This window comes from Colletes gigas, unplaced genomic scaffold (assembly GCF_013123115.1).
Source record: "Colletes gigas isolate AHSC1104 unplaced genomic scaffold, ASM1312311v1 Colletes_gigas_Sc00014, whole genome shotgun sequence".
NCBI classification, from domain to species: Eukaryota; Metazoa; Arthropoda; class Insecta; order Hymenoptera; family Colletidae; genus Colletes; species Colletes gigas.
In genome coordinates, this window is record NW_025106643.1 from 5883775 (window position 1) to 6446185 (window position 562411).

The 562411-nt window shown below is 36.9% G+C and overlaps 5 protein-coding genes across 10 annotated transcripts; 1 reads left to right on the forward strand and 4 right to left on the reverse strand.

The window, feature by feature from the left end:
• Positions 1-35526: 35526 nt before the first annotated feature.
• Positions 35527-459372, forward strand: LOC122399612 (glutamate receptor ionotropic, kainate 2). The gene is made up of 16 exons (XM_043400407.1): positions 35527-35637; positions 141241-141398; positions 305336-305477; positions 346681-346848; positions 379170-379190; positions 387403-387555; positions 396840-397061; positions 413476-413767; positions 416672-416810; positions 420758-420895; positions 423741-423878; positions 435352-435550; positions 439698-439929; positions 445313-445428; positions 448472-448627; positions 458991-459372. Exons 1-16 carry the CDS (start codon positions 35542-35544, stop codon positions 459042-459044), a joined length of 2424 nt encoding a protein of 807 aa, XP_043256342.1. The 5' UTR covers positions 35527-35541; the 3' UTR covers positions 459045-459372.
• Positions 459373-492324: 32952 nt separating this feature from the next.
• LOC122399668 lies at positions 492325-494011 on the reverse strand. Its single transcript, XM_043400510.1, has 3 exons — positions 493129-494011; positions 492736-493038; positions 492325-492638 (listed from the first exon to the last, which is right to left on the reverse strand). Exons 1-3 carry the CDS (start codon positions 494009-494011, stop codon positions 492325-492327), a joined length of 1500 nt encoding a protein of 499 aa, XP_043256445.1.
• A 17019-nt stretch (positions 494012-511030) lies between these two features.
• Positions 511031-512623, reverse strand: LOC122399607 (pyridoxine/pyridoxamine 5'-phosphate oxidase). Its single transcript, XM_043400402.1, has 6 exons — positions 512530-512623; positions 511925-512145; positions 511753-511852; positions 511600-511674; positions 511331-511533; positions 511031-511262 (listed from the first exon to the last, which is right to left on the reverse strand). The coding sequence occupies exons 1-6, from the start codon at positions 512530-512532 to the stop codon at positions 511133-511135; spliced, it is 732 nt and encodes a 243-aa protein (XP_043256337.1). The 5' UTR covers positions 512533-512623; the 3' UTR covers positions 511031-511132.
• A 510-nt stretch (positions 512624-513133) lies between these two features.
• On the reverse strand, positions 513134-526578 carry LOC122399590 (atrial natriuretic peptide-converting enzyme). Its single transcript, XM_043400379.1, has 12 exons — positions 526450-526578; positions 520194-520377; positions 517898-518111; positions 517015-517386; positions 516580-516812; positions 516264-516470; positions 515605-515818; positions 515283-515428; positions 514787-514958; positions 514322-514569; positions 513703-513821; positions 513134-513444 (listed from the first exon to the last, which is right to left on the reverse strand). The coding sequence occupies exons 1-12, from the start codon at positions 526495-526497 to the stop codon at positions 513271-513273; spliced, it is 2331 nt and encodes a 776-aa protein (XP_043256314.1). The 5' UTR covers positions 526498-526578; the 3' UTR covers positions 513134-513270.
• A 6409-nt stretch (positions 526579-532987) lies between these two features.
• On the reverse strand, positions 532988-540081 carry LOC122399582 (armadillo segment polarity protein). Of its 6 annotated transcripts, XR_006259278.1 has the most exons (8): positions 539928-540081; positions 539023-539086; positions 537309-538945; positions 537044-537223; positions 536670-536972; positions 535458-535554; positions 535024-535085; positions 533608-533732 (listed from the first exon to the last, which is right to left on the reverse strand). XR_006259278.1 is itself a non-coding variant. In XM_043400366.1 (7 exons), exons 2-7 carry the CDS (start codon positions 539057-539059, stop codon positions 533548-533550), a joined length of 2436 nt encoding a protein of 811 aa, XP_043256301.1. In that variant the 5' UTR covers positions 539060-539086; positions 539928-540081; the 3' UTR covers positions 532988-533547. The 6 variants fall into 6 exon arrangements, 5 of the variants coding, with proteins under 5 accessions (XP_043256301.1, XP_043256298.1, XP_043256299.1 ...); XM_043400366.1 differs by lacking the exon at positions 535024-535085 and having other exon boundaries at positions 532988-533732; positions 537044-537220; XM_043400363.1 differs by lacking the exon at positions 535024-535085 and having other exon boundaries at positions 532988-533732; positions 539928-540080.
• Between the last annotated feature and the right edge of the window lie 22330 nt (positions 540082-562411).

Consider the following 562411-nt stretch of genomic DNA (forward strand, 5'->3'; position numbering starts at 1 on the left):
CTTTGTTGGCGAAAAAAAAACTTTCCTATCGTTATGAAAAAATTATTTTCGGTTACAGGGGTCAATTACAATCGTTTTAGGTGAATAGATATACCCCCGAAATCCTGCGCATTTTCGAGATAAAAATTTAGTACGAGCGGAACATTATACGTTACTAACTTTTTAACAAAGAGTAGAATCTCCTAGTAACTCTAGAATCCCCTATTAAAATTTTTCCCAGGGGTGGTTGAACACCCTGTATAAAGATGAATTTATACTGTAAGTGGTCATTTAATTTATAAATGCTCGCTCCTTTTACTACGCTAATTGATTCGTGACTAGTCGGCTTCGTGTCTTTGCCAACGCCTCAGACTGTCTGCGTCGTTCATTGTCTGCATTGTTAAATTGATTTCCAATCTTCACAAGCAATTCGATCTATTACAATTCAAACTGACTCGCAACACTTATCGACGATTCACTGTAGTATATGAGCGTCGGTAATCTCTAGTGAAGGCAATTCGCTTAATTGGTATAGTATTGAATATTAATAAATTCCTACTTGGTACATACTTTCTCCCAATACAAAAATACATAAAAACTTACGAACTGAATTAATATTAAATTTTATGAGTCATCCTGTGAATAGTGTTGAGTATCTATACCTAATATTTTACATACTCTAAAAGGAATCACTCTAGGAGAAGACACTCATGCTAGTATCATGCTGCAGACGCACATTAAAATCGATGTCGAAGAGTTCCTGTCCTTGTAAGAACGATTGGTCTTTGCTGATTTGTTGGCATTGAAAATATTCTTATAGATCCTATTTTATCGACAGCAAAATCTTTCATTCCGATTTCGCAGACCACGTCCGGTATTAGCATTTCTAAAATCCGTTGACTCTGGTCGAAAGCCGGGCGGATGAAAAAGAAAGGATTGCGCAAAGGAGTCGAATGGCGCAGGAGGAAACTCGACACGAGTCGATCGAGCAGAAGTGGCTGCCGCGAGTGGCTCGTCCACTCGCTGAATTATGTACTCTCATATGTGGGTCGAGCTGATATACGTACACTATTCTGAAACGCTATTCTCTTTCCATTGCGGGACGCGCGCATGCGCTCGCAAAAAGCGGAGAAAATAGTACCGTTCTTACTGGCCAAGTGATTTTTAAGTGGACGTCGAATGGTACCGTGAATCACCGTGCTCGATAGCATTTTGATCGCATATTATAATGGTTGCTGTCTAAACACGGATTGTAAAGGTCCTCGCGCATCGATTTACAAGAGTATTCAATCGTCCATGTGACGTGTCCGATTCCGGAACAAAGAATCGTAATTGCGGATGGTCACCGACTGACCAGTAGCCCGTTCCTGCAACTTTTCAACAGGCTGCACGAACCTCTTAAGTGGCATAGTAACGATGATACACTCAGTTCCACAAGAGCGTGTAATTCCTAATTTTATCACTAGACGACGCATCTGTTTAACAATCGTTTAAAATTTGCATGGCATACCTAGGCATTTCGAATTAATGAATTTATGAAAACATTGCCTTACTCAAACAGTTATTGTATCTTTATTACATTCTAAAAATAGTATAAAAGTGGCGTCACGAGGAGTTTCTTTACTAAAAACCACACAGAAAATGTTTCTTTGATGTTTTATACATAGAATTTAATTCTTAGTATGGTATTCCAATCTCTCCTTTGTAGGATAGAAATAACGATGTACTTCTCGCAGGATGTGCTGGATATGAATTAGGTAGATATTGTTTATTTCCACCCTACGTTCCACTGGAGTTCTCTTAAATATACATCTCGTTTCACGAAAATGGCTTTTCCACCGGATGATGAAAGTACACAGAATCGTTTTATGAATTCTCATTAGCAGGCTTAATTAATGTTTGTATTTTATAACATTTAATAATTTCGGACCGCCATGCTTCAGATGCTTGATAATACTTTGAAGGATCGTAGAAATTAACGATTTCTGTATTTCCAGTACACAAAATCGACAATGTACATTCAGTTCCACAAGAGCGTGTCGTTCCTAATTTTGTCACTAGACGACGCATCTGTTTAACAATCGGTTAATTCAACTGTTTGAACACTTGGCTTCAGTGCTTTGAGGTTAAATCAGTAGTGTGGGCTATTATCTACGTTGAATATGACAAAAATAACAATGAGTGCAGCGTACGCTAGTCGCTTCGAAGCGGTGTTTCTCTGTAATCATCCAAAAGGACCCAAAATGTCGTTCGCAGCGGCCAGTCGCTACATGGGCAAGTCAGTGTCCTTTATTAAGAAGTGGGTGAAAAGGTATGAGGATGTTAAAAATGTTGACGACCTGCCCGAATGTGGCAAGCGTCTCTCAACGTCAGAAAAGGACGACAAAGCAATTTTAAGAATGTTTAAAAAGAATCCTGGGTGTTCCCTACGAAAAGCCAAGTTAGTTTTAGCGAAAAAAGGTGTAGAAGTGAATCTGAATACAATTCGATGTCGATTACATGATGCTAACTATGGGTGGCGGTGCACAAAGTTGAAACCATTTTTGACCGAAAAGCACGTTGAAAAGCGTCTGTTGTGGGCGAGGGCTAATATCGACCGTGATTTCTCCAATATTATCTTTACGGATGAATCCTCTTTTTGGGCCTAGGGTACAAGAAGGCATGCGTGGTCACTTCGTGCAGTTCCCGTTATCCAGCGCACAGTGAAGCACCCGGTAAAGGTGCATGTCTGGGGTTGCTTCTGTAGACAAGGATTTGAAGTTTTGTACCTGTTTACGGACAATCTTAATGCCCAAAAGATGATCAAAATATATCAACATTGTTTATTAAAGTCTGCTGGAAGATGGTTTGGCTCAGATAACAGCTTGTGGGTGCTTCAGGAGGATAACGACCCTAAGCACCGAAGTCGTACATGCACGGAGTGGAAACGCGAAAATGGCATCAGGACACTGGATTGGCCTTCTCAGTCGCCTGACGCTAATCCCATCGAAAACGTGTGGGCAGCAATGAAGGTCAAGCTCAGAGAAAAGCGAGTATTTAATGTGAAACAATTGACTCGTCACATCCGCCAAATATGGAGGTCTCTACCCGAAACAATGGCGGAAAATCTCGCCGAAAGTATGCCTAAACGGTGCCGGGCTATAATCGACAATGATGGCGACTGGACAACATACTAAGTAAATGCATTGTAATACAATGCTTATATTTCGAGGTCATACGTTAAATTATAAACAATTCCTTTTTTCGCAGAAAATATGACCGACACGCTCTTGTGGAACAGAGTGTAGTTGTTGCGATACAAGTTTCGGTACAAGCAATGGATTTAAGCTGTCGGCGAACCATGCAAGTGTGATACCACCCTCATTCGTCACTACAAACATCCGAGTCAGCATTCTTCGCCAAATACATCTGAGTCACTATCCACATCACTACCTCGTAGCAACAACATCTGAGTCAGACATAAGGCCTCAAATCAAGACATCCCCACTCCACAGCCATACCTAAAACGACCTTTATAAACCCTTCGCCCAAATAAAGTATAGCTCAATTAAGTATAGCTGAATTATAATTTTTTCAGATTGATTTAAAATTGTTTAATTTAATTTTTTAATAACTTTTTAATGAAGCCTCAGTCAAGAAATTGAGATTCTTGATTTTCGTCTTATTTTGTCTCTACATACAACGTCTGTACATACATGTTTCTTCGGAACTGGGACGATTTTATGGTTAAAGTAAACAGTATCGTTTATTTTGTAGTACATTCTCAGAAAAATGCGCACGAATTTATAGACTTACTTGATAAATAATTTCTCATTGCGCGCAAAGCTTCGTTTCACAGAAAAACTAACTTAAAAGTCAGTTTAAAATCAACGGAAGGAATCTCGCTAAGGACCACCATTATCTTTTATGTTTGTGTTGGAGGGAAGTTTTACCGACTTTTAAAACAGACAAAGTAAGCTACTTACTTCCTTAAAGTTTCGGCCATTTTGATTTCTGGAAACTACGTCGTTTCGCTGCAATGTTTCAACCATTGTTATTTCGTACCGATCTTGAAGCACAATTCCGTATCATTACGCAGTAAACAATTCATCGCTTTAACTTTTATTTCAAAGATGGTGCTTGGGTGCTTTTTATCAGACATGTATCCATAAAGTAGTAAATCGAAATCGTTTTATATAAACATGCTGTTAATCAAATAAGTTGTTAGAATTTTTATAGACAAATCTACACCGTTGTCCATGCATCAACAGATGAATGTTCAGCTTAGAAAAAATTAAGAAATAATTTTCTAATTTTATCGTATTACTTTATTGTGTTATATTTGTTTAATTTTAATTATTATACTTCTGTACAATGTTCAAATGGCAATTAATTGATAAAATGTTTAAATCATGAATTCAAAAGATCATTCGAAAAGAAAGTAACAATTTTTCGGTATATTTGTGTTACCATTATTAAAAGTATAACATAATTTATATTTCTACTATAATGTTGGGAATTGATTAAAATTTTATAATGAATAATCCATAATGACAATACATATTTAGTTTGCATTTATTAAGTGTATGACGACTCATAGTTTAATAAAACTTGTCGTCTATTTTTAACTCCTTTAAAGGCACAGTGGGGGGAGGGCGCTGGAGGTCCATGCGGACCTATACAGACGCAACTATAAACGTTAATAGCTTTTTAACGAAGCCTCAATCAACAAATTGGTATTCTTGATTTTTGACTTATTTTGGCTTCTAGAATCCCCCATTAAAATTTTCCCCAGGGTTGGCCAAACACCCTGTATACACGCTGACAGACATTATCTTACACTTTTCAAAATAATTACTCTCTTTCTGTAAACATAATTTATATATGATATTGCTATTCTACTTCCACTTCCATTTTACACATACTTTCCTGTATATCTTGTCAAATACTTATTGGACACTTTAATGTAATTATTTAGCATTAATACGTTGCAAGGTGTTCAGCCGTCAAATAAATAAACGAAATTATATTAAATACAGAGTTACAAATTGGGATGAGAATTGTCTGTCCTTCTACTGTAACAGTTCAAGAATTATAATTTACTTTCGTAACTTTCTTGTTCTTGTTTCACGAAGCGTCGACCTGTCGCAACGTTCGTGAGAGAATTAGTTTCATCTCCAAGGCTCGCTCGAGCTTTCGATTTTTCATCGACACTGCCAGCTTATCGCAGAGAATCGAACGACGGTAGATAAAGCACGTCTTTGCACGATAATATCCGCTTCGTTTAAGAAAGGACGCACTATTCGCGCGAGCATCGATCCTGTTGGTAGTGACAAGGGACCAAAGTACGCTCAATCATTCGACGAATCGACATTTAAATAGAAACTTCGTTTAACAATATTATTCGTTTGAATAAATCATCATTTTTGTCTGTGGTCAATAATATTATCAAATCATTTGCTTTTCAATCTAACATCTTAAATACTCTGAGTAATTGTTTAATAATGCAACTTTCATTCTTTCAATACCCATATTAAGTCCTCTTCAAGAATATGAAAACACATCAAATTTTATTGGGCCAGTCATTACGTGGAAGTTGAATTAGAAAAACATGAATTGAGGAAAATTTTGAATTTTTTTTTTTGAAAACATTGAATTGGGAAAAACATGAATTAATACAATATTATATAATATTGTTTCAGTGTTTGTATGAAGGAGTTGGTCGTTGGTTTTAGAAACAAATATACTGAATTATATGCTTGAGCGGAGTTTTTTGTGTTTTGAAGAGTACTTTTTAGCTCATCTAGAATTATGCTCGAATATAGGGTGGATATTATGTCGAGGTTATTTGCATGATCGCTGCTGTTTGTTGGACTTTGTATTGTCAGTCGTGGGTGTGTGTCTTTCATCGTATCTTTCATTGTTTGAATTCAGTTAGTTTTGATTATTTTCGTTTGAAAAAAATTGTGAACAATGAAAAAAAATGAAACACTAAACTAGAATACCCCCCTTGATTATAATATTATGTTTGAATAACAAAGTTCATTTGGGTAAAACTTGGATAGGCTTAGATAAAGTTAAGAATAATTATAATGATTCTAGAAGTTAAAAAAAATATCTATTCATTTAAATAACTTGGGGTGATTTGATATTTGAATAGTATTCTATAGTTTGCATTAAAGAAAGAAAGACTAAAAACCCTAATACATAATATAAGTGTAACTCTTATAATTTACATATGAGTTTTTAACTTATTACATTATAATTATTCACACATTTTGTATAAATAATCGAGTTGTTTAAATGTTTGAATAGATTAAAGTTTCTCAAATTTGAGAAAACGTCTCTACTCAGAGGTTCGAACATAGAAAATAAAATCATAAGTTCGTTAAACCTGAAAATCATGCTTGTAAAGAAAAATGAATAGTAGAGAGACATCCTTGAAATTTTGTTCAAAAGAATACTGCGATTATGTCGCATAACTTTGAGTTTATCACTGTACGTGCTTGTTAAACGGTCTTGAAGATTAGTTTTTTCAGCCGTTCGAATAATATACAGTGAGTGTAAAAAGTATTGGTACACTAGTCAATTTGAACAAAAACTTTGCAGAACTTTGTTTATTACAAAAGTATGTTAACAAAAACATGCATACATATTCTTAGAAATCTCTGGAACAAATGTCATTAACAACAAATTATTTATTTATATTTATTATGAAAATATTAACAAATTTCCAGAAATGGGCGTGACATATAAGCGTAATAAGTATTCGTACAGTCTTTGATTCGTAACATTCCACATAGAACGATTACAAGATAATCCATGATATGTAAACATACTTAGCATCAGCATGTCTGGAGACGCTGTGGGTATAGGTAGTATCCTGCATTCAAACATTATCAACGAAATTATCAGTAAAATGGGACGAAAACGCAAGGAAACCTCTGAAGAAGAAAGGAAAATTGTTATAAATTTACATAATAAGTGTAAAACACTGAGTGAAATTTCTAAAATTTTGAATAGACCGATGTCCACGATTCAAGGAATCATTGACAGATATGGCGATCGAAAAACTGTAAAAACTAATCCAAGAAACGGACGTAAACGAATTATAAATGAGTATACCGGCCGATGGATAATTCGAAAAATAAAGCAAAATCCAAAGATAAGTGCGGTGAAAATCACAGCTGAACTTAAAAATGATCTGGACATTGATGTATGCAGTAGCACAGTGCGTAATTTTTTACGGGATAGAGGATATCACGGCAGAGTAGCTCGTAAGAAATATTTCGTAAATGAAATTAATAGAGAGAAACGATTGCAATTCGCGAAAGAGTACGTTAATGTTCCTATGGAGCACTGGAACCGTATTATATTTACTGATGAGAGTAAATTTAACATATTTGGGTCAGATGGACGATGTACAGTATGGCGGAAAGAAAATACCGAGTACGAAAAAAGAAATTTGAAGGCGACCGTAAAGCATGGAGGAGGATCAGTCACAGTTTGGGGCTCTATGAGTGCAAGGGGGGTTGGATCCCTCCATTTTATCGATGGTATCATGGATCACTAAATGTACATCGATATTCTAAAAGAGCATCTTCAGGTTAGTGCAAATAAAATGCAGTTACAGGGCAATTATATATTTTTGCAAGATAATGATCCAAAGCATAATGCTTATAATACACGTCAGTGGATCCTATATAATGTGCCGCAGCAATTAAAAATCCCTCCACAGTCTCCAGACGTATGTAAATGTGATAGAGCACTTATGGAGTCATCTTGAAGAAAAAATTCGAGATCATCACATTTCTTTGAAACAAGATTTAAAAAATGCACTTTTAGAGGAATGGAACATAATTTCTAGTACTATAACCAAAAATTTAGTAAATTCAATGCCGCAAAGGCTTAAAGCGATTATACAATCTAATTGAAATCCCACTAGATACTAAAATAGCAAATAGACTGATTTTTGCTACGTCTATGTACTAAAATTTATAGTTTTTGTTGTAAAATTAGAAGTGTACGAATACTTATTACACGTATATTTCACGCCAATTTCTGGAAATTTGTTAATATTTTCATAATAAATATAAATAAATAATTTGTTGTTAATGACCTTTGTTCCAGAGATTTCTAAGAATATGTATGCATGTTTTTGTTAACATACTTTTGTAATAAACAAAGTTCCGCAAAGTTTTTGTTCAAATTGACTAGTGTACGAATACTTTTTACACTCACTGTATGTAATTTGGGAACCGAACTGAATTATTTTCAGCTGTTCAGCGTTCCGAGTTTCATGGAATTAGATGCAGAGTTGGGAGCTGAAATTCGTCCCGCCAAAGAAACGTTGAAGTCGACATAAGCCCACCTGCGTAAGAAAACGGCCCGTCTCAGTCAGAGAATATAGTAGTCAGTTGCTGGAAGAGCACGGTATAAGGAAGATTAGAGGACAATTCGGTCTTCATCGCGAAGGGATTAAAATCACTCTCGAGTCTGCTTAGCATCCAGCACCCTTTGCAGTCACTCTTCGTTCCCATTCTGCTTTCCGCCATCTTCTCTTATACGCGGATATCGTCCTGGCTGTCGTTCATTGTACCGTCGGAATTAGCATAATCTCGCGTTTGCGAATAAACGAAAGCGTCTCACCGGGTCGGATCACCCCTGGCGCGAAGCCGGGTGATCGATTCCACGTTTGATTCGAGGTCGCGAGAAAGGATAGTTGGGGGTGAGCAAGCTAGCTTTTTCAACGTAAATAGGTCTTAGATACGGAGATGCCGGGAATTGGATGGACCCAGACACAGAAAACGGCAAAATGAAAAAGAATTGAATTTATTCCGGTTACTGTATTTATTCGAGCGTGCGGAAAGATATCGTCTACGCAGGGCGGGTTCAACTGTTCGTGTCTCGGGTGTAATTTTTCGAACACCGCCCGATGAAACATCGATATTCGCTTATCTTGCATGCAGGCCGGCTCCACGTTTACGAAAATCGAAAATGCATTTCTGATGGCGCGCGGCGACAATTGACGTTTAAGCAACGAAGGATTGACGAGTCCGCAGGAAGTGAGACGAAAACGAGGTCTGATTTACGACTCGCGGTGAGCTGTTTCTTTCTCTGTGTATTTGGACGATCGAATTAAATGATTTGATTTCGAGTAACAAACTTGATGATTCTTTCTGCCGATTCGAACAATTATTTGATTCTAAATATAGTTGCTAGCAATAATTTTGCTGAGGTCATTTTCAATGATGTCAGAAAACGTGATTTGAAAAAAATAAAGAAAGTCGACAAATTTGGGAATAAATGTATTTAGCTATTAAAATATTTTATTTTATATAAGTAAATCCTCGTGTCACGTCGATTCGTAGATACGATTGTTGTGAACCAGTACATATTTTATTTGCATATTAAATAAAGATCTCTTCAAGTTTACTTTCTATACAAATGTACGTATAGATTTATTTAATTTTAATCTGCTTCTATGACGAAGATTTTATACCAAATGAAATAAGAGGAGAAGATCAGTTTTGGTGAGAATTGTTAGTTCTATTGGCTTAAGCTGTTTTGCCAATTTTTAAAAAGCTCACGACTAACCAAAAGTGACTTGATTACATTACATTGCATTCTTTGACAATATGAATGTTGAAATTCTTATGGCCGAATAGAGAGATCTATAAAAACGGCCCTTTTCTGGTAATTTTTTGATACATGATCGTATGTGACTCTTTGTCCTTTCAATTGAAAATAATCGTATGGTAAAACGTAACACACCTACATTCGGTTTTAGTTTCCATACATAAGGAAAATCCACGAATTATGACGCACTCCCTATTTTATATGCGATGTTTAATAATAAATTGAATGATAGTATTGGAGGTCGCTCGTAATGTTATTATTTTACACTAAAGGAGTTATAATTTCACCAAAAAATAATACTTTTTAGGCTTTCGCGGCCATAGTGATTACTACTAGAATTGGCTTCCGGGTTGGAGCCGCGTTCAGAAGACGAGAGAGTCCGACGTTTCGCCAGCATTGCAGCTAGCTTCATCAGGGAATCAAATAATCTCTGATACTGAAGAAAGTATCAGAGGGGACCCTAACTTATACCTGTGTCCATCGTTGCGGATCAGTGCACCATCCAATAGTTTTTAATTGGGCAGCTGGCCAAATAAACTAAAATAAACTAAAAAATAAACTAAAAACAAAATTTTGATCCCTGTAGTTAAGTACCACCCCAATATTACATATAAAAGAAGAAATTTTTTCTTAAAACGTGTTTCTCCGTAAACAAAATTGTTTCCAAGCTATGTAGGATTACAAAACTTTTCCTCTTTGTTTGGAAAATAAAAATGAAGAGTTTGAAAACTATTTCCCGTTATTTAATCACTGAGACAGGACAACGCTGCACGTGCAACGCTGAAACTGATGTGTTATTCAATTTTGCTTCGCGGTGTTTCACCACAATTAATTGCGTGGTGTATTAAATCTAAAATGTTCTAATCGCCGATCCGTCGCCGTTAATTGCCATTATTTAATCAGAATTTACTCATCGAGCAATAATGGTCGACGGAAATGGCCTGTGCGACCGAAACTTTACGACGATAGTGCTGCAATTATCCACTTTAATGATTAAAATTTGTTCATCGTTATGAAATAAAGATCAATCTCTAAACGAGAACACATCCTTCATCGTGTTCAACAGTAGTTCATAAGTTTTGAGAAATGTTTTATGGAAAATTTTACCATACCCTTTATACGATATAATTCATATTTCTCTTTTCACGATTACCACCTGTTTTTGTATATGATAGTCTAGCCAATAAATATTTAATAAACAATGAAGTCAAAACAATCTTTGTCTCATTTTTCGCAGAAAGTTCTCAAGATTTTTACATTGTTGGAATGTAAAAGCTTGTAATATAGAACTCTACTGTTCTCATAATACAAAATCGAATGTATTAAACTCAAAAACGGTTGTGGCGTCACCTCCCATGCTCGCCACCAGAGGGGTTGCGCTCTCACAAGCGCACGACCGATTCTTCGGTTGCTATATGTATATATGTTACAGTGAAACACCGAAATCTGGAGAATGTCGACTTTCACCGGTGAATGTCAACATTCACATAGTCGCTTAGTGTATGACCGGAATATTTGCTAAACACCCTCATTTCTGACTTACACCGGTAAATGTTGACATTCACCATGCACTAATGGTGAGTGTTGAACATGTTGGAGATTTATATTTTCTTCTCCGTAATTCAGTCGCTATAAAACGTCACAAGGGCGACGTAACTTTTTCGCCTCTCTTTCTGAAAGGATCTAACCCAGACCTAACCCAGACCTAACCCAGACCTAACCCAGACCTAACCCAAACCTAACCGAGACCTAACCCAAATCTAACCCAGACCTAACCGAGATCTAATCCAGATCTAACCCAGACCTAACCCAGACCTAACGGAGACCTAACCCAGACCTAACCGAAATCTAATCCAGACCTAACCCAGACCTAACCGAAATCTAATCCAGACCTAACCCAGACCTGACCCAGACCCTAGATTTGGGTTAGGTCTGGGTTAGGTCTGGATTAGATTTCGGTTAGGTCTGGGTTAGATCTGAGTTAGGTCTGGGTTAGGTCTGGGTTAGGTCTGGATTAGATTTGAGTTAGGTCTGGGTTAGGTCTGGATTAGATCTGAGTTAGGTCTGGGTTAGGTCTGGGTTAGGTCTGGGTTAGGTCTGGGTTAGGTCTGGAATAAGTCTGAATTAAGTCTGGGTTAGGTCTGGATTAGGTCTGGGTTAGGTCTGGGTTAGGTCTGGGTTAGGTCTGGGTTAGAAAAAGATCACGATTTACTGCAGTATCCATTTAGTATAAATTAGGGTATCGGAAAAAAAATTAAGAAAACGTTGCTCGCGTTATCAAAGCTTGCATAAGACTGACAAAGCTGATTGACTCCGAGCAGAACAAAGGATTTGGCAGGAGAGAGCCAGTCGCTTGTTTTTTGACTCTTCTGTTTTTGACCTCCACCAGAGCATATTTGTGATTGTCGACACACACCGGAGAGGGTCCGAATGTACAACAATGTAATGAAATATTCGATCTTTCACCGACGTATTTGGTATCTGTTGACATTCACCGGTGAAAGTTGACATTCTCCAATTTCGGTCATTCACGGTAACATATACACTCCTCGACCGACTTCCCAATATCCAGTCGTCTAAGGGGTTAGGTAACTCTAAAATTTTGAAAAATTTGATATTTTGTGTTTTGGCTTAAATAATAGTTTGAAGCCTTAAAAACATTATGCAAAAGGTCCCAGTGTCGGAACAATGTTTTTGCTGAAAATTTAGAGCCTTAAACGATGACGTATATCTGCATCCTGCAGCGCGTTAAGGCGTACACAAACCAGCACTACATCCAGAGGTGGTAAAACCAATAACTCCTATTTGTGAGGAATTAAGTAGGCAGGATTTGCTACAACGCTGTGTCGGTGGTTTTACTCAGAATGCAAACGAAAGTTTGAATAATTTGATTTGGTCGTTTGCTCAATAGGTATACAAACTGTTAAAATTGCTGCCTATTTAGCCACCTGCATTTTTAATGAAGGACATAGAGCAGTTTTATCAATACTGCATGGGATAAAAATCACGATAGGGCCAGCAACATTTGCATTATGAAAGGAACTTGACGTGGACCGAGTCCAGATTGCTGAGAAGCGTCTGTATGAAGCAGAAATGGCTGATTAATCATAAGTTAAAAAAATTCACGACAATATACAAAAATTACATATTCAAACTTTAAATGCATTTTCCTCGGAGCTATGTTCTACAAAACGGTGTGCAGAATTACTCCAGTTCTAATTAATCAATTGCTTTGAAAATTTACAGTTATCTTTTCTACTATATTTATTAAGCATTGACGACCCATTTTTTTTTAAATTGTCTAATAATTCTGCAAAATATTAGTAATAAAGACTCGTTTTTTGTTAAAATTCGATTTTAAGTTTCAAATATCTGCCATATTGTTCATTTTTATACAAATTGAAATCTCTCATCGTCAATGCTAAGGACTTTTATCATAGTTAATGGAATATTTCGGTTTTTGTTGTAAATAACAACCATTTTACCGCAATCCTGCACACCAGCTGGGCATCAAAAAAAGAAGTGGCTCGGGAACATGGCGCTGTGTAGGCTTAATTATAAATATTTTTTATACATTGCCAACGGTTTTTTTCTACATTTGTTATACCTAAATACAGTGCAAAATTTCAGGATAATTGAATGCTTACTTTTTCTTCAGTGTTGCTTAAAAAATTGCCTCGTTATTTGTTGAGGGCTTGTTGAGAGCTCGTGCAATGTGTTGCACGTCGAGAGCTCTTCTTGCACGTCTGTTGATATGCAAGGCGTTGGTTCGGTGTGGTGGACTGTATTTCTGTTGGACGTGGACCCTCTCTCGTTCTTACGGCGTTGTGTGTTGTTTGGACGTTTTGTATGTTTGTGTCGTTCGACGTTTTGGTAATTTGTGTCTCGTGTATGCTAAATATCGCGCCTTATATCCTAATGTAAGAAGCCTTTTCGTTCAGAATTGGTGCGCTGGTACTTCTTGCATTTCTTGCAACGCAGAATAAATCGTAATTGTTATTTCGCGTCGTAACATTATCCATACCGCTAGAGTTACCAGACCCCCTAAGGCAAGGCCTGCTAGAAAGCCTTACTGATGAGTCCACTAACAGGCCCGGACGAAACGTACGCTCCCCTCTCTTTTCCTTTTCTACCCTCCTACGATAACTCTCTGAGATCCTATCCGCAGCGGAAGCAGCACCACACAGTGATAATATAATTTGACATTATTTATATACATAGTAAATATTCGCACCACCGTTCAAAGGTAGATCACTTACAACTTGAAAGACGGCGCTCGAGATGACTAGAGGGGAGGAGGGCACGTCTAGCATGTCTAAGAGCGAGAAAAATGTAACATAGGGAAAGGCGCAGACGTGGTACAGTGTAAGTACATGAAAGGTTTTTGCCTGTGGATGACTTACGTCTTTCAGGCTTTGATAGGTTGCACGTGGTGTACCGAGTAATAAATTTCAAAGGACCACCTTCTTAGAAGGAACACTGATGCTAAAAATGAAGTTTATTTAAATTCAACGCTTAATAACTACGGTAATCTTTTTAATGCAATTTCTCGTGTCTATGGTAGTCTATACGAATCTATACAAGTCTTGTCGATTCTAGATACAAGTTTTTGCAGTTCTGTACGATTCTAAAAATTCTACGTGCTTTCCTGCTTTTAAATATTGATATTTGCCGATGGGCGTAACGAAATTGGCGAGTCAGTTGATGTGCTTTCTCGGGGGTTGGGGTTCCAAAATACGCGAAATCCAGGTTACAACTCGAATGGAAAGTTTTCCAACACCCGACCGGTACCATGACCAGGTACGAAGGCAATCAACTGATCGCGCGAATAGTTTATTACTTATGACGGAGCAGGGCCCCGGTACGAGCCCTTAATTTGGCTTCAAGTTCTTAATTACATTTTAGAGACCCGACATCTCGTTTAGCTACAATTATTACCAAGCGAATTCAAATCAACTATTCTAAAAAATAGCGGTGTTTGCAAGCGACCGTATTGTTTGGGTCGCAAATCAATATCCCCACGTGCTTTATTGCGCGATCCGTGCGTATGACACAGCCCCGTGATGTTGTATTCGGTTCCGTGCTTTTCAAAGGACCACCCAAAATACTTGGGGAAAAATCAATGATGGAAGCTCGTGTGCTTCCAACTAAGAGACCGTGTGATCTTGTGTTAGGCTTGAATCCTCGTATTCTCGCGGAGACTGCGTTGGAGTTGTAAGCTCGTTCAAGCAATCTAACCTAAGTTGTTAATTTTACCCTTAAAGTAAGTTCGATTGCTCCTACCAAGGTGACGAAGATCAACATCGATCACCGGTGGGAGGATTGGTTAAGCCAATTTTCAAAATCGTTACCTTGGCAGGGCGTTACTTTTTGCAACATTCCGGCCCACCCTGCTGTCTACCAGGTATGTAAATATGAAACCAGAATTTTTGTGCAGAAAATACACGTTTATTGTACAAAAATGGTAAAAAATACTTTATTCCAAGTATTGTCCATCGCTAGCAATACATTTTTCCCATCTCTCTGACAATTTGTGGATGCCACGCCAAAAAAACTGTTCCTCTTTTGAGGCAATCCAGTCATCGAGCCATTGTCGTACATTTTCGTAAGACGTGAAGTGCTGCTCGGCTAGTGTGTGTCCTATCGATGCAAATAAGTAATAATCAGATGGAGCCAAGTCTGGTGAGTAAGCCGCATGCGAAAGTATTTCCCAACTAAACGCCTCAATCGTTTCCTTCACCAGTTTTGCAGTATGTGATGGTGCATTATCATGAAGTAAAATCATTTTGTGTTGCCTTTTTTGATATTCTGGTCGATTTTCACGCAAAGCTTCATTCAAATCGATCATTTGTTGGTGGTAGCGTTTGGTATCAACGGTTTCGCCAGGTTTTAGCAACTCATAATAGATCACACCTTTCTGATCCCACCAAACACAGAGCATTGTCTTGCGCCCATAGCGATTTGGCCTTGCAGTCGATGTCGATGGTTCGCTTGGAGTTACCCATGATCTTTTACGCTTAGGATTCTCAAAATGTATCCACTTTTAATCACCAGTCACAATTCGATGGAGAAACGACTTTCTTTTGTACCTGGTGAGCAGCATTTCGCAAGTGATTTTTCGGTTTTTCTGCTGTCTTTCATTCAGTTCATATGGAACCTATTTTCCCATCTTCTGGATCTTTCCCATGGCTTTCAAACGTATGGAGACGGCTTCTCGCGTCACGTTTAATTGATTCGCGAGTTGTTGTTGTGTTTGAGCATCATCCTCATCCAACAATGATTGCAACTCGCTGTCTTCAAACTTTTTCGGTGGTCTTCCATGTTCTTTGTTTCTCACGTCAAAATCGCCACTTTTGAATTTTTTAAACCACGCATCGCACTGTGAGTTGCCAAGAGCATGCTCACCGTAAGCTTCGACAAGCATTCGATGCTCTTCTGCAGCGGTTTTCTTCAAATGATAACAGAAAATCAATGTTGTCCGCAAATCGTAGTTTCCAGGCACAAAATTCGACATGTTCAACGCTATTAAAGACTATGCTATTGTATGAAACTTGCATTGTTGTGAGTTGCAAATCGTTATCACATGTCAAAACAAAAGAATGGTGTCAATGAAACGGTCTGAAGGTAACAACATTAACAGCTTGCGCCACGTATGGGGAAATTCCGGTTTCATATTTACAGACCTGGTAGTGTCCAGATAGACCATGCAAAGGTGAGCGAGAATGTTGCTTTTTTAACAACAGTTTTGGAAAAGCCGTCAACTCTCTAAGACACCGGTGCATCGCAGCTGTGCGCCAACGTGGGTTTACGATACGTCAATCGCTATTGAGGCGAAAAAGAGCTCCAAAGATTCCAAGTCTTGTGTGGAGTTTGGAGATTCCTTAAACGACCGTAACGTAATTTGCCAAAGAAATGTCTCTAAATTCTGAACCTCAAACGACGCAAACGAACCTCTGGACGCAAGCTGTTTGCAAGCAACAAAAAAAGCACAGAATGGTTGATGTCTATCTCAACCAAATAGTAAATATCCTTAACTTCATTCAGAGGTTGAATTTTTTTAAAATGTCGAAATAGGTGTTTGATTAATTATGCCAAAGAGCATTAAGACCAAGTTTCAAGTAAATTCGACTACAAATAAAGTATTCCTCATACAAACGTTACAACCCCTTTTCACCCCTTCAGAGGTTGAATTTTTTAAAAAACCGGAATAAGTGTTTGATTAATTATGTCAAAGAGCATTAAGACCAAGTTTCAAGTAAATCCGACTACAAATAAAATATTCCTCATACAAACGTTGTAACTCCTTTCCACCCCCTTAGGGGTTGAATTTCGAAATATCCTTTCTTATTCTTTGTATACATCATAAAGGAAACCTCTGTGCAAAACTTCAACTTTTTATGTCCAAGGGCTTAGCCTGGGAGTTGATGAGTCAATGAGTCAGGCCTTCCATTTTATACAGGGTGTTCGGCCACCTCTAGCAAAAATTTTAATGAGCGATAGTAGAGGCCAAAATAAGACGAAAATCAAGAATACTAATTTGTTGGTGGAAGCTTCGTTAAAAAGTTATTAACGTTTAAAGTGCCGCTCTTACTGAATTTTTTTCTCGAAAATGCGCAAGATTTCGGGGGTATGTCTATTCACCAAAAATGACTGTAATTGAACCCTACAACCGAAAATAATTTTTCCACAACGATTTGCAATTTTTTAATTTTCTGGAATAATTTCACACCTTCTCTATTTTTTTTCTCGAAAGTGGGCAGGATTTCGTGGGTATGTCTAATGACAAAAACTGATTGTAATTGACCCCCGCAACCGAAAATAATTTTTCCACAACGATTTGCAATTTTTTTTCTCCGTTGAAAAATTTAGGCACCTAATTGGATTTTCAGTAAGGAATTTTTTTCTCGAAAGTGCGTACGATTTCGGAGGTATGTGTAATGATAACAAATGATTGTAATTGATCCCCGCAACCGAAAATAATTTTTTTAAAACGATTTGAAAAATTTTTTTTCGCCGAAAAATTTCAGCACCTACTCGATTTTTTTTCTCGAAAGTAGATAGGATTTCGGAGGTATGTGTACTCACCAAAAATGATTGTAGTTGACCCCCGCAACCGAAAATAATTTTTCCAGAACGATTTGAAATTTTTGAATTTAATTGTTAATAACTTTTTAACGAAGCTTCCATCAATAAATTGGTATTCTTGATTTTCGTGTTATTTTGGCCTCTACTATCGCTCATTAAAATTTTTGCTAGAGGTGGCCGAACACCCTGTATATTGTATAGATAAAAGATAACCTATCGTGCGTCAGCCGCATAGAAAGAAATAAAACGTCGGTTTGGAGTTGTTAATAAAGTTTCCTAACATATCAAAAAACCTACTTTGTCTCTGTTAATTTTTAATTGCACACCAGTTGCTGAATTATCATGTGCACTACTGGTGCTCGACAACGCAGCCGCAGAGATCGCAGCGAAATTATCGCGGTTTAACGTGTAAATTTACATAAACCGCATCGCGCGTGTCACATTTTCCACACCTCCTTCCTTTCGACCGCGGACATTGCAGCGATCCAAAGTTCCAACTGCGTCAGGGAACCGAGGCCGTGTTTCCGTCGACGAATCGCTGCGCGCTGGTCCGATAAAACGCGTGGGAAAAAGGAACAGAGGAAATTCTAGAAGGTAAACAACGGTGAAAGACGGTAGCCTGCGTTGTCGAGGGAACAAATACGGTTGATCGGCTTTTCGACAACGACAGTCATTGTTCCAAATCAACAACGAATCGAATCTGAAAGAGCGATACCTACATACCTCCGCGCTTTCTCCGTTCCACGGTAGTCGCGTTTTTTCACCTCACGTTCGAGACAGCGATCAGGACTCAACAGCGCAGAAGCTATAAATGTCTCGAACTGTCGTTCGTTCCCGTTCGCTTCTTTTTCGTTTCTCCTAGCCTTCTTCCCTCGTAAAATAGAGCAGCCTATTAACCGCGGTGGGATCCACTAGCCGGAAGCGATAACGTTCTCGCAGTTGGATAGTCGACCAAAGTGAAACATCTAATACAGTAGTCCCTCGCTAATGTTCACTATTTTTCCCCTCGATATTGTTCGCGGAGTCATTCCCGCCAATTCCTGAAATTTCATCGATGAGGTGAGCGTTGCAAGCCTGATCATTTAATATTTATGCATAAAACTAACCATACTTTCTCGAAAACGCACTGTCTGTCGCACAAATGATGTCGGGAATTCGGAACAAGAATCATAATTTCTAAACTAGTCAATTTTCGGCCCAAGACCTCTTACACTTTTTTAAAGAGAATACAAGGATACATCAATTGATGAACAAGAATTATACATTTTTGTCAAAAAAATTGAAGCGACTTTGATTTTTTGTTGAATAACAATTGCTTTGCTAATTTCTACTATTGCAATTTCTTGTCAAGTGATTTCTGTGTAACTTTGGTTCGAAAAATTACACTATATCGTCATCTAAATGTAGGAAAATTTTGACAGAATCGACATCAGCAAAAACACTGCATTTATTTAGCATTCTTTTAAAAATGTTTGCTGCGAACTAACAAGAGATAATAGTCAAAATGCAAATGCTATGGAATTCACTTTTCTGTAATTTTATGTAAGGCGGTAAATGACTATTTCAAACAAATTAATCATAATCAGTGGACGTTGATGACCGTCCTTGGCGCTCTTTGTCTTCAACGCTTTCTCGGCCATCTTGGAACACTTTGTACCACTTATAAACATTTTTTTTGACATAGCCTGGTCGTCGAGGGCTTTTCGCAGCATTTCTAAAGTATCCGCGGCAGAATATTCATTCCGCAAACAAAATTTAATACAAACTCTTTGCTCAACAAAAATATTCATTATGAAAATCGACGAATGCACTTTTACTGTTGTGGATAAACAAGCGTATCTCAAAAACAACTGAAGATAATTACGTGAAATTTGAAATAGATGACAGTAACAGAGCTACCAAGCTACAGAGAAAAAGTTTATCAGTTTGAATAAAGCCGCGAAGTTTAAATTAAAAGGTCACCTTACTTTTTGGACACAGTAATACATGTTCTTACTTGTCTTCTTTTATATCATAAAGGTATTGTCACGTGTGCTCTTATTTAAATACTTGAACACAATCCAATTGAGAATCTTTGGAATATTTTAGACGAGAATATTCCTTCAAATACTCGAATTAATACAGAAACGTTTTGAGAAGCTCAACAAGAAAAATGGTATTCTTTCCCAGTAAACACGTTGGAAAATTTAATCAGTAGTATATCAAAAAGAGTTCAAGCTGTGATAGACAGTAAAGGAGGTACAAAATATTAGAAATAGTACGCGTATAAATATAGAAAATATAATCGGAGAAATATTTAATTAAACTTACCTTGGTCCATGTTGATTTATCATTGGCTTCATTGTTTTAAACAAAATACACATGTTTTCTTACATGTTTCAGATTTCTTACAATTATATTAATCGTTAAAAATAAAAATACATAGAGTGTAAAAGTAAAAGAATACTACATTATTTTTACCAAATAAAGAACCATCAGTCAGGTCTAAATTAAGGTAAATCAAATTTTTATTGCATCAATTGTACATGTACTTTCATTTCGTGAATTAATTTATCAAATGTTTTATTTGGATTCCTTTTTGCAATCTCGTACAATCCATTGTTCGCTGGACGAAAAGAAATAATATTTATTGTATTTGGATGCACGCAGGCGGTGGTTAAACTAATTTACGGAAATGTTATTCGAACGTATTGGAAAAGGTAGGGCTACGGGACGTATGATTCAATTGACACAACAATAATTAATGGTAGAATGTGCTTTTATTAAATAATACGTAAAGGTATATTGCTGAATTCCAACACTTTATTTAAGAGAAGAAAACTCGTACAACTATTACGTCGACTGAAGACTAGACTCTTTCTGTCCGTTTTTCGGTATTGCAGGCGTTTATATGTTATTGGTAGAGATGAGTAGAGGTAGGGACGATTTTCAAGGGATAGTGTGACTCAGGAAGGGTACGAGGTTCAGAATGAGTAAGGATTAGAAATCTGGTGTTCAGGGTCGGTATAGCGAGCGGGTTTATGATACGTACGTGACTTTACGCTATTTTTGAGGATTAGGCCTTCAAGACATTTTTACTTGATGAATTAGGATATGGTCGTTAAGGAATCTCCAAACTCTACACGGGACTTGGAATCCTTGGAGCTCTTCCTTGCCTCAATAGCGATTGACGTATCGTAAACCCGCGTTGGCGCACAGCTGCGGACCACCGGGGTCTCGCGGTCGTCGGGTATTTCCCAAAAATTAATAACAACGCAGCGTTCTCGCTCACTCCTGCATGGTCTACCTGGACACTGGACGGCAGGGTGGGCGGGAATGTTGCTAATTGTTAGGAACTGCCCTGCCAAGGTGACGACGATAAGGATTGGTTTGACCAATCCTCCCTCCGGTAGGCAATGTTCGTCGTGGTCACCTTGGCAGGGGAAACCGAGGCTTCCTTATGGGAAAATTCAGGACTTTTCGTCAGATTACTCTTGGACAAGTAACTTGATCACTAGTTAGTCTCCGCACGAAGACATTCTGCGTATCAGAAGCACCAGCTTCTGAGGGTTCAACTAAGGGTTAGGAGCACAGAGTGGCTGTGCGATAAGCACGACCACGATCAACGATTGTTCTATCAAGAAGAATTGTTCGTGGCCGAAACACTGGACTAGGATGTTTTGGATGAGTAATGTTTGCGAGGTGACGGAGTGGTGTTTGTCTGGTCGTGTTGGTCATCCAACAATATCTTAGAGTTCCGTTCTGTTCTCTAAGAGATCTGTTACTAGACTGTGACTTCACTGTGAAGCGCAGTTCGTCCTAGTGACGAACTCTTATCATTGTATAATAAACACCATGAGTTCGTAGAACCCATGGACTAAACTCCAGACATATACAATCGTCACTGGAGTTGATTTTTGTAACAACGTGAGACGGTTAGGAAATCCAACAGAACAAATTTCTGGTTCGACGGTGAACGGAGGAGCTCTCCTTCCCAACATCCTTTGCCTTCGGGCATAAAAATTTCAATGTCTTCGCGAGAAGTAGCTGGAAAGAGTCGTTCACTGTTATAAAATATAATTCCTTATTGTAAAATTATGATGTTTTTGTACACCGCTTCATATTTTAACTTGTTTTCATCCGCTACTGTAAATCTGTAAAAGTGACATAACAGTCGATGCGTTTAAAACCGTTGCATAGAAAGTCTCATCGGTACCACAAAGTATCGATTTGTAGATACCGTCGAGCTCGAAGGATATCTCGAAGCCAGGGAACGGAGCGTGTCGTATCTCAGCCGGGTCTGGCAGTCTGGGAACGACTCTGGCCAGGTACGATGAAATTCCGACGAACAAACTGCCGGAGCCGACGGCGAGATTTGCAAACCGTGCCCGTCACACGGGGAATAAGAATTAAGGGGACGTGCGGTTAAAACCGAAAGAGAGAGACGGAGGACGGAGATCCACCGTCGAGACAAAAATCCTGCGGATAAAGGGCAGGGCTCGAGAGCTCGAGAACGAGTAGGTATTAGCTATACGCAGACTGTGCGCCCTAATCTTGAATAGAGAACGAATATGGAGAAGAAGTAGTCCACGTCGCGCTGAAAAACAGAAGGCATTGCGGCTGGACCAGCGAACATACTGAAATGCTCGAATAGTTCCGACAGGGAAAAGCCTCTGGAGAATAAAGACGCATCACTTGCCGCGAGGAGAACTTCGTCTCCATTGCCCACTCCAGCAGTACGAAAAAGAATAATTCCTTGGAAATCTCGATGGTTTTAGCGACACTATACCTGCATAAACGAGCTATTCGTTATGAATCACGTTTTTAACTGGCAACTGTTTCAGTAATCAGGCAATTAAAAGAAGAATTAAATTTTCTGAAGCGAAGCAAAACGATCGCTTCCATCGTTGATTCTTCATTTTTATTTCTATATTTTGTTGATTAATACGGGTAGGCATAATATGTACATTTTTGGTCCTATTTGGAAAAGATTATTTTAATATAAAAATACTAAAATATTTCAGTAACCATTTATATTTGCGTTTTATTCCATCGAATTAATGAAATTAAAGGACAAATAACGTTGCAAATGATGTAAACTTAACATATTAATTTATTGTATTAATGAGAAACGTAAATACTATATTTAATATTTATTTATTTTCCAACAATATTGGTATGATACTAAACGATCTAGTAAGGTATATTGATGAATACATCGCAATAATTTCTGACACATCATTTTATACTATCTTAATTCAAGATTATTAATGTGATTTTAATATATACAGGGTGTTCGGCCACCTCTAGCAAAAATTTTAATGAGCGATAGTAGAGGCCAAAATAAGACGAAAATCAAGAATACTAATTTGTTGATGGAAGCTTCGTTAAAAAGTTATTAACAATTAAATTCAAAAATTTCTAATCGTTCTGGAAAAATTATTTTCGGTTGCGGGGGTCAACTACAATCATTTTTGGTGAGTACACATACCTCCGAAATCCTATCTACTTTCGAGAAAAAAATTCCTTACTGAAAATCCAATTATGTGCCTAAATTTTTCAACGGAGAAAAAAAATTGCAAATCGTTGTGGAAAAATTATTTTCGGTTGCGGGGGTCAATTACAATCAGTTTTTGTCATTAGACATACCCACGAAATCCTGCCCACTTTCGAGAAAAAAAATAGAGAAGGTGTGAAATTATTCGAGAAAATTAAAAAATTGCAAATCGTTGTGGAAAAATTATTTTCGGTTGTAGGGTTCAATTACAGTCATTTTTGGTGAATAGACATACCCCCGAAATCTTGCGCATTTTCGAGAAAAAAATTCAGTAAGAGCGGCACTTTAAACGTTAATAACTTTTTAACGAAGCTTCCACCAACGAATTAATATTCTTGATTTTCGTCTTATTTTGGCCTCTACTATCGCTCATTAAAATTTTTGCTAGAGGTGGCCGAACACCCTGTATACGTGGAGTAAGAACTCATTTAATTTCCTCCTTACTAGAGACGACAGAGAAAACGTTAAATTCACTCTGGTATACAACTGAATTTTCTTTAAGATTTATTTATAGCCATTTTTAGAATTTTTACAAATAATAAATACATATTAGAAAAAGTAAAATCTTCCTATATCTTTACTATACACAGATATTGCAATACATACGTAAATTCTAGGTTGATATCTATATCTATACTATTATATAAAGAGAGAGCCGATTTTTATGGTCGCGCAAAACTCAAGACCTATTGAACCGATCTTCCTCAAATTTTGACACGTTATTCCTGCATACTCTAGGACGGACATAGGCTATGTAGCATGTTTCAGAAGTGCGTTATTAACATGTAATTTATATGCAAAGATTTCATGTGTACGACTGTTTGGCAGACCACGTGACCCCTGTATACGACAGTCTACTTGCGCGCGCATGCGCATATTCGGCCCGCGCGATACCTCGCCCGTAGCAGTACTGCGATGTTACCGCCAGGTGGCGAAGCTTCTCGAGCGCTTTCTCGCGAGAGAATTGCATTATCGCGGCTAAGTATGTCAGGACGATCGTGTAGTCATAAATTGCTTTTGCACAAGGTCGGGCGAAGCCAAGACGGGGTATGCTAGTATACAATAATTTTAATATACAAATTAAAATTAACAGAAAAATGGCAATAACTGACTGTTTTACATTTAGAGAAATTACTTTTTTAGTATGGAATGGGTTATATATTACCCAGACCTTAGACCCTTTACTATGAGTAAGATGACAGTGACAAAAATAATGTTAATTATAATTTTGTATTTATTTGACGCGTGTTAAATTTTAGTAAAACGTATAAAGTATTTTTCATAGTTTAATGAAATGTGGCAATATTTTATTCATCGATCTAAAATTATTTCAATCGATACTAAAGATTACCACGTTGCTCCTTCTAGAAAGAGGGGACAGTTTAGTTTTTGACAGTTTTAAATCTTTTGTGAAATTATTAGCTTCGTTTTATCAGAATTTAGTCTTCCATAATTTGACAATCATGCTATTAGTTTCGAATAATATGCTTCATTGCATAATACATTTATCTATTATTACACATAGTTCCTTGAATGATATGGGACGAAACAAATATTACACTGAAAAGTTGAATAATTCTATATTTCCAAACTCTGTTATTGATAAATAAACTGATAAAAAACAAATTTATTTTTCAAAAAGACGTTACGATAGTTTGGATTATGTCCTACACGGTAAATGTATATTCTACGTACTACTTACATAATTACCATATTTTTTCTGCATACGTTGCGTGCATAAATTTCTCCTGTTCTTTGCATATTTTACATGCATAAACATCCGCAGTCTAATAATCACCAACGAATGTAAAAAACATTAAAGTACAAATTTTCTAGTCAAAGTGGGAAAGGTGGTCGCAAAAGTATAATTGAAAATTATTGCGATGACTCGACGCGAAATATTTTTGCCCGCGCCGCGCGATAATGTGCGCCATGATATTTTTGTACGCGATAACTTTGTCGTGCAATGCTACAAACAGAGTTTAAAGGAAATCCGAGGCATTAGACACAGTTGAACTGCTGTTTGTGCAAGACAAAAGGATGAGCTGGTGTTTCTCCAGCTGCAGAAAGCTCGACAGTTGGCTTTTGTACATTAGTAAACGATAATCCTATCTGCTTGAAAATCCAGGATGATGCCAGCCAGGTACGAGCGACTGCGCATACCGCGAAATACGCACTATGCAATACCGCGTCTCCCAACAGAGATCTTTGCAAAATATCACCGAGTGTTGCATTTGTTCTGCAGCGTACGCGCGCTCGAAATAGAGGGTGGGGGGAGTGGGGAGTGGAGAAGCAGACGGTGATGTCGAAAATGCTGAAACACATTTTCCTCCCTTTTATCTTCCGAATATTTTCTCCCGCCGCAAATGTCTACCGTTATTGAACAAAGAGAATATTCCAAGAACGAGAGAAACTTTTTGCCACGGACTTCCTTTTCCTGTTACTTCTCGTGAAGACGTTGAATTTTTTATGCCCGAATGCAGAGGATTTCGAGAACGAGACTAGCTCGTTCGTTCGTCGTCGGACCAGAAATTCATTCGAATAACATTTCTATAAGTTAGTTTAACCACCGTCTGTGCGCATCCAGAAACAATAAACATTATTTCTTTTTGTCGAGCGAATAATAGATTGTATGAGATTTTAAAAAGGAATCCGATGGTTCATTATTCCGTAAAAATAATGTAGTATTCTTTTTCGTTTACACTGTATATATTTTTATTTTTAACGATTATTATAATTGAAAGAAATCCAGTGATATTCGATCGATATCGTCAGGCCCTATTAGCCCTGAGAACAGTACTGATGGTGTGCGCATGCGCAAACTTCTCGCTGAGTTAAACATGGCCGCGCTACGTGTACACGTGTTTTTATTCGGTTTGTACTTTCTTAGCTATTTAACCAGTTAAATGACTTTTATTTTTTTTTATTTCATTACTTACATTTATTTATTTACTTAAATTAACATAAATATTTTGCATATGAACGAAAAAAAAAAATGAAAAATCAATTTCTAGTAATAAAAGACAACGATACATTTACGAAAACTAATTCGTAGTATATGCGGTCTTTTTATATTAATTATTTATAATTTTTATTTGTTTGTTTCATTTCGTCTTGACCTCTAAACATTTTAAACATATTAAAATTTACGAATATAATTTAGTTTTCGCCAAAATTACAATTTAAATATCAAATTAAAACAAAATTTTACGCATGACGGATATAGTCGTCAAACACACTTAACTGGTTACCATACAGTGGCGGACAAAAGAAAGTTTAAATATGAAACGGTACACAAAGACGTCATCATTTTACAAGAAGGAACTATATTTTGTAATAGTAATCAATTTTTCATATACCATATGAAATGGTAAGAAGGGATTATACCTCGCTAAACACTTGACAATAATAATAGAATGTCTTTCGATAATACAATTTTCGTTCTGATTGATGTGAACAAACAACTTCAAGTTTCATCGTTTATTACTCGATGAGAATATTGTAACATACGAGACCACAACTCGTTTAACGAATAAGTAAAAACTAACATAAAAAAATTCTTTTCAAGTATATTTTTGCACAAAGATTTAACAAAATCGCCCCAAATATAGTGCACAAACACCGCAGACTGTCTGAATCTGATTAACGCTGCAAACGATATTGTTTAGTAATTAGACTTAATTTCGTACAGAAATCAAACTTATAACTCAGTAGAACAGTAACCTTTATTAATAAGGAAAAGAACCACACACCAAGAAAACACGGAAAGCTTAACCTATCATAGCGCCACATAGCGGCATCACTTAATAACAGAAGGCGCGAAATTAAAACTGAATATTCTAACAGATATGACGGATATAAAGAATATAATCGGTAAAATTACTCGCGCGGTATACACTTCCATTAGTCTCGTTTTACAGCAACGTAAACATTCGACCCTGACGAATTTTTTTTTTATTTCCTTTCATTTTTACGCGGGAAGGACTACGTTTCGATATGTTTCCATGAACGGCTACGCTCGCCTGCGGCCGTCGAGTGAAATTGCATCTGGAATTTCAATATAGCGCATATCATACTTCAACCTTAAAACGCCGCCAGCGTTGTCCGGTATTACTTTGAGGTTTCAGCTTCTCCCAGGAGCTGACATTGCGGCTCGATTATAGGAGATTTCATCAATTGAAAGGATGCACGCGAGTACCATGGGGAGCCTCGATCGTTGATCGATCCATTTTTGACAGAATATTCCAGCCTGTAGGAACCATTAGATGGGTTTTTCTCGGAATAAATGATCAAAAGGTACCGGTCGAATAAAGCTCTTCCTATTGGTGATGAGCTTTCACGCTTCGCTGTGTTTCCATGCGATTCGAATGCACGGTTGCGGTGAAATTGGTTCGAGGATACCTGCTGTGATTATGTGCCTGAATGATTTATGAAGATATTGTCGAGAATACCGTTTAAAAGAATCTTTTCTTTGATGTAGCCAATGTGTGTGTATAAATGCAATACTACTTGTAAAATTATTTTATATGCGTTGGGTTTTGTAACAAGCTGACACATACGATATAAATGTCCAAAATAGAGTTCAGTTAAAGAAAAACATGTGTATCATGGGCGACGCGTACTCTCCGGGAGACATATACGGACTGAACAAAAGAAAAACATAACAATGTACACTGTGTCACGACACCTCTGGCCATCGAACGCTGTCGGATCAATGACAGCCACCATCGATCCTCTAACAATATGGCATACATTTCTAACCCTTGTTTATCTTTTAAAATGTACTTCTTTTTAAATGGACAAGGTTTAGCGTCATATTGCATACAGTATGCGACAAAATGATAGCACACCTTGAAAGTATACTATTTCCTTAATTTTAAAAGATTATTTTATTATGCTTTGTATGTTTAGAGTGTTTAATGAGTATAACAAATCATTTTAGTCGATTGACAAAAACAACGAAAGCTTTTATTTAATGATATTATAAAGTAACGTAAAATAGGTGCGACAGAATGATAGCACACTTTGCTATAACGTAGAATAAACATCGCTAATGTTACTTCTAATACTTCGTGTGTCCTCCTTTATTGTGTATGATCTGGAGCAAACGTTTTGGGATGGATTTATATAACTTTTCTATATACTTTCGAGTTATTGTATTCCACTTTTGTATTATATATTCCTTTAATTCCTTAACAGTTTGAAATTGTTTCCCTTTGGCGTGCACAGCTCTGGCCAAGTAATCCTTTACGCACTTTGCCGTATGAACAGCCGCATTATCCTGCTGAAAAATGAACTGTTCACCAGCAATTGTCGTTGCATACTTGTTTATTTGTTCATCAATAAGTTGCATATACCTTTGAGCGTTTAGCGTTCTATTTATAAACACAATTTCTGCTTTGCTGTAATACCCAATTGCTGACCACAACATGACTCCTCCCCCACCCATTTGATTACGACTTAAAATCTGCTCTTCCTTCCTAAGATCGTGGAAATAATATCTTGCCCAATCTGGTCCATCCAAATTAAAACGTTTCTCGTCGGTATAAATAACTTTCCGCCATTTCTTTCTCCAGTGGATATGATTTTCCGCTAATTGTAATCGAGCTTCTCCATGTTGTTTATGTATGATTTAAATGAGAGATAAATAACATTTTATTCAAATAATACAACCAATATTATAGGATGTTCAGCCACCCCCTGGGAAAATTTTAATGAGAGATTCTAGAGACCAAAATAAGACGAAAATCAAAAATATAAATTTCTTGATTGAGGCTTCGTTAAAAAGTTATTAAGGTTTAAAGTTACGCCTGTAGAACGGTAATCTGCGAACACAGGCGAATTTTTTTCTCGAAAGTGCGTAGGATTTCGGGGGTATGTCTATAAACCAAAAATGATTGTAGCTGACCCCCGCAACTGAAAATAATTTTTACAGAATGATTTGAAATTTGTTTTGTCGCCGAAAAATTTAGGCAACGATTTCGCTTAAAAATTTGCTTTTCATTTTTAGTAATTTTGTTTGACGCTCCACAGAAAAGTTGTTTAATACTTTTTTGTAGGTACCCATAAGCTCTACCTCAAAAAAAAGTTTCATTGAACTATAGTCACTATTGTAGGAGTTATGGCTGATTGAAAATTGGACCATTTTTATGGGATTTTTCTCATTTTGCAAGGTCAAGAATCAACTTTTCGAATATTTTTGCGATTTCTACGTATTCTTCACCAAAATACGCGTTGTTTGCCCTTTGAAACATCCGGAGTTATGATGTTTCAAAGATACATATCAAATTTCAGGGAACTATTTCTAGCCTCACATTAGATTTTCAGTAAAGAATTTTTTTCTCGAAAGTGCGTGCGATTTCGGTGTATGTTTATTCACCAAAAATGCTTGTATTTAACTCCTGAAACTGAATATAATTTTTTTAGAACGATTTAGAATTTCATAATTTTGCCGAAAAATTTGTCCACCTTCCTGAATTTTTTTCTCGAAAGTACGTAGGATTTCGGAGGTGTGTCTATTCACAAAAAATAATTGTAATTGAGCCCCACAACCAAAAATAATTTTTTCAGAATGATTCGAAATTTTTTAATTTAATTTTTTAATAACTTTTTAACAAAACCTCAGTCGACAAATTACTATTCTTGATTTTCGTCTTATTTTGGCCTCTAGAATCTCCCATTAAAATTTTTCCCAGGGGTGGCCGAACACTCTGTATATTAGACAGTTATTCGAATAAAGTGTAATTCTTTCTAATTCGTTATAATACGATTTGTAATTTTTATTGAAGGAATAATGGATGAAGAGGAATAATGAGCGATAAAGATATTTTCTTCTCCTAATTTAAGCACTAAAGCAGGAATTGCATTGTAATAAATCCTCTTTTCAGAAGTAGACATTAAGTATGATGGAACAAATTAATGGAAAAGTAAAATTTCCATACCTATAAATAAATTTATTTATACGAAAAAGGGAATAGGAGTTTGTTAAAATTAACTTCATTTTACATTTTCCCCAATAAATAAAATATTTTAAAATAAATGACAAAAGATGTTTTTATTTGTAATTAATACAATGTTATTTTATACTTTTGATTAAAATAAGGTCAAATTATTTATTTAAATCATAAATTACTTCCACATCACGAACGTTTAAAAAAAAGAGTCGTTTACACAGAAAATAGTTAACAATGTAAGATATTTCTTTGTTTGTGCTTAATTTCCAAGCAAATTACGCAGAATTATAGTTTGTGCAAGTTTAGTATAGTTTATATAATACTTCAAAATATAAATTGGCTTTCTATTGTGCATGTGATAGGTTTTATTCGATTACTTGCAAAAGTGTGAAATAAAATTACATCGCTTACGATTGGAAACATGTTTTTACACTTACTTTTAACATTCGTATATTTTTGTAATAATAAATGAATAATATATTGAAAGCTAAAATGAAAACGAAAGTTTGCACCAATGGTAATACTACTAATCTCGTGACAATTATAGCACAGTAACTTCTATCTAGGGTGTTCTAATAATTGCGGAGTAATCAAGAGTGGATTCAACGTAAAAGAATACATAAGTCGAAAATGTATGTTTGAATAAAACAAATTTTCAAATCCAATTAACTCGAAAATGAAGTTTATTATGCAAAAAAAATCTTATTCTACATCCTTGATTTAGTTTTCCAACTTAAAAAAACACAAGACTCCAATCCTGTATATCGAGCGATAGAAATTGTTCGAGTATTGATTTCATTATTTTTTGCAAATTTATAATCAAATTCGTTTAAAATTTTATGCAAGCTTTCCATATGTATTGACCATTGATTCCATAATAAATTCATTAAAATCTGACCTCTTCCGGTTGTTCTGTTATAAGACTGTGTACTTGTCTGACGTTATATTTTTCTTTCAAAATAAATTTCTACCGGTGCGACGTAATTACTTAATATTTTCCCGACTAAAGCGTCAAAGAAAGATATTTGAAATACGGATATTTCTCGAGATATTTCTGCCAGTTTCAACCGGTGACTCTTTTATCACCTGTAAAACTTATTTATCATTGATCGTAAAGTACGATAGCTTTACCGAGTTTCTTTGCGTCCCTTTCAATGGCTCCAGCGAATAAAACACGAAGCTGCTAGTGAAATGAATGCACCGTTCATTCTAATAATTAATCAGAACGCGACCGAACACGGTAGCTTGTAAGACTGTTAAATCCACAAGCTCAAAAAACCCGCGAAATCCGTAAAGATTCGCAAACTCGGAGAAAAATTAATGTCGTTTCGTGGTACCTCGTAGCCTTGTTACGTACGTCAATTGTACAGAGAAAAGGGAAAGCAGTGGCATACTCGGACCGAGGTCTTTAATGAGGAACGAATCCAATTGCAAAATATGCATAATGTAGGAGATTTCTATTGAATGTTTGTGCCACGCTGCAGTTTTGTTGAATGTTAATTTATGTGCAAAAGGGTTGAAACTGTGTTGTTCGAGAAAGAATGGAGCAAGAAGGAGTATGAAACGAGTGATTGTGAAAGACAGACGTGATTGTAATTTGTAATTTTATATATATTATAATATAATATTGTAATTGTTGGCGCAGTGAGTAAAAACAAACACACCAGGATTAAAAGAGATAATATATTTAGTATAAACACATTGTAGGAACAATATGTTAGTAATAATCAACATTAATAAGGTCAAAGTATTATCATTATAACATACGCGGCGCATACAGCTACCAAGCTGAGACGATAAGGGCGCCGCCCAGCGGTGGGACTCAATAACACGCGTTTTCTTTGTTTGCTTCACGCGCGCGAATTATAACTAGTCTACAGTAATTTACGGTACAAATTTTTTTCTCGAAAGTGCATAGGAATTTGGGGGTATGTCTATTCATCATAAATGCTTGTAATTGACCCTTATAACTAAATATAATTTCTTTAGTATGATTTGAAATTTTTTAATTTCGTCTAAAAATTTCAGTATCTACTCGAATTTTGTTCTCGAAGTGAGTAGGATTTCAGGGGTATATGTATTCGCAAAAAATGATTGTAATTGACCCCAGCAACCAAAAATAATTTGAAATTTGTGATGAGATTTTGTAATTTAGGTTTTTAATAACTTTTTAACGAAACCTCCATCAAGAAATTGATATTCTTGATTTTCGTCTTATTCTGGCCTTTAGAATCTCTCATTAACATTTTTCCCAGGGGTGGTCGAACACCCTGTATGTATGTAATATTATATTACAATAACAATTAAAATTAGAATATAGGTGTTGATTTGATGAACACAGTATGGATGAATGAGAGTATAACTATGTTAAAAACTATTATTCTATATTTTCAGTTTATTTTTGTATGTGCATTAACCGCCTTTTCAATTGTACTACTGGATCGGAAATACTCTGTATATTGTAGAAATTCTACAAAATAAATGAACTTCATCGTATGATGACGAAATTGATCTTACAATTATGTAAATGTGTAGGTATAGGTAGTATAGGTCGAATCAACAGTCAATACAGAAAGATAACAATATCTAAATTGCGAATTCCAACGAAATAATTAAACTAATTATATATTATAATACATCGCTGAATTCACCATAAATAGACGCTTTTATTGATTAAAAAAAGCGAAAGTTTTTCGAAGAACAGGGGGAGGGGGAATTCAATTTTGCAAAAAAAATGATTTTTTCAAAAAAATTTACACGCAACTTTATAGACCTCAGGGAACGGTATAACTTCTATTTCAATTATTTTTTGATATCTTTTGTTGTTTGCGACTTATAAGCACGTACATAGAAAGGGCGGTTGGGTTAAAAGGGTTGATATCTCTCTCAAAGTGCAAAACGGGCACGAACGAATTACACTTGTCTTATTAGATAGGTCTAATAAATGTTCATGCAAAGTTTCATCAAAATCGTAGTGTATCAGTTCGTGATGTTCCCTTGTGAGTGAGAGTCACTGGGACCGACCTATCGTGTGCAAGTAGCTGTACGCAGGTTGCCTACCTACAGGCGCAACTTTAAACGTTAATAACTTTTTAACGAATCCTCAATCAACAAATTTTATATTCTTGATTTTAAACACTTATTCTTGAACACCCTGCATAAAGATAGAGTTACCGATCACATGGGTTAGGTGGCTGGTCACCCTGACGGAAAGTTGGTCGAGTGCTTGCGAGAGAAATGGCGGCGAGTACAGGAGTACAATATCTACAACGTGTATTTTTCCAGCGTGTGGAAATAAAATCGGGCGAGAGAAATTAAAATCAATAGTTCGACCGACTGGAAATCCTCTTCCACAGCACATTGCTGTGCTGTTTGTTACACCTCGAAGTTTCAAAGTTTTATAACTTTGTTAAAATTCACCAAAAACCGTTACGATAGAAACTTCTTAAGATCCTTCGAATTTACTTCCATCTTAACACGTGCACTGCCAAATCAAAACCGTATAATATTCTGGAAAAGTAAAATTTTTATTTTAGGTTATTGTAGACTACATAACCTAAAATTTGTTTGAGTTCTTACTTTCGCAATCTAGTTAAAATTCACATATTCTATTCAAATTTATTTCCCTCAACGTCTTAACTTGAGAATGAATTTTTCTAGTATCATAATGGTAAATCCTGTCACCCATACATGGGTGACATGGCAGTCAAAGTGTTAAATGATTTTTTGTTGAGAATTTATGGGATCGATCTTGAGAAGCCACGTACCAGTTGATATATATATAAATATATTTATTTGAATACAGTTAACTAACTTGAATACTTAATCGCTAACATCTGCACAACGATCCACGTACGATTCGCCAAACCCACCGGAAACCACATCAGTGCCTCTCAGATCCAACTACTCACAAAGGCGTGTGAATACTGTCTACATTTCGGCGGGAAATTCTATATTTTTCAATTGATTAATTTGCAAAATAATCACAGTACACTTGAGTTACGACACTGAGAGACAGGTATAATGGTCAATTGACTGTCTTTCTTACTGCTCCACACAAGTATTCGAAAAATTATATACATTAATGAATTCCTCTCAATTAGTACTTTTTCATTTTCATTTTTGTTTTGTTAATATCTATTTCTCATCTTCAGTTCGATTATTAGATTAGTACATGATATTGTGAATAATAAACAAGATACAGAAAATATATGCAATTATTTAATATAGTTCACGACATTTGTTTAATGCTGAACATATAAATTAATTACACTTATGCAATAGTAGTTATAATAACTCTGCAACGCGATAAATACGATAAAAGGCATATCTCGTCTATGATATGACACTGTTCACATGAACGTTTAGGAAACCCCTAACAGTTCATTACATAGTAAGGAAGAAAGAATACGTTAGTAGTTAAGTAAATAAAGAATGCGTAATATAAACTGGAAGTCATCCTGTGGCACGCTTATGGCCGCATAATGGCGCTGTACGTTGGAGTACTATGGCAGACTCTATGCCAAATTAAACTAATATGTCAATTAAATATTTTATTAACAAATAAGTTTACATGTTTGTTCATTAAGAACCAAAGATAGAATGAATGAATTCTTTGTTTTTCAAAATAACAAATATCGAATAAGACAGATGAAACAAATAAGGAATCTTCTTAATCCATAGAAACTAGAAAATCTTCAACTCCAGCGAGCTTCCATAGATGATACCCTAATCGCTGTTTTGATGGGCACCACAGTACTGGTCGACCGTACGGGAACCCCCAAATAAAGCTCGCCAGTGCTTGTGTATTACTATCGAAACAGTTTTATAAAACATCTCTTCTTCGCTACCCTTGCAATGTCGCTGTATGGTTTATTGAACCTGAATAAATTACATTTTATATTACAATCGGACCACACATCCTAATCCTATTAGACAAGAATTAAAATAAATAATAATAATAGCGAGGTTAATTGATTTTTCAAATGTTTCAATAGATGAAGTTTACACAAAAAATCCTGGGACATAGATTAGTTTTAACTAAAATTTGAGTTTCGCGTTGTCCCTTCATCTTTAATCAAACTACCTTAATTTTCTACGTACGATTTGAACTGTGTCAAGCAGTCTGAATTCAGCAATTGCTACCCAACATGTCTTCGCGGTCTATGAGCAAAGTTAGCTTCGCATAGGACCGTTTGCCCACACCCGAAATCGCTATACCGAATTAAACGAGCAAATAGCCCATGAATTAGTGTACCTAACGTGGCATGTTTGATTTCAGTATGCCACTTGCTGCGCAGCGGAGTCGCGGCGATTTTTGGCCCGCAGAGTGCTCACACCGCCTCGCATGTGCAAAGCATTTGCGACACCATGGAGATTCCGCATCTGGAAACGCGTTGGGACTATCGGCTTAGACGGCAGAGCTGCCTCGTCAACCTTTATCCGCATCCCACCACACTCTCCAAGGTACGTAGACATTTTGGGTAGTATACTACGTAGACACTAGGAATAATCCCCTCATCGGTGTCATCGGCTGCCGAAAATCGGCTTCCACGTTCTCCGGTTTCCTCTCCGCGTTTCTATTCTCTAATCGAGTTCGTTCCGCGACTGTAGAAAATAGGGACGAGTTCGAGCAAGTCTTCGAGAACAATTCTCAACTCCGACGCGACAATTTATTCACACGATTCGCACACTTGCTCTTTCTTCGTTGCTGTGCTGCTCGGCGAACGATGAATTTGTACCCGTAGATCGAGCGCCATTCTACCAATGTGAATTGGGTATATGAACATTTTTCTTTATGTTTGAAATATTCATTCTCAATTTAATTAACACTAGATTTACAGGCATTGTTCGCACATACATATATTTATTGATACCTTTCATGTTGACGATTACCTTACAATACGATTTTTTTTTAATTAGAATATGTGAGCCGTTTATTTTGAAAGTGGCCTAACTCCATTTTCCAATTTTTTCCGGTTACCATGGTTACATGTACAACTTCATGATATTTATCAGTAAAGCATTTCAGGTTGCTTATATTCCGAGTAAATACGATAATTCTTGACACATAAGTTTTCAGAGTTAGTTCAATAATTGAACCGTGTAGTTTGAAAGTGGCCTAACTCCATTTATACTTAAATCAAGATATTTAATGTTTACATGTACGTTTGGGATGAAACTATTGCATCCAGAGGTGCTCAAGAAATTGTTTCATGCATCCTAAAACATGTTAAAAATTTAAGAAGTGAAAGACACATTATAGCTTACTGTGATATGTGCGCCGGGCAAAATAGAAACATTAAAGTGGCTTTAATGTGGTTAAAAATTGTCCAAACTTTGGAAAATAATGTGGAAATCATAGATCAGAAATTTTTAATATCAGGACATTCGTTTTTACCAAATGATAGAGATTTTCGCGTGGTAGAAATGTCATTAAAAAAAAATAATTTACTGTTCGTTCCCCGAGATTATTACAAGATTATTAAAAAGTGTCGGAAAGGTAATAATTTTATTGTAAATGAAATGAGACAAGAAGATTTTGTATCAACAAAATTATTCGAAGACGCAATTTTTAAAAGGGTAAAGAATTCTGACGGAGAATCAATAAACTGGTTAAAAATATGTTGGATGCGTTTTGTCAGAAATGAACCGTATAAAATTTTCTATAAGACATCAATGAATGAGAATGAAAATTTTAAAGTCCTGAATTTATTACCACGTCGGAGTAGACCAAGAAAGTTCGAAAATATTGTATTGACACCATTGTATAAAAATATCAGACAAATTACAACAGCAAAATTCAAGGACATAACTGACCTATTACGATATATACCACCGGAACATCATGATTTCTTCAAATCCCTTTCACACGCACAAAATGTAGATGAGTAGTAAATTGTTTTGTAATAAATTTATGTTTGTAATTTTGTACGTTATGTAGTTAAAAAATGTTTTGAATGGCATAAATTATGTTTCCAAAGTGTTTTAAAGATATGTAAAATAAATTCAGTATTGTTTTTTTCAATTTGAAGCATCTTAAATTATGTTGAATGGACTTGGGCACCTTCAAATTTTATAATGAATCTGGTTGTTAATTTTGAAAGTGGCCTAACTCCATTCTTCATAAGAAAACGCATATTATTCACTTAATAATTGCCACTATTTTAATAGGAACTATAAATTTAACACCCTTAGATACACTTAAGCAGTATGACTCATTAGTATCCTATACGTATATTTTTAAATTCATTGAAACGCAAACCTTTAAATATCTCGATTTGAAGATAAATGGACTTAGGCCACTTTCAAAATAAACGGCTAATGTATTCATGCCATTGCATCAATCAAATTCAACATCAGTTGTTAAAAAATAATATTTACGCGTTCTGCAATTTTAAATGTGGAATCAAACATCCGTGAAATTGAAGGCTTCCGTAAATCTAGTGTTAATAATGATTTGAAACACTACATTTTTAAGACTTTCGTTACCACGACGTTCATATGTGAGCAACAGTATTTTTTTTAATTTTAATAGTGGAAGGTTAAGAGAAGGAGAACAATTTTGGAAAAACAAAGAGTTTGTTCCTATAATGAAGGACTTCCTTTCCTTCGATTTTTATAGTAAAAAACTTAGTTTTTTAGAATTTGTAAATTCAGAAATCCATACAAACAGGAAGAGAATAGAAAATCAGCATTTCGAATTTATATATAGAAAATAAAATTTTAGATATATATTAGGCACATATCATTTATCCATATTTTAAAATATACTAAATAAGATTAAAAAGATAAAAAGTAATATAGAGGGTGTTCGGCCATCCATGGGAAAAATTTTAATGGAAGATTCTAGGAGCCAAAATAAAACGAAAATCAAGAATACCAATTTCTTTATTGAGGCTTCTTTAAAAAGTTATTAACGTTTAAAGTTGCGCCCGTACAGAATTTTTTTCTAGGAAGTGGGTAGAATTTCGGAGGTAGGTCTATTCACCAAAAATTATTATAATTGACCCCCGCAATCGAAAATAATTTTTCCAGAACGATTTGAAATTTTTTAATTTTATCGAAAAATTTGTCCATCTTCCTGAATTGTTTTCTCGAAAATGCGTAGGATTTCGAGTGTATGTCTAATGACCAAAATTGATTATAATTGACCCCCGCAATTGAAAATAATTTTTCCAAAATGATTTGAAATTTTTTTCTTTTGTCGAAAAATTTAGGCATCTACCCCCTGTCGATTTTTCTTAAAAATTTGTTTGGCACTCTACAGAAAAGTTGGCTAATACTTTTTTGTAAGTACCCATGGGCTATGCTTCAGAAAAAAATTTCAATCAGATACCTTTACTATTGAAGGAGTTATGGCCGCTTGAAAATTTGACCAGTTTTATGGGGTATTTCTCATTTTACGGTGTCCAGGAACAACTTTTTCAATATTGTTAGCATTTCTACATATTCTCCACTAAAATACGCGTTGTTTGCATTTTGGAAAATTAAAATCCTCCAATCCATTTAGGAGTTATGATATTTTAAAGGATTTCTGGCCTCACATTAGATTTTCGGTATTGAATTTTTTTCTCGAAAGTGCGTAGGAATTCGGGGTATGTCTATTCACCTAAAATGCGTGTAATTGATCCCTGTAACTAAATATAATTTTTTTAGTATTATTTGAAATTTTTTAATTTCGTCTAAAAATCTTAGTACCTATTCGAATTTTTTTCTCGAACGTGGTTAAGATTTCAGGGGTATGTGTACTCACAAAAAATAATTGTAATTGAGCCCCACAACCAAAAATAATTTTTTCAGAATGATTTGAAATTTTTTAACTTAATTTTTTAATAACTTTTTAATGAAGCCTAAGTCAAGAAATTGATATTCTTGATTTTCGTGTTATTTTGACCTCTAGAATCTCCCATTAAAATTTTTCTCAGGAATGGCCAAACACCCTGTATGTTGTACTTTCTTATGTTACGGGGAAAGATTCGGAAGTCCTACTTGTGTCTTCAAGATGTACGTATAATTGTGTCTAAAGCTTAGTATGTGTGTATAGCCTGGTTCGAGGATACGGACTCTCAAAAAGGTTATTTTGGATGTGGTTCTGATTTTGTTATGTTTAAAAACTTGTTCAATCGCATCATGGATCGTTGGCTAGACATTAGAGAGTACCATCCGCTGAGATGGAGTAATTAGTAGTTTCACTTTCACAGTGTTGTTTTTTATTGTAGTATAGCTGTCACTGTTTTCTATCTTGGTGATGGTGTCTTTGGAATCCAGATAAATGGAAACTCTATTATTCGAAATTCTTGGAATGAAGCAGATAGAAGCGGGACTGATAATTTTTTCAAGTGCATTTGAGTAATCATTAACTGAAGTTCCCTCTATTGAATCCATTGTTATAGCTTGGCTCATTTTTAGAAAGTTTTCGTTGGTGCCGTTAAGGCGTATGTGTTTCGATTTGATTAAATTGGTGCAGTTGAGTTTTCTGGTTCTATATTCATTTGAGGACCTTTTGTGACGTCGTGATCCATGTACTCAGAAGTCATTGGTTGTTTTAAAACTTGAGTGCTCGTGTACTGAGAGTGCACAAGCTCACACTAATTTGCATCTGTCACTCTCACACTTTCAGTTTCACTCAGACACTCGCGACAACTTGTAAATACTGTTCTGAAAAGACTGTTCTTATACAAATTTTGTCACTTTTTTGTGCTTTAAATTATAATACTTCGTTTATAACAAAAATCGAATGACTTTTTAAAATTCTATACTGAGTGTCTTAGATATATAAATCAACAATATTTGCCAAATTGTTTGGGATGTCATTCAGAGCAACAAATATTATATTCACTAGGTATGTGTCAATGATCTTTGGTTTTGTTAACAGAAATACATTCGTATATGAAATGCACTTCGCCCTGAATATTGGTTTTCGACTTTTTATTTTTAATTTAATAACATTTAATTATTTAATAATGTAGGAGATTTGTGTTGAATATTTGTGCCACGCTGTAGTTTCGTTCAATGTTAATTTATGTGCAAAAGGGTTGAAAGTGTTTTGTTGAAGAAAGAATGGGTTACTAGGGACAGCGAGACAACAGGGAGTGAGAAACGAGTCATTGTGAAAGACGGACGTGATTATAATTTGTGTTGTCAATTAATGTGATTTTAATTTGTGTTGCTAATTATTAATTTGTGTGTTCCAAATTCGTTTATTATAATTATATAATTTGTACATTTGTTCCTCAAATAAATCCTCTTCGTTAAATTCTACAATAATATTATCAAAATGTCCGCCATTTTTATTCAAAATATATGGTATGCTTATAGAAATTGAACCCACTGTAGGTGTCTACCCAACGTCCCAACGAGACCATCGTTCATGTAGTCGAACTATCCTTCTTTCAAGGCTCAAATGAAGTTGTGTAGTTATTAATTGAATAGTTACCGTACCACAACATACCATATTTATAATCTTCGAACATTCGTTAAAAAAAAATTCCAATAATTACCTAAATGATCGTGTTCTTAATGAAAACTTCCTCTTAAATGTTCGCGAATGAGGGTAGAATCTTTATGGCGAAACCGGAGAAATGTGGTTTCCGGGCGGGGGGAACTTATTCGTCTTCTCGGTTACGCGTTCTGAATGCTGCCGGGCTTGCTCGTAAGTCAGAAGTTACAACAAAAGAACGAGGAAGTTTCCGAATATCTCTTAATAAACGGAAAGTTTTCGAGCACAAAGTGGCTGAAAGCGACACAACGGCCACGGTTCTCGGTTTAACGAGAGTTCTGTCTCGTAGACACGCGAAATCTCCTCGAGCACGTCGCCTAATATTTGCTCGAGCGTACACGCGTGTTGCCGATGACCTCTCCTTCTCCCGACTTCTCCATTAGCATTCGCCACTCAAGGACGCACTCGTTTCTACTGGAATATCCGTCCGTCCGTGTCCTCGGAAATCCATGAACTTCGAGACGAGACCCAGAGGGTGTATTGGGCAGAGCATGTCTTCTGCTCGGCAAAGTTGTAAGAGGTAATTAGAGATATTAGAGGAAATTTCCAACCTCGGTGAAGGAAGCGTTCGGCAGCGTCGCAGCTTTCGCAACTTTGACGTGTTCCCGCGTAAACGGGCGTGGAGAGCGACGTGAACGAAATTAATACTGCTGGCTTGAACACGCTGTGCGTTTTAATACTAGGTATACGACGGGTACACTAACACATGTCGAGCAACAGCTGTCGAATGAAAGCCAGAAATCCTTCTCGAGTGTCGATACAAGTTACTCGGATACAATAATCGCTAACGCACTATATCAATCACCTTTTGCGCTGAATAATAGTGTAGCGCTTATTCTCAGCGATCTGGGAAATCAGTCGCCGCTCAAGGTAACGTTGTGTTTAATAAAGGGGAATTAAAGGTTCACCAAGGGCAATAATTTAAAATGTGTTCAGCTTTACTATCATAGTGTATGTAAAGCCATTTGGACCAAAATGTGGAGCGCATGGGTACAATGCTGACTGCCCGGCTGCAAGTTGTCTTCTCGCGCGTTGTTGTTCAATATGCAAATTTTTGAAATATTAGACTGGATACGTGGACTTAGACTCGGCTTTATAGTTAATCGTTGCTCGGTGTAAAATTTGTATGTACACTCCCGGTCAAAATGATAACACAAGCGTGCTATCTTTAATTTCTCGTGTTAGGATTATGCTAACGTGGAAACTCTGAGTTATATGTATAACGTACCTTCTACGAATAAGTAAACATAACATAGACTGACCTTACTTCTACAGGTTCTCTTACAAAGGAACATCGCGAACTGATACACTCCGATTTTGATGAGATTTTGCATAAATATTTATTAGAACTATCTAAGAAGAAAGGTGTAATTCGTTCGTGCCCGTTTTGCACTTTGAGGGAGATATCAACCCTTTTATCCCAACCACCCTTTCTATATACATGCTTATAAGTCGTAAACAACAAAAGATATCAAAAAATAGTTGAAATAGAAGTTATACCGTTTTTGACATAGTTACACTCTCATTCATCCATATTGTGTTCATCAAATCAACACCTATACATCGCTTATCTATATATAACTGAAGCGTTCGTTTGTATTTTGTGTATAGCCACCAATACATTGCTCAATTAGCTTCTCATTGCTCAAGTCTTCATAAATGGGTAAAATTACTTTAAAAACATCATCGGGAAGTGCTGGTTTATGTTTATGGTTGTCCAAATTATTTTTGAGCCTTTGTTTTGTCCGCCGCTTGACTAACTGTTCCGACACCTCCGACTTCTGCGCTCGACATTTTCATCTCTCAAATCCTTATTTTTCATTACAACGTCATAAAACTTTGGCATTTAATTTCTGAATGATATTACTATCGAAAAAAATCGATTTACTGACGGCTTGGTCCTCTTAACATAACATATCAATATATAATATATTAGATTTACCCTCCCCCTTTTATTTTGATAGATCTTTGTCGCGTTTGAATTCGCACTGTGGGGTTTCTTCATCTCCTGACATCTCAGGAACTGAAGTAATGCTAACTGGTGAGTTCTATGTGGGTTGATAGGTGACTATATCAATGATCGATGTGGTTGGTATCGTCCTTCCACGAGAAGAAGGCACAGCGTGTTTACATCCCCATTCTTGCTGCAGTCCGCTGATTGGCTGTCCCCGATCTTCGTCACCGTTTTTGACCAATACCTGTGAATCAGCGGACTGCAACAGGAGTGGGGATGTAAACACGCTGTACCTTCTTCTCGTGGAAGCGTGGTAGATTCGTTGATGGCGATGAATCGAAGATGCAGTTGACCAAAATTTTTCATTAATGGTGGATTGGTTTCTCCATGTCTTGGATCCATGATCGCATAGCATAATGTAATAACCAATAAAGAGATCCGTTGCTTCGATAACATTTAAGAAGTATAAACAATACCGAGAGAGCAGTAATTATTCCAAAAGTGATTGTGTACCACTTGGTATGTGTAATTATGAACTGTTGATTTATTTGTTTTCTAATAATTTCACCGAATTCGTTTAGCTTGTTATCAGGTTTGATTATTTTTCGATGAGACATCAAAATACAACAGTCATCATCCAGAATATTCATCCGGGGAATATAGAAAAATGTATTTTTATTAATTTCGTGTGTAGCTTCAATCACAAATAAATTGGTGTATCCTTTCAGCGAAGTTGGAGATGTATAATTCCTCTCTTTTCGAGAACAACATCCCCCATAAGGTTCTGACTTTCTTGGAAACATGACAATAAGTGCAGTTCGTTCATGAAGAACATAGATCCATTGATTGAAAATGTAGAATAATAGTTTTTGACATAGTTACACTCTTATTCATCCATACTGTGTTCATCAAATCAACACCTATACATCGCTTATTCTAACTTTAACTGTTATTGTAATATAATATTATACAGGGTATTTCACCTAACTTGACCACCTTAAATATATCGCTTATTTTGTAAGATAGAAAAAAATGTCAAGGGGAGAAAGTATTCTGTTCGAAGGCGCCAATACGGTGATGGATCGAATTTTTTTTTCAAGGTCATTTTTTTCGAGATTTCAAGGTCATCGTATTTTTTTTAAATGGGACCACATATTTTCGCTACAACAGTCTTATAGCTTATAAAAAGACGAATCCAACGATGTGCGATATGTTGACCTTCACGTGACCTTTAGCGAAGGAATTATGAAATGTTTGTCAGTAACTTCAGTACGCGTTCGGAGACGGTAAATGAAGGAATTTCAATTTCATTGAAACAGTCTTAAATTAAATGTTTATTTTAGAAGGTGTTCAAAATGTGCACCATGAACCTGGATACATTTTTGGAGGCGGTAAATAAATTCTTGCTGAACATTTTTCAGTTGTTCTATAGTAATTGATCTACATGCATGTAGAATCCTTTGTCGCATGTTTTCTGCTGTTGTGGGAATATCATTGTAAACCGTATTTTTTAGGTGCCCCCACAGAAAGAAATCAAGTGGCGTAAGATCCGGCGATCATAAAATCAATTCCACTTTTTCTGCTGTAGTGTACATGATGGAGAATCTTATTACACTGCTATCGATACCGCAACTTGTTGTGTACGTCGCGGCTTTTTGACAACGCGCTATTTACCCGCTTCGGTCATTCCCCTCTTACAATAATAATGCTTGTAAACATACTTCAACCGTTGAAAGGAGAATATGAATATCTATTTATAAGCACCAGAAACAATTACACGGTACACTGTTTCAATGAAATTGAAATTCCTTCATTTACCGTCTCCGAACGCGTACTGCAGTTACTGACAAACATTTCATAATTCCTTCGCTAAAGGTCACGTGAAGGTCAACATATCGCACATCGTTGGATTCGTCTTTTTATAAGCTATAAGACTGTTGTAGCGAAAATATGTGGTCCCATTTAAAAAAAATACGATGACCTTGAAATCTCGAAAAAAATGACCTTGAAAAAAAAATTCGATCCATCACCGTATTGGCGCCTTCGAACAGAATACTTTCTCCCCTTGACATTTTTTTCTATCTTACAAAATAAGCGATATATTTAAGGTGGTCAAGTTAGGTGAAATACCCTGTATATGTACATACAGGGTGTTTAGCTACCCCTGGGAAAAATTTTAATGGGAGATTCTAGAGCCCAAAATAAGACGAAAATCAAGAATATCAATTTCTTGACTGAGGCTTCATTAAAAAGTTATTAAAACATTGAATTAAAAAATTTTATATCATTCTGAAAAAATTATTTTTGGTTGCCACATTGGCCCGCATTGTAACAGTTTCTTCAAATATTCCAAACTCATGTGCAATTTTTTCTTCTACTTTTCTTTCGTACATACCTACCCTCTCGGATACTTATAGCTCTCTCATTTTCGGCATACTACAAACAACAAGTACTTATAGTCACGAAAAATATGTGTAAAAATATCCTACAAATTATTAGCCTACCAACATATACTCACCGCGGAAAGTATGTTCAAAATAGTATTTTTTTCGCTGCTAAATAAAAAACTCTAGTTGCGGGAAGTAAACAATTAATAAATATTGATTAATAGTATGTAAAAAAATATACATTGTACGATAAATCAGATATGATTTGTGTTAGCTACAAAACAATATGACATTTGTATTAGTATGTTGACAATAAGTAATTTTGTAGGTAATGCTAACTGGTGAGTTCTATCTGGGTTGATAGGTGACTATATCAATGATCGATGTGATTGGTATCGTCCTTCTACGAGAAGAAGGCACAGCGTGTTTACATCCCCATTCTTGCTGCAGTCCGCTGATTGGCTGTCCCCGATCTTCGTCACCGTTTTCGACCAATACCTGTGAATCAGCGGACTGCAACAGGAGTGGGGATATAAACACGCTGTACCTTCTTCTCGTGGAAGCACGGTAGATTCGTTGATTGCGATAAATCGAAGATGGTGGCCAAACACCCTGTATAGTTCCAAGTTTCTATCGATGCTTTAATAGTTTTTATTGTACACGAGGATGGAATTTTATTGATGTGAGGAGATAATAGATCGATCTCACAAATCGGTTCATTAGTCGAGGCTGTAACGTGTAAATGGTGACATATGTATGTACTCCCCTTCTCGATACTTGTTGCAGTTAAACATTTCATTAAGGAAACTGGAGAAAGAGAAGAAAACGACTTTGAAGAATAATATAGGAGAAGAGTTTTAAATCATTGTACTAAATTGGAAGAGGAATGTGTAGTATTACTTTCGAAAACAAAAGAAAAAAAAAATCGATTTTTTGACTTTCTGGTCCTCTTAATTAGGTGTCGCGATTGTTCAATGGCGCGCAATCGTTATTTTTGGCCGATAGCAATGCGTCCTTTTATCGGCGACAGCGCAAGTTGAAGCATTTCGGCGGCCGGAATTCGAGGAATTCGGCATTATCGTTGCCGTGATATGGAAGCTCGTGACGTCTAACGCATGACTAGAATTCAATTTCCCCGTGTGCGTTTAAACTATAATTGAAATTCTTACTCTGACGCGGTAATTTTTACGCTCTTTGTGACGCCATGTCGTTCATCCCTCTTTGATCGACGTTCTTCAAAGTCGGCTCACGCAACTGGAAATCATCATTTATTGGCTCCCGACAGTCTGTTGGAAACTCAACAGAGATTAGAAACTTTTATCCGCAAATTTCTGAACGCCTTTTAAACCAAATAATCGCAGCAGTGGCGCGATCAATGTTTTTCAATTTAAGTCTGAAAGTGGTTCAAATATAAACTTTTTCATTAAGAATTTATTTGACAAATTCAATGCGAAGAATACTCATTATCGTGTTTTAATTTCGACCAGAAATGTGGTCATCTTCAGTAATAAATAATATAGAACGATTCTGTAAACACTATACAGAAAGAAATTGTTTGATTTCAAAAGACAGGATAATCGTAAAAATTTTAATATTTATTTATTTATTCAATAAACTGGAAGATCCATTTGTATACAAAAAAGTAGAACATAGTAATCAATATAAGGTTATAAAGTTAATTTTAATGCGAATTAGGTAAACAACGTAAGGACAAAATGTTAAAAAAGCTTAAATACACAATTTTTGAGTGATACTGTACTGTCAGTAAAAAAATCCAAAGTGGTACAATGAGAGTTTGCGATCAGACAAAGACGATTGAGTGGATCTACCGTTCCAAATCTGTATCTGTTAATATCAGGGAGTTAAATTCAACGATTGAGGGTAGTGAATATTGCCGTTTATCAAGTTGTATAAAAATGACATATTTGCAACAATTGTCCTAGATTCAAGTGTCAATAAATTGAGTCTAGTTGAAACTGAGGGGTAATCGTGATCCATGGTATCCATTCTTCGCTCGAGCTTATAAGATGCAAACCTGTGGAATCTGTGTTGAAATATTATGAACATGACAGGTAAGCCTCAACTTACTTGTAGAACTATTTTCTCAGCATTCATATCACTTCGTTCTACTATAAACTTATTACAAGAATTTTTCAAAAATATATTTTGAAGTACTTCGAGGAACATATTAATCACTGAGACTACCAGATAAATTTCGCAGAACATTTCTATTACATTGTACAAATATTGTACGAAGAATTCGCTGAATTTCAATTGTAGAGACACATACTATTGGGAGACAAATTGATGGCACACTATCTGCAAACTAAACGACGCAAGGTGCAAGGGGAGTCGTTCACACGATCCACGTAATCTCCTCCACGTCCTGGGTTCTTGGTTATTATTGGGGAAGTCGATCACGAACCAAGCCCCAAAACAAGCCAAGAGCCTAAACAGTGGAGGGGATTAGAAGGAGCATACGGATGATTCCCCTTACCCCTTGCGCCACACAGTGGGGCCATTGCATGCCAAACGCGGCAAAAAGTGGTTTTATACAAATATACCCACAATGAAATAATGATTCACTAATAGTTAATGGGACACATGGGCCATGATTTAGTGTGATTTTTTTTATCATTTGTCGATTTTTGATACGACTACATGATTTTGAAACGTTCTATCTTAAAATCATCCAAAATTATAATCATCGTTTATTGTTGCTTTGATTCTTCAAAGTAAATGATGAGTAATTGAATTAAATGTACTTAGTACGTACAGTATTGTCTCTATAGAAGCGACGTTCTCGGGGCTCAACGCTCGGCTATATCGTGGACGAGAAACGATTCTTGATACTTTGTTGACGCCTACTGGAGGCGGCGAGTATAGAAAAGAACAGCGAGCATATGACAAAGAGGGACTGAGCGGCCGAGCATCGCCGAATTTGCTATCGCTTCCTTCGCTTCGGGTCGGCTGTAACGAAACACAGGCGATGTTTATGCGAGCCTATACGAAATCGGTGTTCTAATTCTGACTTCTACCTCTCTTGGTAGAGGTCGCAAATGAAATACTGATTCTGTATAGGCTCGCGTAAACATCGCCTGTGTTTCGATACAGCCGACGTGGAGTCACTTGAGCGATGCATGCCTTTGATTTCTTATTGCGTTAGTAAATAGAACCTAAATTGTATATCGTATTTGGTGTCATTTTAATCAGAAAAGTGTCACGAATATGTTGATGAAGTTTGAAAAAAGGAAGAACAAAAATAAAGATGAATTTCGTTGTTGATTTAATATTGTATATGTACTAGTTAAATCGTGTCATAACTTCAGTACATATATGTATGTATCGATCGTTTACTGCAATAGTGATATAACCCGAAAAGATATACAGTATTGTCTCTATAGAAGCGACGCTCTCGGGGCTCAACGCTCGGCTATATCGTGGACGAGAAACGATTCTTGATACTTTGTTGACGCCTACTGGAGGCGGCGAGTATAGAAAAGAACAGCGAGCATATGACAAAGAGGGACTGAGCGGCCGAGCATCGCCGAATTTGCAATCGCTTCCTTCGCTTCGGGTCGGCTGTAACGAAACACAGGCGATGTTTATGCGAGCCTATACGAAATCGGTGTTCTAATTCTGACTTCTACCTCTCTTGGTAGAGGTCGCAGAATGAAATACTGATTCTGTATAGGCTCGCGTAAACATCGCCTGTGTTTCGATACAGCCGACGTGGAGTCACTTGAGCGATGCATGCCTTTGATTTCTTATTGCGTTAGTAAATAGGACCTAAATTGTATATCGTATTTGGTGTCATTTTAATCAGAAAAGTGTCACGAATATGTTGATGAAGTTTGAAAAAAGGAAGAACAAAAATAAAGATGAATTTCGTTGTTGATTTAATATTGTATATGTACTAGTTAAATCGTGTCATAACTTCAGTACATATATGTATGTATCGATCGTTTACTGCAATAGTGATATAATCCGAAAAGATATACATAACTTGCGAATTTAAACTGTTTAACCAACTTATTTTACTCTGAGTTGTCTCACGATTTCGGCAAATAAATGATAGGTCAATTAAATTACAATTCCTTTTTTCAGATGAGGATACACTTTAAAGAAAGGTCAAATGTATATTATAATTTATGAAAAACAATAATAAAAATTATGTTGTACTTGATCTTAGTTAAATCAGAAAACTGTCACAGACATGTTAAAAGTTTCAAAACAAGAAAACGAAAAATAAAAAATTTGTATTATTGCACTAGTGTTGCCTTAGTAATTTGAGCCCGTATCGTATGACAATGTTCGACGACCGACTGTCAAACGCGCCGCTATCTTGGGGAACCGCCCATAGGAAGGCATACTCGCCGATACAGCGAGTGCTTAGTTCTAACGGTACGCAGTGGGGATAAGTAGAGGGGATATGATATTTGCCTATATCGTGGACGAGTTCCGAGCTTATATAGAGAAAATACTGTATTTAAATTACACCAAAGTACACTTTTATATCTCCAACATTTTTTGAGTTATAACTAATTGAACATGTTCAGTTTTCATTTTATTTTTTAATTGTGAATGCAGTGTGATTCAGTGTTCATTTTAGTTGCGTTTTGTAGAGTGAAGCCTTACCTTTTTTTTTTTTTAAAAAAATAGCTGCTAGTAGCTGCTACTGCGAAAAATATAAAGATGATCAACTGTTTCGGTTTATTGTTACGATTCTCAAAAATACATCAAAACTAGGAAACAATGCATACATTTCATTGTTCTTGCTTCGAATGCTAGAAAAGCATAAAATGATCACGAATTTGGGGTATTTATCGTTTGACGTTCCTAACTTGTATGTTGTGAGTGAAATATTTAGTGTTAAAATAATGGAATTTCCAATTGAAGTAGGTAGGTACAGATATATATATTTGAATTTCGCCATTTTTCTTCATCTTCTATATAGTTTGTTAATACAGTTTTCGTAGCAAAAGTTTCATTTTAATAGAGTGACATTTTTTTTTAAATCCTAAGGTTCATCAGGAGTACGTGTGTTTTAAATGATGCAGTTTTATAACATCATGACACAGCATCAAAATCATGATTTTGAAAATAAACTAGAATTTTTAGAGTGGTCCTTAATGAGCCAGAATAATTATTCTCTGGAGTACCAGAAAATTTTGAAAACAAAAATTGCAACTTTGAAGTCTCGTTTCAAGGAGAAGATGGCAATTAGCGAATAGACGACACGACCTTTACGAAGACAAAACGAAAGAATTTATGAATCTATGAATGATTCTTCATCTGATTCTTCATTCGTAATTTAAATACGTACTAAGTACATTTAATTCAATTACCCATCATTTATTTTGAAGAATCAAAGCAACAATAAACGATGATTATAATTTTGGATGATTTTAAGATTGAACGTTTCAAAATTATGTAGTCGTATCAAAAATCGACAAATGATAAAAAAAATCACACTAAATCATGGCCCATGTGTCCCATTAACTATTAGTGAATCATTATTTCATTGTGGGTATATTTGTATAAAACCACTTTTTGCCGCGTTTGGCATGCAATGGCCCCATTGTGCGCCGTTTAGCTTGTGGGTAGTGTGCCAATATCTCGTCTCCCAATAGTAGATATTTTAACGACTGTAGGACGAAGAACTTGTCGTGTCCTCCTATTAGGCATTTCTAGTGTGACTAGAGAACTGTAAATATTGTTAAAAGTGGTTAAAATCGTCGTATGCGTAAATTAAAAGTGTATTTAAGACTCTAGTAAATTATTATTGTAGTAAAATTGAGTAAATGTAAACTTTTAGATGACGCGTCTAATAAGAGTAAACAATTATAGCAAAATGGTATAAGAAGATTAGGAATATCTCTATCTGTGTTTATTTTTTTAGATATTTTTTTACATACAATTTCAACCGACATCCTTTTTATTAAATATCTAAGAATTGTTACAAAGGAACGTATTAAAAGATCTTTCATCGATCCACTTGCTTTTGCAAGAGATTTCGGTGTTGTCTGAACTACTATTAAGCCCGAAATAAAAAAAAAAAACCATTGATCAAAGACTTTATCTCTATCCCGTGAATTTTTCTTATGACACCAATGCCGTTGGCTGCTCGATTGCACACTCACAAAAGCATGACGAGCGATTAATGACGCGATTTCGATTTCTGTCGCTTTCCTTTCGTCGCTTTTACGATCTATGGTCACGCGTTTAGTCGACAGATGCTCATTAAACTTTTATCGTTCGATCGAGATCACTTTCTTGAACAAGAGCCTTCAGTCTTCAAAGTTCTAATCGAGTCAGGCCGAAGACGGGTTATCGTTGAAGACGAACGATCCTGAGCAGTAATCGAGCGGAATAATATAGAAGAGAGAGCGCTGAAAAGAGTTTCTTTCATCCTTCTCCTGTGTTCCTATACTTGAAACACGTGGTTTCCATAAAAACTTATCAGTTATCCAACCCTCGTAACCTAAAGGGGCTTCAAATTCAATTTTCTCGATCAAAATAATCGAATTTTATATACATTATAGCAGTGAACAAAATGTAATTTTATTAATAACCAAAGAGTACGATTACTGCGTAATCAAGTTAGTAAAAGGGTATTTCTCATTTCCGGAATGAAAGAATTTATTTTTATTTTTTTTGTTTATTTTTAATACTGAGAGATTTAAGAATATTTTAGTAAAGTTAAGACAGTGGTTCAAAAAATGTTTTAACCATGAAGGTTTGAAGAATACATGAGCCGTTTATTTTGAAAGTGGCCTAAGTCCATTTATCTTCAAATCGAGATATTTAAGGGTTTGCGTTTCAATGAATTTAAAAATATACGTATAGGATACTATTGAGTCATACTGCTTAAGTGTATCTAAGGGTGTTAAATTTATAGTTCCTATTAAAATACTGGCAATTACTAAGTGAATAATATGCGTTTTCTTATCAAGAATGGAGTTAGGCCACTTTCAAAATTAACAACCAGATTCATTATAAAATTTGAAGGTGCCCAAGTCCATTCAACATAATTTAAGATGCTTCAAATTGAAAAAAAACAATACTGAATTTATTTTACATATCTTTAAAACTCCAATTTCTTGGTGAACCTTTTCCGTTTGTTGGACGTCTTCGTTCCACAATTTTGCGCTCAACAGCTTCGTAAAGCAATACATTTTGTTTGTTAAAATCTCCCAAACCCCAAAACTTCTCAAAAATATTCTTTTCTTTCTTCTTCATCATAATTTTTTGTGTAAGCATTCCGACAACGGCAATCTTTGTTTTTGAAAATTTTTTCAGGTACAATATTTCCGGTTTGAGTACAATATCTTTTTCCTGAATTCCGTTTAATCTTTCGCACTTTTTGGATGTATGATTCATCAATCTTTTCTCCATTGTTATTCGTATCTTCATCCCCTGAAGACGAATATTGTTCTACAATTCTGTTTCTTTTTCGATTTTTGTTTAAATCATTAGTTACTATTTCTTCTTCACTATCTGAACTAAATAGTCTTGTTCTGTTCTTCCCCATGGGTGAAATAATTTCTAAAATTTAATATTAAATTTTAAGTTTTATATTAATTAAACGTACTAGTTATTCAACTAACGCAATTGTCCAAAAACTGAGGTTAACTTGTAAATACTAATTAATTAAAATTACCGTCATTACTGCTTTCCGACATTATCAATAGTAAATATCTTGATTTAAGTATAAATGGAGTTAGGCCACTTTCAGACTACACGGTTCAATTATTGAACTAACTCTGAAAACTTATGTGTCAAGAATTATCGTATTTGCTCGGAATATAAGCAACCTGAAATGCTTTACTGATAAATAACATGAACTTGTACATGTAACCATGGTAACCGGAAAAATTGAAAAATGGAGTTAGGCCACTTTCAAACTAAACGGCTCCACATATCTGTCTGCATGCAAATATGTAAGATTCCTGCTTTTTTTCCTCATGGACACCTCGAGACCCCTGTACAGAGGGGGAGGGGGGCCTCGGGATAGTGTCGATCTCTTACTGGCTAAAACCCCGCGGTGACCGTGCTCTGGCGTTGCAGCGGGGTACCGAGAACTCTAGTGAAACATCACAGAGCCTCCCGTCGCGAACGCCAGGTCACCTGAAGCTCGCGGTCCTGGGGCCCCTTGCAACGAGCACCTGCAGCCCCACATCTTGGAGGTCAATCATATTCGGGAAGGGGGGAAGGGAAGGAGTAAGGAGTAGGGAAGAGGAAAGGTGAGAAACACATGGACCTTAGGTCTGTTAGAGGAAATGGCCCCTCTGAGCCCTCCCTCTTCGATTTGCAGAAGAAGGTCACCACTTGCCACCATCTTGTGGCATCCCAGGTGGGACTGAAACGCCTGTAGCCGCGGATCGACAACTCGTCGATCCGGTTCTAGTGTCCGCACGATAAAACCGTGGCCTAGGGGAGGAGCGTCAGGAAATGCAGGGTGCTGTGCCACCCTAATGAGAGGCGGTACTCCACGACAGTAGGTTAACAAACTTTAATGTTTTAACAAATACGATGATTATCACGCGCAACGCGGTCTTTGTTCACGCCACGAGGTTGCGCACACGGTTAAAAACTGAACACTGAAACTAGTGGTCTACTACCAATGACCAATGACAACTCACTAACTAACTGCCTACATGCAATACCGATCAGCGAAAAGCGCGGCAGTATCGCACAGTTGCCAACGCGTGAAATAGAGACAGCAGTGCCTTTTGTTCCCTATGGCGAGTATCACCAAAAAGCGAACGGTGCTGCCGTCTATGACAAAAACAGCAGTTCAACCGTCACAATCTTACTAACCTCATGCTCCAAGACACGACAGGCCTCCAGCGTGTGCTGGGCCGTATTCTGGGCATCACCACAATGGTAGCACATCGTCGTCGCCTCCTTCCCGCTTCGACACAGGTACTCACCGAAGCAACCATGCCCGGTAAGTACCTGTGTCATTCTGTAGAACATCTTACCCGGTTTATCCTGCCAATCTTGCCAATGTGGCGGGTCTGGACCAACGGACCGTTGTGCAGCTCTGCCAGCCTGAGTTAGTTGGCGGAGCCACACGAACAAAACGGTCCGTTGGGCATGGTGTCTCGTCGCTTCGACCGCTTACCTCCTCTCCTCTGGCGGCCACCCAGCCTCCTGGAGCTCCCTGGGGCGCCGGTAGATCAACAGGAACTCCAAAAGCGTCAGACAAGCCAGAATAGTCGCCGCCTCGTGGGAGATGGTGCGATACCCTCTAATCACCCGGGTAGCCAGCCGATGGTTGACGCGGCGCAATTTCGAAGCCTAATCGGGGGCCCCGTAGAGGGTAATTGAACGCACCACCTCCACATAGAAACGGCGGACTTCAACATTGAGTCCTCCGATATTCAGGAGAAGGCGGTCTAAAGCAACAGCCGCCTTTTCCACGCGGGAGACACCTGCTGTAGGTAACTTAACTAACTCAGACGCTTTCCTGATGCAAAATATATGTCTTTTAATGCATTAGTTGATGTAGCTCGAAATTCTCTATAATTGATTATGAACCTAAATATGTTGAAAAATCATTAGTTTAAGAGATATTCAAATTTGAATATTTCTGTGAAACTCTGTTACGAATATTAGTATTGTTTACTAATATTTTTCTAACAAAAACTTTTGGTATAGATACAACGCTTCAATTTTTGTGAATGATTCTGCATGATATTTAGTGGTGGATATCTTCGTTCTAAAAGTTACTTTCTCAGTATTAAAATGTCCAGGTAATAGTGATATGCTGGAATATTGATGTCATAGAACGTGGCTTTAGTTTCAGGCTGATTGTTTGGCTTACATTAACGTACATGTGTATAGTTACGAGGGGTGAATAAAGATGTATGTTTGGGAAAATAGGCTGTTTAGTGCGACGAGTGGTACATGACCCACCGACGTTTACCCGAAAATTATGAACAGCGCAAGCCATACTTCATTGCTGTCTCAGAATCACATCTGTACACTATACATTAATCAGAAACATTCAATTCCATCATCATACAAAACACAAATACCAATCACAGATTTAGTCGAATCAACAAGTATACACATACACACACACTTCAAACAGAACTCAATCATATATCAATCAGAACACATCAATAGAATTTGTTGAACACTCAGTAAATATACAGGGTGTTCGGCCACCTCTAGCAAAAATTTTAATGAGCGATAGTAGAGGCCAAAATAAGACGAAAATCAAGAATACTAATTTGTTGATGGAAGCTTCGTTAAAAAGTTATTTACAATTAAATTCAAAAATTTCAAATCGTTCTGGAAAAATTATTTTCGGTTGCGGGGGTCAACTACAATCATTTTTGGTGAGTACACATACCTCCGAAATCCTATCTACTTTCGAGAAAAAAAATCGAGTAGGTGCTGAAATTTTTCGGCGAAAAAAAATTTTTCAAATCGTTTTAAAAAAATTATTTTCGGTTGCGGGGATCAATTACAATCATTTTTTATCATTACACATACCTCCGAAATCGTACGCACTTTCGAGAAAAAAATTCCTTACTGAAAATCCAATTAGGTGCCTAAATTTTTCAACGGAGAAAAAAAATTGCAAATCGTTGTGGAAAAATTATTTTCGGTTGTAGGGTTCAATTACAGTCATTTTTGGTGAATAGACATACCCTCGAAATCTTGCGCATTTTCGAGAAAAAAATTCAGTAAGGGCGGCACTTTAAACGTTAATAACTTTTTAACGAATCTTCCATCAACAAATTAGTATTCTTGATTTTCGTCTTATTTTGGCCTCTACTATCGCTCATTAAAATTTTTGCTAGAGGTGGCCGAACACCCTGTATATAGACCTTTTTGTCCAACGTGCATTCTTAGAGTTCTTAGTAAAGTTTTATCTAGTGTTGAATCATAGTGTGGATTAATTTTAAATTAATCTGTCACAGTTTATAAGACATAAAAACATTCTCCTCTTCGGATATTAATTTATACGAAGATAACATCCCAACATATATATTTAAAAATTTGTATACTTAATTGTGTCATAATGATTGTATTAGTAAAAATTACATTATGTTTGTATGAATTTTAAACCTAGTCCATACATTGCCAACTAGAAATTTGTGTCTCTATAATCGAGGAATTATTCAACCTATATTTGAAATATATAAAAATACCAATAATCAGTATTAAAACAAGCTTTTATTTATTAATGTTTATTAATCCCTTAGGATCGGCTTTGATTTGATAGAGAAACTTTTGTTGTTCGGAAGATAATCCTAAGTAAGAAATCGAAACGTTAATAAATAGTTCATAAGCATTATTTATTTAAAATACATCTTTTGAATGGAATTCTTTTTGTAGTTCCTTTGTACTACACTAGTCAGTAAACACCGTAAAATGAAAGTTTAATGAAACTTTAAACATAAGTTTACGTCACACGCGGAGTTTACGTCATTACAAGAATTTAGAATTAGTGTCAGTGTTTTCTTGTAATTCGCAAGTCAAGTGTTGTACAAGCTTTCTACCAGCTACGAGTATGGTCCTCGAGTCAAGAATACTCTTCAGAGTTCTTCAACTAGTTACAACGAAACTCTTTGGAACTGCAATGGTTAAGTTCTAGTTTTAAAAGTATTCAACTTCGTAATGAGTTAATTTAGCGTTAACATAAATACCACTATATATTTAATAAACAACGTAACTTTTTTCGTTCAAACTGAAATGAACAAACGGATTCTAATATTTAAGAGAGTAAAACAATATTATTTGTAGTAAATATCAGCATACGTTTGTTTATGATGAATAGAAATATAGAATATGTATCTATGACCATATATTAAAATCTAAACATACATATATTCGTAATCTATTGAAGTTTTATTATTAATTATAACGCAAAGATTCTTTAAAATATCTAAAATAATTAAATAGAAAAGGTACATTTTTTATATGCCATTGTTAACCAATGAATGGTACAAAATAGTATGTGTAGTTAGTATAATTAATTCAAATATATTACGTTAGATTTTGAATTTACAAATATTATGTGTGGTAAAGTTATATGTATATTCACATACATACAAAATGAATTGTTTTCATAGATCAACCTCAAAACCACATAGTTGAAACATTGATATGAATTTTGAGTGTTTATAACCACCTATAATAATATTAAATTATTGATTATGATTAATCGTGTATCAGTACATGGATGTTTACATATTCTACAACAGATACAAGTGTTTTCCTTTTACAACAATTCATTTACTGATCCATCCTTAATAACTTTTTAACGAAGCCTCCATCAACAAATTAGTATTCTTGATTTTCGTCCTATTTTGGCCCCCAGAATCTCCAATTGAAATTTTTCCCAGGGGTGACCGAACACCCTGTATGTACCCCATTTTCTCTCTATAACGATTTTTATAATTTCTTGTGTCACGTTCATGAAACCACTCCACATAACTAGCAAGCATATAAAAGAGAGTTTCGAATTAAAAATTATTATAAATGTATAAGTTAATACAAAAATGGTGTTGCGAAAAGAATGAAAAGGATTTTTCTGGTTTAAGTGTACCTTGAAAGAACTAATAGGTATCGTCAAAAATTTCGAACTCACATGAAGGAGGGTATTTTTTCTTATTTATTGATTGTTATTTAATAAGAATACACGTGAGACTTAGCCACAATAGTATATTATTAATCTCTGGGTAAAAAGAGTACTTATGACACTAAATAAAAGCGTTGTTTTTAACAATCACTTTCTTTCTCTTTGTTTTAAACATTAGATTCTTATTACTCAGCTTATGCCTCCTTCTTTTACCACGTTCTTTTCATACAATACATCATCCCTCTCACACTACGTGAACGCTATCTCTGATATATCAATTCTAACCAATCGATAGTTCGATGATCGATTAACCTTGTGGCGTCGCCTCCCATGCTCGCCACCAGAGGGGTCACGATCTCACAAGCTCTCGACCAACCCCTCGGTTGCTATTATACATATACAGTGGCGGCCAGCTACTTAAGACCGCTGGGTAGGTAAGGAAATAAACAGTGCTAATATTTTATTCATTGTATTTTTCGTATACTAAACTCATATGAAATACATTTTGAAGTATGTTATACCATAATATCGCAATAATTTTATTTACAATACTATTAGCTACAAATATTTTTAACATCTTCTCAGATTAGGTCGTTATGACAGCGAACAACTACTTAAGACCAAATCAGACTAATACTATAAATACAGGTAAAATTAATGAAACTAGTTAATTGCGGAAAAATAAAACTTAGCAAATAGTTAGTAACGCGTTGCACTCCCTTTTTGTCGTATCACTTCTTCAGAACGTCTTGGCATAGACTCAATTAAACGGCGGCAACGCTCGATTGGAATATTATTCCACCCTTCTTGAATAACAGAGTACAATTCATTTAAATGTTTGGGTTTTTTATATTTTACATGTTTCTCCACATCAATCCATAGCATCTCAATAGGATTGAGGTCTGGAGATTGAGAGAGCCATGGTAAAATGTTTACATTTTGCTGACATAAGAATTGTTTAACCCTACGGGTTGTGTGTTTCGAGTCATTGTCAGCTTGCAAAATCCAGTTATCTGGCATTTGATTTCTTGTAAATTGGAGCAATACCTCATTTAATATATCAATGTATTTGTATTGATCCATTATTCCTTCAATTCTATGAATTGGGCCAACACCTTGTAACGTAAACGCTCCCCAAACGTTCACTGAACATCCTCCACTTTTCACGGTTGATTTTATGCATTTTGGTGAAAATTCCTCGTTGACACGACGTCGGACATACAATTTGCCATCTGATCTCATTCTATTAAACTTGGACTCATCGGTAAAAACAACTTTTGACCAGTCTGCTATTGTCCAGTTGCGATGATTCTTAACGAATTGTAAACGAAGCTTTCGATTTCGTTTGGAAATGAGTGGCTTCTTGCGAGCGATGCGACCCATAAGATTAAATTCGTTTAATCTTCTTCGCACTGTTCGAACACTAATTTTCCTGATAATTTCGACACCAGATTCATTCAGAAATTGTTCGGCTGTGTTGTAACGATCCGCTTTAGAGATGCGGTGAAGAATGCGATCTTCTCGTGCTGTTGTATTACGAGGCCTTCTTTTACGCGACACGTTACAAACTGATCCTGTCTTAGATATGAATTGCATTGCCTGTATACACGCCGTTTTGGAAATATTTAATTTTGTAGCAATTGCTGAAAATGAGTATCCCTCATCTCTCAATAATTTAATTTGAATTCTTAGTTCAGGAGTAATGTTCTTCTCTCGACTCATGATTGTTGACTGATTAGCAATTGTTTGCGATCTTGAATGCAGTGATCCATCGCAACCATGTCAACAGTGATAGTAACTAAGGATCTGATGCAACAATGTAATATGAAAATAAGCAAAAAATGAAAAAGACGAATCGGTCTTAAGTAGTTGTCCGCTGTTATAACGACTTAATCTGAAAAAATATTAAAAATATTTCCAGTTTATTGTGTTGTAAATAAAATTATTACGATATTATGGTATAACAAACTTCAAAATGTATTTCATATGAGTTTAGTGTACGAAAAATACAATGAATAAAATATTAGCACTGTTTATTTCCTTAACTAACCAGCGATCTTAAGTAGCTGGCCGCCACTGTACATTCTTCGACCGACTTGCCAATATCCCAATCGTCTAAGGCAGGGCCTGCTAGATAGAAAGCCTTACTGATGAATCTGCTAGCAGGTCCGAACATAACGCGCTCCCTCCTTTCTTTTTCTGTTCTCCTACGAAATTCTTCAAGTTCCTACCCGCAGCAAAGCAGCGCCACACACCCTTTTTACATTAACTATATGTTATCTAGATTGATTTCTGCAATTTCTTGCATCACTTTCACGAAACCAATCCAAATAAAAGTCAATGAAATAGGGAAGAATTTTAAATTATAAATTATTATAAAATGTACAATTTAACGTAATAATAATTTATTTTCGTCAAATTTACCTTGAAAGGACTAATACGCATCGCGAGAATTTTTCAACGAAAATGAAGAATTCTCTCGTGGTTCTTCTTCCTATCCATTCACTGTTTTCTTTCTACATCAATTTCTCTAATTCCTTGCGCCACTTTTACGTAACATGGATCAAGTAATTCCTTACCTGGTCCATCGCGAAAGATATTATTCAAATTACTTCGCTTCGCTAGCTGCTGCATTATAGTCGATTATTTCTATCCTGAAACACGCTGAGGGAAAATATTGGCGTCGTTGCGTCGCAACGAGACCGATATTCCTGTAAAAATCGTCGCCTCTCTGACGTAATCACGAAGCCACTTCCCCCTGCTGAATTTTGTATTTCCGTTGCAAATAGTACGCTAGCGGAAGAATACATCGGCTGAGAAAACTCAGTCAAAGGAATCACCCTTGCTCGAACGTTGAAAAGACCGCACGGCATCCTACGAAGTACTTTTCTCTTCCCTGTGGCAAACTTACGAGTCGCAGAACGACGCGCGAAAAATCCATCTCCGTGCGTGCGAACGCGAGGATACAAACCAACTTTCGGATTCGGTTTTCCTTTCTTTCAATGTACCGTTCCCCAAATTTTTCTAGTCTTAGACATCATCACGAAATCTTTTCTGACCTGTGGCAACGCGTAAATAAATTATTGTTTATGTTTCATTTGTTAAAGAATGAAAGTGTTGGATGACCAACACGACCATACAAACACCACTCACAATCAGTCACGTCAGAAACATTACTCATCCAAACATCCTAGTTACGATTTCTAATACTTACTTTATCCTGAATCTCGTACCCTTTCTAAGTCACACTGTCCCTTGACCATCGTCCCTACCTATACCTATCTCCAGCAATATTACATACTGTATATAAAAGCTTGCCACATTGAAGAACCAGCAGAAAGAGTCTAGTACTTAGTCGACCTAATAGTTGTAAAAGTTTCTTAAGAAAATACAGTGTGGTCAATTCTACTGGAATCCAACAAAAGGAAATTAAGAAGCATTTCATCCTAGATTCGCTGGTGAACTAGCTCTTACAATTCTTGATCAAACGATAGAAATTTTCAATATTGAATCTTCGTATTTATTATGGTTAATTTTAAATGTAAAATTTAAAAAAAATATTCTTTTAATAAAATACATATTAAAATAAATTTGTTGGATATTTATTTTTCATGTTTTTTGTATTCCATTTCCAAAAACTGTTTTCATTTTGATCACATATGAAACAAAATATGAAACAAAAAAGTTGATTGGTAGCCTTCTCAAATGTAAATACGAGTGCATAGAGCTAATAAAATACATATTGAAATAGATTTTTCGGTTACTAGTTTTTCATCTTTTTTGCATTCCATTTTCAGTTTCATTAAAGATACTCACTTAAAGTACGTACAACGAAACTCAAGTTTAACTTTGACTATATCTTTGGTATTTTATAATTGGCGAGATCTGCGCAGCACGTGGCCATGGCACACCAAATGAATATTACACTTAATTAATTTGAACACAAAACTCATATTTCCAAATTTACATTTAAACACGTGCAACTCCAGTTCAACGTGACCTTACACAACGGTTCGAGGCAGAACGCTCCAGAAGCAGGGGTCGCACACGCGGGATCCCCCATATTTATACATGTCTGATCCCCAACAGGGCTACCAACTGCTGAACTTGCAAGTAGTGTTGGGATGCGGTGATTTTTATTCCAACAGTATTTATAAATAGAACGAATTTGTAATTGTTCCAAGGCGGCAGGAAAGTAATAATATCGAAATAGGAAAGAAATTAGAAATACCGATAATAGAAAAGATAGGTGTAATATGGATTAATATAAATTAAACGGTACGCTTGCGAAGGATAGTTCAGTCTATCTTCTCGAATCCAATTTAAAGCGACGATGTATTTTCCTCTGTGCATTGCTACGTTGCTGTCCTTGGCTCGCCCATTCCCGTAGCTCCTTGTCTAGTATAGTCAGCTCAGTCCTGTGTTGTCGTCTACGTGTATCTGTACTTCGCGTTCGCACATTCTATTTCTCGCCTGTTTCCCTCCCTGTTCTACTTGCCAATCCCCTCCTTTTCTGTTTACCCATCCTATTATCTAGTACCTTCTCCCACCCTGCCTTTGTCCTTTGTCGCAACATTCATTTTGCTTTTAAGTGTTGTAGTATGCGTTTCGTCTGTGATTACGATGGATAAATCAAAAATTTTGGTGCGAGTGAAGTGTTACTGAATTTATTTTGAAACGTGAGCCACTCATATTATACTCACCACAGTTGGGGTCCTTCCCTTGTGAGAATTAGAGCTCTTAACGGTTTTAGTATGCGTTTCGTCTATGATTACGAGGGACAAATCAAAAATTTTGGTGCGAGTAAAGTGTTACTGAATTTATTTTGAAACGTGTGTCACTCATATTATACTCACCACAGTTGGGGTCCTTCCCTTATGAGAGTTAGGGCTCTTAACAGTTTTAGTATGCTTTTCGTCTATGATTACAAAGGACAAATCAAAAATTTTGGTGCGAGTAAAGTGTAACCGAATTTATTTTGAAACGTGTGTCACTCGTATTATACTCAGTTGGGGTCCTTCCCTTGTGAGAGTTAGGGCTCTTAAAGGGTTTTAGTATGCTTTTCGACTGTGATTACGAAGGACAAATCAAAAATTTTGGTGCGAGTAAAGTGTTACTGAATTTATTTTGAAACGTGTGTCACTCGTATTATACTCAGTTGGGGTCCTTCCCTTGTGAGAGTTAGGCAGTAAACAGCAGCAAAATCGAATAGGAAGCCGACCATGCTGCAGAACTAACAAGTTGTGACACTTTTTATTCATAAGTGTTCTTTCGTCAGAGGCTTCGGTAAACGCAATTTCTTACCAAGCATATTTATCCTCCGATTTGTTCCCCTATATATTTTTAAAGCTATTAGAATTATGCAACATTCCTCATCTTATTTTAATCAAGAAGAATATTCTTTTAAAAACTATTCTCTAAATCTGATAGTTATATTCATGACATATAAGTAATAAATAAATTTCTATTTTACCAATTTTATTTCAAAATAACAACTTTTTCAGAAAGTTACAATCAATTTCCGTGACACCAGAACTACCGACAATTATGGTGTATTTATTTGTACCAAAGACATTGAAACGATAGATACTTGAATAAATGTATAATTCAATGAAAATAAATGTTTATTCATTCTCTTATAGGAAACTACGGCAAATTTTAAACAATCCAGCCGAGTAAATTTTTAAAAATCTTTATTATAAATTACGAATAGATGATTGTGATCACTTCGGTAGTTTTATTGTTAAAGAATCGTTAGTAAAATATGAGGATATAAAGGTTTCAAACAAATGTATCAAAATGTATAATTCAATGAAAATAAATGTTTATTCGTTCTCTTATAGGAAACTACGGTAAATTTTCCAAAATCCAGTCGAGTAAATTTAAAAAAATTTTTATTAAAAATTACGAATAGATGATTTTGACCACTTTGGTAGTTTTAGTGTTAAAGAATCGTTGGGAAAATATAAGGATATAATGGTATCAAACAAATGTATCAAAATGTATAATTCAATGAAAATAAATGTATATTCATTCTCTTAGAGGAAACTACGGTAAATTTTCAAAAATGCAGTCGAGTAAATTTTTGAAATTTTTATTGGAAATTACGAATAGATCATTTTGATCACTTCGGTAGTTTTAGTGTTAAAGAATCGTTAGTAAAATATAAGGATATAAACGTATCAAAATGTATAATTCAGGGAAAATAAATATTTATTCATTCTCTTATAGGAAACTACGGTAAATTTTCAAAAATCCAGCCGAGTAAATTTTTAAAAACTTTTATTAAAAATTACGAATAGATGATTTTGTCCACTTCGGTAGTTTTAGTGTTACAGAATCGTTAGTAAAATATAAGGATATAAACGTATCAAAATGTATAATTCAGGGAAAATAAATATTTATTCATTTTCTTATAGGAAACTACGGTAAATGTTCAAAAATCCGGCCGAGTAAATTTTTAAAAATTTTTATTAGAAATTTCAAATAGATCACTTTGATCATTTCGGTAGTTTTAGTGTTAAAAAATCGTTAGTAAAATATAAGGATATAAAGGTATCAATACTTTCGTCAATATGTCGTTGCTGCAGAGACAACCACGCGTTACTAATAGCTAGGTAGTAGCCCCGTCTTAAAATCTTTGCCCGACTCGTTCGCCGCAGGCAAAGCTATTTGCGTTTCGGACATGCGGGTTATTAGACTTCCGCTTTGCTGTCGGCGTAATACTTGCCGAGAGCCGTCTTCTATGAACCTTGTCTGCAGTTTGCAATCAGTTTTGCAGGCTCGATCGAGGAAGCCGGCGACCGTGGGCTCCTTACAAAAGATTTTCGATCAGGAAAACTCCTTTGATATGGCTGACTGCCTATCCAGCTGTAGCGCACCACGTCATATCCTCGAGTATTACACGGTTGCGTGCACTATGTTTACAGACGATAGTCTACCGCATACGTTAGGAAGAGCCAATTCATGCAGATCCCGCTCGAGAGCAAAAGCCAGATGGTATACTAACGAACCGTTTTAAATTCTCGGCCCGAAATTTCATCATCGCGGGAATTTCTCGACTATGTCCCAAGCTGCTTTGACCTGTTCCAATGAAATTCTGCACGGTTGCGCGGATGTGGTTTGGATTATGAACATCGCGGTCACTGAGTACTTCGACTCGCTCTGTTTTCAATTATTACAATCATTATTTCCGTTTCTTTTAAATATTTTACATATATTTAAAATAAACTTTAAGTTTCACTTTTTTGTGATCGATAAACTTTTGATAGCCGGTAGTAAGTATATTTTTGGGAAGCAAGAATAGTTTTGAAGGCGAGATTCATATCTAGTTAATTACTGCAATTTAACCGGGAGTTTAAATTTCTTCTTTTGAAATCTCTTTCAAATAAGGATTAAGCTTACACGAATAAATGTGTGTAAATAGCAGAAATTATAAATAGGTAGCAAAAGGTGAAAAATTGAAATATACAAAGTACACTTAAATTGTTCATTAATGTTAATATAAAATGATAATAACGTAGGTATACAGGGTGTTCAGCCAATTCTGGGAAAAATTTTAATGGGAGATTCTAGAGGCCAAAATAAGACGAAAATCTGTTGATTAAGGCTTCGTTAAAAAGTTATTAACGTTTGAAGTTCCATATTGACCGGAAAATTTTTCGGCGAAATTAAAAAATTTCAAATCATTCTGACGAAATTATTTTTGGTTGAGGAGGTCAACTATAATCATTTCTGGTGAATACACATATCCCCTAAATCTTACCCGCTTTCGAGAAAAAAATTCATGTATGTGGACAAATTTTATTAATAATTTTTACCAATAATTTTTTTAATAATTTTTTAATAGAATTAAGTACATTAATAAATATAAAAATATATTATATATATAAAAGATATTTTTTTTAAATCTATAATTAGGGTATGAACCTAATAATTTTATTTAGTTTATTTACATATATATTCAAATTATAATTATATAAATATTTTGGCAGTAGCAGCTAGTAGCAGCCAATCTTCGTAGTATATTAAAGGTAATTCTTTGTTGTTTACAATGCGATCAAAAGGAATACTGAATTCCACTAAATTCATAATGTAAAAATGCAACAAAAATTAATCATATTAAATTAGGTATAACTCAGAAAATATGAGCAATATAGAAATATGATCTGGCATTATCTCAATACATACTGGATACATCAAATTCCATCACTCCTCATTTAATTTAAAAAAACCAAATAATTATAAACAATATATATTTTGGATGGTTTGGAGATAAGCGGTTTTAAAGCTGTATAGTCATAACCACAATGAATAAATAGTAAAAAGAAACATAGAAAACCATGACCTATATGTTTAATTAACTATTAGTATAAAAATGTTTCATTTTGGAGGTACTTTGAAAAAATGAATTTTTGCCACTTTTTGAGTGCACATTCCTTACTGAAGAACTTTCCTCGCGTTAAAACCCAAAGTTTTGGTAATATATGACCTCCTAAAAATATTTTAATATTTAATCCTTTTGATATTCCATTATAAAATTCAATTATTTTAGTTTCTTCAGGATTTCTTATTACATGAAGACATAATTCATTATTAAATAATAAATTAAAAAATAGTAAATTTAGATTATTAATTACAATTATTTTAGGAATTTATTTTTCAATAATACAATATTTAGAATATAATGAAGCTAAATTTTGTATTAATGATAGAATTAACCTAACCTATTAGACTTAATACCTAACGTTTACTAATAAACGTTAAGTTTTTTCGTATCAATTTATTTGTTGCGAGACACTTCATCATCGCGCTGCTCCCTCAACGAACAATAATCTTGGTCCAAACATTTACATACGAAAATATGATTTGTATCTCTCGAACCGAGGAATTTCAATGGAACCTTAAAAGCTGGCAACTTCGACACACGACCTGGTAGAATTTACGGTACATTGAGTTCCCTCCATCTCGCAAGCAATTTCTCTTTCGGCGGACGATAAGAAAAAGGGGGCAACCCCGGACGGAACAAACAGACCGGAGAAGCCGAGAATCTTCCCGCGCGTCGACATTACGGTAATCCGATTTCCGCGTAACGATGCTGGCAACGAGCCGCCATCGCGCAGACTGGCCGATACATCGTGCAGTTCTAATGAACCGCGAGATTCGGAATTGCCGCTGCAGTGCCAATGATTTAACGATCCTCCTTTTGACCGATAATGGACCGCCGTGCCGTCTCCACCCCGCCTTTCCTGGATACCGCTACGTCTGGACTCCGTTACGCGATCACTTGAATCAGCTGGTACGTTGCTGTTGAAATTCAATTTGTACCGTTTCGTAGTCGAGCCTTTGCTCGTTACGGTTTCCCCCGTCTGTGTACCCTCTCCCCCCGCCCTTCTCGAACGCCCACGGCATTCACACGTACACGTGTACGCGCACGAGTTACACCGGTCTATCGATAAGCACTTACGGGTCGATCCTGGTTACGTTTCCCCCAAGAAAAAGGGCGGCATGTACCTTAACAGAGTGCATCTTCCACTTTCCTTTCTTCTTTTTCGTTTTCTTTTTTCACTGCCGTCCACTTTCCGGTTTCCGTCTGCTTTTCAGACGTACCGCGATACACACTGAGGGAACCAACTCTCGTTTACATATTTCTGAACGTAGTCGCTAATAAATGCTACTCGGTGAACAACTGTTGCCCTCTCTCAGCTAGATCGAAAGCCGATTGCCCTGGCTACTCTTCAGGAATGTTTGTTAAAGCGTGATTCCACTGAGGCAACATTGTAGGCTCCCACTATGTTCGTGGAGCCGTTTTATTTAGTAAATAGAAAGCACAATACTATTTACAAATACTTGAATTTATTTACAATTATATACATCTGTGTTAACAGTTTAATGTTCAGTGTTCTTGTTTTGATTCGTACGGAGTTCTTAAGATGTTCTAACTGTTCTGAAATGTTCTAAACTGGAGAGTCCTATGCTCTCGAATATATACGGATTCCAAAATAGGTGGAGACATTGTGTATCCCATCAAGCCCCTGTCTATCCCTCGTGGGCCAGTTCTCAGATATTCGAAATCCCGCCCACTAAGGGTGGTACAGGGGTGGGTGTCCGCGGTCCCAGGGGCAAGTATGGTCCCAAAGTACGGTGCTTAATGGGTTTATGATACGGCAACTTGCTTTGTACCCTAAGGTACTTGCCAAATTGCTAATCAAGTAATTTAACTAATGTTAACTAAATAAGGGTGCCACTAATAAGTGTTGAAATTCCCAACAAACATGTAGCATGCGGCAATGACTCATGCGACGAAACACAATTTTATTAAGGCAACATTTAGGCAACATGTCGCATGTGATTACGACGCATGCAACATGAAATCGACGTTATGTAGACACTTGATATCTGTATTTGCTACACATTCATTTGTTTCCTTTCCGAAATAAAGGAATGCGAGATTATTTGATGTTTTGTCGAATCGACAAGATTGAACATGCCGAGCAATGTCGTCAGTTAATGACAAATAGCATGCTACAGGTCGCATAGTGTTACCGAACGACATGTAGCATGTTACAAGTCGCATAGTGTTGCCTCAGTGGAATCATACCTTTAGAAACAGTTACACTCCGGGACAAAAGATAGCACAGATTAACCCCTTAACATTCATGCCCTAGTCTGACTGCTTTGAAAAACGATATTTGTTTAATCTAACGGTTTAAGGGATGATAATATTTGTTTTCTTTCAAATTATACGTTAGATACAACATTGTAATGAACAAAAACCGCATTTTTAGAAACAAATCCAATGAAGAAAACTGATCGTTCTTGGTTAACCCGAAAAATATGAGCGTTAAGGGGTTTAGGTTTCCATAATTCTAATTTATTTTTACATTGCAACTGAAATTTGTCCCTGCACATTAGTTCAGAATAGGTTAATTAACAGATATAAGTGTAATCAAATTGAACTTTATCTATCTATCTAATTGTATTTAAAGGGAATTGTACTTTTGGCAAAATGTAGTGGGACAAAATGATAGCACATATACAGTCGTCGCGGAATGTATTTTGACACGTCTCAAAAGTGCATATTTTCTATTTCAAATCAATAATTTAGGAATGAATTGAAAATATATATTAGGTATGTTATTTAATATAATACTAGCTAGTAGCACCAAAGAGGACATAAAGTTTATAATAATGACAGAAAAGATTAAATAACTTTTTTATCGATAGCGAAAAATATGTTGACAGCATTGAAAGATTCATAATTGAATGTATACTTAACAATAAAATAACATAATTAATATGAAGTTTGATACCTTTTGTTTCTTATGGCCTCTTTAAGTCTTCTAGGCATACTTTCAAACAATTTATTTATAACATTTTCATCAATACTGTTCCAAGCACTCAGTAGTGCTTGTTTAAAAACTGATTTATTATTCCGAAATTTCTCATTTACATTTCGATCTAAATGATCCCACAGATGTTCAATTAAATTCAAATCGGGACTTTGAGCAGGACATGGTAACAATTGAATACCATTTTCATTGAAATATTTCGTCGCTAGTTTACATTTATGTTTAGGGTCGTTATCTTGCTGGATGATATAATCACCGTGAATGTTGATTTTTAGTATCGAATCATGTAAATTCTGTTGCAAAATATTTACATATCCTGCTCCTGTTAATATCCCGTCTGTAAAGTGTAAATTGCCAACACCATTTGCAGAAAAACAACCCCAAACGCATACTGATCCCCCACCATGCTTTACTGTAGGCGTTATCACTGTTGATTTAAAGCATTCACCTTGCTTTCTCCACACATATTTCCTTCTACTACAACATCGAAGTTTAAATTTTGATTCGTCACTGAATATAACCTTCTTCCAGAAATCTGGTGATTTATTTTTAAACTGTTTCGCGAACGCTAAACGTTTTTTAGCATTAATTTTAGATATGAATGGTCGTTTTCTTGATATTCGTCCTGCGAATCCTGCTTCTTTTATGTGTGCACGAATTTGTGTTTCTTGAATCGGTAGATTTAAATCAAATTTCAACTGTTTGGCCGAAACAAAGGGGTTTTTCTTCACTTCTCGTACAATCACCCGATCCTGTTTACGAGTTGTCTTCCGAGGACGTTCAGATTTTGGTTGATTTTCTGCAGTTCCATTCTGTTCTAATCTGTGTACTATTTTGCTTACACCTTCTGCAGAAATGTTGAAATCAACAGCAATTTTTCTTATAGAATCTCCTCTTATTCTTCTGCTAAATATTTGTGACCTTTCTGCAGGTGTGAGTTGTCTAGTTTTTGGCACTATAAAGCAATGTTTATAATTTAAAGTGGTATTATATGTACGATATTGCTCAACATTGAGAAAACAACAAATAAATCATTAATTAACACCTATTGTACAAATATATTATAACAAAATAAGCCCAAAATTGCGTGTCAATTTAAAACAATACGTCTGTTATTTACAGTTTCCTGAACTAAACTGAACAGTAAGCTAGTAGAAGTAAACAATAAGTGATAATTAACTTCAGAGCCTGGAAGAAAATGTAAACACTTGGCCTTTCATCAGAAATACATACTTTCGAAACATATCAACATACATTCCATAAGAACATAAAATATTAACAAATTTATGAACGATATTTTGTATTTAGTATTTTGTTGCACCTCCTTTAAAGTTAATGACTGCAAGCATTCTGTTGGGTAAGGATTTATACAGCTTTGTTATACTTTTCTGTGTTAAGTTTTCTCACTCCTCCTGAATACACTGTTTTAAATTGCCTACTGTAGCGGCCATTGTATAGCCACTACGCCCTTGCCAGAGTATGAATGGGAATGGAATGTAAGGATAGTTTTAAGCTTTCTATTTTTCCATTTTCCCAGGGTCTCGTGCGAGCCTGGTCGTCCTGTTAAACACTTGGCGACCAGAGCCGTGCGAGGCGTCTGTTTTCCCTCAAGGTTTCGCCTGGGCCTCGGACCACCCTGATCCGGGCCCGGCGAGCCTCTTGACTTTTATGACTCGCTTTCGCTAAACTTTTCCTATACTGAGTATTTTCCAGTTTCGTTTTTCCGTCTTTCTGTCCTGTCTCTTTTTCTCTACCTTTGCTATTAGGGTAAGAAATTGTATATATTCAGGGGACGTGAGAAGAAAGACCCCCAGTCTATTTTAGACCCGAGTCTGGCTAAGACGTCGCGCGTTTGCGAAGCCAGTTATAGTTTCAATTTTACCTACGTGTGGCTACACCCCCGACACCCGCGAAATAAACACTTTAATAATTGTTGGGGTAGATTGAGGTTTGTCACTTGAACCTCCAGCCCCCTCACCTACCATTCTTATACAGGGTGTTCGGTCACACCTGGAAAAAATTTTAATGGGAGATTCTAAAGGACAAAATAAAACGAAAATCAAGAATACCAATTTCTTGACTGAGGCTTCGTTAAAAAGTTATTAACGTTTAAAGTTGCGCCCTTACTGAATTTTGTTCTCGAAAATGTGTAAGATTTTGAGGGTAGATCTATTCACCAAAAATTATTGTAATTGACCCCCGCAAACGAAAACAATTTTTCCAGAACGATTTGAAATTTTTTTTTTCGTTGCAACATTTAGGCTCTTACTGAATTTTTTTTTCGAAAGTGTTTAGGATTTCGAGGTTATGTCTAATGACCAAAAATGATTGTAATTGCCCCGCGCAATCGGAAATAATTTTTTCAGAATGATTTGAAATTCCTTTTTCGTCGAATTTAGGCACCTACCCCTTGTTGATATTTTCTTAAAAAGTTGTTTTTCATTTTTAATAAATTTGTTTGACGTTTTACAGAAAAGTTGTTTAATACTTTTTTATAGGTACCCGTGGGCTCTGCGTCAGAAAAAAAATTTCAATGAAATACCTTTACTATTGTAGAAGTGTCAAAGAACAACTTTTTCAATATTGCCAGAATTTCTAAAATTCTCCAATCCATTCAGGAGTTATGACATTTTAAAGAAGCATTTCTGGCCTCATATTAGACTTCCGGTAAGAAATTTTTTTCTCAAAAGTGCGTAGGATTTCCGGGGTATGTCTATTCACCAAAAATGATTGTAATTGACCTCTGTAACTAAATATAATTTTTTATATTTAGTCATATATAGCCATACTCATATTAATTAAGAAACTTTCACATTTTTTAAATCTCAAACAAACAAAATGTCCAAAATCATGGACACCGTGAGACGACATTTTTTAAAAGCGACTGTGTTTGGGAGTATGGAGTGGCACCAATTTTAGCTTTTTTCGTCCAAAGGATCTGACAACGTCACTGAAACATGTATAAATAAACCTTGTAAATCTGACTTCAAAAGGTGTCATAATTTATTCGCAAAAAATTCCCCAAAAAAGTCTAAAAACATGCATTTCATATTAGAAGACCCTTAAAACTGTTCTTCCCGCTTAACGTTTGCGAAATAGAAAAAATAAAATAAATGGTCGTTAAGAGTCCACCTATATTCCGGAGCATTTTTTATCTGAAGTCTTACGCCGATTGTGCCAGCTATCCTTCGGGAATGTTTGTTAAAACCAGTAATTTGCTATTGGCCACCTGCCCACCCGCTGCCCGTTTCCACGTTTCTTTCGATCCGTTCTGTTCGGATGCAATATTTGATGCTTGTTTGTTGAACAACGCGTGCATTGTGGCCTTTGTTTCGAACAGTTCGTGGAATGCAGGTCGGTGTTGTTGAAGCAACCTTCGGGACCACGTTTAACCCCTCACCGAATACCGTGACACGCAGAGGGTGTTTCCATTTGTTGGCGGGCATGACTTCCGAGGTGAATTCAGTACACTGAAGTAATGAAACAGTTCGTATAAACATAGATCCCTGTTGGAACAGCAATCGTGATTGGCTGGCCGAATTCTTTGCGATTGCTGTTGCTGTTCCAATGAATTAATGTTGTCGGAAGTCGTTAGAATTGTGGAGTCGGTCAGAGGTATTTTTGAATGAAAATCGAGGGTTCCTTTTAATCTTTTTACTTTCGGACCTATGTATATTATAGGATTTCAAATTTGAGATTATATTGGATCATTTTTTTGTACTCCACTGGCGCCGCTACGACATACATAATGTGAACAAACAATTCAGTTTAAATTTAATTTCAAATAGAGCAAACTGAATTAATGAAATAAACAAATAAAATATAAATGTTGAGAATAGTCGTGTTCCGTAAATTATAAAATACAATGTAAAGCATTATGCGCACGAGATGAGTGCGCATACAGCTCGAAGACTGGGTGTGTGAGTGGGAAACCGAGGAATCCCCGAGCGAAGCGCGCATTCGCAAAGCCGTAATAGAAGAAACGTGGTATAAGAAGTTACTTCAGGGAGCCGTTAAAATGTAAAACGTTTATGAATATAATATTTAAACAACAGAGAACATTGATTTAATTATCCACGAATCTTAACAATAAATTATAATCATTTTTAAATGTTTGTGAGAAAAAAGGAACACTTTTAATTCTCAGAAGCAACATCACAGAATTACTTAGAAGTTGTTAAACGTTCATATCGAAAAAACTTTTTGAAGTAAGTTTTACAACACAAGTGCCGTGCAATAGAGAATCCATCACCCGTTTTCTGGGCCCGATATAATAGAAATTATGATGCTAAACGATTCCATCCCAAACCCTTTTCCCAAAGACTTAAAATATATTTAAATGATATAATTCAAGAAGTTCCACCAACAATACCTATTTCTATGTTGAGCGTTCCTTCCTGGCTAACACCCAATCTTATAGTTGATTTATCGTTATCTGACTTTTGTAAAGAACAAACCAACGATGTTACTTGTAAAAATCTCTTTTATGAAATTATTCAAAAATATCCAGATCACATTCAAATCTATACTGATGACTAAAAATTACATAGACTCCATGATTTCTGCTTTATTTTTTATGCTTAAGCCTTGCTATTTTAACAGCTTTAAAATTAATTATCAACTCCAACGACTCCAAATTTATACTTTTTTCAGATTCTAAAAGTGTCATCACCTGTTTAAAAAAGTTTGAAAATGAAGAACCGATAATCCAGTATATATTTCAGCTAATTTTAACTATTTAAAATAACAATAAAGAAATTGTATTTGCAAGGATTCCCTCATATGTGGGAATTATAAGAAATGAAAAAGCCGATTTATCGGCCAAGGATGCTATAAAATCAATATTCCAAAGCCTCTCTATCTCCCACAATGACCTAATCAGGGAACTGAACATAAGAATTAAAAACTGTTGAAACCATTTTTGGCTTAGAACGCCACCATCCAAATTATTTAAAATAAGGAAAGATATTTATAGTAACAAATGCCCAGATATTATTGGCAGGAAGGATCAGGTTGTAGCCACGCGACTTAGAATCGGCCACACAAATATGACTCACATCAACAAAATTACTAAGAATCTACCAACGATCTGTAACTCCTGTAACGTTAGACTATCTGTTGAACATGTTTTGCTTAACTGCCCAATGTTCCATCTTGTACGATTGGGTTGCCAATTTCCGAGAAATCTCAATGACTGCCTCGGCAGTCTGGAAGACATTACTGTAACTTTTTCATTTCTGAAAAGAGTAAGTTTATATAATAAGATTTAACTATTATACATGTGCGATTAATTTGTAACTACATATGTTATTAGGTCGAGTCATAAGTAACTTCCGTTTTTTTATCAGACATTTCTTTGCTCTCATTAAATAACAAAATTATATTAATTTATTATGTATTCACCTCTATTATCTATAACCTTCTCCCATCTTCCTGGCACTTTATCAATTCTTTCCTTGTAAAATGTGGTTGGTTTGGACTGGAAGAAGTTTTCGACAGCCTGCCTGACTTGCTCTTCAGAATTGAAGGTTTTTCCATTCAAAAAGTTTTGTAAGGAACAGAAGAGGTGGTAATCTGTCGGGGTAAGATCCAGGGAGTAAGGTGGATGTGGTAAAACAGACCATCGAAGCTCAAGAATTTTTTCTTGAGTCAACCTTGCTGTATGTGGTCGCACATTGTCGTGTAAAGGAATAACGTTTTTGCGATTGACGAGTGCAGGACGCTTTTCATGGAGTTTCTCTTGCACTCTTTGCAACTGCTGAACGTATCTATCCGCAGTAATCGTTAAATTTGACTTCAACAACTCGTGGTGAATTATTCTTTGACAATCCCACCGTACACACAATAAAATCTTTTTGCCATGGATGTTTGCTTTCGGATCTGGTAGGGGTGGTTGATCCTTATCAAGCCACTGTCTTTTACGGACTATATTGTCATAGGTAACCCATTTTTCATCGCCTGTTACAGTCCTGTTTAAAAAAGGCTCAATTTTTACCCGTGAGAGCAGACTTATGGCGATTGACATGCAATCTTCTTTATTCCATTCACTGAGATTGTGAGGTACCCATACTCCTAACTTACTGACTTTCCCTAATTTCTCCAGGTGACGGTTAACAGTTGATTGTGATGTATTCAACCTTTCTGCTATACCTCTTAATGATTGACGTGGATTGTGCTCCAATATTGCCTTTAAAAGGTTGTCGTCAAAGTCGGAAGGACGTCCCGCCCTCGGTTCGTCTTTTAAAGTCGTATCTCCAGAACAGAATTTTAGAAACCAATTTCTAACTGCCCGATCAGTTATTAGTTCTTCACCATATACACTGCATAGTTTTTCAGCTGCTGCCTTAGCACTATTGCCTTGTTTAAATTCCCAAAGCATTACATGACGAATGTGTACTTTTTGACTCTCCATTTCAGAGGTTAAAAAAACAGTTTAACGTAACGTATATCACACAAAACAGTTAACAAAAGACTAACTGAAGCCTTGTACATATAGTGAAAACAAACACTTGTTGTCATGGTAACTCATAGCGGATAGATACGAACAATACGACTCAACCTAAAATATATCGTGGTCGTTAATGAGTTTGCTGTTCATGCGACCTTTAAAAATAAATAAATAAATAATAATAAGAAAGCTGTACAATTTATTCTCGGGCATAGCGAGTGCTATTCTCCAAATAGTGAACGGAGAACATTTCCGAATCAAATGACTGTTGTCTGCGTCGTCTATTTTCATACAGCTTGGTAAGAAGTAAGCGTATCTTCGCAAACAGGATTAGTTCTAAGTAAGACGAGAAGCGGGTTGGCTTCACTTAGGTAAACGTATTTAGCGGAAGAACTACTCGCGCATAAAATGGTTAAAAGGATGCGTATTTTTGCACCCAAGATTCGAACGGTGTAAGCTTCTTTCTGTGAAACGATTACTCCCCAAACGCAAATTATTTAGAGGAAATTTAAAAACCTCAAAATTTTCTATCATCCACTTAATAATGAATAATAATTTATTATAAATTACAATCGAACAATTATAATTGTTTATAACAGTTCATCATTTCCTGTAGAGAAGTATTTAGACACTTATAACGAAAAACCATCATTTTGAAAGCTATTTAAATGTAAATATATCCTCTTTCAAAGGCATCACGAAACATCGAAAGAGTAAAATCCGAAATATACAATAACTTATCTCTTCTGTCTATAGAAATAATTATATACTATAATACATCGCTGAATTCGCCATAAATAGACACTTTTATCAATTAGAAAAAGAGAAAGTTTTTCGAAAAATATGGGGAAGGGGGTATACAATTTTGCAAAAGAATGATTTTTTCAAAAAAATTTACACACAGCTTTATAGACCTCAAGAAACAGTATAACATCTATTTCAACTATTTTTTTATATCTTTTGTTGTTTACGACTTATACGCACTTACATAAAAAGGGTGGTTGGGATGAAAGGGTTGATATCTCCCTCAAAGTGCAAAACGGGCACGAACAAATTATACCTGCCTTTTTAGATAGATCTAATAAATATTTACGCAAAGTTTCATCAAAATCGGAATGTATCAGTTCGAGATGTTCCCTTGCAAATCACGCATTTTATTCTTCTCGGTTCTGCGAAGTTCGAATGATGCAAATGTGATTATTTTATAGATGAATGCATAAAGGCGCTGAGGCCATTTCCGTAGTCCTAACTCACTTTATTTTCATTAGCCTTCTCGTTCCCAATGTTCACATTGTGAGTCGTAATGCAACGACAATTTGTAAAATCGCTGCTCGCAGACAAGAAACAGGAAAATGCATTATTTACTATAGCATCGGGCGGAAGAGAAATCGTGTTAGTAACGGAATTAAAGGCGCTCCGGCGTTGACTTCGCTCGCTTCGGTGGTGAATGTGCTTCGAAGTCTTCGAATCGTCGAATCGCGAGCGGAACTGGCGAGAGATGCATCGTCGAGCAGGAAACTCGGAGTGCATTTTTCCCGACAGCATTACGGGATCCGACTAAAAGGACATTACTCGGAGAGCATTGTTTCAGAATACGACTTTTGCATCTGACGGCCGTAAAGGATTTGATTTACGCCGAATAACTTCTAGGCCGTGCGCGTTCAAGCTGCGCAGTTCGCCAATAAATTTAAATTAATGCGATAAACTCCGCGAGCCGTGAAGGGCGCGCGAACGGCAATTATCCTTTTTCTTGAAAAATAAATCGCCCGCGTAACGCGATATAAATTTACGCTCTTTTTACGCCCGTTGTTTCCTGGAAAAGGGGACGAAAGAAGTAAATGGTATTTTCACGGATTCGTCGAGATATACTGTAACGACGTCCTTTTCCAACGCGCCATTTTTTCTTACGGCCGCAATCTAGTCTGCTAACGGTAAAGTAAGGTATTTTTGGACGTAAAAAAAAAATTACTATGTATTTTATGTAGTGCACTCTAACCTAGAAACGAGAACGCCATTTAAATATGAATTTTGTACGAATATATTTTCTTTTATTCTAGTCATGACAACGATCAGAAGCTTTTATGAATTAATTTTCGTTGATTCAAACTTATTACTAGACTGCGGATCTTCATGCAAATTCATATTTTTATTAATAAAATTAATGAAATTGGAGCTTTGTAGAGGGTTGTCTCAACCCCTAGATATAATAATTCGTACCTTACTTTAAGTATTTTTTATATTCTTGTATATTAACCAAATTCTGTAGTATTTTGAAAATTAAAATTTCCCATAAATGCATAAACATCCGCAGTCTACTTATTACTTTTCTCCATTGTTTTCTACGTTACTCTTCCCATAGATTATTAATGGAATGCTTTGGCGTAACCGTCAGTTTAAATTCTGTTTTCTGCAAATTTAAATTTCTTGATCCTTTGTTGTTACAGTATATCTCTGGTAATAGTATATTTTCATACGAATCTTCATGTTTAGTTTTTTCTTCATCTATACTCAGTTCCACAAGAGCGTGTCGTTCCTAATTTTGTCACTAGACGACTCATTTGTTTAACAATCGGTTAATCCAACTGTTTGAACACTTGGCTTTAATGCTTTGAGGTTAAATCAGTAGTGTGGGCTTTTATCTACGTTGAAGGCGACAAAAATAACAATGAGTGCAGCGTACGCTAGTCGCTTCGAAGCGGTGTTTCTCTGTAATCATCCAAAAGGACCCAAAATGTCGTTCGCAGCGGCCAATCGCTACATGGGCAAGTCAGTGTCCTTTATTAAGAAGTGGGTGAAAAGGTATGAGGAAGTTAAAAATGTTGTCGACCTGCCCGAACGTGGCAAGTGTCTCTCAACGTCAGAAAAAGACGGCAAAGCAATTTTAAGAATCTTTAAGGAGAATCCTGGGTGTTCCCTACGAAAAGCCAAGTTAGTTTTAGCGAAAAAGGGTGTAGAAGTGAGCCTGAATACAATTCGACGTCGATTACATGATGCTAACTATGGGTGGCGGTGCACAAAGTTGAAACCATTTTTGACCGAAAATCATCTTGAAAAGAGTCTGTTGTGGGCGAGGGCTAATATCGACCGTGATTTCTCCAACATTATCTTTACGGATGAATCCTCTTTTTGGGCCTGGGGTACAAGAAGGCAAGCGTGGTCACCTCGTGCAGTTCCCGTTATCCAGCGCATAGTGAAACACCCGATAACGGTGCATGTCTGGGGTTGCTTCTGTAGACAAGGATTTGGAGTTTTGTACCTGTTTATGGGCAATCTTAATGCCCAAAAGATGATCAAAATATATCAACATTGTTTATTAAAGTCTGCTGGAAGATGGTTTGGCTCAGATAACAGCTTGTGGGTGCTTCAGGGGGATAATGACCCTAAGCACCGAAGTCGTGCATGCACGGAGTGGAAACGCGAAAATGGCATCAGGACACTGGATTGGCCTTCTCAGACTCCTGACGCTAATCCCATCGAAAACGTGTGGGCAGCAATGGAGGTCAAGCTCAGAGAAAAGCGAGTATTTAATGTGAAACAATTGACACGTCACATCCGCCAAATATGGAGGTCTCTACTCGAAACAATGGCGGAAAATCTCGCTGAAAGTATGCCTAAACGGTGCCGGGCTATAATCGACAATGATGGCGACTGGACAACATACTAAGTAAATGCATTGTAGTACAATGCTTATATTTCGAGGTCATACGTTCAATCATAAACAATTCCTTTTTTCGCAGAAAATATGACCGACACACTCTTGTGGAACAGAGTGTAACTCTCACAAGAGATTGGCAACATAAAGGATCGGAAACAACTCGAGTTGGTCAGCGGAATGTGCGTATTTCGTTTACCGAACACTGTCCTTCAAAAGCTTTTTGTTGGAAGAAAAGACTTTAAATGTGTCTATGAAGCTGTTTATTCAAAAGTATAATCCTGAGAACTCGGTTCTAAATAATCTAATGCTATTATAGAATTTTCACAGAATTACTGGTAGCTTTGCCAAACTAAAACTGATAATTATTTAAGATCTACCACAATCTAAACATATAGAACATTCTAAATAATTTAATGCTATTATGGAATTTTCACAGAATTACTGGTAGCTTTGCCAAACTAGAACTGATAATTATTTAAGATCTACCACAATTTAAACATATAGAACATTCTAAATAATTTAATGTTATTATGGAATTTTCACAGAATTACTGGTAGCTTCGCCAAACTAAAACTGATAATTATTTAAGATCTACCACAATCTAAACATAGAGAACATTCTAAATAATCCAATGCTATTATGGAATTTTCACAGAATTACTGTTAGCTTTGCCAATCTAAAACTGATAATTATCATACAACATACTAAGTAAATGCATTGTAGTACAATGCTTATATTTCGAGGTCATCGTTCAATTATAAACAATTCCTTTTTTTACAAAAAATATGACCGACACACTCTTGTGGAACAGAGTGTATGTTAGCATTTACATATTCATTGGTGGCATCCACTGTATCATTTTCAATAATTTGTGTGGCCAGGACTTCTATTGAAATATTTGAAAATATTGAATTTACACTATCAATAAGCTTCTTTCCTACATAGATCAAATTACCTTCCAATATTGCAGAATTTGATTCTGTATTGTTATTGTTGAATATTTATTTGTTAAATAAATACAACAGAGTTTTGATCTAAGATGTATTTAATTAAGGTATAACAGTTGTACAAAACGGAAATGCTGTTCACAGTTTGACTGATTTCTGCTAACTAAACTTGAGGCTCGGAAAAAAACCGAGACGCTCAGCGGGTGCCATAAACGAGTGTCCTCCTCAGGTAGTATTGACCTTAGCAAGGGAGGGGACCGCACTACTGGATACAAATTTCTATTAAAAATAAAAGGATGCAATGTTTTATTCTCAACAGTTATTATAATCTGAAACAAAAGTATACACATCAATTGATATACGGGGTGTTCGGCCACTCCTGAGAAAAATTTTAATGCAAGCGCTTTAGCAATCCGAAAAGGCCCGAGTTGACCGACGAAGGGCTATATTGTTCTGCGGGTAGCACGGTCCTCTACAACGACCATCGCCTACTCGTGGAACAATAGAGCCATAAAACAACTGCAACGCACGTGTAGCTACGCGTCTTAATCCGGAGTCTCGTGTTTCCCTCGGCAAAATTAACCGGGCCTTCGATTTGGAGAAAAAACCTTGGTCACTCTCGTTCAGAGTGACCTGGAACGTTTCCTCCACCACGATCGGGTGTGAGGGAGGAGTTTTCTGTCCAATGAGGCAGGAAAATCGATCCTCCTCCCCCAAGTCGATGGCCAATCGATAAACTAGCAAAGTCAACGCGGATCGGTTGACAAACCCCCAAAATCGCGTTTCGGAGAGGCTTCGAACCGAGGAGGAAACGGGCTCCGGATACTTCGGACACTCGTCGCAGAAAGTTCGACGTCAACGTTTCAAAATCTGCAGTTCCATCGTTTCGGGAACTAGTCATTCGACATTCGAAGTAATCGTTTCAAATCTTCAAGTTCCATTGTTTCGAGAACATTCTCCGCTCTATCATCGTATCGAAAAGTTCAAGCGTTCCGTGAACCACTCGTTAATCATCGTAAAAATCGTAGCAATCGTATCGCAGAAAACATCTTCCGGCACAATAGAACTGGTCGCTCAATATTAATTTGTCGAGCGACGGCCAAGGAACCCGCGTACCACGACGGTTAGAAGGCCTTACAACCCCCCAGAAATTAAAAGAAATTTCACGCGGCTACCTGGCCGGTACCCGACGCGACGATACGTTTCAGTTACCGTTGAGGCGTACATATGTGTTTCAGGTTGATTGAACTGGAGCAGTTGAGTTTTTTAGTTCTGTATTCACTTGCGAATCTTCTGTGATGTCATGACCCCTGTATTCAGAAGTCATTGTTTGTTCTAGAACTTGGTTGCTCGTGCACTGAGAGTACACAAGCTCACGCTGGTTTGTATCTGTCACTTTCTCACTCCCACTATTACTCAGGCACTCACAACTCGAAAATACGTCTTGTCTCTATGACGGTTGACAGGTGACTGGATAATACTATTGTTATCATAATATCGTGCCACAATTTCTTATAGTCCGAGCCACAATATAGAGCGGTCGTAAACTCGAGTAGGTGTCAAAGTTTACACATTTCAACTCCCGAAACAAGTGAATTGACAGAAATACGAGCAGCTAAGGGCCTTAGACCATAGTCAGGGCCGTACGAAGAAATGTTTTATCTAGTGTCGCCATTTTTAGAGGTATCGTAACAGGTAAAGGTCTTACTCATGTCTTCAACCTATTGAGGGACGATTTTTTTTTTTTTATAATCTGTAGTGAAAATTTTAGTCTATTTATTATTGACAGTAACTATAATTATAAAAAACTAAACGTCCACATATGTGGCCAAGGGCGTGAGGAGGTTAATATCTTAATTTACCTGCTTATAATATATACATACATGTAGAAAATGAAAAAAGGTAGTGCAGTTATGGACACAAAAAGACATTCAGAAAGACACCCTCAACCAAGATGTGATGTACGGCCCTAAATGCTGCAGCAGTAGTCGGTCCTAACCCCCAAAAGTTTAGTTTACGACCTCGCTATATTGTGACCCGGACTATACATGAAACTGATATACAGTGAGTGTAAAAAGTATTCGTACACTAGTCAATTTGAACAAAACCTTTGCAGAACTTTGTTTATTACAAAAGTATGTTAACAAAAACATGCATAAATATTCTTAGAAATCTCTGGAACAAATGTCATTAACAACAAATTATTTATTTATATTTATTATGAAAATATTAACAAATTTCCAGAAATTGGCGTGACATATACGCGTAATAAGTATTCGTACAGTCTTTGATTCGTAACATTCCACATAGAACGATTACAAGATAATCCATGATATGTAAACATACTTAGCATCAGTATGTCTGGAGACGCTGTCGGTATAGGTAGTATCCTGAATACAAACATTATCAACGAAATTATCAGTAAAATGGGATGAAAACGCAAGGAAACCTCTGAAGAAGAAAGGAAAATTGTTATAAATTTACATAATAAGTGTAAAACACTGAGTGAAATTTCTAAAGTTTTGAATAGACCGAGGTCCACGATTCAAGGAATCATTGACAGATATGGCGATCGAAAAACTGTAAAAACTAATTCAAGAAACGGACGTAAACGAATAATAAATGAGTATACCGGCCGATGGATAATTCGAAAAATAAAGCAAAATCCAAAGATAAGTGCGGTGAAAATCACAGCTGAACTTAACAATGATCTGGACATTGATTACGGCAGAGTAGCTCGTAAGAAATATTTCGTAAATGAAATTAATAGAGAGAAACGATTGCAATTCGCGAAAGAGTACGTTAATGTTCCTATGGAGCACTGGAACCGTATTATATTTACTGATGAGAGTAAATTTAACATATTTGGGTCAGATGGACGATGTACAGTATGGCGGAAAAAAAATACCGAGTACGAAAAAAGAAATTTGAAGCCGACCGTAAAGCATGGAGGAGGATCAGTCACAGTTTGGGGCTCTATAAGTGCGAGTGGGGTTGGATCCCTCCATTTTATCGATGGTATCATGGATCACTAAATGTACATCGATATTCTAAAAGAGCATCTTCAGATTAGTGCAAATAAAATGCAGTTACAGGGCAATTATATATTTTTGCAAGATAATGATCCAAAGCATAATGCTTATAATACACGTCAGTGGATCCTATATAATGTGCCGCAGCAATTAAAAATCCCTCCACAGTCTCCAGATGTAAATGTGATAGAGCACTTATGGAGTCATCTTGAAGAAAAAATTCGAGATCATCACATTTCTTCGAAACAAGATTTAAAAAATGCACTTTTAGAGGAATGGAACAAAATTTCTAGTACTATAACCAATAATTTAGTAAATTCAATGCCGCAAAGGCTTAAAGCGATTATACAATCTAAAGGAAATCCCACTAGATACTAAAATAGCAAATAGACTGATTTTTGTGACGTCTATGTACTAAAATTTATAGTTTTTGTTGTAAAATTAGAAGTGTACGAATACTTATTACACGTATATTTCACGGCAATTTCTGGAAATTTGTTAATATTTTCATAATAAATATAAATAAATAATTTGTTGTTAATGACATTTGTTCCAGAGATTTCTAAGAATATGTATGCATGTTTTTGTTAACATACTTTTGTAATAAACAAAGTTTTGCAAAGGTTTTGTTCAAATTGACTAGTGTACGAATACTTTTTACACTCACTGTAAGTAGTCCTTACTGTTTCTAATTTATTTTCACCTCATTGTAATATTTAAACAAGTAGAAATTATACATATAAGCATACTATAAATGCAATTGTACCATTGTGCCAGAACTGCTTTCTTGCTCTTCATAATACAATTCTTACATTTCCTATTTGTATTTTCTTTGTTTTGTCTGAGGGAAGTGTTTTATTATTGTATATTTTGCGCTTATTCTATGTCAAAGTAAGACGTAAAATATTCACAATTATCCAAGACTGCAAGAAAACTCGTTTTACACTGTTTTCCAGTTACTGTCTTCCTTCTGAGTGGGACAGTATAAATAAACCTTGTTTCTTCGTTAAACATTTAAGTAGGAAGTAAGTCTTGACGTCATTTATGAAGGGAATTTTCGTGTAAGAACGTTCAAAATGCCGTTGTTATTTAAAATAAAACCGCTTAGACAATGTTCCACTTTCTTGCTTAAATTGTACTAAATTGAGGTTAGTGCACTTTTAACGAACAACGTAATTCTAAAGATGCTAAACTTCATTGCAGCGATTTACGATACACATTGCACTCAGAATATTATATTTTTTTTTTAATTCTTATGTTTGGCCCATAATTTTTCACTAAATCATATAATAAATCTTAAGTTTAAAAAGCATATAAAACTAATTTCTAGTCACTGTTAGATCTTAAAATTAAAATTGACGGATATTGACGGCCTCTCTATTAAACATTTTAATAGTAATCCTATCCAGCTTTTTTCAAAACAACAAGCTCGTATTCGTGATAACACTCAACAAGTTGAAGTCAGGAGATAGAAACTGCAACCAATTTCGTAGTCTCGCGTACTAATTGAATTTCATGTATCCATTGTTTGCAGTTGTAATACTACGAATACAAAAAAAAAAAGTTACACGCGAGGCAAAATGGCGAGTTGATTTTGCGTGGTTTTCCGTTCCTATGATTGCAATGCAGTAACTTCGCGCATATTTACATTCACCATGACTTTGAAAGCGGTGTATAGAATAAAAAACACAGTTGGTTGGTACGGGTTATATTTCCATCAGCGATAATATTTCGTCGACACGATTTCACCGATACCGGATTTCGTTAACATTGTTTATTTGCTGGCAAGTTCAAATCACCGACGAATATTTTTGTCGACAATGTAAATATATATAATACTTAACGACATATGTTATCTTAAAACATCAATACAAATTTTAAACATGTTTTCCTCATAACCACATTTTTCAAATTGGCATGTAGAATAAATTGAAAAGTATTTGTCCGATCAATTTTAAGATAATTAATTTTATTTGTCATACATATCTCCATATATTGAAACTAAAATTTCAATTTTAATTTATATCTGTAATATTTTCCCATTGACATAAAGCTAACTTTTTTTCGAATGCTACGGACTTTTTAATTTTTCATTTTGTTACTTTAAAAACGAATTCAATATCGGTGTGGACAATTTATTTCTAAGAAGTTTGTTTGTCCTTTGCAATCCGATGAATGTGACAGGTGAAGAATTTAACAAGATTTTACATTAATGAATGAATAATACAAATATTCAATATCAAAAAATTGTTGTCCAATTTAAAGATCTCTTATATCTTCAGAAAGTGTCAATTCGATAATTATTTAGAATATGGAGCACTTCACCAATTTTAACGATCTTCAAATATGTTATAGAACTCGACGTTTTTAACAAATTCCTTTCATACATATAACCCCGCTTGGCTTTAGTTTTTGAGATATTTATAAAACTTTGTGTCGCACGGCGAGAAAAAATACAGGGTACTCAGCCACCCCTGGGAAAAATTTTAATGGGAGATTCTAAAGGCCAAAATAAGATGAAAACAAGAATACTAATTTGTTGATGGAGGCTTCGTTAAAAAGTTATTAACGTTTAATATTAACGGTCTAATGACCAAAAATGATTGTAATTGATCCCCGCAACTGAAAATAATTGTTCCAGAACAATTTGAAATTTTTTTTTCGTCGAAAAATTTAGGCACCTTCTTGAATTTTTTTCTCGAAAGTGCGTAGAATTTCGGGGGTATATGTAATCACCAAAAATGATTGTATCTGACCCCAGAATCTAGAAATAATTTTTTTAGAACGATTTGAAACTTTTTTCGTCGAAAAATTTAGACCCCTGTCGATTTTTCTTAAAAATTCGTTTTTGGTTTTTAGTAGTTTTGTTTCACGTCCTACAGAGAAGTTGTCTAATACTCTTTTGTAGGTATCCATGAGCTCTACTTCAGGAAAAAGTTTCATTGAAATATATTCACTATTGTAGGAGTTATGGCTGTTTGAAGATTGGAGCATTTTTATGGGGTTTTTCTCATTTTGCAGGGTCAAGGATCAACTTTTCGAATATTTTTGCGATTTCTACATATTCTTCACCTAAATACGCGTTGTTTGCCTTTTCAAACATTAAAATCGTCCAATCCGTTCATGAGTTGTGACATTTCGAAGATTCCAATGTTGCAGGAAAACATCTCTGGCCTCACATTAGATTTTCGGTAAAGAATTTTTTTGTCAAAAGTGCGTAGGATTTTGGAGGTATGTCTATTCACCAAAAATGATTGTAATTGACCCCCGCAACCAAAACTAATTTTTCGAGAACGATTTGAAATTTTTGAATTTAATTGTTAATAACTTTTTAACGGAGCCTCAGTCAAGAAATTGATATTCTTGATTTTCGTCTTATTTTGGCTTCTACAATCTTCCATTAAAATTTTTCCCAGGAGTGGCCGAACACCCTGTATAGTCCAATTCGGATTCTAATTTTAAAAAAGCTAATACTGTTTTAGTAATACAAATATTCGACCAAAATTAAACTATTGCAAACCATTGATGTGTTTCTAAAACAAGCGAGAAGCGGTTAGCTGCGAAGAACACACATACATTGCCACTGACGTGCATGTATAGTTATAATTCAACGTAGTAGTACCGGCAGAGTTTTGCAAATATCTCGAAACTAATGCCGAGCTGGGGTTATATGTACAGTGAAAACTTGATAAATGTCACTACTCCGGGTCTGGTCAGGAACACTTATGGAATAGGAGAATCTTTTCTCGAATTTGATTGTAGTTTGCCGACGCCTTGACCATAGACAGAGTCAATAGCTAAAGAAGAAAGAGGGATTGAAAACCGAATTTATCGCCCCAGTTTAAATATCTATTACACATTACATTTCTGAAAATATTTCAGCTTGCACAAAATCTGAAATTTTGTGCCAAAACGTGTTCAATTTCGAGTGAAGTGTCTCAGTGGAGTTGGGGAAAGGTACTTAATGGCACCTCCATAATATGTACGTACTCGTATCTTAGCAAGGTCAATGGATAGTACATGTATGGAACAGAGGTAGCTAACGAAACCTCCTATCTCATAAGTGTTGCAGTTTCTGATCACTTACGGAACAGTGGAAGCGTTCCGTTTGAAAATAACTGCCTGCTGTTCGATAAATATACCCAGCACCTCGATTCGTCGTTCTTTGATGTTTCCGAAGAAAGAAAAGGACAGCACAAGAAGGATAAACAAAGAAAGGATGATATTTATTTCAATATTATGTTACCAAATATTGACCGATTTATATCGTGTTTAGTCTCATTTTAATCAGAAAAATTTTGATTAAAAAAAGTAAAAAATAAAAAACTTTCTTCAGTACAGTAGTGTGGTCACAACGACAGGGGCATTTAAACGTAGGTGACGAAGGCAATAAAGATTTTTAAAGAAAGCCACTACGTCTCCGATCACACATCGCCTCACTGGTTCTAGGTGGATCCCTCTAGTGGTGGGGATACAAATGTATCATTTACGCAACAGATCTTAAGCACATTTATAGAGTTTTCACTGTATAAGTGAAACTTACTTAGAATGTCAAGTTTTATAACATATTTGAAAATCATCGAAATCGATAAGGAATCGCCTATTCCGAATAATCACCGTCAATTCTTATGAATAACTGTTTAACCTACAAAAATTCGTAAATATCAGTTCCTTTTAGACCTTTTACGCCAGAATTCTCTCTTACTGGATATCTTGTTATTATGCTGTGCCTTGTATATCCCGAAAATGAAAGAAAGAAAATCTTTTAGTAGCGTCGAGATGATGTTTGCTCATAATCAAGTTTCACGAAATTCTACGGAGTAGGAGTGAAGGAGAGGGAGATGCGTTATCAAAGTTTCAACAAACTTGCCGAAACTGTCGGAACGGACAATGCTTAGGTAACTCAAGGACGAACCGGCAAAATTATAATCGACAACCTCTAGCGACAGTAACTCGTTATTTCCGGAAACGTCGGGAAACTCGCTCGTGTGCCCGTACAGGAAGAGACGATAAGGGCCTTGAACTTTCGCCACCGTTCTGTCTAACAACTTCAACGGTATGCGCAACTTTGTTTGTTCGGGAAACTTTGATTTCGGCGCACAATAGCAACGAATTTCGCTTTGAACGCGGCAAAAGGTATAGAGGCGCATTAATTTCCTAATTAAGACCGAACCTACCGTGTCCGATCAAATGACTATTTTTAAAATTTCGTTTAGAATTTCTAACAGATAATATTATTTCAGCGCCATTTAACTTCACGACTTTTCTTATAGTATACGTCTAATGAATTTTACAATATTCACTTCTATTCTCATTATTTGTTTTCTGAGAAAAATATGTAGTCTCTCTTGCCTACTACAACCGGTCATTTGACCAATTGAATTATTTATATTTTTTTGTAAAAAATTGGACAGAAGTTTTCTCCATAATTGAGTATCCGTTGTAAGCGGTAAACCTTCCCCTTTAAAATGGCTTTTGGTTTTTGGCGATCCGATCTCTCGTTTTGGAGATATCGTAATTTATATAAAAGGGTAATTTTTCAATTTTCACTATCTCTCATGGTCCGCTGTATAAAAGCCTATAGCAACGCGTATTAAAAATACTAAAACTTTAGACGTGTACAGTTCCGAAACTGCTAGTGTTTTATTACAAATTAAACCACCGTTAGCAACGGTAAACCTTCCTTTTTAAAATGGCTTTTGGTTTTTGTCGATCCGATTTTCCGTTTTCGAGATATCGTAATTTATGTAAACTGTACCTCTTTGTCTCGTACGTGACCGAGTGGCCGAGTGATCTAGTTACTACGAGCACGTGCGGTCAACGACCTTGACAAAGCTGAGGTAAGAATGTAAACAAACGCTTCGAACCCTTATATCTCCGGAACTAGCCACCGCATTACGCGAAACTGAAATCGTCATATCTCCGGAACTAATCGAGCTATCGACTTGTTCGAACGCTCATTTTAAAGGAGATTTCATCCTCTATCCAATGACTCTACCAGCTACTATAGTTTTTGCTGTCATCTATGTTTTTTTTCACATTTACTTTGACGCTACATACCCAAAGTAGTTTCAGCACTTCCTATTGATCATACGACTGGTGTGCCACAAAACTGGATCATAAATTGTTTATTTAATTGAAGATGAATTTAAATTTCTATACAGGGTGTTTGCATACTTACTATTCCATTTTTTCGTAAATAATTGTTTTCTCTGAAATTAACTACGGTATCGACTTGAAAGAAAATTTGTTTTCAAGAGCGTTTTATCTTCTATCCGATGAAAATTACTAATTTACTAAAACTATTAAAGGAATAATGCACGTTTAGTGTAAAAGTATTGAATATTTTTGTGCAGGTTCTTAGAATTCAATGCTTTACGAAAAACTATGTGACATTAAAGAGAAGGATATCTTACGAATAAACTTCAAAACACAACTTTCTATACATGCAATGCAAAAATTAGAAGTACGTTGCCTCGAAAAGAGAAAAAGGAAGACTGGTCATTTGACCGGTCATGGTAGGAATGGGTATACATGAAGTGCCGGTAGGTTTTGTGTTGAATCAGCTGGGGACTGATACAAGTACCGACGATAACCAAACAACACGATTCCAAACTTGTTAATTCGTAAAAGATCACACACGAAATTCTTCATCCGGCGACGTACGTATTATAAATTATTAAGTTGTTCCAAATGAAATAGCTTTATTTTCATAATTTAGATTTCCCGCCTTTGCAGTAAACTAGTTCATTTGACATATGGAAGTCACTTGATATTCAAATCGTGACAAAACTCATTTTTTCAAACCAAGTTAAGTATTTGATTATCTAAATAGCTTGAATATTTGATAAAACTTGAGTAAATTTAATCTGTTCAAATGTTCGAACAACCTGATTGTTTATACAAAATGTGGGAATAACTATAATGTAATAAATTAAAAACTTATATGTTAATTGTAAAAATTTATATAAATTACATATTAAGGTTTTGTTCTCTCTTTCCTTCGTGCAAACTATAGAAAACTATTCAACTATAAGATATCAAACTACCAAGTTATTTAAATGATAAGCATTTTTTCTTAATTTCTAAAATTATTGTGATTATTGTTGACTTTATTTAAACCTATCCAAATCTTACCTAAGGGAAATTAATATTTAAATATAACACTATAATTAATTAAGAACAGATAATCAAGTTTGTTTAAATAATCAAGTTTGCTTGATTTAAACCATCTAAGCTAAGCTTGTCTTGGCTTGTATTTTCAAGTAGGTATTTGAACACCTTTACTTTTCAGATAGTGTCCTTATTCATCATGAATACTTTTGTGATACTTCACGTTCGCGTTTATGTATTATATATATTTGTAGCTTTTTTTATAACCAGTGAAATAGATAAAAAGAAATATATAAAAAGTATCGTATTCGTTCTATTTGAAAAGTATATGTCTCTGGCGTAAATAAATATGTATAATTTCGTTAATATCACACAATGTATGTGATGAAAAATCATTTCCATTTATCATGGAAAGGAAGAGTATTTGAATAATTTATTTACAATATATCGGTTGAAACTCGGACATAGCGCGCCTGAAGCAACGCAAAGACACATTAGTATTGCTTTCGACAAAGGTATTGTAAACAAAAATCCTCGTTAAAATTCAAGAGTCTTATCTAGATTTATTTTTGTTAACATCTCATTTTCAGAATTAATTTTTTTATCTCCTTAGTAAAAAGTCCCCCATAATTTAAAATATTCTATTTATCCAGTGTAAACTATTTTTAATAAATTATTTATCGTTGCTTGTGTATCTGGGATAGATGTTTGAAAACCAGTTTTGGTTATGCGAAAATACTAATAAAGAGAAAAGATAAAAAACGACAAATAACGATGGCTATGTACTCACGTAAGTTGATTTTCTAGTACACTCGAAGTTTTTGTGCTGTAATAAATATCATGTTCAAACAGAGACAATGTAACTATCAAAACTGATATAAGTTGTCATACTGTTTAAATTAGAAAGGTTTTTTGAATCAATGTATTAATAAGATTTAATTCATGCTATCGCGTATCGGCCCGTAAGCAAAAATTACTATGTTCTTCATTGTTCATAGTATTTACTTTCTAACATTCGCAAAATAAAATCACACTAATCTTCTATTCAATTTGCTGAGATCTATAATTTAGAACCAAAACGAAGTTGATCCAATATCTTTCAAATTTTAACCTTTAACTGAATTTGTTAAAAAAACAACTAAAGTTCTGGAATCCGAACTAGTTTTATCCAAAAAGCTCTTATCTTATCTGTATCCTTTTCTTATAAATGTGAAATTCGCCATCAGCAAGATACATCTTCCGAGGTAGCTTCAGTTTACAACCGAGATGCTCAAAAGTCACGTTAAAAAGGAAAGAATACAAATTTTAACTTTAATATTGTAAAGCACACATGCACGGTGCATCGAAATTCTCACGTGCGCGCGCGAAGACAAAGTGCCCACGATTCTCGTTAAAATTCAAAGGCTGCGAAACAAGCAAAGGGGGCGAAATATCGATAGACGAAGTCGAGAAAACGTGCCTCGAGAGCGCGTAGAACATCCCTTCTGCATGTAGAAGTTTTCATCTTTCGATACGCTTTCCGCACATAAATAAACGTTCCAGTTGAGTCTTTAATCGTCTCGTCGCGACCTTATTGGTTATTCTAATCCGAGCATAGGAAAATTAATCCATCTTTGGTATTTTACGCAATAAAAACTATTTAATATATTAATTTTAAATACTTCGTCATCGTTTACACATATCGTATCAAATTACAATTTTTTCATGCAAAAGTAAATTACGTGTGCAATAAATAAATAAAATCTAAATCAGAAGAGACTTACGTTTTAGATAAATAAGACAACACAAAATTTCATTTTTGTTCCAATCTCAGACATTTTTATTGTGACCGAACAAGAAGATTACTTAAATAATTTTCAGTTACTACCTCCATTCATGAATTATAGACATTCATACATTTTTGTGGGAAAAGGAATACATTTCATTTTTAAAAGCAACACACCAAAATTGATTTGCTGATTGGGGGTTAAACGTTTTTAAAAATATTTAAGATTTTGGTTTGTAAAGATGTACTGTTGTTGATACATATCTTTCAAAATTACTTAAATGTCTTGGTATTAAAATAATAGTAACGATGTAGGTTATTTCGATATTCTCAGTGAACTTAATAAAAAAAAACATATTTTGAAATGAAAAATGTAAAATCTCAAAAATGATCACAGTTACAGCATTTTAACACGAACTATCAAAGCAGTCAAAATGACCCATTCGTAATTTCTAATAAGACTTGTAAAAAATTTATTCGACTGAATTTTTGAAAGTTTACTGTAATTTTCTATAAGAGAATGAATATACATTTATTTCCCTTGCATCATATATTTTTTCATGTATCTATCGTTTTAATTTCTTTGGTACAAATAAATTCACTATAATTGTCGATAGTTCTAGTGTTAAAGACGAAGTATGGTTTTCTTCGTAAAAATTTCACAGGGTGGAGTATCCTATAATAAATTAATTCGTCCTAAACCCTCGTTCGTTATTCATCCATTCATTATAGAATACATTGACTGATATTATACAGGGCTACTCCTGGGAACAATTTTAATGGGAGATTCTAGAGACCAAAACAAAACGAAGATCAGTGCCCACACATGTGAACGGCAACACCTTACGTTGAATGAGATTCAATCTGTCTTATGAAAATCCAGAAGGGTATATCAAAACTCGCCCGACGAGATTTTCATAGAGAAAATGTAAATGCCACTTCTAATATTGTTCGCGCTCGAATTGTTGATGGTCGGATTGGAGTGAATGCGATGTCGTCGTGTTGGAGAGTTTTAAAATAGTTTATTTTTAACAATAACAAAGTGGACTGTATGATATGTTTTCAAGCGCGTTGAACTCTGGGAGGAACTGTTTCCCCCGCGCTTACTTAAACAAAATGCGTTCAACTCAAGTAAAACTGCTGTACTGTTACAGACTTGTTAGTTAGACTTGTTAGACTTAGTCGGTTAACGACTGAAACTCTAAAGAAATGAAACTTGTTTGTCGGTTAACGACTGAAACGAGAATTGAAACTGGTTTGTCGGTTAACGACTGAAACTAGAATGAAATTGTGTCCGGAGTCCGTTTCCTCCTCAGCTTAGATCCCCTCCAAGAGGTACACTTGGGGGTGTTTTGCAAATTCCTCTGTGGAATCGTGAGTCGATTGATTGGCCATCGACTTGGGAGAGGAGGACCCATTTTCCTGCCCCATTTTGGCAGCAAACTCCTCCTTCACCTCGGTGGTGGAGGAAAGTCCCAGGCCACGCTGGCGAGGGTGTCCGAGGTTTCCTCCCCAAGTCGACGGCCGCGTTAATTTATCGAGGAAGAAACGGAACTCCGGATTATCCACGCAACAAGGGGTTGCGTCTGGTCTACGTCTGTTTTTATGGCTATATTGTTCCGCGTGTCGGCGATAGCCGTTGTCGTCGGTGCCTACATTTGGCCTCGACGACCGTACCACCCGCGGAACAATATAGCCCTTCGCTGGTCAACTCGAGTGTCGCGTTTCTTTCGTTTTCCAAAATGCTATTCTTTTACATTGACATTTGCCAGATGCGAGAGACTCGAAGACGTTTGCAACGTAGTACCGATCCCGCATCTGGCAACATAAAGGACCGGAAACAACTCGAGTTGGCCAGCGGAATGAGCGTGCTTTCGTTTACCGAACAAATATACAGTGAGTGTAAAAAGTATTCGTACACTAGTCAATTTGAACAAAAACTTTGCAGAACTTTGTTTATTACAAAAGTATGTTAACAAAAACATGCATACATATTCTTAGAAATCTCTGGAACAAATGTCATTAACAACAAATTATTTATTTATATTTATTATGAAAATATTAACAAATTTCCAGAAATTGGCGTGAAATATACGTGTAATAAGTATTTTATAACAAAAACTATAAATTTTAGTACATAAACGTAACAAAAATCAGTCTATTTGCTATTTTAGTATCTAGTGGGATTTCCTTTAGATTGTATAATCGCTTTAAGCTTTTGCGGCATTGAATTTACTAAATTTTTGGTTATAGTACTAGAAATTTTGTTCCATTCCTCTAAAAGTGCATTTTTTAAATCTTGTTTCGAAGAAATGTGATGGTCTCGAATTTTTTCTTCAAGATGACTCCATAAGTGCTCTATCACATTTACATCTGGAGACTGTGGAGGGATTTTTAATTGCTGCGGCACATTATATAGGATCCACTGACGTGTATTATAAGCATTATGCTTTGGATCATTATCTTGCAAAAATATATAATTGCCCTGTAAGTGCATTTTATTTGCACTAACCTGAAGATGCTCTTTTAGAATATCGATGTACATTTTGTGATTCATGATACCATCGATAAAATGGAGGGATCCAACCCCGCTCGCACTTATAGAGCCCCAAACTGTGACTGATCCTCCTCCATGCTTTACGGTCGGCTTCAAATTTCTTTTTTCGTACTCGGTATTTTTTTTCCGCCATACTGTACATCGTCCATCTGACCCAAATATGTTAAATTTACTCTCATCAGTAAATATAATACGGTTCCAGTGCTCCATAGGAACATTAACCTACTCTTTCGCGAATTGCAATCGTTTCTTTCTATTAATTTCATTTACGAAATATTTCTTACGAGCTACTCTGCCGTGATATCCTCTATCCCGTAAAAAATTACACACTGTGCTACTGCATACATTAATGTCCAGATCATTTTTAAGTTCAGCTGTGATTTTCACCGCACTTATCTTTGGATTTTGCTTTATTTTTCGAATTATCCATCGGCCGGTATACTCATTTATTATTCGTTTACGTCCGTTTCTTGGATTATTTTTTACAGTTTTTCGATCGCCATATCTGTCAATGATTCCTCGAATCGTGGACCTCGGTCTATTTAAAACTTTAGAAATTTCACTCCGTGTTTTACACTTATTATGTAAATTTATAACAATTTTCCTTTCTTCTTCAGAGGTTTCCTTGCGATTTCGTCCCATTTTACTGATAATTTCGTTGATAATGTTTGAATTCAGGATACTACCTATACCGACAGCGTCTCCAGACATACTGATGCTAAGTATGTTTACATATCATGGATTATCTTGTAATCGTTCTATGTGGAATGTTACGAATCAAAGACTGTACGAATACTTATTACGCGTATATTTTAGGTCAATTTCTGGAAATTTGTTAATATTTTCATAATAAATATAAATAAATAATTTGTTGTTAATGACATTTGTTCCAGAGATTTGTAAGAATATGTATGCATGTTTTTGTTAACATACTTTTGTAGTAAACAAAGTTCTTCAAAGTTTTTGTTCAAATTGACTAGTATACGAATACTTTTTACACTCACTGTATGTATATTAAATTTCAAGTGTCTTTGATAATATCAACACTAGTTATGAAACCTTTCTTAGTAACATCGACTAAATGAACGTCACGAAAGTATTCGAACGACGAACTTCGAAAAACAAAACAAACCTTAGATTTGACAAAATGTAAACATTGGTGGCCCCAGTTAGTATCCCACACTTCCCGTGTTCAATACTGTAGATATTAATAAGGTTGCTGAAGTTTTAGTAATAATATGCCCAAAAGAATCTGAAACAATCATCACTAACAGGAAATTGATAATTAAGTGGCATAAGGAAGGGAAGAGCTATGGCGAAATAGCAATATTATTAGAAAAAAGTGAATCTACCGTTTACTGCATTGTAAAAAAGTGAAAAACTACTGGAGTCCTTCAAAATAAAGTCCGTTCTGGCCGACCCAAAACGTTAACGAAGAGGGAGGAGAGTACAATTGTGCAAGAAATCAAAAAGGATCTAACCTTTATCGAATTCAAAATATAAATATAATTTTTATTTCAATAATTGGAGGATTGATAATTATATTTATATATTTTACTAGATTAATTAATAAGTTTAAAATAATTATATTTAAATATGAATTATATTCAATTTTATTAATAATTATTAATAATATCGTATAGCACCTCTTTGGATTTGTGTCAGTACCTGCTGTTACGTTCTGAAGAAAAAAATATAGCATACCGTTTAAGAAAATTAGATTGACCTTCAAATCTCCTCCACCACTCCAAAAGTATGTCCAAACATGTCTGTTTCAGCTTGGTCTTTTGAACTTTCCAGAAATGGACCATCAGGATAGCATTACAATGGTTGAGACCTATTTCAACAGCAGCAATATCTGGATGATATTTTTTCATAAGATCGAATAGTCTGTCCCATCAAGAAACTAACTCTTTAAGGTTCTTATTTGGAATACTCTTATTTGGAGTATTATTTTGTAAATTTGATTCTGTTTAACTGTCGGTTCCTGTGACCCTATTCCACCTAAACTTTAATATCAAACTCGATAAAATCAAACAACACGTAATCGTTTATCTAGATTATCTTGCATACTTACAGGCAGAGCAGGAAAAGATACGTTCAAGTTGAAATGAAAACGTGTATCCGCATAATACATGAAGAAATGAACAACGCAAGAATCAATATTACACACGTCTAAGACGACACGACAAGCTATTTCCGACACGAAATTGCAGACGACAGGATAACGAACGGCGCAGAGTGTACTCGAGGAGCATTCACTGTCGCGCTAACTTCGCAGTTAGATACATCCACTTTCTGCGACAAGGATGCTCCATCGCCGAGTGTATTACATTATTCGTCGGCGATGCACGTTCTCGTTCCCGACATTTAGTTTTCATTCCGCACGTAACACCACCACCGGCAGTTTCGAATACGTCTCAACTGTCGCGCGTCCCGGCCCCATCTAGGACAATTCTGACTGTCGTTGCACGGAAACGAGGCGTTTAGTCCAAATAAACGTTCATGCAATTGGTTGTTTAGATGGCTAATTTAGTCCGAGGAACGCACGTGTTTGTTGACGTCCACGATGTCATCGAAATCGTGTCTTCGGTTTGTGAAATGGATATTCTAGCCTAGCACCTAACAATTTTGAATAAGTATTATTAATATTTTTGGATTGCACTAATTAACAGCATTCGTGTTTCAAAGGAACACGAGCATAACAGGGCTTTTTTGATTGGGTTAACTATCTTTCACTTTTTTTTTGTGAATTTCCTCTCAGTGTGTTTGGGGAGAGGAGGATGAACACCTGGAATTCGTGTCGTAGATCAATTCGGTCATATATCCAATTATCACTGTAATCGCGACCTTAACGAACTATCGCATTAACTATAATAGTTTAGTTGCACGCGAATATAGGAGCCGAAGCACACGAAGAAGAAATTTAATATTAAATTTATTTGCATAAATAAATTGATGTTACATTTATCGATATTTCAAGAAATAGTTATGCATTGAACAAATTAATTTGACATATACAGAGTATTCGGCATCTATACAGGGTGTTCAACTCTGGGAAAAATTTTAATGGGGGATTCTAGGGGCCAAAATAAGGTGAAAAGCAAGAATACCAATTTATTGATTAAGACTTTGTTAAAAAGTTATTAACGTTTAAAGTTGGCCCCGTAGATAGGCAATCTGCATACAGCTGCGTGCGCACGATAGTGATTGTCACTCAGCATGAGAAACTCTTAGTGACGTATCGACAGCCTTGCAGTTTTCTAAGTGAGAATAACTATCACGCGTACGTAGTTGTTCGCAAAATGCCGTTTTAGAAGCGGAACTTTAAACGTTAATAACTTTTTAACGAAGCTTCCATCAACAAATTGGTAGTCTTGATTTTCGTCTTATTTTTGCCTCTAGAATCTCCCACTACAATTTTTTCCAGGGGTGGCCGAACACCTTGTAGAGTTTTCTCGAATCACACCTTTCGCTTATCACTGATTTCTTCAACGTCACATTAACGTCAAATTTCAATATTTCACTTATTCAGATTTATTAGTAACTTTGCCCTGAATAAGAAAATATTTTCAAAAATTTTTTCCATCCTCACATTTTTGAATTTTGGCCTGCCCTATAAATAGGACGCTGAGACTTAGTGCTATCAGAATTGCAAGTGTATAGTATATGTATATGCAAGTATTGAAAACAATTGTAAACTGAAATATTCATTTAAAACTAATAAAAATAGATTTATTTCTTATGATAATCTATAAAACAATTTTTACATAATGTTACTGTACACTTTCCACAATATGTTACTGGTTTAGCTTTGCAACCCTCTCCTTGACATCGCCTCTGTTTTTCACGTTTTTCCATGAAATGTCCTTTACCGTCAAATCTTACATCCGTGAATACTTTAGAAACTGATGTACATGGTCTTCCTACTGTAGTTCTTGTATTTAAAGTTAATTTTAGATAGGAAACTGTTACAGATCGACGAAATTCTAGTAAACTGATATTTGATTTATTGACTCGTTTGTAAAGAAGCCACGAATTTACTATTGCCATATCAATTAGTCTTGTGAAAATTGGCTAATACCATTTCTTAGCTCTGATTTTAGTGGCATACTTTCCGACAAACCAGTTATGTTGATCCACGCCACCCATATAAGTATTATAATTTTTCAACACTTGTGGTTGAGAAATTAAAAGTTTTCCTTTTATCTTGCGATCCCATCTACTGACTTATGTGAGAGGTTCTACATTATCAAAATTAAATGCAGTAGGTAGACATTTATTGTCATTCCATTTCACAAATAGTATTTCTCCGTTTACATCAAATCGAAAATCATATGATTTCGAGCTTCTTTATCAAGAGATTTTGTATCTTTTATAGGACACTTCGATAATCTATTTTCTCTCAATGTTCCCGTTGCTCGATATCCACATTTCTGTAAGTGTATCAATAAATCTCTACTGGTAAATAAATTATCAAAGAATATCCAATGTCTTGCAGGGTCAGAAATGCAATCTAACATATCAAGTACTAATCTTGATCCTAAGGTCAAGTCTTCACGCTCATTTTTAGCGATTGTTTTGCCAGTATATAAGTCAAAATTATAACAGTATCCACTGCTTCCGCAAAGAGTCCAAAATTTGTAGCCAAATCGAATAGGCTTTCCACGTATAAATTGTTTCAATGAGTTGTGTCCAAAATATCTCAGAGTCATTTCATCAATTGACAATTCTTTTCCGAAAATTCCATATTTTTTGAATTCACTATTTATCATATTGAGAAGAGGTCTTTCTTTAAATCCTCTGTCATCTTTATTTACACATGCATTATCAGTAAAATGTATAAATTTTACATACATTGTACATACATTTTGATAACGCTAAGTACCAGTGTTCTATTTATAGGACAGCTACATAAAACTTGTAACCAATACAAGTTTTTGCTAAAAATACATAAACAAAGTTTACAACAATCTTGAATAATCATTCCTAAATAGGAATAACACATTAGAAGGTAAAAAAAATGACGATATGGAGTTTTTATGATCGAGTATATAATTCGGGACAAAGTAAGAAAATTTATGCAATGTTTACAATTTTCTTATTAAAAAAATATTGGTAATGTAATAAAACAATAATTATAATTTAGTTTAATACACCCTAAAATATATGTGGTAAATTTTTCATTTAATTTGAATCAATTTTAAGGGTTGAAAAAAAATAAAATACTCATTATCCTATAAATAGGACACTTTCTTATGATGGGTTAAGTGTTCAGTTTTGACGGTAATTGGTCACTATAGCCAATAAAACAGAAATGACTTATGTCGATTATGAAATGAGGATCGATCACCAGACGAATCATCATAAGATCCCGTAAAAAAAAGAACAGGAGCCCATTATTCGCCGATGCACATCTTCAAAGAGTTTGCGAGCAAACGAACGAATCTTACGAGTTTTCGCAATCGTGTCTACTGTTGCATTCTAGTATAATGGGGTAATCCCGAAGACAAACATCATTGATTTTTCATCGTGAACGCTCAACGATTTCTTGGGCGCCAGTCGCTCGCGTGTTCTTTTCAAAACGAGCCGCTAACCCCGGCTGTATTTTGTTCATACGCTCATGCATAAAACGTACGTAACAGTGCACAGCACATCATCGTGTTTCGCAGCTAACGAACCCCTTGGCAACGTGCTCGTGACGAGGGCCGCAAAAAGAAAGTGCTCGTTTGCTCGCGACTCGTACGATTCTCCTGTTTCCACGCACCGGCCCGAATTCGTCAGCCTTTTATTTGTCCCATAATTTCCCAACGCACCCTGATTATCGTTCCCTTTAATGACAGCCATTCTATAGCGACACGAAATTCGAAAAAGTGACAGTTTCGGAATTATGAATTCGTAAGTTTATGCCGCTCGATGTGAGAGTTAGTTCGCTTGAAAAGAATTGGGTGAACGCACTAGCAAGCGACCAGTTAAGAGTCAAATTGTATCAAAATTATCTATAATTTGTTGTACTTTAATATAATTAAGTAAATAAAAATTCGTTGACTTACACTACAACGTCTTTTCTCATTTTGTCATTTTATCCTTATTGTCAAATGGAAATTAATAATATGCTAAAATTGTAATCGAAGCAGACGTGCCAATAAGTGATCATAGTTGTTCCAGTATGTGACTGAAGAAAATGAAATATGCTTCGTAAAGCTAAATATTATTGTGACAATGTTATAGGTTTAATTTATGTCCTTTATAACAAGATGAAGTAAATGAATAACGATTAGAGTTATGTATAAAATTAGTACAATATATTGTTTTAAAAAAGTTCAATCACTGTTGAAAATAGTTTTAAATATTTATTTTTCGTAAAAAACAGTAATGGAAAAGAAAAATGATAGTAATTCTTCCTCATAATATCGACAATAAACAACATTCAGTGGCTTCTCGAATTTTTTTCTCGAAAGTGAGTGGGATTTCGAGGGTATGTCTAATGACTAACAATGATTGTAATTGACCCCCACAACCGAAAATAATTTCTCCAGAACGATTAAAAATTTTTTTTTCGAAGAAAAATTTAGGCACCTACCCCCGTCGATTTTTCTTAAAAATTTCGTTTTCAATTTTAATTAATTTGATTGACGCTCTACAGAAAAGTTGCCTAATACTTTTTCGTAGGTACCCATGGGCTCTGCTTCAGAAAAAAATTTCAATTAGATACCTTTACTGTTGTAGAAGTTACGGCTGTTTGAAAATTGGACCAGTTTTAGAGGGTTTTTCTCACTTTACTGTGTCAAAGAACAACTTTTGCAATATTCCTAGAATTTCTAAAATCCTCCAATCCATTCAGGAGTTATGACATTTTAAAGTCTCGCATAAAATTTCAGGGCAGCATTTCTGGCTTCATATTAGATTTTCGGTCAAGAATTTTTTTCTCGAAAGTGCGTAGGATTTCGGAGTATGTCTATTCACCAAAAATGCTTGTAATTGACCCCAGCAATTAATATAATTTTTTTAGTATGATTTGAAATTTTTTAATTTCGTCTAAAAATTTCAGTACCTAGCCGAATTTTTTTCTCGAAGGTGGGTAGGAAGTCACGGGTATGTGGATTCACCAAAAATGATTGAAATTGAGCTCTGCAACCAAAAATAATTTTTTCAGGATCGTTTGAAATTTCTTAATTTAATGTTTTAATAACTTTTTAACGAAGCCTAGTCAAGAAATTGATATTCTTGATATTCGTCTGATTTTGGCCTCTAGAATTTCACATTAAAATTTTTCCCAGGGGTGGCCGAACAACCTGTATGTAGGCTGTTTTTCGAAACATCTCTAGATAATTGACATCATAGTGACTGTTCTGCTTATCCAAGACGAAAGAATAGCAGTGTATTCTACTTAATAATGTTACATGTATAACTCGAACTAAAAATAATTCAGTATCTCAATTTTTAGCACTTTAAATTTGAAGTAAGAATTTTTCCTCATTTTTGTCTTATACAAAAATTGTCTAATACTTTGTTGTAGGTACTCATGAGCTCTACTTCAGAAAAAAGTTTCATTGAAATATATTTACTATTGTAGGAGTTATGGACGTTTGAAAATTGGACCATTTTTATGGGGTTTTTCTCACTTTATGGAGTCAAGGAATAACTTCTTCAATATTGTTAGAATTTCTTCATATTTTTTACTAAATTGCGTGTTATTTGCTTTTTGAAACATTAAAATCTTCCAATCCGTTCAGAAGTTATGACGTTTTAAAAATTCGCATGAAATTTCAGAGATCCATTTCTGGCCTCATATTAGATTTTCGGTCAAGAATTTTTTTCTCAAAAGTGCGTAGGATTTCCGGGGTATGTCTATTCACCAAAAATGCTTGTAATTGACCCCAGCAATTAATATAATTTTTTCAGTATGATTTGAAATTTTTTAATTTCGTCTAAAAATTTTAGTACCTAGTCGAATTTTTTTTTCGAAAATAAGTAGGATTTTAGGGGTATGTATCTGAAAAAACTTCAGGCTCTCTCTAAGTACCGACAGCTATTAGATGTTAATAATTTCTTATTCTGAATGTACTTATCGAACCTGGTCGTCTCATCGAAGCCTTAAGAATGTTACAATCAGAATTCTTGCAATTAAAATTCCTTCAAACACCACGAGCATTCTCTAGACATGCTCCAGACATTTTTCATCTCACATCAGAAATTGCAGGGTAGAAAAGAAGGTATCGGTGAAAATCGACGTAATTTTCATTACGAAAAGTCGTGTCGAAAGATAAAAGTGCATGCATTTTTCTGTTGGAGAATCTTTGACGTGTAGGTACAGTTACTTCCAAAAGTATACGGATATTACATAAGTGTGACTTTAAAGTGATGTATGTAGATTAATAACAAAAGAATCGCGTAAACTAATCTTTTTTATGAAATGTCATTTATTGCCCTTTAAAATTATGTATTATCATTTTAATATTCATTACTTACTGTAACATAAATGTGCTGTTTAATCCCTTAACGCTCATATTTTTCGGGTTAACCAACGATGATCAGTTTTCTTTATTGGATATGTTTCTAAAAATATGGTTTTTTTTTAATTACAATGTTGTATCTAACGTATAATTTGAAGGAAAACAAATATTATCGTCCCTTAATCCGTTGAATTAAACAAATATTGTTTTTCAAAGCAGTCAGACTCGGACATGAACGTTAAGAGGTTAATCGCTTAACACTTTTGTGATATTGCAGAAATACGAAAATGGCTTGACAGTTTCATTGTCTTCGAATAACTGCCATTTTCTCGTAACTTGAATCCAAAAGATGACCGAAAAATGACAGAAATTCGTATAAAGTGGGGGGAAATGTTTTAAAAATTAATTTACAATACGTAAATATACAATGTACGAGTAACAGAACATTTTAAGAAAAGCTTAAAAATTTGCACGCTTCTAATAACATACTCCTTTGGACAGTGTCTGAATACTTTTGGGAGTAACTATAGTATATGTATAGTGTATCTAGGGAGGTAACCGAGAACAGTAGTTCCAAAGTATAAGGTATTCGGTCACAAACGTGCCTGAAATGATAACGAAATAGCGATGATAAATTTGGCGTCTACCACGCTTGGCCCTGGACTTGAATTTCACCGATACCGTGATAAAGATACCCACCGCGGCGTGTTCTGTGGAGCGGCAGTAAAATATTTCCACGCAATTTACATCGTCTGCGAAAGTCCACAGGTCGTCTGCACGGCCGCGGGGCACACAGAGAATACGTAATATCCGAGCAGTTCCACGCTTCGGCCGTCTATTTTACAAATTACCCGCCCGAACATATCGCGAAACACGCGAACAGGAGTCTTTGCTGTTGTTGCCGACGCGTGGGATCGACTATATCCGCTGAACACGATTCCGTTTGCGACAAATGCGACGAAAAGTAATCGCATATCTGCGGGAACGAATTATACAGTGTTCGGCCACCTCTGGAAATAAAACGAAAATCAAGAATACTGATTTGTTGATGGAGGCTTCGTTAAGAAGTTATTAACGTTTAAAGTTCTGCCCGTACTGAATTTTTTTCTAGAAAGTGGGTAGGATTTCGGGGGTAGGTCTGTTCACCAAAAATTATTGTGATTGACCCTTGCGACCGAAAATAATTTTTCCAGAACGATTTGAAATTTATTAATTTTGTCAACAAATTTCACACCTTCTCGAATTTTTTTCTCGGAAGTGGGTAGGATTTCGAGGGTATGCCCAATGATCAAAATTTATTGTAATTGACCCCCGCGATCGAAAATAATTTTTCCAGAATGATTTGAAACTTTTTTTTTTGCCGAAAATTTCAGGGAAACATGTCAATATATGGTCAAACATTACATTTTCAGTAAGGAATTTTTTTCTCGGAAGTGCGTAGGATTTAGATGGTATGTCTATTGACCAAAAATGATTGTAATTGACCCCTGCAATCAATAATAATTTTTCTAGAACGATTTGAAATCTTTTTTTGCCGAAAATTTCAGGGAAACATGTCAATATATGGTCAGATATTACATTTTCAGTAAGGAATTTTTTTCTCGAAAGTGCGTAGGATTTAGGTGGTATGTCTATTGACCAAAAATGATTGTAATTGACCCCTGCAATCAATAATAATTTTTTTAGATCGATTTGAAATTTTTTAATTTCGTCGAAAAATTTCAGCACCTACTCGAACCAAATATAATATACGAAATTCTACTGGAGATGGTTTCACATCACCATCTTACAGCATCTGAAGTAGAATCTCATCTATTATACCAAACCATAACTATATAATTCATTGCAGCATGAATTACTTTTCGTTCGATTAAAAACTTTAACAACTTATCGTAATTATTACACAGAGTTAAAAATTCATATAATTTCATTGTGAGTGAATTGCTTAGCACTATAACGACTTCAACAGCACCGATACTCGTGAGTTTGTCAACAGCTCACTCGTAAACTACTGATAAAACATCACTTGGAAGAAATACGTATCAAATGGAGGCTAGTTATAATTCGCGTGCGTGAAGCAGACGAAAAATGCGTGTTATTGAGGCCCACCGTTGGGCGGCGCCCTTGTTGTCTCGGCTTGCTCGTTGTATGCGCTGCGTGTGTTAAACATGTGAAAATACTTTGTTCTCATTAATATTAATAATTACTAAGATATGTATATTCCTACTACGTGTTCATACTAAATATATTATCACTTATTACTCCCAATCAGCTTGTTTTTCCTCACTGCGCCAACATCAAATACCCAAACAAACGCAAAAACATAACTGTTGTAACAAGAAGGATACGTTACAAACGCCGTTAAACCTTCCTCAGGGTCGAAACTAACTTTCTTTCCTATACCATGAGCTATAATGTTTTATGCTCAGGAGCTAAGCTGGACATCGAGCTTGGAACCCTAATTAAAGACTCTCCTAAGCCCAATATCACCTTTATGGACCACTGGAACTCCAAACCACTCGACTCCAATTCTTTCTTTACTGATGGAAGTCGAGATCATGATCAGGAATATGTCGGTGCTATGTTCCTTTCTCCTGAAGTGAACGCTTCATCTCGTTTAGGTTTAAATAAATTCATTTCATCTTTTACTGCAGAGAGCATAGCAATTAAAAACTCCCTGGAACTTGCTTCTATGCACTCGTATAATAATATCTTTATCTATTCAGATTGTCTTAGTGCACTGCTCTCAATCTCCAACGCTTACTTTGGCGTTAAAATAAATCCCATTCTTAGTGATATCAAAGTAATTCTTCATAATCTTTTCCTTCGTGGCAAACAAATTTTCTTTTATTGGATTCCGGCTCACTCTGGTATTTGTTTTAATGAGGAAGTAGATAAACTGGCAAAGGAGGCTGCTAGTCTTCCTGCTCGACGTGACATTTTAGTCCCACACTCAGACTTCTCTCAGAACTTTAGAAGGTCGGCTAAGTCCAAAACTGTTCACACACACATCTCTTCTCAGAAAATTTATTACCTTTGTTAACAGATTGCGTTCTAACCATATCCAATTGGCCTCCTCTCTTTATAAAATCAACTTTGCCTCTGATCCCAAATGTGGCTGCGGCTATCCTGAACAGGAGCCTAATCATATTATCTGGCAATGCCCACAGTTTGAGGTTGGCAGAAGTGAAATGATTGTCAAACTATGTTCATTAAATTTTTTCTCCCCTTACACGGTTAACACTTTTCTTTTTCGACCAAGTATCTCCTCGCTAATGGTTATTTTCAAATTCCTAGAGAAGAATTGTATATATATTTAATCTAAATCAGTTGCTGATTTTCTGTAATTTATAATTTTTTATCGATAAGTGTATTCAGATAATCTCAATGTAGGTATATAGCCTAATTGTATTACGCATTTACATGCGTTGCTAATAATCCTGTAGAGGGTTACACAGCATTCAATAAATAAAAAAAAAAAAAAGTGAAGTGTACTTATAATCTAAGTTTAACTAAAGATTTTTGCAGATATCTCGGAAACTATAGCCAAGCGGCAGTAACATGTATAGGTAAAAGTTGTTCAGAATGATGACCTTGACAACATATTTCAATGTCACGAAAATCAGTGAGGAGGACAAACTTCTAAATAATTATCAATTCTAAAATTCGTACTGACATTAGCGTTTATTTGCGGGTATGGTTCAATATAACGATCATTTGCATCACAGCATTTTTGAAATAGATGAAGGACTGGCCTACGTTATTTAATGTATCGGCTGATATTTTCCCACATTCATCAATAATACGCTGCTTCGTATCAGTCAGTGTAGTTGAAACTTTCGCATAAATGTGGCAATGTGACCTTCCCAATTCCAATAAAGTCTAATGAAAGTCTCATAGTTCATAGGATCACTAATTTCAGTGGGTACAATTTCTTCTCGGTAGAGGATCTTATAATTTTAGAAATACAGGAGAAAGAGTCGTGAAATGTTTAAATATTTAAACATCAACTACTGATTTTTGACTTACTTTATTCCGAAAGAAATTTTTATTCAAATCAAAATAAAATGTAACACACAGTTTCGAATCGAAACATTGAGTTTCCGTATCGATTCTTTCACGAAAGTTTCAATAGTTAGACAATTTTTCCTGTCAAATACAATTAAACTTTTTAAAAATAAAGTGTCGCGGTTTCTGTTGATCTTCACGGAATTGTGAAATGAACAGAATCCAAGAGAACGACGCGAGAGTAAGTGTATGGAACTTTAAATTGATTTCAAGGACGAAACTCTTTCGTTTCATTTTATGCACTTTAATTAAGTTGTTCTTTCCCTCACGGTACGATACTCTCTGTAGATTTATTTTATCTTAAAACGAGTTTCTATGTTACGGTTGACCTTGCGTTTCAACGCGATTGTAATCGTACCGAGCTTGGGAAGATTAGTGGTCTACGTGGACGACGATTCGCGCCCAAACGTTGCACAGTGTTCCAAATCAAGAAATTTAACATTTTACCAAAAACTTGACTTCCTTGTACCGATTTGCATTGGTGCCTAAACGTTCGTCAACCTCGAAAATAAAATAATTAATAACATTTAATACAAATCTGAATTGGAATTAACACTCAAAGTTGAACAATTTATAAATAACATTTTTTATTAGAAAAAGTAACTATTTCTTTTCATCGAGATATCATGACATAAGTCATCAATCATAACATGATATCATGAGGCATTGATCGCACGTATATTTATTGATACCTTTCATGTTGACGATTACCTTAAAATACGATTATTCTTTTAATTAGAATATGTATTCATGCCATCGCATCAATCAAATTCAACATAAGTTGTTAAAAAATAATATTTACGCGTTCTGCAATTTTAAATATGGAACCAGACATCCGTCAAATTGACGGCTTCTGTAAATCTAGTGTTAAACGAAGTACATTATTTCACGTTAAAAAATATTACTCCCTGTTCATAATATTTTAGAAAATTAATGTTGTGTGAAATGAAAAAAATTGTCAATAGTTTTAGCAATTGATAATATATTTTGAGTCAGAAATAGTACTTCAATTTTAAAATTAGAATATGTGGCACGCTTATGGCGCTATACGTTGGAGTACTGGTCGACCGTAAGGGAACCCCCAAGTAAGCCCGGCCAGTCAGTCGCGGAGAATTCCCGTGCTTCTTCTTCTTCTTCTTCTTCATGGGTGTTTTTACGCCTCGTCGACTGCGAGGTCATTGGCGGCGGCATATTTGGTTATACATGTTTGTTTCTTTGAGAAATTTTATAGTGTCACTTATGTGGGCCTGAGCTGTAAGGGTTGTGTCCGGTTTTATACCATATTTCTGTCTTTGGGGTTCGGTTCTTCTGCACTGGTATAGGATGTGGTCTACTGTGAGAGTTTCAGTGGGGCAGTAGCTGTAGTAAGGTTGATCGACTTTTTTTATTAGATGTTCATGCGTTATCTTTGTGTGACCTGACCTTAGTCGAGACATTATGGACTTTTCTTTCCTATTTAAATTGCAGGTAGGAATTGGTTGGTAGAAGTTTTGTATTATATCGTGTATTTTTATTCTTTTTGTTGTGGTCTACATTCTGTTCCATTCTTCTTTTGTAGTTTTTTTTATATGGTTTATGAGGTCTTGATACGGTATTGGAACGGTTGTTTCGGTTGGTGATAGGGTTGTTGCTTCTTTTGCTGCCGCGTCTGCTTCCTCGTTTCCCGTTATGCCTTGATGTGAGGGAATCCAAATAATATTTATATCGGTGTTGCAATTATTGTCTAATTCTGTGTATGCTTCCTGTATTTTTGTTATGATCTCATGGCTATTGTTGCTGTTTGAGGTTTCTAGGGCTCTTATCACGCTCATCGAGTCCGAAAAAATGGCAACATTTTTAAGGTTGTTGATGCTGGCATGTTTCAGGGTTTCAAGTATTGCATATGCCTCAGCGGTAAAGATTGAAACTACTTTGGGGAGACTTTGTTTTATTGTCATATTTTCGGTGACGATGCTGTATCCTGCTCCTAAGTCGGATTTGGAAGCGTCGGTGTAGATTTGGTTACAGTGGGAGAAGCTGTTTTTTAGATTTAGGAATTTAGTTTTATGTGTTGTTCGGTCTATTTGATATTTTGGCAGGTCCGCTAGGTTCAAGTTGATGGGTGGTGTCTTGATAGTCCAAGGAGCTATTTTACTCTGTTTGCGTTCAATGGTAGGGGTCCATTCGATGGGAGGTTTCAAGATTTTGTTGAGTTTGATACGGAGCGGTAGTGGGAGCTTTGGTTTTTTGGAGTATAATTCATTGAATCTTTCAGAGAAGATACGGTTGAAGGTCGGGTTGTTCGGAGTGGCGGAAATTTTTGAAGCGTATTTGAGTGTTAAGTATTTCCTTCTTTGTTCGAGGGCCATTTCATTGGCCTCGAACAGAATGCTAGTTATTGGGCAGGTGTGGTATACGCCCGTAGAAATTCTCAGTGCCGTATGGTGAATTGGATCGATTATTTTTAAAGTACGTTTCTTTGCTGAGTTGAAGACTGTTGAACCGTAGTCAATTTTTGCTCGTATCAACGCTCGTTATGTTTGTAACAGTATTTCCTGGTCAGCTCCCCAGCTATTGTTGGCTAGTACTTTAATTATATTTAGTCTTTTCGTACAGGAGTCTCTTAGGTATCGCATGTGTGGAACCCACGTCAGTGTCTTGTCCAGGATGAGTCCTAGAAGTCTAATGTGATCCACAAATTTTAGTTCATTTTCTCCCATAGTTAGTTTTAGTTGAGTCTGGTTTTTTGTTTTTTTGGTGAAGAGGATGCATTGTGTTTTTTGGAGAGAGAATTTGAGACCTGATTTGTTGGATCATTCCTAAAGATGGTTTAAGGATATTTGCAGGAGATTATATATTGTATTTAGGTTTTTACCGTGGCAGATTATTGTGAGGTCGCCGGTGTATAGGTAGGCTTTTATTGGAGCTTTTAGGTTTTTTATAATGTCGTTGATCCCAATTAGAAAGAGGGTGACACTTATGATAGATCCTTAAGGAACTCCGTTCTGTATTTTTATGGAATTTGATGTTAATCCATTTGTTCTGACTTGGATTGACCTGTCTATCAGAAAATTCACTATAAAGGCTAGCATATGCCCGTTGATATTTATCTTGGAAAGAGTTTTAATTATTTTGGGCTTCCAGATCATGTCGTATGCTTTTTCAATGTCAAGACATATAGCAACGAGATGTTCGCTTCTCTGGAAGGCCTCACATATGTCTGCTTCAATGTTGGTTAAGACGTCTATTGTGGAACGATACTGCCGAAAACCATACTGGGTTGGCGTTAGAATGCTGTTTGCTTCTAGATGCCATCGAAGTCTTTTATTAATAATTTTTTCTAATAGTTTACACATAGTATTTGTGAGAGCAATTGGTCGGTAGCTTTCTGGTTTATGTTTATTTTTGTTTGGCTCGAGAATAGGTACCACTATGGCTTTTCTCCAGTTAGAAGGGAAGACTTTATAAGTCTAGATACAGTTATAGATCTTGAGTAGGTGGTCTATTCCGAGTTTCGGGAGGGACTTTAATAGTTTATTTTGGATATTGTCAGGTTCTGGTGCAGAGTTTTTTGTTGTTGAGAGGATACTGGTTATTTCGTTTGATGATATTGGAGCATTTAGTGTAGGGTTCATATTGTTATCGTCGGTGTGAAGTAAGATTTCTTTTAGGAACTCGTCGTGATCTGGGTTGTCGGCTATAAAAGACAGGTTGTAGTTGTTGCTCGAATTTAGTTTAAATTGTTCGGCTAGGAAATTTGCAATGTCGCCGGGGTTCGTTGCATATTTATTTGCCTCAGTTACTAGAAACTAATTCCCGTGCTTGTGTATTACTATCGAAACAGTTGTATGAAACATCTCTTCTTCCCTATCTTTGTAATTTCGCTGTATGATTTAGTAGACCGGAATAAATTACATTTTATATCACTATCGGATCACAGAATATTTTCAACACACACTGAAATTTAATTTCGACACCTTCCATGTTGCAAAAGTTGCACAAAAATGTCACTAAAATCATCGTTTTATCGAATGCCATCACAATTTTGAAATTTGAAGACCCCTTAACTGGAATTGCATTTACAACGATAATTTACGGTCGGAATTAAACGAAACGACCGCAACTGTTGGTAGCAGAATATTTTAAAAAGAATGAGCAAAGAGAAAATGTAGAAACAGAATGAAAATGCGCGTTGCAGGGATTACCAAAATTGCGTGGTGAAAGGATTATTCAGATTACCCGGTGAAATATTCCCAACGAAAGATTTGCTCCCGAGGACCAGTCAGATTTATGCATCTATCCAATTAACTTAAGCATTGAGTTGCAAAAGATGACCACGAAGTCCGAGCGTGGTAGAGAATACATTTTTTAAAGTATCCATGGAATAAGCATAAATCACAGTGTAGGTACCAGTTAAAAAAGATGAAACTTGTTTCTGAAGTATTTGTTTCGATGAATATTGTTTTAACGAGCAAACACGTTTAAAAGTAGATCTCAAACCAATTATTACTGGACATTATCGCTGTCGTTAATGACAAACCGAAGTCACAGGTTTGACATAACGCATTACAAACTATTTCCTTGGTAACTTAGGGATAATTAGAAGCACTGTCGCACTAAGATAGTGTAATTGGCACTGGTAATTGGACATTGGGTATTAGGATATTAGGGTACCGAGATAATAGGATATTTAGTACTATTGGGGTGTCGAAATATTATAGCATCGCAAGACTGGTATATTTGGGTATTGTCAATTGGGGACATCGAAACATAATCGAACATTGAAAAAATTGAAGCATTGAATTCCTGAAACAATTAGGTTTCAATTGTTTAATATATTCTCATTACTTGAAGTCTATGTTGGACTTTTCACGTAGACTTTGATCCCTTCCCGGCTACTCTAATTTCACTCATTTTTCAGTGACCGTATTCGTTCATCGTGAAATATTTTATTTTGTAATTTAAACTCTAATTTTTACTTTACCACATGACGTAATAATTAGATAAAATAAATTTATAAAATAAATTTAATATTGCATGTCTGGTCCGTTAATCTCTGCTCTTTTACATTCACGTTCTTTCAACTGTTTCGTTATCGTACCCAACCAATATAGCTCCATTTTGCCAATCTCCATGTGATATATTTGAATATTGTAACACACTGATGAATAAGAAGTTGTTGAAGACATTTTTAACTAAATAAAAATTTTGTTTACCTTTGCCTATTACTCGTGAACTAAACATAATATAGTAAATTTTTTCAGATTTACGAATATTTTCTTTCAAAACGTTATAAAATTATTTGATTATTAATGAGTTATCAAGGAAGAATAGTACAATTTTTATGATTTATTTTAGTACTATACAGCTATTACAATCGAGGAGGTTCTTGTAATAAAAATTATACCAATAATGATCATACTTAAGTGGGTCTTCTAGTAAAGTAAACAGAAAATTAAGCATTCTTTGTACATTTTTTACAAAAAAATCATGACACTTTTCAATACGAGCATTTCGCAGACCTTGTAATTCATCGTTTGAGGATAGACACAAATTTTTTTAAAACAAAATACTGAAAATTGTGGGAGTTCGATACACCCCTGGGAAAAATTTTAATGGGAGATTCCTGAGGCCAAAATAAGACGAAAATCAAGAATACCAATTTGTTGACGGAGGCTTCGTTAAGAAGTTATTAACGTTTAAAGTTCCGTCTATACTGAATTTTATTCCCGAAAATGCGCACGATTTCGGAAGTGTATGTAATGACCAAAAATGATTGCAATTGATCCCACCAAACAAAAATAATTTTTCTAGAACGATTTGAAATTTTTGTTTCGTCGAAAAATTTAGGCACCTTCTTGAATTTTTTTCTCGAAAGTGCATAGGATTTCGGGGGTATGTGTATTCAAAAAAAATGGTTGTATCGGATCCCAGAACCTAGAAATAATTTCTTTAGCACGATTCGACATTTTTTTTTCACCTACCCCCTTGACGATTTTTCTTAAAAATTCGTTTTTGATTTTTAGTAATTTCGTTTGACGACCTATACAAAAATTGTCTAATACTTTGTTGTAGGTACTCATGAGCTCTACTTCAGAAAAAAGTTTCATTGAAATATATTTACTATTGTAGGAGTTATGGACGTTTGAAAATTGTACCATTTTTATGGAGTTTTTCTCACTTTATGGGGTCAACGAATAACTTTTTCAATATTGTTAGAATTTCTACATATTCTTCACTAAATTACGGGTTATTTGCTTTTTGAAACATTAAAATCGTCCAATCCGTTCAGAAGTTATGACGTTTTAAAAATTCGCATGAAATTTCGAGGTGACATTTCTGGCCTCACATTAGATTTTCGGTAATGAATTTTTTTCTTGAAAGAGCATAGGAATTCAGGGGTATATCTATTCACCAAAAGTGCTTGTAATTGACCCCTGGAACTAAATATAATTTTTTTAGCATGATTTGAAATTTTTTAATTTTGTCTAATTTCAGTATCTACTCGATTTTTTTTCTCGAATGTGAGTAGGAAGTCAGCGGTATATGGATTCACTAAAAATGATTGGAATTGAGCCCTGCAACCAAAAATAATTTTTTCAGGATCATTTGAAATTTTTTAATTTAATTTTTTAATAACTTTTTAACGAAGTCTCAGTCAAGAAATTGATATTCTTGATTTTCGTCTGAATTTGGCCTCTAGAATCTCCCATTAAAATTTTTCCCAGGGGTGGCCGAATAACCTGTATGGAAACTGTTTTTCGAAACATCTCTAGATAATTGACATCATAGTGACTGTTTTACTCATCCAAGACGAAAGAATAGCAGTGTATTCTGCTTAGTAAGGTTACATGTATAACTCGAACTAAAAATAATTCAGTATCTCAATTTTTAGCAATTTAAATTTGATGTAACAATTTTTCCTCATTTTTTTCGTCTTCAAGGTTTAAAAAAAATAGAATAATACGTCAGATCTTAATATCCCTATTAGTTACGGCCATAAAGGCATGTATTAAGCCTATGATATTAAAACTGAATACAATATAAAGTTCAATTATAAATCTAATCTTGTTATTGGCCAAAGAAACAGCATTCTGCATTAAAGTCGTGTACGTCGCGGTAGTGTTGGAATTATTAGGTCACGATGGGAAAACTATAGAAACACTGATTCTTGATTAATAATAAAATTGTTTATTATTCCTGCTGAGATTGCACAGAACAGATATAGTGAAGAACTGGTATATTCTTCCACAGCAAGGATTTTTATTCTTATAATTTATATAATTTATTATTTATAAGAGAATTTATCTTAAACAGATGCATTTAAAATAATGTATATTAAAAAGTAATATACATATTCAAATAATCATATCTCATGAGAATTAATAACGTAGATGCATATTGTAAATCATTGTAAAATTGTTTATAAGGAAGACTTTTATATATAATTTGTAGTTTATAATATTATTAATTCTTAAAAGATATGATTGTTTAAATATGCATATTACTCTTGAATATACATTAATTTAATTTTACTTCCTGAACGGGCTCGACATGTATAATCGAAACGTTCGAAGAAATTTAATTAATGACAATTTGCTCCAAATGAATGCTCCAAAAACACTAATAAAATTCACACCAACATCGAAATTATACATTCAGAAGATAAAATTGAAAAATACGCAAATTAATATTTAATAAATTAAATGAAAGGACAAGAGATTTATCACGAAGCACTCGTTAAAATTATTCATTCTGGATTTGAAACAGAAATTTAACAATTGTTAAAATTATTATAAACACAATCATAGTAGCTATGTTTATCTCTATCACACTTCATAGAGAGAGCTTCAAATTCTATTACTATTAGAGATGTAAGCCTAGTAGATAGACAAAATATGTGATATGAGCATAAATTTGAAAATATGTTCCTACAAATATCTTAAAAAATATTGAATTTACAGAAAATTGTTTAAAACAAAACTTGTGTATTTTGTATACAAAATAAATATGATTCTAAGATAAAAAATATAGGTTTACGATAAAAAAACCAAAATGATCCTGAAATAACCTTGAAAATGTCAATACATTAAAAAATTAGTAGTCCCATTTGAATCTCCACACAAAATATTTGAAGATATGTCTATGAAAATCACGTGCCTATGAAATGTTTTACAACCTCATCTTAAATTAGCCACGCTGCATATGACATTTCTGATTTTACATCTCTCAAAATTTATACATAATTATAAATAATATTTTTGCATTTTATGTTGGGATTGTGTTTGGTTCATTCTAAATAATTCTAAACAAGTCATTATTATTTCAACACATTTATTTCTATTTTAATAATGAACGTACATAGGTATTTCTACACGTGTTTTCCACACAACGTCATTACACATTACCGGGCACTCTACCATGGGATTCCTTCTCATATCTCCGTTCCAGCACTACCAACTACAATCAGTAAAAAATAACTACACATTTTATAAAATGTGTTCAAACCTTGTTCAGTTCATATAATTCAGTCAGTTTTGATTATTGAACAAAATTATGAACATTCGTAAAGCACAAATAAATATGCATGCAAAATGTCGAAATTAACGAATTTATACTTTTTTTGTAAAAAGAATCCCTAAAAAGGCTAAAAAAAAGAAAATTGAAATTTTAGACTAGAAAACCCTCTTAAATTCTGGCAGTGAACTGTACGTATTAACCAGTCAGCTGTGATTAACGACTATATCCGTAATCAAGAATTGGCAGTATTTTGTGTCATGACGACTATTATACACGGTGGGGCACTTTAAACAGGTCACCTGAATAACTCGCTTGTCTTTGAAGCTAGGAGAAAATGCATTAGACCAAACTTACTTGGTATCGGGGGGGCTCATAATCTGGTATTACCAATTTTTCTGTAGGTGGAGGCGTCAAGGAGATATGAAGGTCAACTCTGTTTTTTTAAATGGAACAATATGTTTTTTTACTTACAATCTGATGGAGTGTTTCAAGGCGAATACAATAACCTATTATTAAGGTCATTCAAGGTCACCCAAAGTCAACTGCAATAGAAAATAAATTGTCTCAAAGCACACTTCGAACACTTGGATACTTCGATACTGCTACTACAAGTGTCCAAAATGGCGACCTTGAACATGGATACATAGTCTAAATCGTTGCAATACTGATGACACTACCTGGCAAATTTCGTTTGTATCTATTACAGAGCAAGCTCTTCTTATACGTTCTTGCATGTCAAGTTTGGTAGTTGGTTTTTCGCGGTACACTTCTGCCTTTAATTTTCCCTACAAATAAAAATCGAGAGGTGTCAGGTCTGGGGATCGTGCCGGCCATTTGTTACTTCCTGATCGAGCTATCCAACAATCTTCAAATTTTCTATTTAGAAATTCTGTAACATTGCATGCTGCATGAGCAGGACATCCGTCTTACTGGAACCACATGGATTGTCATATGTCCAGTGAAGTGTCTTCTAACAATTCTGGCAAAACGTCTTCTAAGATTCTCAGGTACTTACTACTATTTAGCGTGCCATCAATAAAATATGGATCAATTAGTTTATTATGAAGAAGGCCGCACCAGACGTTTACAGACCAAGGTCTCTGTTTGTCGACTTCTCTCAACCAACGTGAATTATCTACTGACCAGTAGTGCATGTTGTGTCGGTTAATTGCTCCATGGTTTGTAAATGTGGCCTCATCGGTAAATAACAGTTTACTCAAGAACATTTCATCGTCTTGTAGTTTTCGTCAGACCCATTCACAAAATTGTAAACGTTTTGTATAATCATTTTCAGTTAATTGTTGATGAAATGATATGTGGAACGGATGAAATTTGTTAATGTGTAATATTCGTAAAATACTTCGTCGACTGATCCCACTTTCGCGTTCCAGTTGTCTTGTACCAACATGTGAATCTCGTATTACAACTGCTTCAATATTTATCGAGTTTCCATCATCAGTTGCTAGTTTGGTAAGATTACGTGTTTTGTTATCCACAGTTCCAGTTTCTTGGAACTTTTTTATAATGTTTGTAAAGACAGAAAGTGAAAGGTCTATTATTACGATCGGGAAATCTTTCACCATACACACGTACCGCTTCCCTAATAATTCTATGACATTCACCATAAATAAGAACCATTTCTACTTTCTCTGCTATCGTGTAACGCATTTTAGAAAACTGAACACTTAGACTGAATAAATATTACGAAGCTGTGCTCTAGTCGGTAGTCAAATTACCAATAATGTTTGAGGATACAGATAGGCGTACAATGTGATCGAATGTTTGTTTATCTTTTGTGACCCGTGTCACGTAATACACACACGTGATATACAAGTATTCGAAAAGTACTCTGAGGCAATTTATTTTCTATTGCAGTTGACTTTGGGTGACCTTGAATGACCTTCATAATAGGTCATTGTATTCGCCTTGAAACACTCTATCAGAATGTAAGTAAAAAAACATACTGTTCCATTTAAAAAAACAGAGTTGACCTTCATATCTCCTTGACGCCTCCACCTACAGAAAAATTGGTAATACCAGATTATGAGCCCCCCGATACCAAGTAAGTTTGGTCTAATGCATTTTCTCCTAGCTTCAAAAACAAGCGAGTTATTCAGGTGACCTGTTTAAAATGCCCCACCCTGTTAAATTCAGTTACGATTTGCTATTTTAGTGAAAACTAAAATATATTCGTAAATTTCAATATGTTTAGAATCTTTGGAGATCAAAGCGAAATAAAACGAAGAAGTACGCGATCTGAAAAGAGGTCGCCACAGCTGACTGGTTAAAGGAGTAGAGGGTTAAATGAACCTACGACGCTGGTTTACCCAGTTACCACCGTGGAAATATAATACTGTTAGAGTGGACCACGCGGAAACTTGACTTCCGCAGATCACGATTCGTGCGTTCTGGCGCACAAACACAAAAGCGCCGCGAGTACGTTAGCCAAAAGTGCCGGGCATAGTTGTCGCGGTTAGATTTACAGCGTATTTTCTACGATTATGGGAGACGCATGGTATGCCCGGCCTTGGACAATCGCGATGCACGCCGATTTATTCCCACATCCCCGTTCCTTTTTCCTCTCGCTCGACCAAGCCAGATGAGATTCACTACACGCCACCAGCCCGCTGCTGTGCCTATTTGCATACGCTACCGAAGGGTGCACAGTCACATTTGTCATTCCGTATCACCATCATGCACCATGGTCGCGCACGATTTTCATGCTGCGCCCGATATTAATCCCGCGGACGAACGCCCAGGAAAGCGCGAGCAAAGTCGCTGGTAGACGCGAAACGCGCTCGCGAGTTGCGAAAATTGCTCGTACGGTTTTTCGGATCGAACGATTTCAACGACATTTTGCTGGAAACTCACATTTCTCACGTTGGTATCTACTGAATTTTTATTGCTTCCTAAGTGTCCGAAATCTAATAAAAATCATGGTAAATATCCGTTGAAGGGATCTCATCTTCGATTTGCATCTTTTCCTCAAGACGCACAGTATGTCCAGCAGTGGACAAAAATCAAAAAACTAAAGTCCATGTTTTATAAATTCTTGTATCCCAAAATATTAATAAAGAAACGTAGATTTTAACACGAAAATGATGCCAGAAAATTATTGCAATTTTCGGTGCATTTTCTTAAACATGTGCCATTTACCGAAAATTTGTGGTTTTAGTTTGATTTTTGCAAGTTGTGTACACTACTGTAGTACCTTCCAAACTGCTAAACAATCTTTTTACAATATTAACAATTGGTCCCAATTTTGTATGTTAAATGTTTATCAACTTTGAATTGAGTTTAAAAAAACATACCTCGATGATTTTATGCATATTAATTTAGGGCACATTAAACTTTAATTCAACGCCAATGTTAGCTGCCCGAATTTGCCCGAAACAGAGAAAATGATCAAAATTATTATTGCAATTACTGATACCTGTTCCGAATCAGAATCGGAATTAATCCAATAAAAAATGTTCTTTTATTTATTTACAAGATAAGAAATTGTAAAAATTACATTTATTGTTCTTCGTCACGATTTTTCGCCAATGTTTTTACACACAATCAAATCTCGATCGCAATTATTTCCAACTAGTATATCCTTCGTGAAGCAAAGTGGACGGCAAAGGCCTGAAGAAACTATTTATGCACTTCTATTTATTTTTTATTTATTTTTTTGTTAGAACTTTATAAAACATAGGGTCCACCAGCAGAGATATTATTTGTAATAGAATACTAAACTTGTTTAAAGTCTTGAAACCTGCATCACCGACCCATGACGCGAACAATACAAGAAGTAAAACCGGTAGCAACCTTCTGTCGGTTAGCACTTTGTATCTCGTAAAAGTGTTTCAATTAAGAATAAACTTTACGAGATTCAGACTTCTCCTTCCCCTAACTTCGTTCTGTATCGATTTGCACGATACACAATGTGTTTTGCTATTACTCAGAACCAGCGTAACAAAGAAGTAGTGAACCATTGGTACAAAACTCCGAAACAGAGTAATAATTATTGCTCACAGACTTCACTGTACTTCATTCTTTTATAGAGGTGGTCGAATGGAAAAATAGAGTGTTTCGAAAAAGTAAACGTTGACGTCATCTAAAAAATATTTCCATAAATTGTGAAAAATAACTAAACAAAATTTCATTCATATTGAAGAAAATATTAGGAGTTATGGGTATCATAAATTCATAGATTTTGAATTTCATCTTAATAATAATTCCTCTTCAAATAATAAAGCATTTTGAAAAATTTCTTTCCCCTATTTTCGTAAAATATGAAAAGATCTAATCGATGACAATGTATGATATTACGTTCTTCTAAAAATTTTGCAATTATTTCGTTATTAAGTTTTTGAAGTGTCGTAGTAGCCACACCTTTCGTTATTCTTCGTTTAACAATGTCAAAACACTCCTCAACATTTTTTGATACGCGTTTTTATTTCACTTATACTCGATGCTCTTTATGAGATACTTTGAAGGTACTTAACAGTTACTCGTTCGAATTCTATTTTTCCTGAGAGTCATTCAATACGTTTACTTAAAAATTTTTAATTTCATCTGTCACATGAATTTCAGCGCTTGGCATAATTAGAAAAAAACTTTTCTCGTTGAATTAAGAGGCTAATTACCTTAAATCTTACATTTCGCGTTACTGTTCCTTTATTAAAGTTCTAAATTTTTGTCCGGCAGACAAAAAGTGGAATAATATTATTATTTATAACTTCAATTAAATTATCCCAGTTTCGTAGGCAAGCTATGCACGAGCGATTTAATTCATTTAATAAATAATAATCAAGATAATCGTAAATATGGTAATATATTAATAATTATATCAATAAAAAGATTAATTATAATTTTAAGTTTAATTACATTAATAGGATTTCCTTTTTTATCAGGATTTTATTCAAAACATTTAATTATTGAAATATTTATAAATAAAAAATTAAATTATATTTATTATTTCAATATTATTAACAATTAGATATAAAATTTGAATAATTTTATGATGAATATTTTATAATAATAATTTTATTTCTTTATTATATTTTGAAGAAAATACATTATTAATTTTTGTATAATAATGTTATTAATAATATTTTTTTATTTTAGATATAATATATTTAAATTAATTTATAATATATATTTATTTAATATGTATTTGTTAGATAAAATAATAATTTAAAAATTTTATATTTATGAATTTGGAATAAGATTAGTAACTTTTAATTATAATATATTTAAATTAAAAAATTTATTAAATTTTATTATAACAATATATTCTTCTACATTTATATTTAAATATAGATATAAAAATTTATTTAATATAATTTATAAATATGAAATTTTAATAGAAAAAGGTTGATTTGAAACATTAATTGGTATATATATTTTAAAATTAACATATTTATTATTAAAATTTAATAAATATGTAATAGTGCTACGACTATAACCGTTGCATTATTATCGTACATTCTGTTAACTTTATTGTTTTAATATTTGTGTTCTCCATATAGTTTAATGTAAATTACATTGATTTTATTTTTGTCTTAAGCTCTGTATTTTCGTGCCTGTCACTAACAAATTAGTCTATTTTTTATCTTCCTTTACCTATTGGATAATTTATTGACGAAGACTGAAATAACAAACAAAAAAAAACTTTGAAATGTTATATCTCTGGTCCTCTTTATCGTAGTGTTTTGCAAGGTCTAATTTTGTTTAGTAATAGATAATTAAACATAAATTGTGGCGCTTCATTTGCATAGTTCTTCATAATTTTGGAGACACATACGAAGAATTAAAAAAATGTACACTTTTTAGCTGTTTTTATGTTCCCTTCTGAATTTATGTTTGCAAAACAAAACATTTATGTTTATATATATTGTAAATACCAGCAGTAATACAAAAAAAAGGTCTCAACTATTGCAGTTTAAACAAGATTGGGGATTGGCCTATGAGGGTGTTCGTTGTTCGAGGTCGTAAACTCACATAATTCTTCCGTCGAAGTCTGTTATCGGCGCAGCGGAAGAAAAAGCCATTACTGCACTGAATCAGTGATCAGGTTCAACGAGTTTAGGAAACCTGAAGCCAATATTGTATCCATGAGTTCGCAAAAGAAATCTCGAGATTTAGGTACACATAGTACTTAAAATGAGTGAAAAATCTATACTATTATATAAAGAGAGAGCCGATTTTTATGTTCGCGCAAAACTCAAGACCTATTGAACCGATTTTCCTCAAATTTTGACACGTTATTCCTGCATACTCTAGGACGGACATAGGCTATGTAGCATGTCTCAGAAGCGCGTTATTAACATGTAATTTATATGCAAAGATTTCATGTGTACGACTGTTTGGCAGACCACGTGACCCCAGTATACGACAGTCTACTTGCACGCGCATGCGCATATTCGGCCCGCGCGATACATCGCCCGTAGTAGTACTGCGATGTTACCGCTAGATGGCGAAGCTACTCGAGCGCTTTCTCGCGAGAGAATTGCATTATCGCGGATATATATGTTAGGACGATCATGTGATGATAAATTGTTTTTGCACAAGGTCGGGCGAAGGCAAGACAGGGTATGCTAGTCTTATATAATTTGCTATTAAAAGTTAGCATACCTCGTAATAGTTCGAAACTAACAGAAACGAATACATCACATATTCCAGTATCTGATATTTTCAGTGCAAGTAATAATTATTTCATGAAAGAAATATTTGTTCATAAATATATGTATTGATATAAGTATTTATGGCAATCTTTATCAGAGATAACACAAAAAACATTTATTTAATTTTTTCATATAAAATATAATTCTTTCCAAGATGTACTTTAAACATCTCTAAAAATTTTTATATCAGAAAAACTAGAAGGAGCAGAGGTCCATTATTCGTTGATCGATTCGGATCTGAAGCTAATCAGATCAAGGGACGAGAATATGAAACTTAATGTATAGTAGAAAGATCGAGAGTAATTCCAATGACGTCAGAGATATTCTGACAATACAAAACGATAATTCTTGAAATTTCATTAAATACAATATTGGCTTAAAGTATAATATTTTAACATTTTTGTGTTAAACTACTTACTTTTGTAAGTAACTTAAATTTCCGAATTTTATAGTTAGAGTTATAGAGTCAAGTTATAAAGTTCAGAAATTGATAGTTATTGCCAAATATTTACGAATGTAAAATAATTGAATGAAACTATAAAAAATAGTTAGACTTATTCTTATGTAGTTATAAATTACACTTTCACTAAAAAAAGTAGATAAGTAATACATTAGCATAATACCTGTCCGACTTAAAGTTTGTTTCTTTCGTTCTGAAGTAACAGATTATATTATAATATTACATAATTTTATATTTATGTTTATTTAATTGGTCTCTGCAATGTTTTCAATGTAATTGTTACACAAAAATGTAGCAAAATAAACTTGAAGTGTATTCCTTATTCGATATATATTATTTTCTTAGACAACTTATATTGAAAAACAAAAAGTTTTTGGATTATATAGGAATATATAATTCAATATTATTCCAGATAATATTATTAAACACTGTAACAAAATGTCTATTCTACAGGGTGTTCGGCCACCCCTGAGAAAAATTTTAATGGGAGATTCTAGAGGCCAAAATAAGACAAAAATCAAGAATACTAATTTCGCAACTCTCTTTTACTAATCGATGCCACAGATTTACATCGATCTCTTCTAATAATTATTTACAAAATCTCATGTTTCCTGCAGTATGGTATTTTAAATGGCTGCCACCATTGGGGCCGTTGTATTTATCCGAGAAAAAACAAGTTAAAAATTATATTAATCTTTATATCGTCTGAAATAAAATGAAGTCAAGAAAAATTTCGTTGACAAAATGGCAGTCGTATAAAGTTAAAAGTTATAAAATTGTTAGAACATAATTTTGATTCACACGATAAAGGAACAACGTTTTTTTAGATATCATAGCAGCCATTCGAAAGAATAGACCACAGAAAATGTTAAGAATTCAAATGGAATCTTAATATGACGGAGTTTTCGATTCAGGGTTTTGATGATTTATACATATGCAGCAAGCAGTCACTTTATAATCATTATTAGTAAAGAACCTTCAAACTCCTTGTTGCATAACTGTATAATAATTCTTTATTTTAAATATTCTCTAAAATTCATTCTCTAAAAGTATAATACATGTCCTCGAAAATATTACAAAAATAAATTTTACAATAACTGATAAAGATTACAAAAAAAGAAATGTCAAAAGGCAAAAACTAAATGAATATTCAAATATTTAATGACATAAACAGTGTGCTATAGATTCACCTATACAGGGTGTTTGGCCACTCCTGGGAAAAATTTTAATGGGAAATTCTAGAGGCCAAAATAAGACGAAAATCATGAATATCAATTTGTTGATGGAGGCTTCGTTAAAAAGTTATTAACGTTTAAAGACCCGCCCGTACTGAATTTTTGTCTAGAAAGTGGCTAGGATTTCGGGGGTATGTCTATTCATCAAAAATTATTGTAATTGACCCCTGCAACTAAAAATAATTTTTTCAGAATGATTTGAAATTTTTTAATGTAATTTTATAATGAACTTTTTAACGAAGTCTCAGTCAAGAAGTTGATATTCTTGATTATCGTCTTATTTTGGTCTCTACAATCTCCCATTAAAATTTTTCTCAGGGGTGACCGAGCACCTGTATTTATTTTAAAAAAGTAATAGTTGTTTCCAAGGTGAAATTATAATGAAATTAGATATATCTTCACCAAATTATACTAACGCTATCATGAAATTAGATGCATTGTCGTAGGATTATATGTATAATACATACCGTGATTGGTTTATTTGACTAAGGAACATTATCTGACAATGGAACGGATAATTACAACGACCTAAATGCTGATTCAATAGATTTACAGTACCTTGCTCACACATCTAATCAAGCCTACCTACATGTTACAATAAATTTTTATATCAGGAAATAATACTATACAATTAAGCTGTTAGTTTATTTTAATAATGTAACTGTTGGGATAGGTTGTTGTAGGAACTACACTTCTTGTGGGGTGACAAATCTTTCTTTATTTTCCGTTGTTCTCGGATAGAGCGCGCAAAACCAAGTGTCGTTCTTCTTCGCTCGTCTCCATGTCGACCCCTCGGTTGCACTGGCAAAATTGTTAAACAACCCTGATTGGTTAACCCCACGCGTTGGGCCTTTCCAATCAGGGCCGTTTATTTTTCCCAAATCACCGCCTATTTCTTACGCCCACGGCGTGCTTGTTTTCGAAACGGCGTGGTGATTGAGGGGGACGACGTTGCGCCCTCACTGCAAGATTTCCTTCGGACAACCCGCGCTGGGCCCACTTGGCGAAACTCCGATGGGTACGCGTTGAGTGTCCTCTGGAAATCCCTAATTTACGACGGTCTCTATTTGCTGTTGAGGGACTTAGGAAAAGAATTTACTAAACGCATTCGATACGCGAGTCTGGAAAATATCTTCCTCAAAAACAGCTTCGACGAACGAGAGTTGTAAATTACGTGGGCCGTTTGCACGAGAGAAAAACTTTCCCATGTGCGCACGACCGGTCGCTACATAACCATTCTTTAGAATAATCAAGTGAAGAATATAACAAATTCTTTGGAAGACTTATTCACTTTCAGAAACTCATTATAAGCAATCCATTGCATATAAAACGCACCCAAAAACTCTGTTTTCCATCAACGGAAATTTTCTATTGCCTTAATTTTATTTGATCCTTAGAATGGAGAATTGTTTCTCAATTATTTATATATTCATAATTTAGTCAATGCTTCGCTATTCTGACAAGTGTTACGAGCGGGAGCGCGAGATCCTGGATTCGGTCGAGGGGCAGTACTCGACCGGTGGTTTTGGGTATGGTTAGGAAAAGAAAGGAGGTCCGGACGAACCAGGGGCCCTATACCCTGGGAGCCGTAGGTGGAGATTACGTGGACGAACCAGGGGCTCTATACCCTGGGAGCTACGGGGTTAGATTTATAGGGGAAATGAATGGTTTCACGGACGAACCAGGGGCTCTATACCCTGGGAGCCGCTAGTAGGAGTGGACGAACCAGGGGCTCTATACCCTGGGAGCCACGTAGGTTTTTAGGATGTTTTAGGATCTTGCTCTCTGTCGTGATGGTACACCTCGAGCGGTAAAGGTGTACCGGGTTCGTGAGATACCCCTAGCCTTACGGTTAATATGGTTCAGGGTTGCTTTGAGTGAATAACACACGTAAGGAATAATAACTTGAATATATATTTTTGACGATGCTCAAGTACAGCTATGGATTTACGAGAAGTTGTACAATTGCTAAATTGCCTCGAAGGCGAAAGATTTGTTATCGGCTTTTACGCGGCGCGTTCGCGGGAGCTCGCACTCGATTACTGGACACTCACTGATAAACCGCTAAGGTAGATAGTCGTAGATAGTTGCTTGAAGGGGATTATAGCCCGATCTTGCCCTGAGTGTCACAGTAACGTCGTGCCAAGAGTTTAGGTAAAACTGAGCTACCCGAGTAAGAAACCGCGGCCCTTATATAGTTGAAAATGCCCAGTACTAAGGCGGGGCATTACCATAAAAGGCAATGAAAATTGGGCCGGGTGTGCACATACGGCATGAGTCAACCCCGTTCAAAGGGTTGCTCGCTAGATGCTCGAGCCAACGCCCAAGTCACCAAACGTTTCAGCCCCATGCATGAATGATATGTAACACAAGAAAAAAAAAATTTCAAATCGTGTGTAGGATTTCGGGGTATGTCTATTCACAAAAAATGCTTGTAACTGACTCCTGTAACTAAATATAATTTTTGTAGTATGATTTGGAATTTTTTAATTTCGTCTAAAAATTTCAATACCTACTCGAATTTTTTCTCGAAAGTGGGTAAAATTTCAGGGGTATGTATATTCACCAAAAATGATTGTAAATGAGCCCCGCAACCAAAAATAATTTTTTAAGAATGATTTGAAATTTTTTAATAACTTTTTAATGATGCCTCAGTCAAGGAATTGATATTCTTGATTTTCGTCTTATTTTGCCCTCTAGAATCTCCCATTAAAATTTTTCCCAGGGGTGAACTGAACAACCTGTATTCATAGATGAAAAACCAAATGCATTCCAGAATCTTGTTGAATACTGCTATTCTGTTGAAAATGAACCAAGATGCCATATTTGTTGTGACGTGGCAATAATTAAATGCGCATGGTGTAAGAAATCTTTATGTTTCAAACATTTTTTCGACGAGTACCACTATTGCCGAAACTACATAGAATAATTGCTATACACACTGTATGTATTTATAACTTATAAGTCGCGCCACCTTTGTCACGATGTCATAGGTGGGCAATAAAAACAATTAATGTAGGATTTAAAAAAGAGAATTGTATTTGGAACAAATGTACAAATGATATAATTATATAAACGAATTTGAAATACACCAAGCACACAATCTTTTTACACAAATTAAAATCACATTAATTGACAACACAAATTAATATCACGTCCGTCTCTTCCAATCACTCGTTTCTCCCTTTCTGTTGTTTCGCTGCCCCTAGTAACCCCTTCTTTTTTTAACAAAACACTTTCAACCCTTTTGCACATAAATTAACATTGAACCAAACTACAGCGTGGCACAAATATTCAACACAAATCTCCTACATTAATCTTTTCATTGTTGTTAAGAAACTTGCTACTGTTATTATTACTTGTAACTTGTTACTGTATAATTTAGTGCAAGCCTACAGTGCTTCATTAAAATCAAAGTTAGAACGTCTATTACCATAGTGGATGTGCGGGCAAGATGTAAATCGTCAAAATTTGCAAAACTGTAACAAGCAATTTTAAAATGTTACATACCAATGGATTTGGAATAAAATGCTCGTCACTTTTTGTCAATATAAAAATTTCAATAAAATGAAAAATTAAGTTAATAAACTTTTTTCGTTATAAACAAATTGTATCTTGTTAAATCTCTTAACATCATGTTATTGTACATAAAAAACCATTAACCTCGCCCATTAACAATTTTTTCGTATGTTTTTCCGTTTTCGAGATAGCCGTTTCTAGCCAAAACTTCAAGGGGTGGTTTCACCCCTTAAACTCGAGTTACCGTAACTAAAAAAAATACGTGTCGATTATTTTTGGCTGCTTTATAAGTGTACAAAGTTTCATGAAAATCGAAGCCGGACCGTTCGCGAAGGTTCATTGTAAGTAATAAGTAGCTGACTTTATAAAATTATTAGGCGCCCCAATGAAAGAATGTCATACATGAATCCCCTGCAATATTCTCAATGAACTTAGCAGAAATTCCTTTTATGATAGTCCTAATTGAGCATAATTATGATATACAAGGTTAATTTCAACGTTCATGGAATTCTTCGGAGTTCATTGTTTCCGTAATCAACCGAATGTTTCATATAATCTCAAATATTGGACGCTCTCGACCGCAGCAGTTTGACAATGCAAGAACCTGCCAATAATAACTATTTCTTGCTAATCTAATAAACGTTAGTTAGAGTTCATTATCACAATTTAAGCAGTATCGTATCAATTCACATCCTAGTTATTGCTTTTGAAGCGACGGTAATTCAAATAAATGAAGCTCCGTTCATTAAACGGTCAAATGTTATGAATTATGCTCTTTGCAGTGAATTCGTCGACGCGCGTTTTTCCCATCGAACGCTGAATAATCGAAATACCATTCATTTTTCAAAATTATAGTTCTCCAGAGTAATAGTAATATCATTATAATAATTTATCATCTAATTATCGGTTTTCAAATTGGGTATATTAGCTAGATGATCAATAACGTACGAATATTATTTGCGTGTATTTCGGTTATCGATTTTACATGGCTATAATTGAATTTGTATCGTGTCGTGTTCCAACGAGCTAAATGTAGTCTGGCATTTCGTATTAAAAATTATTTGTTGATCGACTGAAAATTCGGCCAGAAATTAAAAGGGGGGAACTGTTTTTCTTGAGAGAAAGTCAAACGTCGCAAATAATAAACAAATATAACTGGAGGGTTTTATATTAACGAATCGCCTTATAGTCAGGTATTTCTGTATACACAACATTGTATTTGTTCACTAGGACATATACATGATAAAATAGTTCTGGCACATGAGAACATGAATCGAAAATAGGGAATAAAATTTATTCATACGATGTTTTGTTTTTGAGAAAATCGAATTTGAATATATCTAGGACACGCATGTCTATCCATTATTAGTTATTTCTATCTTCCAGGAATAAGAAGTTGAACAACGAGTCTGACTAGTTATACAGTAGTAGAGTTACGTTTTTTTAGTCTGTATTGCAGTAAAGATTTTACACAAACACAAATACAAAACAATAACTAAACGGTCTTACGCACTGTAAATCAAAGAACGATTATTTTGTCCAACTACTGGAATTTTTGTCTCGAAAGTGCGTAGGATATCGGGGTATGTCTATTCACCAAAAATGCTTGTAATTGACCCTTGTAACTAAGTATAATTTTTTTAATATGATTTGAAATTTTTTAATAACTTTTTAACGAAGCCTCAATCAACAAATTGATATTCTTGATTTTCGTCTTATATTGGCCTCTAGAATTTCCCATTAAAATTTTTCCCAGGAGTGGCCAAACACCCTGTATAGGTGAATCTATAGCACACTGTTTATGTCATTAAATATTTGAATATTCATTTAGTTTCTGCCTTAGAATGTAAAGTTTGTAGAGAATGTAGAGGTCATTAGCGCTTCTGGATTTCGGGATGCCAGTGCGACGAAAAAATATATGGAAATATATGGATATCACACAAATCAAAGACAAATCCATTTATTACAAATGTACATCGTCGATTTTTCTTAAAAATTTGTTTCGTGCTCTATAGAAAAATTGTTTAATACTTTTTTGTATATACACATGGGCTCTGCTTCAGAAAAAAATTTCAATAAGATACCATTACTATTGTAGGAGTTATGACCGTTTGAAAATTGGGCCAGTTTTAGGGTGCTTTTCTCACTTTACGGTGCCAAGGAACAACTTCTTCAATATTGTTACAATTTCTACATATCCTCCACTAAAATACGCGTCGTTTACATTTTGAAAAATTAAAATCCTCCAATCCGTTCAGGAGTTATGACATTTTAAAGATTTGCAGGAAATTTCAGGGAAGCATCTTCGGCCTCACATTAGATTTTCGGTAAAGAATTTTTTTCTCGAAACTGTGTAGGACTTTGGGGTATGTCTATTCACAAAAAATGCGTGTAATTGACTCCTGTAACTAAATATAATTTTTGTAGTATGATTTGAAATTTTTTAATTCCGTCTAAAAATTTCAATACCTACTCGAATTTTTTTCTCGAAAGTGGGTAAAATTTCAGGGGTATGTATATTCACCAAAAATAATTGTAATTGAGCCCCGCAACCAAAAATAATTTTTTAAGAATGATTTGAAACTTTTTAATAACTTTTTAATGAAGCCTCAGTCAAGAAATTGATATTCATGATTTTCGTCTTATTTTGGCCTCTAGAATCTCCCATTAAAATTTTTCCCAGGGGTGGCTGAACACCCTGTATAGGTGAATCTATAGCACACTGTTTATGTCATTAAATATTTGAATATTCATTTAGTTTCTGCCTTTTCATATTTCTTTTTTTGTAATTTTTATCAATTATTGTAAAATTCATTTTTGTAATATTTTCGAGGACATGTATTATACTTTTAGAGAATATTTAAAATAAAGAATTATTATACAGTTATGCAACAAGGAGTTTGAAGGTTCTTTACTAATAATGATTATAAAGTGACTGCTTGCTGCAAATGTATAAATCATCAAAACCCTGAATCGAAAACTCCGTCATATTAAGATTCCATTTGAATTCTTAACATTTTCTGTGGTCTATTCTTTCGAATGGCTGCTATGATATCTAAAAAAACGTTGTTCCTTTATCGTGTGAATCAAAATTATGTTCTAACAATTTTATAACTTTTAACTTTATACGACTGCCATTTTGTCAACGAAACTTGACTTCATTTTATTTCAGACGATGTATAGATTAATATAATTTTTAACTTGTTTTTTCTCGGATAAATACAACGACCCCAATGGTGGCAGCCATTTAAAATACCATACTGCAGGAAACATGAGATTTTGTAAATAATTATTAGAAGAGATCGATGTAAATCTGTGGCATCGATTAATAAAAGAGAGTTGCGACATATGCGCGTACATTTTGCGAACACATATCGCTAGGTTAAGATATCGTCATTTAGATAATTAGATTTTACCATGCGTCTTTTCCCGGTTATTACTGTTTTATTTTTGATTTTGTAAAATATAGTTTTTGTTTACTTTAGAGAGTAGTTTATTTGCTTTTTTCTGGATTGAACGCTCTAATTATTAACGATGGAATAAAAAATTAAGCAATGCACATTTCGACGAACGCCACAAATCTCAGATACGTGGCGCACTCTGCTATTCATTTGAAGAGTTGTGGCAGATCACATTATTATTTTAAATATATCAGTTATTTTCGTAATCAACAAATGAACAACCAATATTCTGAGAATAATAATAAGGATAATAGTATAAAAATTGATCTGTGTTATCTGTAAACACGACCAAAAAGACACGCACAGTATCAAGATTATTCATGTATAATTATAATAAATATTTAACATCAAAAATTGATCTAAAAACAAAGGCTCCTAATGAGAATATCCCCTGAAGAGATTATCGTTTATACAAATATAACAGGATCGAGAAAACTGCTAAACTACCCACATTGAGTGTAGCTTCACGTAGCAACGTTGAGAGTATCGAGGCGAATTACGCCTATAATTTCTACGGTCCGAAGACCGCTAAGCTTAATATCCATCCCCTGGCTTCACCAAACTACCAAGAGTGCGATCAACAATTATTGGCCCACTCAAGCTTTTCCATATCATTGAGGATAGGTACTCGTCGACCCATCATGTAACTCCCAGTCACATTTTGTTTGCAGGGATCTTTGCTCTCCGGTCTTGTTTGTTAAATTGGGTCTGATTTGCAACACTGATCTAACTTCGAATTTCAGCACTTATCCTCTACTCAGTTTGCCACTTACTCTTGTACCATCCACAACATAAACCTCCAGCGGCCATAACGTGGAGATGAAGTGAATGGTCTTTAGTCAGAATGAGCCAACAAATTTCGTCAAAGTTGACTGCACTGTGCTCACCATCGAAGTAGTCGTCCGTCTGTTGAAGAACATCAACTAAATCGGGGTTTTCGATCTGTCTAATGACAGGAAGACCCATTCCAACCTTCTACCTACAGTAAGTGTCGCTTTGTACCGCAGGCGTAGCAGAGTACCTAGGTCAGAGACCTATATACCCGAAACAAGCAGATATTCACCCTCTGGCTTCACTAACTGTCAGGGGTTACGGCTGGAATTACTAACCCCCTCAACAATACCACATCATTGGGGTAGACTATTCGACTATCCATCTTAACTCCCAGTCGTTGTTTGCATTATAAGGACTTTTTCTTTTGGGCCAGATGTTAAGTTGAATCTGTAAACAATGTATTGCGACGTAGGATGACGATCGGTCTTGGTGAAACGCGATCGTTTCGGGTCGCTAATTCTCCGTACAAATTAAGGTGCGAAGGGTATGAAGGGATGTGATTTTCGACACAGTAGATTAACAGTTAATTAGTTTAATTGAAACACTGATGCTACAGGTATGTCTGCGTTCGGAGTAGTCTTTACGTGTGGTCTGTTTGCTGGTTGATTGATTGACTGATTGACTGACCGACAGACCGACTGCTTTCGTGATATACGGATAAAGTGGCCTCTAGGCGATCGGGGCCCTGGCTTATACATATACCCCTGGTCCCGATCGTCCTTTGGTCCTTCGAGGATCGAGAATATTCCGCAACACGCGCAGTCGATCGATTTTGCACTCGGCCCAAATCGGTTGCACACGGCACCGTTTCTAATGGGCCTCAACACAATGATCCAACATCGTCTGCCTGTCCAGGATCTCCTACCTACAGTGTCAAACTTACTGGAGAACACATTTCATTAGCAAACAAACTGGAACGCGTACAAAGATTGATATAACTCTGGGGAAAGTGTTGCAAATCGATATGTTAAGAAACTACCTCTCTTCAAATGACTCGTCGGTGAGTAACGGTTTGCGACGGTACGGCTGAGTGATCCATTCGTTTAAAACGGCCGAGTAAAATCTGAAAATGAACTTGCACCAACGTCGGTATAAAAGCAGCAAAAGCATAACCTCGGCGGGGCGGAGAAATGTAAGAAGTGGAAAGCAGGGCGAATGTGGTCGGTGGGGTAGGGGGGAAGGGCGAGGTGGGCGTAAGGCGGAGTATGGCGAAAGTTACTCGCCGGAAAATATACACCGGCGCTTTTAGGAAGTTCGGATTATCGGAAAAGCGGCTTCGAAACGCGAGTTACTGCCAAGGCGGATCCTCGTGAAAACTCAGCCGCGAAGTTGCTTCTCGGGTCGATTCGGCCATTGGAGAGCGGGCGGCCGTGATAGTCGTTTTCCGCGTAAAAGCCTGGCTCTGTAGAAAAGCTATACCCGTCGCTGAGCACATCGTGTGCCCTTGGAAACGCACTTGGCAAGTTTCGAATTTCAGGAGCACCGTCGGTTGGATAGTGGTTCGGATTCTTGTTTTCACATTCTCATTAGCTGTTGATGAAACCTAATGCCGACGTTGGTTTCGCTGATTGATCGCGAAAACGGTGGTCGCCCTTTCAATGGAAGCTTTGTAAATGCACAACTATAAGTCTCCCTAGAAAATTATTTGACTCTTTGGTACTTGAACTAAAAATTCAAAATAGAATGGCTCTAACGGAAGTAAAGTAATTTTTTGTTAAACAGAAAGTTTATTATTTTTGTTATATTCATTTATAACTTGTATACAATATGGAATAGAACATGGAGTACCACGAAATCTGGATATTTAATTAACAACATCTGTCAAAAATTAGATGAAGTGTTTCGCTTAAAACAATAGACTATCATAGTAACAATTGAGCGTTAGTTGTGCATCCAATAGTGATAACGAAACTCATCTTTTCTTCATAATACGAAAATACTTTTCAAAAGCTTCTTATATACTTATATGTCAACCAAGTTACGTTGACAAATATTTTATATGTATAGCTTAGTCGAATTTGTTTTATTCAAACGTTCTATTACTCGTACGCAATACGTTCTCGTGGAATATGTTTCCCTTTATAAAAATATTCTTCTGTCATTTAATCTTTTGTAAACCTCTATGACACTAAATACATACACGTATACATTCTACTATCAATACGGATGACTTGTAGCTTTCAACTAATAGTATGACTTACAAACAGTTTGTTAACAACAATTATTTTGCAATTTTTTACAATAGTATACAGTTTTACAGGTTACAATACTACAGAAGTTTGTGTTTATAGTTTCTCTATATAAAACTCATATTTACTCATATAAACACATATAGAACTTATATAAAAATACACAATATATATAATAACGTTTCTCTGCATATAGTAATTGACAATTTTTAATTGCTATATGCAAATACATTGCAAATATTCGTCAAATTCTGAATTGTATATATTATTATTCAACATTAAGGTCATTTGTTTTAAAAAAAAGAACATAGTTTTCTGTTTGAATAATGCAATTTCTAAATGAATTGAAAATATATATTTTATTTTCTGATTTTTCTTTTTCTATTCATTGGTACATAACTTTCGAAAAATATTTATTTGCTATATGATGAATATACAGGGTGTTCGGCCACCCCTGGAAAAAATTTTAATGGGGGATTCTATAGGCCAAATTAAGACGAAAATCAAGAATACCAATTTGTTGATGGAGGCTTCATTAAAAAGTTATTAACGTTTAAAGTTCCGCTCGTACTGAATTTTTTTCTCGAAAATGCGCAGGATTTCGAAGGTATATTTATTTACTAAAAATGATTGTAATTGACCCGTGCAACTAAAAATAATTTTTTTAGAACGATTTGAAATGTCTTAATTTTGTCAAAAAATTTATCTAATTATTGAATTTGTTAGGATTTAGAGGGTATGTTTATTCACCAAAAATAATTATAATTGACCTCACTAAATAAAAATCTTTTTTCCAGAACGATTTGAAATTTTTTTTCGTCGAAAAATTCAAGCACCCCCTGGCGATGTTTCTTAAAAATTCATTTTTCATTTTTAATAAATTTAGTTGGCTCTGTACAGAAATGTTGTTTAGTACTTTTTATAGGTATCCATGAACTTTAGTTCTATCAAAAATTTCAATGAAATATATTCACTATTGTTGGAGTTATGACTGTTTGAAAATTGGACCATTTTTATGGGGTTTTACTTATTTTACGAAGTCAAACAATAACTTTCCGAATATTTTTGAAATTGCCACATATCCTTCACCAAAATACGCGTTGTTTGCATTTTGAAACATTAAAATCGTCCAATCCGTTCAGGAGTTATGATGTTTCAATGATTCGCAATTTCGGGGAACCATTTCCAGCCTCACATTAGACTTTCGGTGAGGAATTTTTTTCTTGAAAATGCGCAGGATTTCGGGGAGATGTGTAATGACCAAAAATGACTGTAATTAACCCCCACAAACTAAAATAATTTTTCCAGAAAGATTTAAAACTTTTTGAAATTTCAGGGGAATCGGAATGTCAGGGTCAGACATTGTATTTTCGGTAAGGAATTTTTTTCTCGAAAGTGCGTATGCAAAATATTTTTTCCAGAATGATTTAAAACTTTTTAATTCAATTTTTTAAGAATTTTTTAACGAAGCTTCAATCAAGAAAGTGATATTCTTGATTTTCGTCTGATTTTAGCCTCTAGAATCTCCCATTAAAATTTTTCCGAGGAGTGTCCGAATACCCTGTATACATATTGTCATATTTTACTTCAATTACATTTATTAAACTTCAACTTAATTGGAGGTACTTAAGAAACATATTATTTACCTAAGCAAAAGTCCTCTTGATTCAAATTGGTTAAGATAATTTCATAACCTGAGTTACTTTTGCTTTTTGAACAAATTAATATAACAGTGCTCTGATAAATAACGATAATGAGTTATTGTTAAGGGTAGCAGGTTGTTAGGCTGTGGACATTGTCGTAGCAAATCCGCAAAATTAGTAACAGATGTACTATCTTCACAAACAAATTAATGTTGTCGAGTCGTGTGGAAACAATGATTGATATACGAGGTTTTGTTGTGATTGAAAGAATGTTTATTATGATGTGATTGAAAGAATGTTTATTATGATGTGATGTGATGCTATGTAACATTAACAAAGTGAGTGGATTTCAAGCGCGTTAGAGTGCGATGGGGATCATGGAAAATTCCGTGGTAAAAAGTTTTTTGGCTATGTGGGCATAAAACGGAGTTTTATGGCTCTGCCTGGGCCAACACGTAACCCAGCGTTGTAACCATCGCGCTACATCGAACGAATTCCGACGAGTTACCAAAATTATTTAGTTCCGCCTTGAGACGCAGCAGTTATAAATTAAAATATAAATTTGAATGAAAATAAATTTCTAAGCGTTATTGTTCGTAGTGTTAAAAATTGTGAGCAAAAGTTTATGATCAGATTATATTTTTAAAACCACGATGTTGTACAGTTGTGAAACTGTAAAGTCAGTGTTCGAAAATATAGATACAGTGGTGGCCAACTACTTAAGACCGCTGGGTAGTTAAGGAAATAAATTATAAATATATAAAAAAATATTTTTAGTAAAACTTGTACTATTTAACGAAGTAAATACAATGTGAAAAAGTATATTGTTTTCCTGCAATAAATTTTTGAAATTTTGGGATAGCGACTTGTAAAAAAAATAAAATCATAAATTTTGTTTCTATCTCCTCACAGAGTATAAAAATAGAGAGAAACGGGTTTCAAAAATAAAGAAATTTTCAAATTCCATATACCACACATTCCAGTTGTCCGATCAATTTCAGATTGTGTACAGGTTATTTTTTCATCTAGTAGCACAATTCCAAAGTGTGCCCCGAAAAAAGTCATGTATTTATTATACAGTGGCGGCCAGCTACTTAAGATCGCAGGGGAGTTAAGGAAATAAATAATGCTAATATTTTATTCATTGTATTTTTCGTATACTAAACTCATATGAAATATATTTTGAAGTATGTTATACCATAATATCGCAATAATTTTATTTACAATACTATTAGCTACAAATATTTTTAATATTTTCTCAGATTAGGTCGTTATGACAGCGAACAACTACTTAAGACCAAATCAGACTAATACTATAAATACAGGTAAAATTAATGAAACTAGTTAATTGCGGAAAAATAAAACTTAGCAAATAGTTAGTAACGCGTTGCACTCCCTTTTTGTCGTATCACTTCTTCACAACGTCTTGCCATAGACTCAATCAAACGACGACAACGCTCGACTGGAATGTTATTCCACCCTTCTTGAATAACAGCGTACAATTCATTTGAATGTTTGGGCTTTTTATAGTTTACATGTTTCTCCACATCAACCCATAGCATCTCAATAGGATTGAGGTCTGGAGATTGAGAGGGTCATGGTAAAATGTTTACATTTTGCTGACATAAAAATTGTTTAACCCTACGGGCTGTGTGTTTCGGGCCATTGTCAGATTGCAAAATCCAGTTATCTGGTATTTGATTTCTTGTAAATGGGAGCAATACCTCATTTAATATATCAATGTATTTCTATTGATCCATTATTCCTTCAATTCTATGAATTGGGCCAACACCTTGTAACGTAATCGCTCCCCAAACGTTTACTGAACCTCATCCACCTTTCACGGTTGATTTTATGCATTTTGGTGAAAATTCCTCGTTGACACGACGTCGGACATACAATTTGCCATCTGACCCCATTCTATTAAACGTGGACTCATCGGTAAAAACAACTTTTCACCAGTCTGCTATTGTCCAGTTGCGATGATTCTTAGCGAACTGTAAACGATGCTTTCGGTTTCGTTTGGAAATGAGTGGCTTCTTGCGAGCGATGCGACCCATAAGATTAAATTCGTTTAATCTTCTTCGCACTGTTCGGACACTAATTTTCCTGATAATTTCGACACCAGATTCATTGAGAACTTGTTCAGCTGTTTTGTAACGATCCGCTTCAGAGATGCGGTGAAGAATGCGATCTTTTCGTGCTGTTGTATTACAGGGCCTTCTTTTATGCGACACGTTACAAACTGATCCTGCCTTAAATATGAATTGCATTGCCTGTATACACGCCGTTTTGGAAACATTTAATTTTGCAGCAATTACTGAAAATGAGTATCCCCATCTCGCAATAATTTAAATTGAATTCTTAGTTTAGGAGTAATGTTCTTCTCTCGACTCATGATTGTTGACTGATTAGTAATTGTTTGCGATCTTGAATGCAGTGATCCATCGCAACCATGTCAACAGTGATGGTAACTAAGGATCTGATGCAACTATGTAATGTGAAAATAAGCAAAAAATGAAAAACACGAATCGGTCTTAAGTAGTTGTCCGCTGTTATAACGACCTAATCTGAGAAAATATTAAAAATATTTGCAGTTTATTGTGTTGTAAATAAAATTATTGCGATATTATGGTATAACATACTTCAAAATATATTTCATATGAGTTTAGTATACGAAAAATAGAATGAATAAAATATTAGCACTGTTTATTTCCTTAACTAACCAGCGGTCTTAAGTAGCTGGCCGCCACTGTACATGGCTATATGCCTAGAGCCACACGAAATTATAGAAAGTTAAGACTTAAGATATATGTATAAACTGGTATACTCCATCAAAACAATTTGTAAGTAACGTTTCAACGTAGGAAAAAAATTTATTTCACTCGTAATACGAAATATAATTTCCTAATGGATAGGATGTGCCACTGATTTCGAATCGTAGAATTTTCGCCATTAAGCTTCGCCTTGGGAAGATTGAAAAATCAAGAAAAATAGATGGCCATTATCAGCGTTATCAGCACCTCTGTAATGGAGTGCATGAAGCTTACGTGGAAATATGGCTAGAAATATCAGTAACACGACGATAGAACGTATGACCACGATATTTTATGGGATTTCATGACCGCGATATGGTGCTTATAGACTTTTTGCGACACTTTCGATTTATAGGCAACGTCAACCGATATTCCGTAGGGACAGATTGCAATCTGACGTTTGAATGGAATACGAATCGAAAATTGTTAACCGAGCCGCTTTCAGAGCGCTCCGACGGTTTTGAAATTAATTATAACAATTCATTTATGTTTGCTGGAGGACACTACGAAGACAAATTTTAATTAACGCGTATACAATATTCACTGTCCAGTTATGAACTATTCATTGTTTAATTTTCGGTCGGAGTATGATTTTAATACGGAATTGAATTCTAATTAGATACTAATAACAAATATGTTGTAATTATTATTTATAGCAGAATCGAAAAATCTGTTTCTATATATAGAAACACGCACACAGAATGTAATAAATAACTATGTATAATATTATTTACGTTGCAACATAATAAAAATCGTTGAAAATGAGTTACGAGTTATTAAAAAATATTGTCCAGTCGCTCGACCTCGAAAAAATTTGATTTTTCAGGAAACTATGTACGCACTTAAAAATTAATTGAAACTGCAAGCATTTATAGTGAATATACTAAACGAAGAAAGTTATAAATTCATGTCAGCCAATAGAACATTTTTTTTTAAAGGAATCTTGTACAATGACATATAATTCAGTCCGTTTTTGTTAGTTTTGCTTGAAAAAAATTGTGAACATTCGTAAGACATAAATAAATATGTATACAAAATATCCAAATTTCAAGACTTATACTTTTTTGTAAAAAAAATCTCATGAAAACCCAAAAAAATGAAACTCTAGACTAGAATATGTCTTTAAGATCACAATGTTACGATAAAGGAATTATGCTATGAAATCGTGCATCCTCGAACTGCTGTTTGTTTTCATACATAAATTCCTTGTGGAGAAGATTTTACACCAAATTCACAAGTAATACACGAAAGAAATATTTTACAAAGATAGACTATATTATATGCACAGAATAAAAAAACATGAAAATTGTTGATCCTAATGGCCAACTATTAAGAACGACTTTTAGCAACAAATTAGTTATCATTAGTTTTGAACAAAATATCAAACAGAAAAAGTCTATTGTAGATTTCTAGTAAGGAATTAACTATTGCAATTAAAAAATCGTAATTTTCTTAAATATCGATTAATCAACTATGATGGAGCTATGCGTTGTTTCATTTATGCTGAGGGGGCTGATGGTTGAAATAACGACTTCAACTATCTGTCCCACAATTATTAAATGTTTATTCGCGGGTGTGGGTGTGTAGCTATACATAGGTTAATGTTACGACGTCTTTACCAGACTGATACGCAACGCGTCTCGAACTGACTGGGCTTTATAACCACGACTACGTCTTTACCAGACTGAACGTCATTCTTAAAACTCCCTTCAATATACAGGATGTTCAAAAAAACCATTCAATATTTATATGGTATATAGAATACACTGTACTGAGTAAAAAAGCTTTAGTAAACATAGATCGAAAGGTTAACCGTTTTTGAGATATAAACATTTTTGTTTGCTAGTATCATGATTGACTTACAATTAGTTGCTTATTTCAACTTCTTGGTGAATACATTACCTCAGTACTTGGATGATATGCCTTTGGCAGAAAGATTATCGATGTGGTACATGCATGATGGGGCGTCACCTCATTTTGTGCGTAATGTGAGAGATTTAACATTTAAACATGGTGTTCGATTAAAGGTGGATTGGACATGGTGGACCAGTTGCATGGCCTCCTCAATCCCCCGATTTAAACCCTTTGGACTTCTTCTTAAGGGGATATTTAAAAAGCCTAGTGTATTCCTCTCCGATAAATGACTTATTGTTAGAAGGATTACGTAACCGAATCCACCATTCTTGTCAAACAATTCGACAGAAATGTGGAATTTTCGAGAGAGTTCGCAATTCTGTAAAAAGAAGATGCCAAGCGTGTGTAGAAATGGAAGGTGGACACATGGAAAATCTTCTGTAAACATCGAAAATTCAGTAGTAAGTCAATTATAATAATAACAAACAAAAATGTTTTTGACCTTTCGACCTATGTTTAATAAAGCTTTTTTACTCAGTACAATGTATCCTATATACCCTATAAATATTCAATGGTTTTTTTTGAACACCCTGTATACATGACCTTACCCTAATAGTAAAGGAAGAGAAAAAGAGACAGGACAGAAAGATGGAAAAACGATACTGGAAAATACTTAGTGTAGGCCCAGGCGAAACCTTGAAGGAAAAAAGGCACCTCGCGCGGCTCTGGTCGCCAAGTATTTAACAGGACGACCAGGCTCGCACGAGACACTGGAAAAATGGAAAAATAGAAAGCTTAAAAGTTACCTTTGCATTCCATTCCATTCATACCATGGCAAGGGCGTACTGGCTATACAATGACTGCTATAATGCTGGCTCGTGTTCTTCCACGCGGTCCATTACACCATTATAGTTCGAGTCAAGTTAGAATTCCGTATGCAAACTACTTGAGGGGATCCGATATTAGAGGACGAAGTAAAGTAACCTCCTAAAACACTGCGGCATTGTATGGGTAACGATCACGGCCAATGAATGACTACCTGTGTTTCAGGCGTACGTTGATTTGGTGAAAGCCTGGGGCTGGAAGAGCTTTACCATCATCTACGAGAACAACGAAGGGTTGGTGCGGTTACAGGAACTCTTGAAGGCACACGGACCCAGTGAATTCCCTATTACGGTCAGGCAACTCAGCGAGGGCTCCGAGTATCGGTGAGTTTTCTCTACCTCAAAGAGATATACCGTTCGTTCGGGCCAATGATATGTTCTGATCCTAATCAAAGGTTCGCTTAATTAATTGCGTCCTCGGTAGTCACTTGCATATTCCGATAAAAAGTTAGCTGATAAAATTTTACAGGATTTTTCAGTATAATCATATAATCTTTTCATATAGTCTTCCTGGTACAGTTATTTATTCTTCGATTCGAACATCAATTTATTTATAAATGTATAAATTACCGAGAAATAGTTCTTCGATGGATAAAAATAATGTTCGTGCAACAGAGGCATACAATACATCCGATCAGTAAAACTAGTGAAGCAAGTTTCATTTTTTTAATTGTAAATTATTTGCAATAATTATTTTTCATTGATATTATACTTTGATGTCCCAGATAAATATTTCGGGAAGTAACTTTACAGGACAAAATAGGACGAAAGTCGAGAATTGCTTTTTGTCTATATCTTTGTATGCAGTTACAAAATATTTAAGCGATTTCGACTTAGATTTTTGAAGCTTTTGTACGTTTTGAATTGTGGTCCGATAGTGATATAAAATGTAATTTATTCGGGTCTAATAAACCATACAGCGAAATTATAAAGGTAGCGAAGAAGAGATGTTTTATAAAACTGTTTCGATAGTAATACACAAGCACGGGAAGTCCCTGCGACCGACTAGCGAGCTTTACTTGGGGGTTCCCCTACGGTCGACCAGTACTCGAACGTAAAGCGCCATTGTGTGACCATAAGCGTCCACATGAAGGAATTCTAAATCCACTGAATTTTGATTAAACCACCACTATTCTATGTACTTCAACGAATAAGATATATTATTTATAATTATATTAACACTCAAGTGGGATAAATAGAAAGTCGAAAAGCGAAAACTGTCAGCAGAGTTAAAATCTCGAATAACAGCTAGTTAAGTAATATGCCATTATGTTTCTCATCGTATCGACATTAGTGCAGTGCAACGAATTAAACGACAGTGGCGCCATTAACGCGAAACTGCGTACTGAAATTTTTGTTTGTGTCAAAGCAGCCCATAAACAATGGAATTTCTGTCCAAATTTAGTTGCCTCCGCTGATAAGAGATTCGGGTGTCTCTTTCGTTGTAGGTAATCCACTTAAATTATGAGCACAATTCGTTCGAAGCAAAGTACACGCATTCTCCATTTCATGATTCAAGAACGCCGTGGTACAATAAGATTTAAATTGCTCTCTGATATGGGCATTCGCATCGGTGATGTGTAACCACGAGCAGGCAAAGACCGGATTAAGGCGTCGAAGACTGCCATTTAAGTATAATAGGTTCCCACAAACACTCGAGGCAAATGGTGAGCTTTGGCTAAATCGTATTGCAGTTAATGCTTCTAGGAAATGCGCAGTGAAGCGTAAAATGGAACTAATAACAGCGTTTCTCCTGGAAGGTGATCATTTGTTTGCATATCAGCGTATGGTTTATTAATCACTTACTATCTAAATATCTCCTCTAATTGTGGAGGTGCAGAAAATATTTTGTATACTATTTGAATACTTTGAAATATCCATTGTATTGCAAAAAATATTTCTTCTGGAGTTTACAAGGTTATCAATGTTTTTTTTTGTTTGCGTTGTATAATTCTTTTTATTACATCGTGTAGCTAATGTAAACATACGTTTAGATATAAGTGTTCGGCCACCTCTAGCAAAAATTTTAATGAGCGATAGTAGAGGCCAAAATAAGACAAAAATCAAGAATACTAATTTGTTGGTGGAAGCTTCGTTAAAAAGTTATTAACGTTTAAAGTGCCGCTCTTACTGAATTTTTTTCTCGAAAATGCGCAAGATTTCGGGGGTATGTCTATTCACCAAAAATGACTGTAATTGAACCCTACAACCGAAAATAATTTTTCCACAACGATTTGCAATTTTTTAATTTTCTCGAATAATTTCACACCTTCTCTATTTTTTTTCTCGAAAGTGGGCAGGATTTCGTGGGTATGTCTAATGACAAAAACTGATTGTAATTGACCCCCGCAACCGAAAATAATTTTTCCACAACGATTTGCAATTTTTTTTCTCCGTTGAAAAATTTAGGCACCTAATTGGATTTTCAGTAAGGAATTTTTTTCTCGAAAGTGCGTACGATTTCGGAGGTATGTGTAATGATAAAAAATGATTGTAATTGATCCCCGCAACCGAAAATAATTTTTTTAAAACGATTTGAAAAATTTTTTTTCGCCGAAAAATTTCAGCACCTACTCGATTTTTTTTCTCGAAAGTAGATAGGATTTCGGAGGTATGTGTACTCACCAAAAATGATTGTAGTTGACCCCCGCAACCGAAAATAATTTTTCCAGAACGATTTGAAATTTTTGAATTTAATTGTTAATAACTTTTTAACGAAGCTTCCATTAACAAATTAGTATTCTTGATTTTCGTCTTATTTTGGCCTCTACTATCGCTCATTAAAATTTTTGCTAGAGGTGGCCGAACACCCTGTATAGGATGTTCGGCCACCCCTGGGAAAAATTTTAATCGGAGATTCTAGGGGCCAAAATAAGATGAAAATCAAGAATACCAATGTGTTGATTGAGGCTTCGTTAAAAAATTATTAACGTTTAAATTTCAGCCTGTAGAACAGCAGAAAACTGTGAGGCAGTCGATACGTCACTAACAAGGAAGATTTTTTAGGTGCCCTCCTCCGATTGTTCTGAATTTTGGATATGTTTTAAAGAACCGAAAAATAAGATATACGTATTTTTTTATATCGGCCTGTTTTCATATTTAGGGGGTGAAACGACCCCCTAAAGATTCAGCTACATTAGGCTACCTCAAAAACTATCATAGATAGAAGAAAACTTCTTAAGGAAATGTTTCATAGTTTTTATGTACATATAAATACTGGTCATCAATTTTGTAAAAAATAATTTGTTTATAACAAAAAATTTGTTTATAACATTATTTTAAATGAAATCACAATTTACGTAATAACAAAAAAGAACACAATTTCTTTTCTCAATCCATTGATATATCACATAGTATGTTCTTGGTGTAAAAAAGCATTTTGTTTAAAACATTTTTTCATGAATATCACTTCTGCGACAAATTTGAATATTAAGTGAATCATTTTATAAACTTCATGCATTATGTAAAAAATTCAGGTGATTAATTTATACTATGTATACATACATTTGAAATATAATTGCACCAATCATGTTAATAGTACCGCACATTAATTTATATTAATTATATTCCTTACCATATGTATGTATCGCATATTAATATGTAAATGCTAAAGTAATTTTTATTAATATTGTAAGCTATAAATAACTTTACTAGTGCCTAGTATACATACTAAACACCAGATATTATAATGAACATTAACGCTACATTATATCTGGTATGACAGCCACCCGATGTTTGTGCGCAACACATATATAATATTGAAATACGCAAAATTGTAAGAGGCAAACATACTATGTGATATATCAATGAATTCAGAAAAGAAATTGTTTTTTTTTTTGTTATTATGTAAATTGTGATTTCTTTTAAAATAATGTTATAAACAAATTATATTTTACAAATTGATGACCAGCATTTATACAGGGTGTTCGGCCACCTCTTGCAAAAATTTTAATGAGCGATAGTAGAGGCCAAAATAAGACGAAAATCAAGTATACTAATTAGTTGATGGAGGCTTCGTTGCAAAGTTATTAACATTTAAAGTTCCGCCTGTAGAATGACAATCCGCTGAACAGCTGGTTCGCGCGGACGGTTGCGGCAGGCGAGTGCTAGTGGTTCTCACGCAGCATGAAAAATTCTGATTACCGACATTATCGACAGCCTTAGATTTTTGTCCACTTATGGGAATGCGAACACCTTACGTTGAATAAGATTCAACCTGTCTTATGAAAATCCAGAAGGGCATATCAAAACTCGTCCGACGAGATTTTCACAGAGAAAGGGTGAATGCCAGTTCCAATACACAATGTTGTGAACAAAAATCACCCACATGCGATTATACACGCCCCACGATTGTCCACAGTGTCCACAAGTATCCACAAATAATCCTTTCAGGCACTAACCACTATGCAATTAAATAAACACGTACCGCGATTATGTTATTCGTGAATGTCTACGTGTAAGTACGTGTATCACGATTCTTCCGAGTTACTTACGAATAAAACGGTTATTAATTTTTCAAATACACTTCAATTTAAAAATGTAAACAGGAATTTAATAAGTATTCGCTGATTGTTTATATCACTGTATTTCTTACATGCTACTTAATACATAACTGAAATGTGTCGCGTGAACTAGCTTGACTGATACTGTTTTCCGACTGACTAGCTGGCCGAACACGTGCCGATGCTGCCCTTTGTCTCCGCTGTGTGTGAGAGAGATAAGCGAGGCGAGTGACGTAGAATCGGGGCCTGTTCGGCATATGTTTCTCTGAACCTCGTCGGTCGATGGCACAGTCAGCTGCTAGTATTGTTACATTCTTCGCCGTGAACGTAAATCGATGCGAAAATTTCATTTATCCTGCGATTCCTTTTTACATTTTTAAATTGAAGTGTATTTGAAAAATTAATAACAGTTTTATTCGTAAGTAACTCGGAAGAATCGTGATACACGTACTTACACGTAGACATTCACGAATAACATAATCGCGGTACGTGTTTATTTAATTGCATAGTGGTTAGTGCCTGAAAGGATTATTTGTGGATACTTGTGGACACTGTGGACAATCGTGGGGCGTGTATAATCGCATGTGGGTGATTTTTGTTCACAACATTGTGTATTGGAACTGGCATTCACCCTTTCTCTGTGAAAATCTCGTCGGACGAGTTTTGATATGCCCTTCTGGATTTTCATAAGACAGGTTGAATCTTATTCAACGTAAGGTGTTCGCATTCCCATAAGTGGACAAAAATCTAAGGCTGTCGATAATGTCGGTAATCAGAATTTTTCATGCTGCGTGAGAACCACTAGCACTCGCCTGCCGCAACCGTCCGCGCGAACCAGCTGTTCAGCGGATTGTCATTCTACAGGCGGAACTTTAAATGTTAATAACTTTGCAACGAAGCCTCCATCAACTAATTAGTATACTTGATTTTCGTCTTATTTTGGCCTCTACTATCGCTCATTAAAATTTTTGCAAGAGGTGGCCGAACACCCTGTATGTACATAAAAAACCGTGAAACTTTTCCTTAAGAAGTTTTCGTCTAACTATGATAGTTTTTGAGATAACCTATTGTAGCTGAAACTTTAAGGGGTCGTTTCCTAAATATGAAAATGGGCCGATATAAAAAAATACGTATATCTTATTTTTCGGTCGGTTAAAACATATCCAAAATTCAGAACAATCGGAAGCGGACACCTAAAAAACCTTCTAAGTAGAGTTTCTCATGCTGAGTGAGAACCACTATCGCTCGCACGCAGCTGTACGCAGGTTGCCTATCTACAGGCGCAACTTTAAACGTTAATAACTTTTTAACGAAGCCTCAATCAACAAATTGATATTTTTGATTTTCGTCTTATTTCGGCCTCTAGAATCTCCCATTAAAATGCTTTCCCAGGGATGGCCGAACACCCTGTATAAATAACTACTAAACACATCAAAAATTTTAGTTCGATCGATTACATCCACCCCCGATTAATAACAAGAAAATTGAGTTGCCGTTGTGGTTCATAACCGACTATAGAATTTGGCAGCTTCTCCTTAGATTCCCTTAATAAAGTTTCTGCTACCACTACGCGACGTCGAAGACGCCTGTTTGTTTACGCGTCATCGTCCCGGTTCTTTATGCTTCGCGGCGAATCCATTATTGCCGATTACTTTGGCCACTTTAAATCCCGCCGGCCGTGATAAACGAGAACGATTCGAACGCCGTTTCCGTCCCGTGAATTTAATCGAATCACCCTTCGATTTCGATTGCACTCTATTCGCCGCGTTGATGCGCGTGTCCGCTGCAATTTCGTTCAGCCGTTTGATCGAGATTCTGGCTCCTGAAAGCCGTGCCTGAGATTTGTCGACGCGTTCTCGCGGTTTTAAAACGCCGACTGTTTGATATACATTTGCGATTCGTGCTTTATCGTAATATTCCAAACTCTGCAAAGACTTCGAACGCTTCGATTTAGTTTTTTCTATCGTTTGCGAACGAAGTGATGTCCGTATAAGGTGGATATTCTTTATATAGATTTCATCGAATTTATATTAACGTAGATATAATTCCTTCTTTATTCAAAATACTTCGTCTATGCAATATAATTGATTATGCTGCATAATTTAATAGTAAACGATTTTCTTAAGTATTTTTTTTTTATTAATGCAATTTAAATCTCAAGAGATTATTTTGCAGTGCTGTACAAACGTTTCGATACATTATAATACTTCGCATAATACAATAAAAATTATAAACATTCGTATGCTTGCTAAACAAACAGGTTAAAGATGAACTCTTTTCTTAAATCTTTAGCACACAGGTCATAGTCTATTGCTAAAAATCGATCGTAATTTTCTTCTAAATTAATAATTACTTCTTCCCAATTGGTTCTTAATGATTTTAATCTAAAGGATTTCTTGTGGTGTATACTTTTTTTTGTAGATATTGTTATAAATATGGGGTAATGATCGAAGCAACAAGCTCCATCGTTTCTTTCTACATTGATCTTGTAAGCTATATTTTCTGATGAGAATATAAGATCTAAATTGGACCTAATATCGTTATGATATTGAACATAGGTAGTAGATTTTAAGTTATGAAGAAATAAATCTGATTTAATATAACTATTTAAAAGTCTTTCATCATTAGTATCATTGGTATTGCAATTCCAACTTGTATGATGGGAGAAACGAGAATTAGACGAAGATAGGGACAAATCGAAAGGAGAAGAGTCCATCTGTCGACGACAGATGCTTTCGTCGGCTTTTGCGACGGGTAATTTGATCCACGTAACGTATCGAGATGAAAATTAGGGGTCGCATACCGATTTTTTGAATTGTTAAAATATGATTATCATATATTATCAATTTGAAATATTATTATCATTTATTTATTTATTTACGGAAAGAACCTTTTAGTACAAAAAGAAGTAATATGTAAGAAAAAATAATAGAAATAACGTTAAAATTGTTGATATGCAAAATACCAATGTTCCGCATAACCAAATTATTCTGTATATGCAACATCTACGTAATTATCATGGCCGCTGTAATCTAGAATGTTTCAGAAGAACGATACCTTTGGAAAAACTGTAACGTAAGTTTTATCAAAATTAGTAAAAGTCTACTGTGAGTAAAATACCTTTTCTATATCCAAAAAAATACAAGAGAAAATATTATCGCTTATAAAAAATTGCTATTCATCGTGATGTGACGTTTTGGTGCTTTACACTTTACGATTTTTTGAGATATCTCGTTATACTTCCAGTTAAAGAATTGTCTAAAATTTATGAGCACCTTGTTGCTTAAAATAACAATTAACAATAATTGTGTCATCAAAGATTTTGTAAACTGTAGTCTTATACAATTAGATTGAATAGCGTTTAGAGAGTTCAAGATTTATTTATTTGCTGAAGAGAAGACTATAAAACCATAGTCTCACTTAGATCTAATTAGCGCTTCATAGGTGTTTAAGATAACTGTTTTATCAGCACCCCAATTACGGGACGATATTACTTTGATAATATTCATTCTGCGCATTCAGTAATATATTTTGAGTTATGAAGAAATAAATCTGATTTGATATAACTATTCAAAAGTCTTTCGTCATTAGTATCATTGGTATTGCAATTTCAACTTGTATGATGGGTATCGAGTTACCCATCAGTATTGCATATTGGCTTTTATCGACCTGACTGGAGATTTCGTCCCACTGAGATTGTGAGTATTAAATGGAGAGCTCTATAATATGCGAATATATCGGTTGGGGGTTTACGTTAGTAATTTTTATGCTAGCTAGTTCTACAGATCGATCAGGACACTTTAGATTTTGAAGTTCCATGTAGGCTAAGTTGTTGCGCATTAGAATGAGAATACCACCCCCTCTGGAGTACAGACGATCTTTCCTGAAGGTCCTGAAGCCAGCGAAGTGAAATTTCTTATCCGTTCGTGTTTCTTCCGAGAGCCAAGATTCTACGCATACCAGGGTGTCTAGATTCATGAGGATATTGGGAAATTCTTCTTTTCTTCTTGTGATGCTTCTTGGGTTCCAAAACAGTATCCTCAAATTCTTGTGATGATAGATGGACATGATCGAGTTGAACCTGTAATGAGTTGTGCTGATTGTTTGCTTTGCTCCTATCTTCTAAGTACACTCATCAATATTGGCATCGGAGGAATCTTCTATATTCTTTGATAGTAGTGTCAATTTTTTAATGAGTCTGGTATATCTATTCTTGATGCTTCTATCCGTAAGGAGAGGGTAGGTGTCACGAAGAGTAGAGATAATTGTATCAGTATTATCAGAGAATTCATGACATATTTCTTTAATGTCACTGCATCCTTTCGTCTTTCCTATAAAGCTCTTTAGTTGTAAGTAACTTAATTGTTGCAGATTGTTATTTTCGGTAAGGCGTTCCTTTAGCGGGGATAGGAGTTCATTAATAGAGTCATGTTCAAGATTGTCAGCATTTCCAGGATTATCTATCCTAGGTTTCTTCTTCTTGAAAAGTTTCATTTTAGCTTCTTTGTTGTTTTTCTCATTGGAGGAATCATTCGAGGTAGGGTTACAATCTGTTTTATTATTTGATATTTGTGAAGTTATATTTACACTGGAACTCGACGTTGATAATGGCCTTTTATAATTTCGAGAAGCTTTATCAGGGAATTTAAAGTCGTTATTAATATTGCTTGGTGGCTGTGATAGAGGTACCAAGCATTAGGTTTAAACATCATTTTGACTTAGTTCAATTTGGTTTATGTTGTTATTTATAACTGTATTACTCTCTGTACAGTCCTTAGCAAGGTGTCCAGATTGTTTGCAGTTGAATTAGGTGACAACATCGGTAGATACGTAAATCCAGAATGTAGTGTCCTCATATACTATTTTCATGGACTCAGGAAGTTTATTTGCATCGTCAGGATGCACGTATATTTGACGACGGAAACTCATAATGTGAGCGAAACCCACATCAGATAGTCCTGCTCGCAAGAAGGTGATAAATGATCTTAGTCTAATATTGAGGTTTGTTAGTTGTTGCTCCAGAATGTGATGTGGAATGACAGAATAGATAAAATCAAGAATACCATTCATTTTAATTAAATCAAAATATTTAAGGAATATTTAAAAAACTTCATGAACATAATATTGTTCAGATTCAGACAAAATGTTTTCAATGTCGCGGATGCTTTACCAAAATGATCAGCGCATCGCGCGGTGCCGTGCCGTGGCGGTTTTAATCAACAGGAGTCCGTTACCACACGTATTTGAAACTACATATAGCGACCAGTTAACAAAGTATGTAAACAAATATATTTTAATTATATCTATTTTAAAAGCAGTTGCGGCCTTTTACCGTATGAAGAATTAGGAAATATGAATTAATAATTCTTTAACAATTTTTCCAAAAATACTTTCCTAAAAAATATGAAGAACTTACGCATTAATAGTCATAATGTTATGCTATAGCTGTAAAAATATGAACATGGTCACGTAAGTAATTAAGGCAATATAAAGCTTTTTCACCATTTTTTAATCATTTTTTATTTTTTTGACTACGTTCTACCCCTTCGAAAAATCTGAAAAAATTAGAGATTACTAATTCTTTTAAGGGCTTCATACTGTATAAAAATAACTTCCAAAAAAAATCGCCGGTTAAAATATTTTCGAATTTTTTAAAAATCGAATTTGCATCCAAACATTCTGAAAAAATTCTCGAATATGTACATCAATCGATAGAATAACCATGATTTTTTTTCATAATTTTTAATTGAGCAGAACGGGAGATATTAAAGATAAATCAAAAAATGATTTTCACCCCTTAATTACCCCTGTAGTAAATACCGCGTTGAAACTCTGTGAAAAGGGTTTTTTCGTTTACATCGTTCATCGTGAAATATCACAAGGTCTATGCATCGATAAAATGAAATAATTTAAACCGACAGAAGATCGACTTGTCACCATTATTTTAAATATTTTTATAAAAACGACAGTGCGTCATTTTTGTTTTGAATCCAAAATTAAATAATAATAGGAATATTCTTCGTACGACAATAGATAACTAGACTTTCATGTAATAATATTTATAGGAATACCGTATATTTAGTCATCTGCAAATTACAGTAAATTTCCATATATTTAAAATTGATGCGTTTCATGAATACACGAATACCTGAGACATTCCTTGAAGCAGACATCAAAACGCTCCGCAACCGGTTAAATGACGTACATTTCTGTCGTCTGCAAACCACCAGGGGCGACCGCGTTCTTGTAAATTTGACTTTATCTATTATTCACGCGGGAAACTTTCGAGAAGTCCTATTAACTTAACTGTATCTACCTAAGAGCTCTGTTAACTTCAAGGCTCGAATCCTAAGTTACGAAACATCCTCGTTTTCAGTTGCTCCGGTGTAAAATTTTAGCTGAAGCTTCAGCATGAGAAAATCGGGCAATAAAACCGACTGCATGTGGACGATCCATCAAGATCACTTGCAAAATGTAGTCAATCTATCATACGTCATGGAGCATAAATGCCTTCGAAAATACGGACTCTAACAAGCACGATCGTACATCGTTCTGCTCTTCGTTCGCGGTAACACGCAACTGAATCGCGTCCCTACTTTATCGCACTTCATTTTTGGCGAGACCCTCGATAATTTCACACACGGCGTTGAAAGAAATGTTTTATAAAATTTGTATGTTCTATACGCCTAGTCGAGTAAAAAAAATGTGTTATCAACGTAGGTCGTAAATTTAAATTCGTTTAAATTAGTAGTAATTTTCGATTTTGGTCTTTAGAAGTAAAAATAATATCCTTTTCGAGATCTGTTTTATCCAAACCAAAACTTTTCAAAACAGTAATGTCCAGAACAGGAAATGGTGATTTAATTTTATATCAACATTTATTTTGATTTGTTGGTTACCCAGAAGTTTACATTTTAATTTTACTAGGACATTTGGTATAATGTATGCAATATTATGAATTGGATTTTTATGTTTTATTGTATGAGCTCACGATATACACATATTTACAGTTGGAATAGATGTTAATACTCGAACTTGTTTTACTTTAGCAGTAATAATTATTTCTGTTCGTACAGGAATTAAAGTTTTTAGATGAATAGCAACATATTATGGATTAACACTAGAACTACCAAACCAGTCAAAATGACCCATAATTTCTAATAAAACTTATAAAAAATTTATTCGATTGAATTTTTGAAAATTTATCGTAATTTTCTATAAGAGAATATATAAACACTTATTTCCATTGCATTATAGTATATTTTTCGCATATCTATCGTTTCAATTTCTTTGGTACAAATAAGCACACTATAATTGTCGGTAGTTCTAGTGTTAAAACTAATTATAGATCCTTCAATTCTATGATCATTAGGAATAATTTTTCTATTACTGGTTGACTACAGGTGAACTAACTGGAATTATATTATCTAATTCATCAATTGATTTATTTCACATGATACATATTATGTAATAGCTCATTTTCATTATATATTATCTATAGATGCAGTCTTTTCAACCATCGCTAGAGTTATTTATTGATATTCAATTTTTACAGGTTTGGTTAGGACAAATGTTTGCGATAAATTACAGTTAGATGTCGCAAGCATGCGGGACATGCGACGAGAGCGCCTGCGCGTGCCAATTATAAGAAGAACTATTTTTATTATAGAATATCATTTAAACAAACTTGATTATCTGTCCTTAATTAATTATAGTGTTATATTTAAATATTAACTTCCCTTAGGTAAAATTTGGATGAGTTTAAATAAAGTTAACAATAATCATAATAATATTAGAAATTAAGAAAAAATGCTTATCATTTAAATAACTTGGTAGTTTGATATTTTATAGTTGAATAGTTTTCTATAGTTTGCATAAAGGAAAGAGAGAATAAAACCTTAATATGTAATATATATAAATTTTTACAATTAACATATAAGTTTTTAACTTATTACATTATAGTCATTCCCACATTTTGTATAAACAATCAGGTTGTTCGAACATTTGAACAGATTAAATTTACTCAAGTTTTATCAAATATTCAAGCTATTTAGATAATCAAATACTTAACTTGGTTTGAAAAAATGAGTTTTGTCTCGATTTGAATATCAAATAACTTCCATATTTCAAACGAACTAGTTTACTGCAAAGGCGGGGAATCTAAATGATGAAAATAAAGCTATTTCATTTGGAACAACTTAATAATTTATAATACGTACGTCGCCGGATGAAGAATTTCGTGTGTGATCTTTTACGAATTAACAAGTTTGGAATCGTGTTGTTTGGTTATCGTCGGTACTTGTATCAGTCCCTAGCTGATTCAACACAAAACCTACCGGCACTTCATGTATACACATTCCTACCATGACCGGTCAAATGACCAGTCTTCCTTTTTCTCTTTACCGAGGCAACGTACTTCTAATTTTTGCATTATATGTATAGAAAGTTGAGTTTTGAAGTTTATTCATATGATATCCTTCTCTTTTATGTCGCATAGTTTTTCTTAAAGCATTGAATTCTAAGAAACTGCACAAAAATATTCGATACTTTTACGCTAAACGTGCATTAATACTTTAATAGTATTAGTAAATTAGTAATTTTCATCGGATAGAAGATACAACGCTCTTGAAAACAAATTTCAAGTTGATGCCGTAGTTAATTCCGGAGAAAACAAATATTTGCGAAAAAATGGAATAGTAATTATGCAAACACCCTGTATAGAAATTTAAATTCATCTTTAATTAAATAAACAATTTATGATCCAGTTTTATGGCACACAAGTCGTATGATCAATTGGAAGTGCTGAAACTACTTTGAGCATGTAGCGTCAAAGTACATGTGAAAATAAACATAGAATACAGCAAAAATTATAGTAGCTGGTATAGTAATTGGATAGAGGATGAAATCCCCTTTAAAATGAGCGTTCGAACAAGTCGATAGCTCTATTAGTTCCGAAGATATGACGATTTCAGTTTCGCGTAATGCGGTGGCTAGTTCTGGAGATATAAGGGTTCGAAGCGTTTGTTTACATTCTTACCTCGGCTTTGTCAAGGTCATTGACCGCACGTGCTCGTAGTAACTAGATCACTCGGCCACTCGGTCGCGTACGAGACAAAGAGGTACAGTTTACATAAATTACGATATCTCGAAAACGGAAAATCGGATCGACAAAAACCAAAAGCCATTTTAAAAAGGAAGGTTTACCGTTGCTAACGATGGTTTTATTTGTAATAAAACACTAGCAGTTTCGGAACTGTACACGTCTAAAGTTTTAGTATTTTTAATACGCGTTGCTATAGGCTTTTGTACAGCGGACCATGAGAGATAGTGAAAATTGAAAAATTACCCTTTTGTATGAATTACGATATCTCCAAAACGGGAGATCGGATCGCCAAAAACCAAAAGCCATTTTAAAGGGGAAGGTTTACCGCTTTCAACGGAGACTCAATTATGGAGAAAACTTCTGTCCAGTTTTTTACAAAAAAATATAAATCATTCAATTGGTCAAATGACCGGTTGTGGTAGGCAAGAGAGACTACATATTTTTCTCAGAAAACAAACAATAAGAATATAAGTGAATATTGTAAAATTCATTGTACGTATACTATAGGAAAAGTCGTGAAGTTAAATGGCGCTAAAATAATGTTGTGCGTTAGAAATTCTAAACGAAATTTCAAAAACGGTCATTTAATCGATCGCGGTAGGTTTAGTGTTAATTTACTCAGCGAGCATTCGAAGCTATGGAAATTGTGATCGAAGGTCGTACGTAGAAATAGGAAGCACTAGGAATCGCTTCGAAAATTCAGCGGTTCCGGTGATCGACATTGTCGTTGCATTAACTATCGTGGAAATGCAACATCGTCCGTGCGACGATCAATGCCATTCCGCTTTCAGAGAATACACCATTGCGAATTAAACAGCGCTCCCTCGTCAGCAGCCAAAGCCACAATGATCTTCTTAGACTTCCATGGTGTGAGTAACGTATCGATCGTGGCGGAAAGTGTGTCAACTGCATTTCACGCGTCTTCGTCTCCAGTTTGTCACAGTGCTCAACACTTTGATGGGCGCATCTACGGCGCAGAATGTTGCCTGCCACCATGAGTTTTGCGACAGTACCAATTTAACGAGACTTTTCAAATCGTCTTTGTATTCCAGTTCCAATCCTTTATTCAAAAAATATTCATCTGGAATCTTTAAAAAAAATTTAATGTCGTAGTAACTTGTTACGAAAAAGATAACAAATAATTTCGTAATTATTTTTTGCGGAAAAGATAGAGAATACATATACAGGGTGTTCAGCCACCCCTGGGAGAAATTTTAATGGGAGATTCTGGAGGGCAAAACAAGACGAAAATCAAGAATATCAGTCTCTTGATAAAAAGTTATTAAAAAATTAAATTAAAAAATTTCAAATCATTCTGAAAAAATTATTTTCAGTTGTGGGGTTCATCTACAATCATTTTTGGTCATTAGACATACCCCCGAAATCCTACCCACTTTCGAGAAAAAAATTCGAGAAGTTGTGATATTTTTCGACAAAATTAAAAAATTTCAAATTGTTCTGGAAAAATTATTTCTTGTTGCGGGGGTCAATTACAATAATTTTTGGTGAATGGATCTACCCCCGAAATCCTACCCACTTTCAAGAAAAAAATTCAGTACCTGTAAACCCTGTATAATGGACATTTTGTTACAGAGTTTAATAATATTATCTAGAATAATATTGAATTATATATTTCTATATAATCCAAAAACTAAATGTTTTTCGATATAAATTGTCTAAGAAAATAATATATATCAAATAAGGAATACACTTCTGGTTTATTTTGCTACATTTTTGTGAAACAATTACATTGAAAACATTGCAGAGACCAATTAAATAAACATAAATATAAAATTAATTAGACATAGTAAAAATAATTACAAAATATTCTATACATTATTAAAACGGGAGAATTTTGTGATATTTTTCCGTGCACAACGCACTTTGATATCTTTAATGGTTCAAAAGTTATACTAAAATGTGACTAAAATTTTTGATCTGGCCCTCTGTGCGTCGGCATCATTCTTGCGGATACACTTTACGGGAGCGTTCCATGCACATCACCCCCAATGAGTCGCATAAGATTAAATTGGCGTGCGACGGAAAACAGCGGGAGCGTTTCCATTGTGCAAATGCACAAAACAAATATAAAACTTGAATAAATGCGTTAATAAGAGATTCTGGGCTGTTTGAGGAAAAGATAAAAATACTTTATATAGTAGAATAAAACGAAGAATGTTTTTTATAGTAAGGATTTAAAATTTTGTTTGCTATTTTGTACCAAATATTCGTTGGGTCGTGTCGTTTCTTCATAAGTATGATTAAAGTTTGGGTATAAGACAAGCAATCTATGGAACAGCACGTAATACTACTACGTTCCAGAGTTACGACTAACATCCCCGACTTAATTTCTGTGAAGTATCATCTATCTTGTTAAATTTAGGTTTTACAGTTTATTACAATGTATAGGTTTATCAATATATAGCTCTATCAATATTATCAAGATACCGAATTTTATTTTTGTAAATTTTTTGTTTACAATGCGATAATGACGATGTTATACAGGGTGTTCGGCCACCTCTGGGAAAAATTTTAATGGGAGATTCTAGAGGCCAAAATAAGACGAAAATCAAGAATACCAATTTGTTGATGGAGGCTTCGTTAAAAAGTTATTAACAATTAAATTCAAAAATTTCTAATCGTTGTGGAAAAATTATTTTCGGTTGCGGAGGTCAATTACAATCATTTTTGGTGAATACACATACCCCCAAAATATTACGTACTTTCGAGAAAAAGATTCCTTACCGAAAATCTAATTGGATGCCCAAATTTTTCGACGAAAAAAAAAATTTCAAATCGTTCTGAAAAAATTATTTTCGGTTGCGGAGGTCAATTAGAATCATTTTTGGTGAATAGACATACCCCCGAAATCCTACCCACTTTTAAAACAAAAATTCGAGAAGGTGTGCAATTTTACGACAAAATTGAAAAGTTTCAAATCGTTCTGGAAAAATTATTTTCGGTTACGGGGGTCAATTACAATCATTTTTGGTCAATAGGCATACCCTCAAAATCCTGCGCATTTTCGAGAAAAAAATTCAGTTTTGGCAGAACTTTAAACGTTACTAACTTTTTAATCAAGCCTCCATCAACAAATTACTATTCTTGATTTTCGTCTTATTTTGGCCTCTATAATTTCTCATTTAAATATTTCCCAGGGATGACTCAAGGAAAATCTCGTTCAGTTTTTGTTAAATTTGTTATTTTTTATTAAAACGCAAAATTTGACACACTGGCCGAGTGATTAAATATTTGACTCGTATTTTTTTATCGTCCATGTTCAAGGCGTGAAATCCGCCCTCGAAGTAAGTTAAATAAAACGTATTTACTCGAATATCTCGTAAACTATTAGAAATGTAGGAAAGGTACAGACGAATTGGTAAAAACTGCATTTGTTTAAATAATATGCTAGAACGGAGCGACAAAGAATTATATTGCTTTACGTTAAATTTTAGAGGTGATATAAGTCAAGTGGGCGTTGACATAGCAAGGTCAGGCATACGTGATAAAAGCCGCCGGTTAAGAGTATCCACCTATACTGGTCTCCGTGGTACCTTTGTACCGGTCTCTCGCTATCTTGTCCGTATTCCCGCGAAAATAAGTTTCCCCCTCCCCGCGTGTTGCATTATTCATATAGCCGAACAGCGACAGTGACTTATTGCGGCTACCCCGTGTCACGAGGGGCAAAACGAGAGGGAGTTGAATGAATTCAGTTAGATTTTCTGGCCGACGCCGCGCGACGTATCTCTTCCAGTTTAAAATTCATTGCTCTGTGGGTATGACTCCGCGCTAGCGCGTTATAATATTGAATGCATCGCGAGCAAGTTATTTATGCGCGTCTTTTCATTTCGTATTCTAACGTCGACGTTACCCTGAATTGACCCCTTGACCGACAGTCTCTGGGCCCCCATGGCGAACTCGCACTTCTTCTTCTTCTTCTTCTTCTTCTTCTTCTTCTTCTTCTTCTAAATATCGTGTTTCGGGTCTTGCATGTTTATCTTGTCTCGTTTTCGCTGAGGATCCAAATACAGTGAAAACTCGATAAATGTCCTCAAGAGGTGTGCCATAAATGATACATTTTTATCCCCACCACTAAGGGGATCCCCCTTGAACCAGTGAGGCGAAGTGTAACCGGAGACGTAGCGGCTTTCTTTAAAAATCTTTATTGCCTTCGTCATCTTTGTTTAAATGCCCCTGTCAGTGTGACCACACTACTGTACAAGAAGAAAGTTTTTTAATTTTTACTTTTTTTAATCAAAATTTTACTATAATCTGGGGGATATTTTTCTAATTAAAATGAGACTAAACGCGATATAAATCGGTCAATATTTGTTAGCATAATATTGAATTAAATAATGTACTTGATAGTCTTTCTCTCTTTGTTTATCCTTCTTGTGCTGTCCTTTTCTATCTTCGGAAACATCAAAGAACGACGGATCGAGGTGCTGGGTACATTTATCGAATAGGCGATAGCTATTTTCAAACGGAACGATTCCGCTGTTCCGTAAGTGATCAGAAACTGCAACACTTATGAGATAGGAGGTTTCGTTCGCTACCTCTGTTCCATACATGTACTATTCACTGACCTTGCGAAGATACGAGAGTACGTACATATTATGGAGGTGCCATTAAGTACCTTTCCCCAACTCCACTGAGACATTTCACTCGAAATTGAACACAATTTCAGATTTTGTGCAAACTGAAATATTTTCAGAAATGTAATGTGTAACGGATATTTAAACTGCGGCGATAAATCTGATTCTCAGTCCCTCTTTCTTCTTTAGCTACTGACTCTTTCTATGTTCGAGGCGTCGACAAACTACAATCAAATTCGAAAAACGATTCTTCTATTTCATAAGTGTTCCTGAACGGACCCGGAGTAGTGACATTTATCGAGTTTTCATTGTAATTTGCTAGGCAAACTGTGGTGATAGTTTTCACGGGCGCTCGTTACGAAAATTGGCCTTTTGATTTACTTCTCCGTTTACGTGTTACGTTTCCATTATTTATTTATTTACTTATTTAAAAAGGTCGCATGAACAGCAAGGTCATTAGCGACCACGATATATAACATATGTAGTTACAAATTAATCGCACATGTATAATAGTTAAATGTTATTATGTAAACCCATTCTTTTCAGAAATGAAAGAGTTACAGTAATGCCTTTGTGGCGCTGCTTCGCTGAGAGTAGGATCTCGTGAAAATCTTTTATGTAACTGTTTAAGATTTTCTAAACATCTAAGTATAGATATCTGTGGCACTGCTCCGCTGCGGGTAGGATCTCGAGAGAATTTGTAGGACAGAAAAGGAAAGGAGGGTTTGCGTTTCGTCCGGGCCTGCTAGTGGACTCATCAGTAAGGCTTCCTAGCAGGCCCTGCCTTAGACGACTGGGATATTGGGAAGTCGTTCGAGGAATGTATACATATACAACAACCGAGGGGTCGGTCGAGCGCTTGTGAGAGCGCGACCCCTCTGGTGGCGAGCATAGGAGGCGACGCCACACCATCCAGATTGCCGAGGCAGTCATTGTGATTTGTCGGAAGCTGACAACCCAATCGTACAAGATGGAACATTGGGCAGTTAAGCAAAACATGTTCAACAGATAGTCTAACGTTACAGGAGTTACAGATCGTTGGTAGATTCTTAGTAATTTTGTAGATGTGAGTCACATTTGTGTGGCCGATTCTAAGTCGCGTGGCTACAACCTGATCCTTCCTGCCAATAATATCTGGGCATTTGTTACTATAAATATCTTTCCTTATCTTAAATAATTTGTATGTTGGTTAGCTAAGCCAAATATGGTTCCAACAGTTTTTAATTCTTATATTCAGTTCCCTGATTAGGTTGGTGTGGGAGATAGCGAGGTTTTGGGATATTAATTGTATAACATCGTTGGCCGCTAAATCGACTTTTTCATTTCCTATAATCCCCATATGTGAAGGAATCCATGCGAATACAATTTCTTTATTGTTATTTTGAATAGTTGAAATTAGCTGAAACATATACTGGATTATCGGTTCTTTATTTTCAAACTTTTTTAAACAGGGGATGACACTTTTAGAATCTGAAAAAAGTATAAATTTGGAGTCGTTGGAGTTGATGATTAATTTTAAAACTCTGTTAGAATAGCAGAGACTTCAGCATGAAAAATAGAGCAGAAATCATGAGGTCTATGTAATTTATAGTCATCAGTATAGATTTGAATGTGATCCGGATATATCTGGATAATTTCATAAAAGAGATTTTTATAAGTAGCATCGTTGGTTTGTTCTTTACAATAGTCAGATAACGATAAATCAACTATAGGATTGGGTGTTAGCCAGGAAGGAACGCTAAACATAGAAATATTAGGTATTGTTGGTGGGATTTCCTGAATCATATCATTTAAATATATTTTAAGTCTTTGGGGAAAGGGTTTGGGATGGAAGCGTTTACCATCATAATTTCTATTATATCAGGTCCAGAAAACATTACTATAAGTAGGATTTGTAGGTATAGTTGAAAGCTTCATAGCGTATGTCAAGCTAAGTTCCCTGCTTCTAAATTCCAAGGGCTTTTCTTCGGCTTCAGCTAGGAGACTCAAAATAGCACTTGTTCAAAAAGCGCCTAAGACCGGAAACGGGATCCTTACCCTGTTCTTTCGGCAGGGAGAAACGATAATTAGACGAAGATAGGGACAAATCGAAAGGAGAAGAGTCTATCTGTCGACGACAGCTGCTTCGTGCAATTTGATCCACGTAACGTATCGAGATGAAAATTAGGGGTCGCATACCAATTTTTCGAATTGTTAAAATATGGTTATCATATATTATCAATTTGAAATATTATTATCATTCATTTATTTATTTACGGAAAAAACCTTTTAGTACAAAAAGAAGTAATATGTAAGAAAAAATAATAGAAATAACGTTAAAATTGTTGATATGCAAAATACCAATGTTCCGCATAACCAAATTATTCTGTATATGCAACATCTACGTAATTATCATGGCCACTGTAATCTAGAATGTTTCAGAAGAACGATACCTTTGGAAAAACTGTAACGTAAGTTTTATTAAAACTAGTAAAAGTCTACTGTGAGTAAAATACATTTTTTCTATCCCCCCACAAATACAAGAGAAAATATTATCGCTTATAAAAAATTGCTATTCATTGTGCTGTGACGTTTTGGTGTTTTACACTTTACCATTTTTTAAGATATCTCGTTATACTTCCAGTTAAAGAATTGTCTAAAATTTATGAGCACCGTGTTGCTTAAAATAACAATTAATAATAATTGTGTCATCAAAGATTTTGTAAACTGTAGTCTTATACAATTAGATTGAATAGCGTTTAGAGAGTTCAAGATTTATTTATTTGCAGAAGAGAAGACTATAGAACCATAGTCTAACTTAGATCTAATTAGCGCTTTATAGGCGTTTAAGATAACTATTTTATCAGCACCCCAATTACAGGACGATATTACTTTGATAATATTCATTCTGCGCATACATTCAGTAGTAGATTTTGAGTTATAAAGAAATAAATCTGATTTGATATAACTATTCAAAAGTCTTTCGTAGTTAGTATCATTGGTATTGCAATTCCAACTTATATGATGGGTATCGAAGTCACCCATCAGTATTGCATATTATTGGCTTTTATCGACCTGGCTGGAGATTTCGTCCCACTGAGATTGTGAGTATTAAATGAAGAGCTCTATAACATACGAATATATCGGTTGGAGGGTTTACGTTCGTAATTTTTATGCTAGCTAGTTCTACAGATTGATCAGGAAACTTTAGATTCTGAAGTTCCATGTAGGCTAATGAGTTGTGCTGATTGTTTGCTTTGCTCCTATCTTCTAAATACACTCATCAATACTGCCATCGGAGGAGTCTTCTATATTCTTTGATAGTAGTGTCAATTTTTTAATGAGTCTGGTATATCTATTCTTGATGCTTCTATCCGTAAGGAGAGGGTAGGTGTCACGAAGAGTAGAGATAATTGTATCAGTATTATCAGAGAATTCATGACATATTTCTTTAATGTCACTGCATCCTTTCGTCTTTCCTATAAAGCTCTTTAGTTGTAAGTAACTTAATTGTTGCAGATTGTTATTTTCGATAAGGCGTTCCTTTAGCGGAGATAGGAGTTCATCAATAGAGTCATGTTCAAGATTGTCAGCATTTCCAGGATTATCTATCCTAGGTTTCTTCTTCTTGAAAAGTTTCATTTTAGCTTCTTTGTTGTTTTTCTCATTGGAGGAATCATTCGAGGTAGGGTTATAATCTGTTTTCTTATTTGATATTTGTGAAGTTATATTTACATTGGAACTCGACATTGATAATAGTCTTTTATAATTTCGAGGAGCTGTGTCAGGGAATTTAAAGTCGTTACTAATATTTGCAAAAGAGAAGACTATAGAACTATAGCCTAACTTAGATCTAATTAGCGCTTTATAGGTGTTAAAGATAACTGTTTTATCAGCACCCCAATTACGGGACGATATTACTTTAATAATATTCATTCTGGCAATACATTCAGTTTTTAGATATTTAATATGATCGTTCCAAGAAAGCTTGTGGTCAAATAGAAGGGCAAGTATTTTGACCTGATTTGATCTTTTGATGTTTTGTGCTCCTAACTTTAGCTTTTCATTTGGGTAGATTTTGCTAGATCTAGAGAAAATAATAAATTCGGATTTAGAATATCTTCAATGAGATCCAACATCAACAACAACAAATCGGTTTTTTGGGACTTACAAGGACCTCAAGTATACAAAAAGAAGAAAGATCAGACATTTTATAGCTATCATAATTATTCGCAATTTGACTTATGGTTTTAATACAAAGAGCAATATTACTGCATTTTTTCTACTAGTTGGATTCGTCAGTAAATCTTGTCTAGCAGATCATGTCTCAAATATGATGTCTCTAGTGGTTTGAATACTCTGTTCAAATTAATAAAATATATGTACTAATAAATCGAGAAATTAGAGACTATTCTACCTGATTACTAAGCTTTACAATCGAGCTTACCTAGCAGGTCTGAAACAGAACTTAATAATATTGTCCTTTATGTATATCAAAAATATTACTTGTTATACAAAGAAAATTTTGTTTAATATTGTGGAGTCTTCTGAAAAGTGAATGACCTATTCCTAAACGCATTAGTTAAAGTTTCATATTATGGAATAAAATAATCATTTGATAAACTTTGTGAATATCGTTAAAGTAATTCTCGAGATAAATATGGTATGACTTTATGCGACTATTAGTCTTTTGTTTTTCTTTATTTTGGTATTTACCGAAAGAGGAATTTTTCGAGAGGGGCATTGTTTGAGTTCGTTGTTTAAACTTTCCACGGCGTTTTGGAAGAATTGTTTGCAGTTTTGAACGGACGAGGAAGTTTAATTAAAACGAGATACTTTCTCCCCTGTAATCTTTTTGTGCTGTAATTTGCTTTCGAAAAAACATTTCTGCTCTTTCGTGGCTGGTATTCTGGGAGCCGTAAGAAAAAAGTATTGCCATTTAACGATGTTGCAATAATGCAATACGTAATTGTAGTTATTTTCTTTATTAAATGCAGACGAAAATATAAATCAATAGTTTTTATAATGACTATTGCGAGCAGTTTCAAATATTTGTCGATAGTACCAGTTCATTTGGTTGCAAATTGATTCCTCATTCACAGATTCTGCGTATTTCCCCAAGCATAATGGACGTCTGAAGTTTGAAGAAACATTTTTGTACGTCTATCCATAATACAACTTTGTTCATAAAATTTCCTTATAAATTACAGTTTAGGTAAAACTTCGTTTCACCGTGCATACTGCCTTCTGTGCATAAGACCTCTTTGCTCTCTTTTCTTAGCAATGTAAATTCTAATATTGTTTTGGTTTCTAGAACGGGATAAAAAAACATGAGTTGATAAAAGAAAATACCAACTCGTAAAGAACAACGGCCATACAATTGTATATGTATATCCCTCGAAGATTTAATGGTAGTCACAGCAAAAGCTAGAATATAAAGAACGATACGACGAAATATTAAGTTGGGGAAAAGGAAATCCATTATTTTCACGTTTATTTCAAGACTATTTAACATTGATCGGATTGTCCGACTTGGGTCAAATATATAGGATGTTCGGCCATCCCTGTGAGACCAAAATAAGACGAAAATCAAGAATTTATTGATGGAGGCTTCGTTAAAAAGTTATTAACGTTTAAAGTTCCGCCCGTAATGAATTTTTTTCTCGAAAATGCGCAGAATTTCGGGGTTACGTCTATTCACCAAAAATGAATGTAATTGACCTTCGGACTCGAAAATAATTTTTCCAGAACGATTTGAAATTTTTTTTTTTCCTTGAAAAGTTTATCCACTTATTGAATTTCTTTCTCGAAACTGGTTACGATTTCGGGGGTATGTCTATTCACAAAAAATGATTGTAATTGCCCCCCGAAACCAAAAATATTTTTTGTAGAACGATTTGAAAAATCTTTTTTTCGTCGAACCCGAATCTTTTTCTTGAACATGCGCAGGATTTCGAGGGTATGTCTACTGACTAAAAATGATTACAATTGACCCCAGCAACCAAAAATAGTTTTCTTAGAACCATTTGAATATTTTTAATTTTGTAGAAAAATTTCAGCTCCTACCCGAATTTTTCTCTTGATAGTGGGTAGGATTTCTGGGGTATGTGTATTCACCAAAAACGATTGTAATTGATCTCTGCAATCAAAAATATATTTTTTAGAATGATTTGAAATTTTTTTCGTCGAAAAATTTAGACCCCTGTCGATTTATCTTAAAAATTTTTTTTTGATTTTTAGTAATTTTGCTTGACATTCTACAGAAAAGTTGTCTAATACTTTTTTGTAGGCATCTATGAGCTCTACTTCAGAAAACAGTTTCATTGAAATATATTCACTATTGTAGGAGTTATGGCTATTTGAATATTGAACCATTTTTATGGGGTTTTTCTCATTTTGCGAAGTCAAGAAACAACTTTTTGTATATTTTGGAATTTCTACATATTCTGCATCAAAATACGTATTGTTTGCCGTTTGAAACATTAAAATACTCCAATCCGTTCAGAAGTTATGACATTTTAAAGATACACATGAAATTCCAGGGTGGCATTTCTGACCTCACATTAGATTTTCGGTAAGGAATTTTTTTCTCGAAAATCCGTAGGATTTCTTGGGTATGTGTAATGACCAAAAATGATTGTAATTGACCCCTGCAATCGAAAATATTTTTTGTAGAACGATTCGAAACATTTTTTTTCGTCGAAAAATTTCAACGCCTAACCGCATTTTTCTCTTGAAGAAGGGTAGGATTTTGGGGGTATGTGTATTCACCAAAAACGATTGTAATTGATCTCTGCAATCAAAAATAATTTTTTCAGAATGATTTGAAATTTTTCAATTTAATTTTTTAATAACTTTTTAACGAAACCTCAGTAAAGCAATTGATATTCTTGATTTTCGTCTTATTTTAGACTCTAGAATTTCTCATTAAAATTTTTCCCAGGGGTGGCTGAACACCCCGGATTTTGTTTCTGTTACGACATATGAAATCGTTGAATAGAGTTTTCTAAGAACTATTTAAAGGGTGGCGTTGACCTAGTTGGCAGCTGTGTCGACACGTGAATTCGTGGTTGCCTCTTGCGTGCAAACGGCAATTCAGGGAACGTTTGTGGTTTCAAGGTGAATGGACAATCGAAAGTCCTCGAACTGCGCGGTATTCGGTGAGCAATTGCCGTCATTGCATTGACAGCATCGTCTATCAAATCGATGCACCCTGACCAGACTGGGGCGAGACACGGATATTCCTGACGGCAGCTTGCGGTACGAGATATGTTTTACCGTAAACCGATACCTGTGCTTCGCAAAGTATCGTCGACAAGCGTCATTGATGGGAGACTTCATTTCGAAAATGGATCCATTGGGAATCGCATGAGCCAGCTTTCCACGATCGTCAGACTATCTTCGCGAAATCGATTGCTCGCGAGAGACATAAGGGGTTGAATAAAATTTCTTGCACGTGATTTTGTGACATTTTATGATACTGTTGACAAGAAGCAAACGTTTGTTCGACAGATATTCGCTACATTTTTCATTTCCTAAAACTCGCTCTTATGAAGGGAAATCACTCTAAAAGGTCACCATTGGCCAACCCTTACTATGATCACCTTAACCCTTTGTTACTATCGGAACTTTTGTACTCCATGAACTTCGTTTTTCCAGTAAAATCTTTCAGAAACCCCCCGCCCTTTATATTTTGTACTTCTATATAAACTCTTCCAAATAATCCTTGGAGGATCAAAGCAGTTTCATTTTAGCACGCGTTACTTTGTTAGTTAGTCGAAGTGCAGATTGTTAGACTCCGTACACTGGGTAAGTTTATCATGGTAATATCGTTGGTTTATTATAATAATCCTGCGTTGCCAGTACGTAACCACCAAGCAATTCCTTTTGATTCAACTCTTTACAAATTACTCCTGTAACAGAAATGCAACCACACCAATTATATGGATAGGTTGCTATAACTGAAACAAAATATCCAATATTTTGAAAAAATAATCCATGAAAAATCTGAAATTGATCGGACAACGGGAAGGCGTGGCACATCGAATTTGAAAATTGTTTATTCTTCTAATTCGTTTTTCTCCGTTTTAATCCACAGTTTTGTACATCGTAGAATTCGTCTTTTTACGCTCTATAAGAATACAAACAAAAAATATATCATAGCATTTAAACAAAAATAAGGCTTCGAAATTTCAAAAATTGATCTTGAAAAAATATTTTTTCTTTGAGGTTACATTTGATTCGCCAAATAGTACAACTTTTGTTCTATGAATTTTTTTATATATTCACAAATAACAACGGTTTATATAGAATTTAGATATTTCTATTTAAACAGTCTATTTATAGGAAAATATAATATATAAAAAAAGCAATTCTAAAGCAATAAAGGAATATCTAGGGGAGTAGAAAATGGAATTATTATTTCTTATTGTGTTAAAATAGTTTTTCAAAAAAATTCTATTGAATATGAATAAAACTAGTAACATAAAACTAGTAAAAGTTCATTCAATTCATTTTATATCGTATATTCTCTTGTATTGATTTGATATTTTATAATGATTGAAATAGAAACATCCAAATGTCTTCCTTATTTATAAATATATAAAAAACTATTTTTAGTCAAACTTGTACTATTTAACGAAGTAAACATAATGTGAAAAAGTATATTGTTTTGCTGCAATAAATTTTTGAAATTTTGGGATAGCGACTTGTAAAAAAGATAAAATCATAAATTTTGTTTCTATGTCCTTATAGAATGCAAAAATAGAGAGAAACGGGTTACAAAAATAAAGAAATTTTCAAATTCGTTATACCACATATTCCAGTTGTCCGATCAATTTCAGATTGTGTACAGGTTATTTTTTCATCTAGTAGCACAATTCCAAAGTGTGCCCCGAAAAAAGTCACGGAACAAATTTTTCATCTAGTACATCTAAGATCCATCCTAATGTGTATATTATACAGTGGCGGCCAGCTACTTAAGATCGCAGGGGAGTTAAGGAAATAAATAATGCTAATATTTTATTCATTGTATTTTTCGTATACTAAACTCATGAAATATATTTTGAAGTACGTTATACCATAATATCGCAATAATTTTATTTACAACACTATTAGCTACAAATATGTTTAACATTTTCTCAGATTAGGTCGTTTTGACAGCGAACAACTACTTAAGACCAAATCAGCCTAATACTATAAATACAGGTAAAATGAATGAAACTAGTTAATTGCGGAAAAATAAAACTTAGCAAATAGTTAGTAACGCGTTGCACTCCCTTTCTGTCATATCACTTCTTCACAACGTCTTGGCATAGACTCAATCAAACGGCGACAACGCTCGATTGGAATATTATTCCACCCTTCTTGAATAACAGCGTACAATTCATTTAAATATTTGGGCTTTTTATATTTTACATGTTTCTCCACATCAATCCATGGCATCTCAATAGGATTGAGGTCTGGAGATTGAGAGAGCCGTGGTAAAATGTTTACATATTGCTGACATAAAAATTGTTTAACCCTACGGGCTGTGTGTTTCGGGTCATTGTTAGCTTGCAAAATCCAGTTATCTGACATTTGATTTCTTGTAAATGGGAGCATTACCTTATTTAATATATCAATGTATTTGTATTGATCCATTATTCCTTAAATTCTATGAATTGGGCCAACACCTTGTAACGTAAACGCTCCCCAAACGTTCACTGAACCTCCTCCAACTTTCGCAGTTGATTTTATGCATTTTGGTGAAAATTCCTCGTTCATACGACGTCGAACATACAATTTGCCATCTGACCCCATTCCATTAAACTTGGACTCATCGGTAAACACAACTTTTCACCAGTCTGCTATTGTCCAGTTGCGATGATTCTTAGCGAACTGTAAATGAAGCTTTCGGTTTCGTTTGGAAATGAGTGGCTTCTTGCGAGCGATGCGACCCATAAGATAAAATTCGTTTAATCTTCTTCGCACTGTTCGAACACTAATTTTCCTGATAATTTCGACACCAGATTCATTGAGAACTTGTTCGGCTGTTTTGTAACGATCCGCTTCAGAGATGCGGTGAAGAATGCGATCTTCTCGCACTGTTGTATTACGAGGCCTTCTTTTACGCGACACGTTACAAACTGATCCTGTCTTAGATATGTATTGCATTGCCTGTATACACGCCGTTTTCGAAATATTTAATTTTGTAGCAATTGCTGAAAATGAGTAACCCTCATCTCTCAATAATTTAATTTTAATTCTTAGTTCAGGAGTAATGTTCTTCTCTCGACTCATGATTGTTGACTGATTACCAGTTGTTTGCGATCTTGAATGCAGTGATCCATCGCAACCATGTCAACAGTAATGGTAACTAAGGATCTGATGCAACTATGTAATGTGAAAATCAGCAAATAATGAAAAACACAAATCGGCCTTAAGTAGTTGTCCGCTGTTATAACGACCTAATCTGAGAAAATATTAAAAATATTTGCAGTCTATTGTGTTGTAAATAAAATTATTGCGATATTATGGTATAACATACTTCAAAATATATTTCATATGAGTTTAGTATACGAAAAATACAATGAATAAAATATTAACACTGTTTATTTCTTTAACTAACCAGCGGTCTTAAGTAGCTGGCCGCCACTGTAAGACAGGATTGTAACGTGTCGCGTAAAAGAAGATCTCGTAATACAACAGCACGAGAAGATCGCATTCTTCACCGCATCTCTGAAGCGGATCGTTACAAAACAGCCGAACAAGTTCTCAATGAATCTGGTGTCGAAATTATCAGGAAAATTAGTGTTCGAACAGTGCGAAGAAGATTAAACGAATTTTATCTTATGGGTCGCATCGCTCGCAAGAAGCCACTCATTTCCAAACGAAACCGAAAGCTTCATTTACAGTTCGCTAAGAATCATCGCAACTGGACAATAGCAGACTGGTGAAAAGTTGTGTTTACCGATGAGTCCAAGTTTAATGGAATGGGGTCAGATGGCAAATTGTATGTTCGACGTCGTATGAACGAGGAATTTTCACCAAAATGCATAAAATCAACTGCGAAAGTTGGAGGAGGTTCAGTGAACGTTTGGGGAGCGTTTACGTTACAAGGTGTTGGCCCAATTCATAGAATTTAAGGAATAATGGATCAATACAAATACATTGATATATTAAATAAGGTAATGCTCCCATTTACAAGAAATCAAATGTCAGATAACTGGATTTTGCAAGCTAACAATGACCCGAAACACACAGCCCGTAGGGTTAAACAATTTTTATGTCAGCAATATGTAAACATTTTACCACGGCTCTCTCAATCTCCAGACCTCAATCCTATTGAGATGCCATGGATTGATGTGGAGAAACATGTAAAATATAAAAAGCCCAAATATTTAAATGAATTGTACGCTGTTATTCAAGAAGGGTGGAATAATATTCCAATCGAGCGTTGTCGCCGTTTGATTGAGTCTATGCCAAGACGTTGTGAAGAAGTGATATGACAGAAAGGGAGTGCAACGCGTTACTAACTATTTGCTAAGTTTTATTTTTCCGCAATTAACTAGTTTCATTCATTTTACCTGTATTTATAGTATTAGGCTGATTTGGTCTTAAGTAGTTGTTCGCTGTCAAAACGACCTAATCTGAGAAAATGTTAAACATATTTGTAGCTAATAGTGTTGTAAATAAAATTATTGCGATATTATGGTATAACATACTTCAAAATATATTTCATATGAGTTTAGTATACGAAAAATACAATGAATAAAATATTAACACTGTTTATTTCTTTAACTAACCAGCGGTCTTAAGTAGCTGGCCGCCACGTAGATCTGAATTGCATTACCTGTATACACGCCGTTTTGGAAATATTTAATTTTGTAGCAATTGCTGAAAATGAGTATCCCTCATCTCTCAATAATTTAATTTTAATTCTTAGTTCAGGAGTAATGTTCTTCTCTCGACTCATGATTGTTGACTGATTAGCAATTGTTTGCGATCTTGAATGCAGTGATCCATCGCAACCATGTCAACAGTGATGGCAAATAAGGATCTGATGCAACTATGTAATGTGAAAATAAGCAAAAAATGAAAAACACGAATCGGTCTTAAGTAGTTGTCTGCTGTTATAACGACTTAATCTGAGAAAATATTAAAAATATTTGCAGTTTATTGTGTTGTAAATAAAATTATTGCGATATTATGGTTTAATATACTTCAACATATATTTCATATGAGTATAGTATACGAAAAATACATGAATAAAATATTAGCACTGTTTATTTCCTTAACTAACTAGTGGTCTTAAGTAGCTAGCCGCCACTGTACATAGGTAAGAATATACAAAATTTGAAACGGCTTTCTTGCAGTTTTGTACTTAGGTCACGTGAATATATTGGGTAATAGATTGAACCGGGATGACAACGTCAAATTTTGGTTTATATAAATATTTTCACTTTTGTTATATTTAGTAATGTTTTTAATATAAACGTGATTCAATTTATTTTTCGGCATTCATGTTCTCGTTTAATGAAGGGATTCATTTGAATACACACATACGTATTTACGTTGGTCCAAAGCGCCTTGTGTATTTATTCGAATATACATATATTTATTATTTACACCACTTTTATATGAATCGAAAACACTGCATTGATTTTATATGGTATATTTTATGCTCTGCAGTGGCATATTCGACTTTCCAATAATTATTTTATGAATGTTAAACGAAATATCAGTGTGATGCCAAAGGACGTCTTACAAAAATCCATATAGTGGTCAAAGTTTTATATTATGTGGTTGAGCCATCTTTCTAACGATGAAAATAAAAAGAAAGTTATAAAATTGTAATTATAACCCGTAAACATAATACAGAATGGGACCCATTGATATCAATTTGAGCAATGGCCAAAACATAACGTTCAAAGTGTTGATACGCCTAACTATAGCTTCTAAGTTGCGTTTTTAATAAAATCAGATTTACTTATAGATTGAATGGTTCGATGTCTTTTATTTCATGACATCTGAATTTTCTTCATCGTACAAGTTTCATTTATTAGAATATTATCAATTTATTACAACGCTTTCTGTGGCTGAAGTTTAGTTCATTCTTGTCAAACATTTATTTATTTTTGTTTGTGAATGTTTTAAACAACAATCACAAATCTTAGAAATGTTTCATATGATATTCTTTGTTATTGTTGGAATTACATGCACTATTACTTTATCTTTAAAATAAACAATTTGTGATTTGAATTGCCCAGTAGATAGCAGGCAAATACCATAGTAGTGTACTTTCACAGGAACTATTTTATTTATTTATTTATTTATTATCTTTTTTACGGACAATGAACCCATTGATTTAAATATAATCGTACATAGTGCTTAAAATTATTTTATTTTTATTATTATTCTAATTAATAATCGTATTGAATGGTAAATGACAACTGCTACCAAATCTCGACAGCAAAATTCATTTCACATTTTGTGAAAAGGAAATTAGGCGTACTGGGTGGAATGCACTTATGTTTATTGCACAACAACACAATTATAATATAAATGTAATTAAAGAATCAAAACCGTGCATGTTCGTCAGAACACGCGGGTCACAAACGCACATGCTTTGAGAGAGAGACTTAAAAGGGGGAGGGGGATGAGCTGCGCACGCATCACACGCATACAATATAGAGGAAAGAGCGAACTCCTTCATTTTGCATCTTAGTTTGAATAAATCATTGAATCGTCAATTTTTGTTGTGTTGAGGTTTTAAATCAGTTTGGAATATAACAATACAAACTAAATTCGTATTTATTCGAAATCTTTGCCAATCCATGTAACCATCCGAATAAAGAAAATGTTCTCGGTGCAGGACAAAATTAATTTTGAAAATTAAAGATAAAAATATCTTTCTTTTTGAAAATTAAATAAATTTGTTTTAAATATATTAATTATTTTTAATTTCCAAAATTAATGTTTTTAAATAAACTATAAAACTTAAATTTAATTATAAATCATCATTTATTAGAAAATAATACAATTATAAAATATAATTTCATTGGTAATATTTTCTTTAATTATTACTTTTTTTTTGAGTATAATTTTAATTTTTAAATTTAAAAATTAATTTTTAATAATTTTAATTAGAATTGAATTTGTAATTATATTAAATATTTCAATAACTCTCTGTTTTAAAATTGAAAATTTTGATAAATGATTATTTTTATTTTATGTTGTATTTTCTGTTTGTGACATGAACTCAGACATCAGAGCACTCATAAATTAACATAGTACCACTCTAATAAAGAACTGAGCAATGAATTGCTGTTTCAAACAAAGACAGGATTCTTAGAATTACAGATTAGTGCATTGACACTCACGAGAAGTGTAGAGGTGTTTATTTATGTGTGGGACTGTGTGTGAGTTTGAATGTTCGTCTGTGAGTGATTGTATGAAAATATTCGAGTTGGAGAACATCAGATTCGAAAAAGTGTCGTATCTGTATGTACTAAAATTGTAATTGGTCGTAGAATGCACTGGAATGGGAAAGTTGGAAAATGTTTGAAGGAAAAGTAGAAAAGTGAGAGGTACTCAAAAGGGATGATCAAGTTCTTGGAAATGAAAGTGAAGATTTAGAGACATCTGATTGGGTTTAGGGAAATTCCGATGGCTAATGTAGGTGCTTCTGTGAGACAGCTTGTTGATGTAATAAAACCATGAAACAGTCGATGTTTGATGCACGGTTTAAGACGGAGGTGATCGGTCGCTTCAGATAAATCGCGACAGCGAATCATCGTTACTCGCTCTAACACAGATAATAAGGAGTCAGAAATATCCCATTACTTGTTGATTTTCTCTCATAAACAATAAAGGGAAATGTTTGCAAGGAACAATATAAACAATTCTCTATTACATTTCAGTCGCCTGCAACCACTGTGCAACAACGTACCCTTTGCATTGTTCTTATCGCGCGACGGAAACACGAAAATCTATCAACGTGTTCGTAACGCTGATTGAAATCAGCGTGATCGTCTAGCCAGCAATTGTACGCTCATTTAATATTCAACATACGCCCACGAAGGTACACGTTCCGTGCGGATAGAGCTTTCCCAGCGATTTTTCAATAATTCGTCGGGCCACTGGTTGGCGGAAAAGGAGAAACGAAACCAACGCCGTGATTTTACGGTACAGCGACTGCAAAAGGGGAAGGGAGGTGATCGTTAATGGAGAGAAACGGAAGGAAGAGTCCGGGCACGGCATAAGTAATTGAAACGTTTCGAAACAGGGGTTTGCTGCGAAGGTGTTTCGTCCGTACAGGCTGGGGGATCAGTATGCTGGGAGCACCGGTAAGAAACCGAAGGCAAGAACTTCAAACGCAACCGGGGCAACTTCGATGCCGTGAACTACGAAACGAGGAATGGCCGTTGCTCGTTCCTTTCCTGCTAGGGTCCACCGCAGATGTTACGTCACGTTCGTGAAACGATGGTCTGATTGATCAAAGGGAACTCTCTTCAAATGAGTATCCCCAGCCTGGGATGCCTCACTTTTTCTCCCTTGTCCCGCACCTGTTTTTCCAACGTCGATTACGCTCATCGACGGTTCGAAATGAAGGCACAACTCAGTCAAGTTTTTTTTTTCTCCGAGGAACGCGAGCGTTCGTACTGCGGTGGAAAGGGTAGCGGCAAATTGGATTTTCTAGCTCCGAGACGTTTATTTCGTCTTCGTTCCAAGCGGGACACGCTTCGATTCGAGCCTGAAAGCGTCGTGAAAATCACGGACGAAAAATTCGAGGTACACTGACTGAAACGCGGCTTGGTTCGTTTAATACTCTGGAAGCCTCCATTGATTTGACAAAGGAAGCATCAGACATGGCTCACACCGATTTCTATGCCAGCATCCTATTTATAATTTTAGCTATGAAATATATTCCTCCTATTGAACATGGTTAACACTAGATTTACGGAAGCCGTCAATTTGACGGATGTCAGATTCCATATTTAAAATTGCAGAACGTATAAATATTATTTTTTAACAACTCATGTTGAATTTGTTTGATGCAATGGCATAAATACATAGTTTAATTAAAAGAAAAATCATATTTAAAGGTAATCGTCAACATGAAAGGTATCAATAAATATACGTGTGATCAATGCCCGTAAATCTAGTGTTAACAACTTAAGAACAAATCAATTTGACAGAATTTTCAATACGACTGATAAATAGGTGAGTATTTATATAGATAATAATAATATTGACGAAATAATATAAACCTTCAACACTTTAGTTAGAAGGCATTGGTATTATTCCACAAGAGATCTGAAAGATATTTACATATTTTTAAAAAAGTGATTGACGCGTACAAACTGCAAGAAATTTACATTCAATGTAGATACGTTCTCAATCATTTTTTCTTGTTGGAACAGAAACGAGACATATATCGATAGATGGTATATGTCGGAATCTATTAAAAATTTTTGGTTATCAAAATGCATGTTACTTCACGTTGTGTAATTAAAATTATGTTGGCCCTAATCGATACTTCAATTTAATTGATTCGAGAAATGTCATCGGAAACGTAAACGTGCGTCTGGTTGGCGTTGACGTTTGGATGTGGTCTTTGGAGGTAGTCGAGTTGGTTGCCTGGTTACCGGAACGTTTGGAAAAAAGAAGGATACGAAAAAGAAAAGAACAGAATAAGAAGGGTTTCCAGACGAAAAGGACAAGCGGGAAAGTTAAAAAAAGAATCCCTGCAAAGGACTCATCGGTTTACGTTGAACATTCTATCGTGTTGTTAAAGTATTTATGTGATAGTTAACAGTTATTAGTTTACCTAGTTCAAAGATGTAAGCAAAAAAATGCATAGATTGATGAGACAGAGACTTGGTTGCTCCAGAGGACCTTATTCCAGAAGACCCAGCAAAAAATACATTATTTTAAAAATTACGTATTCTTCGAACAATTTTTTACCAGGAGTGAGGTCATCTCATATGCTTCAAAATCATGTTTTTTTATTATACAGGGTGTTCCACCACCCCTGGGAAAAATTTTAATGAGGGATTCTAGAGGCCAAAATAAGACGAAAATCAAGAATACCAATTTGTTGATGGAGGCTTTATTAAAAAGTTATTAACGTTTAAAGTTCTGCTCGTACTGAATTTTTTTCTCGAAAATGCGCACGATTTCGGGGGTATGTCTATTCACCAAAAATGATTGTAATTGATGCCCGCAACCAAAAATAATTTTTTTAGAACGATTTGATTTTTTTTAATAACTTTTTAACGAAGCCTCCATCAACAAATTGGTATTCTTGATTTTCGTCTTATTTTGGCCTCTAGAATCTCTCATTAAAATTTTTTCCCAGGGGTGGCCGAACAGCCTGTATATAAAAGCCCATTAGTGTAGAATAGGAAACATAATGATAATTTTACAGCCGAGGTAGAGAACTGTATTTATAGATAAACGATATACAGGGTGTTCGGCCACCTCTAGCAAAAATTTTAATGAGCGATAGTAGAGGCCAAAATAAGACAAAAATCAAGTATACTAATTTGTTGGTGGAAGCTTCGTTAAAAAGTTATTAACGTTTAAAGTGCCGCTCTTCTTGAATTTTTTTCTCGAAAATGCGCAAGATTTCGGGGGTATGTCTATTCACCAAAAATGACTGTAATTGAACCCTACAACCGAAAATAATTTTTCCACAACGACTTGCAATTTTTTAATTTTCTCGAATAATTTCACACCTTCTCTATTTTTTTTCTCGAAAGTGGGCAGGATTTCGTGGGTATGTCTAATGACAAAAACTGATTGTAATTGACCCCCGCAACCGAAAATAATTTTTCCACAACGATTTGCAATTTTTTTTCTCCGTTGAAAAATTTAGGCACCTAATTGGATTTTCAGTAAGGAATTTTTTTCTCGAAAGTGCGTATGATTTCGGAGGTATGTGTAATGATAAAAAATGATTGCAATTGATCCCCGCAACCGAAAATAATTTTTTTAAAACGATTTGAAAAATTTTTTTTCGCCGAAAAATTTCAGCACCTACTCGATTTTTTTTCTCGAAAGTAGATAGGATTTCGGAGGTATGTGTACTCACCAAAAATGATTGTAGTTGACCCCCGCAACCGAAAATAATTTTTCTAGAACGATTTGAAATTTTTGAATTTAATTGTTAATAACTTTTTAACGAAGCTTCCATCAACAAATTAGTATTCTTGATTTTCGTCTTATTTTGGCCTCTACTATCGCTCATTAAAATTTTTGCTAGAGGTGGCCGAACACCCTGTATATGTATATTGTGTAATATAAAAATATGCATAGAACAAAATAGAATTGTAAACCTGATTTTTAAATATAAATTTTGAAATTTTAAATACAAGGCTTGTATATTCATCATGTTGTACGGAGGGTGTTCGGCCACCCCTGGGAGAAATTTTAATGGGAGATACTAGAGACCAAAATAAGACGAAAATCAAGAATATCAATTTCTTCACTGAGGCTTCGTTAAAAAGTTATTACAAAATTAAATTAAAAAATTTGAAATCATTCTGAAAAAATTATGTTTGGTTGCGGAGATCAATTACAATCGTTTTTGGTGAATACACATACTCCCGAAATATTACCCACTTTCGAGAAAAAGATTCGGGTAGGCGCTGAAATTTTTCGACAAAAAAAAAATTTTTCAAATCGTTCTACAAAAAATATTATTGGTTTCGGGGGTCAATTACAATCATTTTTGGTGAATAGACATACCCCCGAAATCGTAACCAGTTTCGAGAAAAAAATTCAATAAGTGGATAAATTTTTTAACGAAAAAAAAAATTTCAAATCGTTCTGGAAAAATTATTTTCGGGTCCGGGGATGAATTACAATCATTTTTGGTGAATAGACATAACCCCGAAATTCTGCGCATTTGCAAGAAAAAAATTCAGTACCGGCGGAACTTTAAATGTTAATAACTTTTTAACGAAGCCTCCATCAACAAATTGGTATTCTTGATTTTCGTCTTATTTTGGCCTCTAGAATCTTTCATTAAAATTTTTCCCATGGGTGGCCGAACACCCTGTAGATATTTACAAGAACTGAACTAAACTCTAAATAATTTGAATATTGGACAATTTTTTATTAACTTGTTTGTATATTTATATTATACCTTCTTGAATAAACTGTTGTGTTTACCAATAGGTATTTTTCTATTTTTTAAGTAATCGGCTTCACGAATTTTGTGGGAGCCAACAACCAGTTCCATAATTTCAATTCACTCATTTTAAAACTTTTTTTGATCCATGTTATTTAAAAATACGCGACGAAAAGAAATTAATTTTAAATACGAATAATTATTATTTCTCTATTTCTCTTTTCCTACGAGTACCAAAAATAGTCATTTTCAAACATTGTCGTTTCCCTAGGCATTCAAAACAATTTCATTTAGAATCGTATCTGTAGAAAAATAGTGAAATGTCGAGATCAGTATGATTACAATTCTATTCGCGCATGAGGTTCGATCAGATTACGAATTCAGGGCAAGGCTGAGGAAGGAGAAATCACCGTTGATATAACTTGATGACACTTTAGGCACTCCAAATTTCGGTTGTAGCGTCGCCACGTGGTCCCTTGAAATTGCAAATGGCGGTTCTCCGAGTTACTTACGATCGTGATAGCCTCCCAGATAATTCCTCCCGGCGGTAATAAAAGTGCCATCGAAGAAAATAAAAGTATTTATGCCCTTGCGCAAACGTATCTTCGAGCACTTCGATACCGTGGTGAAATTTCACCGCCCAGAAGGGGACGACTTGGGAGTTGAACGTTCTCGGGTTCTCTCAAACTTTGGCAATATATCTTTTTATCAAGCCGGGATAAAGTATCGAAAGGAAAAGACTTACTAATATTGTGGCTTATCGCTATCGAAGTCCCGAAACGAAGAAGTAAGTTTGCCATATACGAGTCACGATTAACACTCGAATTGCAAAAGTTTATCTAATATAATGCAGACGGCTTGACTTACAATCTAATACAAACTAATTTAGATCTTTTAAGCAATAGGCGGCGGTTACCCTTGAAAATGACGATAGAAATAAAAATTGATATTGGTACTTGAGAAACAGTAAAAAAATAGATTCATTGCTTCATCATACCATTGATGCGACAATTACTGCTTTACTGAAGCTGGGTGATTGGAATTCCAAACATGGTATAGTCCGGGCCACAATACAGGGTGGTCCACGCAATTGTTTCAAGTCATAACTCCGTTATTATTGCATTTACGCAAAAATGCCAAAGGAGAAAGATAAATGGTTCGAAGAGCACTACATCTGTAGGCCTTTAAATTTTTTTAGATGCAGCAGTACATGTGCAATTAACAATTGCATCATTTTTTTAAATAGAAATGCATATTTTTTTTACACAGATCGATTCTTCTGTTCATTCTACGTATAAAATGATTAGGGTACCATGGCAAAAAAATTATTAGATCTCGAGATATTTTCAAAAAATGTCTTTAACGAAGAAGATACTCAAACACTTCATGACTATGTTGTAAAGGTAAACACCCTTTCGACATTGTTATCATAACAGAAACTGATTTGTACGAGTAAGCATTTCTTCATTCAGTAGCAATTCACATATCGTAACTCGAGTACGAAAACTAAGAATTTGAAAAAGTGCGGTTTCTAAAAAATAAGTTTTGCAATAACGTTATCGCAACAAATACATCAATACGTTGGCCAGCCCGTTCACCTGATTTAAGTCCCCTTGACTTTTTTCTGTGAGGTTATTTGAAAAATAGAATTTATTCAAATCCTATAGATTCTGTAGAGAATCTGAGAGAAAGAATCGTACTGGAATGTGCAGCAATAACTGCAGATAATTTAAACGCAATTATGCAAACAATAAAAAAACGTTATCAGAAATGTTTAGAATGTAATGGAGAAGCGTTTGAGCATCTTATTCAATAAAGACATTTTTTGAAAATATCTCGAGATCTAATAATTTTTTTGCCATGGCACCCTAATCATTTTTTACGTAGAATGAACAGAATAATCGATCTGTGTAAAATAAATATGCATTTCTATTTAAAGAAATGATGCAATTGTTAATTGCACATGCACTACTGCATCTAAAAAAAATTTTAAGGCATACAGATGTAGTGCTCTTCGAACCATTTATCTTTTTCCTTTGGCATTTTTGCGTAAATGCAATAATAACGGAGTTATGACTTGAAACAATTGCGTGGACCACCCTGTATAGCGAAGTCGTAAATTAAATTCTTGAGGGTTGGGACCGATTACTGCTGCGGCACTTAGGGCCGTACATGACATCTTGCTTGAGGGTGCCTTTCTGAATGTCTTTTTGTGTCCATAACTGCACTACCTTTTTTCATTTTCTACATGCATATATTATAAGCAGGTAAATTAAGATATTAAAGACTTGAATAAGACCTTTACCTGTTACGATACCTCTAAAAATGGCTTTTTAAAAATAGCAACACTATATAAAGCATTTATTCGTACGGCCCTGACTATGGTCTAAGGCCCTTAGCTGCTCGTATTTCTGTCAATTGACTTGTTTCGGGAGCTGAAACGTGTAAACTTTGACACCTACTCGAGTTTACGACCTCGCTATATTGTGAATCGAACTATATATTGTAGGACGCGTCATTTATTTTCAAAGATTCCTTAAATTATTCAAATCGCCGCGGAATTTCGAAACATCTACTTGAAAAAAAATTATAGCGACATGAATATATTGCTAAGGAAAGCAATGATGGATTAGCAATATTAAAATGGAAGGGCAAGCGTGATGTCTTTTTATTATCAACGAAGCATTCTGACGAAACTGTGGTTATGCAGAAAAGAGGGAATATTGTAATAAAACCAACGATTATTGTAGATTATAATGAAAGAAAGTCTTATGTGGATGTCTCCTTCGAGACCATTTTGTGCCATTAAAAGTAAAGGAGATATTTAGGTGTCCTCCTTTAGCTGAGACATCCTGTGTAACGCTTAAACGACTTTCTATGTCTTGTTAATAACATTTTATACCAAAAATATGTATAAATCCACATTCGTGGTTTACGCCATCACGTATGAATCATCCGCAAAGGGTTAAAAATTTCATTGTGAAAAATGGAATACCTCAGAGCTCGATAAAAATTCATGGAAACGGGAACATCGTGAACAGCAGCGTTACCATGTACGATATCCGGAACAATATCCCTCTCGTTGAAGCGGAACTGAAAATCACTCGGTGTTTGACCACTTAAAAGCAATCAGCCCCCATGTTTTCGTATGCTCAATAAACATTTTTGCTTCACGTCGCTTCGGCCGAACCACGATGTCCGATCGAAAGTTTGGTCAAACATGCATACCGGTGTGCCACGATGGCTGCTTCCGATTAAAGTATGGACGAGGAACAAGGTACGAAGTAGTTTACTTTGTCCAGGTCGAGCCATGAATCAAATGGCGACAACCTTGCCGCGAATAATTTGCCGAGTGCGCGGTTATTAAATTACACGGTACCAAACGAGCCACGCGATTCCAAATAAAACAGGACGACGCGTTTTACCCCGCGGAAACGCAAAGGAAGCTTCTTCGAATAAACTCGTCAACTCGAGCGTAACAACGAGGTCGATTAATCTTTCGGTTTTATCGTCGCTGCGGGTCCTTGACTTCTCTTCTTCGTCTCCTTTCTCGCTCATGACGCGTTGCCAGCGTCAAAACGCCACAGATGCCTGACATTTTTCGCGCCTCAAATGTCTTTTATATCTAAGTCGCGATTTCCATAAAAAAGATTTAGACCCAACATCCGCGGCACTCCGGCCTCATAATTATTCATAACATGCAAATCTACGCGAAACGTTGGCCTTTACGCTTTCTAATAAAAACCAGTCTCGTCAACGTGCAAGCGCCATTTTCTCTTTTCCTCAGTTGCTCCCGTTTTAAAGGTATTCGAGTTCAGTTTCATTTTTTTGTTCTTTTCAGAGATTTTTGTTATAAAAAAATTATAAGTTTTTTAATTTCGACATTTTGCATACATATTCATTTATGTTTTACGAATGTTAACAATTTTTTGAAAATTGACTGAATTATATGTCATTGAACAAGATTCCTTTAGAAAAAGTGTCCTACTCGCTTGCACGATTCCGATCATTCTTCTTATTTGAAATAAAAGAATTAATAGGATTTTTGATTAAAATAATTAAAAAATTGTTTTCTTTATTTTTTTTCTAGCTCATTAAACATGAAAAAACCAAGAAAATCGATATTCAAACTTCAAAGTGCCGTCATTTTGTAATTTATCACAATTTTTTTCCATTTTGGTTCACACTATAATCATACTGATCAAGAATCTTGATTTTCTCATTTTAAACAAGCAGGATGGTCGAAATCATGTCAGTCAGTAGGACACATTTTGTTAAAGTAACCTTGTATAATGACATATAATTCAGTGAGTTGTGAAGATTCATAAAATACAAATAAATAGGTATGCAAAATGTCAAAATTAAAAAACTTATATTTCTGTTGTAAAAGAATAAAAAGGACTAGAATGCCCTCTTAAGGAAAATTCCTAAAATGAAACAAAAATTGATACTCGGACATTGAAAACGTGTTTCTTAATTATCAGACTGAAATTTGAGAAATTGAAGAATTCCTGGGAATTGACTCACCGTATGGATGTAAAAGTCGGAAAAATATACGTTCCCTTAAAATATAAACTTTGTGAATGGCTATTATGTATAATTTTGGAAAAAAAATTCTTTCTATAGTATTCTAGAAATATGAACCTGTTTGAATTAACCCATTATAAGCCAGTGTCCTATTTATAGGACACTGAATATTTTATTTTTTTTCAACCCTTAAAATTGGTTCAAATTAAATGAAAAATTTACCACATATATTTTAGGGTGTATTAAACTAAATTATAATTATTGTTTTATTACATTACCAATATGTTTTTAATTAAAAAATTATATATATTGCATAAATTTTCTTACTTTGCCTCGAATTATACAAATCATAAAAACTCCATATCGTCACTTTTTTTATCTTCTAATGTGTTATTCCTATTGAGGAATGATTATTCAAGATTGTTGTAAACTTTGTTTATGTATTTTTAGCAAAAACTCGTAATGGTTACAAGTTTTATGTAGCTGTCCTATAAATTGGACACTGATACTTAGCGTTATCAAAATGTATGTACTATGTATGTAAAATTTATACATTTTACTGATAATGCATGTGTAAATTAAGATGACAGAGGATTTAAAGAAAGACCTCTTCTCAATATGATAAATAGTAAATTTAAAAAAAATAGAATTTTCGAAAAAGAATTGTCAATTGATGAATTGATTGTGAGATATTTTAGACACAACTCATTGAAACAATTTATACGTGGAAAGCCTATTCGATTTGGTTACAAATTTTGAGCTCTTTGCGGAAGCAGCGTATACTGTTATAATTTTGACTTATATACTGGCAAAACAATTGCTAAAAATGAGCGTGAAGACTTGACCTTAGGATCAAGATTAGTACTTGATATGTTAGATTGCATTTCTGACCCTGCAAGTCATTGGATATTCTTTGATAATTTATTTACCAGTAGAGATTTATTGATACACTTACAGAAATATGGATATCAAGCAACGGGAACATTGAGAGAAAATAGATTATCGACGTGTCCTATAAAAGATACAAAATCTCTTGGTAAAGAAGCTCGAGGATCATACGATTTTGATTTGATGTAAACGGAGAAATAGTATTTGTGAAATGGTATGACAATAAATGTGTAACTATTGCATCTAATTTTGATAACGTAGAACCTCTCACACAAGTCAGTAGATGGGATCGCAAGATAAAAGGAAAACTTTTAATTTCTCAACCACAAGTGTTGAAAAATTATAATACTTATATGGGTAGCGTGGATCAACATGACTGGTTTGTCGGAAAGTATGCCACTAAAATCAGAGCTAAGAAGTGGTATTGGCCAATTTTCACAAGACTAATTGATATGACAATAGTAAATTCATGGCTTCTTTACAAACGTGTCAATAAATCAAATATCAGTTTACTAGAATTTCGTCGATCTGTAACAGTTTCCTATCTAAAATTAACTTTAAATACAAGAACTACAGTAGGAAGACCATGTACATCAGCTTCTAAAGTATTCACGGATGTAAGATTTGACGGTAAAGGACATTTCATGGAAAAACGTGAAAAACAGAGGCGATGTCAAGGAGAGGGTTGCAAAGCTAAACCAGTAACATATTGTGGAAAGTGTACAGTAACATTATGTAAAAATTGTTTTATAGATTATTATAAGAAATAAATGTATTTTTATTAGTTTTAAATAAATATTTCAGTTTATAATTGTTTTCAATACTTTCATATACATATACTATACACTTGCAATTCTGATAGCACTAACAAGTCCCAGCGTCCTATTTATAGGATAGGCCAAAATTAAAAAATGTGAGGATGGAAAAAATTTTTGAAAATATTTTCTTATTCAGGGCAAGCTTACTAATAAATCTAAATAAGTGAAATTTTGAAATTTGAAAAAAAAATAATTTGGGCGTTAATATCTCCCTCAAAGTGGAAAACGGGCACGAACGAATGGCACCTGTCTTCTTAGATAAGTCTAATAAATATTTATGCAAAGTTTCATCAAAATCGGAGTGTATCAGTCGGCGATGTTTCCTTGTCAGTATAAGATATTATCGTTTCTGTGCAGAAATATCAATAGCTAGAGCGAACAACCTGCCAAATTGGAGGTTACAATGAGCCCGTGTATATGCAAAACACGTAGGATACATCGTCGAAGCAACTAGAGTCACCAATGTTGACCACTGTTCTCGAATAAGCATTTTTTAGGCGGTCGATCGAGCTAACCTCCGTGCAGCAAAGTGTTAAAACGAAGTAAGCTGTGCACCGCTAGAAAAAAGAATATCACCGATCGCGAGGAACATACACCAAAGAGGACGCGTCGAAAAAACGCGATTTCGATTGCATCGGTGAATTTTTATTACTCTCTCACGATTTACTTCCGATGCAGTTTCACCTGACCCAGTTCGCGCAGCAATATAACTGTCTCCCCTGTCTCGTTCCACGCCAACCCCCGTTTACTCCGACGGAGTTCCTTCGTGATAGGGTGGCGGGCGACTACCCAGCCAGCGGCAAAACAAAAGAGGCGATTAAACGGAACAGCGAATCCGTCAGGGCGTTCTCCAGACTCTCTCTCTCTCTCTTCGTTTGTATTAGTCTCTCCGAGTCTTCGAGGACGTAGTCGCGGGATAACCCGAAAATCCTGTCGCGGAGAATAATTTTGTCGCAAGGCAACGTCTCGCTTCGCCTTGAAATCTCACCGTTAGGGCTGGGATTTACTTAGACGATCTCCAGGCGATAAGCAGCGCGGGAAACTCGGATACGTGCGACGCGATATACGCGAACACGTGTGATCGCGTCGTGCGATGAAAATTCGCAGCAGGAATTTACGGCTCCCGGAGAACGCAATTATGCTGCAAACGCACAGGGGGAACGACGCGCAGTATTTCAAGAGGCTATTCTAGCGTGAAGTACGTTTTTTTAAACTTTCTTCTAGAATTTATTCAAATAAACTATAACATCTTTTGCAGTCAAATTCACAAGATTTATTTATACACGGTGTGGTAACATGTTACAATTTTTCGAACGAAAAAAAATTAAAATTGGTGGCATTGCATACTTTCAAACATAGCCAAACGTAGTATGAGTTTGGCTATAGCTGGTAGTAAAAAAAAGAAAAAAGTCGACAGTTAAAAAAATGGCAACGCTTTGAAGATTGATTATCGATTTTTTCATGGTTTTTGTTTAAATTTCAAAGGCCTAAAGAAACATGGTAAATAAAAATTTCGGGTTCATTCTAGTACGAGCTATAGTCATACATACAGGGTGTTCGGCCACCCCTGCGAAAAATTTCAATGGGAGATTCTAGAAGCCAAAATAAGACGAAAATCAAGAATACCAATTTCTTGATGGAGGCTTTGTTAAAAAGTTATTCACGTTTAAAGTTCCGCTCGTACTGAATTTTTTTCTCGAAAATGCGCAGGAATTCGGGGGTATGTCTATTCACCAAAAATGATTGTAATTAATCTCCGCAACCGAAAATAATTTTTCCAAAACGATTTGAAATTTTTTTTCCCGTCGAAAAATTTCACACATTCTCGAATTTTTTTCTAGAAAGTGGAGAGGATTTCGGGGGCATGTCTATTCACCAAAAATGATTGTAATTAACCTCCGCAACCGAAAATAATTTTTCCAAAACGATTTGAAATTTTTTTTTCGTCGAAAAATTTGGGCACCTAATTAGATTTTCGGTGAGGAATTTTTTTCTCGAAAGTGCGTAGGATTTCTAGGGTATGTGTAATGACCAAAAATGATTGTAATTGACCCCCGCAACCGAAAATAATTTTTTTAGAACAATTTGAAAAATTCTTTTTTCGCCAGAAAATTTCGGCACCTACCTGATTCTTTTTTCTCGAAAGTGGATAAGATTTCGGAGGTATGTGTATTCTTCAAAAATGAATGTAATTGACCCCCGCAACTGAAAATAATTTTTCCAGAACGATTTGAAATTTTTGAATTTAATTGTTAATAACTTTTTAACGAAGCCTCAATCAACAAATTGGTATTCTTGATTTTCGTATTATTTTGGTCTCTAGAATCCCGCATTAAAATTTTGTCCAGAGGTTGCCAAACACCCTGTATACTAAATGCGCATCTAAAATTAGAAGCCAATTGGTCAGGTAGATTTTGAGACATCATGGACACCATTCTCGTAAACAATATTTCGAGAAAAAAGTTTTTAAAATTTTGTATCCTTATAGCAATAACGTTGACCATCACGTCCTTTAAACGGCCATAACCTGGTTCATTTTAGTAATTCAGGCCTAAGGTTTTGCATATATATTGTTTAAATTATATTCTTTAAAAAAATCCATAAAAAGAGAAATCGATTTTTTTAAAGGTTCGGACTAGAATACCCTCCTCCTAACACAACCGTTCGACTGGGGAAAAAACTTTATAATAAATAGACAGACCGTTGAAAATAAATTAGATTATTAATAATTATGTAGAATTAACGAAGAGAATTATATTTGAAAAAAAATAATAAATAATATAATTACAAAAATGAACCTTTTAAATTGCACTGGACACAAATTTTTTAACATAAATTATTAATTTATCAATATATAATTAACAACACAAATTATTAATATATAGTAATCATGTGTATTCTTCACTACTTACTCTCTAATGAAATTGTGTCGCTGTTCCCAATTACCCATTACACACCGAAATAAACACATTCAATCCTTTTGCACATAAATTAACATTGAATAAAATTACAGCGCGGCATAAATTTCCAATACAAGTTACCTACAGATACAACCATTTGGCACATTGACTGTCAAACCAAAACTATACAATTTTTTACGAGACCAAAACTTTGATTTTGGACAATTATAGACAGAACTTAAAATTTGTCTTAGTAGTTACTTTCGTAACTTTACTAAAATTCGTGGATATTATTCTTTAACTTGAAAATTACCTAATTATTTTAGTTCTATAGTGAAAAGTTCGGTCACCCATATATGGATGATGTGGTGGTCAAAGTGTTAAAATTGTTTTCTTTACGCATTATTTTAATATAACTGAGGGGGCTGGTGGTGAAATGACAACCCCAATTAGCTATCCCCAAATATAAAGTTTATCGAGTATGAGGGAGCCACACGTAGGTTTTTATGTAATCTGATATTACGCAGTCTTATAATGTGTACAATGACTGTGTCTAACCGACTAAACGTTAGCAACGACGTCTTTAACAGACTGACCATTTTGACTTCGACTCCACGGAATTATATATATGTATGCCTAACTGAGGAACGCTGACACGATGATCGAAATGTTTAGGTTAAGTTGAAATGCGCCGATGATCAAATTATTTCGGTTTAAGCTGAAATGCGTTTGGGGGTCCCCAAACACGTTCCCTCGAACGTGCGCAGCAATAGTGGCCCTCCATGTCGGTGACCTTTTCTGTTTAGAATAGATATAAGTAAAAAATGTTCGACTTCGGCTGCAGAGGCACCCTGCATCGAACTTGCGTCGAGAGTAGTCGCTTATGATTTTTACGTTTACGTATCTTTATGTGCTTTACCATCCTCAGGCGCCTGGCGGGGGACCGGGAACTCTAGTGAGCCATCACAGAGTCTATCGCCGCGCCGGCACTTTCAGGCTCCTCTCGATGGGAGGCTCTCGCATTCTCACTCATCCGTTGGCGTCTGGTCACCAGCGCCCTCGGCCCCTGGACCATGAGACTAATTGTAAGTCGCCGGCCGCGGGGCTAATTGTTGGTCGCAGGCTTCACCCGCGGCCTTAAGTACAACCTGCGGCAAATATTCCATGCCACAGGCCACTCACACACACATTCGCACACGCAACACATTGTCGGATAACACGCATGAATCATAGTATTTTTCCCCTTGAGTCACATCGCTGAGTAAGGCCGTGCAAAGTCAGTGTACCCTAGATTGTAAACACTAGGACACGGTCTTACTCACCAGCACTAGGACTCATCCGTGTGCTACTAGAGTAGTCTATAGATAAATAGGGACAAAACCCCGAAAAAGGGCCTTCTTGTACTCAGTCGAATCTGTAAGCCAGTCGATACTAAACAAGTCTACGCCACTAACTCGTATTCTTCTTTGGACTCCAACAACATTCATACCGGTGTTTGACCTCCGGGATGCTCATCTCCGCGTCCCATCTCAGCGGCTGCCCCTATCCGTCACCTGAGGACGCGCCACGTAGGGATTCGCCTCCCCTGCCGCCTTGACAACCAAACGGGTGCGAAGGGGGGGGGGGGGCTACCTCACCTAATCCAGACTTAAGCTATCCTTACTGGCTGGTATACTCAGCGTGTATGATGCTAAGGTCAAATTTATTCGATTTGGACAATTTTGAATATCAATGTGCGTGGCCAGCCACAAATCGATGGATTGGGTTAGAGGGTGGATGTATTATTCAGGCCGCCATCGGGCGGCCTGCCACACAAACCGAAGTTCAAAATCATTGAACAAACACATATGTAAAGGTAGAATTCAATCTGTTTTTGGTTCACCCATTATATTATATCGGTCGTCGGCCGTTAGGATGATGTGTATAGAAACAGCAGTTAAATGACGGACGAACGCGTACGTATTTACAGGCAAAATTTAATGTGGTAGCACGGAAAAAATTTTGCGAATATCTCAGAAACTAAGGCTGTGCGGCGGTTATGTATATAGAAAAAAGTTGTTCAGAATCTTATTTTCTATAACATATTTTACAATCACCGACATCGGTGTGTAGGTCCCCTGAAGTAAATAATTACCTTGTAAATAATGTAGTTAATATAGTCAAGTTAAAAATGTCCGAATATTTGAATCCTACCACAAATCAGTTATCCATTCTTGCCACCTTAGATCAGTAATCTTGTTTTTACTCGTAAAAGATATTATAATTACTCAAATTCTTATTACTATTAATCCATTTTTTTTTAAACTATAGAAGAAACATAGTTTTACCTAAATTTGTACACTTTCTACAATATGAGGATTAATAGCGTACAATTTTTTAAATAGAACTTATTTTGTCTCTGGAGAAGTAATCATAGACTTTCTTGAACCATCAAATTATAGTTAGCTCCTGATGAATATAAAAATATTCGTTAATACTTCATTACGGTTATATACAATTATTAAACAAGACTGATTTGTGTATAATTTTATTATTATCATTTGTCACAGAAGTGATCTTAACACGTTGAGCGCCATGTCAGCCATCGGTGGCTGACACTAGACTTTCCGTTTAGGCCGCGTCACCCATCGGTGGCTGACAGCGTGTAACATGAGAACTATAAAATTTATACTATTACGGAATTACAGAAAATTTACTTAATTTGGTATCATTACAGGATTAATGGGATTCATTGTAACATGGCAAACATAAAAATGGTTCTCCTTCACAAGTATTACAAAATGTTACAACACGCTTGGTCTTTCTCCTTGCCATCTCTCTACCATCTTTTCTTACATTTTTGTCATAACATAATTTACAGTACTTTCGAACTTCAGAGACTTTTCCCGATTTTCTTTGGAGTTTGTGTTCTTTTTTGGATCTTCTTGCAATTCTGCTCGGTGGAATGTTTTCTTTGTCACAACTTGTAAGATGGACTGCTAATTTTTTCCGAAATTGCGTGACCTGAACGGGATTGTCTTAGAAATACGCGTGGCGCTCAACGTGTTAAACATGTATATTCTTTGAAAAATTAACTTTTACCTAGGTCCTTTTAACGTTATGTTTAATTTTAAATTGTATACAACTAGTATAAGCACAGTGTCTAGATACATATGTTTGTAAACATGAAACGCGGTACGGCTCAAAGAGAGATTTTCCCCGATTACTTGACAATGTGTTGAGGAAAGAAACCGTTTTATAGAAAAGAATAGCGCCTCATTATGTTCACGGCACAGCAGACATACAGTGGCGGCTAGCTACTTAAGACCGCTGGGTAGTTAAGGAAATAAATAGTGCTAATATTTTATTCATTGTATTTTTCGTATACTAAACTCATATGAAATATATTTTGAAGTATGTTATACCATAATATCGCAATAATTTTATTTACAATACTATTAGCTACAAATATTTTTAACATTTTCTCAGATTAGGTCGTTATGACAGCGAACAACTACTTAAGACCAAATCAGACTAATACTATAAATACAGGTAAAATTAATGAAACTTGTTAATTGCGAAAAAATAAAACTCAGCAAATAGTTAGTAACGCGTTGCACTCCTTTTTTGACGTATCACTTCTCCACAACGTCTTGGCATAGACTCAATTAAACGGTGACAACGCTCGACTGGAATATTATTCCACCCTTCTTGAATAACAGCGTACAATTCATTTAAATGTTTGGGCTTTTTATATTTTACATGTTTCTCCACATCAATCCATAGCATCTCAATAGGATTGAAGTCTGGAGATTGAGAGAGCCATGGTAAAATGTTTACATTTTGCTGACATAAAAATTGTTTAACCCTACGTGCTGTGAGTTTCGGGTCATTGTCAGCTTGCAAAATCCAGTTATCTGGCATTTGATTTCTTGTAAATGGGAGCAATACCTCATTTAATATATCAATGTATTTCTATTTATCCATTATTCCTTCAATTCTATGTATTGGGCCAACACCTTGTAACGTAAACGCTCCCCAAACATTCACTGAACCTCCTCCACCTATCATGGTTGATTTTATGCATTTTGGTGAAAATTCCTCTTTGACACGACGTCCGACATACAATTTGCCATCTGACCCCATTCTATTAAACTTGGACTCATCGGTAAAAACAACTTTTGACTAGTTTGCTACTGTCCAGTTGCGATGATTCTTAACGAACTGTAAACGAAGCTTTCGGTTTCGTTTGGAAATGAGTGACTTCTTGCGAGCGATGCGACCCATAAGATTAAATTCGTTTAATCTTCTTCGCACTGTTCGAACACTAATTTTCCTGATAATTTCGACACCAGATTTATTGGGAACTTGTTCGGCTGTTTTGTAAAGATCCGCTTCAGAGATGCGGTGAAGAATGCGATCTTCTCGTGCTGTTGTATTGCCTTCTTTTACGCGACACGTTACAAACTGATCCTGTCTTAGATATGAATTGCATTGCCTGTATACACGCCGTTTTTGAAATATTTAATTTTGTAGCAGTTGCTGAAAATGAGTATCCCTCATCTCTCAATAATTTAATTTGTATTCTTAGTTCAGGAGTAATGTTTTTCTCTCGACTGATGATTGTTGACTGATTAGCAATTGTTTGCGATCTTGAATGCAGTGATCCATCGCAACCATGTCAACAGTGATGGTAACGAAGGATCTGATGCAACTATGTAATATGAAAATAAGCAAAAAATGAAAAACACAAATCGGTCTTAAGTAGTTGTCCGCTGTTATAACGACCTAATCTGAGAAAATATTAAAAATATTTGCAGCTTACTATTGTTGTAAATAGAATTATTGCGATATTATGGTTTAATATACTTCAAAATATACACAGTATGTCGGAAAAATAACGGAACTTTTTAAACTTAATGAAAACTGCCAATGCCATCTATTGAAACAATATGTAACCTGAAAGCTGTATATTTCCTTTACAAAACAAAAGCATCATTATTGGAATCGACTAACGGATTGTCAAGTTATAACGGTCAAAGTGGCAGTACCTTTTGTCACCGTCGCAGAAACACAATGGAACAAAAAGCAAATATTAAATTTTGTTTCAAGCTCGGGAAAACTTTTACAGAAACATTTGAATTCATGAAAAAAGTTTATGGCGATGATTGTTTATCCCGTACACGTGTGTTCGAATGGTATAAATGATTCCAGGACGGTCGTGATGCTTTGGAAGATGACCCAAAGCCAGGCCGGCCAAAAAAGAAAAATCGCGATAAGTTGGTGGAAAAAGTGCGTGAAATGATTATCTACGATGCGACTTCAAGTATGAGATGGTTGGCAAAGGTATTAATTACGACTAAAGACATGATTCACGGATTAAATGAGGACCAACAGATTGCTCGCATTGAACATTGCAAGGATCTTATTAAAACAGACAGACGGAACTGCACATTCCTGGAATCGATTGTGACTGGAGTCGAGACTTGGTGCTTCAAGTACGATCCACAGACAAAGCGCCAAAGTGCAACGTGGAAGTCCCCAGACTCTCCAAAATCGAAAAAATTGCGATTTCAGAAGTCACGAGAGAAGACAATGTTGATCTGTTTTTATGATTCTAAAGGTATTATACTTGGGGAATTCGTTCCATAGGGTCAAAATGTCAATGGTGAATATTATCTGGGTGTTATGGAGCGTTTGTGGGAAAAAATCGTTCGAGTAAGGCCTGAATATCGAGCGCCAGGAAGTTGGTTTTTCTTGCACGATAATGCACCATCGCACAGGACTTGTCTCCATATGATTATTTCCTATTCCCAAAACTGAAACTAGCCATGAAAGGAACGTTTTATGACAGTGTTACACAAGTCCAAGGCGCGATGACAAGAGTCATTGAGGCGATTCCGCAAAATGATATAAAAAAATCTATGCTGGCACTAGTCGAACGTGTCTAGCGGTGTCTTGATCCAGAAGAGATGTATTTTGAATAAAAATGAAATAATTTTGGCAAAATAACTAATTTTCTTCTTTTAATTTAAAAAGTTCCGTTATTTTTCCGACATACTGTGTATTTCATATGAGTTTAGTATACGAAAAATACAATGAATAAAATATTAGCACTGTTTATTTCCTTAACTAACCAGCGGTCTTAAGTAACTGGCCGACATTGTAGCTATAACTCTTCATGATAGAATCGTCAATCGCAGAACAATGTAGCCGTGCATCAAGTTGGCTTTAATCAAGTTGAATCACGGGATTGAAATTAGTAAGAATAGATTTGAGGGAGGAAGCGTGCCATTTCAATAATTACATTTGATTTTGCGAAATTAGTCTTCTGACGAATGGGTACGTCTTCCCTGCACCCACGCTGCAACAACGAAGGCTTTAGCTACGTGTCTCGATGGATTTTCAAACTTTGGAGTCGAAGTTTCGGAATAATTATCTCACGACAAACAAATCACCGAATATACTTCCTCTCTTCTACGAAAGTTATACAACAAACGCGGGATGAACTTGGTTCCCTGTCATCTGCGATCGAGAAGATGAGTGATTTAAAATAATATTGACCGTGTCCTTCTCGATGAAATCTAGTTAATTACAGTGTGTCGGTTCAATTCTACTTTGGCAGGCGTTGGAAACAGTCAACACTCAAGTTTTCTAATTTTCGAGAGTGACGTTGGCTATGCATTTTACTTGGAACATTCGATGGAATTGAATTTCTCATACTGGACGAATTTATACCATTTACGACAATGTCAAACTGTTGAGAAAGCATTATTAGTTCATGATCCGGACAAATTCAAACTTCGATCAAAAGTTTTTAGAGGTTGACTTCTTTTGAATAACGATCATAGTCCCCCATCTTCGAGACTAACGAATAGACGTGCGAGAATGGGTATATCGATTCCAGGATCAGGGACCTGGTTTCCTATAATTGGAATTCTTCGATCCTTCCATGCATATTTGACTCGCTAGAAATGCAAAAATCCTAATTACAATCCTAATTAACTTTGCCACTTGAGTGTACCTGTTAATCATTCCCTATGTAAAAAAATATTTCAAGTTGTTATATTAAGGAAGACGTGTAATGTAGTAGTTAGTTCATAATATTTCATTTTTTTATCAAAATATAAAGGTTTTGTGTTTTGTATCCATATTTGATTCACAAGAATATTGATCGTAAAGGCTTTAGAAATTAAATTATTAAATGTGTTTTTCGTCGAATATTTTACATTAAAAATTAAAGAATACTGTGACCTTTCATAAAAAATGATTTGTTGTCCTTAATTGACGATCAGTCATAGTATGCAGCATGACAAATCAAGTTCATTCTTTACCTTGATCATGAGACATAAATTCTTTTGAGAAAATTCTAAGAAAATTAATAGAAGGATTAAGAAATGATTACCAGCAAAGAATTAAGAAAATATTAATTACAGAGTGAAATCATATAGAACCAGATACAGCAACAAATATAGTGAATTATATACCTTTTATAAAAAAATCTGCTTTAACATAAAAAATTGGCCTCAACAAATATCATCTATAAGAATTCTCCAAAAACTATTCTACTTCTTGAAACTATTTATTTATTCTTGGTGTTTGATTTTAGAAAACTTTACAATTTCAAGGTATTTTCTTTCAGACTTGGGCATTATTAAATCAATTGTTATTTCATTAACTTTTCAAATAAGTTTTTGTCACTTTACTATCAATGACATCTTGAGCTAGGTTTTATAGGCCAAATTTGTCAATGTGTTTTTCATCCCTTTCCAATACTACCTTAAATGGTTCCCCGAGGGTCACCAAAAATGATTATTGACCAGCTATATTGGCTGTCCGTCCCACTGAGCGGCGAGGTGTAATTCACATACAGCAACCACCCGAAACGATTTCTCATTCTGGCTGCCTAACGGTGCGGGCGAAGCCATCCCAGACTTCCGGCGGTAAGGGTGGCTGACGGTGGCACGCGATGTCGGAACACACCGGGGAACTGGCAACCAGAAGAATTCATTCGACGCGGATAACGGATGAAGGCGAGAAAGTTCGTGCTGCGATAACTCATCGTTCACACCTTATTTACCTAGTCCCCGTTCTGGCGGAGTCGATCGTTCTCCGTTCACCGCCTCGTCGAATCCTGCCGGATTGAATTTTAACGCAAGCCTGCCTCGACGGGGGAATCCCCGAAACGTAACTTTCCCCGGCGTAGTATTACGACGAAAGGCAACGAACCGGTTATGGTTCGAAAAGGGGCGCGAAAGTGAGCAGGAAATAAACGGCTTCACAGTTCGCTGACTCTGTTTCCAAGCAAATCGGTGAACACTTGATTGTTACTTACCCCCGTGTAGTTGAGAAGAAACCCTCCAAATGACGTCTAGAAAACGATGTTTCGTATAGAATTTAGTATCCTGCGAGGCATCACTTGTCAAACTAATCTCACGTGATTAGTGAAGTGAAGAAATGTGGGCAATGACATGGATAGAGTTTGTGTTGATCGGGGTGAACTTTGTTACTCTCGCGAACATAACACAATACACATCAGGAGTTTGCTTCGAGACGGCGGACAGTGCGAACGTGTTTATGTTTACATGAGTACGCGAGTGTTCCTGTGTTCAAATTAAACATATAGTGACTCGTTAGTGGTGTGCTTCTGATATGAAACCGTCATTTTAGTGCTCGTAGAAGCACTTAAATAATAGTTTGATGACTTCTGACTACGGGAGTCGTCAAAATACTCAAGACTCAACGACTGTTACAACAATAAATCGCCCAAAGCCAACAAGCATTTACCTATGCGTCTGCTGTTCAAGCTACTACCTTTCCAACCAAAGATCAAGCAATTGTTATTGATGCTGTGGAAGGTATCACTATAAAAGAATACGTTACAGCAATAGGATCATTGATAAACCCATCGAATATCAGATTTATTTCCTGAAATTCTAAAAATAGAGTTTGTATGTATTTGGCAAGTCAAGAAATAGCAAATAAGCTCGCAGAGAATAATGAAACAATCCATGTTGGTAACACGCTCCTAAAAATTCGATCATTAATCACAAAATTTAAAAGAATTATTTTATCAAATGTCTGCCCTATCATTCTACATCACATTCTAGAGCAACAACTAACAAACCTCAATATTAGACTAGGATAATCTATCACCTTCTTGCGAGCAGGACTATCTGATGTGGGTTTCGCTCATATTATGAGTTTCCGTCGTCAAATATACGTGCATCCCGACGATGCAAATAAACTTCCTGAGTCCATGAAAATAGTATATGAGGACACTACCTTCTGGATTTACGTATCTGCTGATGTTGTCACCTGATTCAACTGCAAGCAATCTGGACATATTACAGAGAGTAATACAGTTATAAATAACAACTTAAACCCTATTGAACTAAGTCAAAATGAAGTTTAAACCTAATGCTTGGTACCTCTATCACAGTCACCAGGCAATATTAATAACGACTTTAAATTTCCTGACAAAGCTCCTCGAAATTATAAAAGATCATTATCAATGTCGAGTTCCAGTGTAAATGTAACTTCACAAATATCAAATAATAAAACAGATTGTAACCCTACCTCGAATGATTCCTCCAATGAGAAAAACGACAAAGAAGCTAAAATGAAACTTCTCAAGAAGAAGAAACCTAGGATAGATAATCCTGGAAATGCTGACAGCCTTGAACATGACTCTATTGATGAACTCCTACCTCCGCTAAAGAAACACCTTACCGAAAATAACAATCTGCAACAATTAAGTTACTTACAACTAAAGAGCTTTATAGAAAAGACGAAAGGATGCAGTAACATTAAAGAAATATGTCATGAATTCTCTGATAATACTGATACAATCATCTCTACTCTTCGTGACACTTACCCTCCCTTATGGATAGAAGCATCAAGAATAGATATACCAGATTCATTAAAAAATTGACACTACTATCAAAGAATATAGAAGATTCCTCCGATGGCAGTATTGATGAGTGTATTTAGAAGATAGGAGCAAAGTAAACAATCAGCACAACTCATTAGAGGTTCAACTCGATCATATCCACCTATCATCACGAGGATTTGAGAATACTGTTTTGGAACCCAAGAAACATCACAAGAAGAAAAAAAGAACTTCCCAACATCCTCATGAATCTAGTACACCCTGGATGCGTAGAATCTTGGCTCTTGGAAGAAACACGAACGGATAAGAAATTTCACTTCGCTGGCTTCAGGACCTTCAGGAAAGATCGCCCGTACTCCAGAGGGGATGGTATTCTTATTCTAATGCGCAACAACTTAGCCTACATGGAACTTCAAAATCTAAAGTGTCCTGATCAATCTGTAGAACTAGCTAGCATAAGAATTACTAACGTAAACCCCCCAACCGATATATTCGTATGTTATAGAGCTCTCCATTTAATACTCACAATCTCAGTGGGACGAAATCTCCAGCCAGGTCGATAAAAGCCAATATGCAATACTGATGGGTAACTCGATACCCATCATACAAGTTGAAATTGCAATACCAATGATACTAATGACGAAAGACTTTTGAATAGTTATATCAAATCAGATTTATTTCTTCATAACTCAAAATATATTACTGAATGCGCAGAATGAATATTATCAAAGTAATATCGTCCCGTAATTGGGGTGCTGAGAAACAGTTATTTTAAACACTTATAAAGCGCTAATTAGATCTAAGTTAGACTATGGTTCTATAGTCTTCTCTTCTGCAAATAAATAAATTTTGAACTCTCTAAACTCTATTCAATCTAATTGTATAAGACTACAGTTTACAAAATCTTTGATGACACAATTATTGTTAATTGTTATTTTAAGCAACACGGTGCTCATAAATTTTAGACAATTCTTTAACTGGAAGTATAACGAGATATCTTAAAAAATGGTAAAGTGTAAAACACCAAAACGTCACAGCACAATGAATAGCAATTTTTTATAAGCGATAATATTTTCTCTTGTATTTTTGGGGGGTATAGAAAAGGTATTTTACTCACAGTAGACTTTTACTAATTTTGATAAAACTTACGTTACAGTTTTTCCAAAGGTATCGTTCTTCTGAAACATTCTAGATTACAGTGGCCACGGTAATTATGTAGATGTTACATATACAGAATAATTTGGTTATGCGGAACATTGGTATTTTGCATATCAACAATTTTAACGTTATTTCTATTATTTTTTCTTACATATTACTTTTTTTGTACTAAAAGGTTTTTTCCGTAAATAAATAAATGAATGATAATAATATTTCAAATTGATAATATGTGATAATCATATTTTAACAATTCGAAAAATCGGTATGCGACCCCTAATTTTCATCTCGATACGTTACGTGGATCAAATTGCCCGTCGCAGAAGCCGACGAAAGCAGCTGTCGTCGACAGATAGACTCTTCTCGTTTCGATTTGTCCCTATCTTCGTCTAATTCTCGTTTCTCCCTGCCGAAAGAACAGGGTAAGGATCCCGTTTCCGTCCCTCTTCGTTCACGTATAGCCGTCTTAATTTATATAGGTCTTCCGTTTCATTCTACGGCGCCAACCCTCTTTTCCAGCGGATGGCCGCGAACTTTCAAGATTCTGGAGGTATCGATTCCGAGGCAATTTCTTTTTAACGAGCTCCCGATAGCTTCTCAAAAGGGTGCTAGTCGTGGCGGAGGGATCTGATTTAGCGCGAGGACCGTACGATTTAGAGGGGAACGATCCCTTCTGTACCTCCCTCGCTTTGTCTGGCCGTATAGCCTGTAATCCCGATCAACATCTTTGGATTTATCCCGGAAGCGGGTCCGGGGTCGCGATAGAATTTTTCATCGAACCTCGCCGTTATCTGGCGGGTTCGTTCGATCAATTAGAAAACTTTTCTTCATCGATACTCTTGATTTTTTTCCGTTCCAGCAAACTTTAAATTACCGTCAACAATTGCTCTCCCTGGCGCGAAGTTACTAATTTTAAGCGTAGTTTGTAATTTGGTACGTGAGAACCGTCGCGTTTCTTGTCTCAAAACGTACTAAAAGTGTCGAAAGAAACACGCACGCTCGCGTTTATCTTTCTGGATACGTGCGAAATTGTGACAGAATTTATACCCGGTTAATTGACACGAGAATGGAAAGAAACGCTAGGAGATTGTACCATTAAATTGATCAAACCTCGCATAGCGTGAACATGAAAGGTATGAAAATGATCGTTGTACCATTATAATGGTGGCGATTGAAGGTATTGAATAAAATTTATTTAAAAATAACCATTTTGAATATTCGTTGAGTACGTTCAACGTGTCTGCCATTTATTTACTTCCACTTGCATTGGAGTTTGTAAACATTGAGTATGGTATTTGTTTTCCACTGTGCTAGTTGTTAACTATAAATTTGTCGTAAGTTATCGGAATGATAAGATGGCGTGGATCAAATAATACAACTTTTTACGTATATTTATTTTGTATTATTGTGAAAAGATGTTAATAAATTTAGCCTTTCATAAGTAGAACAGAAAACGTTTCCAGTTCAATTCTTGTAGCCATCTTACTTATATTTACAAAAATAAAAAAGTGATACATAAATAAATATGTACAATTAATTTATTTATATACATAAATATTTTAGTGTTGTTAATGATTTCAACGACTGGATCGTCAACTACAATAGAGATCGTTTTATTTAATACAGTGCAAAGTGACCCTTGTTGTCACTTTTTGGTCTTCGACGTTTCACTGCCATGTTTTGAAGACATGCCTCTTAACGATCGAGTGCATGGTTTATTCATGGTGGCGTCCTCCTGTTTTATCGTATAGTCAAGCAGCTATTAAACAACGCATTTTGCGAAGAATTTGGTAGTGTAGTACACGTTAATTTATCGTTAAGATTTTTACCTATAAAAGACGTTTGAACACGAATTCAAGTTAATTAAGTGGAGAATAGTTCTTTCCACTCGTTTACGTTTAGCTCGTCCCTCTTGTTCTTTGTGAGTGATAAGTCGATGATGGGTGTACTCAATGTCCAGGGAGGTATTTTATGGGGTCTGCTTTTTCCATGGCCGTTAGCTTGAACTGAGGTTCATCGAGGTATATTTGAATTCTCTGGTGGAGGGGCGAGTTGTGCAGTTGGTAGTTTGTATTTCGTTTATTCCTTGGGAAACAGTCTTCGTAGATAATTGAGTTGGTGGATGTGGCGGCCCTTACAGCATACTTTAGGCTTAACAGTTTTCTTCTATGCCTCAAAGGCGTTTCGCCAGCTTTAATTAAAATACTTCCAATAGGGCTGGTATGGAATGCGCCTGTTATTAGTCTTAACCCGGTGTTGTGGGCTGTTTCTAATTTTCTAAGAGTGTCTGATTTGGCTGAGTTGTATATTATAGACGCATAGTCTATTTTGGATCGAACAATTGTTTTATAGGCCTGTGAGAGTACGGTTTTGTCCGCTCCCCAGTTGTTATATACTAGGGTTTTTATTAGTTTCATCCTTTTTTTACAGTCGATGAGATTGTGTACATGGTTACTCCGTGTAAGTTTTGAATCAAAGTGCATTCCGAGGATTTTAGTACAGGTAACAAATTGAAGCTGATTTCTGCCAATTTTTAAGACCGATGGAAGGATTTCCCGGCGATTAGAGAATACAATACATTCAATTTTCGCAGTTGAAAATTTCAGTCCATTTGTTTCAGACCAGTTGTGGAGTTTGTTAAAAGCTTGTTGGATGAGCTCTTGCGTGGTGTTAATGGATTTTCCTTTACATAGGATGGTGATATCATCGGCAAATACTCTTGTAATAACAGGAGGTTTGGTGATACAGCAGGCGTCGTTAATAGCTATTAGGAATAGCGTGACGCTGAGGACGGACCCTTGTGGTACGCCATTTTCTATTACGGTTTTTTGTGACGGACTATTGTTAAAGCGGACTTGAATACTTCTATTGTTGATAAAGTTTTTGACGAAGTGCCACATGTTGCCACTAATTTCCATTTCATGGAGTTTGCTTAATATACAGTGAATGTAAAAAGTATTCGTACACTAGTCAATTTGAACAAAACCTTTGCAGAACTTTGTCTATTACAAAAGTATGTTAACAAAAACATGCATACATATTCTTAGAAATCTCTGGAACAAATGTCATTAACAACAAATTATTTATTTATATTTATTATGAAAATATTAACAAATTTCCAGAAATTGGCGTGAAATATACGTGTAATAAGTATTCGTACACTTCTAATTTTACAACAAAAACTATAAATTTTAGTACATAGACGTAGCAAAAATCAGTCTATTTGCTATTTTAGTATCTAGTGGGATTTCCTTTAGATTGTATAATCGCTTTAAGCCTTTGCGGCATTGAATTTACTAAATTTTTGGTTATAGTACTAGAAATTTTGTTCCATTCCTCTAAAAGTGCATTTTTTAAATCTCGTTTCGAAGAAATGTGATGGTCTCGAATTTTTTCTTCAAGATGACTCCATAAGTGCTCTATCACATTTACGTCTGGAGACTGTGGAGGGATTTTTAATTGCTGCGGCACATTATATAGGATCCACTGACGTGTATTATAAGGATTATGCTTTGGATCATTATCTTGCAAAAATATATAATTGCCCTGTAACTGCATGTTATTTGCACTAACCTGAAGATGCTCTTTTAGAATATCGATGTACATTCTGTGATCCATGATACCATCGATAAAATGGAGGAATCTAACCCCGCTCGCACTCATAGAGCCTAACTGCGAAACTGTGACTGATCCTCCTCCATGCTTTACGGTCGGCTTCAAATTTCTTATTTCGTACTCGGTATTTTTTCCCCGCCATACTGTACATCGTCCATCTGACCCAAACATGTTAAATTTACTCTCATCAGTAAATATAATACGGTTCCAGTGCTCCATAGGAACATTAACGTACTCTTTCGCGAATTGCAATCGTTTCTTTCTATTAATTTCATTTATGAAATATTTCTTACGAGCTACTCTGCCGTGATATCCTCTATCCCGTAAAAAATTACGCACTGTGCTACTGCATACATTAATGTCCAGATCATTTTTAAGTTCAGCTGTGATTTTCATCGCACTTATCTTTGGATTTTGCTATATTTTTCGAATTATCCATCGGCCGGTATACTCATTTATTATTCGTTTACGTCAGTTTCTTGGATTATTTTTTACAGTTTTCCGATCGCCATATCTGTCAATGATTCCTTGATTCGTGGACCTCGGACTATTTAAAACTTTAGAAATTTCACTCAGTGTTTTACACTTATTATGTAAATTTATAACAATTTTCCTTTCTTCTTCAGAGGTTTCCTTGCGATTTCGTCCCATTTTACTGATAATTTCGTTGATAATGTTTGAATTCAGGATACTACCTATACCGACAGCGTCTCCAGACATACTGATGCTAAGTATATTTACATATCATGGATTATCTTGTAATCGTTCTATGTGGAATGTTACGAATCAAAGACTGTACGAATACTTATTACGCGTATATTTTAGGTTAATTTCTGGAAATTTGTTAATATTTTCATAATAAATATAAATAAATAATTTGTTGTTAATGACATTTGTTCCAGAGATTTCTAAGAATATGTATGCATGTTTTTGTTAACATACTTTTGTAATAAACGAAGTTCTGCAAAGTTTTTGTTCAAATTGACTAGTGTACGAATATTTTTTACACTTACTGTATGCCGTTTCCAAACCATGTCATAGGTTTTCTCGATATCTAAGCTAACTGCAATGTGTTGATTGTTGTCGAATACTTTTCGAATGTGGGTGGTAATTATTTACTTTAGCGATTCCTCACCAATTTCGATGACCTTCAAATATGTTGTCAAGGTCACTGTTATGAAGATTTTTTCTTTATACATGTTACCGCCGCTCGCCCTTTGTTTTCGAGATATTTGCAAAAATAATTTTATGTCTGAATTAGCCTCTGGTTGAGTTGGAAATAAAAAATTGAACTTTATTCTTCATTATTATTATTATTATTGTCGTTATTATTAACAGAAATTGGAAAAATGTCTGCCATTATATAAAAAATAACTCCATTTTAAGGACTTATAATAAGGTACTCAATAATCACTGATGCCAAGGTAATAATCAAAATACGACTGTAAATACTGAACAGATTCGTGAAATACCGTATCTGTAACTGCTTACAAACATAGTGTCATGTAAAATTTCAATCATAATATTTACACCATATCAACTTGGTACAAACCAATATTCAAATACCAGTATACAAATAATGTATACTATGTCAAGCTAATATCGGATAATATAAATAAAGACAATTGAAATAGAAAATGAATGCATGGCCGACCGCCTTGCGGCGGCCGGTATAAGACAATCTAACCCAGACCTAATCCATTATATTAGTTACTAGGTAGAATAGTTAGGTTTAAGTAAGGTTTGGGTTAGACTTCTTTATGCTACTCAAATCGAGTTTTTAAGCATATCAGTTATACGCATCCATTGCTGGTCGCCTCGATGTATCTATAGAAACAATAAACAATCGGCGATTCAACGCTTACACACACGCTGCCACAGGCACGTACTGTTGCTCACAAAATTGAGCGTACACCTAAATTGACAATGAAAATTGGCGGGGAAATAATTAAAAACGGACATATCCAAAAATAAAAACACAATCTATACTTTATTTGAATATTTTGATGGACACTTCTTTAAAAAAAACTTTAAGAAAATGAATTATTTATGTATATTGAACGAAAAATGTAAAAGTACAACTATTTTATCGTCACAAAATTGAGCGTACAGTTGATTAAATATTTAAAAAATGAGTTTTTTAAAGTTTATTTTGTATTATCTTTGTTTGGAATTTCTTGAGTCGTATTTAGTTTACGTCACTGCGTTGCTATGTTACGTTTGATCGTCGTTTGTCATTGTTACTAACAAAGTTTGCACCATGGTTTCAAGAAGATCAGAAACTAATATTTTTAAACGAAAAATGGCGGCAAAATTATATCGCCGAGGCAAATCTTTAAGACAAATTGGACGAATAATAGGTAGGACCCACTCTACCGTACAGAAAATCATTAATAATTATAAATACAACGGTTCATTATGTGATAAAGTAGGACGTGGAAGAAAAAAAATACTAAGCAAAGCTGATGCGCGGTATATAGTAAGAGAAATTAAAATTAATCCGAAAACTAGTGTACCAAAACTGATGAAAGAAGTGTCATCAAGGATTAGAAAAGCAATATCTACGAAAACCATCCGTAGAGTACTACACGATAAAGGCTATCATGGCAGCGTAGCGAGAAAAAAGATTTCTAACCTTACATTTCTAAGGTGAACAGAAGTAAGCGGCTGGCATTTGCAAAAGAATATGTTAATCGCGACTAAGTTTTTTGGAATAGCGTAATATTTTCCGAGAAAGTAAAAATTAATTTATTTAATTCGTATGGAAGAATAATTGTGTGGAGAAAACCAAATAAAGAATTTAACGATAACAATACGATTCCGACAGTAAAGTACGGTGGAGGCTCCGTGATGCTATGGGGATGCATGGCAACAAATGGAGTTGGCAATATCGAATTTATTGAAAGTACGATGTATAAGATGAAATATCTCGATGTTTTAAAAAAAAATTTTTAATTTTCAGCTGAAAAATTACAAATACCCCCTACGTATTACTTTCAACAGGACAACGATCCTAAGCATATGTCGTACGTTGTTAAGAAATGGCTATTATACAACGTACCAAAGTTGTTAAATACTCCCCCACGATCACCGGATGTCAATCCAATTGAACACATGTGGCAGGAATTGAAGTCAAAATTCAGTAATTATAGGTTTACCAGTAAGGCTGATGCGAAAGTAAAAATTACTGAAATATGGAAAAATGTTTCCAGTTCAACAATACAAAAATTAGTCAAATCGATGCCTAGACGTTTAAAGGCAATCAAAAATGCTCAGGGTTACGCAACAAAATATTAAAATTGACTTTATTTGTTGTTTATATATAATTCCATTCTTTATTCGCTCAATTTTGTGACGATAAAATAGGTGTACTTTTACATTTTTCGTTACATGTACATAAACAATTCATCTTATTAAATTTTTCTTTAAAGAATTACCTATTAAAATATCTAACTAAAGTATATATTGTGTCTTTACTTTTTAACCCTTTGCGCTCCGAATTATATTTGAATTTTGTTACCAGCAGCTTCCAACGCTTTTAAGTGTTTTATTTGATATTTACGTTAGCTAAAAAGTAGGGCAAATTTAAACAAATGGAGGAATAAACAAATTCAATTAAATATCTGTTTTATTTACATTATTATTGTATTTTTTTAATTTTCAAGTGTATGTTATCTCCTTGGTATGGACTTGAAAAAATGTCGTGTAGGACTCGACAAAGGAGCTCCTGAGATAAAAATTGACGACGAGTCTCACGCGACATAGGTGTGCAAAGGGTTAATATGTCCGTTTTTATTTATTTTCCCGTCAATTATCATTGGTAACGTAGGTGTACGCTTAATTTTGTGAGTAACTCTATTTCAAGGTCATCGAAATTGATGAGGAATCGCTAAAGTAAATAATTACCATGTGGGATCCTTAGCTGGCAAGGTGAGACGTGGTGGAGTGTCCAGTCCGAAATCCAAATTGGTTGTGTAACACAATATTGACAAGACGTTTGGTTTCAATTTCGTGATACATATATCGTCGTGCGATAGTCGTGCGACTCTGCAAATGACATGCGATCCCATAATGTTCGCTGCTACATTGGAGCAGAATCGCACATTGCTATGCAATTCATAGATAGAAATATAAATTTTTCTAATCATTACGATCGCATGTCATTTGTCGATTCCCACGACTACTGAATGGGGGTCGCGCAGCTGCTGCAAAAGTTATTGTCTGCCTTCGTTGTTTTAATTGTTAAACAAGGAAAAGTATAGAGTCACTGCGATGTCGCAAAGGCAAAAGTCGCTTGTCTGCTTCCAGCACGTATAATTTGAATAAAATTCTTCCTGTCTCTAGTCAGGGTTTACATTTTTTAGGGATACCTGTTAGTAATACCAAAATTTCAAGATAGCTAACAAAGATATCAGAGCTAAGTATTATGTTCCATTCACAGTTCTGAAAAATGGACAACATTTAAAATAACGATGAAAAGTTGAACAGCGTATAATCTTTTATTTACTTAATACAATTACAATTAGGATTATACAACCGTATCATGTTTCACGTTGAGTAAATGATAGCTTGTCCAAGAAATTATTTACTCGAATAAAGCTTGAAAATAAATTGCTACGTGGAGGTTTTATTCGCCATATATTATTCGAATAAAATTCTGCCCATCACGCAACTGTCCATTTTGAGCTTTCCATTTCGAGCTCGACCTTCGATTGATGATAACTGACACTCCTGATTTTTTAACACGAATTGAGACATCACCGTAGACACTGAGTGTGTTTTGCAGAGTCAACAACGCGGCAATAATTTTCGGTTTCGATTCGAATGCTTCACAGTCCGGTTGTTCGTCGAACGAGATTCTCTATGTAAAATTACAGCGAAATGTATTTACGCGCGCGTGGCTGCCCGTAATATATACCACCACGGTTGGTGGATCATGCTATGCGCAATTATAACGCGCAGTGTCGGTTCTGCGAAATCGTTTATTTCGCGAGTGGTAACAATATTTGCCGATATAAATAGAATTTATTAAACAATAACGATTCGTTGATGTTGCCAGCTTGGATGGTAATAAGTACAATAACGATTAGAGGATTACTACGGTGGAGCTCCGAATATTGTACGAGTCCGAAAATTACGAGGTTCATTAAACCGAAGCACTGGGCAAACTTGAAAATTCGATAAATTTAACATTCCTGGGAGGCGTCACTGTAGATTAAACTCCGCTTTGAACGGTTCGAATCTTATAATACCCTTCACGATTAGTTTGAATATTATTCTATTATGCCACTTCTAATTATTCTATTTGAGAGACCTTCAGGTGTAAATTAGTTTATACACAAAATATCCTAAGTAATACTTCGTGTTTCGGGAACCGTTTCACTCGCGAAGGAATTCTTTCCATTGTGACGCTGCTGGCTGAGGGTAGAATCTCGGGAGAATTTCGTAGGAGGCTTTTTAGCAGACCCTGCCTTAGACGACTGGGATATTGGGAAATCGGTCGAAGATTGTATACATATGTAGGATTTAAAAAAAAAGTATTGTATTTGGAACAAATGTACAAATGATATAATTATATAAACGAATTTGAAACACACCAAGCACACAATCTTTTTACACAAATTAATAATTAGCAACACAAATTAAAATCACATTAATTGACAACACAAATTAAAATCACGTCCGTCTTTCACAATTACTCGTTTCTCACTCCCTGTTGTCTCGTTGTCCCTAGTAACCCCTTCTTTCTTTAACAAAACACTTTCAATCATTTTGCACATAAATTAACATTGAACAAAACTACAGCGTGGCACAAATATTCAATACAAATCTCCTACACATATACATATAGCAACCGAGGTGTCGGTCGAGCGCTTGTGAGAGCGCGACCCCTTTGGTGGCGAGCATGGGAGGCGACGCCACACTATCCTACGATAATTCACTCTTGACTTAACTCTTCTTACTATACAATGTTGCTATGTCATTCTGTTTTTCCTCATTTACATTTGGGTCATTCGGATGGCAAACCGTTTAACACCATTTTTTAAATTTCTTCTACTTAATTTTCATGCGATTTAGTTTGTTCTCCTTCCTTTACTATAATTACGTTTCCAAGTATCCTTTTAGAGAAGTTTTCTTCGACCGGAATTTGTAACTTTCTCGCAGATCATTCATTTCCATAACTTGTATTCTGAGTTTTAAAATGCAAATATATGTTTACGAAAAAGAATTGTGATTGCAAGGAAATTGTTAACCTATTTATATAGAGTGTCTCATGTTCTGATTGGTTTGTTTGTTGCTATAACTCTGTCAATATTGAAGATAATAATATGAAACTAGATAAGAATACAGATACAAAGGTGAAACAAAATTTAAATAAGATTTTTATCATTAATAAGCATATTATAAGCCCTTATAATATGTGCATTGAGTAGATAGAATGTATTTTAGCTGCATCATACTGTATCTTTTTTATTTTATTGTTACTCTACTTGAAAAATACAACAGTAGATGTTCATTATTAATAAATATATATACTCTGATGACCAACTTGTTTTCTTTTAATATTCATGGTTTGAAAAGCATATTATGTGAATAAATTTTTAAAAAAGAGTAAAAAATAGTGTAGATTTTTAAGTTTCGTCCATTGCGTATTCTAGTTGTCTTCTTTCTATTTATAATAGATTTTTGCAAAGATTTTGTAAACATAAACTCCTCATGGGTCACTTCAAAAACATGAATAGGTTTTTCTTTGTATTATGTGATGACGTAAGATATGGATGCATCTTGAGACGCGACTATGAAAACGGGGCTTTCTTTACTGCGCGTGCGCACAAGGGACAAAGGAACAGGAGTGGTGTGGAGAAATGCCTGAACTACCAACAAATACACACCGATGCATCCAAAACAGCCCAGAGGGTTGGATTTGCCATCGTCTGCGACAATTCACCCAAACAACGCCATCTTCCAAAAGCCGCATCAATCTTTGCAGCAAAAGCTTATACAGTTCTTGAAGCAATTACTACCAAAACTCCATCATTTTTACAGATTCCATGAGTGTAATCAATAGAATGGGAAATACCAACACGACCAAACACGGAATCATAACAAAATGTTTGGGCTTCGGTGAGTCGACCAAGCTTATGACACAGACCGCACTTTTGTCAAGGCCAGCATGGGCAAAGTTAGAATTTCGTTAATAGAACAAAGTATCATAAACTTGGTCGGCGAAGGCAGTCTCGAGTGGTTGCAACCCCAGCGGACTGTCGGGTGGCTCACACGTGCTCGGATTCGTATACCCGGGCCTCCCTTGTTCGTAGTTAGTTTTGCACGCGGGCCCAAGGACGACGCACACGATGGAAAATCCTCGGAGTTGCCAAACATAGCACCCTCCACCTTGGACGCCAAGCTACATTGGCATCGTTGCACCCCCGCCACGGAAACTCTTGATGGAAGGGGGTGCAAAAGGCCAACGCCTTGGAAAAACGGCGGAACGCCATCACTTCGTTTTTGACATCCAAACACTTGGGTTTTAGCATAGAACCAAACCACTTGTCTTACCATTTCAACTATCAGATTGATTTGTTGGGTAGATGAGTGTTCAATAAAATGACACGGAGTAGTAGGTGACAAAGACTGTTTATTTCTGGTGCTATCGCTTTACGGAAAAACGTCTGTTCCCTTCTTAGCGCGGAAGACAAGTTTCTCGGTCCAAGGCTAAGCAAGTTCTCCCCGGTCTTCGCTTTTCTATCACTCCCGTTCGCACTGGCAAAATTGTTAAACAACCCTGATTGGTTAACCCCACGCGTTGGGCCTTTCCAATCAGGGCCGTTTATTTTTCCCAAATAACCGCCTATTTCTTGTTTTCGAAATGGCGTGGTGATTGAGGGGGACGACATTGCAAAACCTCACTGCAAGATTTCCTTCGGGCCACGCGCGCCGGGCCCACTTGGTGAAACTCCAATGGGAACGCTTTGAGTGTCCTCCGGAAAACCCTAATTTACGACGGTCTCTATTTGCTGTTGAGGGACTTAGAAAAAGAATTTACTAAAAGTATTCGACACGCGAGTCTGGAAACTATCTTTCTCAAAAACAGCTTCGACGAACGAGAGTCGTAAATTACGTGGGCCGTTTGCACGAGAGAAAAACTTTCCCATGTGCGTACGACCGGTCGCTACAGATCGCTAGCCTTTCCAACACAGTCTCTCTATAACTTGATCACATGTATATTCTTGTTGAGTTTAAATATAACACAAACCGCAATTAGTTTCGTTAGTCCCCTGAAAAAGGGGAGGTCCTTCGAACCTTCGTTTAGTCGGCACACCACGTGCAATCTTTCAATATTCGAATCGATACCCATTCGACTTCGGATTAAATTCAAACATTCAACACCTATACCCTGACTTTACCAACAACGGCAAACGCATAACGATTACCTGAGTCTCATCCCATCAGGGAATCAAGGGCAACGAGGAAGCTGACATTGCAGCCAAAGGAGCAACGCTCCTCCCATCAGATAGAACCCCAAGGCAAATCCCATATCAAGAGCTTGCTGTTGCAATAAATCGTACCACAAAACAAGAATGGAACACATTATGAATCTCGTCCAAAAAAACAAAAACGCACGAAATAACACAAGACTTTTATCAAGCATTACCCACCAATAACGTGAAAAGGAAAGACCGAATAATGGCTGGTAGCAGGACACTGTAAACTCACACACAAGTACCTAATGAAAAAAACCGAACCACCAACCTGTAACTTAAGCAACAAACTCATAACGACCAACTATCTACTATATGAATGTAGAAGATACAACGTCCAAAGACAAAAATACAAGATAACATCATGTTAAGGATTCTTAAGGAACCTTCACATCGCAGGGTTTATGATACGGGCGTGACTTCTCCGCTATTTTAGAGGATTAGGCCTTCGAGATATTTTATTTGGCAAATTACGTTATGGTCATTAAGGAAACTCCAAACTCCACACGGGACTTGGAATCCTTGGAGCTCTTCCTTGCCTCAATAGCGATTGACGTATCGTGAACCCGCGGTAGAGCACATCTGCAGACCACCGGGGTCTTGGAGGCTTTGGCTTTCCCCAAATGTTTAAATAAAAGGCAACGTTCTCGCTGACTCTTGCATGGTGTACCTGGACACTGGACAGCAGGGTGGGCGGGAATGTTGCAAAAAGCAGGAAACGCCCTGCCAAGGTGACGACTTTGAAGATTGGCTTGACCAATCCTCCCACTGGTTACGTTTGGGTTAGATTAGGTCTGGGTTAGGGTTAGGTCTGAGTTAGGGTTAGGTCTGAATTAGGGTTAGGTCTTGGTTAGTGTTAAGTCGGGTTAGGGTTAGGTCTGGGTTAGAGTTAGGTCTGGGTTAGGGTTAGGTCTGGGTTAGTGTTAAGTCGGGTTAGGGTTAGGTCTGGGTTAGGTAGGAGAACCCGAGCTTAGGTTAAGGGTAGCACCAAGTTTTCGGTTTACATTCGTTTTTTGATCGAGCTTTACAACCTCGAGTCGACTCTCCGCAAGGGTAGAAACACTCTTGTGCAACTAACACGAAGAGCAACGGGCTTCACTTATCAGTATTTTCCCAAACACTAGTTTGGGTGGTCCTTCGGGCATAAGGAAAGGGAACACAGTAAGGATCTGTGTGATACGCACGGTCCGCGCAGTACATAGCACTGCAGTTATTTTAAATTACTTAATTAGCTATTTGGCGAGTACTTCATGGTACAAAGAATATACTTTGGGACCATACCTGCCCCTTGGGACCGCGGACACCCACCCCTGTACCACCCTTAGTGGGCGGGATTTCGAATATCTGAGGACTGGCCCACGAGGGATGGACAGGGGTTTGATTGGATACACAAGGTCTCCACCTATTTTGAAATCTGTATAAAATCGTGGAGCATAGGACTTTCCAGATTAGAACACTTCTAGAACAGTTATAACATCTTAAGAACTCCATAAGAATCGAACTAAGAACATTGAAATTACACTGGTAACATATGTACATACTTGTAAATAAATTCAGGTGTTTGTAAATAGTATTGAACTTCTATTTACTAAATAAACGGCTCCACGAACGTAGTGGGAGCCTACAGATGTCACAGAAACATATGGAAAATACCCTGAAATACATAAAAGAAACCAACATCTACCACAAAATATAACCAAACCAAAAGAGGAGAACCCAGCACCAAGTCATCGCTAATGACTCGAAGGTCCGTGCGACGTAAAACATGAATTAAAAAAAGGAAATGAAAATAAATTAAGAAACGACGGGCAACTATTTCCAGACAAATTTCCCTCCGCCTCCTGTGGTTTCGGAGCAGTTACTGAACCGTTCCGTATTTAAGCCGGAAATACTGCAGAGGTGGGAAGAATAATGTGTTCCTAGTCTGCGCTAAACCAGAGTTTGTTCGCGCGTTAACGACCATCGAAACGTGGCGACTACATGACTTATCGGAAAAAGCTGTCTACGTGACATTCGCGTCGGACGTTGTTTCCGGAATGAAATACCGCGGACACGATATTCTCACGTCCGCGCGAACCCAAAAATTCCACGGCCACGTTCAATTTACCACCTGGATATTACTAACATTCATCACTCGCCAGGAGAACTTCTCTCGCTGATTCTCGTCCTGCGACAATACATCATTCCTTATTCCTTTTGTAATCGTTTGAGCGGTTGGTCCAACTCGATAAGCGACCGTGTATCGTAGCTTTCGTACGAAAGCCGGCTTTTGTTTATTTCATGTGGTTCAAAAAAATCAATTTTTCCTTCTTTTTTCTTAAATTACTTTAACACGTTCACTGCCAAATCAAAACCGTATAATATTCTGGAAAAGTAAAATTTTGATTTTAAGTCATTGTAGGCTACATAACCTAAAATTTGTTTCAGTATTTACTTTCGTAATCTACTTAAAATTCACAAATTCTATTCAAATTTATTTCCCTCAACGTCTTAAGTTGAGAATGAATTTTTCTAGTATCATAATGGTAAATCCTGTCATCCATATATGGGTGACATGACAGTCAAAGTGTTAAGAGAATATTCTAGTGTGAAGTGCGTTTTTTAAAACTTTCTTGTTGAATTTTTTGCAAATAAACTATAACACCTTTTGCAGTCAAATTTAGAAGGTGTATTTATACATATTTCAGTGATATTTTAATATTGATCGGACTGCATACTCTCAAAGATAGTCAAACGTAGTTGCTTTCAAAAAAGTTCGTCTTACTGTGTTGATAATTCCGGCCATTCTGTTTGTTTGAAATGAAAAAGCGTGAAAAATTCTTAATTAGTATGAGTTTACAAATAACTCTTATTGTGTTATGTCTCTCACTTGCAAATGTTGCTGCTAATAATATACATATAGGTGTGTGGTGTTATTATTTACACAGCGGTCGCAGGCCGTTGTCATTTGAAAAATTGAGATAGAAAACAGCCAACCAAGAGAGTTTTCTGAGTACAAAAGTACCCCCACCAACACTACAAATGAGAATCCTACTAAAAATGGTAACAAATCCTACGCAAATGTTATTAAACACAACTGCAACCAGCACAACGCATAATTCTATCAAATGTTCTTCCAATAATCCCCAACTCCAAAACAGAAAATATGTTTAAAACAGAGTCAAGCTATATTAAAAAATAATGTACCTAAAAACTAGTATGATTGACCCAGAATACTTGCATATATTAAGCTTTGGAAGACAAGTGTACGTAAACCCGGACGATATCCAAAAAATACCTGATTCCTTTCTAATTATCTCACATGATATTCAATGCCGAATTTTTGCTTCGTCAGACAAATTAAACTGCTACATATGTATGGCGCTGCTCTGCCGCGGGTAGGAATCAGTAAAAAGCTTTCTAGCAGGCCCTGCCTTAGACGGCTGTGATATTGGGAAGTCGATCGAAGAATGTGTATATAGCAACCGAGAGGTTGGTCGAGCGCTTGTGAGAGCGCGACCCCTCTGGTGGCGAGCATGGGAGGCGACGCTACATACGTAAACAAGAGGGGCATGCAGCAAACCACTGCTCCTACAATACAGACACAACGCAAACTCACGCTATACAAACACACAACGATGGAATAAACACAGCTACATCCACCAATATAGAGACTCCTTGTACGATCGAAGAAAAATCGTCGATAAATGAGGACACAATGGGAATCGAACGAGCAAACTTACCAGCAGAGACATTAATTAACTGAATTACCTATCACCAAAACTGGCATGAAAAGATCTCTATCGTAAGCATCACTGGAAACCCCACCAAAATATGTCAACCTCAGCGACATGACATTCGGACCACCATTGTTCACTATAAACAAGAAGAAAAGTATCACCGCTAAAAAAATACAAGGCCCATATCTCCGATTTATAATCATGGAAAAATAGAAGAAATGTTAAATCCAGCCAAACAAGAAATTGAACGCCCAGAAGCAAATTACATTTTAAATTATAATCAATTGAAGAGTTTTATAGAAAACTCAATAGGAGCAACTGACTCAATTAAAACAGCTAAAGAATTTACGGAGGACACACTGGTCCTAATGAAAATGCTGTCAAAAATATATCCTTTCCTAAGAAAACGTAGTATTAAAAATAAAATCCATAGATTACAGAAAAAAGTAACTCTCAATCCACCATACGACTCTACAGATACTACAGACTTGTCATCAGACTCCGATATTATGTAAAAAAACGAAAGGAAAGTAGAGGAAAAAATAATACAATGGAATATTAATGGTTTCTATAAACACTATAAACAACTAGAAGTTATCTTTGAACAATACCCACCAGACATAATATGCCTACAGGAAACAAACTTTAAAACACAACACCACTCATCAAAGAGAGCCACCAAACTGCAGCTCTTGTGGAAACACATCACAAACCACATTCTATACGAATGCAAAGAATTCGACCAGCGAAGACAGGTTTGTGGCATCAGGCCAGATACGGCCCTAACATCCAAGGACTATATGTATGAAGGAGTGAGAGGGGTGTGGGGGTGACAATCATCCTCCATAGTCACACTTTTAATATCTTCGTTTATTATTTGACGAAATGCTTATATTGATTAACAAATTGTCGATGGTCTCGTGGTACGCTCAACTCAACGACCTTTTCACGAATGAATCCCGGGCGAGCTATCCGGGTCCTCTTAGGCGCTCGCGCGCGTGCCGGGTGGGGGTAGTTGGGCAGGTAGTCGTGCTCGGTGGCGCGGCCCAGGTTGTTGGCGGCCCTGATGTTGTACTCGCCGATATGTATAAGGGATACCTTGAAATTCCTGAGCGACTCAAATCTATGACACAAAATTTAACGATACAAATGTTAGAAGCAGCACCATTGATCGTCGTTAATGGCCCAGATGTCGATGCGACGTTAAAGAAGACCAGAAAAAGAAGAAGAAGAAGAATTTAAGTAGACCCGAATTTATGAGATGTTGTAGTTGCCGACTATATGACTTTTGTTAAGAAAAAGGACGAGATTATTTCTCAGGCACTGGATACATGTACTTTCATTGCCTGCTGAGAATGTTCGAGTTACAAATGTTTGATTTTGTCTCGAATGTTTCATTGCGACGAGCGACCGTCGCATTACATATTTTCATGTCCAACGGAACGTTTGTGCACAGCCATAGTTTTGCTCTTATATAAATTCATATTTTGTTCGTTTTGTGTCTAAGTTTGTTATTTTATATCCTGACCTCATCAACAACTTTGTAGCTATTTGCATTTATTACGGAATGTTCAAAAATTTGTTTAAATTGCATTGTCGATTTATGTTAAAAACCTGCCTAATTCGCTCAAGACATAAGTTGACAGTTACGACTTCTATATATTTCTACTTTATATTTTGAGACATGATCAATCAAAGATATATTCTAGAAATTAAAGTGGATAAAAATGACATTTTAAATGTAGGTATATGTAGGTATCATGCTAGCAAAAGTTTTAATTTTTACATAGAGCCCCATATTTCCTGTTTGAAACATTGTTGAAAGTTTTAGACAATTTCTAGAATACACGACCACTTAAATATTGGACAACTTAATGAAGTTTAATGAATAACAAACTATTTCACTCTACGAAAACAGTTGTAAGTAGAATAAACATCAACGTTTTTACATGCTACATCGTTCGAATATGACAAAAAATCACTATCAATAAATAATAATAGGACTTTATTTGATCTATATTAAATGGATTCAACGATAGATTTTTTGAGAATGAAGGCTACAAATTCAACATCATTTTCTATTAAGCATACATACATTTTAAAAATTAAAATGAATAGAAGCGATAAAGACAATTCACCAATAATTCGAAACAGGACAAATTGTAATAAATGATCGAAACAACTTGACCTTGTACCTTCATTAGTTGCTTAAATTTTAATATCCACGTGGTTTTTAATTATTTTTTAAACAAATTTTTAAGACTTATGAAAACAAGAAATCAACTTTTTGATACGGTTGAGATAGATAAATCCGTTAAGTGCAACATCCTCTGAGCGCCTCAATTTTGTTAGCTCTCACAATTGGGGAACAAGATTATGTATGAATGCACTCAGCATCCTTTCCAGGGATCTCAGCTACTGGGACTAGCAGACACGATTTATTCAAGAACAAGATAACCGAAGTAAAACCGTGAAAGGCCCTTTTAAAGTTTTCGATTTCAATTTATCAGAATGCAGTTACTTCCAAGCCGGGGAAATGAAGTTGGGCATCATGGTGATGACATTGGCGACATTTCGAAAATAGTGTTCCGTCTTCTTTAATGATTTACGTATAAAGTAAACGTATTCGGAAATAGACACAATAGTAAGTGGATAAATATAGTAGTGTTCAAGATGGTTACACGCTTCTCATTACCAAATTATTAAAAAGTCACACAAAAAATATATGTATAAAGAAAATGTATTTTCCTTCATTTGAATTTGCCGCGCTCTGCGCGAACATAGCTATAGGGTATTGATATCGATCTATATCGATAGAGATAAAGAGAGAAGGAGAGGTTATGTAGGAGAGTGTAAATACGTAAAAGTAAAGCAAAGTAAGAGTGAAGTAAAAGTAAAGTATAAGAATAGAAACTATTAATAATAGACGTAAATTGTCGTTTCTTTTACAGGTAAGATTGTACATATGTGAATAGTGTAAGGTAAATGGTAAAATAAAATACAAACCTATCTTTTCCAGAGAAACATATTTAATTTATTATTATTATTATCGTTGAAAATCCTCAAATAGAATAAAAACCTTATAAAACGACAATTTACGTTTATTATTAATAGTTCCTATTCTTATACTTTACTTTTACTTCACTCTTACTTTGCTTTACTTTTACGCATTTACACTCTCCTACATAACCTCTCCTTCTTTCTTTATCTCTATCGATATCGATCGATATCAATACCCTACAGCTATGTTCATATCAACACATTTTCTTTATATGTTTAATATATTCGTATATAGAGTGAATCGCCTAAGACTGGAAGTTGAAATATTTTTGAAACTGTTGATTGTATCGAAAAAGGCTAGAGATACAACTTGAATGGTTTTGAGGAGGTCGTATCGATGTAATTTAGTATTCTTGTATGTGGACGTGAAAATGATATTTTAAGATCAAGTTGGTTCTTTAATCAAAGCTATATACACAATGTCGCAGAAATAACGAAACCTTGTTTATTGACATATAATCAGTTTTGATTATTTTCACTTGAAAAAAATTGTAAACGTTCGTAAAATATAAATAAATGTGTATGCAAAATGTCAAAATCAAGAAACGTATTTTATTCGTAAAAAAAATTCCTGAAAAGACCGAAAAAGTGAAACTTTAAATTAGACTACCCCCTTAAGGGGTTGCACCACTGTAGAATTATCAAAAAATCGATTTTTTTTTTATTGGCTTAAAAGATGCTTTGAACCTTTTAGAATAAAGAGGAAAATGTTTTGTGCCTGTACAAAATTTTTTTCTTTGAAATTCCGAGCGATTTCCCATGCGCGTCGAACTGCTCCGAAACGAGTACTTGCGTATGTGTATAAGTAATCCAAGTAATACTTTATGTACTTGGTTCTTACCTATCATAAATTAATATTTCATAAAATAATAAGTTACAAATTAAAAATATAAAAAATTTTAACAACAAACAATAGCAAATACAAATCCTCCTAAGTCCTATTCAAATGGCAAAAAGTATTGAATATAGCTACTGATATTGCTGTATGCACTTTTAATGACGGTCTGACTAACATGCTGCGGATTATGAAAGTTTTGAAGATAGATATTGGCCTTCAACCGTGCAATTTTTGTCTTGAAGCCGCTGCTAGGCGAATCAAGCACGCGGAGCAGTCTTTGACAGATGTGGCAAAAGAGGCATGCAGCGGCATAAAATTGACGAGAAAACAAAGTGAGGAAGAATATTTAAGCAGAGAAGGTCAGTTCTATGGTCCTGGAATAGTAGATTAATGGTAAAAATTTTTAAACAATCAAATTTTTCATTCTTTCACGTCCATAACACATGTCAAAACTTTAAAGACGTTTTTCTCAAAACACGATTTCTTAAAACGGCACGCAGTGTTACTTCAACAATTTTCATTCTATTCACTCCAAATTTTGGCCATATCTTTAAACTAACATTCCGAAGAGAAGTACGTAGGGGATTTTCGATAAGTTGATTTTAACATTATTTATTGACAAATGAATGCCCCATATTTTGTACAGAATTGGACTTTTTACTTCAAATGCTCGCCAATCACACAAAAATGAATATTTTAAAAATCCTCTAGCTATACTCATGTAGATTAAGAGAAAACTTTTATTTTTTTCCAAATACAAATTTGCGTCAGTTACACTGCGTGCCGCAGAGCGCCTCAAATTCAACACGCCTCGCGAGAATGGCTCCAGTGACGTCATTTTGCACTATTTTTGAATAAATATTTTTTTTGAACACTTAACAACATGCTTAATAATATTCTTGAATATTATTATCCCCTTACTTTTCCATCCATCCAAAAAAAAAATCGCGAAAAAACGCTTTATTTTAGATTTCTACAGTGGTGTTACCCCCTAAGAAAGGTATTTAAATTTCGACTCAAAGTACATTTGATTACAAAAACGTTTTCTATCGTGTCTTTCATTCCGAATCGAGTCTATTTTTCATTAGACAACTCTTCCAAGAACGAAATCCGTTTTAACGCGGTGGCAGACATTTCTCGCAACAAGTGAACATGTTCTTCCGAATTAAGATTTGACAATATCGTTCTGAAACTACGAAACCCGTTGCTGTTATCAACTTTGGTTCAAAGAGCGACGTCTTCGCCGGATCGAACTCTGAATGCAGAGATCGACAATGAATGCGCGAAAGCGAAAAGAGCGTACAGTCGCTTGGCTTTCAAGAGACATTGCCTCGGAATGCAGCGACGATAACGGGACACCTACGGAATACACATATAGACTGTACACGGTTTCCGTGTTGCAAAAACAGGCACGTGTGTTCGTTCTAAAACCGGGCAACTAAGGAAGAATTCCATTCAGCTGTTCCCGCCCAGGAATGTCTTTGCCGTCGCTATCTCGAAGATGAGAACAACTACGGCGGAAAAGTTTATCCCCGTTTTACTCCGATCGCGCTAATGCGAGTTCGAGCGCGACTCCGTCATCCGGCCGGGACGAAACTCGAGCGGAAATAACTTTCGGAAATTTGCAAACTAACTGACGGAAACGTTGTTCGTGCAGGTGCCACAGTGCCTGGAACTGGACCATGAACGACTCGAAAACATGAAGTCGATGGGATACAATGCTAGCCGACTTATTCTTTCGAGGCTGTTCTGCCAGTAGCGGCCATTTTGTTCCCAAGCGTTTTAATTATCGAATGATTCGTAAAATGATGCATATTCATTCTGATAAATCAGCATTTTCTGAACATCATATTTCTACAAATCTATGCAGAGTCGCAAAGAGTTTTCGTTTGAGTCGGTTCTACTTATCTCAATGATTATCGTATTAGAACTTACAAGGAATGTTCGCGAAAGGTCCGGCTTCGATTTTGATGAAACTTTGTACACTTATAAAGCAGCCAAAAATAATCCACAGGTATTTTTTTTAGTCGCGGTAACTCGAGTTTAAGGGGTGGAACCACCCCTTGAAGTTTTGGCTCGAAACGGCTATCTCGAAAACGGAAAAACATACGAAAAAATTGTTAATGAGCGAGGTGAATGGTTTCTTATGTACAATAACATGGTGCTAAAAGATTTAACAAAATACAATTTGTTTATAACGAAAAAAATTTATTAACTGAATTTTTCATTTTATTGAAATTTTCATATTGACAAAAAGTGACGAGCATTTTATTTCAAATCCATTGGTATATTACATTTTAAAATTGCCTGTTACAGTTTTGCAGATTTTGACGATTTACATCTTTCACGCACATCCACTATGGCAGTAGCCGTTCTAACTTTGATTTTAACCCTTTTAGTGCCGAGCGAAAAACGGGTGCCTATGCGAAGTATACCGAGCCAATTTAACGAGTTTGTTATGGTTAGAGAAAAAGCTCATAAAAATCAAACTAAGAATGATATTTACAGAATTCAAAAAGCAGCATATTTCGAAATAAAGAAAGAATAAAGTAATGGCAATTGCATTTCAATATTTATTGCAAATCATATAAATAACATAATTATAAAATATGATAAAAAACATAGAAACAAGTTTCCCTTCTACAAACAATATTTACACATAAGAATAATCATTGTTTCATCACAATTTTATGTAGGTCACGTAGCATAAAGTATAAGTATTTGATTTTCAATGATTTTTTAATAAATAATCAATTCAAAATATTTGTTAAAAAGTTATTAACGTTTAAAGTGGAGCCCGTACTGAATTTTTTTCTCGAAAACGAGCAGGAATTCGCGGGTATGTCTATTCACCAAAAATGATTGTGATTGACTCCTACAACCGAAAATAATTTTTCCAGAACGATTTGAAATTTTTTTTTTTCGTCGAAAAATTTCACACCTTCTCGAATTTTTTTCTAGAAAGTGGGTAGGAATTCAGGGGTATGTGATTCACCAAATATGATTGTAATTGATCCCCGAAACCGAAAATAATTTTTTCAGAACGATTTGAAATTTTTTTTTTTCGTCGAAAAATTTAGGCACCTAATTAGATTTTCGGTAAGAAATTTTTTTCTCGAAAATGCGTAGGATTTCGGGGCTATGTGTAACGATAAAAAATGATTGTAATTGACCCCTGTAACTAAATATAATTTTTTTAGTGTGATTTTAAATATTTTAATTTCATCTAAAAAGTTCAGTACCTACTCGAATTTTTAATTGACCCCTGCAATCGAAGATAATTTTTCCAGAATGGTTTGAAATTTTTTAATTTAATTGTAAATAACTTTTTAACGAGACCTCAGTCAAGAAACTGATATTCTTCATTTTCGTCTTATTTTGGCCTCTAGAATCTCCTATTAAAATTTTTCCCAGTGTTGGCCGAACACCCTGTATAATATGACGACACCAGAATACACACGTTTCCGCCACAAAGTAGTGTTGAGTTGCTGGTTCGCCCGAGCGAAAAAGGCTTCTAGGACAAAGGGTTAAACCCAAAAATAATTTTTTAAATGTTTTTGCAATAAAATTAGACCCTTTATAATGTTTTACAAATTTTGTTTGAGACAGAGCTTTCTCCTAATGCGAAGAATAAGGCACCATCGCATACGCAACGATATATCGTCGTTGGCACTTTTCGCAAGTGTAGCGAACGACAAAATATCGTCGTTAAGCACTAAAAGGGTTAATGAAGCACTATAGGCTTGCACTAAATTATACAGTAAGAAGTAACAAGTAACAATAACAGTAACAAGTTTCTTAACAGCAATGAAAAGATTCATTGTTTTTATTACCCACCTATGACATCGTGGCAAAGATTGAGCGAGTTATAAATTATAAATTCATACAGTGTGTATAGCAACTATTCTATGTGGTTTCGACAATAGTGGTACCCGTTGAAAAAATGTTTGAAACATACAGATTTCTTACACTATGCGCGTTTAATTATTGCCACGTCACCACAAATATGGCATCTTGGTTTATTTTCAACAGAATAGCAGTACTCAACAGGATTCTGGAATACATTTGGTTTTTCATCTATACAGGGTGTTTAGCCACCCCTGGGAAAAATTTTAATGGAAGATTCTAGAGGCCAAAATAGCATGAAAATCAAGAATACCAATTTGTTGATGGAGGCTTTGTTAAAAAGTTATTAACGTTTGAAGTTGGGGTATGTCTATTCGCAAAAAATGATTGTAATTGATTCTCGTAACCGAAAACAATTTTTTAGAACGATTTGAAATTTTTTTTTTTCTTGTCAGAATAGCGAAGCATTGACTAAATTATGAATATATAAATAATTGAGAAACAATTCTCCATTCTAAGGATCAAATAAAATTAAGGCAATAGAAAATTTCCGTTGAAGGAAAACAGAGTTTTTGGGTGCGTTTTATATGCAATGGATTGCTTATAATGAGTTTTTGAAAGTAAATAAGTCTTCCAAAGAATTTATTATATTCTTCACTTGATTATTAGTTAGTTAGATCAGTGTTGCAAATCAGACCCAACTTAACAAACAAAACCGGAGAGCAAAGATCCTTGCAAACAAAATGTGACTGGAAGTCACATGATGGGTCGACAAGTACCTATCCTCAATGATATGGAAAAACTTGAGTGGGCCAATAATTGTTGATCGCACTCTTGGTAGTTTGGTGAAGCCAGGAGATGGATATTAAGCTTGGCGGTCTTCAGACCTTAGAAATTATAGGCGTAATTCGCCTCGATACTCTCAACGTTGCTACGAGAAGCTACACTCAATGTGGGTAGTTTCGCAGCTTTCTCGATCCTGTTATATTTGTATAAACGATAATCTCTTCAGGGGATATTCCCATTAGGAGCCTTCGTTTCTAGATCAATTTTTGATGTTAAATATTTATTATAATTATACATGAATAATCTTGAAACTGTGCGTGTCTTTTTGGTCGTGTTTAGAGATAACACAGATCAATTTTTATACTATTATCCTTATTATTATTCTCAGAATATTGGTTGTTCATTGGTTGATTACGAAAATAACTGATACATTTAAAATAATAATGTGATCTGCCATAGCTCTTGAAATGAACAACAGAGTGCGCCACGTATCTGAGATTTGTGGCGTTCGTGGAAACGTGCATTGCTTAATTTTTGATTCCAACGTTAATAATTAGAGCGTTCCATCCAGAAAAAGCGAGTAAACTACTCTCTGAAGTAAACAAAAACTATATTTTACAAAATCAAAAATAAAACAGTAATAACCGGGAAAAGACGCCTGGTAAAACTTAGTTATCTAAATGACGATATCTTAACCTAGCGATATGTGTTCGCAAAACGTACGCGCATATGTAGCATCTCTCTTTTACTAATCGATGCCACAGATTTACATCGATCTCTTCTAATAATTATTTACAAAATCTCATGTTTCCTGCAGTATGATATTTTAAATGGCTGCCACCATTGGGGTCGTTGTATTTATCCGAGAAAAAACAGGTTAAAAATTATATTAATCTATACATCGTCTGAAATAAATGTAGTCAAGAAAAATTTCGTTGACAAAATGGCAGTCGTATAAAGTTAAAAATTATAAAATTGTTAGAACATAATTTTAATTCACACGATAAAGGAACAACGTTTTTCTAGATATCATAGCAGCCATTCGAAACAATAGACCACAGAAAATGTTAAGAATTCAAATGGAATCTTAATATGACGGGATTTTCGATTCAGGGTTTTGATGTTTTATACATTTGCTGCAAGCAGTCGCATTATAATCATTATTAGTAAAGGAACCTTCAAACTCCATGTTGCATAACTGTATATTAATTCTTTATTTTAAATATTCTCTAAAATTCATTCTCTAAAAGTATAATACATGTCCTCGAAAATATTACAAAAATAAATTTTACAATAACTGATAAAAATTACAAAAAAAGAAATGTCAAAAGGCAGAAACTAAATGAATATTTAAATATTTAATGACATAAACAGTGTGCTATAGATTCACCTATACAGGGTGTTCAGCCACCCCTGGGAAAAATTTTGATGGGAGATTCTAGAGGCCAAAATAAGACGAAAATCAAGAATATTAATTTATTGATTGAGGCTTCATTAAAAAGTTATTAAAAAGTTTCAAATCATTCTTAAAAAATTATTTTTGGTTGCGGGGCTCAATTACAATTATTTTTGGTGAATATACATACCCCTAAAATTTTACTCACTTTCGAGAAAAAAATTCGAGTAGGTATTGAAATTTTTAGACGGAATTAAAAAATTTCAAATCATACTACAAAAATTATATTTAGTTACAGGAGTCAATTACACGCATTTTTTGTGAATAGACATACCCCAAAATCCTACACAGTTTCGAGAAAAAAATTCTTTACCGAAAATCTAATGTGAGGCCAAAAATGCTTCCCTGAAATTTCCTGCAAATCTTTAAAATGTCATAACTCCTGAACGGATTGGAGGATTTTAATTTTTCAAAATGTAAACGACGCGTATTTTAGTGGAGGATATGTAGAAATTGTAACAATATTGAAGAAGTTGTTCCTTGGCACCGTAAAGTGAGAAAAGCACCCTAAAACTGGCCCAATTTTCAAACGGTCATAACTCCTACAATAGTAATGGTATCTTATTGAAATTTTTTTCTGAAGCAGAGCCCATGTGTATATACAAAAAAGTATTAAACAATTTTTCTATAGAGCGCGAAACAAATTTTTAAGAAAAATCGACGATGTACATTTGTAATAAATGGATTTGTCTTTGATTTGTGTGATATCCATATATTTCCATATATTTTTTCGTCGCACTTGTATCCCGAAAACCAGAAGCGCTAATGACCTCTACATTCTCTACAAGCTTTACATTCTATTGACAAACTGTAGAATTTGATTTCAAAAGTCGACACAAAAATGTGATTCGCTGCGAAAAATTCTCTTCGTACAGCCAGGAGGGGTTTATACAAACGAAACGTACGTGAAACATGAAAGGGCATCGTGTAAATTCTGAAAAATGAATTACTGTTTTCATGCTGTTAAAATAAAATAACTTCCATTATACTTCGTTACGCAGTTATTTATTAAATATGTAGCTCGATTCGTTAATACACTCTACATCGTTAAATTGAGAATTCGTATAAAATGATACGAAACGTGATACATTACAACGATTTTCAAGTTTGATATGCATACGTTGTTACTGTAACATGTAGAAAAGCTATAATTAACGCTACGGTTGTTTAATACAATTTTTCTCTGGCAAATGGCTTGTGAGTTGCTTTATACAACTTTTGAAGAAATCTCTTGTGCTAAATTTTTCTGAAAGATTTTTGTTGAAAAGTGAAATTGTTTATTATTAATCAATATATAGATATGTCATTACTTCATTAAAAATCTTTTATTAATGATTTTTTGTAAATTTAAATTTCATATAGAATGTGATACTGGGAAATAATTTTCTTCCAGATTATTTTTGTATAATTCCTGACTTTGAATAATAGCCAAAAGTTACCTTTTATAATGCCATTTAAGCTGCTACAATCTGGATTTGATCAACAAATTTTTGAAATATTTTATTAAGAACTGATTACTTTAAACGGTTTCTTTGTCTCAAAAGCAAACATCAATTTTTGTGATTCGATTTTAACTATTATAAACCTATAGCAGATGAAGTTTTACGATCGTTTCTATCACTTGAATATGACAAGCTCCTTACATTAATTCTATTTTACAAAGAAACATAGAGGATTATTTTTTATCTTAAGACTATAACAAAATTGACCCTTAACACATGTTTAAAAAAGGGTTTAAAAAAGCAAAAAATTAAGACTTTAATGTTTCTGTGTCACCTAAAAAATTGTTATGACAGAAACTAATTATTGCAGGCCTGCTCTAAAAGAATAAAGGCAAATTTTGTTCACTATTTGAAAACTCCTCTTTAGTTGATGCTAAAATATATGCAAATTTAAAAAAGGATCTATGGAATTCCGTCTATTCCAGAACTCTCATCGAGATTAAGTATATTAAGTTTCGTGTATACTTCACGTATAGAATTGATAACATTTCAGAAATTGGAAAGGTTTTCGCTATCGTGAGATGAATTGAACAGAGGAGCATGGAGAAGTGTTCAAAATCGAAGAAGGACACATAAAAGAAATTAGATGAAAATTGGAAAGAAATAACTTCTTGAATATTAAAACAAAAAGTAATAGTATGCTATTTCTATTCTAGGTCAAGCGTTAATAATCGAATGAGGTAATATATTGATGAATAGAAAATATGAAATAAATTTTTCATTTTCTAGTAATATCGTTAGTCTTGGACTTGCAGTGTCTGAGTGTTTTCGAACCTAAGTTCATTCGTTTACAAAATGGAACATACCTTTGGATGAAAAATAAAAAAATGTGCAATTAAACTATGAAAAAAACTATCCCATAGGACCAAATATAATAATAAACAATTACGAATAATGGATTATTAATAATGGATTATTCGTAATTGTTGGAATAAGGAAAAGAAACTTTATGTTCTAAACACGGACTTTTGTGTATTACACTCAATACGATGCGACGGAATGATCTATTATTTTACAGTCACGAAGTAGACGAAACGAAGATTTAATAGGTATTATACATTCTAAAAGGTACAAAAAAGGCCATAAGTATTTTCACAAATTTTGGAATAATGCATAATACTGTTTAAGTAAATAAAATGGAAGAATCGTGATACTTTAGTGCATATAAAAGAAGTGGTCAGGGCTGTACAAAATATTGTCTACAATCCACAATACTTGACATTTATCTTTCAAAATTGAACAGTACATTCTTAAATATATATACTTTCAAAAAATGAAATAAAAAAAAAATTGATTTTTTTGAGGTCTCACATGAGACTCCCCCCTTAAAGGTATAATGTAATATTTAATTGCACAAAGATACAGCACACACAAATATATAACAATATACAGTTTTGTTAACTGGCGAGATCTGCGCAGCACGTGGCCGTGGCACACCAAATAAATACTACATTTTAGTCACATTTTCTAATACGATTTTAAGGTGCTTGGACCGAGTCGCGCTATCTTTTTTAACATCCTGAATCTTCAGTGTTGACTTTTTGACGTCTACATGAAGTTTTTTGCTGAACATGGTTCAATGCGAGCCGCCGCCGACCGCGACGACAAGAACTATCATCGATGTTGTACAAAGTGGTCCTCATGGATACAGACCGACTAACTATGCACTGTCACCATGTCAGGGGCTCGAAAAACACAGCCTCTTTTATCACGGTCAGCGTCAAATTTCGCGAGCACACACACCTCCGATTAATTTGAACACAAAACTTATATTTGTAAATTTACATTTAAACACGTGCAACTCCAGTTCAACGTAACCTTACGCAACAGTTCGAGTCAGAAGACTCCAGAAGAAGGGGATGCACACGCGGTGACCTCCCGTATTTATAAATGTCTAATCCCCACCAGAGATACTAACTATTTTTTTCTTTTTTTGTACGTGGGGGAATCCTCATGGGCACCCGCGGACTCTTACCGGCTAAAACCCCACGGTGACCATCCAGGCGCCTGGTGAGGGTCCGGGAACTCTAGTGAGCCATCACAGAGTCCCCCGCCGCGCCGTGCCTTTTCAGACCCGGTGGGAGGCACTCCTCCTACAGTATTCCCACTCAACCGCAGGCGCCTGGTCACCAGCACCCGCGGCCCCGTGACATGGGACTAAGCTGCTGGCCGCGTGGCCACGTTGGCCGTAGGACTCACCTGCAGCCAACTGGCCAACCTGCGGCCTTAGGTAAACCCCGCAGTAAATATCCCATGCCCCAGTCCACTCACACACGCAAGACATTCATACTGGTGTTTGGTCCGCGAGAGCTTTCGCTCCGACCTCCGGGATGCCATGCAAGGATGCGGGCACCAGTCTTCTCAGGTTGATGAACTCATCCCAGCGGCTGCCTCTATGCGCCACCTGGGTACGCGCCACGTAGGGTCTCCCCTGCCGCCTGGACAACCAAACGGGTGCGTGGCCAAGGATACCAACTGCTGAACTTGCAACTAGTGTTGGGATGCGGTGATTTTTATTCCAACAAGTTTTAGCTTAATTGTGGGGGTTCTTTTAAAGCTAGGTTGAAGGAAGGTAGAAAAGGAAAAGATAGAGAAGTGTTTCGTCCCGGGCCTGCTAAGTGGCTTCATCAGTAAGGCATCCTAGCAGACTTAAACGCCTGCCTTAAACGCCGGTATATTGGATAGTCGGTCGAGGAACGGAAGGGTCAGTTGACTGTTTACGAGAAAGCGACCTCTCTGGTGACGAATACAGGAGGTGACTTTACATAATTAACATATTTAGCGCCATGCCTTGAGGCCCAAAGTAAAGTGATAAAATGGTCGCTGATCTGAAAATTGAGGATCGCAATAGTGATTCCAACAGTAATTGTATTTTGTGTTTATATTATAAAACAAATAGCAAATATCAATCACGAATAACTAAAAAATTGCGATAACAAAATAAATTTTGTTCAAAATATAAATCGTAATAGTTACTACGGATTACTACTCATTTTCTTTCCAAGGATTAACATCAATATTTTTAATTACATATTCTCTACGTTATAAACAATTAATACGTTTTGTTTTTATTTTATAGCGTGAAATAGTCCACATCCTATCTTTATTAAGTATCCAGTGACTTATGAATAGAGGCGTAAAAATGTATAATTCTCCCGGACGTAACTTCACACGGAACGGTGCTCGAACATAAATCTACCAACGACCATAAACTTTGGCAACAATTCGTTAATCCGTTTCGCCTTCATTAAATCTCCGATCGGAGAAATATTTCCATCGACGTGCTTTCGGTTCATTAAATCTGCCAGTAGGAACGATCGAAATCCGCATTATCGGAAAGTCGTTAAAACCAGGGACCGCGTCGACGCAGAACTTGCATCAATTTTTTGTCACTTTCGTGGAGATGTCCGATATTTATTGTGCAATAGCTGGCTCGCCAACATACGCGATTGTATATTCGACGGAACGCTCGGTGAACTGCAACCAGTGATCCTCTCCGATAGCTTCAGTTCCCATGCTCTATTGGGAGCTGTTAGGTTATTCGAATCCAGACGCTCCTATGGAGCATATGCCACACGAATAACGTTGTTGGGTTAGTATCAAAACTTACGAAAACATCGAGCGGGAAAAACGGTATTTGGCGTTTATCATACTTTTTGCGGCACGATACTTTTCGAAGTACATAGATCTTTCAGTTAAATAAGGACCGAATAACTCGATATACAGTTTATAGCTTGTTAAACATTAGAAAAATTGACTTACAGCTGTCGAAGACTAATAAAGCCACCTTTCTGTAGTTTCTGCAAGTCAATATTAAGAAGTTTCATGAGTTTACTATTAATATTAACACTCACAAGGAATGTTTTTTAGGTGTTCACCCCCGATTGTTCTGAATTTTGGATATGTTTTAAAAAAGCAAAAAATAAGATATACGTATTTTTTTATATCGATCCGTTTTCATATTTAGGGGATGAAACGACCCCCTATAATATAACCATATAATAACAAAATATATATTTGAGGCACATACGCCTATGTGCATACATACTCCCTTGTTACATCCAATGACTCAATTGTTGTCATTAAAAATCTTTCTATCATTCATCCCATTAAAAGACAGACAAAAAGATCTAGAATTCATAAATCTTTAAGAAAATCATTTATTTATATTATTTCTTCGCTTCAAATGGTTTCACGTTCAATATTTTACCCGAATAATCGTGTTTCATCATAAATTGAGATTTATGAATGAAATGTTAAACGGGAGTCAGTTTAGAAAAGAATTTAAACTTTTAATCCGTTATACCTGAGTAAAAATTTCCCAACTCTGGCATACAGACGAAAGTTTTCGTGCCTCCAAATACTCAAGGGATTCCTGTTGCTAAATTTAAAGCGTCTCTCAAATTATTCCCAACAAATTGTTACCGTAACGTAAACCAGGACGTGGGAATATCTCGCTTTTGGCTTGGCAGACACATAAGTTACGAATGAGGACGTAGAATATTGAGATATACATATACAGGGTGTTCGGCCACCCCTGGGAAAAATTTTAATGGGGGATTCTAAAGTCCAAAATAAGACGAAAATCAAGAATACCAATATGTTGATGGAGGCTTTGTTAAAAAGTTATTAACGTTTAAAATTCCGCCAGTACTGAATTTTTTTCTCGAAAATGCGCAGGATTTCGGGGGTATGTCTATTCACCAAAAATGATTGTAATTGACCCCCGCAACTGAAAATAATTTTTCCAGAATGATTTGAAATTCTTCAATTTTGCCGAAAAATTTGTCTACCTATTGAATTTTTTTCTCGAAACTGCGTAGGATTTTGGGGGTATAGCTATTCACCAAAATTGATTGTAATTGATCCCTGCAACCGAAAATAATTTTTTCGGAACGTTTGGAATCTTTTCAATTTTGTCGCTTAGAAATTCGTTTTTCATTTTTAGTTATTTTATTTGACGCCCTACCGAAAACTTGTCTAATACTTTTTTGTAGATACCCATGAACTCTACTTTAGAAAAAAGTTTCAATGAGATACGTTCACTATTGTAGAAGTTATGGATGTTTGAAAATTGGACCATTTTTATAGGCGTTTTCTCATTTTCCGTGGTCAAGGAGCAACTTTTCGAATATTTTTGGAATTTCTACATATTCTATGCCAAAATACGCGTTGTTTGCCGTTTGAAACATTAAAATCCCCCAATTCATTCAGAAGTTATGGCATTTTGATGAAATTTCGGGGAACCATTTTTGGCCTCAGATTAGATTATTGGTAAGGAATTTTTTTTTCGAAAATGCGTAGGATTTCGGGAGTATGTGTAATGACTAAAAATGGTTACAATGGACCCCTGCAACCGAATATAATTTTTCCAAAATAATTTTTTTTCCCCCCGAAAAGTTTAGGCTACCTGAATTTTTTTCTCGAAAGTGGATAGGATTTTGGAGGCATGTGTATTCACCAGAAATGATTGTAATTGACCCCCACAATTGAAAATAATTTTTCCAGAACGGTTCGAAATTTTTTAATTTAATTGTTAATTACTTTTTAACGAGGCCTCCATCAACAAATTGGTATTCTTGATTTTCGTCTTATTCTGGCCTCTAGGATCCTCCATTAAAATTTTTCCCAGGGGTGTCCGAACACCCTGTATAACGGAAACAATGAGTAAGCATGGTGTTTGTCGAAGAAGCTGTTTTCTTTTCCTGCTTTAACTATTGTCGAACTTCTGCGAAGATAACCGCCTGCCGTGAATGAATAAAACATGCGCAGCTACGACCAAGACAGGCAAGCAAAATAAATGACTATGCTCGTTCCATAATACGGTCTCAGCTATAATTTCAAAAACTTTTGCTTACTTCGCTTACCTGTTACCTCTCACGCTTCCGTGTGGCTAAACATTTGTTTCAACGACGCACAATTGCGAATTTGAATCAAATATTTTATTCAATCGAAAGCCGGTTTTCAAAATTGTATCTGGAGTCCAAAATTTTGCTGCATGCTGTACTAGTTACAAAAGGCAATTAGTTTTTCTGATCGTTTACTTAGGAATCACACTTTATTTAAATTTGATCACTTTATGAGCAAAGTCAAGCATTTCAATGAACAGTTTGAAGTAAACCATATAAAAATTAATTGAAGTTACTGCCACATAAAAATAATTTTTGTATAATTCATTTTAAAGCATCACCTATATTTTTAGAAAGCCCACTTCCCACAATTGCTAAAATAGAACGTTTCTTTAAACTAAATGTAATGGAATTCATACACTGATTTCTGTTAAGTGGTGTAATTTTCATTTGGGGGATCTTTCTTTTCGCTTTCAGGAACAAAATATTTGGAAAAACTTTACATTTAAACGTCCTTTTCTTTATTAACTTTCAAAGCAGTCAAACTCAGGCATTTCAATGAACAGTTTAAAATAACAAATTCTATCGTAATTTATCGAGTATTTTTAACTCGAGTTTAGGTTTCGAGTTATGTGTTGTATTTCTCTTAATAGTACTTTATTAAACGTTGGAATATTGAATTAGGATCTAACGACGTACAATACAATAAACTATTCGTAGACTAAACTTGATGTGCTCGTGTAACTCCCAAAATCTGAATCTCAGTTTGAGCCTGGGCCTGGAGATGGAAATCCATCCCACAATGAAAAGATCTATCCACAATATACCCCCATGGACCATCCGAGAAATTGTAACTAATATCTCATTACACAACTACAGCCAAGGAAAAAGCAACCCATCCATATTAAAAACACGATTTCACGAGTTAGAAGGAACATGTGTGCTATCTTTAATTTCTCACTGACACACGTACAATTTTGGGTTTGGAACGCATAATATAGTAAGCTTACGAGCTCAGAACATGCGGATCGCTGCAAAAATGACATGTGTGCTATCTTTAATTTCTCACTGACACACGTACAATTTTGGGTTTGGAACGCATAATATAGTAAGCTTACGAGCTCAGAACATGCGGATCGCTGCAAAAATGACGCGGTATCACGGCGTTTTGTTTACAAAACAGAAACAGTGTTGTATACCAAGAACGAAATGATAGCACACTTATAAAGTAATAAACATTTATTTAATCGATTATCAATCTATATAGTTATTCATTAATTGTTTAATAATAAGTACATCCTCCTTTATTTTCTATGATTTCAATCATTCTATTTGGTAATGACTTATATAATTTTTCAATATTTTCTTGATTTAAATTACTCCATTTCGCGACAATAGCTTCTTTTAATTCATGGACATTTTCGTATTGTTTCCCATGTTTGTAAACTGCTTGATTGAGTTGACTCCAACAATTTTCGATGATATTAATATCCGGTGAGCGCGCAGGCCATGATAAACGAGGTATCTTTTCTTTTTCAAAATAGGTTTTTACAAGTTTTGCAGTATGTACCGCTGCATTATCCTAATAATATATGAATTCAAACCCAGATATGCGTAAGGCATGCTTTGTAATTTGTTACTTTATCAAATCCAAATAATATTTACTGTTCTTTTTTCCATGAATAACTTTTATTTCCGTCTTACCGAAGTAACCTATTGCCGCCCACACCATTACTCCACCACCACCCATTGCTCGCTGAATTTTTGACAATTTTTCTTTTCTTAGATCGTGGAAATAATAGTTTAAACCATCAGGTCCATCTAAATTAAATTTTTTCTCGTCAGAAAATATCACTTTTCACCACTTCTTCTTCCAGTGTATTCGATCTTTGGCAAATTGTAAACGTTCTTGTTTGTGCCGTGGAGTTAATGCAGGTTTCTTTTTTATTTTTAGTCTTTTAATGTGCTTGCATGATTGTAATACACGACGAACACTTGAAACACTTGCATTGACGCCAGCCGTTTGCATGATTTGTTTTGTTGTACACTGGGTATTGGAAGCTATTCGCAAAACAGTTCGTGTATCTCGTTGTGACAACGATGGTGGTCTTCCACTACTCTTCTTTTCACCATAATTTTTCACGTCTTTAAGTAAATTATAGATTACCTTTCGACTTCTACTAGTTATTTTCGAAATTTTAGATACTGATAAATTTTGCCTTTTCAATTCAAGAATATGCTTTATTTCTGATGTCGTTAATTTTTTTCCCCGTCCCATTTTTGTAAATTACTAGACAATACTTTCGCGTCTTGAATATCTACGAGATCGTGAAATACTGAGCAGTTTATAATCATGTAGACGGAGTATGCTACCATTTCGGTCCCAGTATACAGGGTGTTCGGCCACCCCTGGTAAAAATTTTAATGGCGGATTCTAGAGGACAAAATAAGACGAAAATCAAGAATACTAATTTGTTGATGGAAGCTTCGTTAAAAAGTTATTAACAATTAAATTCAAAAATTTCTAATCGTTCTGGAAAAATTATTTTCGGTTGCGGGGGTCAACTACAATCATTTTTGGTGAGTACACATACCTCCGAAATCCTATCTACTTTCGAGAAAAAAAATCGAGTAGGTGCTGAAATTTTTCGGCGAAAAAAAATTTTTCAAATCGTTCTAAAAAAATTATTTTCGGTTGCGGGGATCAATTACAATCATTTTTTATCATTACACATACCTCCGAAATCGTACGCACTTTCGAGAAAAAAATTCCTTACTGAAAATCCAATTAGGTGCCTAAATTTTTCAACGGAGAAAAAAAATTGCAAATCGTTGTGGAAAAATTATTTTCGGTTGCGGGGGTCAATTACAATCAGTTTTTGTCATTAGACATACCCACGAAATCCTGCCCACTTTCGAGAAAAAAAATAGAGAAGGTGTGAAATTATTCGAGAAAATTAAAAAATTACAAATCGTTGTGGAAAAATTATTTTCGGTTGTAGGGTTCAATTACAGTCATTTTTGGTGAATAGACATACCCCCGAAATCTTGCGCATTATCGAGAAAAAAATTCAGTACTGGCGGAACTTTAAACATTAATAACTTTTTAACGAAGCTTCCATCAACAAATTGGTATTCTTGATTTTCGTCTTATTTTGGCCTCTACTATCGCTCATTAAAATTTTTGCTAGAGGTGGCCGAATACCCTGTATAACAGTGTTTCTGTTTTGTAAACAAAATACCGTGATGCCGCGACCGCTTTACAGCGATCCGCATATTCTGAGATCGTAAGCTTACTATATTATGCGTTACAAAACCAAAATTGTACGCGTGTCAGTGAGAAATTAAAGATAGCACACATGTGCTATCTTTATGGCTGGGAGTGTATGAAGGTCAACTCTGTTTTTTTTTTAAATGAAACAGTATGTTTTTTTACTTACATTCTGATAGAGTGTTTCAAGGCGAATACAATGACCTATTATGAAGGTCATTCAAGGTCGCCCAAAGTCAACTGCAATAGAAAATAAATTGTCTCAGAGTACTTTTCGAATACTTGTGTATCGCGTGTGTGTATTACGTGACACGGGTCACAAAAGATAAACAAACATTCAAACACATTGTACGCTTATCTGTATCCTCAAACATTATTGGTAATTTGACTACCGACTAGAGTACAGCTTCGTAATATTTATTCAGTCTAAGCGTTCAGTTTTCTAAAATGCGTTACACGATAGCAGAGAAAGTAGAAATGGTTCTTATTTATGGTGAATGTCATAAAATTATGAGGGAAGCGGTACGTGTGTACGATGAAAGATTTCCCGATCGTAATAATAGACCTTTCACTTTCTGTCTTTACAAACATTATAAAAAAGTTCCAAGAAACTGGAACTGTGGATAACAAAACACGTAATCTTACCAAACTAGCAACTGATGATGGAAACTCGATAAATATTGAAGCAGTTGTAATACGAGATCCACATGTTAGTGCAAGACAACTGGAAGGCGAAAGTGGGATCAGTCGACGAAGTATTTTACGAATATTACATATTAACAAATTTTATCCGTCCCACATATCACTTCATCAATAATTATCTGAAAATGATTATACAGAACGTTTAAAATTTTGTGAATGGGGCTTACGAAAACTACAATACGATGAAATGTTCTCGAGTAAACTGTTATTTACCAATGAGGCCACATTTACAAACCATGGAGCAATTAACCGTCACAACATGCACTACTGGTCAATAGATAATCCACGATGGTTGAGAGAAGTCGATAAACAGAGACCTTGGTCCGTATACGTCTGGTGCGGCCTTCTTCATAAGAAAATAATTGGTCCATATTTTATTGATGGCACACTAAATAGTAGTAAGTACCTGAGAATTTTAGAAGACGTTTTGCCAGAATTGTTAGAAGACACTTCACTGGACATATGGCAATCCATGTGGTTCCAGCAAGACGGATGTCCTGCTCATTCAGCACGCAATATTACAGACTTTCTAAATAGAAAATTTGAAGATTGTTGGATAGATCGATCAGGAAGTAACAAATGGCCGGCACGATCCCCAGACCTGACACTTCTCGATTTTTATTTGTGGGGAAAATGAAAGGCAGAAGTGTACCGCGAAAAACCAACTAACAAACTTGACATGCAAGAACGTATAAGACGAGCTTGCGCTGTAATAGATACAAACGAAATTTGCCAGGCAGTGTCACCAGTATTGCAACGATTTAGAGTATGTATCCATGTTCAAGGTCGCCATTTTGAACACTTGTAGTAGCAGTATCAAAGTATCCAAGTGTTCGAAGAGTGTTTTGAGACAATTTATTTTCTATTACTGTTGACTTTGGGTGACCTTGAATGACCTTAATAATAGGTCATTGTGTTCGCCTTGAAACACTCTATCAGAATGTAAGTAAAAAAACATACTATTCCATTTAAAAAAACGGAGTTGACCTTCATATCTTCTAGACGCCTCCACCTACAGAAAAATTGGTAATACCAGTTTATGAGCCCCCCGATACCAAGTAAGTTTGGTCTAATGCATTTTTTCCTATCTTCAAAAACAAGCGAGTTATTCGGGTGACCTGTTTAAAATGCCCCACCCTGTATACATAGATGGATCTCAAACCCCAAAAGTGATCTGGATATTCAGTCATCGGCAATAGACTAAACAATTCAGCTAAACTCCACCCAAAGACACCCATCCTCCACTGCGAACTAAACGATTAAACACGCTATTGGGCTTACGTCCAAAGATCAAAACAAGAACTTCGTCATCTTTTGCGGCTCAATAAACGCCATTTCATTAACCCAGAATCTGTGGACAAATGACCCAGTCATCCAAGAGTGCCAAGAACTCTATATCAAATCTACAAATAGAAGCAATACGGTTACAGTAACCTGGGTCCCCTCCCACATTGGCATTGTTGGGAACGAAAGAGCGGGCAAAGTTGCTAAAGAAGCTGCAAACTCGCCTGACCTCAACCATTACAACAATAGCCTACCGGAAAAACCACACTCCAAAAAGAAAATAAACGAAAACTGAAACAAAACCTGGAAATCGTCATCCAAACCACGACAAAAAATAGTCAAGAACAACTTCTAAAAGAACAGCAGCGCCTGCACCCTACCAAGATACGACCAAGTTGTAATCTCAAGAGTCATAATAGGACACACTAAACTCACCCACCAATATCTCCTCTATAAAGAAGAACCACCAACCTGTGAACGATGTTCAAAGTGCAGTTAACTGAAGAAAATATACCGCAATCCGCCTAGAGAGCAACATTAAACCTACCTTGAAAGACAACCTGATAAATAACAACCAAGAAGCTCCTACAATATCTAAAACAGACATAAATATACAACAGACTGCGACCTACCTGAATCGCTAATAACCCACAAAATGGTTGACCCGACGTTAAATAATGAAATTAAAAAAAAAAATATTTAGTTTGAGTATTGTAATATATTGTTCAATACTGACAAATGACAAATATCCTTGTAAGATAAAATTTGATAAAAAAATGTTTTAAACAAAAGTTCGTTCTTGTTTTGCGTAAAATAAGAGTCTGTAAATAAAAATATAGGTTTCCATTTAAACAAATAAGACTACCCTTAAAATAACCTTGGAAGTGTTGAATAAATAAAACAGTTATGTTTCCTTCTTAAAACCGAATAACTTTTGCATTTAACAGTTTTCCCGTAAATGTATTGTTTTCAAAAGAACACCCTATATATCTAATTATAGAAGTGACTTAAGTTAATAATTTTTAATATTCTTTTTATTCCATTTCAGTATGCTCCAATAAGTAGTGAATTCAATTTCTTTGTATTTTACACATGCCGATTTCTTTGTTCCATACGTACGTTTCATAGAGTTGAAAATCCAAAGAAAACACGAAAGAAATTGTTACTAGTAGAACGGAATAGATCTCTTGCAGGCTGAAAACTGGGAAACAGTTTCTTTGTAGTAAATCGTCCTACCAAGTCTCATGCATACATTTCCCTCGCAACGTGGATTTCGTATTCAAAGGCCTTATCCTCTAAAAAATAACCGCGCGCATTCACACTGTGTATTTATACGATGCACTTTGTCATCAGCTCGGCAACCCAGTAGTTATGCCATAGTTAAGCGGAGGCACGTGCACGCGCATAAAGACAACGCGGAGACCGGGCTGTCCCGTTTATCACGCGACGCAAGGGACAGAAGGAGGTCTGACAAATATCAGATGCTGCATTACCGTGGAGCACTAACACCACATAGAATCAATTGTAAGGAAGTTATTGCGACCAACAACCGCGAGTCAAACTTTGGAATAATTTATGAACGTGCGTTACCCGTTTGAAGCTACTTTAAACTTTAAAGTGCGCGAGCTAGGAATGTTGGAGTACGACAATGCAAAGGATATTGAAAATAACTCTACATGAAAAAATGAATCGAAAATATGAAATAAAAGTTTTGTATACGAGGCCTTATTTTCGAGAAAATTAATTTCAAAAATATTAGCGATCTACGTGAATAAATATGACTGGTTTAACGCGTCCGTTGATTACTCGTTGTTTCTACTATACAGTGATAACTTGATGGCTAGGCACGCCGATTGGCCGTAGCGTAATAGCGACGCCTGCTCTCACACGCATTGTCATTATTGGCTGAATCGCTCACAACTACAATTCCATCGTGTGACAAAGGACGCGAACGAAACGTATAGGAACAGAGTAGGATAGGACAAGACTGAGAGGCATTGGCGTAACCGTACGCTAAAAATACTAGCCATAAATAGAACAAAAGTGTATCTCCCGTGGTTATGGAGACCCTACTATTACAGTGCTGAACAAAAGTATTGGCACAGAGCGTATTTTCAAATAAAATGTTATGTAACTGTGAACAAAGCATAATATCTTATGTTTGGTATAAAATGTAAGTTTGAGGTTTGAACTTTAAGTATCTCGCAAAACAAAGCGATTAAGTAGACCTGAAATAATAAAAAATAATAACAAACACATACAGGGCAGTTTTCGACGAAACAAAAGTATTGGCACACTTACTATTTTATAATACAATATTCAAATTAATATTTTGTTTGTAATCCTTTTTGTCTTATTACACTTTGTAACGGATTAGACATCGAATGTACTAAATTTTGTATTACTTCTAAACCTATTTCGTTCCATTTCTCCATAAGTGCATCTTTTAATTGCTCCTTTGTCTGAATAAGGTGTTTTCGGATCCTTTTTTCTAACTCATTCCATATGTGTTCAATCGGATTTAAATCTGGCGATTGAGGAGGGGTTGGCAATGTATGGGGTGTATTAAAAACGATCCATTGGCGGACAATATAAGCAGTATGCTTGGGATCATGATCTTGTTGGAAATAGTAGTTTTCCCCAAGATTTAATTTTTCCACACTTTTTTTTAGGTTTTGTTTCAAAATATTTAAATATACAAATTTATCCATAATACCGTCTATAAAAACTAGTTCTCCAAGTCCGGAGGAACTCATACAACCCCATACTAATACACTACCACCCCCGTCTTTAACAGTTGAGACTATGTTATGTGAATCCAACTCGGTATTACGCTTTCGCCATATTCTTATTTGACCATCAGATTTAAAAATATTAAATTTACTTTCGTCAGAGAAGAGTATTCTATCCCAAAATTCTAAATTTTTGTGTGCATACATTTCTGCAAACTCTAATTTGTTTTTTCGATTATTTTGCTGATCAATGGTTTTCTTCTAGCCACTCTTGAATTGTACCCGGCACGTTTAAGAACTCTCCGGATAGTTATAGGATGTATATCTACCTTATTTTCACTTTTCATTTGTGCCGGTATTTCTGTAGAGGCAACTTTAGGATTTTTTTTTACAATCTTGGTAATTTTTCGTTTATCTCGTTCTGAGAATTTCTGTGGACGATCACTTCGCGGAAGATTTTTTACATTTTGTTCGTCAGGAAACCGTTTAATGATATTTCTTACGGTGAAACGACTTCTATTTACTATTTTAGCTATTGTAGAATATGAATTTCATTCTTTTGATAATTTTAATATAATTTTTCTCTTTGAAATTGTTGTTTCTCGTGTTTTTCGATACATTGTTGTGTTATTCACTTTATTACAGGCAAACTTAGTAAGAAATAACAAATGAATATCAAATTGAATCTCGGGACTTCCCTGGATACAACAGTCATGCCAATATTATAAATATTTACATAAGTGTTTCATAGAAATATTAAATTTACAAGTGTGCTAATACTTCTGTTTCGTCGAAATCTATCCTCTGTGTATTTGTTACTATTTTTCATTATTGCAGGTCTTCTTACAGCTTTATTTCCCGAGATACTTAAAGTTCAAACCTCAAACTTATATTTTATACCAAAAATAAAGAAGACATTGTGCTTTATTCACAGCTACATAACATTTTATTTGAAAATACGCTCTGTGCTAATACTTTTGTTCGGCACTGTATGTAGCGTGACGTCAAAGCGGGCCTCTATGGTGGGAATATGTAATTGCCCTTGTCTAAGTTGTTTGTCAGTTAGTTAGTTACTTTGCAGTTAGTTAGATAGTTTGTTGGTTGGTTAGTTATTTAGTTAGTTTGTCAGTTAGTTAGTTATTTTGTCAGTTAGTTAGTTAGTTTGCAGTTAGTTAGTTAATTTGTCAGTTAGTTACATTGTTTGCAGTTAGTTAGTTAGTTTGTCAATTAGTTAGTTTGTTTGAAGTTACTCACTTAGCTTGTCAGTTAGTTAGTTAGTTTGCAGTAGATTAGTTAGTTTGTCAGTTAGTTAGTTACTTTGCAGTTAGTTAGTTAGTTTGTTAGTTAGTTAGTTTGTAGTATATTACTTAGTTTATCAGTTAGTTAGTTAGTTTGCAGTTAGTTAGTTAATTTCTCAGTTAGTTAATTAGTTTGCAGTTAGTTGGTGCCTAGCCAACAAGTCATCTCTGGATAGTACTTGTGTTTGATGCTTTCAAGCATCGATTCGAAAAAAATAAACTCGTCATGGGCGTGCCTAAGGCCATGGGAGGAAAAATCAGTCGCAGATTGGTTTTAGATTTGTAATACTCCGGCCAATCATTTTTTAGGCGAAGTTGGTCGGTGAGAGACAGCATGTAACGGTACCTTTTAAAGGGAAGTTGAGAAACACTGTTTTAACCGACAGGATAACGTTGGTCCGCAACTATGTTCGCGGCACCGAGGACACGATGAAGATGAACAATCCAGTTAAAGCGAGTCGTAACTGTGCGTCCTGGTCGCAGGACTACTAGTAAGAATTACACTCCATCCCTGCCCCTTGGAATTATCGTGAGTTCGTCCTTCTTAACTTCGCGGCAGGAATTCCGAGATAACGAGTGCCGAATAATAACGTTACTCTCGTGCAAATGACTCGTGTCTCGGGCTAGTCGGCAACCCGAGCAGCTCATATTTTTCTTGCGTGATTACGAATGGTAATCCGCTTTCGTGGAGACGCTCGGAAACTGCTCGCGCAGCTAGGTATTGTAATTTCAAACCCGATGCTGGTCTTAAGAAAACAGCTTCCTCACACTCGAAATGGGTTTAATTCGCGCGCCATACCCTTCGAAGCCCATTACGCGGATTTAACTTTCAAATCGTTCCCTGTCTTTCACGAATTTTTCGGTACCATTGGAATCCCGTGTCGAATCCAGTTACGATCGTTCTCTGGGACTTTGACAATTGTGCATCAAAGTAGAATCATACAAATAACGTTTAATTTTTGTAGTAACTAAAAAAAGTATTATTTATGGTGAAATTGAGTGAATATTTTACAGCTGCGAAGATTTTAAAAATTTTGCTGGGAATATTAACGGTACGGGGTTTTCGAGGTCACTGATATTGAGTTTTGTATAAGAATTTCAAAATTCGAAATTGTAATTTCAGTATGGACGATTAAATGATCCAAGTATTTTAATACTCTTCAGCTGATAAAAGTTTCTTTATACAGGGTGCTCGGCCACCCCTGGGAAAAATTTACATGAGCCATTCTAGAGGCCGAAATAAGACGAACATCAAGTGTTCAGCGCGCACATTTAATTTATAATTCGTTAATGTTTCAAATTATATTCGATGTGCGCTTCAAGCGGTTTTTTAATAGCGCTTGAATATTTGGGGTTTGGTGCAATGATAAGATACAGTTAACTATATCAAATTTAATTTTACTAATCTATTATTGCTAACACAGTGCAGTTACACTTGACTTTTTTCTTGATTGTTGCGACACTTGGTTTTTTATTTGAAAGTTTTAGATTGTAACCTTGAGACTAACTTTTGGTTTATTCTGATTTTCCCCGTCAGAAATTGTTCCGTCCGGTCAGCTCGGGTTTTTCCGCTCGTTTATGGTGCCAGATGCGGAACCTTGACTTTGTCGAAAAAGTCTTCGAACATTCCGCATCTGGCAAATTTCATCGTAAAGCATTCAAGCGCTTTAGCTTTTCGAAAGTGCAAGGCCCGAGTTGACCGACGAAGGGCTGCATTGTTCCGCGGGTGGCACGATCTTCTACAACACCGTCGCCAAGTCATGGAACAATGCAGCCATAAAACGTCTGCAACGCACGTGTAGCCAGGCGTAATTCGGAGTCCCGTTTTTTCCTCGGCAAAATTAACGGGGCCTTCGACTTGGGGAGGAAACCTCGGTCACCCTCGTCCAGGGTGAGATGGGACTCTTCCTCCTCCACGATCGCGCGAGGGAGGAGTTTCCTGGCCAACGGGGCAGGAAAATCGATCCTCCTCCCCCAAGTCGATGGCCAATCGATAAACGGAAAAAGTCAACGCGAATCGGTTGACGAACCCCCAAAATCGCGTCTCGGAGGGGGTTCAAGCCGAGGAGGAAACGGGCTCCGGACACTTCGACACTCGTCGCTGAAATCTCAGACAACAACGATCGAAATCTTTAACTCGTCGCAAAAGGTTCGAAGACAACGGTCGAAAATCTGCAGTTCCATCGTTTCGGGAACACTCGTCATTCGATCTTCGAAGAAATCGCAGCTTAGAAAGTTCAATCGTCTCGTGAACCATTCGTTATTCGAACATCATTTCGCGAAAACTCAGCTCAAGCGGTTCATGAGCAACAACTCGTGATTCGACATTAAAGAGAACAGCCGGATTTCGATTCGAAACAATCCGGCAATTCAACAGTCGCTCAAGATTAATTTGGCGAGCGACGGCTAGGAACCCGCGTACCACGAAGGTTAAGAGGGCCTTACAACCCCTTAGAGTTTAAAAGAAAACTCACGCGACTTCCTGGCCAGTACCGCCGCGACGGTACGATTCAGAAATGCTACCCTTGAATATAAATCGATCTTGGGTTCCGACGGGGATGAGGCACGCGGATTGGTTGTTGATATTTGAATTTTGTACGGAAGGCGATCGTTTTCCCTGACTGGAAGAGTGTTTTTGAGGAAAAATTAGCAGAGTGATCGCCTCCAAACCATTGGTCACCCTGAGGTGCCTCAACCGTAGCAGGTAATAATTTTATGAAGCGCCTTGACCTTACTAAGGCATGCAAGACGAAATAAAACTGAAAAATGTTTAAACCTAAAATAAAGAACCATATTACTGATTATAAAACGTCGTAGAGTGCAACCGATGGTCGATGACTTCATAAACTTATTGTTGCTACGGGTCAGTTTAGGGTTTCTTTAGACCTTTGTTCGGGCGTACATGGGTTGAACTGTAATTATTTTGTTACCGTGTAACATCAAGAATACCAATTAGTTGATGGAGGCTTCATTACAAAGTTATTAACGTTTAAAGTTATCTCAAATTAATTCGTTACTTCCCCTTACGGACTTCCTCAGGCTCGAAACTAACTTTCTTTCCTATACCATGAGTTATAATGTTTTATGCTCTGGAGCTAAGCTGGACATCGAGCTTGGAGCCCTAATTAAAAATTCTCCTAAGCCTAATATCACCTTTATGGACCACTGGAACTCCAAACCTCTTAACTCCATCTCTTTCTTTACTGATGGGAGTCCGGATCATGATCAGGAACGTGTCGGTGCTGCGTTCCTTCCTCCTGAACTGAACGCTACATCTCGTTTAGGTTTAAATAAATTTATTTCATCTTTTACTGCAGAAAGTATAGCAATTAGAAACTCCCTGGAACTTGCTTCTATACACTCGTATAATAATATCTTTATCTATTCAGATTGTCTTAGTGCACTGCTCTCAATCTCCAACGCTTACTTTGGCGTTAAAATAAATCCCATTCTTAGTGATATCAAAGTAATTCTTCATAATCTTTTCCTTCGTGGCAAACAAATTTTCTTTTATTGGATTCCGGCTCACTCTGGTATTTGTTTTAACGAGGAAGTAGATAAACTGGCAAAGGAGGCTGCTAGTCTTCCTGCTCGACGTGACATTTTAGTCCCACACTCAGACTTCTCTCAGAACTTTAGAAGGTCGGCTAAGTCCAAAACTGAAAGTTGTTTATTTGTACAGGCCACTTACAAAGGCTCACAATATTTCGAAAGGTATTATAATTCTCTGTCTGTCCCATGGTTCACACACAAATCGCTTCCCAGAAAATTTATTACCTTTGTTAACAAATTGCGTGCTAATCACATCCAACTGGCCTCCTCTCTTTATAAAATCAACCTTGCCGCTGATCCCAAATGTGGCTGCGGCTATCCTGAACAAGAGCCTAATCATATTATCTGGCAATGCCCACAGTTTGAGGTTGGCAGAAGCGAAATGATTGCTAAACTATGTTCATTAAATTTTTTCTCCCCTTACACGGTTAACACTTTTCTTTTTCGACCAAGTATCTCCTCGCTAATGGTTATTTTCAAATTCCTAGAGAAGCATTGTATATATATTTAATCTAAATCAGCTGCTGATTTTCTGTAATTTATAATTTTCTATCGATAAGTGTATTCAGATAATCTTAATGTAGGTATATATCCTAATTGTATTACGCATTTATATGCGTTGCTAATAATCCTGTAGAGGGTTACACAGCATTCAATAAAAAAAAAAACGCTTAAAGTTCCGCCTGTAGAATGGCAACCCGCTAACAGCTGCGTTCGCGCGGAAGGTTGCGGCAGGCCAGTGGTTCTCACGCAGCATGAAAAATTCTACTTACCGACGTTATCGACAGCCTTAAAATTTTGTCCACTTATGGGAACGCGAACACCTTACGTTGAATAAGATTCAATCTGTCTTATGAAAATTCAGGAGAAAGTGTGAATGTCATTTTCAATACACAATGTTGTGCACAAAAATCACCCACACGCAATCATACACACCCCACGATCGTCCACAAATAATCCTTTCAGGCACTAACCACTATGCAATTAAAAAACACGCACCACGATTATGTTATTCGTGAGTGGCTATGTGTGCGTGTACCACGACTGTTCCGAGTTACTTACGGATAGAAATGTTATTAATTTTTCAAATACACTTCAATTTAAAAATAGATTCTCCCTGTATAAAGGAGTCAATCGTATTAATTTTATTAAATGTATTTATAAATAACACAAACTTACATTGTTTCTTTGATGAATTGACATTTTGTTTTGTTAAGCATGTGGAACCTCATTGAAGATTTATTTCAACTTGAATTAAAAAAAAATTTTCGAGTCAAACTGTGTGATATAAATGTTTTAAACACTCGTAAGTGATTATCAAAATGTTACTATGTTGGGGTTTCGAATAATTCCACTTGCACACGTAACTCAATATATATTTAGTTATCACACATAATACAGACACATAATACAGATATATAATAAGCATAAAAAATACAAACTCAAATAAGCATACGCCTAAGCACGACTATATGGCGCATACAAAGATGGCGCTGCGGTGGGATGAGCAAACCCCCTTCATACTATTAACTCCAATCGGGGAACGTATAAAATACACACGAACGTAAGTAAATAAATTTATTACAACAATCAATACAGAAATGGAATTCTTCTAACTTCACAATTTGAAATTTGCGTATTACGATATTGTAATCAAGAAAAGTAAAATGTATTGTTGGGAATTCCAACAGTTATTAGCATAACCCTCATTTAGTTAATGTTATTTTAATTTACTTAATTAGCTATTTGGCAAGTACCTCATGATACAAAGAAAATTGCCATATTATAAACCCGTTAAGCACCGTACTTTGGGACCATACCTGTCCCTTGGGACCGCGGACACCCACCCCTGTACCACCCTTAGTGGGCGGGATTTCGAATATCTGAGGACTGGCCCACGAGAGATGGACAGGGGTTTGATTGGATACACAAGGTCTCCACCTATTTTGGAATCTGTATAAAATCGTGGGGCATAGGATTTTCCAAATTAGAACACTTCAGGAACAGTTAGAACATCTTAAGAACTCCATAAGAATCGAACTAAGAACATTGAAATTACACTGGTAACATATGTACATATTTGTAAATAAATTCAGGTGTTTGTAAACATAGTGGGAGCCTACAGTATAATAATGTTAAAACAGGGAAAATAAAACGAAGATACTAAAAATTTGTACATGAAACCTCCCTAATTTCAGTTCAGCACGGTCCCCACTTAATATTGCGAGTATTGGAATTCTTAAACGCAGCTAAGGAGGGGACGTTTTCTGTAATTCATCCGTACCGTAAAAGAAGAAAAAGGCAGCTATCAAACAACCGAGATACGTTTTTCCCCAGGGAGAAGCACTTCCGTAGGTCCCTAGCTAAACATTCGGTAAAACCGCAAGTTTCACGTAGAAACAGTAATCAAGCGGACAAGCACTTGTCTTGCTTTCGCTTACTACTCGACGTTCCGAGCTTTCCCGGGAAACTTGAAGTTCTCGCCGCGAATAAAACTTCACGATTTGAGCGAATGGAATCCCCAACGAGCGTTACTTGCGCCGGAAAAAGGATATTTATATTGGTTGAACGTAGCCTCTCCGTTAAAGTTATGGGCGACGCGAGAAAATTCGTTCCCACGCCGGTTACGAGTATTTGCGCGAAGAAATATCGATAAACTGGAATTTTATTATTTACTATTTACTTATTTATTTATAAAGGTTGCATGAACAGCAAGGTCATTAGCGACCACGATATATAACATATGTAGTTACAAATTAATAATAATAATAATTAAATCTTATTATATTGTTGGGGTTTTGTAATGAGCTGACACATTCGATATAACTGTTCAATATAAACGTATATTTAGAAGTAAATTAAACACGTGTGCATACAAAAGCGATGCATACTCTCAGGGAGACATATTTGGACTGAACAACAACAGAAAAACAAAACAATATGTTCGTATCGATAACGGCCATCATCGATTCTCTAACATATATAAATCCACTCTTTTCAGAAATGAAAGAGTTACAGTAATGCCTTCCAGACTGCCGAGACAGTCATTGAGATTTGTCGGAAGCTGGCAACCCTGTGGGTGGATGAATAAAACGTATTTATTATAATTGTATAACGTTGGTAAAAACTATTTTACAAGAAATCGATACAAAAACAATGATTTGCCTCGCATGTCTTCTCGCTTACAAGTGACCAGTTTCACACACGTCGCTCTTTCCTTCCCTCTTCAATCATAAAGTATACAAACTATTTAAACCATTCACTCGTGTCACACTCATCTTTCATACAAAATATCACTCACTTCATATCTATGACAACCAATGCCAAAAACCCAATCGTACAAAATGGAACATTGGGCAGTTAAGCAAAACATGTTCATAGTAGATAGTCTGACGTTACAGAAGCTACAAATCGTTGATGGATTCTTAGTAATTTTGTAGATGTGAGTCATATTTGTATGGCCGATTCTAAGTCGCGTGGCTACAACCTGATCCTTCCTGTATAAAATCAATAATATCTGGGGATATTTATTGGTGAGTACGACATTGATAGCTACAGCTTCTAGGTTTGTGTTAAGAGAAATTTTCTGAGAGGCTAAGTTCTTTTTGATGAAGGTAGCAACACCACCACTGGTATGGTGAGCTTGAATGGGATTTTTATAGGAGTTATACTGATGCAACGTAGGGTAGTAATCATTCTTAAAATTAGTTTCTTGCAGGCAAATAATAGTAGGGCTATGTTTTCTTATTAGAATGTCAAGATGTTCTTTTTGTGGGAAGTAACCGTTTATATTCCACTGTAATATAAGCTCATTCATTGTTTTTTGCTTCTATCTTCTAAGTACACTCATTAATACTGAATTGATTGTTAAAGAATTGTCTAAAATTTATGAGCACCTTGTTGCTTAAAATAACAATTAACAATAATTGTGTCATCAAAGATTTTGTAAACTGTAGTCTTATACAATTAGATTGAATAGCGTTTAGAGAGTTCAAGATTTATTTATTTGCAGAAGAGAAGACTATAGAACCATAGTCTAATTTAGATCCAATTAGCGCTTTACAGGTGTTTAAGATAACTGTTTTATCAGCACCCCAATTACGGGACGATATTACTTTGATAATATTCATTCTGCGCATACATTCAGTAGTAGATTTTGAGTTATGAAGAAATAAATCTGATTTGATATAACTATTCAAAAGTCTTTCGTCATTAGTATCATTGGTATTGCAATTCCAACTTGTATAATGGGCATCGAAGTCGCCCATCAGTATTGCATATTGGCTTTTATCGACCTGGCTGGAGATTTCGTCCCACTGAGATTGTGAGTATTAAATGGAGAGCTCTATAACATACGAATATATCGGTTAGGGGATTTACGTTCGTAATTTTTATGCTAGCTAGTTCTACAGATTGATCAGGATACTTTAGATTCTGAAGTTCCATGTAGGCTAAGTTGTTGCGCATTAGAATAAGAATACCACCCCTTCTGGAGTACAGACGATCTTTCCTGAAGGTCCTGAAGCCAGCGAAGTGAAATTTCTTATCCGTTCGTGTTTCTTCCAAGAGCCAAGATTCTACGCATCCAGGGTGTACTAGATTCATGAGGATGTTGGGAAGTTCTTTTTTTCTTCTTGTGATGTTTCTTGGGTTCCAAAACAGTATTCTCAAATCCTCGTGATGATAGGTGGATATGATCGAGTTGAACCTCTAATGAGTTGTGCTAATTGTTTGCTTTGCTCCTATCTTCTAAGTACACTCATCAATAATGTCATCGGAGGAATCTTCTATATCCTTTGATAGTAGTGTCAATTTTTTAATGAGTCTGGTATATCTATTCTTGATGCTTCTATCTGTAAGGAGAGGGTAGGTGTCACGAAGAGTAGAGATGATTGTATCGGTATTATCAGAGAATTCATGACATATTTCTTTAATGTCACTGCATCCTTTCGTCTTTTCTATAAAGCTCTTTAGTTGTAAGTAACTTAATTGTTGCAGATTGTTATTTTTGGTAAGGCGTTCCTTTAGCGGAGATAGGATTTCATCAATAGAGTCATGTTCAAGCTTATCAGCAAGAAACTGGAATTACTATCTACTATATGCTATAAACCATTTAGTTTCCTTGGAAATAGATATTGTTTCTCCATTAAACCTTTTAATTCTCCATCCACCTGTATAGAGTTTTAATTTTATGTCATGTCGCCATCTTGCATTTCAAAATTGATTCCATTTTCGTAATTAACGTCCCAAAAAACCTTCATAACGACACCCATACCGATATTTAGGCGTATTTACACCATTGCAATTATTTAGTGATGAGATAATAATTACGTACATACATGTTAAATTTGAAGTTTCTAGATCCATTTACGGAAATAAGGCAACTTTAATTCGAAATAAGTGTATCAATGAGCATTCAGACCAAGTATCAGGTAAATCCGACCACAAACAAAATATGTCGTATGCAAACCTTGCAACACCTTTTCACCCCTTCATAGGTTGAATTTTTTAAAATGCCGAAACAGATGTTTGATTAATTATGTCAAAGAGCATTAAGACCAAGTTTCAAGTAAATCCGACCACAAATAAAATATTCCTTATACAAACGTTGCAACCCCTTTCCACCCCCTTAGGGGTTGAATTTCGGAATATCCTTTCTTATTTCTTGTATACATCATAAAGGAAACCTCTGTGCAAAACTTCAACTTTTTATGTCCAAGGACTTAGCCTGGGAGTTGATGAATCAGTGAGTCAGGCCTTTCATTTTATAGATTTTCTTTTCCTATAAGGAAGCAGAGTACTATAATCAAGAAAAATTTCAAAATAATTTTGTCACGGAAGAATACGATCGAAGATCCCTCCATCATGTTTTCGCTTTATTTCAATGTTTATATTTAAGTTCTACATTCTCAATTAAGTAGTGTATTAAGTAAGTGTATCTGTTGTTGAACGAGTACTGATTAGCTGTGCGAACGTGACCAGGATTCACGAAGCAGAGCATAGGGTCCCTGTAGAGGATACCTAAGCAATTCCAAGAATTAATCTCACTAGACAGTTCTAGGGAATGTCCTTGCTTTAATTGTAGGTGTACTCAGATTACTGCTATTACGTCTTAGATATCTCGAATATTGGTAGCATCCCCTTCGCGTCTGAACTCAATTCAGATGTAAGCTAATTCCAATGGTTTGCTAGAAGATAAAGTAGAATTTTATATCTTCATATCCAAAGATCGATGGCTTTAGTTTTTCAACTTGAAAGTTCCGAGAATTCTAACTCGAAATTTTACAAATAATTTCAACATTCATTGTATCGACGGAAATTCAACTTATCTAGATCGAAGAACCTCATTAAATTGCAAAAAAACGTTAAATGTTCGTACAGTGGAACGATTCTACCAATGAGTCGAATTTTATCCAAATGATCTACGTAAATTGAACTCATGTTCAGCAATTCATCGTGATCCTCTCAGCAAACCATCAGATTCTATTTCGTTATGTATTTTCAATCTATTGTGTAGGGATGAGAAGTTGGCTAGTGGATCTGATTGGTTATAGATGTATTAACAATAAGTTGGATTTATAGTTGGTATGTCGAACTCATTTTTACCCAAGTTTGCAATTATATGTTACTACTATGTTTTAAACATATTTTAAGAGTCATTTCTTATTCATATTAACACAAATTAACATTGTGTCGTTACACTAAAGAAACGTTTGCCTGACTCTTATATTTTCTAATGTAGATTAATTATTCAATCGTGCTATAAAAAGGACCTATGCTAAAGTCAAAGACGTCAATTCCTTCCAACAATAGATCATTAATACAAGTGTATAACAATTAACATTATACAGTCATCAATCCTACTTCAACTGGCTTCAACGATATTAGAAGTAAACAAGAATTTATAAGGATGCGTCTTTTCATTTTATATTCTCTTCAAAGTCAAAGAAAAGGATTGGTTGCTGTAACCAAATAACTTAATTCCAAACAATTGATATTGGCAGTTACAAAGAAAAATTAATATCGGTATACAACTATCAATTTATAGACCATATCGAGTTCGATTTTAAAGATTTTATTCAGAATTTTACTGGTTATTTCTCTGTTACAATGCTTAAAATAACTTTGAAACTAAACGCGTACGTACATATGTGCTCGTCTTCTCGAAGAGGTTAAAAGTCCATTTGAAGTACTTAATTTTTCACGATCCCGTCTATTACAATTCCGAGAATATCGTCGACGGTACACGCGCGTGCATGTGGCTGCTCTTCCGGAAACATCTCCAGTAAAATATACAGTCCTTCTGGGCGCGTGGGCTTAGAAAAATTCCACCGATTTACCGTCACAGTGCTCCAGGGGGATTTGCGAAAAGAAAGGCACAGCGTGCGCGACTTTGCTGTAACTGACGCAGTGATTCTCCCTCGAGGCGAGCCAGGGGTGAATAACGCGAGAACGAAGACATGGTTACTGTCTCTCCCTAACCCTCTATTCTACCGCTTCTATGATTTACCTTTTTCGGTTGGCGCCAAGGTCCTAGGCTGTCCACTGAACAGATACGGCGTGAAAAGGCGGGACCAACCAAACGAACTAACAGATAATTAATGCTAGCCCGCGTACGTGTACGCATGTTCCGCAAAAACAACCATGTTTGTTGCTATTTGCTAACGTTTAGGTAAACATGAGCCGTTAAAGTTGCCAATTGTCGACTACGCGTTTACCACGCCAATTTTGTTCGCATTTACATCTATACACTATCTATTACTATACTGTAAATACACTTTAACGATTGGGGAATTAGTTGCAACAAGGGAGTGAAATTATCGATTTGTTACGTCATCGATTTTTTGGGGTTTGTTTGAAATATATTTTAAGAGGCATTAGTTTGAGCAACTTTTTATTTCACATGTAAAATAGCAAGCGTGTCATATCTATGTATGTACATACGGCCTCTCTCGTTGAAAACTCAAGACGAATTGTCTTTGTTTAAATGCACGGGTCGACTGCGATTTTTGACCCTCTCGATATTCTTTTCTTTTTTGTAACTCTCGCACAGATAAATATTCAAAATCGAATTTCCTAAAAATAAACCCTCGTACAGATGAAAATGTATCCTCGATTGTATCAGAAGTTTTGGCTCAAAGTGTGCAATAGAATTCTGACGTTTCCTTTTTTAAATTTCAGTTTCAGTCTCGTTCATCGCGGAAAAGAATTTTGTTCCAGTTTCGTGAAAATTTCCTTCATTCAATATTCAGGTCCATTTCGCTGTATAGCTCGGCGCAGTTCCCAAACTTATTCGCAGCAATTTTCCTTCGAAATCAATTTACGTCAAGCGAAACGAAGTTGTTTAAGCGTTACAATTCCGGAAATATGAGTCGCGAATCGGCTAGAATAATTATTTAAAAGGCAAACCCGAAGCCTCGGAAGCAATTTAACGGGTTTCGAGATCGACGCGTCCTTGTTCCGTCTGATTAATTCCTCGTGATAGTTTTCGCGCTGTGTCGCTTCCGGTCAATGTGAATCGATATTCAATCGTTCGGCGAAAATCAAGTCTGCGCTCTAGAATCTGGAGCAGTAATTTCTAAACTTTTTGGAAGGGACCTCCCCCCCCCCACAGAAGAGAGAAAATTGCCACGTTCTAGATTTATAAACATCAATGTTAATTAACCCATTATAAGCCAGTGTCCTATTTATAGGACACTGAATATTTTATTTTTTTTCAACCCTTAAAATTGGTTCAAATTAAATGAAAAATTTACCACATATATTTTAGGGTGTATTAAACTAAATTATAATTATTGTTGTATTACATTACCAATATTTTTTTAATAAGAAAATTGTAAACATTGCATAAATTTTCTTACTTTGTCTCGAATTATATACTCAATCATAAAAACTCCATATCGTCATTTTTTTATCTTTTAATGTGTTATTCCTATTTAGAAATGATTATTCAAGATTGTTGTAAACTTTGTTTATGTATTTTGGGCAAAAACTCGTATTGGTTACAAGTTTTATGTAACTGTCCTATAAATAGAACACTGGTACTTAGCGTTATCAAAATATATGTATTATGTATGTCAAATTTATACATTTTACTGATAATGCATGTGTAAATTAAGATGACAGAGGATTTAAAGAAAGACCTCTTCTCAATATGATAAATAGTGAATTCAAAAAATATGGAATTTTCGAAAAAGAATTGTCATTTGATGAAATGACTGTGAGATATTTTGGACACAACTCATTGAAACAATTTATACGTGGAAAGCCTATTCGATTTGGCTACAAATTTTGGGCTCTTTGCGGAAGCAGCGGACACTGTAATAATTTTGACTTATACAGGGTGTTCGGCCACCTCTAGCAAAAATTTTAATGAGCGATAGTAGAGGCCAAAATAAGACAAAAATCAAGAATACTAATTTGTTGGTGGAAGCTTCGTTAAAAAGTTATTAACGTTTAAAGTGCCGCTCTTACTGAATTTTTTTCTCGAAAATGCGTAAGATTTCGGGGGTATGTCTATTCACCAAAAATGACTGTAATTGAACCCTACAACCGAAAATAATTTTTCCACAACGATTTGCAATTTTTTAATTTTCTCGAATAATTTCACACCTTCTCTATTTTTTTTCTCGAAAGTGGGCAGGATTTCGTGGGCATGTCTAATGACAAAAACTGATTGTAATTGACCCCCGCAACCGAAAATAATTTTTCCACAACGATTTGCAATTTTTTTTCTCCGTTGAAAAATTTAGGCACCTAATTGGATTTTCAGTAAGGAATTTTTTTCTCGAAAGTGCGTACGATTTCGGAGGTATGTGCAATGATAAAAAATGATTGTAATTGATCCCCGCAACCGAAAATAATTTTTTTAAAACGATTTGAAATTTTTGAATTTAATTGTTAATAACTTTTTAACGAAGCTTCCATCAACAAATTAGTATTCTTGATTTTCGTCTTATTTTGGCCTCTACTATCGCTCATTAAAATTTTTGCTAGAGGTGGCCGAACACCCTGTATACTGGCAAAACAATCGCTAAAAATGAGCGTGAAGACTTGACCTTAGAATCAAGAGTAGTACTTGATATGTTAGATTGCATTTCTGACCCTGCAAGCCATTGGATATTCTTTGATAATTTATTTACCAGTAGAGATTTATTGATACACTTACAGAAATCTGGATATCGAGCAACGGGAACATTGAGAGAAAATAGATTATCGAAGTGTCCCATAAAAGATACAAAATCTCTTGGTAAAGAAGCTCGAAGATCAGGGAAATATTATTTGTGAAATGGAATGACAATAAATGTGTAACTATTGCATCTAATTTTGATAATGTAGAACCTCTCACACAAGTCAGTAGATGGAATCGCAAGATAAAAGGAAAACTTTTAATTTCTCAGCCACAAGTGTTGAAAAATTATAATACTTATATGGGTGGCGTGGATCAACATGACTAGTTTGTCGGAAAGTATGCCATTAAAATCAGAGCTAAGAAGTGGTATTGGCCAATTTTCACAAGACTAATTGATATGGCAATAGTAAATTCGTTGCTTCTTTACAAACGAGTCAATAAATCAAATATCAGTTTATTAGAATTTCGCCGATCTGTAGCAGTTTCCTATCTAAAATTAACTTTAAATACAAGAACTACAGTAGGAAGACCATGTACATCAGCTTCTAAAGTATTCACGGACGTATGATTTGACGGAAAAGGACACTTCATGGAAAAACGTGAAAAACAGAGGCGATGTCAAGGAGAGGGCTGCAAAGCTAACCCCCTAACATATTGTGGAAAGTGTACAGTAACATTATGTAAAAATTGTTTTATAGATTATCATAAAAAATAAATGTATTTTTATTAGTTTTAAATGAATATTTCAGTTTATAATTGTTTTCAATACTTTCATATGCATATACTATACACTTGCAATTCTGCTAGCACTAAGTCCCAGCGTCCTATTTATAGAACAGGCCAAAATTCAAAAATGTGATTATGGAAAAAATTTTTGAAAATATTTTCTTATTCAGGGCAAGGTTACTAATAAATTTGAATAAGTGAAATTTTGAAATTTGAAAAAAAATAATTTGGGCGTTAATGGTTTAATATTGAATTAAGTTTCTCCTGTTGATGTCAATTTTCATTAAATAAATACAAAAAGCTATTTGTATAAATGTACCTTTGGCCAAATTGGAGTCTTAAAAAAGTTACGTACTGATGAATGAATTGTATTTTGTACCGTACATATTGAAAATAATCTGACATAAAACAAGTTGTCAGCCATTCTCTTGTACTCTCTTTATTCTTTTCCTCTTCTCCATTATTAATCTTTATTGTCATTCTCATTTATTCTACACGTGCATGTATGTATATACGTATGCATAATAATATATATAAAAGTAGTTCATTGATTTACTTTTCCTACTTAGTTCAGTTTATCATTATTGTACTCTTATTTATACCATTTTTTTAATAGAAAAGTTCACAAAATTTGTTTTATATACTGAAATTCATAATACAAGGTGTGTATACTTTTGATTTAGAACTTTTATTCGGGCCTAAATTTTGTTATTTTTTAATTAAAAAATTAAATTTATATGTATACATGTCACTTATGTTATAACTTTATGATTAATATTACATATTATAAAGCAGTTCAGCAAGGTTTGATTAAGCATATAATAAATATATTTATAATAATGTAAGAATAACAAAATATAAAAAACATTTAGTTAAAATCATTGTTTTTGCCAATGAGTATATCACATGATAGATTTATATTATTAGAAGAACCAATTATAGCTAAAGCAGCTATTATGAGTAAAAACTTACCCATATGTTTTAATATGCAAAGTAGGAAATATTAGATGAATTGGCGAAAGGATATTTTCAAAAGCTGGACTAATTTAAAACCATCAAAATTATCTATGTTGTTATTTTTAAATAATAACCCAGGTCTAACCCAGCCTTTTTCATTACTTGTTAGACTACATTACTATACAATTTAAATTTGGCGCCTTTGTAATTCTTTGAATTTTCACTGAGAGGTGTTAGCGAAACACTAACGATCACAGTTAACGTGAACCGCTACTAAAACGCCATCTTTTGGATCACGGTCGTGAATGGAGTTTAATCACGAGCTTGATCGTGATTTTGCGATCATTGTGATAAATCAATCATCTAGTGATTTTGCACGCCATCCCTAGGATTTAGGATTTAAACCCATGATTTAGGGTAGGCTCACGTGTTTGGGCTTAAGAGACCCTCGGTTTTTGCGAGACGAGTCCTGGCAAACAAACCACTTGCGAGCCCTTTTATTTTCGTCGCCTAGGCGAATGGTACACTTAAAGCCAACTGTCAGCCAAGTATTTAGTGGCACCGTTTGATCACCCATTTTTTTTTTTTTGTACATGGGAAAATCCTCATGGACACTCATGGGCCCACCCGAAGGGAAACAGGTTTGATATGATTTGAACTACAGACATAAATAACAATATTTTAAGAAGTCAAACAAAAATTCTATTCTTGCACATTCGGAAGTATTAGTTGCTTAAGGAACAGGTTTGAAAAAGTTTGAACTACAGACAGAAATAATAACATTTAAAGTAAATCACTGAATCGGCAATTAAGAAGAATTGGATCCTAAACTGGATACTGAAAAAACTTGTTAAATTTGTTGTATCTGTTTAATGTTAATATCTATATAATATATTTCAGAATAAGCGATCTTCTTTGATAGAAAGGTAGAGTGATTCAATTGTCTGATCGTGCCGCGTTTTGGTTCGAATAATTAAGATTCTATTGTATTTAAATGATGCAATAAACATTTTCAGTAGTATAGTTTATACCCGCGATATCAAATGCCTGTGTCAATCAACGTGCATTGCTCACCACATAGTCTTGTATAAATCGATGCACACATACCCACGAACGATGGTCATATTTAGCAAACGTCTGAGACCGGAAATTAAGTTTCTGTCGACATGTATGCGAGAGGACAGCCGATATTAGGGATACTCTACTTCGGTCAGCGTTTCACGGTAACCGAGAATCTTATATCGTGCTTCTCATTTAGCGTGCACCGAGTTCTGCATAAATTTACTTGAAAGATAGCAGTATCACCAACGGAACGAAGAGGTGGGATTGATCACCGTTGAAACAACTATATACATATGTCGGAGCAAGCATTTCATTGGCCATTTCTCTAGGGCGACTTGTATTAGATCCTCTTAGGCGACCAAGCCTTTGACTCGTCATTCTATGCATTTTTTGCTTAAATCCTTGAATTATATAAACTAATAACTGATAACTAGCACACAAACACTTTGACAACACGAAAGAATGTTCAACGTAAATGGATGAGTCCTTTGCAGGGCTTTCTTTTAACTTTCTCCCGCACGTCCTTTCCGTCTGGAAACCCGTTTTATTCTGTTCCTTTCTCTTTCGTATACTTCTTGTTTTGGCCGTGAAGAACTACGCCAACGTGCTATGTACTGTGCGGACCATACTGATCACACAGCTCCTTACTGTATTCCCTTTCCGTTCGCTCGAAGGACCACCCAAACTTGTGTTTGGGGAAAAACCGATAACCTTGAAGACCGTTGCTCCAAAGAAGAGCCCGTTGCTTTTTTTAGTTACACAAGAATCTTTCAAGATTTGTGGAGAGTCGACTCGAGGTTGTAAGGCTCGATCAAACGAATCCAATCCCAAATCTTAATGTTACTCTTAACCTAAGCTTAGTTTCCCCTACCAAGTTGACGAGAACGCGGAGCGTTAACCGGTGGGAGGATTGGTCAAGCCAATTTTCAAAGTCGTCACCTTGGCAGGGGGTTTCATACCCTTTGCAACATTCCCGCCCACCCTGCTGTCCAGTGTCCAGATACACTCTGTTTCACAAGAGCGTGTTGGTCATATTTTCTGCGAAAAAAGGACTTGTTTATAATTGAGCGTATGACCTCGAAATATAAGCATTGTACTACCATGCATTTACTTAGTATGTTGTCCAGTCGCCATCATTGTCGATTATAGCCCGACACCGTTTAGGCATACTTTCGGCGAGATTTTCCGCCATTGTTTCGAGTAGAGACCTCCATATTTGGCGGATGTGACGTGTCAATTGTTTCACATTAAATACTCGCTTTTCTCTGAGCTTGACCTTCATTGCTGCCTACACGTTTTCGTTGGGGTTAGCGTCAGGCGACTGAGAAGGCCAATCCAGTGTCTTGATGTCATTTTCGCGTTTCCACTCCGTGCATACACGACTTCGGTGCTTAGGGTCATTATCCTCCTGAAACACCCACAAGCTGTTATCTGAGCCAAACCATCTTCCAGCAGACTTTAATAAACAATGTTGATATATTTTGATCATCTTTTGGGCATTAAGATTGTCCGTAAACAGGTACAAAACCTCAAATCCTTGTCTACAGAAGCAACCCCAGACATGCACCTTTACCGGGTGCTTCACTGCGCGCTGGATAATGGGAACTGCACGAGGTGACCACGCATGCCTTCTTGTATCCCAGGCCAAAAAGGGGATTCATCCGTAAAGATAATGTTGGAGAAATCACGGTCGATATTAGCCCGCGCCCACAACAGACGCTTTTCAACATGCTTTTCGGTCAAAAATGGTTTCAACTTTGTGCACCGCCACCCATAGTTAGCATCATGTAATCGACGTCGAATAGTATTCAGGCTCACTTCTACACCCTTTTTCGCTAAAACTAACTTGGCTTTTCGTAGGAAACACCAAGGATTCTTTTTAAAGATTCTTAAAATTGCTTTGTCGTCCTTTTCTGACGTTGAGAGACGCTTGCCACGTTTGAGCAGGTCGTCAACATTTTTAACTTCCTCATACCTTTTCACCCACTTCTTAATAAAGGCCACTGACTTGCCCATATAGCGACTGGCCGCTGCGAACGACAGTTTGGGACCTTTTGGATGATTACAGAGAAACACCGCTTCGAAGCGACTAGCGTACGCTACACTCATTGTTATTTTTGTCACCTTCAACGCAGATAACAGCCCACACTACCGATTTAACCTCAAAGCATTGAAGCCAAGTGTTCAAACAGTTGAATTAACCGATTGTTAAACAGATGCATCGTCTAGTGACAAAATTAGGAACGACACGCTCTTGTAGAACTAAATAAGTGTACATCATGCAAAGGTGAATGGAGAACGTTGCCTCTTTTATAAATAAACGTTTTGGGGAAAGTCAAATCCCCCAAGACCTCGGTGGTCTGCAGCTGTGCCCTACCGCGGGTTCACGATACGTCAATCGCTATTGAGGCAACGAAGAGTGTTCAGGGTCGGTATAGCGAGCGGATTTATGATACGTACGTGACTTTACGCTATTTTTGAGGATTAGGCCTTCAAGACATTTTTACTTGATGAATTAGGATATGGTCGTTAAGGAATCTCTAAACTCTACACGGGACTTGGAATCCTTGGAGCTCTTCCTTGCCTCAATAGCGATTGACGTATCGTAAACCCGCGTTGGCGCACAGCTGCGGACCACCGGGGTCTCGCGGTCGTTGGGTATTTCCCAAAAAATTAATAACAACGCAGCGTTCTCGCTCACTCCTGCATGGTCTACCTGGACACTGGACGGCAGGGTGGGCGGGAATGTTGCTAATTGTTAGGAACCGCCCTGCCAAGGTGACGACGATGAGGATTGGTTTGACCAATCCTCCCTCCGGTAGGCAATGTTCGTCGTTGTCACTTTGGCAGGGGAAACCGAGGCTTCCTTATGGCAAAATTGAGGACTTTTCGTCAGATTACTCTTGGACAAGTAACTTGATCACTAGTTAGTCTCCGCACGAAGACATTCTGCGTATCAGAAGCACCAGCTTCTGAGGGTTCAACTAAGGGTTAGGAGCACAGAGTGGCTGTGCGATAACCACGACCACGATCAACGATTGTTCTACCAAAAGAATTGTTCGTGGCCGAAACAAAGAGCTCCAAGAATTCCAAGTTCCGTGTGAAGGAGAAGCGGAGAAGTCACGTCCGTATCATAAACCCCGCGATGTTGAGGTCTCTTTAGAATCCTTAACACTTCTTTTTTCAAACGTTCCGGTAACCAGACAACCAACTCGTCTACCTTTAAAGACCACGTCCAAACGTCAACGCTATCCAGACGCACGTTTGCGTTTCCGATGACATTCTTCGCATCGCGTAAATTTAGGTATCGATTAGGGCCAACATAATTTTATTTACACAACGTGAAGTAACATGCATTTCGATAACCAAAACTTTTTAATGGATTCCGACATATGGATAGTTATATATTACATGGTGCTGTATGATTGACGAGATTGCGACTAAGATCTAGAGTTTCAAGTGGTGTAAGAATGATGTGCGTTAGGTGGCGTACTAGAACGCAGTGTCCGTTCCTTCGTTGTTTGGCACTAAAGAAAACTCTAACGCCGTCTCCTTTCTTCCAACCACCCTTACAACGGTGCCTTTGGAGAGGGGTGCGTGTCGCGTTAGAACGAAGACGTCACTCGAGGACGTTGGAGAAAATTGCCGCTTTTGGACAACGAGCAGGTCAATTTTCTCTAGATCTGCAGTTAGAGAGACTCATGGTAGGGCTGTGCGCTGGTACGTAGATCTGAAGGTTGACCGTGCACGCGATCAAAGAATTTTTTCCCTACCATACACCTCGCCTTGAGCGCGAATCTAAGGGGTGCTCGATTCCGCCTTCAACAACTACTTTTTACGTGGATATTTAATTTATTCCGTTACTGGTTTTCATTTTATTTCATAAAAATTTATAATCAGTTCCTCAAAGAGAATTTTTACCAAATATGACGACGTTGATCTATAACATAAGTAGTAGAGTATTTATTATTACATTTGTTGAGTACGTGTTAAGGAAAATAATTGATTGCTTGTATGTTGCTTGTATGCTAAAGTTTGTAATTTCTTCTTTCACTGTAAACGTTTTTAAAAAAATCCGTTCTGTTTGAGAATAGAAATAAGATATATGTAGAATAACAGTATTTTGAATTTGCATATTTTGAATATTGTAATTTATTGTATTCAATACACACGAGATCGAAGTTTAATTGAAAGATAAATTTTTTACCATCCAAACTCAGCGTCGGTCAACCTAAAGCATCGAGTTAACAAAGTAATTTCCATGGTGTCGCGAACCCAATCTGTGTCGCTGTATTAAACTGGAAACAAAGTTCTTTAAAACAACTCTAGAACGTTTGAAAAGGGAAACGGAGGAATTGATTTTCAAAGCGGTCGACGCCGTTTGTCTGGCGTTTTAGCTCGTTTCAAAGTTCTCCAATTTTTTGAGGAGTCTCGAGTTCCCGAGCAGAATCCGCTAAATATAAAAGTGCTCCTTCACGAGGCTCCATCTTCAGTAATTAAAGTTGCTTATTTTACGTGGATTCTTCTTCTCGCCGTAAAGACTAGCCCCCGACGATCGTTTCTCGTTTCAAGAGGATGTCAGAACTCGTCAAGTTGATGTTATATCGCGAAACTGTTGGACAGTTGATCGATTGGAATTAAATACTTCGAGTGGAGACCGACTAACGACTGATACAACTCGTCGAATTTTTCTGTACTCGAATATTCGAATAGTTCTATACTTCGGTGACTGAAGCATTCGGCAAATGTAAGCGAAAATTACTGAAGTGTCTCTAAAAACGAGACGATTTTAACATTGTTAGTTACTCAATGTAAGCTAACTAAATTTAAAAAGTGGGTGGCACAGAGAACATGTTTTGCTAAAACATTTTATGAAAACATAGAAACAACGATGTAAAATTGTTCTTTTGAACTAAGGCTATACAGGGTGCCCCCACACAACTGGAACAGACTATACCTCTTAAACGGTTGGGAATAGAAAAAGATGTTATAAGTCAAAGTTAAATGGTATCAGACGATGCGTAGTATGCAACTAATTTTATGCACTTTTGTGCATTGGTGCATCAGAAAAATGCAACTGCATTTGTTTTTGAAATGGAAATCAGCATTTTTTTACTGCACCAGTCGATGTAGTTTCTCTTGTTCTACATAAAAGTATTAACATACTTATGCCCTAAACTTATTCGTTAGGAAGTTATCGAAGATAAAAGTTCTTTTAATTATTTCGGTCTCTCAGCAAGCGTTTCAGAGTACTTACGTTACGATAATGTGGCGCTGCTTCACTGAGGGTAGGAACTCGTGATATTCGTAGGAGGACAGAAAAGGAAAGGAGGAGGCGCGTTTCGTCCGGGCCTGCCAGTGGACTCATCAGTAAGGCTTTCTAGCAGGCCCTGCCTTAGACGGATTGGGATATTGGGAAGTCGTTCGTAGAATGTACAGTAAGGAGCATAAATGAACCAATGACCACAAGTTTTCTATACATTTTTATTTATCGTTAAGAATGTAGAAGAATATTAAGAAATAAATATTACAGTAATTTTTATCATATTTAGAAGTAACATAAGACAGTTTTTCAATAATTAATGTCTTCTGGTTTAGCAATGACAAAGAAAATGGATTGACTCGGTTTTGCACCGGTCAGTAAAAGGAATGTTTACGTGGAATGTTCTAGCAGAATGTTTACAGCTAGCAGCTTGGAATGTTTACAAAATGTTATTGTACGTCTTAGCACTCAGTTTACCGCAATCAGTCGAACGGAAAGGCACGGAAGTGAAGAAAGAATAAGTATGAAGTCAATTGCTTCAAATTGTTTAAAAAAAGTCATTTCTTTTTTGGATGGCGGTTTTTCAACGCGTCAGACGGCGAAAAATTGTAGTGTTAGTCAATCGACAGTGCAGAGAATAAGAAAAAAATACTGTAAAGGTATATTACTTAATGTTGGAGGAAGACCAAAAAAGTTATCGCCGCAGGATGAACGAAGAATTATACGGTTTGTCACATCTGGTGAAGCTTCAAGTGCCACCATGGCTGCACAATTATTAAAAGACGATACGAATATACAAATAATAAGGGGGCAGCACGAAGGACCCTCAAACAAGCTGACTTTAGAGGCATTAAGAAGAAAAAGAAGCCAATGTTACCAAAGAAAAATATTAAACTTCGTTTGGAATTTGCCAAAAAGTATAAAAACTGGATAACTACTGAATGGGAACGGGTTATTTGGTCAGACGAGACCAAAATTAACAGAATTTTTTCAGATGGCATATCTTGGTGCTGGATTCGTTAAAATGAAAGGCTTAAACCACGACATGTAAAGCAAACGGTAAAGCATGGCGGCGGATCCCTAATGTTTTGGGTGTGCCTAACAGCATTTGGTGTTGGATCACTGCACCAAATTAATGGCATCATGAATCAGTATATGTACAAAGATATTTTACAAGATCATCTCATAGATGCTGTTGAAAATATGCCATTCGAAGAAGAAAATGTAATTTTCATGCATGATCGAGCCCCTAAGCACACTGCTAAAAGTGTGAAAAAATGGCTCGATACTAAAAAATTTTCTGTTTTGGATTGGCCTGCACAGAGCCCCGATCTCAACCCCATAGAGAATCTATGGGGGTTACTGAAAAGACGACTTCGAGATTCATATGACTCCCAACCAACTTCAATCACGAATTTGCATAACAGAATTCAAGAACAGTGGGAACAAATATTATTATTGTAAAAAGTTAATAGAAAGTATGCCAAAGATAATTAGTGCAGTTTTTCAAGCAAAAGGATTGTGAACGAAATATTAAAAATAAATAATATATTAAATATTGGACGTGGTGCAAAACTGAGTCAATCTATTGTTCGTATTATTCATAAACAACAAGATGTTAATTACTGAAAGACTTTCTTATGTTACTTCTAACTGTGATAAAAATAATTATAATGTTTATTTTTTGTTATTCTTTTATATTCCTAGTAATAAATAATGATTTATGCAAAACTTGTGGTCATTGGTTCACTTATGCTCCTTAATGTATATTGAGTGGTCGGTCGAGTGCTTGTGAGAGGCGCGACCCCTCTGGTGGCGAGCATGGGAGGACGACGCCACAAGTGTTCGAAGGATCCTCCATTGCAGTCCAAGCATCTTTTCATCCGTTTCTTGACGTTGCTCAATGCGTTTCTGATGTCTCTTTCCGTAATTTTGGATATTTCTTGCTGAATACGTTGTTGGAGCTCCTGAAAATTAGTAATGAAGTGCGAATACACCCTATCTTTTAGAGATCCCCATAAAAGAAAGTCGAGAGGTGTGAGATCTAGTGATCGCGCTGGCCATAAGATCGGCCTTTGTGTACCGACTCATTTCACTCCATAAGTTTTATTTAAATGTCTGACAACTATCTGTGAATTGTGTGCTGGAGCACCGTCTTGTCGAAAGTACCTCATGTTTTGCCATACACTTAGAAGAATCTCTGTATCGTGGAAGAGAACTGGTAGGTCGGATTTCAGAAAGTTTAGGTACCTTTGACCACTCAATGTTCCGTTAAAGAAATGTGGACCGATAATCCATTTGTCAAAAATGCCATACCAAACATTTACACTGTACCGTATTTGATTGTACCATGCATGTTCATTATGTCGATTGAACATCCCATTGTTTGTAAATGTCGCCTCGTCTGTCCAATGAATTTGAAATACAAAATTTTCATTTTCCTGAATACGCCGTAAAAAATATCGACAACAATTCATTCTTCGGATCTCGTCTCCAGGCCGCAATGTTTGCCCAACGAAAAATCGATAGGAATAAAAGTTATGTGTTCTTAGAATGCGTTGAACCGAGGATTTTGAAATTCCACATTCTCTAGCCAGATCTCTCACATACGTATGTGGATTTAATTCGACGTTCGCCAGCACTACTCTCACACTACCTTCATCTTTAACAACTGGTTTGGGCACGTTTCGTTTTGGTTTGTGGAAATACCCGTATTGACGTAAATTGGACTCCAGTGTGTGAAAATACGAACGCGAGGGCTGTTACCGATTGGGATACATTTCTCGGTACAGCCTTGCGGCCTCGGTACCATTTTGATTGCATTTGCTAAACAAAATGAACATATCAACTGCTTCGCTATTCGTAAATGCCATAATTTCGAAACACTGAGTCAGCAAACGATCGCACACGAGTAGTAAATAGTTACTGATGGAAATCTTAATCTTACAGTGACTAGTATTAGCGGCCGCGAAACATTGTAAGGCAGCACAATCATTGTAAAGCAACACAAACATTATAATGGATTCGGAGAACTTTTATCTTCGATAACTTCCTAACGAATAAGTTTAGGGCATAAGTATGTTAGTACTTTTATGTAGAGCAAAAGAAACTACATCGACTGGTGCAGTCAAAAATGTAGGTTTCCGTTTAAAAAAACAAGTGTAGTTGCATTTTTCTGATGCACCAATGCACAAAAGTGCATAAAATTAGTTGCATACTACGCATCGTCCGATACCATTTAACTTTGACTTATAACATCTTTTTCTATTCCTAACCGTTTAGGAGGTATAGCCTGTTTCAGTTGCGTGGGTCACCCTGTATATGCCGGGAACGTATTGATCATACCTTGAATGTGGTTTAGGTTAGGTTTTACAACAGCCTTTCTCGCTGTACCTTGCCTATTTACTCTGCTTGGTACACTTCCTCTATGTACATTTTGCCTCCTTTTTATTAGTTGAATAAAGTCTTTGGAAAAATAAATACGGTTCTAGATTTTATGTATGAATTGGTCCAAGCAAACCGAAATTACACTACCACGTTATAAATTCCTTCTATTTTAATGCATAGTACGCTCCGAGGAATTACAATTCGAATTAATATTGTGAAGTTGATGTTGTGTATATAATTTTGTGTGCTTCTCTGAATACGTTTTACTCATTTATAAGTTCCTTTTGTAATTCTTTGTAATTGCGTATAATATTATAGGTTATGTGAACTTTTAGTGTTGAATGTCGTAGATGATCGTTCGGTCAGTGTATCACGGATACACTGTTCGATTACACACTGTAACCGAATCACGTTGAAACTATAAGATACAGCTAGTCGGTAATTTGTGAGGAGCGTGTGGCATCGCCTCCCATGCTCGCCACCAGAGGGGTCGCGCTCTCACAAGCGCTCGACCGACCCCTCGGTTGCTATATACAGGGTGTCCCGTAAATAATGTAAGAACCGGAAATGGGGGGTAGCTGAGACGATTCTGAACAACAATTTCCTTTGCAAAAATGTCGGATGGGGCTTCGGTTTTGAATTATTAACGAGAAGTATACACTCTTCGAACGACTTCCCAATATCCCAGTCGTCTAAGGCAGGGCCTGCTAGAAAGCCTTATTGATGAGGCCCGGACGAAATGCGCCCCCTCCTTTCCTTTTCTGGTCCTCCTACGAATTCTCACGAGTTCCTACCCGCAGCGAAGCAGCGCCACAAGCGTTTTCCGGAAGGTTTTGGTATTCGATGTTTGGAACGAACTGAACATGATGACTCTTTTTTCTTAACGTTACAGACGGAGGAGTTCTGGTTGGTGTAGAAAATTTTGAGTGATGGTAAGACGTGGAAGGATATAGTTTTGTAATTGGATGTTGGAGAAGTCGTGGGGTGGTTATTTTGGAGATGAAAGTAGGATGAAAGTGGAAGACGATCGGGACGAAGGGGTGGTCTTGGAAAAGGAAAGTCGAGGTCGTTGCAAAGGATGACGGTGCCTAAGTTGTAAACTATTTTCAAAATTTGGAAAGGTTTCTGGCGACCAAATGTCGCTATTGTTCCGTAGTGGCCTTGTATTGGCACGTACCGGCTACAGAGTTTTTCCTTGTCCTGCGTCTAAATTGTTATGGCCTTCAAGCTGTAAGACGTTGCGACGCATCATTTAGAATTCATTAATCCTATCTCGATCTATTTCTTTTGAGAATAACGAGACAGTCAATGTGTTAAATGACAATAACAATAAAATTGTTGTGATTGTGGCGACCTGAAAAGCATCAAGAATATTTGGGAGACGGCGGGCCGCGTGCAACCGATTATAGAAATCGGCGTGCCGGGTGCAAACATCAATAGAAGGCATGCGTCGCAGAACATCGTTCTCGAAGGATCGAGAACTATCGGGAATATGTTCCGCGGCACGTGCCGACAACTTGCATCCGGCACGAAGAAAAGCAAAGGACGGTTGGAAAGCTATACAGGGTGTTCGGCCACCCTTGGGGAAAAATGCGATTTGTTCTATAATGCATTTTTGATAATGACTAGACTGCGGATGTTTATGCATTTATGGGGAATTTTAATTCTCAAGAAACTACAGAATGCACTTAATATGCAAAGATATAAGAAATACTTAAAGTAAGATACGAATTATTATATTTAAGGGTTGAGACAATCATCTACAAAGCTCCCATTTTATTAATTCTATTAATAAAAATATGAATTTGCATAAAGATCCGCAGTCTAATAATGACTCATTCTTTTCGTGGAAATATATTCTAAAGTCTTAAACTTGTTACAAAATATACAATGTTTTTAGCTCATTAAATAAATATGTTAGCGTGTACCAACAGTGGTACACGCGGCCTAAATGGAAAGTTTAACGTGTACCATCGGTGGTACACGTGACACGGAACACAAAATATGGAAAATGGAAAAATAGAAAGCTTAAAACTATCCTTACATTCCATTCCCATTCATACGCTGGCAAGGGTGTAGAGGGTATACAATGGCCGCTACAGACCTTGATATATTTGCAGCATGTAAAATGTACAATATAATTTCGTTTGCTAAAAGATCATTTTGAAACAATGCATGCTTTTATGAAATTGTACTCCACTAGTAAGAATTACTAAACATTTACGTCGGTGCTCGTGAGAAATACTTATGGCTAAGATCCAATCTTCCAGTCGGAAATGGTAAAAAAAAGAAAAGATAGACTCTTAAATATCATCTGAACGACCGTGCATCACGGATGGTCGACGGTCGAAAACGATTAAACGTTGTTCAAGCTCCGGCGTCTTCCATTACGCAAAATTGCAATATCCATTTCCCGGGAAACGCGATATTTTTACAGAATTTTGCATTATATTAATGCATATCGGTTCGCATTCCAAGCTTGGAACAAGTGCAATCAATTCGCATGTTCTTTTGGAATAAGAACGTGCCTTTTCCATGGAACGCGGCGAAAACGGAAATTCGTACGTTATAGCGGACGATTGTTTTTTAAACGAGAGAAATTTCTAGCGCGTTTCCGTGCCGAATGTAACTTTCCATCGTAACGACAGAAGTTTACTGCCGGAACAAAATGAATTTCAAATTGCTTGACGAGTTGTCTGACCGAGTTTCCACGGTTAAAGTATACATATAACGGCGCAGTTCGTCTAACGTTGCCTATGTTAACCCTCTGGTGTAAATGATTCGTAATGCCTGGATTACATCTAGCCCATTATTTGAATCGAAGTAGAAATCATAAGTATGCTTAGTAGAAGGTAAGTGCATCTAATTGTAATATTAACTTAGGTATCGACACTATTAATTTATTCATTATTATAATTATTAATATAATACTTATGTTTGTGGAGTCTGTTTGATAAGAGCATGAACGTGATAAATCAGAAAAAAATAATTTTCTTCGTGAAAAGAAATTTGTTCAATAATGGGTCCAGCTCTGTCCTTGGGTATCTTAAAAACCAATACTCCTATAAAAAAATACTTCAGACAAAAGTTACTTCCCTTTTTACGTAGAATAATATCCCGGAATAAAAAATATAACATTCTGTTTAAAAAAAAACAAGTTTACCTTCATATGTTCTCTACGTCTGCATTATAAAATTATTGTCGCCATATTACGTGCCCTTCGAAATCAAACAAATCTTGTCTGAAACTTCTATTGTTTAAAATAAACGAGTTATTTTGATAGTATAAGTGGGTTACCTGTTTGAAACGTCCCACCCTGTATAACTATAATAATGGTTGACGAGAGTTGCTTAGCCTCCTTTCTACTATACAGAGTGTTCGGCCACCCCGTGGAAAAATTTTAGTGGAAGATTCTAAAGGCCAAAATAAGACCAAAATCAAGAATACCAATTTGTTGATGGAGGCTTCTTTAAAAAGTTATTAACGTTTAAAGTACCGTTTGTAGAACGGCAATCTGCAAACAGCTACATGCGCGAGGTAGGTCGCGACAGGTCGATTCTACTGGTTCTCACTTACAAAACTGTAAGGCTGTCGATACATCATAAAGTAGAGTTTCTCATGCTGAGTGAGAACCACTGTCGCATGACTGGAACTCTAAACGTTAATAACTTTTTAACGAAACCTCAGTGAAGAAATTGATATTCTTGATTTTCGTCTTATTTTGGCCTCTAGAGTCTTCCATTGAAATTTTTCCGCGATGTAGCCGAACACCCTGCATAAACAACTTTCGTTACAAACATTCCTTAGAATCTTTCAAATTTTTAAGTTCCATATACTAAGGAATCGATAGAACGTATGCAGCAATCTAATATCTTTCTATGTAGGGTGATCAATCTCAATACATAACAGAAGATCTCGTTATTTACATTGTAACGGACGCATTGATTACCGGACGTGACCATTACTCTGGTTCCCATCAATCTTGTACCTCGCTCTTTTCGCGGGCAACGGGAGTTCGTCGAACGATACGCGTACTTCGATCCTTCTTACGTTTGCTCATTCTCTTCGAACCTTTCTTATCCCACAGCATTAAAAAAATTCTGTGAGACTGGGGTTGTCGTCAGCGATTCTACGCGCGGTATCTTGAGGCTTGGGCAGCCTGTCCTCTTGGGAGGACGACAATCTCTGAATGTATCTGGAAAGCTATCTGAAACGGTGACGAGCCAAGTAAAGTGGCACCAGAGGAAGCCGTGCGAAGGAGAAGAAATAAGGGACGTTGCTCGGCTTACGTTGGACCGTACGAGCCTTTTGAGAACGGAGCTTCGACGATGGCATTAAGTTAAGGTAGACCAAGACGAAGACGGTAGGGACTCCCGGTAGTAAGAAGAAAGGCAAAGAGAAGAAGGGAAACGCACGCCATAGAACTGGTTTATTCTCCCGTAAAGTCGTATCGATTCCTTATCATTCTCAATGCAAACTCTATACTCCTTGTTCCCGGGTATCGCGCGAAATAAGCTCAGCTGTCAGTGCCCGTGACGTTCGATTACCACCCCCCGCCTCTTACGAGTTTAAAATTTCATGGAAGTGACATCTTCGGCCACCTCTCGGTACTTTGAGAGTCACGGGTTCTTCTGCTGTAACTTCTTTTCAATTTCGTCTTGATCTTGAAGATGATTCTTTTTCTGTTATGTCGCGAAGGACATTGTCATCAGCTATTGTAGGCCTTCTTGAGGATCACCTTCGATAACGAAATCACTGTTCTTGAATTTATCAAATTCAGGACCCACTCTACGTGGAAGCAAACCATTTATTGCTAGGGAAACTGGAAGATGGAATGAAAATTTTTGTAAAATTGTACTTTCGAATATGCGTTCGTTTGCTTGAGTAAATATAATACATAAGTGGGATTGTCAGAACTACCGAATTACGTATCGTTTATATCGCGAAATGGTTTTCTCTCTAACTGATATATCAATTGCTGTCGAACGAATCATTAATTGCTGTAAATATGTGAAAAAAATAAAATTTCATTTCAGGTGCAATACATTTCTCATGCACCGTTAAGAATTTTTATATTTATGAAAAATTGATTTATTTATTTAAAAATTTATTTGGACGGCATTTTCCACCTTCCTCTTAATTCATTTTTTAATGAAAAATCATCAGCCTTGAATTTTGCAAAACAATGTTGAACTGTTCATTCACATAACCATCTCTAAATGCTAACTTTGTATTTTCCACAACTTTCATCGTTGTTTTCCCAAGATTGTACCTATATAAACAAATTATACCTACGTATATTCTAAGCATTCATGACTACTAATACTGCGGCTTTAATGTTTTTATTTTGAACCTGCGTAAGTATAGATTCGCGACGAAGCTTAAGACTAATCAACTTAGAATTAAAAGTCCCTCGGCGGTTGTGGCGACCTCCCTCGATGTCCTTGCGATTAATCCAAATTTAAACTGAAATCAAAACTAATATTTCTATTAGTGAGATATGGTAGGAAATTGAATATACACTTGACAATGATCTATCATCTAGCTAAAGGGAATTGAACAAAATATATTAGAAAAATGTTACAAGAGTTTAAGCTGAAACGTAAAAATAAAAATCTTATATTAATCAGTGTCATCGAAAAAAATATGATATATGCATCGACACCATGTTATACATATCAAAACGAACATTCTTATATTCAACAGTGTCAGCGAAACAAATATGGTATATGCATCGACACAATGTTGTACATATCAAAACGAACATTCGTAATAATGAAAGAAACTTGGATCGAGACACCAAGTTGAATCAACACCAAACAATCAATCGAAATAGAAGAATCAAACAAAGTACCTCCGCAGAATATTACAAGAATTCGAGGAAGAACGTAAAAATACAAATTCATGAAATTATATAGAAATAAATATAGTATATGATTGAAAACAATATTACATTATTATATTCTGCAATATTATACATATCAAAGCAATCATATAAATTCGAAAAACAATGTAAAAGTAGAAGCAGAAAAGGAACATTCATAATACTAAATAAAAACAGATAGATAAATAAAGTTGAATTCACATCAAACAAATAAAAATAATAAAATATAAATAAGTGCAGTGGACTTACTACTTCTTGTCAGTATACAGGGTGGTCCACGCAATTGTTTCAAGTTATAACTCCGTTATTATTGCATTTACGCAAAAATGCCAAAGGAAAAAGATAAATGGTTCGAAGAGCACTACATCTGTAGGCCTTTAAATTTTTTTTAGATGCAGCAGTGCATGTGCAATTAACAATTGCATCATTTCTTAAATGGAAATGCATATTTTTTTTACACAGATCGATTCTTCTGTTTATTCTACGTAAAAAATGATTAGGGTACCATGACAAAAAAATTATTAGATCTCAAGATATTTTCAAAAAATGTCTTTATTAAAGAAGATGTTCAAACACTTCATGACTATGTTGTAAAGGTAAACACCTTTTCGACATTGTGGTCATAACAGAAACTGATTTGTACGAGTAAGCATTTCATCATTCAGTAGCAATTCACATATCGTAACTCGAGTACGAAAACTAAGAATTTGAAAAAGTGCGGTTTCTAAAAAATAAGTTTTGCAATAACGCTATCGCAACAAATACATCAATACGTTGGCCAGCCCGTTCACCTGATTTAAGTCCCCTTGACTTTTTTCTGTGGGGTTATTTGAAAGATATAATTTATTCAAATCCCATAGATTCTGTAGAGAATCTGAGAGAAAGAATCATACTGGAATGTGCAGCAATAACTGCAGATAATTTAAACGCAGTTATGCAAACAATAAAAAAACGTTATCAGAAATGTTTAGAATGTAATGGAGAAGCGTTTGGGCATCTTCTTCAATAAAGACATTTTTTGAAAATATCTCGAGATCTAATAATTTTTTTGCCATGGTACCCTAATCATTTTTTACGTAGAATGAACAGAATAATCGATCTGTGTAAAAAAAATATGCATTTCTATTTAAAGAAATGATGCAATTGTTAATTGCACATGCACTGCTGCATCTAAAAAAAATTTAAAGGCCTTCAGATGTATTTCTCTTCGAACCATTTATCTTTCTCCCTTGGCATTTTTTCGTAAATGCAATAATAACGGAGTTACAACTTGAAACAATTGCGTGGACCACCCTGTATAGGGTAGTTACCACTAGGCCAGCTGTAAAGTAAGAAAATATTCATATTATGGCAAAGTCGGTTCATTGAAGTGGAATTGGTATCAAACAATAGAATAGAGAGGGGAGAAAATTTTTAATCAGTTGTTACCGTAGGTCATCACCGTCCGGCACTGGTCAGTAGTGGCCAGTAGTGGTAGGAGCGCTAGTCAGAACTGGTCAGTAGTGGTCAGTACTGAGCAGTAGTGGTCAGCAGTGGGCAATACTGAGCAATAGTGGTCAGCAGTGGACAGCACTGAGCAGTAGTGGTCAAGAGTGGTCAGTATTAGTCCCCCCTGGTCGCCACTGATCAGTCTAGGATGATCCCGGGATACCCACCAAGCCAGCAGTTCCGCCACCCTTGTAGACCCTGAGAGAATGAGACATATAAATCTCCACATGAGCCTTTAACGTAGTGACGAAGGAGTAGGGAGAGAGTAATGGGGCTCTAGAACCCCAGAAAAATGAGCTGAAAAAATAAATTGGGTGGAAGATCTACTCGTATACCTCGTCTGTGCAAACACAACGCTGCGCTCAACGATATGGCAACGTCACGCCCAGTTCTACAACGTGGTTGGGTCGCTACCCGATTTCGCCGCTGCAGCTAAAGTACGTAATCCTAGGATAGTAAAAACATGTACTGTAGATCAGGGAAGCAACAAAATTAAAAAATCACGATGTTCGATCACAACCCCAGTCGTCTAAAGAATCTATAAAAATTCTCAGATGCGAAATGTTGGACCAGTTCTTGGAACCTTGGAAACTAACAATAAGTCACACGGTGCTTTCAGAAACGTGTCGGTTTACGCGCTGTCGTAAAGCGAAACGATCCGTTTGTACATTGTCTAGTCTGACCGACTGTTTGTTAACTCCCAAGAATCGTTCGACCTGTCGTAAAAACGCAATTTAAACGTCACCAGCTTTTTAGACGCCGTTGACCCCGAGTTTGCGAGGATTCGTCGCCTCGGAAGTCACCGCGAAACTGCTTTTGAATAAAGAAGGTACGAACCGCGCCGCTGGACATATGTACGGGCGTGGAACCGCGTCACAAAGTGGGCATGCATTTTTAAAGGCACCACTTCGTTGTTGCGTCGTAACGCCAACGAACAGCAGACGACTCAAAGAGAATTCCTCCGACCACGTTCTGTCACACCATCCTGCTGCTAAGTTCGTGAAATAAGAGACTCGATCTGATAACAGTGCTAAACGAACCACCGAATTCCTCTTAATGCTTGACAAAATCTGTGTGAAAACTTTTTCAAACGTGATCAAAATTCAAACACTCGGTTTATCAATTTCCTGGTCACGATCATACATTTCAACCTGTTCTGTGTAACTACTTTTATAACTATTTTTTTAAATAGTACTTACATAAAGAGATACTATTTTAATTCCAGCTCGAACAATGAGTATTTCGTTAAAATATAAGAAAATAATATTGCAAAATAGTTTTTAACTTTAAAATTTTGTAGTAAGATATATTGGTCAGACAAGATTTTTTATTTGGCGACAAATAACAGAAAATATTTTACTTAAAACGTAGAATAACAACTTGTTTGTTATTTCTAGCATTGCATAGCAGATTGGCATATATGGCCAAACTATTTTAGAAAAGAAAATCGTTTCTCGAAGTTTTATTCGCATTTAAGGTCAAGAAAAATGAATGAGTGAGGTGAAAAGTCGATAACATTGATTTCTAAGCGCTCTTTGAGTGGTTAGAAATTTTTAAAAATGTGTATAATAATTTATTGAATAACTGAGATGTCACGAATAAGAATTAGTAGCATGTGAATGATACATGGTGTTCCGATACGAGGTTGGTTTCGTATCTCGCGATCGCGTCGTGATATCCCGCACGGTGGTGCCCGTCTTCGAGATGGTAAGTCTCGAAGATACCTTCGATCTTGGTAAACGGTTAGTCGCGACGCGTTGTTTCAAGGAATTAACCTGGAAACAATGTTTCTAAGTTGTTACACAGCATGTACGTTAATGCTGACTAGCCGTACGTTAAGCCTTCGGTCCGAATGCTTGACTCGAAGGGGAAAAGTCGAAACGTTAAACGAATGAAAAAGGTACTCGAAGTGAACCGTGTGTCTCGAATAGCAGTGGAGATGTTAATGCCTCGAATCGCTGGTGGAAAGTGATTAGTCGGCGTTGTTCGAACTTCCTCGCGGCGTTGGAAGTATGGGGAAACACTATGATTGGTGATTTTTAGAAATCAAAAAACCCAATCAACGTGCCCCCTTAGGCATTGCCACCACCCTCTATGCGCCCTTGGCGCGCCTTCTTCTAGGAGAGAGTGGGGCGATACCTGGTTGTACGCGAATGTTTCGAAATCCGACAATGTCGCGGCTTTCCTCTGGGTTTTTCCGCTCGAAGGTCGAAGTCCCGTTTTCGACGTACCCTTCGGAAGACCGAGTTTATGACCGGCTGAGCTATTGAGAACGAAATGAACGTGAAATTCTAAGTTGATTATACGAAAAGTTAAATGATTATTGCCGGCAATGGAATAAAATGTCTTTTCTCAAAAATAGCTTTACGTCGCGGACCTATCATAAACTGACAACGAAATATTCGCGTATTGTGTTCCTTCGGACGGAACACATGGTGTACGAAGTCATGTTTGATACTCAAAAAAACTAGATCCCCATTAATATTGAAATGATTTTAAAAAATGTCTCCTTTTATGGGTGGATATTTATGAGGGAATGTTACAAAGTAGGTGCGCGCGGGAGCGCGTATGCTGTGTGTGTGCGTGAGGACAGTGGACGATCGTCCTGTTCGTCCGCGACGAGTCGGTCGCTAAGGTGGAGTCAAAGAAAAAGCACGTGTAAAGTCCATCAGATTACCTATTTTATTCTCATTAAATATTGTTCCTCATTTAAGTGGTTAGATTACCGTCTTTTCGTCACCCCTCTCTACCACATCCTACAAATGGGGGCTCGTCCGCCGAGAGGATAGTCGAGAAAACGGGTTAAAAGTGGAAAAGTTCGAGCGGTCGTACTACGAATTAACCACAAAGGCATAAAGTGATAAAGTGATAAAGTAAGCTTAGTGGCGAATCAGTGGTGTGAGCGAATCGGAAAAAAACAGAAAGTAAAAGTGACTTGTGAGTGGAAAAATAGAAGGAAATGGGTAAAACGGACGACGGAAATAACGGCAGCGAAGAAACCGTAATGGCCAGCGAGATTGCGACGCAGAAAGAAGAGAAATCAAAAGGCAAAGAAATCGACAAAATGAAAATCAGTGAGCTACGCAAAAGATTGAGCGAACTGAGACTGGAAGCGACAGGTAAAAAAGCAGATTTAAGAGAAAGATTAAAGAACTACATGAAAGGCAAGGATGGCATAGAAGAAGAAACTGAAGAATCTGAGGAAGACTCAGAAAGTGAAGATGAAGAATTTGATAAGACCGGAAGTAAGCAATATAAGGGCAGATCGATGGGAAAAGCGTGCAGCGGACAATCCAGTATTTTTACAATTAAAGATGTTGAGGAGTCCATACCGTATTTTACAGGCGACGATAAGTTACCTATCAAAAAATGGATCCAAGATTTCGAAGACATGGGTACGTTATTGCAATGGAACGATCTGCAGATGCTGATTTACGCAAAACGCATGTTACGAGGGTCGGCGAAACAATTTATCACGGCAGAGGAAGGTATCCGATCATGGGGAGAATTGCGTAAGCGATTGGAAAAAGAATTTAAAACGGAGACAAACAGTGCTGTGGTACATTCAGAACTGTATCAACGGAAAAGATTGCCTCAAGAAACTGGACGACAATATATATATGCGATGCGCGAAATAGCCAGCGAAGGTAACGCCGAAGAAGGTGCCCTTATCGAGTACATAATTAATGGAATTCAGGACAGAGATTATAACAAGGCTATTCTGTATCAGTCACGTACGATAAAAGAATTGAAAGCTAATCTAGAAATATACGATAAAATGAAAGAAAAGGCTGGAAGGAAGTTGAACTATGGTAAGAAAGAAGAAGTAAAAGAAAAGGAAGAGGCATCCGCTAAAACAAAGAAGCCTCGTTGCAACACGTGTGGATTGCCAGAACACGACGCTAAGAACTGTCCAAATAAAGGTAAGGGGCCAAAATGTTTTAAATGTAACAATTTTGGGCATATAGCGAACAAATGCACGGTAAAAGAAGGAAACAATACCGAACCTGCAAACGTAAATTGCATTGCGAATCCTAAATCGACATACCCAATAAAAATAAACGAGAAAAAATGCCAAGCGTTAATTGACTCTGGGGGCGATGTCTCATTGGTACGAGAGGCGAAGCACAGGGATATCGGCAGACCGGCATTAGAAACCACGGCGATGAGTATAACCGGCGCAGGCAACGCGACGACGAAGGTCGTCGGCGCCTTTGATTCGGACATACTGGTAGATGGAGAGACACATAGTCTCAAATTCTGTGTTATTCCAACATACTCAATTCCACACGATGTTATTTTGGGGCAGGATTTTCTGAAGAACGTAAATATTCAAATACACAAAGGTGAAATAATCAAGATCCAGAAGATAATAACGACGGCAAAGGATGTACCGGCGAGCAGTGAAAGTCCGGAAAACGAAGAAACGACCATCAACGTAGAAGAGGAGGCGGCCACGGGTAGTGTTGACAAAGCATTTGCAGAATTGCGAGAAATCATGTATATCGAAAAAGGTGAAGTGAATGTGAGGGACGCATACAAGGACAAAATACTCAAGCTAATTAGCGAATATCAGCCAGCGAAAACGGCAAATACGAAGGTAACGACAAAAATTGTATCAAAAGATGATAAGCCTGTTAACTGCAGACCGCGACGGTTAGCGCCAAAGGAAAAAGCGATATTAGATAGACAGGTAAATGAATGGTTAAAAGAGGGAATTATTCGACCGAGTAAGAGCGAATTTGCAAGTCCGGTAGTCATAGTTCCGAAAAAGAATAATTCTTATAGAGTTTGCATCGATTATAGAGAATTGAATAAGAAAATCGAGCGTGATCATTTCCCGATGCCGCTCATCGAGGATAGAATAGACGAGTTAAGAAAGGCGCGCGTATTTTCTACAATTGATTTAAAGAATGGATTTTTGCACGTACCGGTAGCGGAAGACAGTATAAGGTATACTGCGTTCGTAACACATAGCGGACAATTTGAATTTTTAAGGACGCCGTTTGGGTTGTCTATTAGCGCAACTGTGTTTTTAAGATATATAGATGAGATATTTCAGGATTTAATTCGACGTAAAATAATGTTAACTTATGTAGACGATGTAATAATACCGGGAGAAAATGATGAAGATGTGTTTCGGAAGTTGGGTGAGGTTTTAAAAGTAGCAGCCAGAAATGGGCTAACGATTAACTGGAATAAATGTCAATTTTTGCAGTTAAGGATAGAATATTTAGGACACGAAGTCGAAAGCGGAAACGTATATCCAAGTAGCAATAAAATTCGGGCAGTCGAAAAATTTCCAAAACCAAAGAATAAAAAACATATGCAAAGCTTCTTAGGGTTAACGGGATATTTTCGCAAATTCGTTAGAAATTATGCCAAAATCGCAAAGCCACTATCCGATTTAATTAAACAAGATGTGCAATTTATATGGAGAAAAGAACAAGAGCAAGCATTTTTAGCGTTAAAATCTATATTAGCTATAAAGCCAGTGCTACGAATTTATGATCAAAACGCAGAAACAGAGGTCCATACTGACGCCAGCCAGGAAGGGTTCGGCGCAGTTTTGCTACAGAAAATAACAAACGAAAACGCATTTCATCCTGTGTATTATTACAGCAAGAAAACTTCCGAAACAGAACGAAAATGTCATTCTTATGAATTAGAGGGGTTAGCGGCGATAAATGCAGTACGGAAATTTCGCGTGTATCTCTTGGGCGTGCCATTTAAATTAGTTACTGATTGCGAAGCATTTAAGAAAACACTGTCAAAAAGAGATTTGTCACCTAAAATTGCGCGTTGGGCATTGACCCTTGAAGAATTTGAGTATAGAATAGAACATCGAAAAGGAACGCGACTTAAGCACGTAGATGCGCTCAGTAGATTTCCGGTCTTAGTGATAGAAAATAAATTGCTCACGATGATAAAAAAGAAGCAAACCGAAGAAGAAAGACTACAGATAATTAGACGTATTTTAGAAAGCGAAACGTACGAAGATTATTTAATAGAAAACGATATTTTGATGAGGCGAAGGAACGGTAAAAATGTAATTGTGGTACCTTCTTGTTTACAAACAGAAATAATAAGAAAAACGCACGAAAATGGCCACTTTGGCGTAAGAAAAATGAAAGAGGCGGTTGAGTCAGAATATTATATCCCTACATTAGAAGAAAAATTGAAAAAATTTGTTAGTTGTTGCATTCCGTGTATATTATCCGAGAAAAAATTAGGAAAAAAGGAAGGTAAGTTAACTCCGATACCAAAAGGGGATAGGCCTTTAAGTACGTATCATATAGATCATGTAGGCCCTATGGCGGCGACAAGTAAATCATATAGATACATTTTGGTAGTAATAGACGGTTTTTCCAAATTTGCATGGTTATATCCTACGAAAACAGTTAGCAGCAAGGAAACAATTGGTAAGTTAGATAGTCAGCAAAGAATTTTCGGCAATCCAGATCGCATCATATCAGACAAGGGAACTGCATTCACGTCTCTAGAATTTCAGAAATATTGCGAAGAAGAAGATATAGAAAAAATAGAAATTACGACAGGAGTTCCTCGGGGGAACGGACAGGCAGAACGCACTATACGCACAATAATACCTGTATTAGCAAAATTGTCATTAAATAATCCGGACCAATGGTATAAATATGTAGGTAGAGTTCAAAAATGTATAAATAGCACATACCAGCGAACAATAGGCATGACACCGTTTGAAGTCCTTTTTGGAAGAAAAATAAAAACCAGAGAAGATCACGAAATTATCACTGTTATCGAACAGGAAGCGATACAAATGTACAATGAAAACCGCGATGATTTAAGAGTTTTGGCGAAAGGAAATTTGTTAAAGGTACAGGAGGAAAATAGGCGACAATATGATAAAAACTGTAAACCGGCGAAACAGTACAAAGAAGGCGATTTAGTATTTATTAAAAGAACGCAATTCGGACCTAAGCTTAAGATTAAACAGAAATATTTAGGACCATACAAAGTAACGAAAGTTAAACGAAATGATCGATATGAGTTAGCGCGAACGAATGATGGTGAAGGACCTATGGTGACTAGTACCGCCGTAGATTACATGAAACCGTTTGATTGTAATAGAGAAATTGACGGCGTGCCTTCGGAGACCGAAGATAATGCAGGAAAGGCCGAGTGAGGGAATGTTACAAAGTAGGTGCGCGCGGGAACGCGTATGCTGTGTGTGTGCGTGAGGACAGTGGACGATCGTCCTGTTCGTCCGCGACGAGTCGGTCGCTAAGGTGGAGTCAAAGAAAAAGCACGTGTAAAGTCCATCAGATTACCTATTTTATTCTCATTAAATATTGTTCCTCATTTAAGTGGTTAGATTACCGTCTTTTCGTCACCCCTCTCTACCACATCCTACATTTATGTGTTCGTTTTTCTGTGAGAGATGCAATTCTTTGCTTTTCGTGCTACGGAGGGGGTGGGGCGCTCGTGTCGTTGTGGGGATATTGGCGCCACAATCGCGAATTCCCCTAGACCCGCGTCTAGTAATCGTTCCGATGAGGTTGTCATCTCCGACCTCGGGTGATGGGAAAAAGAGGTAGAGAGAAGGAGAGGCTCGCCGACTAACCACCGATCAAGCAAGACGCGTCCGTTTGGTACACTTAATCGGCCATCATTTTTTATGTTAAATATATAGTGTTACGGTTACACCTATGTGTACCATTTATTTGTAACTGCCCATCTCCTTCCTGAAACGTGAAGCAGAGTAGGCTGCTATCTAGTACCGCGTCAGTACGCGGCACCAGGAAACCTACATCGTTCCACACTGTGGCTCCCTCTCGTGTTCACTTTTATACAATCTAGTCGTGAACTTGTTTTGTTTAAAAGACGCCCTAACCGCTTTCCTTTTGTGTCACGTTAAATACTAGTCTTTTACGTATTCCGTTTATTTATTTTGGACTCCACCTTTTCCCCTAACACTCTCATAAATAATAATAGTGCTTTTCTAAATTATCTGTGCACAATTTCTACGTTGAATGCATTCTTACTAAAGGTTGAAGGGATTGTAACGGGTTATTGAGGGGTTGAGCAAAATAATTTAAAGGTGAAAGGAACTTTCTGATGTGCTGTACTTCACACGTCAACGTTAATGACGAGTGAATATTTGTGGGATACGGAAGGTAAAAACTTGAATCACAATCAGTGGAATCTTGTAACAAAAAATAACAATTTATTTTACGTCGGATAGCCGAAATGTACAAATTCTTGAATATACTATTGATGAGTGGTGTTTAAGAGTCAATTTTGATCTGGTCTCTGGGCCAAGGTTGCCCAAGAAGCTAACCTCGCCATGAGCGTACCCAAGGCCATGGGAGGCAGTATCGGTCTTAGATTGGTCAAAAATTGCCAATATACTGGCCAACCAGTTTGGAGGCGAAGTTGATCGGTGGGAGGCGGCATGTAGCGGTTATTTTTAATAATTTTCCCTCGTCAGGGTTTTTCCGCGAGGCGGCGATAGGCCCAGGTTCGCGCTTGGTGCCCAGATGTGTCCTGCGATACCTGACTTGCCATAAAACATCTAGCACCGGTTTTCGATGTTATTGCAGATAGTAAAGTCATAGAACGCCTGGATTTGGAGGGTCATGCAGATTTGAATGAATTTAATAATTAAATAGACGTTATAATGGCACTTGATTATAGGCAAAACTTGATTGTATGAAAGGTCTGACTCTACATCCGCTGGCTTTATGAATTTACTGTTACGCTGCAACACAGAATAAATCGTAATTGTTATTTCGCGTCGTAACACGGGTGAATAACAATTACCCAAATCTATCCTCAATCAAAGGTATGTTTTATTGCGTGAGTATTACGCGTGAGTTGCGTATTGATGACTTTGGAGGGTTCGGACGAATTACCTTTCCGTAATCATCAATACCGAGGAATATACTGTTAAATTTCACGATTGCTTAAAGAATCCGAAGAATCGACTAACAATAAACTATATCTACTAAGGGCTGAAGGACCACCCTGGTAAGGGACGAATAAATGTCAATATTCTAACAAGATAATAGATTTAATAAAAAACTTAACACTTACAATTAACTGTTCGCGTTTACAAAACGACTATTCTATATTACGCTGCAGTGTTTTCGACTATGTTCAACGGATTCTAAATTGTTCCAACAATTCGGAACAGATCGAGACTCGTTCTAAGTCACGACCTGTCAACCTGGGATTTCAACCTTTGGCAGAGTTGTAGGGGCTGATGTCCAAATGTAATCTGTAAAATACTAGACGTTTATGGCCAGCCATTTTTGAAAAAAATAACTTTAAAGTTTAAAATTTCGAAGTTGTCGGATCGAATTCGTTTTTTTTTAAATTTCAGGGCCCCACGAGAGGAACACAAAAGTCCAATACATTTTTGCCGCACCATCAATAGTTTAGCCAAAGATTTGAGTTTTTTGTAACGGGATAGATTCATATGTAAGTACCATGTAGTTGAAAGGTGTTTTTAACAGCCGTGATAGCCATAAAGTTAACGTCGAAGAATTTGCCTCGAAAGACTTGGGTTCGTATCCCTGGAATTAATGGATTTTGTTTTTTTTTTCTTTTTTTCGCTTATTTTTTAATTTTTATTTATTTCTAATTTTTATTTTTTTTTATTTATTTGTTTAAAGTCGCATCAACCGCTGAGGGTTATTAGCGACTCGGAGAATACATTTTTAGAGTTTGTTGTACAATTTGGTCATTTTGAGGTACTGTAACAGATTTTGGGTCGATGTGTTGTCCTTCAGATTGTCCTTTAGGGTTGGTTTTATGTTGAGCCGTTGTCTGATTGGGATATATTTTCTGCAGTGGATGATGATGTGTTCTATTGTTAGGAGGTCTTTGCATGTTTCGCATATTGGTGGGCCTGTTTTTTGGAGGAGGTGTTGATGGGTCAAAAAAAAAATAGTTGTCTGTTACAAATAAATAAAATACATTTTTCAAAAATAATTAATAGGTATCAGATTGCAATTTCCCTGACATTTGTGCAAGTAATGTGTACATTGCCTAATTCCTCTTCTTGTTTTTGAACATCTGCAGCCACCCGTGATCCAAAAGTTCCTCCAACTTCTTGCAGGCACAAAAATATCTTTGGCAAAAGTTTTCTCGAATAAGTTAACGAATACTGCGCTGTATATCATAAAAAAGAAATATTTTGTAATGTGAATGAAATATGTTTTTCACACAACCTAAAAAATAGAAAATGCTGTACAGAACAAACATTTATAACATGCGTTTGGTGTATGAAACCATTTTGTTTTTCTTGCTTTTATGATAAAAATCATACAATGCATTGTGAAACTTGTATGAAATAATTACCTACTTTTTTTATTTATTTATATGTGAGATGTATATATATGTGAGAATATGTGTGTAAATATGTGTGAAAATATACATTTATAATCATAACAGTATTTTATTTATTTGTAACAGCCAATTATTTTCATAATATTAAACATTAAAATTAAAAGTAAATAAAAATTAAAAAAATAAGCGAAAAAAGAAAAAAAAGCAGAATGCACGAAAAACCTAACATGTACAAAACCCTTAAAACTAACAAGCAGGAGAAAGGAAAGAGATAGAAAATAGAAATGAAAAATCGAAGACGAAAAACAATCACGCAAAAAAAAACTTCACTTTCGAGAAAAAAATTCAAAAAAGTGTGAAATTTTTCGGTGAAAAAAAAAGTTCAAATCGTCCTGAAAAAATTATTTTCGGTTGCGAAAACATAGATAGACATAGAAATAGACATACCCCCGAAACCCTGCGCATTTTCGAGAAAAAAATTCCTTTCCTAAAATATAATTTCTGGCCAGAAATGTTACCCCGAAAATGCAAATATTTAAAATGTCATAACTCCTGAACGGGTTGGACGATTTTAATGTTTCAAAATGCAGTCTACGCGTATTTTAGTGGAGAATGTATGGAAGTTCCAAAAATATTCGAAAAGTTGTTCCTTGACCCCGCAAAATAAAAAAAAAACCCATAAAACTGGTCCAATTTTCAAACGTCTACAACTCCTATAATACTGAATATATTTCAATGAAACTTTTTTCTAAAGTAGAGCTCATGGGTACCTACAAAAAAGTATTAGACAACTTCTCTGTAGGACGTCAAACAAATTTATTAAAAATGAAAAACTAATCTTTAAGAAAAAACGACGGGGGTAGTGCCTAAATTCAGCGAAAAGGACAAATTTCAAATCATTCTGGAAAAATTATTTTCGGTTGCGAGGATCAACTACAATCATTTTTGGTCATTAGACATACCCTCGAAATTCTACCCACTTTCGAGAAAAAATTCACTACGGGCGGAACTTTAAACGTTAATAACTTTTTAACGAAGCGTCCATCAACAAATTAGTATTCTTGATTTTCGTCTTATTTTGGCCTCTAGAATCACCTATTAAAATTTTTCCCAGGGGTAGCCGAACACCCTGTATACAGAAGAAAATTTTGCATTCCGAAGCATCTGTTTGTTATAAATAAAGTACCGCCTTGTTGCAATTGAATCGAAACCGCCAAATTTGATGTAAGGAGCTTTAAACGAGACTCTATTTTTTTTTATCGAATTGAATAAATATATAGTGATAAGAGTGGTTTCGTTCCAAGTATCCCGAACGCAAATTAATACAAGACACGAATTAGTACTGTACTTTTTTCCGTAGACAATACATCTGTGATCTATATTCATAAAATCGACAGACCTAATGGATGTAAATTTTGATTCAGTGAACCTCATAGTGTGGAAGAGTGTTTAATAATCGTGTTATCGTAACAATGAAATCGTATCACGAACGTCTACGCTGTCCAATAAATTACAATAATTTAATCACGAAGAGGCCGCAGTTACTCGACCGTTACCGAATTACTTAACCTTCGAAGAAAGGAATGCGCCGTTTGATTTATAATTCCCATTCAAACTTCTTAATAGCCGTATTAATAGCTCCAGAATTCTACAAAAGAGTCGGCTTCGCGTAGTCCGTAAAACTCGACGCAGCTACATTCCGCAGCTATAAATCTTGCTTACTGCTTACAGCTTCCATGATACGCCTCCCTGAATCCGGTCAATCATGAAGATTTCTCAGACAGATACTTCCTACGCTATGAAAGCCAAAGCGGCAGTGTTATACAGGGTGTTCGACTACTTCTGATAAAAATTTTAATGGGATATTCTGGAGGTCAAAATAAGACGAAAATCAAGAATGCCAATTTGTTGATTGAGACTTTGTTACAAAGTTATTAACGTTTAAAGTTCCGTCTGTAGAACGGCAATCTGCGTACACGCGATAGTGGTTCTCAGTCAGAAAACTGTAAGGCTGTCGATGAGTCAGTAAGTAGAGTTTCTGATGCTGAGTGAGAACCACTATCGCACGCACGCAGCTGTACGCAGATTGCCGTTCCACAGCCAGAACTTTAAACGTTAATAACTTTTTAACGAAGTCTCAATCAACAAATTGGCATTCTTGATTTTCGTCTTATTTTGACCTCCAGAATCTGCAATTCAAATTTTTCCTAGAGGTAGCTGAACACCCTGTATGTATACATGTCGCATAGACCATTTTCGTCTTATTGTTAGTATTCAGTATCAACTCGAGACATTTTTTATGGTTATGCGTTCATTGTTCCACGTTCGACGAAAACGAGTGGATCAGCGACATTAACTCTTATGTTAATAACCAAAATGTTGTGGTTGTTCAATAAACGAGGTCCCTGGATACCCAGAAGCAGATCTGCGTTGATTGCCACACGATTTTGTCATGTCACGAAATTAATTCTGGACAATGCAAGAACACTCTAGAATGTAAGCTTAGAAGAACACAAACTGTCATTAATGCGGGCATTTTCCACTTGTTTAATTATTTGTCTACTTTCCATATTAATATTAATACTTCAAGTATACTTCCAAAGATTTATGATAAGCAATTAGAGTTTGATTAAATAAAGAGTACAATAAAGGAAAGTATTTGATCAATTTTGCGAGTCACTCTATCTTGTAACTCCGTTATTTTTGTAAATGTTATTATCATTTTTGTGGCTTATTCTTAAAATTCTATACATTTGGTTTGCGAGAAAAACGAAAAATCGATGCTTGATCCGATTACACGAGAATCCCTATATTTATTCGACGTTTTCGTTTGATTTTTCAAAACGACTGACTTTAATTTCGTAGTCTTTGCCATGAATACGCGAATTTTCTCCACTGTTTGCCGTGACTTTAAAATACCACGACTTTAATGTCACGCGAACACGCGTCTTAAAGAACCCGTGGTGCGCTGGAACGACGCGCATAAAAGAGAGTTTCCGGTAAATTATGTACGCTGTATGAAAAATTCCCGCAATGAACGGCGGTCCAAGTTCCAGAGGGCGCATAAGGAGATTCGCATTATCGTGCATGTTGGATGAAAGGAAGAACGAAGGTCGAGCGAGCACAGGCCCAGATAGAAGCCGCCGCTGTTGCTGCTGCTGCTTACGTTATGAAATTTTGATCAGGGAAGTATACTCGGCAACTGAGTACCTCCGGAATCGGAAGTTTCTCATCCCGCGAACACGCAGCAAACGAATGCGTGTGAACAGCCCCGTGAAAAGGTCATCGCCGTGTCCGACTTTTAATAGTCCGGCAAGCAGTTAACATTTTTCTACGTGATAAAAAGTAGGGATAGAATTACGCATATTAAAAGTATACTCGAACCCTCTATAAGTACTTTGGCAAAAAAAGGAAACAATACTTTCAAATAGAGTGGTCGAAATTATTATAGGTTCACTAATCGCAAGCGTATGCTTTCTGCTCCTACAGTAGCGGCCAGCTACTTAAGACCGCTGGTTAGTTAAGGAAATAAACAGTGCTAATATTTTATTCATTGTATTTTTCGTATACTAAACTCATATGAAATATATTTTGAAGTATTTTAAACCATAATATCGCAATAATTTTATTTACAACACAATAAACTGCAAATATTTTTAATATTTTCTCAGGTTAGGTCGTTATAACAGCGGACAACTACTTCAGATTGATTCTTGTTTTTCATTTTTTGCTCATTTTCACATTACATAGTTGCATCAGATCCTTAGTTACCATCACTGTTGACATGGTTGCGATGGATCACTGCATTCAAGATCGCAAACAATTGCTAATCAGTTAACAATCATGAGTCGAGAGAAAAACATTACTCCTGAACTAAGAATACAAATTAAATTATTGAGAGATGAGGGATACTCATTTTCAGCAATTGCTACAAAATTAAATATTTCCAAAACGGCGTGTATACAGGCAATGCAATTCATATCTAAGACAGGATCAGTTTGTAACGTGTCGCGTAAAAGAAGGCCTCGTAATACAACAGCACGAGAAGATCGTATTCTTCACCGCATCTCTGAAACGGATCGTTACAAAACAGCCGAACAAGTTCTCAATGAATCTGGTGTCGAAATTATCAGGAAAATTAGTGTTCGAACAGTGCGAAGAGAATTAAACGAATTTAATCTTATGAGTCGCATCGCTTTCAAGAAGCCACTTATTTCCAAACGAAACCGAAAATTTCGTTTACAATTCGCTAAGAATCATTGCAACTGGATAATAGCAGACTGGTGAAAAGTTGTTTTTACCAAAGAGTCCAAGTTTAATAGAATGGGGTCAGATAGGAAATTGTATGTTCGACGTAGTGTCAACGAGGAATTTTCACCAAAATGCATAAAATCAACCGTGAAAGGTGGAGGAGGTTTGGTGAACGTTTGGGGAGCGTTTACATTACAAGGTGTTGGCTCAATTCATAGAATTGAAGGAATAATGGATCAATACAAATACATTGATATATTAAATGAGGTATTGCTCCCATTTACAAGAAATCAAATGCCAGATAACTGGATTTTGCAAGCTGACAATGCCCCGAAACACACAGCCCATAGGGTTAAACAATTTTTATGTCAGCAAAATGTAAACATTTTACCATGGCCCTCTCAATCTCCAGACCTCAATCCTATTGAGATGCTATGGATTGATGTGGAAAAACATGTAAAATATAACAAGTCCAAACATTTAAATGAATTGTACGCTGTTATTCAAGAAGGGTGGAATAATATTCCAGTCGAGCGTTGTCGCCATTTAATTGAGTCTATGCCAAGACGTTATGAAGAAGTGATACGACCAAAAGGGAGTGCAACGCGTTACTAACTATTTGCTAAGTTTTATTTTTCCGCAATTAACAAGTTTCATTAATTTTACCTCTATTTATAGTATTAGTCTGATTGGGTCTTAAGTAGTTGTTCGTTGTCATAACGACCTAATCTGAGAAAATGTTAAAAATATTTGTAGCTAATAGTATTGTAAATAAAATTATTGCGATATTATGGTATAACATACTTCAAAATATATTTCATATGAGTTTAATATACGAAAAATACAATGAATAAAATATTAGCACTATTTATTTGCTTAACTACCCAGAGGTCTTAAGTAGCTGGTCGCCACTGTATCTCTATGAACATTCTTGAAGACATGCAAACATACATATGCCCTAACAATGTTGCACCACTTACAAAGAAACATCGAGAATCTCTCCACTCTGATTTTGATAAAACTTTGCGTAAATATTCATTAGACCTATCTAAGAAGACAGGTGTAATTCGTTCGTGTCCGTTTTGTATTTTGAGGAAGATATCAACCCTTTTATCCCAACCGCCCTTTCTATATACGTGCTTATAAGTCGTAAACAACAAAAGATATAAAAAAATTGTTGAAATAGAAGTTATACCGTTTCTTGAGATCTATAAAGCTGCGTGTAAATTTTGTTGAAAAAATCATTTTTTTGCAAAATTGAATTATCCCCTCCCCCTATTTTTCGAAAAACTTTCGCTTTTTCTAATTGATAAAAGCGTCTATTTATGATGAATTTAGCGATGTGTTATAATATATAATTATTTCAATTATTCCGTTGGAATTGGCAATTTAAATATTGTTATCTTTCTGTATTGATTGTTGATTCGACTTATACTTGCGATGTTGATACCACCTTTGACAAGTACCATTTCTCCGTTCGTTTTACATGTCATTTACATAATTGTAAGATCAATTTCGTTATCATACGATGACGTTCATTTATTTTGTAGAATTTCTACAATATACAGAGTATTTCCGATCCAGTAGTACAATTGAAAAGGCGGTTAATGAACATATAAAAATAAGCTGAAAATGTAGAATAATAGTTTTTGACATAGTTACACTCTCATTCATCCAGACTGTGTTCATCAAATCAACACCTATACATCGCTTATTCTAATTTTAATTGTTATTGTAATATAATATTACATACATATGATACCCAATATTACTCGATGTAGCTTGTACAGTATTGAAATTCTTCTAAAAAGTGTTTGAAACATAAATATTTTTTACACCAAGCACAATAAACTATAGCTAATTCCCCGCATATATGGCACCGAGGAATTTCTTTAACCTGTTTTGAAAAACAATAATCGACTGGATTTTCAAAACATGCCGGTCGTTCTTCCATATATCCACTTTCGTACCACGAATGCTTAAGCAAATTTTGAAATCTAGGTGAGGACAGCTGATTATGTACAAGAGATTGGAGTTTTATGATATTATTTTGTTGATGTAAAATAACATCATGGTCCAATAAAATGACCTGATCCGAAAAAGTTTTCACAAAGTTTTTCCATATTCGGAAACCAAAAACATCAAGAGGTTGTAATCTTCCTGTCATTTTTTTCGGTATCGTCAGAAAAAGTTCTTCTTTTCCTTCAGAAACAAGGTGTTGCAAAACATTTGGGCAGAGTCCGCTCCATGAACCTAGTAGGGCACTGCCCAAATGTTTTGCAACACCTCGACCTCTAGGACTTCTTATTCCTCTGGAATGCAGACGTCTTCTGCTACAACTTCATCGTCGTTATCCGCAGCATTAAATGGTGTATCAACAATGTGTGTTTCTATTGGCCTCGGCACTTCAAAGTCTAATGTTTCATCCTTTAGAGCAAAAAACTTCTTTATAATTAACTGAAGTCGATGCAAACTGTATAAAATGACATTTTACCAGCAGCAAATTAATTACATTTGCAGGATTAATATAAACCATTTTGCCACAGAGCACGACTCGAAACAAACCCATTGCCACACGTTCTCTCGATATTAGCTGACAGTAACTACATACGGTCTGTTCTAGTGCAAATTATAGTATATCGTTTCATTGAATTTTGTATTTCAAACTCTGTTCACCAACTGGGGTGGTATACCAAGTCATAGCCGAAACAAATGCCGATACGCTAATAGATACAGTGGCTCATAGTGAAAATCGTCCACCACATTCGCTTGCTTAATTTTGGTCAAAATATGCATTATATGAACATGAGATTTTTGTAATTCACGTAATAATGTTTCATCTCTATTGTTACTTGTTTCTATATAAAAAGAAACCCAAATATTAGCAAGTATATGAAGCAAAATGAATATATGAGCCGTTCATTTTGAAAGTGGCGTAAGTCCATCTTCCAAAAAAATCGAGTTAGCTACCTTAATAGTTACATTTTTTCATGAACTTTTCATTCTGAAACAACTTGTTACTAATATGTGTACTGTATTTAAAATCATTAAGATTTTGTAACACGAAAATTTGCTGGTTAATGAAGTGACGAAAAAGTTTATTTTGAAAGTGGCGTATGTCCCATTGTGAGAGTTTCAAATAGATATGGAAAATATTATGCAATAAAATTTTATGAGATCTCAGTGTTATCAAAGTAGCAGTTGAATTATTAATGTGCAATGAACTTGTTATAAACACAGAACAGCGACTGGCCACAAAAAAAGCGCATCGTTCTCGCGCAGTCAGCGTTGAAAACCAGAGTGATGAACAGTGTTGTTTCACTCGCTGAATATTTTTACTTGTTTCACAAGTTTTCTTAAATTCGAATCGCTTAATTTGTGCTTTACTTGTAATATTATAAATTTCAACATGTTGGAAAATGCTCACCTTCACGATACGTCCGACAGTGACGCAGGCAATTAAAATAAATGCCCTACACGTCTTCACATAATAATTATTATTAAAAATTTGAAGGAAATTTGTTTTTTTTTCTTATGTATAGAAATTATATCCATGTGAGTTACTACCAAAAAAAAATTTTTGGAATTAATAAAATAAGATTAATTTTAATGTAACAATTTTTTAACAAAGAATACAAGTTGAATATCTTTTTGATTTCATAACATAAAAATGTATACATTTATTTTTATTTCAAGGGAAATTTACTTTTCCTATGGACTTGTGCTTTCTTAAGAATTGAAAACGTCATTTCATTGATTTTGAAAGTGGCTTAAGTCCAATCATAGCCATCAAAAACATATTATTTCTTAAATAATGTTAATTATGCTAATTGGGATGATAAATTTGACACCCTTAGAAATCCAAAAACATTATTCTACCATGTCATCTGTCACCCATATTTTTAAATTTAATCCAACGCAAACCATTCAATATCTCGATTCGAACATAAATGGACTTACGCCGCTTTCAAAATAAACGGCTCATATGTAATGGCATCTATGAAATTTGACTCACACTAAAAATTGTCTATCTATAATATTCGGGGATTCCCCTAACTAACATATGTGTGTTCAACTGTTTTTCACATTTTTTTGATTAGTAATTAGATGACATCTATAGCACACGACATCAGTCCTGGTTCACATATCAAGAAACGTAAACTGTGCAAAGCACGGTATGCATCTGATGAGTGAAAAGTGTGACATGTATAGCACAATATCATTCCCTGTGAGCAACTCTGAATTGCATTTCCGATCAGTTCTCCCACAGCGTAATCGGGAGTTAATTCAGGCATATCCTTATTATTTATATCAAATTTTGTCAGTTTAGTGTAAAATTTAAACGGATGTTAGTGTCCTTAATTTAGTAATAAGAATAAATATTAACCAGTAGTTAAATATCGTTATACCTTAAAATAAGATTAAAATTAACATTTTTATTCATTATTTTGCATCTGTTGAAATCCCCTTGTCTGTCCCTATTTTATACATTCACCGTCTTCCTGACTATACAGAGAACTTCACCTAACTTGACCACCTTAAATATATCGCTTATTTTGTATGATAGAAAAAATGTCGGGGAATATTCTGTTCGAAGGCGTCAATACGGTGATGGGTCGAATTTTTTTCTCAAGGTTATTTTTTTCGAGATATCAAGGTCACCGTATTTTTTTTAAATGGGACTGCATATTTTCACTACAGCAGTCTTATCTATCTATACTATTATATAAAGAGAGAGCCGATTTTTATGTTCGCGCAAAACTCAAGACCTATTGAACCGATCTTCCTCAAATTTTGACACGTTATTCCTGCATACTCTAGGACGGGCATAGGCTATGTAGCATGTCTCAGAAGCGCGTTATTAACATGTAATTTATATGCAAAGATTTCATGTGTACGACTGTTTGGCAGACCACGTGACCCCTGTATACGACAGTCTACTTGCGCGCGCATGCGCATATTCGGCCCGCGCGATACCTCGCCCGTAGCAGTACTGCGATGTTACCGCCAGGTGGCGAAGCTTCTCGAGCGCTTTCTCGCAAGACAATTGCATTATCGCGGATATATATATCAGGACGATCGTCTGGTCATTAATTGCTTTTGCAGAAGGTCGGGCGAAGCCGAGACGGGGCATGCTGTAGCTTATAAAAAGAGGAATCCAACGAGATGCAATATGTTGACCTTCACTTGACCTTTATTGAAGAAATTATGAAATGTTTGTCAGTAACATTAGTACGCGTTCAGTTTTAAGTAAAATTTCTATTTTAGAAGGTTTTCAAAATGTGTACCATGAACGTGGATACATTTTTGGAGACGGTTAAAAAATTCTTGCTGTACGTTAGCTCATAATGCACTCGTCGCACGCAATGTATTAGACAGAATTTTTCCCGATCGTTGGATAGGACGTGGCGCACGAATTTATTGGCCAACTCAAAAAATAAAGTTTAGAATGATGTTCCCACAACAGCAGAAAACATGGGCTAAAGGGTTCTACATGAATGTAGATCAATTACTGTAGACAACTTAAAAATGTACAGCAAGAATTTATTTACCGCCCCCAAAAATGTATCCACGTTCATGGTACACATTTTGAAAAACTTCTAAAATAGAGATTTAACTTGAGACTGTTTCAGTGAAATTGAAATTCCTTCATTTACCATCCCCGAACGCGTACTGAAGTTACTGACAAACATTTCATGATTTCTTCACTAAAGGTCAAGTGAAGGTCAACATATTTCATCTCGTTGGATTCGTCATTTTATAAGCTATAAAACTACTGTAGTGAAAATATGCAGTCTCATTTTAAAAAAATACGATGACCTTGAAATTTCGAACAAAATTTGGCCCATCACCGAATTGGCGCCTTCGAACAGAATATTTTCTAATCCTGACATTTTTTCTATCATACAAAATAAGCACTATATTTAAGGTGGTCAAGTTAGGTGAAATACCCTGTAGATAAGCGGGTCTGATTCCTTTTCGCGCGGTCCGTCGGAGGAAATTCTGGAAATGAGAACGTTTGGCTCTTCGATTCTAACGTTTCGACATTGTGTTGTTCGCAGCGTAACGGAACGTTCCTGGTAATTGGATTTTGATAGTGGTGAATTCCGATGAACCTCGCGGGATCGATGCTACCGTTGAGGATATGGACAATGTAGAAAATTATTGAAGCACCGGCTGCTGAATAGTTTAACCCCGCGATCGGTTTATCGCTGCTTCAATACCGGCGGTTGAATGTTACATGAAATGCAAGAAGTAGTAGCATTTCCCGTGTAATTCTGTTTCACGACCTTAATCCTTTCTCTAGACGTATTTTTACCAGGATGAAATAAGAATAATATTGTTAGATTCTGGATTAGATATTTTACGGTGACTCGAGTTGTTTTCCTTTTCATCTTTCAATGTAGGATAAACTAGGCCGAGAGTAACAATTTGATCTTGGAATACAATTTTGCAAGAAACTTATCAATTATAAATGGAAGCAAAGGAAAAAGTTATATTAGTGCTTACCAGAGCGGTTCTAACCATGAGCTCATTAGTAATTAATACTTTAATTTTAAAAATCAGAAGTATTTATTCAACTTAATTGTAATAAATTCAATTAATAAAAGGGAACTAAAATATTTGTATTTATCAACAAGAAAAAAGTTTTAACATTCCATTCCAAATGCAGATGCATATTTTTCATAAATTTTATATGTATTATTTATATACAGGGTGTTCGGCCACCTCTAGCAAAAATTTTAATGAGCGATAGTAGAGGCCAAAATAAGACGAAAATCAAGAATACTAATTTGTTGATGGAAGCTTCGTTAAAAAGTTATTAACAATTAAATTCAAAAATTTCAAATCGTTCTGGAAAAATTATTTTCGGTTGCGGGGGTCAACTACAATCATTTTTGGTGAGTACACATACCTCCGAAATCACATCTACTTTCGAGAAAAAAAATCGAGTAGGTGCTGAAATTTTTCGGCGAAAAAAAATTTTTCAAATCGTTTTAAAAAAATTATTTTCGGTTGCGGGGATCAATTACAATCATTTTTTATCATTACACATACCTCCGAAATCGTACGCACTTTCGAGAAAAAAATTCCTTACTGAAAATCCAATTAGGTGCCTAAATTTTTCAACGGAGAAAAAAAATTGCAAATCGTTGTGGAAAAATTATTTTCGGTTGCGGGGGTCAATTACAATCAGTTTTTGTCATTAGACATACCCACGAAATCCTGCCCACTTTCGAGAAAAAAAATAGAGAAGGTGTGAAATTATTCGAGAAGATTAAAAAATTGCAAATCGTTGTGGAAAAATTATTTTCGGTTGTAGGGTTCAATTACAGTCATTTTTGGTGAATAGACATACCCCCGAAATCTTGCGCATTTTCGAGAAAAAATTCAGTAAGAGCGGCACTTTAAACGTTAATAACTTTTTAACGAAGCTTCCACCAACAAATTAGTATTCTTGATTTTCGTCTTATTTTGGCCTCTACTATCGCTCATTAAAATTTTTGCTAGAGGTGGCCGAACACCCTGTATAATGTTGTTAATAGCGTACAGCAAGGATGTGGCAATTATTTCATTTCTATTTTAGTCTCCATATGTATCTGAAGATGCAAACAAATATCTAAAGCAGACATGTCTGGCAAATATTTATAATAACATAATTGAATTTCTGATGGATTCCTGACTACGTTACATTCATCTTAAAGAAAGCAACAGCTTTCAACATTATACAATACATATATTGCAAAACTATAGATATTGGGTTGGCAAGAAAGTAATTTCGGGTTTTTAGTGTGAAATAAAACTCAATTTTTTCTATACAAAAAATGAACTTTAATCAGTCAAATATCTTCCATTCTGTTCGATGACCTTTTGTCATCTTTCTAGTAACTTCATGTTCCCGCGCTCATAGAATTTCTGGTCCTTAACAGCAAAAAACTCAACCAAGTGCGATTTGAGGTCATCGTTATTACTGAAATTTTTACCATTTAAGAAGTTTTGTAAACTTCGAAATAAATGATAATCCGATGGTGCAAGGTCGGGACTGTATGGGGCATGCGACATCACTCCCCAACCAAGCACCAATAGTTTCGTATGTGTTGCTAAATAAGTATGAGGCCTCGTATTGTCGTGGTGCAACACGATTCCTTTGCGATTTGCCAATTCTGGCCTTTTCTCGTTGATTGCTTCCTCCAATTTCACAAGTTGTTGGCAGTAAACATCCGAGTTGATCGTTCGGTTGTTTGGAAGCTGCTCAAAATACACAAACCTTTGTAATCCCACCAAATTGACAGCATGATCTTTTTTTGATGCAACTCAGCTTTTGATATGGTTTGTGCTGGTTCATCATGCTTGGACCATGATCTTTTTTGATTAACGTTATTGTAGACGATCCATTTTTCATCGCCAGTGATAATTCGTTTCAAAAAAGGGTCGATTGCATAACGTTTGAAATGCGTATCACAAATATTGATTCGTTGTGTTAGGTGAATTTCTTTCAATTCGTGCGGAACCCAAATATCGAGCTTCTTAACAAGTCCAAGACGTCTTATATGATTTTCAATTGTTGTGTGTGATACATTTAACTGTTTTGCAATCTCTCACACAGTTGTATGACGATTCGATTCAATTATGGCTTTCATTTTGTTATCGTCAACTTCAGAAGGTCGACCAGAACGTTGGTCATCTTTCAGTGAGAAATCTCCAGAACGAAATTTTTTAAACCAATTCTGACACGTGCATTCTGTTAAACAATCAACGCCATAAACTTCACGTATCTCTTTGTGAGCCTCAGCCGCTTTCTTGCCTTTATGAAAATAAAAAAGTAAAATGTGTCGAAAATGCTTATTTTTGCACTCCATGTTAAAACTGACTGTAAACTGACAGTTGTAAACAAAATTACACGGAATTTGTTTCTATAGCAACCTAACGGTATCGACTACCAAATCTCAAAAGAAAAAAATTCTAACATTGACAAAAGAATAACGAAACAAACATAACGCTATCTACTGGTGCAAACCGAAATCACTTTCTTGCCATTTGGTAATTTTGGCCAGTAATATATTTATAACCATCGAAGGGTACTCATTCGTTATTGCACGATTATGAGAAAATATTCTTGTAAAACTATTGTTTACAATGTACTGAAAATCAAAGTTCGCGCTACAGTAAATCCTCGATTATTGCACTCTCGTGCAATAAGTACGGTTAGTTGTTAAGATAGGGAAGGATTTGTGAAAAAAGAGAAGAAGATGGATGGATGAGACGGGTCGCGATAGGCGGTGAAGGTTAGTTACAGTGGATCAAACAAGTATTGGCACATCCAAATTTTTGTAAATATCTTTATTTGTTGAAATATTTTATTAACATCATGTATATCATTTTATGTCTTTTAACATACACTACTTCTATACTGAAGCATATTACTCAATATCTTTATGTGCACTTTTGCAAATCCAAGCCGTCTCTGTCTATTGACTTCGTTTATGAACGGCTCCTTTCTCGCGGTTCTACCGTAAATGTGAGCCGAATGGAAAACATTTCGGATTGTTTGTGAACTAACTGTCTTTCCCCACTGTGTTGCGACATTAACAGATAAACTGAGATCACTCACAAATGGGTTTCTTCTGACTTCTTTAACAATGTCGCGTCGCTCCATCACTGTTGAAACTTTCGGTCGGCCTGATCGCGGTCTGTTTTCTGTCGTGGCAAACTCCTCATACTTTTTAACAACATTTCTAACCGTAGAGAAACTAATTTTTAAGATTTCTCCGATTTTGCGATAAATCTCTTTCGTTTTTCCAATCATCCTTCCTGTATGAGACGAATACTGAAACTAAATACTTCTATCGAACAGAGAGATCAATGTCATATACATATTTGTTTACATTTGCGTCCTAGAAATCGTGCAAGAAGTGTCCTAAAGGAAGAAACTATAGAGCTACAATTGCAGACATGACTGTGCCAATACTTTCTTGACTATAAATTTTTCGCTATTTCTTTATAATTTCCGTTGTTATTGATATTGAGTAATGTGCTTCGGTATACAAGTAGTGTACGTTAAAAGATATAAAATGATATACATGGTGTTAATAAAATACTTCAACAAATAAAGATATTTACAAAAATTTGAGTGTGCCAATACTTGTTTGATCCACTGTAGTTCCTAATGGGGTAGTGATATTTAATAATTAAGTAGTGTTATTTTAGTTTTGCTGTCTTTTGTAATAGGTTAACGTTAACTTTAATTTTAGTTGTAAGCGTCGGCTGAAGGCGAGGTTAGTGTTGCGGAAGGGTTAAGAAAGGGAAAAGGATATGATGAGGGGGAGGAGAAGAAGTTAAAGGAGTAGAAAGGAGGGGAATAACTGGAGTAAGGAACAGGAAACAGGTAGAAGACGAGTAGAAGAAGAAAATAGAGAATTTAAAAATTAAAAATAGAAGATAAATGGTGTTACTACGAAGCCGATAGTGCCAGTATCGCACCGAAAAAAAAGCAGAAGAAGAAGAAGTACGGTTAGAGACGTTGCGCATGAGCCATATGGGAATAAGTAAGGGACATACACTGTGCGGGGCTACTTCTCGTTGGATAGGTTACCTGTGTAGATTATTACAGGAATTTTCAGCCCAGATTTCCTGCAGCAATCGAGGTTCTATTATACTATATTCGAATATAGCCTGATGCTTAAAATCAGTTGGCATTGGTTGCAGTTCTGTGTGGCAATGTTTCTTGTTAGAGTTTCGTAACTGGAAGCCTATAATTTCTCGATTCGAAGATCGTGAATATTTTTCTATCCTCTGGCGACACCATCTCCAGGGGGTTATTAAATTTAAAACAACCAGTCTTCTTATCTGCTTGAATCATAGAAGATAGGATACTCTAAGGCTCTTCTTGATATCAAGTATACTTTAGCGCGAGGATGTTTTCTTTGAGCTTTTCTTTCAGAGTAGAAGTTCTTATTTGCTCAATTTTACCAACAATAATATTAACCAGACAGTCTCGATTCGACAGCCGAGGCGAAAAGACGAGTTTATTTCTAGTTCGTACCGTTGACGTGTGCCGTAAACACGTAGTGTTTGTGAGTGCTGTTACCATAACACCACTACTTAAAACCATAACTCGTATATACGTACACTGTACGTATCGCCATGTTACAGGGTGAGAACCAATACAGTGACAAAATTTTTGAAAGTAGTAACCTCACCCAACCGACACAATCCAATATATTCCAATAGAAAATAACAATATCGTCGAAAAACCAATATAACCATACCTAGAACCTCGTTCGCAAACGTTGCGAAACAAGAGTACATTCCAACAGAAGATTATACAGTGAGTGTAAAAAGTATTCGTACACTAGTCAATTTGAACAAAAACTTTGCAGAACTTTGTTTACTACAAAAGTATGTTAACAAAAACATGCATACATATTCTTAGAAATCTCTGGAACAAATGTCATTAACAACAAATTATTTATTTATATTTATTATGAAAATATTAACAAATTTCTAGTAATTGGCGTGAAATATACGTGTAATAAGTATTCGTACACTTCTAATTTTACAACAAACACTATAAATTTTAGTACATAAACGTAACAAAAATCAGTCTATTTGCTATTTTAGTATCTAGTGGGATTTCCTTTTTAAGCCTTTGCGGCATTGAATTTACTAAATTTTTAGTTATAGTACTAGTGTTCCATTCCTCTAAAAGTGCATTTTTTAAATCTTATTTCGAAGAAATGTGATGGTCTCGAATTTTTTCTTCAAGATGACTCCATAAGTGCCCTATCACATTTACGTCTGGAGACTGTGGAGGGATTTTTAATTGCTGCGGCACATTATATAGGATCCACTGACGTGTATTATAAGCATTATGCTTTGGATCATTATCTTGCAAAAATATATAATTGCCCTGTAACTGCATTTTATTTGCACTAACCTGAAGATGCTCTTTTAGAATATCGATGTACATTTTGTGATCCATGATACCACTGATAAAATGGAGGGATCTAACCCCGCTCGCACTCATAGAGCCCCAAACTGTGACTGATCCTCCTCCATGCTTTACGGTCGTCTTCAAATTTCTTTTTTCGTACTCGGTATTTTTTTTCCGCCATACTGTACATCGTCCATCTGACCCAAATATGTTAAATTTACTCTCATCAGTAAATATAATACGGTTCCAGTGCTCCATAGGAACATTAACGTACTCTTTCGCGAATTGCAATCGTTTCTTTCTATTAATTTCATTTACGAAATATTTCTTACGAGCTACTCTGCAGTGATATCCTCTTTCCCGTACAAAATTACGCACTGTGCTACTGCATACATTAATGTCCAGATCATTTTTAAGTTCAGCTGTGATTTTCACCGCACTTATCTTTGGATTTTGCTTTATTTTCCGAATTATCCATCGGCCGGTATACTCATTTATTATTCGTTTACGTCCGTTTCTTGGATTAGTTTTTACAGTTTTTCGATCGCCATATCTGTCAATGATTCCTTGAATCGTGGACCTCGGTCTATTTAAAACTTTAGAGTGTTTTACACTTATTATGTAAATTTATAAGAATTTTCCTTTCTTCTTCAGAGGTTTCCTTGCGTTTTCGTCCCATTTTACTGATAATTTCGTTGATAATGTTTGAATTCAGGATACTACCTATACCGACAGCGTCTCCAGACATACTGATGCTAAGTATGTTTACATATCATGGATTATCTTGTAATCGTTCTATGTGGAATGTTACGAATCAAAGACTGTACGAATACTTATTACGCGTATATTTTAGGTCAATTTCTGGAAATTTGTTAATATTTTCATAATAAATATAAATAAATAATTTGTTGTTAATGACATTTGTTCCAGAGATTTCTAAGAATATGTATGTATGTTTTTGTTAACATACTTTTGTAATAAACAAAGTTCTGCAAAGTTTTTGTTCAAATTGACTAGTGTACGAATACTTTTTACACTAACTGTATATATAAGAGCAATAGTGCAATCAGTTGATGGTATTACCATCAAAGAATACGCTTGAACAGTTGGGAACATAATAGGACCCAAAGCCATAAAATACCTGTCAAGGATTTCCAACGGAAGAATCTGCATGTATCTGGACACTAAAGAAACAGTCAAAAGTCTCACATCGAAACACAAAACTATATTAATCAACAATGCGAATATAGAAGTTCGTTCTATGATATCACCGGCCCAACGAATCATATTATCCTACATAGCACCTATGATCCTAAACTCAGTAATCGACAACATTTTCAAAATGAACAATATTAAAGCATATTCAAGAATAACCCCTTAAATAGTAGGAATCACAGATACAGACCTGCCACACATACTAAGTGTTAGAACACAGATTTATGTAGGTCCAGACGATGCAAAAAACATACCTAGCTCCTTTCAAATCACAGTAGATAACAAATCATACAGAATATTTGCTATTACAGAGAAACAGACATGTTTTAACTGTAATCAAGAGGGACACATTCCCAAACAATGCTCAAATAACGCAAATCCAAACGAAACTAGTTTACAGATCAATTCAAATCCAATGCAAACTCCATCCCATATCAACGGCCACCCCCAAAGAAATAGAAATAAACAACTCAAATACAAGAGAATGCCCAAAACCAGAAACGCAAGAGGACTCCAACACAACCGAACAGAGAGAAGTAGAAAGAATAGATTCGAACGTAAACAAAAGAAGAGTCAAGAGACCGCTGCTCATAACATCAGAAGACAGTGCGATACCAGTCAAATTAAGCGACTCAAATTTCAAGACTCCAGATTTAAAACCAACAAAAGATCTCCATAAATCCCCTAAACAAACCATCAAGAAATCAAAACGGTCCTCATTCCCCGCTTTCACCCTTGACAAAATTGATGATATGCTCAAAACAGCCAAAACGTATATAGAAGACCAAGAATACATGCTAAACTACCTCCAAATTAAAAGTTTTCTAGAAAAATATCAAAAGAATATACGACTAATACTCGAGCCTTGACACAAACGCTAAAAAAAATTCGCCCTCTGCTGAAAGAGCGAAGCCTAAGAAACAGGATAAGCCGACTGCAAAATAAGTTAACTCAAGACCCACAATGAAAACAAAACACAAACTGGTCATCGGAAATAGAAAGTGATTTCTTTTAATATAAATGCAACATATAATACAGCGGAACATAAACGGATTTTACACACACTACGAACAATTACAGCTTTTATTGAAATAGCACAACCCAATGTCATGAAGGTGCTAGCAAGCAATAACTGGGGAGCAGACCAAAAAATTATCCTTAGAACCTACCAAGCCATGATTAGATCTAAAATAGATTACGGCTCAATAGTGTATAATTCCGTAAAACCCAATACATTAAAAATGATCGATACGATCCACCATACAGCTCTGAGAATAGCCACTGGAATTTACAACACCAGCCCAATAAACAGTATATTATTCGATACTAAAGAACCGCCACTTGAACAAAGAAGGAAATTTTTGAATCTTAAATATACAGCCAAAATGTCTTCTACTCCGAATAATCCCACCTACAACTACGTATTCGGAAACAGATACACACCCTTACTAAATAAGAAACCAAAGCTACCAATTACATTCTACCTCAGAATCAACAAATACCGGAACTTAGCTAAAATAATGCCGACACTAATTACACGCAGCGTTGGAAAAATAGAACCCTGGACCATGCAAACCCCCAAAACAAACGCGACTCTTGCGAATGCTCCCATAGACCAAAAAAGTAGCCTAGAACACAGAGTTGTTTTTTTACAACTAGATAAAAAATACCCGAACTATGTAAAGCTATACACCGATGCATCCAAGACCGACCAGAGTGTAGGAATTGCCATTACATGCGACAACATGACCAAAAAACTTCGCCTCTTTAATGTGTTATCCATTTTCTCAGCTGAAGCATACGCAGTCCTTAAAGCATTACGCTACATACAAAGTCAGAATCTCCAACACGCTGTCATTTATACTGGCTCTATAAGCGTAATTAATGCAATAGGAAACACCGGCAATAAGAACAAACGTAATACCATATTGAATATCCAGGAGATACGAGGGCGGTCCGATACGTACTTAGCCTCACCACCCGATGTTCACCACGATGGCAAGAGAAATTTACTATCGTGTAGTACATTCTTGTAGACAGTTACTGTCAAAATTTCAGCCGAATCGGACTCGTAGTTTTGTTTTGACCGCGTGTGGAAGCGGGTGTGTCCGCGTATTTTAGAAAAATGGAAAAAGAGCAATATCGGTCGGTGATTCGATTCTTGTTTTTGGAAGGGAAATCGCTCAGCGAAATCAAAGAGCGCTTGGATGCTGTGTACGGTGACTCTTCTCCTTCGATGGGGACCGTCAAAAATTGGTTTAACGAGTTTCAACGTGGTCGCACGTCGGTTTTTGATGAGCCACGTCCAGGTGCCCCGAAAACGGCTACCACGGAGGATAACGTGAAAAAAATTCACGATCTCGTATTGGCAGACCGACGATTGAAGGTGCGCGAGATAGCTGAGACAGTAGGCATCTCAAAAGACCGCGTGGGTCATATCCTGCATGAAATATTGGGCATGAGAAAGCTGTCGGCGCGATGGGTGCCGCGTTTGCTTACTCCGGACAACAAGCGCAACCGTGAGACCACTTCAGAGCAGTGTTTGATGCTGTTTAGGCGCAATCCGAAGGAGTTTCTGCGTCGTTTCGTGACCGTCGATGAAACATGGATCCACTGGTACACACCAGAGACCAAGGAACAGTCGAAACAGTGGACTTCACCCGGCGAACGTGCTCTGAAGAAGGCGAAGACTGTCCTATCGGCCGGAAAGGTAATGGCCACCGTTTTTTGGGATTCAAAAGGTGTGATCTACATCGACTACCTGGACAAGGGCAAACCGATCACAGGGCTCTACTATGCCGGATTATTGGGCCGATTCGACGCCGAATTGCAAGAAAAACGGCCCCATTTGGCGAAGAAAGAAGTGCTCTTCCACCATGACAACGCACCGGCTCACACCTCCGCCATCGCCAAAGCCAAATTGGTCGAATTAGGCTACGAACTGCTGCCCCATCCACCGTATTCTCCAGATTTGGCCCCGTGCGACTTCTTTTTGTTTCCAAACTTGAAAAAGTGACTTGCCGGGCAGAAATTTGAGTCGAATAAGGAGGTTATCGCCGCCACGGAGGCCTACTTTGCAGACCTCCAGAAAACGTATTTTTCAGACGGGTTAAAGAAGTTGGAGCATCGCTGGGTCAAGTGTATCGATCTGAAAGGAGATTATGTAGAAAAATAAATCGCCACTTTTCCAAAATTTTTCTTTTTCTTTTGTAGGCTAAGTACTTATCGGACCGCCCTCGTATACACGGATCTTACCAACGATGGCAAACAAATAATCCTAATATGGGTCCCCTCCCACCAAAGGGTAATGAAAAAGCTGACACTGCAGCCAAAGAAGCGGCATCCCACACACCCAATGAAGTGGAGGGACGAATGCCATACCAAGACCTCGTCACTTCGTTGAAATACGCTGAAAAATAAGAATGAAACATCATATGGACCACCTTCAAAAAAACAAAAACACACGATGCAGTACAGGATTTCTACCAGCCAATGCCTTCCGACATGGCCAGAAGCGAAAGAATAATTATGGCACGACTGCGCACAGGCCACTGCAGACTGATGCACGAGTATCTGATCAAGAAGACGGACCCACCATCCTGCAACGTATGCGGCCAACCACGTGCTGTATGAATGCAAGAGATTCCAGACCTCAAGACAAAACTACAAAATAGAACAACCAACAGTCTTGACGGCTCCAGAATGCACCGATGCTACCCTGAAATATCTAAAAGAAACTAACATGTACAAAGAAATCTAACCACCCCTAAAAGAGAACGCTAGAACTAAACACCGCTAATGACCGTAAGGTCGATGCGACGTTAAAAGCTAATATAAAAACAAATATTTTGTTTATGAGTTGTACATAATATTTCGGTTTAGTGAACTGTGATGCAAAGTATGATAATCAAGAATAATACAAGTATAGGTTATAATGGATAATTTTGAATATAACATTAGTTAAATAAGTAAAATATGCTACACTTATAAGGTAAGCAGATACTTTTGTGAGTAACTGTTTCTTCATGAAATTTGATACATTTTTTATAAATTGTCTGCCTCTGTTGAAACGATTTCGGTATTGCACGGCCAAATTTCTATGTCCTGCGGGGTCATTACTTTGCATTGTACTGAAGCGACGGGCGCACAAGTTCATGATCCGTCTCTTTCCGTTTCAGGCCGTTGCTGAAACAAATAAAGAACTCTGCTGAGTCTCATATTGTACTGGATTGCTCTACGGAGAGGATTTACGACGTGTTGAAGCAGGCGCAGCAAATAGGAATGATGAGCGACTACCACAGCTACCTCATCACCTCATTGGTGAGTCTTTTCATTAAATGAAAATGCAATTAACGATCCATTTCTCACGTCCCGTCTTCGTTCCAAGCCGTCCTTACTTGTCGAATCGGCTGGCAATTAAAGCTGTCGTGTCCGACTCGATTGACGTGTGCATAAATTAATTTTCACGAGGTTGTCGCATTTTCTCGATCTTTCTTGGACATTTTTCCGAGTGCTCACCATCGGAATCGACGAGCATTCCTGGCCGTGGAGTCGGGATAAATTATCAATAAGAACGCGAGGAAGATTCGATAACCGTGCGAACGAAGCTCTGCCCGTCGACGAGATTGGCTGCCGCTGTCGTTCGTCTCTGGCCTCCGTCGTTCGAATCAACGTTAACGAGGGAAACGTGAGGCTCCCGGTTGTCTGGTCTCAACTTTAATGGAACTTTTAGCGAGCATGGTGCCGGTTTTCGCTAACGTCGACGAAGGCACTCGTCTAACGCGTTGAACTCGCCCGCGTTTTATTAAACTCGAATTACGCGGCTTGTTCGTTCCAACGATGCCCGGTGGAGAGAATACGGGATTGCAGGGCAAAACATTCATTCTCGAGTACGCTCCCCCGTGAAATTGTTTTCCCGTGCTGAGAAATGATCTTACGGCATTCACAGGAAATAATAATAAACTATCAAGGAAAAATAAACTCCTGTTTTGTTCGCGTTGCTCGGACGATGAATGATACAAATATTGCTTGGTCCCTTGGACCGTTGGAGAAATCTAAAGTAATTTTGGAAGGCATGCAGAATTTAGCAAAACCTGATGTGTTTCGTAGTAGCAAGGAATAGAATTGTCCAACAGTTATTCGCTGTTCTTGGTGAAAGTTTGCGTGCAGTGAAGTCGTCGAATATTTCTGTTGGGTATTTTTTAGCGATGGTGATGTTTTACTATTAGCTTTGTTAACTCCGTAATTGTTCGAGGAGTTAGATTTTGTAGTAAATCAATTTATTTGATTTACAATCGCAGTAAATTCTTAAAATTAATAACAAGAAATATTTATTGCTTTGATCACCTGGGTGATCTAGCAAAGTCCGAGTTCTAAACAGGCGTCCAAATGCCTTGACTAATTGTAAGATGTTCTGAACAGGCGTCCAAATGCCTTCACTGAGATGTTCTAAACAGGCGTCCAAATGCCTTCAGAGACTAAGATTGGTCTGAATTGGCGTCCAAATGCCGTCCTCGAGGAAGACTTCATATCTCCCGCTTAGTGCCTCCTTGGAGGCGTCGATGTTCGGATTGGGACTTGTCCTGCCCAATCCGGAATTTGTTTAATTTTTGGATTGTGCAACGCCCACAACCTGGTTTGTTTCATCTTGCAAATCAAGGTCTGCAGGACGTTGCGCAATCCCTGGGTTAATTTATTACCCTAATTCTTTGTCCTATTGACTGTCCTAAGTCCTGATGGCAAGCACGTGAGGGTCTGCGATACATCAATTGCCGTTGAGGATGGTCTAACCGGGGACCGTTTCCAGAGAAATCTGAAACCGGCATCCGGCCAGACCTAGTCCTTTAGAAATTGCATGCTGTCCGTGAAAAATTGTGACTTCCTCAAAAACGGCACTGTTCATTGTCGAGTGCAGCGGAAACCCTTCACGTGGCGGCAACAAGCTTTTTGCTTGCTTGAACACACCGTTCTGAAGTCCACTCTAGGATTGTATGATATGGAGAATTTGTTTAATAACTTTCCCTTATATGAGCCGTTTATTTTGAAAGTGGCCTAAGTCCATTTATCTTCAAATCGAGATATTTAAGGGTTTGCGTTTCAATGAATTTAAAAATATACATGTGGGTTCAGTGCGTGTCTAGAATGATTCGAGAGAGAGGAGAGAGAATCATAGGGCCGTGCGTAAAGGATAAGCTCTCGGGCGCGGCTGTGTCGTTTCCGTGTGCCTTCGTTCCGCGAGCGTTCGGCGGCAGCGTTTAATGTCTGGCGGCGGGACTAAAAAGGACTCGCGCGGACCCAGGTGGCCCGAGCGATACCGTGGCGTCGCAATAACTAACGAGTTGACGAGGTCGAGAAACGTTCGGCATAAGTCAGTTCTCGTCGAGACGTGGAGAAGCGTAGTTCAAGGCATTTCTGTATTTCTGTAATTCTGTAATCGTTTATTTCGTTATTGTTAAATATATTCATTCTTCAAAATATCAACGTGTTTTGTCATTCCATGGTCCGTATGATCCTACATACATATATGATACTAATGAGTCATACTGCTTAAGTGTATCTAAGGGTGTTAAATTTATAGTTCCTATTAAAATAGTGGCAATTATTAAGCGAATAATACGCGTTTTCTTATCAAGAATGGAGTTAGGCCACTTTCAAAATTAACAACCAGATTCATTATAAAATTTGAAGGTGCCCAAGTCCATTCAACATAATTTAAGATGCTTCAAATTGAAAAAAAACAATGCTGAATTTATTTTACATATCTTTAAAACACTTCGGAAACATAATTTATGCGATTCAAAACATTTTTTTACTACATAACGTACGAAATTACAAACATAAATTTATTACAAAACAATTTCCTACTCGTCTACATTTTGTGCGTGTGAAAGGGATTTGAAGAGATCATGATGTTCCGGTGGTATATATCGCAATAGGTCAGTTATGTCCTTGAATTTTGCTGTTGTAATTTGTCTGATATTTTTCTACAGTGGTGTCGATACAATATTTTCGAACTTTCTTGGTCTACTCCGACGTGGTAATAAATTCAGGACTTTAAAATTTTCATTCTCATTCATTGATGTCTTATAGAAAATTTTATACCGTTCATTTCCGACAAAACGCATCCAACATATTTTTAACCAGTTTATTGATTCTCCATCAGAATTCTTTACCCTTTTAAAAATTGCGTCTTCTAATAATTTTGTTGATACAAAATCTTCTTGTCTCATTTCATTTATAATAAAATTATTACCTTTCCGACACTTTTTAGTAATCCTGTAATAATCTCGGGGAACGAACAGTAAATTATTTTTTTTTAACGACATTTCTACCACGCCAAAATCTCTATCATTTGGTAAAAACGAATGTCCTGATATTAAAAGTTTGTGATCTATGATTTCCACATTATTTTCCAAAGTTTGGACAATTTTAGTTACTATTTCTTCTTCGCTATCTGAACTAAATAGTCTTGTTCCGTTCTTCTCCATGGATGAAATAATTTCTAAAATTTAATATTAAATTTTAAGTTTTATATTAATTAAACGTACTGGTTATTCAACTAACGCAATTGTCCAAAAACTGAGGTTAACTTGTAAATACTAATTAATTAAAGTTACCTTCATCACTGCTTTCTGACATTATCAATAGTAAATATCTTGATTTAAGTATAAATGGAGTTAGGCCACTTGAAAATAAACGGCTCATATGTTCTCTGGGTAGGAAGCACAACACCACATGAAATTATCTTTGTTTTATTAAAATACAAAATACGAGAAGACAAAAGAAACAAACTCTGCTGTAACTGTAATCGGAAACGAACGCGGCACACATCGTTCGCCACGCCATCCCGCGGATACATTTCCAACATTTACTAGCAATCTGATGAAGCGAACGACTCGCAAACAAGTCTCACGATAGAAAAAAGCGTCAGTAAATATTTACAGAAACTTACAGTCAGTCACAAAAATATTCGGACATCGATGGAAGTTGATTTTAATACTCTGTATTTACAAAATATATATAATGGGTAAAATAAAAAGTTTATTTTACGTTACGACTAAAATTATTTATAAATGATTAATATTTCACATGTTGACATGCTAGAAGTAATTTTTTTTAGATAATCTCTACTAATACGCCGCCATTCTTTTTTAAGATGTGATTTCAATTTTTCTTTTGGAGTTGTAACAGTTTTTTGAATCTATCGATTCGGTTCGTCCCAAAAATTCCCGATAGAATTCATGTTGAGAGATTTTGGAGGCAGATGTTTAATATTGGCACAATTGTATAATAAAAATTCGTGTATAATACGAAACTTAGGTTTCGGATCGTCATCCTGATAAAATTTAAATTTTTGCCTGATATTAATTACCCTCCTTTTTAAATTATTCTTGAAAATGCTTGAATACATATTTTTATCGAGAGTGCTATCGATAAAAATCAAGTCGCAATATTTTATTGTTCGCTGTCAGTGTTTTAGATTCAGCTCTTCTTTTCGTTTCCTTCACACACTTATTCGTCCAAAGTAAAGATCACATTATTCCGTCATTCATTTTTTTTTCTTATATATTTCGTTGTGGAATGAAAGGACCCCGCACAGATCTTATGGAAAATGGCCCCCGGTTAAATTAGCTGAACTTTTGATATGATGTAGTTCGTGATGTCTTGATGAAAAGTTCCAATGGGCCCAAGCTTGTAAATTGAACAGTTTCCGAAATACGGGGGATCAAATGTCAATAATAGTGCACCTTATTCTAGACTACCACGTTTGAGCATATTTGAGTGTAAAAAGCACTGTTGTACACTGTCCATTTATTTAACCCCTTGAAACTCAATAGTAATACTGTGGACCCTTAAATATTACCCCTTGACCCTCTGACCCTCTGACTCCCATTCAGGAGGCAAAATAAAAAAACGCCGAAAGGTAAAAAATGGTTCTCTTTTTCAATGTACAAACATGAAGCACCGCCGACATTAGCATTACCCAGTGTGCACCACGAAGAGATTGCTCGATTGGATTTTGCACACCATGTGACCCTGAAAAGGGCCGTTTTTATAGTTGTCTCTATTCGGCCATAAGAATTTCAACATTCATATTGTCTTGATGACCTCTATTAGAGGCATCTCTGGTCGTATTTAGAAGATTGCCATCCGAATATTTGACATGCCTTTGATGACGAGCAAATCCTAAAAACCTTAAAACACTTGCAATATGTGCGCATGTACCCAATATTTTGGCACCAGATTGATAGGTGCAGTAGTAACCATTTATTACTTCCTCTTCTAGTTCCAGTTCATTTTCGGGAATGTGAGAAATAAGAACTTGATGTTTGGTACAATTCCGAAATTGTGAATAAACTTTTAGTCTTCTAAGGCTGTTATCTACCAACGAAGTGTCAATCTGTAATTCATCGTCATCATCATTTTGCAACAGAGGGTCAGAGGGTCAAGGGGTAATATTAAGGGGCCCACAGTACTACCATTGAGTTTTAGGAGGTCAAATAAATGGACAGTGTACAACAGTGCTTCTTACAATCAAATATGCTCAAACGTGGTAGTCTAGAATAAGGTGCACTATTATTGACATTTGATCCCCCGTATTTCGGAAACTGTTCAATTTACAAACTTGGGCCCATTGGAACTTTTCATCAAGACATCACGAACTACATCATATCAGAAGTTCAGCTAATTTAACCGGGGGCCATTTTCCATAAGATCTGTGCGGGGTCCTTTGTTCTTTCTGTTTGTTTTGTTAATATGCAGCTTTCTCCTAAATATTCGACCTTTATAGCCCTCTGATCTTAACACACTTCTTATATTTTCCGGGTGCACAATGATTCCGTGTTTATCATTTAACATTGACACCCATTTCGAAGCCTCTATTCTTGAACCTTTCTTAATTTTTCTAATTATATCATGTTTGTCACAACCGATTAGAATACGTGGATACCTGGTTTGAGGGATGGAGACGCGCCACGTAGGGGTTCACTTCCCCTGCCGCTTGGACAATCAAACGGGTGCGTGTTGTTCGTAAGGGACCACTCTGCTATGTAGTTGTTCGCGCAAAGAGAATATCCTCGAGGATCAAACAGTCTGCACGGATTTCTGTGATTCGAATTCTGTCGAGCGAGGTCGGTGGAGCAGCGCGGTAAAATCTTCGTACGTGTTGTTCCAGAATGGCTGCGGGCGCGATCGTTGCAATATCGCCTATCGTCTATCGATATTCTTTCTTTTTCAACTTTTCCCTTCACAGCGCGTAAGAGTGTCAGAGACACAGAAATAAAGTTCTTGAAAGATGGATGCATCGAATGGACATATCGTGTCGCACCGTCGCGTTCCTCGTGACGGGGAAATTGTACAACGATATTGTTCCCGATAAAACTTTTCATATTGTTTCTATTTTGTGTATTACGCTACGGAATTTTACTTTTAACCTCATGGAGCGATACTGATATACGGATTTTACTCACGTAGTATAGTGAGTCGCAGAAGCATCTGGACATCTTGCGAAATATGTTTAAAAGTTTGTTGGTTTAACCAGTTAAGTGTGTTTGACGACTATATCCGTCATGCGTAAAATTTTGTTACAATTTGATATTTAAATTGTAGTTTTGGCGAAAACTAAATTATATTCGTAAATTTTAATATGTTTAGAATGTTTAGAGGTCAAAACGAAATGAAACAAACAAATAACAATTATAAATAATTAATATAAAAAGAACCGCATATACTACGAATTAGTTTTCGTAAATGTATCGTTGCTTTTATTAGTCATCACAGAAGCAATTACGGATTCATATATTCATTATGCATTATACCATGCTTTGGTCGACACCATTCTCTAACAGCAAGTTAAAGTAAGAAATTGATTTTTCATGTTTTTCTTTCGTTCATATGCAAAATATTTATGTTAATTTAAGTAAATAAATAATTGTGAGTAATGAAATAAAAAAAATAAAAGTCATTTTATTACAACCTAATATTCATATTTTGACGACTATACCCGTCATCGCTTGATTATCGCGACACATACTGGTGCGCGCTTTGCAAAGAGATCGCCACAGTTAACTGGTTAATGAAAAGAAACTTTATGTTTTAAACTAGAAATAAACTTGTTTATTTAACTTAAAAGGAATAACTAAAAATATGATTGCACAGTAAAAACAGTACAGACAAACGTATTTCAATATATGTAACTTCTTGAAACCGGACGCATATCCAGCGCCATCTCTTAAGACCCGAAGTACAGTCACAACATGACGAGGCTTCAAGACCCTAACGCATTCAATCCTTGGTCTGCAATACGTAGAAGGTTAATTTTTCACGAAAGTACGTTTAGTAAAGATATACAGTGCCATGACAAAATATTGACACTCTGTGTTTGAAAACAACAAAGTCCTTTTAAACACAGAAAACATTAACAAAAAAGTACGATTTCGTTTTGTTCCTATGATATTAACATGATGGCGTCTAAACGGCTAAATGAATTTCAATGAAACTTTACATTCAAGTTTTATGTTCTGGTTTCAAGGCCTGATTAGATTTTTAGCGTAATCAGCTCACGGATAATGATGATTTTACGTCTTGTAGTTTTTTAATTATCCCGATAAATATGGATTATTTGTAAAAATATTTTAAAAGGATTAAGATCAAATAAACTTTTCTTCTACCTTTTCTAGAAAGGAAAAATTAAACGAAATCTTATGCAGGGTGTTCGACCACCCCTGGGAATAATTTTAATGGAAGTTTAATTCTTGACTGAGGCTTCGATAAAAAGTTATTAAAAAATTAAATAAAAAAATTTCAAATCATTCTGAAAAAATTATTGTTGGTTGTGGAGGTCTAGGTGATTAGGAATTTATAGTTATTCAAACTGATAAACAGGTTATTTAAACAACTAGCTTCTTCGAAGCCTCGCTGACTCGAAAAGGTAATCGTGATGTAAGTCTCGACGCTCGTAACGGCGGAGAAGTAATAATTGGAAAGTTGTGTTTACTCAAGCTTGTTGCCGGGTTTTACGGTTTTAATTGCAATTAACGTCGCGCAAATATCGTGCTCATTTAATTCTCTTCGTCGCTGGTAATTTTAAGTGGCATTAATTGCAGGCGACTTCGTTTTCACGGACGAGCGCGACAACCACGGTTCGAAGCTAATTTCATATGACCGGAAGATTGCACTACTGTCGCGCAATATTCTGAACAACGTCAACCTGAACGTGTTTCCTATTGATATTCCCAAACGCGAATAACAAAGAGTAATTATAATACAGCTGGAATCCTTTGCCACGTTTGAGACCAACGTTTGAATAACTAGTGCAAATTTTAGATTCGTTCGTTTAACGTCCGTTTACGTTTCATTTGCAAATTCGTTGGTAAATTAGAATTCATTAACTGAATTTTTAAACCATTTTAAACCATTCATTAGACATTCAAGCGGGCACTGCCGTGGGCAAAAATTGGCATACGAATGAATTAAACATTTGTATTTGTTATTCGTGAATAAAATTTGCTCGACTTTGCTGTAAAATATGGTATATTTGTAGAATGTGCACAAATTGTGAATTACAAAAAATATTTGATAAACATTTCTACGTACTGAACGTCCAAAAGTATTAGAAATTGATTATATAATAATAAGAATCGAGTATTTCTCTATTACAATTGTCAGATGATATTCAACAAAAGAAGATGTTAGTTATTTTTTAAATTCATTTTCCGTTTAATTTATGTCGGTTTTCGGTTCAGGAAATATTTTCTGGCAATATTTTGTATATTTTCTTTTTATGCGTTTTTTTACGATAGATTGATTGTTCAAAATTCAATTTTCGTGACAAATTGACTATTTGTTTTTGTAGTAACTAATGAACGAAATTGAGAATAAAAATAACTGGTCGTTAACCTATATAAAATGTTATAAATAATATTGATATCAAATTTAAAAATAATCGGTTAAATCATTTTGCGGATATCGGGTATACCGCTGTGGGGTGTGAATGTGTGAGTACGTTGTTATGTAAGTGTGTGAGGCGAGTGACCGGAGCGGAGTCAGCTGTGCGAACCTGGGAAACAAATCGATCGATTGACAGGTTGCGAAGGACGAATGCAGAATGCGTGCGGTTTTTGTCTCAAGACGTGTGAGTGTGTGTGTGTGTATGAGGTATTAAGCGAAGGCAACCGGGTGGATAGATTGATTGGAGTGATTGAAGTGTGCAGAGCGAGCTTGTGTAGTACGAGACGATTATTTTTGGTGCGTAATAAAGTTCTTGTTAAGAAGTTCATCGCGTTCATTACTCTACAGTCAGCTACAATTACTCACAAAATTAAGCGTACACCTACAGTTACTAACAAAATTGAGCGTACACCTATGTAGTTAATAAAAACTGGTGGGAAAATGAACATAAACGGACATATTTAAAAGTAAAAACATAATATTTATTTTGTTCATATATTTTGACGGACAATTAGTGGAAAAAGTCTTAAATAAAATTAATTATTCATTTCTATTTAGCAAAAGCAACAAAACTGTTCTTGTTTTACTGTCATAAAATTGAGCATACAGCAGATCAAATTAAACAAAAGTAACTAACAGATTTTATTTTAATATTTTGTTGCAAATCCTTTTGTATCTATAACTGCTCTCAAACGTTTTGGCATAGACTCGACTAACTTTTTTGTAGTCGAACACGGAATACTATTCCATATTTCTACAATTTTGCGTTTAGCATCTGTTTTATTACTAAAACTACAATTATTTAATTTTAATTTTAATTCTCGCCACAAATTCTCAATGGGATTAATATCCGGCGATTGTGGTGAAGTGTGTAATAATTTTGGCACGTTATATAGCAGCCACTCTTTAAGAATATACGATGTATGTTTAGGATCATTGTCCTGTTGGAAATAATATATGGCTGGCATGTTTAATTTTAGAGCTGACGATTTCAAATTTTTTTCAAAATATCAAGATATTTTAGTTTGTCCATAGTTGTTTCAATAAAGTCGTTATTACCGACTCCACTTGCTGCCATACATCCCCACAGCATTATTGAACTTCCGCCATGTTTTACAGTAGGAACCATATTCTTTTGATCGAACTCTGAATTCGGTTGTCTCCATACTATTATTTTTCCATCCGAATTAAATAAATTAATTTTAACTTCGTCGGAAAATATTAAGTTCTTCTAAAACTTTATATCACAACTTACATATTTTTTTGCAAATTCCAAACGCTTGATTCTATTCACCTTAGAAATATAAGGCTTCTTCCTTGCTACCCTACCGTGATAGCCTTTATCACGTAGCACCCTACGAACAGTTTCTGTCGATATCGATTTTCTAATCCTCGATGAAACATCTGTTGTTAATTTTGGTACACTACATTTTGAATTAATTTTAATTTATCGTATTATGTACCGCTCGTCGGTTCCAGTCAGAATTTTGTTCCTTCCGCGTCCTGGCTGATTATGCAGTGTACCATTGTATTTGTAATTGTTAATAATTTTTTGTACAGTAGAGTGGGCTCTAGCTATTATTTTGCCAATTTGCCTTAGAGATTTACCTTGGCAATACAATTTAACAACTAATTTTCGCACAGAAATATCAATTTCCGATCTTTGTGAAGCCATAGTGCAAATTTTCGCTAATAAACAATGACAAATGAAAATCAAACGTATCATAGCAACGGAACTATGTTACTAGCTACAATGGAATGAATTGTAAACCATGAGAAGTTTTATAAAAGTTAGTTTTCTAGTTACTAATAAACTGTACGCTCAATTTTGTGACGATAAAATAAGCATACTTTTAAAGTTTTTGTTAAACATAGATGAACTATCAATATTGTTTAAAAATTTCTTCACGCATTATCTGCTGAAATGTACAAGTGAAATGTATAATGCATTTTTACTTTTAAATATGTCTCTTTATGTAACATTTTCCCACAAGTTTTTATTAACTACGCTCAATTTTGTGAGTAACTGTAGGTAACCAATAATAATTGGCGGGGAAATAAATAAAAACGGACATATTAAAAAGTAAAGACACAATATATACTTTATTTAGATATTTTAATAGGTAATTCTTTAAAGAAAAATTTAATAAGATGAATTGTTTATGTATGTGTAACGAAAAATGTAAAAGTATACCTATAGTCACAAAATTGAGCGTACAAAGAATGGAATTATACATAAACAACAAATAGAGTCAATTTTAATATTTTGTTGCGTAACCCTGAGCATTTATGATTGCCTTTAAACGTCTAGGTATCGTTTCGACTAATTTTTGTATTGTTGAACTGGAAACATTTTTCCATATTTCAGTAATTTTTACTTTCGCATCTGCCTTACTGGTAAACCTATAATTACTCAATTTTGACTTCAATTCCTGCCACAGGTGTTCAATTGGATTGACATCCGGTGATTGTGGGGGAGTATTTAACAACTTTGGTTTCATTTCTTAACAACGTACGACGTATGCTTAGGATCGTTGTTCTGTTGCAAGTAATACGTAGGGGGCATCTGTAATTTTTCAGCTGAAAATTGAAAATTTTTTTTTAAAACATCGATATATGTATTTCATCTTATATGTCGTACTTTCAATAAATTCGATATTGCCATCTCCATTTGTTGCCATGCATCCCCATATCATTATGAAGCCTCCACCGTACTTTACTGTCAGAATCGTATTGTTATTGTTAAATTTTTTATTTAGTTTTCTCCACACAATTATTCTTCCATCCGAATTAAATAATTTAATTTTTACTTCCTTGGAAAATATTACACTATTCCAAAAAACTTCGTCGCGATTAACACAGTCTTTTGCAAATGCCAACTGCTTACTTCTATTCACCTTAGACATGTAAGATTAGAAATGTTTTTTCTCGCTATTCTGCCATGGTAGCCTTTATCGTGTAGTTCTCTACGGACGGTTTCCATAGATATTGCTTTTTTAATCCTTGATGACACTTCTTTCATCAGTTTTGGTACACTAGTTTTCGGATTAATTTTAATTTTTCTTACTATACTATACCGCTCATCAGCTTTGCTTAGTATTTTTTTTCTTCCACGTCCTACTTTATTACATAATGAACCGCTGTATTTATGATTATTAATGGTTTTCTGTACGGTAGAGTGGGTCCTACCTATTATTTGTCCAATTTGTCTTAAAGATTTTCCTTAGCAATATAATTTTACCGCTATTTTTCATTCAGAAATATTAGTTTCTGATCTTCTTGAAACATGGTGCGAACTTTGTTAGTAACAGTGACAAACGGTGATCAAACGTAACATAGCAGCGCAGTGATGTAAACTAAATATGACTGAAGAAATTTCAAACAAAGATAATACAAAATAAACTTTAAAAAACTCATTTTTTTAAATATTTAATCATCTGTACGTTCAATTTTGTGACGATAAAATAGGTGTACTTTTACATTTTTCGTTCAATATACATAAATAATCCATTTTATTAAAGTTTTTTTTAAAGAACTCTCCATTGAAATATTCAAATAAAGTATAGATTGTGGGAGGGTATGGAGAGAAACAGGACGTTGTCAGGAGTCAGAAATAAACCCTCCCAGTCTTAATAACGATGATATATATTTTAAATAAATGATATATATTAGTCGGACGCGCGCGAGTGTACGTGACAATCCTCGTCAAAGTCGTTGCTGTAACTGTCTGATGACCTGGCCTGCTTGGCCTTGCCATCCCTTTGCCGCTTTCCCTTTTCCCGTAAGGAACAAAGCGGCCTACGTCATGGGAAAACCCCTGTACCCTGTCCTCCCAAGCTAAAGAGGCCCGTTAGCCTCCTACAAGATTGTGTTTTTATTTTTTAATATGTCCGTTTTTAATTATTTCCCCGCCAATTTTCATTGTCAATTTAGGTGTACGCTCAATTTTGTGAGCAACAGTACGTGCCTGTGGCAGCGTGTGTGTAAGCGTTGAATTGCCGATTGTTTATTGTTGCTATAGATCCATTGAGGATGCGTATAACGAGTGTGCTTAAACACTCGATTTGAGTAGCCGGTAGCCTAACGACGGCCGGTATAAAAAAATCTAACCCAGACCTAACCCAAACCTAACTATTCTACCTAGCAACTAATATAATGAATTAGATCTGGGTTAGATTTTCTTATACGGGCCGCCGTAAGGCGGTCGGCCACGCATTCATTTTCTATTCCAATTTTCTTTATTGATATTATCAAAAGTGGGAAAGATTTATCCATTATTTCGAAAAATTTCATTATTCGATCGTTAAAATCATGTTGTCGACGAAAGAAGAATTCAGCTACAGTGCCGAACAAAAGTATTGGCACAGAGCGTATTTTCAAATAAAATGTTATGTAACTGTGAACAAAGCATAATATCTTCCTTATTTTTGGTATAAAATATAAGTTTGAGGTTTGAACTTTAAGTATCTCGCGAAACAAAGCGATTAAGTAGACCTCTAATAATAAAAAATAATAACAAACACATACAGGGCAGTTTTCTACGAAACAAAAGTATTGGCACACTTACTATTTTATAATACAATATTCAAATTAATATTTTGTTTGTAATCCTTTTTGTCTTATTACACTTTGTAACCGATTAGGCATCGAATGTACTAAATTTTGTGTTACTTCTAAACCTATATCGTTCCATGCCTTCATAAGTGCATCTTTTAATTGCCCTTTGTCTGAATAAGGTGTTTTCGGATCCTTCTTTCTAACTCATTCTATATGTGTTCAATCGGATTTAAATCCCGCGATTGAGGAGGGGTTGGCAATATATGGGGTGTATTAAAAACAATCCATTGGCAGACAATATAAGCAGTATGCTTGGGATCATGATCTTGTTGGAAATAGTAGTTTTCCCCAAGATTTAATTTTTCCACACTTTTTTTTAAGTTTTGTTTCAAAGTATTTAAATGTACAAATTTATCCATAATACCGTCTATAAAAACTAGTTCTCCAAGTCAGGAGGAACTCATACAACCTGATACTAATACACTATCACCCCCGTGTTTAACAGTTGAGACTATGTTATGTGAATCCAACTCGGTATTACGCTTTCGCCATATTCTTATTTGACCATCAGATTTAAAAATATTAAATTTACTTTCGTCAGAGAAGAGTATTCTATCCCAAAATTCTAAATTTTTGTGTACATACATTTCTGCAAACTCTAATTTGTTTTTTCGATTAATTTTGCTGATCAATGGTTTTCTTCTAGCCACTCTTGAATTGTACCCGGCACGTTTAAGAACTCTCCGGATAGTTATAGGATGTATATCTACCTTATTTTCACTTTTCATTTGTGCCGCTATTTCTGTAGAGGCAACTTTAGAATTTTTTTTTATAATCTTGGTAATTTTTCGTTTATCTCGTTCTGATAATTTCTGTGGACAATCACTTCGCAGAATATTTTTTACATTTTGTTCGTCAGGAAACCGTTTAATGATATTTCTTACGGTGAAACGACTTCTATTTACTATTTTAGCTATTGTAGAATATGAATTTCCCTCTTTTGATAATTTGAATATAATTTTTCTCTCTGAAATTGTTGTTTCTCGTGTTTTTCGATACATTGTTGTGTTATTCACTTTATTACAGGCAAACTTAGTAAGAAATAACAAATGAATATTAAATTGAATCTCGGGACTTCCCTGGATACAACAGTCATGCCAATATTATAAATATTTACACAAGTGTTTCATATAAATATTAAATTTACAAGTGTGCCAATACTTTTGTTTCGTCGAAAACTGTCCTCCGTGTATTTGTTACTATTTTTTATTATTGCAGGTATACTTAACCGCTTTATTTCGCGAGATACTTAAAGTTCAAACCTCAAACTTATAGTTTATACCAAAAATAAAGAAGACATTGTGCTTTATTCACAGCTACATAACATTTTATTTGAAAATACGCTCTGTGCCAATACTTCTGTTCGGCACTGTATTAAAAAATCATCGAAATCGGTGAGACCCCACCTTTTCTGAATAATTACCAAATCGTGTTTAAAGTTTCATAATATATAATACATAATATCCAACCGTGCATACCGCTGATGATAACAAGCTTTAACATGTTTAATAATGTAAATTCCAATATGGAATCGTTTGCAACATTATAAAAGGAATATCTTATTAAATATTATTTTCATAACTTCAGAGTACAAATTCATGGAAAATATATCTACTTTTTAAATCCTGTGCAGTCTATAAAATATCAGATTTTGAAAAACTGATTTCTAACAAATTGACGATTATTGTACGGAGAATCAAAATTCGGCAAAATTTGTATTAAATTGAAATGTCATATTTATTACTGAAGTATTGCAAAATAATTGAAATGTAACTTTGTAAAATTTACCTAAAGTATTACTATTTCATTTAACCTAAACATGTTTGAACTGCTTTAATTGCCTCAAACGTTTGAAAATATAACATTAACTTAATATAATGTATGGAAATAAAATCTTATTTAAAATCTTATTTAATAAACTGTTATATATTACTCATGTCTGGGTCCGAAACGTTTGGTGACTTGGCGTTGGCCCGATCATCTGGCACACAGCCCCCCCCCCGGTTTTCTTTTTTGTATGTGGGGAAATCTTCATGAACACCCGCGGGCCCACCCGAAGGGAGAACAGAGAAGCGTCACCTTGACTAAAAGTATATTTGATTATAAAGATGTTTTCTTTCTTTCTGAATTGAATTTATTTTTGATTAAGTAACTCGCTCAAAGACGAGACTACAAAGGCTATTCTGACAGATCTTAACCCTTAACCTTCTCCCTCCTCCACTTGAAAGTTGTCTTCTATGACAGAAGCCTTTAGATCTAACTCTACAATGAGAATAATCTACGTCTAGTGCCTAAATTGCTACTGAAGATTTGAACAGTCTCCTAGGTACAGAGAATTCAGATCAAACGGTAGTGTTTAACAGAGTTTAATCAGAGGGATTTTCTTACAGGGGACTGTTTCCAAGTGAGAAGAACTCCGCTTTTATGACAAAATCAGGTACAAACTGTAAGAGACTATGTGTACAAATAAATCCTAGATTAGCAGGGTTCTAGATCCAATCATATTTATAAATTAATGAAGCCATATACGTTACAATCGTTTCGATATATCATGTTGAGTATTGCTATGATTAGAAGAAAACAAAAATTATTAAAAAAGATGTGCCCAGAAAGATGAACATAAATTAAATTATAAAAATAGAAGAAAGTTACAAGATAAAAGGCTACTTGATGATTTTACAATAACTAAGATTCCATTTAATTTTGTCTTTATTATAGAAGATAGAGAATATATTTGTTTAAATTTTGTACGTAAAATTTAATTCTCCCCAAGAATTATAGAAATATTTTTTAGAATTTTTACGACTAACAAATGTACAGGGTGTTTGACCACCCTTGGGAAAAATTTTGATGGGAGATTCTAGAGGCCACAATAAGACGAAAATGAAGAATAGCAATTTGTTGATTGAGGCTTCGTTAGAAAGATATTAACGTTTAAAGTTGCGCCTGTAGAATGGCAATCTGCGAACAGCTGCGTTCATGCGGAAGGTTGCGGTAGGCCAGTCCTAATGATTCTCACGCAGCATGAAAAGCCTTAGATTTTTGTCCACTTATGGGAACGCGAACGCCTTATGATGAATAAGATTCAACCTGTCTTATGAAAATCCAGAAGGGCGTATCAAAACTCTCCCGAAGAGATTTTCACGGAGAAAGGGTGAATGCCACTTCCAATACACAATGTTGTGGACAAAAATCACCCACACGCGATCATACATGCCCCACGATTGTCTACAGTGTCCGCAAGTGTCCACAAATAATCCTTTCAGGCACTAACCACTATGCAATTAAATAAACACGCACCACGATTATGTTATTCATGAATGCCTATGTGTATACGTACACATAGAGATTCAGCCGCAGCGATACACAGCTGGGCTAGTGGATTGTAAAGTACGTTTCTCGTAAATCGAGAAACATTTAATTGTAGTTTGGGAAGGCAAGATTCAAATCTTGATTCTTCCAAGACTGCAGGGCTTGATTGTCGCGGGAGTGAACAACAGGTGGAGGTTGTGAGGCTCCAAATGTTGCCTGATCCGCAGCTTCTCACCGTCCTCGTGGTCCGTACGACTGATAATTAAGGTTCTTGCACCACGGTGCCCTTTGAGCGCCGTTCTCTACACCTAGTGTCCGTACACACTGGCGGTCAGTGAACGGCGCTCGAGCAGGCCGAAGTTCTCGACCTTAGAAGACAACGAGCCACCCAGGGTACATCCCAAGAAGGCGCCCTATAGGTGGCTTCAAGGGGGGACCTCTATGTAGAAATCCGAAATTAAGCAGATTTTCAAGAATTATTTCGAAGGATAAAGAATTAATAAATATTTGTAAGGTTTTGAGAACTATTTAGAATATACTTCAATTTCATTTTTCAATTTTTTTTGTTCAAATAAACAAAACCGCTGTCTCAGTGCATTACTTATACGAAACCTGCTCCGACGACGTTAATTTGCCGAACGAGCAAGCCGGGTTCGCGACTTGAGAAACTTACAACATCTTACAAGAAAGTCCGCGATCATATCCGGTACAACTTCCTTTTTAAAGGTGTTCATTTCTGATCGAAATTTGTCCAATTCAGTACAGAAAGTTTTACCGATTTCATTGATCTTTGCATGTAAATCCTCGTTAGATAGTTGAGTTGGTGTAGACAGACAATTAAGGGGGGACCTCTATGTGGATGGGGTCAAAAAAGTCATTTTTTTTTATTGTTTAAAAAATTACTTTGAACCTTATAGAATGCGAAATGCATTGGTATTTGGAGTAGAGCACAAAGCTGTTGCTGTGAGAGCCTGCACTCGTGACCCACCTTCGCCCCAATCGCGATCCGAGTCACGCGCGTTGATACAATGATCGGGGAGTTTTTGAATTTGAATCATCCTCCACCTCTTCACCCTGATGTGCAGAAGCATATTCTTCGGTTTTCGAAGAATTATCAAATGAAGATTTGCTGTAGAAATGTTTAGGCGGTCATACACAAGACGCTAATGAGAGCTTCAACTCAACCATCTGGCGTTTGGCTCTGAAGCACCTCCATTCTGGATTGAAAATAGTGGAAATTGCTGAATTTATAGCAGGCAGCATTTTTAATGAGGGGTATTTTTCAATTCTAAGAATAATGCAAAAACTACAACTGACAATTCAAAAACAAGCAATGGATTATGCCGAGAAAACTAATCAGCGCCGGATTCAGAAGCAAGAAAGGCGCAGCTCGTTGTCAACAAAAGAGGCCCGTACAGCAAGTAGAAAACAATTGGCGGAGCAAAATGACTATTTGGAGGAAGCAGAAGGATTATTATACGGTGCTGAAATAGCAGATTAGCCAGAAAGCCACAAAATCATACAAATTCTCTTGCCGAAACTTTAAACGCGATTTACTCGAAACTTCTTTTTTCGCTAAGTTCAAAATCGGTGTACACGATTACTCAAAAACTACTCAACTTATCCGACTGAAATTTAATACACATTTTAATGGTAGTAATGTCTCATGGATGAACTTAAAAGTAAGTTAAAATCACGGAAATAAACATCATTTTTAATGCAAAAACGAATTCAAGTCTTTGAAATATTAAGCATTTGCTCTGAGGTCTGCCATTTTTCCAATTTTTAATTTTCTTTCAATATCATCGGTTCATCCATTTACTAGTGTTATATACTAATCATATTTCGTTGCTTAGCAGATTCAGATAATAAAAACCGACACTAGAGTGTACACCGTTTTAGAAGACGTTTTGCGACGCTTCTAGCAAATCATGCTGTATCTCCGCCATTTTGCATTTTATTTGAACAAAAAAAATTGCAAAATGAAATTGAAGTATATTCTAAATAGTCCTCAAAACCTTACAAATATTTATTAATACTTTATCCTTCGAAATAATTCTTGAAAATCGGCTTAATTTCGGATTTCTACATAGTGGTCCCCCCTTAAAGCTGTGCGAGATTCAAGGAAGGACCGAGAAATTCTTTCCATACCTCTCACACAACCACTGATTGCAGTGATATGTGCGTAATCAGCGTCAATGGCGACAACCGAACACGATAACGGTGTTAACTGGGTGTGCCTTTGCCACTGGTTGATCTGAAAATCTCTAAACGTCTAAACGTCAGCATCGTCGTTCTATGGCTCAACGAGAAGTTTGAAAATTCTAAACTTTTCGGAGACAGATAGACTTTGCGGAGGAAGATCGTATGTTGATCCGCTCTCGATAGGAACCAGGTAGCGAGTGCTAAGCGGACAGACGAGGCCACGAGAGTTTCGTTGTCTGTCACTTATTATTGTTACACCCTCTCTGTACTTCTGCGTAGTAACCTGGTCTCTAGGGAACGTTACTGGGTCGATCGCATGACTGTTGTCGAAATTAAACTCGTAGTTTTTCTGCTCGGTATTGATTCTCGTAACGGACTACGTATCAGAGAAACCTCTAGAATGTCACCTAAACTGAGAACAACACACGAGGAATGTTCTTTTTTCTTTCGAACACGTGATAATTAAACCGGCGTTTTTCAGACACGTCGAATTAACGCGATATTTAAAGCCATTGAAATCCATTCATTTAATATAGACCCTAACATGCATATACAATAAACAACCATAAATATTGATACTTGTGAAATATTACCGCAAAACTCCGCTCGAATTAATACATACACAATTCAATTCGGAGCTGCCAAAGTACGCTTTGAAAATATTTACGATCCGTAAATGATTCAAGCACGACTCTGAACTTCGTGCTTTGTATTTTCCGTGGAATACGAAATACTACAAGTGTGCCCAAACGTTTGAGCTGCGGCGTACGTATGCTGAAACGCAAAGAGTCTATACCTTTCCAAGTATTTTCAAGCCAATTGCGGTAAAGTAAATAGTAACATCTAGTTTTCGTGAGTTCGAGCACAAAAGGATTCCGAGATAATTAGCAATTTACAGTTAGCTCAACTATGACTACCCCTACATATTGGACGTAGTTCCAGCCGACGAGGATGGTTCGTGATAAAAAGTAAATAGTCTGCGTAACCTAGGGTCCGTAACATAGTTTGTCTCGGCTACGTCTACCAGATTTCAATTTAGATCCATTAAAATGTAAATGGAAGACGGTATTTGTTCAGATGCGAGGTCCGAGGAATGTGCGCATTGTTTTCTGCTGTTCCTAGCGATTGTACCCCGGGGTCTAGTTTATTTCCGGTTAGGGGCGAAGATTCACCGTTTCAACGAACCGTTCAGCAACAATCCTTGTGGCCATTGATGGTTTATAATGGTCGTAGCTCGTTAGTTGCAAGACGCAGTTAATTAATTTAAGGCAGCTGATAGGACATCTTGCGTTACAAAATACTGATGACCGCGATAAAGATTCGGAACATAAATTCGGTGTATTTAGCGATTGCATTTAAATATTGGGTTGGCAAGTGTTGGTTTTTCTCTTCTAAAAGAGAAAGTTTTCTTTATGTGACAAAACCATCAATGCGTGTGTTGCGAGTCAAGAGGGTGCAGCTGTGTCCCTTCCTTGGCTTGTTTAGACAAAGTATAAGACCGATTAGGTCTGAGGGTACGGGACGAATTTTTCGTCACTGACCTTCTCATTCTGTATGTTGCTTTCAAACTGTACGACGTACCTTCCAAGTGTTTCAATAAAGCTTAGTAGTTAAAAATTATATTGTCCTAATTGTTTTTTTATTCCACCACCTACTTCCAATAGCAAGAAAGTGATTTCGGTTTGCACCAGTAGATAGCGTTATGTTTGTTTCGTTATTCTTTTATCAATGTTAGAATTTTTTTCTTTTGAGATTTGGTAGTCGATACCTTTGGGTTGTTATAGAAACAAATTCCGTGTAATTTTGTTTACAACTGTCAGTTTACGGTTAGTTTTAACATGGAGTGCAAAAATAAGCATTTTCGACACATATTACTTTTTTATTTTCATAGAGGCAAGAAAGCGGCTGAGGCTCACAAAGAGATATGTGAAGTTTATGGCGTTGATTGTTTAACAGAACGCACGTGTCAGAATTGGTTTAAAACATTTCGTTCTGGAGATTTCTCACTGAAAGATGACCAACGTTCTGGACGACCTTCTGAAGTTGATGATGACAAAATGAAAGCCATAATTGAATCGAATCGTCATATAACTGTGCGAGAGATTGCAAAACAGTTAAATGTATCACACACAACAATTGAAAATCATATAAGACGTCTTGGACTTGTTAAGAAGCTCGATATTTGGGTTCCGCACGAATTGAAAGAAATTCACCTAACACAACGAATCAATATTTGTGATACGCATTTCAAACGTAATGCAATCGACCCTTTTTTGAAACGAATTATCACTGGGGATGAAAAATGGATCGTCTACAATAACGTTAATCGAAAAAGATCATGGTCCAAGCATGATGAACCAGCACAAACTATATCAAAAGCTGAGTTGCATCAAAAAATGATCATGCTGTCTATTTGGTGGGATTACAAAGGTGTTGTGTATTTTGAGCAACTTCCAAACAACAGAACGATCAACTCAGATGTTTACTGCCAGCAACTTGTGAAATTGGAGGAAGCAATCAAAGAGAAAAGGCCAGAATTGGCAAATCGCAAAGGAATCGTGTTCCACCACGACAATGCGAGGCCTCACACATCTTTAGCAACACGTACGAAACTATTGGAGCTTGGTTGGGGAGTGATGTCGCATGCCCCATACAGTCCCGACCTTGCACCATCGGATTATCATTCATTTCGAAGTTTATAAAATGTCTTAAATGGTAAAAATTTCAGTAATAACTATGACCTCAAATCGCACTTGGTTGAGTTTTTTGCTGTTAAGGACCAGAAATTCTATGAGCGCGGGATCATGAAGTTACTAGAAAGATGACAAAAGGTCATCGAACAGAATGGAAGATATTTGACTGATTAAAGTTCATTTTTTGTATAGAAAAAATTGAGTTTTATTTCACGCTAAAAACCCGAAATTACTTTCTTGCCAACCCTATAGAACCTCCATTAAACGTGATAACAATATAGACTACTACTCGTCAGCAACATCTCTCCTCGGACAAAATCTCTTGTACTTTATAAGCTGTGACGTACTAAATCCGAATTTCACAATAAAATTTCTCTATCGTATCAAGTTTCTGAGCAATTAAGAGATAAATTTAAGAAATTTATTTTAAAGCAATATTATTGTCTATTGCTACTTGAAGAGAAATTTTTTCGTCGAATAAAACCAAGTAGCTTTTATAAATTTTGGTTTTCTCAATCTATATCTAAAAGTCGAATTAATTCCTTTAGTACCGCACACTTAAGGTTTATTTAAATCATTAAAAAAATATAATATTTTATGCCTTCTATACTGTTTTATTTATAATTTAATAATGTTAGAAATAAATATTGTTGCGACGCAGGATAACGATCGATCAGTGGTTCAATGGATTGTTTGCGATCGCTATTTCTACGTAAAAATTAATGTGCATAGCGTTGATGTGATGTGAATGATAATATTTGCTGACACAGGTTTTTAACACAACTTAAACTTTAATAAAAACAGTAACTGAATCCTCAAAGATTGTGTGCTGGTTAAGTGAGTTCTAATTGTGTTCTGGCTGAGTTCTGATTGATGGCTATAATGTTAGCGCGCTTGTCGATTTGATTGGTGGAGGTTGTTTTGTGAGAAGATAAACTGTATGAATTTTGGTTGGTCGGTTGTGCTACAAGGGTGGATTTGGGATGGTCTTGAAGTGGGGCTTGAAATGTTTAAACATTTCGAGAGATATTAGTCGGTAAAAATGGCAGGTAATGTTTATTGAGGTTTGAACGTGATATGCAGCTGTCGAGGAGGTCGAGTTTTATGAGGACGGTTCTGGTCTCGAAAATTCTTAATTGCCTAAAAATGCGACGGTCGCTGCGACCCTTCTCTGTCTATCTGTGTTGGGTCTCAACAAATATAAAGCAACATAAGAAATAATATTACTATAATAGTTCACTGAAACTTTGGTTAAACTTTAGTGTAGAATTTGAACAGATCATTAAGTGCTCGCAAGTACCGGACATAGCATAAGTTGAGAACGTAACTCAAAACAGTTTCAATGTAATTTACAGCGATCGTAAACATGGTTATCCGCACAAGCTTCGCGTACCTATTTTTCACAGCTACAACAATGAATCCAGTCTTTTTCGTTGCTTTCTAAATAAACCATGCAAATGGTTTCCAAGTTTGATTCTCGTAGTTTGAATGTTGTAGTTTTTTTACGCTTATTTCTCGAATTTTTTGTTTGTTCTTTCATTTTTCTTTTTTGTTCCCTTTTTCCTTGGTCAATAATTTATTTATTTACCTTCACATCTTCTTGCTCTTGTTTCAGTTCTCTTTTTCTTGCCATTAGGTAAAGAAAATACTTTCAGAATTATTTTGTAAATATTATCAGCAAAACTAGTAGATGGCTGCACGTTTAATTTTCCTCATCTTTTTCTCTTGAATCTTCAGATCCCATCGTAAAAGACAAATCTTGCTGATTCTTTATTTCTTTATGTGGAATATTTGAGCCGTTTATTTTGAATGTGGCCTAACTCCATTTTTCAATTTTTTCCGGTTACCATGGTTACATGTACAACATCATGTTATTTATCAGTAAAGCATTTCAGGTTGCTTATATTCCGGGCAAATATTATTCTTGACACAGAAGTTTTCAGAGTTAGTTCAATAATTGAACCGTGTAGTTTGAAAGTGGCCTAAACTCCATTTATACTTAAATCAAGATATTTACTATTGATAATGTCGGAAAGCAGTGATGAAGGTAACTTTAATTAATTAGTATTTACAAGTTAACCTCAGTTTTGGACAATTGCGTTAGTTGAATAACCAGTACGTTTAATTAATATAAAACTTAAAATTTAATATTAAATTTTAGAAATTATTTCACCCATGGGGAAGAACAGAACAAGACTATTTAGTTCAGATAGTGAAGAAGAAATAGTAACTAATGATTTAAAAAAAAAATCGAAAAAGAAAAAGAATTATAGAACAATATTCGTCTTCAGGGGATGAAGATACGAATAACAATGGAGAAAAGATTGCTGAATCATACATCCAAAAAGTGCGAAAGATTAAACGGAATTCAGGAAAAAGATATTGTACTCAAACCGGAAATATTGTACCTGAAAAAATTTTCGAAAACAAAGATTGCCGTTGTCGGAATGCTTGCACAAAAAATTACGATGAAAAAGAAAGAAAGAATATTTTTGAGAAGTTTTTGGGTTTGGGAGATTTTAACAAACAAAATGTATTGCTTTACGAAGCTGTCGAGCGCAAAATTGTGGAACGAAGACGTCCAACAAACGGAAAAGGTTCGCCAAGAAATTGGAGTTTTAAAGATATGTAAAATAAATTCAGTATTGTTTTTTTCAATTTGAAGCATCTTAAATTATGTTGAATGGACTTGGGCACCTTCAAATTTTATAATGAATCTGGTTGTTAATTTTGAAAGTGGCCTAACTCCATTCTTGATAAGAAAACGCATATTATTGACTTAATAATTGCCAGTATTTTAATAGGAACTATAAATTTAACACCCTTAGATACACTTAAGCAGTATGACTCATTAGTATCCTATACGTATATTTTTAAATTCATTGAAATGCAACCCCTTAAATATCTCGATTTGAAGATAAATGGACTTAGGTCACTTTCAAAATAAACGGCTCATTTGTCATTTCACAAGTTGCATAATCAATATTTGAGAATAGATCCCTATTCAGAGGATAAATTCCAGTACATTTGAAGCCATTAATACGAATATGAATAAACAAAATTTAGATTTGTACTGTCCGGTAATAGAGGGCGATGATCTGCCCGAAACCAGGGGGCAGCAAAGCGATAAAAAAAATTTGTTTTATAAAAACCAGTGCACTATATATACAAAATGCAAAGGTAATTAGAAAAGTACACACCAAAAGATATAATAATACCACTCACGCGTTTCTTCATTACAAAAATTAAGAGGTGTAGTAGTTTATAATTTGTACAGTATAGGTGCCGTTCGGTTTTAGGACAATTCCCCTAAAATAATTATTTCGTGGAATTCAGTTTCGTATGGAAAAATTAATTTAAAAAAAAAAATTGGATGACTGGTTTTAATTTGAGATATGAATTAAGCACATCAAGATATTTGAAGTGCATTTACAACTAGTATTGTCCATGAATTGAATATTCTGTCGAGTTGTGATACATGATAATGCTCTAAACTCAGTTTCTCTCAAAATCGTAATTTTATATGCCAAAAATGCGGTAGAGAATGGTCATTGACAGATTAGGTGTTGAAGTTTGCAGGTTTTTTCGTTTAAATTAACACACAGTACGAATAACAAAACGCTATATAGTTAATAATTAATATGATATAATTATTTGGTTAACTTCATAAGTATTATTTAGCACAGTTAGTTCTTATGATAGCTTGTGTATACACGATCACTCTCTCTCTCTCTCTCGCTCTATGTTACACGCCAGTTGAGATAGAACTGAGCTCGCGGTCCCCACGCAGAGTGGAAGGAGAGCTCTCCGCGGAATGGGGAAACGAAGAATCGACCTCTTTCGGTCCTTAAATTAAATAGTTCTCAGCGGCCGATAACTGAGGTCTCTAACATTAGGAGTGTGTATACTAAAACCTATGAGATAAATCATTTAACATGTTAAACGCCATGAAATAAAATTAAATATCTTATTTGTAAGAATTTTTTATTCGTAACTCCACAATAAAATTGATCATCAATTGTGTTAAGTATTAACATATAACATATTCGCTCTAAAGCCAATTTTAAATAACCTTTTAGGAATGAAATTAAACTTTTTTATACATCTGTATTGTTATATTAACGACACTACGATCGGAACGTGCGCTTTTTGAAAAGATACAGGTGAAAAATGTAAAGAACATATTTAACGAATATTCAATCTCAATTTTCTCGATAATAAAGTTTCATACACAAGAAACTTATTTTACATATCTCGCGAAATACATTAACTTGAAACTGTAAATATAACAAAGTTATATGATATGTAATATATAAGTTATATTTATTGATCAATAAGTATAATTATTAATTCTTACTCCGTTTAGAATGAAGTAGAATTAATTATTCTTAATTCCTTTATACAAAGTGAAAACAATTTTTAATACTTGCATACATTTTTTGCTCAAATTTTTGATAACAGTAAAACGTACTGGTGATTCTTAATCTATGATTTCTATATAAAGATTTATTATCTACTGCTATATAGATAAGATTGATAACTTGCATATTGTTTTTTCTAATATCATTCTGTTACACGAATTACTTTATCTTTTCGTAATGAAAAAGAAATTATTCATCTTTTTCCATAAACATCCGAAAATAGTAAAATTCAACGCTCAAACATTTTATACAAAAATTACTTTATACATTGAAAATCCCGAAGTATTACCGTAACTATGCTCGAATCGTAGCAGGTTTTAACTGCAGTTTCAACCACTATAGCAGCGTATCCAGGATTAAAACTGACTAACCCAGATTTTCAAATATCACCGAGCGAAATTCTTTGTTACATAATTCTTTTCTCTTTATGGTTTTCCGACATTTTGTGAAATGTCCTTAATTACGTTTTATAATTTAAAATTTAGCATACTATATTAAAAGAAATTAGTGTTTAAATTTGTCAAGCGAAATATATCAAAGTAAAAACTTATTTAAAATATTTATATTCTAGTACGATTATTTTCGATTTCCGTATCCACGCTTTCATACTCAAAATATGAAGAATTTTCGACCATCTCTGGATAAAACTTTAAATTGAGTTTTTTAATACGGGAATTAGCTAGAATTGTAACATGTATTTATTTATATACGAATTTCAATAATTAACTATAGTATGTAATTTATAAAGTTAAACATGAATATGTTTTTATCTTGCTTATACAGTAGGCTTCAACGAATTCAGAAATGTTACCAATATGATCAACTTAAATGTTCGTATCAGGTATTTTGAACACAGGCTAGAGAAGAAATCTACCCAAATGTCCAACTGTAAATGTTAAACAATTATGAAAGTAACAAAAATCAAATGTCAGATTTTGAAGTTAAAACGAAATCTTTTATGTAACTGTTTAAGATTTTCTAAACATCTAACAAGTATAGATATCTGTGGCGCTGCTTCGCTGCGGGTAGGATCTCGTGAGAATCGTAGGAGGACAGAAAAGGAACGGAGGGGGCGCGTTTCGTCCGGGCCTGCTAGTGGACTCATCAGTAAGGCTTTCTAGCAGGCCCTGCCTTAGACGACTGGGATATTGGGAAGTTTTTTTTTTATCTCGTTCTCCTGTTTCCTCTGCAGTACCTTGGGCTGGCGTCCTATAACTTGCACTTAAAATATTTGTTAGTGTCTGTGATGTTTATGAGGATGTGTTATTGTGGTTTTCCTTGGGTTAGGGCTCGAGGGAAAAGTTTCAAAAACCTCGTTTACATGCATCATGCGATGAGTGTGGTGCTGTGGATGGTTAGTTGATGATTAGTCTGCGAGTTTGTATTAGGATCTTTAATTGTGTATCTTCGGGGTCGTAATTCCCTAGTGACGCTACTGGGGGTTTGGATGCTGGGAGTTAGTAACTTGAGCTGCGGCGGCCAGCTTCATGACATGATCGCGGATATACTCGATTTTTGCTTCTTCATGCAACGAAGCGATTGTGTGATAGCGCGTTATGTTTAGGATGACGCGGAGGTATTTGTTTTGTACAATTTAGATTCTGGATATATGCGATGTTGCTGCGGTGCACCATACTGGAGCGCCGTATGTGAGGATGGGTCGGATACAGGTTTTGTAGAGCTGGATTTTTAGTTCTGTGGGAAGTGGACTATTTCGTGCTAAGAGTGGGTATAGAGTGCGGAATGCTCCGATGCCTTTGCAAGCCCTATCTTTGGAGTTGTGTTGCCATTTTAGCTTATTATCGGAACCATATGCCCAGGTATTTAACTTTAGTGGACCAGTTAATGGGGTGGTTATCTATTGTAAGAGTGTCAGGGTTGTGGAGTCTTTTGGGGGTGAAGATAGTAGCTTCTGTTTTTGTGGGGTTTATTGTCAGCTTCCAAGTGGAAGTGAATTGTAAGATGTGATTGAGGTGGTTTTGAGAGTATTTGATAGCTTGGTTTATTTTCCAGGAGGAAGAGTATACTGCGGTGTCGTCAGCGTAGAGGGCTAGTTTGGTGTTGGGATTTTTGGGGATGACGTTTATGAATATATTGAATAAGGTGGGTCCCAGGATTGATCCCCTGCGGTACCCCAGTATGAAGTAGTCTGGGAGAGGAGTGGGAGCTTCGTTGTGTGAGACTGTAATGTATCTGTCAATGAGGTAGCTGTAAACTATGCTGATTAGGTATGGGTTGAGGTTGATTTGTTGGAGTTTAAGGAGGAGGCCATTGTGTCAGACGATGTCGAAGGCGATATTGGGAAGTCATTCGAAGAATGTATATATAGGAACCGAGGGGTCGGTCGAGTGCTTGTGAGAGCGCGACCCCTCTGGTGGCGAGCATGGGAGACGACGCCACATTACCCCCCTGCCAGTGCTAACGATACCGGATTAAGTCTACTATACAGGGTGTTCGGCCACCTCTAGCAAAAATTTTAATGAGCGATAGTAGAGGCCAAAATAAGACGAAAATCAAGAATACCAATTTGTTGATGGAAGCTTCGTTAAAAAGTTATTAACGTTTAAAGTGCCGCCCTTACTGAATTTTTTTCTCGAAAAAGCGCAAGATTTCGGGGGTGTGTCTATTCACCAAAAATGACTGTAATTGAACCCTACAACCGAAAATAATTTTTCCACAACGATTTGCAATTTTTTAATTTTCTCGAATAATTTCACACATTCTCTATTTTTTTTGTCGAAAGTGGGCAGGATTTCGTGGGTATGTCTAATGACAAAAACTGATTGCAATTGACCCCCGCAACCGAAAATAATTTTTCCACAACGATTTGCAATTTTTTTTCTCCGTTGAAAAAATTTAGGCACCTAATTGGATTTTCAGTAAGGAATTTTTTTCTCGAAAGTGCGTACAATTTCGGAGGTATGTGTAATGATAAAAAATGATTGTAATTGATCCCCGCAACCGAAAATAATTTTTTTAGAACGATTTGAAAAATTTTTTTTCGCCAAAAAATTTCACCACCTACTCGATTTTTTTTCTCGAAAGTAGATAGGATTTCGGAGGTATGTGTACTCACCAAAAATGATTGTAGTTGACCCCCGCAACCGAAAATAATTTTTCCAGAACGATTTGAAATTTTTGAATTTAATTGTTAATAACCTTTTAACGAAGCTTCCATCAACAAATTAGTATTCTTGATTTTCGTCTTATTTTGGCCTCTACTACCGCTCATTAAAATTTTTGCTAGAGGTGGCCGAACACCCTGTATACAGGACTTATCGAATACTATGTACATTTTATCTACAGTTTCTTCCGTTCCTCTGGGGCTTGCATCGTCATGTCTTCGTCTAGCGCCTCTATCTCGATTGACGATCTCTGGAGATTTTCTCTGATCCTGGCTAGAACTTCGATTCTATTGCCGTAGAATATGCATGTTGCTTTCTGCTGCCGCGTGGTCGTTCTATCTTCTGATCGTCTGGCGCGGCGAGTTGTCCTCGTGCCTTGCGCTGCTAAAGCCGTCGAGCGTATATGTTGCTGTCCTACCTGTGGCCCTACTATGCGTGCTTACTGCTGTGCTGCCTGCTCCGAATCTAATAAATGATTATCATTACCGATAGTGAAAATAGACTACAAAATAAATGAAAATTAAGAAACCGCCAATTGTAACAATCTACCTCACTTATTTACCTAAATTACACGTGATGCTAGACAAATCTCACCAAACCAGCTTCATTAGATATTAGACTAACTATATGACACGAGAATACACTTCACTATCTCTGAATTTTCGCGATCATTACCCAAGTACAAGCGATTCGCATTCAAATCGCGTATGCGGCATTTTTCTACGACTCGCGAGAATGTTCCCCGCGATAAGACAAATGGAGGTCTGTATGTGGAACGCGTCGAGCAACGTAAATCACAGAGAATGATAGCTATCGATCGACAGTTGACTCAACAGTCACATCCCATCAGGTACATTTCGTACGCGACGCGTTGTGAAAATTCTCCCGAAGATTCGGAAAGATCCCGAAGGATTCTCCTTTCATTTCCAAAGGTTGCCGATACTGTCAAGGATCTAATTCCTGATCATTTAAGTACGTATAAAATATATTACAAAAAATAATTAAATATTTATTGGTCATTTTGAAAGGGTAAAAATAACCTAGGTAAAAATGCTCTCAAATCAAATTCAACTTTGGACGTATCAATATATGGTCTTACTATAAAACTTTTTCTGCCTAATATTAATCTGCTACCCCTACTATAAGGGTAGTTACAGGATAAAGCGTAATTTACAATTTAAGCTCCATTTTTGTTGTTGCATCGAATAAAAAGTTATGAAAAATATCATGGATGTTATATCGGCAGGTGTACACGTTTTTGAATTTTTGATTATAAAACGAAATTTTAAAGAATTAAACAAGTTTAAAAATGCCAATTTTAGATTGAAGTTATCAAATGACCTCGTTTATATTTTTATAGGTATTGAGTCCTGTTTTGGTTATTAGTAGACTGCGGATCTTTATGCAAATTCATATTTTTGTTAATAAAATTATTGAAATTAGAGCTTTGTAGAAGGTTGTCTCAACCCCTGGATATAATAATTCGTACCTTACTTTAAGCATTTTTTATATTCTTGCGTGTTAAGTGCATTCTGTAGTTTTTTGAGAATTAAAATTTCCCATAAATGCATAAACATCCGCGGTCTAGTTATTAGTGTGTACTTTTATCAGATTTTTCGAAGTGATGGAAAATAATTAAAAAAATTAAAATCCGATACTTGTTTAGATTATTGCCTTAAATCTTCAATTAACCATGTCTATATTATTATAACTTTAGCAGACTGTTATGATTAATAGTGTACAATTTCTTCAGATTTTTCGAAAAGGTAAAGAAAATTTAGAATCCTCTGAGAAAAGTTGAAATAAAGTAGATTCGATAAAGATTTTAGCTAATTACTGATGCCAATCATCACCTATTACACAATTAGTTAAGAATTCATACTTATCAAATGTAATATTGTAGGATAATCAACTAATATGCCGGACACACCGCTCGCTAACACGTCGCAAACTAGAATAATAACCAAACGCTAATCGCTCTTGTCTTTTAACCATACAAGTCATGTCCCGCTCGCAACCCCCCACTCTCACACACGATCCAAACCACGGACATCGTCCACTATGTCCCACTTCCCTACAATATAATTATAGAGGGTGTTTGGCCATCTTTGGAACAATTTTTAATGAAAGATTCTAGAGACCAAAATAAGATGAAAATCAAGAATACCAATTTGTTGATTGAGACTTTGTTACAAAGTTATTATCGTTTACAGCTTCGCCCGTAGAACGGCAATTTCGGGGAAACATTTCTGGCCACACAATATATTTTTACAAATTATTAGATTACAAAATACAATATACAGGGTGTTCGGCCATCCCTAGGAAAAATTTTAATAGGAGATTCTAGAGACCAAAATAAGATGAAAATCAAAAATACCAATTTGTTGATTGAGACTTTGTTACAAAGTTATTAACGTTTAAAGTTGCACCTGTAGAACGGTAATCTGCGAACAGCTACGTGCGCGCGATAGGTTGAGGCAGGTTAGTCCTAGTGATTCTCACATACAAAACTTTTTTTTTGTACGTGGGGAAATCCTCATGGGCAGCCCGAGGCCCCAAGTAGCTTGGAGTAGCGCCGGACTCTTACCGGTTAAAACCCCACGGTGACCATCCTCAGGCGCTGCGGCGGGGGACCGGGAACTCTAGTGAGACATCACAGAGTCCCTCGCCAGGCCTTACCTGTCAAGGCTCATCCCGGGGCGAAAGAAGACATGCCCCTCACCCCCTGTTTTCTCCGCCACGGACGCCAGGTCCCCCGACGCTCGCGGCCCCGAGACTGTCTTCCGTGCTCGGGCCCCTAGCACAGAGCACCTGCAGCCCCCAGGGGCGGCACATCAATCTCCTGGGCACTGATGTGGTGGTCGGAGAAGAGTGCTGACGGGCCGCCCCACTTCTGGAGGTCCTTCCGGACCTCAAGGCCGTTGGAGGGGACCAGGAGGCGGAGAATGCCTCGCCCTAGTCCCCCTCCGAGCCCTCCCTCACCGAGCGGGATGCGCGGCCCGCTCGACGGCCTCCTTCTGTGACGTAACTACTTCACAGAAGGAGGCCACCACTTACCAGGTTCTGTCACTGGCCACCATCTTTCCCATTATGGTGGCCAGTGATAGATTTCTCCCCACTTCCTGCTCCAGGGCATGGCGCTCATCTGCCCACGCTAGGCAGGCTGCCAGCGTGCGCTGCGCCGTGTCCTGGGGGCCTCTACAATGGTGGTCCACCGCCGTCGCCTCTTTCCCGATTCGACACAGGTACTCACCAAAGCAACCATGCCCGGTGGGTAGCTGTGTCATCTTATAAGACAGCCTACCCGATTTGTCCTGCCACTCTTGCCGATGTGACAGAACTGCACCAACGGACCGTTGCGTGGCCCCAGCTCGAACCATCTGCTGGAACCACATACATACAACGGTCCGTTGGGCATGGCACCTCGTCTCCTTTCCTCTGGCGGCCTCCCAGCCTCTTGGAGCTCCCTGGAGCACCGGTACACCTGTCGGTTCCTCCTAGCTAGGAACTCCAGGGGCGGGAGTCCCGCCAGGGTAGTCGCCGCCTCGTGAGAGATGGTGTGGTACCCTCTAATCGGATGGCCAGCCAACGCAACGGTTGACGCGGCAAAGCATCTCTTCGCTGCGCCGGCTGATCTCCCGGCGCGGGGTTCAGATTGGGGCCCCGTAGTTACATACAAAATTGTAAGGTTGTGAATACGTCAGTAAGTAGAGATTCTCATGCCAAGTAAGAACCACTATAGCATACACGCAGCTGTTCGCAGATTGCCGTTCTACGGACGGAACTTTAAACGTTAATAACTTTTTAACACTTTGACTGGCACGTCACCCATATACAGGCGACAGGATTTTCCACTATGAAACTAGAAAAATTAATTCTCAAGTTGAGATGTCGACGGAAAAAATTTGGATAGCATTTGCGAATTTTAGCAAACTTACAAAAATAAATGCCGAAACAAATTTTAAGTTATGCAGTTCACAATGGTTTAAAATCAAAATTTTAGTCTTGCAGAAAATTGCACGGTTTTCGTCTGGCAATGAACGTGTTAATAAGACCTCAATCAACAAATTGGTATTCTTGATTTTCGTCTTATTTTGACATCTAAAATCTGCCATTAAAATTGTTCTCAGAGGAGGCCGAACACCCTGTATATTAATTGAATTGACTCATTTCTACATGAAAGTATTTGGAATTATACAGGGTGGGACAGTAACTATTAGCACCTCAGATATCTTCGAAACTATAAGTTTCACAAAAGTATTTGCTAAAGTAAATTGTACAGTACGAAGGGCGCTATTCGATGGCGATAATAGTTTTTTTACAGGTGGAGGTACTTCGGAAATTTGAAGGTCACCACCATGTTTTTAAATGGATCGGTATGTTTTTGCTTCCGTATCACGATAGAGGATCTTAAAACGAGTTCAACGACCTATTACACAAGGTCATTGAAGGTCATAGAAAGTAGAGAAAGGCGATAATACTTACTGACGCTTATGATCTTATTATTATAAACTTATTGATGCACAGGCTGCAATAATTCGCTGTTGTATGCCGTAAGGTGTAGTTAGTACTTCTTTGTACACTTTCTCTTTCAGTGTTCCCCACAGAAAGAAATCTAGAAGTATTAAGTTTGGTGAACGAGCTGTCCACAATATTGGGCCGCCGCGCCCAATTCAACGATTTCGAAATTTTTAATGGAGTTCCTTTTGTGCAATCAATGAATAAAGTGCTGGACAGCCATTATGTTGATACCACATGGTTTGTCGTGTAAGTAAAGGTGACTCTTCTAGCAAAAGACTCGATGTATCCTTAATAAAATTAGCATAGATGTTGCATTGATAAAATAAGTTTACAATACGTATGTTTCATTTACTACCAAAACCGTAAGTATTATCGCCATTCTCTACTTACTATGACCTTCAATGACCTTATGTAATAGGTCGTTGAACTCGTTTTAAGATCCTCTATCATGATACCGAAGCAAAAATATACCGATCCATTTAAAAAAATGGTGGTGACCTTCAAATGTCCGAAGTACCTCCACCTGCAAAAAAACTATTATCGTCGCCGAATAGCGCCCTTCGTACTGTGCAATTTACTTTAGCAAATATAATATTTTTGTGAAACTTATAGTTTCGAAGATATCTGAGGTGCTAATAGTTACTGCCCCACCCTGTATATGGATAATATCCATTAATGAACTAAATATTTCTATCATATGAACATGCTACTCTTTTCCGTAGGGAAAGATAGGAAATATGTATCGTTTTTTTATTGTTTTGACAAACCTTTTCAAAAAATCTGACGAAATTGTACATTACTAATCGTAAGAGTTTGATAAACCTGTAATAATATATACATGGTGGATCGAATATTTCAGACAATAATCTAAATAAATAAGGGTTTAAAATTTGTTTAATTATATTCCACCACTTGGAAAAATTTGAAAAAGTTACATAATCATAAGAAGATCAAAAATTAGCAAAAATATAAACGTGGTCACTTAATATTATAACTTTAATATAAATTGATATTTTTAAATTTCTTTGATTGTTTAAAATTTCGTGTTGTAATTGAAAATACACCTTCAGGTAAAATGTCCATGATATTTTTTCATAATTTTTTATTTAATATTACAAAAGAAATAAAGTATTAAATTATTATAGTATATAGCAACCGAGGGGTCAGTCGAGCGCTTGTAAGAGCGCGACCCTTCTGGTGGCGAGCATGGGAGGCGACGCCACAATTATTATTGAATAAAATTATCAAACTTAAAAGGATGATTATTAAAGTATCTTCCTCTGTGGTCCTTTATTCTTGTCTTTTTGCGGTTGGTATCCATTGTAAAAATATTTTTACCCTTAGACCTCGCGACTCAAATAGACAAGGCCATGCGCTGAGAATCTTCCTAACAAATATTAATAATGATGTGTATCATTAATTGATCTAATTTACATTAGAAGTATTTTTGAAAACAATAAATATGTAAAATTTAAAAGTATAATTCATAATTTTGCTTGTTCCTTAACCAACCTCAGACATTAAATTTCAGACAAAACAAGATAATTTAGAAATATCTAACCACGGAATAGAATTCAAGAAGTTAAAAAGATTAGAGAAGGTTTTACTTCCTTACGAAATTAATTATTAGGTTCTGCGCGATTGTACAACATTTTTATACGCACGCTGTCCTTTAACGTTGACATAAGTCTAACAGAAAATGGTTGATAATTTTCATACTCAATTTTCTAAAACATATCAAAAACTAATTGACTCATTTATGTTTAGGCATCTGCTTAGGCGATATAAGCTTTCACAAAAATTTCCTTCTAATCACTTTAACATATAAATAAATAAATGCGTGTTTCATAATATAAATGTCATAATTTTTACAATTTCTGAACTGTCAAAATTAATAGGTTTAGAATAGATTAGAATAGATTAGGTTCTTCATTCTTTTTAGCCGTTAAGAACCTAACGTCTCTCGGGCAAACCTTTTGTGGGGGAAAAATGTCCACGAGTCGTGCTCGAACAGCTCGGTACATCGACGAATTAGCTTTTATCGTATTAACTTCGCTCCATGAAACACTGATTTCGGGACGCGGAATTATGGTCGGTCGCAGACTCTCTCGCATTTCGAGGCCACAAATTTCGACGTGTCTCCCCCGAATTCAGCAACGCCGACGTATTATCGCGTCCCGCTGGTCATTACGGTTATTATGCCCCATTACGGTTATGATGATTGTTATCGTCGTTATAGCCGCCGTTGCCATTAAGCTTCTTATTACGAGCGTTTAGTAGGCGTAACGTCGTGCTACGGAGCTCCAGCTCCTTATTACGCCCGAGTTATTTAACTGCCCCGTTCGCCGTGACACCATCGTTTCCTTCCGTTTCGCTGTTTTTTCGCAAACCGACGTTGTTTAATTATCCTGCGTCGATCGGCCGTCGTTATCGATAATAAGATCGCTCCTCTCGGCCGATACGCATTTAACGAACGCAATTGTCAGCATTGTTGGTTCGATTTTGCGTGTTTGTTTAACACGTTCACTGCCAGATCAAAACCGTGTAATATTCTGCAAAGTAAAATTTTGATTTCAGATCATTTCAAACTAGATAACCTAAAATTTGTTTCACGACTTGTTTTTATAAGCATGTTAAAATTCACAAATTCTGTCTTTATTTCCCCTGCCGTCTTAGCTTGAGAATTAATTTCTCTAGCATCATAATGGTAAATCCTGTCATCCATATATGGGTGGCATGGCAGTCAAGGTGTTAAGGGAGTATTCTAGTATAGAGTGCTTTTTTTAAAACTTTCTTCCAGAATTTTTTTCAAATAAACTATGACACCTTTTGCAATCAAAGGGTATAGACGAATAAGGGGGTCAAATGTACCCCCAAACCGAATTGAACAAACGATGGGTCATTCGATAGCTTATCCAAAAATAACCCTGTGTGCCAATTTTTAACTTGAAATCTCGACCGTGGGTGTAGTAATGGGGTGAAAACGAAAATCATGTTTTTGTACAATCTCTCTTGACCTATTGAGTAAAAAAATGTAAAAAAATTCAGAGACATTTCGAGTACCGGGGCACATATTTTCGGAGATTTTCAGATTTTTTGATTGAAGGACTAGGTAGTAAAAAATAAAAAATCGCAAAAAATGCCGAAAAATGTCGATTACTTATTGAAGGAGGTCCGGAACTACTTTTATACTTTTACAGTAAACAGGGATTGCTATTACTATTATTCTCAATTTTTTTCAGATTTTTCATTTTTGTGCGCTGCAGTGAAAAAAAAAAAATCGATTTTTTCCTCATTTTCTACGTATTAGAGTAACTTACACGTTGTATTTTATGCATTCTTCAATATATCAGTGTTTTGTAGACTGTTTAATGTTTCCACAATAGCAGAATTACATAACAATTGAAACAAATAAAATAAAGCCAACCATTGGGCGCATATATCGTAAAAAATCAACGATATTTTCAATGGCTTCGATGGCGCAGCGTTAGAGTGTCCGACTGTGGAACCGCTGGAAGTTTTTTTTACCATAGGTTGGAGTCTCTTCTGGACGTAGTATTTTTTTTTCTTCATTATTTTTCTTTATTTTATTTGTTTCAATTGTTATGTAATTCTGCTTAGTGTAGAAACATTAAACAGTCTACAAAACACTCATATATTGAAGAATGCATAAAAATTCAACGTGTAAGTTACTCTAATGCGCAGAAAATGAGGAATAAATCGGTTTTTATTTTTTTTCACTGCAGCGCTCCAAAATGAAAAATCTGTAAAAAATTGAGAATAATAGTAATAGCAATACCTGTTTACTGTAAAAGTATAAAAGTAGTTCCGAACCTCCTTCAATACGTAATCGACATTTTTCGGTATCTTTTGCGGTTTTTTATTTTTTGAAAATCTCCCGAAATGTTTGAATTTTTTTACATTTTTTTACTCAATAGGTCAAGAGAAATTGTACAAAAACATGATTTTCGTTTTCATCCCATTACTACCCCCACAGTTGAGATATCAAGTTAAAAATTGGCACATAGGGTTTTTTTTGGATAAGCTATCGAATGACCCTTCATTCGTTCAATTCGGTTTGGGGGTACATTTGACCCCCTTATTCGGCTATAAACTTTACCAGATTCATTTATGCATGTTTTAGTAACATTTTAAAATTTTTTGGGCGAAAAAAGTTAAAAATAATGACACTGCGCACTCTCAAACGTAGTCGTTTTTAAAAAAGATTGTCTCGTGGTGTTCATGATTCTGGCCATTCTGTTTGTTTGAAAAAAAAACCTGAAAGATTCTTAACCAGTCAGCTGTGTTTGACGACTATATCCATTATAGAGAAATGGCAGCATTTTGTGTCATAACGACTATATTCGTCATGCGTAAAATTAGTTACCATTTGCTATTTAAATTGTAATTTTAGCGAAAACAAAATATATTTGTTTTCAATATGTTTAGAATCTTCAAAGGTCAAAACGAAATAAAAGAAACAAATACGCGCTCTGAAAAGAAGTCGCTACAGCTGACTAGTTATTTTGTATTAGTTTGGTTGTAGCTGGTAGTAGAACAAAGGAAAAAAGTCGATATTTCAAAAAATGCCAACGCTTTGATGACCCGGTGATTCGGGGAAGGAATAAAATAAAATAATGGCCACAGGTTAACGTTAGTAAGTATGTATATTTCAATGTTACGTGTTCGGTGTCTAGATCGACTCTGGTCTGACTCCTTGGCACGTATCCCCTTAAATAGGACACCGACATCTTCTCGAAGGTTGGAGACCATTAAGCTACCGTAGTGCCGTACAATGTCGCGCCGATAGATAACCCAATGACGCGGCAACATTAAACGTATTTATAGAACCTTACAATATGGAAGCCACAAATACACGGTTATTGAATTCTATATTAATAATTACAGCTAATGTTTCTACAAATTAAGTAATCTATACTTTTTGTTAAAATATAAAATAATATGGTAATTGTTTAGAAGTTTGCTCTCCTCACCGATTTCGATGACCTTGAAATATGTTGTTTCAGGTGATTCCTACATTTCTTTCGCATATATGTGAGCTACATTGGAGGCACCATTTTGTTTTTTTTAATTATGACTTTTGATTCGTAATCAGAGACCTCGAAAACCCTTACCTACACATTTGTAGCTACAGTGAGGAGCATAAGTGAACCAATGACCACAAGTTTTGCATAAATCATTATTTATTACTAGGAATATAAAAGAATAACAAAAAATAAATATTATAATTATTTTTATCACAGTTAGAAGTAACATAAGAAAGTCTTTCAGTAATTAACATCTTGTTGTTTATGAATAATACGAACAATAGATTGTCTCAGTTTTGCACCACGTCCAATATTTGACAATATTTAATATATTATTTATTTTTAATATTTCGTCCACAACCCTTTTGCTTGAAAATACTGCACTAATTATCTTTGGCATACTTTCTATTAACTTTTTACAATAATAATATTTGTTCCCACTGTTCTTGAATTCTGTTATACAAATTCGTGATTGAAGTTGGTTGGGAGTCATATGAATCCCGAAGTCGTCTTTTCAGTAAGCCCCATAGATTCTCTATGGGGTTGAGATCGGGGCTCTGTGCAGGCCAATCCAAAACAGAACATTTTTTAGTATTGAGCCGATTTTTTACACTTTTAGCAGTGTGCTTAGGGTCTCGATCATGCATGAAAATTACATTTTCTTCTTCGAATGACATATTTTCAACAGCATCTATGAGATGATCTTGTAAAATATCTTTGTACATATACTGATTCATGATGCCATTAATTTGGTGCAGTGATCCAACACCAAATGCTGTTAGGCACCCCCAAAACATTAGGGATCCGCCGCCATGCTTTACCGTTTGCTTTACATGTCGTGGTTTAAGCCTTTCATTTTTACAAATCCAGCACCAAGACATGCCATCTGAACAAATTCTGTTAATTTTGGTCTCGTCTGACCAAATAACCTGCTCCCATTCAGTAGTTATCCAGTTTTTATACTTTTTGGCAAATTACAAACGAAGTTTAATATTTTTCTTTGATAACATTGGCTTCTTTTTCTTCTTAATGCTTCTAAAGTCAGCTTGTTTGAGCGTCCTCCTTCGTGCTGCCCCTTACTTATTTGTATATTCGTATCTTCTTTTAATAATTGTGCAGCCATGGTGGCACTTGAAACTTCACCAGGTGCGACAAACCGTATAATTCTTCGTTCATCCTGCGGCGATAACTTTTTTGGTCTTCCTCCAACATTAAGTAATATACCTTTACAGTATTTTTTTCTTATTCTCTGCACTGTCGATTGACTAACATTACAATTTTTCGCCGTCTGACGCGTTGACAAACCGCCATTCAAAAAAGAAATGACTCTTTTTAAACAATTTGGAGCAATTGACTTCATACTTATTCTTACTTCACTTCCGTGCCTTTCCGTTCGACTGATTGCGGTAAACTGAGTGCAAAGACGTACAATAACATTTTGTAAACATTCTAAGCTGCTAGCTGTAAACATACTGCTAGAACATTCCACGTAAACATTCCTTTTACTGACTGCTGCAGAACCGAGTCAATCCATTTTCTTTGCCATTGCTAAACTAGGAGACATTAATTATTGAAACACTTTCTTATGTTACTTCTATATATGATAAAAATTACTGTAATATTTATTTCTTAATATTCTTCCACATTCTTAACGATAAATAAAAATGTATACAAAACTTGTGGTCATTGGTTCATTTATGCTCCTTACTGCAAATTGAAGAACTTCTTCATATTATGGCCAACTTTTCGGGATTTAGGACCGCTGTGCGGCACAACGAAAGGCTCTCGACGCTCGAAGCGATACACGGCGTCCCGTAAAGAATGGACGGGACGTCCCGAGGAAAGGCGATGATCGATCACCGAGCAGATCGATCGAATCCCGGTGTCGGTGTATCGTCTTCCTCGCCGATCAGACAACTTAGAGGGGGGCACAACAGATCTGAAATAGCAAACTTATCTATCCGTGGCCTGGTCGCAGGACAAAGGATAATAAATGGCCGTGCTCGGGCTGCTTGAGCATTCGAAAAGGTGAACGAGAGTTGTGCTTCGTGGCTGGGTATCTTTAAATCACGTTGCTCGCCACCACCGATGTAGACAGTCGGCACAGGGAAGCTGTTTCATTCTATTCCCGAGATATCTCTATTTCTGCTGATAGTCGCCTTTTGCCCTGCCAAGTAATATCCTCAGAGTATGTGCAGACGAGCAATCAACATTTATACATCAAATTGCAGTGGACAGAAAATTGCATTAATCCATTAAATACACTGTTCAACACGAATTTTGTTTTCCCATATCCACTAGGTGATTCTTGTAGAGCTCTGTTTCCCAAACACTAATCCGGAAACGGAATTGTTGTATCAATTTTACATCATTATATTTGCATCATACAATTTTTCAATAACTATCTTGCTGACTGCAATACTCGTATGCAAATAATACGTAACATTGATAGTGTGACAATTTCTTCCAACCGCAATGTAGAACGTTCTATAAATGTTACGACTCACGGCGGAATGGCGGTCGGTCGATATATCCGTTTATAGTGTAGGAGCAATAAAATTCTCAGACGGACAGTATACAAAAAGGCAGCTAACTGTGGGCGAGATTCATAAAGTGATTCGATTTTCTTGCAGGACCTGCACAGTGTCGACCTAGAGGAATTTAAGCACGGCGGGACCAATATCACTGCCTTTCGATTAGTGGATCCGGAGAAGCCAGAAATTCAGAAGGTTGTACAAGATTGGATCTTTGGTGAGAAGCGTTTTAATCGAGAACTCGATATGGGACAAAGCTCCAACAAGGTACGGCAAAATTCACTGTTTAATATACTGTAAGGACAATCTATATCAATGTTAACGCAATTACGCATCTTATTATATTTTGTACGAACATCTTATTCCGAGGCAATGAAATCAATATTTTCTCTTCCGGTGTCACGCATGAAATTTTGTAATCGATTCTGAGTCGTAGGAAAATTTTATTTCATTTACTAACTTGTATGATTACTGTTTTCGTGGACAAAATTATTGAAGAGATTAGTTTGCGACATGTTATGTGTGACATAATAGCGATATGGCGAGAAATAATGTTTAACAAAAAAATAATGGTTCATGATACTTCACTTGTAGTTCGCCTTGATAGAACGGTTCTTAAAATCGTTTTCTAAGACATACATATATGAGAATAATGAATCACTGCAATTGTGAATAAAAATTCATAATTACATTTTCCAATAATAGAATGTAGCAATAATTACAGAGTTGACAGATAACACAAGTTAATATTAGTTTCAGTTTTTGTCTATCTTTAAGAAAATAATTTTACTCTGTACAGGTTGTCTTGAATATGGATAATGTATTTGAATTAATGCCATAATTTAATTTAAACCTTTTAAAAAAGTCGTGTGAAAATGTGATTGATCCATTATGCACCCGCATTCATTCCGTGAATCTATACAGTACTGTGCAGAGTTGGAAAAGTAATTAGTGGGACGGCACAGGAGTAAGAAATCTACTCCCCAATACTCTGTTTAATCCCCCCTTTGAAGCGTTTTTAACCACCACCATTGAACCCTTCGTACTTTCTGACGTAGAAATAAATCTAAATTTAATAAATGTGACCATTTTGATCAGTCGATCGTAATTCTTTTACTCATCATTTTATCAGTTCTACACAGTACTTGTTCTACATTTTTCATATAGTCTTCGCTTGGCAATCAGCCGAGAGTGACGTGTTTACATCTTGCTCCGTCCGACACTTTACTGTTACGTTTCAAATTCAAACTTAAAGTTTCTTCATTTATTCTATTTTAAATATGGAAAAGGTTTTCATCGGTTGTCGTGAACGAGTGGTAAATCCAATCATTTGTTCCTTTTGTGGAGCAACATCTTACCCTGCATACCTACGTTGCGCCGGACATCTGCATTGTGATGGAAAATTTACGGACTGCACCGTTAATTGTCTGTCTACACCAACTCAACTATCTAACGATGATTTACATGCAAAGATCAACGAAATCGGTAAAACTTTCTGTACAGAATTGGACAAATTTCGATCAGAAATGAACACCTTTAAAAAGGAAGTTGTACCGGATATGATCGCGGACTTTCTTGTAAGAAGTTGTAAGTTTCTGAAGTCGCGAACCCGGCTTGTTCGCTTGGCAAATTAATGTCGTCGGAGCAGGTTTCGTGTAAGTAATGCACTGAGACAGCGGTTTTGTGTGTTCTTTATTTTGAATGTTCAGGTTGACTTTGCAGAGGAAAAAGTGACATTTTTGACGGTGCTCGTGGTTTACATAATCTCGGTTTTATTGCTATTGGTGGAAAATGTTGCGGATGGGACAAAGGACCCCGCACAGATCTTATGGAAAATGGCCCCCGGTTAAATTAGCTGAACTTTTGATATGATGTAATTCATTATGTCTTGATCAAAAGTTCCAATAGGCCCAAGCTCGTAAATTGAACAGTTTCCGAGATATGGGGGATCAAAAGTCAATAATAGTGCGCCTTATTCTGGACTACCACGTTTGAGCATATTTGAGTGTAAAAAGCACTGTTGCACACTGTCCATTTATTTGACCCTCAAAACTCAATAGTAGTACTGTGGACCCTTAAATATTACCCCTTGACCCGCTGACCCTATGACTCCCCTTCAGGAGTCAAAGTAAAAAAACGCCAAAAAGGTAAAAAATGGTTCTCTTTTTCAATGTACAAACATGATGCACCGTCGACATTAGCATTACCCAGTGTGCATTACGAAGAGGTTGTTCGATCGAATTTTGCACACCATGTGGCCCTGAAAAGGGCCGTTTTTATAGTTCTCTCTATTCGGCCATGAGAATGTCAACATTCATATTGTCTTGATGACCTCTATTAGGGGCATCTCTGGTCATATTTAGAAGATTGCCATCCGAATATTTGGCATGCCTTTGATGACGAGCAAATCCTCAAAACCTTAAAACACTTGCAATATGTGCACATGTACCCAATGTTTTGGCACCAGATTGACAGGTGCAGTAGTAACCATTTATTACTTCCTTTTCTAGTTTCAGTTCATTTTCGGGAATGTGAAAAATAAGAACTTGATGTTTGGTACAATTCCGAAATTGTGAATAAACTTTTAGTCTTCTAAGACTGTTATCTACCAAAGAAGTGTCAATCTGTAATTCATCGTCATCATCTTTTAGCAGTAGAGGGTCAGAGGGTCAAGGGGTAATATTTAAGGTCCCATAATACTACTATTGTTGAGTTTTAAGGGGTCAAATAAATGGGCAGTGTACAACAGTGCTTCTTACACTCAAATATGCTCAAACGTGGTAGTCTAGAATAAGGCGCACTATTATTGACCTTTGATCCCCCGTATCTCGGAAACTGTTCGATTTACGGGCTTGGGCCCATTGGAACTTTTCATCAAGACATCACGAACTACATCATATCAAAAGTTCAGCTAATTTAACCGGGGGCCATTTTCCATAAGATCTGTGCGGGGTCCTTTCATTCCACAACGAAATATATAAGAAAAAAAAAATGAATGACGGAATAATGTGATCTTTGCTTTGGACGAATAAGTGTGTGAAGGAAACGAAAAGAAGAGCTGAATCTAAAACACTGACAGCGAACAATAAAATATTGCGACTTGATTTTTATCGATAGCACTCTCGATAAAAATATGTATTCAAGCATTTTCAAGAATAATTTAAAAAGGAGGGTAATTAATATCAGGCAAAAATTTAAATTTTATCAGGATGACGATCCGAAACCTAAGTTTCGTATTATACACGAATTTTTATTATACAATTGTGCCAATATTAAACATCTGCCTCCAAAATCTCTCAACATGAATTCTATCGGGAATTTTTGGGACGAACCGAATCGATAGATTCAAAAAACTGTTACAACTCCAAAAGAAAAATTGAAATCACATCTTAAAAAAGAATGGCGGCGTATTAGTAGAGATTATCTAAAAAAAATTACTTCTAGCATGTCAACATGTGAAATATTAATCATTTATAAATAATTTTAGTCGTAACGTAAAATAAACTTTTTATTTTACCCATTATATATATTTTGTAAATACAGAGTATTAAAATCAACTTCCATCGATGTCCGAATATTTTTGTGACTGACTGTAAGTTTCTGTAAATATTTACTGACGTTTTTTTCTATCGTGAGACTTGTTTGCGAGTCGTTCGCTTCATCAGATTGCTAGTAAATGTTGGAAATGTATCCGCGGGATAGCGTGGCGAACGATGTGTGCCGCGTTCGTTTCCGATTACAGTTACAGCAGAGTTTGTTTCTTTTGTCTTCTCGTATTTTGTATTTTAATAAAACAAAGATAATTTCATGTGGTGTTGTGCTTCCTACCCAGAGAACATATGAGCCGTTTATTTTCAAGTGGCCTAACTCCATTTATACTTAAATCAAGATATTTACTATTGATAATGTCAGAAAGCAGTGATGAAGGTAACTTTAATTAATTAGTATTTACAAGTTAACCTCAGTTTTTGGACAATTGCGTTAGTTGAATAACCAGTACGTTTAATTAATATAAAACTTAAAATTTAATATTAAATTTTAGAAATTATTTCATCCATGGAGAAGAACGGAACAAGACTATTTAGTGCAGATAGCGAAGAAGAAATAGTAACTAAAATTGTCCAAACTTTGGAAAATAATGTGGAAATCATAGATCACAAACTTTTAATATCAGGACATTCGTTTTTACCAAATGATAGAGATTTTGGCGTGGTAGAAATGTCGTTAAAAAAAAATAATTTTCTGTTCGTTCCCCGAGATTATTACAAGATTACTAAAAAGTGTCGGAAAGGTAATAATTTTATTGTAAATGAAATGAGACAAGAAGATTTTGTATCAACAAAATTATTAGAAGACGCAATTTTTAAAAGGGTAAAGAATTCTGATGGAGAATCAATAAACTGGTTAAAAATATGTTGGATGCGTTTTGGGCCCGGATGCACGCCTGAACAGAAGTCATGGCGAAATACTCGGCAGAGCTTGACAATCTCAGTAAAGAAATCTCCTTACCCGCTGATAGAGTAACTGCTTTGGAATTGTTCCGTCCGGTCAGCTCGGGTTTTTCCGCTCGTTTATGGTGCCAGATGCGGAACCTTGACTTGTCGAAAAAGTCTTCGAACATTCCGCATCTGGCAAATTTCATCGTAAAGCATTCAAGCGCTTTAGCTTTTCGAAAGTGCAAGGCCCGAGTTGACCGACGAAGGGCTGCATTGTTCCGCGGGTGGCACGGTCCTCTACAACAACCGTCGCCAACTCATGGAACAATGCAGCCATAAAACGTCTGCAACGCACGTGTAGCTAGGCGTAATTCGGAGTCCCGTTTTTTCCTCGGCAAAATTAACGGGGCCTTCGACTTGGGGAGGAAACCTCGGTCACCCTCGTCCAGGGTGAGATGGGACTCTTCCTCCTCCACGATCGCGCGAGGGAGGAGTTTCCTGGCCAACGGGGCAGGAAAATCGATCCTCCTCCCCCAAGTCGATGGCCAATCGATAAACGGAAAAAGTCAACGCGAATCGGTTGACGAACCCCCAAAATCGCGTCTCGGAGGGGGTTCAAGCCGAGGAGGAAACGGGCTCCGGACACTTCGACACTCGTCGCTGAAACCTCAGACAACAACGATCGAAATCTTTAACTCGTCGCTAAAAGTTCGAAGACAACGGTCGAAATCTTCTTTAACTCGTCGCTGAAATCTCAGAGTAAACGTTCCAAAATCTGCAGTTCCATCGTTTCGGGAACACTCGTCATTCGATCTTCGAAGAAATCGCAGCTTAGAAAGTTCAATCGTCTCGTGAACCATTCGTTGTTCGAAGATCATTTCGCGAAACCTCAGCTCAAGCGGTTCGTGAGCAACAAATCGTGATTCGACATCAAAGAGAACAGCCGGATTTCGATTCGAAACAATCCGGTAATTAAATAGTCGCTCAAGATTAATTTGGCGAGCGACGGCTAGGAACCCGCGTACCACGAGGGTTAAGAGGGCCTTACAACCCCTCAGAGTTTAAAAGAAAACTCACGCGACTACCTGGTCAGTACCGCCGCGACGGTACGATTCAGGAATCAAAACCATCTACTAGTAACACAAACGACACGAACCTTGACAACGAAAAAAATCTTTGTACCGAAGAGGAATTCATCGCAGAAATATTGAATAGAGAATGTCGCTCTTCCAGTATTATTTTATATAATCTGGTGGAATCTGACTGCCCATCTTTATCTTCTTCGGATCATCATCGAGCAGATACAAATGCTGTTAAAAATCTTCTCCAACAATTTAATTCTGTTGGTGTCATTATTCTGAAGGTTTCAAGAATCGGGGAAAAACAGTGATTGCACAAAACCTGTGTTGTGTAACTCTTTCCTTTAAGCGAGAAGTAATAACACGAGTCAAAGGAAGACACGGAGTGGTGGATGCGATTCGCGTGCTAGTTAGTGGGGGAACTAGCTGACAAACTAGGAAGATGTTCGACAGCCCTGGCGTACTGCATTGCCACTTTAATTAGTCCCAGTTCCCTGACATTTAAACATCCATCGAAATCCCCGAGTGCACCCTTGCTTCTATACCGCGTGTACGCCGCGCGATTGTTTTCACACTGGCGTCGTAGAAGGAGGGCATTACGTCGGCAAGGAGCGAATTTCACCGTACATGCGCGCGAACTTAATTAGCGGCGGGGCTCTACGCGACGAGGTATTGTAACAGTTAGAGGTTTACGGTGTCGATGTAATTTTCTCGCTGAACGAGCGTACGAACTCATCAGGCCGACCCGTATGCATGCAAATGCGAAGATTGTCCCGCAACGTGCAACGAAATACGCCAGTCGCTTAAAGACGCTTCGCCTACCGTAATAACATTCTGATTTCACATTCTTCGCGCGAGTCCCGCTCAGCAGGTTCATCGATCATCTTTGTCTTCGGCTCGAAACGTAACGGCAGAGGATACTGCAAGACGCCCCCCTGTCGAGAATAAGCCGACAAATGTAATAATTGGTTATTGCCTATTTGTTAGAATACTAAGGGATTCTAACGTGGGTCCGGATAAGGGAATAGACGGGTAGAGAAATTGTTACAAGTTTTGATTATATTTTTTATTACAAAACGTATTCATGTAAATATACAATTTGTAAGAATGTAAAACTAAACAAAAAATTAGAAACTAAAAGAATTATTGGACGGCGGCTCGCTATTTTCGGCCAGGCGTTTCCTCTTTCTCGTCTCCTGTTTATTGCGGGGGCTTTCTGTAACAAAAGTTTACAGAAAGTATAAGTATTTTGCGAACAAGTCACGTTTACAAGCTCGTCAATACAAGCCCAACAAACTGCAGCGACCATGCAAACAACCTCGACAGAATATCCACCCTACATTGGAGCATAGCTGGATGTGCTAAAAAGTACTTTTCAAAACACAAAAAACACCGCCCCAGGACCCCACAATATTCCAAACTGTTGGAGTATTTAGTGCACAGGGATCTATGCCACAAATAATTGGGTATATTTCAAATACAATATCGACACACTTGGCTAATAATACTCGACTAATGGCGGTCTTTACACACGTGTAGTTAGAGACAGAGTGGGCCTCGCCCAAGCATGCCTCGTCGCAATACAAAACATACGTACGTGAGATGTCGCGATTCCGGTGCTAATTCATCGATAAACTAGTTTTCTATATGTCGGAGAAACAGAATCATGAACCACTTCTCTAGGGCGGTTAGCATTTGGTCCTCTCGGGCGACCAAGCCTTTGTCTTGTTATCATATGCATTTTTCTAAACTTCGAACTAAATAAACTTTCACTAATAATAAACTCAAACACTTAAATGAAACGAAAGAATGCTCAACGTAAACTAATGAGTCCTTTGCAAGGATTTCTATTTTGATTTTCTCGCACAACCTTTCCGTCTGATCACCCTTTTTCAATTCTCTTCTTTTTCCAAAAGTTTCGGTAACCAGACAACCAACTCGGCTACCTTCAAAGGCCACATTCAAACGTCAACGCCAACCAGACGTACGTTTGCGTTTCCGATGACATTCTTTGCATCGATAAAATTTAAGAATCGATAAGGGGCAATATAACTTTATTACCACAAACTGAAGTAACATTCAATTAGAACAACAACAACTGTTTAATGGATTCCGACATATATAATATCCAACACAAACCAACTGTTTAAATAGGTGTGAATTGTGCGGATGGTTTATAAAAAATCTTCTCTCTCTCACCCTTTAACGTTGAGTCCGAATTACGAGGTAGTGCGAATGTGGGGGAAAGTGAATGGTACACGTATAAATTTATTTCGCCTAGTCAACTTTGACTAGGCCGTTTATTTAAAAATGAAAATTCAAAAGAAAAAGCAAAATTAAATAAACAAAAATAAAAGAAATTTAGTTAGTAATTTTTAGATATTTAGAAATGTATCGCCAGGAAAAAACCGAGCCTGTTGTCTACTACTAGCCGCTACGGCTCTCGCTCGGTCTTCTGTAACAAAAGAAAGACCGAAATCCGGCTGTAAATACTGACTCGCTCTAATCTACACGCTCCTTACTCCGTTTATGGTAAACAGGAGCGGGATTCTTACTCAGCGATACGCAGCTGTATTAGTGGACTGTATTATCGAACGTTTCTCGTATGATCGAGAAACGTTCGATTACAGTATAGGAAGGTAAGATTCTAATCTCGATTTTTTCTGGACTGCAGGGTTTGATTATTGCAGGAGTGGACAATAGGCGGAGGTTGTAAGGCTCCGAATGTTGTCTTCCCCGCGGCTCTTCACCGTCCTCTGGTCCGTACGGTGTGATGCAGTCCCTTAAGGGGCCATTCTACCTTGTAGGCAAGAAAAATACGTGTTCCTTTGTGATTTTTTTTGCGGGTTATTAAAAAGCGATTAATTCCGGATTTTGTAGATACATTTATTATATATTTAGCTATATTTACGAATTTTTGCAACGCATAATATCTATTGATTACGCTGTTTTTGTTGATCATCAAACAACAGTTTTTACGAACGGCACCCGACTGCGTACGTGATATCTTGCGAACAAGTTATTCGAAATCCTAAAACCAACGATATTCTTAATATAGATGAGTGTGGTTACAGCATGAACTAGGATCTTTTCAAAAAAACAAAAAATGGCAAAATGGCAGCTATTTTAAGAAAAAATACTGAATATTTTCATATATTTGGTTGCTTTTTTGTTAATAAAAGAAAAAGTATTGCATATATCGCAATTATCCTAGTTCATGCTATAGGGAGACCAGTTCTGAAGATACTGTATAAATTTGATGTTGATATCTTGAATAGTTTTTTAGTTATCACGCACGCAGTGCCGAAAAATGTAGTTTCGAGAAAAACAGCTTTAAAGTTTCACGTCCAGTTGTTATACCTGCGCGCGGTACATTTCAGCAGGTTATAACTTCGTTAGTTTTTCAAATTTCAATTTAATATTTGGTAGATATATTTTCGAGACAACATACTAAAGGAAAATGCAAAAAAAAAATATCGATTTTTTTAATCCCACAAGGTAGAAAGGCCCCTTAACTGCGCTAGAAGCGTCTGTTTGTTAAGGTTCTTACACCATGGTGCCCTTTGAGCGTCGTTCTACGCCTAGTGTCCGTACACACTGGCGATCCACAAACCACGCTCGAGCAGGTCGAAATCAGGCTGGAAGTCCACCCAGGGAATACGCCAAAAGGCTCCTATGTGTGTGTGATCCTAAGCACTGACTCGACCTTGGAGAACGGCGATTCCACCCAGGGAATGCGCCAAGAAGGCCCCTATAGGTGGGTTTCAGCATCATGTAATAATCAATGGAGGATCGAGAAACTCTCTCGCTGACTACAACGGTATGTACGTGTTTATTTTGCACTTGCGTTTCGGAAACCACGTTCGTGCAGGTCGAAACCAGCTGGGAGCTCACCCAGGGTATATGCCAATAAGGCCCCTATGGGGGTGTTATCCCAAGCTCAGAGTCGACCCTGGAACGGCGATCTTACCCAGGGTATTTCGCTACAAAAGCGCCCTATAGGTGGGTATTTATCACCGTGCAACTGTGGTTTCTAGTACACGACCGCTTATTACAGCGATACGTGCTTCCTACGCAACGGTGGTGATAATCAAACACTATTCAATTGTTAAGTTGATTATATTCAGTCACCTATTGCTTGTTGTAAAATTACTCAAGTTTAGAGACAATTTTCCGTGCCCAGATGGTTCGTTCACCGCAGAGATCGAGCTAGACGCACGAAACCGTGAGGTACGAAATTCGACTGGGCCTGATTCTTCCGAATCTACCGCAATCCTGATTTCGTTCCGTGTCGGTTCAGTGGTGCAACGATACAATTAGACGAATCTAACTAACAGAAAGCGAGTGATCGAAGAGACAGACATTCTTAACCGCGGCCACGAGAGGGAAAATCGTCGTCTCGCAGCGCTGTCTGGTTTTCGTTGTCTATCTCTTATTATCGTTGTATCTTCTCCTTATTTTGGCGTAGTAACACCTGTTCTCTTGGAACCGTTACTGGGCCAATCGCGTGATTGTTATCGAAAGTAAATTTGGAGTTTTTCTACGCGGTATTGCTCCCGAAACGTATTACGCCGCAGAGAAGGCTCTGGAATGTCGCGTAAACTAGGAACAACACCGTACAAGAAATGGCTCGTTTTTTCTTTCTATCACTCGATGGTTTAACCGACGTTTTTCGATTGTCGAATTAACACGATATTTAAACACCAACTAATCAAGGAATTACCACAAATCGGAACCAACCACTTCTTAAAAATTTATAATTGTATATGGCTCAATCAAGTTTTCCCCAACAATTGGAGGAAAGCCATAATCGTGCCCATACTCAAACTGGGGGAAAATAGAAATAAACCAGAAAGCTACAGACCGATCGCTCTAACTGCATGTGCAAGCTCTTAGAAACAGTATTCAACAGAAGGCTCTGATGGTTCCTCGAATCAAATAACATCCTTTCACCAAATCAATACGGATTTAGACAGTATCGCTCGACTACCGATGCCCCTGTCAACATAGAGACGGGCAAATGCGAGGCGTTTTTAAAAAACAAATCCCTAGTCATAGGATGCTTGGATATCGAAAATGCATATGACACAATATCAAAAACAAACGTCATCGAAGCTCTCGCTAAAATAGGTCTAAATGGTAACATGGCAGCTTTCATTAAAAACTTCCTGGGAAACAGGGTTATACAAGTAAAAATCAACGGAATACCACAAATCTCAGTAATTAGCGTTACGTTATTTTTATTAGTAATAAACGATATATTAAACAACATCAAACCTTCAGTACAAGGAATCCTCTTTGCAGACGACCTAACTTTAACTTGCAGCGGAAAGATTATAATCAGAATCATAAAACTCAAACGGAGAAGTATAAACAATCTCCTAACAAGGTACGAAAAATCAGGACTGAAATTTTCTTCCAAAAAACAGAATATATCATATTTTCTCGTCGTCACAAACAGAACCAACACCCTCCCAAACTCTACATGAGAAACTTCGAAATTGAAAACGTGGACAACATATGAAGCATCTAAATACTTCTTGCACAAAAAAATTAATATTATAAAAGCTCTAGCAAACAACAGCTGGAGAGCCGATCAGGAAATTATCGTAAAAACCTATTAGGCATTAATACGATCCAAACTAGACTATTGTTCGACAGTTTACAACTCGGCAAAGCCAAGTACACTAAAAATGATAGACCCGTTTTTAAAAAATTTTTTAAGAAAAATCGACAGGGGGTTTCAGGGAAAACAAATTTTTTCAAATCGTTGTGGAAAAATTATTTTTAGTTGCGGGGGTCAATTACAATCATTTTTGGTGAATACACATACCCCCGAAATCCTACCCATTTTCGAGAAAAAAATTCAGTACGGGGGGAACTTTAAACGTTAATAACGTCTTAACGAAGGCTCAAATGATAAACAAATGTATTATAAATAAACAGTTTCGTAAGTAATTTTGTCAGAAAACAGAATTCAAAACGAAATTTCCAGCAATTCAGTCACTTTCACTTTCACAATTATGACAATTCTATCATATATCAGATCTTTCAGTATATCTTACATACATATGTACATATTTACCTGTTAGATGTGCCACATACAATTGTTGTATTTATTTAGTTTATTATATCTGTATTCTATGAAGCAATATTTAATTCTTTTTTCATATAGCATCATGTATAAAAAGAATAGGAAGATACGGTTGGAATGTTGTATAATAATATGCATTTTTAATAAAAGAACACAGCCATAAAACATACCATTAATAAATCCAAGCATCATAGTAATGCTAAACGTCAATTATCAGTAGAAGAAGTACAGAAAATTTGTTTCTTATATTGAGTGCAACACAGTCACAGAAGATTGCAAGTTCTTCAAGGTTTTCTCACGTTTGACTTCTCTGAGTCCCTACGCTAGAACTACCAGCTTTGGAGTTTTGAAACAAAGTCGCTTTCAACTTTACGCCTTGTGGAATCCACGTAAATAAGTCAATCTCCTTTCAACTACCTAATGGATCTAGAGAAATTTGCCACGTAAAGGATCTTCTTCGGTATTTTACAAAACTTTGTAAATTGCTGTATCGTGAACGACATAAATTCGCAAGATTCTCGATCTATGATCATTAGATCCAGTGACATCAGAAATCATTGTTACACGTCGTCCCTTTGGACTATCGAGTCACGTTAGTCATCATTAGGGGGTTCGTAATAGCAGAGACGCCTTTATTAAGTCGCATAACTCCCATAAGTGATCGTATAACATACCTAGTCTCTGAGACTATTGTTATTAGCTCACGCAGCCCCAATTCTCCTATATAGGGTTACACATTCTCTATGATTGATACTGCCATGCTGCTAGACGATCGAAAACAATGTCATTTTGTCCTAATGGACGTTCAACTATGTATATTTCGAGGGGTTACCTTACTACCTTGTCATCGTTGTTGAGTGGTAAACCTTAATTAGTGCTGTGTCGTTCTAAAATACTTTGATTTGTGCAAAATTTGTTGGCCAATCGCTCGAAATTATTCCATTTGATCTTGTAGAAAAGGTATTTCATGAAGGATTTTATTTCGTTTTTTCGAAAACTAAACTTTCGTTTTATTTCTCTTTGTCTCGTGCGTGACCTAGTACTACGAGCACGTGCGGTCAACGACCTTGACAAGACCGTAGTAAGAATGTACACAAACGCTTCGAACCCTTATACACTCGCAGCGGAAAGTATGTTGACAAGTTTCAAAAGCGTATTTTTTCGCTGCTAAATAAAAAACTCAATTAATAGTATGTAACAAAATATACATTATATGATAAATCAGATGTGACTTTTATTAGCTACAAAACAATATGACATTTGTATTAGCCATCCGCGGAAAGTATGTTGACAATAAGTAATTTTGTAAAAAAATAAAATTTGAAATAACTGAAAGTATGGACTTAATATGAAGTTTGATATCTTCGATTGTTTATGACTTCCTGAAGTTTTTTTGACATACTTTCTATTAATTTATCAATTGTATGTTGGTCTATTTTAAACCACGCTGTTGATAATGCCCTCTGGAAAAATATTTTATTATTTCTGCAGTGTTCGTCTACGTTTCTGTCCAAATGATCCCATAAATGTTCGATCGGGTTAAGATCTGCACTTTGCGCTGGCCATGACAGTAAATTAATATTATTTTCATGAAAATATTTCTTTGCAACTTTACTTGTATGTTTAGAATCGTTATCCTGTTGTAGAATAAATGAGTCTTTGATGTTCATGTTTTCAGCTGATTTTACTAAATTTTGCTGCAAAATGTTCACATATCCCTCTCCTGTTAGTGTACCTTCTATAAAATGGAAATTGTCTACACCAGCCAGTGAAACACAGCCCCGTACTAATACCGACCCACCTCCATGCTTAACGGTTGAAATAATTATTGAGGCTTTAAAACTTTCATCCACTTTTCTGCATACAAATTTTCTTCTCTTATTCGAACCAAGTTCAAATTTTGACTCGTCACTGAATATGACATTTTTCCAAAAGTCTATCGTTTTATTCACATATTGTTTAGCAAATGCTAAACGTTTTTGAGCATTGCACTTACTAATAAAGGGTCGCTTCCTCGCTACCCAGCCATGAAATTCTGCTTCTTTTATACGCATACGAACTTGTGTCTCTTGTATAGGGAGACACATTTCAGATTTTAATTGTCTGGCGGATATGAAACGATTCTTAAGCACCTCTCCTCTTATTCTGCGATCCTGTTTGATTGTGGTCTTCCTCGGACGTCTCGATTTTGGAAGATTTTCTGCAGTACCATTCTTTTCCAGACGATTTACTATTTGTCTGACACCTTCTGCAGAGATACAAAAGTCTGATGCGATTTTTCGAAGCGAATCTCCTTTCATACGCCTATTAAATATTTGTGATCTCTCAGATGGTGTGAGTTCACGAATTTTTGGCATTTTGAAATAACATTACCTTGAAAATGATAAAATGTAACTATAAAACGCTACAATTAATGTTGAATGATACGAGAAATATAATTTAAGAACTAAACTTTGAACAAATTAGAGTAAAATACAACCGAAAATATCTGTCAACTTACTTTCCACACAGCACTAAAGAGCGTTTTAAACTATAAATACTTGTATTCCAAGTTAAGGTCGAATATCAACTATTTCTACCATCTCACGAAACACTAGCAAAGCATTCTGCGGAATAGAAACCTTACGTGTTTTGTTTACAACCGGGGAGAGTCCAAAATAAAAGATTTTGAAACGTGTCACATACTTTCCGCGGCGAGTACATCTCTGGAACTGGCCACCGCATCGACTTGAAACTAAAATCGCCATATTTCCGAAACTAATTGAGCTATCGACTTGTTCGAACGCTCATTTTAAAAGGGATTTCATCCTCTATCCAATGACTATACCAGCTACTATAATTTTTGCTGTCTTCTATGTTTATTTTCACATTTACTTTCACGCTACATATCCAAAGTAGTTTCAGCACTTCTTATTGATCATACGACTGGTGTACCATAAAACTGGATCATAAATTGTTTATTTAATTGAAAATAAATTTGAATTTGTATACAGGGTGTTTGCATAATTACTATGCCATTTTTTCGTAAATAATTGTGTTGGGAATTCCAACAGTTATTAGCATACTCCTCCTTTAGTTAATGTTATTTTAAATTACTTAATTAGCTATTTGGCAAGTACCTCATGGTACAAAGAAAATTGCCGTATTATAAACCCGTTAAGCACCGTACTTTGGGACCATACCTGCCCCTTGGGACCGCGGACACCCACCCCTGTACCCCCCTTAGCGGGCGGGATTTCGAATATCTGAGGACTGGCCCACGAGGGATGGACAGGGGTTTGATTGGATACACAAGGTCTCCACCTATTTTGGAATCTGTATAAAATCGTAGGGCATAGGACTTTCCAAATTAGAACACTTCAAGAACAATTAGAACATCTTAAGAACTCCATAAGAATTGAACTAAGAAGATTGAAATTACATTGGTAACATATGCACATATTTGTAAATAAATTCAGGTGTTTGTAAATAGTATTGAACTTCTATTTACTAAATAAACGGCTCCACGAACATAGTGGGAGCCTACAAATTGTTTTCTCTGAAATCAACTACGGTATCGAGTTGAAAGAAAATTTGTTTTCAAGAGAGCGTTTTATCTTCTATCCCATGAAAATTACTAATTTAAAGTATTAAAAGTATTGAATATTTTTGCGCAGGTTCTTAGAATTCAATGCTTTAAGAATAACTATGCGACATAAAAGAGGAGGATATCTTACGAATAAACATCAAAACACAATTTTCTATACATACTATAATGCAAAAATTAAAAGTACTTTGCCTCGTAAAAGAGAAAAAGGAAGACTGGTCATTTGACCCGTCATGGTAAGAATGGGTATACATGAAGTGCCGGTAGGTTTAGTGTTAATTTCATTTTGGTCTTTGAATAGATTGTTCGCTAATTCGTTGTGATATAGTTTCATATAAAATAATACGCCATACCGTAGCGATACAAAATTAAATTGTAAACTTATCTCTCGCTGGCCTCTTCTACCTTGGAATTCAGGAAAATTGCAGCACGTGTTTCGCGATCGCAATTTTTCCTCGCTTGTTCGTCTTCGTCGATCAAATTTTCGTTACACCGAGTTTCTCCACGACGATCGCCGACGTTTTATCTCAACCCGAAGAAGTTTGTAAGTGAAGTTACGCTTGAAGGAAAACGGACCGTCTAATTGGTAGTTCTCGAACACTCCGCGTGCCTGGATCATCACAAAAGCAGATTATATCATTGCGCGCATCTGGCACGGCATTAACCGCGAAAAAGTTGGACGTTCGTCCATCTCATGAGAAGCAACATCTGCTGTTCCACGACGTTTACACGACTCCTCTACCCTGAAAGAAGGTTAAATTGTATGGACGGGCTCGCACGTTCCTAATTCCAACTTTTTGTTGGAACGCGAACTTCCTAATTCCAACTTTTTCTTGGAACGCTACGTGATGCGTTACAGTGTCAGCGAATCTGACGAATCTCTCGCAATATTCATTTACGTCGGATATTTACGCAAGTGCTCATTATCAAAGTAAAATACTGAATACCAAAATACTGCCCAATCCATAATCTCGAAATAAGATAAATAATAATAGTAACAACAATAATTATTCAGAATAGGGGACACCTCACCAATTTCGATGATTTTCAAATATATTTTAGAACTCGACATTCTAAACAAGTTTTTCTTTAGTTTCCAAGATATTTGCAAAATTCTGTCGGTACTTAAATATTTTGCGTTTTGTTCGCTTTGGTAGGGTCATTGATATGAAAAAATACATTTTCCCATTCGTAATCTAATATACATATATAACATCTTCAATCGCTGCCTTCATCGCTTCTTCAGAATAATTTCTAAAAGCACCCTTGATAGCAGGCATCTCGAGTGCAGTAATTTAATAATCTATAAAATTATTGCATATATGTATAAGCATACTTTGCCACTTTGTTGATTTTAATAATATTATGTAGTGATTTAAGCTAGTGGAAACTTAATGATGTCAATAATTGACCACAGGTTGAGTTAATAGTTGACCACGGGGTCAACTACTAAAACACATTATACTATAAAAGTGAGCGTTCTGTCCCTTGTTTCTAATAAAATTATATGTAAAATGGATATAATATAATTAGTATATAAATTTTATTCATTTGTGTTAGTAATTGACCATGTCTGTCAACTTCGAAAAATAATCAGAATGATACGATTCGGTAGTTGATCCGTCGGTCAATTGCATTTTTGATATTGGGATGAGAAAAACAGTGTGTTTAATGAATGTACAATTTAATGACAAATAAATAGTGAAAGTTTCAAGCATAAAGAGTAAAAAGCTGAGAAGTTACTTACCGTGAACTAGACACCTTTTCTTAATGATAACGTTAAGAAAGTTATAATGTGAAGGAATACGATTGACATTATTAATATTAATCGTCCTTAGTTAAGATAAACAGTCGTATCCAAGCAAAAGTATATTTGTATCGCGCTAGCAATTGGAGTAGCACATGTACCGTACTTCTCTCGAAGGAGCATTATTTAAATAAAGCTTATTTTTTACGTTTTAGTGAAAAGTGGTCAACTACTGATACAAGGTCAATTACTGGTGCCTTTACCTTACTCTGTGCCTGAATTAGATTCGATATGGAATTAATCAACTTTATTTTTTATTAAATTTCAGAAATTAACTTCTTTTTATTTGTATTTGTCTTTTTACTTGTTATTTCTTCTAATTGATGTAAGAATAAACGATATTAAAGTGAGTGCTTTTATTGATTTTGGTTCTAGTACAAGTGGTCATCTACTAATTCACATATGGTCAATTACTAGTTCTCTCATTTTCAGAAACGGTCAACTTCTAACGCAACTATTGACTTTTCATAAATATTTATTAAATTTGTACAATATAACTTTTTAGAAAATAATATGCTGCGTTATATAATGTAGGAAGTTCAACGAGCACTTTCACCCATAGAGACTCTCTATCCGATAAAAATGTAAACAGTTAGTTACTATTTACACAAAAAAATCTCTTAACTGGTCAACTACTGGTGCTTTTACCTTACTACACGTTGAATTATGATTATAATCGTTAGCGGCAGTGTATACGCGAGTTTACCAACCAAAGCCTAACGAACCACTTCTCTCTTGTTTTAAAAACACATCAGTGGATCGCCGTGATTTGGTTAATTTTACAAATATCTCGGAAATAAAGTCGATTGTGAATCACTGATGTGTTTGTAGAAACAGTAGATAAGCGGTCGCCAAACACGCTCATACACATTGTGACCGCGTACGTATGCAGCGTGTTCAGCCAAGCATAGTCAAAATTTTAATGAGCGATAGTAGAGGTCAAAATAAGACGAAAATCAAGAATACCAATTAGTTGATGGAGGCTTCATTACAAAGTTATTAACGTTTAAACTTCCGCCCATACTGAATTTTTTTCTCGAAAATGCACAGGATTTCGGGGGTAGGTCTATTCACCAAAAATTATTGTAATTGACCCCCGCAACGAAAAATAGTTTTTTCAGAACGATTTGAAATTTTTTAATTTTATCGAAAAATATCACACCTCGAATTTTTTTTCTCGAAATTGGGTAGGATTTCAAGGCTATGTTTAATGACTAAAATTGATTGTAATTGACCCCCGCAACCAAAAATAGTTTTTTCAGAACGATTTGAAATTTTTTAATTTTATCGAAAAATATCACACCTCGAATTTTTTTTCTCGAAATTGGGTAGGATTTCGAGGCTATGTCTAATGACTAAAATTGATTGTAATTGACCCCCGTAACCGAAAATAATTTTTTCAGATCGATTTGAAATTTTTTTTTCGCCGAAAAATTTAGGCACCTTGCTACCATTTTCAATAAAATTTCGTTTCTCATTTTTAATAAATTTGTTTGACGCTCTACAGAAAAGTTGTTTAATACTTTTTTGTAGGTGCCCAGGGGCTCTGTTTGCGAAAAAAATTTCAATCGGATACCTTTACTATTGTAGGAGTTATGGCCATTTGAAAATTGGACCAGTTTTAGGAGGTTTTTCTCACTTTACAGTGTCAAAGAACAACTGTTTCAATATTGTTAGAATTTCTATATATTCTTCACTAAAATACGCGTTGTTTGTATTTTGAAAAATTAAAATCCTCCAATTCGTTCAGGAGTTATAACATTTTAAAGATTCGCATGAAATTTTAGGGAAGCATTTCGGCCTCAGATTAGATTTTCGGTAAAGAATTTTGTTCTCGAGAGTGCGTAGGATTTCGGGGTATGTCTATCCGCCAAAAATGCTTGTCATTGACACCTGTAACCAAAAATAATTTTTTCATATCAAAACTCGCCCGATGAGATTTTCACAGAGAAAGGGTGAATGCCAATTCCAATACACAATGTTGTGAACAAAAATCGCCCACACGCGATTATACGCGCCCCACGATTGTCCACAGTGTCCGCAAATGTCCACACATAATCCTTTCAGGCACTAACCACTATGCAATTAAATAAACACGCACCGCTATTATGTTATTCGTGAGTGGCTATGTGTACGTGCACCACGATTCTCCCAAGTTACTTACGAATAGAACTGTTATTAATTTTTCAAATACACTTTAATTTAAAAATGTAAAAAGGAATTTAATAAGTATTCGCTGATTGTTTATATCACTGTATTTCTTACATGCTACTTAATACATAACTGAATCAAATATGTCTAAAATGTGTCGCGTGAACTAGCTTGACTGTAATACATACACGTATATCCAAAAACATAATAGTACCAACAGAATTTCGTAAATATCTCGAAAACTAAAGTCGAACGGGGATTATATGTATAAGAAAAACTTGTTCAAAATGTTAAGCTGTATAACATACTTGAAAATTATCGAAATCGATAAGGTGCCCTTTATTCCGAATAATTACGCTTTATGGACCTTCATATGCTTCATGGTCTTTTTCTATTCACTATTTCTCAGAATAACATACTTAAATATTAGTTAAATCAATGTTTTTCATTCAAACAAGATGAAAACTTAAATCGTTTACCGATCGTTGTGCTGGCGAGACGTGTTCAGTATTGTATCGCGTGTGTTTGGTAGATTTCACAATGCTTGCAAATTTAAATGAATGGTACTTTCATTATTTTTCAAAACAATTTATTATTTTTCTTTCTCATCAATTTATTCATGTAAGAGATATAAAACATTATAACGTATTTAGTTTATTGCAGTTTAGCGACATGAAACGATAAAAATAAATCAATCGTTTTTTCTTTCTCCTAAAAAATTAGATTTTTGACACTTACATTGTTTTCTACAAAGATTCTTCGATTTTTCCCAGAGAAACATGAATTTCGAAAACTCTATACACCGAGTTTATAATCGAGCAGCAATATAGCCAGTGCAAATGATTGCAGAGGTTTCATCAAGAGATTTCTGAAAGTATCTCGAGTTGCGGGGTCTTCCTTTGGATAAATTCCAGCCTCCCGAGGGGCCGATAGAAACGTGGAAAATAAGATCAGCTTCATCTGTGAAAACGCAAACAATTGAACGGGATCAGCGTTGAGGAGTTAAATAATGGATACTTGGACTGGTGGAGGACACCCCGGGGCGTTCGAAGATTGCCGAGCTTTATATCTTTTTACCTTCGGCCTTTCTAGCTTTCCTATACCCCCATTCATTTCTTTCCCCGAGAAGGCACGCTTGTTTGATCCATGACCCGTTCATAACGCGGAGGAAACGACTCCGTGAAACCCACCCTGTGCTCGATGGATGGACTTTTTGCCGAGACATCGTTGGATACAGTTTTTCTTGGACGTTTATTGGAAACCAGAATTTTCAGGAAATCGCCGACTTTCTATCCGTAGCAACATGCAATCTCGAATCAATTTGACGAAAAAAATGTCATGGGTGTCACCTTAATACTTTGACCAATCTTTTGTTTAGACATTTAGAAGGTAATCCTCGATGAAGTTACCAACGCAGTGCGCAACACGTTCCACAATAGTTTTAAAAGTAGTACAGCAAGCAAGACTTGGACAACTGACAAGAGAACATCGCGAACTGAAACATTCCGAGTTTGATGATACTTTAACAAAGTGAATCGTTATATGTAATTATTAATTATTGTATATTTTTTGTTTTTATAATGCCTTATTCTTTTGGTGGAAATATGTTCCAAAATTTTAAACTTGATGTCAAATATATGTTCTTAGTGCATTACATGAATATGTCAGTTTGGCCTGAATGGAAGTTTAACGTGTACCATCGGTGGTAATACTGAGTGTTTTAGAAATACACAATTTAGTTTAAATATATGGACTTTTTTTTCTTGGGAGATTAATAGTAAAATCTTACGTTAATTTCTTACGTACAGAGTTGTTACACAATTAACAGATGCCCTACTTGATAATATTATACGTCGCATGTGGTTTATGTAAAATACTGCTCCACCATATTTTATAATAATTGTTGAATGAACGTTCTCAACGTTCGTTACTCCCCCGCCATCTTAGTTGTATCGTTACTTCCCGCGCCATCTTTCTCTCCTTTCTCTCGCCACACATCGCCACCGTCCACCAGATGGCGCTGCCCTTCCACAGTTGTACCAATACACAACAGAAATATACCACAAACCAACGTGCCAAGAGCATGCTTCTAAAGTCTGCTATAATTGTGTTGACCATAATATATACACTTCGTATTCTGTGAAATATTTAGTAAATATTAATGAAGAATTTTTTAGAACTTCATATATTGCACTTTTCCATTTTTTTAAATCTAATTTTCATGTAAAAACCTCTAACATTTTAAGGTATTTACAACGTTTTTAGGTTTCCGTGGCCGCCATTTTTATTTGTCAGTTTTAATTATTCTTTATAAATTTTATTCATACTTAAAAGATGCATTGAATTAAACGCCAGAAGCGATATCTTGCACTTCTTCTTATACAAAATATCATTTTTACATGCCAAAACGGTCATGACGTAAACATAAAAATTCATTTACTTCCATTCTACCAAGTAATTATAGTTTTTACAACGAGTCGTTTCAGTATATTTTTCTTCATGAAATACAACTCATGACACTTTCATGTAGTAATACCCTTTTATCTCTTATTAATAAAAAGATATGATTTTTTGAAGAAAATTAAATTTCTGCAAAAATATTTCATTTTATCTTTTACCTTTTGATAAATATCTTTACTGTACAAACTTATCCGACAATTTAACCTGCTCAGTGTTGTTCTTAAATCTTTGGCGTATCGATTAAAAAAAAGACACTTGAATCCATGCAGTACAGTCCGAGATATACACTGATTGTGAGTTCTACAAGAGCGTGTCGTTCCTAATTTTGTCACTAGACGACGCATCTATTTAACAATCGGTTAATTCAACTGTTTGAACACTTGGCTTCAATGCTTTGAGGTTAAATCAGTATTGTGGGCTGTTATCTGCGTTGAAGGTGACACAAATAACAGTGAGTGCAGCATACGCTAGTCGCTTCGAAGCGGTGTTTCTCTTAAAAGGTATGAGGAAGTTAAAAATGTTGACGACCTGCCCGAACGTGGCAAGCGTCTCTCAACGTCAGAAAAGGACAACAAAGCAATTTTAAGAATCTTTAAAAAGAATCCTGGGTATTCCCTACGAAAAGCCAAGTTAGTTTTAGCGAAAAAGGGTGTAGAAGTGAGCCTGAATACAATTCGACGTCAATTACATGATGCTAACTATGGGTGGCGGTGCACAAAGTTGAAACCATTTTTGACCGAAAAGCATGTTGAAAAGCGTCTGTTGTGGGCGAGGGCTAATATCGACCGTGATTTCTCCAACATTATTTTTACGGATGAATCCTCTTTTTGGGTCTAAGGTACAAGAAGGCATGCATGGTCACCTCGTGCAGTTCCCGTTATCCAGCGGACAGTAAAGCACCCGGTAAAGGTGCATGTCTGGGGTTGCTTCTGTAGACAAGGATTTGGAGTTTTGTACCTGTTTACGGACAATCTTAATGCCCAAAAGATGATCAAAATATATGAACTTTGTTTATTAAGGTCTGCTGGAATATGGTTTGGCTCAGATAACAGCTTGTGGGTGCTTCAGGAGGATAATGACCCTAAGCACCGAAGTCGTGCATGCACAGAGTGGAAACGCGAAAATGACATCAGGACACTGGATTGACCTTCTCAGTCGCCTGACACTAATCCCATCGAAAACGTGTGGGCAACAATGAAGGTCAAGCTCAGAGAAAAGTGAGTATTTAATGTGAAACAATTAACACGTCACATCCGCCAAATATGGAGGTCTCTACCCGAAACAATGGCGAAAAATCTCGCCAAAAGTATGCCTAAACGGTGTCGGGCTATAATCGACAATGATGCCGACTGGACAACATACTAAGTAAATGCGTTGTAGTACAATGCTTATATTTCGCGGTCATACGTTCAATTATAAACAATTCCTTTTTTCGCCGAAAATATGACCGACACGCTCTTGTGGAACAGAGTGTAAGCGATTGAAGATACAATGGGTCTCACAGACCAGTTGTGTCTCTACGTAAATATTTGAGCGTGTGTGCTTGAGGATTAAGTCTTCGTCGTTGAAATTTGTAATCTTCTGTTCGTTCCGTGTCCTCGCGTATAAGTTATTAGCTCCCTCATGAAGATTCATTTTCCGATACACGGATACCCTCGTAAATTCAGCGCAGCGACTCTCTTCGCTTTTCTTCTCGCGGGTCTCCCGAGAAAGACGCCTCTTTATGTTCGACGCGACTGCAGCATCGAGCACAATCGATTCCTGGCATGCACAGGAAGCCGCGATAAAAAGTTCCTCGTCGCGGTTGCTGGAAAACCGACGCTTTTCAATGAGCATCGGGTGCCGTTGGTGCGAATTGAAAGGAGGAAAGCGAAGAGTGAATTCGTCGCCTCCTTGTTTGAGAGAATTTACTTGACACCGTGCCCGGAAACGAGGTACAAGAAGCATTCGAGGCGAATGAAAAAGGGAAGCAATGAATATTAATTGGTGTATTAAAAGTTACATAAAAGGTACATAGTGAAAAACATGGCGAAGCAATTTCTTGGATGGCCGGCAGTTCATGTATTATTGCAATTAAGAAATCAGCTTTGGATTTTGAGAATTGGTTGTCCGATACCAAGTTTCCCGATAATTAATTCGCGAAAGTTTATGAAAAGCAGCGACTACAGCGTTTTCTCTCGATAACATCAGATACAAATTGTAAAAACTGATGAATGTAGTTAAATAAGAATGTTTATAAAAAAATAATTAATGAATTGAAATTTTAATATTACCATATTTGGTTACTTTTTTATAAGGAGAGAAAAGATGAAGTAAATAAAGCTATAAAGTAACGTACAATGATCAAGTACGCTTAATAGTATTGTTATTGTAAAATATAGATGAACGTGTGAGAATTTTTCTTTTACACTGTAACTTACAAGGAAAATACTATAATTAAAAATTAAATTTTGGGAAAATTATCTTTACAAATCTTTATAGATCTCTGAAATTTCAAACTCATAATTTTTTATTAAGGCAATCATATATTTTTGTTTTTATATTGTCATAGAGCGTATAAGACGAATTCAGCGATATACAAAACTGTATAGAAACTGTGAATTAAAACGAAAAAAAAGAATTACAAGAACAAAAAATTTTCAAATTCGATGTAGTTCCATTTCCCGTTGTCATATTTCACTGCATATTTCTTTCTTACAATTAGTTTTAAGGCTATTCATTTTATACAGTATATTCCCTATAAAATATACCTTATTAAATTTAATATATTTATTCAGTATCAAATTCTATGTTCTATTTTCATTATGGTTGTTAGAATACTAAGGGATTCTAACGTGGGTCCGGATGAGGGAATAGACGGGTAGAGAAATTGTTACAAGTTTTAATTATATTTTTTATTACAAAACGTATTCACATAAATATACAATTTGTAAGAATGTAAAACTAAACAAAAAACCAGAAAATAAAAGAATTATTGGACGGCGCCTCGCTATTTTCGGCTAAGCTTCTCCCCTTTCTCGTCTCCTGCGTATTGCGAAGGCTTTCTGTAACAAAAGTTTACAGAAAGTATAAGTATTTTACGAACAAGTCACGTTTACGCGCTCGTCAGCTGCGTACCTCGCGCTCCAAGCGACAGTCTGGTGTGCTTGAAGGGGAGAGCTAACGGGCGATTTAGCACAATAGCAAGTGGACTGTATTATTTGCTTTCTGGTCGGTGATATTCGATTTATACGATATAACCGACGAGTGCGACCGGGTAGACGAGATTTTTCCTCTGATCTACCGGGTTAGCTTAAGCAATGCCACGGACGGGGCACCAAATGGAGGTTGTAAGGCTCCAAGAGAGCTTAGTCCCGCGAGCACGCTCACCGTGCGGGTGGCGTATTAAAGACGCCGACGCAGGAGGACTTCTTGTCCTGGTACGGCTACCTCGACAGCGGCTCCTATGGAACGGGGAGCGACCTGCAGCCTGCCGGATTAGGAGGAAGTCCTCTGCAACTCCAACCACCCTATGGTCACTACACAGCGATGGTTGACTCACAGCTGGCAGTGGGTGTAGAGGTGGAAGGAAGGCTCTTCGAACCCTTTGCTCCATCGTACGCTTGTGCTCAAGATTGTTACCTCACGACGGGATCACTGAAGCGGGTTCTCCGAAGCCTGATGCACAGAGAGCACCACGAGGAGATACCAGTACCTGGGCATCTACCTACCGGTTGCTCCTACGCCGTATAGCTTCAACGGGTCGTCGCAACCTCAACTCCACCGGTCGGTGCACTGTATGTAGTACACTTGACGGGTGATTTGAGTGGGTTCTTCGATCCCTTAGACCGGCGAACCACCACTAGGCGATACCAGTATGTCGGTATCTACCTTCCAGTGGCTCAAACCGTATAAATTGGAAGGGACTCAAAGTGGTTAACACCGAATCCCTAACGTCGCGGTCGTGGCAACGACTGCAACATTAAATCACAATCCTGCGTCCACGATCGCCTCACACGTAGCGTGCACTGCGATCGCTACAACGTCAGGCAGATTGTCCTTTTGTGGGAAAATCTCACGTCGCAATGACGAGATTTTCTAATAAATAAATGTCCGCAAACTAGACTCGATTACGAAGAGCGAGCTGGGCTCATACTCCTCGGAGCACGTACGTTAACACGTTGACTGCCACGTCATCCATATTTGGGTGACAAGACTTTTCGCTTTGGAATTAAAATAATTAATTCTCAAGTTGAAATGTTAAAGGAAATAACTTTGAATGGAGTTCATGAATGTTAGTTGTTGTTACGAAAATAATTATTAAGACAAATTTTAATTCATGTAGTTTACAATTGTTTAAAATCAAAGTTTTGGACTCACAAAAAATCGTATAATTTTAGTCTGGCAGTCAACGTGTTAATAGAGCGAGATTGGCAAAAGGTCCTCTCTCGATCGTCGTCGGCTCATGAAAGACTCGTGATGCGCGGCTCTGTCGCGTTTCGGCTGTCGAGCTCTTTTCAATTGAAAACGCTTCTCTCTCTCTTTCGGCGCTAACGACACAATATCTGAAATCTGTTCTAAAAATCGAGAATTCCTGCGAAGTTAGCTAGCATAAACACGGGAATCGCGGATGAGTTTCTCCGTCTCGAACAAACGCGATATTTAAACAACTTACATATATACGTGTGTTAGGAAATGATAGGTTCAGACATACTTATGATAATAATTTAGAAAGAAGTGCATGAATCAGTTTTCAAATTTTCAGAATTTTTAGCTTTTATATTAACAAACTGTTCTGTTAAACATTATATGGAAATAACGGTTCAAAAAGAAACTAGAAATCTTTTACTGAATGTAACCAGTTTTTAACCGTAAATAAATGATAGGTTCACTTGCTAAAAGGACGATTAAACGATTTGTTAATGTACCAAAATTTAATATAACACAATATTCTTTCGTTATAATGCATTGATTGTGAAGTTGGCTGCTTGACACCGTCATTTTGTTTGCGTGTCGTTTGTTACGTATCCTGGTTACAAAGGAAACAAACAGTAAACAATTTCTCCTGAATCTTCTCATGCATTTACAGTGTAAAAGATATGTATTAAAGTATCGAAGTATTGAGTTATTAAGGTGTTATAGCATTTTTTTTTAAATGGACAGGGGTAAAGTTTTGAATGAAAAAGAGAAAGGACAGATATTGGCGTATAAAGACTCTGGAATGTGTCATCGAGAAATTGGTCGTCGCATAGGTAGATCTTGCAATGTGGTGAATCAGTTTATAAAAAATGGGGATGAATATGGTGTGAAAAAATCACCTGGAAGACCAGCAAAATTGACACCGCACAATAAAAGAGCAATTATCGTGAATGTATCAAATTCAACAATAGGAAGTCGACGATTACGCAACGAATTCGCGCCAAATGTCTCACTTGTGACAGTGTGGAATGTTTTAAAAGAATCTTATAATCTTGTATACAGGAAAATGAAATCTGTCCCAACACTTAAAAAGGAGCATTGCAAAACACGTGTAACATTTGCAGATTTGCATCAAACGTGGACCCATCAATGGCATTCGGTATGTGCACATTTTTTAGTGAGGACGTTGCAATTTATTTTTAAATTTTTAGATTACTTGGTCTTGTCAGATTTATGCGGGAATTGAATAAAATACCATTGCACAACCAATATTCACTCTGATGATATGTATTTCCTACAAACTTATTACATACTCTTAATCGTTTCTTCCTTCTTACTGCTCTACCTCTCTTCCATCCGACACGTACTTCTTTTATCTCTCACGCGCCTTCCTGACGCTGCGTTCGCACACACATACTAGTAGATGGTTATAGAGTTTATTAGTAGCAGAGATTTACTCACACATTCCAACAGGTCTGATGAAAAGAAATTCAACTTAGATGGGCCAGATGGGTTGGCAAACTATTGGCACAATCTACGTACAGAACCGCGTTACTTTTCAAAGCGTAACTTTGGTGGAGGTTCTGTGATGATTTGGGCGGCGTTCTCTGGATTTGGCAGGACGACATTAGCCTTCCTTGATGCACGACTTGATTCAAAAAAATATCAAGCTGTTTTAGAAGAACACCTTTTGCCCTATATTCGCCGTTTTTCGTCTGCAAAATTAACATTTATGCATGATAACGCAACAGTGCACGCTTCATCAAGCACTAAACAATGCTTAAAAACTAAAAATATAGACACATTAACACGGCCATCAAGGTCTCCTGATCTTAACCCGATTGAGAATTTATGGGGACAATTAGTACGCGATGTTTACGATGATTGTCGCCAATTCAATAGTGTAAAAGAGCTCAAAACGGCAATTATGAACGCTTGGGATCGCATTACTACTCGGCAACTCACAGATCTTATCGAATCTATGCCGAAGCGAATCAATTTATTAATTAAAAGTGGTGGAAAACCTATTAAATATTAATTTTAATTTTTACTTTGTTAAGAATTATTTAATGACTATGTATAAATATGTTTTTTAACGTGAACCTATCATTTATTAACGGTTGAAATATGTTAAAATTTTGATATTCTTATGTTACATTATTTTGAAATATTAGTCCAAAACGAAATTTAGCAATCAGATTTGTTAATACAAGGACCTTATATCTTGAAAGTTTGAGAGCAGTTGATACATTTCTCTATAAGTTACGATAATAAATATGGGTGAACTTATCATTTCCTAACACACTGTATCATGTTTTAAGACTTTTCGACAATATTATGCAATTAAAGTTGGACAATTTTCCCGGTAAAAGGCCTAATTCAACTGGACTACTATATCAGAGAATAGATTGCTGGGACGAAGTGAATTTCAATAGAGGCGAAACGAAAATTAAGCTTTCGAGCGTCGCGCGGTTACGCGCGGAATATTTCCCCGGATGGAATTCAATAATAACCGCGCGAAGTTTATCGTTGTTTTCGATGCTGGTTCGAGAAGTCGAACGAAACTTGGACAAGTTAATTCCGCCGTCCCTTTCATGAGGGTGATTCAAACTTTCATCGAGAATTTGATGGGGCCTGTGCAACTTGTCGTTGGTATCGAGCACTTTGTATTTCGTGAAATTGAATTTGTTTTAGGCGAGTCCTGCGAATTTCTCCCACGACAAGGACCGTACGTTTTGGATCCTATTTGTGTCATAGTTGCAAAGGAATTCGTGGTGTTCAACATTTAACTCGAATCATCGTGATGTAAAGGAATGTACTAATTACTAAAATTAGACATTTCTGAATTAGATACTCGAATATGTGTTAGGAATCTGACAATCAGGTTTATTATACAGTCGCTTAAAGACATCGCTATTTTGTAGAAAAGCTGGTTTGAATTCGTGTGGTAATAATTGCAGCTAAATGAGAAGTCTCTAAAGAATAATTAAGAACTTAAAACCAAATGAGGAGTTCGTAGTGGACTCAGACCCAAGGGTTCCACGCGTTTAATTACTATTTTGGTTTTGCCAGGTTTACGATGCGTCAACTGCTATTGAGATCATCCTTGCTTGCGCTGAATAAATGGGCTTCCAGTTTTACTGCAGAATGTCTTATTATCAAAAATGCCTTAGTATATGCCTCTAAGCATTCATTTGATAATGTTTTCATTTATTCTGATTGTCTGAGTGCTCTTTTCTCCCTCTCTAAGTTCACCATAAATGTTAATTTTAACAATATCTTGTTGGATATCAAAAATATTATTCATGACCTGGCTCTACGTAATATAAAAACCCACTTCTATTGGATCCCTTCTCATTCTGGTATCCTTTATAATGAGTATGTCGACACTTTAGCAAAAGAAGCTTCTCGCCTCGAACCGTCACTTGATTTCCAGGTTCCCTTCACTGACTTCTTTCAAGTATTCAAAAGAGAGGCTAAGAATGAGACTGTGAGACAGCTTCATGCTCAGGCCTCTCACAAGGGCACCAAATATTTTGCACGCTTTTATAGCGATTCTACAACTCCTTGGATCACTCGAAAAGCCCTTCCTAGGGACTTTATTTGTTTTACCAACAGATTACGTTCTAACCACTATCAACTAGCTGTCTCACTTGTCCGAATCAATCTTGCACCAGACACAAGGTGCCAATGTAATTATCCAGAGCAGGATCTTAATCATATCATATGGCAATGTCCTTTATATGATTCCGGCAGACCGGACATGATTAACCAGCTGTGCTCTAAAGGCTATTTCCCTCCGTACACGATTGATGCTTTCCTTTTTCAACCACTTATACCTCCTATAATGGTTATATTTAAATTCCTTAAGAAACATGATCTTCAATTGTAATTTCGTTCTACGTATTGTATAAGTAGCTACTAAGTTCACTATCTCATGTATTTAATTTTGTAAAAAAAAAAAGAAACTGCTATTGAGTTGAAGGTAAGGATGCCAGAAACGCACGTGTTTATTACGGTATAATAACCAAGAGTTTACTAAGTCCTTAATCCTCAATTTGCCTCGTCGATTACTGAAACATCATTATAGAAAGGTTCTTAAAAATAGCAGCGTTCACTCGTCTCTATCATAAACCTGACCCGGTATTGTTCTATGGTTCTGATGACTGTCCTGGTGGTCAACACGTGAGGGTTTGTGTTACGTTAATTGCTGTCGAGGGTGGTCTAACCAGGGACCGTTTCCACAGAAAACTGAAACCGGCATTCGACCAGACCTAGTCCTTTAGGAAGTACATGCAGTCCGTGAAAATTTGCGACTTCCTCAAAAACGGCACTGTTCAATGTCGACTGCAGCGGAAACCCTTTACGTGGTGGCAACAGATACTATTCCTGAAGCATGTAATTATCGTGTTCATTGGTCTGTCAACTGCATTAGAACGAACTCCACGAAATCGTGTTAATTAATCGTGTGCACATGGCAAATAGTTATTGTATTCATATAATTGCACACAGATGCGCGTTTATTGTTATCGACAACATTAAGTATAGAGTACATGTAATTGCAGCTTTATGCGCCAAATGATTGCCATATCGCGCTATGTGAATGTTTCTATAGTGAAAACAATCTGGTCGCTGTTTATAACTGTGCGCACAATAGAGGAACGAATCGTTACAGGAACTATGGCAACCCTATGAAGAGAAAATCTCTTTCTTTGTAGCAAAATACAATGCTTTTGCATTAAAAAGGAACTAGTGTATACGTTCTGTTTTCCGTAGTCTACTTTGTGGAAAGTACTTGTACATTTTGCCACAAATTCTCTATTTATTATTGAGGGAAGCAGTTTTAATGATTTCAGATGGGTCACTGGATATTTTGATGGAAATTTTTGAACTCATAGATAGTCAATTATTTCAGGGGCACGCAGAAAGCCCTCTGCTTCCTCGACAAAGTCATTTTAAACTGTTCAGAGACTCTGAGTTGGACACTTTGTTTTATTCGCTTAGTGTCCCTATAATTAACTAACATCAAGAACCAATTTTAACTCCCACATCTCCATCATTATTACCAAGAAGCAAAATTTGTATAGATAAGAAATCAGAGAAACTGCGTGATTTGAATTGTTTTTACAGAGCAAGAGTGATGCTTTAGTGAAATTGAAAGGTCCGTTTCCATTAATTTAGTTATCAGAAACATCCTTTATGACTTGTGAATAATTAAAGTTTCCGAGCTGGTCTGTGATGCACGCTTCTGAAATATTTAAAAAAGCGAGAATAAACTGTCCATCGGTTAATCTGTGTAAACTGAAAAATATATTTCCACTAAAATATTCAGATAGATATACAGGGTGTTCGGTGACCCCTGGAAAAAATTTTAATGTGAGATTCTAGAGGCCAAAATAAGACGAAAATTAAGAATATCAATTCCTTGACTGAGGCTTCATTAAAGAGCTATTAAATAATTAAATAAAAAATTTCAAATCATTCTGAAAAAATTATTTTTGGTTGCGGGGCTCAATGACAATCATTTTTTGGTGTTCGAGTAGGTACTGAAATTTTTCGACGGAATTAAAAAATTTAAAATCATATTATCAAAATTATATTTAGTTGCAGGTGTCAATGACAAGCATTTTTGGCGAATAGACACACCTCGAAATCCTACGCACTTTCGAGAAAAAAATTCTTTACCGAAAATCTAATGTGAGGCCGAAATGCTTCCCTGAAATTTCATGCGAATCTTTAAAATGTTATAACTCCTGAACGGATTGGAGGATTTTAATTTTTCAAAATGAAACACCGTGTATTTTAGTGCAGAATATGTGGGAATTCTAACAATATTGAAAAAGTTGTTCCTTGACACTGTAAAATGAGGAAAACCCCCTAAAACTGGTCCAATTTTCAAACGGCCATAACTCCTACAATAGTAAAGGTATCCGATTGAAATTTTTTTCGCAACCAGAGCCCCTGGGCACCTACAAAAAAGGATTAGACAACTTTTCTGTAGAGCGTCAAACAAATTTATTAAAAATGAGAAACGAAATTTTATTGAAAATGGTAGCAAGGTGCCTAAATTTTTCGGCGAAAAAAAATTTCAAATCGATCTGAAAAAATTATTTTCGGTTGCGGGGGTCAATTATAATCAATTTTAGTCATTAGACATAGCCTCGAAATCCTACCCACTTTCGAGAAAAAAAATTCGAGGTTGACATTTTTCGATAAAATTAAAAAATTTCAAATCGTTCTGAAAAAACTATTTTTGGTTGCGGTGGTCAATTACAATAATTTTTGGTGAATAGACCTACCCCCGATATCCTGCGCATTTTCGAGAAAAAAATTCAGTACTGGCGGAACTTTAAACGTTAATAACTTTTTAACGAAACCTCCATCAACAAATTAGTATTCTTGATTTTCGTCTTATTTTGGCCTCTAGAATCCCCCAGTAAAATGTTTTGCAGGGGTGGCCGAACACCCTATATATTACACATATTTTTCAAAATATTAGCAGTAGTTACTGTGTAACAGTAAAAGTCGACTTCTAAAAATAATCAAATAATGTTTGTTTCATGCACTCGTGGAGCAGAACAATCTCACCTGCATAAAGGTAAGATTTTGCGAATTTTCATTTAAAAATGCATGCGGCACTTAACTTCGTCCGGCGAGCGCGGAAGTATTAAAATCGAGCTGTTTCCACGGAGACGATCGATTATTTATTCATTCGACGGACCGAGGGATCAGCACATTTACATTGCATCGGAAAAAGCCTCTCTGTACTTCAGGCAACGAGCGAAATAAAACTAAACTTCATTTTGCTTATTTTGGACAAAAGAACAGCATACTTGAATAAAATTGAATAAGTCGGAGAAACCGTTTCATTGGTAATTTCTCTAGGGCGACTTGTATTAGGTTCTCTCGGGCGACCAAGCCTCTGTCTCGTTATTCTATGCATTTCTTTTTTTCCTTAAATCTTTGAACTAAATAAAGTAATAATTGTTAACTATCACACAAACACTTTAACAACACGAAAGAATGTACAACATTAACCGATGAGTCCTTTGCAGGAATTCTGTTTTTAATTTTCCCGCACGTCCTTTCACTCCGGAAGCCATTTTAATTCTATTCTTTTCTTTTTCGAATACTTTTTTTTTAACGTTCCGGTAACCAGACAACCAACTCGATTACCTTCAAACGTACAAATTACCTTCACGTTTGCGTTTCTGATGACATTTTTCGCATCAATTGAATTTAAATATCGATTAGAACCAATATAACTTTATTAACACAACATGAAGTAACATTCAATTTGAAAACAGAAAACTTTTTTAATGGATTCCGACAAATAAATTAATTTCAACACGGAAATAACATCACGATATGAAACATCAATTTTGAAAATTTATTTGCTTGGTAAAACAAAAACTGAAATCATTTTATCCTCTTTCATTAATCTCGGAAATTATAATTTATGTGCAACAATTGGAAAAAATATAGTTTACAGTTGTTGATTTATCTCTTTCAAAAAGAGAAAGTTTTTCTTTCATTTACAAAGACCATCGACGTGCGTGTTGCGTTTCATTTTTCGAGACACAAGTCAAGAGGGTGCAGCCATGCCCCTTCCTTAGCTTATTTAGACAGTGAATAGGACCGATGGGGTCTGTGAATACGTGACGAACTTTTTGTCACTGACCATTCTTCATTCTGGCAGATTCTTTCGAACTGAATAGACGTGCCCTTCCAAGTGCTTCAAATAAAGACAAAGTTTAGTTTAAAAAATATTTGAACTGTATGTTTTATTTTTATTCCATCACCTATTTCCAATAACAGTTAATTCAAATTGAAGAAAAAGATATAGTTTACAATTAACCCAAGTTGAAAACCAAGTGCTGGGGAGGGGGTGATCTGACGAACACACTTTTATGTTTTCCTATTTTTGGACATATATGGCATATACAAAAGCATTGCAAACCTCATTTCTATTCCTTTTTGTATTGTTTCATAACAAGTATAATAAATACGATAAATAATGAGATAACAAAATGCATCAATCCATATGCACAACCAAATTGAAACGAATATATTTCTATTAAATGTTAACTAAAGATTAAATTGCAAATACTTCATCGTTCATCGACTAATGCACACTAAAAAACGAATGTTGCATCAAATGAACATCAGAATAGGAACAAACAAACAATTCTCACTACACTTTACATTGTTTTCATTTCGTTGATCATTTTAATAAGATATACATATACAGTGAGTGTAAAAAGTATTCGTACACTAGTCAATTTGAACAAAACCTTTGCAGAACTTTGTTTATTACAAAAGTATGTTAACAAAAACATACATACATATTCTTAGAAATCTCTGGAACAAATGTCATTAACAACAAATTATTTATTTATATTTATTATGAAAATATTAACAAATTTCCAGAAAATGGCGTTAAATATACGTGTAATAAGTATTCGTACACTTCTAATTTTACAACAAAAACTATAAATTTTAGTACATAAACGTAACAAAAATCAGTCTATTTGCTATTTTAGTATCTAGAGGGATTTCCTTTAGATTGTATAATCGCTTTAAGCCTTTGCGGCATTGAATTTACTAAATTTTTGGTTATAGTACTAGAAATTTTGTTCCATGACTCTAAAAGTGCATTTTTTAAATCTTGTTTCGAAGAAATGTGATGGTCTCGAATTTTGTCTTCAAGATGACTCCATAAGTGCTCTATCACATTTACGTCTGGAGACTGTGGAGGGATTTTTAATTGCTGCGTCACATTATATAGGATCCACTGACGTGTATTATAAGCATTATGCTTTGGATCATTATCTTGCAAAAATATATAATTGCCCTGTAACTGCATTTTATTTGCACTAACCTGAAGATGCTCTTTTAGAATATCGATGTACATTTAGTGATCCATGATACCATCGATAAAATGGAGGGGTCCAACCCCGCTCGCACTCATAGAGCCCCAAACTGTGACTGATCCTCCTCCATGCTTTACGGTCGGCTTCAAATTTCTTTTTTCGTACTCGGTATTTTTTTTCCGCCATACTGTACATCGTCCATCTGACCCAAATATGTTAAATTTACTCTCATCAGTAAATATAATACGGTTCCAGTGCTTCATAGGAACATTAACATACTCTTTCGCGAATTGCAATCGTTTCTTTCTATTAATTTCATTTACGAAATATTTCTTACGAGCTACTCTGCCGTGATATCCTCTATCCCGTAAAAAATTACGCACTGTGCTACTGCATACATTAATGTCCAGATCATTTTTAAGTTCAGCTGTGATTTTCACCGCACTTATCTTTGGATTTTGCTTTATTTTTCGAATTATCCATCGGCCGGTATACTCACTTATTATTCGTTTATGTCCGTTTCTTGGATTAGTTTTTGCAGTTTTTCGATCGCCATATCTGTCAATGATTCCTTGAATCGTGGACCTCGGTCTATTTAAAACTTTAGAAATTTCACTCCGTGTTTTATACTTATTATGTAAATTTATAACAATTTTCCTTTCTTCTTCAGAGGTTTCCTTGCGTTTTCGTCCCATTTTACTGATAATTTCGTTGATAATGTTTGAATTCAGGATACTACCTATACCGACAGCGTCTCCAGACATACTGATGCTAAGTATGTTTACATATCATGGATTATCTTGTAATCGTTCTATGTGGAATGTTACGAATCAAAGACTGTACGAATACTTATTACGCGTATATTTTAGGTCAATTTCTGGAAATTTGTTAATATTTTCATAATAAATATAAATAAATAATTTGTTGTTAATGACATTTGTTCCAGAGATTTCTAAGAATATGTATGTATATTTTTGTTAACATACTTTTGTAATAAACAAAGTTCTGCAAAGGTTTTGTTCAAATTGACTAGTGTACGAATACTTTTTACACTCACTGTATGTAGTTCAGTTCATTTTAATTCACTAATTCTTAATTACAAATTTAAAATACACGAGCAACGATAAGTACCTTTTTGGAAATATTTTACCTGTGAGAAATTCTTTTGGAAATATTCTATTTCCCCTTTACGTATACGCCCCACGCGGCCTGAACGGAAAGTCTTCAAAGAACGGTCTGACACGGAACGTGTTAACCACCATCAGTTTATGCTGCCTTAAAATTTTCTTAATAATTTTTACATGAGTCTTTTACTATTGTATTGCTACAGGTTCAATATAATGTAACAGTAATTCACTTTATTGGGGAGTTTGTTGAATAATATTTGACATAGACCCTCTGGTTGCGAACCCGCATGAATCCCTTATATTCACTGCCCAGTAGATTGTAACGTCAACCAATGAAACAAATTTTGAACCAAACTCCGCAGGCATTTTACGTGCCGTGCACATGTGCCAGATCTACTGCCACGTATTGTATGCGCTGGATTTAAAAAAACGCGAATATTTATTTTGAATGTTACAGAAATATTGAAAAGTATAGTTCGGGCCACAATATAACAAGGTCGTAAATTAAATTCTTGAGAGTTGGAACCGACTACTGCTGCGGCACTTAGGGCCGTACCTGACATATTGCTTGAAGGTGCCTTTCTGAATGTCTTTTTGTGCCCGTAATTGCACTACCTTTTTTCATTTTCTACGTGCATATATTATAAGCAGGTAAATTAAGATATTAAAGACTTGAATAAGACCTTTACCTGTTACGATACCTCTAAAAATGGCAACACTAGATTGAAACATTTCTTCGTACGGCCCTGACTATGATCTAAGGCCCTTAACTGCTCGTATTTCTGTCAATTCACTTATTTAGGGAGCTGAAACGTGTAAACTTTGACACTTATTCGAGTTTACGACCTCGCTATATTGTGACCCGAACTATACACATCATTCATCGAAGGATTAAGCGTGTAACAAAATCAAAGAAAGACATTTTTTTTATTACTTTACCTATTTAATTATTCTGAAAAACCAAGAGTCGATTTTTTTTAATTTACTAACGCAGTAAACCCAACTCGCTTTCTTATTCCTTCAGTTGTGTACGTGTCATAGTATTAGCGATTGCCGCTTTTTAATCGTAGAAACATTTTTAGTTAATTGATAACTTATAAATTAAACTTCCAAGTTATCGTAATATCATAGTATTTCAGATTGTAGATCTGTGATTCGATTTGTATTCATAAAGTAATAGAGAACGAAAATTGTTTGATCTGACTTTCTTACTCGCGATATGCTCCATCCCATTGCTAGGCGTCACCAGTCTAATTTCAAGTCGGTCCTTCCTTGTGCTGCAACATAGAACCTTCATAGTTTCTCATAAAGATAAGTAATCCCGTCGTATTTGAAACGAGGTACGCAATTAATCCAGATCTCCGAAGTTCTGATCCTTCAAAGTTAAAGTTTAAAATCGAAGCGTTTTCATTATTTTGTCATTTATTTATCGTTTCAACGAATTGAGTGAAGAAATTGTAAATTATTCAATCTTAGAAACAATATCGATTCACTATATTATCAATGAGAAGATGACGGCATTTCAGTCCCTTATCTGGTATAAATGTAAAATTAATTTGAGATTGGAAACAGATATTTGTACAAAACGAGAGACCAAATATAAATAATATAATGTTATAAGCAGCAAAAATATTAATCGTAATACAGTGACATTGAATATAATCGTAACAAGCCACTTATTATTCGTGTTTAACATTTTTGACCAAATCCCGTATGATCATTTTCAAAATTATCAATGTAGATAATCTTGTGGCGCTGCTTCGCTGCGGGTAGGGGATCTCGTGAGAATTTGTAGGAGGACAGAAAAGGAAAGGAGGGGGCGCGTTTCGTTCGGGCCTGCCAGTGGACTCATCAGTAAGGCTTTCTAGCAGGCCCTGCCTTCGACGACTGGGATATTGGGAAGTCGTTCGAGGAGTGTATATATAGCAACGGAGGGGTCGGTCGAGCGCTTGTGAGAGCGCGACGCCTCTGGTGGCGAGCATGGGAGGCGACGCCACATTACCCCCCTGCCAGTGCTAACGATACCGGATTAAGTCTACTATTTACAGGACTTATCGAATACTATGTACATTATCTACAGTTGTTCCGTTCCTCTGGGACTTGTCGTCGTCGTCGTGTCTTCGTATAGCGCCTCTATCTCGATTGACGATCACTGGAGATTTTTTCTCTGATCCTGGCTAGAACTTCGATTCTATTGCCGTAGGATATTGCGAGATTTCTGGCTGCTGCGTGGTCGTTCTCTTGATCGTCTGGCGCGGCGAGTCGTCCTCGTGCCTTGCGCTCCTGAAGTCATCGAGCGTATATGCTGCTGTCCTACCTGTGGCCCCACTATGCGTGCTATTGCTGCTGCTTCGAATCCTGCCAATCTGTGTCCTCCTGGAGACGACGGCCTCGTCAGGTAGATTTGGTCAGGACCGAGCGATCGAGTGAACGAAGGCCACCTTAGGAGAGGGATTACGAAAGGAGCTATTTGCTAGTACGATTAGACACGGTTGTTCGGCGCTGCCTCCTTCGTCCTACGCTGCGTGCGGGTCTGCGGTTTCCTGGAAAATTCTCGAGCTGCTTCCTAGTTGTCCAATTCACCGTCCGGGTCACCAATTGTGGCGCTGCTTCGCTGCGGGTAGGGGATCTCGTGAGAATTCGTAGGAGGACAGAAAAGGAAAGGAGGGGGCGCGTTTCGTCCGGGCCTGCCAGTGGATTCATCAGTAAGGCTTTCTAGCAGGCCCTGCCTTCGACGACTGGGATATTGGGAAGTCGTTCGAGGAGTGTATATATAGCAACGGAGGGGTCGGTCGAGCGCTTGTGAGAGCGCGACCCCTCTGGTGGCGAGCATGGGAGGCGACGCCACAATCTTATTAATTATACATATGTACATAAATTATACAGAATCCTTGAGCATGAATATTAAACGGCTGGTTACGACTACGTCCAATATCATTGAATTTAACATTACAATCAGTATTTACAGTAATTCCAAATAAATAAGAATAGTTCATTTTAGAAAGAGAAATAACTTTTCTGAAACGTGGATTAACTGCATTAAAACTTTGGAGCATATGTCAAATACATAGATACGAGTTTCTTTAACGAATATATTTGAAATAATATGTTGTTTTATTTCCAGTGAGTGTATTTCATAAATTTATTGATAATAGAATATGACTTACATACATATTAATTGTCTTACATATCTAATATGCTCTTGATTTCAATGCAGTTCATTCGTTTAATACGTATGTCAAACACGATTCAATTGTTAGACATCAATTTTGGCCAAATTTAGCACACAAGCAAAGTTATTGACAATGTTCGATATAATTTTTGTTTGATAGCAGGAATTAATTTTAGAGATTGAAATCATCATTCAAATTTAGAAGCTGCAAAGATAATTACTCGATCTTGTATAAAGAACAAAATGTAAATGAAGTTTTTGGAAAATTACAAATGGTGATATTATAACTACAAAAATCACGTACTTAATCACTATTTCTTAAATAGTATAATTATTCTTGTCGAAAATTTGTAAGTACAAACAAGGAAATTGACTAAAGCCTGTATTTTTTCGTATTTTCTCTAATGACTGAGAAATAAGTTTTAATTTTAGCGATGGTGTCACTACTTATAATTTCGCAAACTGGCCCTCGAACTAAATTAAGTTTAACATGCCTGATATGTACAGAGTACGATCATAATTCAACCAAGAAACGGGGAATTCTACGTGACTAAATAAATTGAAAGTACGGTAATATGGTTGTCATAGATTGTATGTGTTGAAAAGATATGAAGGTGAACGTTATTTGTATGGAAGGATGAGTGTGACGAGAGCGAATGGAAAAACAATGTGTGTTGTGGCCTAATGTTCATGTTTGAAAGTAAGCGAGACAAAGTGTGCCCAGGTAATATGTGTGTATGGTTTATAGGCAGTGAGCGACTGAACAATGTATGTAACGGTCAGTATGAATTAAGAAACGAGAGAGTACTAAAATGAGTGAGAAAGAGAGAGACCGACTCGTATACAGGGTGTTCGGCCACCCCTGGGAAAAATTTTAATGGGAGATTCTTGAGGTAAAAATAAGACGAAAATCAAGAATGCCAATTTAAAGTTCCGCCTGTAGAACGGCAATCTGCGAACAGCTGCGTAAACGCGATAGTGGTTCTCACTCAGAAAATTGTAAGGCTGTCGATGAGTCAATAAGTAGAGTGTCTCATGCTGAGTGAGAACCACTATCGCATATACGCGGCTGTACGCAGATTGCCGTTCTACAGGCGGCACTTTAAACGTTAATAACTTTTTAACGAAGTCTCCATCAACAAATTGGCATTTTTGAATTTCGTCTTATTTTGACCTCTAGAATCTCCCATTAAAATTTTTCCCAAGGATGGCCGAACACCCTGTATATTGTATTTTGTAATCATAGCGAGTACGCTATTATGTGACAAACTGTATGTTGCCTTGGTAACAGGAAGTACCAATTTGCCATGAAACTGTGGAGGGGCGCGCGTGCAACGCTTTGCTCCTTTCGACAGTCGAAATTCGTTTGGTCGGAGGAAAAGAAATCGTTCGATCAGGCCGTGCGATACGATTCCCTTTTACGGGTTGGCATTCCGTCTGATCGACCCCCTCATAAATGGCGATTCCAAGCGTGGTAAAACGGCGAGTTTTCTCCAGGATTGATTCGTTTAAACGCGAACCGTGATCTGATTTACATCGCCGCGGATCGTTGGCACGAAATTTGTCACAAATTTGTATCGGGCATGTGTTTGCATATCGTTGGAAACTGTTTCGCTTCTTTATTTCGTATCGTTTCAGACTGAAACCTCGCTGATGTACGACGCAGTGCACCTATTCGCGAAAGCTCTGCACGATCTGGACACGTCGCAACAGATAGACATCAAGCCGCTTTCCTGCGAATCCACCGATACTTGGCCTCATGGATATTCCCTCATAAACTATATGAAAATCGTGAGTATTCAAATTCTATACACAGCAAATCCTGGATAACTACGAAAGCATGGTTAATTTTCATACGTATAGTTATGCGGGGTAAATCTTTTCAAATCCCTTCTTATTCGCTACTAATACTTTAGCATAAATGAAATATTTATTTGATCCACAATCCGATGAATTTGATCATTTACATAATAGTAATAGATTAATTGTAATAATCATGTACATATTTATTAATAATTCATATAGACATGGACAATTTGCCATTTATAACATAGCATTGTAGTTAGAGAAATGAAATGCTTGTTCATGGTCTTAATTTGATAGCCAGAAGCTGTAGAATAAATCAGTTATAATCATGCCTCGAACGTATCCCATTAACAATTATGGTATAATGGTTTAATATGGTATATACACGTGAATGTCGACCGTTAAACATTAAAATAGAGAACAGTACAAGCGTGCAAAGAAATTACAAACATATAATGTCGATCAGCCATTTGTTCCCTCGTGAATAAGTGTAATACTTCTCTCTGGGTCGAATGACATTATTTTGTATCAAATATTTAATAATCACATTTTCATCTTTCTAAACTAATACAGAGAATAAGCCTATTTCCTATAGTTTTGTAACTTTGGACGTCAATATCTCTTGAACAAAGCATTTACGAACATACAAACATTCTTTCATTAAGTACTTTATAGATATTAAACTCTACATATTCTTACATCTAATTACAATTAAATTAATATTAATTGTCAGTCGTCTACCGACCGTTGTGCTGGCGAGACGTGTTCAGTATTGTATCGCGTGTGTTTAGAAATACAGAGGCCTATAGTGAGTGAACGAATAACAGTCGTCAAATAGTAATAGTTAAAACGAAGAGTTAAGCTAACAAGGACGAACGTGTCCTTCCCCCACTGATTTCTCCGCCACGGATGCCAGGTCACCCAACGCCCGCGACCCTGGAACTGCCTTCGGTGTTCTGCCCCCTTGCACTGAGCACCTGTAGCCACAGGGTCGGCCCGTCATTCTTCCAGCCACCGATGTGGTGGCCGAAGGAGAGCGCTGACGGGCCGCCACACGTCTTGGAGGTCCTCCAAGTATAGAAAAGGGGGGAGGGGGAGGATTAAGGAAGGGGAAAGGGTGGAAGACACGTGGATCTTAAGGCTATGGCAGGGAGCCTGAAGGCGAAGGTCGCCTCGCCCTGGGCTCCCTCGGAGCCCTTCCTCTTCGAGCGAGATCATGAGACATGACTAGCTCGCAGAAGGAGGCTACCACTTGCCATGTCCTCTCGCTGACCACCATCTTACCCACTATGGTGGCCAGCGAGAGGTTCCGACCAACTCCCTGCTCCAAGACACGCCGTTCATCTGCCCACGCTGGGCAGGCTTCCAGCGGGTGCTGCGCCGTGTCCTGTGGGTATCACCACAATGGTGACAGACCGTTGTCGCCTCCTTCCCAATTTGACACAGGTACTCATCAAAGCATCCATGCCCAGTGAGCACCTGTGTCATCCTGTAGGACAGCCTACTCGGTTTGTCCTGCCACTCTTGCCAATGCGGTAGGACTGCACTGGCGGACCGTTGTATGGCTCCGCCAACTTGAATTAGTTGTTGGAACCACACGAACAAAACGATCATGGGCATGGCGCCTCGTTGCTTCAACCGCTTGCCTCCTCTCCTCTGGCGGTCTTCCAGCCTCCTGGAGCCCCCTGGAGTGCCAGTAAACTTGCCGATTTCTCCAAGCTAGGAGCTCCTGGGGCGGGAGACACGCCAGAGTAATCGCCGCCTCGTGGGAGATGGTGCGATACCCTCTAATCATGGCCAGCCGACGGTAGACGTGACGCAGCATCTCCGTGCTGCGCCGGCTGGCATCCAAGTCTGAAGCCCAAACTGGGGCTCCGTTGAGGGCAATTGAACGCACCACCTTCACGTAGAGACGGCGGACTCCAACATCGGGCCCCCCGATATTCGGAAAAAAAGCGGCCTAAAGCAGCAGCCGCTTTCTCCACCCAAGGTTCCAAGAGGTCGAAATGGTCGACGAAACGCCACGGGCTGTCGAGTGTCAGGCCCAGATACTTCATCTGGGTTTTAACCTCGACATAGGCTGTCCCAACTCGGATCTGCAGACCGGCTGGTGGCACCCCACAGGGGCCGAGTCTTTGAAAGAACACGACCTCCGTTTTTTGGGGTGCCACCTCTAGGCCCAGCCTACAGATTTTGACAAATGACGATGGCCGTCGCCATCTCCGCGGCGCGCGCTGTTCCTATCCAGTCTGTCCCGCTGACGAGCACCAGCGCGTCATCAGCATAACACGTCAGCGCTGCGTCAGCGGGCAGAGGAGCCCGCAGTACCGAGTCGTACCCGATGTTCCATAGCAGTGGCCCCAGAACTGACCCCTGCGGAATACCGCGTACCAAAGTTTGCCCCGAAACCATTCGACCTTCTGCTCCACGTCATCGGCGGTTCCGCCCTCTGGCTCGGACCAGGTTGCCTCCACCATCTTCCAGTCTACTCTCTTGTGGGACCATCGCGGGGGAGGAGGGGCTGCAGCATCTGCCACACGCCTCCGGCCCAGGGGCTCCCTACGCGCCGGTGTGGCTCTCACGGACATGATGATGTAGAGGTGATCACTGAATGTGGCCATCTCTACGGCCACTCGCCACCCCGACACGAGTCGCAGGGCCGCAGGGGTTGCCCACGTCAAATCGATGATTGACGTTGCCTGCGGCCCTACGAACGTGGCTTCGGAGCCCCGATTCACCAGCCGGAGGTCGTGCTCCGAGGGAGGACACTCCTGCTCGGCGTCTGCCCTTTAGGCTTTTCGGCATTTTGTTCTGGATGGGGTTCGGGGTGGGCTGACACCGGGCTTTTGAGTAGCCCGGTCGTGCCTCACCGCGTCCGCCCACGTTTCAGATACCGACCCGGCCGCATTCTTCGCCCTAGCCGGAGGTGTGATAGTGGGTGGGGAGGTTGAAGGAGAGGGAAAAGGATGGGAACGATGTTGTTGTTTTGTGCCGGCACGCAGGCCTTTTGAGGGACCCACCGCCGCCCTGAGCTCCGGCCTATTCTTTTTCTTCACACCTTGGGCTACAGAAGAAGAAGAGGGGAGGAGGGTCGCCAGCCTTTGATTTTTGCCGGCCCTTCTGCACTCTCCGCTTTCTCGTTCTCCAATTAGCGGCGCTCGTCACCCCTGCTTGTCGGGTGACTGCCGACGCGCCGCTTGAGGCCCATTTCGAGCCTCGGGTATTGTCCTGGTGACCTGTGGCCGCACAACAAAGAGGATAAGTGCTTTCGAGAAAAACGCTTTTAAAGTTTTGTATCCCTATAATAATGGTGTTGACCGTCATGTCCTTTAAACAGCCATAACTTCGGTAATTTTAGGAGTTCAGGCATAAGATTTTGCAGATATATTTTTCAAATTAAATTCTTTAAAAAAATACAAAAAAAAAGAAATGGATTTTTTCAAAGGTTCACACTAGAGTGCCCCCTTAAATTGCACTGTTCTGTATAAGTACCCTCGAGCAGAATTCAATATTTACACACGATGGTAATTTGAAACCCGTCGCTGATCCTGTCCGAAACAACGCATGGTTGCTATATGAACTGCGTATTTGCGGTACAGTGCAGCGTGTTCGACGTAATTACACTGGATACTCTCGACGACTAGTTCTAATCAATGAGTTGCGAACAACGAGCGATTAAACGTCCAGCCGAATTCAACGAGTGGATTGATCGGACGCATTTATATTTTTTATTTTTTTCTTCCGTCACGCAGTCGCGATTATCCAGCCCGTGCGTAATCCACGAATGGAAATTTCACAGTCGTCAAGCGTAAAAATATTTCCACCGTCGCCCGTTTCGCTGATCCCGAGTGTGAATTGTGTAACCGGACACCGATCATGCTGTGACCCGAGACCGCGATAAATTCGTACTGCCGCGCGTCGTGCAGCCGTAGGAAAATTGGCGAGTGGACCCATTACCGGCATAATTACCAGGTCAGCTTTGATACGTCGACCGAGTTTTCGGGGACAAATTACGCGGGCTATGTTCTCCGTTCAGAAACGGTCCTGTTCTCGATTACGCATCGTAATTAGCAAAATTGAAGACAACGTTGGTCTCCGCGGCTTCTGATTCGACTGAAACTATTGTCGTGCTATAAAAAATATCATTGTACCATTGCACACCGAACATTCGAAATCCGCATCAGATTTTTCTGTTCCATCAATAATAACGTTAAGGACGTATATGTACATATATACATATGTATACATATATCACATTAAAATTTTTCCCAAGGGTAGCCAATCAACCTGTATATATACACATATATATATTTCTAGAGACCAAAATAAGCCAAAAAACAAGTATATCAATTTTTTGACTAAGGTTTCGTTAAAAAGTTATTAAAAAATTAAGTTAAAAAATTTCAAACCATTCTGAAAAAATTATTTTCGGTTGCAGGAGTCGATTACAATCATTTTTGGTCATTACACATTTCCCCGAAATCCTACGCATTTTCGAAAAAAAAATTCCTCACCGATAATCTAATGTGAGGTCGGAAATGGTTCACCGATGCATATCTTTAAAACTTCATAACTTCTGAACGGATCGGAGGATTTTAATGTTTCAAACGGCAAACAACGCGTATTTTAATGAAGAATATTTAGAAATTCCAAAAATATACAATTGTTCCATAATCCTGTAAAATGAGTAAAATCCCAAAAAATGGTTCAATTTTCAAACGACCATAACTCTTACAATAGTGAATATATTTACATAAAACTTCTTTCTGGACTAGAACTCACGAGTACCTATAAAAACTTATTAAACAACTTTTCTGTAGGGCGTCGAACAAAATTATTAAAAGTCGAAAACGAATTTTTAAGAAAAATCGATAGGGAGTAGATGCCTAAATTTGTCGACGAAATAAAAAATTTCAAATCGTTCTAATAATTGTATTCGGTTACGGAGATCAATTAAATTCAATTAAAAATTCAGTACGGGCGAAATTTTAAACGTTAATAACTTTTTAACGAAGCCTCGATCAACAAATTGGTATTCTCGATTTTCGTCCTATTTTGGTCTCTAGAATATCCCATTACAATTTTTCCCAGGGGTGGTCGAACACTCTGTATAGTGCATTCCAGAATCTTGTTGAGTACTGCTATTCTGTTGAAAATGAACCAAGATGCCATATTTGCGGTGACGTGGCAATAATTAAATGTGCATGGTGTAAGATATATTTATGTTTCTGTTAGGAAACAAATTTATAATCCGTGCCGCCTAATTATATGGAGTGAAGTCATTTCGTTAGTAACGAAAATGTTTTCTCGTCTCCTGTAACGACGATAGGAGATTGTCTGACTTTATTGATTCTTCCTTGACGGTTTCTATTACATGTAATTTGTTCTTTTATAGACTATTCTGCCATTAATATACCTTATCGTTTTAACTCTAAAAGTTTCAAACATTTTTTCGACGAGTACAACTATTGTCGAAACTACATAGAATAATTGCTATACACACTGTATGTATTTATAATTTATAAATCGCTCCTTCTTTGCCACGATGTCATAGGTGGGCAATAAAAACAATTAATCTTTTCATTGCTGTTAAGAAACTTGTTACTGTTATTGTTACTTGTTACTTGTTACTGTATAATTTAGAGCAAGCCTACAATGCTTCATTAAAATCAAAGTTAGAATGGCTACTGCCATAGTGGATGTGCGCGCAAGATGTAAATCATTAAAATCTGCAAAACCGTAAGAGCCAATTTTAAAATATTACATATCAATGAATTTGGAATAAAATGCTCGTCATTTTTTGTCATTATGAAAATTTCAATAAAATGAAAAATTATGTTAATAAATTTTTTTGTTACAAACAAATTGTATTTTGTTAAATTTTTTAACACCATGTTATTGTACATAAGAAACCACTAACCTCGCCAATTAACAATTTCTTCGTATGTCTTTCTGTTTTTGAGATAGCCATTTCGAGCCAAAACTTCAAGAGGTGGTTTCACCCCTTGAACTCGAGTTACCGCGGTTAAAAAAAAATTACTTATGGATTATTTTTGGCTGCTGTATAAGTGTACAAAGTTTCATCAAAATCGAAGCCTGACCGTTCGCGAAGGTTCCTTCTAAGTATATAGGAATTATGTACTGTAACTCGAATTCATTCTCCCTCGAGCGGAGTTCCGTAATTGAACTGTGCAGGTTGCATCGTCGTATGGTCGATTTCGGTCTCATCCGGTTGTTCCCTGACGACGGCAGGCGTCAGCCAGGATTCACGGTCGCAAAACCGCGAGCTATAATTTGTCAACGGGACCGACGGCTTCGTTTAACCCGGGAGTAACTTTCCATTGTTTGGCAGAACAATCGCGAAACGTAGGTAGGACTCAACCACCTTCTGTGCCGATTCAGGGCACAGTTTACTGCGTTGTTCGTCTCTGTTTCTGTGATGTGCACGACGCAGTTGCACATGACAGTGTTCGTGGTGCTCGTTAATAAGCACCGCGGGAGGGGGGAGCAAGACCGTCAGATTAAGCATATCGTTATAATGGCATATTACGTTGCCACGACGACTGATCGATGTCCGTAACTCCGCAAAATTAATTCCCCTGCCCCCTTCCTCGCACAAAACGTTCCCCGATAAACCGTGGCACCGGCTTCTGTTCGCAGAGATACGAGCGCCATAATCAAGTAGAAGATGACTATCTGCAGGGTGTTCTCGGGTTAAGTCTACAAACTTTAGATGGTGAATGAATTTAAGATGGTAAAACAAACAAATTTTTCCTCTAAAATTAATAAGAGTTAGGAATGGATAACATTCACAGAGCGAAGATTACTAATTTGTTGCTGTATGTAAGCAAAATTAATAGTTAAGGCTCCTTTCATTCATTTTGGGTAACTGAGTAACTTGAATCTGTGAATTGCTAAAGAAAATACTTCTTTATCTGGTAGTCTTCTCCTTGGAAATCACACAGCGTCTTCACGACAGCAGCGTTAGCATTTCCCTCGCAAAATCCATACACCATATCGGCATATTCACTAGCAATATACGTACGAGGGATGATTGGTCTACTACTTTACTCTACCGAAGTATTTAGTGAACTATCAGTTACTCAGAACGAATGAAAGGAGCTTTGCATACAGTGCAAACAGCAACAAATTAGTAACCTTTGTTCTGGAAAACATAGATATTCCAATGTTAGCCATTCCTAACTCTTATTAATTTTAGTGGAAAATACAGTGGCTCACGAAAGTATTCGAACGCTCACATATGCAAACTTAAATGGCCGAAATAATGTACATTAAAGCAATTTGCTGAAACAAGTAGATGTCAATAGGAAGATGGAAGTCTCAAGATTATGCCAGTAAAATTTGAAAAGGATTCAACAACGTAAAGAGAAGTTGTGATACATTTATTAGAAACAGGCATGGTAAACGACTCACAAAAGTATTCGAACTCTGTAACACTGTTGATAGTTTTTCATCTTCCTTTGCACCGAATGTAAACATCATTGCTAAATGAAAATATTGGTACGTTCACTTGATGTTAGGATATCGTTTCAGTAACAGTAACGTAAAAGTGTGCACAATAGTATTTAAAATGAACACCAAAAAGTCTGAAACCAAAAAGTGTGAACGAGAAATAATATTACGATTGCATGAGGACGGCAAATCGTATAACGAGATTACCGGGATTGTGAACAGAAGTAAGTCTACAATACATTACATCATAAAAAAGTCAAAGAATGAGAGAACACTTGCAAACAAAGCTCGATCAGGTCGACCAAAGAAATTGACTGGAAGAGAGGAGAAAGATATCATTCGCGAATTAAAAAAGAATCCTACTACATCCGCTCCTCAACTCGCAAATATGGTAGCTGATATGTTTCATAAAGAAGTTCACCCGGAATTATATCGACGAATCTTACGAAACAATGATTTTCATGGCCGAGTACCGCGAAAGAAGCCATATATTAATGCAGTAAATCGTAAAAAAAGATTGACTTTTGCGAAAACCTACATTAATAAAGATAATTCTTTTTGGGATAAAGTTATCTTTACGGACGAGTCAAAGTTTAATATTTTTGGCTCAGATGGTCAAAATTATGTGTGGAGAAAACCAAATACAGAATTGGAAATTCGACATTTACATCAAACAATGAAACACAGAGGTTGATCGGTCATGGTATGGGAGTGTATGGTTGCCAGTGGCACCGGAAATTTAATATTTATTGACGGAATACTTTATAAATATAAGTATTTAAATATTTTAAAGAATAATCTTAAAGAAAGTGCCAGTAAACTAGGATTATTGGAAGATTTCCACTACCAACAAGATAATGATCCGAAACATACTGCTAAAATTGTAAAAGAGTGGATCGTATATAATACACCACACATGTTAATTACTCCACCGCAAAGTTCAGACATAAATCCAATTGAAAAATAAAATTATAGAAATATGGAACTCCATTGAGTGTAGTTTTACAAAATCATTGGTTTATAGTATGGAACGTCGGCTAAGAGACATTATAACTGCTAAAGATGGTCCAACAAAATATTAATATTAAATAATTTAATAATACATGTAGCGTTCGAATACTTTTGTGAGTCACTTACCATGCGTGTTTATAATGGACTGTAAGGGGAGAACCAGCTCCAAAGAAGGCGAAGACAGTTCCATCTGCTGGCAAGGTCATGGCGTCACTTTTTGGGATGCGAGTGGAATAATTTTTATTGATTATCTTGAAAAAGGAAAAACAATCAACGGCGAGTATTATGCGAGTTTAATGCAACGTTTGAGTGACAAAATCAAGGAAAAACGGCCGCATTTGGCGAAAAAAGTGTTGTTTTACCAAGACAATGCATCAGTTCACACATCCGTTATCGCGATTGCCAAAATCCAGGAGTTAAAATTCGAATTGCTCCCTCGCGCATCTTATTCGCCAAATTTAGCCCCTCGGATTATTTTCTCTTTCCAAACTTGAAAAAATGGCTCGGTGGTAAAAGATTTTTTAATAATGAAGAGATGGAGTCTGTTGTTAATGGCTATTTTGAGGACCTCGATGGTTCTCACTATAAATAGGGTATCGAGTACTCAGCTAAAAGGAAATTATGTAGAAAATAAAGGTATTTGTTCCCAAATTTCTTGTGTTTTTTTTGTTAGGTCGGATATTTCTGAGACTACCCTCGTAGATGTCTTTATAGACGATATTCTTGCGACGTTTTTGATTTAAAAAATTTCCAATAAGTGAACGCCGTTCGATGTTTGTTCTCAGGTCGAGATGACGGGGTTGACCGGAATCATTAAGTTCGATCATCAAGGATTCCGCTCGGACTTCATTTTGGATATCATCGAACTTAATAACAAAGACGGTTTGAAAAAAATAGGAACCTGGAACAGCACAAAGGGTATAAACTTCACTAGAAGTTACAAAGAGGAATATATTCAGATCGTCGAGAATCTTCAGAATAAGACTTTCATCGTGACGACCATTCTGGTAAGTTATTGTAGCAGTAATTAGAAGTTTTTGATAAGACGGACAGAGATCAAGCTCGTATAATAAAGTATATTGCAAATTATTTGAATTCATAAAGAATATAAATGTATCATTAGCACTTAAATACAAAATTAAATTGGTTCAAGGTCACTAAGTTAATACCTACACTATATTACTTTGGCTAATTTTATATCAGTTATCTAGATTTTATGCATTTCTGAAAGATAAAAATTAAATTTACACGTATTTACTGTATTATAATATTTCTGCAATTATATGCAAGCAACGTTTATATTTATTTTCATTTCTATACCAGGTATTTTACATTTCTAAGATCAATTTTAATTTCTAGTTTATATGTTAATTTTTTAATCTATCTTTTAAATATTAACGTATTTGTAAATGAGTAACTTATAAACTCTAAGATCTAGGCTTTACAAAATTTAGTTCATCTAATATTTGTGATCTTTATGATATATCATCCGAAATAGTAAATCTGGACTTAGACTATGATAACGCAGTCCCTAAATTAAATAGTATAATAACGGCAGAGAAAATCGAAAATACACTGCTAGCTATCCAAAACTTCGCACCGGGCCTGGATGACATCCCAAACATGCTAATGAAACAACTCCCTAAATCCGGATAAACCACCTTCTCGAAATCCATAACTGTATCTGAACACACGGGGTCTTTCCCAATGGCTGAAGAAATACAGTAGTTGTTACAATCCCTAAAGCTAATAAAAGTAAACACAAATCAGATAGTTATCGGTCGATAGCTTTGACGAATACCATGTGTAAACTTTTAGAAAACATAGTTAACAAAACACTCAGAAGCTAAAATGCCAGTGGGAATCTGAGTGGAAAAATACAGCACCATCACACATCAAAAATATAGATGACTCCTTTTTTACAGAAAACAAAGCAATTACTTCAACTAGAAAAGAGCAAACTGCTATAACCCAGATAAGAATTGGACACTCCAAAATCTCCCACTCATACTTATTATCAAAAGAACCCATCCCCATATGCAAACACTGTAACACAACAATTACAACGGACCACCTAATCCTTGACTGCCCAAAATACAACACTCTTCGTCGTAAACACAAGCTGGAATCACAACTTAAAGAAAACCTCATCAAAAAGCTACACAACCTACTGGGATTCATCAAAGAAACAAAATTAATTGACAAAATATAAGAAAAAAACCATCCCACCGACACCGTTAATAACTTCGCAGTGGATGCGGCGTAAAAAACCCATTAAATAAAAAAAACATAAAAAAAAAGACATAATTTTTGTGATCTAATAACTAGACTGCGGATGTTTATGCATTTATGGGGAATTTTAATCCTCAAAAAATTACAGAATGCATTTAATATGCAAAAATATAAGAAATACTTAAAGTAAGATACGAATAATTATATTTAGGGGTTGAGACAGCCCTCTGCGAAGCTTCCGTTTCATTAATTCTATTAATAAAAATGTGAATTTGCATAAAGATCCACAGTCTACTAATAACTATCTTTTTTTTTTGTACGTGGGGAAATCCTTATGGACACCCGTGGGCCCACCCCAAGGGAGAGCCGGCGGGTAGTGCCGGACTTTTACCGGCTAAAACCCCACAGTGGCCATCCTCAGACGCCTGGCGAGGGGCCGGGAACTCTAGTGAGCCATCACAGAGTCCCCTGCCGCGCCTTTTCAGGCCCCTCCCGGTGAGAGGCACCCCTTCCACCGTATTCCACCGCATTCATAGTGACATGGGACTAAGCCGCCGGCCGCGTGGCCACGTTGGCCGCAGGACTCACCCGCAGCCAACTGGCCAACCTGCGGCCTTAGGTAAACCCCGCGGCAAATATCCCGTGCCCCAGTCCACTCACACTCGCATTCATACGCGCAACACATTCATACGGGTGTTCGGCCCGCGGGAGCTTCCGCTCCGACCTCCGGGATGCCATGCTGGGATGAGGCCACCAGCCTTCTCAGGTTGATGACCTCATCCCCGCATCCCATCCCAGCGGCTGCCCCTATCCGCCACCTGAGGACGCGTCACGTAGGGGTTCATCTCCCCTGCCGCCTGGACAACCAAACGGGAGGGTGAACCAAAGCTGTACCTAGGGAACTCCCATGTACAATAAAATACATAAACAACGTGTGGGAGGATATAGAGGGAAACAGGACGTTGTCAGGAGTCCGAAATAAACACCTCCCACTCTTAATAACGATGATATATTTTAAATAAATGATATATATTAATCGGGCGCGCGCGGGTGTACGTGACAATCCTCGTCAAAGTCTTTGCTGTAACTGTCCGATGACCTGACCTGCTTGGCCTTGCCATCCCTTTGCCGCTTTCCCTTTCCCTGTAAGGAACAAAGCGGCCTATGTCATGGGTACACGGGTTTTCCCTGTACCCTGTCCTCTCCAGGCTAAAGAGGCCCGTTAGCCTCCTACAAACGTTAAGATATTTGGTCTCATTTTGGATGATAAATTAATATGGACGGCTCACATCAATTACACGACAGAAGCATGCACTAAATGGTTAAATACTGGTCAATAGTAACTGGGGAGCAAACCCGGAAACTCTCATAAAAATTTATAAAGTACTAATCCAGTCAAAAATTGATTATGCATCAATAATATATGAATCTGCCAAACCATATATCCTGAAGTCATTAAACGATATGCAAAATTCAGCCTTGAGGATGGCTACGAATGCACATTCTACGGGTCCGATAAACAGCATCCTATATGAGACCAAAGAGATGTCACTGGAGCAAAAAAGAAAAGTCCTAAGTATCAAATATGCCTTAACAGTTTCTTCAAGATCTCAAATCCTCACGTACAGTTATGTATTCGCAAATAGATACAGAGAATTATACACCAAAAGATTTGACCTACCAACCCTCATGTATGCAAGAATCACTAGTGGCTACAACCTCCCTTAATATAGGGTTATCCAAATTGAGTGTCGCATCTTTCAACAGACGAGACTGCTAAAAGGTTTGATTCACTAAACATAATCAAATTATCATGAAACGCTACACTGTGCAACAACGTGTACAAATTGTTGAAAGGTATTAGAAACATTCAAGTTCCGTTCGAGCTTGTTTTCGACGCCTGATTTCACAAGGAGGAGACACCAACTGGCTCCCAAGACCATGCGATCTAACTCCATTTGTCATTTTTTCTTATGGGGTTTTTTAAAAGTATAATTTACGTGAATAAACCACAAACGATTTACGAGCTAGAAAACAATATTATAGTCGTCATTAATGAAGTAGAATCCCAATGATGTAACAGTGTAATAGAAAACTGGGTAAAACGAGTCGGGGTTGTAAAAAAATGCCAAGGCGGTAAATTCGAATGACATCGTGTTCCACGATTAATGCTATGAAGTGGACTTTATATTAAAATAAAGAAACCTGAAATATCTCAGATAGTTTGTGTTTTATTTCAATTTAAAGATGTGACATTCAATTTGGATAACCCTCAAATGTCACCAACGATAGAATGTAATTATAGTAAAGTAGCCCCCTTATTCTGTTCGGTCAGCTCAGGTTTCTACGCTCCTTTGTTTAGCCAGATGCGAAAGCGTTACTTCGCCGCAAAAATCCTCGAATATTCCTCATCTGGCTTTCGTAGTAAAAGAAATAGCGCTTTGTCGAAGCGAAAGCGCTACGTCCGGATTGACCAGCAAGGGGCTAGAATGCTTTGTGGGTGGTACGGTCTTCGAAGCCAAACATAGACACCGATGACAATGACCATTGCCGACTCGCGGAACAATGTAGCCACGAAACAGCTACAAATTATCTGTAAATTAATCTAGGACCTTCCTCCACCAACGTTCGAATGTAAGGGAGGAGTTTTTCGCTCAAACGGGGCAGGAAAATATGTCCTTCTTCCCCAAGTCGATGGTCAATCGATACAGCCAAAAGATAACGCGCGACTCGGTTAACACCTCCGATTTCGCGTATCGGAGGGGGTCAGGGCTGAGGAGGAAACAAACTCCGGAACCTTAGACACTTGTCTCGTGCCAGCGACAACGTTCGGTCACAACTCCTCCATAACGTTCCGAAAAGCGACAATCGTTCGGTCGTTATTACATAATCGTTCGATTAGTAATAACGTTTCGGTTACAATCTAGAGTCGGTGACATCGTTTCGATCACAACATTTGAGCTAGTCACTCAAGATTAATTTGGTTAGTGACGTGCCAAACAACACGCGTACCGCGGCGGTTAATTGAGCCCCATAACCCTAAAAGAACTATAATAAGTTCGTACGGATAGTTTGGTCAATGCACGGCGCGAAAGTACATATCACTCCTGGCTAATTTAAATACCCTTAATCAACACTAACCTGGTTGGCCACTCTAAAAAAACAAGCAAATAGACTAGAATATGTATCAAAATTTCTAAAAGTAAATGATAGATGCATGATATATTTAAAAATATATACAGATGCATCGAAAACAGAACCAGGAATAGACTTTGCAGTAATTACAAAAAATCAGAGAATCAAAGTGAAACTTCTGAAAAGTGAGTAAATATTTACTGGCGAAGCATATGTTATTTTACATGTATTAAAAGCTGCCAGCACAAATAGTTCACCCAACGTAGCCATCTTCTCAGATTATATGAGTGTAATGAAGGCCTATACAGCTACATTAAAAAACAACAAGCACGAAATTATTTAGCGAATTCAGGAGAATTAACAATAGCAAAAATATAACATTCATCGGGATCCCATACCATTAAGGAAACCCTGGAAATGAGCTAGCAAGCATCGCTGTTAAAGAAGACGCTAACTCTTCAGCGGTTCCATCCGATCCACTGGTACCGATCCTCCATCGAGACTTGATAAACCACATCAAGGTAACAATAGAAGAAGACTGGAACCGAATTTGGAATCTAACAAAGAGGTCTAATCCACTCAATCCATTAGAGAATTTCTACAACCCAGTTTCCGACAGCACCAAAAATAGGAGAGAAAGAATCGTAATGACTAGATTAAGTCATTACAGGCCATGCTAGGATTTCCCGTAATTTCATCCTCGACAAATCAGAACCTCCTTATTGCACCTCACGTAACAAACTTTTAACAGCTAAACATCTCTTACACGAATGCAGAAAATTTGTGACGTTAAATAAAGATACAAAACAAAATAAATCTAAATCAATTTACTGGTAACAAAAATAATATTACCCCGAATTTTATAAAGACCATACGCAACATAGCTTCCTCGATGCCATAAATTATTACTAATTTTACGATATTCTTTATTATTTCCCAAATTAAAAATCAATATTTACTAAAACAGTTTATTCGTCTAAAATTGACACTTTCCAAAATCGTCTAAAAATTTAACTACTCGCAAATAAATTTATGAAGCTATGCAAGGTTTTGGTTGATAAAAGAGGCTAGTGAGATCATTTGTGTTCTCTTTGCCTCTTTAAAATCTGCTTCGATCGGCCTACTCGGCTCCAGCAATAACTTCGATCGTATCGAAATGTTATTTGAATCCGGGTTTAGACTCGTGGGCCACTTGATTGTCTAAATTAAAAAAAATTCTTCGCTTCTCTCACGGCAGGTACGTAAATCATTCGCGTATCGTTCAAATCCCGACTGTTTGGTTTGCCGGAATGAAAAGGAAATAGAAACGGAGTTGAACGAACGCGCCGCGGAAGCGGGGAGGAAGCTTCCTTTTCCTTTTTCTTTCGCCGTCCTCGCCCAGCTCGTTAGTTTTTATTCTCCGCTCCCAAACGCCCCACCTGTTCCCTTCGTCCGTTACCCCCAGTGGCAAAGAAAGCCGACGAAGGGAGCCCGGAAACGCGGGAGATACGCGATTTAATTGAAGTTTTCACGGCGAGGCCAGGCGGCGTTACTTATTCTCCCGCTAATTGCGGCGACAAGTAATACACTTAGCGAATGTATTAACTGGCTCGAAAGTTCACGAGCAGAAGTGTCGGCGAGAACGTCGAGCCTACCATTGCGCAGCCACGAGATAAGGGTCCTCGGCTCACCCAAGGAGACGACGCCGGGAACTTGAACAATCTAATGCCGGTCCTTTAAACGTTTAAACGTCTGTATTTACGACAATATTAATCGGATTTTCTCTTGAATGTCTCCTCGGCCGTAGAACCGAGTTCGTTCACTTGCTGTTTGAATGTCGCCGGATCTGCGCGCGCTGATAGTTTACTCGTTAACTCTAATATTAGATGGCTGCGTGATCGCAGCATCCAAACGGTGTTGCGGTATTTTACATCTTCCTCAAGTTACGACAAGTTTCTAGAACCACTTAGGAAAGATTGTCTAATACTTGGAAATGCAGACGATGAAGAAGACAGATTACGTACAGGACGAACCAAATAAAGCGTTGCGAACCGTTTTCTGCAAAACGGATATCAACCTCGATTGGTTTTGTTATTGATCTTCGTAAGACCAGGGTCAAAAACTGATATTGAAGACCGGACAGTATACAATAACTGCGGATGTTCATGCAAATACATATTTTGATATGCACATATGCGATATGCAAAATGATACATTTTGCATATTTCTTTTAAAAAGCATATGCAGGTATGCCTGATACATTGCTGTTTTTCCGATTTCATGGTAATTGACACCGAATGTGGATAAATTATCAAACTACTTCGTAACACTAGCGATAGATCGTAATATACACAACGTTTCCTGTTTGTATTGATATATAATGTTAGAAAAAGTCGCTACTAGTGAATGTTATGATTCATAATTTATGATGCTGTCTATGTACATCATGGGTTCATCACACAAGCGGTTTCTCATAGCAGTCAGTTCGAAAGTTAGATCAAGCAGGCAAGAATTAGTACAAAAGTGGATTCAAACCATCGGTGACCCATACATCATTTGCGACCAAGCAGACGACACAGCCGTTTACTACAAAGCCTGCGATAAAAATATTAGCATTTGAACTGCGTATGTATTGTATATGTGGATATGTAGTATTAGATTAGTCATATATGTTTTGTAACGTAGATCCGATGTGAAAAGAAATGGCAGATAACCCAGCATATGCATACCAGCCGGCATAAAGCCAATGTACAGGCCTCTTCAAATTCCAATAACTCGACAGTTGCCAGCAATTCAAGAAGAAACGAGTTCTTCAGGGATCTAACCCACGCAATGGCAGCGATTAACTTGCCTTGGCGTACTTTGGATAATGAAGTATGGAGGAACTTTTTGCGAAAATATACTGGGCAAGATATACCCAATGAGTTGACATTAAGGAAAAATTATTTGGACGAGTGCTATATTTTGCTATACAAAATATAAAAGAGGACATTGGAGACAATTGTATCTGGATTTCTGTGGATGAAACCACAAACAGGATGGGATAATACATAGCAAATTTTATAGTCGGCAAATTGAGCGACAATGAAAGAACGAGGCCCCATTTATTTTGCTGTCAACAACTGGAGCAGGCAAACTACGAAACTATAGCCAGATGCATTAATTTTGCTGTACATATTTTGTTACCACCCAACAGCGAGGAGAAAGTACTTCTTCTGATCACAGACGCTGCTCCGTACATGATCAAGGCTGGGAAAAAATTGAAATTATTTTACACTAACATGGTCCACGTAACATGTGTTGTGCATAGCTTATATAGGATTGCGGAAAATGTGCGATCGCAATTTCCACTAGTAAACCAACTTATATCGTCGGTTAAAAAAATTTTTCTGAAAGCCCCTCTACGGATCGAAACTTACAAAGAAAAATTGCCAAATACGCCTTTACCACCGGAACCAATTTTAACGAGATGGGGTACGTGGCTTAAGGCGACAATATTTTATGCCGACAACTTCGATAAAATAAAAGAGGTGTAATCATTTTTTCCTTTCATGAAAAAGAAGTTGAGTTCTTAATTTGTGAATCATAGGTGTAATAAACGATCTTCATTTTATTTCCGCAAATAGGTTGTTGAGAGCTTCGACGACAGAGATAGCGACGCAATAGCAATAGCAAATTATATCATGCAACAGGCAGAAGTTGTACAAAATGCAATGTTTATTAAGAGCCATTTCCAAATTATTCCAGCCGCAATTAAGAAATTAGAAGCTGTTGAACTTCCCTTAACGAGCTCACTAGAAATATATATGGAATGCATTGAACTATTAAGAGAAGTTCCTGGTACTTGCGGCCAACAAGTTCGGCGGAAAATAGATGCTATAATAAAAAAGAGTCCCGGTTTTAACGAAATTTGCAAATTTACAAAGCTACAAAGCAGCGTATCAGTATGCCACTTAAATAAATATAAATATGCTCCCATCACATCCTGTAATGTGGAACGTTCGTTCTCCGCATACAAATTAATATTGTCCGACAAACGGCAGCAATTAACCGCTCCAAACACAGAAAAATTACTTATTATCTATCGTAACGCAAACTATAATTCCTTAAAATAGATAAATTTTTAACGAATGCATAATTAGATAATATCTATGTCAGTTATATATTATGTATATTATGTGTATATACCAGGTCTGTAAATATGAAACCGGAATTTCCCCATACGTGGCGCAAGCTGTTAATGTTGTTACCTTCAGACCGTTTCATTGACGCCATTCTTTTGTTTTGACATGTGATAAGGATTTGCAACTCACAACAATGCAAGTTTCATACTTCAATTCATATGATTTGCGGACAGCATTGATTTTCTGTTATCATTTGAAGAAAACCGCTGCAGAATCGCATCGAATGCTTGTCGAAGCTTACGGCAAGCATGCTCTTGGCAAATCACAGTGCTTTGCGTGGTTTAAAAAATTCAAAAGTGGCGATTTTTACGTGAGAAACGAAGAACGTGGAAGACCACCGAAAAAGTTTGAAGACAGCGAGTTGCAATCATTGTTGGATGAGGATAATGCTCAAACGCAACAACAACTCGCAAATCAATTAAACGTGACGTTAGAAGCCGTCTCCGTACGTTTGAAAGCCATGGAAAAGATCCAGAAAATGGGAAAATGGGTTCCACATGAACTGAATGAAAGACAGCAGGAAAACCGAAAAATCACTTACGAAATGCTGCTCGCCAGGAATAAAAGAAAGTCATTTCTCCATCGTATTATGACTGGCGATGAAAAGTGGATATATTTCGAGGATCCTAAGCGTAAAAGATCATGGGTAACTCCAAGCGAACCATCGACATCGACTGCAAGGCCAAATCGCTATGGGCGCAAGACAATGCTCTGTGTTTGGTGGGATCAGAAAGGTGTGATCTATTATGAGTTGCTAAAACCTGGCGAAACCGTTGATACCAAACGCTACCAACAACAAATGATCGATTTGAATCAAGCTTTGCGTGAAAATCGACCAGAATATCAAAAAAGGCAACACAAAATGATTTTACTTCATGATGATGCACCATCACATACTGCAAAACTGGTGAAGAAAACGATTGAGGCGTTTAGTTGGGAAATACTTTCGCACGCGGCTTACTCACCAGACTTGGCTCCATCTGATTATTACTTATTTGCATCGATGGGACACGCACTAGCCGAGCAGCACTTCACGTCTTACGAAAATGTACGACAATGGCTCGATGATTGGATTGCCTCAAAAGTGGAACAGTTTTTTTGGCGTGGCATCCACAAATTGTCAGAGAGATGGGAAAAATGTATTGCTAGCGATGGACAATACTTCGAATAAAGTATTTTTTACCATTTTTATACAATAAACGTGTATTTTCTGTACAAAAATTCCGGTTTCATATTTACATACCTGGTAATGAACATTATGTGCATATCTCCATATTTTTCGTGCATAAATGGCATATGCTCTTTGCACATGCTTCCTGCATGAACATCCGCAGTCTAACAATAACCCAACTCTAGTTCTGTTGTAATTGTTACTAAAGATAGACGTACATAAATTCTATTAATCCTTCGAGTACTAAACTTCGCAACCTGTGCCAGAGTCATTTATGACTGACACTGACGTTTCACTAATACAGATATAATTTCTCTTGCTTAAAACTCGAGCTCACGCATACATATGTATCAAACATTGACAGAACGTTATAAAGGAATGCGGCCACTTAAAGACACATATAAACAAGTAAAAGAGACACTATGTTTTTTTCTCTTTCCTGTCTGTGAGTCTTGCTCGCAAATCTATAGTTGAAATTAGTCCAGTGAATCGGAGCATCGGCCGAGCATCGAAACAGGAAAGGACAAGTATAATAAAAAACAAAGAGATCCGTGAAGAAAAAAATAGTAGGTACGTGGAGTGATAGTCGGCAACAGAATGATCGACGCAGTAAACATAAGATGTAGGTATTATATTAGATGCAATCAGTGTACTGTAGTTCATAAGTACAGGAGCTTATTTTTAATATATTTATAAATCAGTAAAAAAGTGGTGGTACTTGGTTTTGAGTAGGAAAACGTCTAACACTTAGGATCATCCACAAGATTAACTTTAAAAAGAGAGAACGTCAGATGGATTAGCTCGAAGTCCCTTGACCTAATAGATAAACTCTCCGGAGAGTTTCTAATTTCCAAACCATGGTTTGGAGCCAGACTTATACACTGCTTCGCTGACTTGAGGAAAGTAGAAGGGATACACCTATTCCCACGTAAACATTGGACTCTAGGTCGCTATTCGTCGCGGCAATTACACACACATGTAGACTGCCTAGGAGCAAGGGAGCGAGATAAAAAGATGAGCGGTCCGACTCCGCTTGCCCCTGTGCCGTCCTACGGGACTTCAAATCAGCAGAGCACTGTACAAAGATGAAAAAACCTTAGTGCCTTTGTATCTTGCCTTGTTAAGCAAACGTAAGGAATTTTATTCTCCTTCTCTGCTCTTATGTATTATACGAGGGTCGTCTGAAAAGCTTTGAGCCTCGACACGAAAGTGACGTTTTTCGTCAAAACCATTCTGGTAGTACAATGGTATATGCTTTGACAAGTGTCTGTGAAAATTTCAGCAATTTTGGTCGCTCAGTTGTTGTTTGACAGTCGTTTGTGTCAGTCGATATCAGTATTTTTGTAAAGATGGAAAAAATCAAGTGTCGTTCCGTGATAAAATACTTAGTATTTGAAAGGCAATACGCCTGCGCAAATTAAAACTGAGATTGACGCTGTTTATGGGAACTTTGCCCCATCAAATGCCACCGTGAAAAGACGGGCAGCTGAATTTAGACGTGGTCGTACCAGCTTGGCTGATGATGAACGTTTGGAGCGGCTAAAAACTGCGACCACCACCGATAACATCGAAAATGTTCGCAAAATGGTACTGAACGACCGTCGAATCAAGGTTAGAGAGATAGCAGAAGCTTTAGACATACCAAAAGAACGCGTTTTTTATATATTGGCTAAAGAGTCGGACATGTGTAAGCTATCCTCGCATTGGGTGCCGCGCTTGCTCACTTTTCACCTAAAATGCAAACGAATGAACATTTGCAAGGCTCTGATTGAGCGGTTTAAGCGAAACGAATCAGATTTTTTTAGCCGATTCATAACTGTAGATGAAATTTGAATCTGCCACTACACTCCTGAGACGAAAAAACAGTCAAAACAGTAGACTGCAAAGGGTGAACCTGCTCCGAAAAAGGCGAAGACGGTTCCACCGGCCGGGAAGGTGATGGCGACGGTTTGTTGGGGATACACGAGAAATTGTGTTCATCGACTATCTTGAAAAAGGAAAAACAATAACGGGAGCGTATTCCGCGTCATTACTTGATAAGTTAAAGGCAGAAATTGCAAAAAGACTGCTGCATTTGAAGAAAGTTCAAGAAGAAGAAAGTGCTGTTCTATCGAGACAACGCACCAGCTCACACTTCGGCGATCGCCATGGCCAAAATTCACGAATTACGTTTCGAACTGATTGATCACCCACCGTATTCGCCAGATCTAGCTCCCAGCGACCTTCTTCTCTTTCCTAAGCTTAAAATATCGCGTGGAGGACAGAGATTTCTATCGAACGAGGAGGTTATCTCATACGTAAACGCCTATTTCGCAGGGCAAGACACCAACTACTATTTGGAAGGGTTAAAATGGTTACAGCATCGCTGGAAAAAGTGTATTGACTTAAAAGGACACTATGTTGAAAAGCAATGCTATATTTGACCGGAAAAATACTTGTTTGTATGTTAGGCTCAAAACTTTTCAGACAACATTTGTCAAGTCACTCACGCGCCGGTATACATACGTAACTCCCGCCTCCGTCTGTTCGAAAACTTCCACGCAAATTTTCTCGCGCGGTCAGCGAAATTCCTCGTTAGCCAGGAGGTTTGGCATAACCACGTTGTTTCGCGATATGACACGCGGAATGTCAAATCCGTGCGGTGTCGCAACGAGCGTTCGCCGCTATTTTACCATTTGAGAACGATATCCCGTCGTCGCTATATGTATTTCTCGCGTGTTCGCAAGTTTTTTCACCCTCGTTCAGCCATGAAGAATGTTCGCCCGGGACGAGTGCTGGTCTTTTTAATCACCGAGTACGTACATCTCGATGCATAATTTCATTCCCCCCTCTTACGTCGCAGTTCGCTCAAATCATGGTTGCGTTAATTAAGCAGCGTCGGAGCCCGAAAGGGGCCTCAAGTTCTGAGTTTTCATATTTGCCGAAACAGCCTGGCATTCAGCAATGAATATGTAGTGTTTAATTTATCGCGTTAGCTACATAACATGTAGCTTCATACGCGGACTACGAGAGGTTCTATTGGGTTCAAACGTTGACCTAGCTATTCAGATTCACGTGCGCGTATTCGGATCCGTTCGCACTGTACTGGCTTCGTACGTGTTGGATAGATACGTATATATTATACAAGGTGGCGCGCTGCAGACGGGTCACAGTAGTGTCTTCGGTCGAAAATTCCAGCTAACCGCATAGACTTCCTGGTCGAGCACCTAGATCACTGTCATAATCATTGCCGTATCGGATGGTGGATCTGGCTTGTCATCACAGTGTCACGACCCGTGATCAAAACTAAAAATACTGAATGATTTAGTTATGTATTTCATCTCATGGAATTGATAGTAACCACTAATATAATAAATGAGCCACTCAGATGACAAACTGATCAAGTCCATAAAATAATAACTAGAGAAAAGTGATGATATTACAGAAGTAATATTATTTAATTATCCTAGGAATTTACGATTATCAATAATGTATGTATTAAGTAGCATCTAAGAAATACAGTGATATAGACAATTAATGAATAGTTATTAATTCCGTTTTACATTTTTAAATTGAAGTGTATCTGAAAAATTAATAACAGTTCTATTCGTTAGTAACTCAGAACAATCGTGGTACACGTACACATAGACATCCACGAATAACATAATCCTGAGTTAGTGCCTGTGTTGTAAATTTTATTTTATTGTAAGTAAATTCTATTTATGGACACGATTGTACAAAGAGTATGTATACAACTCGGCTGACGAGACGAAAGTAAACGAGGAACTGTACAGAGCCGTAAATCGGAATCGAGTATGAACGCAAAAGGTCACGTGACACATTACATAGAGTTTGTACATATTACTAAGAGATGTCACGATTAGTATGATACAACAGCCTGAAAGTATTATTTGTGGACACCTGCGGACACTGTGGACACTCGTGGGGCATGTATGATCGCATGTGGGTGATTTTTGTGCACTACATTGTGTATTGGAAGTGGCATTCACCCTCTCACTGTGACAATCTCGTCAGGAGAGTTTTGATATGCCCTCCTGGATTTTCATAAGACAAGTTGACTCTCATTTAACGTAAGGTGTTCGTGTTCGAGTTAATCATGATGGTTTCTGACGCATATCAGTTGTTATTCGGAAGCTGTACATATTATATCATTTGTTCTGTCCGTGGTTGACCTACGTTTTTCGGATCTTGTTAAATTTGTACATGTGTGCCGACTAATATTATACAAACTCGAAGGACCACCTTCTTAGAAGGAACACTAATGTTTTTCATATGGTGTTTATTATAAATCAATACTTACTGCAGTAACGTTTCAAGGACAATTCTAATGATACAAAGGTTTTTCTAAAGTTCTTCTGATGCTCCGCGCGGCTTTTTGTTTCTAAATACTAAAATTGTCAATGAGGCGTAACTACAGCTAACCAATCGGTTAACGTGCCTTCTCGAGGGTTGGACTTCCAAAATACGCCAAGTTCAGATTATCGCCTACCTCCTTTTTTTTACGTGGGAAAATCCTCATGGACACCCCGAGGCCCCTGAATAGAGCTCGGGGTAGTGCCGAACTCTTACCGGCTAAAACCCCACGGTAACCATTCTCAGGCGCCTGGCAGGGGGCCGGGAACTCTAGTGAGCCATCACAGAATGCGGTGAGAGTGCCTCCCACTCAATTGCAGGCGCCTGGTCATCAGCTCCCACGGCCAACTTACCAACCCGCAGCAAATATCCCATGCTCCAGCCCACTTACACACACATAACCTGAGAAGGCTGGTGGCTGCATCCTCGCATGGTTGCGTGTGTGAATGTGTGTGGGAGTGGGCTGGGACACAGGATATTTGTCGCGGGTTCTACCCCAGGTCGCGGCTGAGTCCTGCGGCCAACGTGACCCCGTGGCTGGCGGCTTAGTTCCATGTGAAGGGACCGCAGGCACTGGTGACCAAGCACCTACGGTTGAGAGGGAATGCGGTGGAAGGAATGCCTCCCAAAAAAAGAACTCACCCGCGGCCAATTGGTCAATCTGCAGCCTTAGATAGAACCCGCGGCAAATGTCTCATGCCCTAGCCCACTCACACACACATTCATCCCGGCGTTTGGTCCGCGGGCGCTTTCGCTCCGACCTCCGAGATGTCATCCTAGCGGCTACCCCTATCCGCCACCTGGGGACGCGCCACGTAGGGGTTCACCACCCCTGGCGCCTGGACAACCAAACGGGTGTGTGGCCCAGGTTACCGCCCACTAGTCGGGGTGCAACCTAAAGCCCCGTAAATTGAAAATTTCCCAACACCCGACCGTTTATCGTACCCAGGTACGAAGGCTGTCAACTAATCGTGCGACTAGTTGAAAGGTTTATGACACGTCAATCGTTATTGAGGACGACGGAGCAGGGTCCTGGCAAGAGGTGTCTTAATTATTCTTTAGGGCCCGGACTCTTCGTTTAGCTATAACTATTCGCAAGCAAATTGAAATTAGATATTCTAAAAAATAGCGGTATTTGCAAGCGACCGTATTATAAACCTGGTCAAATTCCTAACACCATTTATCGATAATAAATAAAATTAAAACAGTATGTTATTACGGGTTTTGAGAAGCTGAACACTAACAGCGACTTTGAGTAACGAAATTAAGAAATTTTCAAAAAGTGGACTTGATCAGGTTGGTATCTGAGTGACTCATATGAATATCGTAACTTGGTAACATAAATAACAGATTGGGGTTAATAATTATATTCAAAGATGAATAAAAACCAGTCAAGCCTGAATAGTTAACACATAGCATATATTTATCTATGCCCGGTTCAATGAGAATTGGCAAGAAATATGAAGAGTTTACGCGAGCGACGTGTGATCAGACCAGGGTTGAAACGTAATGTTCAGATCCCTAAATAGTAGGAAATAAGTTAATTTTCTAAACGAAAAAACTCATTCTTAATATTAATTATTGAAAGTATTGGACAAAGTAAAAGTATTAAACATTCTATACTTTGTATGCAAATATCTAGTCTTCCGGTTTGTTAATATCTCTTAATATAATATAAGGTAAAATAACGATTATAGCATAACGTTTAATTTTTCAAAACTTCTCTTACAAATTTATAATTAGGAATCTAAAATAACAGTTATCTCATAAAATTAACAAAAGCTAGTGTATTACTTACGTTGAATAATCATAAAATATAAAGAAAATTCACATAAAACGACATGGTTAAAAAAATATTATTTTCTAAACATTTAGTTACTGATAATAATTATAAATGGCCGAACATTCTTTCTTTGGCAATAATTGATAAGGGAAATTTTATTTCGATTGCGCAAAATAATTATAAGAGAAATGTTTCTTATCTATGACTATTTTGAGCCGTCGAAATACATTCCTCTGGTTAATAATTGTTATGAACGGTCCAAATAAAAAATGACTATTATAAGTAACCGAAATAAATTTTCCTCATTGACGATTATTATGAGCGAAATTGTAATTGAAAAAATTTTAGTCAAAAAAGTGATTGGTATTCAACGATTGTTCCCATTTTGTTTATGTCAATCACGGTTCCCGTTTAGAACAGAACGAAGCTAACAGGTTTTCGATTTATGGGACCGTTCTGTTCCACCGTGCGTCGTCTCAGCAACAGATGTTAATATTACTGGTTTCCAGCATGTCATTCTGTATAAACACATATACAGAGGGGTCGCGGTATTAGATTTGTGACCTGAGCTCATTACCCTGCAGAGTGCACCATACTGCATGCGGAAGGTCTCGAGCGAGAAGCTATCCGGAAACGCACAGTTCGAGGGCTACAGCGTCGACTTGATTTTCGAGATATCGAGAATCCTCGGCTTCAATTACACGTTCAGATTGGTGCCGGACGGACGGTACGGATCCTATAACAAGCAGACGAAAGAGTGGGACGGTATGATGAAAGAACTGCTTGATCAGAAGGCCGATCTAGCGATCGCCGATCTCACCATCACGTACGAACGGGAACAGGCCGTAGACTTCACCATGCCCTTCATGAATTTAGGTGAGTCATTTGTTTAACGCAATCACAGACTGTCTAGTGATTTTTAACCTGGGGTCCACAGACCTGAAGGGGAGATAAAATTTTAGAGGCCCACATAAAAATACTATATACAGAGTGGTCCGCACAACTTGTGCACCTCTACAACCTTCAAAGTATGTGTTGCTCAAAAAAAATTTTCTAACGCTAGTTCCGCGACACGCCGGAGCCAGCTAAATACTAAGACAGAAATGAAATCCAAAATTCTCTAACAATCTCTTTATGAAACAGAATTTATGAACGCTTGGAAGTATCTCAAATCTTATTTAACAATTATTTTTTGTTTACTATACATTTTATCGAATATGTAAATCTAGCCAAGGATGAACTCGTTAATTTTAGAGCCAAAAATTTGCTGGAACTGGAATTTAGTTTGACTTTAGATTCTATACTTAAGGTTACAGAACTCGTAAATATTATTTGTTAGTAATTTATGTTGAATTTTATTGATTGAATGATATGAACCTATATCTTAATTAAAAGAAAATAAAAATATGTGCAATTAATGTCCACAAATCTAATATTAATTCCATTCTACGCCGTATGAATCTGAGCAAGTCAGGATTTTCAACACTGATTAAAAAGCATTGATTTAAGAGGGGTCCATGTTAAAAGGGTTAAGAACCACTGGTCTAGTATATACATATAATAAATCTGTAGGTATATTTATAATTTCATTTTCCTCCAATTCTGCACTAGTTTTAGATTTGTTTAGCAACACCAAAGCCCGAAATCGTGTTTTCAGAATTTTTATTTATCCGTTTGTCCAAATGTTTGCTCCATCATAACTCGAAAACAACATTTAACCTATTTTGGTCAAATTTCGTATACTCGTAAACTTCTTTTCAACTTAGAGAATAGGCTATCTCATATTGAAAATTGCTCTCGTCAATATGTATGTAATACTTAATTATGTCTGTTTATTTGTCACCGTGGAGTGGGAAAACGACCGAAGAGATCACACTGAATCAACTTTCTTCAATTGAGTCTTATTAAAACCAATTTTAGATACAAACTTAGTTTTTCTAATGTGCTCGAATATTTTTAGTGAGGCGAAAACTAGACATCGTTATTTTTTAAATTTATTATTCCATAACATATCACAATTACAAAAGAACTAGTTATGTCTTTTTAAATAATTTAATACAATGAATATTTTGATAATTTATGAAGGTATATATGAATTTGAGAATATTATGATTTCCGAATATTAAACTGCGTAACTGTATATAATATTATATTTGAAGAATGTTTTAGTCCAATTTCACTTATTTATTTTAATGTCGATACACGATTATTCGTCCATGACGTCATTAGATCATATATCGTTTCATATGAATTGAGAGACGATATGTATAGACGTTCTGACCGCAAACGTATTAATCAAGGAACTCGCTCCAATCGCGCTCATTCGCCGCAAATATTGGTTTATTGATTTATGATTTTTTATAAGATTTTTGCTGACTAATATTGATAGAAAAATAAGTTCTAGAGCTTTTTCACCGAAACGAGTGGACAATTTAAGAGCACATTCGAAGCTATGCAATATGATCTATCAAGTACTTTATCGTTGGTACAAACGATGCAATTTATTTTATCGTGCAATTTATTTCATAAAAAGCATACCTTATTCAATATCTTCGTCTATCAAAAATAGCTTGGCTGTAATGCTCTTAACTCTTCAAGTTGTTTTGTAAGGGAATTGAAATTTATCTCCATTAATTATCAAAATGGTTCATATAATTTATTATAAATAATATAAACTTCCAAAATACAATTTTTACTGTATACTTTTACCGCTGAAAATTATTATTAGATGCAAAAAACTGTTAAAGTACATTAAATTCATTCACTATTGTGAGTATTTTAAAATAATTAACTTAACAGCCAATCTTTACACAAACAACAGTTTTTTACCTTATTTAATTAGGTATTAAAATTCGCATGAGCAAAGTGTATCATTTATTTGTTGTCGCCAACAATGAAAATAAAATAAGATTATTCGGTCAGAGATGGGCACAATTTTATTCTAATAATACATGACGAATAAGAATGTCATACATGGTCTTATTCACCATGTGTATTTGATTGAATAATTATTCACACAAGTCTTCACTCGTTCAGATATGGTTTAGATATAGTTTAACATAAAATATAATCTGAGCTTATACTACAAATTTTTACTAAATTAATAACAAATTAAAAGTCGTTTGTCGTTTATTCATTATTCGAAATTTGTATTTCGGTCTGAGTCTTGTCCATCTCTGTTTTCGGTCAACCTTTTGTCGTATAATTTTGCACACGTACAACACTTATTGTTAAATGGTGTCTTTTTAATAAAACAAACATTTTATGTACCTTTTCAATATATTTGGTAATCCCAGATTGCCAAAAGGTTTCTTTAGCAAACTAATTTATATGTGGAATTAGATTTGAATTTGATTATTTTTAATTAATAAATATCTATTGAAAAACTGTCGTTTTTATACAATAAATTCGTTTAATAAAAATATTAAATAACAAAAATATAAATCAATATTTGGGTGGTGTTTTTGATTCCTGATTACAAATCTAGAATTAAATATTTCAAAGTTAAAATAGCGCATCCAATACGGTGGTCAAAATAGTCAGAACCAACCTGGTTCGGCATCATTTCCACCATATTAGGGCTGCCATTTTAAATTTGGTATTCAGTCACGAATTTGCTATTCGTAATCAGTAACATTAAACACTCTCGAGTAACAAGTTTCGCCAGAATATATTGAAGGGAAAAATTTGTGTAAAATGGTTAACATTACGCGAAAATATTATATCTGTATTGGTTTGATAAGAATCGTGCGATACATAATGAGAATTCTCAATTTTCAGGAATCAGCATACTGTACCGTAAGCCCATAAAGCAACCGCCGAATCTATTTTCGTTTCTCAGCCCTCTAAGCCTCGACGTTTGGATTTACATGGCGACAGCTTATCTCGGCGTTTCTGTGCTGCTCTTCATACTCGCCAGGCAAGTGAATCCATTTTGCCAATTCTCGATAAAAAAAAAATCATACATGATCGGTGAAATTTTGTATCCGGACGATCCGATGGAAATAACTCTGTACATTATCCAATATGCTTCGCACAGTCGATCGAACGTCCATTGGGTTAGAAACTTGACAAACTTTCAGTGTGAATTCTCTGCTATTACAGGATTTCAGAATTCAAGCATGGTATCGAAACAAATTAGCAAGGCGCAAATTATATTACTTCCGTCAGAAGGGTTGCAGATTATTTTTTCGGAAAGTATCAAGGGTAGTAGAACTTGCATAAGAACTATTCAGAACAAATGCTACAAATTTCAGAGATCATTGCTTCTGTAATAAATAAATAAAACTTAAAAGGATGGCTAATAGGAACGTTATTATTTATCGGAAATACGACTTCAGTATTGTCACTTCAATAACACAATCGTTTTTTCGATTGTTATTATATCTATACCATAAACGATTCGATTATTTGAGAAGCTTAACGCTAGAAAGTACCAAAGAAATTAAAACGATAGATACGCGAAGAAATGTATAATGCAATAGAAATAACTGTTTATTCATTCTTTTGTAGAAAATTGTGGTAAATTTTCAGAAATTCAGTCGAGTAAATTTTTTACAAATTTTATTGAAAATTATGAATGGGTCATTTTGATTGCTTTAGTAGTTCCAGTGTTAATCTTTCAATTTTGTATATAAAAAGGAATTACAAAGTTGTGCCGTTTTAAGAGCTTCCACCATTTTTAACAACATTTATCTAAAACATTTAAAAAATTTTTCATAGTTAAGAACTTACAAAGGAAACGATTACGAAATGTATTTGGTTTACTTTAATTTTTACTCTTTACGTCTACATATATTTTCCTTTGGTTTTTACAACCCTTTTTGTTCAGCTATAAATTTTCTTCCTTTTCGGGGTTTCTTTTCAAATCTAATCTATTTAGCCACTTAATTATTGACACATCTTCCATCTAAAATTCTTTTTATATTGTGGCGTCGCCTCCCATGTTCGCCACCAGAGGGGTCGCGCTCTCACAAGCGTTCGACATTTCAACAAAAGTTCCACACCGCAGTGAAGCAGCGCCACAATATTATAATCTAATCCTTCCAATTCGTCACATTCCAAAATATGTAACCATTCACAATAAAAAATATAAGCTATTTTCACGACTATTCTCCTCCGTACAATACTCATTATTTTCCATATTTCCACACCTAGCTCAAGCTATTAATTTCTGACTATTCTTTTTCTGTCTGTTAAAATGCTCTGGAATCGAAAAGCACTTTATGTGTTTGTACCATTATATTATGGCTTTTCTGTCCATTTATATTGTACTTGCACATTATTTAAATGAATAATGCACCATCGGAAACCATTTCCGATCCTCAAAGATAAATCCAAATTAAAACAGTAATAACACTAGGAGTATCTGATATTCGGAACATAATTATACATATGAAACTATTATAAATTTTTAATTTAACAATAAAAATCTTTTTCTTGTGTTTTTTTTTTCGTTGGCTAGAAGAAGTATTTTTTTAAAACATATTTATATTTTCTATATTCACCTTCTTATTTGTTACTGCCATTTTTGAGTATCTATTATGAGCTACTTTTAACAAGTACGTATATTTTTACTATTATAAAATAAAACAAAGTTTTTACAACTTGCATTTCAAATCTTTTTCGATGTAAAATTCTAATAATTGATCGCTTATAAAGAGTATCGTTCAGTTTTTAATACAAAACCTTGCTAATAAATTACTTAATTTAAGGTAATATTTGTTATTTTGGGAAAAATCGTTAGTGATTTTCAATTTTATAATATAAAATATTCACAAGTTAGTTATCTAATATTTTTAATGTATTCTAATAAATTAAATAAACATATATTGTTCGAAACTATTCAGAAACATCACCTAAAAAAGCTAAACTGCTCAACGAACTTAGATATTTTGCATCCATTAATTGTAAAATGGCGTCAATTCGGACCCAACGAAAAACTTCTTACTTCAATATTTTTATTATCGAAATATGTCTGGATAAAAAATTAAATCCCTATATCTAATCACTATGTATTATAAAATTTTGCATATAAATTACAGAATCACTAATATAATTATTTAGTTATCTTTAGAATAAACTTCTATCATATATGATACACGATAGTGATCAGAAATTAGATTCTGATAAAGAATTGAAACCACAATCATAGATTAGAAAGTAATGTCGTTTCTTTCAAACAACAAGAAAAACCTTTAAAAGCCAATAACACATAAATTACAGTATACAGGGTGTTCGGCCAACCCTGGAAAAAATTTTAATGGGAGATTCTAAATGCCAAAATAAGACGAAAATCAAGAATATCAATTTCTTGACTGAGGCTTTGTTATAAAGTTATTAAAAAATTAAATTAAAAAATTTCAAATCATTTTGAAAAAATTATTTTTGGTCGTAGGGGTCAATTACAATCATTTTTGGTCAATAGACACATCCCCGAAATCCTACCCATTTCTTAGAAAAAAATTCAAGAAGGTGTGAAATTTTTCGACAAAAGTAACAAATTTCAAATCGTTCTAAAAAAATAATTTTTGGTTGTAAGGGTTAATTGTAATCATTTTTGGTCAATAGGCATACCCCCGAAATTCTACTCACTTTCGAGAAAAAAATTCCTTACAAATCTAAGGTAAATCTTTGAAACATCATAACTCCTGAATGGATTGGACGATTTTAATGTTTCAAAATGCAAACAACGCGTATTTTGGTGAAGGATATGTGGCAATTTCAAAAATATTCGGAAAGTTATTGTTTGACTTCGTAAAATAAGTAAAACCCCATAAAAATAGTCCAATTTTCAAACAGTCATAACTCCAACAATAGTGAATATATTTCATTGAAATTTTTGATAGAACTAAAGTTCATGGATACCTATAAAAAGTACTAAACAACATTTCTGTACAGCGCCAACTAAATTTATTAAAAATGAAAAATGAATTGCTTGAATTTATCGACGAAAAAAAAATTTCAAATCGTTCTGGAAAAATGATTTTTAATTAGTGGGGTCAATTATAATTATTTTTGGTGAATAAACATACCTTAGAAATCCTAACAAATTCAATAATTAGATCAATTTTTTGACAAAATTAAGACATTTTAAATCGTTCTAAAAAAATTATTTTAGTTGCACGGGTCAATTACAATCATTTTTAGTGGATAGATGTACCCTCGAAATCCTGCGCATTTTCGAGAAAAAAAATTCAGTACTAGCGGAACTTTAAACGTTAATAACTTTTTAACGAAGTCTCCATCAACAAATCGGTATTCTTGATTTTCGTCTTATTTTGGCTTCTAGAATCCCCCATTAAAATTTTTCCCAGGTGTGGCCAAACATCCTGTATGTCTCTGCTGGGGTACAAATGTTTAAGGAATCACTCTCTACTCTAATTGTGAAAAATCATTTAACTATTTTTAATAATTCCCGATAAAATGATCTGTAACCCATCAAGACGAATTACCCTTTACACGTTACATACATATTTTCGCTTCTTCGAAACCGGAACTTCCCACATTGCGAGTACATTTATCTTCGAAATAGTATTTTAACCGCACGTTCACTCTTTACCAGTCTGCAATTAGTAGGTATTGAATTCACGGCGATTCGTGAACAGATCTTTTTAACCGCTACGTCGAACGCACCAACTCTAATTTCATGATCGACCGTGACGTGCGCTCGGCTGTATCGGTTGATAAAAAGAAAATAAAAGCGACGTGGAATTAAATAAACAGACGAGTGCTGGCCATGTCGCATTCCGTTCGACTTCTTTCTCTTGACGTGGACGCGATCAATCTTTTTATGCAAATGGCGATCGATCCACGGGAAAGATAGACTGAAAAGGATCAGACGTTGTCTAGAGTTGATCAGTTTAGATTCACACCGTACGAGTGGTTCAATCCTCATCCGTGCAACAAAAACCCGGACCATCTGGAGAATCGCTTCAAGCTGCTCAACTGTATGTGGTTCACCATCGGGTCCTTAATGCGGCAGAGCTGTGACATTCTGCCCAAGTAAGCCGTTAGATTGGCATCACGGTCACTTAAACGTCTTTTGTCTGTTTTTATTTTTCTAGGTTCTACCTTTTCTTTTCTTTACCTTTCTTTCTTCATCGCAAATCTTCCGCTAACTCGTTTCGTTGTTTTTCCGTCCCACGTGCCACCGTTGTGTTTCCGCCATCGAACGCCCGGTGTCGCCGACTGCAACGCATGCAAATCGACATCCACGACGTAACTAATGATCCACTCTCGTAACGATTTACTTGTTCACGTCCCATGAACGCACAGCCCAAGATCCGTGTACGCCTGGTACGCGAGCGAATAATCGATGAATTATTCAGTAGAACGAATCCACGAAACCGGCATTAGCCGCATCATCGGGGTCGGGCGTTTCGTAATTTCGTGTTGTAGTTTCCGTTTGACGAAGGCCGCCTGTTCTGGGAATCGCGCGCGAAATGAAAAAATGTTCCATTAAGAAGAGACTGTCTAGAGTGCAAGGCAAGGTGATTGAATCCCCGTTTGCTTGAAATTGCACGTACGGTTTGTACTAGGAAAAATCTTGGATCCTGGTTTCGAGAAATCCGAGTCGGGACACGGAAAATTTGAGGACGTTTGAGATTTTACGATGACAAGAAAGAAGAACGGATTTGGTAAACTAACGTGATCAAAAGTAATAACGATGAAGTGTACGAAACAATTGTCATGAAAGGTTATATATTATTCAAATTTATTTACCTCCGATACTGCGAGTAAATCGATTACAATTGCTGAAAACACGCAAGATAGCGTTTAAATATTTATACCCGGTAAAAGAACAACAGGAATAGAATATAAATACTTAAAAAAAAAGACGAAGGAAGAGTTCGGTTCTATTTCTTTACAAAGTTTTTTATTTCTCCTTATGCATTATAACGATGTACGAGTAGACGAAAAAATTGTCACGAAAGGTTATACATACAGAGCGTTCGGCATCTATATGTGAAAAATTTAAGGGAGTGATTCTAGAGGGCAAAATAAGACGAAACTCAAGAATAGTAATTTGTTAATTGAGGCTTCGTTTAAAAGTTAACATTTAAAGATCCGTCTGTAGGATGGCTATCTGCGAACAACTGCCTGCGCGCGATAAATCGCGGCAGGTTGGTCCTAGTGGTTCTCATACAGCATGAGAAACTTTACTTATCGACGTATAGACTTACATTTTTGAGTCGACTCATGGGGATACATATTACGTTGAATGAACGTATCAAAACTCACTCGACGAGATTTTCACAAAGAGAAAGTGAATGCCACTTTCAATACAAAATGTTGTGCACAAGAATACACCCATACGCGAGCATCAGACACCAGGATGGTTCACAAATAATCCTTTCAGGCACTAACCACTATGCAATTAAATAAACACGTCCCGCGATTATGTTATTCGTGAGTGTCTATCTGTACGTGTATCACGATTCTTCCGAGTTACTTACGAATAAAACTGTTATTAATTTTAAAATACACTTTAGTTTAAAAATGTAAAAAGGAATCGTAGGATAAATGAAATTTTCGCATCGATTTGCATTCGAGTCGAAGAATGTAACGATACTAACAGCTGACTGTGTCATCTATCGACGAGGTTCAGAGAAACAAATGCCTAACAGGACCCCGATTCTACGTTACACACACACCATATGCACTCTACACTCAGTTGAGACAATGGGCAGCATCGGCACGTGTCGGCCAGCTAGTCAGTCGCAAAAAAGAATCAATCAAGACAGTTCACGCGACACATTTTAGACATATTTGATTCAGTTATGTATTAAATAGCATATAAGAAATACAGTGATATAAACAATAAGCGAATACTTATTAAATTCCTTTTTACATTTTTAAATTAAAGTGTATTTGAAAAATTAATAACAGTTCTTTTCGTAAGTAATTCGGGAAAATCGTGGTGCACGTACACATAGCCACTCGCGAATAACATAATCGCGGTGCGTGTTTATTTAATTGCATAATGGTTAGTACCTGAAAGGTTTCTTTGTGGACACTTGCGGACACTGTAAACACTCGTGGGGCATGTATGATCGCGTGTGGGCGATTTTTGTTCACAACATTGTGTATTGGATCTGGCATTCACCCTTTCTCTGTGAAAATCTCGTCGGGCGAGTTTTGATATGCCCTCCTTCATTTTCATAAGACAGGTTGACTCTCATTTAACGTAAGGTGTTCGTGTGCCCATAAGTGGACAAAAATCTAAGGCTGTCGATAATGTTGGTAAGTAGAATTTTTCATGCTGCGTGAGAACCACTTTCACTGGCCTGCCGCAACCTTCCGCGCGAACGCAGCTGTTAGCGGGTTGCCATTCTACAGGCGGTACTTTAAACGTTTATAACTTTTTAGCCTCAATCAACAAATTGGTATTCTTGATTTTCGTCTTATTTTGGCCTCTAGAATCTCTCATTAAAATTTGTCCCAGGGGTGGCCGAACACACTGTATATTAAATCGTATCTTACTCGTAAGTGCATATGCCAAAAGCCCAATTTTCAAACCTGATTATCTCGAAAGGTAAGCTGAAATCGTGAAAATTGTATTCTTTTTATTTTTCTTACTTTCCCATAAGGAATCACCTGCCGGCCGCTTTTACATGTTATTCGGACACGCTCTGTAGAAATTAGTTTACGATTCGACTTAAAAATTCGTTATTCGTGAATAAAATTTGCCTCAATCTGCTGATAGTTAACGTGTTACTAAAGAATCGAGATGAAAGAATCCGGAGATGCAATGTCGACAGCACCAGGATCCAAAAATCGGGAGTGAGTCATGCACGTTGCAACTCTGAGGTCTAATCCTCCCCCTTCTCCTTTCACGTGTCTGCAGGTTCAGCCCCTACGAGTGGGAGAATCCCCATCCGTGCAACGGACAGTCCGAGGTCCTCGAGAACGAGTTCACCCTGATGAACTCGCTTTGGTTCACCATAGGCTCGCTCATGCAGCAAGGCTCTGATATAGCGCCGAAGTAAGTCACCGAAGAAACACAGCAACATGTACAGATCCATGTGTACAATGTATCGGGCATTTACGACGGTCGTATGCCGAGATTAGTTTCGATACGAACCGGACTATGTCATAGTTTAACCCATTTGGCCGGTATTTTTTTTCGCGCCCATGGTGAGCAAGGTGCACTATTTTTGCGTGAAATTGAAATGTTGAACTATCGATAACGATATAAGATATAAGGTGAAAACAATATTATTGCTTCTAATACTTGATAATAACAAATTCTATAATATATGCGTCATAGAATAATACATTCAATTTATTAGCTAAGTATGCACTCGCAGTTCGTGTTTAATCATTTATTTCCATATGGTAGTTTTTAAAATCATTAAGAATGTGTTGGATACCCGAGAATATTCGCATTACTACATGGTTTCGTTTCTCGTTTTGCATTTCGAATACATTTTGCAAAGTTTTCTAGGGAATGGTTTCCCATCTGTTGCTAGAAAAATGCACCCAATTTCTCGCGCGCAAACGTAATAGTATATTTCGCAGTTACGGTTTTTCAAAAATATCATACTTCTTATACGAAAGAGTTGGTGGAATTTTTGTACGAAGTCTAATCGAAATCGATTAAAGTCAAGGTTTTTTAGGTCTCGTAATTGTATGGTACAACGTGCAATTGTTAAAAAATGCTATGACTTTTAAGTAAAGAATTATTTAGCTTTTTGAAAAGCTTTTCGTATTCAAAAAGTACGAAAACATTTAATCATGACTGATGATCCTACCCTTTCATACGTTTGTTGTAATTAATTAAGCATTCCGGTGTTATTTTGTCATATACATATATGTGTTATTGATTACTCTTGTCATTTTTTTTCTGTCAATATTGGCCATACTAATATTTCCACGCTTTGCGGATAACATATACAACGTGTGCTAAAATTGATAGTCCCAACTTTGAGTATGTATAACATGTATTGTTAGTGAAATCAACAAAAATGATTTTGTAAACATTGGTCAAAATTTGAAACTTACAGAACAAAAGCTGATAACAAATGTGGTATGTACATTGTATCGATAGTTATACTATCTTCGAGATTTCGGGATCTGTGTAGTATTCTTATAAGTTAATTATCTCAAATAATTTCTGTAGTGGTGATTGTTACACCAGTTTATCTTGCCGAGAAATAAGGAAAATGGGCGAGAAATACTTCAAGTATCTATTGTGATTAAATCAAATTTTTCTTCAAAACTTGAAAACTTTCGACTTTTAGATCCGTAATCTCTAGCACTTTTTTGCTTACTTTAACGAATATTATATGTACCAAAAATTTGGACCTTCAATCTTAGCACATCATACATATATATATACAGGGTATTCGGTCACCCCTGGGAAAAATTTTAATGGCAGGTTCTAGAGGCCAAAATAGGAGGAAAATAAAGAATACCATTTTGTTGATTGAGGCTTCGTTAAAAAGTTATTAACATTTAAAGTTCCGCCTGTAGAACGGCAATAAAACGGTAAAAAGTTTTGCGTTTTTATCCTCGAGTATAACATAGTTCACCGTCTTCTTACAGTGACCACTCCAGGAATCAAGAATTAGAACTGTTGCAGGCCCAGTATTTGCGAAGTAAATCTCTCTTAACCAGGCCTTGAAGTGGTCCATAGTTAATTGAAAGTGAGGAAAATTTTATAATACCAAAAGGTGGAACAAAGTATGTTCAACCACGGGATGTTTACGGTTTCCGCACTTGGAAAACTTTCGTCCGCCGATTTTCCGATATAATTCTCGTTTTAAATCACGACATTAATCTCCACGCTAGGAATAATATAATTAAACTTCAATCTCTGATCCACAATCAATTTTCATCGCCAAAGTTTCAAAATTTTATAAATCCGGATATACAGGATGGGGCATTTTAAACAGGTCACCCGAATAACTCGCTTGTTTTTGAAGATAGGAGAAAATGCATTAGACCATCTTACTTGGTATCGGGGGCTCATAATCTGGTATTACCAATTTTTCTGTAGGTGGAGGCGTCAAGGAGATATGAAGGTCAACTCTGTTTTTTTAAATGGAACAGTATGTTTTTTTACTTACATTCTGATAGAGTGTTTCAAGGCGAATGCATAGACCTATTATTAAGGTCATTCAAGGTCAACCCAAAGTCAACTGCAATAGAAAATAAATTGTCTCAAAGTACTCTTCGAACACTTGGATACTTTGATACTGCTACTACCAGTGTTCAAAATGGCGACCTTGAACATGGATACATAGTCTAAATCGTTGCAATACTGATTACACTGCCTGGCAAATTTCATTTTTATCTATTACAGAGCAAGCTCTTCTTATACGTTCTTGCATGTCAAGTTTGGTAGTTGGTTTTTCGCGGTACACTTCTGCCTTTAATTTTCCCCACAAATAAAAATCGAGAGGTGTCAGATCTGGGGATCGTGCCGGCCATTTGTTACTTCCTGATCGACCTATCCAACAATCTCCAAATTTTCTATTTAGAAATTCTGTACCATTGCGTGCTGAATGAGCAGGACATCTGTCTTGCTGGAACCACACGGATTGTCGTATGTCCAGTGAAGTGTCTTCTAACAATTCAGGCAAAACGTCTTCTAAGATTCTCAGGTACTTAATACTATTTAGCGTGCCATCAATAAAATATGCATCAATTATTTTATTATGAAGAAGGCCGCACCAGACGTTTACAGACCAAGGTCTCTGTTTGTCGACTTCTCTCAACCATCGTGGATTATCTACTGACCCGTAGTGCATGTTGTGACGGTTAATTGCTCCATGGTTTGTAAATGTGGCCTCATCGGTAAATAACAGTTTACTCAAGAACATTTCATCGTCTTGTAGTTTTCGTAAGCCCCATTCACTAAATTGTAAATGTTTTGTATAATCATTTTCAGTTAATTGTTGATGAAGTGATATGTGGAACGGATGAAATTTGTTAATGTGTAATATTCGTAAAATACTTCGTCGACTGATCCCACTTTCGCGTTCCAGTTGTCTGGTACTAACATGTGAATCTCGGATTACAGCTGCTACAATATTTATCGAGTTTCCATCATCAGTTGCTCGTTTGGCAAGATTACGTGTTTTCTTATCCACAGTTCCAGTTTCTTGGAACTTTTCTATAATGTTTGTAAAGACAGAAAGTGGAAGGTCTGTTATTACGATCGGAAAATCTTTCACCATACACACGTACCGCTTCCCTCATAATTCTATGACATTCATCATAAATAAGAACCATTTCTACTTTCTCTGCTATCGTGTAACGCATTTTAGAAAACTGAACACTTAAACTGAATAAATATTACGAAGCTGTACTCTAGTCGGTAGTCAAGTTACCAATAATGTTTGAGGATACAGATAAACGTACAATGTGATTGAATGTTTGTTTATCTTTTGTGACCCGTGTCACGTAATACACATACGTGATACACAAGTATATGAAAAGTACTCTGAGACAATTTATTTTCTATTGCAGTTGACTTTGGGTTGACCTTGAATGACCTTAATAATAGGTCATTGTATTCGCCTTGAAACACTCTATCAGAATGTAAGTAAAAAAACATACTGTTCCATTTAAAAAAACAGAGTTGACCTTCATATCTCCTTGACGCCTTCACCTACAGAAAAATTGGTAATACCAGATTATGAGCCCCCGATACCAAGTAAGTTTGGTCAAATGCATTTTCTCCTATCTTCAAAAACAAGCGAGTTATTCAGGTGACCATTTTAAAATGCCCCACCCTGTATAGATGAAAAACCAAATGCATTCCAGAATCCTGTTGATTACTGCTATTCTGTTGAAAATGAACCAAGATGCCATATTTGCGATGACGTGGCAATAATTAAATGCGCATTGTGTAAGAAATCTTTATGTTTCAAACATTTTTTCGACGAGTACCACTATTGTCGAAACTACATAGAATAATTGCTATACACACTGTATGTATTTATAATTTATAAATCGCTCCACCTTTGTCACGATGTCATAGGTGGGCAATAGAAACAATTAATCTTTTCATTGCTGTTAAGAAACTTGTTACTGTTATTATTACTTGCTACTTGTTACTGTATAATTTAGTGCAAGTCTACAGTGCTTCATTAAAATCAAAGTTAGAACAGCTACTACCATAGTGGATGTGCGCGTAAGATGTAAATCATCAAAATCTGCGAAACCGTAAGAGCCAATTTTAAAATATTACATACCAATGAATTTGAAATGTCATTATGAAAAAATTTCATAAACTGAAAAATTAAGTTAATAAATTTTTTTTTGTTACAAACAAATTGTATTTTGTTAAATTTTTTAACACCATGTGATTGCACATAAGAAACCATTAACCTCGCCCATTAACAATTTTTTCGTATGTCGTTCCATTTTCGAGATAGCCGTTTCGAGCCAAAACTTCAAGGGGTGGTTTCACCCCTGAAACTCGAGTTACCGCAGCTAAAAAAAATACTTGTGGATTATTTTTGGCTGCTGTATAAGTGTACAAAGTTCCATCAAAATTGAAGCCGGACCGTTCGCGAAGGTTCCTTGTAAGTCGTAATCGCATAAAAATGATATAATTTTGTAGTACAAACAAAGTTGCAATTTTACTTGTATAGATTATAAACGTGACTGAACAAATATGGTTAGTATTTTACGGTTTATTTCTATGATTCGAGCTCGATCTCGTTCGAGAAATGTTCGTATGGATTGTGAATTTCTCTTGTAAGTGTCACGGACCAGGAGCCTAGCTCGTTATGCCGGCCGAATGGGTTAACCGGCAGTGAACGGTTCACCTGAGTATACAAAGTGATAGGAGTTTAGTGAAATCTGGGGTGTCGGGGTGGGATCGGAGGGAAGACGAGATTCGGGGTCCGTAGGTGCTACTCTCATGTAACGATAGCCTGGATATGCTATATCGTAGGCTTGCTGCAACCGATCACGTACCGTGCGTGTCGAAACTTGTCAACGTGCTTCGCTACCGCTAGCGCCGCCGCTCTGTCTCGTCGCCCAGTCACAGCGACGACATTTCGTTTAATGGAAGTTGTTGCTGCTCCCCGGGGATATCGTAACAAGTCGATATCGAGCCGAAGTTCCGATAACTTTCGTCGTCAGTGAAATTTGACGAGGCTACGCACGAATCGGGAAACACGAAATCGTTGACGTTTTTGCTGTTCCTTCGTTTAAAACTTCCTAGAACAGCTTAGAAAATATTTGGTCATTTTATAAGTCTGCGTTATTTAACTGCGCGAACTTATAGCTCCTGGCAAGCACACTTAAACGCAGAGTTTTACCAGAACAAATTATGAGACGTCCATCGATGTTTTATAATTAGTCGCTCGCCAGTAGTCGAAGCAAACTCGTGCAAGAATACTTTCCAGTTAAAAAGAAACATAATGGAAATTGATAAGAAGCATACTTTGTTTTTTGAATACGGTAGACGAGAATATAGGATGCTTTGTTCCTTTGCACTACTGAGTTATCAATCAAGAAATGGACGTCATGTGTGCTTTATTCAGATATTATAACAATACACAATTAATCGTTACACATTACTAGATACAATAAATATACACGATAGTGTCTTAGGCACATTGGAATTGATATTGAAGGAGGTTTTGAAAATAACTTGACTAATTTGTGTGAAAGAAGTACTGATAAATGAAGTTAGGACACCTTAAAATCTTCATTCGCTGGTAAAATTAGTTCGAATTTAAGGGAGACATGATATGACAGCAACAGAGATTCTCTATAGATACAAATGAATTGTATCCTTGCAATCATAGTTTAAACGTGCATTAAACGTCTTTTTTTATTATTATTTGATGTCTTTTCGTATTCTATAATAATATAACATTGAAAATACAGTGAAAGTATATACTTTAAGACAAAAGATCAAAATCTTAATATAAAATGAATTCTCAAAGAAAGATATAAATTCATTTATATAATGAAATTCTTGATTGTTAAATTAAATCAAGTAGTCCTTATGAAAGCATCTAAATTATGTATCTTAACACGTAGTAATAATAAGAGCTTTAAATTCTATTGTACATACAAGTTTCGTGAACGATTTAAAAAATCTATCTTCTAAATCATTATTGTTATTAATTATTTTTCTATATGCAAATTATCTATATGAAAATGTAAATATTCAATGTAGAAAAAAGGAGAAATATAAAATAACTAGTAATCTCTATCGTTTTAAATACAGCGATTAGTTTTTTTATGGCAAAATTTAATAAAATAATCAATTTTAAGAATAAAAGTATAAATATAGTACTTTTTAATATTCAAAACTATAATATAAATCGTGCCCACATAATAGTTCAAAAATTTTTGTTTATTTCGAAGTTGACTATCTCTCACACTATTAATTTTATAATATATAAAATCTCATACTTCTATTCTCAGAATTCATTACTGTATCAAGTTTTGTCATATGAAACTAATTATTCTGTTTAAAAAAATGTGGTTCACTTCCAAATCTTCTCTATGTCGTCACCTATAAAAAGGTAAATATATTGTTACTATATTAGTTGTCTCTCAAAACCATACACGTTTTGTTGGCAACGCTTTTGCTATTATTTAAAATGGTGAAGATGTTCAGATGTTCCGTGTCTAATGAACCACCATGAAGAAACGTGAAATTTAATTTTAACGTATATGGTATTTTTATGAGATCAATAAATAGAAATTTATATAATATATAACTTAAAGAATATAACAGATGATGTTGAAAAATATAAGAAACCATTCTAGGAAGCAAAATTTTCGACGACTTATACATATTTAAACTTGAGATTGCATTTGTGTAAGTAAACTGGACTGATTTTTATGAAAAAGATATCGATAAATGAATTTAATCAGTGTTATGCATAATTCAATACAGTAATGAATTTTAAGAATAATAGTATCATTTTCATCTCATTATTCGCTCATAAATTTAATTTGTCAAATCATGGAGGGAGCAAAGAAAAATACACACCATTTTTATGATAATAAGAGTAAAGTGTACTTATCCTAAAACTAATATAATTTGAGATATAGAGCTACAGAAAATCGTACAAGAAGATGACCACTCTGTGAGTGATTAATATTTGATGTGTTCCTATTCATATTTTCCCCGAATACAATTTTCTTAAACAAAACCTAAGCAGACTTATAAAATGACTTGCTACGATAATAGAATCGTGAAATTTTACCGAACGGTCGTTGAGAAAATTTCAATTACGACCGTGTTTCTATTTAGTGGAAACAAAATTTAACGTAAATGTTCTGAAAGAGGCAGCAGCAATTTCTACGCGTTAGACATCGTGCATTTTCGCTACTCATCGGACGGAAGTTCGGGATGACGACCGAAACTTAGCTTCAGCCTTCCGAAACTTTCCGTGAAGCAGCTCCTATCCCCGAGTCGTTATCGTCATTCCTCTTTTATTACAAGTGACGTTTAGTTGTTGTTGTTACGTGTTGATACGTTAGAAGAATGATTATCATACACGTAGAAAACGCGAGATGCATGGAACGCGGTGAAACGTAGAAGCTTGGAATATTGTATTATTTGGTTATCAATTTTCTTTTAATGTATTTAGATGAAGTAGACAAGCAGTAGTGTAGTTCGTATATTAAGAGTAACATTGTCCTCGACATTTCTTAGACGTGAAAATACGTTCGTCTTAAATTGAGACAATTCTAAAGTGGAAATGGACAACAATTAAAAGAAAAATTATATACTGTTAGAGTGGTTCTTACTTCAAGAGGTTAAAACATTTTATGAAGTTTTTTTTTATTCGTACTCCAAACTTATAATACTTGGTAAGAAACTAATTGCTACCAAACTTCCAAATGATTCGATAAAGGATAAAGTTTTAAAATTTGAGTGATTTCGCTTTACTCGAACGCATTAACAAATATACTGATCTCTCAATAAATATAAAAACCTTGGGGCCGATCTTTGCATTAATGGAAGGTATACGAGATACGAAATTCTATACTATCAGCACTTCGGCGTAAAAAATAAATGAAAGGGGCAGTTGTCTAAATTTAAAAGCTACCTCATTGTGTACAATATTGTCGGATTTGCAAGAAAACAACTTTTAGCCTTAATATAAATGTATTTCAAATACTCTCCTCGCGATGTTTTTTCTGCAACTGCTGCTATACTTAAACTAAACTCTCGTTCAAAAGAACACGCACGCATTCATCAGAAAACATAAACCATTCACGCATCTATGCAGAACGCTGCTCTACGATTCACTCTGATATAAACATTTGCCATTCACGCCCCAGCACGACTCACTCTTATCGCTCTTACTCCACGCAGTCACTCCTTTTTTTTGTACGTGGGGAAATCCTCATGAACATTCACGGACCCGCCCAAAGGGAGGGCCGGCAGGTAGTGCCGGACTCTTACCAGCTAAAATCCCACGATGATCATCCTCAGGCGCCTGGCGGGGGACCGGGAACTCTGCTGAGACATCACAGTGCCCCCCCGCCGCGCCGTGCCTTTTCAGGCTCCTCCCGATGGGAGGCATACCTCCCGTATTCCCACTCAACCGCAGGCGTCTGGTCACCAGAACCCGCGGACCCGTAACATGGGACTAAGCCGTCGGCCGCAGGACTCACCCGCGGCCAACTGGGCAACCTACGGACTTAGGTATAACCCGCGACAAACATCCCCTGTACCCAGCCCACACACGCAACACATTCATACCGGTGTTTGGTCCGCGGGAGCTTTCGCTCTGACCTTCGAGATGCCATGCGAGGATCCCGCTACCAGCTTTCTTAGGTCGATGACCTCATTATCGCATTCCATCCCAGCGGTTGCCCCTATCCCCCACTTGGGTTAGTGGTTGACCTTCCTTACCACTTAGACAACCAAACGGGTGCGTGGGCCACGCAGTGATCCTTTTTTCTTTTTTTGTACGTGGGGAAATCCTCATGGAAACCCACGGGTCCATCCGAAGGGAGGGTCGGCAGGTAATGCCGGACACTTACCAGCTAAAGCCCCAAAGTAACCATCCTCAGGCGCCTGGCGAGGGACCGGGAACTCTAGTGAGCCATCACAGAGTTCTCCGCCGCATCGCGCCGTGCCTTTTCAGGCCCCTCTCGCTGGAGACACTCCTCCCACCGCATTTCCATTCAACTGCAGGCATTTGGTCACCAACGCCCGCATCCCCGTGACATGGGACTAAGCCGCGGGGCCACGTTGGCCACAGGACTTACCCGCGGCCAGTTGGCCAACCTGCGGCCTTAAGAGGTCTGGTAACTCTAGAATATTGAAAAATTCGATTTTTTTTTTTTGGCATAAATAATAGTTTGAAGCCTTAAAAACATTATGCGAAAGGTCTCAGTGTCGGAACAATGTTTTTGCTGAAAATTTAGAGCCCCAAACGATGACGTGTATCTGCGTCCTGTAGCGCGTTAAGGCGTACATAATTGGGAGGGTACGACTTTAAATGCATTTTCCTCGGAACTGTTTTACAAAACGGTGTGCAGTATTACTCCAGTTCTAATTAATCAATTGCTTTGAAAATTTACAGTTATCTTTACTATTATATTTATTAGGCATTGACGATCCGTTTTTTTCAAAATTGTCAAATAATTCTGCAAAATATTCGTAATAAGAACTCGTTTTTGTGTTAAAATTCGATTTTAAGTTTCAAATATCTGCCACATTGTTCATTTTTATATAAATTGAAATGTCTCATCGTCAATGCCTAGGACATTTATCATAGTTAATGGAATATTTCGGTTTTTGTTGTACATAACAACCATTTTACCACAATCCTGCACACCAGCCTCGTTTTCCATACCGCTAGAGGTACCAGACCCCTTAAGTATAACTCACGACAAACATCCCCTGTCCCCAGCCCTCTCACACACACATTCATGCTGGTGTTTGGTCCGCGGGAGCTTTTGCCCCGACCTCTGGGATGCCATGCGAGGACGAGGCTCATCCCCGCATGGTTCACGCAGTCACCCAAGATGCACCCAAACGCAGTTCGCGCAACATATTTAACAAATCATTCGTTTCCATTTATTCATGCACATATATATACCATTCACACACTTATTCCGTAATAATGTCCTACAATATTGATTCAATTACTTTTATTAATATTTGAAACTTTTACTACCGTATTTTCATTTAATTAAAATAAGACTAAACGTGACATAATTTGGATAATATTACAGTAGTGTCCTCTTATATAACATTGTGTCAGGATCGTGCTATGCCATATATCCGGAGAAGTGAAAAGAAAAGATAATATACATAGATAACTTAACAAAGATGGATAACTTCGAGGCTCATCTCGAGCGAGCAGTTCTGGAAAATGGTAGGGATAACTCAATGCCATATAAGCTGACACCACTACTGCACTTATACAGAATGTCCCAGGTGTGAGTTAGGTTCAAACTTTGTCAGAATATTCTATGTTTCTAAATACGACAAAAATTTGTATAAACATAGGATATTTAAAACTTTTTTAAAAAGTTATAACACAAAAAATTAATAATGCGTTCAATGATGTGAAATAGAATAGAAATGAAATTTGCACATTTATAAATTCGATTTTTGATCGCTGCCAATGATATATTACGAACGGTAGTCATTTTGAAATAGAGTATTAATTATCTCTAGAAGTAATAATGACAGGTAGTAAATACATTGATCTATTTAAGCCGATGCTCGCAGTAACGACAAATCGGTTACTATTTCTCTTGTATATCCGTATTTGTGTTGTAATTTTGTAATAAAGCTTTAAATGACTTTATTTATGAATATGTTTTTCTTATTCTGTGCCATATAATATACTGACAAAGTTTGAACATTAAAACCTGAAACACTCTGTATAGCAAGTGATAAGAATTTACCATATATCATTTATTAAAGAAGTAAATATAATCCAAATTATGTCGTGTTTAGTCTCATTTTATTCAAAAAAATTTCACAAATAAGAAATAATCAAATTTTCCTATATAAAAAGTATTTTAGTCTGACTTCAACAACTGTAGTACCTTGAATATGTACTACACTGTTGAAAGTCATAACAAATGCTACTATTGTACTAAGAAATTCTACATTTATATAAATAGTTGTTAATTATTCAATAATAGTTATTATGTCCGAAATTCATGTGAAATCACAGAAATTTCAAAATTTTAACTCATATAAATCTGTTTCCGTTGTTCGAATATTTTAATATTTGGTAGAAATTATTTTTTTACCAAGTGTAATAATAATTTCAGGGACAGTGTAACAAAAATCAAAAATTGGAAAGTAAAAACCATCCTGTTCTCTTATATATTTATGATGCATCGAATTCTGTTAGAATTACCTTCGAAAAGTTGATTCAGACTTACAACGAGTGCAACGTACGCTGGTTCTACATTCGTTTCGATGAAACGCATTTTCTATTTTTGATCGATGCAGAAATTTCTCTGCACCCTTTGAATTCTTATCGCAGGGCCGTGTCAACTCGCATCGTGGCTGGGATGTGGTGGTTCTTCACTTTGATCATGATTTCATCGTACACTGCCAACTTGGCCGCGTTCCTCACCGTGGAAAGGATGGATTCGCCGATCGAGGGAGCCGAGGATCTTGCAAAGCAGACGAAAATCAAATACGGGGCTCTCAAAGGAGGCAGCACCGCAGCCTTTTTCAGGGTAAGATCGCATGAATATCTTATGAATTTTGTACAAACATTGGCGTAATCGCTTTATAGAGTTTCATATGCTATCTTCAAAGTATTATAGTATAAATTACGCATCGATGAAAGCCAAATAGTAGCATGGTGCAGTAAACCAATTGGGGAGTAAATATAATATAGTATAACAAAATAGTTGCGATTTCTTGACACCGATGTCTGATTAATAATACTATTATAAAATTTTGTCGATGTTCCAAATTTTTAAAAATTGCACAAGTTTACCAAGTTTTTGAGCCAATAAGAGGAGTTGAAAGTTGTAATCCTTTTGGTTGTAAAAACAATTCAAAATGAATACTTATTTTAATCATCTCGTCAGAACAACAAATAATATCGAAATTGAACAATATGAGAATAAACATAAATTGGGAAATAAAATTTAATCACTTTTTCTCATTGTGATTTATTAATTATACTCTCTAGTAATTTCAAATTGTGCATATAAATATAACAATAGGGGAAAAATATTGTTTTATAAGGTGAATGTACCAATTATTGGACGATTAATCGAAATAGAAACTATTACTATCAATCAGATTTTTAGTTCAGTTGATTTGATAAGGCAGATTATCTATTATCCATATCCATTTGTTACCGAATATATATGTATATGTATATGTATGTATATTATGTACATATATTATACATATATGTATACAGGGTGTTCGGCCACTCCTGGGTAAAATTTTATATGGGAATTCTAGAGGCCAAAATAGAACGAAAATCAAGAATCCCAATTTGTTAATGGAGGTTTCGTTAAAAAGTTATTAACAATTAAATTCAACAATTTCAAATCGTTCTGGAAAAATTATTTTCGGTTGCGGGGGTCAATTACAATCATTTTTGGTGAATACACATACCTCCGAAATCCTACCCACTTTCTAGAAAAAATTTCGAGGTGTGAAATTTTTCGACGGAAAAAAAAATTTCAAGTCGTTTTGGAAAAATTATTTTCGGTTGCGGGGGTCAATTACAATCATTTTTGGTGAATAGACATACCCCCGAAATCTTGCGCATTTTGCAGAAAAAAATTCAGTACGAGCGGAAGTTTAGACGTTAATAACTTTTTAACAAAGCCTCCATCAACAAATTGATATTCTTGATTTTGGTCTTATTTTGGCCTCTAGAATCCATCATTAAAATTTTTCCCAGGGGCGGCCGAACATCCTGTATATACAAATGCCACTATTGTACAAGGGAAGCCCAGGTACGCGAAGCCGAGCACGTGTGGGCCATCCGACAGTCCGTTAGGGTTGCAACCACTCGACACTGCCTTCGCTGACCAAGTTTATGATACTTTGTTTGCTTGATGAAACTCTAATTTTTGCCCATGCTGGCCTTAACTAAAATGCGATCGCTGTCATAAACCTGGCCAACTCACCGAAGTCTAGACAACATTCAACCAATCATTCATTCTCATTCATTCATGCTCAGTTACATACCATTCACACACATACTACATAATAATATCCTACGAATAAATATGACGAAAGAAAATTACTGATTTATAAAAGTAAATAAACTTAAGTATTAAAGATTAAAAAATAGAATATAAGGTGTGTGGTATGGAAAAAATTTATAATCACAATTGAAAAGATTCTTGTGACTTTAGCATAATGCTGGTTTTGCATGCAATTTTTGGTTTTATTCTTCTTCGTACCTAGGGTGAATTTGTGAATATAATAAATGGACGAGGTCAAGAATAAAACCTACAAACCAACTAATAAGCATTAAAAGAACTTCCGTACTATCAATTTTTTAATTCTGTTTATAAGTTATTTTTCCATTTCATATCTTACATTCTAACTTAGCCTTTACTAATTAAGTTTATCTGGGTTTTACTAGTTAATCCAATTATATTTTGTATTAAACCTCTGTAAAACAAATTATGTTTGTTTTTTTACACAAATTATACAATATAACCATTGATAAAAATTAATAATGAGATATAAATTAAAAGGTAAATTTCAATAAACACAAATTTTTAACTGTATCCATACCAGTTATTGTATGATATTAATAAGTAGTTGTTATATACTGGGTGTATAAGCAAAAATAATGAAAAAATGTTATATAAACATTTTCCCTTAAATAATAGGCATATGAATTGGCATTTCGTCAACACAACGTAAGAACGTGTTATGAATATCTATTTTTGTTTACATAAACTGTTAAGTTTACTTGCTGAAGTAGTTTATACATATAGTTATTGATTTCTGCTGAGCTAATAATGTTTAGTATATTGTACGCTGTACGATTAAGATGCCGCCATAATTAACTTCATTTAACATTTAAAACATTTAAGAGAATATGTTTATACAACATTTTTGTTTTCTTTTGCTTGTAAAATATTCTGGCAAAGTTATACCAAAAAAACTTGCAAACTTTAGCCCTTCGTTATGCTTGACTACTAGTATAACGCAAGCTTATACCTAAGACATCCATCTCTGATCACAATTCGAGGTTATGGTGCAAAAACGTCAGAAACGCAAACAAAATATAAAAGCGTAATTTTATTTGTATGAAAATTAGTATATTTGGGCTTTTGAAGTTGCTGATTCCGACTCTGAAACCAGATCAAAGATTCAATTAACCGTTCATTAATAAATAAATGGTTTCATTCATAAAATAGTAAAGTTTTGGATATGCTATTAGCATATTAACATCTAATCAAACATAAATTATATTAAAAATTCAATTGTTTTTATCGTAACTTTATGGAATTACCAGGAATATGTAATAGATATGTTTATACATATATGTATATAGATATAGTTTTAATTTCTATGTATTAACAATAACAGGAGTATATATTAAAAATATATGAAAATATAATAAAAAATAGAACTAGATAGAACTTTCTATTATTGCCTCTTATCGTATAACATAATATAATTAGTTGAAGATTTTATAGTTAAAGAAATCGAACAATTTAGAACATAATATTTTTAATAAAAGTTCTACGATCGTTTGAAAACAAAATTTTAATTGACTATTGAAAAACTCTATCGTGATAACTAATAACATTGCAATATTATTGGAAAGAATGATAATATATTAATAATATACAATGTATTTCTTTGGTTGTTAGATTCAGAGTAATCTTTTGTGGCATCAATTTTCAGAAAATACATGAAAAAATATAATAATTTATTAAGGAAAGCATTCTATCTAAATGCATATGATGGATCAAACCGGGACTATGGGGATATATTTCTTATTGGATATAAAATGCAATTTTCTTTGTTTTTTATAAACATGTGCAAGATTTTCTTGTTAAATACTATTATAGACATATTCAGAAACACATTTTATGTGAAACTAGCATGTGATCTTGTGTAACATTTTTCGTCGAAATGATTTTTCTTTTTACAATTGTTTAAAAAAAAACGCTATTATCTTATCATTGAATCATAGAAGTATCATTTTCACTAAAAAAAAATGTTTCGAAGTGTAAAGATTAACGAAAATATCAACAAATTTTCTTTATACTTTAGATCATTTGAATCAATAAAAAGACTGAAACTATGATTCAACATTTTATTATAGTTTGAAGTATTATCAAATGATATTACGACTCATATAACCAGTTTTCGTTCCTTAAAAAAATTCGATTGAGCTGCATTTTGTCCGAGTTTTGGACGTTTTTGCACACTGGGATTTGCACACGACGTCACGTGGATAAAAACAGATCGATTAAAATAATCATCGACAACTTTGAAATCCGTGAACGAATAAAAATTGTTCGTACCATCAAAAAGCGAGCGGAACATTTAACTAGCTTACGCTAAGCGGGACATAGTGTACACATGCACGTGCAGTGAGCCACGTGCAAAGGGTTAATCTTTGAGGATCAGCGTTCAAAGCGAGAGCAAAAAGACCCTTAACAGCTTCTCGCGGACAAATTCGATCGATCCGTCTGCGTAAACAAGGCAAAAATAAAATTGTCAAGCACGGTGGTGTTCGTTGATCGCCTCGCAGGCAGCTCGGGATTTCCATGAAACCGCAGACGAGGGGCATTGCGTAATAGGCCTCCTTGAAGGTTAACCAATTTCAATCAACGTTCCATCGTGTAACGGCACCATGAAATTCCTCGCGTGATCTAGGATTCCAATTTCTCGACGTACCAGCGCATGTGGTCCTTCATGGATTCGGCAAAGCCGACGGTATTTACAACCAGCAACGTCGAGGGCGTGGAGCGAGTGATCAAGGGTAAAGGCAGCTACGCGTTCCTAATGGAATCCACTTCTATCGAATACGTAATCGAGAGGAACTGCGACCTGACTCAAGTTGGCGGTCTCTTGGACTCGAAAGGATATGGCATCGCAATGCCACCAAGTAAGTACTCACACATAGATATCGCCATTCGAATAAACACTGGCGTTCAATTGGCACATGGGATTTTCTTTCGATTAGCTATCGAATGACACAACGCACGTTCAATTTGCTTTGGGGGAACATTTGACCCTGTTATTCGACTATACCATTTCTATGAATTGTTGATATTCGTATATTTAAAATTTTGGAAATCTCCTGAACCGACAAACATTTTTTCCTACTAAACTTTTTTTTATCCTCGCCAATTTAAAAATGTCAAACGGTACAAACTTATGATAACAGAGAAATACGGGACCGAAGTTTCGCAGTTTCAAAAGTATAATTAATTTTTATTTCCCAAAAAGGGACATATTGAGTAAATAAGAATAACACAATGTGAAACTTACTTATTTTTTAGTTTTTTTTAATGGGACCTTTACTAATATATTTATAAGGTTTTTCTGATTAAAATAAGACCAAACACGATTTAACTTGACTCATATTTGCATATTTAATGAGCGACAATAAATCATTTTCATTCATACCGTACTAGAAGTAAGTTAAAAACAAATTATAAGTAAAAGTTTCATTTAAAGAGAAACAAAAATAAAAAAGTTTCATTTTTGCATTATTTACTATGTACAGTGCCAAATGAAAGTATTAACACAGGCAATGTTTTATATGATACGTATGCCGAACGTTTCGTTTCCTAATTTTTCCTTTCCACTTGCGTGCATTAGGAAAACGCCCTGCTACTTATTTACCCTTTGGAATGTAGAGTCAGTTCCCACGAGATGCAGCTGCTCGGTGACTAACGCGACTCGAAGATTACCAAACATGGTAATCTTCAACGTACCCCTGAATTCGCCCCCACAGAGTTTTGGGTATATAAATCCCGCGATCTCCTTACTCGGAGGATTAAAATCGCAACAGTTACGTTTAGAGTCAACATCACGTCTTGTTACGCTGTCTACGGTTTTGATAGTCAGTTGCATCTCGTGAGATCGGGCTACCGTACCCTTTCGTATCAAACTTAACCATATACAGGGTGTAAACGATAACTTTGGCAAAAATCATAGGGTAAGTAGAGGTACCATAGGCAAGTATTTTGAGCATGGGAACCCGTGTCCGGAAATGCACCAGTAAAGAATTACGGCGATCTTTAATTTTGGTCTTTCGCGCCTGATGGGTAGGCAAACTTTTTTTAGTTTATTGGTTCTTGACCATGATTTCATTAAATGTTTACGTTGTTCATCGTAAAACTTTCAATGTTTGTCATCTTTGTCACCTACACAACTGACCCACCTCAAAAGAAACAGTTTCCAGTACGATGGGTTTTCTATTCATCAGGCGCTAAAGACCGAAGTTAAAGATCGCCGTAATTTTTTACTGGTGCATTTCCGGACACGGGTTCCCATGCTTAAAATACTTGCCTATGGGGCCTCTGCTTACCCTATGATTTTTGCCAACGTTATCGTTTACACCCTGTAGAATCCGCGGGTCGGTATAAATTCTATTACGGCAATTATTTTCAATTATTTCCAGTGCGTCAGCACCGTGCATAATCTTTTAGATAATTATACTGTAGCGACTTTGTCGCCACCACGCCTTCGCTAGAATTGGTAATTTATTGTAGGGGCTTGTACGAGCCCGGTCAGGGAAACGGTCACTGGGGTTGGCCACGCGAAAGAGGCGCTTTTCCCACCAGTTTTTCGCGCCTATTTCTACAAAAATGGTATACGCGCTGTCCTTGTCTCGGGCCGGGTATACAGGGTGTCCTCGCTAAAGTGTGCAAGTCGCGGTACTTCAATAACTATTGATGATGCGAAAAAATTGTTTATATGAAAATTGCAGGATCAAATAGGATCTTTATTTTGGCGTAAACGAAAATTTCATTTATCTTATTAATTTCAAAGTTATGACGGTGAAGTTTCATTTTTTAAATAGAACTATATATTTTTTTTTGGATTATGCGATAGTGTTTTTCAAGACGAATTCATTAACCTGCAATTTATTTACTCGATTTTTATTAATTTTCAAGATATAACGTTTGGAAATTTACTGATTTTCAGTGGAGACGTCTCGGCTTGAGTGGCAAGTCATAAAAGCGGTTCTATTGTTACGCTGTTTGACTCCGCCTGTTGAAACCGATAGCAAGGGTCTACGCTCGGAATGGCAGGCCCGAAAAATAAGAAACATGGATAGTATTGTCCATCACGGTCTAAGTTTTCCGCATCGAGGATGGAGTCGTTAATAATGAGGTGATTGCGTGTGAGGATATGAATGGGTATTAAATGAAATCGCAAAGTTCGCCTTGTGCTTTTTATTACGAAGGTGTTACTCACTGGGTGTCGCGGCGAAGACTCACTTCCGTACAAAATCACTTTTTCCCTCGAACTCTTTGCAGTCGCCTAATTGGTTTAACCGATGCGTCGAAGTTAACCAATTAAGCATCTTGCAATTCAGAAGTCACCGCCTACTCCTTGCGCCCTTGACGCGCTTTTTGGGAAAGGCGATGTGACTCGGTGGGGGTAACTTTGTCGACGGAAGTTTAGCAATGCAGCGGAATTTCCTCCAGGTCCAGGCCTGGTGTTGTCAACCGCCAAGAGTCGCTTGACCTGGAGTTACAGCCCTTCGGAAATCCATGGTTTATGACATATGCAATATGCCACTGAGGCCGTTCGAAACCATCGACGAAAAACGTACCGGGTAATAAAACGCGTAAGAAACGGCTTTCTCAAAAGTGGCCTTTTCGATTTTGCTTGTCGTAAACCATGCTAGCATTTGCACGCCAAACGTTTCTTTTGTTGTGCGAGCTAGCCGCTACAATAATTTGGATGGTTAATACTTTCCATGTTACTGACTCTTCGGACCTGCCGTTCTGAGCGTAGACCCTTGCTATCGGTTTCAGCAGGCGAAGCTTTCGTTTCATTAATTCTATTAATAAAAATGTGAATTTGCATAAAGATCCGCAGTCTACTTCTAACCTAGCGGCTCCCTGATTCCTAGCGATTTTGCATCAGGTTCGTCCGCATCCTGCAGCTCCCTGATTCCGCATCAGGTTCGTCTTTTTTTTTTTCTTTTTTTTTGTACGTGGAGAAATCCTTATGGACACTTACCGGACTCTTACCGGCTAAAACCCCACGGTGACCACCCTCAGACGCTTGGCAGGGGACCGGGAACTCTACTGAGACATCACAGAGCCCCCCGCCGCGCCGTGCCTTTTCAGGCCCCTCCCGGTGAGAGGCCCCCGTTCCCCCGCATTACCCTTCAACTGCAGGCACCTGATCATCAGCGCCCGCGGCCCTGTGACATGGGACTCAGCCACCGGCCGCGTGTCCACGTTGGTCACTCGCAGCCAACTGGCCAACCTGCGGCCTTAGGTTAAACCCGCAGCAAATATCCCACGTCTCAGTTCACTCATACACACATTCACACACGCAACACATTCATATCGGTGTTTGGTCCGCGGGAGTTTTCGCTCCGACCTCCGGGATGCCATGGGTGGATGCAGCCACCAGCCTTCTCAGGTTGATGACCTCATCCCCGCATCCCATCCCAACGGCTTCCCCTAGCCACTACTTGGGGACGCGCCACGTAGGGATTCACCTCCCCTGCTGCCTGGACAACCAAGCGGGTGCGTGAACATGTGTTTAGACTATTATTTTTTTTTTTTATACGTAGGGAAATCCTCGTGGACACTTATCGGCTAAAACCCCACGATGGCCATGCTCAGGTGCCTGCGGGGGACCGAGAACTCTACTGAGACATCACAGAGCCCCCGTCGCGGGACATGTGTTTAGACTGGGCCGAGTGTAACTGTTCCCTTTGTATGATACACACTTGAAACCTTCAGTTTCACGACTCTTGTATTACGCCAAAAATAAAATTCTGAAATATTCTACGGACTTCCAACCATAAATTTATGGAAAAAGTTTTTTCAACTTTGTTACTGAGAAAACGACTACCCTCTTAATGTCATGACATTGAATGTCAGCAAATTTTCTATCGTGAAAACTGAAATGTTGGTCTGACATTTCAATTATAAATGTCCGCGTTACAATGTATTAGCATCTTGCTTTCTTTTTTTATTTGTTATTTTTGTATAAGTATTGTAACTTCTTTAGTAGCGTTAGAAGCCTCCAAAATCACGTCAATTAACACCATGTTATTTATTGATAAATGGCAGTCACAAAACTATTTAGTAGCTTAAACATTATGTTATGAAAAATGGACCTGTAGAATACTTGCTATTTTCAAAATTTACTTGGTTGTAAATTTTGAACTTTCAGCTACTTTTGTGAACTAACAATTATTTAATATTAGTTAAATTTACAGTCGAAGCTTCCACTGTGTCTCGTATACTTTTGAATAGATTCTCGTATTTACATATTTGTTTCAATTTATTGGATTCATGAGTACTTGATTAATTGTATTTCAACAAAAATCTTATAGTATTCCAATAGAAACTATAAACAAAATGAACGAGAAATATCAAATAAAACAAAATTAATGTTTTATTTATTTCTAGGTTTACGTGAAAATGAAAAAAGATTATTGGATGACAATTAGTTTCTCGACTAAAATAGTTTAAGTTACAAATAACAATTACAGTTTGTTCTTGTCAATATCATTATCCAACAAGGGAAAATTTCTCATAACAGTTATAGTAATGTTACTCATTTTACTTTACTTTTTCTTATTATAATCCGTTTCACATTACTAATATTAGATAGTAGTAATTCAAACCGAAAGTTGTGTGGTTGACAATCATAAAACGTAAAACAAAACATTTGGTTGATCGAATGCAATCGCAAAAATATTTCAACTAAAAAAAATTTTCCTTGTCATTAACTACTACGAACAAATTGAAACAAAATTTCAGACATTGTTTTTTTTATTAGTCATATTGTTTCGAAAAAAATTTGCTTTAAATTTTACGATTATTATCCTCAACTTAAGTAACAAGAAATTTCTTTTTTAATATTTTTCTATATATAGATCTCGGTAAAATCAATCGACCATTTTGATTTTGTTTATTACAAATGACTTCCAGTACACTGGTGGATGAAAATCAGATTTTAATAAAGCTTATAACGTCATCAAACGCTGATTTGTTTTTGGTATCGACGCGTGTCCTCGCTTTCGACAAATGTCCCCGAACTTTTGCAACAAGTCGTCGTTCCCATGTGCTTTTCCTTTAGCTCGTCCTATCGGCGGCACGTATCGGCGGAAAACTGAAAGCAATCGCACGAATCCGACGTCGCGTCGGTCGATCGGTCCCGCGAGGGCGCCGGCACGTAGAAACGATAACCCGGACGACACTTTTCCGAAAGTTTCGTGCACGATAAAAGTCGGTCGGAAAATGGACCGGGAGTTTCTCAAAACGACCTTGGATTTTCAGATTCGCCGTACAGGACGGCCATAAGCGGTGCAATTCTGAAGCTACAGGAAGAGGGGAAGCTGCACTTGCTGAAGACGCGCTGGTGGAAAGAGAAACGCGGCGGTGGATCCTGCAGGGTGAGCATACCGAGTTTTCCTTATTTTCGCCGAATTCGTTCCGTAGTAACAGCATAGTTCAGTGATTCTTAACCATATAATGTTCCCGATTTAACTCGAACATCACAGATCTCGAATCGAACAAACTAAACCATGCTCAGTGGGCTACAATAAGAAGGAGAACAACGAAAGCCGAATTATAAAATTTGGAATAGGTATTTCCAACATGTAATAGAAACTGTGTGTCAAAAAAATTAAAACAGTTGCACAAGTAGTTCTGACATTTTTCAGAATATTTTATGTAAATGTAGACGCTTTAACCTTAGAATTAGTGAAACGACACGAACACCAAACAAACGCAAACGTCCAAGCGATGGAACAGATGGAACGTCAATATTAGCAGTCGATGAATAGAAACAGAACTATTCGTCTGCTGCTACGACATTTTGTTAAATATGAATGCACTTTGATGGCTTGTGAATATTTCAAAAGATATCAAGCTAGATTCAATTTTAAATATTAGGTTCGTGTGCTAAAACCGTGAATATAAACTAAAATTCATCAATGAATATTGTACAATTAAGAAATCAGATAAAAAAAAATTATATTAGGTGATAAAACGTATTTATGTAGGTAACGAAACATTTTTGTTGATATAACAATTATATTATCTATTTTTTTAATTAATATGTGAACAGAAACACATAATATAATTCACACATAATAATAATTAACAACAACATCAATGGTTTCTAATATTTTCAAGTTCACGGCACAGTTCAGAGGAATATTTTTAACTTTGTTAGACTTAAGGCACAACTTACAGCTTTGATGATCTTGATCTTGACCTTGATATGTATATAAAAATTAAAAATATTCCCCTAAACTATGCCGTGAACTTGAAAATATTAGGAACCATTGATGTAGTCGATAAATGAGTTCTTAAAATTTTTATCTTTTCCACTTATACATACCGGGTGTTCGGGCATCCATGGAAAAAATTTTAATGGGAGATTCTAGAGACCAAAATAAGACAAAAATCAAGAATACCAATTTGTTAATTGAGGCTTCGTTAAAAAGTTATTAACGTTTAAAGTTCCGCCTGTAGAACGGCAATCTGCGAACAGCTGCATGAATACGATAGTGGTTCTCACTTATCATGCGTACACAGCTGTTCGCAGATTGCCTTTCTACAAGCCGAACTATAAGCGTTAATAACTTTTAACTGAAGCCTCAATTGAAAATTCTTGATTTTCATTTTATTTTTGCCTCTAGAATCTCCCATTAAAATCTTTCCCAGGGGTGGTCGAACACCCTGTATAGTAATGATTCTTAAAATGAACCCCAGGCGTGATTCGCAAATTGAACATTTCTATCCCTCCCAAGTGGGGGATCCTCCTTGAAGCAAGTAAAACGTGAGAAATGAAAATGCAAATTAGGGTACAGATACAATTTTCTGAAGCGATTTTATTATCTCGCTTTCTTACATTTAGTCATTTTAAATTACTACTTTAATATAAATTTTATAATGCTCTTATGAAATTAAAATAAATATGCAATAATCAAAATTGATAAGCGCATTAGAATCGAAGGACTCGTGGACAATATTACAAAAAAGTTGGAATGGTATTAATGAAAAAAATTTTTTAAAATAATTGTTGATAAAATTTTCCCATTAATTAGAATTATCGACGTAAAACAAAAATTTTGAATTGTTAGCTCACATTTTGATAAATAATTACATTTTATAATTTACATTGCTTCAGTGTTAAGGGGGGACCTCATTATTAAGCCGATTTTCAAGAATTATTTCGAAGGATAAAGAATTAATAAATATTTGTAAGGTTTTGAGGACTATTTAGAATATACTTCAATTTCATTTTACAATTTTTTTTGTTCAAATAAAAACGTCTTCTAAAAAGACGTCTTCTAAAACGGTGTACACTCTAGTGTCGGTTTTTATTATACGAATATGCTAAGCAACGAAATATGATTAGTATATAACAATAGTAAATGGATGAACCGAAGATATTGAAAGAAAATTAAAAATTGGAAAAATGGCAGACCTCAGAGCAAATGCTTAATATTTCAAAGACTTGTATTCGTTTTTGCATTAAAAATGATGTTTATTTCCGTGATTTTAACTTACTTTTAAGTTCATCCATGAGACATTGCTACCATTAAAATGTGTATTAAATTTCAATCGGATAAGTTGAGTAGTTTTTGAGTAATCGTGTCACCGATTTTGAACTTAGCGAAAAAATAAGTTTCGAGTAAATCGCGTTTAAAGTTTCGGCAAGAGAAATATGTATGATTTTGTGGCTTTCTGGCTAATCTGCTATTCCAGCACCGTATAATAATCCTTTTGCTTCCTGAAAATAGTCATTTTGCTCACGCTGCACGAAAGAACAAATACAAGTCTTCTTTGAAATATTAAGCTTTTTGCTCTGATGTCTGCCATTTTTCCAATTTTTAATTTTCTTTCAATATTTTCGGTTCATCCATTTACTATTGTTATATACTAATCATATTTCGTTGCTTAGCAGATTCGGATAATAAAAACCGACACTAGAGTGAACACAGTTTTAGAAGACGTCTTGCGACGCTTCTAGCATATCATGCTGTATCTTCGCCATTTTGCATTCTATTCGAACAAATAAAATTGCAAAATGAAATTGAAGTATATTCTAAATAGTCCTCAAAACCTTACAAATATTTATTAATTCTTTATCCTTCGAAATAATTCTTGAAAATCGGTTTAATTTCGGATTTCTACATACAGGTCCCCCTTTAATTAATTTTTATTCTACGTACGTGAAGTGTCTGGTGACTTATGGACGGGAATTTATATATTCTCTACAAAATTCAAGCAAAACGTTTTTATTTCAAACATGTTTTAGCATATAGCCAACAGTTTCCAAGCTATTTTAATAAGTCGATTTGAATGGATCAATCTGTATATTCAAAGTGAAGCGAACTGATATTTCGCGGCTCGAATAATTTCTTTCTTATTTTTCCTGAAAAAAAAAAGAATCAATTTTAAAATTCTTTCTTCTCTTGCCAGGACGAAACATTGAAGAGCAGCTCGACGGCGAACGAGCTTGGCCTCGCAAATGTCGGTGGTGTGTTCGTGGTTCTGATGGGCGGGATGGGCATCGCTTGCGTGATAGCAGTATGCGAGTTCGTCTGGAAAAGCCGAAAGGTGGCCATCGAGGAACGGGTGAGTGAGGTCAGATAGCACGTTGAAGAAGGCGTAATCGCGCCTGAAGTAACGTCGTCCAACACGCACCTCGATCCCGACGCGATTTATCCCGACATACCGCGCGAATACATCAGTTGATGTTCGCGCGATGGTGGAGTTCCTCTTTAATGGTCACGGTGCAAATACAAAACCACTCGGGTCTGATCGTTCTACCGTCCAATCGATGAGTCATGTACCACGAAAGACTCGCGGAAAGAAAACTTATCAAAGCGTGGAGTATCCTTATTCTTAGATGGGTTTTTCGAAGTCGTTTAGTCGTTAGAAGACGCTTCGGATGGAAGAGATCGCGAGGTTTGTGCTAAGTTTACTATCTACGTTCATTTATATACAGAGAGTTTCATAGCATGTAGCATCTGTAATATTGTGGTTAGTTAAATTATTAGTTACATATGCTAGAAGTACATTCTTATCCATTTATAGCTACTTAATTATTTTATAAACTGTTACGCGTATTCTTAGATAAAGGAGGCGTTGTTTTGTAATTAAAAAGAAAATTTCGTATATTAAACAAAATTTATTTAGAAAGAAACAGAATTATATAGTTTTAGAGAAGTATATTAGTATTTATAAGAACCTCTCTTGGCGTCGTTTTCAATTCTTTAAATCTTAGTTATGTCTTCTATAAGATTTGTTTTGTTTGTGATGGTTTTGTTAATGATTTTACGTTTTAGAAGCTTAAGGATTCCATCTCATCGAGAATGTCAGCTTTATCAACTTTAAAATGTACTTTTAACATGTATAACTAGTAATTTTCTACCAATTGTAGCTTTTTACCGTTATATGTAGGGAATTCTTGAATTGGCTGCCTTTAATCTACATACAAGCATACAAGCAATTGTTTTTACGTGGTACTACAAAACAAAAAATCATGGATTTAAATTTCGGGACAAACTGGCAAGTTTATATCTCTATATCTGTTAAAAAATCATTCATATAAAAGGGTGTCCTTTTTGACACTGAAAAAATTTATTTTCCTATTTTCTATTTCCTTATAGCCTAACCTTACAAATTTTATTTAAATTCATAAACATAATGTAGCTACGAGCGTCCTACCTCATGTTTATTGAAAATGGCAACAGGGTAATTTTCAAACTTTGTTCAAAGTAAAACTACCTATACGGCGAAGAAATTAGTATTATGGACAATAATGTAAAATTAGTATTACGAACAAGTAATGAAAAATGACAAAATAGAAATTCTGTTGCATCTACTTCTTACTTTAACACCTTCACTGCCAAATCAAACCCGTACAATATTCTGCAAAAGTATAATTTTGATTTTAGACCATTGTAAGCTACATAACCTAGAATTTTGTTCAGTATTTATTTGTGCAACCTTATTATAATTTACTCATTCTATCCAAAATTTCCCACAACGTCTTAACGTGAGAATTAATTTTTCTAATCTTATAGTGATAAATCCTGTCATCCATATGTGGGTGACGTGACAGTGAAAGTGTTAAACGTGTTTTTCTTTAAACTATAATTTTTGATAAGGTTGACATGATTTAGCAAAATCTAATAAACGGGTCGACATGAAACTTAATTTACATATAAAATAGTTGTCGCCTTTATTGCTGAAACTTCGAAAAATTTGATACACTTTCAAAACAAGTTATTTTCTAAAGCATTAAAATTGCGAATTTGTATGAAAAGATCGATACATTGACTTCAAAACGCTGTCATTTTGTCAACTTTTACGCTTTATGACTTCTTCTAGTTTGAATTATAACGAGATATACTCATACAGTTCAATAATTTCTTTCATTTTTCGGATTTGGACCACTATTGGTGTTGAAATTATGTCAACCTCGAGGTTACTTGTTTTTACAACTATTGCGTAAACAGCTTATTTCTTTGAAAATATTACATATTTTCGTCTGGAAATATTCACGCAATTTGGCAGAGTAAATTCTGATGCATATACAGAGTAGCGTGTTCAGCCTTGGGAAAAATTTGAATGAGAAATTCTAAAGGCCAAAATAAAACGAAAATCAAGAATATCAATTTCTTATCAATTAAATTAAAAAATTTCAAATAATTCTGAAAAAATTATTTTCGGTTGTGGGGGTCAATTGCAATTATTTTTGGTGAATACACATACCTCCGAAATCCTACGCACTTTTGAGAAAAAAATGAAAATAAAAAAAAATCTACCTAAAGGACTTATTGAACGACCCTCGTATCTAAATATGTAATCACGTTCCTAATGGGAATCCTTAAAAACTGTTTGGCTGTAACAGACAGCTGCATTTAATGGAACTTCTTCCAATAATTCATATAGTTGATTACTCAAGAAATTTACAATAAAATCATCTTGTTAATCTTACATCAAGGAAAACAAAGAGTTATTGAATACAGTGCATTGTGGTTAATAATATTTGTAATCTAAAAATAGCTGTAACTCGGGGACAACGTCAAATGAGGCGCATTTTTCATAAAATTTATATCCCCCATCGACCGCTAAACTAGATATCAATTGTTATGGAACGCCCTGTATTATCTCTTTGTTTTGTCTCTTGCTTTTTCACTCGAGTCGAAAAGGTATAGATTACTAAAAGTGAAGAAAATATGTTGGAAAAATATCTCTGTTTCCTCGAATGTTTTACAATAATTATTCGTTGCTTTAGGTAGCAGTGTTTCCAAATACGAATATGGTCACGTTGGTCATTTTTGCTCGTATTTTTCCCTATAGTTCCTTTTCTATTTTCATTCTTTTGTCATTTCTCGACTCGTATTATGGTCAAATGATACAATGAGTAACAGACGTTTTATAACAAGAAAGAAACTTGCGAGAAAACATCACACAATGTTATTTGTAATTTAATACAGCGCATTGTAGCTTGGACATAGTGTCGGGATGTTGTTTTTAATTATTACGATGGATTCGCGATCGAAAAATATCAATTATTATGTATCGTTGAGAGCTGGAAAACGAAACAACAGAGTGCATTCGATTATTACGAATCGAACACGCAATTTTATTTGTTAGAAAAGAAGAATTCAATTAGACCGACTGGTCGCCGCAGTATTGCGTGGCCAATCTGCACTGTAATTCCGTTATATGAATAATTTCTGTTTTTCCTGAAGTAGTTGGAATTTTAAATGCCCGAAATTTAATTTCTGAATTTTGTTGGCCTCGCAATCCTCCCACATCCACATCTCAGCCAGAATATTTCCAATACATAAAAAGATAATTCCTGTAAAAGATTAACTCGATCGGATAACGCAAAAAAGATTTATGTATAAAACAAAAATTATATTCATTTCACATTAAAATACATTAATTAAATACAGCCAACCCTCGTACAACACAGGAAGTATCTTGTACTTCTGCAATATGATTTTATTCTAATAGTTTTAATAAACATGCCATCTACTATAATTGTCAAACAAAATAATAGTTTTATTATTCGTTGGAATCTACTTTTGCTTCTTAGAGAAACTTCTTAGTAATTTTTAATTCGGTATAACACAGCATTTTTTAAAAACGGAATTAACGTGTTGCATATTTAAAGGTTGATTGCAACATATTTTTATTTAATATAATACCAGATTGATTTAAATATGTGTATATGCATATTTTAAATACATTTGGGATCCTGTTAAATAAAAATAAATTAATTGACTTCCATTCTAACTCGAGACGTGGCTTGCAGAAAATATTATTTTATTTTATTCAGTCCACAGACAAAAAACTACTGATAGTTCTATTCCATTTCGAAAGCATTGAATATCGAAGATCAAAGAAACACTTGTGACCAGTTTTTCGACCATGGCGGGATAATTTTGTACCACACGTTGCACGTGTTGGAATGCGATCTAACGGTACATAGCTACCGGTGGTGTAAACTGTACGAAACGAACAAGAAACGTTTAATTACAAAAAGAGAACGCGAAAAGCGAAACGTTCGTGAACGAAAATTCCTTGGCGAAATGAAATTAAGGCACGGTGGATGGCGAAACGCAGCCCTCGGTTAGCCTCGCGCGGGGACTCGCGTGTCTACAATATGTGTTCGGGCTACCGTTTGCGTACATTCGAGGGATAAGCAAACAGGCAAGTATTTGTAAAGGACTCGCCCACATATACGGATATGCGGCTTTGCGACGGCGACCTCGTGTACTCGAGAGCAAACAATTCCACGAGCCAACAAACGTCAGTATCACTGCTCCCCTTCAGACTGCAACAGAATAGCCGCGATACTACCTCGAATCTTAAACTGCAAATCGTTCTAGTCCCATAAAGGCTTGGGTTGAAAATCATGATACAGACAAGAACAGTCTGACTTTTCAAGGAAAGGTGATATAAAATTCAAATGGAATCAAAACGAAGCATTAAAAAGTCGTTTAATTTTTAACACTCAGCACTCGGATGTCTCATCTGAGGGGGTATATAGAGATTATTGATGATTATAGGACAAAATTATGTAATCGGAAAATTAAAAGAAAATATATGATTCATTCACGTTGCACTAAAGAACAAATAAAAAAAATGAGAAATGTTCCTAAATGCAGGGTGTTCGGCCACCCCTGAGAGAAATTTTAATGGGAGATTCTAGAGGAAAATCAAGAATATCAATTTCTTGACTGAGGCTTCGTTAAAAAGTTATTAAAAAATTAAATTAAAAAATTTCAAATCATTCTGAAAAAATTATTTTTGTTTGCGGGGCTCAATTACAAGCATTTTTGGTGAATAGACGTACCCCGGAAATCCTACCCACTTTCTAGAAAAAAATTCAGTACGGGCGGAACTTTAAACGTTAATAACTTTTTATCGAAGCCTCCATCAACAAATTAGTATTCTTGATTTTCGTCTTGTTTTGGCCTCTAGAATGTCCCATTAAAATTGTTCCCATGGGTGGCCGAACACCCTGTATACGTAAGAGAATATCGCAGATTGTAAAATAAGAGATTATACATAAAGAGTAACTTTCTTTTCAAATTGGGTATACTATTTGTATCATATTGTTATGTCATGGAGAAATAGTAGAACAGGTTCCCTCGAGAAAATGCTCAATCCTCTTGTTCACAACTTAGGTTTTTATTTATTAGCCACAATTAAATAGACGTTTACAAGATTTACATATAAAGATACTACAATAAACGTGCCAACTAAAACTGAAAAGTGAGCGAGGAGGAGAAATGTAAAGGGTCTTTTAAGGTTTGAAAAGTAGCTATGGAAGGTATGGGAGGGGACTGATACGGACAAGGTTTAGAACGTTTCGGAGAAAGACGGTGATGACATAGGGTTCGAAGGGTAGGAATGACACGATGTTTACTGGTACTATTGGCACTGTATTTACTTATCTTACTCACGAAAAATGATGAGGAGAAAAATAAAAATCAAATTATTTTTGTGTTTTAACGAACTTGCATATCGGTGGTCCTTTCAAACGATATCACACATTATAAATATGTTAGATGTAAAAAATTTGATTTTTGCTTCATAAATAATTTCTATAAGATTGTAAGGAAAATATCAATCGATTCCAACGTTATATCAGTTAATTTGTACGATTTGTTTGCCACTATGTCGTAGAAAAGTGTGCTAAAGCTATTAGTAGGCGGTCAGAGAACTGTCTCCAAGTGCAAAGGGTTAATATACATAGAATTGTAAGGTGTCAAGGATGGATAACTGGTGTGTGGTAGGATTCAAACTTTCAGACACTTTTCAGTTTACTATGTTAACTGTATTATTTAAAATTACGATAACTATTCGATAAAAAGTACATAAAAAAACATAAACGACTACTCTCAACGCAAGTTCGATGTAGAGTGTCTCTGTCGCCGAAGTCGAATCCTCTCGACTTCTACCTGTTGTAAACAAAAAGGTCACCGACACAGAGGGCCACTTTTGCTGAGCACGTTCGCGTCGATACGCAACACCAATGATCACGTTCTCTCCTCGTGTCAACGTTCCTCGGTTATACATAGATATACGCTGGACGAAGTTTCCATAGTTCCATGTAGTATTCCTTCAATATACCGTACAATTTACAAATACTAAGTAGGTTCCGAGTACAGTCGTAATATTAATTCGATTTTAAAGACAACAGAAAGCTTTAGGATTCCTTATTCGAAATTTTCTTCTTTATTAGAGCAGTTATTTGGGAAATATGAAACTTTATGTAAAAAAAAGAGCGAAATTTCAGTTTTTCCTATACATATAATCGTCGCAGGTCCTCAGTTTCTGAGATACTCGCAATATTCCTTTCATGCTACCACATTAAATTCTGCCTATACGTACATACGTGTTCGTAGCAACGTGTGCGTCAACGTTCATCCGTCATTTATCTGCTGTTTCTATAGAAATCATCGTAACGGAGGACGATCAATATAACATAACGGGTGAACCAAAAACAGATTGAATTCTACCTTTATATATGTGTTCGTTCAATGATTTTGAACTTCGGTCTGCGTGGCAGGCCGCCTAATGGCGATCTGAATAATAAATCTACCCTAATCAAATATACAGTGCCGAACAAAAGTATTGGCACAGAGCGTATTTTCAAATGAAATGTTATGTAACTGTGAACAAAGCATAATATCTTCCTTATTTTTGGTATAAAATATAAGTTTGTGGTTTGAACTTTTAAGTATCTCGCGAAACAAAGCGATTAAGTAGATCTGTAATAATAAAAAATAATAACAAACACATACAGGGCAGTTTTCGACGAAACAAAAGTATTGGCACACTTACTATTTTATAATAGAATATTCAAATAAATATTTTGTTTGTAATCCTTTTTGTCTTATTACACTTTGTAACCGATTAGGCATCGAATGTACTAAATTTTGTGTTACTTCTAAACCTATTTCGTTCCATTCCTTCATAAGTGCATCTTTTAATTGGTCCTTTGTCTGAATAAGGTGTTGTCGGATCCTTCTTTCTAACTCATTCCATATGTGTTCAATCGGATTTAAATCCGGCGATTGAGGAGGGGTTGGCAATATATGGGGTGTATTAAAAACGGTCCATTGGCGGACAATATAAGCAGTATGCTTGGGATCATGATCTTGTTGGAAATGGTAGTTTTCCTCAAGATTTAATTTTTCCACACTTTTTTTAAGTTTTGTTTCAAAATATTTAAATATACAAATTTATCCATAATACCGTCTATAAAAACTAGTTCTCCAAGTCTGGAGGAACTCATACAACCCCATATTAATACACTACCACCCCCATGTTTAACAGTTGAGACTATGTTATGTGAATCCAACTCGGTATTACGCTTTCGCCATATTCTTATTTGACCATCAGATTTAAAAATATTAAATTTACTTTCATCAGAGAAGAATATTCTATCTCAAAATTCTAAATTTTTGTGCACATACATTTCTGCAAACTCTAATCTGTTTTTTCAATTAATTTTGCTGATCAATGGTTTCCTTCTAGCCACTCTTGAATTGTACCCGGCACTTTTAAGAACTCTCCGGATAGTTATAGAATGTACATCTACCTTATTTTCACTTTTCATTTGTGCCGCTATTTCTGTAGAGGCAACTTTAGGATTTTTTTTTACAATCTTGGTAATTTTTCGTTTATCTCGTTCTTATAATTTCTGTGGACGACCACTTCGCGGAAGATTTTTTACATTTTGTTCGTCAGGAAACCGTTTGAGCTATTGTAGAATATGAATTTCCCTCTTTTGATAATTTTAATATAATTTTTCTCTCTGAAATTGTTGTTTCCCGTGTTTTTCGATACATTGTTGTATTATTCACTTTATTACAGGCAAACTTAGTAAGAAATAACAAATGAATATCAAATTGAATCTCGGGACTTCTCTGGATACAACAGTCATGCCAATATTATAAATATTTACATAAGTGTTTCATAGAAATATTAAATTTACAAGTGTGCCAATACTTTTGTTTCGCCGAAAATTGTCCTCTGTGTATTTGTTACTATTTTTCATTATTGCAGGTCTACTTAACCGCTTTATTTCGCGAGATACTTAAAGTTCAAACCTCAAACTTATATTTTATACCAAAAATAAAGAAGACATTGTGCTTTATTCACAGCTACATAACATTTTATTTGAAAATACGGTCTGTGCCAATACTTTTGTTCGGCACTGTATATTCAAAATTGTTCAAATCGAATAGATTTGATCTTGACATCACACACGTATCACCCAGTGAGGATAGGCTAGCTCTGGGTTAGGTTGAGGTAGCCGGTCATGCAATCATAATTCAAAATCATTCGAAATCGGTTAAGTTCAATTTTTAGGTTCACCCGTTATATTATTCTGGTTGCCAGCCGCTGCTGATGTTTATAGAAATAGCAGATTAGTGTCACCCTACGTTGACGCACACTTTACTACGGATGCGTGCGTCTAGGCAGAATTCAATGCAGCAGAATGGAAGGAATTTTGCAAATATCTTGGAAACTAAGACTGTACGGCGGTTATATGAATAGGAAACAGTTGTTCAGAATCTTGTTTTCTATAACATACTTAAAAATCATCAAAATTGGAGTTCAGGTCCCCTGAAGTAAATAATTACTGAATTTAGTTTGACTTTTCATGAAAAGGTGAAACAGAAATTGAAATAAAATTCTATTTAAAAAACCTTGAAATAAACATTTTTTTAATGATAGTAATATTTATTTGAATATCATGTAGTTTGTGAAGTATAATGTTAAAATATTTCTTTTTTGTAACCCTTTTTGTAATATATCATGGATAAAAACTAACTTGACATTTTTGGTTTAGAATATTTTCGAATTTTGGTTAATAAAACTAACTAACATTTTATGATTATTCACTAAAAAAAATATTTGTAGTGTCTCATATTGTTGTTGCATATTATTTTATACTATATTCCGCACAAGTGTCTCAATATTATTATATCCCGTAACTTTAGAAGAACTTTTATCTTTCCTATTAAAAAAAAATATTTTCAAACACAAAATTTTGAGAAAAGAACAATAATTTTGTACTTGATGGATTAAAACGAAACGATTGGAGGATTAACTAATTCTTAATGTAGAATATACTGGAAAAAGTAGTGCTAGTAAAAGGTAATCTTTGTTGAATAAGTACATAAATCTAAAATGTAGAAAAAGCTTTATTGCGAGAAGCTTCGTTTGCAGAGAAAAGCGATTATGAAAATTATTTGAGTGCGCTTAAAATTCCGGATTGCGCATTGTCCATTACTTATTGTTTCTACTTGTGTTAGTATTTATAAACACTTTAGATCGCATCACTTCAGGCTACACTAGAATGGCTATGATACTATCTCAAATTTCGAACTGTTCATTGGTCCAGTCCTATCAAGAATGGATTTAGCCTAACTAATTGAGGAGTGATTAAATCAAAATTACAATGAAATTGAAATTAAGTACTTTCGTGAAAAAGTAAATCAAAAATATAAAATAAAAATTATATTATCCTCGATATGTAGAAAAATAATTTCTAAATTTCGTCCAACCATAATTTATTATTTCTATTTATGTTCATGTTGATTAATGGTTATATGGTATTAGTCTTATTTCGTTGATTTCACTACTTTTTAACTAATTACAATTAGAATGTTTACAAACGCCAACACAAATAAAAATAATAATTAATTGACAAGTGTCATTACTCAAGTCGAAAATGATTTTCTCAAAAAGGAAGCCTCAAACTACAAAAGTTTATTCTATACTTTAGCTTTATTTTTTTATGAAGAGTTGTCCTCTAGCCGTCAGTATATTTTTGCGGGATACCATGTATATTTTATTATGCACTCTGAAATGTTAAGAGCTAGAGTGGAATATAAGGGACAAAAATATTTTTTTCTGTATGGAAAACTAATTTCATTTTGTCGAAAGCAAATTGCTAATACTAGTCCAAAAGTGTTTTAGAGGTAATATGTCGAACTAATTGCATTTCGTTATTGATCAACATGACCGAATTCGACACCATAGTAGACCAGTATCAAACTACCTATCTTCTATCTTTTACTTTTTAGTGACTTTCAAGCATTTTGTCTTTGGGTTCACAGTAATTTTTATCAATCCTATATACGTCAGTAATTTTTATGAACTCGAATATTAAAAATTCTTCACAATATCTTTTACTATAGTTTTACTAATCTTATTCCGACCCTTAGATTTTATTCTCTGTTTCAAAGGATCATTTAGTTTCATCTTTTAATCTATATAGGAACGGACCACTTGTTATTTAGAATTTAATTAAAAAATTGTTGCAACTTTTGTAGATTTAAGGGACCCCTACAGTTTCTTTCGTCGTGTCCTTCTCTTTTACATCGATCCGACTCATCGATTTGATTCATTTGACGCAATCTCACCCGAGAATTTTTGTGTTCTGTTTTAGAAGCAGAAATCCTCGGGGAAACCGATCTGCGAAGCTTTTACCGATCTACACTAGCGGGCGTTATAGCGATCCGGTTCGAAAAAAGTACAGATTCCTAAGACCGAAAACCCCGTATTTGATCCAATGGACCTAAAGAAGAACTCTACCATGAGTGATCGAGAACTGTATGAAACACTGACAGACACAAACTGTAGAAAGTTGAAACGAAACGTATAATCAAAACAAGGAGCAACGATACTCGACCTTTCCAATTTTTCGAGCCCTTCGAGAATCCCGCGCGTAATCATGTCAGAAAATTAAAAAAAAAAAAAAGCTAATTACGATCGAGTAAATTTCTATATCGTTGAACGTTTAATAATTTCTAAAGAATTTCACTTTTCTTTCAACCTCCCAGTGTTATCGGCCCGTAAGAATACTTAAATTGGAAAGGTTAATGCGTTTGCCAATTTGCTCATATCAAAATCTTAGATTAATTGAGGATGACTTCGAGCCTCGCAGCGAGAAGAAAACAGTTTTCCGGGCAATTGTTAATAATAAGCACGTCGCGACCGCGACTGAATCAAGTGCTACAGATTAACGGAATATTTACAAACAATCACGATTTTATACCGATTAGATAACTAATGTATAGCGTCAGGTTGCAAACGTTTTATCGTGTATGTACATACTGTGTAGATCGAGGGGTGGGTTCGCTGCCCCGAATGGAGTCCGTATGTTTCTGCTAAAAAAAAAAACAAACGAAAAGAAAACTAGCATCGTTGCGAGCATTGCGCGAGAATATTTCAGGTCCACGAAAAGAAGCCCACGGATTCCCTAGCAAGAAACGAAGGACCTTACTCAGATAGACGATTCTGTATGTTTCGGCTCGTAAACTTGTATCATACAAATCAACCTAATGGCGGTGCCTCGGTCGTTTCTGACCACGTTCTTGTCTTTAGCGTGCTCCGGACTAGAACTATGCCGCCAGATTCTTATTCTATTGTATTTGTAAACGTTTCTCTTCTACAAAAATTAGTAAATATATGGATATTTACTTAATCTTCTGACAACGTAGATGAAGGATGCTGCTTATACATATTAAATATATGCTATTCAAGATACTGAAAAATTCATAGTCCAAACTTTGAAAAATAAGCTATTTCCAAGTTATTAAATATTTTTTTTATATAGTTGGTATGAGTAATGATCTACCTGACAAATGTCCATTGCTCTTGTTTCTGGCCATTCTAATCACCTAAGGTCATTTCAAGGTCATGATGTCTTTCATCTTTGAAGTGATTTCAATACTGATTACGAAGTCACGTATTTACAAATATATGAAATTATATAAAAGAAATACATTTGAGGCTTTGAAATGATTGGTGTTATTTTATTAGCTATCGTTTCAATCTGAGTCATTTTTTTCATATCTTCAATAGCAGCGGAAACATTCAATGTACTTAATATAAATGGAACTACATGTTTTCAACAGTTAATGCACTCTTCATTCAATGAATATCGTTAATAACTATTTCCATCTTCCATTGGATATTCGTTTCCACACTTGTCAGTGTGAAACGATATTCCTTCACCAATATTTATAGAAATTAACATAATAATGAAATAACATCGTACGAATTTTGTGTATTTTAGATAAAGGCGAATATGTCCTTCTGAATACTTCTCAACACACTGAATACTGCCAGAAAATGCGTTCCTTCGGTACACGATCGTCTTCTTATCGTTTTTACGCGAACAAACTTCAAGTGTCGGATACCGACTCAACGATTAAACTCAAGACTGAGTCAGAAATGACCCAGGCACCGCCAAACCAGGGTTAAAAGCGGTCGCATTGAAACGTAGACGTTAAGTGAATCACGTACGATTTGAAAGGACACGCGCACGATGTGTGACAGTTTAATATGACATTGTTAGTTGTGTCGCAATGTTTCTTGCCTCCCTCTCTCTCTCGCCACGGATACGCAGGAGGTGAGCAAAATTTTGTACTCTGTGTTTGCTGCTCGTTCTGTCGTTGCACTCATTCAACAAGTAAATCATAGTGCATGGGTTTTTAGGCAGAATTTCTGTTTGTGTCTTTGGCCTGTTTCATTTACTTTAAAAGATTTTCGTGCTTTTCTTTGTGCAATGGTGACAATGGAATTCATGGAGTATATTTAATTTGGGTATATTCCTAGCAAACAGACCTTTCACTGATCGGGGTGAGTTATACGTCATTCGATTCGTCTAATTCGGTACATTATTCATATGCATTTCATTATTTGCGGAAATTCGTTATTTTTGTTCAAACTTGTCGGAAAGTTGCAATAAAAAAGTAAGGTTAAGTATATTTTGATAGGTTCCTACAGCCAATCGACCATTATTTGTCCTATAAAATAAGACCATTGCAAAACAGTATTTTTATTTAACTTAGTTATATGTATAATAATATGACGTTGCTCATAATTGTATGTTAGCATATATGTTAATTTTAAGAAATCTGTACCTGAGTTAGGTCTGGATTAGATTAGAAGTCGGGGGGGTTTGTACTGTTGCTGCACATACTGTCTACCTGACCTACTCCTGCATAATATGTGCATAAAAGATGACTTTTATGCATATATGTTTAACAAATTAGCATTTGACTACCTGGCGTTTATAATTTACACCATGAACACAGTAACGACAGTCATTTGTTTTTACCTGTGACCCCGAATTTCTAACCATACCCAGACCTAACTCAGCTACAGATGTCTTAAAATTAACATATATGCTAATATACAATTATGAGCAATGTCATATTATTATAATATAATTAAAATTAAATAAAAATACCGTTTTGCAATGGTCTTATTTAATAGGACAAATAATGGTCGATTGGCTAGACGAATCTATCAAAATATACTTAACCTTACTTTTTTATTATGACTTTCCGTCAAGTTTAAACAAAGATAACGAATTTCCGCAAATAGTGAAATACATATTAATAATGTACTGAATTAAAAGAATCGAATTACGTATAACTCACCCCGATCGGTGAACGGTCCGTTTGCTAGGAACGGTCCTTAGTTTGTAATTTTGTATAGTTATGTATTTATAAAAGCGAATTATTTAACAATAGGGGGCTTGTTATAAAACTTGAATGCATGAATATTTGCCCGCATAAGGTGATTTATAAATGCATGTTAATATTTCTGGAAATATAACTGAACAATAGACTAAGGAAAAATGTCTATATTCAAAAGTTATGCTCACGGCACTTTCAGACTTACCGAAAGTTAAAAAAAAAGTTTGAAATGCTTATGTTTTGGTTTATTATACAATTATATACACAATTTTGTAACCAAGAAACTATAGTATGAATTATTTACATTTTGTTCTATACTCTGATGTGCAAATTCATTCTATAAAGCGGGGTTTGGCAAATTACGATCAACGAGGTAAGAACGTTTTTTAAATGTTTTTCATGCTAGGTTTGCGAAATTGTTTTATTATGCATTGTGGTGTTCAGTACACATGTATGTGAATTGATTTAATATTTAACATTACTTATACAGGGTGTTCGGCCACACCTGGGAAAAATTTTAATGGGAGATTCTAGAGGCCAAAATAAGACGAAAATCATGAATATCAATTTTTTGACTGCAGCTTTGTTAAAAAGTTATTAAAAAATTTCAAATCATTCTGAAAAAATTATTTTTAATTGCGAGGGTCAATTACAATCATATTTTTTTTGAATACACATACCTCCGAAATCCTACGCATTTTCGAGAAAAAAATTCCTGACCGAAAATCTAATGTGAGGCCAGAATGCACCCCGGAAATTTCATGCGAATCGTTAAAATGTAATAACTTCTGAACGGATAGGGGGATTCTAATGTTTCAAACGGCAAACAACGCGTATTTTGATGAAGAATATGTAGAAATTCTAAAAATATTCGAAAACTTGTTCCTTAACCCCGCAAAGTGACAAACCCCCCATAAAAATGGTCCAAACGACCATAACTTCTACAATAGTAAATGGATTTGATTGAAATTTTTTCTGCAGTAGAGTTCATGGGTTCCTACAACAAATTTTAAACAACTTTTCTGTACAGCGCCAATCAAAGTTATTAAATATGAAAACGAATTTTTAAGAAAAATTGACAGGGGGTAGGTGCCCCCTGGCACCTTTTTTTCGGCGAAAAAAAAATTTCAAATTGTTCTGGAAAAATTATTTTTAGCTGTGGAGGTCGATTACAATCATTTTTGGTGAACAGGCATATCCCCGAAATCCTACTTATTTTCGAAAAAAAAATTCAAAAAGGTGCCTAAATTTTTCGGCGAAAAAAAAATTTCAAATCGTTCTGGAAAAATTATTTTTAGCTGTGGAGGTCGATTACAATCATTTTTGGTGAACAGACATACCCTTGAAATCCTGTGCATTTTCGAGAAAAAAATTCAGTACGGGCGGAACTTTAAACGTTAATAACTTTTTAACGAAGCTTCGATCTACAAATTGGTATTCTTGATTTTCGTCTTATTTTGGCCTCTAGAATCTCCCATAAAAATTTTTCCCAGGAGTGACCGAACACGCTATATGTGTAAACGTGATACCTCGTTACAAATCAGCCTTCATCGGTGAGCATCTGTAATCAATATTAATAATAATATTAACGATGTACCGTGAATCTCGATTTGTAAAAGCTCTTTTAACAGCTCTTTAAAAAAAAATTACATAATCTCTGTTTTAAAGCATCAACATATATTTATGAATCGTTTTGTATGCCAGATAAAAAAATTTATAAATGATAGAGGAGGGGGCATAGAGTGAGAAAATACATATTACTCTTTATATTTTTCCATTTGCATCATTGTACTATTTAACTACAACTAACACCAAAAATAGAAATACAAATATATCTAAGCATATTGTATGGTATGATGTTTATTATTTTAATGGCTGTTACGATTGAGTGATTTTAAGCTTTCCTGAATGGAATATTCTAAAGCCTGTCTGAAGAAACGTAATATCAGCTCGAACATTTTTCTTGTAACAATTCATAGAAATAAACTTCATAAACTTCATAAACCCGAGTTCGACTGAAAATTGCACGAATATGTAATTATTAATAGAATGCAAGCGCTTATGTCCGACTCCTGTCTGAGTTTTCCTCTTATTCTTTGCGTTTGTTCACAGTTAATGCAAATTATAGTTCATTTTCAATATGTGCACGAATATAAATAAACAGAAAAATCATCGAAAAGTCAGCTTGATGTTATGACGCGTCGTATCAGAAAAATGACACTACTCTTTATTTTTCAATAGTATATTTGGGGTCGTTAAAATACTCCACCATATTGAATAGTTACCAATATGTTCCTTTTCTTCCTCTTTCATTAAAAATAATATGGAAAATTAATCTAAATCCTGGTAGAGTTAAAATATAAAATTTTGGATCTCGTGAATACATGATAATAGTTAGAAATTTAGTTGCAAAGGCTTCTGGGATGATCTAATGTCTAATCTGTCTCAGCACAAGCCAGTCGTACCAAAATTAGCTACAAATGTTGCTATGTTTTTTACTGCTTGTATGATTCATTTCCTAACTTTTACTATTAAACCACTTGCATTTTTCAAATAGGCTTGATAATCTGAGATAACTGGGGACTTTTTTATGATTAATGATGTCTACTTTCCACGAAATTTGACCAAACGTTATCACGGACGAATTTTTTTATCCGAAACTGGGGAACATAAGTCGACAAACTCTCTATAAAGCGTGTTTCAACCAAGGGAGGCCATCTAAATATCTTTTTACTTTTAATGGCACAACAAATATTTATGGTATAATTGAAATGGTATCGAAAGAGAAGTAGTTTAGTAGACAAATATTTTTCTCCGTGGCCATCGTTATTTGTTATCAAAAATACTTATATTACTTTTTTATTTCATTTTGTAGCGGCTGACAGAATACATTTGAATATGCTTAAGTCATGACCTGCAGCTGATTTTAAGTAACAAAAATGTGATTTAGATGGTCTCCTTTAGCTGAAACACCCGGTACACCGCGCTCGTGATGTGTTTATTTCGGTAAGCCTTATGCTTTGGTCCCGGGCAATTTGTCAGTTTCTCCGGTGTCGTTTCGGGGCTCTGGCCACCGCATTACGCGCCACTAAAAAGTTATTGCTGTGATAAAACTTCATATCTCGAAAGAGAAAGAACTGCGTTGGGCTCGTTTCGAGCGTAGAAGTTCCATCGCGGTACACGTCGTCGCATCTGGCTGACGAAGCTTCTATTCGCACGTCTATAAAGGCTATACGATCGAGACTCTCTTTGCAGCGGTCGTTTCATCCAACTTTGCAGAAGTCCGTGTGCTCCGAGATGGCGAGCGAGCTTCGTTACGCCTTGGACTGCGGGAACGGGACGAAAAAACCAGTAAAGAAGAAGCTGTGTCGTCGCGAGGTACAACAGTCTAATCTGTCGATCGTCTCCGAGGAGGGCAGATACCCGGAATGCAACAAGTACAGGCACTTCGTCGGGAAAGCGCCTCTCACTTGAACAACGCGATGATCATGCGACACGGCTGCCAGAGGTTGATCCAATTCGCGATCGAACGAACTAAGACGCGATCGATTGCGAAACAAGGTGTGCAACGAATTGTGAACAACTCGACCGGTCTAGGCGAACGAAACTCACCTCCGCATGTGTTTGTACGCGTGCGCGCGCGTGTGTGTATGTGTGTGTGTACGTCTGTTTTCATTCCTGTTCCGTTGCTCCCTTTTTGTTACCAAATGACGCGAACCGTCGAGCAAGGTAGTTCTTACACTTTGTAGGATGTACACGTTCCGTCGTTAATCGAAACTCGCTGGAATGGTATCGTACTCACGCGGAAGACAACGACGCGTGGCCGTCCGTGCGGAAGAATTAACGAGAATGAGGCAACAACCTGAAAGCCTTTCTTTTTTATTCTACTAGCCGCGGTGAAAACAGATGTCTCTGGCAAAAAGTAAAGCGTAGCTTAACGATTGTCGAGGTCAGATCGAACGTTGATTAGAATTTCTGTCGTGCTGCTGAAAATTGGAGTCGTTGCCATTCTAACGTTATTGGTAGCTTAGGCAACAGGGCTTATTTACTTGGTTGGTATAATGTTATGTGAGGTGTACCTAGACGCAATGTTGTTTCCTTGTAAGTACACTTCTGCTTAAAGGTTTGGAATAGAGTGAATTTAAAATTGCAACCGGTCCATCACGTTGTAATATTTGCCACGTGTACACAGAAACACGTGCACAATGAGAACTCGACAAGCTATCGCAAGGTATCATGTACTCCGATTCGTGGAATATGACTAATGCCGTTTGTCTGTTTTATGTTTACGGATTTACTATTATATTATTAATATAATATGAAATGTTTAAATAATACTCGCTGTGTCTGCATGAAATCATTCAAGAACGAAGTTTCCTGAAAGTTGACATTAAAATCAACTTTTGAGAGGTATAAAAATGTTTATTAATGTGACTTTGATTATGGTTATATGAAATTGTTGAGTAAAATTATAATGTGTGCAATTTTGTCAATGTTTCTAAATAATTGGTTTTTCTAATGAAATCATTTATAATTGTTTTAAATTGAAAGCATCCACATAAGACTAACATCGCATGGGATATTATCCAAATATGTCGTTCGAAAGTTACTTTTTATCTGGTGTTTTTAATGTTATCTTTAATTTTAGGTTGCATATAGTTAATATTAATATAAACATTTTTATTATAGATATTTGTAAGAGCACGATACGATCAGTTGGCATGTATTAATTATTTTATTACTAAACGGCAGAGGCATTATTCAACACCTTCGAACGTATCTTTATTTGCATAGTTACATGAATAAAATTATGTTATTCGAATAACACATCTTGATAATCATTAGTGTTCGTCTTTAACAAATAAAATTTTCTTCGAATATTTTAAGTGGAAAAATTAGTATTTGATGCAATTTTAATAAAATAAAATAACAAATAACAAATAAATGTTTATCCAAACGAGTAAGTTTTATTGGTTAAGCAATTAATAATAATAAATTATCTAATAATCAATAATAAGTGAACAGATGTCTCCAAACTTTGGGGTACGTTCGATCTTTACAAATTTAATGCTTTTCACATGTACACATTTCATTGAAAATATTACCCTTCACATTAAAATTGTTTTTGTATTAATCTATTTGTATTAATACATTGCATCATTTTAATCACTTAAGGGACGAAGATTTTTTTATATAAATTAAATTAAATTTTTAATGTCGCTGCCTTATATTATTGAAAAATTTAATTATGAATATTTATATACGATTAAAGTGGTTATCTCCATCTTACGATATTTGAAATAACTTAAGACCTTTATTTTGTATCACATCATTGGAATTGCATCGATTAAAGCATTTAATTTTTCTATAGTCTCAGTTTAATTAATCTCCCACATTCAATGGGTAAAAACTTCGATCAATCAAAATCATTTCAGACAATTTAATTTCTCATTAAATCAATTGCACATAACAAAGATTCTTTGTCTATAAATTTTAAGCACAGAAATTCTCTTTACAATACATTTCGAAATTGCTTCTTTCAAAAAATATGAAACGATTATAATTTGTTCTTTCTTGAAGAAACAAGAAATATTAACTTAATAAATTATTTATTGTAGTATTTGCTTATCCCGTTTTATAAACAAGCGACAACAACGTTTTGATATTAAACAACAGTCTATATTCTAATTTTCTCTTCATCGAAAGAGTTCATGAAAAGATATTATTCGGAATTCACAATGATAAAATGCTAAAGCCAAATTCAAATACAATTTTTATTTTAAATTATATTAAAATTTGACTAGTTCCTAACTGATGTGTAAGGATAATATTTTCAGAAAAATGTTTCATGTTATAATGGAAACTTTTAAATGACAGTGTAAATTCGAGACAGTGTTTTGCTATATTTAAAATGGTTCACTTACTTTCCTCTTGAAATATCGTCATTAAAAATTAATTTCAGTTCAAGGAAGTCGAAGTTTACAGAAAGAATCATGTTATTGTTCTGTTACTTATTGTTTTAGTCACATATTATTCTAATTTTGATCTTACTTCAAAGGTACACTATTTCGATGTTTTCTTTTAAACTTTTCATTCAAATGTAAAAAGCGAGCTATGTATGTTTCATCACAGAAAATTAGACTATTAATTGATCTTTTTATATTTCCACATTCTTGTAATGTTCTCATTGTATATCTTCTTGAAGTACTTACAGCTACACCAGACGTTTAAATTATGTATTCCTCGCATCTTTGAAGATCATGTGCAGACGAACGAATGCACAAATGTCGACCACGCGTCGATGTCTCTTGCAAGATACTTAACCAGCACACGACGAACGTTTTGACGAGTATGTGTGTTGAAGACGATCGATAAGAGAGAATGAATTTAACGAGTGTATGTACGCAAACGCTACTCGAACAGCGAACGAAAATGTCGTTGAACAAAGAATTAAAATTGTTCAAACACCGACCACGTTCTTAATTTTAAATAAAAGTACATCGATATTAATCAAAATGAAAGGAATATACTCTGCAAACGTCTCTGTCTCTGTTCGATGGCGTTCCAATACGTTTAGTGTAAATAATTGTACTAACCGTTAAGATTACGAATTATACGATCGTGTCTATGCAACGGCATTGTATTATAGAACGTTCATGGGAAATCGATCGAAACGCGAGAAATATGTTCGTTTAATTAATAACAGTGCGTCTTAATTTGACCGTTTCTACAATCTTGTAAAATGAAGTCACCGCGTGCGAGTGTCGTAGAAATGTTACTGTATCAACGTTTCGTCGATACTTCTCCGGATCTAGGTAGGACAAGCGATTTTATATTTTTCTTTTTCGTATTGAAAGTAGCGAATGTTCGCACTTTTATCGGAGTTCGAAGCTTTCAGCGTCACTATTATTACTATCGAATTTCATTGATCTATCTGACACGACACCTGTTTTCGTTCCTTCAACAGTGACTGAATTAATTCTTTGAATATCAATGTTTGATGGGTGGAAACCTTTCCCTACGATTTATAAGCAATTTAAATGAAGTTGCTTGTGCGAAGTAAATCTTGCTCATGATTCGTGATATACAGAGATTAAAATTGGATTCTTTGTGAAAAAGTGAGTGATCAAAGAAAAGAATTTGATTTACAACATTATGCTTGCGTCGGATTTCTGCTTAACCAAGAGAATTCATTAGCTTTGAAGATCAAAATTTTTTAATTCTCCAAGTTTTTGTGCAATATTATTCCACTCTTTTCAAACGATTGAATATATCCAAATAAATATTAAACGACATCAGATTTACGTAAGTTTATTTAAAAATTCTTAGCATAAAATCGATCGATTATGTCAAAGAACTCTATTAAATATGGATGACCACGAACCGTCAACTTTCATCTGCAAAATACTCTGATTCGTAATATCTTTAAAATTAATATTATTTTTCGGTTCAATTACGAAAACCTGTAATTATCTGAAATCATGAGCATAGTCTTCCAATTTCCTTTTCTGAATCACTCCACGGTCGAAGAATTAAATCAACTAACAAATCGCCAGAAATGCTGCTTGCAGTTGGCACGTTGCTATTCACGAACGCCACGAACTGAGCAGTATTAATTTCCGTCTTCCTTCTCTTAAGGCGTAAATACGCGTGAATATCGTAATCGTGCACAGGTGTCCAGCTAGTCTCAGAAGCAATCAATTTCCGGACGCAGATAGATCAGCGAAATGTAATTAGCGTCAGAATTCGAGTGTTCGATATTGCAGGCTGCCTGGCGCAACTGTCGTGCACAATTTTGAGTACGCGTACGACCTACGTCATTGACGTACATCGTTTTACGAAGTTTATGTCGTTTTTTACTCTCGACTACAACTACCTTGTCGAAGTCTCTGTACACCGAATCGAATCGTAAACGTACAAGCGCGAGACCCGTACTAACGGTACACCGCATATTATACACGTATTACTGTAAATATTGTCTGTATCGCGTTACACTGCGTTCACATCGTAACAAGTTTGTTAAGAGCCTATTGATTATACTTCTTACATAAAGTATACTACGAGCATCATATTATAAACGTGAATAAACTCATCGTCTGTAAATTCTAACTGGACCTATCTTCTGTTCTAACAACCGTTTACGACAACTGTCCTCAATGATCAGACACTTGGTATTTCTTAATAAAATTAACTAACGTTAGAAAGTTAGGTAAACCTTACGATTAGGGGAAGCAACTGCGATGACTTTGACCTTAACATATGTTGTCAAGATCACCCCTCTGAATGACCCCCAGAAGGTTTTAGCTGTCGCTCGTTTTTTATTAAAAAATTATTAATAAAAATGTATTATTAGTATTACACTAGAATTTGCGTATACGTATACTCAATGTGACCTTGAAGTTCACACAGTTTATGGAAGTCACACTCTTAAGCATCCCCTAAAAAGTTATAGTTACCTCTCGTATTTTATTAAAAAGCTATTAGTATATAACAATTATCGGAAACAAAAAACAAGAAAATAAAACATACCCCACGAGTTGAACAGTATCATATTAAATTCGTTTTGCTGACTGAGGGCTATGCCCCTCAGACCCCTATAAATTATACTAACTAATACCGACACCCATTTTTAATAAAATATAGAAAGATTGTGGAGGAATATGAGAGCAAATATTCCTCGCTATGGCACTCGTGAATATCATTATACGAATTACCTCGTAGAATTTTTATTTGAAGAATTTGTAATTTTGACTAACGCATTGAGAGTTTCTTTGAAATAATGAGTTCTGTATATCCATTAGATCATTTAAATGCTGATTAAATTTACATTTTACATACTCATCAACTGTTTCTTATATTAATACCACAATAATTGTCTATTCATTATCTATTATATGATGTTTATATGCTAATAACTTTTTAATAAAAAACGAGCGACGGCTAAAACCTCTTGGATGTTACTCAGTAGGGTGTCCTTGACAACATATGTCAAGGTCAATGTTATCGGAACTGTCTCCCCTAAACGTAAGGTTTACCATATTTATTTCTTAATTAACCCTTTACGAGTGAGACTACTTTGGTCATTATTCTAAAATATTTGTGGTATATGTTTTTAATATGGTTTAGGTAGGTATGCAATGTATAAAATTTCGTTTAATTTTTCTTTTCTAGAAAAGATAGAAGAAAAGTTTATTATGATCTTAATCCTTCTTAAAATTTATATAAATCGTTTTAAAAAGTTTTTACAAATAATGTAAAAGACGTATAATCATTATTATCCGGGAGCTGATCACGCTCAAAATCTAATCAGACCTTGAAACGAGAACATAAAATTTAATTATACAGTGTCATTGAAATTCATTAGATACAATCATGTTAATAGCATACGTATGTACGTGCGTAAATAGGCAAAGAAAAAAAATTTCTTATTTTTTAATAGTAACAATATAATCAGGGGGTCTTAAAACGTGTATTTTCACTAAAAAAAATTTCGAAATTTTGTTTTTATTATGCTACTTTCCTTATACCACAGACGAGGTATTCGAGTAGACCTTCCACCTTATGGACTTTCGTGGCCCAATCTGACTGCCATACCGACCTGAAAATTCGAAGGTGATTTTAGCGCCCTCTTCACATGGATGGCGGTCAGTTGAGAAACTATTCACTGAATTAGGATTGATAGGCAAACAGCTGTAGTGTTGTGTAAATACATGTAAGTTGACTATGGAAGAGATTAAAATTCATTTCTGAATCTGTTGGTAACGTTGCGAGTGACACGAAAATAGTAATGGGGTTTCGAGACCCCATAAAAATGGGTGAAAGATCTATCTGTATACCTCATCTGTGACAATACTCTTGAATCTTTGATGAATCAATGAGAATCAGAAATAACCTAATGAAGAAGTTCTATATATATGATGATGTATGCAAAGCGGATCGCAGCCAATTTGCTAATATTATTCAGTTTTTAATTAGTAATTGCATTACCCAGCTAAGAGTGATACGATTATTAATTAAACGCTAAATAATATTACCCAGGTCTCACCACGTGAAGGTTGCTGCGAATGAAGACCCGCCCTAACCGAATCCCAACCACCCTCCATTAATAAAGATCTTTTGTGACCAGCGATCGTTGGTCGAAGAAGCAACAAACGAAAGTGCAACCAACGAAGGAAACAACCAACGAAAGAGTTTTTTGAGAAAGAATTTGTCTCTAAATTCTCATCAACAAAACAGAGAAATAGACGAAAATATTGCCTGCCTGATATAATGATTAATATAGAAACCAAACTCCTGCCTAACTATAAATCTAAATTCATTTACATCCTACCTATCTAATCATCTAACAAAATACATAGAAAATATATTCTTTCTTGTTGATCCTTCGACGAAGATTTCCTGAAACATACTGTTACATTCTACCTAACTATAAATCTAAATTATTAAAACATAAGCTAAGCAATCTGAAACAAAGTACATGAAATACATTCTTCTTTTTTCGATCTTCTATTTATCCCACGATGATTTCCTGAAACACAAACAAAGCAATATCAAACAAAATTGTAACAATTCTTAATTGTTACTTCTATAAACCTAAAACTTCCATAGGAATATGCTCTGTAACAGAAACTTGTTTAGTAGATTAGTAAGAGAACAAACAAAAATTTGACACCTGCAAGAAGCATATGCCTAACACTGAATCTGTAAAACTACAAATACTACAACTACAGGCAAGTGCAGTGAGAAAGTAAAAATAGTACATAATATACGAGGTTACTTTGACTCTAAAATGTATTCGTCGCGAAATATCTTCTTGCACGCCAATCTAATGATATATTTTAATAAGTAAAGAAAGACTTTGGGTATCTTCGATATCGAAGGTACCCAAAGTCGTCAATTCAATTATGAAAGTGAATTTAATTATTGAAGAATGTAAAGAACAATCGGGAGCTACTAATTTGATACTCATTCTAAAATGAATATAATTATAAGTATTATAAAACATATTAAAATCATGACTCTACTTTCGATTGATATTACGATATTTGTCATATTAAAAATTGCGGCGTGCAAAAACATCGCACGCTTAAATAAAATGCGACGCGACGCGCATTTATAGCGTGCAGTGAGTGTGGGTATCAAATTGATCCCCCCCGGTTTTGATTATCAGAAAAGCAAGTCACACCCCTGAAGCTGGTCACTCTACTTCTCTACGTACACCGCCGGGTCCTAGAGGACACACGATCACAACAGGACCTGACTTAGTATTAAAGAAAGGACCTGAATCAAGAACCCTCGCTGGAGGTTATGCTCTTTTCCGTATAAATAGGAGAATATACGCTCGGTGAGGCCCCACTTAAGCTAAACCAAGCTGCACCAGGGTTGAAACAGTTAGAGTGATCAGACCTACTACACAGGTGATCACATGTTTCATTCTATCAAACAGAGGTGATCGAGCAAAACTCTCTGGTCTTTTCAGTCGAGACATAATCTCGGAAAGCGAGAACCAAAGAACAAGCGAACGAAAGAAAGTTATATGTATATGTACTCATTATATATTCATTTTAAAATGAGTGTCAAATTAAAAATAATTGAATCTACTATGACATTTGTCATCTTAAAAATCGCGGTGTGCAAGAAAATTATAATTTTAAGCAAAAGGTACTAACTACACTTGCCAAAGAAAGTACGTATGTATACAACCAATCGAAGCTTAACCCCTTGCCTTACGATTTAATTTCCAACCGTTCGTGCCAAAAGTGACACCAAGATTTGGCCCGGTAGACTTATCACGTCTCTGAGACGTCTTATTCATGTTTGGTCCGGTAGACTTACCATGTCTCTGAGACGTCATTGTAAGCTAAGAGATTAAAAAAGTAAGAAATTTAATAAACACTTAAAAATGATCTATCACCTAGCTAAAGGGAATTGAACAGAGTATACTAGCAAAATGTTACAAGAATTTAAGCTGAAACGTAAAAATAAAAATTTTATATTAATCAGTGTCATCGAAACAAATATGGTATATGCATCGACACAATGTTATACATATCAAAACGAACATTCGTAATTGTAATGAAAGAAGCTTGGATTGAGACACCAAGTTGAATCAACACCAAACAATTGAACGAAATGGACGAATCAAACAAAGTACCTCCGTAGAATATTACGAGAATTCGAGCAAAAATTGAAAATAAAAATTCATGAAATTGTATAGAAACAAATATAGTATATGATTGAAAACAATATTACATTATTATATCCTGCAATATTATACATATCAAAGCAATCACATAAATTCGAAAAACAATGTAAAAGTAGAAACAGGGAAAAGGAACATTCATAATAACCAAATAAAATCAGATAGATAAATAAACTTGAATTCACATCAAACAAACAAATAAAAATAATAAAATATAAATAAGTGGAGTAGACTTAATACTTGTTGTCAGTACATAGGGTAGTTACCACTGGGCCAGCTGTAAAGTAAGAAAATATTTATATTATAGCAACATCAGTTAGACAAGCAAGGCAAAATCAGTTCATTGAAGCAAAATTGGCATCAAACGATAGAATAGAAGAGGTGAGAGAATTTTTAAACAGTTCTTACCGCAGGCCATCACCGTCCGGCACTGGTCAGTAGTGATCAGTAGTAGTCAATACTGGTCAGCCATGGTCAGCTGTGGTAAGCGCTGGCCAGTAGTGGTCAGCAGCGGCCAGCAGAGGTCAGCAGCGGTCCCCGATTCTCTTCTGGCTATTTGTACACTCCCGAATTCACGACGAGACTGAAGAATTCTTCGCAGTGGCCCTGCTTATATGTCTAAGATGATGAAAGGGTAGGGAGACCAGTCAGAGCCAAAGTTAAAGTTAACAGTTAAGACTGTCTTGTCTACAAAAAAACTATTTCGATTGGTCCCAACTCTTGACCATTTCTGGATCTTCATTGGACCGCTGACTTTGATGTCAACCTCACTGTTGACCACCAGTGACCATAAGATAGTAATTGTTGATCATCGACCCATTAAAATCATTACGAAGATTAAAGCCTTCTTACGAGGATTCCCTTACAATTTGATGCATGATCTTTTTAACATTTTGTTCCACTTTGGAAGAGTATATCTCGTTAATTTTTGTCTTTTTGTACGTCAGTTCGAACAGTTGCCATACGTGAGCGAAAAATTCGGAGGTGATTTTAGCGTCCTCTTCTCATGGATGGCGATCAGTGAAGAAACTATTCACTGAATTAGTATTGATAGGCAAACAGCTGTAGTTTTGCATAAATCTATGTGAGTTGATTATGGAAGGGATTAAAATTCATTTCTGAATCTGTTGGTAACGTTGCGAGTGACACGAAAATGTTAATGGCCCGGGACCCCAGAGAAACGGGCCGAAAAAATACATTAGGTGAAAGGTCTACTCGTATACCTCGTCTGTGCTTATACCTTACGTAGCTCGGACAATGCTGGGGCAGTCGAGACTTGGAATCGTATGCCGATTATCGCGTGGTCGTATTTCAGCTGTTACAAGAGCAAGAAGGAAAGGCTCACACTCGCGTTCTTTATCGATTTCCTGAAGTTGTGCCAAGTGTAGAGCTCACGTACACGTGGCTCGTGTGTTAGTATATGCCTGTTATCTCCACCACTTCGTTAGACGCTAAGGAAGTTCGTCGTTACTAATGTCGACGTCAATGCACTCAATTATGCCTTATGTTAGATCTGGCCACACTAGAGCGTTGAGCCCCAAGAACGTCGCTTCTACATATGTATAAAGAAAATATTGTAATTTGATAGCTTATTCCAAAAGGTATCCGATCTCGTGCGGAATAACCCATACATACAGTTACTCACAAAATTGAGCGTACACCTATGTAGTTAATAAAAACTGGTGGGAAAATGAACATAAACGGACATATTTAAAAGTAAAAACGTAATATTTATTTTGTTCATATATTTTGAAGGACAATTAGTGGAAAAAGTCTTAAATAAAATTAATTGTTCATTTCTATTTAGCAAAAGCAACAAAACTGTTCTTGTTTTACTGTCACAAAATTGAGCATACAGCAGATCAAATTAAACAAAAATAACTAACAGATTTTATTTTAATATTTTGTTGCAAATCATTTTGCATCTATAACTGCTCTCAAACGTTTTGGCATAGACTCGACTAACTTTTCTGTAGTCGAACACGGAATACTATTCCATATTTCTACAATTTTGCGTTTAGCATCTGTTTTATTACTAAAACTACAATTATTTAATTTTAATTTTAATTCTCGCCACAAATTCTCAATGGGATTAATATCCGGCGATTGTGGTGGAGTGTGTAATAATTTTGGCACGTTATATAGCAGCCACTCTTTAATAATATACGATGTATGTTTAGGATCATTGTCCTGTTGGAAATAATATATGACTGGCTTGTTTAATTTTAGAGCTGACGATTTCAAATTTTTTTTCCAAAATATCGAGATATTTTAGTTTGTCCATAGTTGTTTCAATAAAGTCGCTATTACCGACTCCACTTGCTGCCATACATCCCCACAGCATTATTGAACCTCCGCCGTGTTTTACAGTAGGAACCGTATTCTTTTGATCGAACTCTGAATTCGGAAAACTTCGTCGGAAAATATTACGTTCTTCCAAAAATTTATATCACAACTTACATATTTTTTTGCAAATTCCAAACGCTTGATTCTATTCACCTTAGAAATATAAGGCTTCTTCCTTGCTACCCTACCGTGATAGCCTTTATCACGTAGCACTCTACGAACAGTTTCTGTCGATATCGATTTTCTAATCCTCGATGAAACATCTGTTGTTAATTTTGGTACACTACTTTTTGGATTAATTTTAATTTGTCGTATTATATACCGTTCGTCAGTTCCAGTCAGAATTTTTTTCCTTCCGCGTCCTAGCTGATTATGCAGTGTACCATTGTATTTGTAATTGTTAATAATTTTTTGTACAGTAGAGTGGGCTCTACCTATTATTTTTCCAATTTGCCTTAGAGATTTATCTTGACAATACAATTTAACAACTAATTTTCGCACAGAAATATCAGTTTCTGATCTTTGTGAAGCCATAGTGCAAATTTTCGCTAATAAACAATGACAAATGAAAATCAAACGTATCATAGCAACGGAACTATGTTACTAGATACAATCGAATGAATTGTAAACCATGAAAAGTTTTACAAAAGTTAGTTTTCTAGTTACTAATAAACTGTACTCTCAATTTTGTGACGATAAAATAAGCATACTTTTGCAGTTTTTGTTAAACATAGATGAACAATCAATATTGTTTAAAAATTTCTTCACGCATTATCTGCTGAAATGTACAAGTAAAATGTATAATGCGTTTTTACTTATAAATATGTCTGTTTATGTTCATTTTCCCACAACTTTTTATTAAGTACATAAATGTACGCTCAATTTTGTGAGCAACTGTACATTGTAGCTATTGTTCATTATTAAAATGGACTTTTACTTTACGTTCGAATTGCTAGGGAAAACCATTTTTGATCAACTGTTACGAGCGCGAGCGCGAGATCCTGGATTCGGTCGAGGGCAGTACTCGACCTGTGGTTTTGGATATGATTAAGAAAGAGAAAGGAGTTCCGGACGAACCAGGGACTCTATACCCTGGAAGCCGTAGGTTGAGATTACGTGGACGAACCAAGGGCTCTATACCCTGGGAACCACGGGGTTAGATTTATAAGGAAAATGTATGGTTTCACGGACGAACCAGGGGCTCTATACCCTGGGAGCCGCTAGTAGGAGTGGACGAACCAGGGGCTTTATACCCTGGGAGCCACGTAGGTTTTGTGGATGTTTTAAGATCTTGCTCTGTCGTAATGGTACACCTCGAGCGGTAAAGGTGTATCGGGTTCGTGATATACCGCTAGTTTTACTGTTAATAGGGTTCAGGGTTGAATTAAATGAATAATACAAGTGAGGAATACTACTTGAATATATTCTGATCGATGCTCAAGTACAGTGATCAATTAACAGAACTGGTACTATTGCTAGGTTGCCTTGACGGCGAAAGATCTATGTCGGCGTTTACGCGGCGCGTTCGCGGGAGCTACTTCTCGAATAATCTAATGAACACTCACGATTAAAACCACTAAGGTAGATAGTTGCTCGATTTTGCCTTGAGTGACAAAGTAACGACGTCTGGAGAGTTTTAAGAAAACTGAGCTCCTCGATTGAGAAAACGCGGCCCTTATATGTATACTTGAAATTGCTCTGTACAGTGGCGGGGCATTATCATATAAGGTAATGAAAATTGGGCCGGGTGCTCACATACGGCATGAGTCAACCCCGTTCAAAGGGTTGTACGCTAGATGCTCGGGCCAACGCCCAAGCTACCAAACGTTTCGGTCCCATATACATATAAGTGATATGTAACACAACACACGAATCAAGAAAAAACAAAATGGCTATACGTAAATGACACTTCATAGAATACATTTTCCGAAATATAAATTATTTCTTTTATCGGTTAATATAATTACTTAATAGCTTTGAAATTCAGTTCATAACTTAATTACTGTAACCTTTGTCACTCGTTCAAGTGCGTTGAACCAAAATCCCTAAAGATTCTTCCGTAACAGCTTCTCGGATGCTTTCTTTGCATACGTTGCGTGATTAATTGCAGAGCGTCATGTTCTTTCGTTTAAACGGAAAATTATTCCATGCGTAATATACTTAACGCGCAGCCGTAATCCCCTCGTTGATTACGACAGAGAAGTTCTACCTTTACCGTGGCCAAGTAATTGGTCCCCGGGAAGTTCTACCTTTACATCAATTGCCGTAGCCTTCACTCTTCGTTCTCTTGATTAGAGAACTAAGTCCCAAACCGCTAACGTAACTAATTCATTAATGTATCCAAGTTCCTCGGCTCTTACCTTCTCTTTGGCCCTAGAACGCTAACGTCGTCGTTTAATTTACTTTGTCAGCTCCCTGCGTGCTTCCTGCTGCTTTCTCCTTGCGTCCTCTTATCTTTACGCGTTCATTTACATATCTTGATCTTTTAGGCGGGCAACTGTCTATCGCCTTTTTCACTTCGAGAATTCTTTTCTTAAACTAGTTGATTAAGTGATCGTGTAGGGTGCGTCTTTCATTAAAAAAAAAAAACAGACTGAGAATTGAAACTGAGAATATGTAACGTCGAATGTATTTGTACATTAAAAAGATAAATTGCTACGAAGAAATAAATACTGGCATTTACTAACATTACTCTAACGAATTATTTCATTTAATAATTCGTTTAGTAGTAAAGCATTGTATCACCGCATGAAGAATACAGAGTTGACAGTGTGGAACGTTCAGTTTTTTAATATAGTGCGTTTTCGAACTGGAATCTAAATCAGAAAATAAAAGAAATTTTAATTGTTTATATAGATTATCTAATTTAATTTTCTGAGTAATAGAAAATTAAATAAATTTCATGAATATCATTATCTGTAGCGAATCTTCAACAGAACCCGAGATTATACTATTTTTCGTGCTCTCGCCATTTGAATTTAAAAATAACTATTACTTTTCGTTAACTAAAATGTTTAAAATGTTATGCTTATAAAATACAAGAATAATTTATAATTAATAAAATAACTGGAAGTAATTTATTATGACTAGACTGCGGATGTTTATGCATTTATGGGAAATTTTAATCCACAAAAAACTACAGAATGCATTTAATATGCAAAAATATAAGAAATACTTAAAGTAAGATACGAATTATTATATTTAGGGGTTGAGACAGCCCTCTACGAAGCTTCCGTTTCATTAATTCTATTAATAAAAATGTGAATTTGCATAAAGATCCGCAGTCTAATTATGACATTAAAATTGTTATCTCATATTTAAAGAATATTTGGAATTTTTGTAGAGTATGATAAAAGTTCATTGAGCTTAATACGATTTTATTTTTTTAATATTTCTTTAATATGATCTTCATTTTTTCCGGATTATATTTCTGTAAGCAAAACGACTGTAGCGAAGAAGAAAGGCTGACGGAAGATCGTCTGTCGTGTACGTCGCAACAACGTTGGAAATTGTTGGCTCACGACGAAGTATAAAATGCTGGTTGGTTAATAATTTATTTATTGTGAAGCGCGATTGAGTCCACGGCGAGGACCTTTACAACAGTCTGCTCGGAATTTTGGAGTAATCTCGTTCGGATTTTTGAGTCTATTTCTCCGTATTTTAGAGTGAATATCACATTTGTGTAGCTCGCAGTCTACCTTATATATCTAATTTTAGTGGGTGGAGACGCCGGAATCGGAATGGAAAATTGGGAGTGGTTTATCAGGCATTGGCTAGTTGGGAAAAATGTAGGCTGGAACTTGGGAAAAGAAGTGGAGGTGTGCATAAGGCTGTTTTAGAAAGGAAAGTCGGTTAAGAGGACACCAGGGCGAATGAAAACGTATTGGAAATATGGGTGGTCGAGCAGCGCCTCCAACCACCTAGTCGACGTCTGGCCTTAAGAATAATACTTGCCCAGACAATAAAAAATGCCTAACAAAGAGGCGAGCAAGTGGTTGGCCTACCCTAACACTTGGGCCTACCCTAAGTGGTATATTGCGTCGCGACGGGACGCTCGAGGGTCTGCGACGCAACATCATCTATGTCAAAGAACGATTAATGTAACGTAAGTACAACAATAATTGTAATCACTAAATAATGTTCGGAAATAGTTCTTGATAATTTTACCAACTGCTTCTTCAAGTGTACGAAATATTACACACAAATATAATATACATTAATAATACAGAAATTCAACGAGTATTGTTTTCAAAAATACAAATTTTAACGAAGGAATTAGGACTAAGTTACTGTATATTTTAATAGTGATTATCCTTTTAAAACTCACAACAGTTTAGAAATAGATTTTTAATAATAAGTCTTCGTACTTGTTTTGTATAAACTGTTGTAGATTTTATTTTATTGTAAGTAAATCTATTTATGGACACTATTGTACAAAGAGTATGTATACAACTCGGCTGACGAGACGAAAGTGGACGAGGAACGGTACAGAGCCGGAAATCGGAATCGAGTATGAACGCAAAATGTCACGTGACACATTATATAGAGTTTGTACATATTACTAAGAGATGTCACGATTAGTATGATTTACAACATAGACATTAAATATTTCAGTAGCCTTTAATAAACTCAATATTGTTACGAGCCAGGGTCGTGCAGCGCGCGTGGCCTGCGAGTGCGAAAGAGAGTATGGAATATGGTATCAATTTGTTAGTTAGGTGCACGGACGAACCCGATGCGAGATCGGGGAGCCTCTTGGATAGTTGTTAACGAGGACGAACCTGATGCGTAATCAGGGAGCCTCTAGGATGGAGTCACTAACGGACGAACCTGGTGCAAAACCAGGAAGCCGTAGGAGGGTGAAACGTCGTGAACGAACCCGATGCGAAATCGGGGAGTCACTAGGATTCTTGATAACGACGCAGACGAACCCGATGCGAAATCGGGGAGCTGCTAGGAGGTTGGAACAAACGCAGACGAACTCGATGCGTAATCGAGGAGCTGCTGGGAGGTTGGATAAATCACAGACGAACCTGATGCGTAATCAGGGAGCTGTAGGATGCGGACGTAACCCAATGCGTAATCGGGGAGCCGCTGTGATGGTATTAGATTGAGTGGACGGACTCGATGCGTAATCGAGGAGCCACTGGGTTGTAAGAATTTGTATTTGGATTCAGGATATGTTAATTGACCTCGTAACTTTCAATTATTAAATATAATATAACCCGAGCGGTAAGGTTATATTATTGTGGGAACGTTTAACTAATTATAATCGCTTTATATAATGATGAGTTAAAGAAGCTAGGTAACTCTGATTTAATAATAAAACTAGATATATTCTTAAATCAACAAGTAAAATACAAGTGTTTCGTGTATGTTATGTCGCGTTCAAAGAATGATTATATTTACCTAAAATGATCTTGCGCGGTGTTGACGCACTGGCGATGCGGGGATAAGTCGGTTGAAAATAAAGGCCGTAATAGAATTTATACCGGTTCACGGATTCTATATGGTTTAAAATTGATACGAAAGGATACTGTAGCCCGATCTCACGAGATGCATCTGACTATCAAAACTGTGGACAGCGTAACGAGACGTGATATTAACTCTAAACGTAACTGTACGATTCTGATCCTCCGAGTAAGAAAACCAAGGGGTTTGTTCGGTAAACGAAAGCACGCTCATTCCGCTGGCCAACTCGAGTTGTTGCCGGTCCTTTATGTTGCCAGATGCGGGATCGGTACTACGTTGCAAACGTCTTCGAGTCTCTCGCATCTGGCAAATGTCAATGTAAAAGAATAGCATTTTGGAAAACGAAAGAAACGCGACACTCGAGTTGACCAGCGAAGGGCTATATTGTTCCGCGGGTGGTACGGTCGTCGAGGCCAAATGTAGGCACCGACGACAACGGCCATCGCCGACACGCGGAACAATATAGCCATAAAAACAGACGTAGACCAGACGCAACCTCTTGTTGCGTGGATAATCCGGAGTTCCGTTTCTTCCTCGATAAATTAACGCGGCCTTCGACCTGGGGAGGAAACCTCGGCCACCCTCGCCAGCGTGGCCTGGGACTTTCCTCCACCACCGAGGTGAAGGAGGAGTTTGCTGCCAAAATGGGGCAGGAAAATGGGTCCTCCTCTCCCAAGTCGATGGCCAATCAATCGACTCACGATTCCACAGAGGAATTTGCAAAACACCCCCAAGTGTACCTCTTGGAGGGGATCTAAGCTGAGGAGGAAACGGACTCCGGACACAATTTCATTCTAGTTTCAGTCGTCAACCGACAAACCAGTTTCAATTCTCGTTTCAGTCGTTAACCGACAAACAAGTTTCATTTCTTTAGAGTTTCAGTCGTTAACCGACTAAGTCTAACAAGTCTAACTAACAAGTCTGTAACAGTAAAGCAGTTTTACTTGAGTTGAACGCATTTTGTTTAAGTAAGCGCGGGGGAAACAGTTCCTCCCACAGTTCAACGCGCTTGAAAACATATCATACAGTCCACTTTGTTATTGTTAAAAATAAACCATTTTAAAACTCTCCAACACGACGACATCGCATTCACTCCAATCCGACCATCAACAATTCGAGCGCGAACAGGGTTTATATACCCAAAAATCTGTGGGGGAGGATTCAAATGCACGTTAGACATTACCATATTTGGTAATCTCCGAACTTCGTTAGTCACCGAGCATATTAATCTCGTGGGAACTGACTCTAAATTCCAAAGGGTGGATAAGTAGCAGAGCGTTTTCCTAATGCACGCAAGTGGTATGGAAAAATTGGGGAACGAAACGTTCGGCATACGTAACAATATTTTAACGTTTTCGACTCTTTGTTTTAACTTTTCTTCAGAAATAAGTAAAATTATAAAATTAGAATAGAATTCGAAGAACCTGATTGAACATTATGTTGCTTCTTTACATACGCATACCTCAATAAATTATGTAACCTTGTGGTCGTCAGTTACTTAAAACATAAATTTGATATTCATTGGCCTTAAAGTTAGTATTATTGTAATAAATTTTTCGAGTGCACAAATTCTACTCACTTTCTAGTTACAACAGACCTTCTTTCTTGATAATTTACAATATGAAGTAAAGGTTCAATACGTAATTGTTATCGAAGTAATACGAATGAAGTTAATATTCTATATTAGCATATCAAATTTTTTCACTTTTAATAGTCAACGCTTCTAACAATTTTAAGGTTAGAGAAAAAGAGGAGGAGAGTTCATTTTTTGAAAAATTAGAATCGAATGGCGTCAATGCCCCATGTACAAAAATCTCGTGCCAAAATTCATGAACATTTTATAAATAACGCGTGATATATAAAATAAACAGAATTTTTGAACCAGTAATTTGCATTTGCAGGGCTAGGGCATTTCAAAACATTGAGGATTCACCTGTTATATTCAATATCAACTTGGAAAGCAAAATGAACAAACTGAACTACGTTCGTATTCCTGTATCTCAATCTGCGTAGCTTGCTTGAAGCGTTCATTTGAAAGTAAAATTGACTTGTAAAGAATGTTTTTTAGGTATCCGATTGTTCTGAATTTTGGATATGTTTTAAAGGGCCGAAAAGTAAGGTATACGTATTTTTTTATATCGGCCCATTTTCATATTTAGGGGGTGAAACAACCCCCTAAAGTTTCAGCTTCATTGGGCATCTCAAAAACTATCATAGATAGAAGAAAACTTCTTAAGGAAAAGTTTCATGGTTTTTTATGTACATATAAATGCTGGTCATAAATTTTGTAAAAAATAATTTGTTTATAACATTATTTTAAAAGCAATCACAATTTGCATAATAACAAAGAAAACACAATTTTGTTAGGGGCCTTTTGGCGTATACCCTGAGTGGGATCGTCGTTTCCAAGGATCAAAATTTCAGTTTGAGTACCACCCCCATAGGGGCCTTATTTGGCGTATTCCCTGGGTGCTCTCGGCTGAATTCGATTGGCTCGAACGTCGGTCACTCATCACCAGTGTGTACGGACACTCGGTGTAGAGCGACGTTCAAAGGGCACCGTGGTGTAAGCACCTTAACCTTCAGACGCTTCTAGCGCAGTTAAGGGCTTGCATCACACCGGTCCCGTACGGACCAGGAAACGACGCTGAATCACGGAGTGGACAATTTTTGGAGCCTTACAACCTCCAACTGTTGTCACCTCCAGCAAAAATTCAAGCCAGCAGCAGTGGGAAGATCGAGATTCAAATCTTGTCTTCCCCATCTGCTATTAAAAGTTTCCAGAACTGCAGTCGAACGTTTCTCGATCACACGAGAAACGTTTAAGTATACAGTCCACTAACACAGTTGCGTATCGCTGTGAAGGAATCCCGCTCCTGTTTATCATAAACAGAGACAGGAGCGTGTGGATTGACGCGAGTCAGACAACGCGACGAGCGTTGTCACATATTTTCAACCAAATTTCGGTCTCTTTTGTTGCAGACGACCGAGACGAGAGCCGTAGTGGCCTGAGGCGAGGCCCGGTTTCTTTTGGTGGTGGTTTTTAATATAAATTTCTTTATTTTTTGTTTTATTTAATTTTGTTTTTTATTAAATTTCAAATTTTAAATAAACGGCCTAGTCGCTTGACTAGGCGAAAGAAATTTATAAGTGTACTGATTCACTTTCCCCCACATTCCCACTCCCTCGTAATTCGGACTCAAAGTTAAAGGGTGAGAGCGACAACTCGCACCTATTTTAACAGAAATAGTTTCTTTGTAGACAAGACAGTCTTAACTATTAACTGTTCCTTCTATCTCTCTAGTTTAGTAATCTAGCTTGTAAGAATGTAAAAGGGAGATCGATGGAACTTTGATTCCATCTATCTCCCTTCGGGTCTCTACTCGCAGCAACCTCCTCGAGGTGAGACCTGGTAATCGGTGTCACCCACTGTAGGCTCCCACTATGTTCGTGGAGCCGTTTTATTTAGTAAATAGAAAGTTCAATACTATTTACAAATACTTGAATTTATTTACAAGTATATAGATATGTGTTAACAGTTTAATGTTCAGTGTTCTTGTTTCGATTCTTACGGAGTTCTTAATATGTTCTAATCTGGAGAGTCCCATGCCCCACGAATATACATATACGGATTCCAAAATACAGTGAGTGTAAAAAGTATTCGTACACTAGTCAATTTGAACAAAAACTTTGCAGAACTTTGTTTATTACAAAAGTATGTTAACAAAAACATGCATACATATTCTTCGAAATCTCTGGAACAAATGTCATTAACAACAAATTATTTATTTATATTTATTATGAAAATATTAACAAATTTCCAGAAATTGACCTAAAATATACGCGTAATAAGTATTGAAGATCGATAGCAGTGCACTGACCAGGCCCTATTGTCAGCGCAGCAGGTAAATCGAATTTTAATTATTTCTCTATTAACCCTTTGCATTCGAGGAATGTTTCGGCACGCAAACATTCAGTATGCTTTTTCAGTACAGTTTTTAATAACAAACGGTTACAAATGGTTCTTACCGTATTTATTTTAATTTTTATGATAATAATTCTTATTTTAATTTTAAAACACTCTGGCGAGAAGCGTCACTCGGATCCGAAAGATTAATTTCCTAAAAATTCCGAGATTTTATTCCTTTTTCCTTGGAAACAGCGAATACAAATAATTAATAAATTCGATTTAGTAATTTACGTACTAATTACGTAGTAATCAACGAATTAGGTAACAGTTGCAGTGGTAGTATTTTTAATTATTTGTATTCGTTCCTCGACACCCTGTATAAAAGAGTAAAAAAGCAACGCGAATCAAGGTTTTCCCTTGTCCTGGGTCTAAATTGTTATACCTTCAAGCTGTCAGACGTTGCGACGCAACATACCGCCCCCTCTTAAACAATTACGTTCAAATTAATGCTAAATGGGATTGACGCTATGGCTAATTCGATTACAATGTCTTAGACTAATTTAACTATGGTGGTACAGCTACTTATCTAACTATAATGCTATAGGCCTTATAACTATTGCCTAATATGTACAGTACATCTATGTCCTGGTATACTAGATTACTATTATTTACATTTGGGATAAGCTAGGTATAAGATATTCAGTGATAGGAAGTGGCGAAAGTTTTTTGACACATCGTTTGTATGTGCCACGGGATGTTTTCACAGTCGCTGTTCTTACAATGCCGTCGTCTCCAGGGTGCAAGGCGACAATTCACCCTAATGGCCAAATTGGCAGAGGCAGATTGTCTTCTCGCAATATAACTAATTCACCTTCTTTAATGTTTGTTGGTTTGTTAGTGTGCCACTTTTTTCGTACTGTCTGTTCCTGGAGGTATTCCTTGACCCATCGGGTCCAGAAGTGTTGTTGAAGTTGCTGCACGTGCTGCCACATCAATAATCGTCCAGACGGGATTGTACTTAACGTATGATCTGGCATGCTTGTTAGCACATCGCCAATGAGGAAGTGTGAAGGTGTTAGGGCTCGCAAGTCATTTGGATCAGTGGATAGAGGTGTGATTAGTCTAGAATTAAGGATTGCTTCGATTTGATCGTATCGCCGATTATGCGAACTACAGGGTGTCCCAGCTAAAGTGTGACAGTCGCGATACTGCAATAACTATTGATGATACGGAAAAATTGTTTATATGAAAATTGCAGGATAAAATAGGATCTTTATTCTGGCGTAAACGGAAATTTTATTTATGTTATTAATTTCAAAGATACGATGATGAAGTTTTGTTTTTTAAATGGAGCTATATATTTTTTTTTGGATCATGCGATAGTGTTTTTTAAGACGAATTCATTAACCTGCAATTTATTTACCCGATTTTCATTAGTTTTCAAGATATAACGCTTGGAAATTTACTGATTTTCGGCGAAGACGTCTCGGCTTGAGTGGCAAGTCATAAAAGCGGCCCTATTGTTGCGCTGTTTGACTCCGCCTGTTGAAACCGATAGCAAGGGTCTACGCTCGGAACGGCAGGCCCGAAGAGTCAGAAACATGAAAAGTATTGTCCATCACGATTTAAGTTTATCGCATCGAGGATGGTGATGTCGCTAATAATTTGGATGATTGGAACATTCATTTAAATGTTTTAGCTGAAGGTAGGTATAAAGACATAACTTAATTTTAATTTATGAAAATATTTTATTATACAAAAAATTCATTCCACATGTCTCCCGCTATTTGAAATACATATTTCTATGCGTTTCATAAATTCTTTCTCCACGTTTATTAATACATCCCTTGGAATACTTTCACATGCAGTTTTAATTCTTTCTTTTAAATCTGCGGTGCTTCGTACTGGTGTTTTGTAAATTTGTTGTTTAATATAACCCCACAGAAAAAAATCACATGATGACAGGTCTGCTGATCTCGGTGGCCAAGAAATTGGTCCACCACGGCCGATCCATCTTTGTGGAAAGTGTTCATTTAACCATGCCCGCACAGATGATGCGTAATGTGGGGGAGCTCCATCCTGTTGGAACCATATATTTTTTCTCTCAGCAAGTGGTATGTCGTCCAAAACGCTGGAAATATAACTTTCTAAGAACGCCAGATACGTATTGGCTGTCACGGACCCTTCAAAATAATATGGCCCGTAAATTTTTCGATTAAATAAACCGCACCACACCATAATCGAGCTTCGATATTGGTGATTTACTTCCTTTTTCCAAAGAGGATTTTTTGTTGCCCACATTTGGGCATTCTGATGGCACATTTGCCCGTTGGTTGAAAATATACACTCATCGGTTAGTAATAAATATCTCAGGAAATTACTGCCCTCCGCCAGATTTCCCGCAACCCATCTCGCAAATTCCAATCGAGGTTCGAAATCCCTGTCGAATAATTTGTGTATTTTGATTGGCTTGTACGGCCTCATATTATGTTTTTTGAGGATTCTATGAACTGCGGATTTTGATACCCCGCAGCTCACTGATAATGCCCGAAGTGATGCTGTCGGGGTTTGATTAATGACTGCTAATACATGCACCTCATGTGAAAGGCTTTCACCAGAAATAGTGTTTCGCCTGGTCACCTCTCGCTCATGTAGCAAACCAATTATTTCAAAGCGGTCACATATTCTTTTTATCTGAAAATTGAGTGATTTTATGTAAGCACGAGTGCGAAAAATAACTTTAAAGAAAAACTGTATAACACTGAATATATAATTCTTTCATTATTATGTTTATACATCATGCAAGAACAAATAAAAGTATCATATCGTCTTTTTATTAGATTCATTACCGTGCTTTATCAATACAATAAACAAGGAAAGGATTAAAGATTCAATATCTAATAGTGTTTTAGTAAGTGAAAATGGAAGCTTTACCATCATTGGATGTGGTTTTGGTAGATTCGGATGCCGTCGATGAAAAATTTCACTCACTTCCCGGTATGACAAGACGTGCCCAACACCTCTCAATCGCACAAGCTCTATTTTCTCCTCAACACCAAACGACATTTTGAATGAATGAACGAAAGTGAATATAAGACTACTGCACAGTTCAAAGATCTGACGAGTTCTGATTCAAATACTGTTTTCCACTTTTTGAAGGAATCTATCAGAAGATATGATTGGTTTCTTTCGAAACAAAGAAACTTCTTCTATTGGTTGGAAATGTCTAAAGAAGTAGTAAACTAAAGGGAATGAAAAATTCGCAAGGATAAGGAATATAAAATTGATTCATAAGAGAACTCATAAAACGTATTAAACAGTGTATTTCAATATATTGCAGCGGAACAGTAAACTCATAAAACCAGCGGATGTAGAATCACACCCTTCATAAACAGTCAAGGCTTTTGCTTACAACCTAGTGCCCCCAAGGCGGCTATTTAATTAGTAAAATCACTTAAAATCTGCATGGCCCTCCAAATCCAGTCTCTGTATGACTTTACTACCTGCAAAAGTAAAAACCAGCAAACTCATAAAAGACCAGCGGGTCTAATTAGGTATTTTCGGGAAAGTTGGAATTTTTATTAGCGGTAAAATGTAATAGATGTATTATTTATGTTTGGCAAGGTCCAAGTTTTTCCATCATACAACAAGAGTTATAAACCACCGCTACAAAGCACTGCAGACTTAAAGCTGTGTGTGAAAATATTCCAACGGACATTCTAATAAACGTGGAAAAGAAACTTGTAAAACAAATTGAAACATGTATTTCGAATAGCAGGAGACACGTAGAATAAATTTGTTGTATAATAAAATTCAGCTAAAACATTTAAATAAATGTTCCAATCATCCAAATTATTAGCGACATCACCATCCTCGATGCGATAAACTTAAATCGTGATGGACAATACTTTTCATGTTTCTGACTCTTCGGGCCTGCCGTTCCGAGCGTAGACCCTTGTTATCGGTTTCAACAGGCGGAGTCAAACAGCGCAACAATAGGGCCGCTTTTATGACTTGCCACTCAAGCCGAGACGTCTTCGCCGAAAATCAGTAAATTTCCAAGCGTTATATCTTGAAAACTAATGAAAATCGGGTAAATAAATTGCAGGTTAATGAATTCGTCTTGAAAAACACTATCGCATGATCCAAAAAAAAATATATAGTTCCATTTAAAAAACGAAACTTCATCATCGTATCTTTGAAATTAATAACATAAATAAAATTTCCGTTTACGCCAGAATAAAGATCCTATTTTATCCTGCAATTTTCATATAAACAATTTTTCCGTATCATCAATAGTTATTGCAGTATCGCGACTGTCACACTTTAGCTGGGACACCCTGTATGTGATATTTGGTGGATTTTACTGCTGCTTCCCACAATCCACCAAAATGTGGAGAACGTGGAGGTATCAAATGCCAATTTATGCCGTCATTACCTAATGCTTCAGATATCGCGTCATTGTAGGATTGTGTTTCTATCATAGCGTATAATTCTTTAACTTCTCGCTTTGCGCCTATGAACGCTGTTGCGTTGTCCGAATAGAGATCGGAGCATTTACCCCTTCTCGAGAAAAATCGATGTAAAGTCGCTAAAAATGCTTCGGTGGTTAAATCATTGACGATTTCAATATGGATGGCCTTGGTTGAGAGACAAACGAATATGGCTAAATATACCTTTATTTTATTTTTATTTCTGTTAACCTTTTCTTTAATGAAGAATGGACCACAGTAATCGATCCCTGTATGTAAAAACGGTCTTGCCTGAATAAGACGACCCTTCGGTAAATTGCCCATTATATAGGTTGGTATCGCGGGTTTGGCTTTGTGACAGGTAATGCATTTGTGTATTATCTGTTTTACTAAGGGTTTTCCGCTCGGTATCCAGTATTTTTGTCGCAGGGAGTTCAAGGTAGCCGACGTACCTGCGTGGAAATTTCTCAAATGCTCATCACATACGATCGCTCTAGTTACCGAATGATTCTTCGGTACGAGGATCTGGTGTTTGGAATTATATGGTAGCGTTGCATGGGATAACCTACCACCTACTCGTAATATCCCGTCTTTGTCGATAAACGGGTTTAATGGTGTCAAAGAATTCATGATTGGGGTTTTCGATAACAGTGAATTAATTTCCTTTGCGAATTTTTCCCGTTGAACGGTTTTTATGATTCGCATTTCGGCTATTTGAAGTTCGCATGCAGACAACGGACCCTTTAGGGTTTCTCTACGAGAGGTATTGGTTACAAATCTAAGGTAATACGCGAAAACTCGTTTCAAGCGTTGAAAGGACGAGAATTTTGCGAGTACGTCCCAATGAGTGATTCGAACTATGCAGGTAATAAGAGGGCGCGTTTCAGGTAGCTCGATTGGTTCTAACAATAAGATCAAGTTTGGCCACGAGACTTCGGAATACGTTAACCAGATAGGACCGTAATGCCACAGATTATTTTGTTGTATGTCCCTTGGGTTAACGCCTCGAGAAATTAGGTCTGCAGGATTGCTTTCGGATGGAACGTGACGCCAGTGGTAATTGTTGGTAATAGCTTGTACCTCAGCTACTCGATGCATAACAAAGGTTTTTAATTTATGCGGTGGTGTTCTAAGCCAATGTAGTGTAATTGTAGAGTCGGACCAGAACGTGGCCTTTTCAAACGTTAATTTGGGTAGTGTTATCAAGATTGACTTGTACAGTTTTGCAAGCAAGTGAGCTGCGCACAATTCAAGGCGTGGTAAACTAATGGTTTTTAGCGGCGCGACACGGGATTTCGAACAGAGTAATCTAGTGATTATTGTGCCGTCTTCTCTACTCGAACAGATATATATGCATGCACCATATGCCCCTTGACTGGCATCGCAAAAACCGTGTATTTGCGCGGAACTATAGTGCTTTATGGTTACTTGTCGTTCAAACTGGACGTTGCGTAGTACTTGAAATTCCTTGCAGTATTCTATCCAACGAGTATGTATATCTACTGGTAGTGTTTCGTCCCAATCTACCCTTAATTGCCAAAGACTCTGCATAAGTAATTTAGCTTGTATAACTACAGGCCCTAACAACCCTAGCGGATCGAATAATGATGCGATTTTTGATAAGATGGTGCGTTTCATTATCCGTTGCGTCGGTGTCATGTCTGTAACCGTATATGTTATAATGTCTTGTCTCGCGTTCCATTAGATGCCTAGCGTTTTTACCGTTTCGTCTAAGTCTAGTCGTATATGTGTGTTTTCTGTTTTGTCTAATCGGTACAATAGCCTCTCGTCATTCGAGGCCCATTGTCTAAGTTGCAGTCCTCCCCTGCGGCAAATTGTAATAATTTGATCACGAATTCTTTCGGCTTCGTCGAACGTTTGGGTACCTGTCAGCAGGTCATCGACATAAAAATCTTCCCGCAATACGGCTGTGGCTCTAGGCAGTTAGACTCGCCCTTCGCTAACTGTTGCAACGACTGAATGGCTAAAAATGGGGCCGCGGAAGTACCATACGTAACCGTGTTTAACTCGTACGTGTCTATTGGTGCTTGCGGATTGTCGCGCCATAATATCCTTTGATACTTGCGGTCCTGTGGGTGCACAACTATCTGTCGGTACATTTTTTCGATGTCCGCGGTGAGGACATATGAGTGACATCGAAATCTAAGTAGAATGGAATACAAGTCATCTCGTATCGTTGGCCCTGTCATTAACGTTTGATTAAGCGATATTCCATTCGAAGTTTTGGCCGATGCATCGAACACAACGCGAAGCTTTGTGGTAACACTTGATTGTTTTACGACCGCGTGATGAGTCTAATTTGGACATGTGACCTAGAAGGTGATATTCTTTCATAAATTCGGTGTATTTTACTCTATTTTCAGGATTTTTCGCGAGGCTAGGTTCTAAGGAATAAAACCGTCTAAGAGCTATGGAATGGGAGTCGTCTAGTGACGTTGGATTTTCTTTGAATGGTAATCGGACTGTATATTGTCCTGAACTTGGATCGCGCGTAGTATGTTGTTGATAGTGTTGTTCACACGCTGATTCTTCGCCTGACAACAACTTTTTATGCGGACCTTCTTCTATTTCCCAAAACCGGTCTAATTGCGATTGCAATGGGTGTAAGGAAATGTTACAAATAGATGCCTTGCTATTACGTTAGGAATTTAATTTTCCTGCAACTATCCAACCAAGTTTGGTCTTTTGTAGTGTTAATTGGTTGTTTGCTATGGCTATTTGTCCTACGCACAATAATTTGTAAAATATTTCGACGCCTAGTAAACCATCTATTTCGGAGGGTCTGCAGAAGGCTGGGTCGGTTAACGGAAGGTTAGCAGGTAGCTGCAATTGTTGTTTTGGGATTGCTTGGGACGGTAGAATTTCTGTAATTTGCGGCAAGATTAAAAATGCTAATTCGGTGCTAAATGTATTAATGCGTGATTTGATACGCGATTTCACCATGTGGTGTATTTGTGAAATTGTTTGGTTAATAGCAACTACTGGAATTTCCATATGGTCTCGTTTTAGTCCTAGTTTTGTTGCAAAGCTTTCGGTTAAAAAGTTAGACTGCGACCCAGAATCTAGCAAGACTCGACACGGTCGAGGTTTATTGTTTTTATCTAAGACTTCTACAATCGCGGTGGATAGAATCACTTCGAATGGTGTGGTTGTTGTAAGCGACACTACATTGGCTCGATCTGTTTGCTGATTTGTATTCGTTTCTCTGCGTAGCAGTGTATGTTGTTTTGCCTTACACTGCTTACAGGTACCAACGATGCATTGTTTGGCCGTGTGATTAGGCCGTAAACAATTGCCGCACAATCCTGACTGTTTTACGACTTCGTATCTTTGTTCTACTGCTACCTTAGTTAGTTTGGGGCATTGATACGTATAGTGTGGTTCCTTACGTATATGGCACGCTAGTTTAGACGTTGGGCAAGCAAATGTGGATCGATTGGTCTCTATCGCGCGTTTATTTGGTTGTGGTCTATCCGATCTGTCGAAAGTCCGGTCAAACTGTGAATTCTCTAGTACCTTGTGACGTACCCGCAAAAATTCTAATAATTCATCCATAGTGGGGAAAGGGTTCCCTTGAATTCTTTCCTTCCAACGTAAGCGCGTTTGAACATCTAATTTCGATACGACTGCGTAAATTGGAAATGCTTCTAAAAATTGATGGTTCGTCGCCTGAACAGCGCGATAGAGTTTGCTAGCACAATCCAATATCTCTCCTACAGACGTTGCACTGACCCTTGTGCAGGTCGGTAATTCAAAAAGTGCCTTTACCCGATTGTAAATGATTGCGGTTGGATCGTTATATGACCTTTCGAGCAGGTCCCATGCAACTACATAATTGGCTGCGGTAGTCTATAATGACTCTATTTTTTCGGCTGCTTTGCCTGTGAGGCAGGATCGTAAATAGATTTCGGTAAGTCCATTGTCGGCAATTTTACGTGTACCTCTGAGGGGACAGCCCATGAGGGTCTCAAAGCTATTTCGACCGGGTTTGCTACTATATTAGGGCGTGAGGTTACCAATGGGTTGTCTTACTCTCTCTGCGGTTGGTTCACTTGATCTGACATCGCGATAATGTTTTGAACCTTTCTAGCGACTGTTGGATTATTTAGTGCACAGGGATCAATGCCACAAATAATTGTCTATATTTCGAATACAATATCGACACACTTGGCTAATAATACTCGACTAATGGCGGTCTTTACACACGTGTAGTTAGAGACAGAGTAGGCCTCGCCCAAGCATGCCTCGTCGCAATACAAAACAAAAAAAACATACGTACATTCCGACGTGAGATGTGGCGATTTCGGTGCTAATTCATCGATAAACTAGTTTTCTATATAATATCCAACAGCGACTTTATGATGTTTCTCGTCGAACGCGGCACGTTCCGCGAGTCGAGTTTCGAACATATCGTCTGACGCGATTGTTTCCAGTTCATCTTGAACGAGATTAAAGGCTTCATAATCACCTTCTAGTTTTTCGAGACGATTTTTTAAATGATTTACATCTCCTAGCGTGATATCACTAAATGATTCTAATGACCGTGCAAACGTGGTCACTTTGGTTTTAAACGCAGCGCGTTTTCTAATCAATTCGCGTTCGCGTTTGCTATTGTCTTCGGACGCCATTGTTTTTCGGTTTGAATTTACAAGGAGAAAATAATTGAGATGGATAGATAACGGAAATTGACGATTAATACCAAGTGTGCAGACTTACGTTGCGCTGATACTGTTCTTTCCGTGGTCGAGTGTTGCTCGTTCGGAAATTGTTGAGTTTGCACGTGTGTGCCGACTAATACAAACTCGAAGGACCACCTTCGTTTGAAGGAAATTAATGGTTGTGTATTTGGTGTTTATTGAATTCAATAAGTAATACAGTAACGTTTCTAACTATGATTCTGTTGCTAATCTAACTAAACTCTTCCAATGTTCTTCTTATATACTAAAATTGCCGATGAGGCGTAAAGGACCTGACCAATCGGTCGACGTCCCTGGTCGGGGGTTGGATTTCCAAAAACCGCCTAGTCTAGGTTGCCGCCCACCAGTCGGGGTACAAACTAGACCTCCCTGGAAATGGAAAATTCCTAACACCCGACCGGGGACCGTGCCCAGGTACTAAGGTCGTTACTCGACCGCGCGACTAGTTGTAAGGTTTATGACACGTCAATCGCTATTGAGGACGACGGAGCAGGGCCCTTCCTAATTGCTTCAATTTTGTAATGATTCTTTAGGGCCCTGACTCCTCGTTTAGCTGTAACTATTAACAAGCGAATTGAAATTAGCTATCCTCAAAAATAGCGGTATTCACAAGCGACCGTATCGTAAACCTCGCCAAGTTCCTAACAGATACTCTTAGCTGCGGATGGATGCTGTACAGCCAAGACTCATGCTGATGTTGAGACTACGCCTTCCCTGATGTTCCAAGGATGATTAGGATGGCTTCCTCGTGGTTGAGTCTGTTCCACTAGGACGATGTGCGCTCCTGGCAGGTTGTCCTCGTCTTGGCTACTGGCTCCTCGAAGTGGCGTACGACAATAGCACTAGTTGCTGCTGTCGTTCTAAGTTGCGTAAAGGTACGCAGGATCGTGGGCGTCGTCTTTAATGTTGGCTAATCACCGACTGCTGGTTGGATGATATTAATGGATCAAGCACTCGAAGCACAGGATCCGGCTCGAAGGACCAAAAATGTTGAACGTCGTAGATGTTCGTTCGGTCAGTGTATCACTGTTACACTGAATCGTGATACACTGTTCGGTTACACACTGTAACCGAATCACGTTGAAACTATAAGCTACAGCTAGTCGGTAATTTGTGAGGAGCGTTTTTTCGTAGGTTTCGGTGTTCGATGGTTGGAACGAACTAAACAGGATGACTCTTTTTTCTTAACATTACAGGTCGGAGGAGTTCTGATTGGTGTTGGAGATTTTGAGTGATGGTAAGATGTGGACGGATACAGTTTTGTAATTGAATGTTGGAGAAGTCGTGGGATGGTTATTTTGGAGAAGAAAGTAGGAGGAAAGTGGAAGACGATCGGGACGAAGGGGTGGTCTTGGTAAAGGAAAGTCGAGGTCGTTGCAAAGGATGACGGTGCCTAGGCTGTAAACTATTTTCGAAATTTGGAAAGGTTTCCGGCGACCAAATGTCGCTATTGTTCCATAGTGGCCTTGTATCGGCACGTACCGGCTACAGGGTTTTCCCTTGTCCTGGGTCTAAATTGGTATGCCATCAAGCTGTGAGACGTTGCGACGCAACACGTATCGTGTCAAGGCGCAGCACTACCCTGAAAAGGAAACGCGAATTTCGCAACTCTATGTATATCATAACCGCGAGTTGCCCTTACGGCTGGTATGTATGGTGCAATCATATACAAAGTACATGCATACGTGAGCCAGCCAGAAAAATAAACTAACTACAACTACAGACGAGTTAAGTGACAAAGTAGTAACAGGAATGACTTTCCATTCTCATCCGAAGATAAAGATGCAGAGCCATTTGTTGCAGCCCACTCTTGAAACAGTTTGTCAGGGCCTGCCTCTTCGGCGGTCCTGCCGATGCCCGAAACTTACTTAAGACTGGGCTCGAGATATTGTGCAATACGTAGTCTTCCAACAATATACGAATTGTTGGTCGAGCATATGTGGTGAATCTCGAGCGGGACGAACGTTTCGAAAGGGACCTAATCACGACCGCGAGCGCGAGAGAGCGACTTTAAGGGTTGCGCGATTCAAGGAGTCGAAAATAAAGCCGAAACAAACAGCATACACCATTTGAATCAGCAAGATTTCTACCCTCGAAATCGTAACTACAGGAACAGAACTGCAACGCGAAAACGCGCCTACCCAAGTAACTAATGTGGCAGCCCTGCCCTGATCCTACCTACTTAAATTTAGCACACATACCAGAAAGGAAGTTACCTACCTACCTAACCCTATATATAAAAAATTGCAAAACTCAATCAAGCAAACAAACACTCCACGGTTCTCATTCTCAATGTCCGGGCGCGACCTAAACTAGAGAGGACTCCCCGGGGTTCTTCCGACACCCGGACATAACTGACTTCATTCACACTCTAATTGTGGGCGTACAAGTTTCTGGGGTGGACTGACAAGGGCTAGTGATCTTTGTATACTTATATTATATGTGTAGGAGACGAGTGTTTTCCGTCGTTTCGTATCGATCGTGAAGAACGGCTGAGTGATCTGAATGTGTCGACTCTAATTGAACGATTGAATGTATGAGTGCGTTGGCCATAGAGATGGAATGTTTGGAAATGTTAAGAACATTCGGGAAAGGATTGAATTGCGTGAATGTGTCGACCCTGAACGATTGCATGATTGGATGTATGAATGTATGAATGTATTAAGTATGGTAACGGAACGTTGTTGCGAAACGACGGGAATGTTCTGGAAACTTCTCCGGATATGGAATCGGCGGATGTTTGGGACGGGAAAGGGTTAAAAAGGACGCGTCGAGAAGGCAAGGGGGTCTTTTGCCGGTCGATTCGACGACGAAACGATTGTACGTGACGGTCATTACGATTATAACGGTTTTGTGATTACGATTGTAACGATTTAGTGAATATTATTTGTTTGGTGTTTGTTCTGGTGTTAATAAAGTTCCTTGTTCCATGTTTTGTTAATTCGCGAGTTCTGACTAAGTGATTAAATTACAATTTTAATCCTACATATGTATACATAAATATTTGTATAGAACGTTTCAATATATGGAATATAGTCTTTAATAAAATCTATTGCATAAATGTATCATTGAAGATTGAAAAATATTAAGATTCAAATCCATTAAGATCAAAAGTATTCAAATAAATGATAAATTGAAATTTGATATTATTATTGATAAAAATCTAATGTTATAAAATTCTGTATGTAAATTACAATTATAACAACATCTGAAACGACGCACTTCCACAACCTAACTACAACATACACATGTGGACAGTACGTCGCGCACGCTTCACTAACCAATGTCAGTCGTCAATATGTTGTTGAATTGTTATTAATAGAGTCATCGTGCCCCGTTGCCTTCGTTCATGCAAATAGCACCTGGGCATGTGCATGAACTTAGGCAACGAACACGGAAAAATTAGTCTGAAAATCCTGACTAGAAAAACTGGTTAATAGCTAAATGGTATTTCGTATTTAATTTTTAGTTAAAATGACTCGACTTGTTATATGTAATATATCAATAACAAAATACGTTAATATTGAAAAATACTAATAATTTACTTTAAAAATTGAAATGAATTCATTAAATAGTTATTCAAAATATTCAATTATCCTTGGTCGATTCTGTCGTCCAAGTAAATTTTTTAAAAGATTAAAGCTAGTATAAAATGCATGTTACTTTGACTCAAAAATCGACCTGTCGCGAAATACCTTCTTGCACGTTAAATACATTGTGCGATGTATTAATTAAATAAACGATCAATATTTAATAATTTATATTAATGTTGTAAATATTATTGTACAATGTCATAATAATTATCATTCATATTTTACTCGATTACATGATAAATATAATGTTTTAAAGATTGCGTTATATATAGTTGTAAAAATTGTATAATAATCATAATGTGTAATATTCATTTGTAACATTAAGAAATCCGAGTGCAAGAGGACCCTAAAACCTGCTCTAAAAAATATAACAGTTGATGTTACTACTCACGGGTATTTTTCATACCCGCGGTCACTTAACTCGTTAAAAATAGCAAGTATACAACTGGTCACCCGTGTTGATTCGGATCTTTCATCCTACAACATGGTTGGGGATCAGAGGAACACAAACAGCATACGACTCACCAATGATGACTGGAAGTCGTCAAAGTCATCCATCAGTCAGCATGGTCCTGCTGGTTAGATTCAGGTCCAGAGACTGTAAGAAAGATGCAAAAAAGACAATCAGAATCTATTGTTAAAACTGTAGAGATTTTTAATTAAAAATTTCAAAGTATAAATTTATACTTACATTGTTTGCTCGTGGAGCATCGCCCAATAGTCCTCTTCAATAGTCCTCTTCATGCACTGACTCTAATTCCGGTAACGAGGAGTTTAAATTTCAAATTGAAAAAATAATCAATTTGATTAGAAAGTATTAAATTAGATTACCGCGGCCGAAGATTGAAATCGGCAAATAAATGACTCTATTCTCGTGATTCAGAAAACAGAAAGAGCCACGATGCTCTGGAAATAAATTAATACTGAGTAAGAAACACTGCTTCTATTCTCGCATTTGCCTAACACCGTGAACGACAACTTACTCGGGGTCACTTTGCCCCGAGAAACAAACTTGTTGCTACGCACAATCACTGAATCTACCGGCCGCATTGCGCGCGGCCAACAAATTTCCTGGAAAGAAAAAAGCTGAAAAGAAAGGGACAGGAGACAAAAGCACAACAAGCACACCTGTGCTTTGCCTTGATTTTTTGATTTTTTTGTTTCTTCTTACTAGAGTTGTACATAGGAAACACTGCTTTACTTAGCACTGTTGTGTACATAGTTTGTCACTTAAAAGATCAATGCCACGAAGGCGAAATATTCTCAATCAATGAGAATTTCAACGACAAAATATTATCTACGAAAATAATTATTCAATTTATAAATATTATATCACCAAGTTTCATAGTTAGAGTTGTAAGCATGATTATATTTATTTTATCAAATGTTAGAATATCCCGTAAGTTTTATAAATATGTACTCCGAAAGAATTTAAAGTTCGAGAGTTATTTATGCTTGAATAGCATATTCCAACTCCGCAGTTACAACGTTTTCTGAAACTTGTATCGAAATATGCAAATTGCAATTACAACAATTCATAAAGAAATATAAACAATCAATTAAATAAATAACAGTCGGAAATATTTAATTGCGATCAGAATACAGTATAATATAAACTATTCCAATTTATCGTTAATATCTACCGACGCCATTTCTGTATACTTCGAGATAAATCGAAACATCGTAGATAAAAAGTTTGTTAACGATTTTAATATTTTATCTTAACAATGACCGATTACAAAATTAAGATCATGCTTGCAACGAATAACGTAATAAAGCGATAAAAATGTATTAATATTAATATGGATGTTAATTTTTGTTATAATTGTTTAAACGTTACCAACATTCCCTCCAAAATTTGTCGACTAGTCTGCCATCTGTTATGGCGTACTTTACGCGCCAATAAAACTTTCTATGGCGTCAAATTTCAATCAGAGACTGCAACAGAAATAAAATACAAATTAAATCATAATTATACAATGATTGATTATAATGAGAAAATAGCAAAAGGTTAGAAATACATACTTCGTTGGTCGCGAAACGCCGACACGTCTTGACAGATTTCAACAAGTCTTATTATTTCTTAATTTCAAATTCCAATAAGAGACTAACAGAAACGAAATAACGATGCATTGAAGTACACAAACGATTATTATAATTAAGTAATGATTAAATCGAAACCGTATTGCAAGAGATCGTAATTAAAACGCGAGTAGTAATAGTGGAAAGATCAACAGGTTAGAAATACGCACCTCGGTCGCGGAACGCCGATATGTCTTGACGTCAAAGTATGAATGATGACCGTTCGCTGTGCTCGGTAATGCTCGCGAATTAGGCGGCGGGGTGGGGGAAGCTCCGATATCTCGCGAAGCTTATACTACGAACCCGAGGGATGCCTCAGATAGAAACCGCGGATAGACTGATTTTTAGCAAATTATTTACAACTTTAACTAGTCAATGAATCACGAATAATTCGTACTTTTCAATTGGTATGCATTTACACGCACTAGCTGCTGTCTATCACACTAATTCAGTGAGTTTCTCAATTGACCGCTATCCATGAGAAGAGGCCGCTAAAATCACCTCCGAATTTTTAGGTCGGTATGGCAGTCAGATTGGGCCACGAAAGTCCATAAGGTGAAAGCACAGACGAGGTATACGAGTAGACCTTTCACCTTATGGACTTTCACGGCCCAATCTGACTACCACACGGACCTGAAAATTCGGAGGTGCTTTTAGCGGCCTCTTTTCATGGATGGCGGTTAGTTGAGAAACTATGCACTGAATTAGTATTGATGGGCAGACAGCTGTAGTGCGTCCGTAGATACATGTGAGATGACTATGGGGGGGATTGAAAAAGACAGTGCAGTATTATCAGATGGCAGACCTGTGCCCAAAGGGAACTGCCCCTCCACTTACACACACTAATGCCAACCATCTTGTATATGAGTTCTGGCGTTTCGTATAGCTTCGAGGATTCGAGAAAGGCGGCGAATGTGAGTCTATCATTCTTGCTCTCAACACAGCTGAAATTAGATCTCGCATAATCTCGAGCCGAGATTCTCGACTGCCCATTCATTTTTGACTTTCCGACCTATGTAGGCGTATACAATGTATAAGCAAAATACCATAATGAAACAAAAATTTCAAAAATTTTTTATACGGAAATACACGCTTTAGAACCCCTTGATCATATTTTAACTATTAAAAAAAAGACATTTTTGTACTATGCTTATGGACGTGCGTTCAAATATTTATACTATTAATACTATTGGGTCTAAATAACCGAATGAATTTCACTGTAATTTTAAATTTTTAAATCTGAAAATATTTGAGAATACTGTCCTATTTGTCCTCTTTGTTTAGCAATTTAAAAAAACACTGACTCATTAAAATCAATCATTTGAAAATGAATGGAAGTTGACACCGCCTCTACTGAAAATGAAAGACTGGAAAATTTTTCTTCTTTCAATGAAGGAAACTCTTTTACTTAATTTTTTTCGAAGGCGAAGACAAAAAAGTCGATTTCGCCACGGCAACAATGGTTCAGATTTATTTCAAACACTTGAAAAATCATCTTCAGTCCTCTACATTCATCGTCAACCCTTTCTTCTTTGAATGTAAATTAACTTGTTTTATTTCCAATTAATTTATATTTACATGTTAGCAGCAATGTATTTTCCAAGAGAGTCGAAGGTAAGGACCACCGAAGGACACTCAATCTACGATAGATTTATGACAGAGTTTTGGGGTGCATGTGGCCTATAGAACAAATGAGACTAAACAGTCCTGGCAACGGGTGACGCGATAGCGGACGACCGCGTTGGGTCTCCAGGTAGCGCGTGTCGAGGCATTGATTGTTAATGAATGGACAGAGAGTAGTTAAAAGAGGCAGACGACCTGACGTCGTACTGCTGGAAAAAATAAAGACTTTGTCCTGAACCTCGTTATAATTGTCGTATACCTTGTCTGTGGTGAAAGGTCTACTCGTATATCTCGTCTGTGGTGAAAGCACAGTTAACTATGGGAGGGATAGACGTACATACGTATAGACAGAATTCATTGTAGTAACAGCGGTTTTTTTGAAGAAAAATCAAAAATCGGTTATAGTATGTATGGGGAAAAAGTTGTTCCAAATGTTGATTTCTACAACATATTCAAAAATCATCGAAATCGGTGAGACCCCCCCTCTTCTAAATAATTACCATAATTTGTATAACATTTCTTTCTTTTTACAGATGAAAGCAAGACGTACAACACGTTATTTCAACAGATGTGGTATTATATGTTACATATTTCATAGATGATCTTATCATAACATAATCTTGACATAATCTTATATATTATAATGTGCGTTCGATAACTACTTTCTGTATCACACGTTTATTTATGTTACGACAAGCGCATAACTTTCATGTTCTGCTTGTGTTTTCCTAATAAAAAACTGTCTAATGTAACAAATTTCAATTTGCTGTAACATCCTCTCATCTGTCCTTTATTCTCACTTATAATTTGTTATTGTAACGTAATATTTTGCACTGTAACCATATTTCAACTAATTGAAAATGTACAATCCGCTTTTTACATTCCGACTACCAGCATTGTTTCGTATACAATAGTTGAGCGTTTCTTTATACAGGTTGGGGCATTTTAAACAGGTCACCTGAATAACTCGCTTGTTTTTGAAGATAGGAGAAAATGCATTAGATAATCTTACTTGGTATCGGGGGGCTCATAATCTGGTATTACCAATTTTTCTGTAGGTAGAGGCGTCAAGGAGATATGAAGGTCAACTTTGTTTTTTTAAATGGAACAGTATATTTTTTTACTTACATTCTGATAGAGTGTTTCAAGGCGAATACAATGACCTATTATTAAGGTCATTCAAGGTCACTCAAAGTCAATTACAATAGAAAATAAATTGTCAAGGAGTACTTTTCGAATACTTGTGTATCACGTGTGTGTATTACGTGACATGGGTCACAAAAGATAAGCAAACATTTGTGGGATCGGGAAGATAATGACTCCGCTCTGTTCCGTTCCGCACAATTGTATTGTTGCTGTCGTACAACGACGTGACTCGTGGTGCGGGTTACGCTCGACTCTCTGGTACGATCATCGCCACCGTACCAAGAGGCCTTCAAAAACAAAAGACGGTCAGAGACGACGACAACGGCTTTTCGGCTCACGCGGCTCTGGTCGTCTCGTGTGCAACCATCGTCTCGTGTGCAACCATCGTCTCGTGTGCAACCATACATTGTAGCGGCTTCGAACGGCTAAGGCGTATGTGGTGCCTTGGCCGCCACACATTCAATCACATTGTACGTTTATCTGTATCCTCAAACATTATTGGTAATTTGACTACCGACTAGAATACAGCTTCGTAATATTTATTCAGTCTAAGTGTTCAGTTTTCTAAAATGCGTTACACGATAGCAGAGAAAGTAGAAATGGTTCTTATTTATGGTGAATGTCATAGAATTATGAGGGAAGTGGTACGTGTGTATGGTGAAAGATTTCCCGATCGTAATAATAGACCTTCCACTTTCTGTCTTTACAAACATTATAAAAAAGTTCCAAAAAACTGGAACTGTGAATAACAAAACACGTAATCTTGCCAAACGAGCAACTGATGATGGAAACTCGATAAATATTGTAGCAGCTGTAATACGAGATTCACATGTTAGTACAAGACAACTGGAACGCGAAAGTGGGATCAGTCGACGAAGTATTTTACGAATATTACACATTAATGAATTTCATCCGTTCCACATATCACTTCATCAACAATTAACTGAAAATGATTATACAAAACGTTTACAATTTAGTGAATGGGGCTTACGAAAACTACAAGACGATGAAATGTTCTCGAGTAAACTGTTATTTACCGATGAGGCCACATTTACAAACCATGGAGCAATTAACCGTCACAACATGCATTACTGGTCAGTAGATAATCCACGATGGTTGAGAGCAGTTGACAAACAGAGACCTTGGTCTGTAAAGGTCTGGTGCGGCCTTCTTCATAATAAAATAATTGATCCATATTTTATTGATGGCACTCTAAATAGTATTAAGTACCAGAGAATCTTAGAAGACGTTTTGCAGAATTGTTAGAAGACACTTCACTGGACATACGACAATCCGTGTGGTTCCAGCAAGACGGATGTCCTGCTCATTCAGCACGCAATGGTACAGAATTTCTAAATAGAAAATTTGGAGATTGTTGGATGGGTCGATCAGGAAGTAACAAATGGCTGGCACGATCCCCAGACTTGATACCTCTCGATTTTTATTTGTGGGGAAAATTAAAGGCGGAAGTGTTCCGCGAAAAACCAACTACCAAACTTGACATGCAAGAACGTATAAGAAGAGCTTGCTCTGTAATAGATACAAATGAAATTTGCCAGGCAGTGTAATCAGTATTGCAACGATTTAGACTATGTATCCATGTTCAAGGTCGCCATTTTGAACACTTGTAGTAACAGTATCAAAGTCATCATCAGTTGCTCGTTTGGCAAGATTACGTGTTTTATTATTCACAGTTCCAGTTTTTTGAAACTTTTTTATAATGTTTGTAAAGACAGAAAGTGGAAGGTCTATTATTACGATCGGGAAATCTTTCACCATACACACGTACCGCTTCCCTCATAATTCTATGACATTCACCATAAATAAGAACCATTTCTACTTTCTCTGCTATCGTGTAACGCATTTTAGAAAACTGAACACTTAGACTGAATAAATATTACGAAGCTGTATTCTAGTCGGTAGTCAAATTACCAATAATGTTTGAGGATACAGATAAACGTACAATGTGATTGAATGTTTGCTTATCTTTTGTGACCCATGTCACGTAATACACACACGTGATACACAAGTGTTCGAAGAGTACTTTGAGACAATTTATTTTCTATTGCAGTTGACTTTGGGTTGACCTTGAATGACCTTAATAATAGGTCATTGTATTCGCCTTGAAACACTCTATCAGAATGTAAGTAAAAAAATACCGTTCCATTTACAAAAACAGAATTGACCTTCATATCTCCTTGACGCCTCCACCTACAGAAAAAATTGGTAATACCAGATTATGAGCCCCCCGATACCAAGTAAGATGGTCTAATGCATTTTCTCCTGTCTTTAAAAACAAGCGAGTTATTCAGGTGACCTGTTTAAAATGTCCCACCCTGTATATTCAGAATGGTATATTGCAATAGCAAGCAGCTTCCTCGCGTTACTTCAGGCAGCCGCGCATCTGCCGATATTGCCATTTCTGTGCAGAGACACAGACGAGATATATGAATAGACGTTTCACGTAATGTAATTTTTCGGCCGGAGTTTCTGGGGTCCCGGGACCCCATTACCATTTTCGTGTCACTCGCAACGTTATCAACAGATTCAGAAATTAACACAAGAGGAAGTGAGACAGAAAATAAAATTACATAAATTTTATTATTTTTTAACGGAATTAAAGCTGTAGGGTCCATCATTGGACATTAATCGATTAATTTCATTGGAGAAATCAATCGATTAAGAGTATTTAAAAATTTCAAGATTATTAAAATTCATAAGGATGTATTTCATTGATACGTACACCGCAAATTCTCTATTTTTTATTTTAAATTGTAATACATCATTTATTAAAAAAATAACTCGGCAGAAACGTATTTGCGACTCGAAATCAGTTTAATCAGACTGTGCATCGGGGCCCCGGAAACTCCTCATTCCTCGCTTTCGCACACTATGCTCAATTGCGTGTACGTGAGCTCGTTGAGTTTCGGAAGAGCCGAGAAGAACAGGCTGATACTCGCTTTCCTTCTCGCTCTTGCATCGCTGACGTCGTTTACATTTCTCGAAAGCAAGCCTGGCATCGCCAACCGTTCGAATCGTCAGTAAACGACAAAAGCCATCGTGACCGACAGACCTTACATTTCTCGAAATCGGACCTGGGCGCTTTTTGAAGATTCATTGACTTTCCATACGAAGCGACCATGCGTTATATACATATACATGTTATACATGCTAGGAACTATAAATTGTATAACTTTCGTTGTATATCTACTTTCTAATAACATGGGAAAATTTTAAAATATAAAAAATGTAAGAATACTGTAGAATTTTTGCAATGGAGAATTATTGAAAGAAAATGAGGTAATTATTTAGAAAAGGCCGGGTCTCACCGATTTCGATGATATTTGAATATGTTGTAGAAATCAACATTTTGAGCAACTTTTTCCTATACATACAGGGTGTTCGGCCACCTCTAGCAAAAATTTTAATGAGCGATAGTAGAGGCCAAAATAAGACGAAAATCAAGAATACTAATTTGTTGGTGGAAGCTTCGTTAAAAAGTTATTAACGTTTAAAGTGCCGCTCTTACTGAATTTTTTTCTCGAAAATGCGCAAGATTTCGGGGGTATGTCTATTCACCAAAAATGACTATAATTGAACCCTACAACCGAAAATAATTTTTCCACAACGATTTGCAATTTTTAATTTTCTCGAATAATTTCACACCTTCTCTATTTTTTTTCTCGAAAGTGGGCAGGATTTCGTGGGTATTTCTAATGACAAAAACTGATTGTAATTGACCCCCGCAACCGAAAATAATTTTTCCACAACGATTTGCAATTTTTTTTCTCCGTTGAAAAATTTAGGCACCTAATTGGATTTTCAGTAAGGAATTTTTTTCTCGAAAGTGCGTACGATTTCGGAGGTATATGTAATGATAAAAAATGATTGTAATTGATCCCCGCAACCGAAAATAATTTTTTTAAAACGATTTGAAAAATTTTTTTTCGCCGAAAAATTTCAGCACCTACTCGATTTTTTTTCTCGAAAGTAGATAGGATTTCGGAGGTATGTGTACTCACCAAAAATGATTGTAGTTGACCCCCGCAACCGAAAATAATTTTTCCAGAACGATTTGAAATTTTTGAATTTAATTGTTAATAACTTTTTAACGAAGCTTCCATCAACAAATTAGTATTCTTGATTTTCGTCTTATTTTGGCCTCTACTATCGTTCATTAAAATTTTTGCTAGAGGTGGCCGAACACCCTGTATAACCGCCGCTCGGCCTTAGTTTCCGAGATTTTCTTCAAAAATATCGCTACTACTACAATGAATTCTGTCTATATGTACATATCTGTGGCTCTATATTGCATCAGTCCACGATCGTTGCTTTTTTCTCTTGTTTGTATTAGCCGGCATGACAACCGACGACAAATAATGTATAATGTGTCGATTATAATTATAATTTTATTACTTTACATTTTTTAAATTTCTTACAAATAACGTGTATCAAACCTTGAAATGAGAACACAAAACTTAATGTAAAATTACATTGAAATTCATTTGGTTGTTTAGACTCAATCGTATTAATAGTATAAATATATGAACGCACGTCCATAAGCGTAGTAAAAAAATGTCTTTTTAATAGTTAACCCTTTGCACTCGGCACCTTTTCGGACGTTAGCTATCAGCAACTCGACGCTACTTTCTCGCGAAAACGAAAACCCTTGAGTCGTGATATTATATGGTACAACTTTGGAACCAAGTAAGGCATTGTGTTGAAATTTGGTTTATATGTATTTATGGACATTGAAGAACACATATTTACAATACAAAATAAAAATTTATTTCTCATAATTTTCTATGGTATGGTAAATTCTGAAACAATTCCCAATATACATAGCAGGTTGATTTATACATGTTTCACAATAAAATGTTGTTTGACGTCTTTCTCCTGGTGTTTTCCTGTCGGAACAAATAATGCAGTCCCGGTTTCTTTGACCTACATTTGGAATATGTAGCTTATTATTCATTCTATTGTCCGACAAAGAACGTTAATTTATTTAGATTATAACGAAGATAGCAATAGGAATGGTTCGACTTTGAATGAAGTTTCGATTTTACGTTTATAGTTTTTTACGTTTACGTTTTATGTTCTTTATGTTAAATAATTTTAGTAAACATTAAATAATATAGTTTATATAGTTACGTTTATTGTCCACGTGTTTGAATCCGACCATACGCCTCTGACCATCATCGACAATCCTTCCACTCCCAACGTAAAAACGGCTGATATATTTCTCATTTTAATAGAATATTTCCCATTTTAATAGGAAAGTACAGGAAAACATGTGTTTCTTAAAAAATTGCGGTGAAATCAGTTCATTCTCCTTAATCACTAATAAACTTTCATGTCCCCTCAGAGGGGACAACCGAGTGCAAAGGGTTAAAATATGTTCATAAAATATTATCTTTTTAAAACGTGTATTTCCGTAAAAACAAATTTTTGTAATTTTTTCTTCATTATGGTATATTGCTTATACATTGTATATGACTACACAGGTCGGAAAGTCAAAAATGCCTAGGCAGTCGAGAATCTCGGCTCGAGAATATGCGAGATCGAATTTCAGCTGTGTTGAGAGCAAGAAGGATAGACTGACATTCGCCGCCTTTCTCGAATCTACGAAGCTATACGAAACGCCAGAACTCATATACAAGGTGGTTGGCATTAGTGTGTGTGAGTGGTGGGGCAGTTCCCTTTCGGCACGGGTCTGCCGTCTGATAATACTCCACTGTCTTTTCCAATCCCTCCCATAATCAACTCACATGTATTTACGTACACACTCAGCTGGCTGCCCATCAATACTAATTCAGTGCCTAGTTTCTCAACTAACCGCCATCCATGAGAAGAGGCCGCTAAAATCAGCTACGAATTTTCAGGTCGGTATGACAGTCAGATTCGGCCGCGAAAGTCCATAAGGTGAAACGTCTATTCATATATCTCGTCTGTGGCAGAGAATAGCTGCTGTAATACCGACCTGCCGAATCGGCGAGGTCACGTGCCGTGTCTACCCCTTTAATCTTATGCATGGCGGTAAGTTGAAAAACTATTTACTGAATTAGTGTGATGCAAACAGACTGCAGTTATGTGTAATTGTATCTGAGTTGGAAAGTACGAATTATTCGCGGTTCTTTCTCAAGTTAAAGTACTAAATAATTTGCATTAATTGTATAGTTCCATTTAGAGTTGCGAACGATAGAACTTTTCGCGTTTGCTTTTCCAGATCCCAATTTTGAGAATCAAGACTCAATGTATCATATGGTTCATAACTAATTTGAGTAATGCAAAAGTATCCTGACTTCAGAATCGTAAGCGTAAATAATTCACCCTTTTTCTGTAAAAATCTTGTCGGGCGAATTTTGATATGCCCTTCTGGATTTTCATAAGACAGGTTGAATCTTATTCAACGTAAGGTGTTCGCGTTCCCATAAGTGGACAAAAATCTAAGGTTGTCGATAACGTCGGTAAGTAGAATTTTTCATGCTTCGTGAGAACCAGCTGGCCTGCTACAACCTTCCGCGCGAACGCAGCTGTTAGCGGGTTGCCATTCTAGAGGCGGAACTTTAAACGTTAATAACTTTGTAACGAAGCCTCCATCAACTAATTGGTATTCTTGATTTTCGTCTTATTTTGGCCTCAAGAATCGCTCATGTAAATTATAACACCTTGTATAGCTTCTTCAGCAGATCCAAAGCTATCAATACTTTGATCGTTTATCAAATCGTAACTCTGGCTACATTTAGTTTTAGTTCTTATATTTTCGGTAAAGAATTTCTTTCTCGAAAGTGTGTAGGTTTTCGGGGGTATGTCTATTCATAAAAAATGATTGTAATTGACCCCCTCAACCGAAAATAATGTTTCCAGCGCCTACCCCCTGTCGATTTTTCTTAAACATTCGTTTTTGATTTTTAATAAATTTGTTTGACGCTCTACGGAAATGTTGTCTAATACTTCTTTGTAGGTATTCGTGAAACAACAGAAATAAGAACAATTTTTTGACAAACTTGGATTTAATCTATGTATAAAAGCTTCGCACTCAACGGCAAAATGCTCAGGAGAAATAATTTTTATTACAGTCGTTTGGAAACTAGTTTTCTTTGTATCAAAAAACTTGCTTGGTAGAACTAAACGTGGCGATCAACGAAACTTCGATTCCTCCTATCTCCTAAATTTAGTAATCTAAAGTGTCAATATAATGGATCTATGGAACGTGGATTCGACCTATCTTCTTTCGGGTCTCTACTCGTAGCAACCTCCTCGTGATGAAATATTGGTTATCGGTGTTACTTGCAATAAAGGACTTCGAATTTAAAATAATTTCTTTAAATATCGGATAAAATTGTTAACAATAGCAACCCTGTACACGATATAAAGAAAGAAAGACTTTTCTACGGTTATAAAAATAGTATATTGTACACAAATTCGGCGCTCAGAATATATATTCAATTGTTTTTAAATTTTCTAGCTACTCAGCGAATAAAATTCGTGGAAGAAATATGACAATCGATAATCTCCGTAATCGATATTATACATTATGCAGCTATTCGATGATATTCCCACAAATCGTTCGAGTCTCCTTTCCGGTAGATTATTCGATCGGCTATAAGGTGATCCCTTGCGAAATAAAACTCCATCATCGTCGGGAGTAATTTATAGCCAATGCTGAAACATTATTTAAATCCAATAAATTCGAAATCGTTCTCGCGCTTTTACGATTAAAATAGACATACAAATGATCCGGTATTGGTAAATTATTTTCGTTTCTACGAACTGAATCTACTATTTCGTCGTGTCGTTGCTTTAGTTCCTCCCAATTTACTTCTTGTCCTTGATTGCATAAGTGAGATCGAATTTTGCAATACAATGGTTCCCTGTCGTACAGATGCTGAAATTCTTCCTTCTTCAACCTTTTCATGGTCCCTTCCACTCTGACCTACATGCACACGTATGAATCTAATAACACAGTAGATTATTACGAACTGTCAACTTTAGTACACACCTGTTTCGAGATATTCTGTTCTTCTTCGTTCACGTAAAGCCACAGATAACACATGGCGACTTGAGGAACATTTTCCTATAAACATCAAACATCGTCAGTGAAATAAGGACAGTAGTAAAAGTCGATTTTCAATCAAAAAAAAAAATTGTTTACTATATTGTCGACTTTTTTACTGCGACGATCCGTTACGATCACGAAGCCATCATTATCGAACTCTCGAAGAACAACGTTCCTCGCTGACACCTTACAGTCTCTGAAAGAAAGGTCCTTTCGTTAAAGAGTCAGCAGGCCGTGCATTCAAAGCGTCGATCGATCGTGCACCGACTTTGAAACAGTCGCCAAGCAACAGGCGTCCGGCATCTTTGGGTTGTATTTCCGTGCTTCGTCGTGCCAGATTCTGAACAGATCGATCGGATGGTCCAGGATTTCGTCGATTCTTGCCACGTCCGAGAGATCCGATCCTTTTGATTCCTTCGCAGACGACGATTCCCGAATGGGAACCGGTTTAGAAACACATCGAGTAGAATGTACCGTCCGTAGTAGAAACTGATCGAAGATTTAAGAATTGTATAATTAATAAAAAAAAAAGTAAAAAAAAGAAAGAAAGAGAAATTTCACGTATAAGCTAGTATCATTGGGTTTTATTAAATATGACGTATTTCGAAATTGGAATCCCTTATCAGGAAGGTGATTATCGTGGTTGATTTTGTGCAAATAATAAAGATGTTATTTCGAAACACGTTTTTGAGAAAGATAAAAGTCTTAAGTTATAATACGACGCGTACAGTTTGTGCTGACATGACACGCGACGCCCTTCAAATGCCCAAGATTGAATGGCATTGTATAATTACGTAATGTTATTTGCATCTGGGACGAAATTGGCCGTTGGAAACGAAACTTCGAATCAGTATAATACGTAATAATCCTTACCATGACTCTGATTCCAATAAGCCGGCTCCGATATCCAATGTGTGTTTACACTACGGCATACGTTCTGTCAACGCATTCGCCGAACCAACGGCCGGTACGCGAGTGTTGAGCATTTATTAAGTAACTCTACACGAAACCTCCCCACCATCGTTGACGGAGTTTGCGCAGTACGTCCTTCGCAATACCACTAAAGATACTTGCAATACGCCAGCGGTGAATCTGAACTTGTAAAATGTCTATACTTACTTATATAACGACGGTGAACGGGAACACGATCGTATAAAGAAAACTACAGTTGTCACGTAGAACAGAAACGCACTACTAACGAGAATGATCCACCGTGCGAACAGAAAGTTCAATGTCCAGATTTCATGCCCTGTTTCTCAATATGCTCGATAGATTATCGTTATCCCTGCGACGTACGGAAATAAATCGGTAAAATTCTCGAACCCTTAGTCTTTAATGAAACACTTCTTTGTACAACGTTCTTATATATTCGTATAATACACGTATATATTACACGAATAATGATACAACAATGAATGTCTGACAAACTTTAATTACATTCGATTCGCACGAATCAAAATAAAAACTATATGCCACGGCAACGCAACGCGCTAAACGCGGTAATTTACAATGTTTGTGTACTTTACAGTCGCATGGGCGAGCAATCTACACCACAAATTATGAACAGAAAGTTCACGTGGAAAATTTGTGCAACGATAATTTCGTGTGAAGCAATCACTCGATCGTTGACTTTATCCAAGCGATGTTCGACGAAACTTTGTCGTACAATCGTGGCCTTTCAACGCCGACTTTCGAGCAAGCTATTCGCCAGCTACCGACACCTGTCAGAGACCATCTGCGACCGTCCGATTGAAGACATAACATAGGACTACCGGCGACCTCTTCTTCCTATGGACAGAAGACAATGATTACAATAAGTCTTTCTATGTGTGAAAATCACTTTTGTTCGCGAGATCTTGCCTGTTTCACGCTTTACTGACAATGAGCTCTAAGGGGAATCCCCCAGGTTGGGGAGGGGGAGGGGAGGATAGAAATGTTCAACTTACGAATCACGTTCATTTTAAGAATCATTTGTAACCTTTGAGTCTATTTACACTACATAGAGAAGGGTTGAAATATGAATATATTTTTTTTCAATACACTTACGCTACAATCGTCGGTGGAGTAGGCAGGTTCCGTGCAAATGCTATTCACTGACGCAATACTAATGTTTTCGCATTTCTCCATCGCGCTGCGTCTAAGCTGTACCCTCTGGAGCAAATCGCCTTAAAAAAAATTTCTTCATGAGAGAAGACCATTAAACGAAATCTCAACTTATAAAAAATAAATTCTATTCCCAATTTTATTTTCTAGAAAAACGATTCGAAATCAAACATCCCTAAGAAACATCCCATCGTCTAATTAATGTATCCGTCGAACCCGATGATTACATAACAGACGTAACAATCTGCATTGTCGTATCGAGTAATAGTATTTTCCACGGACTCCCGCGCTAAGCGTCTATTTATAACGACTTCAAGGATATTCGTCTCGATTTAAGATCGAGAAAGTTGCCTTCGTCGAGATTGTGTAAGCAGTCGCGATCTAACATCCCTTTGAGGTAGACGCAATGTGCAGATATTTCGCGCGCGCGGAAACGACACGCATAATTACGTTCTTATGTAACTAAACCTTGAGGTTCCGACACGCGTTAAAAGTTCGAATGGAAGGATCGCGTGTAACGCGCGTATCGATTGACCGAGGAAAGCGAGAAATTAATCCTTACGATTTCTCGCCCAGCCTAGAGTGTTGCAGTGAGACGCGTTCGCCGGTGGATCTTGACTCGATGGTAGGCAAACCGGCCTAACGAAATCGGAGAACGTGGTCAAAGGTCGATCCAGCTTCAATAATACCGTAGTGCTCCCTTCTACCGGCGATTTGGTCATGCCGACGATTCTGCGTTCTTGTTGCCAAGGCGAGGTGCTCGAAAGTCGAACGGTACCCATTCTCGCGGACCATTCTGCTTTCGATTGACTGAAATCATAGAACGATAGCTCAATGAATTGTTAGAGATGACGACAATTGTTAAACTGATTTTTGAACAGCGGATTACGATTTCAGATTCATTTTAAAGTTAGTTATCGCTTTAGTTGTTTAATTAACAGTGATTTACCGATAAATTTAACATTTGTATTCGTTATTCAGAAATAAAATTCACCAAATAGTAAATGCGAGTATCAGAGAAATTTACCCCTGAAAACAGGACGCTGTGGTGATTAACCAATTTTCTGCAATGAGAGTTGCGTCGCATACATGTACATCTTCCTTGAACAGAGCCACGTGCCAGGGCCAATCGCCTGGCTCCGCCATTTTACTGAGACCCCGCGTACCACTCTTTCCGCGTAACGACTGCATGCCGCACTCTAAGCAGAAATCACGATTAATAATATTCACATAATTTTAGAGTATCCAAAATAAGAGTGACATATTTATTGTCACATATGTTTTTAGAATTCAAGTTTAAGAATCGATTTCGGTAAATTTTGATTACGAATTCTTGTAGTATTGTACGGATGGTGAAACGTTAAAATAGCTAGTTTTATTTTGTTTAATTTTAGGGGCTCTTGTTGGCGCTCTTGCAATATGACGTTTACGTGTCCACGGTCCTGGTTGTGCTCAGTAGAGAGTCTTCGTCTTGACAATAAAATTTTCCAGTAATTACCAGGCATTACGACAGTTTCACGTACCAAGTTCAGAGCAACGGATGTACATAACTTCTTTGCTTGGACAGGACGCCCTGACAAAAGTGATTTCCGTGGCTGACGGATCCTCCATGTGCACGTACTGTACGTCCTCTTCGTCGTCGATTCTTATTTCCACAGATTTCACGCCTCTGCGCAGAACGAACTAGGGTAACGTTGGCTCAAAATGATTTGCATGTTCTAGGTACATTGACACTTTACAGTTTTAGCACAATTTACTGTGTTTCATATAAATTCAAATAAAACTGATCGTTGATATTATAAACGTGTGAGAATAGTCGGTCTAATGAAGTGTAGAAATACTTACATGTACGTCAGCAAATTGCACAGGGAACTGGCGGCGGTTTGAAGAACGTTTTCAACTTCTGTTTCGGGCAGTGTTGCATTTAGGTTTGCGGTGCATAGTTTACCGATGCTACCTTTCTCGTTGAACACTACGAAGCCCTCGCTGTTGTACTTTGCTGCATGCGGAGTGTCCGATGGTTGAGATTTGATGGCTCGAATGCTTGGCGCTAAGGACACTGAAGAATATAAAAGATTAAAAAATGAGAAAAACGCTAGAATGCTATTTACACACCGAATAATTCAAATAGCCATAAACTGATTGTGAATTTTTACACTTTATGAGACAATGAAGTAGGTTCAAACGAAACTATATAACTATTCGAGACGAGATTGACCAGAGGCATTCCTCAAATGCAAACAAATACAATAGACTTTATATAAATAGTAATTTAAATGACAGCTTGTTTCTAAACATTTATTAGAGTTCACAGCGATCAGTATAATTTTATTATGAGTTGCTACCATTGTGTCGGATATTACTTCCCAAACTGAAGTGTTTATATTCTTATAGCAATGCTATTAATCATTAGCTTACGTGATATAAAGATTTGACCAATATTGAAATAATATTCTTCAAAAATTCCGATCGTAAGCATTTCTTCGGTTCTCCAGTTAACTTACGGCAATCCTTTTCGTCGCTGCCATTCGCGCAGTCCATTTTTCCATCGCATCTCTTGGTGCGCGGAATGCATGTTCTGCCTACGCCGCAATGCATATGACCGTCGCGACAATAAGCGCAATTTTTCTCGTCCGAAAGGTCAGGGCAGTCGATCACGCCGTCGCAGATTCTCGGTGACAATGCCTTCGCTTGAAGCGCTTGCACGCATCCTACAACAATATTCGTTTCGTAATTACATGAACCCGCGATCAGGGGTTCGATTTGAACGCCCACGCTCTTCAAACGCTTATTATTTCCGCGTACGTTGCGATCGCTTACCTGGTTTTGCCCTGCAGCCACCTTGGTCCGCGTACTCTGGAAAATTCGAGCAGTCCAACAGCCTCTTGATTCTTTCGGGAAGTCGACTGCCGCATCCGCTCCAGAATTCTCGACAGAAGCTTCGGCACGGTAACTGTAGTAGGTCTTCCGGTTGGCTTGGTACGCACGCCGGTTGCAGAACTTGGCATACAAAATCGTACGCCAATCGGTAACATTCCGCGTCGACCAGTTCCCTGTCGGATAACGCGCGTGAAACGCGAGTGAGTATTCGAGTTACAAGATCTCGGATTACGCGGATTCGTAATTACGCGGTTACACCCAGAAGAATGTTCGTAACGATAAATGGAATCGAGTTTTCAAACGCAAACTGCAAACGAATTTCGTTTACGTAAAGATCGGGTTCCAGAAACGTCAACAAATCGTGATAATATGCACCTGAAAGCGATCACGTCTTCTTCCACGTCGGCCAAGGAACGATGTCCCAATATGTTTGGATAAGACGTGACGTTGTAAGGAAGATGTTTACAATAGGAGAGATCCACTTCGCTGCATCTTCTAGGAGGCGGTGCCGCGGTCGTCGGCGGGGGCGTCGAAACGGTCGTTTGCAAACTGACCTGAGCGGTCAGCGCTTTTATGCTTTCTTGAACCTCGAGACTCTGCGAGTCGATCGTCAGGTTCGTCAAGTACCTAGAGGTTTCGGGATTTATTTCTCGCGACAGAATGTCTACAATGTCGGCGGTGGTAATGGTCTGGTAACGTGGATCGAATCGGACGTCAAAGTGCACGACCAAATCGTCAGCCTCCGATCTGCACAATTAATCAACGATGTACGATTAACGATGGGTGGTTGAGGGTTGATATTTAATAATATATAAAATGTTTTTTAGTTTTCATTTTTATAAAATGGGTAATTCAACGATAAAATCCTTATTAATAAATAGTAAATTGGCTTCTTCGATTGCTTACATTTCGCGTACGTTCAATTTATAATATGAAGTGTCTAATATTTGTAGGGATTAAAATTCAGATGATAGATTTGTTTAGTCTATGTGGAGGAGGGCTCGAGATGTTAGAGTCTCCTCTTATATCGGTCATTGGATATCTTAATACGAGTTATATCAGTGTATCGCGTATCACGGTTAAAGGAACACGTGTCGTGAAATCACGAGAAAGCCGTTTCAATGTCGCCGGTAGACCCAAAGGGATTTCTCTCGAGTCGTGATCATTTCAGAAGAGATATCTCAACTTTCAACGATATCTCCCGTGAAGAGCCATACTTTGTCCTTATCCTGTTGTCGTTAATTTTTCAACCACTTACCCATCGAGCGCTAATACCTCCGCGGCAATGAAGGAGATTTTCAGCCAGCTGCGACGAAAGATAAGATTCAGCCGATCTCTATACTCCCGCGATCGTATTCGAAAGGCTTCGGTAGAGGGATCTGCTAGTTCCGAAGCGAACGAGTCTCCTTCGGTAACGCGGAAAGTCGCCAAGAAGATCTGGTCGCCTGGAGGATCCGATGTTAGGAACGTGTCTGAAAGCATAACAAACATACGTTATCAAACAAACGATACAAGTGGTCACGCGTGTTATCAACCTGTAGTATTTATGCATTTATGACATACGCTATTACGGAAAATATATGCAAAATCTATGAAGAATGTATTTCGTTATATTCTTGGATACAGTTTAACAAATAAATTGAATTAAAGAACAGGTCGCGTTAAAAATCGTGTAACATTAATTAATTTATGAACGGGATAAACCCTCTAGTACAACAAAATAAAATTGCATAGCGGAAATGTGATCGTTTATAAAATTTTGCAAAATAATTATAGAGACACGCTTGAAGATAGAGTGAAATTACAGAGAAAAAGAAGCACATTCGCCTTGTAAGGTACCGACGATGCAAAGCCAAAAAACATACTCGTGAAATATTCTCGTAATTACTTTTTCGACGCGGACAGTATTCGATGTACCAATAAACGTAAACAGTGACGAGAAAATCCGGGCCATTCGAGCGCCTACAGCCAAGCCAGCTCGGGACTCACCTTTCACCGTGCCTTTGGTCAATCATTTTTCTACCGCAGAGATCGTACTTTTTCGATCCGCGATACAACTTCTTGCAGACAGCAAGCGATCTTTTTGCGGCTTGTAGATTAACCGCCACGAGAAACCGACGCGACCCGACGGACCGTTTCTATTCGAAAGTAGTATTCGAGTTCACGAACCGTTCTCCCGTTTGTAACATAGAACGTGATGCAAAAGAAACGAACGAATCAACAAGAAAAAAAGAGAAAATAATAGTAAGAACATCGATTCTCGACTCTGTCAAACGTTATCTATGCGCGATTTCGCGATTTCTACGAACACGGAATACTTTCGAAAGGAGAATTCGGTTAGTACGATGACGAATCTAAACGATCCAAGGACACGGATCCCCTCTTTAAGGTCGAACGTTGGTGGGGTCAGAGGCACGATGGCTCGACAACTCGGTCAGACCGTTAGCTCTGCTACTTTCAAGGCCTCTCCTCGCTGGACCAACGCGATCGTGCAACATCTTCAACCTTTGCCTCTCTCCGTTCTTTAAAGTACGAATTATAGAATTACCAGTCGCCAGCCGACTTTGTTGGCATTTCTCACGGTAACTAGTTCATCCACGAATTGCTAAAGTCTATCGAATCACGTTCGAATCGTCTGCGAGCAAAATGTTAGATCGCGGTGCCTGAGCGTGTTTTCCTCAAAGAGTCGGTAACTCGGTCGAACCGTTATGTTTGCGTATCGGCAGACCTGAATGAGTCCCTGGCCACGTCATCGTCCTCTTCGTTCCTCCGCGCGTACAAACGAATAAAGGTGTAGGGATATTTGGTTTTTACTTTGGCGTGGTAATACACGAAATTACTAATATTTCGTGTACAGACAGTCGGGCATTAATTTTCTAAAACTCTGGGTCAACAGCCTTTTCTAAATCTGCAGTTGCATCGATTACAAAAATTCATTTAAGGGTAGTTTCCATTCATTTGCGTTTATATGTGAATTAAGCAAAAAAAAAAAAAAAATAGAGACTTTGAAAGAAGAATTTATTGCTTTGACCCGCCAAAATTTGTTCTCTTCTTTTTGGCCTACTTTGAAAAAATTTTCTCACGAATCGGAGCATTCCGGGCCGTATCGTGCACGCTGTTCTTCGTTTATCGTAAGATCGAGCTCGATCTCAAGGTGAAGTGCACACGTTCACGGTGAAAAAGCACGCTCGCGAAAACAAAGGAAGACGTCGATCACACTTCACACATCGCGAAACATTCAGACACCGTGAACCGTCCGTCTCGCGAAACGATCGCGATACATTTCGCATGCAATTTCATGCCCGACGTGATCGTCGGTTGTCCGTGGCGTAATTTCATTTACGACGAAACCCTGGAAAATCGCACATAAATTCACCGGAGAAAGCGCGGGAAATTAAACGAGTACCGGAGGGCATTCGAAAATTCCTCGGTCTAGCGATCGTAGCGTTCGGCAAACAGAGCGATTATTAATTACGAACGAACTCGGAACGCCGGAAACGTTCTACTTGGAGCTCGTGGCAAATATTCCGTAAACGCGGGCGCGTTACACTTACAGCCGAGGTATATGGAGACTCCGGAGAACAGAAGGAAGAGTAGAAACGCAGCCAGCACGCAGCACCCGCAACGATATTGTCCGCCGAGTTTCCTCGTGAAACGAATGTCGCTGTCCGAGGAAAGAATCGAGCTCGGTGTCCCGGCACGGCTGAATCTTCTTGTGCTTACTGTGCTCACAGAGATCTGAAAAAAAAAAATAAAAATACCCGATCAAGAAAGTCGAAAAGAATCGATAGATTTGCACAGCGACGCGGGAAAGTTGCTGGAGAAACTGTGACGAAACGTAATGCACGGTTACATCCATCAGTGTTAGTACATTATAACGTTTGATTCGCTTCGCTAAATGAGAAAAGCTTGTTTCGTATGAATTATTGCTTTTGAAGCTGGTGGTCCATTCTTTCATATATTGAGATATTTGAGCTGAACTGGGATGAGTGACCGCTTGGGAATTCCAAGTATTGTTGTTGACGTTATTATTGTATAATGTTTATATTATACCCCTCTATCAATTTTATAATTGAGCATTACTAGCCCATTAACATTAAAAAAAAAAAAACAAAGAAACTACTTTGTAAATAGAAGTAAAATTGGTAAAAATAGTCAATAGTAGTTACGATATCGTTTCAAACGCCTGTGTCTTTGCAAACGTAGAGGAAGTAAAACGAAAACCCTATGTTAGGAAGCATTAAAACTAGTTTTGCGCTCAAGCATTTATTCCCTGTCCTGAACAGTGCTGGGATAGTGCAACCAGTCAACTTCCAAACGCCTCTAAATGGAAGTTCAACGTTACGAAAGAAACATCGATCAAAGTACTCGATATATTTGTAAATGCCTCTTCTGTTGCCCCAACAAACGTTGAGAACCCTGTGTTCTTTCTCCTTCTCTCCTAGATTCGTCTAGGCACGAATGAACCAACATTACCGAGATTTCTCAGCGAGGCACGACTTGTATTAACAATCACCGCATTTCCGTCTTACGGGCCAAATGAAACGACCAAGATTATACGAAGCGACCATACTGTTGCGACGATTTCTTCGTTGCGGGAATTCTCGTCCCGATAATTACGTAGGTTCGTTAATTAGAAACATCAATCGTCGCTCGATATCGCCTTTGGAAATTAGTTTCACAGCGTCGCTTTTGTCAGTATAATTTTTGGAGTACGTTTATACACACTCGCAAAAAGATAGCACGGATTTAAATTAATATATTATTCTTAGTTAAACATTAAAAGTTCACTTTCTTTTACACATATGTTTTCAGATTACCTTTATTGACATATACGTATGAAATGAAACGAAGCTTCATCATCCTATTTTCATTTAAAGAAACAAAATTATTAGCGAAATTTAAGGAGATAAATAATTATTTATTAGCGATGTTGATATATTAAAATATTTATTTTCTTCAATTTATAGACCTAACCCAGATTTCTAATTAAATTTCATTGATGAAATAAATTAGAGTTTAAGCAAAAGAACCGGTGGCTGAACTCAGATTTCTAATTACTAAAAAATATAAGATGCGCTATCTTTTCGTTCCCGGAGCGTTTCGGTGGAAATTAAAAACGAATCGTATGGATTTAGGAACCCCATTGCAAGCGTTTCACGATTGAAGTTGCATGGTAATCGGTGCAACGCGCGAAGTAATGCGTTACGTAACACGGGTACAACGCACACGATCGGTCCCCAATCGAGTTGCGTGCCGATTTCGAGCGTGCATTCATCTTGCATCGCACGATACACGGCACACGATACGTTTCTATGTAAGCAAGTAGGCACTTACATCGTGTATCGTGTACGTACGGACGCGGTCCAAGCAGTTGCATTCAGCGTCGAGTACAATAAGCTTATCTTCTGTGACGCGCGCACCTAAGTGTGCAAGCGTCCGTGTAATCATCCCGGCGTCGATGCACATGCACTTGCACGCTCGACGCAAAACACCGACACGCCTCGTCTGTGTTCGCGCGAATGCACGATGCGGCACTGAGAGGCCTACGCCCTCGTTCAAATGTTACGCTCGGCACACGCTCCAACGGAGAACGACCGGATCGGCGTACCTTTTCTCACCGATACCGCGAATCGTTAAAAACTTCCTCTTTATATCCATTTAAACGTACAATCTTGTCCCACGATATCTCTAAATATAAATTTATTTGTAGACAGTTGAGATAATCGCGAATAATCGGCCCGTTTCAATTAAAATTAAATATATTTGTTGGTTTGTCTCTTCCAAAAGAGAAAGTTTTCTTTCCTTGACAAAAACCATCGACGCGTGTGTTGCGTTCCGCGTTTCGAGATACAAGTCAAGGGGGTGCAGCTGTGCCCCCTCCTTGAATTGTTTAGACAAGGTATAGGACCGATTGGGTCTGCGGGTACGGGACGAATTTTTCGTCAAATCGTCACTGACCTTTTCATTCTGGATGTTTCTTTCAAACTGTGCAGACGTGCCTTCCAAGTGTTTCAAATAATATTAAAGCTTAGTTAAAAGTAATATCGATCAAATTGTTTTTTTATTCCACCACCTATTTCCAATAATATTTTAATAGGATTCGTAAATTTTGGCGAGATCACGAAAATAAGTACTAGGACTAATTTTAAGTTACGTAGATTACGATTTAAACGCGTTAAACAATTTGTAAAGAAGAGTAAGGAGGGTCGTGGTTTTCTCTTTCAACGTGGGACTATGGTTCTGGTCGTTAAATTTATCCAACGCATAGGTCGGATTCGGATCTAGTCGCGCATCTGGTTACGTGAGAAATTAAAAAGCCGGTGAATGAAAAAGATCGTCGAGCGCTCGTGGAAATAACGATACGGTTTAACTAACGCGCCAATGCGGAACACGCGCAAACGATCGATTACGTAAACGTTACCTTTTGTTTTGCACTCTACCTTTCCTCGTTTGTAACACCTATTCGAAGTTACCCCGTGATATCGCATCGAAGGAAATTACAGGTCACAGGCTGAAATGCCCGAGTAAAAGTGAATTCGCGAAATATGTATGTACATAACTCTACCAGGGTCGATTTCGTTTTCTCACGGCACCAGACAACATCCTACGCTCATACCTATGATGCTCGTCTTAGAGGCGCACGGCGCGACACTTGATGAGACATTGTCTCGCTTCGAGTCCGTTTTCCGTTATTTCCGTACTACGTTGTACGTAAGAGTTGGGTGTGCCCTCCAAAATTGGGTCAATAGTTGATTATTCAGTGTTCGTATCGCCCCTATGCGATTACCTATCTATGTAACTATACAAGTAAAATGCATAATAGACAGACGATCTATAATGGGAATCGTGAAAAGAGTCCCAGCGGGGCGTTAATGATTCCCGGAGAATCGAACCCACCGATCGAAACTAAAAGCAAATCGCTATTTTGTTCGCGTGTTACGTAAGCGATCGCGATCGAGACACCAGGGGTGTCTTTGGCAAACAATAGCGCGGGTATATTACGAAAGTCGAATGAAAGTTTGAGCACGAAGCCTTTGTGTTCTTCCAACCTAATTCGATAACAGTCTCTGGCTCGAGTTTTCGTAGGAAATGCTTGTTTAATGCACCGAGGTTGCACAATGTATGCCCGTACCCCTTTCGATCGAACGCGATAAATCACGGGAGACACATGCCTGTGAAATTATACCGTTGCAACGAAAATCTTTCGACGGGACGGTAAAACTAAGTAAATCTTTCTTCGACCGTGCAACGGCGCCCAAAAGGTCACGAGACTCCATCTTTCCTTGCAAAAAGGAACGGCAACACTTTCCGACGAGAGACGACTGCTCGATGATCCGCGACGAGAGAATGGGAATCGGTGACACGTTGCAATTCGCACGGTACGTTCCAAGTTGGAAACATAACGAACAGGGTCGAGCAGTGCCTGCACACAACCGTGATGCAACTATAAGAGGGTCCGTGAAAATTGTGAAAAATTCTGTGTAACTTGAAAATTTCTTCTTCTCTCATTTGCAGTATTACTGTTTAATACTTGGAAATTGTTAGGGGATACTGGTTATAGAAATATATCCAGGAGGAAGGCAATTTAAAAACATATATCGAGGATATGTGGAGGAGTATAAAACAAACAAAAATTAAGAAATTGTACAAATCTTTTCCTGACAGAATGTTAGAGGCTGTAGAAAATATAGGTAACGACACACGCTAATTGAGAAACCAAAAAATTAGTTGATTTTTTGTGAAAAACATTATAGTTTTGTCACGATGTGTAGATATCCACAGATATATAAAGAAGAAATTATTCAACCCTCGTCATCCCCTTATAATGCGCCATTATGGAGTCCACTAAAAAAAGAAGATAGTAATAGATTCTAGATGCATTACCAGTAGCAGCATTATTTTTAATAAAATAATCAAAATACGTACGATCGTTCTATCCTCGTTTCTATTTAAACGTAGTTAAATTAAATGTCAGTAAACGACGAAACAAACGGAGATCGGTCGACGAGATTACAACGTGTTCGGACTAGTTGTAGCCTCGAGAACATTTCCGTTAATGGACACGGTCAATGACTTCAAGGCCGAGAAAAATCAAGACTTGGCACGTTAGAAAAGTGCTTTCCATTGGTGGTGCTTTCGTGAAAGTTCGTTGCCGATTCCCCTCGTTACGGAGAGAGTTCCGTTCGATGTGTTCTGGTTCCGGTGGAATAGAATCGAACGGACGATCGCGGAACCGCGAAAGAATAGTTCTCGAACGACGTTTGCGCTCGACGATCGTCCACGCGTTGTCGCGCATAATTCTTTTCGATCGCTTTGATAAAAACGAACGCGTCGAACGTCCGTCTCGCGCGACGAAACGGTGTCAACGGCCCGCGGAAAGAATCTACCCAGTTCCATTGGCTCGCCCGGTTCCTCGTGTCTTTCTTCACCGTTATTACCGTTACTCCAAATGTCTATTGGACTACCACCTTTCCAAAAGAGCTGGCATCTAGGAACTCGTTCTGCTCGCTTTAAATTACAATCGGTTATCGGTGTACCGACACACGGTTGGCCGAGCGCACGTGTCTGCCCCCCCGACTATAGGGACCCAAAGTCGTAAAACGTAGCCGTTATCGGCGTACCGCTTATCCGTAAGCGCGATGATCGTTTTCTCCGATCAGCGAGCGAATTCCCGCGCGTTCGCCTCCCGTTCGCTCCCCTTTTATCTCGCGACGGTGCAACTCTGGAAACTGTTTCGCCGCGGCGAAAATTATAGACTGTCGTCGAACCCTGCACGCGACAGCCGAGAAAAACGAATCCAAGGCTCGCTTAAGAGAGCACGGGCCCCGTGTGCGCGTCTCGACGTCGACACGAACGGTCGCGAACGACACGTGATAAATGTCATTTGCGTATTCGAGCGGAATGCCAATCGCGTGATTGGCTGGCTAGTGGCGAGGTAACGGTACCGAGAGGAGAGCAGATGGGGGCCAACCCAACCCAACGCATCGTTCTTTATTCCAGTCAACCTAGTTCTCCGCCGAGTGCGTAGGCATTCGGCACCGTACGCCGTACGGGGTTAATGGAGAACAAGGTCAATGCGTCTATCGACACTCGACACGCGGACAAAATTAAGCGAAATGACATTTTACAAAGTAATGTTGTTTACATATCGTTAGTTGATGCTTGAGACACGGGGAATTTGCTAAATCGAGGAACACGCACGCTTTCATCGCGTGCTTCTCTTCGCCTTTCGATGATCTTTATCGAACAAGTCGACCGGAATGCAAAGTGTCTGAGAGGTCGAGTTGCCCCTCCTTGAATCGTGGAAACCGCTTCTGAGCGCTTGTGTTCCGAGCACAAATGTCTCGAGCGGTTTTGGTAGCTTTGGAGACTCGTAACTCCGTTGTTGCGTGGATGAACTGGACGTAAAGATCAATGTATGATTGCTGGGGACAGTTACCTCATTGTTGCATCGCTAATCAATGGTGGCTCGTTAGTCGATCAGCCGAACGGCGAAAGTAATTCAAGCATCGACTTGCGATTTCTTTTGAACGTCTATTTCCAAACGATACTCTCTTCGAACACATCTACGGTATTCCCAAAGTTTCTATCGGAGAACAGAATCGCCTACGAACGACCCGCCGCGTTACACTTTCGTCGGACACAATGCATTTCTGTCGACATCCATCATGCATCCCTTCGATTTTACGTTTTGTTTCGCGTCTAATTTCACACGGGGGCCAACCGGTTAATTAACCGCGCGAAACTCGTGCGGGAATCTAACGAGGAAAGCGCGTACAGGGGGAAAGTGCGCCACATTCGTCTCACCTTCGAGTCCCACGAGCTCTTCCGCTTGTGTTCCATTGTGACGGTCATCCTCGAGCCGTTGAAACGATTTCTTTCTGCTCCATCAACGATCCTTCGGTAGATTTGCCGCGTGCAGTCGCACGAACACCATCGCGGGGCTGAACTTTCTTTCGTTCGTTTAGTCTCTGAATAGGCACGTTCAATCCGCACGAGTTGCACCCAATATCACCGATAATTTCCCTCTCCCCGATAGACGAAACAGTTTGTCCAACGAGATTAGTTCCATGTACTTCTGCTTCGTTCTCGCGAGCCCAAACCTAGCGTCGATCGATCTCTTCGCACCTGTGCAGAGAAAGGAAAACAAACAGTGCATTTTTTTTTATAAATAAAAACAAACGTTTTACGCTGACGTCTTTCGTAAATTCTCGGTTCGAATCAAATCGCTTGTTGTCTGAAAAATTTAGACCCTGTTTCAAAGAGATATCATGGTCGAACAGGGACGTTTGCTAGCGACAGGTGTTCGATAGAAGGAAGGGGACAGAAACGGGCGAGGCGCTCGGCTAGATAAGCAGTGTTTGATCGCCGTGGCTGTGGAAGAACAATTTCTCTGACCAACTCTTGAGTTGAGAGATTGTCCAGAACCGAGAAAGACTGCCAGGGGAACGGAGATCTGCTTGCTAGCTCGCTCCCTCTCTCCCTGAATGCACTTTCACGTCATTACCGGTTCTCCGCAATGCTACGCGCTGCTACGCGTCACTTTTATGTGCTCCGCGCGAGGGCACGGTTATCGAGCAAGGACGAAATTACGAACGGCGAGATTCACTCGTTTTTCGTTTCGTTGCTAGAAAATAACAGCGGCGCGATCCTCGATCCATTCATCGACGCGGTTAATTCGTTTCGAAGCTTTCCTGTGTCAAAATGTGTAAACACGATCGAAGGGAAGTTCTTTATCGAAGAGGACTCTCGAGGGCTACGAATGCTTCGACAAAATCTGCATTTTTGATCATTTATTTTTAAGCGATAAAATTATGTTTTTCCATAAAAATTTTACATAGAAATAGACACGTATAAAGTGTATCTATGTCGAAAAGGTCTATGTTAGTAATATTGTAGGAAGTTGCGAGTTTCGAGAATTCTGAAGAATCTTAAGAATATCGGTACATATTCCTGAATATCTCAAGCCACCCGAAGTTTTCTTTTATCTCATTCCGAACATCGCTAATTTTTTATTTTTTATTTTTAATACGGTTATATATCAAAATTATGAATTGTAAACTATAAAAAGTAGAAGAAAAATAGCAAAAAATAAAATTTGCCCAGGCATAGTTGTCGTTGGTGAAAACAAATATCAGTCGCTCATAATAGTTGCTTGCATTTAAGAACACTGCGGTCAAAAAACTAATTGTTATCGTACCTGTAACATTTTTTACATCGCGTAATATAAACGTTAAGTTCTCCGTGTATTTCAACGAAGCCAGCGTGACGGAAGAAATCGTACACGAGGGTTGTCCTAGTTTATTAAGTCGTGTTATACAGAAACGTGCTATAAGAATACAACGGTACCGAAGGGCTGTCGCAATTTTTGTACCGTGTTATAAGAAGATCTGTACGATACGACTTACGAGGAAAGCTTTCAGGACGAATTAACCGTATAAATCGAGGACTCGCTGTACACACCATCCGTACCGAAGAGGCACGATCTCGGCGAGATCGGCTACACGTTTTAGAAAGCGTCGCGCATTATTGGCACGTTCGACGGGAAATCGGTAAAGCATAAAAAATGAAACCATACTCGATCTTTGCTCCGGTGATCTTGAGCCGAATGAAACGCAAAATTAAATAGTTCGTATGCTTTCTCGTCGACACCGGTTTTCACGGTATCTTTTATGCACTTCCTGCCGCACGAACGTCGCACGAAATACTATTCGGGCCTCGGATACCAAGCGAACGATTCGCTATGCGGAATCCCCGAAGGCACCATCGAACGTGAAAGAAAGCGAAAAACAAAAACGACGTTCGACGAGCAAAGAATATTTTTAGCTTTAACCAGTTTTCAAGGAATTTGGCTGCACCCGAAACCGCTCTATCGAGGCAAGCTGTCAAGGGTAACTAGTTTAAATCTGGATTCCGTCGAATAACGTTGCTTACCGGACTTCTCTATGCGCGAGTCGACTGTCAATGAACCGTGTCCCGAGCGTAACACATTTTTCCCCCTACCACGCGTGGACTTATCAAATTTCAAGGGTAGCTCGCGTCTTCGAACGGTGTCGATTTTGATCACCGGCGACCAGCTTCGTTACGAAACTCGCGATTCTTTTACCCGTATCGCGTAGGATGCACGGATCCGTTGTTCACACGGATAGAAATTTGAAAAACACGCGCAAAGCAAACAACGAGCCGCGGCGCGCGAACGGTTAAAGGTTTTGAGAGACTGGAAGTTTTGACCGACAAAGAATGCGCGGAGCGCTGTTCCCCGAAGACGAATCGTGTACCGCGGTAACGTTCTACTTGCGAACTTACCTCTCTGCTCTCGTTGCCGAATTCTTTTCGCCGAATAACTCTTCTCGCGATACTTGTTTCACTGCACGGTTCGTTTGTTTTTTTCTTTCGCTTGTCACAAATCAATGTTCATCGTTAACGATACCGGACTACCGACGATATCGAAAGCACGACGTTCACTAAATTTTGCGGAACATCACCCAGTCTCGTTCCCACTCGAAACAGTATTCCTACGTTGGATGACAGCTGTTGGTCCGCACCGGAAGCGTTTCCCTCGTCGAACCAAGGGAACGGTAAAGCGGCCTTTCACAGTCTACGAAACAACCGAGCGCACTCCTCGAGGCCCCGATCCTCTTTCGTCGTGTCACAAGAAAGAAGTAAACCGTTAACGAGATGGCTGAACCTTCCTGGAGCGAGGTGCACGCACGAATGTGCGCCGCTCGACAGTCGACCGTCGATTAATGACCTGGCGAACGTACGCGCGCCCTTCTCCGTCACAAGATCGCTTCCAGGTATATACCCGTTTACCAGCTCTCGCCGACTAATTGTTTACATTTACATATATTACAACTGTTGCAAATACCCCTCTTCCCTTCGCCCGTTCCCTACTGAAATACACTCGATAGGGTTAACTATGTTCCGATACTTTCTCGGTCCGCTTTATACGCGTCGACAGCTAGACCAAACCCTTCAAATTGTCCACAAAAACGAAACTGTGGTTACGGACAATTAGAAACTAGCCTACCCACAATTTGTCATTGAACCAATTTTTACAGACTCGATAAAATTCGAGAGTCCTATCTAGATTTATTTTCTTTAACATCTAATCTTGAAAATTAATTTCTTTAGCTCCTTAGTTAAATATGTGTTGAAACGGATACCGTCTCACCAATTTGATTAAACAAAATTCGAGCAAGCAGTGTCGAGGTTCTATGGCGGTAGTATAAAGTGTTCTAATTAGAAAATATAAATTAAAGTTGATTTCGGTTAGAATGTGATACGATCTATTTATTTTTAAACAATGTACTGTCAACGTCTTTCAATATCTCTGCAAACTAGTCGATTGAAATTCATCTGTCAAACAGGATTCCAAATGCACGTAGAACCATTTGCAATCAACCGAAACATTATTGTATAATGCTTATACAAGCGATTGCACAATAAATTTGCATACGAGTACGGGAACCCAGATATAAATTAAGTTTATTAGCATTCGTCAAGATTTCATATTGATTGAAATGCAAATCTTCGAATGCTTCGAGAGAAAAGAATTTGTATTTGCATTTCCTTTAAAAGAAATGGCTCGTATTTTCTTGACTTTTTGTTATTGCTAGCTGAAATGTTTTTTTCTTCAAAGCGTGTTGGAAGAAAAATAATCATTTAATGAAAAAACACAAGTTTCACCGCGTCTTATCTGTTTCTCTAATCTCTAATCTCTCGTCGACGTATGAAATTGCGGAGCAACGCTAATTCATTACGGTACTTGAAACGTTTACGAGTCGCATAAGATTTTACCGAGTACGTTACACCTTTAGCACGCATCTCCATATACGACGGACAAGTGTTCCGTGAAACGAGTGCTGTATCTATTTCTTTACGCAGCTAGACCCCGTATACGGTGTTTCGATCATTGATCGACAATTTCGACGCGAATACCCGTAGAAATCGTGGCGAGAAATTCGCTTGGATCACGCTTATACGGTTGGACAGGTTCGTACGAGCATACAATTGTCCCCCGAGCGTTAGTTGAAATCCTAAGAAGGCTCTGACCCCGTATCGTGCCAACGATAAAGTTGGAAATCGCTGCGTGCACGCGTTAGATCGTTCTTTCGCCTAAGTGACACGTTGGCAAACTATCGAACAAAATTATCAGTTGACGCCTGGAAGTATTTAAGGCTGGAATTATTCAACATCAGCTACATGGTTTTACACTCCAGCTATTACTATCATGCATATATGTATTTATGATTTGTCTCTATTTCCCTTTAAAAGAAAATATTAGCTGGACTTTATTTTATATTATCTGATTAAGATAATAATCGTTATGTTTTCTTATCATTCACTCAACACTTTCTCAAGTTCATCGTGTTAAATTATATACACATCATTATGTATCAGAATAATCAGTTAAATATTTATATATCTTTCACGTTTTCTTAATAAAGATCTACCTCTAAATGCTAATTATTTAATTCGCTACTAACAATTATTTATCAAGAAACATATCATAAATATGTATAATACAGATAGATTAAGCAACGATTAATTCTTGCGAAAGTACGGGCAGAAATAAAACTTCGGGTGCAGCTCGAGTACTTAATCGTTCAGTTTATTCGTATGGACAATTAAACGATACATATACATGGTGTGTACGAATTACGTGTTTCTCTCTTAGGTCTAATACATCGACAGCGATCGGAGGCGCGTACTCGGTATCGGTGCGATACTCAGTACCCCGCCACGATTGCGTAACTACGTTTAATGATAATAATAAAAATTAAGTATAACTACCCTGTAAAATACGTAATGCGAAAGTTCATTGATATTCGTTTATATTTATTCGTGATTATAATTCACTGATACTCGAGAATGATACTATCGTTTCGGGGTTAGCAGTATAAATAGGTGATCGCTCTCTGCAATTCAATAGATTCACAAGTTTCGGAGGAGATCTATGATATAATTGGTTACTCAGACGATCGACAGTATCGGGCAATTGCATTTTCTCCGGTCGACGCGCGATAATTATCGTTCGACATTTTACCGTGCAGGAAAAATATTGGTGATAACTTGCGACGCGCGGGTAAACGATCATCGTATTTCATCGACGCGTGGAAAACTTTATTGCTGATATTGCGTATCACCTCGTGTATAAATAGATCGGTTCGACCGCAAGAATTCTGACAAAAGTATCTTACGATCGTTACGATCGTTGCACATTTATCGGTTCTTATTCGTCTTCTAAATTCGACACTCGTCAAAGTTCGCGAGTATCCGCATCTTTTTACGTGTACGTTCGTATGCGCACGCACGCACGCAAGAGCAGAGGTATGCGATCGAATATTATCCAAAAATTCCTATAACGAGATGATATCGGCGTCGTTTCTTCGTTAGACAGCAGCACTACGATTTCGCGATTCGCTTCGCGGCGACTTTTACAGAGAATCGCGGGATCGCAAACTCGTGTGTTTTGATGTAGATTGGGCCGTAACGTGCGCATTCACGTTTCATTTTACGCAGAAACACGCATTCTGCTAACGAGAAAGTAAGCCTCGATGAAAAAATTCACCAGTTCACCGATACGCGATGAGAAAATGATTTTCTACGAACTCTACTCTTTCCATTCCGGAGACGTCATCCCTCAGTAAAGTGGTTTCTTGCCGATAATGTATGCTGTCGCGCGTTGCGTCAACAAAATAAACGACAGCCCGGCTTAACAGAGATCGACGAAGGAATTCCAAAGGATCTGTACCGAATACGGGATGCACGCAAGTGCAATAATGAAATGCAACGAGTATGTATAAAAAATGCGTAATGCGGTGTTCGTCATTCGTCGTTTAATTTCAGCTGCCATTTCGGTGACGAGTTTCATCGAGTAAACCGATGAATTCACACGAATCGAACGATACACGCCGTTTGACGCGCGGAAGAGAATGGTCCCTAAAATAAACAGAATCAATTCGGCTTGGTCTGCGTGCGCGAAACTAATTATCGTCTTCAAGAAAACGCACTCGAAGTTACATCGGTAGAAGAAAAAAAAAAAAAGAAGAAGAAGAAACAAAAATCATTCGAATAACAGTCGTGTTGAACAAGCTTTGTGGATATGCTTATGTACGCGACACGATCATCGCATTAAATAAAATACTGACGAACATTGAATACGTTACGTTCGATTCGCACGTTCAACACTTTCTCACCCTGATTCTTAGATCTATGATATTTAAACGTGACATTATCATTCTCCCGACGCATTAACAATTTCGTAAAATACATAAAAAAAAAAGGGAAGGTATAAAATCGATACCGTTTACTTATAATCCATTGGGACTCGCTTCAGTGATAAAGTCGTGGTCAACGTTTCGATATTTAAACACTCATCGTGTGTGTTGACCACCGCCAACGATGTCCTCCCGTCGCGAAAACAGTTTCAAGTTCCCCTATATCTTTTTTTTTTCTTTTTTTTTAATATAAATATCTAAGGTACGACATTGGTAAGTTATATATATATATATATATTTGTTTTATGTATATATATTTGTATATAGCGTAACCGATTTCATATTTCTAGGAATCAATGCAGTTATTCTCGATGCTGCAGTGATCGCGTAACACGATTTCCGTACCCTGTCTCATTCGCGTAAAAACAAGCTTTAAAGTTGCCCCGCACTCTCCGTGTGCAATACGTGTCTGTGTGCATGTGTATGTGTGTACGTGTATGTGCGTTTCTATGTGATGTTCTTTCGCGCGTAGGAACCTTTCGTTCCACAATTATATTCGTCAAAATTCTTTCGATCTCGATAGATACAGGGTGAGAGTAAAACGACGACGCTAGTCTGTATTAAAATTACTTAAGAGCCTCACTAGTCCGCTTCTCCGGCGAGAATTGGCGCTGGCACGGTTTCAGAGATCGGTATCGTACCAAGCTGCAACCTGATTGTTATCTTGCGGCGGTGCAGGAAGCTCTTCTAAATGATCGAAACTCAGGTCACCCTCGTGCGCTACGTCCATAGTGTCCATTGCGCCGTATGTCGACCCTCCACCTATTTCCAATCCTTGCATTGAATCTACTGGTATCTGCCCATAACCTGTACCGGTAGAAAATTCATGATAACATAATCCATTCCAACGTGGTACGATCAATCGACAAGGAACTACACTTCTAAAGACTCTGCTAAAATTTCCTCAACCAGTAGAGCACAACTTTGCACAATACTCGCGAAAGACATTTTCTTTTTTTTCTCGACGAGGAAAGAAACCGTTCCGGGTATTTTTCGTTAACGAAACGAAGATAAACGACAAACGATCGCTTCGTATCATTGAATCCAGAAGCATAACGACGCGTGAAAGCAAGTAAACTCGTCGAGAGAAAGAGAGAGAGAGAGAGAGAGAGAGAGAGAGAGAGAGATAAAGAAAGATATGAGAATTTAACGATTACAAAGGTCGATACGAAACAACATATGCATGAATAAAATGATAACCACGATAAGTATCTAATGAAATGCACAATGTAGAAAGAACGAACTGGAAAAACTAAAATTATATCCGTGATCTTGATCGTACTGTCATGCCGTAGGCCCCCATAGAAATAAGTACAGATTACTCATAGCGATAAGGTTAGTCATAACCAATAGATGACGAACTTGTTGACTACTCTAAGGAGTCAAAACAAGTGCGTCATACGCCTAGGCTCAACCCGGCTGTGCCGATAGCTATAAAACCATACCGCTCCTGGCCCTCCGGGCTCATTTTCACGTTAAATCTTGTAATAAGTGCATCGTCATACTGTCTCCGAATAAACCTTAGAGTATATCCTGATATCTTTGCCCGAGTGCTTGAACCTTTCCCAATCAAAAATCAACCTAATATTGTGACGCCGCAACTATTTGGACGAGTCTGCAGCTTACGGCATAACAGTACGATGTTTTCGCATTAAATCGCGATGCTTTCTCCGCGGCTTTATCGGTACTCGATCAAAGTCGTTAGGGAACGCGTTCGACTCGATACGTACGCGAAAGCATCTTATCTAATTACTTACGAATACGTTTCTATGCTTCTTTCCACCATAAAGTATGTTCAATTAGAGAAAAGATAATGAAAATACAAATACAACCATGCATGAACCTACGTAAATAATAAATTACAGAAAACGCTATAAATGTATGGTGTTCTTTTTCTTTTCGTTTTTGTTTTTTTTTAAATAGAAACAAAAGCATTCACAAAACGTGCATTACATATAATATTTACAAAAATTCAGTAGAAGGTGTATATTACGACGAGAGTGTAATATTAAATTGTGTACACAACGAAAAGCGCGTAAATAAACATTTAAGCGATTAATAACAAAGCACAGAACAGTACGTAAGAGCTGAGTGTCACCTATGTTACTGCGAGATACTGTTGATAGCCTGTATTTTAATATAAGTCCGTCGGTTAAGCTGCTGTTAAAACAACATAGAATTAAATGCATTGCTTACTTTTTCCTGATATCGTCGATAATATTAAGAAATAGATGGGGTTATCGAAAAAAGTTTCTAGAAAATTGTATCATACAAGGTAAAAGACAGAAGGCAGGAGCACATAAAACCCGTCATTACCCATACCAATCTGTTCCCGATGCACGAACGAGGAAGACGATTGTTTAATTTTCGACAGAAACAGAGGTTCTCGACAGATCATAAGCCGTATCAAAGATTACGAGGTCGAACCATTAATAATCGCGAAGAGAAGAAATTTGTAGATTCACCTACGACCGAGCGCACGGATCGTTCGAAAGCAATAATCGAATAGAAATGATAACGCTCGTAACTTACCTTGCGGTTGATACCCTCGACCTCCGTGGCTGCTGTGTACGCTAGGGGGTCCTTGTCCATACATACCATCATAGCCTTGATCAGGGCCAAGCATGTCCTGAAGATTAGGTAGCTCAGATCAACACAAGACCTATCTTCTGTTGTAGGCGTGTCATTAACACCCCGGAGAGAGTATAGGTCGAACGATACTCGTCGCAGTATCGCCGATAAGTCGCGTAGAAAATTAGTGTTCAAAGACGGTATGATATACATATACGTATGACAATAACGCGTCGTTGCGTGACGCGTTCGTAGCGTTTAAGAGTACTATCGCGCTCGTTTTTTGTTACACAGCCTGCAAGGGGTGAAACACGAATGGAACGAAACGCATTCCCATGCATAACGTAACGTTGCAAACTGAGGATCATAATAAAGTCATCGCTGTACATTTATTACAGGTTCCATTGCTCCATTAGGCACGACCCTGGGGGCCCGGTTTCAGCTCATGAATAACGCGTTAATGACTCGGATATACAGTATGCGGAATTTTTAAGTGAACGGTGGAACGTAGTCAAAGCTGAAGCATCAATTTGAACGATAGTTATGAACGTATGCGCAACAAATGATAAAATGTAGCGTTAATACCTATTTGAAAATTTATGGTCGACAGTAAAATACACTACCTTAAAACTACGTCTGTACATTCTACCCGATTTCGTTTCTCTTTCACGTTTATCTCCCGAAAAAAGATCAACATCAAACGTATCTAAGTTGTGCGAACTGGAATAATGGATAACGACATTCACTTTTGCAAACTATCTAGTTTTACACTTCTAAACTTACATGGCGGGGAAGATTACGTATGCAAGTACTTGTTGTTACTAATCAGATATAATCGCTATCGCTATTATGTTCTCGTGGCTTAATTTACTTAACACGATGTAACCAATCGCACAGAAGGAAATTTCTATTCTGCTCTAAACGTCGACTTTTATCGCAAGCTGTTCTACAAACCTGATTCCTGGAATCTATTCGAAAGCTAGCACGGAATAGCAAGTACGGAGGTGCTGATTCTTATCGCAGCAGCACATGCCGCCAGACGAAAACGAAAACGAACAAAAGAAAAAAAAAAAATTGTAAAGAAAAAGACCCTATGTTACAAAGTGTTTGTAAAAAAAATAAATTTAGCCACGGCATAAGCGAGGCATGCATCGATATTACAAGTTACAGTACCTGCAAATCAGGAGGCATTCCGAAGTCAGCGTTGTTCCAGAGATTGGTATCCTCGCGGAATAAAGAGTTTGTAAGTTCTATGGACAGTCGTTTCTTATATTCTTGCGGTTTGTCCTCGCTCATGCGGAATAACACGGCTGCTGCGTAAGTCGCGACGCCCTCGTTTCTAGAATGAAGCAGCTCCGTCAAAGGAGCAGTAGCACCTTCTCGTTCGATCATTTCAGCACTTTCTTTGTCAGTAGCAAGTTCGCAGAGCACTCCGGCCGCTACGCGTTGAATATTCTCGATCTCGTTAAACAGCAACTAAAACACGAGTATATGCAGATTAACACGAACGAACGAACGAATAAAAGTATTGAATTAAATATACTGACCTGTACGAAAATCGGTATTACGTTCTCAGTTCTGATCATGACCCTATTATGCGATTCTCTCGCAAGAATATGAAGCGCTCCTACGGTACCTTCGACTATTTCTTCCATGCGTACACCACCATCCGCGTACACGACCGATGTCTGCTGACTTCCGGTGCTTGCCACAGATGACCGTTGCTGCTGAATAAGAATCGATCGTTTTTCAAACGTATTTGACCGTAGAAAACATTTTTCGTGCGTAAAAATGTTCGACGTTAATATTTACCCGTTGTGTTTCGGGAAAAGCGCGCATCAGAAGCCTAACGAGATAATGAATCGCTCCATGATCACGAAGCGGACCATGATTCGCAGTACAGAGTGCCAAATTACGAATTAATCCAATCACAGCTTTAACGAGCGGCCAACGCGAAGGTGGACGTAGAAGTTTTACTATGACCTGAATGCCATAATTTAGACGAATAGAATTCTGTGCTGTTTCTGCCTCTCCGTGACGCGACGTCAAATGGCGGAGTGCGCATACTGCTGGTTCGCTGATTTCCTCTCGACTATCCGCGTAAATGATGGTACGAACAAGGGCATCGACACCACCCACTTGACATACTGTTACTTTGTTACGTTGGTTGTTGCAAGTAAGATTTGATAATATACCAGCTGCACAAGTGACAACATTTACATCTGTTGAGCTGAGTACTTGTACAAGACTCTGTAGTAAACCTTCTAATCCGTCGACTTTGGTACCAGCGTCTGACAAATTTCGTAGTGTCCACAAACAATTCTGGACTAGTCTCTGACTCGGATTACCAAGGTGCATCGAAAGTGCTTGCATACCACCTGCTTCTACTATTGCTGGTTTATTGCTAGAACAAACTGATAACACTTTCAAGACTCTCGAAGTGGTCCATAGTAGCTTCTCGTAATCGTAAGAACGCATAATGCGTACTAGTTCTATTGGTCCTTGCGAAGCTAATATAATTAACTTGCTCTCCTGATTGCCAAACACGAGAATTTGCAGACAATCTGTTACTATAGCTAAAAACTTTACATTGTTTCGTTGAAGCAAATTAACCATTTTTTGTAAACCTCCGGCAAGACGTATAGCCATTTTAGAACCATCTTGATGTAACAGTAAATTATGGAGCGTTGTTATGGCATAGAAGAGAACAGATTCCATCGGAGAGCTCAAAAGTTTCACAAGAGCTGGTATACCACCGCTTTTGAAAATAGCCAGCAAACCTTGTCTGTGATGAGATAAATTGTGCAATGTGCCAACTGCTGCTTTTGTCGATTCAAGATCGTCACTGTTTGAAATTGCACGAACTAACGCAGCTACCATTTGAGAACTGTTCATGATAGCATGACGAGAAGCCTCTTTCTTTGAAAGTTGGTGAACCACCATTGCCGCTTTAGATACAACAACTTGGTCCTCATCGTTTAACAACTTAATTAATTCTGGTATTGCACGAGTCGCCAGATCTGCGTCATCTTGATAGTTTATCAAGTTGACGACAGCATGTTTCAACATTTGACTTGGTTCTGCCAATCTCTGTACAGCGGTGGGTTGAGCCGGATCAAATTGCGTAGAAGGAATTTCAATACCCTCTTCCAAAGTTTCTGGAAACATGGCAGCACGAACACGCTGCGATCTTGTGTGACTCAATTGTTGATTCATTTCGTCCACTTGGTCTTGAGTGAAACCCTGAGCAAATCCCTGATCCAAATCGAACATCAGCTGGTCACCCTCCATCTCGTCGTCCTCTTTGCCAGATAAGGACGGCGCTTGGGTGACAGCACCAGAATGTATTCCGGAATCACCCATGTATGAATTTTGCTGCCACATCAGGGTCTGTTCGTTGGCAGAACCCATGGGCAATTCACCCAGACCTTGATAATTTCCATGAGACACTACAAGATCAGTCGTACATAGTATCATAAATTTCTAACAGAAATACCATATATTTGTTCGTGCAAAGCGTACTTACTCGGTCTGGACTGGTTCGAAGACATTTGATAACTCATGGCTCCTACGGGAGAGTCTATCCACACCTAGAGTAAAGAAACACTGTGATATATGCTAGTATTTTCAATACTGACACACGTTCAAATAATCCATAAAATCTAACGCCGACACGTCGCGATTACGCATGCAAATGAAAGTCGTTAATTTATTAAATCGTCGATGCCACGATCGTGTTCTATATCAACGTAGCGTAAAAACGTGGCGGAATGGAATAATAAGACACATCGTACGAATTGGAGTGCACCTCGTTCGACTCGCGTATCGATAACAGGGAGAAAAAATCAAGTTCCAAATTTCACAAGCGTTACTCGTCTTGTTAGACGATTCGAAGACGCCAAGACGCGCGTAGGGTCAGTGCACCGTATCACGAAGAATGGAAGGAAGATGAGACCGTACGGAATGTGGCTACGATCGAAAGATTCTTCTCTCTAAGCGTTCTTGCAGCTTCCGCTTTTATCTTCAAACAACACACACGATACCGAGGGATGCTTCCGTCCACTCGAATATGGCAGAAAATTGCAGAGCTAGAGGTGTACACGAGGCACGAACGATGCTCGATTCCCGAAGGTAGAGGGACGCGCGTGGGCGTGCGGCACAACAAAGCCTCCTAGAATGCAATGCATCACCATTTTCCGAGGATCCACGGGCGACGGAGAGCGGAGAGCGGAGAGCGGTAGGGGAGCGAAAACGGAAGAACGGGTAAGAGATACATTGACTACGATATACGCTGGCGGAAGAGAGAAAGGAGATAGAGAAGGAACACTTTGACACACCCAGCGTAAACACCGCCGTCACGGAAATGACAAGTTTTTTCCCCCTATCGGTCGACGTACGTAATGGCGAACGATAAAATTCTACAGTGCTTACCGTATCGCGAGGATCGACCGAAGGCGATTTCGTGAATCGTGCTCGAACGAGGACACGGATGACTCACTACCGCGACGCTCGATCCACCAAATTCCCTTTTGCCCCCGACAAGCGAGCTCTTCTCCACCTATCTCTTCTCCGCACGGAGCTCTCTTGGCCTGTCTTCGCTCGGATCCGTCAACTAAAGATGGCGGAAAACGACGCGCAACCTTCGATACTACCGCCACCTGTCGCCTGCACTGACTCGTGCCTGCAGTGGTGCTCACTATATTCTCACGACGCAACCTCCATTAGCTCGATGTCTCTACGTAGGAGAGTATTTATCGATTTCTACCCCTTACGAATACTCGATCCCATCCAACTGAAACTTACTCTTTATCCGTGGATTCTGTATTTCTTTGATCCGCACCATTTGAAATGTTAAATACAAGCGACTCGTAAGTACATTTTTCGTTCAGAATGTGAGGTTATAAATTAGAATCAACTGGCAAACAACGCTCGATACAGCGTGAAAATGCTTACTGAATTGCGAATAGGATTTGAATTATGAATATTTTATTTGGAAATTACACGGCTAGCGTGTATATGTATATGTGCACGCACGTCTTTCTATACATATACGTATATGTATGTATACACGCAATGCACTTGTGATGCATGCATATTGTACATACGTAAGTACCAAGAGCTCGGTAAAACGAAAACTCGAATGATCTGCCGATATGTCATAAGAAAGTATGCCAGGTGTTGAAACATGCAATAACCTATAACGTTCCAATATCTCGTGCAGGGAGACTGAAGGATATAATATCCTGCGGCCGCGGAGATCAATTTCAATTAAAAGACGATTCTCCAGGACATGGCAATTTTTTAATGGATTCCAGTGGATATTTGTCCATCCACTGTGGCCGAGAATTTCTGATCGAGTCCGGGAGTAAATCGTGTAGCTGGACAGCTAGAATGCGCGCAAAATAACAGACACTGGAGTCCAAAGTAAAATATACTGGCCGTTTGGCGGGAACACCATTCGTTATCGGCTGCGCCCACGCCGATTAATTTTCGGATGCGTGATGGCGGTACCGTTCCTTCCGTTCCGTACAGTGATGATACATTTTACGTCAGCGCTGATATTGAACGGATAATCGGAAAAAAGGAAAACACGCTTTGAAGTATATCATCCCGTATCGATATTTCAATATCGACGCGTAGCTTCCTCGAATAAATTTGCACTTGTTCTTTTAATTAATAACGAGCAATAACGGCATTTCACATAATTCGAAAGATAAACGAAATGGTTTCTCGTTTCCAGATTTTGTTCTCTTCCACTCACCGAGAGAGTAAACGGCGGTTACATCGATTAAAAGGAAAATTTATTAAACGCAAGGGAATTTATTTCTATTCCATTTCATTTTAAATGCTTGTTCCGCGATCAAAATTATTTTCGATACTCGTTTGTTTATCGCGATTATGCTCACCCGTTAACGAATGAAATATTACCGTGCCGACGAGAAACAATCTTTGACATGCGAGGAGAATCTTATTCGAGGGACTGGAAACTGCAACGCCTTGATAAGTGTCATCGATAATATGGTAATAACGATTCATAGCAACGAAGACTTCCGTATTAATCTAAGTAAAGCTCTCGAAGTCGATCTATGCCAAGAATCGAGCTTAAAGTCACGGCTGTTACGGTGACAAATATTCCGGTACGCTTTGAATTCGTTCGATGTGTTCGTACATTGAACGTGCAAGAGAGGCTCGCTGCACGTAGAAGGGCTATCTCTATACTGCTAATATTTCTCGACGGCATGCTTATTAAAGTAGTCTATAAAGGATAAGGAGGTAAATTGTGTTTCAATCGAAGCAATCATTATTTTCGTTCCACGAAATACCTCGGTTGGAATATATCGAACGGGCGGACACTTTTACGATTCATTGCCAGAGAGAATACGCGATTTTTTTCATCGCGAAACATTTATTTATTTGTATAAGAGTCGAGTACGACGTATTCTCGTAGGTTTCATTTATTTACGAGCCTAAAGGGGGAGCGAGTAGCCCACGCTTCGCTATATCTGGAGGATACTGCCCTTCTTAACCAGATCGGTAAAAGCGTGTGTTTCGTATTTCCGACGAAAAAATGACACGCAGAGGTCAATTCTACGTCCGATCGATCCACGGAATCGAAGATCGCGGAAACTAATACTGGCCAGAAGGGCAGAGGTCCGAGTTTTGGTTCGCTCTTTTTCATTCTTGATTCCTTAAATTTCGCGTGGCCCTCGAAAAAAGCATGGTACAGTCTTGGAAGCAGACCAGGTAGAGCATAGAGGGTGACAGATGCCTGTTCAATGGTGTGTCTCCCCACCTACGCGACATGCTGCTGACACGAGCGTTTATGTCTGCATAAATTCTCATTTGAGCCCCGATAATAAAGTAAGCACATGAGGGGGACGGACACACGTTGCCCGGTTCGGCGAGCACAGGCTGATACATAGATCACCGTTGAGCGTGGGGCAAGAAAAGGGGGAAGAGTGGAGCAGGGTTGAGAGACGGAGGCAGAGGGGATGAGGATCTCAGGGGCTGAGAGGTTCGCAGGGGTAGAGGGGCCAACGATGGCTAGGCATATATTTATGTGTATCTATATAAGGTACACACGAGCACGTTGCCTTTCGAACGAGTCACTACACAAAGCTGGACGCACGCACGTATACAGCATTCTCGAGATGCAGCGTGCTTAATTATATGCATTCTCAGAATCTACGCGGGTCTCCTTCGCCTAATGCCCGTGTATACTGCAATGCTTCGTGTTTACGCAGAGAAAGAGAGAAGAGTCACCGTGCATCATTTACTGCCCTCATCCTGGGATAGCACGAGGCACGGGGAATCGCTATTTCTTCGTTGCCCTCTTCGATTTTTAAAAAGTTTAGATGGATCGATTCGAGATTCTGTTTCGTATCGCGACCGATGGCCGCGAACGCGACTACGCGTCGACCGTGTATCGTATCCATCGATAAAACGTTCGACATCGGCGATGACATTCGTCACGTTCTGAAACTTGGCGACAATGTCGACGATGATCAAGCACACGGAAGTTCCGGCCATTTTCCTGAAACTCCAAGGTGCGAAAAGGTGGGAATGACCACTCCGGTCCCGAGGGAAGAAAACGAGCCAGCGTAGAACTTTCGCAGACACAGTCGTATCGTCTGGCGTAGTTGATGGAGTAGTCTCGTGGCTAATGTCGAGCGAGGGTGGCGGATACAGTCAGCGTCGTGGACGACAAACGATACCCGATTCATCACCTGGACCAACGGAAGGGACTCACGCAATTCCCAAGACACAGACAAATCAAGGGAGTGTCGAAAATCAACGGAGGAACCGCGAGAGGACCGATGAGTAGTTTCGCGCATCAGGATTGATGGCGATTGGCAATCCCTTGAGAATTCGAACGATTCAACGATCGAACAAGTTAGAATGTTTAATGTACGAGCGGGCGTGATTTTTTCCTTTCCAGTTTGGAGATATAGTCGACGCTCGGAAATTAACGTTAATTACGTGCACGCAAGTTAAATTAATGGACGACGGGATTGTACCGAATATCATCTATTGTTTCCGCGATTCGACGGAAACGATAATTAACAAGGACTCGATGGCAAAATCGGCTTGGAGATATACGTTGCCGAGATACTGGTTTATCATGGACAGCTGCGGAGAAGTTCCGCTGTCCGAAAAGGTACGAAAAGAAGAATCGACCGCGATGGTAATAGCAAATAGTGGCTGAGAGCAAGGAATGGGTACGGGATAGGGGGATACGAGGGTAGCGTGGTACCATGGTACCGGAGCACCTCGTCGAGATGGTATCCGGGGCGTGCCTCGTGTACCGCGGCGTCGTCGAATCGAAACCCTTGGCGAAGGTCATCGAGATCAGCGCACTCGGCACGTCGATCAGACGATTTTGTGCGGCACACCTGCGCTCAGGCTTATCCGGTCTGCGCGGAGCGGCTCCTCGCGCGCACAGCGTGTGGGTGCGGGCTGACAGCTCCTATCGGAATGGCTCGGATAGGTTATTGGAGGTCCTCAAATGGTATCGAACAAGGTTCTGCTGGAGCGCGCGGGAGGGGTGATAAGAGGGAGCGGTTTCTCTAAGTATCGCGAAAGCCACGCATACAATCCACCGCACGCACACGCGACCGGTCGTGCACCGTGTGTACCTTGTGTGTGCACGAGCTACGCGCCCGACACACAAGCGACCGACTCACCAGCACGATCCAAAGACCGTCTCGAACGTACATACGTCGATTTCCGTACGTGCGACTCTGGCCGCGGTCGATGTGTGCGTAAATCGAATGCACGCGCGTGTTCGAGTCCGAGATTGGCCGGTCTACTCGATGCCGAGGGAAAAGATACTACGGGACGTGGCCATCACTGATGAGCCAACCCACACCGTACGACAGCGACAAACAGGACAGCACCGGGACAGGACAGGACCGTCTCGCTCGGTATCAGGACTGTAAATCCGGGATTTTATTCGCCCGGTATCGAGGTTTATAGTGTCCTCAGTGGTACGAACTTGTGTGCGTCGTTCGCTGGCGTACGTGTGTCTGAGTTATGTTCAACCGTCTCGCGGCAAGACGTTTGCATATCTCCGCTCCTCCGCTCTCCTATACGAACCAACGTCTCCGGGGGAGACGAGCCGAACCAGAGGAGGAGAAGAGCAGGAAAGGACGATCCTCCGGCCTCCTCTCTCCCCCCCTCCCCCCCCCCTTCTCGAGAAGAACTCCGTTTACCTCGGTCCGTCATCCTCCGCCCCTGTCCGCGAAACGAGACCTTCCTGAAAAACGCGCGGTTTATCTTGGCCCTCGGTATCCCCCGTATACATCGGGTATTAACCGGCTGTCCGGCGAATCGAATTTATCGGACGGGCTGGCTTTATCGAACGCCCCCACTTAACGTCCCGCTTAATTAGACACCGGCCGACCGGTGTGCTTAATGACGGGAGTCCCGATGACGCCAAGAGGAGCGTTCTTCCGATCCCCTTTGACGCCCTATCCCTACGACCGCCAGTCTCTCTATGAGGTACATATCACTCTGATCGTCTTTACACCCGAAATCTTCGTTAACCAAATCGCCGGCAAAAGCTCGAGAACCCTTCGTAAACGTCGTCCACACTTTGGTCCCCATTCCTTATTCAATCTATCGAAAAGAAACTATCGTTTTCTTTTCAATTCTACGCGCAATGCATATAAGTAATTTCATAAAAATTTTATGTTACGCTTTCGATTTGTTTTCGAATCACCGATTTTCCGATCGTACCACGATCGCCGGGACATCTTGTATACATTACCGATAACAGGCAGCTTTCGAGATAACAAGTTTATACTCCAACCAACGCAACGGATCAAAAGCTCTATGATCGCGTATTCGCCGGCGAAGCGAATCGGCGTCAACCGCCTGTAAACATCGACTATTACGTATTGAAATTCACGATCGGAAGTACTCGATCGCTTTGTGCCGCCACCGAGTTCGATTCGAATCGAGAAGACGGGATTAGAGGGGCTCGGAAGGGAAGAGGACTTTTAGACGATACCGATTACGTTCAAATGGTAGTTTTACGGTCGAAGATGGAATAATCGTACATGTTCGCGCTACCGGGCAGCTTTAATAAAGGTGGACGATAAAAGTCGAACGCCCGGACGTTGGCGAAATCGTCGGGACGCATTACGCGGCAATCAGGGGACGATAATTTTCGCGTTACGTGACAGCGATTGGCCAGCACTGTCGGCGGCTCGACCAATACCTTGGCTCCTTTCTTTTCGTTGGTACCTGGTCGACGGAGGAACGAAGGACCTTTGCCGGTAATCAGGGTTGATGGCAACGTGGCATTAAAATTATGGACGTACATGCGTCCCATGCGGATTCCTTTGATCGTTCCTGTACCACTTCCTCGCTCTTTCACCTTCTCCTTCATCCGCGCGGTCTTCGATCTTCCTTGTCCCTTCTTGGGCCTAGCAAACGGCCATCGAAGGATTCGCGAATCGATACGTGTTTCGATTTGAACGGATGCGCGTACCACGGGACGGTGGTGATCACGGAGGAATTGCTCGGCAACGAGGGAACATCCTCCCCGGTCTAACGATCAGTAATAGCGACGTCGATAAGGAAACTCGCGCGTGGACCGCGGTCGTGATACGTGCCTCGAACTGTGTTTGCCTTAACCGTGCCCTCGGCAGAGCCGCTAGCGAATGGAAAACGATACGATCGAATGCATGGCTTAAGTTCAGTGGACTGTTTCTTATTGTCCCACTCTTCTGCTGTCATCGTAGACATCCGCTCGCGAAACGGCCAACGTGATTAGAAGCCTCGACGATCGCGGAGGAAACTGAAGAAGCGCGTCGCTTCCCGGGCGAGGACAAGACATTTTAGAATTACGCGAGCAAAGCCTCTCGGAGATCGAAAGGGCCACGAGTTACTTACTCTTTTCCGATATGCGATGTTCTTGGTACGGAGTGCAACATTATTGCGTTTCTGCCCGGTTCTGTTAATTGAACTCGCGAGTAACGTTTGAACTTGACGTTATTAATAGTTGGAACAGATTCATGGCTTCGCATTTAAGGCAGGATCTGTTAGATAAGCCTTACCGACGAGTTTATAATTTGTAAGGTTCGCTCGGAATTGCTAGCTCAAAGTTATTTCAGAAAAAGGAGAATAATATAAAGTAGGCGAGCCTTGTTTCGAGGAGCGACAAGACCAATCAAATTTCACCTATCTTCCCTTTCTAATTGTCGCATCGCGGTTTCGAGTCGGCTACTCGTACAGAGGGGAATGAAACGCAGTAATATCAATAAAATAGCCTGTTTTACTCAATTTGTGACAGGGTAAGAAATAGTCGCGTTACCGATAGAATGGAACCTCTGACGCTAGCAGGGATAACAATGAATTATCGGGATAGCATTAGAAATTGATTACGGTCCATAGATTATTCGAGCACCGGTAAGCACCGTTAAGGTTACGCGGGAATAATTTATCAGAGATTAGTATTAGTTCTGTTGCTCTCGTTTAACTCCCTCCTCCTGGTCGGCAAAGCGCAGGGAAACCACCTACTCAAGATCCTATTCCTGTTTAACGGAAGCGTCACCTCCGCGCTCGAACACCGTCGAAAGCGTTTCGCGCCGGGTAAAAAGCGCGACACCCTCGTTTGCCGGTTCTTCGCGCCCTTCTAACACGCGACGTTTCGCTACGGGGGTTGAATGATCGGCACGCAGTAACGCCGGTGACCGCGTTGGAAAAGAAAACGAGACTTATAGAAATAAATTCAATTGCAAGAATAATTATCGCCGCTTATCCGCGTATAAAGTAGGATATCCTACGGCAGGACTCGTGACAGGTACCAATTACCTTCATAAATGAGAAGCATTCAATTCAATTTTCATAAATAAGAGCTATTCAAATGAGAGAGGTGAGGTGGAGCGGGATAAGAGCAAAGAAGTATGAGGAGGAGGTGGAGGAGTCGGCGTAGAAAAAGAAGAAGCGGACAAGTTGGAAGAAGAAACGGAGAAAGAGATGACGATGATGATGAAGAAGAAATGCGCGCGGAGTAAGGGAAGGAAGGCGTCGAAGAGGCAGAAGAAGAATCCTGGGAAGGGGGGAAGAAGAGAGAATCGGTCGAAGAAGGTGGAGAACGAAGGAGGCGGGCTGGCAGCGAGTTTTGGTGGCGGGGAAGTGATCTAAGCGATGCGACAGCGGGGAGTAAGCTGGATATATTGCCGCCTGAGAGCGCGCTGTTTTCAACCAATTATTTCTACTTGTGGTTGCATGACGGGTACGGGCATGGCCACGGCGGGGTGGGTCGGGGGCGGCAGCGTACGAGAAAGAGGCGAGTTAATGCCATAAATACATCAGCGTTATGGATGCCAGCAATTATATGAGCCCCGACGAGGTGGAGCGCCTCGTTGTGTATACGAATGTATACACCCATATCCTGTATCTGTCTGTATACACACACGCGCGTGCGTGTATGTATGACATCATCCTTCGGCCCCGGATACCTCGGCCTCACCTTGGTTGCAACTGGTCCGATTCTCACGTTAAATCGAATCTGCTGCCAATCGAATTATTTTCGTTCGCGTCGCCGAACGATTCGTTAGAAGGAACCGTGCGATTTTTCACGATCGCCGTTTACGCGTACGGACCAGAGATCCTTTCGATCATCGGGTGCCTCGGGGACGCGACGCGACCGCCGCGCGACTTTTCGTGGGGGCACGCGCGATTCCTCCGACCGGAGAAAGAAATGGCGGGCCCGGGAGAGAAGGCGGAGAGAAGAAACGGCATGTTTATTTAAAAATTCCGTGGCATTCCGACGTCCCTATTCCGCGAACCGGCACGCATACGCGCGTATACTTACGTGTTAATATCCCCGACAGCGAAATCGATACGAATTTAAGGCTGCTGTAGGCGGTAAGCGAACGCGAATATTTTTGACAATATTGCGAATACGAAACGCGCCGCAACGTCAGACTTCCGACCGTTTTCCCAGCGTGCACGAAGATAAGGCCGGCACGGACGAAAATGAATCGAGTGATTTTATTCGCGACACAAATCAAGAGATTATTTCCTCCTCGCTGGACCTTGGTTTTGCTTATACGCCGCGCCGTACTTCGTGGTCTTGTGAAATTGAATCGTTGCGTTCGCAGCCTTAAATTATACGTCGTCGCCAACACCCACGCGTACCTACCCCAGGATATTCACGGGCGCGAGAGTGCTTCCATTCGAGAGTCCCTCGTGTTTTCTGGATTAAAACGTTTGTTTCGACGGGATTGCCCCGGGTCGACCTCTTTTATTACTTTACCTCGGTGACTTTGCATTTTCTTCTCGGCGATGTAATACGCCTTTAAAACGTCGACCGTGCGTGCGAGAACATTTTAATTTTCGGCCGAACTTCAGATTCCTTTATACTCTTAATACCCTTTCCTTCCCTCTGGCTAGCGTACTCTCCGTAACGCGTACAGTCGGTTCCATCGTCAAATTTTATATAACACCGCGACATTCAACGTACCTGCGATATTTCTCAAGTTTTGCAACTTTACTATTCGTTGAACGAGCTGTATACAACATCTTGGCACTCTTTCTCGACTTGACCCGAACCTTTAACCCTTTGCGTTTCGATAGCGCCGCTACGCCACGCACAATATCCACTGCAACTTGAATTAACACTCGCGATAATGCAAACTTAATTAACGAAACAAATAACAAATTTTTAAATTACAAGGCATTTATACATTTTTCTGGGAAGAGAGGCAATTATTATTCCCTAAAATGGCATTAGAAAATTGCAGGGAATACTTAGTTGTTATTAAAATAAATTTTTGGAGCGCAAAGGGTTAAGAATTTGTACAACCGTGGCAGAAGAAATCACAAATTTCAGCAAACGATATTTACACCAACTCACTCATCAGGAAAACAATCTTGTTCCATCCCCTCAAAATAGTCAATAGATTTACCCAAGCACTTTATTATCTTTTATTATCCTTCATTCTCCTTTCTTATTTAGTTACAATCATCATCCAATTTAATATAAATACTCAATGCATGTAATACTAATACTAGTCACGTTAGAGACCAATGCCAACATATTTGTTGAAAATCTCCTCGTGGAATTGATTGTAAATTTCATGGAGCGCAATAGAAAAAAATCACTTTAAATTTCTCTCCTACCTATTTTCCAGTTACCTTCGACGTCCAACGTATTCAAACCTTGCGCCTTCGTTGCTCTGGCTGTGTTCGTAAATATGATCAAATTCCTTCTCGGTTTGTAAAATTGTCGTAGCTCAACCCGAGATGCAAATGTCGATTCTTCGTCTCTATAACCATACATAAAAATAATAATTTATTTTACGGGCAACGCCATTGGAATCTACATATGATAATCATTGATTCGTATCAATTTCGCGCACTATTCCTTCGATACCTGTTTCGTTTGTTACCAATCACATAATTTTACTAAGATCGTACATTATCTATAATAAAAATGTTTTTTTACGGGCAGTTTGGGTAAAAATAAATGTTGTATACTTTCTATCATCTGTTTATGTTTGATTAGGTTGGGTGACCATATAACTGATAATCGTTAATTCGTATCAATCTTTTACACTATTCCCTCGATACCCATCTTGTTTCTTACCAATCACATAATTTTGCTGGCCAAGATCGTACATTATCGATAATAAAAATGTTTCTTACGGTCAGTTTGGGTAAAATAAATCGAATGGCGATCGAGGTGGCGTGAGAAGAGGCTTTGGTATCGGGTACCGTTTCGTGTAAACACGGAAAGAAGAGAAGAAACAAACGTCGGATGGACATTAATCGATCAATCTTGGCGGAAGTATCCGGCGGTGAGCGTAAATCGACTTGGCGCAAAAGTTGAAGCGTCTCGCGAGTGGTTGCGCGTGATTCTCGTGCGAGGAGCCCATAATTCTGGCCCGTCCATCGTGCCAGGCCTCCATCCGCGGAGGCGATTGGCCGTAGCCACGGGTGTTCCCGACGCTTTCTGGCCCCTGTACACCTTACCTCCTCTGCCGTCCTCTTTCCACGTAGCCTCTGGCGTTCTCCTCCTTCGGCATCCTTCGAGATCTCTCTTTTAATTCTCGGGGGCTCAATTAAAATCGGGACCGGCTTTCTCCCTCGCCAACCCCGCGCTCGCGTTTATCGGCATTATCTGGGAGGCGTCGTTGCGCTTTTCATGGATCCGTTTCGCCGGTCTACTAAACCGCTCTTTGCTAGATCCACGATTCCGTGGAAACGATTCTCCGTGGCCTGGTCGATAAGTGCTCTCCAATTAGTGCGAAAACATTTCTCTGTTGCTTGTTGCCGCGGATGCACGACTACCGGCAGAATTCGATACCGATCTTAAGAACGAGAATTTCGTGACCTCGGCTAACTCCCGCGACCCCTCGTAACGTGTTTCTGGTTGGAACGGGGCTGGCAGCCCGTAACCGCCGTTCGTCGAAATCGTAACCGCGAACGTTTTACCGTCGATTCCGAACGTCAAACCGCAGCCCGTTCGTCGTCGTGTTCGCGTCGTATCTCTTAAGCCGGCGAAAACGTACAGCGTATTCCGTAAACAGGGTCATCGGGTTTCGTGCGGTTACACGGAATAGCGCGGATTATCCCTTAGAAAATATTTAATACGCGCGACGTAAACACCTGCCACGTCGTTAAGATATTCTATGGGGAATCATCGGTGGGTCTTTCTCGCGCGACGAAACGGCTGGTAGAAACGAGTGGGACAGCCAAGTCAAACAAAGTATCATCGACAAGTTGTACCAGCGGTCGGTGGTGTACTGTAAATCCTAAAGGGCCGTCCATTGAACCGGGAGGACCCGGCTATTAGGACCATCACCGGGATGCTAAATGACATCGGTGGAGAGCGCTTAGTCCGGCTAAGGACGACATAAAGTTGCGTGTACGAAAATGAATGTTTGCTGGAATTTATTATTGCCGGGTCCGGCTCGTAATTCAAAGGAGGTTGGCGTTATCTTCATCAGAGGATGCACTGGCCCCGACCAAACGCTGCATGAGCCCTCGTGATGCTCAACGTCGTTCGTATTAGAATATATGCATACTAAACAATGCAGGCTTGTCCGTCCATCCGTCTCTATCAAACCCTGTCAATTTTTACGCGGTTTACGCGCGAAAATTCGTATTCGTCTGTGGTCGGGCACGGTGGCTGGTCGAAGTCGTGAAATCGATCGTGACGATATATTTTTCACGGCGTTAAAATATAAAATCGTACGAGATACCTCCCCTAAAGGTATACCGAGGTATCTGTCGATAAGCGAGAAGATGCCGGGTGGATTTAACAGTCGTTTCGTAAAAATGCTCAATATTTACGCGGGTTGTTCGATCGGCCGTCAGAATCAGGTAAAGCCGGTGGAAAATAAGAGCAACGGAGGGCAAACCGACGTGGGAGTTACCCACGGTAGAAGAGGCGAACGGTCTGCTCAGGCGAGTAAGCCACCGAACGCGTCGGTTGGCAAGCTTTCGGGAAGATGGCGCCAATGGTACTCTCTCTCTCGCTCCTCCAAGGTTGATTTACAATACACGTAGCCATTTTTCTGTCCAACGTGACCAACGGTTTCGTAACTTTCCTCGAGAAAGGTTCCCGAAACGTTTGATACGATGGATGAGCAAATAAGCGACCGCGAGCCGGGGTTCCGTACCGAAACAGCACGACACCGAATTGAAAGAGACAGGACGGAACCGGGGAGACCGGTGGTGGTGAACAAGCCCCGGCGAAAAGAATGGAAGAAAGAGAGATCGGAGAAATCGAAGGCGGAGGAGACGGTCCTGTGATCGGCGAGGAACGAACGAAGAACGCAGGAGGCGAGTGCCTAGCCACGAAGGGACGCTGCAGGTGCTTTGTCACCGCGCGAGTAAATCCGGCGAGTTCTGGAGCGCTCCTTTCAGATTCTGACTCGCGCGGCCAGCATCCTCCACACGCGTGCTTTTGTACCAGTGACGTCACTGAAATATGGTTGCCCCTTTTTTCGTACGGGCTGAAACGCACGGGGGCTGGCGGCGGGAGCGAGGGGTCGTGCGCGACGCGGGATCCTCGTCGTCGTTGGTACGGGTCTGCGCGAGGCGAACTCGCGCGGGCCTACGGCCAGAAAAGACAGGAGGAGGAACGTTTTTGTTTCCCGGTGACATTTATTTGGGTGCAAGGGGACGTGGGGTTCTCGTTTTGCATAAGTCAGGTGTACCCGTGTGTGAGTAGAGGCACCGTGATATAAATCCTCGCGCGAGGAGACTGCCCAGTGGCTCTACCTCCGTCCTTCTCGTCCCCCCGCCTCTCATCCTCCGCCTCCATCTTCATCCCTATCTCTATCTTTCCGTCTTCGCGCGTCGTTCCGGCTCTCTTTTTCTCCTGGATCGCAATGCAGCGCCGCGCCGCACCGTCTACCCCTCCCCGTCCCTGTTCTATCTCTTGCCCCCATCTTCTTCTTCGCTTTTCCCTTCTCGCCCTTCGCCACTTGACTGGACTCTCGAGCGCACTATGGTGCACCCTGTTCTGCATATAATGCACCGGCCACCGTTCCACCCCTCTACCTTGCCACCTCCCTACGCCGTAGGACTCGCCTTCTCCGCACATGCACGTCCACCGGCGTAACGTTGATGACCCACGAAAGGATCATTACCGAGCCAACGGGCACCACGGTGCTTCTCTCTTGCCGCTCGCTCGCCGACCACGGGGCTGGGTTCGTTTAAATACCGGCACTGCTACCGAAAACTAACGAGCCGATAAGCTACACACGCCTGTCCTCTCCAAGATGCGCGTCCGCTCGCCCGAAAATAGTCCGTTGGTGCGACGTACCTTACCTTGCTTTCCTCCACCATTTGCAAATACACCGGCCAGATACTTTCGTTCTTGACCGATCGTTCGATTCGTCATCGAAACATCGATTATACTCGAAAATAGTCCGTCGTTGACGACGCACTCCTCCACCATTTGCAAATAAACCGTCGTCGGACCGAAAGATTCGATTCCCGGGGTAGATACTTTCGTTTTCGACCGATCGTTTGATTTGTCATTGTATTTTATACGGCGAAACATCGATTATACCGATGATGAGGGAGGCAGAGTCGAGGACGGAAGAGGAAAGAACGAAAGAAAGAGACAAGATAGGCGCCGAGTGGTAAAAGGAAGACGACGATGGCACTTTTGGCCGCGAATAATTCAGACGGGGGAGTCGTTTAAACGTCGAAGCACGTCGCCCGACAGGTGTAGGCATCGATTAGCATAAGGTAACGACGCCAACGAGCACGTAAACACGTCCCGGCCGGGCGATCGATGGATCACGATCGCGCCGATCTTTCCAGCGATCATGATTAAAGTGGGTCTTTAGAGTGTTCGACGTAACGGATCGGCCGTTCGTCGTAAGAGCGAGACCGTGAGCCACTCGGTGTATATTCTCGGTCGATCCTTCTCCACCAAGGTCCCCTCTCTGTTCCCCCCGAAGAGCTTCTTTCACCTGTACCAGAGAATCCCGGGTGACCTTGGCTGTGATTAACACCCAAGAAAGTAGAAACACCGGCTCGCACATAGGTCGAGTCGAGTCAGCGGCAGCAGGTTCAAGGTCATCCCACGAGACACGCGGAATAATCGACGGTTCGTATTTTATGCGAAAACTTGCGAACGCGTTCGACCAACCGTGATGAAAGAACGCGACAAAAACGCGAGTCGTTTCGCCAGGATTTACGAGGGAAAGGAATTTCGGGATTACGCGTACCCCTGAACGATCATCTAGCCGTATCGCGCTATCGCCTCGAATCGAGTCTTTGTCGAGAGACTCTCTGGAAATTTGCCTGCTTTCACAGAATCGGGTATAAAGAACCGATCTGTGCACCTCTTTCGTACGGTTATCCGGTTTTATAACCGGCAGAAATTGTCTTTGTTCCTCACACTTTTTCTTCTAACTTATTTCTCTTCTAGCACTTTGGGAGTTATTCGTAGAACTTCTTAATTACACACTCAAAACTCGTACACTCAAAATTGTGTTTTGACGAAACGTATTCTGGAACATCATTTAGCCTCCGTACTATAAAACGTATATCGATAACATTGAAAGGGTGCAGCAAAAGAGCACTTAACAATTCAAATTTTCAAACATTGCACAATAGAAGAAAAAAAAAGGTCATATTATTAAATCGTTCCTCTTGTACGTACCGTTAAAATATCTGAGGAATCACGCTCTATTTTGTTTTGTTAACCATCGCGTAACATATTGATCTCACAATTGTATAAATAGAATTATCTCTTGTATAATTTGTATTCTCTTTCTAATTTTATTAATGAATAAATAAATATTGCTCAACGCCTGATCGTCGCGTCTGCGATTGCTTGGATTTCTGAAAAAAGAATCGAGCGTATTTAAAATTCGATTAACACTCGAACGACGGCATTCGGGTCCGTTCAGACTCCACTCTAGACGCAAGTGCTCGCTTTTTCGATACTTGTGTTTACGTTACAGCGATACCGAAACGAGCACCGCCCAGAGGATGTATTTCTCGACAGTATTCCGTGAGACCTTCAAATGTCAAGTCGTGTTCTGTGCCCTGTATAAATTTAGATCGTCGTTATTCGAACGTATTATAACATTTTGCAAATATTCAGCAACACTATGACGAAAGAACAAATCGTCAAAAAATAAACAAGTTTTTCACAAGCTGATAGTGAAGGTAATAGTGACAGTAAAATAGTATTGCTAACCCGAAACCAGAAGATTATCAAAGTGACGAATGTCGAAGAATCCGACGAAACTCTAATGGACAATAGAAATCGGTAAAAATAATCAATTATGTATAATTTTATGTGAGCTTAAGTCCACGGAATCGTCCGACGGTCCGAGTGTTAATGGGAATCATCGTCTCGCAATCGACGGAACAAAATTCTGTAATTGTGTGTACTTATTGTGTCGCGGGTACGAGATCCCATAAAATGAATAAATAAATAATAGCTCGTTACCGGTTCGTTGCGTACGAGCGGAACGCTCGATGTTAATGGGGGACACCGGAATTTTTTGTTAGGTTGTAGTAAGTACAGCGTCATTGGTAGTACTCTCGTTGTCGTTGGCGTTGCTGCTACCTGGCTCGAACTCACGCGTGTACGGGCAAGAGGAGCACAGGCAGCCCTTATAAGGGTTGTCACCGCGGTTGCCTGGATAGGATAATAAGATACTACCTCCTTGCTCCTGGATCCTGGACAACGGGCGGTGGCCGTACAGATCGTGACCGTCCTGTCGCGGGACGACGCACACCCATACTCGCCGCCAGCGTCTTTCTTTCCTGCTCCGGGGCCACGTTCCTCGACACACACCCGCTACCGTCGTTTCGACGTTGCCGTCTAATAATCGTTCGTCGAGAAAAGTAACCTCCCTTATCGAGGAAAAGGCCTTTTGCGTCGTTAACGATCGCCGGGTCCCTAAACGCCCGACCTTTTGTCTCGTGTTCGAAGGAAAAGCAAAGGAAAAAGAAAAAGTGCCCGAGTTTTTCCGAATGTACAACACCGGCATTAGCCTAGTTATAGGTACGCTCTGGTATCAACGGTGTTGTACAAAGTCGCGAGAGCGACCTAAACCGATACGTTACCGTGCACACGGTGCACACGTATAAGGTGGTCGAGCATCGAAGTTCACGAGGATCGGACGCACCAGAGCCCCGTAGATCGTATCTGCCGAGCGAGTTTACGTAGAAATCCGCGTTCTACCGACGAGCTGGACTAACCTAACTTAACCGCTCTCGAACAGTCAGCCCCTTCGGCTTCTGGTATCGCACTACGAATCGTCTCCTGAATCTTTGGCGCATATATTATCGAGCACGGACTGTCGCGGAAGGTTCCCCGCCAGGAACCGTGGAATTGTCTCGAGCGAAGATTATCGACTTCGTGGCGAAGACTTACCAAGACCGGGATGCTAAATTGGCCCTAATTCAAACCCAAAGATATTCGACTCGTCCGCGACGTAAATTCGGCTGGCGCGCCAATGGGAACCGTTCGAATTGTTAACCGGAGGAATCACGGCTCCTACTTTTTCTCCGAAACGATCTTTGTTTCGAGTTATTTATCGTTGTTGTTATCGACGAGAACATTGAATTTCTAAATTGGATTTTATTTACAATATTCTACGTATGAATTTGGACAGAAGGAGAGTGGTAGAAGCAGTAACCGTTAAGTAAGAAGCGAGAAACTTAACTAAATACAAAAATGATTAATATACATATATTTTACATTGCGTTTACCGGTGAACATACAATCGTTGGTTTTCTTATATGTTTAGCTATATCGCGAAAATCTGCAGAGACCTGGCGACCATTGTTGGTAATCTAAGATTAGACGTTGGTCAATTTAATTAGTTTCTTTTGTCTATCGAAGTGAATTGGTCCGCGACGAAGAGCGAAGTCGCGGGATCGTCCGTGTCGAATCACGAGCTGAAACGGCTGGCACTTCCCCTGGCCGAAAGCCGTGACGTTTATGGGCCCGTACGGTGGTCGCCCGAAGCGAGCTGATCGGTTCATAAAGCATCCGACCGCGATTCTCTGGTAGTCACAAATCAACTCAACTGGATCGTTTGGGCCCAGTGTTTCAGCGGTCTGTGGCGTAGCCAGGCTATATCTGTCGGAATGTACCATAGGTACGGTCTCGCGCTACTTCACCAAGACAAACGAACGTTCACGGATAGGTACGAATGAACCGTCCCAGAGACAACACCGGACCTTCGTCTTCTTCGTGGTCTCTCGTAACGGACGGACCGCGGTGTGATACACGTAAAGCGACGCCCTTAAATCACCGCGGGCCCGAACGCCTCGTCCTTCCTTCCTTCTCCCTCCCCTTTCGAGCAGAGGAAGGTGCGCGAGGTTGGCCGGGGCTCGGAGAGGGCCCTCTAAAAAAAAGACGGATTTATAAGGATCCCGACATCAGCAGCCTAGGGTTTCGGGGATTCCTCCTCGGCTCGACTCGCGACTTACGTCCGGGCCTATCTTGCGCTATCGATTATCGATTATTCCCGATCTCCCCGCGTTCTGATCGTGGCCCTTTCTTGTCCACCGAGTCGGCCCCGTAGATTTACGATACCAATCGTATCGGACAAACTCCGGCTGACCGTACAGTTTGTATTTCGTTTGAAAAAGTATGCCAATGCTACCACGAGTATCGACCCCCGTCGTCATCCGCCTCGCCTTACCCCTTACCCCCGTTAGGTGGGAGTCCCCTTCGTGGACGGTGAAAGATGTAATCGGTGAGAACGCGCAAGATCGATACGATATAGAGCAAATATGACGGCGCGTTAACTGGGAATGCCGGGAGGAAGATTTTCCGATGACATCTCCCTCGGGAGCGGCAAATGCCTCTGCGTCCCCTCTGTGTTCTTTATCGCCGCCCCGGAATGCTTGATAACGTTTGATTTGTTTCAATCGTAAATATCAAGGCCGCGCAATATGCCCCCCTCCCCTGCCTGTTTCTCGGGAGGGTGTACCGTGGCGCGTAGGTGGTGTCGATGCAGCCCCCGCGTGGCAGGACGTACGCGGAGGCATGCAGGCGCGACGGTGCATCCCGCCAGGCAGCGATAATTGCGTCGCGCGTTCCCGCGAGAATGATTATTAAACGGTGGCGCGCGAGCGCGAGCGCGTTCCTACGCCACGGGAACGCATCCGGGTCCGTTCCTTTTCGAATCGTCCGCGACGTACCGGCCGATACGCCGTAATTTACACGTTCGGCCCTCGGACCAATAAGAAAAGTAATCTCGTCGGCGAAAAGTTTCGCCGTCTTTCGCGCGGACGCGGCCTTAAATCCCCGGAGGGACGACGACGACGACGCTCCGAAAAAGAGTAACAAACCGCGGAGAGCAGTCGAAAGAACCTCCACGGAGAGCGAAAGAGAAAGAAAGAGAGAAAGAGAGAGAGAGAGAGGGACACCGGTATACACGCACGAATGCGCGCTTCGTGGTTTTTCAATCGGGTTTCGGCGCATCCTTTAATTCGTCGCTCGAGGATAACACCCCTTTCCACCTCTTGACCGTGCGCTCTGTCGTGTGTACACACGATCGTACGTGTGGCTACACGCACACATACGGCCCGGCCACGTTTCTGCATTTGCATTCCCGACGCAAGAGGTGCGCGCACGCCGCCCAAGACAGGAGGCATCGAATGTTTAATTCAAGATACGTGAGAGTGTTGAGGTTCGGAGTGGGAGAGAGCGAAAACGGAAACAAGATCGGCGTCGAGAACGAGAAAGAGAGACGGAGAGCGAGAGCGAGAGAGAGAGAGAGACAGCGTGAACGTACTGGGCAAGGGGGAAGGGAGGGGGAGAAGTAGAGATACAGAAGTTGCGTGCGTATGAGCGAGCGAGACAGAGAGAGGGAGTGAGACGAAGGCTAAAGCGTAGGGTAGCAATTGATGGGACAGGGTGGCGCGTTTGTTGAGCTAATTACTGTAAGGCGAGGCGCTTACGCGCGCCGCTACATACAAACGGCATTAAAGGTGGTGGCCATCAATCCCCGTGGGTCCCCTTTTCCAGTCCTGGCAACTCGCCTCCTCCCTATCCTCTCCTGTCTTCTTCGAGGTATCTCTGTCTCAAGAGCGCGTCTTCCTCTCGGGTCACGCGGCCCTTCCCCGCCATACGGCTTCCGCGGTATTAATTGGTATCATTCACCGGTCCCGGCTATCGCTCGTAGATTTCTATTACCTTGTTCGATATACCGGGGCAAAAAGTAGAAAGAAATTCCAGCGCAACGGATGAGAACCGATCGTTCGATTGGTTTCGTACGATCGTCATGGGTCAAGGAGAAAGCCTTTCGTCGATGGCTCGCGAAAGACGAAATACGGGATGAGTCGTCCAGGACTCGACGTTGAAATATTTTAGAAACTTTTGAGATGGTCGTTGCTCGATGTAATTAGTACTTTCGTTCGTGGATGCATTTAAATGTCAAGTTTGATTTCTTAAACAAAGTCATATATTTTTTGATACACCGATAGGTTACGCTCGTAATTCTCTATCAGAAAGTATAAAGCTAGTTGTACCGAGAAACCATTACTTTAGGAGATATTTTAATTCAAATATTGCGGAGTACCGGTACAACTGCAGACATGTTTTTTTGTTAATTACATTCGGTATTTGTAATAATTGTCTATTTCAATCTAATATACGCGTTGTAAATTCTAGGTTTAAAATAATTTCTTCGAGAAAAATTGTCTACGGTGAAAAGGTTAAGCAAAACACGATCTGATATGCGAAAGACACTGCAATCGGAACTCCATCGCATCCGTAAGCGTACACATTGTTAGATTATGTATTACGTTTTACTTGAATTATTATACAAAAGGTTGTCTGTAGTAAACGTGATAGTACATAAAATAGTATAGATAAATCTTACTTCTTAGTTTTGTAATTAAAACAAAAAAACATGGCTGCAGTTGTACCAGTACTAATGGATTTCAATACAAGTACATTCGTACTTTTTTGTAATAAATATCAAAGTGCAATGACCGATGCAATAAAAAGTATATAATTCCATTTTGAAAAAAACATTAATGACATTCGTGTGTCCCCTACGCGCCCACCCACAAGAAAATTAGTATCATCAAAATAATAATGACGTAAATAATGGGTCTCATTCCTCTTATCCAAATAATACAATATAAAATATACAAATTATCAGTAGATGTACCAGCTTAATCTCCAATAGACTATCTGAGATATTTCAGGTTTCTTTATTTTAATATAAAGTCCATTTCATAATATTAATTGTGGAACACCATGCTATTCAAACGACCGCCTTTTTTCACGAGCTCGACTCGTTTTACCCAATTTTCTATTACACCATTACACAATTGAGGTTCTATTTCATTAATGGCGGATATAATATTGTTTCTTAGCTCGTCAATCGTTTGTGGTTTATTGGGATAAACTTTACTTTTTAAAAAAACCCCATAGGAAAAAGTCGAAGTCAGTTGATACCTCCTCCTCGAGAAATCGAGCGTAGAAAACAAGCTCGAACAGAACTTGAATATTTTTAGTTTTTAACAATTTGTACACGTTGTTGCACAGTGTATCGTTCCATGATGATTTGTTTATGTTTAGTGATGACGTGTGAGAAATATAACAAAGAACAATGAAACTATTTAGCAATGCTATCTGTTGAAAGATGTCTCAATTTGGATAACCCTATATTAGCATGTGACCTGAAAGTTACACGGGTTCATAGAGGGTTAAATCGTACTCCAGGCAAAAATGAGCTCGACGCGGCTGATCCTAGATCATCGCGATCGGTTCGGCGTGGGTGCTGTAACGCGGTCGTTCGATCTTCGGTGTCCGTGAAGGGATGTCCCGGGGATGCGGCAGCCACGGTCGACGCGTTGCGACGCGACATAAATAATCGCGCCCGATAATTAAGACGGCGTTTCGGCGCTTGTGCGTGTACAGGCCGACACCCGCTGTCTCCTCGCAACCTGACATCGAACTCACGCGTGTAGACACGCGAGGCCGCGTCCGAGCCATCGGGAGAAAATATATCGTCCGCCCTCGGCCCATTCGTCGACCCTCTCCCGACTCTCCGCGCTCTCTCCCGGTTCTTCAGCGGGATGGAATCCCAGCGATTCTCGCGAACTTCGGGACACCGAATATCGTAATGGGTAAGGGCCCCGAGGGCTCGTTCCGTCGCGAGCGAAAGAAAAAAGAAACGGTTAGAAGGGGTGGAGGGGAGCGATGGAAAAAAAAGGAAAAAAGAAAAAGGAAGAAACGTAAAGAGGACGCGACGGGAAAAGAAGAGAAGCAAAGCGTTGTGCCGAAGCCGACCGTGCCGTATGCGAGAGCTCCGCTGTCACGGTAGAAAGTATTGCGCGGATTCATCTGGATAAACCTTGGTACGATCAATCACCTCGCGATTAACCGAACTGCCTACGAAATTGAACTCGAACCGCGTAATTTATAATGCTTTTTCTGGAAAAAGATAAGTACGTCGTCGTAGCCCGGTGACACGACCGCACTCCGCATCGAAAAACGTTCTCTTCTTTTCGCGGAACGGCTGTCCCGCGACGTCATCGTTCCGTACGAACGACCGCGGACCAACCGCGCGAAACCATAAGATAATTATCGTTTCTGCGAAATCGCTTATTACCGCTTATAACCGTTGAACGTTATTAACTGTCTAAATAAATGACGCGACGGGCCGGCATCGCGAGAGGGAAACCCGCTGCCAATGACATAAGTTCCCGGGTGTAATTAGGGGAATAAAGTCCGCGGAATTTCGCGAGCCAGAGCCACGATCGTAAAGAGGACGAGCGTCCAGGCGTAACCTGAGGCCCGTAGACTCGTTGCGAGCAAGGGGTTGCTGCAGAAACGACGAGGACACGTTGGGGGAACGATGGTGGGGGGCGTCTCGGTGCCGACGTCGTCGTGCCAACCCCATGGGGCGCCAGGCTCGTTATATCTTCATTAAGCGGTGTACCTAACCATCCTGTCGCGACTTCTTAGCACTTCGCAGTTCACACTAATTTCGCGTTACTTTTTCTTTCTGCGTATCGGTTTCCTTGTTCGCCGTGATAAACTCGCAATAAAGACGCCCAGAAGAACAAGCGCGCCCCGGTATTCCGTTTCTCTTCGTTTCTTAGCGGCGCAACCTTCTGTCTAAACTCACCTCTTTACGAACCATCGGAAAACCGTTCCTCTCGTTCCTCCTGTTCGGCTTCGTTTAAAAAAGTTGGCCAGCTTAAACAAAATAGCTTGGAATTCTCTTTTATTATCATTCTGGATACATTATAAACATCGTTTAAATTTGTTAAACAGAATTACGCAAACTTATAAAAATTTTACATTCTTTTTCCAAGCAAAAAGCAGTTGTGGATCCAGCAAGTAACCGATCGACGTCGTTTCGAGACTGTTTCGAGAGCGGGGTAGTTTTTAAAAAATCTCCAATTCAAAAGACGCGCTCGCGAGCGTTCCTTTTTCG

Coding starts and splice junctions, on each gene's coding strand:
- LOC122399612 (XM_043400407.1), top strand. CDS start 35,542: ATGGAGATTCCGCATCTGGAAACGCGTTGGGACTATCGGCTTAGACGG. Junction 35,638..141,240: donor ATCCCACCACACTCTCCAAG/GTACGTAGACAT, acceptor CCTGTGTTTCAG/GCGTACGTTGATTTGGTGAA. Junction 416,811..420,757: donor CTGCTCTTCATACTCGCCAG/GCAAGTGAATCC, acceptor TGATCAGTTTAG/ATTCACACCGTACGAGTGGT.
- LOC122399668 (XM_043400510.1), bottom strand. CDS start 494,011: ATGGATGAATTATTAGAATTTTTGCGGGTACGTCACAAGGTACTAGAG. Junction 493,039..493,128: donor ACTACAAAAGACCAAACTTG/GTTGGATAGTTG, acceptor AATCGCAATTAG/ACCGGTTTTGGGAAATAGAA. Junction 492,639..492,735: donor ATTAGACTCATCACGCGGTC/GTAAAACAATCA, acceptor CGTTAATGACAG/GGCCAACGATACGAGATGAC.
- LOC122399607 (XM_043400402.1), bottom strand. Junction 511,534..511,599: donor AACAGAATATCTCGAAACAG/GTGTGTACTAAA, acceptor GTGTGCATGTAG/GTCAGAGTGGAAGGGACCAT. Junction 511,263..511,330: donor TTACCAATACCGGATCATTT/GTATGTCTATTT, acceptor ATAATGTTTCAG/CATTGGCTATAAATTACTCC.
- LOC122399590 (XM_043400379.1), bottom strand. CDS start 526,497: ATGACCGTCACAATGGAACACAAGCGGAAGAGCTCGTGGGACTCGAAG. Junction 515,429..515,604: donor TGCAATTTGCTGACGTACAT/GTAAGTATTTCT, acceptor CGTTCTGCGCAG/AGGCGTGAAATCTGTGGAAA. Junction 513,445..513,702: donor ACTCCACCGACGATTGTAGC/GTAAGTGTATTG, acceptor TTCTGTCCATAG/GAAGAAGAGGTCGCCGGTAG.
- LOC122399582 (XM_043400363.1), bottom strand. CDS start 539,059: ATGAGTTATCAAATGTCTTCGAACCAGTCCAGACCGA. Junction 538,946..539,022: donor TTCGAACCAGTCCAGACCGA/GTAAGTACGCTT, acceptor CTGATCTTGTAG/TGTCTCATGGAAATTATCAA. Junction 536,973..537,043: donor TAATACCGATTTTCGTACAG/GTCAGTATATTT, acceptor CTCGTGTTTTAG/TTGCTGTTTAACGAGATCGA.